Genomic DNA, 524,568 nt, shown 5'->3' on the forward strand with positions numbered 1-524,568 from the left:
CAGAACTGTGATGCATCGTACACACCATCAAAACAACAGCATTCAAAACAACACATAGGTCATTGCGAATTAAAGAGCAGCAGCGAGAATCATTAATAATATGAGAACCAGACAATAGGAACCAATGAAAGCAATAAATACATATTTGAAATGTGGTTCTTTCAGGTGGAAATACAAGAGGCAAGCAATCAAAAGAAAAAGAAAGCATTAAAAATAAACTAATGACATGACAGGAAAGAATAACGGGATAACCTAAAAAGAAAATACAGTATAATCATATTCCTTAATCTCTTTCATCTGTGCGAAACCTACATTCTTAATTCTTGCTAGACCCACATTCATTTTCTTTCCCCTCTTATAACTTTAAAAAAATAAAGAAACAAGAGAAACATGTGCTCTGAAATCTATACCCAGTTCTAATCAAGTTTATATCATGACTCCTATTTCTCTCCATGCTCTTCCTGCTCATACTGAGCCCTTTAAATAGATGCAGCTTACTTCTATTGTTCTAACTCAGCATGTCTCACTTAGCTATGCGAACTCTGATCTCCCAATACGCTGATCTCAGAGTACAAAAGCCCTTTTTAACTTATTCAAATACGAGATCTTTCTTTTGTTTTTTATGCCTCGCTAAACTACAAATTCTCAATGATCCTTTTAATATGCAAACAAACTTGCTCCAAGACTTCTCAAAAAAGAATCCTGTGTTCTAATATAGCATAGGTTCCCTCAGCCATGCAAACCAAAAACCTAACCAGAGAGGCTATATGAGCCCCTCTGGGTCCATATATTTTTACATTGCAAGCTATTACATTTTTAAAATTCTTCAACTCGCTAATATTTAAACATGAACTTTTTTCCCTTTTTCCCCCACTCTTTCTCGCATTCTCTAGTGTAAAGCGGGAAGCAAGATAAGACTCCTAAGGATTTATGACATAGGCAAATAGATTACACATACAAAAACAGTTAAGTCTGGTTGCTAATTTCGTTGAACCCTGTTTTACTCATTAAAGTATTGAATTACAAAGATCCCTACACCTTTAGTTCAAACGGGTCATTTCCACAGTAACACATCGGGAATTTGGCTCACACAAACTCTCAGAAATCTATTACTTACATCCCTTTAACAGGCAGCTTAATGAAAAATACACCGGAAATAGAACAATTTTCCCTGGCTCCTGTTGCTTTCCACATGCTTTTCAGTACAGGAAGCCTGTAATGATATGTAAATAAACTCCCTGTACTCCTCAGTATCTTAATTTAAAATTCCTCAACCAGCTAACGTAGTTGGGAAAAATCTCACAGCAACCCCTCCCTATTTATACAACTGGGAGTGAACCTCCGGTACTGTCTGTCCTTCTAAGCTCTATACCGAAAAGAAAGAGAGAGAAAAAAATATAATCCGTTCATTTGCCAAGATCTAATCTTTCTTTTTTATTAACATCCATAAACACAACGGCATGTTCCCTAATGCTGTAGATTCATAACTCTTGCTAAGCAGATATATATATATATACACACAGGCAGCATACAAAAACAGATTATACTTATCATGCGATAATATTATTCCTTAAAATAAAGCATGCATATGTAAAGAATTTACATTTACAGTCGGCTGGCCACACCTTCCATAAAATGTACCTAATCCCCTTTGTTTTTCAACAGGAAAACATTTCTAGCTTCCTATAATACTGGACACACTGTCATTATCACTGCAGGATCTTCTCTAAGGGGCTTTTACAGAGGATTGCTGTCTGGGGAGGTCTCTCACTTCTGCTGTACTCCCCATTCTGTCCCCTTGAGCCACCCGCATTCAACAGAAATATTTTGCTTTGTCCGTCTCTGGCCATGCCCTTCGCAGGATAATGGAAATGCAAATAAGGACTCCCTCTTGCTTCGTGCCCCTGGCACGTCTCATACACACATTTGCAGGGTGCTCACAGAAAAAACTCAATCCAGATCTTGACTCAACCCTATTCTTTCTCCTAATATATATATACAATATATATACAAATGTACAACAATATCTATTGTCTTTCCCTATTACTAACCTGATGTCTAATATATATAAAAATTAAAATAAAAGGATGTACTTACAATTTGTACAGTATTAATTCCGTACTGTCTCTGTGTGACTAGAAATATATTTTGTGTAGTTTTGGTGTCCAATTACAGCACAAAAAGTGGACCACGATGTGGCCCCCAGTCCATGCCAGAACAGGCCCCCCCAAAACCCCCCCTCACACAGGAGCACCATCCATCCAGCACCAAGGCGCTATACATACGCCCCCTGAACGTGTTTCTCTTTGGAGTTCACCAGAACACCTGAAAAAATAAAATCTGTTAATCACGCAAGCGCGTAAAACCCACGTGCACGATCATGTCGGGCAGTCACCACTGAAGTAAATGCTGCTTTGTTTACCTCATTGGAATGACTACGAGACGGCATTGTATTTTCCAAAAACATAATATTTTTTTATTGTTAGAATAAAGACTTACAAAATTACAGCAGCAAAGGCATAGCAGAAAGAAATATATTGTCAGTTCAGAATATGCAATGGAGAGTAGAACTTACACCCATATGCCGAGCAGGGGGCTATCATGTCTCTGCTGGCATACCCAAGTGAATTTCTCTCTGGTTTTACCTGTGATGCATGGATTGTTATATAGAATTCTTCGTGAACTTTATTCCTCCAGCTCTGAGATCCTTATCACCTTGCAGATGCTAATTTGTGGTTTTACAATTCTGTGCATCTTCAGGATGGAGTCCTTGTAGATAGTCTTATGCAGAAAGTTGGCAAGGGTGACCTCCAGCACCCCAGTTGTGCTTGGTTCCCATAACTTGCTTCAGAGACAGGCCAGCCTGGGTAAGAGTTCTGTCTTGGTATCAGGCTCCTACGTCTCTTAGTCCTCTTTCGTCCTGCAGGGAATGTTGCTTGTTATAAATGTTTTATGGCTTTCCAGGGTGCCTGGCATATGTGAAGTCATACAGCACTGATAACAGCTCAGCAGAACCTTGGAGAAGTATTTTCCCAGCAGGGAATGGCAGCTGGGTTAGCATTTCAAAGGATACATGTGTTCACAGAGAGCAAGGTACAGGCTGGGCCAGGCTATGGGAAAATATAGGTTAAAAATGTCTGTAGTGTCTAGCATACACAAGTGAGGCCAGTATGTCCAGTTTATCCATCTGTATGGCCAGGTTATCCATCTCAAGGGGAATGGAGTCTTGAAACAGCACTGGTTGAAACATGATCATGTTGTCGGTAGTCACCCCTTTTGAGATATAATCCAAAGATAAGTACTTTGTTACTTTTAAAAAGCATAAAATTATTGCAACATTAGAAAATATGGACTAAATTAAGAAACAACGGTGAAAAATGTTCTTGAGTATTTGAAATATCCTTCTAAAAATCCGATTGAGTAAGTGTGCATGTAATTATTCATGCTCTAATGTTGTCAGTAGCATGTGGCCATGAGCGCATGGGCCCTTAGTGCCACCTATTTTGTAGGTGGTAAGGGCTCGTGCTAATCACTTAGCATCTAGAATGCGGAAATGACGACATGCTAACTGATTAGCATAGATGTACTCACTCTTTGCCCCCCCAGCCACACTCCCTCAGTGAAAAAATGTAAAATATTATTTTTAAGCACGTGGGTAATACATGCACATTTGAATCTTACCACAGGATGCCTCTCTTAATGTGTGGTAATCATACAGTGATCACTGCAGCTTAGTAAAAGGACCCTTTAACTTTGATACTGTTGGAGCGCAGTAACACTTTGGAGGGGACTCTATGATTATTTCTAGTGCAATGTGTCTAGTACTAAATGCTAGGGTTATCCATCTGATCCCGCAAGTTTGCAGAAGGATGTCGCACATCTTTCAACTTCGCCTCCTTCCCAGTGGGCTACCTCCTGCAAGCAAGTTGAGAAGGTGTCTTTCTGTTCTACTCTGTGGTTTCTTATTATTTTAGGGTTTTTATGCATATCCAAATTTTGAGATTTGGTGCTCAGAGTTCCGTCTAGTTTGGGACCTCCATCTGGGAGAAGATGCAGCTTGCAGGGTGGAAGTCTGCTACTAGCAGGATCAACTTTCGCAGATACCTGTCTAATCAGCTTGCTGTAATATTTTTTGGAACTCAGGGTCCGTTCCCTTAGCTGGCTTACATCCCTGATTTATCAGGAGCTTGAGCGCAGGCTGTGTGGTCCTCCCCCCTCCCTCCGCATCACAGCGTGGGAAGTTGTGGTTGAGGCTCAATCCAACAGTGGTCCAACTGGCAGCCCGAAGCCCACTTTTTGTGGAGAAAATTTCTGGCCTTCTCCAATTTTCCAGCTGAAGTAGGCAAGCACCACATGGCGCAGTAAGGCTATTGCAACCTATGGGAAAAATTGGGGAGGTATGAATTCTGGGGTTTTGCAGGCTCCTGGGGCCAGGGATAGGGTCCCCCCACCTCTAGAAGCCCCTTTATGAGGTTTTTTGTCTTTTAATATTTCTTCCCGGCCCGATTTTGGTGCCAAAATTGCTGTCACGGTAGCTATCTTGGATTTCCCAATTTTTTTCTAAAGTCTCTATCTGCCTCAAAACTCCTCAATTTTGCTTGAAACTGACAGGGATGGACCCCTCAAGCCTTTCTCCCCCTATATCATGCCAGGTTTGTGCTTGATGGTCGGTCGAGGAACATCCATGTTCATGTGCCATGGTGAACACTGGGGGGAGTCGAGAGCCATGAGCTCAGCCTCTGCTGAGTCCTATTGGACTGGGCTCGTTTTAAGGGGAAGAGGTCTTTCCTAGAGTCCTCCAAAGGTGAATTGGTGAAGTGCAGGTATGTCAGCACCATGGAGCCCAAGAGAACACACACGGAGCCTCTTTAGAGGTCTTTTGGGCTGCCAGTGCAGGGCTTTACCCTGGATTTCGTGAGCCTGATGTGGAATGCCTATTTAAATTATTGGGTCCTTTAGCATCTGCTACAGGTAAGTCTGTGGTTGCACCTAAGGGAATGTTCCCCTAAGTCACTCCCTGATCAAAAACAGACTCAGCACAGGATCAGGATATCCAGTCGGAGATCGACTGGGATAATTGGAGGTCTAATTTTATGCCAGTATTGTCCCAGAGAGCTGCATCCTCCTTGGCAGAGTCTGGTTCTCAGCATGAGTCCAGCAGTCAAGAAGCAGTGGTTGTCCTTGACCAGGGGGAGGACCCTACTATGAGGCACCTATTTACTGTAAGGCTGCCTCATTCCTGGGTATTATTGCAAATTCATTTCAGGAATTAAAATTGGAATCCCTGCAAGCCTCCACCTCACAGTGCTCAGTTATGAGCAGCTCCATTACTCTGACCACATACTTCCTTTCACATCCTGACATCACTAAACTGATTATGGAATACTGGGAGTCCCTGACATGCTTGCTGCAGGTAGCTAAGACTATGGTTTTGCTCTACCCTGTGGCTCCTGAATTTCAACAGATCTTTGTGCAGCCTAAAGTGGATTCACTGGTGGCCCAAGTCACTAAGTGGATTTCTTTACCCAGCGAAGGAGGTATGATGTTAAAAGATGCTCAGGATTGCAAGGTGGATGTAATTCTCAAGAGACAATTTGAGGCCTTGGCTTTGGGCATTAAAGCTGCGGCTTCCTTTGTGGCACACACGTGCCATATGCAATTTAGTTGGATTCTGACTTCAGAGGGTGACAACAACCCCCCAGATGGTTCTATCAGGGGTAAATTATCTGGCAGACACACTATGTGACATGATCAGAGTCATGAGCAAGGTTTCTGCCTTTTCAGTCCCCGACCGCAGAATGTTCTGGATCAGAGAGTGGGCACGAGATTTGACTTCTAAGGCCACACTGAGTAGGCTTCCCTTTCAAGATTAGATGCTGTTTGGAAAGGGTTTGAATGATGGCTAGTGTGACAGACTATCGCCCTAAAGCCTTACCGGACAGCAGACCCTGAGCTGCAAGAAGTTTGAGGCACGGAAATTTTCGAGGCTCTTAAGATTCTGTCCATATTTTATTTATTTATTTATTTCAATTTGTATCCCATTTCCCCAGAAGCTCAGAACTGATTACAATTTAACATTCACAACCAATTTAAGAACAGAATAGTCATGACAACAATTAGGTTACATTTAGACAATTACAGAATTATTTGAGGGTCCAGCCTAGTCTTAGCAAAGAGTAGTTGGAGAGTAAATTGAGGAAGCTGTTCAGTTGAGGTCTATTGTTGTAAGAAGGTCTTTATTGCTCTACGGAAGGACATTAGTGAATCTAGTGACTTTATCTGTATGGGTAGCTGGTTCCATAGTTGAGGGAGGAAATGGCTGTAGGAGCGTTTACATGCCATGCTCATCCGGAGGGATCTCCCTGCAGGAATGTTGAGTCTGTTCTGCAGCTCCTGGCACACGGAACAGAAAGAGAGCACAGCAATAGAGAGCAAGGTGAGTGAGTGAGTAGGTGGAAATGGAAGGATAGTAAGACAGGTATCAAGTAGGATGGCAGGGGTCTGCGAGGTATGGGTGTGCGGTGAGAAATTGGTCAGTCAGAAAAGCAGTGCATGTTAGGTTAAGGTAGAGACAGGGACACAAACACAGCCAATCTAACACTCAGAAACTCTGCAGTTATTCAAACGTTCCGCTCTAGCTCTCCAACACAACCAGATCACTAGTGGGTCAAATGACAGTCTGAGACTCACCTTATGCACTTTTAAAACAGGTCTTACTGTATGTGTCTTTGGGCGGCTCAAACAAATTGTCTTTGTTTCTGTTATTGCTCCTGGAAGTCTAGTATGTAAGCATGTCCACGGACTGGTCATATCTTGGATTTCTTTTGCTCGATGTCCAGTGCTCCTGGATGTTTTTTAAAACCCCTTTTGATTATATGACTTAAGACGTTTTTGGTTTTCCTGGACATCCAGATTGCTTTTGTGGCGGTTTTTAGACGTCTTTATTTTTTTAATTATGAGCCTACAATGTCTGGAAAACTTTGTTTATAAAGGCAACATAGAAAAGTGTTTGGTTTAAAAATTAGGTTTGACTTTTTTTTTTTTTTATAAAGGCCAGATCTAAAAATCTAGCTAAATAAGGCCCTCTTTACTATGCCGTGGTAGAGGTTTTCTACCGTGGCCTGGATTGCTGAATGCTCCCATGCTCTTAATAATTCTGTGAGCATCAGAGCTTAATAAAAGGGGGAGGGGATAAGTATGAAAACTACAAAATTTACTATATCTGGTTATTTTTTGTGTACCTTTGAAACAGAACATTTTTTTGTCTGAGTTTAACATTTTCTGTAAATAGACACACAAATTCCATATGAAAATTTGTGCAAGCAAAATTTTGGTGAAAAGCACTGTAAAGCTTTGTAAGACCTTACATTTTAGGCCTTTGTTTGTTATGTTTATTTTGCAACATATCAATGCAGTTTACAATATAATTTTAATTGAACACCACCACACCACCATGGAATAAAAGTTAAAAATGTTGAAGTGCTAACAAGTGGAAATAGAAGAGCAAACCAAACATGTTTTTACAAAAATGTCCCTAGCAGTTTTGGGATTGAGAAAATGTATAAAGGTATACAAGCAGGTTGTCTTCTGTGCTTTACTTTCCCAGTTTCCCCTCCCCTCCTTTCAATTTGTGCCTGAAATAAGCCCTTAGAGGGGGTGCAATTAAACTGTGGCCATTTGGCCTTTATCTGCCATCATGTTTCTATGTTTATCATTTGTTGCTGGAGAATGTGAAATCAGTTTAGTAGGGTTTTAAAAAGATTTGATAATTTCCTAAAAGAGAAGTCCATGGGCCATTATTGAGCTGACTTGGGAAAATCCACTTATTATTCCTAAAATAAGCAGCATAAATTCTATTTTACTGCTTGGGATCTAGCTAGGTACTTGGGACCTGGGTTGGCCACTGTTGGAAACAGGATGCTGGGCTTGATGGACCTTCGGTCTGTCCCAGTATGACAATTCTTATGCTCTTCTTAAGAGACCCTCTTAGCCTCTGGAAGACTTCACTTTAGAGTAGCAGGTAAATGACAAATTTCTCAGCTGTATAGAAAATGTTACTTTTGCTGTAATTTCAATGAAGTGACCCAAAACAGAAAGCTCTGTGTATTGAGAGAAACTCCCAATATGTAGAAGTAATTTTATAATCTTTTTTTCACATATAAAATTTCAAGTTTATTTATGACTTGATATACCGACCATCACATGTATCTGGACAATTTACAATATAAAAAATTGGAAAAATCAAATATAAAATTTGGTTAAAATAAAATAAAGAGGGGGTAAAAATTGGACTTATTAGAAATGAAAGCTTGTTTGAAGGGGGGTTTATATGAGGGCTATTCAAAAAGTATAAGACCTTAATTTTTCTTGTGTAAACAAATAAAGATAGGGAGGCATGGTTTGGTGCACTTATGTAAGCGACCCTAATGCGCATGCTTGAATTTTTTCCCGCCTACAGAAGCTGTCAGTTTACGGCAGACCGCCGATGAGTGAGGAAGTGTAAGTGACCGCCGTCCGATTTTCATTTTTGACAAAATGACAGAAAAAGTTGAAGGCTGCTGCATTAAATTTTGGTAAAGCTTGGTGATTCCCAAATGGAAACGATCCGCAAGATTCAACAGGCCTTCGGGGATGAAGCAATGTGCACTACACAGATAAAGGAGTGGTACAACCGTTTCAGAAATGGTCGCACATCATTGGAGAGTGAAGCATGTTCTGGAAGGCCTTCAACATCCAGAAATAAGATCGTCATTGACCAAGTGAGGACCCTGCTGATGCAGGATGGTCAAATCACCAAGGGGTACTACCAAGAGGTTCTGCGTCACCTTCGTAACGCTGTGAGATGCAAATGGCCGGACCTGTGAGCAGCAGGCAATTGGCAGTTCCATCACGATAACGCACCCACCCATTCTTCACATTTGATACGGAGTTTCCTGGCCAAACACAACACACCTGTGATTCCTCAGGCTCCCTACTCTCCCGACATGGCTCCGTGTGACTTCTGGCTTTTCCCCAAGCTGAAAATGCCCCTGAAAGGGACCAGATTTCAGTCAAGAGAAGACATCATGCAGAATGCAACGGACCAGTTGTGAGCAATCTCAAAAGAGGCGTTCTAGCATTGCTTCCAACATTGGCAAAACCGTTGGAAGAAGTATGTGGCAGCCCAAGGGGACTACTTTGAAGGAGATTAGTATAAGATTGTTGTATCTGAATACGAGTATTTTTTTATGAATAAAGGTCTGATACTTTTTGAACAGTCCTCATACAATACAGAAAACAGCTCTTTCACACACATGCATAGTAACATAGTAAATGACAGCAGATAAAGACCTGAACAGTCCATCCAGTCTGCCCATTAGTTGTATCCATTAAAAATACATGATTAAATTAACTTGTCTCTTCTTTGATATTTCTGGGTCATAGACTGTAAAGTCCACCTGCTATTGTCCTAGGTTCCAAATGCTGAAGTTGCCATCCAAGCTCACTCCAGTCTATCCAACCATCCTGTTTGCAGGATATTTACCATAAAGTCTGTCCAGTAGCATCCTCATGCTACTCAAGTTAGTGGAGTTCCCATTGATGCCCTCTCCAGCCCATCCTACACCAAATCATCACATATGGGACACAGACCTTGCAAGTATGTCCAGCAACGGTCTTAGTTCTTTAATTTACTTCCTTCATTTTCTAATTAGAGATCCTCTTATGTTTATCCCACACTTTTTTTAATTCCATCACCGTTTTCCTCCCCTCAGGAGGGCATTCCAGGCATCTACCACCCTCTCTGTGAAAAAGAATTTCCTACCATTGCTCCTGAGTCTGTCTTCCTGCAACCTCAAATTATGCCCTCTAGTTTTACCATTTTCTCTTCTCTGAAAAAGATTTGTGTGTGTATAATACTTCTGGTGGAATTCTGTGCAAATAATTCTGTGCACACAAAATTTCAAATTCTGCAGGTTTATTTGACAACATTTAAACAATATTTTTGCTAATTATTATCCAGAATTTCTGTACAATTCAGTATTTTCATTAACTTATACTAGAGAAAACTTTGATATGCTTTGATATGCAGCTCCTGATTGGTGAAGCCCAACTTTAGCACAGGAAGTCCCGGTCAGAGACTACTGCAAATGACCGGGGGAACACTGTACAGTACTTCACTTTGCCTTTATGTTGCTGAAAAATATTTCTGAAAGCTGACATATTTCAATAATTTCAGAATTTTAAAAAAAATTCTATCTTTTGTTGTTTGAGCAGTCTATTTTTCCATTCACTTAGGTCCGAGTCCCTTTTCTGCTTTTCTTTTTTTGTAACTGTCTTCCCAGGATCACCTGCCTATTGTACATTTTGTCCCCTATCTGTCCAAAATCTGTCTCCCTTGTGCTTATCCCCTCTATGTCCTTCTCCATTTCCTTGCATTCGTTATCCCTCTGTCAGAATCACCCCTTTTCAAGCAATGTCCCTGTGTCTAACAGTCCTTCTATGCCCCTGTCTCAATACTCTTTCATCAAATATACTTCTCTCTGTCTTTCCCTCTCCATGACGTGTTACTTCAGTGCCCCTGTCTCTATGCTTAGTCCTCATCTAAGATCTGTTCTTTATGTTTCTGTGTCTCTCAGTGTGCAGGATCTTCCACCTCCCCAAGCCAGCCTCTCTCCCTAATCCAAGTCTGCATCTCTCACTCTCCTCTATCCTTCCAAGCCTGAATCTCTCTCTCCCTGCCCCTGAGCCAACATTTCCCTATTCATCCCTAGCCAGCATTTTGTCTTCTCCCTGTCCCCCTCAGCCAGCATCGCTTACCTGTCCCCCTCCAGCCAGCATCTCTCTCTCACCCCTGTCCCCCAGCTAGCATCCCTTACCCTCTCCACTATGACCAGTGACAATGATTCCACTGGCAATGTTTTCCCTGTCCCCCTTCAGCCAGCATCTCGCTCTCACCCCTGTCCCCCAGCTAGAATCCTTTACCCTCTCTCCACCATGACCAGTGACACTGATTCCACTGGCAATGTGCCGCTGGCTCTGCAGGCTTCCTTCTAAGCAGTCCTGCCTGAAGAAAAAGGAAATGACATCATTAAATGGGAACACAGTAGTGGAAAGCCTGCACAGGCTCCTTGATGTTTCCGGAAGCAATTTGAGATGCAGAGTCTGAGGGAGTGCCAATTCTGTGCAGAAATTCTTCATGCCAGGGGAATTCTGTGTAAATTTTGCATTGGGCAGAATTTAACTTACTTTTGCACACTGTGCACATAGGCATCCCTGAGTGTAGTTGCAATGTACATACACATACACACACACACACTTACACCTTGAAGCAAGTGTAAATACATGTCAGAAAATTTGTGTATTATTTTGATATCATTGTAGGAGCCTGTTTTATAAAGGCAGATTGATGCCCATATTGCCTTCATACAAAATATGCTGTTTTGGACATTTTCTTTGGTGTCCTGTTATGAAATTGCCTTGTTAAGAAGCTGCTTTCTTAAGAGGATGCCTAGGTTAATGGCATAAAGATCCATGGGCACCTGTGCATCTTCATAAAATTTAGCTCAAATTCTAAAGAAATTGCAACTAGATTGAAGGCCTAGACAATTATGCCTGCTGAAGGGCAGGTGTACAGTGGTGTGCAAAAGTCCTGCATCACTTGACTTGGTTGATGTGTTTTAAACTATGTAACCATTTATGTATTATCTTATTTAATTCTCCATTCTACTATCATGTGTTCAGTTATTGTAATGTAATGTAATGTAATTTATTTCTTATATACCGCTACATCCGTGTACATTTATATTTGATTAAGGTGTGTCTTTAAATAAATTATTTTAAGTTCATGAAAATTTTTATTAAATTTCAGTAACAGAACATAAAAATACATAGGCATCAAATTTAAATACATTTTCAATCCAGAGAAATTTTGTTGAATGTTGGCAATGATAATCTATTGTGATCGTATGGCTGTATATTAAATTGTAGTAACAGATTCTGTTATATTACTATTCGTTTTACTTTTATTTCTATAGTTAGCCCTGAAGAGGGCTGATTTGTCCTGTCTACTGCTTTTAATATTTGATTGGCCAGCCGTTGCTCTTGCGGACAATACCTTTTGGGCATAGAATGAACCAGCTTCACCAGATGCTTGTGGGTGATAATCCTATTCTAAGCTTCAATAATACAATCAGCTCTTGTTTTGTTGTTGGCTGGTTTATTTTTTATATATATATCCTGTGACAACTTGTGCCATAAGTTCTCAATTGGATTGAGATCTGGTAACTGAGTACAGTTTTTGCTCAATGATATAGTGTATTATCATCTTGAAAGAAGTAATCACCAGGAAACAAGTTCGCTGCTGAAGGCAACATGCGTTTCTGTAGGATTTCAATGTACTTCACCATGCCCTCTACAATATGAAGCTAACACTACTTACTCCAAAACATCCCCATACCATGACCTTTGTAGGATGCTAAACCTATAGGTTACGGTATTCAGGCTTCTCCTGGATATTTGCATACATATGTTCTGCACTGATCACACAAGATGCAGAAAGGGCCCTCATCACTAAATAACATCTTCTCCCACATTGCTTTATTGCCCAGCCCATGTCATTCTTTGCTGCAGTCAGTAGTGGTTTTTTCCTAGCTTTACATCCTCTCAAACCAAATTCCAGGCACCTACGCCTCTTTGTGCTTGTACTAACCATGGCTGAGCACTTGTCCTGCCACACTCTCAGCAACTGAGGTGATGTCAGCTTCCTATTGCCAAGAGATGTGCATTGCAAGACTCAATCTTGTCTGTAACTTGTCTTTCTTAGTTAACCTGAACACTCTCTATCCTGTGTGCCTCCTGTCTCCTTCTTCTGAATTCCCTGTGCTCCGACCTGCGACAAGAACTTTACATGCCTCAGATAAGTTTTTGATTCATATTACTTGGGATACTTGTTTCTGTCTACACTATTTGATCAATTCTTCTTCTTGTGGATATTGATATATGTATTTTTTTACATATTTGATATACAGTAAAACCTTAGTTTGTGAGGATAATTCATTACAGAAGCATGCTTGTAATCCAAAGCACTTGTATATCAAAGCAAATTTTCCCATAGGAAATAATGGAAACTCAGACAATTCATTCCACAACCCAAAAACTTTAATACAAAATATTATATGTACTTGTATTGCAAGACCTCGCTCGTTTAGAAGTCACACTCCAACAGTGTCAGAGAACCATTGGCTCAGTTGTGATGATATGGCGTGTGTATACTGTATGTACTTGTACATTACTTGTATATCAAGTTAAAATTTAATAAAATGTTTTGCTTGTCTTGCAAAACACTTGCAAACCAAGTTACTTGCAATCCAAGATTTTACTGTATATATTTTTGTGATTTTTTTTTCACTTGCCCCCTTCAATATTGATCTGTTTCACTGGCTGCTATTATGCATTTTGTACAGGACTAGACGATGTATGGGGCAGGACTCATTTAGGTTATTAACCGGGTGCTGGTTACCTATGAGCTTCCTGCCTGGGGCTAAAAAAAAGTTTTATATATTTATTATTCAACTTTTTTGGCTTGTACTGATTTGTCCTTTCATTAAATATTTAATCAAGATTTTTTGATTCAGTGCTTGGTCGGTTTTGAAAGGGGACTTTGAGTTGTTTCTGCCAAATTTTTGTTTTGTAATATTTATTTATAGCCATCCAAATAAAACTCTTAGGTTTTTCAAGCATCTAATATAATAAAACGCTAGCCGTGCATGCGCACTCCCTCTTGCGTGTTCTGTTTTCCATGCGCTATAGGGCCCCGCAAGTAGGCGTGCGCATGCACGGCAACCGTTTTATTATATTACATATTGGCTGCTGGTAGGGGCTATGGTAATGCTGAATCTCAAGGTATTGCATGGAATGGGTTCTGTTTAGGGTTGTTTTTCATCCTGTTGTTCGGTCTGGCCTGCTCCCTGCTCGCCGTGCCGTATTATATTTTTAAGTTGAAAGACGCGGCGGTGGCTCCTGTCACGAGCCGCAACTGCTTCAGAGAAGACTTCCGCTGCAGGCAGGGATCATTAGAGGAGCCACGGCGGCACCTTTAAACTGAAAAATAACTCCGGCAAGGGAGTCAGCCAGACCACGGGAAGATTAGGGGGATGGAGAAATCCTGCTGCTGCACAGGGAAATGGAGGGGGAGGGAATGCTGTGGCTGCTGCACAGGGAAGTGGGGGGAGGGGAAAAATGCTGCTGAACAGGGAAATGGAGGGGGAGGGAATGCTGTGGCTGCTGCACAGGGAAGTGGGGGGAGGGGAAAAATGCTGCTGCACAGGGAAATGGAGGGGGAGGGAAAAATGCTGCTACAAATGGGAAATGCTGCTGCACAGGGAAGTTGGGAAGGGGAAGGGAAAAAATGCTATTGCACAGAGAAGTAGGGAGAGAGACAGAAAAAGAAGACAGGGATAGGGAGAGAGACAGAAAGATAGATACATATTCTAGCACCCGTTAATGTAACGGGCTTAAAGACTAGTTGTACTATAAGTATATTTGAACTTACTGCCCCCTGAGCTCTGGCAGTCTGCATTAACATCAATTAAGAGGGGGGGGGGGAAGAGACCTGGCTTTGACATCATTGGATGGCTCTCCTTTTGTGTATGGGATTTTAAAGCTTGGGTCTGCTCTGGAATGTGTTGTAGAGACTACTGTATTAACAGCCTACTTTAGGACTATTACATCTATGTCTGCTTGTTCTAGCTGGTGAAAGATTTGAATATCCATTGTCAAGTCATATTATTATGACCATCTAGTTCTGACAGCGCAGACCCATAGCCAATGAACAAATGCATGTGTTATGTGCAGACTTCATGGCTCTATAAGGTGGTATGTCAGCAAGTTGCCAATATAGCAACCATGATTGTCATGGGGAAAAAAATCATGATTCATCAGACATTGATCATGCCTTTTTCATTGGCTACTAGGCCAGAGGTGGTAGCATTTTGGAAATGGCAAGTTTGTGAACTGTTCATGAGCTGCTGTAGTTAAAGTGTACCATGCGTAGATGAATGGAACCCTTTCGACAACCCAACTATATAGGCAAATTGGAATATAAAAGGTAAGCTTCCATAAGATCCAAGGATGCCAGAAACTGGCCCTTCCCTTCTCTCCGATGTCAGGGAAAGGCTTGTGGGCTGGTGCCATGCAATCGTTGCACCCTGGCCCTTCCCTTCCCGGAGTTGCGGTACTGTGGCAAGCAGGGAGCAGCGAGGGGTGGGCAACAGTCAGCCCGCATACCCCCCAACGGGACATTTAAAAAGGTACAATAGCGTGGGTGGGGGGTATTTAAAATATTTATCGTTGCTGCATAAGACAAACAGACATTTCCACCCACTTTTGGGTAGAAAAAAAGTGTGTCTTATGGAACGAAAAGTACGGTAAATACCAGGCTTATCCACTGACAAAATTAAAAGCATTGGCTTTAAATGAAATCAGATCAACTTTTAAAGTGCACATAAAATACCCATGCCCAAAACTGTACAGTATGTGCATCACTTAAGTCTTTTCTTTCCCCAACAGCTTATAGAAGATGTTTGAATATTCAAAAAACACAGGTTCCAACAGCTAAACATTGCTTATTGGAAACTCACATTTTCTACAACCTAAGGTAGATTATCATATAAAGGATTCCACCATTAAATAAGGCTGGCAATTGGGAATCACTAACAGAAGACAACAGTTTTGGATCTTTTACTTTCATACTCAACTGCTGTTTGGTCTGTAAACAATGGGTTGATACAGATTTAATAGTACAATTGATATGCATGCTGCTATTTAATCAGTATTGTACATCCTATTCTTATTAGCAAGATGGAAGAGTCATTTGCTTTTGTATAATTCTTAGATATTGTATTTTATTTACATAATTTGCACTGTAAACTTTGAATAGCAGGTTATTAAAAATAGGCAGTAAGTACTAATTGCTTTGTTTGCAAGTAAAGGTGCTAGAAAAAAAGTGAAAATAGAGCATATCACCTGAAGCAGCATCAATGAAACAGGCTATGTTGGAATAAATACTTTTTTTCTATGCTGTTACTTGAATGGATGATCAAAAATAAGGTTTAAGCTGAATGGCCTGTGTTTGGTCTGGTTAATGAAATTGTATGAGTGCATGTTGGTTTCAACCTTCACTGTTTTTATCTGTCTTAAGCTAAATCAACCATAATTATTCCTGGTTATGAAGATCCTACTTTATTACTATGGCAAAGAATAATTAGTGCATAAATTATTTTTAATGACATTCAGTAGTGTAAAGCAGGAGGAAGTGTCAGAAACAGAAGATCTTGCTTTGAGAAATGGTTAGAACTGCTGTCTGGCTAGATCTTCAGGCTTCGGGTTTGGTAATCACAGTAAACTGAATGCCATGCTGGTTGAGTCGTTCAATCAGTTTAGTTTTAGAAAACGCAGCTCCAGCTGTATATACGCCACCTCTGTTAACCATAAGTCACATAAAAAAATATTAGGAATATGCAATGGGACATTCAGCTTAATACTTTGATACAACTTTTAATTAAGCTAAAACATGTCTTACTGTATAACAAAGCAGACAGTAATTCTTGGAGAGGACACAGAAGAGGGAGGGGTACAAGGACTCTCCCCAAGAAACATGTCTGTTCTGCTCATATTAGTAAATATTACAACAATCAAATATTTAGAACACAGAATAAACAAACTGAAAACGATAACTCAGCCTGCACACAGTATGATGGCATGTTGTATATAGACCCCCAGATTGTGTTCTTGCGAAGTCTGTTTGAAGTCCAACTTACTGGTACTTATTGTAGCAGACAGCAGGTGAATCAGCATCTCCCAGGACGGGCTTCAAGAAAAGAGTGGGTTTGCAAGAAAAATTAGCCAGGTACATACCTAACCTTTTATTTTTGTACAACCCCACTTTATTTCTGAACCAATGGGACGTAACAGCAGTCCCTCAAACTTAAGGTGGGACTGATGAGCCTGCTACCAGAATCAAAGATCCAAATGCAGAATCCTATTCTGTAAAACTTTGTGAATATATTCAGAGAAGACCAAATAGTAGCAGTATAAAACTCTTCTGGGGAAAATTGCCAAAGATTCTGCCCAAGAGGAAGAAAAGCCTCACAGGGAGAGAGTGCCTTCACTGAGATAGGCGGCCATTTCCCAGCTCCGATATAGGCAGAAGAAATGGTCATACAAAATTCACCTGTAAATAGATACCGGCCAACCCTTTCAGGCTGCTTTAATTTGGACATACATATGATCTGTCAAACGAACTTGTTCGCGACTTCTAAATACCTCTGCAAAAGCCTATGCACATCCGGAGATTTTAACCCTTGTCATGTTCTCTCAAACCCAAGGGTACATAGGCTGGCAAATGAACCTGTTGATTGAGGTGGAAGCTAGAAATCATTTTCAGCAAGAAAGAGGTACTCATGCACAAAGCCATGCTTGAATCCAAAATTCTAAGAAAAAAATCTCTACAGGACAAAGCCTGAAGTTTGGACACTCTCCAGCTGGAGGTAATGGCCACCAAAAGCAATTTCCTGATGGTGAGATCTATCAAAGAAGCTTGGTACAGTGGCTCATAGGGCAGACCAGCAAGAGCCCCGATAACCAGGTTAAGATTCCAAATCTGAAACAGCTGTCGCCACATCCGAATGAGTCGCAAGGGAGCTCCCATGAGACTTGGAACTGAAGCACGAAAGCCTGGCTTTCTGAACTCTGAGAGCCAGCTGCTAGGCCCTTTTATAGGCTGTCTGGGAGAAAAGAGCACCAGCAGGATCAATGCACAGCCCGGGTTTTCGCCCCTAAGCACTACTACTGTATAGTCAAGAGCTATGCCTTAAGCATTCCAGATCCTACAGGGGTCATCTTTGACCATAAATTAACTTATCATGAACACATTTGTAGTATTGTTAAACCAACCTTTTTCAGACTTTGTCAAATCCATTCAGTTTTGAAATTTTTATGCCCAAAATCACTTAACATTTTAATTCATTCCTTGGTCATTTCTAAAATTGATTATTGCAATGCTCTATCAAGGCAATAGCCCAAAATGAAATCAAATGTTTAAAGAATATTCAAAATGCTTCTATTAAACTTATAACGAAAGCTAAGAAATTTGATCACGTGACACCTCTCCTTAAGAAAGCGCATTGGCTTCCAGTAGCTCACCGTATAATGTATAAACTAAATCTGCTTACTTTCAAATCTTTGCTATATAAAACTCCTGCTTTTATTTATAAATTACTGATTCCCTACACCTCAAATAGATTATTGAAATCAAACAACCAACATTTATTAATAATGCCCTCACTTAAAATTATTAATACACGGCGGCAATTCATTTTCTCTGTCACAGCCCCCCAAACATGGAACTCACTCCCTATCTATTTAAGGGAAGAACGCAACTTGGACAGATTTAAGAGCAAATTAAAAAGCTTTTTTTTAAGGATGCATTCGATAATTAGAAAGCCTGACTAGTAGCCTTATTTCAATTGCATTTCATTACTTCTCTGAAGTACAGTGGTGCCTCGCATAACGGACGCCTCGCACAGCGAACGCTGCGCACAACGAACTTCTTGTCTTGATTCGTACAACGGACTTCGTTTCACACAACGAAGTCGCCCGAGCTGCATCGTTCAGTGGCGCTACATATTTTAAACCTCCCCCCGCCGCCACCGCATATTTTTAAACCTCCCCCCGCCGCCACCGCATATTTTTAAACCTCCCCCCCGCCGCCTGGGCCTGCGCTGATCTCTGAATGGCTGCAGTCAGCTCTCGCGGGACTCACAAGAACTAACTGCAGCCAGCTCTCGCGGGACTCACAAGAACTAACTGCAGCCATTCGGAGATCGGCATGGGCCCACACAGGCGTGCAGAGGAATTGCTCCTGATCTCTGCGCTTCTGGCCTGTACGCCACTGGCTGGGAAAGATGGGAGGAATTAAAAAAGGTACTGGGGAGTATGTGGGGGGTGATTATAATACACAGCAAGGATCAACAAAACCCCTGTCTCCCCTCCCCTTCACATATATCCCCTCTATATCATGCTAACAGCTCTAACAAGATAAATTTATCTTTTTTTATGTCATCTTAGCATATTTTATGCTACAGAACGAATTATTTTTTTTTACATGTATTGTTATGGGAAAACGCGTTTCACATAACGAACTTTTCGCATAACAAACTTGCTCCTGGAACGAATTAAGTTCGTTGTGTGAGGCACCACTGTATATGATCTCTCCCTTGCCAGTGTTTTTTCCCTATAAATGTCTTATTTATTATCAAACAACTTGTATTTCTCTTCCCTTTCTTTCCTTTTGTTTTAATATGTTTGTAATATTAGTTTTTAATATGTTTTACAAGATTTAATTTGTCGTCTGTTTTGTTGTCCCCTAAATTTTGTAATTTTACTGATTTGTACATCGCTTAGAATTTTGAATAAGCGATCAAACAAATTTATATTAAACTTGAAATTTGATATTAAACTTTAAGGAATGAAAAAGATCGAACACAGACAAAAACTAGAAAAAGCACAAACATCATCAAAGCAGGTGCCATAAGGTGGTAAGAGGGGCCAAAAGAGACTACAAGAAAAAAATAGCCAAGGAGGCAAAAAACTTTTAAGTCGTTCTTTCGATATATTAAAGGGAAACGACCCGCGAAGGAAGCGGTGGGGCCATTGGATGACCATGGAATAAAGGGAGTGCTAAAGGAGGACAAAGCCATCACCAACAAACTGAACACAATTTTTATGTCTGTGTATACCGAAGAGGATATTCACAACATACCAGAAGCTGACAGGCTATACACGGGAAACGAAGACGGGAAACTGACAGGGTTGACAAGTCAGTCTAGAAGAGGTATTCAGGCAGATTGATAGGCTTAAAAATGATAAATCCCCAGGACCAGATGGCATCCATCCGAGGGTAATCAAGGAACTGAAAGGGGCTATAGCTGAACTGTTTCAACTAATAGTCAATCTGTCGATCAATAAGGAAGGATTCCTGAAGACTGGCGAATGTTACGCCGATCTTCAAGAAAGGTTCGAGGGGTGATCCGGGAAACTACAGACCGGTAAGTCCGGGAAAGATGGCAGAGGCGCTGATAAAGGACTGCATCATTGAGTACCTTGACGGACACAATCTAATGAGGACCAGCCAGCACGGCTTCAAAGGAAGATCTTGCTTGACGAACTTGCTGCACTTCTTCGAGGGAGTAAACAGGCAGATAGACAAAGGCGACCTGATCAACATTGTATATCTGGATTTTCAGAAGGCGTTTGACAAGATTCCGCATGAACGACTACTTCAAAAAATTGCGAGCCATGGAATCGAGGGTGAAATACTCACGTGGATTAAAAACTGGCCGGTGGATAGGAAACAGAGAGTGGGAGTAAATGGACAATACTCGGACTGGAAAAGTATCACCAGTTGAGTGCCGCAGGGTTCGGTGCTTGGGCCCGTGCTCTTCAACATATTTATAAATGATCTGGAAATTGGCACGATGAGCGAGGTGAATAAATTTGCTGACAATATGAAGTTATTCAGAGTAGTAAAGACCCAGGAGGATTGCTAAGATCTGCAATGTGACAAACACACATGAGAAATGGGCCGCAACATGACAAATGAGGTTCAACATGGATAAGTATAAGGTGATGCATGTCAGTAACAAAAATCTTCTACATGAATACAGGATATCTGAGGTGCAGGTGATCAAGGCCACCAGCGTGCTCGACTTCAAGAATAAATGGGATATCCACGTGGGATCCCTACGAGGGTCGAGTAAAGGAACTAGGTCATTAGCATTCAGACTTAATGGGGTGGGTCAATAGAGTGGGCAGACTTGATGGGCTGTGGCCCTTTTCTGCCGTCATCTTTCTATGTTTCTATGTTTCTACTTGGAGAGACCCCCCAGGAAAGAGACTTGGGAGTACTGGTCAACAAGTCGATGAAGCCATCCGCGCAATGCGCAGCTTCAGCGAAAATGGCAAACATAAGGCTAGGAATGATTAAAAAGGGGATCACAAACAGATCATCATGCCACTGTACCGGGCCATGGTACGCCTTCACGTGGAATACTGCGTCCAACATTGGTCGCCGTGCATGAAGGACACGGTACTACTCGAAAGGGTCCAGAAAAGAGTGACTAAAATGGTTAAGGGGCTGGAGTAGTTGCCGTACAGCGAGAGATTAGAGAAACTGGGCCTCTTCTCCCTTGAAAAGAGGAGACAGAGGGGACATGATCGAAACATTCAAGATACTAAAGGGAATACACTTAGTAGATAAAGACAGGTTGTTCACTCTCTCCAAGGTAGAGAGAACGAGAGGGCACTCTCTAAAGTTAAAAGGGGATAGATTCCATACAAACCTAAGGAAGTTCTTCTTCACCCAGAGAGTGGTGGAAAACTGGAATGCTCTTCCGGAGGCTGTTATAGAAGAAAACACCCTCCAGGGATTAAAGACAAAGTTAGACAAGTTCCTGCTGAACCGGAACATACGCAGGTAGGACTGGTCTCAGTTAGGGCACTGGTCTTTGACCTAGGGGCCGCCGCAGGAGCATACTGCTGGGCACGATGGACCACAGGTCTGACCCAGCAGCAGCAATTCTTATGTTCAATCTTGCACTACTAGAAACACCCTACCCTGGTGAGCCATGATTCTGCACAGCAGACAGTCTATCATGAGCCATGGAGGAGACCTGCCTTTGGCCACGGCTGGACCATGATGTCCAGACCGTCACTGTAGACCCACACTGCTTTCTTGCTGGAAGCTGATGCCATCAGGTTGAACATTGGACTTCACCATCTCTTCACTATACAAGTGAAGACTTTCTGAAATAGCAACCATTCTTTGGAATCCAGGGTTTGGCAGTGGAGAAAATCCACTTGTACAACATTCACTCCTGCCATGTGCACTGTCAGAAGTGCTAGAAGATGGGCTCCCAAGCATAGAAGTACACCCTTTGTCCCCCCTGGCGACTGACAGACTACTGCTATGGCAATGTCAAAGAAGACTAAATTGCCTTGTCCTGCAGTGCACTAACAAATTGCAGGAGAGCCAGACGAATCACCTGAAGTTCCAATTGATTGATCAACCACTTCTTCTAGGAAGGGGATCAGCGTCCCGACAAATCCCCTGCAATGCGTTCCCCAGCTGTAAAGGATGGAACAGTGGTTAGAGCTAAAGCCTTAGTACCCTGAGGTTGTGGGTTCAAATCCCTTCCTGCTCCTTGTGACCCTGGGCAAGTCACTTAATCTCCTCATTGCCCCAGGTACACTAGATAGAGTTTGAGCCCACTGGGACAGATAGGGAAATATGATAAAGTACCTGAATGTAAACCATTTAGAATATAAGTGGTATAAAAATAAATAGAGATACAGAGGGGAACTCATTTGGAAACAGAGGGAAGATTCAACCTCCAGACTAGACCGTGACGAGCCTACGCTGTCCAAAGGAGCCACTGACATAGCAGATCCCTCTCAGAATACAAATGTGAAAGGAGCACCTCTTGGAGCAGGTGTGTGGGCTCTTGCCCAGGGTACAATGTTTAAGGTCGCAACCATCGACCCCCAGCACCTGCAAGTATTGCTAGGCTGTCGGAACGGGCATGCTCTGAAAGGCTTGGATCCGTTAGAGAAGCTTTGCCTTGTGTGTCTCCGGAATACTTTGTTTACTCATGTGGCAAAACTGACACCCAAATATTTCAATTCTAGCTGTGGACCAAGGCTACTCTTCCAAGAGTTGACCACCTAGTTGAGCCTCTGTAACAGAGTAACTTATCAATCACCTGGAGTCCCTCAGACTGGGCTCTGATAAGCCAATCATCCAGATATGAATGGACTTGAAAGCTGATTCTGCGCCTCACCGTGGTGAAGGTCTGAGGTGCTGTAGCTTGCCCAAAGGGCAGCTGCAAACTGGAAGGGCTGTTCAAATACATAGAACCTGAAATATCTCCTGTACTCCGGAAATATGGGAATGTGCAGAGAGACCTTCATCAAATGCAAATCCAGGGAAGTTAGAAATTCCCCTGGTATGACTATTGTGATCACTGACCGCACTATTTCTATTCAGAACTGCAATATTTTAAGGGCCACATTGACTGCTTTGAGATCCAGGATCGATATTCAGTTCTCAGCTCTTTTTGACATGATAAAGTATATGCAGTATCTTCTGGAATCCAAATCAGACTCCGGAACGGGCTCTATGGCTACCATATCAAGCAATCTCTGGATTGTTGCTCTGACCTTTGCTCTAAACCTTTGCCACCTTTTCTGGTGTTCCTGCTGGGGAATCCAGAAAGAGATCTGGAAGGGGATACTAGGACTCAAGTTTGTACCCCTCCCACAATGTATTCGGCACCCAGCGATCTATGGTGATCTCTGACCATTCCATTAAAAATGCTGAAAGCCTCCCTCCAATGCATGGAGGCTCAGTTTCCGGCCTGGCATCATAATTGCTTCTTTGCAGTGGAGATAGAGCGGACTCCCAATGATTCTGGGCGTCTAACCCCTCCAAATCTTTGTCTGGTGTTCTGAAATAGTCTTTGGCCTGAGGAGCCTCCAGAATATTAGCAATGGCGCACGGAGGCATGAAAAGTACTAATCTTTTAGAGGACAGAGGCCTGTTGTCCGGTAAGAATTTTGGTTTACGGACTTGTACACTGGCCATAAGGTCATCTAGACCTTTAGCAAAAAGCAGCTTAAATGGCAGCTTACTTAGGGTCGCATTTGAAGAATCACCTGACCACTGTCTAATCTACAGCATTCTGTGTGCAGATATAGAGTAAGCAGGCAGCTTGTTCACAACCCTGAAAAGGTCATATAGGGGCATCAGCCATGTAATCCACTCCAGTAATTAAAAATGGAAGATCATTATCCATACTAGTGTCTGGATCTTGACGCAACTGAGAATGACAGATTCATGACAAAAAATGCTGCCACAGTCACTTTCAAACTCTCCAGGTAGCCCAAAATTCAGTGATCAGAACTTTGTTTAGCCTGGAGAGATGTGAGCACGTGACAGAATGCTATGCGAGCTTGTATTGGTTGAGGCTGATAGATAGGATTCGCTTTAAGCTAATGCTAATCGTCTATATGCGCTTGCACAATCTGGCTCCTAAACATATCATTGAGAACATTCTGTCATGTGATCCGCCACATCCCCTTCAATCTGCAGAACAATTGGAGCTACAAATTCCATCTGTGAGGCAGCTGAAACCAACAGTGTCTGGGGACAGTATATTCCATTGCATAGGACCTAGGGAATGGAATAACCTTCCTGAGTATATTCAATGGCAGCAGAATATACAGAACTTTTTTTAAAAAACTGTTGAAGCGGCATCTTTTCTGCCAGACAAAATAAGGTTTGAGACTAAGTTATTAATGAAAAGGAGAAGATAAGGTGCTGGTTGCCTATGTATTTTATGATTTGCATTTCTTGTTTTGTATTGTGGGAGTATTTATTGTTGATGGTGTATGTATTTTTGATCAAAGAGCAACAAAAAAGGAAGGAGAGGTCCAACCTTATCTGCAGAAAAAACCAACCAGGAACAAACAAAAACCAACTGCAGATGAGACGCTTTACAGGAGTTGGCGATTCTTGGCACATTGAACCTTTTGGTTTATGATTTTTTATTCCATATTTTTTGTGGCATATTTTTCAAACCTTTTTGCATATTGGACCCCTGACGAAGGTTTGTCCGAAACACGGACCGTGTCGGGTCCCTTGTTTGGGAAAAAGGTTTTTATAAATTTATATTTGTCACAATAAATTCTGCCTGCATCTTGTACACATCTGCAGTTGGTTTTTGTTTGTTCCTGTATGTATTTTTGATGTAATGTTATCAGGGCAGGATTAATTCTTCAAGGGCCCCTAGGCACACAAGTACACTGGGCCCCCTGGCCCTGCCCCACCCCATCCCGCCCCACCCCTATTTATTTACCTGTTTAATTTATTTTTATGCTTTTTATTAAATTATTATTATATGTACTCTTTTTATTTTACATCACCTAGAAATCACGATAGGCAATCAAAATTTTAATAAACTTGAAACTTTACTTCTTTATTTCCATTTGTATTTCTTTTTTTCTTTTATTTTAAAATTCAAAAACAAACAAAGATTACCATACCAGTGTACAGTTTTTCTTCTATGCAACCCCCAAACATCTCTGAACAAATCCCCTCTTCCTTCTCTTCCCAACTACTTGCCCAGGACTTTAACTCTGAACCCTTTCCATATGTATATAAAAGTGTACTACAATCTTGATTCATCATCAGGTAGGATTTCCACTTGATTTCACACGTCCCACTAAACAGAGGAAATTTAAATATACAATATCATACAATGATAAACCAATTCAATAACATTTTAAACTCCCACACCCATTTGCATACCGGTATGTTAATTAGTTCACTTTAGTAAACTCTGGGATTTGTAAGATCTTGCTAACTGTGCTTTTTGGGACTTGTATTTGCTATCATCTTATTTATAAACATGTTTTGATTTTGTAACTATTTAAAATTAAGGAGTGTTTTTGTGGGCATCCTGTAGTTTCCAGGAGTTTCTAGGGATGGACTGTTAACAAAAGTAATGATGTGTGGAGTTTTTTTCTAACCTAGGATTACTTTACAGTAACTTTCTTCTTTCTTTTCTCCTGGCAAACTCAATGATGTCGTCAAAATCCAAGGAGACTGTAAATTTGTTCTCAATTGCTAATAAAGCAAATGCATTTAGTTTTTCGTCCTTCACTGTTGAGCAAAGATAATTCTTCACACGTTTCAACAAAGAAAATTACCTCTCTCCTGAACAGTTAGAGAGTGGTATAGCTAGGTACATTCGAAGGCATGTATCTACATTAGGAAATGTGGTCCTTAGGCCTAGCTCTCTAAGCTTCTTGTACATGGTCACTGCTGATGTATCTTCATTTTGAAACATTGAGCTGAACTGGCAAAACTCATCTGTAAAGTCTTCCTCCAAGTCCTGTATGTAGTGTAACTTTAAATTATCTGCAGCTGCATGAACTTCACAAATATTCAAAGACTTAAACTGTGTCAGAAATCCAAATTTCTTCTCTAGTTCTTTGTAAGCTTTGTTTCATTGTACGAGTTCCTGCACTAGACAGTCACAGATGATATAATGTGTTTCAATAATGAATGCTTCTCGTCCTGAGAGCTTCACTTCTGGATTTGCAGACTCAAACATCCTTTTCCTGATTCTACTCCTTTGGCTCTCCGCCCTGTAACTTTCAGTTGTTTTGCCTCTATTTCATAGGTTTCAAAGTTATTTCTCACCTGTTCAACAAAGTTAATTAGTGAGTCATACAAAACAGAAATTGTACACAGATCCAATTCTACCTGTTGCAAAGCTTTGCTTGTAGAGTTAATTCTTTTCAAGACAGCATCCATATGACAGTCATAATTGCAGTTTCCAGTCTGTCCATTATGGCTCCTAACTGATGTGCCTCATACTCAGCTACTTTGGGATGCTCATCAATAATTATTTTGGCCACTGCATCCCGAATGGCTTTGTTGCCATATCTTAAAGCCCTTGACGCATCAGCTCTAGCTGACCATCTAGTTGAAGACAGGCTTTTAACCGTCAGACTTTGGTTGCTGTTTTGGAGATGGGATGTGAGAATCTCCCAGGGCTGAGTTGAAGCAGAGAAGAAATTGTAGAGATTCTGCATAAAGCTGAAGAATGAAACAGCTTCCAGACAACATTCTGCAGCACATGAGCCAACCAAATTTAGAGAATGTGCAGAGCATGGAACAAAGTCAGCCAGAGGATTTGCATCTTTAATCCGTGCCTGAAGACCAGAATATTTACCAGCCATGTTGCTGACATTATCATAGCTCTGGCCTCGACAGTCTCCCAAATCAATGTCAAGTTCTTTCAGCACTTACATGACAGTTTTTGCTAAATGTTGAGAAGAATGACTATGAATGGATATGAATTTTAGAAATCGCTCAACAGGCTTACCACTCTCATGTTGGACATAGCGAATTATCAAAGTGAGCTGATCAGTATGAGCAATATCAGGGGTGGAATCCACTATTATAGAAAAGTACTTGCTACTTTTTATTTCACTTATTATGGCATTCAGAACTTTTTCAGACATTAAGTGTATGAACTCATCACAAATGGTTGAGGACAAATAATTAGTGCTTCCTCTGCCAACATTTCCATATTTTGCTAAATGCTTTGACAAAAGCGACTAATTAATTCTAAGCACCCCAAAAAATTACCATTATGCGGTGATGAGAGCAGTTCATTATCACCACAGAAAGGCAACTCCCTTGCAGCTAGAAACTGAACAGTAGCAACTACACGTTTCAAGACATTTCACCAATATCTTCTCTCTCTTTCTAGTTGATTAACTAAATTAGAATCTATTCTTGCATTGACATTCTAAGCACAGCATTTCGATGATCAGCTGATTTCTCAAGATCACATAAACGAGTAGAGCTATTTTTCCAGTCATTGAATCCAGAACTTAAGGCAGTTTCTTAGAGAAGAATTTGCAGCAATAGCAATAAAGGGACCCTCTAGAAGGAGAATATACTAGCCATTCCCTTAACAATACTTCTCCATTTCTTTTTTTTTTATATAGAAATGCTCCTTTGTTAAGCTCCTGCTTTTGTTTCCATATTTTCTCAAAGAAGCAGTAAAATCACCAATGTTTTGACTAGGTTGGCTTAATGAAAACTAGTTTTGCAGGTTTTCATCAACAAACCATTTGGCTGGATCACTAGAATAGCTAGCAATGGCTTTGTCTGAACAGGGTTGCTGTATATCAATAATTTCCCATGTACTTCCTGAAGTTGTAGCTTACTCTTGAGCCATGGAGACCTGCTCCTCTACCATGGAGACCTGCTCCTCTGCCACCTCTACCATGGAGACCTGCTCCTCTGCTGTTGTATGTTGCTCACTTGTAGCTGATTCATTTACCAGGAAATCAACCAGTGATTCAGTCTTTTCTGTTAAACATGGCGACTGACAGAAATCACACAAATGCTCCCCGCTGTCGTTTATTCTTCTCTTCTTGCCTTTTTCTTTTGCGCTTTGCTGCTCCCAAGAGAGACATAGTGTGCTCTATCCTTGTTAGAGTGTAACTTTTGCGCTTTGCTGCTCCCAAGAGAGACATAGTGTGCTCTATCCTTGTTAGAGTGTAACTTTTGCAAGGTGTATCCTGCTGCTCTTATATGTCTCCTGTGAACAAAAAAATACATCTGTATCCAGTAAGTCATTCCAATGTATATAGCACTCATTCAGTCTTATTTCTGTTATTGGAACTGTCCCAGGATGTAGAAAACTACCAGAATAGGCAAAACAAAGCTAGAAGGGAGAAGAAGACCAATTGTTTAAAGAGATGGAGCACCATACAAGTGACAGCAAGTTGAAGGTGGGTTGAAAGGTAGGAAGTTCAAAAGCAGCCTATTTATAAATAGAAGCTTTACTTTATTACAGCAGTCAAAACATGTCCAGTAATATTTTAGGTTTCTTTTGAACCTTCTTGTTTTGACACACACTTTCAAAATTCAACTTATAGGAAGTAAAATCATCATGGTAAACCAATTCTACACAGTCCTTGCAAACCAAGGATATTAGGAACAATAAACCCAGTTCTCAGAGCTATATTCCGATCATTGGAAGGTTTAATGAACTTCTGGAAAGCAGTGAAACCTAACTCTTCCGTTGATCCAACCACAGTCTTTGAACTCATTTACATAGACTAAGCAATGTTCATATAAACATATAACCATATAACAATGAATCTACTATCTATAAACTAAAGTCAATAGTCATACTCTACAAACCGAGCTAACTTGTTATGCTAGACTGCTTACATGTCAAACTCATTCTGGACATCAATCAGGTCTACAACCAGAATTTTTCACATTGTTCAAATGCATTGTAAAGCAGTAATACTATCCGAAACATAAGTCTGTATTAATAACCAAGTTTGCAATTCCTCTCAACTATCTCTGTCACCCAACTGTAACCCATATGTATATATAAACAACCAAATATGTAACTCCTCTAGTACATCCCACTCTATGTATATTAACTTGTAACAATAAGGCAAGCAGTCCACCAAAGAATCCAACATGGAACAAAAGAAGATCAGCAGACAATAAGGAGATTCAAATCAGGTTTATTCAAGGTGCTCCCAAGAACCATACCTGATGCATTTTGCCAAATAAAGCTGTTTGTGAGTCATTACAGCTTTTATGGGAACACATAATTTTTCATCTGACAAAGCCCCGACACGGGAGAAAATTTACTCCATTTTTTAATTTTTTCCGATTCTTTATGATGCTTTGGTTTAGGTCCTACTTTGATAATCGAACCTCTATAGTCTCTTTTAATGATTCTATTTCTTCGAGTTTCTCTAGCTCCTATGGCATTCCTCAAGGTTCTATTCTATCTCCTCTTCTGTTCAATATTTTCCTTTCTCCCCTTATGACTCTTTGTCAATCTATTGGTTTTTCAGTATTCGCTTATGCTGATGATGTACAACTCTTACATCCCCTAGACCCTAACAATCCGTCAGAAATTGTCACCATTAATGAAAAACTTAAAAAGATTCATCTATGGTTGGACCAAAACAGATTATCTTTAAACATTAATAAAACTAACACTTTACTCTTTCCTTGGAAAGAAAATCACAAAATAGCGGTTTCTATTAATATACAAGGAGTTACGCTCAAACAGGTAAATAAAATCCGGATACTAGGTATCATTTTAGATGAGAATCTTACTTATCACGACCACGTTAGCTATGTGGTCAAGAATACTTTCTATAGGTTACGTCAAATCTGCTCTATTTCAAAATTCCTTTGTCCCAAATCTTTAAATACATTAATTCATTCATTGATCATTTCAAAAATTGACTACTGTAATGCTTTATTTAAAGGAATGGCCCAAAAAGAAATTAGAAGATTACAAATTATCCAAAACACTTCCATCAAATTAATTATGGGGGCAAAAAAGTTTGATCACGTCACCCCGTTACTTCAAAAGGCACATTGGCTCCCTGTGGCACACCGCATTCTTTATAAATTATCTTTACTCACCTTTAAATCATTGCTATACAAAACCCCATCATTTATTTACAAAGTTTTAATTCCATATTCCTCTCGAAAAACTTTAAGATCGAATGAACAACTTTTATTGGTTATTCCCACCCTTAAAATGATTAATACACAAAGGCAATACATTTTTACTGTTACAGCACCACAAACTTGGAACTCTCTCCCACTTTACTTAAGACAGGAGAAAAATTTTGATAAATTTAAAAGCCAACTCAAGAGCTTTCTTTTTAAAGACGCTTTCAATATTTAATTGAAATGCCAATTGCTCTTTATAGTGGTTGTCCATTTTGTTCAACTGTGTATTATACTCCCAATAAACTATTTTGTTTTCCCTTTCCCTTTGTATATTACCCTTAATTGTTCTTCCTTTCCTATCACAAAATGTATTTCATTCCCTTCTATCCTAGTGTTTCCTGTTGTAATTTGTCTATTTTTATAAGATTTTATATTTTTTATATATCTTTGTTATCGTTTGCCTTATATTTATATTTTATGTACATCGCTTAGTAACTGTGATAGGCGATTAATCAAATAACAAATAAACTTGAAACTTGATGCTGGGCATCATAAAGAGGGGCATAACAACCAGGACGCGGGAAGTCATCATGCCATTGTATCGAGCGATGGTGTGTACACATCTGGAATACTGCGTTCAATATTGGTCGCCATACCTCAAGAAGGACATGGCGGTACTTGAGAGAGTCCAAAGGAGAGCAATGAAACTGGTAAGAGGGCTGGAACACTGCCCATACGCCGAGAGGTTGGATAGGCTGGGGCTCTTCTCTCTGGAAAAAAGGAGGCTCAGGGGTGATATGATAGAGACCATCAAGATCATGAGGGGCATAGAGAGGGTGGATAGGGACAGATTCTTCAGGCTGAAGGGGACAACAAGTACGAGGGGGCATTCGGAGAAACTGAAGGGAGATAGGTTCAAATCAAATGCAAGGAAGTTTTTTTTCACTCAAAGGGTCGTGGACACTTGGAATGCGCTACCGGAGGAAGTGATCAGGCAGAGTACGGTACAAGGATTCAAACAGGGACTGGACGGATTCCTGAGGGATAAAGGGATCGTGGGATACTGAGAAAGCTAACCAGAAAATAAGTATAGAAACCCAACCAGGTCGTGCATGTGCATGTGCAAGACCGGAGGGTTAGGACTTCGATGGGAAGATAGGACTCAATAGGAAACCAAGGTGGCAAGGGGGCCCCTTCTGGTGATTTAGACAGGTCGTGACCTGTTTGGGCCGCCGCGGGAGTGGACTGCTGGGCAGGATGGACCTATGGTCTGACCCGGCGGAGGCACTGCTTATGTTCTTATGTTATTTCAATGTTTGTGAGTCTTTACAGCTTTTATGGCAACACGTAATCTCTCCCGATTTAGGGCTTCTAAATTGGAGACAGCGTCTTGTAACCTAATAAGACTGAGTTATACACAAAGTTGTAGTTGCCAGTGAACTACGTCATTACGCTTCAACGTGCCAATTAAGATCTTTCTCCCTCCCCCCTTTTTAGCTCTTAAAACAGTAGCCAGCCGGCAGCGTCTTGCTGGCAGTTGGAAAGTTTGTCAGACGTCGGTCTTTAGAATAATACTTTAGACACCACAGTGGTATGTATGGTTTAAGAGCTTCTCTTCCCTTCCTTTTGCCTATGATTAGTATAACTTTGTAGTTACTATGTGAATAAGAAGCACCATTCACACTGAACTTTTAAAACACTAATTTTGTTATTTCTAGATGCAACTGAACATCACGACACAGGAAAATATTTAACCAATGAAGAATTGCAAATTAATACCTAAGGTTACATCTGTTACCATTTGAAAACCATTAACATCAGGTCTCGTGAAGCAGAGTTCGAAACGAGGCCGTGTTGGGACCCCCAAAGCAGGACACAGAGCTAAATGACTATAGTGGTGGCAGTTCTTATGCTAACTAAATGAAGACATTTACCTTGTAACGTGGAAAGACTAAGAATTTTGATTTTTTAAATATACTTTTTGAGTCTTTAAGTGTTCCCTATGGACCTGTTAAGTTGCTATGACTGGAAGGTGAACTCTTTTCTCAGGGAGGTTTAATAGCCTTCCCTTCAAAGTTTCATATCTCTGAGCTTTTTTACAGGTCACATCGGGTTACACTTCATAGACTTGTTTTCATTGAAACCAGTTATTTTATTATATTCAACACTTTTTCTGGTTCATTTTGTTTGATACTTAACCCTGAATCATTTACCAGGAAATACTTTAGAGGAAAGGCAAGAGAGGGGAGCTATGATAGATGTTTAAATGCCTTTGTGGCGTAAATGTGCATGAGTCGAATCTCTTTCATTTGAAAGGAAGCTCTGTAATAAGAGGGCATAGGATGAAGTTAAGAGGTGATAGGCTTAGGAGTAATCTAAGGAAATACCATTTTATAGAAAGGGTGGTAGATGCTTGGAACAGTCTCCAGGAAGAAGTGGTTGAGACAGAGACTGTGTCTGAATTCAAGAAAAGTGTGGGATAGGCATATGGGATCTCTTAGAGAGTGGAAGAGATAACAGTTACTGCAGAAGGCCAGACTAGATAGGCCATTTGGCCTTTATCTGCCTGCCATCATGTTTCTATGTTTCTAAGCTCCCTGCAAAGAGTTCTCTTGAGAAGAGGTTGACTACCCATAGGTTCAGGAATAGAGTGTGTGTTGTACTAGAAACTGCAGTTAGGTTGCAGGGAGAACTTCTGCCTCAACTGCTTCTCAGCCCCCACGACTGGTCTGAGACCTCAACCCCCACTGGACCTTGCGTGCAGAGCTGGGGCGAGGAAATGCAGTCAGTCCCGATCCTGTATAAAACTGCCACGGAGCCACTCAGCCTGCGCTCAAGCCACTGCAGACAGAACCTGGGGCAAGCCTTGCTCCCAAAGTAACAGTCCCTGAGCTCCCAAACAGTTAATGCAAGTCAGCCAAGTAGGTGCACTGCCGAGCAGTCTGCCCCTTGGCTACAGACTTCTGACCTCAGAATCTGAGCTCTCGCACAGCCAGAGATGTCCCATAACTGGGAGCCTCTCCAGCACTGAAAGCCTCAAACAAGATTAAAAAAAACAAACACCCAAAAAGGAAGCTTGGTGAGGGCGTGAAACCTTTTGTAAAGACTTTAGCTTTTTCTGAAATACTGCCTGCATATGGAAAGGGAGAGCAAAGAGTGAAAAACACAGAGGACTTTAATAGATGGTTCAGAGTCATCAAGAAGGCTTCAGGTACATAGGAGGATGGAGAAATACATGTAAGGACAAGAAGCTATATTGCACTGATGGGCTACATATTACTACAGCAGGAAAAAGAAACCTTGCAGAGAAATTTAGACAATATTTTTCTAGGCATTTAAACTAGAAGGTGGGGGTGGTGTATGTACGAAGGACAATTATAGAGACCACCCCCGGCAAAAGAAAAGATGTGATAGTAGTAAAGGCTGCAACATAAGCAATATCAGCAACTCATTTCTTAGTATTGCAACGAAAAGTGAAAAGACACAAAAATCCATACGAAAAAGGAGATTATCGCTGAAAAATAGCTGGAAAGCGATGACCACAAATGCTCGCAGTCTAAGCAACAAAGTTCATGATCTGCAAGCCCTGATATTAGAGGCAGATCTAGATATTGTTGCTATCACAGAGACATGGTTCAGTGAATCACATGGATGGGATGCAAACATACCGGGATATAATCTTTTTAGGAAGGACAGAGATGGTCATAAAGGTGGAGGAGTAGCTCTCTATGTAAAGATCAATATCCAAGCGACCGAAATGCAGGGGACCTGGGGAGAGGAAGAAGCGAAGATGCTCTGAAAAGAGAAAATGGAACTTCTATCTAAGTGGGTGTAGTCTACAGACCTCCGACTCAATCGCAGCAAATTGATAAGGATCTATTGTGGATATCCAAAAGTTTGGAAGGAAAGAGGAGGTTCTGCTGTTGGGAGATTTCAACCTGCCGGATGCGGACTGGAATGTTCCGTCTGCGGAATCGGAAAGAAGTAGGGAGATTGTGGATGCCTTTCAAGAGGCTCTGCTCAGACAAATGGCGACGGAACCCACAAGGGAAAAAGCGATATTGGATCTGGTCCTCACAAATGGAGAAAGTATCTCTAATGTTCGAGTGGGTGCTCACCTGGGTAGTAGCGATCATCAAACGGTTTGGTTTGATATAACAGCTAAAGTGGAGAGCAGCCGCATGATACTTAAAGTCCTAGATTTCAAACGTACAGACTTTAATGCAATGGGAAAGTACCTGAAGAAAGAGCTATTAGGATGGGAGGACATAAGAGAAGTGGAAAGACAGTGGTCTAAACTGAAAGGAGCGATAAAAATGGCTACGGACCTTTATGTGAAGAAAATCAATAAAAACAAGAGAAAAAGGAAGCCGATATGGTTCTCCAACCTAGTGGCTGAGAAAATAAAGGCGAAAGAGTTGGCGTTCATGAAATATAAAAAAACCCAAGAAGAGGAGAGCAGAAAGGACTACAGGGTGAAACTGAAAGAAGCCAAGAGAGATACGTTTGGCGAAGGCACAGGCGGAAGAACATATGGCTAAAAATGTAAAAAAGGGAGATAAAAATTTTTTCAGATATATTAGTGAAAGGAGGAAGATAAAAAATGGAATTGCTAGGCTAAAAGATGCTGGGAACAAATATGTGGAGAGTGATGAGGAGAAAGCAAATGTGCTAAACAAATACTTCTGTTCTGTGTTCACAGAAGAAAATCCTGGAGAAGGACCGAAATTGTCTAGCAAAGTTACACGAGAAAATGAAGTAGATTCTGCGCCGTTCACGGAGGAGGGTGTTTATGAGCAACTTGAAAAACTGAAGGTGGACAAAGCGATGGGACCAGACGGGATCCATCCCAGGATACTAAGGGAGCTCAGAGAGGTTCTGGCGAGTCCTATTAAAGATTTGTTCAACAAATCTCTGGAGACGGGAGTGATACCTGGGGATTGGAGGAGAGCGGATGTGGTCCCTATTCATAAAAGTGGTCACAGGGATGAAGCAGGAAACTACAGGCTGGTGAGCCTCACTTCAGTTGTTGGAAAAATAATGGAAGTGTTGCTGAAATAAAAGGATAGTGTACTTCCTTGAATCTAATGGGTTACAGGATCCGAGGCAACATGGCTTTACAAAAGGTAAATCGTGCCAAACGAACCTGATTGAATTTTTTGATTGGGTGACCAGAGAGCTGGATCGAGGACATATGCTAGATGTAATTTACTTGGATTTCAGCAAAGCCTTGATACAGTTCCTCATAGGAGGCTGTTGAACAAACTTGAAGGGCTGAAGTTAGGACCCAAAGTGGTGAACTGGGTCAGAAACTGGCTGTCGGACAGACGCCAGAGGGTGGTGGTTAATGGAAGTCGCTCGAAGGAAGGAAAGGTGACTAGTGGAGTCCCTCAGGGTTCGGTGCTGGGGCCAATCCTGTTCAATATGTATGTGAGTGACATTGCTGAAGGGTTAGAAGGAAAAGTGTGCCTTTTTGCAGATGATACCAAGATTTGTAACAGACACCGAAGAGGGAGTGGAAAATATGAAAAAGGATCTGCAAAAGTTAGAGGAATGGTCTAATGCCTGGCAACTAAAATTCAATGCAGAGTAATGCATTTGGGGATTAATAATAGGAAGGAACCGTATATGCTGGGAGGAGAGAAGCTGATATGCACGGACGGGGAGAGGGACCTTGGGGTGATAGTGTCCGAAGATCTAAAGGCGAAAAAACAGTGTGACAAGGCAGTGGCTGCTGCCAGAAGGATGCTGGGCTGTATAAAGAGAGGCGTAGTCAGTAGAAGGAAGAAGGTGTTGATGCCCCTGTACAGGTCATTGGTGAGGCCCCACTTGGAGTATTGTGTTCAGTTTTGGAGACCGTATCTGGCGAAAGACGTAAGAAGACTTGAGGCGGTCCAGAGGAGGGCGACGAAAATGATAGGAGGCTTGCACCAGAAGATGTATGAGGAGAGACTGGAAGCCCTGAATATGTATACCCTAGAAGAAAGGAGAGACAGGGGAGATATGATTCAGACGTTCAAATACTTGAAGGGTATTAACGTAGAACAAAATCTTTTCCAGAGAAAGGAAAATGGTAAAACCCAGAGGACATAATTTGAGGTTGAGGGGTGGTAGATTCAGGGGCAATGTTGGGAAATTCTACTTTACGGAGAGGGTAGTGGATGCCTGGAATGCGCTCCCGAGAGAGGTGGTGGAGAGTAAAACTATAACTGAGTTCAAAGAAGTGTGGGATGAACACAGAAGATTTAGAATCAGAAAATAATATTAAATATTGAACTAGGCCAGTAACTGAGCAGACTTGCACGGTCTGTGTCGGTGTATGGCCGTTTGGTGAAGGATGGGCAGGGGAGGGCTTCAATGGATGGGAGGGTGTAGATGGGCTGGAGTAAGTCTTAACAGAGATTTTGGCAGTTGGAACCCAAGCACAGTACCGGGTAAAGCTTTGGATTCTTGCCCAGAAATAGCTAAGAAGAAAAATTTAAAAAAAATAAAATAAAAAAATAAAAAATTTTTTTTTAATTGAATCAGGTTGGGCAGACTGGATGGACCATTCGGGTCTTTATCTGCTGTCATCTACTATGTTACTATGAAAAATAAACATGAGCTGAAGAGACTGGCTCCTACCATCTTGCATGTAGAGAGAGAACTAGGGAGTTGGAGGACAGCCCAGAGAGATGGGAGGTGGAGCAAAAAATTATGAGACTGTTTACATGAATTCTCATGGGAATAGATTGGCTACCCAAAGGTTCATGAATGATGTACCTGTTGCCCTAGAACTTGTCTTCAAGTACAAGTGCATTTCTTGATTTTTATAAATGATGTAGTCTACTTTCAAACTGTTCTCATGTATTTTATACATCAAATGTTTTGGCCATATAATTAAACATTTATCATTCTTGCAGAGGATTAAAAATTATAAGATAACAGAGCATAAATGGGAACATTATGTCCACAAGTCAAACTAGATCTGGGTTACTTAAGCAGATCTACCTCTATGCATCACAAACCTGGAAGAATTTAATTAACAAAACAAATGGGAAGGCAATAAAGGGGGAAAAAAAAAAAAAAAAAAGACAAAAAAACCCTTACTTTAAAGGTAGAGAACTTCTTTCCTTTAAAAGCGTAACTGCTGCCTGTACCATAGCTATTGGAGTAGCAACATAGCCAGCCTCTGTAAAGAAAGATATGTAGAAGAGTTAGATACAGTAGTCCAGTGTCTCGCAAACTTTCTAGAGCCGTGGCACAAACAGGATTGGAGGGCACCTGGAAGTGTGCAGACAGACTCCAAATTGATGTCTGCACATGCGGGAAGGCCCTAAGCCATCAGTGGGGGAGAGGGGGGTGCTCAACAGGAGTGACACGGAGAGGCGTCGGCTGACTGTCTACAGGACGTGTCTCTCTCCATGAGAGGCATGTTCTTTAGGCAGTCAGCTGGCGCCGGTGCCTTGCAGCACACCTGCAATCTCACTGCAGCACACACAGTTTGCAATTCACTGCTGTAGTCCTACTACTTAACACTATAGAAATACTGCCATGTACATATACAGTAATACATACACTAAATTTCAAGGTAGAAATACATTGATAATGTTTTTTGAAGCGCTCATATTGAATGTGCCTAAACTCATGCACAACGCTGTACAAATAGCAGCCTCAGGGCCACTTTATGCTCCTTTTATTTCTTGTGGGGGTTTTTTGTTTTGTTTTTTTACTTCTCACAGCTCACCAGCTGTATCAAGAGAGCAGACCCCACAGGCACTCTAAACTATAGTCTGTGCCGAACAGGTGGCCAGGAGTACAGCTGAAGAAGGCTTGTTTGATGAAACATGGCCTGTGTCAGGTCCATCAAATCTCAATGTGATCAATGTGGACCAGTTTAACACTGCTTGAAGATTTTTGAAAGAAATAAAAAGAAAGTCAAGAACACTGTAGTTTCCAATGTTTGTCGAGAAACAGAAATCTTAGAGATTTCCAGTGGGAAGGATGAATAGGGATGCACGTGTAGGCATCTTTGAGATCCAAGACAGCTAACCAATCATTCTGTCTGAGAAGTGGCAGTATTGCTGGAAGTGAATCATGCAAAACTTTTCTGGTAATTGTTTAAGAGACGCAGATTGAGAATAGGTCAAAGACCTTGCCTAGTTTTGGGGGATGAAAAAAATCTAAAGTAGAGTCCCTGGTAATGTTGTTTGGGAACCTCTTTGATCGCATTGTTCTGAAGCAACAGGGAGATTTCTTCTGCCAGCTGAGGGATGTGATAATGTGGAATGTTGGATGGTGGGGGGAAAATGAGAGGGGATATTGTGAAGGAAGTTGAGAGAGTATCCTTGCAAAATTATTGTTAGAGCTCAATTGTCTGTGGTGATTTCTTGCCATGCAGTTAAAAAAAGGATTAGCTTCTCCCCTCCCCACCCCACCGGGTAGCAGGTCAAAAACTAGGAGTAGGTTTAAGCGAAGGGAGTTGGGTAGCTAGTGTTGCTTGTGGTCCCATGAATGTTGTTTCTGTGGAAATTAAGATTGAGATATCAAAGGAGCAGTTTTGTTATAAGGAGTTGATGGTATGACCTTCTGTATGACAACACAGAAGCAGATCTGCAGAAAGGCTGAGACTGATCCTGAGGATGTGCTGAGAGTTCTCGCATGGCTGTGGAATCCTCTGTGATTTGAGTAACAGTAGCCTTCACTTTTTCCACCAAAGAGGTCATCTCCCAGACATGACGCATCTGCCACTCTTTCATGAAGGTCTTCCCTGAGGTCAGAGGCTTTTGAGCCAAGCTGTGCGACGAGCTGCAATGGCAACTGCAGCTGTTCTAGAGCTCATATCAGAGGCATCATAGTTGGTCTTTATCAAATGGAAAGTCAATTCTTGTAATGCCATATGGAGATTAGGAATGTCTTCCGGAGAGGCTGTGTCCAATGTTTTAATATGGAGTGTTGAAAATGTAGAATTTTTTTTGTTTCAATAAATTTTTATTAAGGTTTCAAGAAAAGAGCATATATGCATACGTTGGGATGAACGGCAACAAAATAGCACCAAAACACACCAACTAGCAGATTGTTCAATGAACATATACAAAAGAAAAAGAAAAATGGTTGCATACACTACAGTAAGCAAAATATATCGTTCATAGATGCATCATCATACAACAATAGAAACTGTGCACCCCATATATTCCTTAATTATTTATTTCCCTAGCCTCCCTCCCTCCCCCAGCTCTTCTCTCCATTAAAAGACATCTTGACAGGCTAATATATACCAACTTATCTAAACTACTATCTAATAAGAGCAACTCCCCCTCCCCATTTTACAACATCAATTAGTTACTAATTTTCTGTAGAATCAATAACCAGTCCTTACATTGGGTTTCAAAGTCCTATGTTTAGATGTTATACATGCCAAATGAATTATATATTATTGACGGGCCCTCCATTCAACTATGAAGGGTGCCTCCTGGTCCTTCCAATGCAGTGCAATTAGGCATTTAGCCACCGCCAACCCTTGGCGAAGCAACCGGCTGTGCCACTCCAAACATCTCTCATTAGTGAGCCCCAACAAACAACACTGTGGCGTGAGAAGTACCAGACCACCAATCCATCTCACCAATTGTCGTCAATTGAGTCCAGAAAGTTTAAATACATGCACATGTCCACCAAATGTATAAAAATGTTCCCCCCTGTGTACCACACCTCCAGCATTTATCTACCACCAAAGGATACATAGTGTGTAAACGTGCTGGGGTAAGATACCATCTCTAGGCAGTACCTTGTATGCATTTTCCTGTACCAATACACAAGTTGAGGCCAAACAAATGATACGCCATTGGATTTCTGTAAAGGATTGATTCAAGTCTGTCTCCCATTTTGCTTTATAAAGGACAACTAAAGTTCTCCCCACCCTGAAAGTAAGCATAAATCACTGAAATCAGCCATGACACTCTACCCAATAAGACCCATAAATTTTATAAATACTCTGAGGGTACTGGAGAAGAATCCAACAAGCCCTGCCTCTGCATGAAATGACGAAGTTGAATATACACTTCTCCCTCTGTATTCGCAGTTTCAGCACTCACGGTTTTGCTTATTCGTGATTTTTCGCATGCTGACTCCTCCCCCAAAAATTACATCATGATTAAAGTACCTGTACTGTACCGATAAAAAACAAGTTTAGCGCTTACCAGCATTCACCCTCAAAATTGCTGCTTCCCAGTGTGCATTGATAAAAACCACCGCTTTAAATCTTTCATCTTCAAAAATCGCTGCTTCACAGCTTCCACATAGAAAAATTCTACTTCCCAGCGTAAACAGAGGAAAAAAGCTGCTTCCCAGCATGCATGGAGAAAATTGCTGCTTGCATGCTATCAGCCTGAAAATCTCTGCTTGCCTAGTGCTCACTTATCCTCTTCATCTCCTCCTCCTGCAGTATTTGTACAGGACGATGAGGATGAAGACACTGCCTGAGTATTTTTTAAGTACAGGTATTCCAGTATCTAACTTTTTTTACCTTCTTGAGATTATTACTGTACACTACTGTACTGTATTGTTATGCAATAAATATTGTTATTACCCAAAATTGCAAGTTTCAAGATTAATAATGGTGGCTGTTACAAAAAACCACAAACAAAAAAAGTTATTCATGGTTTTTTCCTATTCGCAGCTATGTTCCGCCCCTAACCACCGCAAATACAGAGGGAGGAGTGTATTGTAAAAAAATCCCCAGAAAGGATCTGATAACGATCCTGTAGGACAGGGAAGGCTATCATCCGGTTTCCAGATAGGAAATCCCTAAACATCCGGAGATCTAATTCCTCCCATCTAGCATAGACCCCACTGTCCCTCCCCACAGTAAAGGTTGGTTCTTCCCTAAGAGCAGCTAGAGTGGATATCCTACCCCTTCCTCCCCACTTCATTCTCAATTTTCCTCAAAGCTCTAGCAAATGCCACACATAAGGGTTGGTCACTTGGCGTAATCTCTCCCGAGTAGGATATGAAGCCCACATCCATCGTTTTAAGGACTGGGGGCCCATAAAGGATTGTTCAAGCTGAACCCAGGGCTGGTATCTGAAATTGACCAATCTAAAATAAACCTTAATTGTGCAGCTAGATAGTACCACTGCAAATGAGGAACAGCTCTACCCCCTTGTTCTCTTGTAGCCCAAAGAGTTTTCCTCCTCAATCTAGGAGATTTGCCCCCCAAATAAATGTAGAAAATTCTCCCTGTAACTTGTGCAAGAGCCCTTTTGGCATCTGTTTAGGTAGAGATTGGAACAAAAACAAGAGCCCTGGCAAAACATTCATCTTCAATACGGTTATTCTACCCCAACAAGAAAGCCATAATCCCTTCCAACTTTGGAGATCAGACTATACCTGCTGCATTATCCACTCATAATTACACTGATACAACTGGTTCAATTGATGTGGTAGGTAAATCCCCAAATATCTAATTTGAAGCCCAGCTATTTTAAAAGGAAATACTGGCCCTATCCTTTGTTCATCCTCAGCGCTCAGATGTACTCCCATAAACTCAGACTTGTCCATGTTGACCTGTGCAGAACCAGGTTAAATAAAAACTGAATTCCAGGGGTGGAGCTCGAGAGACAAGATGTCTCCACATGCTCAGTAGTATATAAAAAAAAAAAAAATGCCAAAAATCCCAAACACCCTACTGAATACAGGAGAGAGCACCGGCACACCGGCTCAGTCGAAGGACTTCACCAGCAAGTGTGCCTGCATTTCCCCTGCTCATCTCCGGAAAAATATATTTACAACTGCTACTCCTACGTTTACTTCTATGGGGCTTCATATGACTTATTTTTCAAGAGGAAAGGAATTCCTTGAATCTGAAGTTTTCATCTTCTGCATTACATATACTTTTGAGGTATTTGAATATTAAGGTAGTTCCCAGGTTAAGAATGAGATACGTTTTTAACGATATTCTTAAATCGGATTTGTATGTAACTCCGAACTTGTAGATTAAGATTCTTTCTGCTTACCTCTGCTCCCAGCTGACAAAAGGGCCAACTGTCCTACAGTGTTCCCTCTAAGGTACAGCATGCACAATCACACACTGTTCTTAATGTGGCCATGCATCATTCCTGAATCTGCAACAGAAGTGTAGGAGTCTATGCCACTGGAAATACTGCTCAGTGAAATCAAATGAAACCGCAACTGTGTTCTTAAGTATGAGTCTGTACCATTTTGGTAGCCTGCCACCAGTGTCTATATCCTTTCTTGACTCAGGGGATGCCTTTTCTATTATGTCTCTTCCTATGTACTTTAGCATTCCTGCAAGACTGACCATTGCTTTCTTGCACTGTTCTGCTAGCTGGAATTCCAATACGATTCTTAGAACACCTCCCAACTTCTTTTTCTTCTAGCATGACTGTATAATAGAAAATAACCTGTATATCAATGTATACAGATAGGCATACAAGATACAGACTGCTTAAAGCACGTGTGTCAAACACAAGGCCAGGTGGGCCAAATCCAGACCGCCTGGTCTTTTTATGTGGCTCGCAGCAATGCTCCTGAACTGCCCCTTTTCACAGCCCAGCATGTCCTCCCTCCCGCCCGCCATCACGCCAGAAAGTCTGCTGGCTTCGGCAGCGTTGTCTGTGGCTCTCCCTCCTGTCTTCCTCCCGGAAACAGGAAGTTGTGTGTCATTGGAGACAGACCCGGCAGGTGAAAAGCAGGAAGGGGAGCAAAATACACCATTGCCGAATTGCCGAGGCCAGCAGACTCCTCAGCTTGGCGGCGACATTGGACCGGTGCTGGAGGGAAAGACATTGGGATGTGAGGAGAGAGGGACTGGTGCTGGAGGGAAAGACACTGTGCTGTGAGGAGAGAGGGATTGGCGCTGGAGGGAAAGGCATGCTGGGCTGTGAAGAGAGTAAGATGAAGGGAGAGAGGTTGGACCTGAGGTAGTGTGGAGAAAGAGAGAAAAGAATACTTGAAGGGAGAACCGTTGGGAAGAGAAAGGGAGAAATGGTGGACATGGGGGGAGGGAGGCAGGCAGGCAGGCAGACAGGGGGAGAGATGGGATGGGGGCAGTTGGGAAGAGAAAGGGAGAGAAGTTGGATCTGGAGATGAAAAATTGATAGGTAGTTGAAAAATTAAAAAGGAGAAGGATGAGAAAGAGGGTGAGATTTGAGTGGACAGAGGCAGGAAAGAAAATAAGAGAAAAGTTGAAAGGGAAAAATCAATATGTTGGAGACAGGGACTGGAGCAAGAGAGAAGAGGAGAAAAAAAAATGAACAGCAGACACTGGAAAGAGAATTAGAAGATAGACAAAATCAGAAAGAGAAAATGGGACTAAAAGCAAAATGACCAGAAAACAAAAAGGTAGAAAAAATAATTTTATTTTCTATTTTGTGATTACAATATGTCAGATTTGAAATGTATATCCTGCCAGAGCTAGTGTTAAAGAGCAAGCGTGAACTAGGACCTAAAAGAGAGGAAAAGTCTTTTTTATTTATTTTGTAGCCAGCGTGGTGTTGGAGAGGTTGAATCCCTATACTTCTACTAAGACTAACCCCCTCCTTTGCTGGCGCCCAGTGTGGGTTTTGGCAGCGGCGGCGATTGGTCCAATGCTCACAGAAGTCTTGTGAGTGTCAGAGCAGCCGCTGGCGCCCACGCTGTGTGTCAGCAAAGGGGGTATCTTAATAAAAAATCCGGCCCATGACTTAGCCTGTGTTTTAGATTTTGGCCCCTTTTGTGATTTGAGTTTGACACCCCTGGCTTAAAGGATACTTGAGTAGCAAAATGGTTTTACCTGGTCCTTTCACCTGGGTACAGATTTTTACATTAGGTTTCCTTTGCTGTGGATCTTGGCCTTCACTGTATCCCTCACCAAAGATCATCATTGTAAAAGATGAGTCATTTATCTTTAAAAGAGAAAACAAATTAAAATGTTTACCACATGTTTACACATGGAATACTAATTAGCAAACATTTAAAAAAAAATGTCAGATGCAAGGCAAATCCTAAAAGGTAATACGAATATTGAACATTATAGGCTCAGAAGATCACTCTCCTCTTAACACCATCCTGGTAACCTATCCCACTGATATGCCTCACTCTATTTGCCCTCATCCAAAATGATAGTTTGTCATCTGTCCCCCTATCCTAAAAACAGCAGTATTTGTCTACAAATTAAATTTGTTCGTGACCTCCAAATGTTGCAACAAAAGCTTGCTTACAGGATTGTGAAAGATTAGTTTCCTATATAGGAAGATCGAACAATTAGAAAACCACAATAGGAGGCTTAATTTATGCCTATTAAATTTTCCAAAATCTCAGTGACACCTTTCAAAATGTACAAAAAATACCTGGTTGGAGTTTTGAATTTCTCTATTGAAGTCAAGTCATTCACCCCTTAAATCGTATATATTATTTGCCAACCAAGAAGCAACCAGGTGCTAGTCCAGAAGATCTAAATCTGGTCGAAACCCTAAATGTTACTGAATTGTTGGAATCTACGTTATCTTCAGATACAGAAAGAGCCACGTTATTAATTTGAACAAGATCTTAATGCTATTTTGAGATTATATTTTTGCAAATCTCAAACTTTGTTTTATGGGAAATTTCGATTTTACCTGATGTCAGGGAAACCTGAGGCCCTGATCCAACTGTAGATGCACCAGGTTCATCTGGGCCAATCTGGCACTACTAGAATGACTCTTTCCAGGTGCACTTTGATCCTGCACAACAGCCGGCCTATCATGGGCTGTGGAGGAAAAGCAGAGGCAGCTTGTCTCTAGCCATGGTTGAACAAAGACATCTAGACCTTCGCTTTCTGGTTACACCTTTGGCTGAAGAACTAAATCACCTTCTTGTTGAAATCAGATGCCATCAGGTTGAAACTATGACATCCCACTTCTTTATATACAACTAAAGGCTTTCTGGAGACAAGGACCATTCCCCGGGATCCAGGGTCTGATGACTGAGGAAAGTCTGCTTGCACGTTATACACTAAGAACATAAGAATTGCCGCTGCTGGGTCAGACGAGTGGTCCATCGTACCCAGCAGTCCACTCCAATGGCAGCCCTTAGGTCAAGGACCAGAGCCCTAACTGAGTCTAGCCTTACCTGCATACGTTCTGGTCTAGCAGGAACTTGTCTAACTTTATCTTGAATCCCTGGAGGGTGTTTTCCCCTATGACAGCCTCCGGAAGAGCATTCCAGTTTTCTACCACTCTCTGGGTGAAAAAGAACTTCCTTATGTTTATACGGAATCTATACCCTTTTAACTTTAGAGAGTGCCCGCTCGTTCTCCCTACCTTGGAGAGGGTGAAAAACCTGTCTTTATCTACTAAGCCTATTACCTTCATTATCTTGAAAAAAAGGGAATTATGATGCCATGAGGAAAATGGTAGGAAAGAAACTCAACAACGCAAGGAAGATGGAGTCCGTAGAAAAAGCCTGGACCCTACTCAAGGGCGTGGTACACGAAGCACAGAACCTGTGCGTCCCCAAGTTCAGGAAAGGGTGCAAAAAAACAAGAACGAAAAACCCAGTGTGGATAACAAATGCAGTGAGGAAGGCGATAAGTGACAAGAAAGCATCGTTCAACAAATGGAAAAAGGATCAATCAAAGGACAACCTAAAGGAGCATAAAAAACACCAGAAAGAGTGCCACTGAGTGATTAAAAAAAAAAAAAAAAAAAGAGGGGCGTGGCTTAGCGTGCACACAAAATGGTCGTGTGATCGCAGCGCTCCTCTTACCTGGGCAACCGTTGAATAAATAAAGATTTCCTTTTAAACTGTTTTCGGCTGAAAACATCGGAGAGGACAGCGGGAGCATGGCGAGCACCCGACAGAGTAAGAGTGAAACCGGAGGGGCTGTGAAAAGGCAGAAGCAGGATCAAATTACCCCGAATAAGGTTCCGCTTCCTGCTGATGTATCAGAGGAGTTAAGCAAAGCTGAAGTTATGGGGGAACTGAGGCAAATCAAACAAATGCTGACAGAGACTGTGAGTAATATGGCAGAACTGAAGGAAGAAATCCTGAATATACACAGACAAATGGAAGTAGCTAATAAAAGAACAACAGAGTTAGAAGTTAAAATGGAGAGCTTAGAATGTGAAGGAAAAAGATGCAAAAATGACAGTTTGGAAATAATTCAATTGAAAAGTCAGCTGGAAGATTACGAAAACCGTGGAAGAAGAAAGAATATAAAACTTTTTGGAATACAGGAAAATTTGGAAGGGAAAAATGCAATACAGTTTTTAGAAAATTTAATTCCTAGATTGCAGTTGGATTTCAAACAGCCTTTGGAAATAGAACGGGCACACAGGATTCCAATAAAGAGTCTGGAAAATCAAGACCATTAATATTCAAGATGTTAAGATACCAGCAAGCAATAGAAATTTTAAATGCTGCCAAAAAAGATAAAAACTTAAACTATAAAGGATCCAAAATATGGTTTTTACCAGACTTTGCTAAAAATACAGCAAATATTAGGAAGAAATTCCTTGATCTGAGATCTCAATTAAAGGAAAAAGGATATAAGTATGGGTTATATTACCCAGCAAAAATGAGGGTATCTTGTGGGGATAAATCTTTGTATTTTGTTGATCCGGAAAAACTAAAGACCTTTCTTTCAAAATCAGAACCTATGTCATTTTAGCACAATGGGTGTTGAAATGAAGGGATAAATACTAAGACTGGATTGGTGGATATTGAACAAAAAATTAAATATAAAGAACTATGGGACTTTAGTTTGTTGGAAAAAGAAGAATATGCAACAAAGAACAGGAAATAAAAATGGACAAGTGAAAAAGAAAATAAAAGAATGTAAAGAAGAAAGAAGGATAGACTGGAAAGACATTAAAGTGAAGTTATTAGACTGAACTTTTAGGAGACTGAAAGATGGATGGTTGGAGTAAAGAATGAACAAGAAGGATTAAAGGACTGGACAAATTAACACAAAAGGAAAAGTGAAGACTGAATAGGAAAATAAATAGATGTGAAGAAGAAGAAAGCAGGACTGAGACTAAAAGGATATTATTAAAAAAAAAAAATGAATGACAATTGGCAGTCAAAAGTCTTTAAGAGTGGATGGATGGAGATAAGAAATAAATATGAAAGTTCAGTTTATTTATTTAATAAGTCAGAAAAGGAGAAAGTAAAGAATGAAAGGACAATAAGGAAAAGATTGCAGAATGGACTAATGATAGAAAGGAAAGTTATATGATATTTAAATGCAAGTAAGGGAAAGGAAAATGAATAATATAAAAGAAAGATACATAAGAATTTATTGGTAGCTGAAGGAATGTAAAGATTGATGTTGTGATAATATAGTTTTAAAAAGATTGGATTTAATTTGGAGAAGAGGAAATATAAAAAGGGGGGAAAAAAATTATTTTGAAAATGAAATACAAATGTTTAAATACAAATAGAGGATAAAAACTTATAAAATTGAAGTTTGTTTTTTTTAACAGAAATATATGAAGAGATGGATATTTGTTGTTGGATATTTAAAGGAGGATTAGATAATATAAGATATAGGAAAATGATACTTTTTATTAAATATATGACTGATAGAATTTTCTTGAATGAAATAAAATGTTGGGGGAATGAATTAGAGATTGGTGAAATGATAAAAATGCATTAATGGAATGTTAGGAAATAAATATTTAATTACTTACTATAATTAATTAATTACTTACTTTAATTAATTACTTTAAAAAAAAAGAAAAAAGGTTTTATGATTAGAAGAGAGATATAATTAGATATATTGTGGAGAGGTAGTGAGTTTGTCTCAATAAAGGATAAAGGGGTTATTAATAAATATTGGTTGCCTTGGGGGAGGGGGGAAGTTGGGATTACTGTCCAATGTGTGTCCTTAAGCAGTCATTATATTGGGGAGGGAGGGGTGGGAAGAAGGTGGATATTAAAGATATTACTAGGATGATTAAGGAAAAGATTAATAAGGGATTGGGTAATTTGGAGGTAAGAATGTGTGCCATGGGGAGAAGTTTTTTAGATCTTAGTTATGGAAGAAGGGAAGAGGAAGATTATGATAAGGAGTATAAAATATATTATGTCTTTTAAGATATTTTCTATTAATGTCAATGGCCTGAATCATGTAATCAAAAGGAAAAAGGTATTATCATTTTTAAAGAAGCAAAACGCGGATGTTTATTGTCTGCAGGAGACCCATCTTAATATAAAGGAATCAGAGAAACTAACGGGTGGGTGGGTGAAAGAATGTTTTTTTGCTCCAGCAGAGGGTAAAAAAGCAGGAGTAGCAGTTCTTATAAATAAAAAGTGTATGGCCAATTTTAAGATAGTAAATTCGGACCCACATGGAAGATGGCTACATGTTGATATAAGTATGGGAAATAATGCCCTGACATTGTTCAATATATATGCCCCTAATTCGAATCAATCAGAATTCTTTAAAAAATTGCAGAGTATGTTGTTACCACTGGCTGCTTCTAATTTAGTGGTGGCTGGAGATTTTAATGCTGTAATGGATCCATTAATGGATAAAAAACCAGGTAAAAGTATAAAATCTTTAGGTTTAGATAATTTGGTTCAATCATGTGATTTGAAGGATATATGGCGTATTCTTCATTTTAATGATCAGGAATTTTCATTTTGTTCACAGGTTCATAAATCATTTTCAAGAATAGATTAGATTTTTATTTCATCACATAAGGTGCAGCAAGTGATTAAGGCTTCCATTGATCCCATTATCATTTCGGATCATGCGGGAGTATGGATAGATTTACAATTAGATCAATTAGAAAATAGAAGACCTCTTTGGAGATTTGATAATGCATTGCTTGTGGATGAAAAATTTTTGGAAAATTTTAAAACACAAATTAGTGATTTCTTTCAAATTAATTTAATGGAAGATACAGCTATTGAAAATGTATGGGACGCTTTTAAAGCGACTATGAGAGGTCATATTATATCATATTCGGCTTTTGTTAGGAAACAGATTAAAAAACAGTATATAGAGTTAGAAAAAGAAATTAAAATACTAGAAACTAAATTGGTAAGCAAATGGGAACATGATGTATTACAAGCTCTTTTGAAAGCAAAAGGTAAATATAACGAATTAGTTTCAAAAATGATAAGAAGAGACTTGTTTTCCAAACAGACAATGTATTATGGAAATTCTAATAAGGCGGGAAGATTATTGGCAAATTATCTTAAAGCAAAAAAAAGAAGAACATTAATCGGATAAAAGATGATAATGGTATAATAACCAATCAAACGGATATAATTTTAAAGCAATTTCTAAAATTTTATAAGGACCTGTATTCTTCCGAGCCATATTTGGAGAGGCAAAAAGATGGTAAAAATTTTTTAGATTTAATTATTGGACCTAAGGTTCCTGATCATATAAAACGGAGTTTAGATGAACTATATCATTAAAAGAATTAGAAACAGCGTTGAGATCTCTTAGAGTTGGATCTGCTCCAGGTGGTGATGGTTATACAGTAGAATTTTATAAAACATTTCAAAATGTCCTTTCCCCATATTTACTAAATTTATATCAGACACAACTTATAAAAGGTGATATTAAAGGTACTATGGCTGAATCAATAGTAATTGTTTTGCCTAAGCCAAATAAAGATCCTACTTTGGTTTCAGACTACAGGCCTATATCTTTAATAAATGTGGATAATAAACTTTTGGCGAAAATTTTGGCTTTGAGATTAGCCAAAGCTCTCCCACATATTATAGACACGCATCAGATGGGTTTCGTTGCTAAAAGACATTCCTCTAATAACTCTAGATTATTGTTTCATATGTTAAATTTATAAAAAAAAATGGATGAACCGGCTTTTACAGTTTCCTTGGATGCAGAAAAAGCGTTTGATAGGGTAGAATGGAATTTTATGTATCAGGCTTTAGAATGGTTTGGTATAGGTTCTGGATTTATACAAATAGTAAAAACATTGTATAGCTTCCCGATTGCAAGATTAAATATTAATAATATGATATCTGATGGTTTTCAATTGCAGAGGGGAGTTAGACAAGGTTGTCCTTTATCTCCTTTGTTATTTGATGTTGTATTAGAACCCTTATTGTTAGCAATACAGCAAGCAAGGGGGATACAGGGTATTCCATATTCTGATATGGAATATAAAATTTCGGCTTATGCGGATGATATTTTACTTTATTTGAGGAATCCAGAGTCTACCTTATCTTGTCTATTGGAATTAATTGATATGTTTGGCAAATTTTCAGGTTATAAAATTAATTGGAGTAAGTCTGAACTTATACCTTTAAATGTTCATTGTGTAAAAGGATTATTTGACACTTTTCCGTTCTTTCTTGGTGGGGGAGAGTTCAAACTATTAAAATGATGATCTTGCCTGTAGTTTGCTACCAAATGAGTATGATACCTATTTATTTTCAGGGGTCCTTTTATAAAAAGCTTAATAGCATTTTAACGAAATTTCTTTGGCTTGGTAAAACGCATAGAATAGCTTTGGTATCTTTGCAAAAATCAATTAAGGAGGGAGGGGCAAATTTTCCAAATTTTTATAGGTACCATCAAGCCTATATTTTACGTCAGGGTATGTATTGGATCCTCCCAGAACTGATAGATAATGCACCGGATTGGTTATATTTGGAATGGCGCCTTATGTTTCCCCTAAATTTAGTTCTTCTTCCAAGTATCAACATGCCTAGAAGATACAGAGAAAATAAGATATTAATGGATACTTGGAAAACGTTGAGGTTTATTAGTAAATTAACACCTGTCCCAATAAACAAGTCAACTAATCAGTCTTTATGGATAAACTCCAAGATTAAAATTGGCGGAGCTCAAATCCTTTGGAAGGAATGGATTATTGCAGGCATTAGATCTCTGAATGATGTTATTTCGGAAGGTAAACTGCTGGAATTTTCACAATTGCAACATAGATTTGGTCTTAGTAAAAAACAAAGTTTTAAATGGTTGCAATTGAAGCAGGCCATTCAGGTTGGGTTCCCTGAATGGAAAACATTGAATAATCAATATAGTTTAGAGTTCTTATGTTTCCAAGCAGACTTCCTAGGGCATCAAGCCGCATTGTGGTATAAATTAATATCTGGATATTTGAATAAAAAACCAAAAAATGGTCTAAGAGACATTTGGAGCATTGAGATTAAGCATCAAATTATTGCATCTCAATGGCCACTAATTTGGTCTTGGAGAATGAGATGTACAGTGTCAGCATCTATGAGACAAACTTGGTTCTTTTTATTACATAGAGCTTTTTGGACCCCTACATGTTTGCAAAAATTAGATAGTTCTAAGTCCAATAAATGCTGGCACTGTAATCTGGAACCTGGGACGTTGGATCATTTACTATATCATTGTCCCTACATTAAAAGTTTTTGGAATGCAATTTGGCCACAAATTAATAAATTGATGGAAAATCATGTAGCAATATCATATGATACAGTGTTATTTGGAATGATGATGAGAAAAAAAAGTCAAATTTCACCAGAAAATAACAAGCTTTTACTAGTCATGACAGGGGTTGCCATTCAGCATATAACCAATAACTGGAAGAATCATAGTAACCTTAATTATACATTTTGGTGGAATACAATTTGTCATATATTCAAAATGGAAAGAGTAATAGCAATACAAAGAGGGACATATCCTAAATTTATAAAAATATGGGGGCCATTGACAAAGTAATGTAATGTAATGTAATGTAATTTATTTCTTATATACCGCTACATCCGTTAGGTTCTAAGCGGTTTACAGAAAATATACATTAAGATTAGAAATAAGAAAGGTACTTGAAAAATTCCCTTACTGTCCCGAAGGCTCACAATCTAACTAAAGTACCTGGAGGGTAATAGAGAAGTGAAAAGTAGAGTTAGAGGAAAAATAAAAATAAAATAAACATTTTAACAAGACAGCATTGATCTAAATACTTTGGAAGGTAGAAGAGAGGAGAGAAAGGAATAGAAGCAGAAGGGGGAGCCGTTGAACAGTAGAATTCTGGAGAAATTTAAATGATAGAAATAGAACAAAACAAAAACAAAAGGCAAAACAATAGATAAGATTAAAGATAAATCATAAGCTGGAAAGAAAAATAAAATAAAACTTTGTCTTCAATCCACGGTTTCAGCGTCAGTAATGAAGTGGAGCAAGTAAGTTTAGGAGGAGCGATTGACGTTTCCAGAAAGGGCTTCTTCAGGGAAGAGACTTGGCAGACAGTCCCAGGATGCCTATGTCTCCTCCCCTGCGATGTTCTCCCATCCATGCATTCCCTCCCAGACACACTGCCCGTGCCCCAGCCGCTCCAAGGAGGCTGCCCCAGATGAGGCCCACGGTGAATGCAGGATTCTCTCCTCTGCGGGAAAGCCGCCCGGAGCCGACAGTCGATCTTCTTAGCGGATTGCATGGGGGGAAGAGTTCACACTCTTGGTAGGATCGGGTCTGTGTGCTCTCGGTGGTTGTGGCTGGTCTCGTTGCTGCTTAGGTGTAAAAGCAGTTGATCTCCACTGCTGCTGATATTTAAAAGCAGGCAGATTGATCTCTCCAATGGACTGCAGGGGGAGGAGTTCACACAAGTATTGTACTGAATGAATAATAGGATTTATCTTCTTCTTTTTCTTGTCTTCTTTATGGCACACATGGAGGGGGGGTAGTGAAAATAATTTTACATAACATGTTATAATATGGTATACAATATGTATAAGGTGATTGGAAAGTACTTGAAGGGTGGGGGGTGGGAGAGGGGATAAAAAAAATTTGTTCAGAATATTATGTAATAGATATAAAAGTGATATTGTGTATTCATTAGTTGTAACTCAATATTTTGTACACTTCATGTAAAATATGAAAATGAATAAAGAATTATAAAAAAAAAAAAAGGAAAGCAAAAAGAGAATATGAAGAGAAATTAGCGGGGGCAACAAACTTCAAATCGTTCTTCAGATACGTTAAGGGGAAGCAACCAGCAAGGGAGGAAGTGGGACCCTTGGACGATGGAGACAGAAAGGGGGTGGTAAAAGAGGAAAAAGAGATGGCTGACAAGTTAAATGAGTTCTTCACGTCAGTCTTCACGAGGGAGGGCACAACCAACATTCCGGAGCCAGAAGAGATCGTAAATGGTGATCAGGAAGATAAGCTGGCCCAACTAGAGGTAATATCAACTGCAACAAATGAGGACTCAAGTAGAAATCGATCCTTGCTAATTATAATACCGCTCTCAGAACCCTGTGATGTCCTAACACAATGGTGGTTAGAACCATATTACCAGGTAAATGCTGTCTTTCATTGAGTCGGTAAGTTATGTGCAAAAACTACGAACATACAGCAAGCTCGTATTTCGTATACAGCTCGTAGTTCGTATACAGCAAGCCAACTAGAGGTAAGCCAAGAGGATGTCCTCAGGCAGATAGACAGGCTAAAGAGCGACAAATCACCAGGTCCAGACGGCTTTCTCCCAAGGGTACTCAAGGAACTGAGGAATGAAATAGCAGAGCCACTTCGACAAATATGCAACCTATCCTTAAAAACTGGAGAGATCCCAGAGGACTGGAAAATAGCAAATGTCACGCCAATCTTCAAGAAGGGTTCGAGGGGCGACCCGGGAAACTACAGGCCGGTGAGCTTGACCTTGGTCCCGGGAATGATGATGGAAGCGCTGATCAAGGACAGCATTTGTGAACACATCGAAACCAATGGACAGCTTAAATCAAGTCAGCATGGCTTCTGCAAGGGTAGGTCATGCCTCACTAACTTATTACACTTCTTTGAAGGGGTGACCAGACAGGTGGATAAAGGGGAATCCATAGACATCATTTACCTTGACTTCCAAAAGGCCTTCGACAAGGTACCACACGAAAGACTGCTTAAGAAACTATGGAACCACGGGGTACAAGGGGAGGTCCACAGATGGATCAAAAACTGGCTGGCAGGCAGAAAACAGAGGGTTGGAGTGAAGGGTCACTATTCAGATTGGAAATGGGTCACAAGCGGGGTGCCGCAGGTGTCGGTGTTGGGACCGCTCCTTTTCAATATATTTATAAATGACCTGGAGGCGGGAACAAAATGCGAGGTCATTAAATTTGCAGACGACACCAAACTATACAGCAGGGTTGAAACAACGGAAGACTGAGAAAATCTCCAAAAGGATCTGACAACACTGGAAGAGTGGGCCAAAAAGTGGCAAATGAGCTTTAACATAGGGAAGTGTAAGGTCATGCATGTAGGAAAAAAGAACCCGATGTTCAGCTACAAAATGGGGGGATCACTGCTGGGGGTAAGTAACCTTGAAAGAGACCTGGGAGTAATGGTGGACACAACATTGAAGGCATCGGCACAATGCGCCACAGCCTCAAGGAAAGCAAACAAAATGCTTGGAATCATTAAGAAGGGCATCACGGCCAGGACGAAGGAAGTCATCCTGCCACTTTATCGCGTAATGGTGCGCCCACATCTGGAGTACTGTGTCCAGTATTGGTCACCGCACCTCTAGAAAGACATGGCAGTACTCGAGGGAGTCCAGAGAAGAGCAATTAAACTGATAAAGGGTATGGAAAACCTCTCATATACTGACAGGCTAAAAAACTGGGGCTATTCTCCCTTGAGAAGCGGAGACTTAGAGGAGACATGATAGAAACCTTCAAGATCCTGAAGGGCATAGAAAAAGTGGATAGGGACAGATTTTTCAGATTATGGGGAAGCACAAGTACAAGGGGGCACTCAGAGAAATTGAAAGGGGACAGGTTTAGAACAAACGCTAGGAAGTACTTTTTCACCCAGAGGGTGGTGGATATGTGGAATGCACTTCCAGAAGCTGTGATAGGCCAGAACAAGTTACATGGCTTCAAAGAAGGTTTGGATAGGTTCCTAGAGAACAAAGGAATTGAGGGGTATAGATAAGGATTAAGGATAGGGATAGGAGTAGAGATAGGTTATAAAAAATAGTCAAGGACCACTGCTCAGGCAATGGGCCTGATGGGCCGCCGCGGGAGCGGACCGCTGGGCGCGATGGACCTCTGGTCTGACTCAGCGGAGGCAACTTCTTATGTTCAATCATGTCACCTCTCAGTCTCCTCTTTTCAAGGGAGAAGAGGCCCAGTTTCTTTAATCTCTTGCTTTACGACAACTCCTCCAGCCCCTTAGCCATTTTAGTAGCTCTTCTCTGGACCCTTTCGAGTAGTACCATGTCCTTCTTCAAGTATGGTGACCAGTGCTGGTTGCAGAATTCCAGGTGGGAGTCGCATGATAACCTGTTTGTGATCTTAATCATTCCAAGCATTCTGTTTGCCCTTTTTGCCGCCTCCACACATTGCGGGGACAGCTTCATCGATTTGTCGACCAGTACCCCCAAGTCTCTTTCATGGGGGGGGGGGGTTTCAGAGTACTGCACCAGACATCCTGTATTCATGTACAATATTTCTGTTACATGCATCACCTTACACTTATCCACGTTAAACTTCATTTGCTATGTCGCAGCCCATTTCTCGAGCGTGTTTATGTCATATTGCAGGTCATTGCAATCCTCCTGCATCTTCACTACTCTGAATAACTTTGTATTATCAGCAAATTTAATCACCTCACTCATCATTCCAATTTCCAGGATGTTTATAAATATGTTGAAGAGCATGGGCCCAAGCACCAAACCCTATGGCACTCCACTGGTGACGCTTTTTCAGTCCAAGTATTGTCCATTTACCCCTACTCTCTGTTTTCTATCCGCCAACCAGTTTTTGATCCACGTGATTATTTCACCTTCAATCTCATGGCTCACAATTTTTCCAAAATAGTCGTTCATACAGGACCTTGTCAAACGCCTTCTGAAAATCCAGATATACAATGTCGACCAGGTCATCCTTGTCTATTTGCCTGTTAACTCCCTCGAAGAGGTGCAGCAAGTTCGTCAAGCAAGATCTTCTTTTGCTGAAACCGTGCTGGTTAGTCCTCATCAGATTGTGTCTGTCAAGGTGGTCAACGATGCGGTCCTTTATCAGCACCTCTACCATCTTTCCCGGTACCTAGGTCAGATTCACCGGCCTGTAATTTCCCGGAACCTCCCCTCAAACCTTTCTTGAAGATCGGCATAACATTCTCCACTTTCCAGTCTTCCGGAATCCTTCCTGATTTGATCGATAGATTGGTTATCATTTGAAGCAGTTCAGCTATAACCCCTTTCAGTTCCTTGATTACCCTTGGATGGATGCCATCCGGTCCCAGGGATTTATCGTTTTTAAGCCTGTCAATCTGCCTGCATACCTCTTCTAGACTGATTGTTAACCCAGTCAGTTTCCCATCTTCGTTTCCTAGGTTAGTCTGTCATAAGAACACAAGAAGTTGCCTCCACTGGGTCAGACCAGAGGTCCATCGCGCCCAGCGGTCCGCTCCCGCGGCGGCCCATCAGGTCGATGACCTGTGAAGTGGTTTCTGAGCATTTCTATAACCTACCTTTACTTCTATCTGTACCCCTCAATCCCCTTATCCTTTAGGAACCTATCTAAACCTTCCTTGAACTCCTGTAATGTGCTCTGGCCTATCACAGCCTCCGGAAGCGCGTTCCATACGTCCACCACCCTCTGGGTAAAAAAGAACTTCCTAGCATTTGTTCTAAACCTGTCCCCTTTCAACTTCTCCGAGTGACCCCTTGTACTTGTGGTTCCCCACAGCCTGAAGAATCTGTCCCTGTCTACTTCTCTATGCCCTTCAGGATTTTGAAGGTTTCTATCATGTCTCCTCTAAGTCTCCTCTTTTCCAGGGAGAACAGCCCCAGCATTTTCAACCTGACAGCATATGAAAAGTTTTCCATACCTTTTATCAGTTTAGTCGCTCTTCTCTGGACCCCCTCAAGTACTGCCATGTCCTTCTTGAGGTACGGCGACCAGTACTGGACACAGTATTCCAGATGTGGGCGCACCATTGCACGATACAACGGCAAGATGACTTCCTTCGTCCTGGTTGCGATATCCTTTTTAATGATACCCAACATTCTGTTTGCTTTCTTTGAGGCTGTTGCACACTGTGCCGATGCTTTCAATGTGGTGTCCACCATCACCCCCAGGTCTCTTTCAAGGTTGCTCACCCCTAGCAATGATCCCCCCATTTTGTAGCTGAACATCGGGTTCTTTTTCTCTACATGCATGACCTTGCATTTCTCTATGTTGAAACTCATTTGCCACTTTTTTGCCCACTCTTCCAGTCTCTTTAGGTCCCTTTGCAGGTCTTCACAGTCTTCCGTGGTTCTAACCCTGCTGCAGAGTTTGGTGTCATCAGCAAATTTAATAACCTCACATTTCGTCCCCGTCTCCAGGTCGTTAATAAATATATTGAACAGGAGTGGTCGCAGTACCGACCCCTGTGGAACTCCGCTTGTGACCCATTGCCAGTCTGAGTAATGGCCCTTTACTCCAACCCTCTGTTTCCTGCCTGCCAGCCAGTGTTTGATCCATCTATGGACATCCCCTTGCACCCCGTGGCTCCACAGCTTCTTAAGGAGTCGTTCGTGAGGTACCTTGTCAGCTTCTGGTATGTTGCGTATATCCTCTTCTGTAAACACAGATGCAAAAAATGTGTTTGTCGGCGATGGCTTTGTCCTCTTTCAGCACTTCCTTTATTCCATGGTCGTCCAAATGCCCCACTGCTTCCTTCATGGGTCGTTTCCCCTTAATATATCGAAAGAACGGCTTGAAGTTTTTCGCCTCCTTGGCTATTTTTCCTCGTAGTCCCTTTTGGCCCCTCTTACCGCCTTATGGCACCTGCTTTGATGTTGCTTGTGCTTTTTCCAGTTTTCGTCCGTTTATTACCTTTTCCATTCTTCAAACTAAGCTTTCTTGTTTCTGATCGCTTCTTTCACCGCTACAATGAGACACTCCAGTTCCTTGTTCTTTTTCCTCTTGGATCCTTTGTTGATAAACGGTATATATAGATTTTGTGCCTCGATGACTGTGTCCTTAAAAAGGGACCACGCTTGCTCTATCGTTTTTACAACACTTATCCTCCTCTTAATCTTTTTCCCTTCGTAATTTCCTTTTTGGAAGTTCAGCGCCATGTCCGGAGTTCTGGATCGTTGTTTCGCCCCCGTGACCAGGTTGAAGCAGATCATATTGTGATCACTGCTTCCCAGCATCCCTTCTACTTCTTGTGCCGGTCCGCGTAGTCCATTTAGAATTAAGCCCAGAATTGCATTTCCTCTCATGTTTTCCTTGAAAAGTTGTTCCAGGAAGCAATTGCCCACTGCATCCAGGAACTTGGTTTCCCTACTGCAGCCGGAGGTGCCTAGGTTCCAGTCTATCCCTAGGCAACTGAGGTCACCCATGATAACTGCATTGGCTCCCTTGCTGTTGTGTTTAATCTCAGCAGTCATTTCTTCATCAATTTCTTCAGATTGCCCTGGGGGACGGTAGTAGATGCCGATCTTCATTTCTATTCAATTTGTTCCTGAAATTTTCATCCACAGAGATTCTAACTTATTCTTAGTTTCCAGCGTGTTCTCTCTGGCGGACTCTATTCCCTCTTTGACGTATAGGGCAATACCCCCAACTTTTTGACCCATTCTGTCTCTACGGTATAGCTTGTATCCCGGTAGCACAGTGTCCCAGACATTTTCCTCATTCCATCATGTATCCGTGATGCCGATAACCAAGGTTATCTTTTTGTGTCATAGCTTCCAATTCCCCCCATCTTATTCTTTAGGCTCCTTGCGTTTGTGTACATACACTTAAGTTTGCAGCCTGTTCCTTTCTTGCATTTCCTTCCCTCTTGTGCCCCTTTCGCTCTGTCAGGATTTCTGCCTTGCCTATGATCTGGTGAGTCTTCCCCGCAATCTTCCTGCACAGTATCCTCTGGGTAGACCTTTTCCCAAACCATCGACTCTTGGGCTGGAGGAATTGGGGGAAGGAAGAAGTGTTGAATCCATGGGGGGGGGGGAGCTGGGGCCGACACTGGAGGGAAGGGGGGGAAGAGGAACTGGACCTATGTGGAGTGGGGACTGGAGTTGAATGGATGAGAGAGGTGCCAGACCTGGAGCTAGCAGCTGGAGGGAAGTGAGAGATATGTTGGACCCATGGGAGGAAGGCTAAAGGGAAGAGAGAGAAGTGCTGGATCCTTGGGGAGTATTGAAGGAAAGGAGAGAGGTACTGGACTGTATGGCAGAGCTGAAGGGAAGGGTAAGCTAGATATTCAAGCCATGGGATAAGTGCTGAGGGAAGGGAGAGAGATGCTGGACCTGCAAGGAGGAGAAAGAAGGGAAGACAATGAGATGCTGAACCAAGGGGATGAAAGGAGTGAAATATTTAAACAGTGGAGGGGTAGAGGGAGGGAGGAAAGAGGGCAAGAAAAACATTAATGTAAGGGGATAAGAGGGGATAAACTGGTCACAGGGAGATATATGAAAAGAAGAGAGATGTTGGGCATGGATGGGAGCAAAGGGACAGGGACACAAAGGGGAACACTGCATGGGGTGGTATATTGACACAGTCAGTGGGGCAATTCCAGACATAGGGTATATGAACATAGGGAAAATGGCTAGACATGATTAAGAAGAGGATTGCAGAAGAGAGATGCTGGACTTGGGGGGGGGGCTAACACACAATAGTGTTGATGATGAAGATAGGGGAAACGACCCACAAACGGTGGGGCCGTTGAATGACCATGGAATAAAGGGAGTGCTAAAGGAGGACAAAGCCATCACCGACAAACTGAACACATTTTTTGCATCTGTATTTACCGAAGAGGATATACATAACATACCGGAAGCCGACAGGCTATACGCAGGAAATGAAGACGGGAAGCTGACAGGCAGATTGATAGGCTTAAAAACTATAAATCCCTGGGACCGGATGGCATCCATCCAAGGGTAATCAAGGAACTGAAAGGGGTTATAGCTGAACTGCTTCAAATGATAACCAATCTGTCGATCAAATCAGGAAGGATTCTGGAAGACTGGAAAGTGGAGAATGTTATGCCGATCTTCAAGAAAGGTTCGAGGGGAGATCCGGGAAACTACAGACCGGTGAGTCTAAACTTGGTACCGGGAAAGATGGTATAGGCGCTGATAAAGGACCGCTTCATTGATCACCTTGACAGACATAATCTGATGAAGATCAGCCAGCACAGATTCAGCAAACGAAGGTCTTGCTTGACGAACTTGCTGCACTTCTTTGAGGGAGTTAACAAGCAGATAGACAAGGGTGACCCAGTCGACATTGTATATCTGGATTTTCAGAAGGCATTAGACAAGGTTCCGGATGAACAACTACTTCGAAAAATTGCGAGCCATGGAATCGAGGGTGAAATACTCACATGCATTAAAAACTGGTTGGCGGATAGGAAACAGAGAGTGGGGGTAAATGGGACAATACTCGGACTGGAAAAGAGTCACGAGTGGAGTGCGGCAGGGTGCTTGGACCCGTGCTCTTCAACATATTTATAAACGACTTGGAAATTGGTACGAGTGAGATGATTAAATTTGCAGATGATACGAAGTTATTCAGAGTAGTGAAGACACAGAAGGATTGCGAAGATCTGCAATGTGACAAACACACTCGAGAAATGGGCTGCGACATGGCAAATTAGGTTTAACTTGGATAAGTGTAAGTTCATGCATGTTGGTAACAAAAATCTTATATCTGAATACAGGATATCTGGAGCAGTACTCGGAGACACCCCCCAGGAAAGAGACTTGGGAGTACTGGTCGATGAAGCCGTCCGCGCAATGTACGGCAGTGGCGAAAGAGCAAAAAGAATGCTAGGAATGATTAAGAAGAGAATCATGAACAGATCGGACATGCTGCTGTACTGGGCCATGGAAATATCTAAGGCTTCATGTTCTTCAGCAACATTTCCAATTTGCAGCCCTTCCCTTTGGGTTGGTGACGGCCTCCCACACTTTCACCAAAATTATAGCAGTGGTTGTGGCTGTTAACCTCCACAGAACGGAGGCCCAAGTATACCTCTATCTGGACAATTGGCTGATCAGGGCTCCATCCAAATCAAAGTGTGAGCAGCAGTGGGTACTGTGATCTCTCTGTTGTAGTGCCTGGGCTGGATTGTAAATTTCAAGAAGAGTCAGCTGATGCCCTTTCAGATAGAAAATGCGGGGATTGGACGGGGACAAATTTTTTCCCCACTTCAAACTGTCTGATCCCATCCGCCTCAAATAGTTATGATTTTATACTGAATTTTATTAAAGTATAAAAAGAAAAATATTCTGTACACTTGTCATTTTATAAATCACAAATACAGAGCAAGGATCAACAAAACCCTTCTCCCCTCCCCACCCAAATATCCCCTCCACTATCAAAACTGAAAAAGCCAAATTACTACAGAATGCTACATTGAAGTATTCTGTTATCTTGATTTTTCTGTTTCTATGGTAGGAATAGTGTTAAGGGAGTGCAACTACACCTGAAATACTGTGTCCAGCACTGTTCGCCGTACATGAAGGAGGACATGGTACTACTCGAAAGGGTCCAGAGAAGAGCGACTAAAATAGTTAAGGGGCTGGAGGAGTGATAGATTAGAGAAACCGGGCCTCTTCTCCCTTGAAAAGAGGAGACAGAAGGGACATGATCGAAACATTAAAGATAATGAAGGGAATAAACTTAGTAGATAAAGGCAGGTTGTTCACCCTCTCCAAGGTAGAGAGAACGAGAGGACACTCTCTAAAGTTAAAAGGGGATAGATTCCGTATGAACGTAAAGAAGTTCTTCACCCAGAGGGTGGTAAAAATCTGGAACGCTCTTCCGGAGGCTGTTTAGGGGAAAACACCCTCCAGACAAAGTTAGACAAGTCCTGCTGAACCAGAACGTACACAGGTAAGGCTAGACTCAGGGCACTGGTCTTTGACCTAAGGGCCGCCGCATGAGCGGACTGCTGGGCATGATGGACCACTGGTCTGACACAGCAGCGACAATTCTTATGCGAGCATGGGGAAATAACACACACGGAGATGGAAGATGAATGGTGAGTATACTTGGGCCTCCGTTCTGTGGAGGTTAACAGCCACAACCACTGCTATAATTTTGGTGAAAGTGTGGGAGGCCGTCACCAACCCAAAGGGAAGGGCTGCAAATTGGAAATGTTGCTGAAGAACATGAAACCTTAGATATTTCCTGTGTCCTGGAAAGATGGAAATATGAAGTAAGCTTCTGTCAAATCCAGAGATGCTAGTAATTCCCTTAGAGCCATCACAACAATGACCGATTGCATTGTTTCCATTTGAAATTGCAGAATTTTCAGAAATGCACTGACCACCTTTGAGATCCAGAAAGGCTCAAGAGAACTGGAGACCCATTCTTTGGCATAAGTATAAGGAGTATCTCCCAGACACCAATTCGCTTTTCAGAACCAGCTCTACAGTTTGAATGTCCATTACTCATTGTTCTGGAGATATAGTGAAGGAACCAAAGCCAGTATTGGGCAGACTTGCACAGTCTGTGTCCCAAATATGGACATTCAGTTGAGGACAGGCTGGTGAGGTCTTTGATGGCTGGGATGGTTTAGATGGGCTGAAGTGAGCTTTCACGGAGACTCCAGTAGATAAAACTTAAGCACACTAGAGGGCACCAATCCTCTGGTAACAAGTTCCAAAGTTTAACTATTTGTTGATTGAATATATTTCCTCCATTACCATATAGTGTTGCCAACCTAGATTTCAGGTACCTAATTTACCTATTTTATTGTTTAGAACTAGGTACTTTACCTAGTTCTGCTAAAGCTTAGAAAGCTTTTCTTTTACTTACTTTTTACTATATAAAACTTAGTTAAAGTAGGCTTGATGGACTTTTGATGTGTCCCAGTATGGCGATTCTTATATACTTATGTACTCTTGTCTGCTGCTATAACCACTAAAGACCAGAATACTGAGATGACAAAATTAAAGAGAAGTCAATTACCTGCTTTTGCGTAGGTCCTTCCTTTGAAAAATATCCAAAAGAGAAGAACTTTGGGTACTACAGGACAAAAAACAAACAAACCATTATATTTCAGAGTGACAACTGCCACAAGTTGATATAAAGTGTACATAATAGCACTTACTTTTATCAAGAGGTTTCTTCCAAAGCTGAACTTTGTAAAAAATAAGAATAGAAAGCCAGCAAACATCAGTTTAATAACAGAAGCAATACCACCCACGGTAACGTAAGCACAGTACTGCACCTGAAACACAAAAGAGAAGTATTATCCAAGTATGGCTCTGAAATTAAATTTCAAATTCATTTACCACCCCCCCCCAAAAAAAAATAGAGATAAATAGACCTGTGATCCAAACTTCAGTCATTACCTACTATAGCTGATTCCTCAAAGCAAGTAACATTCAGGTACAGAAGGTATCCCTGACCTGGAGGGCTTATTATTCAAATTTGTATCTGAGGCAATGGAGGCATTAAGTAACTTCAGCTTAAGCATTATTGGGCAACTTTAGATCAGGGGCATTTGGGAGCAAATGTTGGCTCCCAATGCAAGCCTTTTTTGGTGTGGATACAGAAGAGGAGCTGTCAGTTTCCCTGTTATAAGAGTTTGGGGAAGGTGGAAGCATGTAAAGATGTGGGATGCTATAGGGCAGGGGGTCTAGCCTGCGGCCCAAGGGCCGCATGCGGCCCCATGAAGTATTTTGTGCGGCCCCGGTTGAGGGCGATGCAGTGTTTTCCTCTGCTGTCCCCGGGTGTTTACCATCTTGCTGCAGTGTTTGCGAGTTTGTGCAGCCCCAGAAAATTTTTTTTCAGCCAATGCGGCCCAGGGAAGCCAAAAGGTTGGACACCCCTGCTATAGGGGCTGGAGAAAGATTTACAGGTCCCTTTACAGGATTGGGATATCATAGCGCAGATACAGGGAGTTCCAGCTGTGACCCGAAGTGCAACTCTCCAGGAATGCTACTATAGGGTGACGTATCAGGTGTACCTTATGCCCAAACAGTATTTTTTTTTTTTGTGGGAGTACACATCATAGACTTTATACCAAGTGCAGGTTAAGGGAAGGGACTTTTGGACATATGTTCTGGGGGTGTACTCTTATCCAAAGATATTGGCAGGATATTTTACAATTTATGCATACCAGGCTTTGCCTGGCTCTGGTTGGTACCCCAGAACAACTGGTGTTGGACTTGCCAGAGGCTAATGGGACTATGGGCGGGGTTCGCAGACTGTTGTGTAGTAAACTTATCTTGGTGGCTTGGAAAGGTATTCTGAAATTTTGGACATCTAGTAAGCCACCTGAGTATTGGCTCTGGAGAGCTGATGTGCATCAGTTGGCTTGTTGGGAAGCCAGAGATGCGAAAGATCCAAGGAAAAGGGGTCAGCGCTTTTTGCAGCTTTGGGACCCGTACATCCAGATTTTACCAAAAGCCGTAGTCTGCTTCTGAATGAGTTGCGAGTACGGAGGTCCGAGTATGGGTGTGAATTTTAGTGTTGTTGGTGGAAGTTGGGTATGGTGGGGATAAAGCAGGGGAGGGTTTGTGGGGTTTATTCTTGAGCTATTCTTGTTGGTTTGACTGGGTCTGGTTCCAGAGGCAGGATGGAATAATTTTTCTTTTTGTATTGAAAGTTGGCATGCAGGGGATTTGGGAGATGCTTTTTATGTGTTGTGTGATCACTCTAGCTTATGTATAAGGGGGGGGGGGGGTGTTTCCAGATAGGGTTTTGGCCTTGTGTTGGTTGTGGGGGCACTGGGAATTATAATAATCCAGATTCCCGGGATACTCTTTTGCTGCTGTTATGGTTTGCCTTGCGGTCCATGGCTCTCTTCTGGGGCACTGTAGAGGGGGGTGGGCTGGGGAATTGGTGTGGTATTCTAGTTGAATGTACTTTCTATATTTTGTATGGGTATTTCTTTTCAATAAAATGTTTAACACTAAATAAAACTTGGTACTGGGACAGCTTTCCTTGCATATGCAGAAAATTATTTAAAAAATGTTAAATTATATAAGCTTACAGGAGATTCATCCATATTTTCATACAGGTAACGCTGAGTTCTTTTTACCACAGAAACATCTGATCCGGGGAATGGAACTGCATACTGCTTTAATTCATTACTATAGAACACTGCACCCCTGCAAACAGAAGAAAATACATAAAGGCATGACACCAACACCCATCAGACATCAATCCTTAAGACAACCGAGAATCCTGATAAGCACTGCATAGGCCTTGCCTATGCTTTTTCATATGCGACTATTATGGTTATCTAATATCTGGAACAAAATCAGAAGAAATACAAAACCACACTGAAAAAACCACCAAGAAAACAGATTAATTGAAGACCTGACATGGATCATGTTTCAACAAACTGCCTGCATCAGGTGTCTGCATAGAAGTACATACATATTCATAATCAAACATAAAAAAAACAACACACTACATAAATGTAGATGTGTCAAAAAGCTACATCTGCATTAGTGTTTGTTTATGAATATGTTTGTACTTCTATGGAGACGCCTGATGTAGACAGTTTGGCAAAACATGGACTCGGAGCACTCAATCTTTGGCAACCCTAATTCCGTTGCCAACCAAGGTCAAGGCCTCTCTTGCTTGGTAGATCCACTCTCCATGTCTCAGGCAAGGCTGTCCATTTCAGTTTCAGCCACCACTACTCACCATAACAACAGATGCCTCAAACACAGGTTGGGGAGCACATCTCAACTCCCTCCTGACTCGGGGTCTATGGTCAGACAAAGAAACCCAATTTCATATCAATCTTCTAGAACTTCAAGCAATTTATTATGCACTTCGAGCGTTCACTCTTTGGATTCGCAATACACGACTTTGATTCAGACCGAAAACCAAGTGGCCATGTTCTGCCTCAACAAACAAGGAGGCTCGGGTCTCTCCCTCTTTGCAGAAAAGCTTACTGCTTATGGAACCTTGCTCTTTCTCTTTCCACAGACATACAAGTGGTATACATTCCAGGGAAATTGAACACTATTGCGGATTTTCTCAGCTGCAAGCTAGATCCTCACGAGTGGATTCTGAATCCAGAGGTGGTATGCAACATTTTTCACCAATGGGGTAACCCCCACAATAGATCTCTTTGCTTTGGCAACCAATACTCAAGTATTCTCCAATCTCTCACTGTACGGCAACTCCTCCAGCCCCTTAACCATTTTAGTCGCTCTTCTCTGGACCTTTTCGAGTAGTACTGTGTCCTTCATAAATGGCGACCAGTGCTGGATGCAGTACTTCAGGTGAGGGCGCACCATGGCCTGGTACAGTGGCATGATAACCTTCTCCAATCTGTTCATGATTCCCTTCTTTATCATTCCTAGCATTCTGTTCGCCCTTTTCGCCGCTGCCACACCTTGCGCAGACGGCTTCATAGGGTTACCGATCAGAACTCCGAAGTCTCTTTCCTGGGATGATTCTTATGAATTCCTGGGATGATTCTTTCACACAAAACGAACTCTGCCCCCCTGGCTACAATGGCCTCTTCTCGCCCAGAATCAACCGGAAAGGAGGAGGCCTAGCTCTGCTTTACAAATCATTCTTCAATGTTCAGCTCCTTGAAAAGGGCAGCCATACCTCATTAGAATTCATATTAGCTTGTTAACGACGAACTCCACCCCTACCCACTAGGCATCCTGCTACTTTACCGCCCTCCTATCCCCTGGAATAAATGCTCAGAACTTGTTCTAGAGACTATAACAAGAGCCTTCCTAAAATTCCAGAGACTACTGATCATTGGAGATATTAACCTCCACCTAGACGATAACACCAGCAAGGACACAACTGAATTCAAAGACTTCCTCACCTCCCTAGGCTTCACCACTCCTTCGCCCACACCTATCCATGATAAAGGACATACACTAGACATCATCAGCTTCATCGATCTGACTGAGCACAAAACTTCTGCCGAAGAGGCCCGCTGGGACCATGTCCCATGGTCTGACCACCTTCTAGGCTCTTTCTGCCTTCCCATCTTCATGTCTCATCTAGGTATTCCACCCCAGCCCACAAAATCTATCACCTACCGCAAAAAAATCACGAGTGAACTGTTCTGGACCCAATGTCTTAATCAACTTCCCACTTTTCCTAAACATGCTGACCCAGAGTCCAACTGGCATAATTGGGTTACCCTTTCCGGGACTACCTACCTCGCTCTTGCCCCTTTATCTACAAAACCTATCTCCCACTCCCACAAAGCTCCCTGGTACCTTCCATACCACAGGGAATTAAAACAGAAATGTTGAGCCCTAGAACAGAAATGGAAAAAAATCGAAATCCCCCTCAGACAGACAATCCTGGCGAGACATCAAGTTCTATAACACAGTACTAAAAAAAGCAAGGAAGAATTTCTATGGAGATAAAATCACCAGATCAAAAAATCAAAATAGTACTCTGTTCTGCATCTGGCGAAACCTAACCTCAAAAACTGACTCCACCTCTCCCCTATCCCCCCATCCGCAAACGACTTAGCCAAATTCTTCAATGAAAAGATTTCCACCATAAGGAGTTCTTTCCCCCCAGTAGTCTCGTACAACTCTCTACCTCCCAATGAAGGAAAAATATACACTTAAAATCCAAGATAGCTTTCACCAGAAAAATCGTGCCAAAAATGGGCCATGGGGGCTTCCCTGAAAGTAACTCACCCCCCCCAAAAAAAAAAAAAACCCTTCTGGGAAAGTGGTTGTGGAGGTGGAGGGCTTTATCTTTGGCCTCAGAAATCCTTAAATTCAACTTTTTAAAATATGGGTTCCTCTGGCACAAAGCCTCCTGAAAAAGAAGTAAAAAGACCCGAAAATAAAAACCTAAGAGAGCAGATCAGAACACCACCTCTTTGCTTGCAAAAGGAAAATCTGGAGAAGGAGCTATACTCCACTGGTGAAGGAGAAGCTGAAATATGTGATTGACACCCTTCTGCAAGTGGTTCGTGAGCATGGATTGGTCACCTAATATATGGACTCCTGTGTATATGTAACATAATTTTTGTATTGTTCTTGGTCAGTATACAGAGCTGATGCCTCAGCTTTTACCTAAGGCCTTGTAGAGAGCATCCCTCCACTTTCTACTTTGCCAGGCAGTAGTTTACAGAGGATCAGAAGAGATTGAAGTTAGGCTGGTACAGATAAAATATAGTGGAGAACTGCTCTACTTTTAATTCATGCCCTCCTTTTCTTTTTTTTTTTTTTCCCCATTATTTTTTATTTTCAAATTTTACATAAAGTGTACAATATATTAAAATACAATTGATAAATACACAATATCACTTTTATATCTAATACATCATGTTCTAAATATATTTTCTCCCTCTCCCTCCCCCCACCCTTCTATTACTTTTCAATTATACATTGCATATTATATATCATATTATATCATATTATGTAAAAATTATTTTCATTACCTCCCCTCTATGTGTGTCACTCAAAAATTATTAAAAAGAAGAAAAGAAGAAGAAAAATTCTATTGTTTATTCATTGCAATATTTTGTCAATGGCCCCCATATTTTTATAAATTTAGTATATGTCCCTCTTTGTATTGCTATTACTCTTTCCATTTTGTATATATGACAAATTGTATTCCACCAAAATGTATAATTTAGGTTTTTATAATTCTTCCAGTTGTTAGTTATATGTTGAATGGCAACTCCTGTCATAATTAATAAAAGCTTGTTATTTTCTGGTGTAGTAATTTGACTTTTTTTCCTCATCATCATTCCAAATAATAATGAAATTGATATATGATTTTCCATCAATTTATTAATTTGTGGCCAAATTGAATTCCAAAACGTTTTAATGTAGGGACAATGATACAATAAGTGATCTAATGTCCCTGGTTCTAGATTACAGTGCCAGCATTTATTAGACTTAGAACTGTCTAATTTTTGTAAACGTGTAGGGGTCCAAAAAGCTCTATGTAATAAAAAGAACCAAGTTTGTCTCATAGATGCTGACACTGTACATCTCATTCTCCAAGACCAAATTAGTGGCCATTGAGATGCATTAATTTGATGCTTAATCTCAATGCTCCAAATATCTCTTAGACCATTTTCTCCTTTTCTCATTTCCCAAGGGCTGGTCCAATATTGAAAAATGCCAGTACTCTCAAATTTTGGAAGAAAAAAATGCCCTGGTGTTGGAATATGCCTTATGCTGTTTGTTTAGTGTAGCAGAGGAAATGGCATGCACAGAGTTGACATGTCAAAATAGGGAGTTACTTTGTACATATTAAAACTGAGCCTGAACAAGGAATATTTCATTCTGTGAAAACACTTCTCTTAATGATTTAAACTAACTAGCACAGCATAACAGTGCAGCATTCTAGTCTTTAGATGACTGAACTGGGGCTTAATTTCCTGTAAATCTGAGCCAGTAAAATCACACTAATGTAGAAAGTATGTACAGTAAAACCTTGGATTGCAAGTAACTTTGTTTGCAAGTGTTTTGTAAGACGAGCAAAGCATTTTATTAAATTTTAACTTGATATACAAGCAATGTCTTGCAATACAAGTACATACAGTATACACCAGTGGTGTTCAACCTTTTTACACCTATGGACCGTCGGAAATAATTATTTTGTGGACCGGCACTGGTCCACGGACTGGTAGTTGAAGAACACTGGGTAAGTTGTGGGCCAGACCCCGCCCATCTCCACCCAATCACCCCCATAATAGTACTAATTGTAACACCATTTTTTCCATTCATTTTTCATATATACACACAATATAATCGTATTAACAACACATAATGGTTAACCACAAAATTAAACTACACAAAGCACACTGTATGCTTCTCAATATTCATTCCTACCAAAACACAGATAACCCCTATGCAAATACGGGACCAAAAACTAAAAGTACTAATACAGTCAAACCTCAGTTTGCTAGTGTTTTGCAAGACGAGCAAAACATTCGCAAAATCGGCGCCTCGGAAACAGAGATTGACTTGATTTACGAGTGTCCCCCGCGATCCGGCATCCCCACACACATCCACTCACCCACCCAAACACATTGGCTTACATCTGGCACCAGCGCACAGGACATGCCAGTGCCCGAAGATTTGCTTTCCTCCTTTTGCTGGGCCTTGAGCATCTGCGCATGCTCATGGCCTTCTAGTCTCACTCTCTCAGAGTGAGTAGATTCTGCGCCGTTCACGGAGGAGGGTGTTTATGAGCAACTTGAAAAACTGAAGGTGGACAAAGCGATGGGACCAGACGGGATCCATCCCAGGACACTAAGGGAGCTCAGAGAGGTTCTGGCGAGTCCTATTAAAGACTTGTTCAACAAATCTCTGGAGACGGGAGTGATTCCTGGGGATTGGAAGAGAGCGGGTGTAGTCCCTATTCATAAAAGTGGTCACAGGGATGAAGCAGGAAACTACAGGCAGGTGAGCCTCACTTCAGTTGTTGGAAAAAATAATGGAAGTGCTGCTGAAAGAAAGGATAGTGTACTTCCTTGAATCTAATGGGTTACAGGATCCGAGGCAACATGGCTTTACAAAAGGTAAATCGTGCCAAACGAACCTGATTGAATTTTTTGATTGGGTGACCAGAGAGCTGGATCGAGGACATATGCTAGATGTAATTTACTTGGATTTCAACAAAGCCTTTGATACAGTTCCTCATAGGAGGCTGTTGAACAAACTTGAAGGGCTGAAGTTAGGACCCAAAGTGGTGAACTGGGTCAGAAACTGGCTGTCGGACAGACGCCAGAGGGTGGTGGTTAATGGAAGTCGCTCGAAGGAAGGAAAGGTGAGTAGTGGAGTCCCTCAGGGTTCGGTGCTGGTGCAATCCTGTTCAATATGTTTGTGAGTGACATTGCTGAAGGGTTAGAAGGAAAAGTGTGCCTCTTTGCAGATGATACCAAGATTTGTAACAGAGTAGACACCGAAGAGGGAGTGGAAAATATGAAAAAGGATCTGCAAAAGTTAGAGGAATGGTCTAATGCCTGGCAACTAAAATTCAATGCAAAGAAATGCAGAGTAATGCATTTGGGGATTAATAATAGGAAGGAACCGTATATGCTGGGAGGAGAGAAGCTGATATGCACGGAGAGGGAGAGGGACCTTGGGATGATAGTATCCGGAGATCTAAAGGCGAAAAAACAGTGTGACAAGGCAGTGGCTGCTGCCAGAAGGATGCTGGGCTGTATAAAGAGAGGCGTAGTCAGTAGAAGGAAGAAGGTGTTGATGCCCCTGTACAGGTCATTGGTGAGGCCCCACTTGGAGTATTGTGTTCAGTTTTGGACACCGTATCTGGCGAAAGACGTAAGAAAACTTGAGGCGGTCCAGAGGAGGGTGACGAAAATGATAGGAGGCTTGCGCCAGAAGACGTACGAGGAGAGACTGGAAGCCCTGAATATGTATACCCTAGAGGAAAGGAGAGACAGGGGAGATATGATTCAGACGTTCAAATACTTGAAGGGTATTAACGTAGAACGAAATCTTTTCCAGAGAAAGGAAAATGGTAAAACCAGAGGACATCATTTGAGGTTGAGGGGTGGTAGATTCAGGGGCAATGTTAGGAAATTCTACTTTACGGAGAGGGTAGTGGATGCCTGGAATGCGCTCCCAAGAGAGGTGGTGGAGAGTAAAACTGTGACTGAGTTCAAAGAAGCGTGGGATGAACACAGAAGATTTAGAATCAGAAAATAATATTAAATATTGAACTAGGCCAGTTACTGGGCAGACTTGCACGGTCTGTGTCAGTGTATGGCCGTTTGGTGGAGGATGGGCAGGGGAGGGCTTCAATGGCTGGGAGGGTGTAGATGGGCTGGAGTAAGTCTTAACAGAGATTTCGGCAGTTGGAACCCAAGCACAGTACCAGGTAAAGCTTTGGATTCTTGCCCAGAAATAGCTAAGAAGAAAAAATAAAAAAAAAAATTTAAATTGAATCAGGTTGGGCAGACTGGATGGACCATTCGGGTCTTTATCTGCCGTCATCTACTATGTTACTATGTTACTATGTTGGGCATGCGCAGATGCTCAAGGCCAAGCAAAAGGAAGACAGCAGATCTTCGGGCACCGGCATGTCCTGTGCGTTGATGCCGGCACCAGATGGGGGTAAGCCAATGTGTTTGGGTGGATGGGTGAGTGTGGATGCCAGATCGCGGGGGAAGGGATGTGGAGCAGCGCCAGTGGCCTCGGGGGTGGGAATGGGTGGGAACATATCAAGCGAGTTTCCCTTAGTTCCTATGGGGAAACTCGCTTTGATATACGAGTACTTTGGCTTACGAGCATGCTTCTGGAACAAATTAATATCGTAAACCAAGGTTCCACTGTATATACAAACAAACCCTAAGATGAAAGACTCTGCATGCAGTACAACCCCAGAAGAAAAGAAACCAATGCAGTTCTTCCTGGACAGAGAGCAGTGCACAAAGCCCCAGACAGTGCACAAAGCTGTGAGCAGCGGCTCCTTGCGCATCCCATGCCTCATCTGGAAGCCTTCCTTCTGAAGTTGCTAAGTCAGAGAGAAGGCTTCTGGTTCAGGCGCAGGATGCACGTAGGAGCCTCTGAGGAAGAGGGAGCTGGCCCGAAGACGACGCTTCGATCGCACCGTGGACCGGCTGCTGAAAAATGCAGTCTGGGGCCCGATGCATGGGCTGGCCCTGTGGACCGGCAGGAAACTTCTGGAGACCGGCACCAGTCCATGGACCAGCGGTTGAAGAACACTGGTATACATACATCGCAACTGAGCCGATGGTTCTTCTCTCTCTGACACTGCAGGAGTGTAGTGACTGTTCTAAATGAGCGAGGTCTTGCAATATGAGTACGTATTTTGTATTAAAGTTTTTGGGTTGTGGAATGAATCGTCTGAGTTTTCCATTATTTCTTATGGGGAAATTTGCTTTGATATACGAGTGTTTTGGATTATAAGCATGCTTCTGGAACGAATTATGCTCACAAACCAAGGTTTTACTGTACTTGATGTTCAGCATGTGGCTTGTGCCACAGAATATGAAGCTGGGGTGTAGAATTAACTACAAAATATAGGGCATCTATGCAGTGATCAATGAACTTGCAAACAGCTACCATGTTAATGCAGCAGTAATCCGCAGCTTATTAAAAATGGGCCCCCATTTCTGTCGGTGCTTGAGAAGCGATTGGCTCATAAAGTGACAGGAAGGGTAACATATTTAAAAAAAACTGCCATTTGCATCTCCCCAAGCAAATTCCTGGTAGTCCAGCAGCTGCCTGCCCTATGAGGTTAAAACAAAAATTTGTCTGGCAGCACCTTCTCCCAACCCCTCCTGCCTAATCAAACCTTTGAGGCAAGTGTGATGCCCTTTGCACCACAGTCTTAGAACATGACAGCGCCTGACCCCATGCAGTGCATCCTGGAATACATTGTGTGGGGTCAAACCTTTTCCTCATTTGGTAGTCTCAACCCACACTACTAAATAAAGGAAAATCCCCTAACTGGCCGACTGACGGCATTTGCTGTATTCCAGGATGCATTGCATGAGGCCGGCACTGTCATTTTCCAAGAAGGATGTGTGGAGGCAGGAGCAATTGGGCATCACTATTGCCTTTTGAAGGTATGGCCTGGATGGAGGATCAGGTTGAGAGATCATCCAAGGGGGTGCTTCTGGACACGAGGGATGTTGGGGCCAGTAATGAATGAAAGATATTGATGGCAGGGGTTTTGGATCAGGGGCTTTCCTTGGCTGCCTACACTGCCTCGGAGCTTGTGAAAAATTCCAGGCAGTGTGTTTGCATGGTAGATAAAAGCTCAGCTAAAAATCTCTGGCTGCAGTAGAGAGACCAAGTTCCTGGATGCTGTAGGCGATTGCTTCCTGGAACAACTTGTTGAGGAAAATACGAGAGGAAATGCAATTCTGGACTTAATTCTAAATGGACTGCAAGGACCGACACAAGATGTAGAAGGGATGCTGGGAAACAGTGATCACAACATGATCCGCTTCAACATGGATGCAGGGGCGAAACATCGGTCCAGAACGACGACCACAGCACTGAACTTCCAAAAAGGGAATTACGAAGGGATGAGACTCATGGTGGGGAAGAAGATTAAGAAGAGGATAAACACTAAAAATGCTAGAGCAAGCTTGGTCCCTTTTTAAGGACACAGTCACCGAGGCGCAAAATCTCTATATACCGCATATCAACAAGGAATCCAAGAGGAAAAAGAACAAGGAACTGGCATGGCTCACTGTAGAGGTGAAGGAAGCGATCAGAGACAAGAAAATTTTGTTTAAGGAATGGAAAAGGTCAAGAACAGACGAAAACTGGAATAAGCACAAACATCAACGCAAGTGCCATAAGGCGATAAAAGAGGCCAAAAGAGACTGCGAGGTAAAAATAGCCAAGAAGGCGAAAAACTTCAAGGCTCAGAATGGTTTACATGAATTTATTCAGATACTCAAGCATTTAGACATCATTAGAATCATGAGCAAGGTGTCAGTGTATGCTGTTGCTGCCTGCCGCATGCTCCAGATCAGACAATGGGTGTGTAATTCAGCTTCCAAAGCCACCTTAAAGCAGACTGCCCTTCAAAGGGCAGAAGCTATTTGGCAAGGGTCTTGACCTTATGGCCAATGTAGCAGATTGCCATTCCAAATCTCTGCCTGACAGCAAACCTTGCCAACCCACTGAGGCAATTTTCATCCCCTGCAACATTCTTGCCAATTTTACACAGGCTCCTCTGCTCAGAGATCTTATCATAGGTCCAGACAGTGGTTTGGCAATTCTAGATGCCGGCAACCCTCAAGGTCTCGTGTTAGTGCAACAGCCAAGAAATCACAATTACACCAGGTCAGCTCCTGCACATAGACAGGAAACTGTCAGCATTCTAGAGAAAGTAAGAGTGAATTTCTTTGGACTGCTGGGTTCTAGTTCTTATTCGAGAGGGTCACAAGATAAGAGATCTACTTATCGACTCTCAAGCAAAGGCTATTGTATATTCAAAGCATAGAACCAGTTCCCAAAGAAGAAATCGGGCTCTGGAAGATACTCCATATACTTCATTGTGTCCAAGAATGGCACCACAGATTGGAGATCAATTGCGGCAGTGGCTCCAAGGGAATTCTTAGCCTCTCTAGATCTGATGGAGGCATACCTTCATATTTTCTTGGACCACAGGAAATACTTGAGATTTCATGTCCTTCAATGGTGTTTTCAGTTTGCAGTCCTACCTTTTGGTCTGGCAACGGCCCTATGCACATTTACTAAGATGATGTTGGTGGTCTCAGCTCACCTCCACAGGATGGAAATACCCATACCTAGACGACTGGCTGATCAGAGCGCCATCAATGCTGGAGGGCAAGCAGGCAGTGCGACTAGTTGTGCATTTCCTACAGGATCTGAGCTGGATTGTCAACTTCAATAAGAGTCATCTAGAGTCAACCCAATGCTAGGAGAATTTGGGAGTATCCTTCGACAAGGCAAAAGATATATGCATCAACATGGCAAAAGGCCATATCTTTCTTCCCAAGCCACACAAACAGCTCATGAAGCAGATTTCAGATCTCTTAGTGAAGTTGAATCCCACAGCCTGGCATTACCTTCAGGTGCTGGGTTCGATAGCAGCCACCCTGTAAGGTAATTCCTTAGGCAAGAGTGCATATGTGCCCTCTCCAGGCTGCTCTGCTCTTTAGGGTGGTCCTCAGAGCCATTTGCCTAGTGCCAAGGGCATTGAAATAGTACCTGGAAGGAAAGGCAGTCAGTGTTCTCTGACAATGCCACTGCAGTAGCTTACGTACATAAACAGACAGGGGGATATTAGTAGTGCTCCATTACATCTGGAGGCTTAGATGTTCCAATGGGCTGAAGCCCATCTTCAGGCACTCAGCAGCCCATTTAGCAGGAGTGGACAACGGGCAGGCCAACTTTTTCAGTCAGCAGTATTTAGACCCAGATTGGGGTCCCTCTGCCAAAGAGCATTCAGTCTCATTGTGCAACACTGGGGAAGGCCAGAGATGGGACCTGATGGCATCAGCTGAGAATGCAAAGGAAAACATTTTTATAGCCAAAGAGGTGAACCGGGAAGCACTGGATTGGATGCATTTGTTCAACCTTGACCAGAAGAGACACTTCTATTTGTGTTTCCCCGGGTGGTCCATGGTGGGCTGGGTCATCTGCAGAATCTTTACTAACACATGACTTGTGATCTTGGTAGCCCCAGACTGGCGAATCTGGTGCATCTCCAATGAGACAGATACCTCAAGCTTTTGGTTCATGCGGGGCTTCTCAGTCAGGGGCCAGTTCCCATGGAGAACCCAGATCGCTTTGGTCTTATGGCATGGCTACTGAATGAACGACCTTGACCCGCAAGAATTTGGAATTAGTCATTGCTATTCTTTGAACTAAAAAGCCATCAATGTTTTTGGCCTAGACTAAAGCTTGAAAGGCTTTCCAGTCCTGGTGACCAAAGATCAGGTTGAGCCTCTCTTGGCACAAATTCCTGCAATCCTTGCATTCCTTCAAGTTGGATTAGAAAAGGGCCTAGTGGTGGTATCTCTCAAGGTCCAGGTAGCAGGCCTCATACTTCTGAGCTCAAGGGGGAAAAACAATCCTTGGCATCTCATCCTGAAGCGACCCAGTTCTTGAAGAGAGTACTCATGTTGAGGCCTTCATATGCCATCCTTTTCTGTCCTGAAATCTTAATATAATTCTGAAGGGCCTGTCCAAGCTTCTGTATGAGCCTCTCCAAGAGGTATCTCTTCTGGACCTCACGGTGAAGACTGTATTCCTAGTAGCAATAGTCTCCTTGAGAAAGATCTCAGATAACTCTATGAGCCGGAATTGGATTTCTTCTCCTGTCAGTTGGATGAACATGTATGATTAACTTACTAATAAAGCACTAAGTTATTGAGATTTGAAGTTCCTTGTGTGTTACTGCTAGTTGTACATAGCAGGTTGGTTCACTGATAACACTTATCTTGCAAGTTCATACTAATAATTGTTCTTTTTCATTAGTTAAAAAGCAGAACAGAAATGTGTTATTTCTGAGGAAGTGCCCCATGCCTCTCCTTCTCTTTTCTCCTGTTACAATGGCGCTCAATTGCTTTGGTACTAACTGAAGAGGGAGCTATACTCCACTAGTGAAAGAGTTGTAGCTGAAAGGTGTGATCCGACACCCTTCTGCAAGATGTTCAAGAGAATGGATTGATTAACTAATGTATAGATTCCTGTGTATATTAAAAGAAACAAGATTATATGGAAAGAACCTAATCTTTCATTATTCTGTACCCTGTACCTTGAACCCCAACAATGTGTCTATGTGGTACCTACTTTTCCTTATTATGTAGAATACTAGCTTAACAAATGAAATACATTCCTATAATTTACACACAATACACATTGAACATAAAGCTGATTAAGTGCTCATGCCTAAATGCTGGAAATGTGTGTAACTTAGGTGCATAACAAAGTACAAGTGTGAGTCCTTCCCATGCTCCATCAATGTATTTATAGAATAGTACTTGGGCAAAATTCTGCCCTTTATATACATTTATGCCATTATTCTTAATTTACATGTGCAATCAGACACAAATTGCAGTGCCCGTTTGATATAATTATCCCCATATGGACATTCTACAATGTATCCTAAAATGGCTTCTTAACCTTTACCTACTTGTTCTTACCAAGCAAGCAACATATGAACTTCAGGCCAATATGGAGTTATTTTGGTCTTGATAAGCGAGTGCTTAGTGTGAAAGAATTAAGAACCCTGCATGATGAGAAAATGTATTCCTAGTTTCCTCTAATAAAAACAAAGAAGCTATTATTTACATGCTTTCAAACAGATTAATAGGTTCCACCTATATCGAAGGTTTGCGGGATATGCAAGTATTATGAAATAAACATTTCATGTTGCAGACATGAACACAAAAGATGCTATAACATCTTCTATACCTTCTTTTCTGTTTTGCACCAACAACTGGCAATGGTTTGTAACCAATTTGTTTTCTCAGTTTCCTCAAATTGTCTTGATCAGAGATGCCATGAATTGCTGACTGCCAGGTCCCATCATGGATGCAGGAACCCTAGGTCAGAAAACACATTTTTCTGCCAAAATGTAACAAAAGTTATGAACTTTTTACAATTTCATTTGAAATGTTCAATAATGATTAAAATGTATCCTGGCTGAAAAAGTTTAAAAAATATCAGCAAATACTAGCTTTTAATCCAATGTAAAATACCAGCTAAAGATAACACTTAGCCTGTACCTACCTTAATGCTACATAAAAAACTGCAAGTTTAGACCAATGGCCTACCAGTCATTTATGTTCAGCAATAAAATATGGAACCAGTTTCCAGGATCTTGCTCTTGCATCTCATTCTAGAGCTACAGCAGCACACAAGTAATTTTTAAGAGGGATATGCTTTTGTTTTGAAACATTTACCTAGAACAGGAACTTCCCCCTTCTCCCCATGAAATTAAATTTTGTGTCATTAATAGGGTGCACCCTTTGCAAACTACTACACCTACTACTTATAGTACTACAGTATTAATCATTTCTATAAGACACACATATCACTGTTTACAAACATGGAAGATAAGGAGAAATTAGGTTCCTACCTGATAATTTACTTTCTTTTAGCCTCTCCAGACCGACATAGGAATCTTACAAGTGGGTATATCTCTCATCATGACCAGCAGGTGGAGACAAACAAAACTGTGGAATAGTACATAATAGAGCTGCCCAATTCAGGAAAAAAAATTTTGATTCAATTCGATTCAGCCTATTGAATCGATTATTCGATTCGATTTTCCTGCCCAATTGGGTGTTTTTTAAAAACATCCTGGTGGGTTTATTTTATAGTCTCTTCACCCCTTTTATAGCCTCTTCACCCCCTTTGCCCTCTCCTAACCACACTGGCGCCGTGATGTAAACAAAAGAAAGAAACAAAAAAGACTTTTCTTCTCTGTTAAATCCTAGCTCACGTTTGCGGTCTAACACCAGCTCTGGCAGGATACACGTTTCAAATCTGACATATTGTAATCACAAAACAGAAAATACAATTAGTTTTACTACCTTTTGTTGTCTGGTCATTATTCAAATCTTGTTGATCCCAGGCTCTGGTTGTCTTCTGATAACTTGCTTGCCAGGGTCTCCTTCTTTCTCCATGCTAACCATCCATCTGCCATCTCTGTCCTCCCCTTCCGTTTCCCTTCTCTCCCCCGGAGGTCTGGCCTCTTTCCTTTTTTTCATCTCCCTCCACAGAGCCACCTTTTCTTAACTACCCTTTTATCCAGCATCTCTCCCTCCTTCCCCACCACCCCAGGCTTGTTTCTTCCTTTCTGCCAAAGGTAGTTTCTCCTTTTCATGTCAATCAGGCAGTGGTCCTCCCAGTGTTGGGTAGTTGGGAGGGGTCTTCTGAGCAGAAGCAGTTGCGCAAGCTAGATGTCTGTCGGGTTCTTTGCTCTTATGTGCAGTGCAGGAGTTCAGGCAATCAGATCGCTTTGTCCTTCTTGCGGGCCCTCGTAAGGGGGATGGCGCTTCCAAGGCTACCTTTGCATGGTGGATCAAAGAGACTATTGTGTCCGCATATCTTCTTCAGAAAAAGCCTGTTCCAGAATTTCTCAAGGCTCATTCCACACGGGGTCAGGCAGTGTCTAGGGCTGAATCTTCGCTAGTGCCTCCAGTGGACATTTGTAAGGCAGCTGTTTGGTCTTTTTTGCATTCCTTTGTCAGACACTACCGTGTGGACGTTCTGGTGTGTCGGGACGCGGTGTTCGGTCAGCATGTTCTGGTGTTGGCCCTTCAGGGGTCCCACCCATGAAGGGGGCACTGCTTTAGTACGTCCCACTTGTAAGATTCCTATGCCGGTCTGGAGAATTGCTATAGAAGGAGAAATTAGGTTCTTGCCTGCTAATTTACTTTCTTTTAGCCTCTCCAGATCGGCATAGGACCCCACCCTGTCTATTGTCGTGTTGTTTGTGTGCCTGTTGCGTGCAGGTTTTGATTTTTCTGCGGGTTCTAGTATTTTTCTAGGGCTGGGGAGAATTGAAGAACAGGCTTATGTGGCTCAACTGGCGAGCTGTGGGGATATTCTCTTGCTGGGATCTCTTCTTTGCATTTTCCAACAGTATTTGGGTATATTAGTTATTATTCCTGTTCAGAGTATTGTTTATTTTGTTTCAAGTTCTTAGTTCTGCTTGGCTATTCGGAAGACTTGATAGGAATAGGGAAAGGCACGTACAGTTGTACCTTGGTTTACGAGCATAATTCGTTCCAGAAGCATGCTCGTAAACCAAAATACTCGTATATCAAAGCGAGTTTCCCCATAGGAAAAGAGAAGGCTGAGGGGAGATATGATTGAAGTCTACAAAATCCTAAGTGGAGTAGAATGGGTACAAATAGCCGAGGGAGATCTTGCCTCACAAATTTGCTTGACTTCTTTGAAGGTGTGAATATATATGTGGATAAAGGTGAGCCGGTTGATATAGTGTATCTAGATTTTCAGAAAGCTTTTGATAAAGTTCTTCACGAGAGGCTCCTGAGAAAATTAAAGTTATGGGATAGGTGGCAAAGTTCAGTTGTGGATAAGGAATTGGTTATCGGATAGAAAACAGAGGGTAGGGTTAAATGGTAGTTTTTCTCAATGGAGGAAAGTAAACAGTGGAGTGCCACATTGGTCTGTACTGGGACCAGTGCTATTTAACTTATTTATAAATGATCTGGAAAATGGGACGACGAGGTGATTAAATTTGCAGATGACACTAAACTGTTCAAAGTTATTTAAACGCATGCGGATTGTGAAAAATTGCAGGCGGACTTTAGGAAATTGGAAGATTGGGCGTCCAAGTGGCAGATGAAATTTAATGTGGACAAATGCAAAGTGATGCACTTTGGGAAGAATAACCTGACTCAGTTATCGGATACTAGGGTCCACCTTGGGGGTTAGCGCCCAAGGAAAGGATCTGGGTGTCATTGTAGACAATATGATGAAACCTTCTGCCGCGGCCAAAACAGCAAACAGGATGCTGGGAATTATTAAAAAAGGGATGGTTAACAAGACTAAGAATGTCATAATGTTCCTGTATCACTCCATGGTACGACTCATTTGAATTATTGCATTCAATTCTGGTCTACTTATCTCAAGAAAGATATAGTGGCGCTAGAAAAGGTTCACAGAAGAGCGACCAAGACGGTAAAGGGGATGAACTCCTCTCGTATGAGATATTTCTGTTGAAACATGACTCTGTATTTCTAAAGCAAGTAGTTTTTACTTGTAAAGTATATTAAAATCGAATAAAAATTAAATTTAAAAAAAAAAATCTTGAGAGGAATAGAACGGGTACAAGTGGATCGATTTTTCGCTCTGTCAAAAATTACAAAGACTAGGGGACACTCAAAGTTACATGGAAATACTTTTAAAACCAATAGGAGGAAAATTTTTTCCAGAGAATAGTTAAGCTCTGGAACGCGTTGCCAGAGGATGTGGTAAGAGCGGATAACGTAGCTGTTTTAAGAAAGGTTTGGATAAGTTCTTAGAGGAAAAGTCCATAGTCTGTTATTGAGAAAGACATGGGGGAAGCCAGTGCTTGCCCTGTATTGTTAGCATGGAATATTGCTACAACCTTGGGTTTTGGCCAGGTACTAGTGACCTGCATAGGCCACCATGAGAACCGGCTTCTGGGCTTGATGGACCATTGGTCTGACCCAGTAAGGGTATTCTTATGTTCTTATGATTTTTCACTCCGTCAAAAATTACAACGACTAGGGGGACACGCAATGAAGTTACAGGGAAATACTTTTAAAACCAATAGGAGAAAATGTTTTTTCACTCAGAGAATGGTTAAGCTCTGGAACGCATTGCCAGAGGTTGTGGTAAAAGCGTATAGTGCAGCTGATTTTTAAAAGATTTGGATAAATTCCTAAAGGAAGAGTCCATAGTCTGTTATTATGACACAGGGGAAGCCTCTCTGCTTGTCCTGGATCGGAAGCATGAAATGTTGCTACTCTTTGGGTTTTGGCCAGGTACTAGTGACCTGGATTGGCTACCGTGAGAACGGGCTACTGGGCTTGATGAACCATTGGTCTGACCCAGTAAGGCTATTCTTATGTTCTGGTAAAGATAAGTCCTTCTGGAGAAGATCTTCTAGGAGGCTTTTTCTGTGGTGACAATTCTGAAGGTATGCCGGAACACTCAGAGCCAGATAAAGCTAGTGCTTCAGATTCTTTGGAAAAGTTTACAACGTCTTCAATACCGATCCAATGAAGCTTATGAAGAAGATCGATGTGTATCCCTTTTTTATGTTTAAATCTATTTTATTGTGGATTCCTTTTATGCTTGGAAGCATGAGACCGACACGATGAGGACCATCGTGGCAAAAGAAAACGTTGATGCTTTGAGGTAGTGGATCGATGACTTGATGGAAGACTTCAATGCGCTAAAACTTCTATGTGAAGAGCAATGCCTGAAGGTAGACTGACGTCTAGATAGGGATGACAAAGCCTGTCAGAAGATCCATGAGAAGTAGCCCTATATCAGTACCTGGAGGTCTCATACTGCTATACTCAGGCTGGGCCGGTACCAAGGAAGTCAATGTGAGCACCTGTATGCAGTGTAATTTAAAGATTGTACAAAGATACTGTGAGCCTACATCGGGCAGGAAGGCATTCTCAAAGTTTCTTAAAACTTAGTGACAGTACACTTTTAATACTTTCCATACTGGGGCTCCGTGGATGATATAACTCACATGTGAGAATATGCTGCCTACTTGTCCTGGGATAACGAGATTAGTACCCATATTTTATCCATTTTTACCTTTGTACACTGCTTAGAAGTTTGGTGGAATTCGGTATGCCATATATATATATATATATATATATATATATATATATATATATATATATATATATATATATATATATATATATATATATATATATATATATATATATATATATATATATACATATATATATATATATACACAGTGGTACCTCGGTTTACGAGTGCACCGGTTTGCGATTGTTTTGCAAGACGAGCAAAACATTCGCAAAATCGGCACCTCGGAAACCGAGCGCGCTTCGATTTGCGAGCGCCCCCCTGCGAACCGGCACCCTCCACCCCGCGATCCGGCCCCCCCCCCCCCCCCCGCCGCAACCTGAGGTCCCCCCAACCCACCAGAACCCTCTTCTTACTTTTCTGTAGCCTCCGCAGCGGCATCGGCACCAGCATGTCCTGTGCGTGGTACCGGTGCCTGAAGATCTGCTTCCTGTGCAAGGCCTGAGAGTTCACGTCGAAAGTGAACTCTCATGTCGAACGTGAACTCTCAAGGCCCAGCACAGGAAGCAGATCGTCAGGCAGCGGCACCACGCACAGGACATGCTGGTGCTGGTGCCGCTGCGGAGGCTACAGCAAAGTATGAAGAGGGTTCGGGTGGGTTGGGGAGACCTCAGGTCGCGGCGGGGGGGTGCCCGATGGCGGCGGCGGGGGATGCCGGTGCCCGATGGCGGGGGGGAGGGTGCCGGTTCGCAGGGGGGGGGCCTTCGGGGGGAGCAATGCCGGTTCTCATGGGGGGGGGAGCAGCGCTGCTGGCCTCGGGGGGGGGGAAGGTGGGGGGTGGAAACATATCAAAGCAAGTTTCCCTTACTTCCTATGGGGAAACTTGCTTTGATATACGAGCATTTTGGATTACGAGCATGCTCCTGGAACGGATTATGCTCGTAATCCAAGGTACCACTGTATATATAATGGAGCGCACAATAGCAACACAGAAAGGTTACTTTGGTAAATTTCAGAAGATTTGGAGACCATTACAGATTTTTGTAATGATTAATAACATTTTCCCATAATAAGATATTTGTTAAGTGGGGATGGGGGTGGGTATTATTTTATTTATCTCATAATATGAATGAATTAATTAATACATTTTGATGTATTAGGTTAGATTTTCTGAAATAGGTAGGGAGGGATTGGGGGTTTTTCTATTGTATTTACATTTGTCATATTTATTAAATGTATTACATAATATTTAAATCATTATAAAATATGAATATAAGTATTGATATATTAAAGTGTTCATGAAGAAAATCAAGTGTGTATTTATAAGATTATATGAATTTTTCTGATACACTTGTAATATGCAAAACTGAATAAAGAAATAAAAAAAAAAAAAAAGAAGTTTGATAAGCGAGATAACAAATTTTAAATAAATTGGATTATACAAACCTCAGGTCCAGAATGAAATGACACGATACTCTCAACAGCTGTTAGGGTACCTTTGGGGGTGTGGGGGAAAGAAAGTAAAACAAATAAATTTCCTGCATTTAAAGCTGGAAACAAATTTTCAATTTGAGTATAAAATGCACAGAAAGATTAGGTTCTTACCTCAGTAATCTTTCCAGGAAGCAGACACATTATTTCCATAACCTGTGGGTAGTCATCTATTCCTGTGAGAATTCTTGTAGAGCGCCTTATTAGCATTCTTTTACACTGTCTCCCATCTCTCTGTGCTGTCCTCCAATTCCTCAGTTCGTACCAAAGCAGACTGTCAGCCCTAGAGAGGAAACAAAATAGGGAGGGGTATAGGGACACTCCCTGAGAAAACATGCCTATTCTGCTCATATCATTAACATAACAGATATACACAAAATTCAACCATTTGCAGCTATAACAAGGTGAAAACAAAGTCACCAACCGGAGTGCAGCCTGCACTAAGTGTGGGAGTTTCATCAGGTACCCCCTAGATTCTTCAAAGAAGCAGTAGTGTCCTCCATTCTTATTAATGCTGGATAAAGAAAGAAACAAGTCGTCCAGATTCCCCAGCACATTCAAAGCAGTAAGTAGGCAAATGAACATCTATCAAGGCGAGCTTCAGGAATAATGCGTCTTATCTACTAGAAAGAAGATTACCAAGGTAAGAACCTAATCTTTCCTTCTAATATAACAGATACATTCCTGAACCTTTAGAACCTATCAAAGCAGTCCTCCAAGTTCAGGGCAGGACAGATGAGCCTGCTGACAGAATAGATGATCCGAATGGAGAGAGAACCATGTGGCCACTCTACAGATTTCTTCCAAAGACACTGTTGAAGATTCCGCCTGTGAGGAACCCACACTTCTAGCGGAATGCAAATTTACGGACATATGTGGTCATTTTCTCCTTCAGATATAGACTGAAGAAATGGCCATACAGATCCATCTTGAAATGGCTGGATTTGAGGCTGGGTGGCCTTTCCGGACAGCATCCACCAGTACAAAGTGATGATCTGGCAGCTGAAATTTGTTCATAACCTCCAGATACTGCAAATTAACACTCTGCACACATCCAATAATTTCAGTACTTTATCACTCTTCCTCATGAAGGCAGTTAATTGCATTTCCTGATATGAAAACTAGAGGCTACTTTAGAAAAATGGTACTGCATGCAATACTATGCCTGAATTTGAAATTGAGGAAAGGATCTCATGACAATGCCTGCAATTGTGACACCTGTCGAGCTGAAGCAACTGCCACCAAAATAGAGATTAGGTTCTTACCTTGATAATCTTTTTCAATTTATAGAGATGGTATGCTGAACCAAGGGTCTTGCATCCATTCCCGCGAGTCTGTTGCAAGATATACTGAACATCATTTTCAGTATCTCCTTCTCCCTACTCTGCTGTCCCGTCAGTTAAAACCCAGCAGCAGCCCTATAGGAGACAAAAGGAGAAAGAACAAGGAGCCCCCCAACAAGACTTTGACCTCCCATAGCCAGAGATGTCCCAAGAATGGGATCTTCTGCAGCACTGAAAACTCTTGCAAATGGTAAGCAAAAAGTGAATTTAATGGAAAAATAAACATGGGTAGAAAAAAAGACAGGTTCCAACCATCTCCCTTGTAGAGAAACAACTGAGAAATTTGGAGGACAGCCCAGAGATAGGAGGCAGAGCAAAAGAATGCCAATGAGGCTCTCTACAAGAATTCTCATAGGAATAGATTCACTACCCACAGGTTCAGGAATGTGGGTCACACAAGAACTTTATTTTTTATTTGAATCAAAGCCCAAAAAACAAATTTTATACACAGGCGTTAGCACCACTGTAGCAAAAGTTCAAACCACACTGGCTGCTATTTTACAGTTACTTACTTCCTTTGTTGGAATTTTTTTTATTTTTATTTTTTTAGCTACATAAGACCATAAGAAAAGTCCAGCATCTTGGTCTCTCCTACCATTAGAACTTACAACAGGAAGCATCTTACAAAATTTTAAGACTGGGGTTAACCCAACCTGAGCGAGGGTTTCTTGAGATTTAATACCATTACTCTTAGCATATTTAGACAGTTTGATCCCTTGTGTACAATGGCATGCAATGTCTACTGGTTGCCAGTAAATTTATTATTGTGTAATTAGCATCCCCGTTTATGACAAAAAATTAAATGCATCTAATGTTTGTAGGGGGTTGGGGGGAGTATTGTCTCAGTTTAAATACCGTTTCTGTAAAACTCTGATATTGTTATTGGAAAGTAGTATACCACCAAACATAAAAAAATAAATAGGTTTCTTTGAAAAGGAAAGAAATCAAGAATGAAGTGTTTTATTGCAGCTGTTAGGAGGAACAAGGCTCCCAAATATAAAAGCCTATAACAGCCTGTATTATGTGACAAGTGAGGGATTGGATGGAAGGAATGAGTGGATGAAATGAGTGGATATCGTAGTCTTTACTTGGAGAAGCAGAAGGCTTAGCCTTATGACAGACAAATCATATATAATTTTTATTGCATTCCAAAAAAGGACTATTATCATCAATAAAAAAGGAGAAAATTAGATCTTACCTGCTAATATTCTTTCTAGCATGCATGGACGGATGGGTTTACACTCCTCTACCAGCAGGTGGAGACTGAGAACAAACTGAACTGTTGCAGTAGTACAAGTAGGCTATGCAGTCTAGTACTGCTTTATTCAGGAAAAAAAAATTTAGATTCGATTCAGCCTCTTGAATCGATTTTTTGATTTAATTTTCCTGCTCAAGTGGGTGTTTTTTCCAAACATCCTGGTGGGTTTATTTTATAGCTTCTTCACTGCCTTTGCCTTCTCCCAACCACACTGGTGCTATGGTGTAAACAAAATAAACAAACAAAAAGGACTTTTCCTCTCTCTGTTAAATCCTAACTCATATTTGCAGTCTAACACCAGCTCTGGCAGGATACATGTTTCAGACATATTGTAATCACAAAACAGAAAATAAAATTATTTTTTCTATGTTTTGTTGTCTGGTCATTATTCAAATCTTGTTGGTCCCAGGCTCTGGTTGTCTTCTGATAACTTGCTTGCCAGGGTCTTTTCCTTTCTTCTTTCTCCGTGCTAACCATCCATCTTCTGTCTCTGTCCTCCCCTTCCATTTCCCTTCCCCTCCCCCAGAGTCTGGCATCTTTCCTTGTCTTAGTCTCCATCCACAGATTCACCTTTTCATACAGCATCTCTCCCTCCTTCCCCACCACCCCAGGGTCCACCATCTCTCTCTTTCTTTTCCCAATTACCCTACTATCCAATATTTCTTCCCCCCCCTCCACCCCATCCCTTGTGTTCAACTTCTCTCTCTTTCTGTTCCTTCCCTCCCTAAATCCACCATCTCTCTCCCTATCCTTTGTTTTTAGACCCATTATTTCTTCCTCCCAAAGTCCGGCATAAGAACATAAGAAATACCTACATCGGATCAGACCGGGGTCCATCTAGTCCGGTGATCCGCACACGTGGAGGCTCAGCCAGGTGCACCCTGGCGAATACCTTAGTCACTCATATCCCTCAATGTGTCCTGCAAAAAGATGTGCGTCCAATTTTCCCTTAAATCCTAGAATGGTAGTTTCCTCCACCATCTCTTCCGGGAGAGAGTTCCAGGCGTTCACCACTCGCTGTGTGAAGCAGAACTTTCTGACATTTGTCCTGGCCGTGTCCCCTCTCAGCTTCAGCCCATGACCTCTAGTCCGAGTCTGAGTCACATTTGCCAATGTGAATAACGCTGTTTCTTGCTCACCATCCTTTCCCCCAGCTGATGAGTGAGCTTGCTCCATTTTGTCGGCCAACTGGCAGTTGAAGTCGGAGTTTCGGTCTGGCCTGCTCCCCTTGCTGTATTGTATTTTTTAGTTGAAAGATGCGGTGGCGGCTCCTCTCATGATCCCCACCTGTGTCGGAAGTCCGACGCAGGCGGGGATCGTGAGAGGAGCCGCCGCCACGTCTTTCAACTAAAAAATACAATACGGCAAAGCGAGCAGGGAGCAGGCCAGACCGAAAAACAGAACCCTAAGCTGCGCATGCGCACTCCTACCTGCGGATCCCTACAGCTCACGGAAAACCGGCGCACGCAGTGGGAGTGCGCATGTGCAGCTTAGAGTTTTATTATATTAGATGCTTATTTTCACATGCATCCATCTACCCAAGAGATCAGAATCAATCAATTGAAAAATTAGCTGAACATTTTTTATTTATTAGTATGGCAACCCCAGCTTTCTTCCCAATTGCAGGAGCAAAAAGGCTCTTTTTCATCCAATTTCCTTCCAGCTTTTGTGACTCTATCGCTGATAGGCGAGTCTCCTGTATATAGTATATGTCAGCGTTTTGTTGTTTCAAAAAGGCTAGCATTTTTTTCCTTTTATTTGATGATTGAGGCCATTAACATTTAATGAGAAAATTTTACACTCCATTATCAATTCAAATTATTAAATATCCATACTATTAAATAATCAAATTTAAATAATTTAAAATGAACAGACACCATTTCCAATACTTTAAAATTTTGCAAATATATTTTTCCCCTCCCACCCCACCCTTTACCCCCCTTCCCTCCCTATTTTCTTATTAACAGTGAAAACTTGGTAACACATATTAGACCAGTCAACAAAAAACTCCCGACAAGACTATTTTAAATCTTATCTTGAAAATAAGTTACATGAAATACACTTATGATAATTTATGCTAATTCCTCCCTTAATTTGAAACTAGTTCATAAATTATACAAAACTGTATGAATCTGTATAAAATATTAGACTAATGTCATATCAATATATATAAGAAAACATTTAATATTTTAATATTATGTTTGCTTTATCTTAGTATCATTCCAAACTATTCCTATGAAATATTCTGTAACCCCTTACTAAACATAGTAATCTTATTTCCAATACTCTCATAATTTCATCTATCTATTAATTTTCCCCCTCTTATTTTTGTATCATATTAATTAGCTCATATTGTTATCTTTCTACATATTAATTTATTAAAATTTTTATGAGATTTCTTACCTCTATATTATCTCATCCAAAATCCTCAAAACTCTAATTAATCAATGAATCAGTCTAAAACCTGCTTAAACACTTAAAATAAGTCCTTCTTATTCCATATTATGATATTTAAATCGATATATTACTAAAACCAGCCAATTAACAACTTTTTGAAATTATATATTCAATCTTATTTTAAATTAACAGAAATCTCGGTGAACCAAAATCACAATATTCATCTCTTAATTAATGCATTATAATTTAATTCTTCTAAGGAATATTTCATTAATCTTTATTATAAGAATCTAATGAGGAGCACCATAAGAAAACATAAGCACATTTAAAAATCATATGTTTCCTCTAAGACATAAATAAACAATATTCAAAGAGCAATCCATTCTTATAATAATTTTCATAAGATATCATTCAAATATATATAAATAAATTATAAAACACCTATATGCAAAGGATCTTCGATTTCCAAACAATCTCTTTTATCACAGGAATATCTAATATAATAAAAGGCTAAGACGCGCATGCGCACTCCCATCGCATGTTCCGTTTTCCGTGCGCTGTAGGGCACCGCAGATAGGAGTGCGCATGCACGTGGTGCCGCAGCGGCATGTCTTGCCGCCTGAAGGATAAAGCCAAGAAGCAGAAAATGCTTCCTGTAAGTTTGCCGCACCACTGCTCCCTTAATGTCTTTGCTTCCCGGATTCTATTTCCCTCCCTCCCTTCCTGTAAGTTTGCTGCTGCCTCTGCCGCCATTCCTTCATGTTTTCACACTCTGGCACCACTGCTCCCTTAATGTCTTTGCTTCCCGATTCTATTGTCTCTCCTCCCCCGAGGCGGATGTCGGACACGGCGGCTGTCGGCCTTGCTGTTCTTTGGTCTGCCCTGCTCCTTGCCTTACTATATTTTTAAGTTGAAAGAAGAGGCAGCGGCTCCTCTCAGGATCCCCACCTGCATCGGAAGTCCGATGCAGTCGGGGATCTTGAGAGGAGCTGCTGTAGCCACGTCTTTCAACTTAAAAATATAGTAAGGCAAGGAGCAGGGCAGACCGATCTTCAAAATGCCCTCAACTCCTGCACAGAACGCCGATGTAGCCATCTCCATTGACTGCACAGCCTCACATCTGGCATCCCCTCTCTCGCTTGCCTGATAGCCTCACCTGCCCCGCCTTCTTCTTCCTGCCAGTTTCAGCCGGGCTCACTCCTCACCTCTTCCCTCCCCCCTGGCAGCCCTGAACCTAATAAGATGGCGGGATCGCTGGTGGAGAGCGACAATGTAGGCTGCTGCGGCCGTCAGCGGCTGCTGAACGCGGCAGCTGTAGGCCGCTGGGGTTGATCTGGTATGGGCTGTAGGGAACGTGCGTGAGGAGCGTTTGGGGGGAAGGAGGGGAGAAAGTTTCTGCTCCTCCGGTCTGGCTCCGCGTTATAGTGGGTGTGGCAAATTTTCTGTGGAGGACTTTGTAAAGGGGAAAAAAGTCCCCCTTCTTACAGTGATGCGCCCGTGGCCTGTGGAGTAAACATGGAAAATGAGGCAAAGAAAGGTAAAAAGGTAAGACTGAGGGAGTGCGGGATGGGATTCTACCCAGGCTGTCTGTGCTTGGAAATTGAGAGTTGAAGGGGGAAAGTGATTTCACCCACCCCTTCCCACACCTGTCCATATGGAATCTAATCCATATCATAGCCAAATCTCCTCTATCCCCACCCCTACCTGCAAGAGTCAATGCTGTTACTTACTTGCTGGCAGCCCTCCTTATACTCCTGACCCCAACTGGGTTTTCCTTTGTACAGCTTCACTCAGTTTTCAGTATGAAGCGGGTTCATGTCATGTCATGGTGCTACAGAGAATGGTCTGAGGCTACCTTTGGGGGGTGGGGTTTCAATGGTGCAGGCTCTGGTGTTGGGGTGCGGTTAGGTGAAGAGGGTTAAAGTGGCACATGTTGGAATGGGGAGGGGGACAGTTGCATTACCGTGGGAAGGGGAAGGGGCAGGGGAGAGACGACAGAGAAATTGGTAAAAAAAGGAAGAGAAGCTGCGTGGGGGTGGAATATAGGGACAGGAAAAATGCCCTTGGAGACAATGGAAGGAAGGATAGATAGGACTGGAGCTGGGACTGAAAGGGTGATAAATGCAGTACAGGATCGATGAGGGCCAAAAGGGTACAGAGGACTAAGGAAATGGTGAAAGGTGAGACTGGGATCAGTGGGAGGCAGGGTCTAGGCATTGTAGAGGCGGGGCACAGGTGGGGTCAGGGTATAGGTGGGGCTATTCTAGCACCCATTACTGTAATGAATGTAATGGGCTTAAACACTAGCCTCTAATAATAAAATGGTAAGCGCGCATGCGCACTCTAAAGCCGTGTTCCCTGATCCGTCGCGATGTGGCCACAAGAGTGCGCATGCACGCTTACAACGTCACCAGCCGCCGATCTCCGTTCCTCCAGTGGGGGGGGATCTCGGAGGAGAGGGATCGCGGCCGCTCAGCGCCCCCAACGAGGAGCCCAGCAACTTTCCACCCCGGCTCTAAACTGACCCCGCCGCCCTGGACCCGAGTCCCTTGCTGCCCCCCTTCCCTTCCCGCAGGCCAGACTACAAACCTGGTGATTCCAGCAGCGTGTGCAGCAGTCTTCACACGCTGCTTCGGGCCCTTCTACTGCCCTGATTTGCTCTGCCGCATCTCTGATGATGTCATCAGGGATGTGCCAGAGTAAATCAGGACAGTAGAAGGACCCGAAGCAGCGTATGGAGACTGCTGCACACGCTGCTGGAATCACCAGGTTTGTAGTCGGGACCGTGGGAAGGGAAAGGGGGGGTAGAAGAAACGCTAATGCTGCTGCATAGGGAACTGGTGTGGGGGGAGTGAAATGGAGGGGGAGGGAATGCTGCTTTGGACAGACAAACAGAGGGAGGAAGGGAGACAGAGAGAAAAGAAGAAAGACACAGGGGCAGGGAGATACACAGAAAGACAGACAAAAGAGGCCAGGGACAGAGACAGACAGAAAGAAAGACAGCGGGAGTCGCGTCAGGAGGGGTGCGGGATGCGGCAGAGGGAACTTTTCCAATGGGTGCAACTGGGCGGCTGTCGGGAACCTCTGATCAGGGGCAGAACAAGATAAGTGTATCATAGGGATAAGAAGGAGGGGGGTGATAAAAAGGAAGATACGTCTACTGCTGGACAGGGGGAGAAGGAAAGAGGTGCTGATGGATAGGGGGGTTAAGAAAAAGGAACGTAGCCTAATGTTGGACAGGGGGAGAAGGAAAGAGGTGCTGCTGGACAGGGGGGAGGTAAAACAAAGGGAGAAGGGCTGCTGCTGCATAAGGAGAGCAGTGAAGGGGTGGTGGTGGACACAGGGGAGGTAAAAGGAAGGGAGAATGGACAGGGGGAGCAGGCAAGGGGTGGTGATGGACAGCCAAGGAAAAAGAAAGAAAGAAAGCGGCTAAGGAGAGAGAGAGAAAGAAATAGAGACACACACACATATATTCTAGCACCTGTTAATATAACGGGCTATAAGACTAGTACCACTATAATAATACTTAGCTATTATGTACTCTCTATCCAACTATCAAGCTTCATAACGTTTCACTACATCCATATCTCCGTTATCCAGCATCTAACATTTAGAATAAATCCACCTTCTCTCGAATCGCATGTCATTCAATGTGTCATCCATGATATTGTAAAAAGAATCCAAATTGATATCCATTCTGTATTTGCATAGTTCCAAAACACAGCGATCGAAATTCAAGTTCCAGAAATCCAACATCCTTGGTTATTTTCTCCATCTGCCTTCCTTCATGTACACATCGCCATCCATATTAATTAAAATCTTAAAACAATACATGTTTCAAATTGCTTTGTCACTGTAATAATTAATAGTTCTATGCTTTCTTCAAATCCATCTGTAATAGTTCTCGTAAGCCATTTTTGAGTTCTGACGGTTCATCTGTTGTAACAAACAGGACATCAGAAATCCTCCATTACCACGTCAAAGCCTTATTAAACTTACTCTTGCAAGGGGACAGGCCAAGGTAATTCAGTGTTCCTTTCCGGATGAAGTATTCAGGCATGAGAACTTCTTATCTCCAGATATGACAGGAAGGCAAATTCATTCAGCTATCCTTGCTAACATGTCGAAGAAGTGATAACAGAGAAAATTTCATATCTCAAAATCGGAACTGTAGAGCAAATGGGTAATTGTTAAACAGAGGAACATTATCAATATAATTCCTGTTTCAAATCATGCACAAAAAGCTGTAACCGCAGTACTAGAACTGCATTGACTCAGTTTAGAATGCCTATACTTAATCTGATGAATTCCTTGCAGGGACTGTTGACTCATTCAAGTCAATTTGAATCTGTAGACATTCTTTTCTGTTTTCCTTTAGGTACTTACTATTACAGTACTTTATTTATAATTAGTATATTCAAACTTTTGTAAAGAGATTCCAAGCATAAATTTTCAACAGAAGAACAGACGCCATTTTTTCCCCCTCCTCCTTTCTCCATATCAATGACAGGAATTATGTAGACATTGGCTGTTCCTGTTACTGTATAAATCTTTGTAGTTCCATGGATCATCAAATGTGATTGTTTTATTTTCAAATGTCATCTTCATAAGAGCCGGGTATAGTAACTCATATTTAGCCCCCATCACTCTCAACTGGGATCTAAGATTCAAAAAACTTTTTCTTTTGCTAGCCGTGTTTTTGGCAAAGTCTAGAACTAGATGAATAAGTGCATCTTGATATTTCAAATTTTTATTTTGCTTAGCTAACTGAAAGATCTCCATGACCTGCTGATGTCTCAGTACTTTAAAAATTAATGGCCGAGGACCCATTTTCTTATCAGATCTCCTTACAGGAATTCTGTGCGCCCTCTCGATTTCAAGAGGGAACTTTGACTTTATAGGTAGTATTTTGGGTAACATATTCTCCAAGAAGGAGATCGCAATTCCTTTCTCCACCCTTCCGGTAATCCTAATAGTCTTAAATTGCTCCTCCTCTCTCTGTTTAAAAAATCCTCCAAATCACGGGTAAGTATCTCAATTTTCTTATGGTCAGTTTTATTATGAAGTAATTCTGTTTCCACTATATCCATTCTTTTTTCCATATTATTTGAATTGATTTCTAAGATCCATTCTCTTGTTCAGAGTGGAAAATTCATCTGTCAAATTGTTAACTTTCTTGGCCGTGCCCGATACAATCTCTTTAATTTCTCTCAGTTCTTTCATGACTTCGTTATCGCCATTTTTTGAAGACTCCGGTTCAGGTTTTGCTCTCTTCACACTTCTGGAAGTAGCAAATGATGATTCATTCTTGTTTTGCTTCCCCGAAGCCATTACACAACTTTATCTTCAGAACACAAAGTTAATAAATTTTCATCCAACTTGTTTTACTTTCAAAAACTGTCAATACGGAGCTCACTCGTTAACCGACCTTCTTCATGCGCGACCAAGCCAAGCCCCTGTATATAGGATTTCAAAGATGTATTTTCCTGCATAACATGTTGCACTTCAGATTCCAATGTGTAATAGTTTGCCACCTTGTGAATATCTTGGCCCATACGTTCCATATACAATCTTCTAGATAATAAGTTTGTCCAAGATTTGCTGGAGTTGACCTCCTAGAGATGTTTCCACAGCAGCTGAGACATCTGAAACTATATCTGCAGTCCAAGCTGCTCCCACCGTAGAGGAAGCAGAGGTTGCCAACTCCACCATCTTGGCTTCTGCAAACATGCAATCTTTCTTTTCACAACACTTTCAAAGATATCCTACCACAAATGTGGAGAGATATACCAAAATCAGGTCAGTACCTTCATGAACCAATAATTCAGGAGAGTCTCCATAGAAGGTGAGTTTAGAGAGAGAAAGGATGGGAGCTAAGAGTCTGTCTGGCTACTTAGCCCCTCATCATCATGTGACCCCTTTTTTGAAAACCTTTAATAAAAGATCTTTTACATAAAATATTGCAGAGAATCTAGGTTAATAGGGTGTGTCAAGCTAGTGTCCCACTGAGTCAATATGGAAATAAAGTATGTGCACTGCTTTTGAACATGTGACAAGATACAGGTATCTGGACAGACTTGTGTGAACATTTACAAAATCCGTTAAATTAACACTTTCCAAAGACTCAAACTTTGCCTTTTATCAGAGCAGATCTTGTTCATTTAAGACATACTTGATGGCAAAAGACATTCTGCTTCAGTGATGGACCTAGAATTTTCCACTTTAGCATTATGGAGAACATAAACACATGGCTTGCTTAGAATGGAACCTTTATCAGTGTTCGGGGGGTGGGGGGGAGAAGAGAAGATTTTTAGAAATATTAATCTGGGACCCCTTTTTGAATTCCCTCAGTGTGCAATGTGCTTTTGAATGCTCTTGAGGGATGGGGTAAAATGAGAGGGGAAAATACAGCTGCTAAGAGAAATTTTGCTCAAGATAACTTGAATGATGAGCGTAAAAAGTCTATTTCCTTTTTGTTCAGGACAATATAAAACAGGGAGCACGAAGGGGGGGAGGATGATGGAAAAGGAACATAAAAATATAAAAATTATATGCAAATCAAATTTGATTGTTTTAAGTTAAAAAGATTATATTATTACTAGGGCATGGTTTAGTCGCGCATGAAAACGGTCGGGTAGCGGGTGAGCTCTGTGCTGACAGACTGTTTAAAGATCAATAAGTCGCTTGAAAGATTTTTCTTTTTGTTTGGAAGAAGGGTAAAGGCAAAAATGGCTTTGGGAAAACAAGCAAAGAATGATTCAACGTTTGGAACTACCGGGAGCGTAAAAAGAACGAAGCCAGAGCCTGAAACCCCTCTGAAGACGCCATTACCAAAGGGAGCTGACAGTGAAGTGATGAAAGAATTGAAAGAAATAAGAGATGTGTTGATGGTAGTCAGAGGGTTCCTGTATAAGAACCTGTCGTTTCTCTCTCCTCTCTGAAAAGCTAAAAGTGCATAGTCACTACTTACGTCTGGGAGAAGTTTGCCTCCTCTAGTCCTGTTGAATCTATCAAGGACCTCCAGAAGCTACTTTAGTTGAGGCTTCATAAGGCTACATTTCATTGACTCATTTATTATTGAAACCAGTTGCTTTACTATATCTAATTTAGTAGTGGCTGGAGATTTTAATGTTGTCATGGATCTTTTAATGGATAAAAAACCAAGTAAAATTATGAAGTCATTAGGATTAGAAAATTTGGTACAATCTTGTGATTTAAAAGATATGGCGGATACTTCATTTTGATGATCGGGAATTTTCTTTTCGCTCACAAATTCACAAATCCTTTTCAAGAATAGATTATATTTTTGTTTCAAATCAAATAGTACAACAAGTGACAAAAGCCTCTATAGATCCTATCATTTTGTCTGATCATGGAGGTGTATGGATTGAATTTAAGTTTGATGAGCAAGATTATAGCAGGTCTGTATGGTGATTCGATAATACATTGATTGTGGATTCAAATTTCCTTGAAGAATTTAAAATAAAAATGATTGAATTTTTTCAAATTAACACTTCAGAAAAAATTACCATAGAAACATTATGGGATGCATTTAAGGCCACCATGAGAGGTAATATTTCATATTCAGCATATATTAGAAAATTTCATAATCAGCATATATTAGAAAACAACTTAATCAATTTTTCAATTTGGAAAAAGAAATTAAATAGTTGGAAGCTAAATTAGTTGAAAAGTGGGAGCAAAGTACCCTACAGGTTATATTAAAAGCAAAGGGTAAATGGTAAGGAAAGATTTGTTTTCCCAACAAACTCTATTATGGAAGCTCAAATAAGGCAGGAAGATTATTGGCAAATTATCTTAAAGCAAAGAAAAGAAGAACAAAAATTATTGCAATAAAGGATGAGAAAGGAGAGACACATACTCAAATTGGTAGTATTTTAAGTCAATTTTCAAATTTTTATAAAGACCTATACTCTTGAGCCTTATGTAGATAGGGAAAAAGATGGTTTAGAATTTTTGAAGTTAATAGAAGGGCCGAAAATTCTTGAGCATATAAAAAAAAGTTTAGAAGAGCCTATATCATTAAAAGAAGTGGAAACAGCATTAAAATGTCTTAGAGTTGGATCCGCTCCAGGTGGTGATGGTTTCACGGTAGAATTTTATAAATCATTTCAAGTTACCCTATTACCTCATTTATTAAATTTATATCAGACTCAACTAACTAAGGGTTGCAATACAGGTACTATGGCAGAATCATTGACCATAGTTTTGCCAAAGCCAAATAAAGATCCCACATTGGTTTCAAATTACAGGCCTATCTCGCTAATCAATGTAGATGGAAAACTTTTGGCTAAGACATTGGCTTTACGCTTAGCTAAGGCTCTCCCTTTTATTATTGATATGCACCAAACTGGGTTTGTTGCTAAGAGACACTCATCTAATAACACAAGATTGGCTTTTCATATGTTGAATTTAACAAAAGCCATAAATGATCCGGCTTTTTCTGTGCCCTTGGATGCAGAAAAAGCCTTTGATCTGGTGGAATGGACCTTCATGTATCAAGCTATGGAATGGTTTGGAATAGGTTCAAGATTTATACAAATGATTCAAACATTGTATAGCTCCCCTGTTGCAAAATTGTATATTAATAACAATTTTTCAGAACACTTTAATTTGTGGAGGGGGGTTAGACAAGTTTGTCCCCCATCTCCTTTGCTTTTTGATATTGTTTTGGAACCCTTGTTATTAGCTATTCAGCAAGTAAAGGAGATACAGGGTATTCCTTATTCAGATCGGGAATACAAAGTCTCTGCATATGCAGATGATATATTGCTTCATTTGAGAAATCCAGAAACAACCATTCCATGCTTATTTGAATTAATTGAGAAATTTGGAAAAATTTCTGGGTATAAGATAAATTGGAGTAAATCTGAAGTTCTTCCACTAAACGTTTATTGTACAAAAGGCTTGTTTGATTCATTTTCGTTTATATGGAAGAAAGGTGGATTAAAATACTTTGGAATTTGGATAAAAAATACTCTGGAAGACACAATGAAAGAGAATGAAAAATCTTTATTGCAGAAGGTAACAGAAATGTGCGAGCAATGGAATCCACTATATCTGTGGAAGAAGTGGAAGAAGACATCTTCTTTCTCAGGGGACCCTCGGTCACAAGGGGACATCCATTCAAACTCAGAGGAGGGAAATTCGATAGTGACATAAGGAAGTATTTCTTCACAGAAAGGGTTGTAGATCACTGGAACAAGCTTCCAGAGCAGGTGATCAAGGCCACCAGCGTTATTGACTTTAAGAATAAATGGGATGCCCTAGTAGGATCCTTACGAGGGTCGAGTTAAGGAACTAGGTCATTAGTACTCAGACTTAATGGGGTGGGTCAGTAGAGTGGGCAGACTTGATGGGCTATGGCCCTTTTCTGCCATCATCTTTCTATGTTTCTATGTTTCTATGTCTTGGTGGGGGAGAGTTCAAACTATTAAAATGATGATATTGCCTGTGGTTTGTTATCAGATGGGAACGTTACCAGTTTTTTAAGGGGTCCTTTTATAAAAAGTTAAACAGTATTCTTACAAAATTTATTTGGCTGGGCAAAACTCCTAGAATTGCTTTAGTATCTTTACAAAAACCAATTGCGGAGGGTGGGATAAATTTTCCCAATTTCTATAGGTATCAAGCAGCCTATATTTTGCACCAGGGTATGTATTGGGTTCTCCCAGAGCTCATTGATAATACCCCAGACTGGTTGCATTTGGAATGGCAACTCACGTTCCTTCTACGTTTGTCATGTTCTTAGCATTAAAATGCCTAGATTGTATAAAGAAAACAGAATATTTATGGATACATGGAAAACTCTGTGATGTCAGTAATTTAACATCTATTCCAATCTATAAATCGACAAATCAAACTCCAGGATTCAAATTGGCGGATTTAAGGTCATCTCTCGTCATCTCTCTCTCTCTCTCACCTCAGTAGCGGATTCAAATTGGCGGATTTAAGGTCATCTCTCATCATCTCTCTCTCTCTCTCTCTCACCTCAGTAGCATGTTCCCCCTGACGTGAACGTGCTACTATGTGGAGAGCGGCCTGCGAGGTTCGCTACAGCCGGCCGCGAACCTCAGCAGGCCGTTTTAAATAGGAATGGCAGCAGTGACTGGAGGGAGGGGAAGAACAGGAGCAGTTGTTGCGGGAGGGGGGGGAGTCGGCGACGTGCAGGCCGCTGTGAACAGGAGCGGCAGCGGCGGCAGGACCATGAGTCCTCCTCCAGGCATCCGCTGCCAGAGCCGCTCCTGTCGCCCGATGCAGCTAACTGGCGCATACGGGGACTCGTACATGCGCACTCCTTCGGCCACAGACCTACAGCGCACGGAACACGCAAATAGAAGTGCGCATGCGCGGCTAGCTCTTTATTATATTAGATTGTTAGATGACAGAAATTCAAGTGATGTATTTAATTTCAATTGTCAATTTATTGATACACTTGTTGTAAGATGTAAAAATGAATAAAGATATTAAAAAAAAAATATTATATCAAAGATTTGCAATGAAAACATTAATAAAGATGACAGAGAGGCTGTAAAATTTAAAGACATGGAATGAAGTTGCAAGAAAGGAAACTTAAAAGCATCAGAAAATACTTTTTCCACACAAGGGGAGATGGATGTTTGACTTGTTCTTCCACAGAAGTAATCATGGTGTTGAAATAGTGGCAGAATTCAAAAAGGCATGGGATAAACAGAGGTTCTCTATATGTCAAGAAGATGGCAGGTTAAATGGACTATACTGTTATTCCATCATTTTCTCTGTTAGTATGTACATTAGTATCTGAACACAATGTCCCATCTCTTTTCAAAACCAAAATGGACTACTGCCTTATATTTAAGAGAAGAAAATTTTCAAATACCTTTTAAGTTATTCCTTGTAAATAGCACTCCTAAGTCTGCAGGAATGGAGTCGAAACCACAGCTACCAATGATATATGCTCCTTTATCTGCAGCTTGGCTGCTGTACTTGAAATACATTTCTTCAAGATACTAACGGGAAAATATTTTGGAAAATTATACAGTTAATTGCAATATGCCATTAACTTAAGCAAACACATGCAACAAATCCTGACCAGAAACAGTATGCAGTGATGTGTCAACAACAGAGTTGAGAGCTGGAGACGCCTTATTCTAATTAGAGCCCACATTGACTTTAGAGATGGAAGAGAAAGGAGAGAACAGAGAAAAGAAAAGTGTGTGCGTCTCCCCATTGTTTTCCTCATTTCTTGAATATTTAACGCATCCCCAAGACAAACTGGAAATTAAGAGCTAGATTTGCTAACATGGTAACGTGCTAATATATGAGGCATGTTCAATAAATTTATCAGAGTATGAAAGAAAGTAACAAGCGCGTTGAAACAAGTCTGTGCATGTTGTGACAATTCATGAAAAGTTAGACATGTCCAAGGTTAGTATAATAGGGTTTCCAAGAATGCTGACGCCATGTCAGAAGGCCACAAGGCTCCAGTCCTGTCAGGAGAACTTGGAGATACTTTGTAAAGACCAGATTAATTTTTTTCATCATTTGGCAACAAGAAATGAAACTTGGATCTATCACAGAGATCCCAAGTGGAAAATGGAATCAATGCAGTGAAAGCACAAGTCATCCCCCACCCCAAAAAAGTTTGACAGAAAAATCTGCATGCAAAGTCATGGCAACTGTCTTCTGGGATGATAAAAAACTAAGCTTGTTTATGTTAAAAAAATATTAGCCAGTGTTCTAACTAACATGGCTTTTCATTATGAACCTTATGATGGTGATAATTGTATTATGTAGGACATGAACCTTATGATGGTGATAATTGTATTATGTAGGACATAAGGGGGACCCATAATCCCATATGTATGAGACATATGGGGACATGAAAGATACTAATATGTATATATAAAAAGATGAAGCCGAATGATAGAAATGCTTCAGAGACTTGGTCAGCACGCAAAGTACATACTTTTCTGTTACCAGTGAAGCAGAGAGAAAATATTTTATTTTAGTTTAATGTCAGGAAAAGTGTGTGTGATAGTCATAACATAAGTTGAATTTTAGCTAAGTCATAAAAACAACTTGTAAATAACAAAAAGCATAGGCTAGGGATCACACTGACCTAAGAACTAAATTTTGTACTATTCCCTTGGCAAATGCTTGGGAAGCAAAACTTAGCTGTTTACCTTGAGATCCCCAGTATTGCTGGGATGTCATTATTGTTGCTAGGGAAATTACTGGTGAGGTATGATTGACCAGAAACCATGCGACTTGAATAGAACCAATAGAGCATTGCTGAAGTATGCAATTTGTAATTGGATCCTAGTGAAACAATTGTAATTTAATAAGATGTACCAACTATGTATGTTTAATAATGAATTGATTGATGTCATAATCCAAATAAAATGGCCAATCACTTGTATTTGGGTGAGACTTTAGGTGTTGTCCTACCAGTTAGTAGGATGCCAAACACACTCCCAAGGCCTTGAATGTTTAAACTACACTTTTGTGTCTGGTAGTTTTTTTCCCTTGGCCTCCTCTGGAGATAAGAAATAAGATAAGAACTGAAGGGGTATGTAGCCCGTTTATGTAGTTATTTAAACTAGACTAGAAAATGACATGGGGACAAATCTGTCCCCATCCCCGCAGGAATTCGATTTCCCAATTCTGATCCCATTCCTGTAAGCTTTGCCTTAACTGAACAACCCTTGAACACTTATGATTTTAAAGTGTTTGAGGCTTGTGCAGATGAGGACAGAGCTTGCAGGAATGGGACAGGGACAAGAAAAGAACTCATGGGGACGGGACAGGAAAATGAGTTTCTGCGGAGACAGGCAAAAAATTTGTCTCCATGTCATTTTCTAACTTAGACCAAACAGTTGTTCCCCAGAAGCAGGAGAAAGTCAAGAAGAGTTGCAGAGAATACTTTTCAAAAGGCTAACAACATGCTTAAAGCATATAGCCATTAAGGGGAATAATGGAATATGGAGTCATTTTACTACCAAGCTAGAAGTAGCCTTAGTACAGTAGTCTCAAACTCGTGACCTGGGGGCCACATGCAGCCCACCAGGTACTATTTTGAGGGCCTAAGTATGTTTATCATAATCACAAAAGTAAAACAGTTTCTTGATTAGTCTCTTTAGCTATAAATTACAATATTATTATTAAGACTTAGCCAAAAGGAAAGATTTATAAACTATAAAGAGTTTTACCTCATGCAAAATTGTAATTTCTTTAATAAGACCAGTATTCTCCCTAGCGTGTTTTAGCCGGGCGCTCCACCTGGCTAATTTAGGTGAGCGCCTGGCTGCCTTCCTCCAATGACACGCTTCCCCTCAGGAGTAAGTAACTTTTTTCCCACAATGCAGACTTTCGGGATGAGGAAACCGCATGTGTTTTTGTTTGTTTTTAACCCCTCTCTGTAGCCCAGCTAAGGATGGGATGCCGCAGGGATGGGTAATTTACTTAACAGAGTTTGCGTTGCTTTCCCTATAACCAACCCTCGTTGCTGTGCGCGCCTCGCCAGCCGATTTCTGACTAGACCAGATATGTCAAACTCTGGCTTGCAGTGCACCAAAACCTGGCCCAGACAACCACAAAACCCCACCAAGCTGACCCCCTGGCAGATAGGCACAAGCGCCTAGCGGCCTAAATACAGTCTACTGTCCTGACGTTGCCAGTGGCAACAGGGTGAGCAACAGACCGTGCCCTCCGCCTCCCAATGCAGAGAGGTGCCGGTGTGCTAGGCTGGAACCGCCACCCTCCAAAGCTTTGGCCGCTTCAGAAGATGAGCCAAGAAGCATGGGAAAAGCACGAGCGCTTCACAATGGTAGGCTGAGAAGTGATCCACAAAAGCAGAGTGACCAGGCACATGATCTGCTAGGAAGGATGACCAGGGCCATGCTGCCGGACCTCTGCAAGGCCGAAGGCCACACAAAAGATCAGAGTGCTCCCCCATCCCCAAAAGTAGGGCCCTACTGTTTCTTCCGAACAAAAGATCAGCTCCACAGGTAGTTCTCCCTTTCCTTTGTTCAAAAGATGTCCAGATACAAACTTCTCAAACTGTGTCAGTCATGCACGTTGGCTCATCCCAGCATAGATACATCTCTTCCATCCATTTTGTCTATATCACAGAGCCAGCGCAGGGCTGGAGAGGCTGCAACCCGACACTTCTACCAAGATTAAGGGGTCCTTTTATTAAGGTGTACATTTAGTGTGCGCTAAATCAGTTAGCATACCTCAATAAAAGGACCCCTAAGTATCTCATTAAAACATTTGACCTGTGACCCAGCCCATACCCCAGATTTCAGCCCCCTATGTGATTGAGTTTGACACCCCTGGACTAGACGGACTAAGCAGAAAGGAATCCCCAACATGCTCAAACCCGCGGTTATTCCATCACCAACCGTCCGCCTTTTCCCCTACCTCATCAGCCATGCAAAGACAAAAGGAAAGCTCCATTCCCCCCCCCCAACAAAAAAAAAAAAACCCAAGCAATCTGCTCTCTCAGCTTGCTGCTACTGCTTCCTTGCTTGCCCAAACCTCCAGGGACCTAACAAAGCCTCTGAGAGAAGGGTGTGCCATTGTCAGTGCACGAATGTTTGACACAGTTTTGACGTGCCACCCCGAGAGAAACAGTAAGGAAACTTAAAAGCCACGCTCTTTTAAGATAGATGTACAAACCGTATGGCCTGAAGAATGTCTACATATACCTGTAAATAAAAAGGTTGAAAAGTGTGGTTTTGTAGCAATTTCTTCAAAACAAAAATGGAAATTCTAAGAAACAGTTCCCTTTGGCACTGCAGATGCTATTCTAAACTAGTAAAATTGTTTGGAACCCGGCAACTGCCTCTCCCTTCTTCGCCGCAGCACCAGCAGCTGCTGCAGGCACTTTTCAATGCTGATGGAGGGTGAGGGTTCTCTCCAGGAGTAAAACATTTTGAAAAAAAAGTTCCATGCCGGCATTTTCTCTTATGTTACATCCCCTTCCCTCAGGGCGTTTCTCCCACACTCCCTTTGCAACACAACCAAGGACCCTGCTTTGGGGTCTGTACGGCTGACTTGCCTATATGGTACAGCACCAGCGCTGCCCGATTCACCGAAGGCCTGCATGTTTCCCCCTGGTCTCACTTTTAAAAGGTAATTACGGCAGCCTGCAGAGGATCGCCGGTGCTGTAGCGAACCTGGCAGGCTGCCGGTGGCCTCCGCAGCACGTTACCTCTGCCGCAAACCTTCCCCCTTATGTCAGAGGAGGGGCAGGACCGTGGCAGAGGGAACGTGCTGCGGAGGCTGCCGGCAGCCCGCTAGGATCGCTACAGCACCAGTGATCCTCTGCAGGTTGCCATAATTACTTTTAAAGGTTGGTCCTCGACAAGCGGCTGTCACAATGCAGGAGATGACCTCTCTCGCTGGGTGCAGGAAGCAGCGGAGGTAAGGCCCCACCCATTGCAAGGGCCCCGGCGGGATCTGGATACTGTGGGGGGGGAAGGGGGGACACAGAAAAGGACCTTGAGGCAAGGCAGGAAAGCAGACTTGAACCAAAAGACAAGGCAGATGCTGGAATAGAGGGGGTAGAGAGAGGAAACACCCTGAGCTAAGGAGGAAAATTATGTCTTACCTGTTAATTTTCTTTCCTTTAGACGCAGCAGATGAATCCAGAGACTACTGGGATAGCACACATCAACCAGCAGGTGGAGATAGAGACCTGATTAACAGGTCTTGGATGGAACCTCTCCTTCAACTCCAGTATTGCCTCTGCCCAAGCATCTGGAACCATAAAATGTCTCAGAATGTAAAAAAAAAAAAAAAAAAACTTCTCATAACAAATGTCCGAGATATTAATGCAGAACACAACTACCAACCACAACAAAACCTCCGAAACATGCGAAAAAAAAACCCAACAGACAATATGCAGAAAGGGCGGGGCTCTGGATTCATCTGCTGCGTCTAAAGGAAAGAAAATTAACAGGCAAGACATAATTTTTCCTTCCTTATCAACGGCAGCAGATGAATCCAGAGACTAGTGGGATGAGGCAAAGAAATCCTCAAACCGGGTGGGAAGCAAAAGCCGCCTCCGCGAGGACTGAAGCACCGAAAGCAGACTCTGCAAGCGCTGCCACATCCAACCTTGAATGTTCAGAAAAGGTATTCTTAGAAGACCAAGTAGCTGCACGACAAATCTCCTCCAAAAGAAAACCCTCGAGACTCAGCCCATGAAGTAGCCATCGCTCTAGTGGAATGAGCACGAAGGCCCTCCGGCAACCGCTTCCCCGCTACCAAATAAGTGGAAGCAAAGTCTCCCTGATCCATCTAGCAATCGAAGCTTTAGACGCCGCCATACCCTTGCTGCGTCCTGCAAACAGCACAAAGATGATCTGAACGACAAAAGTCGTTAGTAACCTGCAAATAGTGGAGAAGAACCCTACGCACATCAAAGAAACAGGTGAAGAGAAGCGCGCTCCCCAATCCTGCTTCCGAAAAGCAGGAAGGAAGAGAGACTGGTTGACATGGAAGGAAGAGACAACCTTCAGAAGAAACGAAGGAACAGTCCGAATCGAGACCCCTGAATCCGAAATGCGTAAAAAAGAGTCTCTGCATGACAAAGCCTGTAACTTAGAAACCCGTCGGGCTGAAGCCATAGCTACAAGAAACACTGCTTTCAACGTGACATCCTTCAGAGTCGCAGTGGACAGAGGCTCAAACGGAGCCTTCTGCAAGCCTCCGAGGACTACCCTAAGGCTCCAGTCCGGCAGAGCTTCTGAACAGGTGGACGAATATATTGCACTCCTTTCAAAAAATGAACGACATCAGGCTGAGCCGCAAGGGAAGAACCAGACACGCGGCCTCTATAACAAGCAATCGCCGCCACTTGAACTTTAAGAGAATTATAAGCCAAGCTCTTGGCAACTCCATCTTGCAGAAAAGATAGAATGGTAGCTAAAGAAGCACTGAAAGGAGAAATACCCTGAGCATCGCACCAAGACTCAAACACTCTCCAGACTCTAGCATAAGACGCAGAAGTAGATCTCTATTTTGCTTGGAGTGGAAATAACATGTTCAGAATATCCTTTAAGTCTCAGGCGTGACCTTTCAATAGCCAGGCCATAAGACCAAAGCGGGACGGATTTTCCATGTTGATCGGACCCTGATGAAGTAAATCTGGAGTCAACGGAAACCGTACCTGGTCGCCTGTCGAGAGGCTCATCAGATCCGCATACCACGGTCGGTGTGGCCAGTCCGGAGCTACCAATATCACCGAGCCCTGAAAGCAAGCCACTCGATGGAGCACATGACTTATCATGGGCCAAGGAGGAAACACATAAAGAAGATGACCACGAGGCCAAGACAGATCCAATGCGCCACCTCCTCCCTGTGTCTGCTGAAGAACCAAGGAAACTTTGCATTTCGAGACGATGCCATGAGGTCTATTTCCTGAACGCCCCATCGCTGCACCAGCAGCTGGAATGCTTGAGTGGAGAGTTCCCATTCTCCTGGATCTAGAAGATTTCTGCTGAGAAAGTCCACCTGAACATTCGCCTGTCCTGCAATGTGAGCTGCCGAGAGAAGAGGAAGATGAGCTTCCGCCCATTGAAGCAGAACTATCGCCTCGCTTGCCAATTGAGGACTGCGGGTACCCCCCTGTCTGTTTATATATGCCACTGCCGTGACACTGTCTGAAAAGACCCTGGTCGGCCGATCCTGAATCAAGGCCTGAAACGCCAGCAGCACCAGCCGGATCACCTGCAACTCCAGAAGGTTGATGGAGCACTAAGCTTCGTCCGGAGACCAGACCCCCTGTGCCGAGGACTGAAGGCACTGAGCCCCCCAACCCCACAGACTGGCATCTGTCGAAATTATGACCCAGTCTGGCGACTCCTGCGGCATACCTTTGAACAGATTAGAAACACAGAAGATGATGGCAGATAAGGGCCATAGCCCATCAGGTGTGCCCACTCTACTGACCCACCCCCAGGTCTACTATCCTAGACTGGTCCCACAGATCCACCAATGCATGCTGAGAGACGCTTGAGGAGTCCAGCGAAGACGACGATTGTAATCCTGAGACACAGGGGACCACCTGGAGAGAAGCGATTGTTGTAGCGGTCTCATGTGAAAGCGAGCCCAAGGCACTACCTCCAGAGTTGCCACCATCGAGCCAAGAACCTGCACATAATCCCATACTCTCAGAGCGGGTGACTGCAGAAGGAGATGCACCTGAGACCGCAACTTCTCTCCCCGAGCTCTGGGTAGAAAGAATTTCCCCACTTTCGTATCGAACAAGACCCCCAGATGTTCCAATTAGAGAATGACACGGTGAAAAAATTGGTCCCCGTCACCGCCCCGTCTCACCATCCTCTGCACCGCCCCGTCACCGCCATTCCCTTCACCGCCCCGTCACCGCCACTGCCATCCCATTCACCGCCCCGTCACCACCACTGCAACCCCATTCACCGCCCCGTCACCGTCACCGCTGCATACATAAAAGCCTCAAACGGGTACGATTTTATATACTTTTCTTTATTTACGTATAAAGGAAACATTCTGTAAAACTTTAAAACTTAGTTAAATATTAGTTAATAACTATACAAAAACAAAACACGACATGTACTTTTAATTGTCCTTATTTTTTAACCCGTGGATGAACAACAAATCATCCACAATCTCTGGATTCAGTCTAGTTCTCCTTTCTTCCTAGCACCGACATGAAAAAAGGAAGTATGGTTATGAGACAGTGTAACACACTGAAAGATTTAAAATAAACATAAAGCGCACTGTATGCAGAGAACAAATTAATTAATATTTGTTTCATTTTTCGAAGAGGTCTAGACAGATGAAAAAAATATGCAATGTCACCTCTGAAACAACTATAGAAAAATAGACTGATATAAATTCTCAAAACTGACACATTTTTATCACTAAATTTAAAATAGTTATTTTTCATACAATTTTTCAATCACTAATCTTCCACCACCCCTGGGGCTAGCAATGCACAGACATAAAACTACACAGTCTTACATGAAAAGGGGTTGGAAATAAAATAATCTTATTGGCTTTGCACTCTGATTAAAAAAAAAAAAAAAGAACCAGCTCAGTGCTGCAAGAGTAGCCCAGCCAGACTTCAGCACGGAGCTGGTTTTTTTTTTCACACAAACAGTCCTACTAGAAACCTCTAATGTGGCTTAGTAAAAGAGACTGGCTGAGCTACTCTTTCCAATAGCATACACATTCTCATGCTGAAATAGAAGGAACAAAATGCATAGGGAGGCAAAAGAAATCATAACAACCTAGCAGACAAATTGAAATTCAGAAAGAAAGGTGTAGAGCAGTAGATATATAGAGGATATGCAAATGAATCTGATTAATATATATTTTAAAAACTATTAGATAACAATCATGAAATCACAGGAAACAGTACATATGGAGAAACACACATTATTGAACATTGAAATAGCATTGAACGTGAATATAGGTGAAGCAAAATTCATCGTGCCAATTTCTCCACTTCCACGATTCTTTCCCTACACTCACCCCCAAGCCAGCAGCCGATTTCACTGCTCCTTCCTCGATGTCCTGAACTTCATCGGGCAGCAGCAGCATTCACAATTCACTTCTGTTGCCCGCTTCAGGCCTTCCTCTCTGTCGGGTCCTGTCTTCATGAAAACAGGAAGTAGGCAGGACCCGGCAGAGAACAAGGCAGTAGCGATTGGTCCTCTTCTTAGGGGGCGGAGTCAATGCGGCAACGTGCAAGTCGGGTTGAGGAGACAGACCACGCGAAGACAAACATGGCCGCCGGGAAAAAAATGACACCCGGTCACGACCAAAGACTCACGGTGAAGACACGGTAAATAGCGGTTCTTTGAAGGGGGTACATTGGCCTGCGGGGACAAATCTTTTCACCTGCGCCTGCAGGCGGTGAAAACTTTTTTCCCCGTGTCTGCGGCGATTTGAGTATAGAGTCTCTGAAGCCCGCAGCCAAACCGCAGGCTCCCCGCGGCTCACTGCGGGGATCTCTCCCCGTGTCATTCTCTAGTTCCAATGACTGGGAGGGAACAAGTGAGCTCTTCGGAAAGTAGGATGGGTAGTCAAAAGACTGAAGAAGTGAAATCACTCTTTGGGTCACTGTCAGACTCTCCTGATGCGAAGAAGCCCGAATTAACCAGTCATCCAGGTAAGGATGAACACGAATGCCCTCCTTGTGAAGAAACGCCACCACCACTACCATCACCTTCGAAAATGTCCTGGGTGCTGTGGCAAGGCCAAATGGCATTGCCCGAAACTGGAAATGCTGGCCGAGAACGGCAAAGCGAAGAAACCGCTGATGCGGGGGCCAAATGGGAATGTGCAAGTAAGCCTCCTTGAGATCTAGCGCTGTAAGGAATTCTCCAGGCTGAACTGCTGCAATAACCGATCTTATGGTTTCCATGCGGACATGTCTGACGCTGAGAAACTGATTGACCCGCTTGAGATCGAGCACCGGTCTGACCGACCCTCCCTTTTTGTGCACTACAAAGTAAATGGAATATCTGCCCTGGCCCCTTTGCTCCGGAGGGACTGGAATTACCACCCCTAGGTCCAGAAGAACCTGAAGGGTGACTCGCACCGTCTCTCTTGGCCGCCCCCGAACACAGGGATATCAAGAAAGAATCTGCGACGGGAGAAGAAACTTCTAATTTGTAACCGTCTCGAATAATGTCCAATACCCATTGATCGGACGTGACCCTCGTCCACTCCACCAAAAAGGACAGCCGACCACCTATGGGAATAGCGGAGAGGGCCGATACCCCATCATTGAGAATTACGCAAGGCTGGGGTAAGGGCTGGTTGAGCGGTTGGAGGTTTCGCAGGACGAAAGGAATTCTTCTGTGGAAACCTCGGCTTGGAATTAAAAGAGGGCCCGTAAGATGCCGGAAAGAACGGTTTCCCAGGTCTGTATCTTCTAACATCCCTGAAGCGTGGCTTGGGATTCATAGGCTTCAAAAGCCCCTCAGGCCTATCTTCTGGCATTCTCTGCGTCTTGGAATCACCGAAATCTTTGACCAACTTGTCTAAATCCTCACCGAACAAAAAGGCGACCCTTAAAGGGAAGCCTCACGAGCCTAAGTTTAGAGGCCGCATCTGCAGCCCAATGACGTAACCACAAGGATCGGCGAGAAACAACCGAAAGACATTTGTTTCGCATAAGCACGAATAATATCATACAACGCATCCGCTAAATAAGCTAAACCGGATTCCATATCCGGAAAGTCAGAGTGAACAGGCAGCCCGGACTCCAACATGGCATCCGCCATTTGCTGCGCCCATTGCAAACAAGCTCTTGCTGCATAGGAACTACACACAGCAGTCTGCAAGGTAAAGTCCGCTACATCAAAGGAAAGTTTCAGCGTAGACTCCAGTTTCCTATCCTGGGATTCCTTGAGCGTCACACCTCCCTCAACCGGCAAAGTAGTCTCCTTGGTAACCGCGGCCACCCAATGCGTCTACCTTTGGGAGCTTAAATTTCTCCAGCTCCTCCTGAGCGACCGGATATAACTACCGCATAGCCTTCGCTACACGAAGACTTGTCTCAGGCGAGTCCCATTGGGCAGAAATAAGTTCAGTCATAGCTTTGTGGATCAGAAACGCCTTAGGCGGTTTCTTCGTGCCCGCTATAAGAGGGTTAGCCGAACCAGAGGCCTGTGGATCCGCTGGAGATATATTCAAACCCTGCAATGTCTTAGAAATACAGTGAGACAATTCCTCCTTATGGAAAAGATGGAGCACCGTGGAATCATCCATCTCCCTACCTAGTGCCTCCTCAAACTCAAAATCTGCGGTATCCCTATCAGCCAGAGATTCAGGAGGAGGCAGTGATAAAGTGGAATTCAAAGAATCGTCCCCTCCATCCACAGGGGCCACTCTGCGACCCTTTACAGCTAGCAAACCCTGCTGCGATGGAGCAACAGGGAGTTGAGGCAAAGCTGATAAATTACCTGCCCCCTGAAGTGCAGGTTGGGCGCTCTGCAACAGGAAGGCTTGATGCAAAAGCATCACAAATTCGGGGAAAAACGGCAAATGCTGAGTCGGAGCAGTCACATCAGAAAAAGCCCTTGCCGCATCAGCTGGCTGGAGCCCCGCTGCGAGAGCCTGATTCCGACCAACAGAAGTGTCTGACCGCTGCCCATCCGTCACAGCAGTCTCCTGCTCCGCCATTAAAACCGACCCCCCTCTGATGCACGAAACCGCCGACGGAAGAGAAAGTTCCCCCTTCTGCAACTGCCCCCTTAGAACCGCCGAGGAGGCCGCATCCGCCAACAGCGCCGGGGAAAACAAACTCGCATCTTTCTGGCGGGAAAGTGCCGACTGAACTGGCGCCATATTGATCTCCTCCCCCGCTGCGTCCGCGCACCCTCTAGTGCACAAACCCGACAGCGTTCTCCGCTTCTCACAGCGGGAACACCGTTTAACAGTTTCAGCTGCCATAATGCACCACCAAAAAGAAAAATAAAACCAGAACCGCCAGTCCAACGATCACCAAAAATCAAAGAACAGCACCAAGGAACAAGAGGCTTACCCTGACAAAACTGCTGCACACAGGAAGTTTTGCAGAGAGGAGTAGTTGTAGCCTGAATACAAAGTAAAACACAGCCACAATAAATTGAAAGCTCCCTTTTTTTTTTTTTGTAGGGGAAAGAAGAAATCAGGGAGCAAATCCCCCTCACTGGCTCTGAGGGGAAGGTGAGGCAGGGAACTGGGGGGGGCCCAGATGTAACCTCCAAAGACAGCACCGTTCAGCCGAACACCCCTTTCTCACTGAAGAGGATTCTCAACAGGAGATCAGATGACCATCAACAGCCAGAATTCAGGAGCTATTAGGATAGCAACCATTATCTGCTGGGAGATAGAGCATACTGGAGTTGAAGGAGAGGTTCCATCCAAAACGACCACCTGTTAATCAGGTCTCTATCTCCACCTGCTGGTCGATGTGTGCTATCCCACTAGTCTCTGGATTCATCTGCTGCTGTAGATAAGGAAGAGAGAGATGCCAGGCCCTGGGGAGGAGGAAGACAAAGAGTGAGAGAGACAGAAAGACGTGGAACAAAGGTGGGAGGACTCAAAATGTTAGCAGAAGGGATAGAGAAATCTGAAACAAAGGGGAGGCGGCAGAAATGTGAAAGATTCTGGACCAGTGAGGCAGGGAGGAAGGAGAGGGAGAGAGGCAGAGAAAGACCTGGAAGGAAGGAGAACAAATGCTGGACATGGGGAGGGGGGTTGTAAGCAGAAGACAGAGAGAGAGAGAGAGAGAGAGAGAGCCTGGACCAAAGGGGAAAGACAGGAGGCAGATGCTGGACTATGGGAGGTGCAGACAGAAGAGACAGAGGAAGAACAGAGAGATGCAAGATCATAAACAGAGGAGGGAGAGAGAGGGATACATATTGCCAATAGGGGTGGAGGAGAGAAGAAAAGTTGGACTCATGGAGGGACAGAGAGAGATGTTGGTTGGGGAAGGGAATGCAGTCCAGATGAGAAGCATGCAGGAGGCAGAAAGAAAAAAAAAAAAAAAAAAAGTGTTGGATGTACATTCAGAAGGAAGTCCAAACAGAAACTAATTAAATCACCAGATAACAAAGGTAGGAAAAATGATTTTATTTTCAATTTAGTGATCAAAATGTCAGTTTTGAGAATTTATAATCTGCTGTCTATATTTTCCATTATATTTGTCTATTTTTCTTTAGTTGTTACTGAGGTGACATTGCATATTTTAAAGTCATCTGCCTTGATCTCTTTGAAAAATAAAATAAACAGTATAAATGATAAGGAAAAATTATGTTCTTACCTGTTAATTTTCTTTCCTTTAGACGCAGCAGATGAATCCAGAGACCAATGGATAGCACACATCTACCAGCAGGCAGAAATAGAGAAACTGATTAACAGGTAGTCCTATTGGCTGGCACTCCTCCTGAATCTCCAGTATAGCTCCTTGCCCAAGTATCCGTAACCATCAATAGGCATAGCATGTAAAAAACTTCTTTCCCATAACAAATCTCAAAACCATCAATAATAACAAACTTCAAAAGTTGGAAAAGAAAAAACCGACAGACAATATCCAGAAAGGGTGGGGCTCTGGATTCATCTGCTGCTCTAAAGGAAAGAAAATTAACAGGTAAGAACATAATTTTTCTTTCCTTAGCAACAGCAGCAGATGAATCCAGAGACCAATGGGATGTAGCAAAGCAATCCTCAATCTGGGTGGGAAGCAAACGCCACCTCCGCAACAACTGAAGCACTAAATGCATCCACCGCATGCGCCCCCCCACATCCAACCGGTAATGTTGAGATAAAGCACTCTCAGAAGACCAAGTAGCCACGAGACAAACTCCTCCAAGGAAAAAACCTCTGGACAGTCCAAGAAGCAGCAGCCATCGCTCCGGCGGAATAGTCATGAAGTTCTTTCGCAAACCGCTTCCCTGCCATCAAGCAAGCGTAAATAATCTCCTCTTGGACCCATCGAGCGATGGAGGCTTTGGACACCGCCATACGTTTGAGGCGTCCCATGAAGAATACAAAAAGGTGATCTAAATAACTAAAAGTAGTTAGAAACCTAGCTCGCGGAGAACGCTACACAGCTTCAAAAAAATGCAGTGAATAAAAGCACGTCTCCCCATTTCTCCTCAAAGGAAGAAGGAAGGAAAAGTGAGTGTCATAAAAGAAAGGATGACACTGAAAGAAATTGTGGTACTGTCCGAACTGACACCCCAGATTTTGTAAATCAGAAATAGGAATCCCCACCAAACAAGGCCTGCAACTCAGAAAACCGCCGAGCTGAAGCTATGGCCACAAGAAACCCCTTGTTCAACGGCACAGCCCTTTAGAGTCTCAAAAGACAAGGATGAAATGAAGCCTTCGGTAAACTGCGAAGAAGTACCTTAAGACTGTACTCCGGACAGGGCTTTCTAAGAGATGTACGAATATACCGTACTCTGTTTAGGAACTGAACTACATGAAGCTGAGAAGTAAGCGAAGAGCATTATACCTAGCCCTTGTAACAAGCTAAGAATGGCACTTGAAGTTGAAGGGAATTGAACGCTCAGCCCTTGGCAATACACTTGTGCCAAAAAAGAACTCTGGAAGGGTGCAAATATTGAGAAGTACCCAAGAAAGGAAAAACCTCCAAAAGGAAGCAGAAGCCACAGGTGAAGACGTCTATCGCCTGGATAAGAGAAGAAACAACCTGCTTCGCAGAACCCTTACACGTCAGCCATGACTTTTCAAAAGCTAGGTCGCAATACCAAAGTAGTACGAATATCCATGTTGATCGAACCCTAGGTGAGCAAATCCGGAGATATCAGGAAACTCAACAGTCCGGCTGTCGAAAGACTCAACAGATCCTCATAGGAAGGATGGCGTAGCCAATCCAGAGATTCTACAAATACTGTGCCCTGAAAGCGAGCTTGAGATGGCAAATCCAAGCCATCATCAGCCAGGGGAAAACACTGAAAAAAGAGAAACCAGAGGCGAGAAAGAAGCCACGCTGCTACCCTCTTTGACTCCTACTCCCTGTGCCCGCCGAAGAAGCTATGAAGCTTAGAATTTTGAGACGAGGCCATGAGGTCAAGTTCCAGGAGATCTCACTTCCATAAAAAGAGCTGGAACGCCCGAGCCAAAATTCTCAATATCCAGGATGTAGAAAATTTCACTATTACTAACATTTACACTTTCTAGAGCGTACACAGCGCTGTACACTGTAACATACAATAAATGGGCCATGCTCAGATTTTGCGGAAAGTCTATCCAAACTCTTTTCCTGACCCATAAAATGATCTGCCAACAGAAGAGGAAGATGAGGGTTCACCCATTGAAGTAGAACCACAACTTTACCTGCCAACTGAGTATATCACCTACTGCCCAGGCTGTAGAGAAATACCCCCATCATAATACTGACTGAAAAGACCTTCAGCATCATACCGAAAGAATAATAATAATAATAATAACAGCTTATATACCGCAATACCGTGAAGCTCTATGCGGTTTACAAAAGATTAAGCAAAGGTACAAATTGACTGACTTCAAGAGGGGAAGAAGAAAGAGAAGTAATTAGACAGGAAATTCATTGTTGAGGAGAAAAGTAATCAAAAGGACAGAAGGTCGCTATTGAGAGGAAAGAGATAAGTGGATCAGTGGTCTGAAGCTCCAGAAACGGTAACCTGACCACGCTCCAGAGTAGAAGAATAAACAAGTACTGAGTCGCCTCTTAAGACCAGACTCCTGGAGCTGAGGATGGAAGGCACCGAATAACCCAACCCGACAGCCTGGGATGTTTGGTGGCCATGAGCTAGTCCAGCAAAGACCGAGGCATGCCTTTGAAAAGAGAAATCTTGCCGAGCCTCCAAATCATACAGAGCGATGCTTGAGGAGCCTACCAAATAATTGGAGCCCTGAGACACCGGGAACCACCGGAACAAAAGCGACTGCTGTAGCATTATAATGGGAAAGCAAGCCGAAGTTCCCAGCGGAGTCAGCAACATGGATCCTAGAACCTGTACAGAATCCCATTACTCTTGGTCAAGGTGACTGAAGAAGAATGCAAACCTGAGACTGTGACCCATCGCCCTAGTCTCTGGGAAGAAACACAGTTCTCTCCTATATGAATAAAAACATCTCCCTGATATACCTATAAATAGTACAGGAGAAAAGATCGCTGTGCCAATTCGAAGATTTACGTCCAAAGAACGTGTCGGTCAAATGGCCCAATTGGAAGACGTCCGAATCAAGCAGTCAGTCAAGGAGAAATTAGGTGAATCGCCTGGTAGCGCCAAAACGCTACCACTGCCCACATTTTCTAAAATGTTCATGAAGCCTTGGGTAGGCGAAATGGCATGTGCGAAAACCGAAAGCGCTGCTCCAAGAGAGGCAAGCAAACCTAGTGCTGATTCGGAGTCCATAGTGAAAATGTAAATATTCTCCCAGTCTTTCTGCAGAAATGTTTAACCCTGAGAAACTAATTCAGCAGAATGCGATCCAGCCTGCCCAATGCCCCCGTCTTAGGCACCATGCAGTAAGTGGAACAACGTCCCTTAGTTCCCGAAGAACTACAAGAAGTGCTCTGAGGACCAGTAACATGTAAAAGGGAAACACAAAACATAGAGACTCCAAGAACGAACTGGAAACCTGAGGAGGATGCAAAGTTGCAAGCATCCTGAAAAAAGTGCACAGCCCCTTGACCTGACATTATAGCGTCTTCTCCCTCATGAGAAAGCCTGAAGAGTCATTCGAAGAAGTCAAGATCCCCTCAGAATGAAGTGCAGAAGGTCAGGGAATGGCAGGATGAGAACTGTAGGATCTGTAAGAAGAAAGAAATTCTCCTAGGAAAAAATCAAGTTTTGCAATGTAAAGAGGAGTTCGAACTGGAACCATGAAAACAGTACTAACTCCATGCAACATGAGCGAAATACGTATGTCCTTTAAAGTGAATATATACTAGACGCAATCAAGATGCTGCATCTACCGCCCCGTGGAAAACAACAGCATCCTAACAGGTAGCAGACAAAGCTCACATCGCTAAGGAGAGCTTCAGGGATGAGGCTAACAGCCACATAGCGTGCGTTCCTTCGTGGGTTTGACAGAATAGGTAACTGGCTCCTGGTTAGAAGGAGCTGTACAGCCCTTCCTGTCTGGTCGGGGGGTCCGTCTAGCATGTGCCATGAGAAGATGGCGACAGGAGAAACCAGCGTGATAAGCATGGAAATCTGAAGTCCAGGCCCTATAAGAAATATAGAAAGAGAGTCCTGGCCGCAGGAAGATGAGAAAGCACAGTTACTTACCGTAACAGGTGTTATCCAGGGACAGCAGGCAGATATTCTTGACTGATGGGTGACGGCACCGACGGAGCCCTGGTACGGACAATTTTAGAGTGATTGCACTCTAAGAACTTGGAAAGTTCTAGCAGGCCGCGCCGCGCACGCGCGAGTGCCTTCCCGCCCGACGGAGGCGCGCGGTCCCCAGTTAGGATAAGCCAGCTAAGAAGCCAACCCGGGGAGGTGGGTGGGACGCAAGAATATCTGCCTGCTGTCCCTGGATAACACCTGTTACGGTAAGTAACTGTGCTTTATCCCAGGACAAGCAGGCAGCATATTCTTGACTGATGGGTGACCTCCAAGCTAACAAAAAGAGGGATGGTAGGAAGGTTGGCCATTAGGAAAACAAATTTTGCAAAACAGATTGGCCGAAGTGACCATCCTGTCTGGAGAATGCGTCCAGACAATAGTGAGATGTAAAAGTATGAACTGAGGACCAAGTAGCAACCTTGCAGATTTCCTCAATAGGTGTGGAACGGAGGAAAGCTACAGATGCTGCCATGGCTCGAACTCTATGGGCTGTGACAGAACCTTCCAGTGTCAGTCCGGTCTGAGCATAACAGAAAGAAATGCACGCTGCAAGCCAATTGGACAGCGTACGTTTAGAAACAGGATGTCCCAATTTATTCAGATCAAAGGACAGAAAGAGTTGAGAGAATGATCTGTGGGGCTTAGTACGGTCTAAATAGTAAGCTAAAGCCCGCTTACAGTCCAAAGTATGCAGAGCCTGTTCTCCAGAGTGAGAGTGAGGTTTCAGAAAGAAGACAGGCAGAACAATGGATTGGTTGAGATGGAATTCAGAGACAACCTTAGGGAGAAACTTTGGATGTGTATGCAGAACCACCTTGTCATGATGAAAGACGGTAAAAGGTGGGTCTGCTACTAGTGCATGGAGCTCACTGACCCTCCTGGCAGAGGTGAGAGCAATCAAGAAGAGAACCTTCCAAGTGAGAAATTTGAAAGAAGCCGTGGCCAAAGGTTCAAATGGAGGCTTCATTAAGGCTGAAAGAACCACGTTAAGATCCCAGATCACAGGAGGTGGTTTAAGAGGTGGTTTCACATTGAAAAGTCCTCGCATGAATCTGGAGACCAAGGGATGAGCTGAAAGGAGTTTCCCATGGACTGGCTCATGAAAAGCAGCAATAGCACTGAGGTGGACTCTGATGGAAGTAGACTTGAGACCAGAGTCAGACAAAGAAAGAAGGTAATCCAACACGGTCTCCACAGCAAGGGACGTAGGATTATGATGATGAAGAAGACACCAGGAAGAAAACCGTGTCCACTTCTGATGGTAACATTGCAGAGTGGCAGGTTTCCTGGAGGCATCCAGAACAGAACGAACGGGTTGAGACAAAAGAGTATCATTCGAAGTCAGCCCGAGAGATACCAGGCTGTCAGGTGCAGAGACTGGAGGTTGGGATGCAGAAGGTTCTCCTGACGTTGTGTAAGCAGAGAAGGAAATTGTGGAAGTAGAATAGGTTCCCTGGAGCTGAGTTGAAGTAGAAGGGAGAACCAATGTTGCCTGGGCCACTGTGGCACAATCAGAATCATGGTGGCCTGTTCCCTCTTGAGCTTGAACAAGGTCCGGAGCATGAGAGGCAGAGGAGGGAAAGCATACAGGAAGAGATTGGACCAATCCAGGAGAAATGCATCCGCTGCCAGACGGTGAGGAGAGTAGAGTCTGGAGCAGAAGTGGGGCAGCTGATGATTGTGAGGAGCTGCAAAGAGGTCTATCTGAGGAGTGCCCCACTGAGCGAAGATGGACTGTAGAGTGAAAGGATCGAGTGTCCACTCGTGAGGCTGGAGAATTCTGCTGAGCTTGTCCGCTAAGGAATTCTGTTCTCCCTGAATGTAGATAGCTTTCAGGAATAGATGGTGATCTATGGCCCAAGCCCAAATCTTCTGGGCTTCCTGGCACAAGAGGCGAGAGCCCGTCCCACCCTGCTTGTTGATGTAGTACATCGCAACTTGATTGTCTGTGCACAGTAGAAGGACCTGAGGAAAGAGAAGATGTTGGAAGGCCTTGAGGGCATAAAACATCGCTCTGAGTTCCAGGAAGTTGATGTGATGTTTCATTTCCTGGGCTGTCCAAAGTCCTTGAGTTTGGAATTCGTTCAAATGAGCTCCCCAGGCATAAGGGGAAGCGTCGGTGGTGATAACAAGTTGATGAGGAGGTAGATGGAACAAAAGACCTCTGGAGAGATTTGAGGATATCAACCACCATTGTAGAGACTGACGAAGAGAGGATGTCACAGATATGTGTCATGAGCAAGGATCCGTCGCTTGGGACCACTGGGTCGCTAGGGTCCATTGAGGAGTGCGCAGGTGGAGACGTGCGAAGGGTGTGACATGAACTGTGGAGGCCATGTGACCCAGAAGTATCATCATTTGCTTGGCAGAGATGGAGCGTTGATGAAGCACCTGCTGACACAGAGATAGGAGAGTGTGAAGACGGTTGGACGGCAGAAATGCTCTCATGAGGACTGTGTCCAGCACCGCTCCAATGAATTGAAGTCTCTGAGTGGGGATAATATGAGATTTGGATAGATTGATCTCGAACCCCAGAAGTTGTAGAAACAGGATGGTCTGGTTGGTGGCCTGGAGTACTATCTGAGAAGAATTGGCCTTTATCAACCAATCGTCCAGGTAAGGAAACACCTGAAGGTGGTGGGAATGTAATGTAATGTAATTTATTTCTTATATACCGCTACATCCGTTAGGTTCTAAGCGGTTTACAGAAAATATACATTAAGATTAGAAATAAGAAAGGTACTTGAAAAATTCCCTTACTGTCCCGAAGGCTCACAATCTAACTAAAGTACCTGGAGGGTAATAGAGAAGTGAAAAGTAGAGTTAGAGGAAAAATAAAAATAAAATAAACATTTTAATAAGACAGCATTGATCTAAATACTTTGGAAGGTAGAAGAGAGGAGAGAAAGGAATAGAAGCAGAAGGGGGAGCCGTTAAATAGTAGAATTCTGGAGAAATTTAAATGATAGAAATAGAACAAAACAAAGACAAAAGGCAAAACAATAGATAAGATTAAAGATAAATCATAAGCTGGAAAGAAAAATAAAATAAAACTTTGTCTTCAATCCACGGTTTCAGCGTCAGTGATGAAGTGGAGCAAGTAAGTTTAGGAGGAGCGATTGACGTTTCCAGAAAGGGCTTCTTCAGGGAAGAGACTTGGCCGACAGTCCCAGGATGCCTATGTCTCCTCCCCTGCGATGTTCTCCCATCCATGCATTCCCTCCCAGACACACTGCCCGTGCCCCAGCCGCTCCAAGGAGGCTGCCCCAGATGAGGCCCACGGTGAATGCAGGATTCTCTTCTCTGCGGGAAAGCCGCCCGGAGCTGACAGTCGATCTTCTTAGCGGATTGCATGGGGGGAAGAGTTCACACTCTTGGTAGGATCGGGTCTGTGTGCTCTCGGTGGTTGTGGCTGGTCTCGTTGCTGCTTAAGTGTAAAAGCAGTTGATCTCCACTGCTGCTGATATTTAAAAGCAGGCAGATTGATCTCTCCAATGGACTGCAGGGGGAGGAGTTCACATTCCTGGCAGGATCGGGTCTGTGGGCTCTTGGTGGTTGCGGTAGGTCTCGCTGCTGCTTGTATGTAAAAGCAGTTGTTTTTCTACTGCTGCTGATATTTAAAGCAGGTAGATTGATCTCTTAAATGGGATATAGGGGGAGGAGCTCACATGCCTGGCTGGATCGGGGTAAGGGCTCCTATTATAGGATATTTAAAAGCAGGTAGATTGCTCTATCCAATGGAATGCTGGGGGAAGATCTTATATGTCTGGCTGGATCATGGCAAAGGGTTCCCGGTAGTGGCGGCTGGTCCTATTGCTGCTTAGGTGTAAAAACAGTTGATGATCTTATCGGATTGTAGGGTGGGCGGATCTCACATTCCTGGCAGGTTCGGGTCTGTGGGTTCTTGGTGGTTGCGGATGGACCCGCTGCTGCTTAGGTGTAAAAGCAGTTGTTTTCCCAATGCTGCTGATATTTAAAAGCAGGCAGATTGATCTCTCCAACAAATTGTATGGTGAAGAGCATACATGTCTGGCTGGATTGGGACAAAAGCTCTCGATAGTGGTGGCTGGTCTTGGTGCTGCTTAGGTGTAAAAGCAGTTGATCTCCTACTTCTGATGATATTTAAAAGCAAGCATATTGATTTTTCCAATGGAATGCTGGGGGAAGAGCTTACTTATCTGGCTGGATCAGGGCAAAGGGCTCTCGGTAGTGGTGGCTGGTCCTGTTGCTGCTTAGGTGTAAAAAACAGTAGATCTTCCTAGTGGACTGCAGGGGGAGGTAGAGCTCACACTCTTGGCTGGATCGAGTCTGTGGGCTCTTGGTAGTTGCGGATAGTTCCGCTGCTGCTGAGGTATAAAAGAACATAGAAAGGCGGCCACCACAATCAGACATTTGGTGAACACTCTTGGAGAGGAGGCAAGACCGAAGGGTAGCACCTTGTATTGGTAATGACAATGGTTGATCATGAAGCGGAGGTACTGTCTGGAGGCCAGATTGACCGGTATGTGAGTGTATGCTTCTTTGAGATCTAGGGAACATAGCCAGTCGCCTTGATTGAGAAGAGGATAGAGTAGCCAGAGAAAGCATCTTGAATTTCTCTTTTACCAAGCATTTGTTGAGATCGCGAAGATCTAAAATGGGTCTGAGATCTCCTGTTTTTTTGGGAACTAGAAAGTAACGGGAGTAAAATCCCTGCCCCTTTTGATCTAGAGGAACTTCCTCTATGGCGTTCAGAAGAAGGAGGGATTGAACCTCTTGAAGAAGGAGGGAAGACTGAGGAGTGTTCAAAGCAGACTCTCTTGGCAGACTTTGGGCAGGAAGGGTCTGGAAATTGAGAGAGTAGCCGTGGCGGATGATGTTGAGGACCAACTGATCCGAGGTGATGATTTCCCAACGGCTTATGAAATGAGTAAGGCGGCCTCCTATGGGCTGCGGAAGATGGACAGAAGGAGGGAGACTGGCTATGTCCTGGAGAACCAAGTCAAAAGGGTTGAGTTGATTTCTGTGAAGGGAGGTTTCACCTGCTGTTGTTGCTGTGCTGGTCTAGCAGCTTGCCTCTGTTGTTGCCTCTGACGCCTGGGTTGTTGCTGGGCCTGAGGTAAAGGACGAGCCACAAATCTACGTTGATAGGCCGATTGTTGGCGAAAAGGCCTAGTAGGTGGGGTCTTCTTCTTTGTCTTAAGGAGAGTGTCCCATCGAGTCTCATGAGCTGAGAGTTTCTGAGTAGTGGAGTCCATGGATTCTCCAAACAGCTCATCCCCCAAACAAGGTGCATTGGCCAGTCGATCTTGATGATTAACATCGAGTTCTGACACTCTGAGCCAGGCCAGTCGCCGCATAGCCACCGACATAGCCGTGGCCCTAGAGGTCAGCTCAAAGGTGTCATAGATTGATCTGACCATGAACTTGCGCAGTTGTAAGAGCGATGAAGAAGTTTGGCGAAAGGCGGATCTTTTACGGTCAGGGAGATATTTCTCAAAAGATGACAAGGACTGAATGAGATGCTTAAGGTAAAAAGAAAAATGGAAAGCATAGTTCCCTGATCTATTTGCTAGCATCGCATTTTGATACAACCTCTTGCCAAACTTATCCATGGCCTTACCTTCTCTGCCAGGAGGGACAGAAGCGTATACACTAGCCCCCGTGGATTTCTTTAAAGTAGATTCCACCAGTAAAGACTCATGGGGGAGTTGCGGCTTGTCAAAGCCTGGAATAGGTATGACCTTATATAAGGAGTCCAGTTTGCGGGGAGCTCCTGAGATGGTCAAGGGTGTCTCTAGATTTTTGTAAAATGTCTCTCTTAATATGTCATGGAGAGATAGTTTGAGAAATTCCCTTGGAGGCTGGTCAAAATCCAGAGCATCGAGAAATGCCTTGGATTTTTTGGATTCAGCCTCCAAGGGAATAGAGAGAGATTCACACATATCTTTGAGAAAAGAGGTAAAAGAAGTTGCATCAGGTTTAGAGGACGGATCTAAAACAGAAGGATCCTCTTCCCCTGATGAACACTCTCCCTCTGAGAGAAGAGGGTCCTCCGAATCGCCCCACAGATCAGGGTCCCTTACTTGAAAACTGCGGTCCCGGGATTCCGGTGTGGAGGGTTCTAGGTGTCGAGTTTTATGCATCGACTTCCCAGACCTCTGTGAAATGGTACCGGGAGATGTTATAGGCTGTGTCGGCGCCGAGGTTTGAACAGCTTGGTGTAAGGATCTCGGTTCCGGCGCTAAGACCGGCATAGATACCGAGGAAGTAGTATGCATCGGTACCGACAAGGTGGATGCCGACAAAGGAGGCTGCTCCACTGTCGGTACCGGAGGCTCAGACCGGACCGGGACTGGAAGGCTCGATGTCAGAAGAGCAGGTAACAGCTACTGTAGTTGTTCTTTAAGCTGTACTTGCAGGACGGCGGCAATGCGCTCGTCCAGTGAAGGCACCGGTACCGCTTTTTTCTTCTGCGGTACCTTGGGTGCCGCTCTACACTCCGAAGAGGAACCCGATGTCGAGGGGCTTACCTCAATCGGAGCGGAGCGCTTCCGCGGGCGCCTCGAGATCGGCAGGATTGGGCTCGCTGCCACTGAGACTGGAGGGCGCTCCAGCGGGGAAGGCTTCTTAGCCGGCTTACCTGATAGGTGCGACGCCGGCGCGGTGTCGACGAGGCAGGTGCTGACTGAGTCGGGGTCGAAGTGGGGACCGGTGCCGCCGAATCAGACATCTCGGTACCAAACAATAATCGCTGTTGGATTTGGCGATTTTTTAAAGTTCTCTTTTTAAGAGTGGCACAGCGGGTGCAGGTGGACGCTCGATGGTCAGGACCAAGACACTGTAGACACCAATTGTGCGGGTCTGTGAGTGAAATTGGTCGAGCGCACCGCTGGCACTTCTTAAACCCGGGTTGAGGGGGCATGAAGGTAAAAACGGCTTCAGCCAAATCGAAGGCCGAGGCCTCGATGGTGGCAACAGGCCCCGCTGGGGCGAAACCGAAAAAATGAAAGAAAAATGTTTTGTTTTGTTTTTTTTTTTAGAAAGAAAAGAAAATAAAATGAGGGAAACAAAATCTCCCAACGAGTTTACGCGAGCGGGAAGGCGAAAGAGAAAAAAGTTTTCAACAGCCGTTGAAAAGTGCGTCTTCTTAGCTCCGCGGAAACTAAGAAACTGGGGACCGCGCGCCTCCGTCGGGCGGGAAGGCGTGCGCGGTGCGGCCTGCTAGAACTTTCCAAGTTCTTAGAGTGCAATCACTCTAAAATTGTCCGTACCGGGGCTCCGTCGGTGCCGTCACCCATCAGTCAAGAATATGCTGCCTGCTTGTCCTGGGATAAGTGTCATTATGCCCATAGAAACAGACCGAACTTGGAAACTGTTAGTACTACCTTTAGGCATATATCCTATGCCACTACCAGACACATGCAGCACAGCACAGAGGCTCAAATAAGGACAGTTACCAACAGACAAAGGCTCAATCTGCAGGGACACCAAGAGAGACAATGAGATACCCGTGTGAAATACAGGGCACTATCTTACTGCAGATCTCTCTGTGCCGCGAGTTGACGTATGTCGACCCAGTATGGAGACAAACCATGACTGGGTGACCTAGCACAGGTCAGTCCCTCTGGTAATCTCCTTGAGTGCTAACCCCAGAATCCGATTAAACTAGCAGCTTCCTTCAAGTGAATACAGCAGGAACACAGACATAGACATATAAATCTGCCCAAGCTTGTCCCAAAGCTGGTGAAACACATACAACTTGTCTGAACCAGAAAGGAGAGAAGTCGTGGCATACCCTGACCAAAGTCAGCTGTAAATAAACTACCGGAATGCTGCAGCTCTCCCACCATCGCCGGAGACCCAAGCGCACGCCTGATTCTCGCTGACACGTGGCCGCTGCATCAACGCTCCTAAAAACATAGTCGGATTCAAGCCCCGCAAAATGTACCCTGCTGCGGCCTGCATAGAAAGAAAATCAGACTCGGGGAATAACCAGAAGAACGGTGCGGTGCTTCCCACAGTGCCGGAAAAAACATGTCCCATCTCATGCGCGCTACTATAAACTGGCACCTGCACAATCAGCTGCATATGGCCTTGACAAACACCTACGAAAGAGCCTCAGAATAAATAGGACCACTATTGCTGCACTGAAACCCAATGAGGAGAACAAGTGCGAGCATGAAATTGCACCGCTACTGCCACGCTGTAACCAACAAGGAAACCAAGCGCGTGTATGCAAAGGGTGGGAAAGTCCTGGCTCCCTCAACGGATTTCTAGTCATAAAACTTAGCCTCAATAAAATATCCATTCCTTAAACGTATGTTAACCGAATCAACAGGACTAAGACTCCCAAACAGAACCTGAAGTTCAAACAACAGTAAACACACATATATACTCACAAGCTTGTTGTTAGGGTCAGTTGAAGCCAGTTAGAGCTGGATGTGCAGCACTAACAGAGCAGAATGTAGCAACTGTGGTCTCCCCTTTTTTTTATAAACAGAGAAGGGAACGAAGAAAAAAATCAAGACCCAGTCAGACCCTCTAGCAAAGGAGGGAGGGTGAGGCAGGGACCTGGGGGGGGGGGCCCAGGTGTAACCCCTAAAGCCGGCACCGTTCAGCCAGACATCCCTGTCTCACTGAAGAGAAAATCTCAACAGGAGAAACAGAATGGCAGTCTCACTAAAGAGAAACCTCAACAGGAGAAAATAAAGTTCTAGTCACAGCCAGAATCCAGGAGCTATTCGAATAGCGACCATCACCTGCTGGGAGATAGAGCATACTGGAGATACAGGAGGAGTGCCAGCCAATATGACCACCTGTTAATCAGTTTCTTTATCTCCGCCTGCTGGTAGATGTGTGCTATCCCATTGGTCTCTGGATTCATCTGCTGCTGTTGCTAAGGAATTAACATTTTCTCTGCATACAGTGTGTTTTGTGCTTTCTTTTTTAAATTTTGTGGTTACCATTGTGAATAACATATGTGTACTTGAAAAATGAATGGAAGAAATTGCATTACAATTAGTACTATTATATTTAGGGTAGGGTCAGGGGCGGAGCTTGGGCTGGGGTACTTGGTTGGTATTTGTTAGACTTAGGGGGTACTTGGCTTGAAAAAGTTGAGAAACACTGGTCTAGGTGACTATGGAGTTCACTCAGTAAGGGCCCCTTTTACAAAGCTACAATAGCGATTCTCCCATGGCAAATGCACCAAAGACCATCCAATTCCTATGGGCTTCAGTGCACTTGCTGTGGCAGAATTGCTATCACAGCTTTGTATAAGGAGCCCTAAGGCAGAACTACAGTCTCTGGGGATGTAAGGCATTAACTGATTCAACATGAGTTTGAAGTTGGTTGAATACCACTCTCTCAAGTACAGTAGTTTTGAAAGAAATGGAAGTTTGATTCTGGTCAGTAGTTATTTGGAATAAGAGGATCTGCATTACTTTTTTTTCAAGGGTGGCTTAAATGCTACTGGAACACTGCCTAAGTGTCAAACCTTAAAAAAGGAAGTCATACAGCCTGTTTTACAAAGCTGTGCGGCAACAGCCCCAAAGCCCTTTAAATCTCTATGGGCTTCGAGGCCGTTACCGTGGCTTTGTAAAACAGGCCGATACTGAGCATTGGAAAATAATTAATAATTAACTAATAAAAGTAATGCACATTTAAATTTTCCCCACCACCAAATTTCCCCATCCCGCCCGGCTACTTTTTCATGCTACACGACTGGAAAAAATTTCTGGGGAGAACACTGAAGACATTAGCTATTTTTTTCTGAGGCCCTCCAATTACCTACAAATCCAAAATGTGGCCCTGTAAAGGGTTTGAATTTGAGATCACTGCCTTAGTACATGGGGAAAGACCCATGCTGGGTATAGTGCTGGCCACTTTGTAAAAGGGTCCCCAAGACATGGAAAACAATTTTTTCAGCTTCACATACCTGAGGTTCTCCACTGATGTCTATATAGTGTGTTCCATTATCAACACAGGCTTTCACCACAGGCTCACCGTGAAACCTGAACTATAAAACATTTAAATAAAATATTTGAAGAAAGTTAATTTTAAGTATGCTTAAAAATTAAAGAGGCAATTATAGAAGATTTCTACTATTTGCATATGTAATAAGCATATTTATAAAAATAAACTAGCATATGTATAATTTGCTGGTTTAGAACAAGCACTTCTGGTACATATATGCAGTGGCACAGAGACATTTAAAGGACACATATTCTAGGCAATCAAATGTTATATTGTTGTAATAAAATAGAGTAAATACATATCTTGAAAAATTCCTCCTTGGCATTTACATCTACTTGAGTCATGCATAACTTTGGCCCTCTTTTACTAAGCTACATAACTTTCTATCGCAGCCTGGAGCACTAAATTCTCCAATGCTGCTCTAACGCTCATAGGAAAGGGGGTGGGGTTTTTTCATCTGGAGTCTTAAGACAGCTTGGGGGGGGAGAGAGAGAGAGATTGTGTTTTTCTCTGCCATTCAAAACTATACAAAACTACAAAAATGTTTGCATTTGAGAACAATTCCTTAATTAGTTCCTCATACATGTAAGTGATGTTTAGAAATCCATATATGTAAAGAGGTTAATAAAAAAGGCACTTGTACACATACTCAATACTACTTACACGTGCAATCCCCAAAGTGATCCTGCTCTTTTTTTTCTTTTCAGTTTTATAACAGTTGCTCCTGCTATGCCTAGTGCCCATATAGCACAGTTACGGATGCGGACGCCTCACAAGCAGACTTGCTTGAAGAAACTCGAAGTTTCGAGTCGCCTGCACCGCACATGCGCGAGTGCCTTCCCGACCAGCACAGGGCGTGTCTCCTCAGTTCAGATAGCTAACAGAGAAGCCAACCAGGGGAGGTGGGTGGGTTGGTGAGAATAGCTGTCTGCTGTCCCTGGATAACACCTTTTACTGTAAGTAACTGTGCTTTATCCCAGGACAAGAAGGCAGATATTCTCACATATGGGTGACCTCCAAACTAACCAGAATGGGATGGTGGGAGTGTTGGCAATTTAGGAAATAAATTTTCTAATACTGTTTGGCCAAACTGTCTATCCTGTCTGGAGAAAGTATCCAGAAAATAGTGAGAAGTGAAGGTATGAACCGAGGACCAAGTAGCAGCTCTACAAATTTCCTCAATAGGTGTAGATCTGAGGAAAGCTACTGAAGCTGCCATTGCTCTGACTTTATGGGCTGTGACTTTACTGTGAAGGGGTAATCCAGCCTGGGCATAGCAGAAAGAGATACAAGCCACCATCCAGTTGGAGATGGTACACTTAGAAATAGGATGGCCCAACTTATTTAGATCGAAGGAAAAAAAAGCTGCTCTGAGGAGCAGTTCTGTGTGATTTGGAGCGTTCCAAGTAGAAGGCCAAAGCATGTTTACAGTCCAGAGTATGAAGAGCTGATTCTCCAGGGTGAGAATGAGGCTTTGGAAAAAACACTGGAAGTACGATGGATTGGTTGAGATGAAATTCTGAGACCACTTTAGGTAGGAATTTCGGATGAGTACGAAGAACAACTTTGTCATGATGGAACACCGTGAATGGTGGGTCAGTAACTAAAGCTTGCAGCTCACTAACTCGTCGAGCAGAAGTGAGGGCAATGAGAAACACCACTTTCCAAGTGAGATACTTCAGATGAGCCTTATCAATTGGTTCAAATGGAGGCTTCATGAGATGAGTAAGGACAATATTGAGGTCCAAAACCACAGGAGGTGGTTTGAGAGGAGGTTTGACATTGAAAAGTCCTTTTATGAATCTGGAAACCACCAGATGAGCAGAGGGGTTTCCCTTCAATAGGCTGATGGAAAGCCGCAATTGCACTGAGATGTACTCGTATAGATGTAGACTTGAGGCCAGAATTGGATAAGTGCAAAAGATAGTCCAAACAAAAGATAAGGAGGAATGCTGAGGCTCCTTATGATGAGAAACACACCATGTAGAAAATATAGTCCATTTTTGGTGATAGGATTGTCTAGTTGTAAGCTTTCTAGAAGCTTCTAAAACGTCTTACAGATTGAGAAAACTGAAAAGGGGTTATGTTGAGAGGTACCAGGCTGTCAGGTGTAGAGACTGCAGGTTGGGATGAAGCAGAGAAGGAAAAACTGGTAGAAGGTATGGTTCCCTGCTGCTGAGTTGAAGTAGAAGGGAGTACCAGGGTTGTCTTGGTCACTGAGGAGCGATTAGAATCATGGTGGCATGATCGTTCTTCAATTTGACCAGAGACTTGAGAATGAGAGGGAATGGAGGAAATGCGTAGAGGAATAGATTCGTCCATTCCAGAAGAAAAGCATCTGCCTCGAGGCGGTGAGGAGAGTATATCCTGGAGCAGAACTGAGGCAGTTTGTAGTTGTGGGGAGCTGCAAAGAGGTCTATCTGTGGCGTTCCCCACTGTGAAAAAATGTGGCGAAGAGGCGAGGAATGGAGAGTCCATTCGTGAGGTTGCAGTAGACGACTCAATTTGTCCACCCCTTGAATTTAGACAGCTTTGAGGAAGGTGTTGTGGCGGATTGCCCAGTCCCAAAACCTCCAGAGCTTCTTGACAAAGGGAGGCAGACCCTGTCCCTCCTTGTTTGTTGACATAATACATGGCGACTTGGTTGTACTTCCGAACGAGGACTACTGTGTAGTGAAGCAGATGTTGAAAAGCATGGAGAGCTTTGAGGATTGCTCCGAGTTCCAACTGATTGATATGACACTGACGATCCGTACTGGTCCAGAGGCCTTGAGTACGGAGACCATCGAGATGAGCGCCCCATGCATAGGTCGAAGAGTCTGTCGTGAGGACCTTCTGATGAGGGGACGTTTGAAAAAGCAAGCCTCTGGAAAGATTGGAAGAGAGCATCCACCAACGGAGAGACTTCTTCTAGGAAGGAGTGACTGAAATGTGTCGAGAAGGAGAGTCGCAAACTTGCATCCATTGAGATGCCAGGGTCCATTGAGGTATTCTAAGGTGAAGTCTGGCAAAAGGAGTCATGTGTACTGTGGAGGCCATGTGACCCAGAAGTACCATCATGTGTCTCGCTGAGATGGAAGAGCGGGAAGACACTGTGTGACAGAGTTGAAGAAGAGTTTCCAGATGTTGTTGTGGAAGGAATGCTCCGAGTTGGACAGTGTCCAGAACAGCTCCAATGAATTGTAGATTCTGAGAAGGCTGAAGTTGAGATTTGGGAAAGTTGATTTCGAATCCCAAACTTTGTAGGAACCAGGTATGCCATTGGGTCGCTACAATAACCCCTTGAGATGTGGAATCTTTGATGAGCCAGTCGTCGAGGTAGGGAAATACCTGAAGACCACAATTCCTTAGAGCTGCTGCCACCACTACCAGGCACTTGGTGAACACTCTCTGAGAGGAGGCCAGGCCGAAGGGTAGTACTCTGTATTGATAGTGCAGATTCCCCACCCGAAATCTGAGGTATTGACAGGAGGCTGGATGAATGGGGATGTGAGTGTAGGCCTCCTTGAGATCCAGAGAGCATAACCAGTCGTTCTGCTCGAGAAGGGGATAAAGGGATGTCAAGGGACAACATTCAAAACTTTTCTTTGACTAGGAATTTGTTGAGAGCCCTGAGATCCAGAATGGGTCGCAGATTGCCCGTCTTCCTTGGAACAAGAAAGTAACGGGAGTAAAACCCCCTGATCTGCTGTTACAAGGGAACTGGTTCGATGGCATGAAGAAGAAGCAGAGCTTGAGCTTCCTGAAGAAGGGCGGTCTGGGATGGATTGGAAGGATACTCTCTTGGAGGAAGCTCTGGTGGAACCTGAGTGAAATGAAGAGAGTATCCTTCCCTGATGATGGTAAGCACCCAGAGGCCAGATGTAATTATTGTCCATCGGTTGTAAAAATGATGGAGATGACCTCCTATAGGGGGAAAAGGAGACAGAGACAGAACGGTGGAGGTTATGCTCTGTCGTAAACAGTCAAAAAGGCTGAGAAGCTTTAGGTGCAACAGAAGGTTGGGGTTTCTGTTGCTTCTGAGGTCGTTGTTTTTTCAGAGGAGGGCGAGTATAAGGAGCCGGCTTTGGAGCAAAACACCTTTGATAGATAACAGCAGGGCATGCAGGCTTGGCAGGAGCTGGCTTTGGTTTAGGTCCGACTATAGAAGCAAATGATTTTTCATAGTCAGATAATTTCTTGGTGGCTGCCTCAATGGATTCATCAAAGAGGTCGTTGCCCTCACAAGGAATGTTAGCTAAGCGGTCTTGAAGATTAGAGTCCATGTCAATGGTACGAAGCCAGGCAAGACAACGCATAGCTACAGAGCAAGCAGCTGCTCGGACAGACAACTCGAAGGCATCATAAGATGAATGGAGGAGATGCAGACGTAATTGAGAAAAAGAAGCAATGATTTCTTGAAACTCAAAATGCATTTGGTTATCCACATAAGCCAAAAACTTTGGTAGAAGAGAAAGAAGAAATTCAAAGTAAGTGATGAAATAAAAATTATAATTGAGGACTTTAGAGGACATCATAGCATTCTGGTAGATGCGATGTCAAAATTTGTCCATAGTTTTCCCTTCCCTTCCAAGAGGAACTGTAGCATAGACCTTGGAAGGATGGGATCTCTTCAAGGAGGATTCAACCATCAGGGATTGAAGAGATAACTGAGTTGTCAAACCCTTTGCGATGCACAGTTTTATACCTAGAGTCCAATTTTCCTGGAACAGCTGGTACGGAAAAAGGTGTTTCCATGCATCGAGCAAAAGTCTGATTTAAAAGCTTATGAAGTGGATGCTTAAGACACTGCCGGAGGTTGAGGATGGTGCATGACTTCTAGATACTCCTTAGAATACTTGGAGCCAGTATCCAATTGAACATCCAAGTCTACAGCCATCTGTCGCAGGAAAGACGAGAAAGATAGCTGATCTGCCAATGCTTTGCCTCGAGAAGGACTCGAGAACGTCGAGGCAGCCTGTGTCGAAGAAGCGTCGGCATGGAAAAAGGCATCAAAGGAACCTGGTGACTTGGATGAGGCAATCGAGACCAGAACATCCTCGAGGACCGGCATCGGAGACCTCGAATGAGGAGTCGGTGGTCTGGTCGAGGTTGGAGTAGATCGAGGCTTCGAGGAAGATGGTCTGTCCTGAGAAGAAGAATGATGCCTCGATGAAGGCCTCGAATGTCTGTGAGAACTGTGTCTGGAACCAGATCTTGAAGATCGAGGAGATTTTGCCTTGGAGATGAAGGCAGCCGATGCCGATGTATGACTAGGGCTACAGGCTGTAGATCGAAGCTGCAGAGGCTTGGTGGAGGAACCTTGATGCACTAAGACTCTGTTCCTTGTTTAGAGTGTGAGGATTCTTGTCGAGGCACTCGCAAAAAATCTGCTCCTTGCTTTTCATGCTTGGATGGCAGAGACTCTGCTCCCTGCAAAGAGTGTGGAAGTTCAGACTGGGACAAAGGAAGCAGCTCGACCTCGCGGGAGTCTGCTGAATGCCCAGGCTGGATAAGAGAAAGCAGTTTAGGTCCCATGTTAGTAAAGAACTGAATAAACTGCTTCTCTAACATGGTCTGGAAAGAAGCTGGCAAGGATGGATCTGTGTGAAATCGGACCACCTGCTTTGGCTGGAGGTTCCTTCGAGGTAGTGTGAGTGTGTTTCGACTTAGGAGTCTTGGACACTTTAATCATCACCGGTGGAACCGACTGCTGAGCTATCTGACCTGTGGAAACAGGGGAAGATACAGCAGATGATGTCGAAGCAAGAGCCGCTGCAAACGAGGAAGGTCCGATAAGGCTCGAGGTGGAACCAGTAAGCGCAGAAAGAGCCTCGATGGAAGACGCTTTCGAAGTCGAGGGATCAGTAGGAGACTCCATCTTGAAAAGCTTGTCCACCAGAATGCAACGACGCTTGAAAGTACGAGGCTGAAGTGTTTGGCAAGGCAGGCACGACCTAGGATGATGTTTCGGCCCAAGGCACTTGAGGCAGCATCCATGAGGGTCCATAAGAGAGATAGCGCGCTGACACTTGCTACACCTCTTAAAGCCTGTAGCAGGCCGGGACATAGACGGAAAAATAGCCGCCGCAAAGTCGAAGCCCTCGGGCTGCGGCTGAGCGGCCTGTCCCGGAAAACAAACGGAAGAAGAAAAATTTTTTTTTTAAAAACTAAAATAAAAGAAATAAAATGAAACAGCGATTCATGAAGAAAAAACACACAAACCGCGGTTGAGAGAAGTTAAACGCAGAGTCAAAGACAGACTTCTCAGCTCCACGGAAAACTGAGAACACACGCCCTGTGCTGGGCGGGAAGGCGCTCGCGCATGCGCGGTGCGGGCAACTCGAAACTTCGAGTTTCTTCAAGCAAGTCTGCTTGTGAGGCATCCGCATCCGAGCTCCGTCGATGATATCACCCATATGTGAGAATACCTGCCTGCTTGTCCTGGGATAAAAAGAGATTACCTCGATATCTTTTCCAGTAGATTGTTGTATCATTCTAGACAAGCGGGTTATCTCCTCATGGCCACGAGCCATCTGCAGAAAGAATCTACTCCAGATTTTTTTCTGTATCCCTCCTACTACACTATGAGCTCTACTGCCACCTGCAGTTAGTATCCAAGAACACTAAAGCTCAAACTAATTATGTGAAGGATACAGATGGGACACTCCTTAACAGAACTGTTCTGCATTAACATAAAACACTAAAAGGTAAAGAACTAGCATTAGCTAACAGAAGCCTATTATACAGTATTCCTCAAGGCCAAAAGTGCTGACTGGCATCCAAGACCAACGTGGAGAAGCATTAACAGAATGACAGTAGGCAGGCGCAGGAAGGATAAGGCAGGAGTCTAGAACACCTGTCTACTGAAAAAAAAGATAATTATCAAGGTAATGACAAATCTTTTTCCAGTGAAATAGGTATCATTTTAGACAAGCAAGATATACAAAAGCAGTCCCGGGAATCTAGGGCGGGCTAACTGCACTGGCCTGTAACAAAGGACCCAAAGGTAGAATCCTCTCTTATCCAAAAAAAAGTAGTCTGGTAAGCCATAATTCTACTGAAAAATCTCTTGTCCCGACAACCCTTTACAGAGGGAAAAGCAAAAAATCTAATTTCTCGAACAAGGTGTCTTCTCTTTGCAAAGAGGAAATGCTCAGAGATGCAAGTTTGAACTAAACCATATAGTGTTTTATAACAGAAACACCTAAGCTTGAACAATATCCTTGATTCAATTTGCAACCCCGGGGTACGAGGCACTGACCCCCTACGATGGATCGGGGACCGGTCCCCCGACTCTCTCGGAGAAAGCCGCGAACCCCGGCCCAGAGCCCGAGGAGGAGTCCGCAACAACTGCAGATTGGTGAGAGACAACTCCGACACCCGCAGAGGTCCCGCGGTGCGAGCCATCGGGGAACGGCCCCGTCTCGGAGGAGAATCACGGGCACGCTTAGCCAGCCGCCGGAATGAGGTCGAATCGGGCTTCGAACGATGCTTCAGCTCCCGACGCCCCGAGGGCGAAGAACGCCTCAAGGCCCGGGGCGAAGACTCCAATGAGGAAGAGAGACGCCGGGACCGGCGCACCTTGCCCCAAGACGCCTCAACGCGAGGCTCAGGCTGGTCCGGCACACGCGAGGTCGAGGCCGGGTGCAGATTGGCCAACGCAGAGGAAAGCTCCGAGGAGATCATCGCCCGGAGCATGTCCTGAAAAACGGGCACCGACAGCATTGAGGGCATGTCGGACACCGCTGTGCACTCCACCGAGGGCGACCTCGACACGGAGTATTCCCGCGTGGTGGAGGCACGCCCCGAAGACTTAGAGGGCTTAGCCGGGGCCATAGGCAAGGAACTCCCACCATGCCCAGCCGGAGTCCCCGAGGATGGCTTCTCCGCCAGTGTAGAACCTGAGGGAGGAAGAGGGGACTTACCCAGAGCCGAGGGCTTCATCGTCATGGTCGAGGTCTTCGGGCCGAAAATAGTCGAGGCAGGGCCGAGGTCGTCAAAGCCGGGGCCGAAGCCGAGGGCTGCTCTACTGCAAAGAGGTCCGCCATATGGGCCCGACGGCGGCGTACAGCACGATGTTGAAAAGATGTTGATCAGCCCCCAGGCACAAGATGCACCACTGATGGGTATCGGTGATCGACAGCAGCCAATCACACCGGGTGCATTTTTTAAAACCGGACAAGGGCCGGGACATAAAGAGAAAAAGAGACCGCGGCCAACGAGGCCACGACAACCCGGGAGCCCCCGGCTGCCAAAAACACGCGAACTGCATATAGGAACAAAACAATAAATGATCGATAACGTGCACAGCGACTCACTATTTAAAACAATAAAGCCGTGGTGCTAGAAGGCAATTTCGGGCGGAGAGACCAAAAACAGGACTTTCTGGCTCCGCGGAAACGAAAGAACTGGAGACCACGAGGAGGGGATGCGCCCTCTAGTGGAGCAGGAAGACACACATGCGTGGTGCAGCACAGCAAACTTGAATCTTCAATCAAGTTTGCTTGAAAAGCTGTCCGCGTCGGGGCTCCGTAGATGACGTCACCCACATGTGACGTCACCCACATGTGACCCATATGCTGCCTGCTTGTCCTGGGATAATTCAAGGTACTCAGAATCAAAGATTGCACCAATAGCCTAAATGCATTAAAGGTAAAGTAGGACCTAATAGTGCCAAGTTTCCAAAGCAGAAAATAACACTAACTACAGTGTTTATTTGTGTTAGCAAACAGCATGGACGACCGCTGCCGGAGGTGAATCAGCTAGCTGCCTGCCTCGCATTTCAGGCCTGTCCTGGACTCACGACTCCATTCCCCAAAGCCAGAGCCCCAGGTAGGTTTAAATTTTGATTTTTCTTTTTAAGAGAAGTAGTCAAGTGTAGACTAATATAAACAAACAGAGATCCCTATTTTTTGGGCCATTTTTTGGCCCCAAAATCTTTGGTTTATATTTGAGTATATATATGGTAAAAATTCTGCCTATACCGCTATTGCTGAGAAAAGAGAGCAAAAAGTGGTTATGAAATATGAATTGTATGTAGTTGTGTAGAATTATTACTGGTCTATAAGGCAACCACCCAATTTTTTCATAAATACCACTTTCTGATGGGAACTAAATCAATATAGCACAAAAAATATTTCATACTAAAAGCTTAAGCAGTGTGCCAATTTTCTCCAGTTCTGCATTTAGTAGAAAAATCAGCACAAAAAAACACACACCCCCCCAAACAACTGGCTGTTTGTTCACTCTAAAAATTGTACAGTACTTACGGGGCCCACACAATTCAGAACAGCAGATGTCTGTTTGCACATAGCTTCAAGGGAGGAAGGATCACCAACATCACAAAGAATAATGCCAATGTCTGACTTCAGCTGTGGCATTTCTAAAAATTAAACAAAAATATTACAAAGAGCCTGGTATTTATTTTTTATTTATTCAGTTTCTATACCATTTTCTAGGGAAGCTCAGAACGGTTTACATGAATTCAGATACTCAAGCATTTTTCCCCGTCTGTCCTGGTGGGCTCACAATCTCTCTAATGTACCTGGGGCAATGGGGGGGATTAAGTGGCTTGCCCAGGCTCACAAGGAGCAGCTTGGGTTTGAACACACAACCTTAGGGTGCTGAGGTTGTAGCTGCGTCACACTCTCCCCTCCAAGTCAAGTCAGAACTCTTTTGCAAATTATGCATAAAATTAGTTAAACAAACAGAACTATCACAATTAACTCAGCACTGATGGCAATTAAAATTAACAAAAGATTAGGTTCTTACCTGGATAATCTTTTTTTCTATTAATCTACTACGGATACATATGGTGTTCAATTAAAACCCACGAACCAAGTCTTGCAGAAGTGACACACACAGCTTTCAGAACCTCCCACATTGCCAGTGGAGTATAGTTCACCTTCAGTTTTGTCCCAAAGCAATTGATCACCACTGGAATAAAACACAAAAAAGAAGGGGTACAGGGAACTTCCCTGCCAGCATCGTACAATTCTGTTCTGCAACTTATAAAAAGAAAAACAATAACATGAAAAAACATTCAAGAAACATAGCAGCAAAAAAGTGACCAACCTGCTGTGTGCAACAAGCACAAACATTAAAAGGAGCCAGATGCTAAATAATGCACTTGCATATACAGAACAATCTCAGACAGAGCCATCTGGTTGGCAGAAGAATCTGAGTCCTGGAAATGAGAAATATCCAAAGGCAGAAAAGCAGGCGATACAGAATAGACAGAGGGCGGGCTATATAGAATCCACAGTAGATTAACAGAAAGATTATATCCAGTAAGAACCTAATCTTTCATTCTGTTACATCTACTGTGGATTCCATACCTATGGTAACATACCAGAGCAATGGCAATGTCTAGACTGGTACAGTATAGAAGAGCCTGCCTACAAAACTAAGGCCCCAAAGATGGTGGCCTTTTGAGCCACCATATCCACTCTGAAAAACCTTGCAAAAAAGTATGAAGGAAAGACCAAGTAGCCGCTCTACAAATTTCAGCTGGAGGGACTGCCCAAGACTTGGCACATGAAGCTGCGACACTCCTGGTTGAGTGTGCCTTGAGAGAAAAAACGGCAGCTACTTTCCAAAGGTGATGTATGTTGACAAAATGGGCACGCAAATCCATCTGGCAATAGAGGCCTTGGATGCTGGCTTACCATGCTTGGACTAGTTAGCAAAAAACATAGTCAGAAAGACAAAAATCATTGGCTCTGTCTAAATAGTGAAGTAAGACTCTTCACACATCCAGTTTCTATAATATCTTATCCGACCCTGTTGGTTGAAAAGCAGGCAGACAAACCTAGTTGATATGGAAATTGGAGAAAACTTTCAGAAGGAAAGAAGGAACAGCATGGAGGGTTAACTCCTGCCTCTAAGGAATTGTTCATTATGAATTTGTACCAACTGGTCAAACAGTTAACCAAGTTTATTATTTGGAAGTGCTGAAAAGGCTGCTTGAAAAAGTTAGACGAAAATGACCTGAACTTTTTGCCAACTCATAGCTCTTGCATCATGACAATGCACCAGCTCACATGGCACTGTCTGCTAAAGACTTTTCAGCCAGAGAACAAACAACTGTTCTGGAACACCTGATTTGGCTCCCAATTACTTTTTTTCTTTACCCAAAGATAAAGGAAATATTGAAAGGAAAACTTTTTTCTTACTCTTTGTGACTCTATGCAGCGCTGCGTGCGTCTGGTAGCGCTATAGAAATAATAGTAGTAGAAATATGACAACAGCTCTGATGGGCATCCCAGAAAAAGGAGTTCCAAAATTCCTTTGAAGGCTGGACTAAGCGCTGACATCAGTGTATAGAAGGGGAGTACCGTATACCCCCCGCAAAGTCACGGTTCAGAGTTTACAACCTGTCGTTTGCAGATTTTTCCTTAGAACCTTATCTAATAATTTTTCATGGAAATTTAAATAATTTTTCTTGGCAATATACAATTTTAATGCTTAATTTGTAAAAAATATTAACATAAATTCAGCTAAATTTCCATATAAAGGTTTGGAAGTAGCCAATCGGGAGGTTTGGAAGTAGCCAATCCAAGATGTATTCCACCACCATAACAGTTTACCACGTGTAGCTTTCTCAAGTGTTTCAGAGTTGTGTTTTTTGTTTTCTTCTTCTTAACGCCTTAAGATGCCATTTGCTATGCAATCATTATCTTCATTACATACCTTCATCGTACTTCAAAGCTAATTCATCATCATCTTCAATCAATATCATTCATTATTGGTGAGTACCCATACATTTTACTGTATTTTACACTATACAAATAGGCATTTAAAGACTTTTTTTTTACCACATGCAATATTTGCGGTTTTTCACAATTCGCGGGTGCTCTAGGAACATAACCCCTGCGAATTTCGGGAGTCGACTATTTCGAAGGCAACTGTGATATTCATCAATGAGGTATGTAGCACTTTTTTTAGTATAGAAACATAGAATATGATGGCAGAAGAGGGCTGGCGGCCCAACAAATCTGCCCACTCAAGAACCCTCCCTCCCTGGTGTACCAATCTTTTATGCATAACTCTATAGCACCCCCACCTGTTTGTCCCATCGACTTTTGAAGTCGAGTACGCTACTAGCCTCGACCACCTGGCGTGGAAGTTTATTCCATCGATCAATCACACGTTCGGTGAAGTATTTCCTGGTGTCACCATGAAATCTTCCCCCCTTAAGTTTTAGCGGATGCCCTCTTGTTGCCTTGGGATCCATAAGAAAAAATAATTCTTCCTCCACTTCAATGCGACCCGTGATGTATTTGAATGTTTCTATCATGTCCCCTCTTTCTCTGCACTCCTCGAGAGAATATAGGCGCAGTCTGGTCAGACATTCTTCATATGTGATATCTTTAAGTCCTGAGATCATCCTAGTGGCCATTCTCTTGATCGACTCCATTCTCTTCACATTTTTTTGATAATGTGGCCTCCAAAACTGGACACAGTACTCCAAGTGAGATCTCACCATGGATCTGTATAACAGTAGTATGACTTCAGGCTTTCGGCTGATAAAGCTCCTTCTGATGCAACCCAGCATTTGTCTAGCTTTTGCTGAAGCTTTCTCCACCTGATTGGCAAACTTGTCAGACCTCGTATTGCCCTGCTAAAGGTCTACAACTAGAATTCCTTTTTCATCATTGTCACTAATCTTGGCTAAAAATTATGCTGCATGATTTAAAACCCAACCTGAACTGTCATTTCACTGATTGGCAAAAAAATGATGATTTTCTCTTGTTCCTGCTAGAGTATGGCCATGCTGGAATCTTTCCTCTTGCAATGTTTTCTTGTTTTATTCACTCTTTGCTGATGAAAGCAAATTTAACTCCATTAATATTTTTATTGCAAAAGTCAAAAAGATCTTTAGGCGCAAGACTCTGGCATTCAAGTAGACGTTGCAAGGTTGCTCTAGCTGCTAAGCACTTTGTTGTATCTCCAATGTTAATCGCATGGTGATTTACCATGACTTGTAGCAAAAATATTATATTTAGCAGTCATCCCAAAATCTTATGATGGCACAAATTACCCCCTTTTGCAAAGCCGAAACACAGTTATTAGTGCCAGCCGCTGTGGTATTAGCTTGGGCTATGTTACTCGAAGCCCAAATGATGAAGTTATGACCTTCTTATTTTGGTCACACCGTCAGAAGAGAAAGATCATTGGAGGAGGACATTATGTTTGGGAAGATCAAAGGAACCTGGTTGTTTTGCCTAGCTGTAACTATCACAAGAAGCCAGGATAAACCAGTTTTTACCTACTGTCTCTATTGTAGAATAGAAATCACACACTAGTTTCTTTTAAAAAACCAGCTATGGCCTTTATTAGTAAAAGCATCCTTCGCCTCTCAGACCAGGTAGCCCCTTATGGCCAGACGAGGCGCTCTCTCCCACAGGAGGGTCTTCTAGGCAGGGAACATGTTCCCTCCATAGATGAATTACCAAGAGCCTCATTAAGTAAGTGGGTCTCCCTTTATAAACACATAGTATGGCCACAAGATGGTACATGTTCCCAGAATGTAAGGATGTTGCATATTTCAAAATATATGATTACAGAATGAACAAACAACAGATATTATAAAAACAAGTCATCTACTTGCTGTTATCAGTATGCAAAAGTTGTGTTGCTGGACAAGGGATTTGTCTAGCAACTGAACTTTTGTATACCGATAACAGCAATCAGAGCAGATGTTCTTTCTGAACAAAGGGCTAGATTCACTAACCTGTTTTTCCTGGGCAATCTGTGGTCGATCTTCTCAGTCCTGATAAATTCACAGCATGAAAACATTTGAATGAGGGCACTCGGAGGAACACCCTCATCTGGCTTACACAGATCGCTACTGTGCGATCCTGCGCATGCGCAATTTGTAGATGGTCTGTGCATGTGTCAAGACCCCTGTGAGCCACAAGTTTGTGTGTTTTTTTTGCTTTAACTTTTTTTTTTTTTTTTTACTTTCGTAGATCAGCGAACCCATGGTTTTAACCTGCTTTAAATCTGTGGGTTAAAACCACGGGCTTGCAGTGCGGGAAAGGAGAGAGACAGAAGAGCAGGCAGGAGATATCAGGGCAGAGCAGGGCAACATTCGAGGAGAGCAGGAAAGAGACAGATCAGGGCAGAACAGGACTTCTATGAAGCTGGAGAGTCGGAAAGATGTTTTCAACTGGTCCCCAGCAATCGCTTCTTGTGTTGATCAGCCAGCACAAAATTTATTTGGTGAATCGCGTTCCTGTCTCCTTTGTATGCATTTCCCCTCATTTGCATGAACAGATTGGAAGCAGATCATAGGAGAGGTAAGTGAATCAGGCCGTAGGGAAATTTGGTTGAATTAGGCCGGAGGGAAATTTGGTCATAAAGGGGTCGCAAACCAATCGGTACACAATCAGTTTGCTTTGTGAATCTAGCCCAAATGCCTTAATCACTGATAAGGATTCAGTTTCCAGCCAACAACTCAAGAATGCAATTCTCAGCTATCATTACCAAACCTCAGAAGATTCTGCTGATAACACGGGTCAGACACACATATCAGGGTGCCAGGGGAAGGTAGCAGACTGCAAGCACACACCACAAAGCCAGGAAGAAGTGGAGCCGGCCGAGTGACCAAAATTAACTCCTGCAAAGATTCAGAAATAAGGCCCAGCAAAGCTGCAGACTCAAATACATGTCAATGCAGGATCATGAGAGCATTTTCAGGCTCCAAAAACCCCCAGAGGGATCCACAGATCCAGCACACAGTCCCTGATCTCCAGCCCCAGGAGCACTGCACCTGCAAATAAAGGGTCAGCAAGCAAGTCATCCACATAATTATCCCCCAGATCAGGGTCAGGCAATGTAAGCATAGAGGCAGGGTGAATTGAAGACATGTGGAGGTGGATAGGGACTGCACAGGGGGAGAACACTGGTTCTGAGCTTCAGAACACCAAAAATTTCAAAAATTCAGAAAAGGTGTCAAGCTCCTGGGGCAGTCACCCTAAGGTGACTAAAATTTGCGTTTCTTAGGCTGCGAAGGATCTGCAGCTTGGTGGATGGAGTTACCACCCATGCCAAGTCCCGAAAGTCATGAAGGCTGCCCACCAGGCTAGCTGAGCATTTGGTTATCTGTTTCAGCAAGGAAGAGGCTAAGCTGTGCCCCCTCCCCATGCCACATGGGGCAAAAACGCTCTAAAAATGCTAATATGTGCAATCCTGGCAAGAATTCACTTGAGGAGAGCCCAAGGATTTCATCCCAGCAGGTTTCTAGGCAACATTTGTAGTTTTGAAGCAGGATGCTTTTGAAAAAGATTGCTAAAAATCCAAGATGGCTGCCATCAAAGAATTTGTGCCAAAATTGCAACGTTTTCACACTTTCCACACTCTAAAAATTGCTATTTTAGTTTTTTCAGGAGGGGGAACCTAGAGGAACATTCAGAAACACTCAAAACCCCCCTTTTTAAACCTTCCCCGATTCCTCTCACAGGCTGTCAGCCTATGTACTTACTCACTGTGGCCTGACAGGATCTGTGCTGTACCCTGATTTCAGCTCTCTCTCACAGTAGCTGGATGAGAAAATTCACAGCCACAATGTTGGAAAAGGCTCTGTAAAGCTGATCTTCAGGCTGACAGACTCCTATGTCTGACTACACCTCCACTCTGCAGACCAATGAATGCATACTGGAGCCGGTAGAAGCACAACGACACAGCCAGCACCCTGTGAGACACCACCAAGCCTCCTAAGGATGCCTAAAAGCCTGCACTCGACCCCTGATTAACAGTAGGTGATACCACCTCAGGGACGGCCCTGAGCTCTAGAGAAAACTATGCAGACTGGCAAACAGGTACCCAGTGGGATCAGCCTGTCAGCTACAGACTAAAGTCTGTAAATTCTCAAACAGGCAGAGCTTCAAATTCTCTCCAAGCACTAAATTACCCGAAAAAGAGGACAAAATTACACTGAATTAAAAATAATAAGATGGGGAGAGCAGAACACACACTTCTACAGGCACACATGCATAAGGAAAAACTGAAAGTGAAGCTAGAGAGCCCAGTGAATAACAGAGGCAGAGTGAAAAATCTGGAGTCGATTCCTTCTGCAGCAGGACGCCGCTATATGGAAATAACCCTACTGTCTAGATTAGAATGTCTCACCTATTGCACTAGAAATACAGTTAAAAACATAGTAACATAGTAGATGACAGCAGATAACGCAACTGGTCCATCCAGTCTGCCCAATCTGATTCAATTTAAATTTTTTTTTTTCTTCTTCTTCTTCTTAGCTATTTCTGGGCAAGAATCCAAAGCTCTACCTAGTACTGTGCTTGGGCTCCAACTGCTGAAGTCTCCGTCAAAGCTCACTCCAGCCCATCCACACTCTCCCAGCCATTGAAGCCCTCCCCAGCCCATCCTCAACCCAAAAGGCCACTTACAGACACGTACCGTGCAAGTTAGGGGGAATAGGTAATCTGCTGGCTAGGGCAGTGGGGAGCACGGTTATGGATCGAAGGCTATATCAAAAAAGTGGGTTTTCAGTTTGCTTTTAAACAAAGGAAGGGAAGAGGTGTGGTGGACAAACTCAGGTAATTTTTTTCCAAGCATAGGGGCAGCCAGATAAAATGAACAACGTCTGGAATTGACAGTGGAGAAGGGTACAGCTAAGAGCAGCTGATCTGAGAAACGGAGTTCTCTAAAAGGTGTGCAAGTTCATTACTTCTTCCTTTAAACGCCTGAGAGAAGAGCTGAACTTTGAACTTTCACCTGCTTCCTAAAGTATGACACTGTGACTAGAGAGTTGTGTGGACTAGCAGACAAAAGTCACAGAGAGAAAAAAATAAATGATAAATATTGTACATATGCCTAGACCTATTGCGTAAGGAAGGGGCATTATCACACCTAGGTGCCTCAGGTAAATACACTCAAACTGAGGAACACTGAAACATTCACAGTCTTGATCTTTTTTTAAACAAAAAGAACACCCCCCCTCCCCCCCCATAATTAAAGTAGCCTTTCAAACACTGTTGTTCGGCCCTTTCAGTGGCGAGGCGTCCCACTCACCCAGCGCCTCGGCGGCCTTCCGCAGCACTTCTTCCAGCTTCGACCGGTTTCTACCCGCCACGGCCCAGCGAAGGCCCGAGGTACGAAAATCATCGCCAGCTGCCACCCGTGCCAGCTCCTGCACCACGAACTGTCCTGTGAAGCCCGAGGCGCCCAGCACCAACAACTCGTAAGCTCTCCCTCCTCCTGCTGCTGCTGCTGCTGCCGCCGCTCCACCGCCGCCGTGCGTCGCCATGGTGATCTGAGAACAAGCCAACCGAGCGGGAGGTCCCTGAAACACAAGCGCCGCTACCGCCTCTGCTACCCCCCAAGACGAACACCTCTAAGAAATATCTGCCCCGCCTACCCCCAGCCCAACCTCCCAGCGCCTTAATCATGTGATCAGTAACGCTTCAGCCCCTCCCATTATGAATCACGTGACTACTGCTATGTCTGTCTGTCTTAGCTCTGTCACGGGAAAGTTTGTCTCTCGTCTTACACTTGAGCTGGAGCGGGTGCTATTCTTAAACAGTGGTGTAGCAAGGGCGGGACGAACCGCCCCGGGTGCACGCCCTGGGGGGGGTGCACAGCCGGCCGGGTCCGGAACCTCCTGGGACCTGCACTTCAGGTCCACTCCCGCGGCCTTAGTTTAAGGAACACCCTCCCGATCTGGCTCTATCCCGCCCCCTTCGTGACGCCACCGGACAGCGTTCTCAGCCGTTGGTCGACTTTGCCTGGATCGACCAATGGTTGAGAACGCTGTCTGGTGGCGTTACGAAGGGGGCGGGATAGAGGCAGATCGGGAGGGTGTTCTTTAAAGGACGCTTTCGCTCGCTGCTGTTCTTAAATCTTCCTTTTTTTTAGGTTGTATAATATTGTTTTATAAAAAATGTTTTATGATATTAAGTGTCTGTTGAATTATTTGACCTTTTTTTAATGGGGAAAAGATTAGAGTTAACCATATTTATGAAGGCAAAAAAAAGAGGATTAGACCCCTCCCACATCACCCGTTTCCTAGGTCCCCCTTCCCATCCTCTGTACCCTTTTAGTGCTTCTCTCCCTTCCTCCAACCCTCCTCCCCTATGGGTGCTTCTCTCTCTCCTTACAACCTAAAGTTACCAGACGTCTGGATTTACCCAGAAATGTCCTCTTTTTAGAGGACTGTCCAGGAATCTGGATGGCTTTTCAAAACCCCTCACTTTGTCTGGATTTTGAAAAGCATTAAGATCAGGGCCCTGTCTAGAGTAAGGTTACCAGATGTCCGGATTCCCCCGGACAGTTTTTCAAAAGCTGGCACTTTGTCCGGGTTTTGAAAAGCTGTGTCAGACAGGGAGGAAGTCCGTGCATGCACAGCCATCACGGATGACATCATACAGCATCTTCGCATGTGCGAACTTCCTTCCTGCCCGACAAGAGCAGGCAGTGGGGGGCAGGATTAGGACGGGGATGGGTGGAACTAGGCAGGCCTGGAGGTGGGGCTAGGGGTCCAAATTTTCCCAAAGGAAAATATGGCAACTCTAGTCTGAAGGGCATCTGCATGCGTGGATGTGATGCAGTGACGTTACACACATGCGTGCTTACATGAGATAGTCATCGTATCACATGTGCATATGTCCTCCAGGTGCGGCCCCAAAGAGACAAGGTTCGGCTGGGGAGCAGAACCAGGCAGGGCTTTGGGTAGAACAGGGCGGGAACACGCATCCTTTTTTTTCCCAGCAAAAATCTGGTATCCCTATTCCAACCTCCTCTCCTGCTGTTTCTGTCTCTCCCATCCAACACTATCCTAACTCCATGCTCTTTTCTCCAGCCATCTCTCCTTTCCATAATGCTTCTCCAGCCCTCAACCCCTCCATGCTTTTTCTCCATCCCTCACTCCCTCTATCTATATTTTTTTCCTCCATGCTGTTTCTCCCTCCCTCTCTCCTTTCATCCATGTTGTTTCTCCAGTTCCCCTCTCTTCATGCTGTTTCTCCAGCCCCTTCCTTCCCTTCATATTATTTATTAAGCCTGCCCTCCCCTTCCTTCATGTTGTTTTTCCAGAAATTATTAACTTATCTAGATTATACATATTTATCAAACAGATAAGTTTTTAACAATCTTCTAAAGGCCTGATAAGAAGAAGAATTTTAAAAATCAAACCACTAAAACTTTTGTTCCAAAGTCCTGCCTAAAAGGATAGGGTTCTATTAAGAAAATTTTGTATACACAACCTTTTATTGAGGGGAAAAAAATAAGGTTATGTTTCATGAAGAACATCTATTTTCTACTAGTTCAAAATGATCTAAAAGGTAACTTGGTATAAGACCAACCTAGATTTTAATAACTGGATTGATAGGATAATTAATTCCAATAGAAAATGGCCTTAGCATGCCCTTACACAAGGTTTCCCCATGTGCTAAAAGTTATAGGCCCTCTTTTGCTAAGCCACCATAGACGTTTCTATTGTGGCCTTGGGTGCTATATGCTCCAACACTCATAGGAATTCTAAGAGCATTGGAGCAGCGTCAGTGCATTTAGCGCTCTGCGCCACAGTAGACACTTCTACTGTGGCTTAATAAAAGGTTGGGACAGAAAAATCAAAGAGTTCAAAATCATTTTTATTATTCCTTCATTAAAGAGAAAAGAAGACTGAAGATGCTAGAAGGCTTATTGACATTTCAGGCAGCAACATTGGAGGAATCTGTTATTAGAATTTTACCACACCAGATTATAAAGGTTTTTTTTTAAAGAAATTAAAACCATTGTTATTTAGGAAAAATGTTAAGTTTTGATTGTTTCTATTATATTCTTTTATTTTAACTTGTAATTCTATTATGTTTTTAATTTTATTTAACTTGTAATTCCATAGAAATTACCATTTGATTTTCTTATTGTTATCCGCATAGAACTGCAAGGTTAAGGCCGAATGGAAGTTAATGTAATGTAACTACAGCCAGAAAATTACTCATTTTCCAGTTTCCCTATTAATGGCATTAATGGGCAACTACTAACAGCATTAAAAAGGGCAGTGGTACATCTTTTGCTAAAGAAGAACAACCTTGAACACGACAAACTCGAAAGTTACAGGCCTGAGTAGTCAAAGGCATGGTCACATCATCAGGATCATCTGAATAGTCTGTCAGCAGATCATCACTCAGCTGCGCATGGCCCCTCAGCTAGAAACCCATGTCTTGGGAAGGAGGATTCCCCAATGTCAACAGAGACACCATTTGTAGGCAGATTTGGCAAATTTTTATTGGCTAGATAAACCTAAAGGAGAACGTTAATAAACTCGGAGGGGTGGAACCCTGATCCTGAGGGACAGCCACCTCCTGTGAGTCCTTGGAGCTCTTGGAGGATTTGCGGGCTTTAGATGCAGAATTGAGGCTGCGATGACCCTGGGCCCATTTTCATCTTCTTGGACTGGCCTCAGATGGACTGAGCAGCAGCGGGGGATAAAGATTACGCCACTTCACCACCATCACGCAACGCGCAGCACTTGTAACATTGATGCTCATCTGGCAGCTATCTGCTATAAATGGGACATGAATCCAAAGTATCTTGCCCTGAAGAGTCCATCTGATATGTTTTCTTTAAATAACAAAGCTTGTAGAGGCAGAAAGAAACTTTAAATTCAGATCTGGAAAATCTAAGATGGCCGCTGTGTAAGCAATTTTACTAATAAAACTGCCCAAGGAAACTGCAACAACCTCTAAAACATGGTGATTTTAATTTTGGTTTTTTTTGGGGGGGGAAACCTAGGGCTAACTCACAAACTACTTAAAATCCCAATTTGGAGATTCCCCCAATCAATCTCACAGGTTGTTAGCCTGTTACTCATAGTGCCATGCTGTGTGCAGGGAGCTGCAAGATAGAAGCTGAAACAGCTTACAAGATCCTCTGCCTCAACAAGCCTTGGAACTTGGACTGACGGTCTTCTGACTGCCTCTCGGGCCTCATGCTCCAGCTGGAGACCTTCACCTCACCCGGCAATGCCGCACATGCGAACAGGTGGAAAAACACAGTTGGCCCCAATCCTGGATACATCACCATGGAGCCATACAGCTTGCACTCAAACCTACGGGGATCCCTACCTGCCTGCCCCCTACTGCTGAAGCCACTGCTGAGGTTCCCTGGCAGTCTGCCCACCCACCACACTACCCCCCACCCCCAAAGCCGACCCTATTAGTTGGTGCCAAGCAGACTGGATGGACCATTCGGGTCTTTATCTGCTGTCATCTACTATGTTACTTCTCCCTAAGCAGCACTCCGCTGCGTAGCTGACCCGAAACCTTCTCTCCAAAGTCAGAATTTACTTCAGAGGGAAGACTTGTGGGCCAGACACGTGCAGCGTGTGAATCACTACACGAGCTGTCCCTGGGGGAGAATGGAGTGACTCTGGCTCCAACAAAGTAACAGGGTCAGGGGAGATGGGTGCAGGTGGGCAGGCAGGCAGGGATCGGCTTCTGTGGATGGGTTGGCTTCAGGAGAGGGGGGGATGTGGGCAGGTGAAGCAGGTAGAGATCAACTTCTGTGGACAGGTTTGCTTTGGGAGGGGGGGGGCAGGCAGGGATCGGCTTCTGTGGATGGGTCAGGTCAGCTTCAAGTGGGGGGTGCGGGCGGAGCAGGCAGGGATTTGCTTCTGTGGATGAGTCAGGTTGGTTTTGGGAGAGGGGGGTGCGGGTGGGGTAGGCAGGGATTCCTGACATGCAACTTAATGTTGGAAGGCAGGGAGAAGGAGGGGGCACAAACTCAACACAGAAGGGAAGGAGGAAGGGGACACTAAGTTGGAACAGGAGAAAGGGAATAGAAAGGGAGAATTGTTGGACTTCAGTGTATGAGTGAGAGGGAAAGGAAGAAAGAGGTAAAGTGGGCATAGAGAGAAGGATGAGAGGAGAAATGTTGGATATGGTGGTGGAGAAGGAACAGAGGGACAGATTGAAGGGGATGCAAGGAGGAGGAATGTTGAACATTGTGATGGAGGGATAAATGTGGCATTGTACTGGAGAGGGATGATAGAAGGAGAAATAGGCATGGGGCTGATAGGCAGTGGTGAAAAATGCTGCATATGATCCGATGAGAGAGGGAGAAATATTGGATGTGGCAGTAGTGGGGGGGGGGGGGGGAGAGATACCGGATCTCTCAAGACAGATGGACAGTGAGAGAGGGGGAGACATATTGCCAATAGGGGTGGAAGAGAGTGGAAGAAAAGTTGGCTCATGGAGAGAGAGAGATGTTGGTTGGGGAAGAGAATGGTGTCTGTCCAGAGGAGAGGAAACATGCAGGAGGCAGAAAGAAAGAAATAATGGATGCAGTCAGAAGGAAATGCAACCAGAGACTCATGAAATCACCAGACAACAAAGGTAGGAAAAATAATTTTATTTTCAATTTAGTGATCAAAATGTGTAATTTTTGTGAATTTATATCTGCTGTCTATATTTTGCTTTATATTTGTCTATTTTTCTATAGTTGTTACTGATTGCATATTTTGAAGTCATCTGCCTTGACCTCTTTAAAAAATCCCGAATATAAATGATAATTAACATTTTCTCTCAGTACAGTGTGCTTTGTGGTTTGTTTGTTTTTTTAAATTTTGTGGTTACCATTATATATTAACTAGTTTTTTAGCCCGTTACATTAATGGTTGCTAGAGTAGATGTGTAGACTTAGGCATTTCTTTCTTTCTCCCTGCCCCCTTTCTGTATTTCTTTTTCTCTCCCTGCCCCCTTTCTTTCTTTCTTTCTGTCTCTCCCTGGCCCCCTGTCTGTATGTCTTTTTGTCTCTCTCCCTCCCTGCTGTCTGCCTTTCTTTCTTTCTGTCTCTCCCCCCTGTCCAGCAGCACCCCTTCCTTGCTCTCCCTGTCCAGCAGTAGCCCTTCTCCCTTCCTTTTACCTCCCCCTGTCCAGCAGCACCCCTTCCCTGCTCCTCCTGTCCAGCAGTAGTCCTTCTCCCTTCCTTTTACCTCCCCCGTGTCCAGCAGCACCCCTTCCCTGCTCCCCTTGCCCAGCAGTAGTCCTTCTCCCTTACTTTTACCTCCCCCCTGTCCAGTAGTACCCCCTTTCCCTTCCCTGCTCTCCCTGTCCAGCATCTGCTAGCCCAGGCAGCCTCGGGGCTTTTGCTAGGCTGGCCCGCCTTGCATTATCGAAGTGGGCCAGCCTAGCAAATGCCCCGTGGCTGCTTGATGAAACCATGGCCGCTGCTGGTCTGGGAGTGAGAAGAAGAGGCATCCTGGCAGCGGCAGCATAGTCAGAAGGCAGAAAGTCAGCCAGCGTCAGAGATTGGGGCAGGAAATTAGCTGAGGAAGGCACTGCGCATGTGCGGCACAGACGCACTGATCACAAAGCACGGACGCACAGAGATTGAAGTGCGCATACGTGCTATGGGTTTTATTATAGTGGATAAGATTATATTGTGTATATGAAAAATGGATGGAAGAAATTGCGTTACAATTAGTACTATTATTATGGGGTGGGGTGGGGGGGGTCAGGGGCAGATTTGGGGTGGAGCTTGGGCAGAGGTTCTCAGTTGGTATTGGTTAGGCTTAGGGGGTACTTGGGTTGAAGTTAAGAAACACTGTAGTAGTAGTAGACAAACCTGGGGTGAGCAATGCTTGCAAGGGAACAGTCCCTGAGCCCCAATCTGTGAATGCAGGCTGTCAAGGTGGGAGCACTGAAAAGTAGCCAACCTCCTAGAAGCAGACTTAGCCAGTAAAGTTTTTGATCTCCGCAGCTGTCCCCATGGGGAACCTCTGCAGCACAAACATGTGAAACCATGAAAATACTGTATTTGACTGACCATCTTATCCTACTTTCATATGGATATTCTGTGAGGTAATAGAATATAATTCACTGTTTTATCTTCCCCTTTACAGACAAATCTGAAATTGATGGCTTTCTTTTTCATAAGAACATAAGAATAGCCTTACTGGGTCAGACCAATGGTCCATCAAGCCCAGTAGCCTGTTCTCACGGTGGCCAATCCAGGTCACTAGTACCTGGCCAAAAAACAAGGAATAGCAAGCAGTGGCTTCCCCCATGTCTTTCTCAAAAACAATGGACTTTTCCTCCAGGAACTTGTCCAAACCTTTCTTAAAACCACAAACTCTGGCAATGCGTTCCAGAGCTTAACTATTCTCTGAGTGAAAACAAATTTCCTCCTATTGGTTTTAAAAGTATTTCCCTGTAACTTCATTGAGTGTTCCCTAGCCTTTGTAATTTGTGATGAAGTGAAAAATTGATTGACTTGTACCTTTTCTACTGCACTCAGGATTATGTAGACTTCAATCATATCTCCCCTCAGCCATCTCTTTTCCAAGCTGAAGAGCCCTAACCATTTTAGTCTTCCCACATGTGTGTCTCAACAATGCTTTGGAATTCTCTCCTGGCCTTTTTATGTACTGAGGGTTCATATAATAAATTGAAGAAAGGACTTAAAATGAGTATGTGTGTGTTGTTTGTTTTTTTTTAAGCTTATGGAGTTGTTTTGTCCCTAAACTCTTTTATATTGTGTGATGTTGTCCTTGTTTGTTGTTTCATGTGGTAAGGTATTTTACCCTGATTTATTTTATATATTGTTATTGGTTTGTCATATATTATCCATCACATATTACTGTTATGCTATTTGAGGGGGTTATCCATAATATATCCGGTCTATCACAGACTTTATTTCAGTCTACTGTGCTGGCTTTTATGATGTCATCTGAACTGCATCATACTCTATGACTGAAAGTCTTGAAAGACTCTTGGCCAGGAGCTTTGCACTGTTATTGTACATTTGATATACTGCCTAACCTGGCAAACAGCTCTAAGCTCAATCCATTAATACATCTGGCTAAATCCAGAGGCATGCAGTAACCTTGGTCAAGGATAATTGCTTATTAAGAACATAGTAGCCATCCTGTTTTCAACAGTGGCCAATCATGGACACAAGTACTTGATAGAAACCCAAATAGTAGCAACATTATAAGCTATTAATTCCAGGGCAAGGAGTGGCTTCCCCCATGTGTGTCTCAACAGCAGACTATGAACTTTTCCTCTGGAACTTCTAAACCCAGCTAAGCTAACCGCTGTTACAACATACTTTTACAACGAATTCCAAAGATTGTTCAGCGGAAAAATATTTTCTATTTGTTTTAAAAGTATTTCCATGTAACTTGAGTGTACCCTAGTCTTTGTAATGTTTGAAAGTAAAATCAATTCACTTTTGCCTGTTCTACATCACTCAGGATTTTGTAAACATCAAAATCATATCCCTACTCAGCTGTCTCTTTTCTAAGCTAAAGAGCCCTAATCTCTTTAGCCTTTCCTCATACGAGGGGGAATTTTATCCCCTTTATCATTTTGGTTGCTTTTCTCTGAATCTTTTCTAATTCTACAATATCTTTTGTGAGATATGGCAACCAGAATTGAAAATAAATCAATTAAGGCTGTTATGTGGTCACTGATAGGAGTCTGAATCTAAACCACAAAACGAGGGGAGAAAAAAAAGCCTGCGTCATGTAGCAGCACAGTTCAATCAATAAACAAGCTGCCATACAATATAATTGGCATAAAAATACTCCCACTTGGTAACAGCAAAATTCAGCAATAAGAAACTGCCAACAACCATGAAGGCTCGAAATCTCATTGTTCTCGATTGCCATAATAAGTGGACTTGTGCATGAAAGTGTAGTATTTTCTGGATTTTTTTTTCTCCCTGCTGCAGCCATTGAATGTGGCAAAATAAGGAATCTCTTGTTGGGAGCTGAGGTAGCGTGTGGAGAGAAGTCTCCCGTATCTGGAACTATGCTAGAGGATTAAAAGTTAAGTGTTTTTTTTTCCTTTTGTGTGCACCTGATTGGTTTCTCATTGCTGAACTTTGCTGTTACATATATAAAGACTCACTGCAGACCTCACAGCATATCCTGAAGAAAGTCACAGCATGATGGCTGAAACATTGGTTCTTTCTACAAAGATGCGGCAAGACACGGAAACCTGCAACAATCGAGATCAATTTTACTCAGCCGCCGCTGGAAGGCCACATGTTCTTCAAACAGCTCAACTCGTGCATTCAATTGTGTGAGTTGAATGGTTATGTTTGAAATATCCCGTTTTATCTCAGATATTGTTTTAAAGTTTTGTTGCATGAGTTTTTTGAGAGACTTTATATTTTCAGCAATGGAATCTTCCGTACATTTAAGTTGCACGGGAGACAAAGGTGTGTGCAGGGCCTATGTGTAAACACTATGTATAGTATGAACCCATCCTGCTTGGGTTCCATTACCAACTGCTGGAACAGTTCTCTTTGTAGAGAATCCATGATCTCCTTACTTCTAGAAGACCCTGCAATAGGGATACCCTAATAAACATCCGGCATGTTTTTTTTAGATATATTCTGATTGTCTACTATTAAATCTCTATCCACTTCTACTTGTGAAGGAGGCCTGTATATCACACCAATGTAAATATATTCACCATTCCCTCTTTCCAAATTGATCCACAGTGCCTCTTCCTTGTCCTGCAGATCCTGCAATTGTGTGGTTTTAATACGATCTTTAACATATAATGCTACTCCCCCCTCCTTTTCTTCCTACCCTGTCTTTCCTGAACAGATTATAGCCCGGTATAACTTCATCCCTATCATGGTTCTTTGTGAACCATGTCTCTGTGATTGTCACTATATCCAACTCATCTTCTTCCATCACAGCTTCTAGATCCAGAATCATTTCCCATACTTTGAACATTAGTATATACTGCTTTCCAGACATTGCCCCCTTTTCCTATCCGTGAGGGCTTATACTCACCTGGTGGCTTTGATCACTCTTCCCCATCACTTCTAGTTTAAAGCCCTCTTCAGTAGATTAGCCAGCCTACCACCAAAGACACTTCTTCGATAGATGTATACTATCCCTTCCCAGCATCCCTTGGAAAATCATCCCACGGTCCAGGAAGCCAAAATGCTCTCAAAACCATTCACGTAGCCACGCATTCAACTCCAGGATGCGTGCTTCTCTGACCTGGCCCTTACCCTCGACAGGAAGGATGGACGAAAATACCACCTACACACCTGACTGCTTCACCTTCTCTCCCAGAGCCACAAAGCTACTTTTGATATGTTTGCAGGGGTATCTGGCAGTATCATTAGCGCCAATGTGGATGAGCAGAATCAGATAATCATCATCAGGCTTGATGAGTCTTGAAAATCTCTAATCTAGTCTTCAATTTATATACAGGGTCATCGCTCGTCGGAGCTTGACTCAGTTTACAAATAGTTTACAAATAGTCAGGAGACTAGAGTGTACATAAACGATGTAGAATAGAGTGTTTAAAATTAGAAGCTATCATAAAATCGAACTTGCATTGTTATCGGTTAGTGGATTCTGCAGGTAAACTTTTCAAATATTGTGAAAAAAGCAGAGTTTTTAAGGTTTTCCGAAATACTTGTAGTTGTAACATCTTGGATTTTAGCACCAGGTAGGCAGCATACCTCCCAGGACATCATGTCTGATCTGCATATGGATGCTTCTGTACCCCTCAGAAGGGAATCGCCAACCACCACTAGGTTATACTTCCTAGTGGTTATGGATCTAGCAATTTTAGGGATTTCAAGCTTTGGTCCTTCCTCTTTCTGGGATGCTCTCATCTCCTCCACTTCCAGGGCAGCATACCGGTTCTTCAGTTCAAGGGAGGTGGAGTCGCAGTATCAGTCTTCAAGGGTTCCATAATCTGAGTCCAGTTGTCTTCCCTCTACACCAGGGGTGTCAATGTCCCTCCTCGAGGGCTGCAATCCAGTTGGGTTTCAGGATTTCCCCAATGAATATTCATGAGATCTATTTGCATGCACTGCTTTCAAAGTATGCTAATAGATCTCATTTCAAGCAATGTACCTCTCATTCTCATGGATACGTCTCAATTTTGCCACCTCCTCTCTCAGTTCCTTTACTTCCTTAATGAGGGTTTCAAGCTGAAGATAGCTTACACATGGAACCACTCCCTCTTCCTTGATAACATTTTCTGTCTGCAGAGAGACAAGCTATAACCTGAGCATCAGCAGCTTTGGTTACATGATGCTTCCCAGCCATACTGTGGTTGCAGAAGTACTTACACCTGGAAGAAAAAAGAAATAAAAATCCTTTCAAAGCAATGCCCTGTACCTGGTTGGCTGAAGAGCCAAAAAGCTCCACCTTGGGTTGGGCAGGTCGGAATTAACCTCAAGGGTCACCTATGGAGTCTAAGAAAGTCCTCAGAGTTCAGTCTCTTGTGTCCTTGGCTTAGTATAATATATGAAGGAAGGTGTGGCTCACTTGTAGAGCTGCTGCCTCTGTACCCAGCAGTTGTCAGATCAAACACCAGTGCTGCTCCTTGTGATCCTGGACAAGTCACTTCCTCCTGTGCCCACCACTTTGAATGTCAGCTTTGAAATGCCAAAGCCACAAAAAAGGCAATATACAAGTTTCCATTCTCTTAATATAAACCAAAATACATTTCAATTTCTATTTGGCCAGTGTTGCTGCTGTACATGCAGGGTCTTGAGGTTTTCAGTGGGGGTTGTTTTTTGTGTTTTTTTTTCTTTTCTATTACTGATTTGTGGTCTCATTTCAAATATTTGCACAAGTTATCAAGGCACGATATTCTGCTAGCATATAGTTTGGGTCAAGATATGGAACATTCCTGTTTATTCTGTTTTCTCAGTTCTGCCTTTTCAGAGCTAATCTTTGAGTCCTAAAGTTAGTGCTGTTATGATACAGTAAGGTTATACATGTCTTTCTGCACAAGTTTGTGCATAAAATGTTAATATATTTTTAGTCATAACATCAGACAGGGTTTGAGATCATTTTATAGGATATATAACATATTGTGGTAGTTATCTTTATAGAAGACTTGTGTCTGATCAGGTTTAAACTATTATATGGGACACTGCCTCTTAAGGGATTCTATAAATGTGTCTCCATAAATGTGTATGTGGTTTGGCATTGGCAAGAGCTTGAAATAACTGAATTTAAAACATAGCCACCAGAGGGAATACTAAAAAGCCACTTCACCAAAAACAAAAAGAGATTTTAATGAATTTTATTAGAGAAAACAATTTGTAATATACAATAGTCCAAACTGCATCCTTTTATGTGAAAAAAAAGTTACAGAAGTGCAAACATGTGACTAATTTTGAACCCATGTTGTTTAAATCAGGCACTCTCAACATTTTGCATTCACGACTTGTCATCAGGGCCGGATTTAGATGAAAAGAGGCCCTAGGCTATTCCACTTATGAGGCCCTTTCACCTCCCATTTTTAAATTTGTAAATTACATGAGAGATAATAAAATACATCATTACTGTAATATATATCAATATGTTAAATGAAACATGTTGTTATTGGTACTAACCTTTATAAAAAATGTGACACGGATAATAAATAAAAAAAAGTCGAGAACACTTATTTGGACATTTATTCTCAGCACCATATATAGTACTTAAGAACATAAGAACATAAGCATTGCCTCTGCTGGGTCAGACCAGGGGTCCATCGTGCCCGGCAGTCCGCTCCCGCGGCGGCCCCCCAGGTCCATGACCTGGAAGTGTTCCCTACCTAACCTAAAATATCCATACCCCATTCGCTCAATGTCCTGTAAGGTAACTCTATCTGTACCCTGTAATCCCCTTCGCTTCCAGGAAGTCATCCAGTCCCTTTTTGAACCCCAGAATTGTACTCTGTCTTATCACCTCTCCGGGAAGCGCGTTCCAGGTGTCCACCACCCTCTGAGTGAAGAAGAACCTCCTTGCATTCGTTATGAATCTGTCTCCTCTCAGTTTTTCTGAATGACCTCTTGTTTTAGTTGCCCCTGCTAGTCTAAAGAATCTGTCCCTCTCCACCTTCTCTATGCCTTTCATGATTTTATAAGTTTCTATCATGTCCCCTCTCAGTCTCCGCTTCTCCAGGGTAAAGAGCCCCAGCCTGTCCAACCGTTCGGCATATGAAAGGTTCTCCATACCCTTTATCATCCTCGTTGCCCTCCTCTGGACCCTCTCGAGTATTGCCATGTCCTTCTTGAGGTATGGCGACCAGTATTGGACGCAGTATTCCAGATGTGGGCGCACCATTGCTCGATACCTGGAATACTGCGTCCAATACTGGTCGCCATACCTCAAGAAGGACATGGCAATACTCGAGAGGGTCCAGAGGAGGGCAACGAGGATGATAAAGGGTATGGAGAACCTTTCATATGCCGAACGGTTGGACAGGCTGGGGCTCTTTACCCTGGAGAAGCGGAGACTGAGAGGGGACATGATAGAAACTTATAAAATCATGAAAGGCATAGAGAAGGTGGAGAGGGACAGATTCTTTAGACTAGCAGGGGCAACTAAAACTTGTAACAATAACTAATCAAACATAACACACAACATTGCCCCTTCCTATGTCCATAGTGTCCCCAGTGCGTCCTTCCTCACCTCACCCCCCCTCCGATGCCCGCCTGCCTCCCATCCCCCTTCCACTGAAACCCCCCGATGCCAGTCTGAGCCGCCCTGTCCTGACGGATCCACGTTTTGCCTCTCTCCCCGTGGGGCTGGGCTTTGCCCAGCTGTTTCCGGACTGACGTCTTTCCCTCCTCGATCCTCCTCCCAGGGCGAGAAAAAGAAAGGGAGAAGCCGAGTCGGCGCCCTGTTGCGGCCGGAACTGGTTCCGATCCCGAAGCGTAGAATTTCTCCTTATTTTCAGTTCAGTGTTTTAGTGTTCACTGTTTTAAGAATAGTGTAATTTTAATTTTGCTAACAATTTGAATGTAGGCCCCTCTTGATCTTGAGACCCTAGGCTGAAGCCTAGTTAGCCTATAGGAAAATCCGGCCCTGCTTGTCATGTTTTCCCAAAGATGGTTACAAATATTTAAAGAAGACCTGTAGATTATGCAGAAATCCCACTTTTAGAAATCCCAGCAGTCCTTCCTTAGGCCTCGCCCCTCCACCACCATGCCAAATTTATATCATGACGAGGAAAATCTCTCTTTGGGAAGGACCACCCTTGGGGGGGGGGTAGTAGCAGGGATCAGTAGCGGGGTCTTTCTCATTATAATTTATTTAATTTTCTATACTGTTCTCCCAAGGGAGGCCAAAACGGTTTACATGAATGCATTCAAGAAGTACTTAAGCATTTTTCCCTGTTTGTCCCGGTGGGCTCACAATCTATCTAATGTAAAAAGCTGCTCGCATAGAAAATATGTAAAAAGCCAACAAATTTCTTATTAGGCATTTGGCAAATACCAAACATGCGGTCTAAGACATGAACTGGGCCCCACTGGACCTTTTATTCAGAACTTGTAAAATACAGAGGTTAGCACTCTTCTACCGATACAAAAGCATTTGGACCCTAGTTAAACCGTGAAAAGTGAACCTCATCTCTCAAGAAATAACACACACTACTGTTAAAGCTGCATTAATCCTATTTCTGTGTCTTGGCCTTCTTTGTAGTAAGTAATATTTTTCGTTACGAAATGCGCGCTCTGCCATCTACAAAATCATTTCCTAATACTGACGACTTCAAACAGGGGAGTTACCTTTAGAGCCCTATCTTATTCCTTATTGTTTCTGTGCTCGAGCTTTCCGAGTCTGCGCATTAAGCCTTCCGGTCCCCGTAACCTCACTGCTTCCGGTTGCGTCGCAGCTTAAGAATCCGCGCGGCAAACCGTTCTGCTACTGTCAGCTTTTCGCAGTCTCCGGGTCTTTGTTAGAGGCTCCCTGTCCCTGATAGTAGCGATCTGAAGGAAGCAGAAAAACCGTTCCCATCTCGAACTCAGGCTGCGCCAGCTACATTCACTCGCCCTTCCCCACCACTCTCTCCATCACTTTGGTGCAACGGACCCTGTAACACATGGAAGTACATCAGCGTTTCAATCCGCAGCACCTTCTCCAAGCCTGACCGTGACGTAAGACGGTTCCTTTCTGCAACCCGCGGAAAGATCCAGTATTTTTACGGTCGAAGAGAAAAGAGTGCGGACCATAATGTGAGCCGCCATAGTCTAGAGCTGTGGCGCCTAAAAAAAAAAAAAAAAAAAAAAGAGAAGACAGGTTTTATTTATTTTCCCCGCCCCCCCCTCCAACAAAGAGCGTGAATCTCTGCTACATATCAGTTGACATGGCTTTTGAAAGCCTTTTCTCCAACCCCCCCAACCTAGTTCTTGACAAAAACATGACAGAATCAGAGCATGCAGGGGACGAAAGGTCGAGTAACATTCTTCTATCTCAGTTCTTATGTGTGTTAATGTTAGAGTGGAAATGCATTGTACATTTTTTTAACAAAAAGATATACTGTTGTTATGGTAAAGATCACGTTCATAACCGCTAATGGCTAGTATTTTTTTTAAATCATATATTCTCCATGAGATATAGCATCTTATTATACAGTAGTCACATTCTGCATGCCTTAAGAAAACGTTAATAATGAAGGCATCAGTATCATAAATATGACATCGTATTCAGTATAAATTTTATTATAATTTTAAGATTGATAATTGAAGGAGACTAGCAGCGCTGGAGCTGATTTTCTACCTTTCTATCTCTTTGAATTGTTTCCTGTTACATTATGTTTCTGTGGCTAGCTTAGTATGCAGATTTAAGTACCGTCCTCTCCCATACACTAGAGGCAGTTTTCTAGCTCTGTGACAAACCCTAGGTTGTAAGTGCTTTGTAACTGCCTTTTGCTAAGTCTTTTTCTTAATCAGCCCTGATTCCCATTTTCACTATATCTATTCCAGATGTACACATTTTAGATTCAGATGTCCATTTAATTTTGTTGCGGTTGTAGTAACTAATAGTCCTGTGGGAAATTAAATTCTTGTGAAGGAGGCAATGTTTTTATCGGGTTAACATGGCAGTTCTGCAGAGATGTTGTATGTGTTTGAATTCACATATGCTCCTTCATAACTAAAGGTGGTACTAACATGATCTGGAAGTCTGTCTTCAGTGTTTAGGTTCTAGTAGAAAGGTTTTAGCATCTGCAAAGAAACGTTATAGCTATTCTGTACATTTAGTGTTTGTACATCGTAAACCTATTTGTTTTTTTCCCAATATTATGAAATTGAACAACCTCAAATGAGCAAAAGTACCATTCCAGTTTGCTTGACACAGAATCTAACACCCCCCCCCCCAAACAAAACAATATGTCCAACATATATTAAAAGGAAATGTAGGAAAATAAAGCAGATCTGGTCTAAATAAGAACCCAAAATCTGAGTGTGTAATTGTTCTCATTAATACATAAGATATAAATGTAATGCTGTGTGCAAAACATTTTTCATGACATAAAAGAAAGGGGATCAGATTTAAAATATAGCCTTTCCTTGTCATCAGCAGCAGGTAAATCCAGACGAATGAATTGTGTCCATCTACCAGCAGACGGAGATAGAGAGCACAAGAGCTCTTGCCATATATACGATAGTGTGCTCACTGGTACTTCAGTATTCTCTATCTCTGCAAGCAGAGGGATTGTCTTTCCTGCTCCTGGTATGGACTGGAAGCGGTTGCTCTGTCCAGCCTCGCTTGGCTCCTGTTGCGGCTTTGCTGTCTTGGTTGAGCATGGGGATCAGGCTGCTTGGGTGCCTGTTCAGGGGCATAGCTGGTGATGCTAGTTCCCTGCCCATCCCTTGGAACCCTATATATGTTAGTCCTGCACTCCTGTCTCCCTCCTCACATTATAAAAATTAAAAAAGTTAAGGATGTTGTGGTAAAGCCAGAGGAAGTGCTGGGATGGGGGCAGTTGGAGAGTAAACAGTGGCTGTTGTACGTTCATCACAGTGTGTACGTTCGTTACAGTAAATATATTGAGGGGTTTCAGGACTTCTTTATTTTATTTTACTTAATTTAGAGTTGACACTGGGGCGGGCTCAGTATGGTGGACTCGGATGCCTCCTCCTACCCGTCGGCTGCTGGTGTTCATGCGGTTGCGTGGGTTTTGGGGTAGAAAACCTTCTGTGCCTTGCCCATTGCTGGGCTTTCCTTGACAGTGTTGCAGAGTTGGTGGAGACATTTTCTGTGCCTGTCCTTGGGGAGGGGGTGCTTCTGCTTGAGTCTCAGGGCAGCTGCTGGATTTAATGGTCACGCGAGTTTTTGGTGGGAGGGATCTTGTTATTATTGACGGAGCCCGTCCTTGGAGGGAAAGGCCTCTGTTTCTTGGGGGTTTGCCGGTTGGATCTGGGAGGTGGTCTTATTGGGGTCAATGTCAGTGCCGCCTCCTCAGGGGTGTCAGACCGGAGAGGGTTGGGACCCCACCATTTCACTCCATCCTTCTTCCCACCATCAGTGATTTTCTGCACACTCTTGTGTCCTGCATTTCATGGGATCGGCTTGCAGTAAAAAACCCCCACCCAGCTGGTACACTGCTGTGCGGGGATGTGACACTAGGCTTGAGGATATTCAGCTGGTAGCCACGTCAGGGGTTTTCCCCAAGTGTGAGATTTTTCAGTTGGTGGGACACCACAATCGGGTTCTCCCGCTTCTGTTAGTGGCTTCCCGGGGGTGGGGGCTGCATTTGTTGTTGGGTTTTTTTTGGCCCTTTCGCATTTGGCTGTGCTCCATGTATTGAGAGCTCCTGGTGGCTCTTGGCTTGGAATGGGACCGTGCGTGATGTGCACATTGTCCTGCACTGCCATGGAACACCAGGTAGAGAGGGGATTACTCTATGCACCCTGCTTAGTTGGAGTGCCAATGGGGAAAACAGTCCTTCATTCTCTGTCGCGGTATGGTAGGCCAGTTCAATGCTTGCTTATCTGGCTCCTTCTTTCATGTGGTGTGCTTGTGGACCAGTTTGGTGGGATATCTATTTACTACGTCTCTCTGGTTCTCAGTAGTGCTACCCGATTCAGGGAAACATTTTTTGATTTGATTTGGCCTATTGAATCAAATTTTTTTTTTTTTAATTCAATTTGCTTTTCTTGCCCAATCTGATTTTTTTTTCAAATGTCCTGCCAGATTTATTGTTTTCTGGTTTTACAATATATTTTTAGGCTTTTTCCTTTTTGGCATTGCAGTCAAGAGTTGGATAAGAAGTTTATAACTACAGTTTTTATATACAGTACAGTCATTTCTAATTAAAACATTTTTTAAAATTGTGTCTCAATTTACATATCACATTTTTTTGGTTATTCTTATCTTTATCATGCAGTAATCACTGACAGTACATGACTGCCATCTACTGGGTAGGTCTACTTTAAACATAATTTCATCTTGTTCTATCACTATTTCATCACTCTTATCTCATTCACTGTTCCACACTGTGGTGTAAACAAAATAAACAAAGAAGATTTTTACTCTTTCTTTTAGTTCCTAACTCACGCTTGCTGTCTTAATATCGGCTCTGGCAGGATACACATTTCAAATCTGACTTATTTATTTATTTAAAAAGGGTTCTATACCATCTAATTCCTAGGTGGTTTATAAATAGCACATACATAATAGCTAAAACAGCACAAGAAAGGAACAAATCATCTAAAATTGAAATGCACAGTAATTCCTTAAACAGAAAATGAAATTATTTTTCTACCTTTTGTTGGAAATTTTCAAATTACCATATGTTGGTCCTAGGCTCTGGTTTCTGTTTGTCTTCTGTTAACTTGCTTTCCGGGGTCTCCTGCCCATTTGACTTTGTCTTCTTTCTTCATGCTAAACATCTATCTTCCATCTTTGTACCTTCCCATCCATTGGCATATACAAACATTTCTGTTTCTTTCCAACTGTCTTATCATCTCTCTCTCTCTTGTGCCCTAGGTCAAACCTCTCTATTCCTTTCCATGCAGTGCATCTCCCTTCCTTCCATTATCATGTGCAACATTTCTTTCTCTCTTCCCATGCATCAACTCTCCCTGTCGTTCACCCTATGCCCATTGTTTCTCCCTCTTCTCCATGCATGTCTCCCTCCCCTCCACCATAGGAAGGATTTCTCCCTCGCACCCCTTCCTGTCCTCCACCCTATATCCAACAATTCTTCCTCTCCCCCCCTGTGTGCTGCAACTTTCAAACCCTCCTAACCCTCCCATGCAGCACTTCCTGACCAACCTCCCCTCACCCCAATGTTATCTGATATAGCTCAGGTCCTCCTAAAGCAGCAGCAGTGCTGTGAACAGATTGTTTGTGGCCTGCCCCACCAGGGCTTCCCTCTGTCTTGTCATCAGTGACGTGGCAGAGGGAAGGCCCCGGCAGGACAGGTTGCGTGCAGCCTGCTCACAGTGCTGCTGCTGCTGCTGCTACTTTAGAAGGCCCGGAGGTATGTCAGGTCTCACCGGGGAAGAGTGGGGAGTTTGGTCACTGAATCTGTGAGTCTGATTTTTTTGGGGGAAAACGAATCACTTCAAATTGATTCACTGGTCGTGGTGCCCTTCTTGGGCTTCCTCCATCTCTGCAGCACCATTTGTGAATGCGGTCTGAGACACTTATTTAATTTGATTTATATCCCATCCTCCCTAGAGAGCTCAGAATGAGTTACAAGGTCTTTGGTTGTTGAGCTTAGCTCCACTTGCCTGCTGGGGCAGCTTCATCTTGGATGGAAGGTGCTTACTTGCCCAGCTTCATCTATGGATGTTGAGTACTACTCTCTTTGACTTTTTGCCACTTCTCCGTCGTTGATGGTTAAGCGTGGCTCCATTTGACTGTCTGGCATAGCTCCTTTGTTGGATGTAGAGCATGGATCCACTTTCCTGTTTGGGCACGATTCCATCCTTGACTGTAGAGTGCAGTTACTGGCCTTTTTGGCTCAGTTCGTTCTTTGAAGATGGAGCATGGCTCCATCTTTGAATGTGGAACGCAGCTCCACTTGTCTGCTTGGTGTGGGTCCATCTTTGGTATCCTGGGTGGCTCCACTTACCTGTTTGCCATGGCCCCATCTTCATATGTAGAGCTTGACTCAGTTTGCATGTTGTGTAAGACGGCTCCCCTTTACTGTTTGCCACAGCTCCATCTTTGGCAGAGCATGGCTTTTCTTTCCTGTTGGTACAATTTTACCTTTCGATGTACTTTTCGACTCTTCTTGCCTCCTTGGCACAGGTCCCTCTTCGGATGGTGTATGCTGCTTTGGATGCCTGCCTAGTGTATGTCCATCTTCAGATGTGACACGTCACTTTGGATACCTGCCTAGCGTGTCTCCATCTTTGGATGTATAACTCCATTATCCCAGGACAAGCAGGCATGATATTCTCACATGTGGGTGACGTCATCTATGGAGCCCCATCGCGGACAGCTTTTCAAGCAAACTTGATTGAAGTTTCAAGTTTGCTACACTGCACCACGCATGTGCATGCCTTCTTGCCCACTAGAGGGCGCATCCCCACCTTGTGGTCCTCAGTTCATTCTCTTCCGCGGAGCCAGAAGCCCTGTGGAAATTGTGCTCTTAGTTTTTGCCTTCTGTCACCGCGGCTGTGTCTCTTTTTTGACTCGGTCGCTGTGTTTCTCTTTTTTGTTCTTTTTATTTCTTTCAGTTTTTGTCAAAAAACAATCTTTTTCGTTCGGCTCCGGGGGCTCCCGGTAGCCGCGGCCGCGGGACCTCACTTGTTCCCGGCCGGTTTTTGGGCCCATGTCCCGTCCTGTGACGGGCTTCAAAAAGTGCACCCGGTGCGATCGGCTTCTTTCTATTACCGATTCTCACCGGTGGTGCTTGCGTTGTCTGGGCCCTGAGCACCCCACCGACACTTGTTCCCGGTGCTCCACTTTTCAGAGGAGAGCTCTCCGCCGCCGTCAGGCTCGCATGGCGGAGCTCTTTGCAGTGGACCCCGTGGCGGGGAAGGCGTCGGCCTCGGCTTCGGCCCCGGCCTTGACCTCGGCCTCGACTCCTTCGTCCTCGCCCCGGGAGCCCTCGACGTTGAAGCCGGTGTCTTCGACTCTGAAGTCGGCGAAGGGTAAGTCCTCACTTCCTTCTTCACTTTCAGCCTTGAAGAAGCCATCCTCGAGTTCCTCGGCGGGGGCGGGTGGGTCGTCCTCGGCCCCGCCCTGAGAGCCAAAGTCGGGTGCCCCGCGGGAATACTCGTTACCGAGGTCGCCCTTGAGGGAGCACCCGACGGCCCCGGATCTGCCCACTATGATGGGGGTTCCCGTCTTCCAGGACTTGCTCCGGGCTCTTATCGCCTCGGAGCTGTCCGGGGCCATCACGCACCTTCAGCAGGCTTCGGCCTCGGCTGCCCCGGCGTCGGTGACCTCGGTCTCGGTGCCTTCGACTTCGGGCCCGGGGGGGGGGGGGTTTCGGCCTCGGCCCCGACCTTGCCCTCGGCCTCGGTTGACCAGCCTGAGCGGAGTGTGCGGCCTCGGGACAAGGTGCGGCGAGTTCGGAGGATCTCTTCCTCGTCGAGGTCCTCCCGGGGTTCCTCGCCCTCGGGTCGGCCTCGGGTGAAGCGTCGATCGAGGAAGCCCAAACGCCAACGGGCTTCTCCTCGGCGCCGCGGTCGCTACTCGCCGACCGGGGCGAGACCCTGCGGGTCTCCGAACTACGCCTTGATAATCCGAGGCTGTTCCGTTCGTCTGAGGTTGAGTGCTCGAGGGACTCTTCGCCAAGACGAAAGGGGCGTGCCTCGGTGCCCCATACCCCGGGGACTTCCCGAAGGGGTTCCTCAGGGCATGGGCGGTCCCCGACCCCGCCTCGATCGCTCGGGGCGGCTTCTTGGGGTTCGGGGTCTGGCACGGGAAGGGAACCTCGTTACTCACGCGAGGCTTCTCCTTCCTTCTTGGCGAGGCGCTCGTCTCGATCTCCCTCTCCACCTTCAAAGCCCTCCTCTTTCTCTAGATTCGTTCTGGATATGGGAAGGGCTTTGGACCTTGATCTGGGAGCAGGATCACAGTACACCAAGGAGTTTTTGGAGGAGCAGGATTTACCCTCTCCCCCCAGAGAGACGCCTCGGCTCCCTCTTAATAAGGTTCTTAGCCAGACCTTCTTGAGGAACCTTGACTCCCCTCTTACAGTCACAGCGGTGCCTTCTAAGATGGAGTCCAAATATCGCACTGTTCCGTGCAAGGGCTTTGATAAGGCACAGCTGTCCCACCAGTCCCTACTGGTGGAGTCAGCTTTGAAGAAGTCGCAGCCTTCCAGGGTCTCTGCGGCAGTTCCCCCCGGACGGGAGGGACGGACCTTGGACAAGTTTGGTCGTCGCCTCTATTCCAACTCTTTGATGGCGACCAGGGTCCTAAATTACGCATTCACCTTCTCGTCTTATTTGAGACAGATGGTGAAGTCGTTGCCGAGGTTTTATGGAGTCATGCCGGATTCCCATAAAGAGGATTTTGGGGCTTTTATGTCCAATTTGTCCCAACTGCGTCTCTACCTCTTCCATGCTGTATATGACGCATTTGAGCTTGCCTCTCGAGTGTCCGCCTTCTCGGTGGCCATGCACCGCCTGGCATGGCTCCGTACCCTGGATATGGACCCAAATTTGCAAGAACGTCTGGCCAATCTTCCATGCGTTGGCTCAGAGTTGTTTGATGAATCCTTGGAGGCGGCGACCAAGCGTTTGTCTGAACACGAGCGCTCTATTGCCTCGTTGGTCCGTCCCAAACCCCGGGCTCCGCCACAGAAGCCGTTTAGACCCCTTCCGTGGCGGTACCCGCAGAAGTCGATGCCGGCCTTCTCCAGGCCACCGCCCCGACGCCCCCAGCAGCAGGGCAGGGCGTCCCAACCAAAGCCTCAGGCGCAAGGAGCGTCTAAACCCGCTCCGTCTTTTTGACGTGATGCGCAGTTGGGGGCGGGCCCCCTCCGCACTGTCGAAGGACCCCCTTCCTATCGGGGGCCGATTGCAGGCCTTTCTTCCAGCCTGGGCCGAGATCACGTCGGACGCTTGGGTGCTCCGGATCATCTCCGAAGGTTACTCGCTAAACTTCTTAGCCAGTCCGCCGGAACATCCGCCGGGGGCTTCTCTTGGCTGTCGAGACCAGCTTCCTCTTCTCTTGTCGGAAGCCAAGTCCTTGTTGAGCCTTCGGGCGGTGGAGCCTGTTCCCCCGAACCAAAGGGGACGGGGGTTTTACTCCCGGTACTTTTTGGTCCCGAAGAAGACAGGGGACTTACGCCCAATTCTGGACCTCCGAGGGCTCAACAAGTTTCTTGTCCGGGAGAAGTTCCGTATGTTGTCCCTCCCAGTCCTGTACCCTCTGTTAGACTCGGGGGACTGGATGTGCTCCCTGGACCTAAAGGAAGCATATACTCATGTTCCGGTGCATCCCGCCTTCCGCAAGTTCTTACGGTTCCAGGTGGGGGAGTTGCACCTTCAGTATCGCGTCCTTCCCTTCGGGCTGGCCTCGTCTCCTCGGGTCTTCACAAAGTGTATGGTGGTGGTCGCGGCTGCCCTGAGATCTCAGGGGCTGCAGGTCTTCCCCTACCTGGACGATTGGCTGATCAAGGCTTCATCCCGGGAGGGGGTTATCTCAGCGACCCGACAGACTATCATTTTTCTTCAACGTCTGGGGTTCGAGGTAAATTTTCCCAAATCGCAGCTGTGCCCGGTTCAATCCCTTCAGTTTATCGGGGCCGTGCTGGACATGGTTCGCCTTCGGGCGTTCCTTCCCTCGTCGAGACTGGAGGCTCTGCTTCGCCTGGCCCATCAGATTTTGCTGCAGCGCTCCGTATCTGCATACAGGCTGATGATTCTACTCGGCCACATGGCTTCGACAGTTCATGTCACGCCGTTTGCCCGATTGCATCTGAGACTCCCTCAGTGGACCTTGGCCTCCCAGTGGCGTCAGGATCGAGACCCGCTCTCCCTTCCTGTAATGGTCACTCCTTCCTTGAGACGATCGCTCCGTTGGTGGACCAACTCTTCCAATCTTTCCGGAGGTTTGCTCTTTCTCGTACCTCCACATCGCAAGGTCCTGACCACGGACTCTTCGGAGTACGCGTGGGGGGCTCACCTCGACGGTCTGCGGACTCAAGCGCTATGGTCGGCGGAGGACCGTCTTTGTCACATCAATGTGTTGGAGCTTCGTGCCATTTTTCTGGCAGCTTGAGCGTTCGGTCATCTGCTGCGCAATCAGGTGGTCCTGGTACAGACGGACAACCAAGTGGCAATGTATTATGTAAACAAGCAAGGGGGGAACGGGCTCTTGGTCCCTGTGCCGGGAAGCTTTGCGCCTTTGGGAATGGGCGACCTCCCAGAACATCTTCCTGCGGGCGGTTTACATTCAGGGAGAGAAGAATTGTCTGGCCGACAAACTCAGTCGTCTTCTCCAGCCGCACGAGTGGTCGCTAAACTCCCGAGTTCTGCGCGAGGTCTTCGACCGCTGAGGAACGCCTCAGGTGGATCTGTTTGCCTCCCCGGAGACTCGCAAACTGCCCCTCTACTGTTCACGGATTTACTCTCGGGACCGTCTCGAGGCAGACGCCTTCCTTCTCGACTGGGAAGGGAGATTCCTTTATGCGTTTCCTCCTTTTCCTCTGATCTTGAGGACGTTGGTTCACCTCAAGTCATCTGGCGCCACTATGATTCTCATTGCGCCTCGGTGGCCTCGTCAGCACTGGTACTCCCTGCTTCTTCAACTCAGTACCAGGGAGCCTCTACTTCTGCCGGTGTTTCCCTCTCTGCTGTCTCAGAGTCGGGGTTCGCTGTTGCATCCCAATCTTCAGTCATTACATCTGACGGCTTGGTTCCTTTCCCCCTGACTTCGGCGGTCAGGGAGGTGTTGGAAGCTTCGCGCAAGGCCTCGACTCGGCTTTGTTATTCTCAAAAGTGGACCAGATTTTCATCCTGGTGTACCTCGCACCATCTGGATCCAAGTTTGGTTCCGGTGTCCTCGGTTCTGGAATATTTGTTGCATTTGTCCGAATCTGGGCTGAAGACAACTTCCATCCGGGTACATCTTAGTGCTGTTGCTGCTTTCCATCGGCATCTAGAGGGACGTTCTTTCTCTCTACATCCTCTAGTGGTTCGTTTCATGAGGGGTTTAGTTAATATTAATCCTCCTATGAAACCTCCTCCTGTAGTTTGGGATCTTAATGTGGTCTTGGCTCAACTGATGAAACCTCCTTTTGAGCCTATTGACAAGTCTCTTCTTAAGTTTCTCACTTGGAAGGTGGTCTTTTTACTTGCGCTCACGTCTGCTCGTCGGATTAGTGAGCTACAGGCTTTGGTTGCGGACCCGCCCTTTACTGTATTCCATCATGACAAGGTGGTTCTTCGCACCCATCCTAAATTCCTACCTAAGGTTGTGTCTGATTTCCACCTCAATCAGTCTATTGTTCTTCCGGTGTTCTTCCCGAAGCCCCACTCTCATCCTGGTGAGGCGGCGCTTCACACGTTGGACTGTAAGAGGGCGTTGGCTTTTTATCTCCAACGTACCAAGTCTCATCGGAAAGTTCCTCAATTATTTTTGTCCTTTGATCCTAATCGGCTGGGACATCCTATTTCCAAGCGCACCTTGTCCAACTGGCTAGCTGCTTGTATTTATTTTTGCTACGCTCAGGCTGGTCTCACGCTCCATGGTAGAGTCACGGGGCATAAGGTCAGGGCGATGGCAGCTTCTGTTGCTTTCCTCCGATCTACTCCTGTGGAGGACATATGTAAAGCTGCCACTTGGTCTTCGGTTCATACGTTCACCTCCCACTGCTGTCTGGATACTTTGTCCAGAAGCGACGGCCGGTTTGGCCAGTCGGTGTTACGTAATCTGTTTTTCTAAATTGCCATCCTCCCACTAGCCCTTTTTTGGTTGGCTTGGAGGTCACCCACATGTGAGAATATCATGCCTGCTTGTCCTGGGATAAAGCACAGTTACTTACCGTAACAGGTGTTATCCAGGGACAGCAGGCATATATTCTCACAACCCGCCCTCCTCCCCGGGGATGGCTTCTTTGCTGGTTATGGAACTGAGGACCACGAGGTGGGGATGCGCCCTCTAGTGGGCAAGAAGGTATGCACATGCGTGGTGCAGTGTAGCAAACTTGAAACTTCAATCAAGTTTGCTTGAAAAGCTGTCCGCGCTGGGGCTCCGTAGATGACGTCACCCACATGTGAGAATATATGCCTGCTGTCCCTGGATAACACCTGTTACGGTAAGTAACTGTGCTCTCTGGCTACCTGCTTAGCATGCCTCCATCTTCAGTTTAACCCACCATGTTGAAAGTTGAATGTTCACTTCTCATGTCTTCTTGAGATGTAGAGATGCATTGGCTGCCAAAGGAAGCCCAGGTGTTGTTCAAATTAGGCTGTTGCTGTTATAAGGTTGTTTATGGTGCAGCCCCTTCTTATTTAGTCAATAGATTTACTTTCGCATCATACAGACATAGTAGAAGAACTCATCCTTTGTTTAATTTTCCATCTATCCAGGCTAGTAGGAGTAAGAAATTTTTCAATCAGGCAGCTCTTCATGACAACAAATTCCGAATATTGTTGCTTACTACCCATTCTTATGGACACTTCAGAAAACAATTGAAGACCTACCTTTTTTCTAAATATTTGACTGTTTAATGAATCATCTTATTCTATGTAACATGTTTATTTTTATAACTTTTTGTAAACCGTGTTGAACTACTGGTTACGTGGTCAATAAGCACTATGTTATGTTATATCTGCCAGGTGTTTCTCCGGGTGCTTTTCCTTCTTTCTATGTGGGCTGCAGTTATGGATGCTGCCTGGCTGCAACTCCATCTCTGGAGGGGAGTTCCTTTGTCATGCACTCATCACTCCGTAGTTTCAGGTTGCTACTCTAACATGGGGCACAGCTCCATTTGGGTGATCCACTGTGGCACGGGGTCACAAGAATGTACACAGCACTTCCTCCAGTGTAGAGCGTTCTTCCTGGTATCTGTGTTCGGGTGAGTCTCTATAACACTCCTCTTGGGGGTGCATGCATTTGCCAACCTGGCTTCTCCAGCAAGGTCCCATTGGCTGCGGCACCCCTTCCCTTTTTGACTCTAGGCGTTTGCGCCTTTTGTTTGTTGGGGCCACATTAGCCTCAAGTTGGCACATTCTCTTATATAGGTTTCTGCTTTAGTTTGTTCGCTGGGTCTGGAAAACGGCTACATTCTGTTGTGTGGGCCACTGTTCATGGTATCTCTTTTTTTTCTGTGTGCTACTTTACATCCCACCCTAATATGGATTGATTTGCTACATCCCATTCATCTGGATTCATCTGCTAATGACAAGGAAACAAACGTTATGTATCATACCTGATAATGTTCATTCCTTTAGTCACAGCAGATGAATCCAGAGCCCTGCCCTTTCTGTTTATTTAGGTTTCGTTCTGTTTTTCCTTTGCTCCACAGGAATTGGGCCTGGGGAAGTTCTCAAAGTGCACATCACAATTGTGAGGAGGGAGTTCTGGGCTTTTGACCTGTTTGGTTAATCCTGCTGCTTTGTCACAAGGAATACTGAAGTACCAGTGAGCAGACCATTGAATGTATGGCAGAGTTCAACTTTGTGCTCTCTATCACCGCCTGCTGGCAGGTGGACACAACCCATCTGGATTCATCTGCTGTGACTAAAGGAATGAACATTATCGGGTATGATACATAATGTTTTTTCTGTGATTACACTTCTCCCTCCGTATTCGCTGTGATAGGGGATTAACAGAACCACAAATACAGAAAAACCGTGAATAACTTTTCCATATGTTATTTGCTGTTTTCTATTAAAAACCATCATGAATATGGTGAAACCGCGAATAACATGATGGGAAACCTGGCCTGTTCCTGAAGGAGATGCAAAACACAGTGAAGAAAGTGCTGGGAATCAGCAATTTTCTCTGTAAACACTTGGAATCAAAGATTTCTCTATGCAAGCTGATGTAATTTGGGGGGAGGAGCCAGCAAGCTAAAAACCGTGAATAATCAAAACCGCGGGTCCCTTTGTGTCATAGAGGTTAAGGGGCATGAATGTAGCCAGGATCTGAGCCAGAGGGCTGCAAACGATCTTAGACTGAGAGAACTACACTGGGATTGGACTCAAGCTTGAATGTATGGGTGTAAGCTAAGTAAGCAGACTTTTGTTCAAGGTTGGAGGACATTATAAAATAGGCTATTGAAAAAAATGTTTTTATTTTAAACTTACCCCCTCTTTTACGATAGCAGTTTATAGTTCGGGGAGCTGCACTGAATTGCCCGCGCTGCTCCCGACACTCCTAGGAACTCGATGAGCATCGGGAGCAGCGCGGGCCATTCAGCGTGGCTCCCCGTGCTAGAAACTGCTATTGCAGTTTCATAAATGGAGGCCTTAGTCTTCAATTTACACAAAACAATTTTTTTCTTTTATCTGTGCTAAACCTTTCCAAAACTTCCTTTTCTATTTCTATCCTTCTTTCCTTATCCAGCTTTTGATGCATACTCAAAGTATATATAGCCCATTCAAGTGATCTTCTGTCATTGTTGAGTGCAACAAAGTTTCCAGAGTGTAGAAGCATTCATGTACCCTCACCCACCCCATCATCTCTCACTTGCATCTTTTCCCACCTTCCTTTCTGGTCTGTGTCATTTTCTTCCTCCCCCACTTATGGGTCCAAGATCCATCCCTGTCCCCTACCCTTCCTTTCACCCCATGTCACCTCCGCTTTTCCCCATTGTGGCTCCATCTGGCCCCTTCTCTTCCTCCTTTTGTGGGTCTGCTCTCTCTCACTTTCTGACCCCTATCCCCGTGGCATCTTCCTGCTGTCTTGCTCCTGGCCCGACAACCTCCTCCCTCCCCTTGTGGGTCTGGCCTCCAATCGACCCCCCTTCCCCTTGTGGAACTGGTATTTCTTACCCGCGAGCCCTCCCAAAGCAGCAGCGGCAGTCAGCCAACAGAGGAAATACTGTAAACAGGCAGCTTGTGGTCAACCCCGCGAGGGCCTTTTCTCTGCTGCTTTGGTGGGGTTGGCACAGGCTTTTAGTACTGCATTTATTTTTGGTCAGTTAAGGGGGGGTGTGCAACTGCATCCTGCTAGCTACTCCCATGTTAAGGGGTGCAATGAGTCACAACCTGTAAAAGAGAGGCATTTCACACTTGAAAAGACAGATGTAGTTGGTACTCTTTGCACCAGCCATAAGACACTTCGGGCCCTATTTACTTAGCAATTTTCCCATAGATACAGAATGGGAGAAACACTTTAGTAAATAGCCCCCTTTGTATGTTGCTATAAAATTTGATCTCTTATGACACACATTTAACTTTTCAGTAATTTAACATACGTGTTAATCACATGTGCTAAGCAGATAATCACATGTGTTAAGCAGATAATAGGTATGACAATGTTATGAGTCAGGAACTGAGCAGGCATGAGCAGAGAATGAGTATGGACGTCATATTAAGTTACTGTATGTAGCTACTTTAGCGTTTATTGTCATGGTTACCAATTGTTCAGGGGCCTTAATGTCTCCTCAAGAGTGCTACCAGCAGACAGCTACTGAAGCCCCTCATCATCCCCTTCTGATCAGATCATCCTCCCTTCCCCATGAAGAGGCCCCATCCATCCAGTCTTTCAGGTGCTTACCAGGATTTTCCCTGATGAGTAAGTGGCAGGACTGGAGCAATCCCCAAACACTCCTGGGTTCAAAATCATGGTTCTGAGTCCTTGCAGCAGTCTTGCGAGGGCTTATTAGGTGGTGATTATGATTGAGGAGGTAATGCTCTTCAAGAGGATGGGAGGGGGATAGGAATATCAGGATGTGCTGATGCTGATTGGAGTTGGGCAATGGGGGGATACTTGGGGATGGGGTTATATTACATAGGGGCTGCAGTAACTGCATCCACACTATCTGCTAGTGCATTTACCGTGTGGTAATAGTAGGGCAGGTGCTGTCTATTTCCCAGATAGTTAAGGGCAAATTCTATAAACGGCGTCTTGATAGTAGGCGGTGGTAGGGAATCTCCTTGCCGCGATCAGTTTAGCGGCTGCGTCAGTGAACCCTTCCCCCTCTTCCTCGTGAAGACTACCGGCAGGAGGGATGCCCAGTCCCTCCTGCTAGAACCCCCAAATCCCCCCTGAATTTCCACAGCAGGAGGAATGCCCAATTCCTCCTGCCACCACCCCGCCAACACATCCACCGGCAGGAGGGATGCCCAGTCCCTCCTGCCGGAAACCCCCTCCCTTTCCAAGCCCACCTGGACCCCACCAGTACCTTTTTTAACTGGCTGGCAGAAAAAATGCTTACTCTCTCCACTGAATGATGGGCCTTCCCCTTCCCGGTGCATCGTGGGATGCACCAGGGAGGGGCTTAAGGCTCCTCCCATAGGAGAACTCTTTGGCACCTGGGCCAACCAGAATCTTAGGCCTCTCTCCCAGTACATTCTGGGATGCACTGGGAGTGGCCTAGGACTCCGATTGGCTAGGTCCCTTAGGCCACTCCCCATGTAGTCCTTTCCACAAAAGTGGAAGTAAGGAAGAAGTAGGGAATTCCAGCCAGTAAGTCTGACTTCTGTGGTACGCAAATTAATGTAAACGCTTTTTAAACAGAGAATGGTGAAGTTTCTGGAATCTGGTGGATTACAGGATCAGAGGCAACATGGATTCACTAGAGATAGGGCTTGTCAAGCAAATCTTATCAATTGGGTGACCAGAAAATTGGATAGAGGGAGTACGCTAAATTTGGTGTATTTAGATTTTAGCAAAGCATTTGACAGTGTTTCACATAAACGTCTAATAAATAAAAACTGAGTGGTTTTGGGATGGGTCCCAAAATGATGGGCTGGGTCAGGAGCTAATTAAGTGGAAGACGACAGAGGGTAGTGGTCAATGGCGATACTAACTAAACTAAACCTTAGGTTTGTATACCGCGCCATCTCCGCAAGCGTAGAGCTTGGCACGGTTTACAGAATTAGGATAGAAAGGAACTCCAGAAGAAGAAGGGTTATAGGAAAGGAACTAAGAGGGTAGAGAGGGGTCAAGGTACCAGAGAGCGGGAGGTGTTAGATTTTTGAAAAGAGTCAAGTTTTCAGGTGTTTGCGGAAGAGTTGGAGGGAGTTTGAATTTCTGAGCGGGGATGTGAGGTTGTTCCAGAGTTCTGTGATTCTAAAGGGGAGAGATGTTCCTAGTTTTCCTGCGCGGGATATACCTTTTGTAGAAGGGAATGATAGTTTCAGTTTTTAGGAGGATCTGGAGGAGTTAGGGTTTGATGAGTTCCAAAGGAGTGGAATAACGGGAGGAAAGAGATGTTACCTCACTTTGAGGAAAGAGATGTTACCAGTGGTGTGCCTCAAGGTTCTGTTCTTGGGCCTGTTCTTTTTAACATTTTTATAAGCAATATTGCTGAAGGGCTGCCAGGTAAGATTTGCCTCTTTGTGGATGATACCAAAATCTGCAATAGAGCAGACACCCCGTATATTGTGAATAACATGAAGAAAGACCTAGCGAAGCTTGAAGAATTGTCTGAAATTTGACAGCTATAATTTAATGCTAAGAAATGCAAGGTCATGCATTTGTGCTACAAAAACCCGAAGGAACAGTATAGTTTAGGGGATGAAGAACTTATGTGCACGACAGAAGAGAGGGACTTGGGTGTGATTGTATGAGATGATCTGAAGGTGGCTAAACAGGTTGAAAAGGTGATGGCAAAAGCTAGTAGGATTCTAGGGTGCATAGGAAGGTATGACTAGTAGGAAAAAGGTGATATTGATGCCCCTGTATAAGATTCTGGTCAGACCACTGGAATGGGAAGGAGAGAAAGAGAGATACCAGACCACAGAATGGAAGGGAAGGAGGTGGGGAGAGAGATGCCAGACTACAGGGAGGAGAAATGCCAGACCACAGAGAGGAGAGAAGGAGAAAGATGTTAGACCTCAGGAAGAGGGAGGGAAGGAGAGACAGATGCCAGAACATGGGAGAGGAGAAAGATTCCAGACTATGGGAAGGAGAGGAGAAAGATGCCAGACCATATGAGGGGGGAATGGGGAAGACAAAGTTGTCTGACCATGAGATAGGGATGAGGTGGTGCACAGGGATGGAGGGGAAGGGGAAACAGAGGGAGGAGATGGGGAACAGCAATGGGTGCAAGAGGGAAGAGATAAGAAGAAATGCTTCTTATGGATAGATGGGAATAGGGGAGAAAAAAGAGGGAGGAGATGGTACACATGGATATGGGAAGGGAAGACATGGAAAAGTAGATAGATTTTGAGAAGAAAGCAGATAAGTGGAAGAAAGTTGAATGTTAAAAGTTAATGTTAAAAATGGATGTATGGCAGAAAGTGAAAGAGAGAAAAACAGCAAATGGATAAGGTGGCCCTGGATACACAGTTAAGAGCGCAGACAGAAGGAAGTGCAGCCAGAGCCTGGGAAAAGATGGTTTGAAAATCAAAATCACCAGACAACAAAAGTAGGGGAAATTATTTTATTTTCAATTTAGTGATTGAATTGTGTCAATTTTGAGAATTTACATGTGCTGTCTATATTTTGCACTGTTCAGGAAGAAATGCATTTGTTTCTATTTCTATGGGGTTTTACTGCATGCAGAGTTTTGAATCTTAAGGTTTCGTTTGTGTATATTAGTACTTTTAGTTTGTGGTCCCGTATTTGTTCTGGTAGGAATGAATGTTGAGAAGCATACAATGTGCTTTGTGTAGTTTAATTATGTGTTGTTAATAAGATTATATTTTGTGTGTGTATATATGAAAAATGAATGAAAAAAATGCTATTACAATATGTACTATTATGGGGGTGGGGCTTTGGGCCCCCCCCCAAACAAAAAAGCATTCTGATGCCTATGCCTAGAATAACTATTTGAATAAAGTTGGGATTAAGGATGGTAACATCTATGAGGTGAAAATAACCAGGTGAATCACTGGAATGGTGTCTCGGGGTCAGGTAGGATCTATACTACTTCTAAGACTAAGACCCTGTTTTACAAAGGCGCATTAGCTGTTTTAGTCTATAGACTAACATGCACATGTTAGCGTTTAACGTGCACATAGATTTAATGTGCACTAAAACGCTTAGCGCACCTTTGTAAAAGGAGCCCTAAATATCTTAATAAAAAATTCAGCCCGTGACTTAGTCTGTGTTTTAGATTTGTGAACTCTTGAAATGCTCTAACCTTTGTACTCTGTTGAGAGAGAAATTAAAATGTTGTATTTTATTGATGCCAACAAATGATATACAAGATTGTATATCTAAAATATGCTCTCCTGTTTGCAGAGAGGATGGTGAGCTGGAGGATGGTGAAATAGATGATGCAGGATTTGAAGATGTTCAGAAAGAAAAAGAAGATGTAAAAGAAACTGATAAACAAAAAAATGAAAAAGGGCACAGAAAATTCAGAAAGAAACATAAAAAAGAAAAAGAAAAGAAGAAAGCAAAGAGAAGACGACGAGAAAAACACAAGGTTAACAATTCTCAGAAAAATACATGATTTAAAGCTGCAATATAAGAAAATGTTTGTAGGTATTTACTATATGCAGGATTATGAGAATAGCAAGTGGATTTTCTTCTTTGGCAAAATTACCTGAGAGCAGATGTTTACATATTTTGGGCCCAGGGGAAGGATTAAGAAGCACCTTCAGCCCCAGTCAGGATCTAAGAATTCAAGGTAGGACTCTGGGTAGGAGAAAGAGTGCTACAACTAAAGTAGAGGTGTAACGAGAGAGAGAGCCAACATAGGGATGGGAGACATGACATGCTGGGTCAGACCACTGGTGTGGTTTGTCCACCAGCCTCTGGGAGATTCTGTTTCTAAAAATTCTTTGTAATGCACTGAACTTCATCCTCACACAAAACAGTGGATGAGACAGAAAAAGTATATGCTCAGCAAGTTAGTATGTTTCTTCTGGTTGATTTGATCACTTCCACATGTTCTGTGATTCCCAAGGCTTTTCAGGGCTAATTTGTTTGAGATTATTTCCTATATGTATATATAGATATAGATTATACAAATACTTAGACCTCACTTGCCTCCATCACTCCAGCAGATTCCTCCTGGAGCCGCCAAGTTTGTGCTACTAGTCTGACTCCAATTTTGTGCAGTCTTCCTGTTTATTTTTAAGACTCAAAAACTTCCTACCCGTTACTACTACTATTAATTATTTCTATAGTGCTACCAGACACACGCAGCGCTGCACAGAGTCATGAAGAAGAAAACAGTCCCTGCTTGAAAGAGCTTACAATCTAAACAGCCAAGACAGACATTAAACTAAACAAAACTAAACCTTAAGTTTGTATACCGCATCATCTCCATAAAGATAGAGCTCGACACGGTTTACAGGTAAATTCAATAAATGAGGGAAGGACATAATAAGAAATTAGAGGTTATGAAGAGGATAGCTAGCTTTACATTTTAAATAGATAGCTTTACATTTTAGAGAAAAGCCAGGTTTTCAGATGCTTTCGGAATAGTTGGAATGAGCCTAGGTTCAGCAGTGGGGCAGAGAAGTTATCCCAAATCTCAGTGAATTTGAAGAAAAGGGATTGCCCTAATTTACCTGTATATATGACGCCTTTTAACGAGGGGAAAGATAATTTGAGTTTTTGGGCAGATCTGGTAGTGTCAGGTCTCGAAGAATTCCAGGATAGTGGAATTAGGGGAGGAAGAATGCCATATAGGATCTTGAATATTAGGCAGGTACATTTAAAGTGAATCCTAGAAATCACTGGAAGCCAGTGAAGTTTTGACAGAAACGGAGAAACATGGTCAAATTTGCTTTTTGCGAAGATCAACCTAGCTGCAGTGTTCTGGATCCGCTGAAGTCTTTGAAGATTTTTATTGGTTAGACTTAGATAGATGGAATTACAATAGTCCAGTCTGGAAAGAATGATTGATTGTACAAGGACAGCAAAATGTTGTTGGCGGAAGCAGGATCTCACTTTCTAATATTATTCTGTAGTCTATTGCTGTGGTGTGTTCCAGCCTCTGCACTTGTCTTAGCTCCATTGTTTCTGCTATGTCCAGTATTGTACCTTATCACAGGACAAGCAGGCAGTATATTTTCACAGATAGGTGATGTCATCCATGGAGCCCTGGTATGGACAGTGGTGATGTCATCCATGGAGCCCTGGTATTGACTGCCCATTTCACACACATGCCAGTGCCTTCCTGCCCAACTTCAGCTCACAGGCAACGGAAAGCGAAACGAAGCAAAAATCTATACGAAAAAGGAGATTACCGCTGAAAAATAGCTGGAAAGTGATGACCACAAATGATCGCAGTCTAAGCAACAAAGTTCATGATCTGCAAGCCCTGATGTTAGAGGCAGATCTAGATATTATCGCTATCACATAGACATGGTTCAGTGAATCACATGGATGGGATGCAAACATACCGGGATATAATCTTTTTTAGGAAGGACAGAGATGGTCAAAAAGGTGGAGGAGTAGCTCTCTATGTAAAGATCAATATCCAAGCGACCGAAATGCAAGGGACCTGGGGAGAGGAATAAGTGAAAGAAGTGATATGGATCGCTCTGAAAAGAGAAGATGGAACTTCTATCTACGTGGGTGTAGTCTACAGACCTCAGACTCAATCGCAGCAAATTGATAAGGATCTGATTGTGGATATCCAAAAGTTTGGAAGGAAAGAGGAGGTGCTACTATTGGGAGATTTCAACCTGCCGGATGCGCACTGGAATGTTCCGTCTGCGGAATCAGAAAGAAGTAGGGAGATTGTGGATGCCTTTCAAGAGGCCCTGCTCAGACAAATGGTGACGGAACCCACGAGGGAAAAAGCGATATTGGATCTGGTCCTCACAAATGTAGAGAGTAACTAAGTGGGTGCTCACCTGGGAAGTAGCGATCATCAAACGGTTTGGTTTGATATAACAGCTATAGTGGCTGCACGATACTTAAAGTCCTAAATTTCAAACGTATGGATTTTAATGCAACGGGAGAGTAACTGAAGAAAGAGCTGTTAGGATGGGAGGACATAAGAGAAGTGGAAAGACAGTGGTCTAAGCTGAAAGGAGCGATCCTCCGTCTGGCAGCAGATGCCTTTCTCCTGGATTGGATGGGCCTGTTTCTATATGCATTCCCTCCACTTCCTCTCATGTTGCAAACTCTTTTCAAGCTCAAGAGAGAAGCAGCCACCATGATTCTCATTGCTCCACGGTGGCCCAGGCAACATTGGTTCTCCTTTCTACTTCAACTCAGCTCCAGGAAGCCCATACCTCTTCCAGTATTTCCTACTCTGCTCACTCAGAATCAGGATTCACTGCTTCATCCCAACCTGCAATCACTACACCTAACAGCTTGGTTTCTCTCGGGATGAATTCATCTCTATTACATCTTTCTCAGCCTGTTCGTCAAATTCTTGATGCATCCAGGAAATCTGCCACTCAGCAATGTTATTAACAAAAGTGGACTCGTTTTTCTTCCTGGTGTCTTCTTTATCATCAAGACCCAACTTCCTTGGCAGTGGAGTTGGTGTTGGATTATCTTCTTCATCTCTCTGACTCTGGTCTAAAATGTATATCTATCAGGAGTCCATCTCAGTGCTATTACTGCTTTTCATATACCAGTTGAGAGAAGCCCTCTGACTGTTCATCCTTTGGTCTCCAGATTCATGAAGGGGCTTTTCAATGTGAAACCACCTCTCAAGCCTCCACCTGTCATCTGGGACCTTAATGTAGTTCTTTCCAGTTTGATGAAGCCTCCATTTGAACCAATGGCCACAGTTCATCTCAAGTTTCTTACCTGGAAAGTGGTCTTCCTTATTGCTCTCACCTCTGCCAGGAGGGTCAGTGAGTTACAAGCATCATCATGACATGGTGGTTCTTCATACACATCCAAAGTTTCTTCCAAAAGTAGTCACTGAATTTCATCTCAATCGATTATTTTACCAGTGTTTTTCCCTAAGCTTCATTCTCATCCTGGAGAAACTGCTTTACATACTTTGGACTGTAAACGAGCTTTGGCCTATTACATTGACCGAACAAAGCCACATCGCAAATCGCAAGCCAAATCGCATCTCTTTTCATCCAAACAAGTTGGGGCATCCTGTTTCTAAGAGAACAATTTCCAATTGGATGGCTGCCTGCATCTCGTTCTGCTATGCTCAGACTGGACAGGCATTGGAGAGTCGTGTCACAGCCCATAAAATTAGAGCTATGGAACCTTCTGTGTTTCCTCAGATCTACACCCATTGAGGAAATCTGTAAAGCTGCCACCTGGTCCTCAGTTCATACCTTCACTTCACACTACTGTCTGGAGTCATTCTCCAGACGAGATGGGCACTTTGGCCAATCTGTATTACAAAATTTATTTTCTTAAAGGTCAAATCTCTCACCATCCCATTTCTATTAGCTTGGAGGTCATCCATACGTGAGAATATGCTACCTGCTTGTCCTGGGATAAAGCAGTTACTTACCGTAATAGGTGTTATCCAGGGACAGGAGGCAGATATTTTCACAACCCACCCACCTCCCTGGGTTGGCTTCTTAGCTGGCTTAACTTAACTGAGAGACCGCGTGCCCTACATCGAGCGGGAAGACACTCGCGCATGCGCGGTTCAGGCTATCGCAAACTTTTTAGAGTCTTAAAGTGGCGATGCACTTTTAAAGTGGTCCATACTGGGGCTCTGTCGTTTACATCAGCCATATGTGAGAATATCTGCCTGCTGTCCCTGGATAACACCTGTTATGGTAAGTAACTGTGCTTTACCGACGGGTCTGCCGGTTTTTTCATTTTTTTTTCCATGGCACAGATATTTTGCGTGTATTACACATGCAAAATATATTTTTCATAAAAACTATAGAAACAGGCAGACCTGTCAAAAAACCACCCCCGCTCCCCTCAAATGGCAGGAGGGATGCCCACTCCCTCCTGCCACCCAATGCTCCTCCCACGGTGCTGAAAAATATGGCAGGAGGGGGCCGATGGCAGGAGAGACCGGGCATCCCTCTTGCCATATGTTCGGTGGGTGGGCGGGTGACAGAAACCCTGACAGCAGTGACAGGAGGCTGCTTCTCCTGTCACTACTGTCAGGGCTCTGCACCGACTCAATTGCTCACTGAGCGATTGAGTTGGAGAGTTTGCATGCAAATGATTTGCACCTCCATGGAAATCATTTGCATACAAACAATATAGTGAATCAATCGCTGTTTTAAAATCAACCAAAGAATCGGCCAACAGGGATTGAATCACTATCTTTAGTGAATGTGGGCCTAACTGTAGATGGCAGTAGAGCCCCCAGTGAAGTAGGAGGATTACAGAAAAATTCCAGAGTGGATTCCTTCTGCACAAACTTGCGGCCTTGGGGAGATAACACGCTTGTCCATAATAACACACCTATCTACTGGAAAGATATTAGCAAGGTAAGAACCTAATATCTTTATTCAGATACTTAATGTGTTTTTCAATCATTTTGCACCATAATTCCAGATAACAAACTTATATTTTAATCTGATGAGTCCTGCCATTTTATTTTAGCTTTTTGAGAGGTGAAATATATCCATGTTTTCTATTTCAGTTCCGTGAAACAAAAAGAATTATCAGCATGCTAAAAATAATTTTAATTTTTCCATGGAGATGAAGATGAAGAGTGAACATTTTTTTGCACTAATCAGCACAACTAAATTACCACACGCTGATTAGCGCAGGATTAGCATGTGAGCCCTTACTGCCTGTAAACTAGGTGTCTGTAAATGCTCACACATTAATTTTTGTAATGGCAATGTTAGAGCACTTGGGTTGATGGGCTGAGCACTTCACATTACATTATTTAATTTTGGTGTTAAAATTTGATTATAATAAGCTGCTTCCTATGAATATTACAATTGAAATGTTAGAGCATGGCCATTTTTTGGCTGTGGTATAAATGGCCTTAGCGTACAGGAAAAACCTGCATAAGGTATACTAAGGTCACTGTCTACTGTAGCTTAGTAAAAAAAACCTTTTCTAATTACACAAACACATTCCATTCTATGTAGTTATTTAATTGGAAGCTGTTACTGAAAGAGTTGGATCAAGTAGTCAAGTGATAAAAACATCCAGACGTGTCATGCAATTCTTTGCCCAGAGTAGAGAGATCACATGAATTAAAAGAAAACATTGAATGATCGTAACAGTACATCTATTTTAAAGAAACTCAGTAGAAGATAGCTTATTCCATGAATTTCAGTCTCAAGCATGTTGATAATTATTTTTGTTTTACAGAATTGAATTGGAAAGTTAATGAGTTTTTACCTCTGAAGAAGCTGGAGAGTGAAATGACAGGCCTCCATTGGGTTAAAAGATAAGTTTTGTTATCTAGAATTACGTTGTAAAATAATTTAAAAGCACATTAAGTATTAGAAAAATATACGAGTATATTTCAGAAGAAAAATCACAAAGAATATTAATATGAAAAGGTAAAAAAATATATGAAAAAATAATCTTAAGTATGTATTGTATGGAGGTTTTTTTATCTAATGAAGACAATCAAGTGTTTTTATAGACAAGTTGCTGAGATGTTTTGCTTGACACCTTGGATGTTTTCCTCCACTTTTAAATGTGAAATGCCTGTCTTGTTAAAGCTTACCATATAACCCCCCTTTTTACAAAACCGTAGCAAAAAACGTAGCATGGCTTTTAGCGCTGGCTATGGCATTAACAACCCCGATGCTCATAGTGTCATAGTGTCGGAGTTGTTACCACTGCGGCCAGTGCTAAAAATACTAACATGGTTTTGTTAAAAGCGAGGAAAATTTGGTAAATTTTACCTCTGGACATCAACATATCAAATTAACTAGCCATATTATAATGCTTCTTTTGGAAAGGAACTCTTAAATAGTCTCTAAATTCTTTAAAGACTTGCCTATTTGTGAGAGTGTTCATTACCTGATTGTTTTAAATAAGTAGATGACAGTTTCCAATGTGAATTGAATATCAGATGATAATTTTTTATTTTTGATGTTCTGATGAATTTATAAATTTGGATTATCTTTTTATGTATGTTTAATTTGTTACACGCTTGGGATATAAGAGGGATAGAAAATTTTAAAATAAATAATATTCAGAATTTAAATTACTTGTATGTGGGAAAATAAAAATTGGATAAGTAAAATCGTTTGAGGATATACTTATTTTCATATAGCAACTGGAACAGTTTGCTGAGCTGCATCTTCTACTGGGTGTTAGTTGCATTTTTCAAGCTTTTAGTGCAAACTGCGAAAGAGGATTCAGCTTAATGAGTACTATTAAAACTGAGATAAGGTGTTCAACTACAAGATGCAATATTTGAAGGTTGTTGAATTGCATGTTGAATTTAAATCAAGGACTGATCATGCTTTAGTGATGGTGAAAGTGAATATGAAAAAAAAAATAGAATGTAATAAGAAGAGGAAAGAGGTGAGGAAGTGAAGATCGAAAGTTGATGTGGACTGCTTATGACAAGAGTGGGAACAACTGTTTGAGAAGATAGAACTTATATTCCCCGATAAGGCAGTTGTAGGATGGCAATCTCATTAAAATCAGTATTTGACATAGTTGCCCCGTATCAGGAGAAGGTGATACTGCAAGGGAATGAAATACAAAAATTGATTTAATTGGTATACTGTATATACAATTGGATAAATATCTGTAAGAGAATGATATCTTAGATTCCCATCAATATGCATTTTGAAAGCATCACAACACTGAGACTTTATTGGTATTAATATTAGATGAATTGCAATGTGGATTTGATTGTGGGAAGAAATTATTTGATTGTGTTTCTTGATATCTCTGCCACCTTTGATACACTGGATCATGATATCCTGTTAGACAGGCTTGGTGAGTGTGTGAGATTGTCTTAAATGGTTTCAATCATTTTTATGTAATCGGAAATAGGAAGTAAATATTGAGGGACAACTGTCAGCTCAAAGGATTGTAAAAACTGGTGTCCCACAAGGGTCGGCTCTTTCAGTTGTGTTTAATTTGTATTTTCTTCCTTTATGTAAATTACTGCAGGGACTTGAGGTATCATATAGAATAAGATTATATGTGGATGACATACAATAAGAAAGGTTTATTTTAAGCTGCGGCTATTGAATAATCTTCGATCGTATCTCTCTAGTAGCGACTTTAAGCATTCTCTTCAGGTGATTGTCCTGTCCAGCCTTGATTATTGTAACTTGGGATTTTTTTAGGAGTTTCTGCGACCAAATGCATGCCTTACAGGTTACTCAAAATTCTATTATTTGAAACCTCTTTGGAGTAGGGAAATATGATCGTGTGTCAGATTATTATGTAAAACTTTATTTGTCATAAAATGGAATTCAGGGTGCAGTATAAACTATTGCTACTAATTTATTTGAGTATTCATCAGCAAGTGACAAAATACTTGATTGATAGTATTTTACATTATGCTCCCCTCCAAAAACTACTCTCTGCAGGCCATTGTGATTTACCGTATTTTTTGATCCATAAGATGCACCTGACCATAAGACGCACCCTAGATTTAGAGGAGGAAAACAAGAAAAAAACCATTCTGAACCAAATTCTCCCTGCCAGACTCTGCACCCAACCCCACCTCTTTGCCAGGCTCTGCCCCCCTGTCCCCCCTCTGGTCTAGGTGTAGGTTGGGACAGGGTGGGCAGGGACAGGACACGGGGCAGGCAGAAACAGGGCACAGATGTCAAGGCAGATGACTTTTTAAAATATGTAATGTCACCTCAGTAACAACTGTAGAAAAATAGCAATGTCACCTCAGTAACAACTATAGAAAAATAGACAAATATAGTGCAAAATATAGACAGCAGATATAAATTCTCAAAACTGACACATTTAGATCACTAAATTGAAAATAAAATCATTTTTCCTACCTTTGTTGTCTGGTGATTTCTTTCTTTCCTTCCTCAGGCCTAACAATTGTCCCTTCTCCTTCCTATGTCCCCCTCAATGCCTTCCAGCCTTTGTTCTCTTCCCCCCTCCCTCGGTTGTCTGCTGATTTCTTTCTTTCTTTCTTTCTCTCTTTCTTTCCTTATCTCAGGCCCAACAATTGTCCCTTCCTCCCTCCTATGTTCTCCTCACTGCCTTCCAGCCTCTGTCCTCTTCTGTCCCCCCCAAGCTTGCCCATCCGCTGGATTTAATTACCTCCCACTGCTGCTGCTGTGAGGACACATCGACAAAACAGCAGTTGCGGGGGGGGGGTGTCTTCTGGCTGAGCAGCAGGTCGAATTCGACAGTGCGGCACCGCAAGCCAAGGCCTCACTGCGGCCTGAGAGCAAGGGACGAACGGAACAAATTGCTGGGAAGGGCCAGGCGGGTGCAACAATTGCACACCGTCGGCCCAGAAGCCTTACCCCTGACATAAATTCTGATGTCGGAGAGAAGGTCCGGGGATTGGCTGGCCTGGACCTCTCCGACGTCAGAATTGACATTGGGGGTAAGGCTTCTGGGTCAGCAGCGTGCAATTGCTACACCTGCCTGGCCTTTCCCTTCCTCTATTTGCGATGGCAGCGAGCAACCAGTAGCAGCGGCGGCGGGTGACAGTCTAAATAAGGTAACAGGGGGGAAGGTGTTTGGATATTTGCTCCATAGGACGCACCCTTTTTATCACCCACTTTTTTGGGAGAAAAATGCATTTTATGGAGCAAAAAATACAGTATATATATACCAACAAGGAAGGAAATAAGATTACAAGCAACTAGAGCAAATGTTTTTTCATGTGTAGGCTCCGTAGAGTGGAATAAGCTTCTGAGTCATATAAGGCAGCAAGGAGGTGTTGAAGATGTTTTAAAAATTGATAAAAAGGTATTTATTTTGTAAAATGAAGTACGGGTGTTAAAAAATTATTTTTATGCTATGGTGGTCTGTTTTTGTATGGATGTTTGTTATGTATATTATATATGCGATTTTGTGATCTGCTTTGTAAAAAAGCAGACAAAAAATAAATAAACTATAATGAGAATTAAAATATATATACTGTGTGGAAACAATGTTTAATCTGGAAAGTGATTATAATTAATGTAAATCAGAGAGAGGAAGAAGGGATACACTATTGATATGTCTTATAGGTTTTTTTTGCACCTGACAGTCTCAGTCTCACTCTTACTCTCTACAATAATCTAGTTTGTTATTGCACTGGTAAATTACCCCCATGCCTGAATATTAGATACAGTATAGCAATGAATATGATCTGAATCTCTGCACTGCATGTTTATTGAACTGGTACTGACTTCTGAAAATGAAAATATTTGTGATGGGTCTACACTTTTTTTACAATGAGAAAATGATTCGAGTACCATCCTAATAGAGTGGATTGGATGCAATTATTTGAGGACTTTTCAAGGGGACGGATAGCAAGTTGAAAACAATTATAAAATACTTAATACATGGTACCATACTCCTGGGAAATTTTTGTCACACTATAAGCTAGGGACAGAGTGATGTTGGCATTACTGTGGGGGGTGCAGGGCACCTTCCTATACATGTGGTCTTGTCCAAAGATTGTGGCATATTGGGATCAGATGGGGGTTAGAGTCACTTCACGGTTGGACCTTCTTTTTATTAAAGAGGTTGAGGTATGTTTATTATGTTGAGTGTTTCAGGGATGGAGGACTTGTTGTTATGTTAGCAACTTGAATGGCAGGACTCTGGAAGGTGAGAGTAATGTTTGGATTGACTTAAATGGAAGTAAGACTGGCAAAATGGAGAGACTTACTGCCATTTGGCATGAACCTTTATGTGTCTTTGAAGGTGATCTGGAAGTCTTATATTATGTAGTGGGACTAGCTTACTTCAGTCATAGTGACTTGTGATATGTAGTATGCCTCCTGGAGTGCAAGGAAAACGTTATTATGAAAGTATGATTTCTCTTTATTTATTTATTTTTTAACTTCACTAGGACTGTGATGTTGCTTGGACATTGGGGTGGAGGAAGGGGAGGATCTATATATAATAAGCAATATGTGCTGTACAGTATAGTTTTACAATGTGGTTGTATTAAGAGGTGTTTGTCAGTTTCACTCATGTTGTTGTTGGTTTTTAGGGGGGGGGGGGGTTATACCTTATAAAAGTTACCGGTAATTTTTTATTTTCACTAAACCCCTAAATTTAGGAGCATAAAAGTGGGTGACAACAGAGGTGAATTTAGAATAGGGAAACTTAAGGAATTTAGCACAGATTTTCAGCACTAGGCTCATAAGTTTAGGCTAGTGAATGGCAAATGCAAATTTATAAGTGTAACTTCTAAGGTCCTAAATTAAGGTGAATTTTCAATTGAAAACTTAGGCCTTGTTTTACTAAGGTACGCTAACCGATTAGTGTGCGTTAAACGCTAACGCTTGCATGTTAGTCTATGGATACGCTAGCGTTTAGCGTGCGCTAATCGGTTAGCGCACCTTAGTAAAACAGAGGGTTAGGCTTTTAAGTTTGGCTGAAAGTAGATCACCAAATGTAGGAACCTAACTTAAAAGCTCAGCCTTTTTTGAATATCGAGTCCTCTGTTTTAACGTACTGTATCAAAGACATACAACCTTAGATAGAATTAGTATTTATCCCGTTTAGGACCTCAGCAGTGCAGACTGTGAGAAGGTTTCATTCACAGGATTAATTTGCACTAAAGTCTTCATCGGTCTTGTTTTTTATAAATAGTTTTTCTATTTTCTATAAATATTTTACTCCTCAAATAATTTAAGATAAATCAAATACTCATCTCTTTAATAAAGCATAGCAGGGGTTTCTTCACCAACATAGGCTGTTTGGCCCAGGGGGCTTTATCAAGGTATTTCCCCTGACAAAAGAAAAAAGAGATATCGCAATATGTATTTGATTTATCTTAAATTATTTGAGGAGTAAAATATTTATAGAAAATAGAAAAACTATTTATAAAAAACAAGACCGATGAAGACTAGTGCAAATTAATTCTGTGAATGAAACCTTCTCACAGTCTGCACTGCTGAGGTTCTAAACGGGATAAATACTAATTCTATCTAAGGTTGTATGTCTTTGATATCTGAAATCTAACCTTAGAAAAGTACCTACTATTGCCTTATATATTTGTATATTTAAAGTACTGTAAACATAAGAATATTTCACACATGCATTAACATGGAAAATATCTCTGTATCTGAAATGAAATAGACATTCATGACTAATAACGATAAAATAAACAACCTGAGCAGTTTAAGGTTGGGCTATGTATGAATTGCAATCTGAATGGGAAATTTTGGCATGCTGGAGAAAATTATATAAACACATAAAAGACCTCTTATAATAATAGGTCACAGCTCTGTTCTGGAGTAATCATCTCTTGCAGTTAACACCACATTTTTAATAACCAAAGTAAATCTTATATATTTCTGCTGTCTTTGATATGAGCCACATTTGGCATTAATTCCTTTTTTAAGCACTGAGAGCTTTTTTTATGTAAGCAAAATTAAGCTTTATATGAAAGCAATTTATATGTTTGTTTTTCAGCATAATTCCCCTTCAAGTGACAACAGTTCTGACTACAGTTTTGGTTCAGATATTGAACACAACGAAAGATCACACAACAAAGGATCGTCATCATACAGAGATTATGACATGCCATTCTCTCCGGTATGATTTTTTTTTAAATGTTTTTTTTCAGTTAACAAGCACTCTAAAATTATGAGTTATATTGCCTGACAGCACCGACACAAATGACTCTTGGGGTCCTTTTACTAAGCTGCAGTAAAATAATAATAATAATAATAACAGTTTATATTCCGCAGGACCGTGAAGTTCTATGCGGTTTACAATGATTAAAAGGTATTACAGATGAGTGGAATAAACAAAGTTCAGAGTTAGTGAATAACAGTTCTAAAGATCATTTGTTGAGGACTAAGATTGTATAGGTCAGTTACCTAAGTACTTCAGGAATAGATGTGTTTTTAGGCGCCCTTATCACACCCTTTTACAAGTATTTCTAATACTTTAAGGTCAATTTTACTGCGGTCATAAAGTGGCTTGTTTTCTATTTTTTTTATTTTTATTTTTTTTAATTTTAATGTCCATGTGCTAATGTTACCATTAACATGTGACCAGTTTTTAAAGTTACCGCTTGAGCACTTGCCACCAACCATTTTGTAGGTAGTAATGGCTTATGCAGTATTCATGCACTAACCAGTTAGCATGCAACTTTGTAAATGTGCTAACTGGTTAGCGCAGGAATGCCCATTCTCTGCCCATTCTCTCAAATTTATATACATTCCAAGTGTAACCCACTTTGTATCAGCTTATAACGATATACCTTGGGGCACAGGTATCAAACTCAAGGCCCATGCGCCAAATCCGGCCTTCCTGGTCATTTTATGCGGCCTGTAGTTCGATGCCCCCAGTGTTACCTTGTGGCCGACTCCCTCATCCTCACAGCTGTAGTGTGCATAGAGCCGTGTGTGTTCCTCGCATGTAGCACCTCATCCAGAAGCATTCCCTCTGACATTGCAACATCAGAGAGAAAACTTCTGGTTCAGGTGCAGGACGCACAAGGAGCCGCTGCACATGGCTCCGTGAACACTGCGGCTGTGAGGAGGAGGGAGCCGGCCACAAGATGACACCGGGGGGCATTGGACCATGGGCTTGGAGCCGGCCAGAAGGTTAGACACCTGCCAGAGAGAGGCACAGCATGGAGGGAGGGAGACAACAAAGGTAGAGGGAATGATTTTATTTTCAAGTTAGTGTTTAAATTGTGTCAGTTTTGAGCATTTTAATCTGCTGTCTATCTTTTGCACTGCTCAGGAAAAAATACATTTGTTTCCTTTTCTCTGGGGGTTGTACTGAATGCAGAATCTTGAATCCTAGGGTGTTTTTAAAAATATGTTAGTACTTTTAGTTTTTGGTCCCGTATTTGCATAGGGTTATCTGTGTTCTGGTAGGTGGTTAACCATTACCATTATGTGTTAATAAGATTATATTGTGTATGTATATATGAAAAATGAATGGAAAAAATGATGTTATAATTAGTATTATTATGGGGGCGGGGTCTGGGGCGGAGATTGGGCGGGGTCTGGCCTGTGACCAATGTTCCCTCTAAGTTGAGCGCATGAGCGATCGCTCACTATTTTCATTGGCATCGCTCATAATTTTTCTTGTGTCGCTCACTAAAATACGCAGTGGGAAACTGAGGACTGCATAGTAAGATCCCCGATGCACTTGGGGATCATGAGAAGAGCCGCTGCCACGTCTTCAGTGGCGTACCAAGGGGGGGGGGCGGTTCGCCCTGGGTGCAACCTTAGGGGGGGTGCACAGTCGGCCAGGTCCGGATCTGGCCGGCTGTGCACCCCCCTAAGGCTGCCGTCGGAGAGGAAGTTCGGGCCAGCCAATTGCTGCCTGGCTGGGCGGAACTTCCTCTCCAACGGCAGAATTGATGTGGGGGGAATGCTGGTCGGCCTGACGGTGGGAAGCAGAGAGAGCTTGGGGCAGCCGCGGCGGTGGCTTTGGGGCCTGTTTCCCCTGATGGTGGCAGCAGTGGCTTTGTGGAGGGTAGGGAGAAAAAGAAAGAAAGGGGGAGGCAGGGAGACAGAAGGGAAACAGAAAAAAAGAAAGGGGGCATCAAGAGAGAAAAAAGAAAGAAAGGGCAGGGAAAGAGGAAGAAAAAGTTAGGGGAGGGAATGAGGTCTGGAGGAGAGGAAGCAAGAGGAAGAAAAAGTTAGGGGAGGGAATGAGGTCTGGAGGAGAGGAAGCATACAGGCTGAAAGAAGGGAAGAAAGATTGGATGCACAGTCAGAAGATGAAAGTGCAACCAGAGACTCATGAAATCACCAGACAAGGTAGGAAAAATTATTTTATTTAAAATTTAGTGATCAAAATGTGTCTGAATTTATATATGCTGTCTATATTTTGAACTATGGCCCCCTTTTACTAAACCGCAATGGTGTTTTTTAGCGCAGGGAGTCTATGAGCGTCGAGAGCAGCGCTGGGCATTTAGCACAGTTCCCTGCGCTAAAAACTGCTATTGTGGTTTAATAAAAAGGAAGGGGGGTATATTTGTCTATTTTTGTATGGTTGTTACTGAGGTGACAATGCATAGAGTCATCTGCCTTGACCTCTTTCAAAAAACCCCAGAATAGGAATGATAATTAACATTTTCTCAGCGTATAGTGTGCTTTGTGTTTTTTAATTTTATTGTTGGTAGATCATTTTGACTTGGTCATTTTAAAGTAGCTCGCAAGCCCTAAAAGTTTGGGCACCCCTGAGCTAGAACGTTGAAGCTGTGTATTTCTATTTTATCCCCCCTTTTACAAAACTGTGGAGCGTTTTTTAGCACCAGCCGTGGTGGTAGCAGCTCTGATGCTCAGAATTCTATGAGCGTCGGAGCTGTTACCACGGTGGCTAAAATCCACACTACAGTTTTGTAAAAGGGGGAGGGGTTAGTTTGTGATGACATATTCCATACTAGGCGAATCTGTGTTCTGTGTGTTCGAAAGACATGGTTTTCTGTTAGGACTGAGGTGTAGGATTGATCTGTGCTGGTCTGGCTTGTTTAGTTTTACAATGGGTGTATTGATGTACTGCTTACTGCAATATATAAGATGCTGCCTTTTCCTAGGTACTCATGTGTGACGTGTGGTTTGTTACTAAAAATCATGTTTTTCATACAGATGGGGGGGGTGTGCCAAAAAATGATGGGCCCCGGATGTTGCATATGCTAGGTACGCCACTGTATGTAAAGATACCAGAAAGCTGGCGAAGCAAAAACTTTAAGTAAATTGTTATTCTTCTAAGTTTTGAGTATTTAACCCTCCCACAATCTCACGGGCACTCGTCCTCCGCGCCTGCTCATAAATTTGTGGAGTATGTAACTTGTCGCTCGTGCATATTTTTTTTTTTTCACACACCTCATCAATCCTTAGAGGGAACATTGCCTGTGACTTAGCCTGTGTTTTGGATTTCGGCCCCTTAATGCGAGTTTGACACCCCTGCCTTAGGGCCTCAGTACCACCACTCTACCATTCTAACAATTTTGCATAGCGGGAAGAATTAAGTGTAGCATCGTCTCTGCCCATGACGCCTCGAACTACTACGGCTTTGGTGGTATATAAGAAATAAAATAATAATAATGCTTCCTCAAACTAAAAATTATAAAAATTATTTAGTGCATGGTTAGCATGTGCAGATTTCAGAGTTATTGCAGAATGCCTGAGCATGTCTCATGTTATACTTTGGTGTGTGTGGGGTTTTTTTTTTTTGCTATTTTGAGTGTGTTAGCACCTAATTCAGCTTAATAAATATAAGAATTCCTTAGAGCTCAAGCAGCCTTAAGGCCTCAGTATTTCCTGTCTGAGTTGCTGCATGGATGTAGATCAGGCTTTCTCCCAATTATTTTCTCCTTTGCCTTTGTTTTTCTCTTTATCCCTACTCCCATTTACTAAAATAAAAAAATCAAATAATATTTCAGTCAATATTGAGTTTGATTTTGCCACCTCACTGTTTGACGTAAAAGTTGTGGGCATGAAGTATGTTAAAAATACATAGCCTCTTAGTACAGTACCGGAAACTGTCAGGGCTGTGCTTGGATGTTCTTGTGGTCTTAATATTTTCAGGCCTCTGGATCTCAAAAATGTCAGTGAGGCCCACAGGATTCTGTATTTCTGGATGGAGATGGTGAGATCTGTCATTGCAGTGGTCCAGCCAGGAGAGTTTCTGGCCACCCTGGAATTGATGGAGGCGTACCGTATATGCTTGAATATAAACCGAGATTTTTGGACCAAAACAATGGCCCAAAAATGGGGGTCTTGGTTTATATTCAAGCCACCACCCGACCATCGGTGCGACTGTCTTCCTCCGCTCAATCCCTGACAGGCTACTACTTCCTGCCACCAGAGCAGCCAGCCGCCAGAGCAGCTGTCCACCATACGCGTCCCCTCAAATTAATACAGGCACCACCATCCTTCATGGACATCCTCCCTTAGCTGACATTATGATTGAAGAAAGCTGCTGCTGCCCCTGATCAGGACTGTGGAGTCGGAGTCGAGATGTCGGAGATAATTTTGGGTACCTGGAGTCGGAGCTGATAAAAATATGCCGACTCCAACTCCTGATAAATTTAAATTATAATAAAAAAATATAGCAAGTTCAAATGTCCCATTTCATAAACAATAATCATAATTAACACGTTGTTTGCAGGCATTTTTCGCCGATCTATGTCAAAAGCGGGCTCATTTTTAAAATGTTGCACGGGAAATTACGTTTCGTGTAAAATAGCTGTAACTTCTGAACCATTTGAATAAAACTTTCAGTTTCTTTTCTTATATTGAATTCAGTAAAGCGACGTTGCATATGCGTGAAAGATAAACAACCAGAAAATGTCCAAATAAAGAGATTCCAGCAGGAATTTTTTTTAAGAATTAAAAGAAGTGGAAAAGTATGATCGCTCATCGAAACTGATTGTAGAAGAAGTCCTCCTTGTTTATCCCGAGATTATTAGTGATGTGGCTAGAACCGTAACAGCAATGCCACCCACCCAAGTCAGTGTTGAAATACTATTTTCAGCTCTAAAAATAATCAAGTCAGATTTAAGAGATTCTATGAAAGAGGATCTGGCAGAAGCAATTCTGTTCCTTAGAACAACACTACATTGAGTTAGTTTTGGATTGCATTTAACAGCTATTCTACTCTACAACTATAATCCAAGTTTAATATATAAACTGTTTTAGGTTTTCCAGCTTTTGTTTTTGTTCATATAGTTAAGCTTTGTTTTTGTTTTAAAACTATCAAAGAATGTGGTTCAGATTTTTAAACTGGTAAAGTTCCTATTCCTGATTTTTATGCATGCTATACTACTACTTTATAGTCACTTGATAAAAACAATAAATAAAACCTTATTGTTTTCATTTTTTGTCTTTTGTTTAAACTGGCCAATACAGTAGAGCGTCAGCTTCCTAGCCAGAAGTTCTGTGGTTAAATGGCATGTATGTTGCTTTCCTTCAATCAACATGGAAAATACATTAGCATATTAAATACAAAGGAGTCGAAGGATTTATCTACCGACTCCACAGCCCTGCTACTGATGCCAAGAAAGCTGTTGCTGCAACCACCGAACCTGAAATAGGCAGCTGCCGCCTACGCTATATGGTGATCCAGTGCGGGAGCTGGGAGGCCTTGAGCGTGTGCAGATGCTCAAGGCCCCGAACTGGATCACAATACAGCTTTGGCGTCAGATGCTTATTTTAGGTTTGGTGGCTGCAGTAACAACTTTCTTATAGTTGGAAGCAGCAGCAGCAGCTTTCTTCAATCATAAGCATAATGCTGGCCTAGGGGGGATGTTCATGACGGATGGTGGTGGTCGCAGCTAAAACTTTCTTTGGCATCAGGGTTGGCGGAAGCAGTAGTAGCAGCTTTCTTCAATGGTAAGCATGATGCCGGGTGAGGAGGGCCTTTTTCTTAGGACAAGGGAGCCATTAGTTCTCTCAGTTCACTCCTGCTTAGAAGGACAAGGAGGCTACTAGTTTCTCAGTTCACTCCTCTCATCCTTTCTACTGTACCCTCTATGACAGATCAGAGCCTTAGGCTCCTCCCCGGTACATAGGAGAGGCCTTAAGCAACCTGGACCAATCAGAGCCTTAAGCCCCTCCCTGACATATCCCAGGATGCACCAGGGAGGGGAAGCCATTTTGAAGAGGTGGGCCTACTGGCTGCAGGGAGTAGGCATCTCTCTATCCAGCCTTTGTAAACAAGGTAAAAGGTGTGTGTGGGGGGATCAGGGTATTGTCGGAGGCACAGTGGCAGCAGGAGGGAATGGGCATCGGGGCGGTATTGTCAGTGATGTTGCTTGGCAGCGAGAATGAGTGAGCATCTCTCCCACTGCCTGGGGAGGGAGGGTATTGTCGGGATGTTGTTTGGCGGCGGGAGGGAGTGGGCATCTCTTCATTTGCTGGGGGGGGGGCTGTTGGGGGAGTTGCTTGGCGGCAGGTGGAAGTGGACATCTCTCCCGCTTCCGGGAGGGTGGGGGGGGGTTGCTTGACTTTGGCGGCGAGAGGATGTGGGCATCCCTCTTGCTGAACTTCAATTGGGGGGGAGTGTTTTTTAAAAAAAATTGTGCGTTTATTCTATGCATGTGCCGATTGCTATCACCAGCGATGGGCACATGCAAATTTAGTGACCCTCCGTGAACCTCATTTACATGCGTGGTTTTTTTTTAAGACTGACTCGTGTATTTGAAATCATTACAGTAGTAAACGTGACAGCGGCATGTCGGATTTTACAGCGAACATTTGAGAATCTTCCCCATAAAAACCTCTTTACTTCTTCCCACAATCACAAGCTGCCACTCTCTGTTCCAGGCTGGGTGCCCCCAATTACCTGGAGTCTGATGCCTTCCTTATCCATTGGAGGAGCAGATTCTAGTATGCATTCTTTCCAAGACCTTACTCAAACTTTGCCAGCAGCAGGGCAGCATTAGCCTCATAGCACCATGTTGCCAGTGTCAACCTTGGTTCCCTCTCCTCCTATAGCTCTCGACTCAAGACCCATTCCACCTGCAGCCAATCCCAATGCTACTGACACAGAACAAAAGATCTCTTCTCCATCCAAACTCTTACTTGTTAGCACTAACATCATGGTTTCTTTCACAGAACAAGTAAATGCCTTCACCCTTTCTGAGGCAGTTTCTAAGGTCTTTCAAGCATCCAGGAAGCCTTCTACTATTGCTTCAAATAGACTAGATTCTTTGCTTAGTGTGCGCTTCATTCTCTTGAACCTGTCTCATATCTACTTCCATCCATTCTGGACTACTTTCTTCATCTCTCTAATTCAGGCTTCAAAACCAAATCAATTCAAGTACATCTCAGTGCCACACTCCCTTTGACAAGAAACCTCTATCTTTTCAATCTTTGGTAGCTCATTTCACGAAGGGACTATTTTACATGAAACTAACTATCAAGCCTTCACCTGTGACCTGCTCTAATGAAGAAGTCTCACTTTTGAGCCACTCTCTCAAATTTTTCACTTGGAAGGTTGTGTTCCTCATAACCCTCATGGCTGCCCGCTGAGTGAGTGAGCTTCAAGCACTAATATCGGATCCTCCCTATACAAGATTCTATCATGACAGAGTAGACCTTCAGACTCATCCAAAATTTCCCCCTAAGGTGTTCTCAGAATTCTATCTTAACCAGTCCATTGTTCTATCTATGTTCTTTTCAAAATCACATTCCTATTCAGGTGAGGCAGCTCTGGTATACTACCTAGACTGGATTAAACCTCATAAGAGGATCTCCTAACTTATTCTAGCTTTTGATCCTAACAGACTTTGAGTTCCAGTAACCAAAAGAACCATCTCAACTTGGCTAGCAGACTGTATCTCCTTCGCGTATACTCAGGTTGGGCTGACACTAAAGGACTGTGTAATAGCCCACAATGTCCAATCTATGGCTTCCTCAGTAGCTCATTTCTGCTATACAGTTATTGAAGATCTCTGCAAGGCAGCCACTTGGTTTAGACCAAGACTCCAGAAGAGATAATCGGTTTGGGCAAGCAGTTACTTCCTAGACGCCAACTTTTCCTCCAACCGTTTATGGGTTTTTTGTCAGGCTCGTGTTTATATATAAATTATTATTCTCCACACTCATGATCCTGGCAGCTTGTGAGTCCCACATGTGAGAACATAATACCTGCTTGTCTTCAGAGAAAGCAAAGTTACTTACCGGTAGCAGGTGTTCTCCAAGGAAAGTGGGCATATATTCTCACAATCTGCCAACCTCCCCTAGTTAGCTTCTTAGCTTTTTTGCTGAACTGATGTTCCCGCGAGCCATTGGGCAGCACGCACCCAGTATGGGCACTGCCTAAATATTTAAAGTGACAGTACACTTGGTAGTGTCTGTACTGGATTCTGTCAATGTATTCCTGCTGTCCTTGGAGAACACTTCAGGTAAATAATTTTGCTGTCTCCCTAAGAGAAATTCTCCTTTGTCTCTTGTATGAGAGATGGTCAAGTTGGAAGTCCAGAACAAGTCCATGACCAAGATGTTGGATGTCCTTGGCTATGAATCCTCTTCTAAGGAGGCTGTGACAGTGCCTGTGCACAACATCCTCAAAGTAGCACAAATGAAGAACTGGGAGACACCTCTCTCTGTGCAAGCTGTGCCTAAAAAGGTGGATTCTTTAAGTATAGAGTTCAGAAGGCTCCTGGATTCTAGAGACAGCAACAACTTCCTCACCATTCTATGATGGTTAAATCTGCTCTCAAAAAGAGCAAGGGCTCTAGAACCCAATGCCTCAGCACTCCCAGGGAAGGATTCTCAAACTATGAACTTTTTGGGAGGAAGGTTTATCAGGACTCTATTCTTATTTCCTGCATGCAGACCTACCAGCTTTATATGAACCCATGTGAATCACTTGCTTACTCTTTCCCGAAACACTAGGACTAGGTGACATGTGATGAAACTACTAAGTAGTAAATTTAAAACACACAGGAGAAAATATTTCTTCACTCAATGGGTAATTAAACTCTGGAATTCTTTGCCAGAGAATGTAGTGAAAGTGGTTAGCTTAGCAGGGTTTAAAAATTTTTTAAGATAATTTCCTAAAAGAGAAGTCCATAAACCATTATTAAGATGGCTTGAAGAAATCCACTCCTTATTCCTAGGATAAGCAGCATAAAATCTGTTATCCTTAGACAAGCAGGCAGCATATTTTCACATGTGGGTGATTTCATCCATGGAGCCCCGGTACAGATAGTGACATCTGTAGTATCACTTTAAGCTTTAGCAAGCTTTTAGACTGCCCACTCTGCACATGTGCGAGTGCCTTCCCACCCGATGCCAGCTCATGAGGTCGTCAGTTTTTCGTTTCTCCGTCGAGTTGCTTTCCTGTTTACATTTTTAACAAACTTTTCAACTATTTCAAGTTTCTTCTTCTGTTTTTTACTTTTCTTTTGTAAAACAACCAAAGAAGAAAAGTAGAAAGGAAAATAAATTTTGGATTTTCTTCAAACTTCTTTTGATGTTCAGCGGCCTTCATGCAAATTTCCTTCCTTACTTCCTACCATGATCATCAATGGATTTTCGGCCTTGTTTCTACTCTACCTCGGCTCGCCCTCCCCAACTGTATCTGACTCTGGGGCTATAGATTAGAAGAAGAAAAACACTATTGATTAATGTCAAAAGTTTTTCTTCTTTTTCACATATAGGTCTGGAGTTGGACTTCCAGCGATTGGGACTTGCCAGTACCGGTGGACATTGATATCTCCATCTATTTGCATTGGTGGAATATTTACATCAAGTCTATTTGATGTGTGCCTATCTGTAACTGATGTTTCAACTACGTTGATACAGATGCATTGCAGTGGACAATGCCCTGCCAATTAAGCATCGAGTCTATTTGATGCATGGCTTTCTGGGCGATACAGGCTGTCTTTTCTGAAGTGCATCGCCTTTTCAGACACTCACACTTCAGCGCCTGTGGCACCTTCGATACCACTTGATGTTACATGGTCATGGTGCTTCCTCTTCATCGATGATCATCGATACAGATTGTTGTTTTGCAGTGCATCGCCTTCTCAGGCTTCCAAGCTCAATGCCTGTGCTATTGGTGCCTCTTCTTCATGCATAGATCTGAATTGGTACTGATTCATGCTAAGTGTAGCATATCCAACAACGGTACCTTCTGCAGGTGGTTTTTGCATCGTAGCATCGCTGATCATAGAGCCTTAATGCAGTATTTTCTTACAGTAGCAGTTTTTTTTCTTCAGTACTGCGGTGTTTACACCGATGATACCTGTCCTAGATCCAAGGATATGGGTGTACATCGTCGAGGAATAACTCCACATCAACACCTGTGTCCTCCTTCTGTGCAGGTTGTGTCTTCTACTGGGCGTGCATCCTCTGAGGTTTCCCATCCCTCGACACCCTGCGGCACTATTGATACCTGCTCAGTCTCAGGTATCGGTGCAGGATATTTGTTCCAGGGTTGAAACTTATGCACAGTGCTTTGCATCATTTATATCCACTATGACCTACTTACTCTTGACAGAGCATCACATCAGTTCAGTTGTAGTTTAAGGGAATGTTCCTTTTCATCGGAGCGGTCTGAAGTTGGGGAGTTTCATTGTTTTCCCCTTTACATTCATCGGTTCCACTGCAGCCTCTGTTCATACACGTTGCTCTGCTTTGCATCGACGTTCCTCAAGTTGACGACGATGATGCTCGTCCTTGGAGCATCCTTCAGCTTTCATAAGGTATTGACGCCATCGACGATACTCTTCATTGGAGCATCGATAACCAGCAAAACACCAATGTTCTTCACATCGAGGCTCTGCATCAAGCTATTAAAGATCTTCATCGGGGCACCAAAAGCTTTTCATCAAAAATACAGCTTAAATTTGAACTTGCCCTTAGCTATGGCACAGCATTCCAACTCTAGTTTCTTAATTTCCAATAGTCTTTGAACTTTATTTTTCTATGGACTCCATTGTGCAGACTCACATAAAAAGGGAATTTGATGTTTTTTCACAGATGGCGTCATTGCTTATGTTGGAATGTCAGTCTGGGTTCAAAAAACATCAACTTCTTGTTCCGTTGACAGTAATCTTCCTTCTAGGACTTCGATCATCTTCGAAGCATTGACGCCCTTCTTCACATTGAGATTCTGCACAAGACCTTATTTTGAGTCTATGTTTTTTTTCTTGCTGGACTTTTGGTATTTCATTTCTGATCCAGTAATTCTATTTTTCCTCTTGTGTTTCTCCATTGTGTACTTCTCTGTGCAACACTGAGGTTTTCTCCTTCTGGTTGCCTATTTCCTCTCATGTTTGTGCTGCTGGTGACCACTTTCTTGAAATATCTCTATTGCTTCCCAAGAAGATTCTATTCAGCACCTTAACATTACAGGCATATTGCCTCTTTTTGTTTAGTTAGGTTACTCTCAACTCTAGGGTATCTCCTTACCTTCAGTTGATGTCACTGGCACAGGAGTAATTTCTTTGTTTTTTTGGGGATACCACATGGCTGAGCTTTATCCATGATACCTCTTCTATCGTAATGTAAGAGGGTACAGGAAGTTCAATGACGTGGTTTGTTACTTTGGTTTTCCTGTTCATTTTCTTAGGTACACATGTTTCATGTGGCACTTACCTACTACTAGGGGCCACATCTATCATGGCTCATTTCTCCGTTCCTTATTTTACTTGGGTAAAATTTTATATATTTTGATTCTCAAGTTTCTAACGACCATTACTAGGGAACAGTAGTTTTAAAAGTTCAACCACTTCCTTCTAGACATATACTTTCATGTGCTCAGATCCAAATTTTAGTAGCGCTCTAATCTTTCTAAGCTCCTCTATTTTCAGAACATGAGGAGCCTTTTTAAAAAACAAAACAAAAACACTTAACCAACTTTTTGTTTTTACAAAGATATTAAAAAAATCCATTTGCACTTTCCTTGTAAATCTCTTAGAGGATTTCATGCTTACTGGCATGTTATTTAGGTAATATGCTTTCCCTTCCTGTTTTCTACTGACTTTCTCGTTTTAAGGCTTATTACATTCCTTTCTCAGTCTTCATGAGATATTAAAGAAATAATAATAAAAATACAGATATTTTTATCAGGAGGTTGCTTTGCTATGCAGTAAGCCATTATGTCGTTCTGATTTTATACTTAACATCGGCTTTTCTTTCCTTCTAGGATAGTTCTTCTTTTTTATCCTCTAAAGCTATTCTTTTCTAGAAAATCATGCTTTCATTTGATTATGAAATTCTTTTCCCTTTTTCATTCGTATCTACTCTGGGACATGACTGGTTTCAACTGCTCATTTGGTCTGCTGCTCCATTTGGGTGCATTAGCCAGTAGTTCTTTCTTATTTGGTTCTTGAATCTTTTTGGCATCTCCATCGCTTATATTTAGATTCACCTCTAGGAGGTCATTGTTTATTTTTTTCAACCTCCATGCATAAAGGTTTTCTTGGAATCCTCCTTTTACCTCTAGTAGGAGCATGGAGCTCTTATATTCATTTTTTCCATTATATTATTTATCCCAGGACAAGCAGGCAGGTATTCTCACTAATGGGTGACGTGATCCAACGGAGCCCCGATGCGGACGCCTCACAAGCAGTCTTGCTTGAAGAAACTCGAAGTTTTGAGTGCCTTCCCGCCCAGTGCAGGGCGCGTCTCCTCAGTTCTTACTTTTCCGCAGAGCCGAGAAGTCCGTCTTCGACTCTCTGCGTGAAGTTTTTTCACTTGTACCTTCTAAAGTCCGCGGTTTTGGGTTATTTTTCTCTTAATCGCTGATTTTCGTTGTTCGTTCTTGTTTTACAAAAAAAAAAAAAAATTCTTCCATCTGTTCGACCGGGCAGGCCACGTGGCCGCAGCCCCACGGTTTCGATCTTGCGGCGGAGCTTTTCCGGCCTATGTCCCAGCCTATCGCCGGTTTTAAAAAGTGTGTCAAGTACCAGCGTGCGATTTCGCTGACGGACCCTCATTGACGCTGTCTTCGGTGTCTCGGGCCTCAACACCTTCCGAAATCGTGCCAGCCTTGTTCAACACTTACAGCCCGTGCTTTCAAGCTTCGTTACTTCTTGTGGGAGCAGTTGTTCACTGTGGAGTCTTCAATGGAGCTTTCGTCATCGAAGGGTGCTTCATCATCTGCCTCACCTGAGGCTCCTCAGGCTTCCACATCTTCTGCTCCGAGCCTCATCAAACCTGCCTCATTTGTACAGACTTTGACGCAGGCTGCGGTGCCTTCCTCTGTCTCCTCAGGTCAGGTAGTGCAGCAGCCCATTCCCCCGGTGGTGCTTAAGGTGCCCAAGGCGTCTAAGCCCAAGCACTCTCACACTGCCTTGAGGGAGCGCGAAGCTCATGCAGGTGGTCCCATTGCTGATGCGGATCCATCCTTGCCGGCTTCGTTCCAGACCTTACTTGAGAAGCAATTCATTGAGCTCTTTACCACCATGGGGCCGAAGCTTTTCTCTCAAATCCAGTCTGTGCACGCGGAGGCCTCCCGCGAGGTCGAGCCGCCTCCAGTGCCTCAGCGGTACATACATTATCTACAGGAGCAGAGTCTCTGCGAGTGTCTGATCTGGCTTCGATGCATCCATCGCAAGGAGCAGAGTCTTTGCCCATGCCTCCACTGGAACCGATTCACTCGATGCAAGGAGCAGAGTCTTTGCGAGTGCCTCCTTTGGAACCAATCCATTCGATGCAAGGACTCGAGTCTTTGCGAGTGCCTTGAGGTGATTCCAGCCACCCACCTCTGCTTTGTTCAACCGCTTCCAGCCCCATCCATTCGCTGGGGGCCTCAGCGAAGACTCACTCGCCTCGTTTGTCGAGGCCAGCTTCCAGACACAGCTCGCATCATCGATCGAGACATTCTTCGAGGCACTCGTCCAGACATGCCTCGCCTCATCGGAAGTAGCCTTTTCTTCAGTATTTGCCACCAGCTACTTCACCTCCTCCTCTGCCGGAGCTCGAGGATACGATGGGATCTTTTCCCCTATCGAGATCCCGTCCTCATTGGATCAAGAGGCCTCAACGTCCTCGAGTCCGTCTCGAGGCCCTGCTTTGGCTGACCAGCTGTCTTTCTCCTCTTTTCTTCGGCAGATGGCAGCTGATTTGGACATTCAACTGGACACTGGGTCCAAATTTTCGAAGGAGTGTCTGGAGACAATGCATCTCCCTCAACCACCTGCTGAATCCCTCAAGCTTCCTCTTCATAAGCTGCTGGATCAGACCTTTGTTCGCTGTCTTGAGACACCCTATTCCATTCCCGCTGTGCTGGGTAAATTGGATGCAAGATAACGCACGGTTCACCATAAGGGGTTTGATGGTGCCCAACTCTCCCATCAGTCCCTCTTGGTGGAGTCCTCATTGAAGCGGTCTCACCCCTCCCAGGTTTATGCCACCATTCCACCTGGCAGGGAGGGCAAGACGATGGACAGGTTTGGCAGGCGCATTTACCAGAACTCAATGATGACATCCAGAGTTCTTAATTACAACTTTCATTTCATTACCTATTTTGAATTTTTCCTGTCTGTCCTTCACAAGTTCATGCCATACTTGGACTCTCGAGCACAGTTTGGACTCTCGAGCACAGTTTGGACTCTCGAGCACAGTTTGGACTCTCGAGCACAGGGACTTCGTTGTCCCAACTTCAGTTACAGATGATGCAGTCCTCATACGATGCCTTTGAGTTGTCTGCTCGGGCTACTGCGTGCTCGGTGGCCATGCGACGCCTGGCATGGCTCAGGACCATAGACATGGACCCCAATCTGCAGGACAGACTGGCCAATGTCCCATGTGCTGGTACCGACCTCTTCGAAGAATCCATTGAGGCGGCAATGAAGAAACTCTCGGACCACGAGAAGTCTTTTCAATCTATCCTTCGTCCGAAGCCCAAGCCTGCTCCTCCTCGTCCATCACACCCGCCTTTGATATATCTTCGACGTTTCCCACCCAAACAGGCTCCTGCCATCCGTCAGCCTGTTAAGAGGCAGCATCCACAAAAGCAGCAACAGAAGCCTCAGCTGTCTGCTGTCCCCAAGGCTCCTCAGCCTTTTTGACTGTCTCATGGAGAGCATAACGTCCGTCGTTCTGCCCTTCCCAGTTTTTCCCCCCATAGGAGGTCGTCTCCATCATTTCTACCATCGATGGACGACTATTACCACCGACCTCTGGGTCCTTTCCATCGTAAGGGAGGGATACTCTTCAGTTCCATCAAGTTCCTCCGGAGCATGCTCCAAGAGAGTATCCTTCCAACTTGACTCAGACCACCCTTCTTCTTCAGGAAGCTCAGGCTTTGTTGCAGCTCCGGGCTGTCGAGCCGGTTCCTTTGGCTCAATAGAACAAGGGTTTTTACTCCCGGTACTTCCTTGTTCCGAAGAAGACAGGCGATCTGGTCAAAGAAAAATTTCGCATGTTAACTCTGGCATCTCTCTATCCCCTCCTCGAGCAGAACGACTGGTTATGCTCTCTGGATCTCAAGGAGGCCTACACTCACATTCCCATTCATCCGGCCTCCTGTCAATACTTCAGATTTCGGGTGGGACATCTTCATCTTCAATACCGAGTGCTCCCTTTCGGCCTGGCGTCGTCACCCAGAGTATTCACCAAGTGTCTGGTTGTGGTGGCCACGGCGCTCAGGAACCATGGTCTTCAGGTGTTTCCCTACCTGGACGACAGGCTCATAAAGGATTCCACATCTCAGGGAGTCGTCCTGGCGACTCAGCGCACTATCTGGTTCCTACAGAGTTTGGGGTTCGAGATCAGCTTTCCAAAATCACATCTGCAACCTTCCCAGACTCTCCCCTTCATCAGAGCTGTTCTGGATACCATCCAACTCAGAGCGTTCCTCCCTCCACAACATCTGGAAGCTCTTCTCCATCTTTGTCATTCGGTGTCCGCTCGCCCGTCCATCTCGGCGAGACACATGATGGTTCTTCTGGGCCACATGGACTCTACAGTACACATGACTCCTTTTGCCAGACTTCACCTCAGAATACCTTAGTGGACCCTGGCATCTCAATGGACGCAGGTTTCCGACCCTCTGACTCGCCACATCCAGGTCACTCCTGCTCTGACACAGTTTCTTCGCTGGTGGATGCTCTCTTCCAATCTATCCAGAGGCTTGCTGTTCTGCACGCCCCCCCATCAGAAGGTTCTCATGACCGACTCTTCGACTTACGCTTGGGGGGCCCATCTGGATGGTCTTCGCACTCAGGGCTATTGGACCAGTAAACACTGCCAGTGCCACATCAATCTCCTGGAACTCAGGGCGATTTTCAATGCTCTCAATGCTTTTCAACATCTGCTTCACGACCGTGTGGTCCTCATTTGCACGGACAACCAAGTCGCCATGTATTATGTCAACAAGCAGGGAGGCACGGGATAGGTCTCCCTCTGTCAGGAAGCTCTGAAAGTTTGGGATTGGGCAATTCGCCACAACAACTTCCTCAAAGCTGTCTACATTCAGGGGGCGGACAATGCCTTAGCGGACAACTTGAGTCGTCTTCTACAGCCTTACGAGTGGACTCTCCAATCCACGCCCCTTCATCACATTTTCTCTCTATGGGGAACGCCTCAGATAGACCTCTTTGCAGCCCCCCCCCCCAACTTCAAACTGCTTCAGTTCTGCTCCAGGATCTACACTCCTCATCGCCTCGAAGCAGATGCTTTTCTTCTGGACTGGACGAATCTCTTTCTATATGCGTTTCCTCCATTTCCTCTCATTCAAAAGACTCTAGTCAAGCTGAGGTCTGACCAAGCCACCATGATTCTGATTGCTCCTCGGTTGCCCAGGCAACCTTGGTACCCCCTTCTATTTCAACTTAGCAGCAAGGAGCCCTTCCTTCTACCAGTGTTTCCCTCGCTGCTTACACAGCATCAGGGATCTCTGCTTCATCCCAACCTGCAGTCTCTCCACCCGACAGCTTGGTTCCTCTCAACGTAACTCCTCTCCAGTTTTCACAACCTGTGAGGGATGTTTTGGAAGCTACACGAAAGCCTGCTACTAGACAATGCTATCATCAAAAATGGACTAGATTTTCTACTTGGTGTTTTTCTCATCATCAGGAGCCTCAACATTCCTCCTTATCTTCTGTTTTAGACTATCTTTTGCACCTTTCTCATTCTGGCCTCAAGTCTACATCAGTACGAGTCCATCTTAGTGCAATTGCTGCTTTCCATCAGCTGCTTCAAGGGAAACCTCTCTCTGCTCATCCTGTGGTTTCCAGATTCATGAAAGGACTTTTCCATGTCAATCCTCCTCTCAAACTGCCTCCAGTGGTTTGGAACCTCAATATTGTTCTTTCTCAGCTTATGAAACCTCCATTTGAATCTATTGACAAGGCTCATCTGAAGAATCTCACTTGGAAAGTTGTGTTTCTCATTGGCCTCACTTCTGCTCGTCGAGTTAGTGAGCTTCAAGCATTGGTTGCAGATCCACCTTTTACAGGGTTCCATCATGACAAGGTGGTTCTTCCCACTCATCCAAAATTCCTTCCTAAAGTTGTCTCGGAATTTCATCTCAATCAGTCCTTGTTCTTCCAGTGTTTTTTCCAAAGCATCAATTTCATCCTGGAGAATCAGCTCTTCATACTCTGGACTGTAAGCGTGCTTTGGCTTTCTACTTGGAACGCACAGAACTGCTCCTTAACTTTTCATCTCCTTTGATCCGAACAAGTTGGGATGTCCCATCTCTAAGCGTACCATCTCTAACTGGATGGCGGCTTGTATCTCTTTCTGGATTGCCCCTTCACAGTAAAGTTGCAGCCCATAAGGTCAGAGCAATGGCAGCTTCTGTAGCCTTCCTCAGATCTACCCCTATTGAGGAAATTTGTAGAGCTGCTACATGGTCCTCGGTTCATATCTTCACTTCTCATTATTGTCTGGATGCTTTCTCCAGACGGGATGGACAGTTTGGCCAAACGGTATTACAGAATTTATTCTCCTAAGTTGCCAACTCTCCCACCATCCCATTGTGGTTAGCTTGGAGGTCACCCATTAGTGAGAATACCTGCCTGCTTGTCCTGGGATAAAGCAATGTTACTTACCGTAACAGTTGTTATCCAGGGACAGCAGGCAGCTATTCTCACGTCCCACCCACCTCCCCTGGGTTGGCTTCTCTGTTAGCTACAGGCCGGTGAGCTTGACCTCGGTCCCAGGAAAGATGATGGAAGCACTGGTCAAGGACACAATCTGCAAGCACATAGAAAAAAATGGACAACTGAAGGCGAGCCAGCACGGCTTCTACAAGGGTAGGTCGTGCCTCACGAACTTACTGTACTTCTTTGAGGGAATAAACAGCCAGATGGACAAGGGGGAAGCCATAGACATCATCTACCTCGACTTCCAAAAAGCCTTCGACAAGGTACCTCACGAAAGGCTGCTTAAGAAGCTGTGGAATCACGGGGTGCAAGGGGATGTACACCGATGGATCAGACACTGGCTGGCGGGCAGAAAACAGAGGGTTGGAGTAAAAGGGCATTACTCAGACTGGCAATGGGTCACGAGCGGAGTCCCTCAGGGATCGGTGTTGGGACCACTCCTGTTCAATATATTTATCAACGACCTGGAGACGGGGACGAAATGTGAGGTCATTAAATTTGCTGATGACACCAAACTCTGTAGCAGAGTCAAAACCAAGGAGGATTGTGAAGACCTGCAGAGGGACCTGACGAGACTAGAGGAGTGGGCAAAAAAATGGCAAATGAGTTTCAATGTGGATAAATGCAAGGTCATTCATGTAGGGAAAAAGAACCCGATGTTCAGCTATAAAATGGGGGGAATATTGCTAGGGGTGAGCGACCTTGAAAAAGACCTGGGGGTGATGGTGGACGCAACATTGAAGCCATCGGCGCAGTGTGCGACAGCCTCAAAGAAAGCAAACAGAATGCTGGGCATCATCAAAAAGGGTATCACAACCAGGACGAAAGAAGTCATCATGCCACTGTATCGTGCAATGGTGCGCCCGCACCTGGAATACTGTGTCCAGTACTGGTCGCCGTACCTCAAGAAAGACATGGCAGTACTCGAGGGAGTCCAGAGAAGAGCGACAAAACTGATAAGAGGTATGGAAAATTTTTCATACGCTGACAGGTTAAAAATGCTGGGGCTGTTCTCCCTGGAGAAGAGGAGACTTAGAGGGGACATGATAGAAACCTTCAAAATCCTGAAGGGCATAGAGAAAGTGGACAAGGACAGATTCTTCAAACTGTGGGGAACCACAAGCACTAGGGGTCACTCGGAGAAATTGAAAGGGGATAGGTTCAGAACAAATGCTAGGAAGTTCTTTTTTACCCAGAGGGTGGTAGATGCATGGAACGCTCTTCCAGAGGTTGTGATAGGCCAGACCACAGTACAGGGGTTCAAGGAAGGTTTGGATAGGTTCCTAAAGGATAAAGGGATTGAGGGGTACAGATAGAAGCAGAGGTAGGATATAAAAATGGTCAAATCACTTCACAGGTCAAAGGACCTGGTGAGCCACCGCGGGAGCGGACCACTGGGCAGGATGGACCTCTGGTCTGACCCAGTGGAGGCAACTTCTTATGTTCTTATGTAACTGAGGAGATGCGCCCTGCGCTGGGCGGGAAGGCACTCACGCATGCGCGTTGCGGGCGACTTGAATCTTCGAGTTTCTTCAAGCAAGACTGCTTGTGAGGTGTCCGCATCCGGGCTCAATTGGATCACGTCACCCATTAGTGAGAATAGCTGCCTGCTGTCCCTGGATAACAACTGTTACGGTAAGTAACATTGCTTTCCCTTGCCTCCGCACTCTCATATCAGACATTAGGTCTAGGTTTTTGTGAGACAACTCAAATTTTTCCGAGTTCTTGGACCCCAACTCTCCCTCCATCTCTTTACTAAAGCTAGGGAATCCCACTTGTGAGAATATGCTGCCTGCTTGTTTAAGGATAAGGAACAGTTACTTGTCGTAACAGGTGTTATCATGGGTCAGCAGGCAGATAGTCTCACAACCTGCCCACCTCCTCTGGTTGGCTTCTTCGCTTGGGCATATAACTGACGACCTCACGAGCTGATGTCGGATGGGAAGGCACTCGTGCATGTGTAGTGTGGGTAGTCTAAAAGCTTGCTAAAGCTTAAAGTGAAATTACACTTTTCACATTCTGTATCGGGGCTCTGTGGATGACATCACCTACATGTGAGAATATCTGCCTGCGGTCCCTGGATAACACCTGTTATGAAAAGTAACTGTGCTTTTTTCTCCATGAGATCTTGCCAGGTACTTGTGACCTGAGTTGGCTACTGTTGGAAACAAGATACTGGACTTGATGGACCTTTGGTCTGTCCCAGTATGGCAACTCTTATGTTCTTATGTATTCTAAACATAGTACTTAAATTAACATTGTCCTATGAATGCATATTATTCATACTGTAGTCTTTGAATGCATGGTCAACATATCACAAATTTGTCCTTCCCCAATGTCACTTCCCTGGGTACTACATCCAACAAGGAAGAATGTTAAACTTGGAGTAATCAAAATAACACATGTTTTAATACATAGATGGCATTGGTGGAGGGGGGTAATTTCATAACAGGCATGTAAATATGTTTACTAAAAGCACTTATTTTATACAGGCAATTCAAAGCAGATGTAATTTTGTGCATGTTCTCTACTTAATAAAATACAGAAGTATATTACAACTCTGCCCCAGTTTTACCCAAACTGCTTCTCTCCCCCCAAACATCTAAATGCAATTGTATGGTATGTCTATTTCTAATATGTACATACTGCATGTAATTTTATAACAGCCATTTACTGCATGTAATGCTTGCCCATGGATATATGCTTTATAAAATTATCCCTGTAGTGGGGTTGCAAAGTTTCCAAGTTTTATTTTTGTTTGATATTTAACATTTCAAGGGGGTTGCAAAGCTCATAGCTATGAATATAACTTGGGACATTTTATAAAGTCATTCTCACACATATGTGGCCTAGAAATATCAAAGAAGAGACAAGTTAATCTAATCATCTACTCATGTATTTTTTCATGGATATAACTAATGGGCGGACTGGATGGACCGTTCAGGTCTTTATCTGCCGTCATTTACTATGTTACTATAAATGACCTGTTATAAAATATTGATTAGTGTTAAAGTACATGCCACATATGATAATATTTTATAAAAGCAAATAGTCATGTATATAAAATGATACCTACATAGATGCCTAGTCATAAAATTACTCTTATTATTTTTTAGTTTAACATTATAATTTTTCAGCTACAAGTTCCTAGTTATAAAAGTCCCAAGTTAATTTTGTTGAAGAATTGTTGCATCAAATTTATACCGTAGTTGATTTAGTTGTGAATTTTAAGAATATGCAGTGAGTTAAGCTGGTAGCACAGACTAAATGTTTAATAATGACTCTCTCCACTGCCTTCCAGCATGGGCACTCATCGGGAAACTATGGGACTCCTCAGAAAGGCCAGCATACCAAACCAATGAAAAATAAGGATTACGAGGATTACAGTAAATACAGCGATGACAATTTTGTTAATTATAATGCGGAAGAAGAAGAGGAAGATTTTGCTGATCAGCTAAAGCAATATAGACAAGCTAAAGAAACCTCAACTGCTGTTTCAGTAAATTCATTTAGTAAACAACCGGTACACAAGGGAATCCCACAAGGTACATCTGTTTGATTTACAAATCATTAGAATAGAAGGTACACATGTATTGGTTTTCAAATGCTATTCGAGTGGAAATATATTATAATTAATAAATAAATATTAATTTCCCTTCATCACTATCCTCTTCCTCTTTGTTTGTATAGTTTTAATGCTTAAGCTGTGATACTTTTATGAAAAAAGAAATGCACCAACCTAAGTCTAAATAAATATTATGTATGGGTTATGTAACTGACAGAGCCTGACACAGAGAGGCTCCTCAGGATTCTTTTCTAGAAGTGTTTGAAAGTGCTTCACCATGCATGCCTGTGTCTTCTTGTATAGCACCAAATCACTCTTCATTTTCAACAGAGCAGTGTGGATGTGGTTTGTCTCCCCTTAGCTTACATCTGTTTTTCTCTTCCATCTGCCCTTTGTTTATTTTTCAATGTCTCCTGTTGTGTAAATATTACATGGGGCCAAAACCCTCTCCCTTATTTCTTTTAGGAGAGTGTGGCGTAGTGTTTAGAGCACAGCTTCAGCACCTGCAATGCTCCCTGTGACCCTGGGCAAATCACTTAATCCTCTGCTGCCCCAGGTACATGGGATAGATTGTGAGCCCACCAGAGCAGATAGAAAAAATGCTTGAAGTACCTGTATATAAACCGCTTTGAGTGTGGTTGTATAACTACAAAAAAAAAAGGCAGTATAGAAGTCCCAATCCCTTTTCCCTTATGGCATTTTTACAGTTTTCTTTGTTTTCAGTAGGTCACCAGGCCCTCTTAGACCTAGAGATTCCCAGTCAAGGGTCTTTTTTTTTCAATATTGAGTTGTTTAATTTCAGCTTGGCTATTTTTCCAAACTAGTCAACGCTGGTGAACATTTCAGCCTTTCATTCTATTCTGAACACCTCATCCCTGCCATTTTGTTTGACCCATCCCTTTCCAGGATGGTAAAAAAAAGTTGTGGATCCTGTATGTTCATAGTAAAGAGCTTAAACAGGCATGAAATACTCATTAATGCAGACTGCAGTAAAACAAGCTAACCTTTTACTCTTCCTTAGGCCTTAACAAAGCCCTTGTGATAGAAAGCCTTGTGCTTAGCCTTTGGGTCTTCTGTACATTCTGCATCTGCATTCATTAGCTAATGTCTTCATTACTATGAGATATAAATGATCTGTGTGCTGATGTCAGTGTGAATCTTTGCACAATTTGCCTTAACATAGGACATTCACAGAATTGTGTGTAAAACCTAGTATACCTTTATTACATCTTCCCCAGAGTGGCTAAAAAGTATGCATGCTTCCACTGTCTTATCAAGCTTGGTTATATACATTTTCCTCTGATTTTAATTTTTTCAGGCCTAGAACAGAAAGGTAAAAGCTATGGCATTGGCCGTGGACGTGGTATACAAAAAAAGTTGAAACGCAAAGACCGTGGTCGAGGAAGAGGACTATGTAAGGGACCTAATACTTTTCTAGGAGCTGATGGTTTTCAAGAGGTATGGGTTGGAAGTGAAATATTTCCCAAATTTGTTTTAATTGAAGATGAATTTTGATTTCAGATTGTAAGTAAGATATTGTTATATGCAGTTATTACTTTTCTGTTTCAGTAGGGCAATAACTATGTTGATCCTAAAGAAGAATGAATTCTCTGCAAGTCTGTACTACTTTTTAATCTACTTTCTAGTGCAAAGGGTACAGTAGTCTTGACAAGTGAATTTCTTCCCTTCACCTGCAAGGACTGCAGATGGCATCATCTACATTTTTCATCTCTGCCTCCTTGTGTCACTGGGCAGTACCTCAGCTCCTCAGTTATTCTTTCTGCAAGTGAGTTGAAAAGGTGTCTTTTTTTTTTTTTTTTTTGCTCTGCATCTGTTTTATTATTTTTGGGGTTTTTTATTCAACTTTTGAGACTTCCTTGTGCCACAGAGGTTCACAGAAATCTTGGGACAGCTCTGCCTGGGAGAATATGCAGCCTCTGGGTTCAGGGGGAGGGGGCAACTCTTTTACAGGGAACCTACCCAGCCTTCCTGCACTAACATTTAAGGCAGCTCCGGGAAAGTTCCCTTAGGAACACAGCTTGTCCTGATTTTTCAGGTACTGGAATGCAGGCTGAGTGGCCTGGTGTTGGTCCAGAGGACTGTAGTGGGTGCCAGCTGCTCTCTTCTCCCCCACACCCAGAAGACACATTGTCATGGTTTTCAGATACTTGGGATCTGACTAAAAGGCAGCTTGTTTGAAGCAGAAATCTTTTCCATAATCCAGCTGCAGTGATAGCTGAGACAGGTATTGGGAGACATTGGGGGATCCTGAAAGTCAAACTTTTGAGGGTCTCTGGGGCTTCCTATAGGATCCCCCTCCTCCAAAACCTTTCCTAGTATTTTTGAAACTTCAACTCTCCTAGGCTTTTTCTTGGTGCCAAAATGCTGCCGCAGTGGCCATTTTGGATTTCCCAGTTTTATTTCAAAAGCTTCTCTGTCTCAAAACACCTCGATTTGGCTAATAATTGATTTCTATGGACTCCCCATTCCTTTCTACTCCTGTATCTTGCCATCTTTGTACTGGATGGCCGGCTGAGGAACGTCCATGCTCCATGTGCTGTGGGAGTGCTGGACTTAGGCCCCCTATGGTTCCTCCAGGTTTTTAAGAGTTGCAGGAAGCTCATTTGTTGGGACATAAATCCCCCTAGAGCCTTCAAATGGTGACTTATCAATGGTAGTGAAATGCAAGTGCAGAGATGCCTCTGAACCTATGAGTAACTAATACTATAAACTCCTCAATGTTTGCCAAAAGGTGCTTAAAAAGATACAAAAAGAGAGGCAAAAATGTCAATAAGGACTCTATGAGTGGGTCTATCAGCCAATCACTTCTAGCAAACCAAACCACACTAATAATAAATGTCAATTTAGAGATAGGGACGCTCTCAGTGTGAGGTTATTAGCGACGGGAGAACAAACTCCAGCGCTTTCACTTACAAAGGCGAAGGTGAATCACCCCGCCTGCACACCATCATCGGGCGTCCCTAGTGTGAAAAATCAATAGTGCAGAATTACCGTATTTGCCGGCGTATAAGACGACTTTTTAGTATCTTAAAATCCTCCCCAAAGTCGGGGGTCGTCTTATACGCCGGGTACAGTTTACATGCCCTTACTTGCGGGGCTGGATGTACTCAGTCGCGCGGCTCTTCTTCTCCCTACCTTCTCTGCTTGCAGCACAGAGCCGAACGGAAGTCTTCCCGACGTCAGCGCTGACGTCGGAGGGGAGGGAGGGCTTAAACAAAGCTTAAACAAAGCCCTCTCTCCCTCCGACGTCAGCGCTGACGTCGGGAAGACTTCCGTTTGGCTCTGTGCTGCAGGCATGGCAGGTAAGGAGGAGAGTAGCCTCGCGGTACCAAGAGAGAGGGGCGGCCGCCCCGCCCCGGTTGCAGCACAGCCGGCCAGGTCCCCTTACTTTTGTGGCACTTCCCCGACCGACCGATAACAGCCCGGGTCCGACAATCCTCCCTGCCCTGTAGCCGCGAATCTAAATTACCTTCTTACAGCAGCTGTAAGAAGGTAATTTAGATTCGCGGTTAAGGGCAGGGAAGTTTGTCGGACCCGGGCTGTTGTCGGTCGGTCGGGGAAGTGCCACAAAAGTAAGGGGACCTGGCTGGCTGTGCTGCACCCGGGGCGGTAGAGAAGGAGGGGGGGAGAAGGACGCTGAAATACCATGGTGAAGACAGGAGGGGGGGGGAAGGACTCTGAAAGCACTTGAAGACAGAGGAGGGAGAAGAACGCTGAAAGCACATGGGGGAATACAAAGGGGTGGAGAAGGAAGAAGGGGTCGTCTTATACGGCGAGTATAACACAAAACTCTATTTTTTAACTAAAAGTTGGGGGGTCGTCTTATACGCCCAGTCGTCCTATACGCCGGCAAATACGGTAATATAATAAATAAGTCACAAACTGTGAACAAGTGAGAGAGTGAACAAACTGAAAACCCACTCATAGAGTCCTCCCCAGCCTGATCCCCAAGATGTAAAATGAAACCACAGCCAACTTAGCTTTTAAAACGAGCCAAATGAAGTCAATGAAAATTACAGGAGACCAGAATACCGTATTTTCACGCAAATAACGCGCACCCGTATAAAACGCGCACACGGGTATAGCGCGCAGAAATCACGATGATATGTACAAAAACTTTGGTATACCGCGCATGCTGCCCGACGCTCCTTTCGCCCGCCCTGACTTTCCGACTCTCCGTTCACCCCCCCTGACTTCCGTGCACTGTCCCCCCTTGAAGGTCTGTCCCCATCCTGAAAGCCTGATGCCCCCCCCCCCGACGTCCGATACATCCCTCCCCCCGAAGGACCGCCGACTCCCCAACAATATCGGGCCAGGAGGGAGCCCAAATCCTCCTGGCCACGGCGACCCCCTAACCCCACCCCGCACTACATTACGGGCAGGAGGGATCCCAGGCCCTCCTGCCCCCGACGCAACCCCCCCTCCCCCCAACGACCGCCCCCCCCAAGAACCTCCGACCGCCCCCCCAGCCGACCCGCGACCCCCCCTGGCGACCCCCACGACCCCCCCACCCCCCTTCCCCGTACCTTTGGTAGTTGGGCCAGAAGGGAGCCCAAACCCTCCTGGCCACGGCGACCCCCTAACCCCACCCCGCACTACATTACGGGCAGGAGGGATCCCAGGCCCTCCTGCCCTCGACGCAAACCCCCCCCCCCCCCAACGACCGCCCCCCCCAAGAACCTCCGACCGCTCCCCCAGCCGACCCGCGACCCCCCTGGCGACCCCCACGACCCCCCACTCCCCTTCCCCGTACCTTTGGAAGTTGGCCGGACAGACGGGAGCCAAACCCGCCTGTCCGGCAGGCAGCCAACGAAGGAATGAGGCCGGATTGGCCCATCCATCCTAAAGCTCCGCCTACTGGTGGGGCCTAAGGCGCGTGGGCCAATCAGAATAGGCCCTGGAGCCTTAGGTCCCACCTGGGGGCGCGGCCTGAGGCACATGGTCGGGTTGGGCCCATGTGCCTCAGGCCGCGCCCCCAGGTGGGACCTAAGGCTCCAGGGCCTATTCTGATTGGCCCACGCGCCTTAGGCCCCACCAGTAGGCGGAGCTTTAGGGTGGATGGGCCAATCCGGCCTCATTCCTTCGTTGGCTGCCTGCCGGACAGGCGGGTTTGGCTCCCGTCTGTCCGGCCAACTACCAAAGGTACGGGGAAGGGGGGTGGGGGGGTCGTGGGGGTCGCCAGGGGGACCGCGGGTCGGCTGGGGGGCGGTCGGAGGTTCTTGGGGGGGGCGGTCGTTGGGGGGGGGGGGGGTTTGCGTCGAGGGCAGGAGGGCCTGGGATCCCTCCTGCCCGTAATGTAGTGCGGGGTGGGGTTAGGGGGTCGCCGTGGCCAGGAGGGTTTGGGCTCCCTTCTGGCCCGATATTGTCGGGAAGTCGGCGGTCCTTCGGGGTGGGGGTGCGAGTGGTCCTGCCGGGGGGGGGGATGTATCGGACGTCGGGGAGTCGGCCGGGCAAGAGGGCTTGGGCTCCCTCTTGCTCCGATCGTGGATGCGGGTGCGGGTGGGAGCGCGTGCGAGCGGTCGTTCGGGGTGGGGGTGCGAGCGGTCCTGCTGGGGGGGGTGAATTGGGCGTCGGGCGGGGTAGGAACTATGTTTTAAAACTTTTGTATACCGCGCTCACGCATATAACGCGCGAGGGGTATGCGCGGTAGGTAAAAACGCGTATAACGCGCGTGTTATATGCGTGAAAATACGGTAGTCATTGGATCCACCGGTTTCGGGTGGAACCCTTCATCAGGATCATATGGCTGGAGCAGAACAGGCTGGGAGGGAAGCAGGCGCCTGCTTTAGATGTGTCATCAGCATTTGATACAGTTGATATTGAAACCTTGTTGCGAATGCTGAGGGAGGTGGGGATAGGGAGTGGGGTCCATAGCTGATTTGTTTCATATTTTCATGACCGTTCGATTGCAGTAAAGAGTAATGAAAATATATCACAGACTATGCCCATTTCTAAAGGGGTACTCTAGGGATCAGCTCTCAGCTCTGCTTTTTAATTTGTATCTTTCCACGTTTCTCTCTGTATTTAAAAAACTGAATGTCAGCTATCATCTATGCTGACAATAAACAAGTTTTTCCCCCTATTGTCTGACTGGAAAATAGAACTACAGTACATGCGAAGTTGTTGAGGTGCTTGGAAGCCATGCATGATTGGATGATGGCACACAAGTTTGCTTTAAATTTGGCCAAAACAGATGTAATGTTGATTGGAAGAAATCAGGATCCAATGTGACCCCAATGTATAGAGGTAGACAATATGCATCTTGGGATACATAAACAACTGAAAATCTTGGGAGTATGGCTAGATGCAATATTAAGCATGAAAAAACAAATATTGGCTGTGATTAAATCTACATTCTACCAAATGCGTCTGCTTAGTAGATCAAAGCCGATGTTATCTGGATATGACTTTCGGATAGTGGTACAGACCTCAATTATCTTGAGGTTAGACTATTGTAATGCACTTTACTTGGGTTTAACATCTTCACAATATAAAGCATTGCAAACAATTCAAAATGCAGTAGTACGCCTGATATGTGGTGGAAACAAATGCGATTGTTTCACCACTATTGAAAAAACTTCATTGGCTGCCTGGTACATTCTCGCATTGTTTTCAAAGCCTTGTACTAGTTTTCGGAGTAATCAATCAAAAAATCTCCTGGTATTTGGCACAGGCAATGAAATTATATCAGCTGTCCAGGTCTCTGAGATCTGAGGGAATGATTCGACTATATACAAATGAATTCCTTCGTATTCATTATGAAAGCACAAGAACATCAGTAATCTCGATAGCAGGGGTATCTATATGGAATAATCTGAAGGGATCCTTGAGATTACTTATGGATAGTTCCCTCTTCTCCTATAACTCAACATAGAGCAGCGGTCTCAAACATGGGGCCTGCGGACCGCATGCGGTCCCCCAGGAACTATTTTGCGGCCCGCGGTCTGTCCTCTCCACTTCACAAGTTTTCCGATTGTGGAGAGGACAATCGTGTACAGACTACGACTGCTGTAATTGACTTGCGTTGGAGGGAATGTTGGCAAATGGCCTCCTGGTGGTGCTGTGCTTCTCCCAGTCTCAGCCTCCCTCCGCTCGCTTTGGCTTTCGTCTCTAGGCGGCATTAATGTCAGTGAGCGGCTGCCGGGTTGCGCTGTGCATCTCGTGATCTCAGCCTCCCTCCGCCCCCCTCTCAGCCCGGATTCGGAGCGCATGGCTCACTGTGCCCTACAGCTCACCCACAAGCACCGGAACCAAGCAATGAGGCATCCCAGGCTGTGGTGGCGGTTGCAGTGCAGGGCTGTAGGCCTTTGGCAAGTATGTGAAAAATGCGTTTCTTTGGAAATTGCAATTATCTGTCCCACAGAAATTTTTTTTTTTTTTTTAACCCCCTATGATTTCTCCGTGGTGGTGCTTTTTCACATAGGCTTTGATTTATTACAATTGTCTGTCACACAGAAATTTTTTTTGATCCCCACCCTATGATTTCTCCTGTGGTGGTGTTTCTTTACATTGGCCTATGTCAGTGGTCAGCAAACTGCTGCTCTTTAGCCACTTGAGTGTGGCTCACCTAAAGCAGGGGTCCCCAACATGCTTCCCTTCTCACTGCCCTCCCCCAAGTCACCGCCATTGGGAAACAGGCCGCCACCACAGCCGGTGAATAGGCTACCACCGCTACCATCGGGGAATAGGCTAACACCGCCGCAGTCAGGGAACAGGCTGGCCCCGAGTTCTTAGCTCTCCCTGCTTATCTTCCCCAGCGCAGAGCCGACCAATTCTCACCACCCAATGTCAATTCTAACGTCGGAGAGGAAGTTCTGGGCCTGCCAATCGCTGCCTGGCTGGCCCGGAACTTCCTCTCCGACATTAGAATTGACGTCGGGTGGCGATAATTGCTCAGCCCCGTGCTGGGGAAGATAAGTTTTACCTCATGCAAAGTTGTCATTTCTTTAATAAGACATTAACTATTTTTTCTGCGGCCCTCCAAGTACCTACAAATCCAAAATGTGGCCCCACTAAGGGTTTGAGTTTGAGACCACTGGCATAGAGGAACCCATCAAACTTCAAATCTTTCCACTCTTTCTGACCCAGAACGAGGGTTCCTTCTTCTGTTCCAATCCCATTGGGCAAAACTGAAAGGAGTAATTGTAAGGGCGACAAACCTTTTTATGAGGCAAGTAAGTAAAAATAAGAGGAAAAGAAGGCCGCTTTGGTTCTCAAAAGTAGTAGCTGAGAAGGTAAGGAATAAGAGGTTAGCTTTCATAAACTACAAAAGATCACAGAAAGAGAAAGACAGACAAAAATATCAAAAAGAGTTGAGAGACTAGTAGTCAAGAAAGCAAAGAAGCAAATGGAAGAAAAAATAGCTCACACAGTAAAATGGGGAGCCAAGACTTTTTTTAGATATATTAGTGATAGGAAGAAGTGAAAAATGGCATTGTGAGATTCAAAGGTAAAGGGGAGAAATATGTAGAAGCTGATAAAGAAAAGGCTGAATTGCTTAACAAATATTTCTGCTCTGTGTTTATGGCTGATACGCCTGGAGCAGTACTGCAGAAGACAAATGTGAATAGGGATGGAGGAGTGGTAGACCCTGATCAATTTTCAGTGGGTTGTGTTCGTGAATAGCTAGCTAAAATAAAGGTAGACAAAGCGATGGGGCTGGATGGTGTACATCCAAGGGTGCTGAAGGAACTTAGGAAAGTTCTGGTGGCTCTGTTGACTGACCTTTTTAATGAGTCCCTAGAGTTGTTAGTGGTACTGGAGGACTGGAGAAGGGTGGATGTGGTCCCTCTCCACAAAAGTGGAAGTAAGGAAGAAGTAGGAAATTACAGGCCAGTAAGTCATTTCTGTGGTAATCAAATTGATGGAAACGCTTTTAAAACAGGGAATGGTGAAGTTTCTGGAATCCTATGGATTACAGGACCAGAGGCAACTTAGATTCATTAGAGGTAGTTCTTGTCAGACAAATCTGATCAATTTCTTTGACAGGGTGACCAGAGAATTGGATAGAGGAAATACACTAGATGTAGTATATTTAGATTTTAGCAAAGCCTTTGAAAGTGTTCCACACAGATGTCTAATAAATAAAATTATTGCCCTCGGGATGGGCTGAAAATGATAGGCTCGGTCAAGAACTGGTTGAGTGGCAGGTAACACAGGGTAGTGATCAATGGCGCTCACTCTGAGGAAAGGGATGTTACCAGTGGTGTGCCTTAATAGCCTATAAAAAAGGTACTGGTTGAGGATAAGATATATCCTTTCTTTCTAACAAGTTTTGTATTCCTTTGGTAAACTGGTATTTTATTACACTAAGATAGTGGTGCTAAGGAGTTTTCCTTTTAAGAGTACATCATGCAATTTTGTATAATTCTAAATATATATGTAGAATATCTTAGAAATTGTTGTAACAGAAATATATTTAACTTCCATACTTTGTAAACTTTTCTTTAAGCCTGTTATCTTTCAAAGCCTAAGGAATTTTCTTTGAAATAATCCCACCTTTTAAGGGGATGAGTTGATTAAGGGTTGGAGCTAGGAGTGATGACGTATTATCCCAGGACAAGCAGGCAGCATATTCTTAACGTAAGGGTGACGTCACCGACGGAGCCCCGGTACGGACACTTTTAACTAGAAAGTTCTAGTTGACCGCACCGCGCATGCGCGGGTGCCTTCCTGCTCGACGGAGGAGAGCGTGGTCCCCAGTTTCTTTGTTTCCGCGGAACGAAGAAGACGCATGTGCTTTCAACGGCTGTTGAAATTTTCTACTTTGCCTTCCCGCTCGCGTAATTTTCTTCCTTTTTTGCTTTTTTCCCTTCGGGTTTCTTTTTCGTCAAAAAAAAAAAATTCTTTAATTTGTCTTTTCCTTTATTTTTCTGGCCGGCCCCGGCAGGGCCTGTTGCCAACATACAGGCCTCCGGGTTTGATTTTGCGGAGGCCGTGTTTCCATTCATGCCCCCTCAGCCGGGTTTTAAGAAGTGCCAGCGGTGTGCACGCCCAATCTCTCTCACTGACCCGCACAATTGGTGCTTACAGTGCCTGGGTCCAGAGCATCGGGCTGACACCTGCACCCGCTGTGCTACTCTTAAAAAACATACGTTAAAGAATAGGCAGATCCAGCAGAACATCCTTTTTGGCACCGGATCTGCCATGGAGTCTGCCACACCATCGACGGCGCCGTTAAAGTCGGCACCGACTACCTCCACACCGCCTGATCCTTCCTCGGGGTCAATGGCGTCAGGTAAGCCGGCTAAGAAGCCTTCCACTTCCCTTGAGCGCCCTCCTGCCACGGCGGCGACACCGGTCCTCCCGGCATCCAGCCGACCCCATAAACGCTCCGCCCCGATTTCGGTGAGTGCCTCGTCATCGGCCTCGTCATCGCCGGGGCGTAGAGCAGCACCTATGGTACCGAAAAAGAAAAAAGCGGTATCGGTGCCTCCTCTGGACGACCGCATTGCGGCCATACTCCAAACTCAATTACAGGAGCAGCTACAGCAACAACTACAGCACCTGTTGCCAACAATATTGGCCCCGCTCCTTCCGGTACCGGACTGGCCCGAGCCTCGCACCATACCACCGGAGTCGACTCCATCGGTACCATTAAACACGTCCATGCCGGTGCTCGCGGCGGAACCCATCAACCCTCTCGTGCAACTACACTCTGATGCCGATCCTCTCCGACATCGGGACCGTCGCCAAGCCGACCGAGACCGGCACCGCTCCTCTTCCCCCGGTACCGTCTCCATGCGTTCTGGCAAATCTCTCTCTAAGACTCGCCACGCAGAACCATCCACACCACCGTCCCGTCCTATACACACCGACGTCAGGGACCCGGACCTCTGGGAAGAATCCCAACCCGGTACCGACGATGAGGCTTCTTCAACCGACGAGGAGCCCTCCACAATCGATACCGGTTCCAAGCCTGAACAATCCTCGTTCACCAAATTTCTTCGGGAAATGTCAGCGGCTCTCTCTATCCCATTAGAATCTGACTCTAAGAAGTCACAGGCTTTCTTTGATGCCCTAGACTTCGAGCAACCCCCCAAAGAATTCCTAAAGTTACCCGTCCACGACATCTTACGGGAAACTTTCTACAAGAATTGGGAGAACCCTCTCTCGGTACCGGGGGCCCCTAGAAAACTGGATAGTCTCTACAGGGTCATCCCTATCCCGGGGTTTGACAAACCCCAACTACCCCATGAATCTCTTCTTGTCGAATCCACCTTGAAGAAAACCCAGGGATCCAGTATTTATGCTTCTACCCCTCCTGGCAGAGAGGGCAAAACGATGGATAAATTTGGCAAGCGCCTTTATCAAAATTCAATGCTTGCAAACAGAGCCAATAATTACACCTTTCACTTCTCCTTCTACATGAAGCATCTGGTTCAACAACTCTCTTCATTACAAAAGTATCTTCCTGAACGTAAGGTCCCTCTTTTCCAACAACACATTTCCAGTCTGCTCCAACTCCGCAAATTCATGGTGCGCTCTATTTATGATTCTTTCGAGCTCACCTCTCGAGCTTCGGCCATGGCGGTTGCCATGAGACGTCTGGCCTGGCTGAGAGTTTCCAACCTCGACGTTAACCACCAAGACCGCCTGGCTAACGCACCTTGTCTTGGTGATGAACTTTTCGGAGAGTCCCTAGACTCCACCACCCAGAAACTCTCTGCTCACGAGACCAGGTGGGATACTCTCATCAAACCGAAGAAGAAGACTCCGCCTGCTCGCCCCTATAGACAGCAGTCTTCATACCAACGCAGATTCTCAGCCAGACCTCTTCATCCACCTCCGCAACAACCTCGCCGACCTCGTCAGCAACAGCAAACTCAGGCTCGCTCCCAATCTCATCAACCTGCCAAGCCTCTCCCTCAGTCAAAACCTTCTCAGCCCTTTTGACTCCTTTCTCCAGGGCATAGCCAGTCTCTCACCAGCGTTACCTCTTCCTCAACCTATCGGAGGACGCCTGCAACTTTTTCTCAGCCGTTGGGAGGTCATCACGTCAGACCAGTGGGTCCTTACCATCATTCGCCATGGCTACTCTCTCAACTTCCAGACTCTTCCACCAGACAATCCTCCCGTAGAGTCTGCTTCTCACTCCTCTCAAACCCTCTTCCTTCTCAAGGAGGTTCAATCCCTCCTTCTTCTCAATGCCATCGAAGAAGTCCCCCAAGACCAAAGGGGTCAGGGATTCTACTCCCGCTACTTCCTGGTACCCAAGAAGACAGGAGACCTACGTCCCATCCTCGATCTCAGGGACTTCAACAAGTGTCTGGTCAAGGAAAAGTTCAGAATGCTCTCCCTTGCCACGCTTTACCCTCTTCTCTCTCAACACGACTGGCTATGTTCCCTAGACCTCAAGGAGGCCTACACTCACATTCCAATCAATCAGACTTCACGTCGCTACCTCCGGTTTCAGAAACAGCACCATCACTACCAGTACAAAGTGCTACCCTTTGGCCTTGCATCATCGCCCAGGGTGTTCACCAAGTGCCTTATTGTGGTGGCGGCCTTCCTCAGGTCTCACAACCTCCAGGTGTTCCCCTACTTGGACGATTGGTTGGTGAAAGCACCTACGTCTCCGCTTGTGCTACAAGCCACTCAACACACCATCTCTTTCCTCCATCTTCTGGGGTTCGAGATCAACTACCCCAAGTCGCATCTGCTTCCCACACAGCGACTTCAGTTCATTGGAGCAGTTCTCGACACCACTCTGATGAGGGCGTTTCTCCCCTCCGACCGTCAACAGACCCTGCTCCATCTTTGCCGCCAGGTGCTCCTTCATCACTCCATCCCTGCTCGGCAGATGATGGTCCTCCTGGGCCACATGGCTTCCACGGTCCATGTGCTCCCTCTGGCACAACTCCACCTCAGAACACCTCAGTGGGCTCTAGCCAACCAATGGTCTCAGACCACGGACCTTCTTTCTCATCCCATCTGTGTGACATCGTCTCTTCAGCGATCTCTTCAATGGTGGTTGAACTCCTCCAATCTTTCCAGGGGTCTGCTTTTTCATCTACCCCCTCACTCCATGGTCATCACCACGGATGCCTCCCCCTACGCATGGGGAGCCCACCTGGGAGAACTTCGCACACAGGGTCTCTGGACCCCTCAGGAACGTCAACATCATATCAACTTCCTGGAACTCAGGGCCATGTTCTATGCACTCAAAGCTTTCCAACACCTTCTCTACCCTCAGGTTCTTCTCCTGTGCACAGACAACCAAGTCGCCATGTATTACATAAACAAGCAAGGCGGCACCGGTTCTCCCCTCCTCTGTCAGGAGGCCATCCGCATCTGGACCTGGGCCACGGCCCGCAATCTCTTCCTCAAGGCTGTCTACATCCAGGGCGAACAGAACTCCCTGGCCGACAATCTCAGCCGCATCCTTCAACCTCACGAGTGGACTCTGGATCCGACCACACTCCACTCCATCTTCGATCGGTGGGGCACTCCTCAGGTGGACCTCTTTGCAGCTCCTCACAACCATCAACTGCCCCTTTTCTGTTCCAGACTCTACTCTCCTCATCGTCTGGCCCCGGATGCGTTCCTGCTCAACTGGACGGGTCGGTTTCTCTATGCCTTCCCTCCACTTCCTCTGATGTTGCGGACATTGTTCAAACTCCGCAGAGACAATGCCATCATGATTCTCATCGCTCCTCGGTGGCCTCGCCAACACTGGTTCTCTCTCCTGCTCCAGCTCAGCTCCAGGGAGCCCATTCCTCTTCCTGTGTTTCCTACTCTACTTACGCAGCAGCATCAGTCTCTACTACATCCCAATCTGTCCTCGCTCCACCTGACAGCTTGGTTTCTCTCGGGCTGACCTCTCCACAGAATCTGTCTCAGCCTGTCCGTTGCATTTTGGATGCCTCCAGGAAACCGGCCACCCTCCAATGTTACCATCAGAAGTGGACCAGGTTCTCCTCTTGGTGTCTACTGCATCACCACGATCCCACCTCATTGGCGGTGGAAACTGTACTGGACTATTTGCTCTCTCTGTCCGACGCTGGCCTCAAGTCTACCTCCATCAGAGTCCACCTCAGTGCCATCACTGCGTTCCATGAGCCTATCCTCGGAAAACCTCTTACGGCTCATCCCCTGGTTTCCCGGTTCATGAGAGGCCTCTTCAATGTCAAACCACCTCTGAAGCCTCCTCCAGTCGTTTGGGACCTGAATGTGGTTTTGTCAGCCCTCATGAAACCTCCGTTTGAGCCTCTTGCCACTACTTCACTCAAATTTCTGACATGGAAGGTGCTTTTCCTCATTGCCATCACCTCTGCCAGGAGGGTTAGTGAGCTGCATGCACTGGTTGCCGACCCACCTTTCACTGTTTTTCACCATGACAAGGTGGTTCTGCGCACCCATCCTAAGTTCCTTCCCAAGGTGGTCTCGGACTTTCACCTCAACCAGTCCATTGTTTTGCCTGTCTTTTTTCCCAAACCCCACTCTCATCCTGGGGAACAGGCGCTGCATACGCTGGACTGTAAGCGTGCCCTTGCTTACTATCTTGATCGCACCAGGGCTCACCGCTCATCCCCTCAGCTCTTTCTATCTTTCAACCCTAACCGTCTAGGTCGCCCTGTCTCTAAACGGATGCTTTCTAACTGGCTTGCTGCCTGCATTGCCTTCTGTTATGCTCGGGCCGGTCTCTCACTGGAAGGTGCTGTCATGGCCCACAGAGTCAGAGCTATGGCTGCTTCCGTGGCTTTCCTCCGTTCCACGCCCATTGAGGAAATCTGCAAGGCTGCCACTTGGTCCTCAGTTCACACGTTCACTACTCACTACTGTCTGGATGCCTTCTCCAGACGGGATGGACTCTTCGGCCAATCTGTGTTACAAAATTTATTTTCCTAATGGCCAACCATCCCTCCTCCCCCTCTGTTAGCTTGGAGGTCACCCATACGTTAAGAATATGCTGCCTGCTTGTCCTGGGATAAAGCACAGTTACTTACCGTAACAGGTGTTATCCAGGGACAGCAGGCAGATATTCTTAGGACCCGCCCTCCTCCCCGGGTTGGCTTCTTAGCTGGCTTATCTTAACTGGGGACCACGCTCTCCTCCGTCGAGCGGGAAGGCACCCGTGCATGCGCGGTCAACTAGAACTTTCTAGTTAAAAGTGTCCGTACCGGGGCTCCGTCGGTGACGTCACCCATACGTTAAGAATATCTGCCTGCTGTCCCTGGATAACACCTGTTACGGTAAGTAACTGTGCTTTACAATTATATAAGCTACTACACAGCCCTGATTCTGTGGAGATCTTTCTCCACATGCTTAGACAATTTTGTCTGATGTGTAAAAGGTCTCCCTCACACAAAGAATAATTATGGGGTTATGTTTTATGGAAATGCATATAATGCATATAATTAATTGGTATTTTAATTCTAATTTTAACCTCAGGTTTAATTTTGATATAAATTGAATAAATCTTATTTTTATGAAAATGCATAACTTTGTGTGAGTTATTGGCATCAAAAGGTACCCTATGTTGAGCCGAGATACAGTAATCGTGCTCACTACAAAATATATTCTACATTTACATACTAACTTCCCTCCAACCCTTTTGGTTTTGCCAAACTCATGATAGTTGTCCATAATCCTCTTCTCAGAGGCATGATCTTGGCAGCTTGGGAGTCCCACATGTGGGAATATAATGCTTGCTTGTCCTTGGATAAAGCATAGTTACTCAGCTGTAGATGTTATCTGCATATATTCTCATACCTCTCCCACCTCCCCTAATTGGCTTCTTAGCTAACTTTGTTACTGAACTGATGGTCCCCCGAGCTAATGTCAGGCAGGAAGACACCAGCATGATATGGGCGGTCTTAAAGTTTTAAAGTGACAGTGCACTTTTTGACTGTCCATACTGGGTTCCGTGGATGATGTCACCCACATGTGGAAATATATGCCCACTGTCGTCGGATAACACCTGCTACAGACGAATAGCTATGCTTTATAAGAGGAGCACATGTTTAGATATATAAAATATCTAATAGTCAAGACATATAAAACCAAATAAAACAATACAATCGTAACGTAAGTAAACAAACTTCTTTCTCATCTTTAATAAAGCTCTCCCAGTTCTTCCTTTCATTTCAAAGGTTCTGATAGGATCCAACCAATGACTGCTCTAGTTCCAGCAAGTAGTGGTTGGCTGCAAGTGATAAAGGGAAGGCTGAGCTCTGCATTGAGCCTTAGAGACAGTCAGTAGAATTAACTAGTGTCCTGGAGAGAGGTGGATTATTAAAAGGAGTAAAGATTTAAGAGAAATGCTGCTGAAGAGAGGGATTCTTAATTCAATAGTAGGTTTGGTCTGTCAATTTTGAGGAATATCTTTGAGATTTTATATCCAACTCCATTTTCACTTGGGCTCCTTTTTCTTTTTTCATCATTAAATGTTTATTGAAAATTTTGAAATATAAAATAGAAATGTGGATATCGGTGACATCGTAAATACAAAACAGCAATAAAATCAAGGAACAATCAACAGAGCAAGAAAGCACAAGAAGCAAAACTACCACTGCAACAATAATCCTGATACCCACCCTCATACAAAACCCTACATCCCCTCCCCAAACCCCAGAAACCTGAGCACTCCAATGGGGGACCTCCTGTTGTTTCTTCAGGAGTGCACCCCAACCAACAGCACTCCACCCCCCCACCCACACAGGTAAGATCAAAGCAATGAGTCTACTTTATCCATAATCAGAGACCAAGTCCGGGTATATGTATAGTAGTATCCATGTCTTTTTGCAATGGAAAGTTCCATGTTGCTAATAGTCTGAAGTTTCAAGATCCACTCCAACTTGGTAGGCGCAGCCAGCTGTTTCCAATGGTTGGCAATCAAACATTTAGCTGCAGCCAAACCCTATCGTCTAAGTTTAGTTTGCCAGGTATGTAAGCACACATTATAAAGGCCTAACAAACAGCCCTTTGGAGTAAAAGGTAAAAGCATTTTCCTGAATAAGAACACAGGAGGAGGCCTTACCCACTTCAGTACAAATTGTAGCCCACTCCTGTTTGGAAAAATTATCTTTATCTTTATTTAAAATATTTGATTAAACGCTTATCCAGCAGTACAAAGTGTTGAACAAAATTTAAAAATTACAGAAAGACAGACGTATCTGCAATATAAAACATATATGTATTAAATTATTAGACAAACCAGGACTAAACAGACAAACACTAATCTTTGAAACAATAGGAAAAGGGGCGGAAATACAATTTTATGAAAAGAATATATAAAAGGAAAATGCAATAGGAGAAGGGAATTAAAATCATGAAAATGATTAGAAAATTAGTGGCCTGAAAATAAGAAACATTTGGATTTATTAAGGTAGGTAGCTAACTCATTAGCAATTATATGCATCCTTAAAGAGAAAACACTTTAAACCACTCTTAAATTTCTGCAAATTACTTTCTGCTCTTAGATATAAAGGAAGAGAGTTCCAGGTCAAAGGAGCAGTTACTGAAAAAATAAGGGAGTGACGAGTGCCAATTATCTTCAGAGATGGGACATTGAGGGTATGCTGGGATGCTGATCTTAAGGCTCTAGGAGGATCATAAGGGATCAAGAGTCTGTCCATAAATGCCGGGGAGTTAGTTTGTAGAGTTTTAAAAGTCAAGAGGGCGATTTTGTATGTTATTCTGTGTAAAATGGGCAACCAATGTGCTTTTTGTAATAGCGGAGTGACATGATCAAATTTGTTTGAACCTGTTATAATTTTTATGGCCATATTTTGAATGAGTTGGAGACGTTTTATATCTTTTAGACATATACCTTTTAATAGTGAATTACAATAATCTATTTTAAATATTATGAGCGAGTGAATTAACACATTAAGAGATTTAGCGTCAAGAAGAGGAGGTAAAGATCTAATCATTCTTAGTTTATAAAAACAATTTTTAACCAGTGCACTAATTTGGGGATGGAATAAAAGTTTATTATCAATTAAAATACCTAGTATTTTTATTGTAGTGGTTTGTTTAAGAGGAACAGTATTGATGGAAATTGGGGCTATTAACTGTAACCCATCTTTCCATGGAAAGAGCACTGTGCTAGTTTTGGTGATGCTTAAAGAAAGCATGTTGTCATTTAGCCAATCATGGATTTTGGCTAATTTGAGATTAATGATTGAAATATCATTTTGGCAGGTGGGGTCGAGAGTATGCAGAAGTTGTAGATCATCTGCGTAAGCGTATACTGTAAATCCTGTCGATTGAGAGAGGGTTAAGAGAGGGGCTAAATAGACATTAAAAAGTAAGGGGGATAATATAGAACCTTGTGGAATTCCAAAATTCGAATTAAAAGACTTGGAGATTGAGTTGTTAAAATGTATGGAGGAACATCGGTCAGAAAATTATGATTTGAACCATTGAAGGACTTGATCTGATATACCAATGGATGCAAGTCGTTGAAGAAGGCAATGATTATCTATTGTGTTAAAAGCAGCAGCACGATCTAATGAGATAAGTAGGACAGTCTTGTGTTGATCAAGATAGTAATGTATCGTTGTGGTTAATTCTAGAAGAGAGTGTTCTGTGGAATGGTTTTTGCGAAAACCAGCTTGAATAGGATGCAAAACCTGTGTTTTGTCTATGAAGTCTGAAATCTGTTGATAAACGATTTTTTCTGTTAAATTGGCTAAAAAATGGTAGATTAGCAATTGGGCGGTAGTTAGAACTGTCTTTTGAGGTATTTTTTGGATCTTTAATAATAGGGAGGAGGATTGAGTGTTTCCAGCCAGCTGGAAAAGTTGCAGTAGAAAGACTTTGGTGAATCATTTGAAGAATATAGGACCCGAATACAGAGAAATCGTTTTAAAAGAAAAGGTGGAAGAGGCTCGGCTTTAGAAGCCTTTATATTAATAGAGTGAAGCGTATTTTCGATTTCCTTTAATGAGGGTAACAAGAAATTGGAACATTTGGCAGTTAGGGAGTTATTCATAATTTCTTCCTTATTGTTGTTGTTGGAGCACTTATCGCCAAGGGAGTTAGTAACTTTACTGACCATGTTTGATCTTATTAGTGTAATTTTTGTCTGAAAAAAATCAGCTAGACTTTGAGCTGAAAGGGCTTCTTCCGTAGAGGTGACTGGTTTATGTTTAAAGTAAGTTAGTTTAAGAATTGTGAAAAGAGCTGATGAATTCCTTACTTTTGAAAATTTTTTGATATAAAATTGTTTCTTTACTGCATTAGTCACTTGACGTTAAAATTGGGATTGTTTTTTGTAATATTCTAAATTATTTTGCGTTGGTTTGGAACGCCATTTGCGTTCAGCGGAACGCAATTGTCGTTTTAATAGTAGGAGAGAGGAATTAAACCAAGGGCTGCGTTGTTTTTTAGAGGAAATTGTTTGAGTAGTTATTGGTGCTATTTTATTCAAAAGGCATTGTTCCAGATAATTATTTGTTCATTTAGACCAGCTTCGTTAAATTATTTGGAATCGATTGAAAACGTGGCAGAGATAAGAGAGTCATTGATATTTTGGAAGTCTCTTGTGGAGATAGTTTTAGATAATTGTGAAGGGACTGGTGGAGACTGCAATGTATAACCAGTTTGAATAAAACTATGATCAGACCAGGGAACTTTCTGTATAATAGGTTGTGTAAAATATTGAAGCGATTCACTGGGCACAAAAATTGTGTTTAGGGTGTGACCCTTTATGTGAGTAGGGCCAGAATTTAATGCTACAAAATTGAGATCATTAACATGGGTTATAAATTTGGATGTGACTGGATTAAGAACCTCATCAAAATGAAGATTGAAATCCTCAAGGAAAAGAGGGAATTGTGAAGTAATAGAGAAGTCGGAGATAATAGATAATAGCTGGGTAACTATGGACTGATTGATAGGTGAAGGGATATATAATAACAATAGGTCGATGATTGGGTTCGTTTTAATTTTAAGTTGATTATGTTCAATGAAACTTTTAGTTTGATTGATTTCTACGACTACAGATAAGGAAGATTTGTAAATTATGGCAAGACCGCCTCCCTTCTTAACAGTGCGATGGTTAAAACAAAAGTTAAAGCCTGGAGGGATAGCGTAAGTAAGGTAAGCCTCGTCTCCCTCAGAAAGCCAGGTTTCTATGATACAAAGAAGGTCCAATGAATGGGTGGTTATGAGGTCTTTAATGATATGATGTTTACTACGAAGAGATCTAGCATTGATGAGACCTAAGTTAAGTGTGTTTGGTGAGAGGGGAATTGAAGAATTATGGACTACTCCAGAAGTATTAGGAAATAACTTGATTAAATTGGAAGGATTAGGGACAACTGAAATAGGTTTGTGGGCATGTCTATGGCCCCATAAAACTGGGATATAAGGTGGAACAGATACCATTAAGAATTGATTATGATCAAGTAAGAGAAGGTGGAGTATTAAACAGGTAAAAGTTTTGGTATAAGTTTTACAGAAAGACAGCTGAAAAGTAGTTTTAGGAGAAATTAATAGTGAAGAGGAAAGAAAGAAAACCCAAAGGAGAGTACAAAGTTGCACATTAAGGAGCAGAACCCGCTCCTTAATCGCGCTCCTTTGGTGCACACCGCAAGTGGGAGAGTATTTATCGGCATATACCAGCTGATAGGTAGGTGTGTCCAATGAGCACATCCCAAATCCAATTCCCAGGCCCTTTGGTAGGTAGATGGAAAAGGGAAGGAGCCCCGAAAATATTGTTAAAGAACTGAGATTGGTTTAGGAAGACCCCGAAGAGTAAACCACAGTTGTGCAAAAGGGTCAGAAGAGCGAGGGGACCCCCTATCCCAACCCCTGGAGCTAATAAAATGGCAAATTTGGGAGTAAGCCTGAAAGTCCCCCTTAGGCAATGCACAACTAAGCTGGAAGGTTTCAAAAGACACCAGGAGCCCACTATGAAGAACATCTCGAAATGTAATCAAATTAGAATGTGCCCACCACTCAAAAGTCCGACTCTCCTGACCAACAGGGAATAGAGGTTCATCACTTATAGCACCAAAAATCGATGGGACTACCCCTTCTCCCCAACGCCGATGCGTGTCACACCACAACTTCAAAAAGGTGATCCAAGAAAGGATTCCCCCTATCCTCCAGATATACGCCACCAGGGGAAGATGACCAAAGCCAATACTTCAAGTGGTTGTCCATGGGGACGGGAACGGTGGTGAATTTTGTTACCATGTCATTCTCTACTTACAGCCAAATATAGACCTTTCAGCCTATTGAATGCTTTGACTTTATGCAGTTTCCATCAAGAGACAAATGTAATGGAAGCCACTGTTGTCACAAAAGTCACCCATCCAGGGACACAGGAAGGCTTCTGAAAAATCTAGATGAAACCTTGCATATTTATTTTTACAGTTAGCCTTCTCATGTGTCCCAAGGTTGAGAAAGAGGCAAGCAGAGACAGCGATTCTCAGGCCCTGTCACACATATAGGGCCTCACACAAAATAGGATGTGGTCAATTCGTACAGGGTGCAAAATATCTTCAATGATACCATATCCAACCCGGGCCCAATGCGAGTCAATTTGTGTGACTTTCTTGAGGAGTTAGTATATCCCTAGATCTCAGGGGAATTACAGCAGGGAACAGCTTAACGAATATAAAATAGGTCTACCAATAATGTTTTTAAAAATATGTGCCTGGCTATCTTTAACTGAACTTCTGTACAATTTATTCAAAAAGGATTTGGTATATTACCGTAATCATATTGAACAGCAGACCTATATTGTCTGTAAACAGCAATGTTAACTGACCTCTTTGGAGAATCCCTGTTTTGTAAAGTTCTCTTCAGTTTACTGGGGACCAGGCTGGGATCAATTGCTATAAACCTCGTTTCTGCACATTGATAATTTGATCACCAATTTTACATTTCTTTTCTTCTCTCTTTGGTTATCCTGCCACTGTATCGTGCAATGGTGCGCCCGCACCTGGAGTACTGTGTCCAGTACTGGTCGCCGTACCTCAAGAAGGATATGGCGGTACTTGAGAGAGTCCAGAGAAGAGCAACTAAGCTAATAAAGGGTATGGGGGACCTCTCATATACTGACAGACTGAAAAAGCTGGGGCTTTTCTCACTGGAAAAGCGACGACTTAGAGGAGACATGATAGAAACCTTCAAGATCATGAAGGCATAGAAAAAGTGGACAGGTACAGATTTTTCAAACTATGGGGAACCACAAGTACAAGGGGGCACTTGGAGAAATTGAGAGGGGAAAAGTTTAGAACAAATGCCAGGAAGTTCTTTTTCACCCAGAGGGTGGTGGATACATGGAACGCGCTACCGGAGGATGTGATAAGCAGAAGCACGCTACAGGGCTTCAAAGAAGGTCTGGACAGGTACCTGGAGGACAAAGGGATTGAGGGGTACAGATAAGAGTAGAGGTAAGGTTATAGGGATAGGATTAGAGGTAATTTGTAAAATTGGTCAGAGACCACTGTTCAGGCAGTGGGCCTGATGGGCCGCCGCGGGAGCGGACCGCTGGGCGAGATGGACCTCTGGTCTGACTCAGCGGAGGCAACTTCTTATGTTCTTATGAGGACCCACAAAATGTTGCTCCATATGTACCATAATTTTAGAGTTTGCTATCTCCCAATCCAACAGAAGCCTTAGTTGAGCGGCCCGGAAATACCAAAACAAATTAGGCACAGCACGCCCCCTACACGACCGGGCGGCCCATAATGCTTGCCTAGAAAGATGAGGGGGTCTCCCCTGCCAAATAAACCTAAAAAACAGGGCGTGTAATTGTTTCAAAGCCAAAGATGGGACTGAAATTGGTAAAGTTTGGAACAGAAAAAGTAAGTGGGGTAAAACATTCATTTTTATAACTGCAATTCTACCCCACCAAGACAACCATAAACCATTCCATCTTTGAATGTCATTCTGAATCTGTTGAACAGTCTTATTATAGTTCGCAGCATACAGTTGGGTTAAATCTGTGGTCAAGCGGATCCCCAAATATCTAATCACCTCCGGAGCCCACCAGAAGGGGAACCAAGCAGACAACCGTTGTATATGCACCTCGTCCAAAATAACACCTAGTATCTCAGATTTATCCATGTTAATCGTGAACCCTGATTCCCTCCCATACTCCGAGAAAAGGTCAACAAGAATCGGCAGGGAGACCTCCGGGTCACGTACATACAACAAAACATCATCGGCAAACAAGGCTATACGATGTTCCAGATCACCAACCCTCACCCCCCACAGATGGAGAAAAAAATCTGTATAACCCCCATTAATCTTAATATTTGCCTTTGGGGCCCTATAAAACGCTTGCACCCAAGCTAAGAAGAAAGAGCCGAACCCCATCCTGTGCATCACCTGCCATAAAAACTCCCAATCTACTTGATCGAAAGCCTTCTCAGCATCAATCGCCAAAAAGGCGATTTTATCAGATGTTCGCTGGACTGCCCACAATAAATGTAACGTTCTCCTAATATTATCACTAACCTGACGACGTTGAATAAATCTAGATTGATCCATATGGACCAACTTTGGCAGGAGCATACCTAAGCGAAGAGCTAAGACCTTCGCTAGAATTTTTGCATCAGTATTCAACAATGATATTGGATGGTACGCTCCACACCCTAATGGGTCTCTACCCAGCTTGAGCAGGACCGATATCCCCTCCTTACCCATGGAGGAAGGCAAGGGAGAACCGCCCCTCACACCATTTGCAACCCGGACCAACAATGGGGCCAAAACATCACGAAACTGTTTGTAGAATTGATTATAATACCCATTGAGCCCCGGTGATTTCCCCAATTTCAAGCTGGCAATAACATCCAGTACCTCCCCTAACGTGATAGGTTCATTAAGGAGCTTGCAGTCAGACATCGACAGCTGACGAAGCGGTAACACAGACAAATAGCCCGTTATAGCATCGACATCCCGCCCGGCCGATGCACTGTAAAGGGCAGTATAGTAAGAAAGAAAAACTTTCCGAATGGCCTGATCAGTGCAGTGTGTTTTACCCGCGGAATCCCGTATACAGGTAATGGCCGCCCTTGCTTGCTTTAGCTTAATAAATTGGGCTAACGCGAACTGGATTTGTTATTATACTCATAAATCGTTTGTCGCAATCACAACCGCAAAAACTTAGTCATGCACCAAAGGGTCCTGGTGTCTCTGATGTAAACTCCCCAAGCACACCAATTGCTCGTGAAGAGACGAAGATAGTTGAGCTCGCAATCGTTTACGGCGAGCCCCACATTTTATAAAGACTCCTCGGACCACCACCTTCAGCGCATCCCACAAAATAGCATCGCTGACCGTATCATTATGCTGAAGATAATGGTCCACGGCAATACCCACCTCCCAATTTACTTCAGGATCTTTCAACAAAGACTCATTGAGCTGCCAAAAATGATGTCCCCCTGCCTCCCAAAATCCAGTACAAGCTATCTAGACTGGAGCATGATCAGAAATCTGGATTTGACCAGTCTCTGCTTGCTCTATTCCACCCCACATATTACGATGAGCCCAAATCCCATCTATACATGTGTATGATTGGTGTGCATGGGAATACTGAGTGTAAGAGCTTTGCGTGGGGTGTGAAAGCCTCCAACAGTCTACCAAGCCCAACGAGGAGAACAGAGACAGTAAAGCTCTACGAGGAGCCCTAGAAAGTGGACGCGACCCTCCAGAGGAGTGGTCCAGATGCACATCAGGAGTAACATTAAAATCCCCACCAAGATAAATAGAACCCACCGCAAAACTCAGCAACTCCTCCCAAATAGCCTCATAGAACCCAGCTTGACCCATATTAGGACCATAAAGGTTAATAATAGTAATGGGATGCCCTTGTAAGGAAGTGAAAAGGGCCAAGCAATGACCAACAGCATCCCGATAGATTTGGTTCACAACTAGTCCCAGCCCCTTTCGTATAAGTATAGCAAGCCCACCCACTTTTTTGCCAGGATGCTGCCTCTGGTGAGTCCATACCTGCTCAAAATAGGGTGAACATAAAACACCCACATTGCGAGGTCTCAAGTGTGCTTCCTGAAGTAAACAGACGTCCCATTTCATGTTCATCAATTCACGATACACAATACTTCTCTTACCCGGACTGTTAAGCCCATTAACATTCCAAGAGCCCATAGTAAAAAACTTACCAAGTTTACCCCCCGACCCGCCCCATCCTCCCACCCCCCCCTGCACTGCACCAAACCCTGGTTGCCAGGGTCCGCCAGCGTATAGAAAGTGCAATCCTCCCCAAAAGGCAATCAGCACACAATAATGAAAACTATGAAACTTCCAGACAAACTCCATTCACATTCACACAAAATGTCTCCCCTCAGGCATCCCTCCCTTACCCCAGCTCCAGGCATCCCCACACAGATCCAAACTACAAACACACCACCAAAACCACCCCTGAATGAGCCCAAGCCCGAGCAACTCCATAATAGGATGAGCACAAAAATCCCAGCGCGCCTACAATGCTACACGTGCTCCATGAGGTTACTCAGACGTCCACCAAGCACACCTACATAACCTGCAAGTATAAAGGCAAATAAAAAACAGATAAATAACTGCAACTCTCACTCCAGTAAAAACACTAAAACCATCCAATTAGCAAAGATAAACTTCAAAGCACAGGCTTGGCAGTTTTTTTGCTGGACGCAAGGCAGTATGCCAAGTCCCACTCTGTTTAGACGTGGATGCCACCACTGGAGCCTGAGATCCTTCCAGCGCACTCACACATCCCAGGTCTCTCATCACCGCCCAGGCCTCCGCAGCTGTGCTCACACATTTAGAGGTACCATTGACTGTCAGCCACATTCCAAAAGGAAAGAGCCAGCGATATTTATGGCCCCCTGCTTGAGTAACATCCTTAAACGCTCTGCGCTTCTGTAGTGTAGACCAAGCAAGATCCTGGAACACTCCCACAGTGAGATCTTTCCACCGTAAAGTCGCCTGTTGGTGTCTCGCCAACAAAATGCATTCCTTCAGGGAAAACTCTCCGAAGCAGGCAATTATATCTCGGGTGCCTTGTTCACGCGCCGGCCCCAAACTTTGATGGGCCTGCACTAAAACAATAGACCAGCGGTTCCCAAACCTGTCCTGGAAAACCCCCAGGCCAGTCGGATTTTCAAAATAGCCCTAATGAATATGCATGGAGCAGATCTGCATTCCTGGCATCTCCATTATATGCAAATCTCTGTCATGCATATTCATTAGGGCTATCTTGAAAACCCGACTGGCCTGGGGGTCCTCCAGGACAGATTTGGGAACCACTGCAATAGACTCAGGCACTTCAGCACCATCAGCCTGCAACAAATGTTCACAAAAATCACACACCACCACCTTGCAATCCTGATAAGCCTCTATTTCAGGGATTCCCTTGAAGCGCAAGTTGCAGTGCCTAGGTTGTTTTTTCAAATCCTCGACTTGGTTCTGAAGATCTTGCAACTCGGTGGAAAGGCGATCCGTGATATCTTTGTTAGCGGACACCGAGGTGGAATGTGTTGCCATGTGGTCCTCCGAGGCCGACACTTGTGCTCCCAGCTCACTGACCTCTGATCGGAGCTCTGCCAACGCCGCCTTGACATTGACCCGAACCCCAATCATCTCCGCTTTCAGTTCCTGAAACCAGGTGGTCATGGATTTTTTGGGCACCTCGCTCTCATCCCTCGTCTGGTTGGTAATGCCTTCATCCTCGGACTCCGAGTGGGCCAACTGCCCCACCGCCATATTTTTTTTCTCCACCATCCCTCCAGACCCCTCGGAGCTCGATTATTCACAGGCTCGCCAAAATATTTATATTTTTCCAGTCTTTTTCGGGTCGCCATGGTATCAGGAGCACAACTCACTCGAAGTACCGGCAGAAAACGCGCTCTGGAAGCTCGCTGCACACTTTTTCACAAAAGCCCCGACGGAACTCTTGCTCTAAGCAGCCATTCAACAGGATGACGTCACTTCCTCTCGGCTCCTTTTTCTGTTATTTTCCTGTTGTCCCCACTGGAAAAGTAGTTTTTTGCCAATAAAAACACAATTCATTTTGTCTATTTACATTGTATTTTTTTTCTTCATTTCCATTAAAAGAACTTCCCTTAGATGAGAAATTTCTAACTTGTGAGCTCTAGAAGTATTCACGATACCTCTACAATAAATTGGCATCTACCAAGTTTTTTTGCTATATACAAAACTGAGATGACTTTGTATCTTGGCAGCAGCGCAGGAACCCATGTATGTTCACAGTACACCAGAAAGCTCTTGTTGTCACCCATATGTGGAGATTTCTATTATGCTGTCTGCAAACAACACCTGCTGACAGATAGGTAACTCTGGATTCATTGTAATAATCTACAGCTTTTCTCTTTCTAGGATGGTAAACCAGTAAAGAAATGGGTGAACATGAGTCAGGAATTCATAAACCAACATACAGTAGAACACAAAGGAAAACAGATTTGTAAATATTTCCTTGAAGGGCGTTGTATTAAGGTAAACAATTTCATTTTCACATATGATTTATAGAGAATACCTTAGAAATATCAATGTCAGTTTTAAGGGCTTCTTTTTCCTCCTTTTTTGCACATAGGGAGACCAATGTAAATTTGATCATGATGCAGAACTGGAGAAGAAAAAAGAGATTTGCAAGTTTTATATACAAGGATATTGCACCAAAGGTGAAAACTGCATCTATATGCATAATATCCTTTGTTGGTCTTATGTTTGCTTATTAATTTAAATTTAACTTATAGGTTAACCAGCCACAGTTCCAGGCAGGTAATATAGGCCACAATTCCCTGTTTCTTTGTCTTGATATCTTATTAAATATTGTTGTCATTCTGATTGGTGAAATATCTAAATGAATGGATTGTAAAATGTCCCAAACTGAGTGGACACATAAGAGTTTGCTGGCACATAATAAGAAATCTGAAGTCGTCCTTTTGGTAACTGGTTATATATAGGGCAGAAACAACAGATGAGAGACAGACAAGAGTTACATCCAGCCAGACTTGACCTCTCTCACTTGGGACTCCTTTTACAAAGGTGCGCTAGCGTTTTTAGCATATGCACCAGATTAGCGCGCGCTATATCATGCGCTAGCTGAAAAACTACCACCTGCTCAAGAGGAGGCGGTAGCGGCTAGCACGTGCAGCATTTTAGCGCACACTATTCTGCGCGTTAAGGCCCTAACGCACCTTTGTAAAAGGAGCCCCTAGTATGAGGTGTCTCAAGGTCAGTGAACTAATTCATGAAGAAGTCTGCATTCTTTCACTGTCCAAACTGAAACAAAGTGCCACTCATCTCAACAACACGGTACCCCAGTTCTGTTCCAGGCTGATATCACACAGTTAGTTAGCATCAGATGTATTTTTCTTCAGTTGGGAGAAGGGCCTTTGTATGCATTTCCTCCAGTACCTCTCATAGTGAAGACTTCCTGAAACTCAAGCAAAATTGTGGAACCATGATCCTAATTGCTCTTATTCGTCGAGGCAGATGTGGTTCCCCTTTCCTTTGAATTTGTCCTTTAAGAACCATAGAAGTTGAAGTGTTTTCTGACCTTCATTTTCAGATTAATTGCTTTACAGGCCTGATGTTTCGTCCCCCTAATGTCCTAGCCTTGTTGTTTTCGGTGAGCCTGGTAACTAGGGATTCCTAGCTGTGATCATATGAAGGCCTGTTTGTTCTCAGAGAAAGTGAAGTTACTTTCCTGTAGCAGGACAGCAGGCCAAATATTCTTACATACCCTCCCACCTCCCTTTGGAGTTGTATTCTTGAAGCTTTTATACGAGACTGATCACCCTAAACTTGGCATTATGTGGGAATGCGCACAAGCTTTTGAAGTGCAGTGTTGCTAGAAACTTCTATCTGTAACTTGCTTGCAAGGGTCTGCATCGGGCTTCATCAGATGATGTCATCCAGCTGTGAGAATATTTGGCCTGCTGTCTTTAGAGAATACCTGCTATAAGTAACTTCGCTATACCTTTAGAACAGGTCAGCAGAAGTAGTGTTTTGATGTCTGATATTGGTAGTTTTTTTTATTTATAGTTTTTACCTAGTGGCAATGCTGCTTTGTCCTTAACGTTTAGTATTAACATGAATTTCCTTGCAAGTTCTATCATACAGGAGCAATATGCTACCAGGGAAATAACTGCAAGTTTTCTCATGCTCCTTTAACTGATGAAACAAAAGAATTACTGGAGAAGGTAAGAATACCCTATTGTAGGAAAAAAACAACAACTTTGCATCTAAAGGGTAGGTGTATTAAAGAACTTCACCCATTGTGTTTTTTGTGGGAAAATATATTACCACTTTTGACCCTAAAAGCTGGTTTGTGCACAGAATTGAACTTTTAAAAAATTGTTTACCCAATATGCAGGTATATGTGTAATTCCATTTTGTGCATACAGTACTTTTACTCTTAGTACAGGGATTCTTAACTGCCCTTTGAGAGTCTGGTGAAACCTGTGGACCTCTTCTCAGAAAAACGTAGGTAAATGCAAAAATAGAATATAAAGATAAAAGATTGTAATTCAGTATGATTGGTAATACAGATATCAAAGTAAGAAAAAATGACAAATACTTGTTGATCATTATCAAATACATACTTTTGGAGAAAAAAAGTGCTTCACAGAACCACATCTATTTTCTAGTGCAATGTGTTTAGTAGTCCTGAAAGGATAGGGTTCTGTATCTCAACTTGCAAGTTGCTTGTAGAAAACTATCAATCATGTTTTCAATTCAAGTTCAAGTTTTATTAAAATTTGATTTGATCGCTTATCTTGATTTACCTTCTTCCCAAGGAGCTGCTTCTGCCCCTCAGTTTTTCTGTAAGCAAATTGATCAGAAGTGGTTTTATTACTTTCGGGTATTTTTCTCATTGTTTGTACCAGGGGTTCAAGGACGATAGCCTTTCTTATCGTTGGGAAAATTTTTGTGGGGTTCCGCAAGGTTCGCCTTTGTCCCCCACTTTGTTTAATATTTATCTTTTATCTCTGGGAAACCTCTTGCAAAGTTTAAATCTTAGGTTTTATATTTATACGGATGACATTACTATAGTCATCCCGTTGACTTGCTTGTCGAGCTTAAAAAAAATTTTTTTTGCGACCATTCTGAGCCAGGTGATTGCCTTTAAATTGAAATTAAATTCAGAAAAAAATACATTTTTTTCTTGCACCTCCTAACGATAAGATCAAAGAAACAATGATACATTTAAATGGAAATGGACTTGACTATACTATAGAACAGTCTATAAAAATATTGGGAGTGACTATAGATAGATATCTTACTTTGGAACAGCATACTGATTTATTACTTAAGAAATGTTTCTCGGTGCACCATTAAGAAATATTTCGATCAAGCTTCATTTCGCTTGTTAGTATAGTCTTTTGTTTTAAGTATCCTTGACTATTGCAATATCATCTATCTGGGCACCTACAAGAAAATCCTTAAAAACTTGAAAGGGGTTCAAAACACTGCAGTCCGATTGATTTTTGGCCTAAAAAAATGGGAGCATATTACTCCCTATTATCAGAAACTTCACTGGTTGCCGATTGAGGCCAGAGTCTTCTTTAAATTTACATACATTTGTTATAATAATAATAAACTAATATCCTCCCTTTATGCACAAGCTCTCCCTCGATAGAATAACACATTAATTCAATACTTAGAACCTTTCCTATCATACATACTCTGATTCCTATATAAACATTTTCCACACTATCCAATAAATTTTTTACTTCATTATTAGGTAACTTCCAATCTGTAAACCGTATATACTGATAATCTCCACTATATTCTGTTATCACTTGATTCCCTTGATATGTAATTCTCAAAATTGAATCCTCTACCACACCATGTAATGTACACGAATCACTGTTATGTAATTTATCTAGATAATCTATATTACGCAATTCTTTTGGTAATTCCTATAATTTGTATTCCGCCTTGAACAATGTATAATGTATTCGAAATTAATTTTCCTATGAACTGTTTTCCTACCTTCTTCTACTCTATGTTTATAACCTAACTAATTTATTTTTCTCAAGTACTTTAGCAAGAATGTGAGCCTTTGGGACAGTCAGGGAACTCTAAGTACTTTCTCTTCATCTTAATTAATCTTACTTATTGCATTTCTTCTGTTTATACTGTAAACCGCTTAGAACCTCACGGTACAGTGGTATATAAGAAATAAAATTATTATTATTATTATTATTATTATAAATCAATCTTCGGCATGTCACCAGGCTACCTTGTTCCTCACTTTTCTTTGAACCATTCTAATAAGCCTACACGTAGAGTTCATTTGTTTACATACCCTCCTATTAAATTATGTCGTTATAAGAGGTTTCTTGAGAGAACCCTCTCTTTTCAGGCTGCTGAATTAAATGTTTGGTTTGGAAAAATCATGCTAGGAGCTGCTTCTTATTTCTGTTTTAGAAAATTATTAAAGACACAACTATTTGATAAGTTTGTATCCTAATGCACTCTTTGCTTTTAAAATAATTATGTATTTCTTATATTTTACAATTTGATGTATTTCTATTATGAATTGTATTTTTCGCTGCATGTTCAGCTCTATTTGTTGTGAACCGCCTAGAACCATTTCTGGTCTGGCGGTATATAAGAATAAATTATTATTATTATTATTTGGAGGCTCGTTGCCCGGATGTCCAACTTGTTGGGACCTCTGCCTGGGAGAAGATGCAGACCTGCATGGTGGAGGTCTGCTGCTAGCAGGATCATCCCTTGGGAACACCTAGCTAGCCAGCCTGCTTTTATATTTTTTGAGCTCAGGAGTCTTCCCTGATTTACTTAGGAGCTTGACCACAGGCTGTTTGGCTCTTTCCTGGCTTGCTCGGGACTAACAGTAGGCTGGCTGCATGGTCCTCCTCCGTTTGCAAAGAGGTTTTCCTGGGGTTGAGACTATGACTGATCTTGGTCCGACTGGCAGCCAGAAGACCAGGTTCGTCCAGCGAATCTGTGAGGCAGAGTTCTTATACATTTGTTCCAGCTGAAATCCTGTACTTAGGCAGACAAACTCTGCATGGCACAGTGAGTAAGACTGTTATAGCCTAAGAGAAAAGTGTGTGTGTGGGGGGGGGGGGGGGGGGGAGTCTCCAAAATTAATTTTTCAAAGGTTTCTGCAGCCAGAGCCTAGGTCTCTGACCTCTAAAATCCTCTTTCCTGCATTTTTTAACTTTCAGGAAAGTCCCCATGGACCGTTTTTGGTGTGATTTTACTGGTGGTGGCCATCTTAGATGTTAAAGTCTTTTTATCTGAACAGATAAATCCCTAGATTTTGCTTAAAATCGACAGGGATGGACTCAGGCCTTCTAACCTCTATATCATGTCAAGTTTGCACTGGATAGCTGACCAGGGAGCATCCATGTCCTGCGTGTGACGGAGCGCACAGGGGATGGGCGGGAGCCTTGGGCATAGCCTCCTCTGAGTCCTTAAGGGCAGGGCATCCGCAGGAGATGTTTCCATGGTAAGAGTCTAGGTCTAGCCCTCTCCAAATGAAGTTTGGCCGAGCGCAGTCATGTGGGTGCTTTCAGAGCCCAGAAGAATTGGCAAGGAGCCCTGCTGGGGTCTTTGAGACTCCCCAGTACAAGGCTTCACATATTTTATGAGCCTAATGTGGAATGCATATTTCTTGTACAATCCCACTCTATTCTTGGACTAGTGTGTTATTTTCCCATACTCGCCAGAGCTTGTAAGAAGCCTCTTTACACAGAGTCTTGAGCCCCTCTCCTCTTGCCTCAGGACTTCCCCCCAGGAATCCAGTTTCTTTCCTTCAAGCCAGACTGTAGGTGCTTGACTTCTCTGCCCATGTTTATTTTCTTTAAATTCAGTCTTTTTGTTTGCAAATTCCGCCCTTTTTCTTCAGAGGTTGCCTGTGGGGATAGCTCTGGCTGCAGGAGATCAGACTATGGGGAAAGTCTGTTTCCAGGGGGTTGGCTGCCTGGCAGTGCACCCTCTGCATAGCCTGCTCTTTTGGATTGGGGCTCAGAGACCGTTTCCTTGAGAGCTGGTTCACCCCAGGTTCAACCGCTAGTGGGTTTGAGTGCAGGCTGTGTGGCTCCATGGAGATGTGTCCAAGATCGGGGCTGACTACGCCCCTCCGCCAGGTTGTGTTCATAATGTATTCTGGTGGCGGAGGTCCCTAGCCAGAGGACTCAGGTCAGTGGGGCAGTCAGAAGACCAGCAGTCCAGTTTGCAAGGCTTGTTAGGCAGAGGATCTCCCTGTAAGCCGATTCAACTTCTTTCTGCATCCTTCCAGCACATAGTATAGCACAGTGAGTACAGAGCTGATACGTCTGTCACAAAGATTTTGGGGGGTCCTTAAAAGTGTTTTCTGGGCAGTTTGGGAGTTACCCTAGTCCCCCACCCCTAAAATCGTTGATTTTTTGTGGGTTCCTATACTTTTCCTGAACTGTTTTCTTTTGAAAATTGTACAGTGGCCATCTTGGATTTTTCTTAATTGGACTTTAAAGTTATTTTTTCCGTTAGAAATTCCATTTTTGCAAGAAAACTACTCAGATGGAGTTCCCAAGGCAGGATATTTTGGATTCAAGTGGCTGTGTTCTGTGTGCTCTAAGGTGCGGGAAGGGGCGGATTGTCATCGACTCAAGTATCCTCAATTTCTGAAGGGGGTCATGCTACTGTTCTTGCCAAAAGCGGGCCCCCAAGTAGTGCGTAATTGCCACCCAGTGAAACGCAAAAAATATTCAGTGGCCAAATATCCTCCGGGAGTTCCAAGAAAGGTCCGCAGGAGGTGACTTCTGCCCTGGATGATGGGTTTCTTATTTGGCTAAGAAATTGATTCCAGCTGCCTCACCAGCTGTGGGAACCTCTTCTTCCCAGGGCATGGGAATTCTTCCTTGCTCTCCCACTGTCCCAGATGCCCTAACCATGCCTTTAATTACACAGGCGGGCACCACTACAATGGGGGATGTCGCGGCCTTTGCAGATCTTCAGGACCAAGATATGGGTGGGACCCCCAAATCTGGAGGAGGATTCTACGATGTGGAGATTTTTTAAGCCCGTGCACTTGGTGGATTTGATCTCTGAGTCCCTACAGGATTGAAGCTGAAGACTAGGAAGCCTGTCGCTGCAGAATCTTCCCTCATGAGTGATCAGAGTCCACAGTACGCTACCTTTCCTGATCATCCTGACATAGTTAAGATGTGGACATTTGGGAGGCGCTTGAGGACCCCTTGGAATGCATTAGGGCTATATCTCGGCTCTATCTGATGTTGGACTCTTTTAACCAGCGCTTTGCATTCCCGAAGGTTAGTAAATGCTCTTCTCTCCCCAGTGATGGAGGAGGGGGCGGTGCTGAAGGATGTGCAGGACCATAGAGTGAATTTTATCCTCAAGTGCCTTTTTGACTTGGCAGCCTCCGTAATTAAGGCAGCAACAGCCTCCTTTGTGGTCAGGGCTTGCCATTCTAAGCTAAGCCATGATCCTAACACTATCATGATCCAGGATCTTGACTTCCTGGTCTCGGGGATGGACTACACAGCGGATGCCCTGTATAACATGCTGAATTTCTTCTGCAAGCTTTCAGCCTATTAACATTTTAGCGCATAGGATGCTGTGGATTTGGCAGTGGTCTGGCAACTCATCCTCGAAGGCAACATTGAGCAGGTTGCCTTTCCAAGGGCAACTCCTATTTGGCAAAGGTCTGGATGACTTCATGGCTAGTGTGCAGGACTGCAGGGCCAAGGTTTTGCCTGTGAACAGATCCTGACCCTCCAGGGCTTCAGGGCACCCTACTTTTTATCCCTTCAGGTGTTCCCATGCCAGGCCAAAGTTGGGAGGCTCCCAACGCCAGCTGTTCACGTGGAACCATTTGGCAGTGCCTGCTAAGCGGCAATTCTGATGCCAGGCCTGTGCCCCGCCCCCCCCCCCCCTCCAATTGATTGGGTTGTGGCCCTCTGTGTTCCTAGCAGAATGGCAGATCATCACCTCAGACCGTTGGGTCCTAGAGGTCCTCCGGGATGGCTACAAGCTGGAATTCCTAGTGGATTATTTTCTGGATTCCTCTGCAGGAAGGCCAGAAAAGGCGACTCGGGTGGAGGCCATAGTCCGCAGGTTGTTGGACATTGTGTCCATAGAGCCCGTTCTGAAGCAAGATTTGGGTTCTGGGAGATATTCAATATACTTCATTGTTTCAAAGAGAGGCTCCGAAGATTGGAGGCCAATCCTGGACTTCAAGACAGTCAATGTGGCGCTAAGAGTGCCTCTCTTCCAAATGGAGACAGTACATTTGGTGATCGTCTTGGTGGTTCCGGAGAGAGTTTCTGGTCTGTAGGAATACCCAACAGGAAACACACACACACAGTTTTAGAGTCGAGAAGGAGGCGCTCCAAATGTCTCGCTGGATCTGATGGAGGCATATCTTCACATTCCCATCTTTCTAGATCACAGGAAGAACCTGAGGTTCCAAGTTCTGCAGCAATGTTATCAGTTTGCGGCCCTGTCCTTTGGGTTGGCGATGGTGCCCAGGACCTTCACCAAGGTGTTGGTGGCAGCCCTTCTGCGTACTCTGGGAGCTCTGGTTCACCCATATCTGGACTACTGGCTGATCATGGTCCTGTCTGAGTCCGAGGGGTGTCAGGTGGTTTCATCAAGTCGTTCAGTTGCTTCAGTGCCTGGGCTGGGTGATCAACTTCAGGAAAAGTCACCTCGAGATGAAGCAGGACTTGGAATACCCTGGGGGTTCACTTTCACATGGGTTAGAACAAGGTGTTCCTTCCTGTGTTGTGTCAGGGGAAGTTGCGCCAGGTGGTCAGGGATTCCCTGGCCACTCTGGTTCTGACGGCCTGGCAGCATCTCCAGGTTATGGGGACTAAGATGGTGGTGATCGGTGTGGTTCCTTGGGTGAGGGCCCATTTGAGCCCACTGCAGGATGCCCTGATTTCACACTGGAGTACACAAAAATGCTCTGCATGCCCTGCTATTATGGACGATGATGATTCAAAGCAGTTTAGCCTGGTGGCTACACCGTCTCTCTCTGTTCATGGGTCTTCCCCTATGGATTTCCGAGTGGATTATCCTGATGATGGATACCAGTCTCAGAGGCTGTAGTGCTATCTGCATGGGCTTTCCTGTTCAGGGCCAGTACTGCCCTTAGTTCTTCAATATTTACTATTATTTTCTGATTCTAGATCCTCTGTGTTCATCCCATGCTTCGTTGATCGTAAGGAATGTAAACAGGTCAAATTTCATCTTCTGAAACCTCAAATTCACATCATTCCCCAGACATTACCTGAATGTCATGCCCCTCCATGTTTTCCATGTTTAAAGCAACTTCTTTTATAAATTCTTACATAGTAAATGACAGCAGATAAAAACCTGGTACATCCAGTCTGCCCATTAGTTACAAGTATTGTAAATTTAGAGCATTAACTTTCTGTAATATAAAACACGCAAATTCCTCTGCATTTGGACCCACATTTTCGGACTTAACAACTGGACCTTCAGTTAAATAACTTACTGTTCCAAATAAATCTTTAAATAGATGTTCTGTCTTTGCCTGGTTAGGTTTTCAGGTACAGTACAGCACTATCAGCTGTACCAGTACACCCCTTCATTCTATAACAGGTTGCCTAAAGTTAGATACTAATATAATCACTTAAGATACAGAATTCTAGCACTCACATGTATAACTGTTAAAGTTACATGCATAAGTGCTAGTGAGGTGCTAACCAGTATTTTATGTAGTGTGCAACTCACTTAGCTTCGAAATGCAAGGAGGCATTCACATGGGTGGGGCCTGGGTATGTTCCAACATTTACTCATGTGATTTATAGCATACTGTTGGTCAAATGCTAAACTGCTACATCTAGGGGAGCACATTATAGAAGGAAGAGGCATTTTTCCCCTTTTTAGGGAAAAAGGTCAATTTCCTCTAATGTGCCACCCCCCTCCCAAATGGCAGCGGCAATAGTATTAACTTAAGTGGAGGGTTCCCCCCCCATGCCCCCTCCCTCGGAACACTTTTAAATTAAGTTTAAGTCCGGCACGCTGATGTCCTGAATTGTCTCGCGCGCTTTTGTCCCATCACCATACAATGTCGGCCAGCAAAATGCTGGCCTACATTGTAAGCAGATGCGGCTGCTGAGCTTATCGTGGCAAGGGATTTCCCTGCCACAGTGTTTAGCGGCCGCCCGTCCCCCCTAGTACATCGCTGGCAGGAGGGATGCCCAATCTCCCCTGTCGGAACCCCACCACCACCAGAACCCCCCCCCCCCCGAACGATTGTGGCAGGAGGGATGCCCAGTCCCTCCTGGCGACACTTGTCACAACCCCACCAACAATCACGGCAGGAGAGATGCCCAAACTCACTGCCAACACCCACTGTGACCCCCACCCTGAATGATCACAGCAGGAGAGATGCCCAATCTCCCTTGCCGGAAACCCCCCGAATGAGTGTTGCAGGAGGGTGCACTGGGAGTGGCCTAAGATTCTGATTGGCCAGATCCCCTAGGCCCCTCCTATGGGGTGTGGCCTAAGGAATCTGGGCAATTGGAATCTTAGGCCACTCCCAGTGCATCCCAGAATGCAAAAGCTCCTGGGCCAATCAGGTCTTAGGTCCCTCCCTGATGTATCCCAAGATGCATCAGAAAGGGGTAGGCCTGCCATTCCAGCCAGCTGGTTGCAGGCAGGAGCTGGCTGGCCAACTAAACCAGGTTAGGGGGGCCCGGGTGGGGGTTCCTGGTGGGGGTGAGGTGGGGTTAGGGGGGTTTGGGGGAGCGAACATTCAGGGGAGTGGGGGCATCCCTCCTGCCACAATCCTTGGGGGAGGGTTGCGGATGTCAGCAGGAGAGATTGGGCATCTCTCCTGTAGATGGGCAGACTAGATGGGCCATTTGGCCTTTATCTGTCGTCATGTTTCTATGTTTCTCCTGCTGAGATCATTCAGGGGTGGGGGTTCCGGCAGGAGAGATTTCGCATACCTCCTGCCAGCAATGTATGAGGGGGTGGTAGTCTTCGCGGGGGGTGGGGTCAGGTTGCCTGTAAACTTATCAGTAGGGAGATCCCTTGCCACGCTAAGCTCAGCGGCAACCGATTCTCTAACCGGCGCCTGTAACATGAACATCTGTTAGAGAAGGGTTATTAGGCAGGCTTAGGCGCGATTCTCTATAGGACTTCCGTATGCGATTCTCTAAAGACGCTTAGGCGGCTTCTGAGACTGGGCGTCTTATACAGAATCCAGGCCTAAATATCTGGGTGTAAATTAGCTGGTAGCAATAGGCATTTAAATAAAATGTCACTGCCACTAGCTGTAATATTGACCCATTAATGTTAAGTGAATTTTTGTAAATATTCTACAAATTGTGAATGTTGGACATTCCTTTTTCTATCTAGATGATTTAATGTATTTATGTGTTAAAATGTCGCACATGCTACAAATTTTTAATTTTAGGTTCTGAATACTGAAGAAGAACCACAAAATGAAGATGAAAAAGAATTAGAAGAACTGAGAAAATGTGGCATAGCTCCTCTTCCTAAACCACCTCCTGGAGTTGGACTTTTGCCCACCCCACCAGAACAAATGTCATTCTCTGAGGCTGATGAAGATGATCCACTGGATCCAAATGGCCTGCAAAAGAAAATTCCATCACTTTTTGAAATTGTTGTAAAGCCTACTGTGAATTTACCACAAAAGACTGTTCGGAAGTAAGTTTTTTCAATGCTCTAAAAACGTTCTTAAAACAAAATTAATGTAATTTGTTTCATACGTTGTTGTGGTTTGGTAATACAATTCAAAACTAATTATATCAAAGGCAGCTAATAGCTTTATTGAACACAAGTTTTATCATAAAGACACAGACATAACTGGGTAAATGTTGAAATCCCTCAGCCAATACGTGTTAAAGGCTTGCTTTTTATATATTTTTTTATTTATCAATTTTACATAATTTTATAAGATCGGCTCTTATTACAGCAACATAGTAGGTATATTACTTTCAAAACAAATAAATTTTTTTTATAATAAGAAAACGTATATTCTTCCTTAGACCACTAATACTGCGGAGGGAAAAAAAATTAAAAACAGCAAAATAATAAACAATTAAGCAATAGCACTGTTATTCCCCACCCTTATATATCATGAGTCAGATAATCACTCAAGCAATTTTTTTTTTTTAATCTAAAAAGGCTCTTAATTGCTCTGGGGCAAAGAAAACATATTCAGTCCAGCATATTTAACCAAACATTTACAGGGATATGCTAATTACTAGCAAAAATGTTGCATCCATTGATCTCGTTTCTTGACGCATAGTGTGAAATAATCTCCTGCTTTCCTGGACATTTTTAGTTACATCAGGATAGATCCAAATTCTTTTGCCATAAAATAATTCTGTAGTGAGAAAAATATAAGCCTCCTTTTACGAAACTGCGATAGTAGTTTCTAGTGTGGGGAGCCGCACTGAATGGCCCACGCTGCTCCCGATGCTCATTGAGTTCCATTCAGTGTAGCTCCCCGCACTAGAAACTGCTATTCTAGTTTCATAAAAGAGGGGGGATAGTCTATTAAGAGCATTTAAATCCTGCTCAAAGACAAAAGAGACCAGTAAGGTAGTTCTAATAGGAGAGTCAGCTATAGATTCTTCCAGGATAACTGATATATTGTCCAGATCTAATTGAGTTTCTGTATCTCCCTGTGTTTCTCTTTTCAAAAGAGGCAAATAGTCTACTCAATCAATGACGTCTTCACCATCAAAGTCTAAGGATAACTCTTTGGAGGCATCGACATTGAAGTCTGCACCAGCATCCCGCTCAATGTCAGCTCCATCAGTACCTTTGACTTCTCCTAAAAATGCTAAGAAGCAAGTACATGCTTCTCCATTGGCTCATACATTGGCTTCCTCTCAATTGAGTACATCGATGCACACCAAAAGCTGACACAAGAAGTCGAGGTCTCCTTCACTGCAAGTGTCTCCTCAGAAGCGTGCCTCCTCATCGAGGTCACTAGTGCCTCGACACACTGCAGCACTGATGGCACCATTTGTTTCAACAATGGTACCAGTGCAGTCTTTACAGAAGCAACTTCGAGAGTTCCTTAAAAGGGAGTTTGCATTTTTGTTGCAGTCGCAACCATCCCCTGTATCTCCCTTAGCTCCATCGTTACAGTCCCAACCCAAGCATTGCTCCACCAAGGACTCCGGTACCGAGCCTATTATCCATCATAGCCATCACAGTTTTTTCTCACACTCCATGTCGGTTCAGTACTGAGACACCAATCAGAGCTCTTCCAGGCACTGCAATCTTAGGTGTTCATATTGGTTCTAATCCAAATCAAAAGACCACTGCTCTAAATGTGCCTTATCTCGTAAAAGAATCAACTATGATTCAGATATCTCGGATCCTACATACTCGGATCCAGAACTCTCTGCACCAGAATCTTATAGTATTACCCCTGATTCTTCTCTACCACCTCCTAGATGGAAGTCTCCAGTGAAGAGTCTTGTCATTCACCAGATGCATATGCCAAATGGGACATGCCCTACCAGTGAAAATGGAATCTGAATCTTAACCAAAAGCAGAATTGTATGATTATTTGAATTTTGAGCAAATTCCTAAGGATTGCTTAAAGTTTCCTTTTCATCTTCTAATGAAGGTTCCATTATTTAAAAATTGGGAAACACCTCTACTTATATCTGTGGCTCCTAGAAAACTTGACTATCTTTATAGAGTCCAAGCATGTTCAGGGTTTGATAAACCTCAAATACATCAATCCTTCTTAGTTGAATCTGCCCTAAAAGGATCATCCAGCACTAGAATATATGCTAGTACTCCTCCTGGAAGAGAGGTCTGGACAAATTTGATAGATGGCTCTATCAAAACACTATGCTTACTATCCAAATTCTCAGTTATAACTTTTATATGACTTATCTTAAACAGTTCAGCAATTAGCTTCCTTTGAACAACATATTCCTGCTGAAAGTTCTTGACTAATATCAAGAAGTCACTCATAATCCGCTAGAAACCAAAAAGTTTGTGGCCAGTTCGGTATTTGATTCATTTGATTCACTTCCAGAGCTTCAGCTCTGTCTGTTGCCATGTGTTGACAAGCTTGGTTATGGGTCTCAGACTTAGATCCTAATGTACAAGATTGCATCACCAATATTCCTTGTCTGTTTCTTGGTGACAAGCTTGAACTAGCCACTGAGAAAATGACTAGGCATGAGCAAAGTATGACAACTTTGTCTATTTCAAAGTCCACAACTTTTAAAGATGCTATTCTCAGTCCATATCTTCTTCTAAGCCCCCGATTCAGAAGATCTTAACGATACATGCATCCATGCTTGGATGGGGAGCTCACCTAGACAGCCTTTGAATTCAAGGGATTTGGACTTTTCAAGAACAATCACTTAATATCAATCTATTGGAACTGTAGGCGATCTGCAGAACGCTGATTACATTTCAGGATCGTTTTCTCAATCAAGTAGTTCTAATATGCACAGTCAAGTTGCTATTTATATATATATATATATATATATATATATATATACTGTATCAACAAGCAAGGGGACATGGGTTCTCTCACCTCCTTTGCCTAGAAGCAACTCAAATCTGGAATTGGACCATTTCGCGAAACATCTTTCTCAAAGCATTAAATCTGGCAGGCAAACAAAATGTACATGATGTGTTGCTGTCTAACTTCTACTATACAGATTCAGCTCTCTGCATAGTCCTCAGGTTTTTGTACTGAAGCAAGGACTTCTCTAAGTTAAGAGTTTCCTGTTCAGCCAACCCCTAATTCTTTAATCTTTGTCACCAGTCAGACTCTGAATCAATTGAACAGTTCTTTAATAATGAAGCAAACAACTTACAGTCAGATGATAGCTCAATGTAGTTCAAGCCTGAACATTCCTTCTCACTCCACTAATATATCGTGTCTTTGCTTTTATTTATTTTATTCATTTATTTATTTAGCCCGTCCTCCCAAAGGAGCCCTGAACGGGTTATAGGAGTATGTTCATAGTATGGGTAGGACAAACTTTTGTGAGAAATACAGACTTTACAGCATTTACAGTATAGACAAGGAGGTTTAGGTTACAGCATTTACAGTAAAGATATAACATACAGACTTAAAATACATACTTAGTAGGCATAGGATGGATTTTAGTATAAATAATTTGTATTGTGCATATTTTACTTTGAGTAAGTTAGGGTCGCATTTTGTTAGTCAGTATCTTTTATTGAATTGTGTTACTTTCTTTTATCAGACATTATTTAGATCTGTATTTTAATTACTTGTTGTAATTACTATTGTGTAAACCGCCAAGAACTAATGGTTTGGCGGTATATAAAAATAAACTATTATTATAAAATTGCAGCGTTTACAGTGTAAGTATAACATGGAGGTAACATAGCTTTCCTAGCGATGGGTGTATCTTTTTTGTCAGAGAATGTGGTAGTAATTCAGGTTAAGTTTGTGGTGGCCTGCGAGTTGTTACGGAGCTGGATTTGTAAAGAGAAAGGTTTTCACGGCTTTCCTGAAGTTCCAAAGACTGTCTAGTGATCTAATGGATGGGGGGATGATGTGCCATAATCTGGGTATGTAATGAGAATAAGAGCGTCTTCGGGCTGTCTCATACATGAGCGAACGGCCAGGTGGCAGGATCAGCCATTTTTCTGTTTGAGATCTCAGTGATCGGTTGGGGACATAAGTTTGTAGTTTTGATGTTGTTGTTTGGTGTCATCTTGTGGAAAGTCTTGAAGGCTAACACCAAGGCTTTCATTGTTTTTGGATAGGGAGCCAGTGCATAGAAGTTAGTGCAGGGGTGACGTGGTCGTGGAGGCCCAGGTTTTTTAGGAGTCGGATTGAGGCGTTTTGCAAACTGTGGAGATGACACTGTTCTCCAGACTTAGAAGTAATCTAAGCTGTATTTGATTGTCAGAATTAAAGGGGTGAAAAACCTGGTGGGAGAACACCACTCTCAGGCTCTCACTCTAGCATGTGCTTAGCAAATGTGGTCACTGCTCTCCTCAAACTGAAGAAGGAGGCGGGACCATGCTCTGTGGAAGCAGCCCAGACTACTGGAAGCAAAGCTCTCTGGATAGTTGAGTCCACAGAGCACCCATAACTACTACACATTTAAACAAACATTAACTGAGCAAATGCTCACATAACATAGGGGCATAACATGCAGACAAACTAAGCAGATACCGTCAACCTCATGAGTAGTCCTTGAACATGAACACAGTTCAATGAATCTTCTCAACATGGGGAACCCCTCAGATAGATAGATCTATTTGCGTCTCTCAAGAATTATAAACTTCCACATATATGTTCCAGACTACATTCACCGCATCTAGAATCCGATGCCTTCCTGATAATAGATTGATTTCTCTATGCCTTTCTTCCAATACCCTTAAAAGGGAAACTTTTACTGAAACGGGAGCCAGCTACAATAATTCTCATCACTTCAAGATGACCAAGACAGCCCTTGTTTCCTCTTCTACTTCAACTCAGTGCCAGGGAGTCCCTCCTTCTACAGATTTACCCCTCTCTTCACTCAGGATGAGGGGTCCCTACTTCACTCCATTCTATATTCATTAGCTCTAACAGCTTAGTACCTCTCTCCCAAAGACTGAATGATATTCATCTCTCCACTCCAGTTTCAGCTATCATTGATGCTGCCAGGAAGCCTTCCACTTAATGCTACTATCCTGTTAAGTGGACTCGCTTTTCCTCATGGTGTTCTCAGCAAGCTCTACTTCCAGATACATGTCACCTGACTTCAATTTTGGATTACCTTTTACAGCTCTCAGACTCAGGTCTAAAGACTACTTCAGTCAGAGTGCACCTTAGTGCCATCAGTGCCTTTCACATTCTTCTTCACGATAAACCTCTGCCTACACCCATTAATTTCTGAATTTATGAAGGGACTGATGCACTTGAAAACCCCAATCAAAGCTCCTCCGGTTTCTTGGGACCTCAGTGTTGCACTTTCCACTCTCCTTAAGCCACCATTTGAGCCATTGGCTTTTTCATTGCTCAGATATCTCACCTGGAAAGTAGTCTTCTTGATTTGCATTAGTTCAGCTTGACGCATCAGTGAACTTCAGGTACTGGTTTCAGATTCACCATTTACAACCTTCTACCATGACAGACTGGTCCTACATACTCATCCCAAATTCCTACCAAAAGTTATCTTTGAATTTCATCTCAACCAGTCTATAGTTCTGCTTGTTTTCTTTCCAAGACCACATTCCCATCTGGGTGAAGCTGCACTGTAAGTATGCTTTAGCTCAGTGTTTTTCAACCTTTTTACACCTGTGGACCGGCAGAAATAAAATAATTATTTTGTGGACTGGCAAACTACTAGGACTAAAATTTAAAAACCCCGTTTCCGCCCCACCTCAGTAACTATAGAAAACTAGATAAATATAGTGCAAAATATAGACAGGAGATATAAATTCTCAAAACTGACATGTTTTGGTCACTAAATTGAAAATAAAATCATTTTTCCTACCTTTGCTGTCTGATGATTTCATGAGTCTCTGGTTGCGTTTCCTTCTGTGTATCCTTTCTTTCATTTCTTTATTTCTGCACTCAGGCCTAATAATTGTCCTTTTCTTTTCCCTCCCCCTTTCCTTCCTATGACCTTAGTGCCCCCGGTGCCTCCTTCCCATGTCCCTTTCAATGCCTTCCACACTTTGTCCCACCCCCAAAGCCAGCCTGCCTGCCTGTCTACCTCTCTCCCTCCCTCCCTGGCCAAAGCTAGCCTGCTTGCCTGCCTAACTCCTTCCCTCCCTGCCCTGCAAAAAAAAAAAAAAAGCCTCCCTCCTTCCTTTCCCCTGCTCTTACCGCCCTGTCACTGCTGCTAAAGCCCACAGGAAGTCTTCTTTCCGACATCAATTCTGACGTCGGAGAGGACGTTCTGGGCCAGCCAGGCAGCGATTGGCTTGCCCAGAACATTCTCTCTGAAGTCAGAATTGATGTTGGAAAGAAGACTTCCTGAAGGCTTTAGCAGCAGCGGCAGGGCGGTAAGAGAAGGGGACCCGGGGAAAGGAAGGACGGAGGGACAGGAAATGATCGCCTGTCCCGTTGTCCCTGAGCACAGCTTCGGGATGCTGTCCCGAAGCTGTGTGTGGGGACAACGGGACAGGAGGTCTGAAAACGGACCTATGGTCACTTTAATCTTACCGACCCTGCGCAGACTGGCAGAAATTTCCTGCGGACCGTCACCGGTCCATGGACCTGCAGTTGAAGAACAGTGCTTTAGCTTACTGCCTGGATCACAGAAAGCCCCATAGAACCTCTACTCAGCTATTCCTCTCATTTGATCCCATTACTGTCTGGAGACTCATTCCAGATGGTACAGTCAGTTCAGCCAAGCAATTCTACAAAATTTATTTTCTACATAAGTGCCAACTTCCCTCCATCCCTTTTGTAATAGCTAGGGAGTCCCATCTGCGAGAATATGCTGCTTGCTTGCCATGGGATAAATAAAGCACAGTTACTTAACTATAACAGGTGTTATTTAGGGACAGCAGGAAGATATTCTTACAACCCTCCCTCCTCGCCTAGTTGGCTTCTTAGCTTTTTTACTGAGCTGATGGTCCCGCGAGCTGATGGGTGGGAGGGCACTTGTGCATGCACGGTATGGGTGATCGCAAGACTTCTAAAGAAGTTAAAGTGACGGTACACTTTTGCATTGTCCGTACCGGGCTCTGTGGATAATATCACCCATGAGAATATCTGCCTGCTGTCCCTGAATAACACCTGTTACAGGTAAATGTGCTTTATTTCTGGTTATGGAATTGTTTGGAACAAACATTCCTCAAAAAGTTTCCTTGAATTTTGCTGTTGCTTGCTTCTTTTTGACATCATGCAAATGAGACTATGGAAAAAAAAATTTTCTATGTATTATCTTGAATTAGTAATAAATCTCTTGAAATACCATTAACTTTTAACTAATGTCCAGTTTTCTCTAAAGATCCCTGGTTTCACATGTGTTGTTTAATTTACTTAGCAAGAGAACACAACAAAGGTGACCAATTGGTGCTCAGTTTTTTTTTTTTTTAATTGTAATTGACTCGACACGACTGTGTTTTAGCCCAAAAGGGTGTGCCTCAGGATTCTTGTGGTTCAATTATGATAGATAAGATGTACAATATCTCATATTCTTTCACTTTTTCATGAAAAATATTTGTCTAAAGCCAGCATGGACTGTTGACTACAGATAAAATAATCGGCATGTGCTGCTGTCCATACCAAACTTTGTTGTGTTTTCTTGCTGTTCTCTTGTGTGAAAGCATATTCTGTTGTTTTCCAAATATTCCATTTAATTTACTTAACCATCCAATCAATGACCTTTCATGCTCAAGTAGAGATGATTCCTCAAACATTTTATAAATACATTTAGATTTGAACTATTCTGTTACACAAAAAAATGTATTTAAACAATATACAGATGTTATGCTGCTGTTTTTTTGTTTAACAGGCCAACCTTTTATAATAGCACATCACCACCAAGACCATCAAATCAAGCAAACCAGACAAATTCTCAGCATGTGTGTAGTTCTGAGGCAAATACGGGATCTGAATCTGGACCTATACCTAACACATCACAAGGAGATAATGGACAAGCAATGCACCCAAGTTCTCCAGGTTCTCTTGGGAATCAGCCTCATACAGGACCCCAAGGTCTAACAGTGCCTCAAAATTCACCATTGCAACCTGTCCCATCTGGGTTCTTAGGTACACCTCATCAGCCGCACCAAGCTGGCTCTCCATTAGCAACACTTGGCGTTGGCGGATCTTTCAACACGCCTGGACCACAAAGTCACATGATGAACATCCCCAGAGAAAATCAGTTTTCACCAGGTGCAAAGTATAAACACATTCCTGTTGAACAGCAGCAAGCTATGCAGAATAAAAATGGCTTTGAGGCTCTACAAAAGTCAGTGGATTTCTATGATAATTATTATTCCCATCAAGCTGTGCATAATTTCCAGCCAACAAATAATTGTGGGGGTAAGTTTTTTCAAAACATGTTCAAGAAAGCATCTTGATAAATGTTTCATTTTAGTAATGAGTGTTTCTAGTTGAAAAAGTAATATTCAGTACCATTTATCCGAGTATTGAGTGTTTCTACTTGGGTAAGTGCCATTGACCAGGGCCATACACAGATTTCATCAGCATTATCTGGATAATGCCACAGTAATATCTGAAGATTGGAGTAGTTTGAGGGCAGAGCCAGGAGTTACCTGGAGACCAGCAATATTCAGCACCAGTATCTGGATAACTAGGAGCAGAAAAAAAAACCCCAAAACAGCACAACAAACTGTCCCACGTTATCTCTAGGTTACTCAGGTAATAGTGATGAATATCACCATTATCTGGATATTCACAACATTGTCCATTATTTTGTACTTGCTGCCACACTCAGACACTAATAACCAGATGTTTGCAAGCACTAAATTTTGGGTATAACTTCAGATGCAGCAAACTGACTGCAAAGTTTGAATATTGTCCCAATAATTTTTAACTACTAGTATAACCACTGAAGGAGAAAATGTAGAATTTCTTTTCATATTTTTAAATTGTAAATGATAAACTATTATTGTTTTCTGAATAAGCTTGCTAGATCATTTTATTAAATAGCTTGCCTCTTTTTAACAGAGAATCACATCTACTAGCAGTGTAATATAAACTTACCCCCTCTTCTATGAAACCACGCTAGCGGTTTTTAGCGCAGAGAGAGCACAGAGAGCCACGCTGAATGGCCTGCACTGCTCCTGACGCTCACTGAGTTCCTATGAGCGTCGGGAGCAGTGTGGACCATTCAGCGTGGCTCCCCGTGCTAGAAACTGCTAACACAGTTTCGTAGAAGAGAGGGATAATGAAATGTGACCATATCTGGAAACAGGGACTACTCTACAGAATTCATTATGTTCAAATATGTTTTATTAAATTTTCAACTACAATACTAGTAAACATTCAAAAACAGTCAGCAGAGTCATCCACTAGAACAGAAATCCCAACCCCCCCCCCCCTTTCCCACCCCAGGAGTCCAGTGCCGTGTTGAGACTACAGAATTCATTAAAACCTCACTTTTTGTTTCTGGTAACTTTAATTTGAATACAACACTCTAAATCCTAGCCTTTTATGTGAAAAACAAAAAGGTTACAGACATTCAAACATAACTTTTACAGACTACTTATGGACCCATAATATGAAATATTGGCCATTCTCAACATTTTGTATCTGCTACTTTAGTCACCTTTTTCCAGAGATGATCACAAATAATGAATGTTTCCTTAGCGCCAGCAGCAGATGAATCCAGAGGCTAGTGAGTTCTGTCCATCTACCAGCAGATAGAAATAAAATTACTGAATTGAATTGTCTTATTGGATAGAAAGCCTCCTGGTCAATCAGTATTGCTCATCACAAAACAGTAGTAAAAAAATGTAGGCTGAAAAAACTCATTTCCCAAATTCCATAACATTCCAAATGTATAAAACTTTTGAAGGAAGAAACATGAGATCATATAGAATACTGACAGTAAAGAGAAAGGTGTAAAATCTCAGACAAGCTCAGAACTAAAACAAACAGGGTGGGACCCTGCATTCATCTGCTACGTCTAAAGGAAAAAATATGATCAGGTAAGCTATAATTTTTCCTTCCTTAGTGCCAGCAGCAGATGAGTCCAGCAACTAGTGGAATGTACAAAGCAGTCCTCAGATAGGGAGGGAAGCGGACACTGCCCCCAAGAGAACTGAAGCCCCAATGTCTGCATCCGAATGAGCGGCCACATCTAGCCTATAATGCTTAGAAAACCTATGTACTGAAAACCAAGTCACTGCTTTATAAATTTCCTTCAAGAAGCAATGCAACTCAGCCCAAGATGTCACCACCGCTCTACTGGAGTGAGTGTTACACTCTCCTGGTATTGGTTTGCCAGAAAGAAGATTATCAGAGACCAGTGTTCTCCCTAGGGCCTTTTAGCCAGTACTCTGCCCGGCTAATTTAGATGACCGCCCTGCTGTCATCTCGATCACGAATCCTGCTGCTGCCCTGGCTACTCAACATTTTTTTTTTTTTTTAAATCCTCTCACTGGCTTGGAGATTTCCCGGGCTGACTAGGCACAGCCTGAATCGCTGCCGAAAGTGTTTGACTCCTTTCTGACTTTTTTTTTTAATGCCAGCAAGTGACTTGAACCCATGCTCTGGGGCTCTTAACATGTGCATGCCGTATTCCCATTCTCTTCTCTCCGAAACCAGAAGTTACATCCTGGGGGGTGGGGGAGAGAGAAAGGAAGGGAAGCCGGCAAGCACACGTTAGAGCCCCGGAGCATGAGTTTGCTACAAGCTAAGGCGAGAGACAGGTCAGCGATGGAGGGAAGCTAACAACTTGTTGCTCTTGCTTGTTTCAGACCTTCCTCGCTGCTGGGTCCTGCCTACTTTCTGTTTCCATGAAGGCAGGACCTGGCAACAAGGAAGGCCTGAAGCAAGCACGAGCAGCAAATTGTAAGCTTCCCTACATCAGCGATGGAGGAAAGCTTACAACTTGCCTTAGTCTGTAGTGACTCTGCCGATGGGTGTATGAGACGGGAGGGATGGGAAGAGAAATGCAAAGAATAAGTTAGAGTCTCTATGGGTCAAAATTCTAGGAACAAGTGGAACGGAATTGAAGATCGGCATCTACTACCGACCCCCAGGGCAGTCCAAAGAAATTGATGGAGAAATGAAGGACAAGATTAAATGCAACTGCAAGGGAGGCAACTCAGTTATCATGGGTGACTTCAATTATCTGGGGATAGACTGGAACCTAGGCACCTCCGGCTGCGGTAGGGAGACCAAGTTCCTGGATGCTGTGGGCGATTGCTTCCTGGAACAACTTGTCAAAGAAAATAAGAGAGGAAATGCAATTCTGGACTTAATTCTAAATGGACTACGAGGACCGGCGCAAGGTGTAGAAGTATAGGGGACGCTGGGAACCAGTGATCACAATATGATCCGCTTTGACCTGGACACAGAATGATGGCCAAGGCGCTGAACTTCTGAAAAGGGAATTACGAAGTGATGAGACTCATGGTGGGGAAGAAGATTAAGAAGAGGATAAGCAATGTAAAGATGCTAGAGCAAGCATAGTCCCTTTTTAAGGACACAGTCACCGAGGCGCAAAATCTATATATACCGCGTAACAACAAGGGATCCAAGAGGAAAAAGAACAAGGAACTGGCGTGGCTCACTGTAGCGGTGAAAGAAGCGATCAGAGACAAGAAGACTTCATTTAAGGAATGGAAAAGGTCCAAAATGGACAAAAACTGGAAAAAGCACAAACAGCATCAAAGCAGGTGTCATAAGGTGATAAGAGGGGCCAAAAGAGACAACGAAGAAAAAATAGCCATGGAGGCAAAAAAACTTCAAGCCATTCTTTCGATATATTAAAGGGAAACGACCCATGAAGGAAGCAGTGGGGCTGTTGGATGATCATGGAATAAAGGGAGTGCTAAAGGAGGGCAAAGCCATCGCCGTCAAACTGAACACATTTTTTTGCATCTGTATTTACCGAAGAGGATATACACAACATACCAGAAGCCGACAGGCTATATGCGGGAAACGAAGACGGAAAACTGACAGGGTTGACGGTCAGTCTACAAGAGGTATGCAAACAGATTGATAGGCTTAAAAATGATAAATACCCGGGATCGGATGGCATCCATCCGAGGGTAATCAAGGAACTGAAAGGGACTATAGCTGAACTGCTTCAACTGATAGCCAATCTGTCGATCAAATCGGGAAGGATTCCGGAAGACTGGAAGGTGGTGAATGTTACGCCGATCTTCAAGAAAGGTTCAAGGGAAGATCCGGGAAACTACAGACCGGTGAGTCTCACCTCAGTACCAGGAAAGATGGTAGAGGCGCTGATAAAGGACCGCATTATTGAGCACCATGACGGACACGATCTGCTGAGGACCAGCCAGCATGGCTTAAGCAAAGAAAGATCTTGCTTGACGAACTTGCTGCACTTCTTTGAGGGAGTAAACAGGTGACTAGACAAGGGTGACCCGGTCAACATTATATATCTGGATTTTCAGAAGGTGGTCAAGGTTTCGCATGAATGACTGCTTTGAAAAATTGTGAGCCATGGAATCGAGGGTGAAATACTCACATGGATTAAAAACTGGCTGGCGGATAGGAAACAGAGAGTGGGGGTAAATGGACAATACTCGGACTGGAAAAGCGTCACCAGTGGAGTGCCGCAGGGTTCGGTGCTTGGACCCGTGCTCTTCAACATATCTATAAACAATCTGGAAATTGGTACAACGAATGAGGTGATTAAATTTGCTGAAGATACAAAGTTATTCAAAGTAGTGAAGACGCAGGAGGATTGCGAAGACCTGCAACGTGACATAAACACTCTTGAGAAATGAGCCGCGACATGGCAAATGAGGTTCAATGTGGATAAGTGTAAGGTGATGCATGTCGGTAATAAAAATCTTATACACAAATACAGGATGTCCAGAGTAGTACTTGGAGAGACCCCCCAGGAAAGAGACTTGGGAGTACTGGATGACAATTTTATGAAGCTGTCCGCCCGCCCACCTAAACAACCGTCTAAACAGGAACCTCGCAACCAGACAGAGGAGAACCCAATCCCCTTTCTCCTACCCCCCTTTTAAAGGAACTAAACGCAAAAAGATGTATGACAACTTACTAGCAACACATGCAGCTAAATTGGATCCCACCATCACCAACCTACTGACAGCTTCAACTGACCTCAAGGCTTTCCGCAAAGAAATCAAGACCCTACTATTCAAGAAAATCACCCAAACGTCCTAATCCCTCCCTTTTCCCCTCTTACCCCCTCTTAGAATCATCTCATCAAAATTGCTTTAGACCTTACGCCTTCAATTGTATTCCTTTTACTGGAAAAGTCCAGCTATCTTCTTTGTTGTACTAGGTCCAACTTATTTAATTGTATTTCTCTTCCTGGAAATGTCCAGCTATCTTTCTGAAGTAATCCGCTTAGAACTGCAAGGTACAGGCGGAATATAAGCCAGTAATGTAATTAAGAAGCGGATCACAAACAGATTGGAGAAGGTTATCATGCCACTGTACCGGGCCATGGTACGCCCTCACCTGGAATACTGCATCCAGCACTAGTCACTGTACATGAAGAAGGACACGGTACTACTCGAAAGGGTCCAGAGAAGAGCGACTAAAATGGTTAAGGGGCTGGAGGAGTTGCTGTACAGTGAGAGATTAGAGAAACTGGGTCTCTTCTCCCTTGAAAAGAGGAGACTGAGAGGGGACATGATCGAAACATTCAAGAAACTGAAGGGAATAGACTTAGTAGATAAAGACATGTTGTTCACCCTCTCCAAGGTAGGGAGAACGAGAGGGCACTCTCTAAAGTTAAAAGGAGTTAGACAATCAAAGGCATAGAAAGCAAAAAAATATATGACGGTCTACTAGCCACCAGAGCAGCAAAAATAGACCACCAGTTCTCAAATCTGCTGACTATGACGCCCAACTACAAAACATTCAAGCTTCGAGTGCCCCCTTGCTTATTGATATGCGCCATTGCTGTGAAGGATAATACCCGAATCGCCTTGCCCTTCATCAGCAGTTGGAAGACAAGCAGAGCCCCGTGGACTGCTTTCAGTTCGAAGGGATGGCATCTGTGCTTCTCCATTTAAAAGAAGTCAAATTTACTAATATCCAAGGCTCTCGGCCTCACTACAGCAAAGAACCAGGAATATGGGCTAAAAGTACCATGTAACCCTTTCTGGGCTCCTTGGGGAGGACGGGATATAATTCGAATAAAATAAATAAATACTAGCCCTGTCCTAGAGAGGGACCAGAATAAATATAGTCAGAGAAGAACAAGCAGAATTTTTTATTTTGCTTCAGTTACAATGTGCACTTGTGGAGAAGTGTTGTAGACTAGAATGGAGTGTCTGAACCAATGAGCCAGATGTTCAGGATCAAAATTTAATTACAAGTCTAATTCAAACGCAGTAACATTGAATTCCAAAAAAGAACCCAGCATGGTCTGCGTTTTGGCTAGTGAGCCTTCCTCAGGTGTCCAATTCATTCATTTGATAAAATTGCATTTTGAGTCATGGCTAGCATGTTAATAAGCCACTAATCAATTTATTTAACTAATTGAATTGAATAAATCGATTAGCTATTCATTTATAGCAGTGCCGCTTTATTACTGAGCAGTATTCATTGCTTTAGTGGCTTAGTAAACTTCTAAACTGGGCTTAGATAAGGCAAATAGTCTGTGATACCCAAGTTAGAATACATACAAAAAGCAAGTCTTTGTTAACAACTTTAAAAGCTCCCAGGTTTAAAACATGGTTGCCCAGTACAAAAATACTGTAATGTACCTTTTCTGGAGCAATTGATTATTTTATTTTTCCCTGCATTGCTTAACCACATAATGCATGCAAATCTGTAAATCTCACATTCTGCATTCCATACGCTAGGGTGGTCAATCTCAACCCGCAGTCCAGGTGTTGCAGAATTCACATCTTTTCAGAACATATGCTGCACTTCCCCTAATGGTATTGCAATACTTCTGTTTCTTATTTTTTCACTTAAAGTTTGCTTAAACTTCATTTCTCAATGGCTTTAGTGCCTTGAGAACACTCCCTGGTAGTCTGCTCTTGGAAAAAAAAGACATAGTCCTGCAGAGCAGGACTGCAGCTTCACAGAAAAACTTTGGTGGTTCTATGAAGCCAGCCTGCTGGGTGCCACCTTCTGGAAGTCCCCGGGATTCCTCCCGTGGAGTTTGCTGGCCAGTGACTCCACAGTCACAGGTTTCTAGTGCAGGCTGTGTGTGTCTGGACAGAAAACCACCCAGGTTTCAGGTGCAGGCTGCCTTTTCTGCTCCCAACCGCATGTCAGAGGATCCGTGGGGGCGGAGGTTGAGGTCAGTCTCTGACCGGCTGGCAGTCCAAAGGTCTTCATTCCTGGCCATTTGGAGCTTTTCTGAGGTAGAAAAGTCCTTTTTTCTTCACTCAGCTGCTGTAAACACTGACAGACAAAAGGCACTGCAGGAGCTGTGAATAACTGCATTTTTCCTATGGGAACTTAGGGGGTGGCTTTGAAAATATTTTAAAACCCATTTTTCACAGTTTCTGTGGGTAGGGTTCAGGTCTTCTACTACCCCAACCCCAAATAACTATTTTTTATTTTTGGATTTTGTTTATTTTTGCTGTTTTTGGTATGAATTTGTGATGGCGGCCATTTGGGATTTTAAAATCAATTATTTTTTTCCTAACTGAATTTTGCTCAAAAACCCCTCGATTTGAGTCAAAATCGATTGGGATAGACCACCTAGCCCCGAATCTATTGGATTTGGACATTGATTTCACTGGATGGGCGCCAGATCAGTGATTTTGAAACGCGTGCTGGGAGCTTCTGTCTTTGCCTGGGCCTTCCAAAGAAAATCTCACCCAGGTGCTGTTCTGGATTCTAGTGCAGTTCACCTGTGTTCCGAGTCTGGGGACTCTTTTGACATACTGCATGTACTTCAATAGTGCTCTGCCATGGTTGCGGAGTGGGCCTTATCACCGGATTTTATTTGGCTCCTCTGAACGGCGTTTCCTCAGACCCTGCTCATTTGAAACAGCCAGCGGGCGCATTGGGACTTTTTTGGTCTGTGGCTGAGCTTCCTTTTGGGAGCTATCTTGTCTGGCTGTGCCAGATTTCGATTGCAGTAATTGCCATGCAGATTTTCTATTTCTTCTGTCTCTTGCCACTGTATTTAATTTGGATATGGCTGATGCCTTTGCTGAGTCTGGTCTCCTCAGCCTCCCTGAGCATCCGGATTTGGAGGTTCGGCTCCTTCGCATTTTCAGTGGGCTTCTGTTTGCCTTTTTACAGCTGATGTTTTGATAGAGCTCCATTTGGATTTTTCACTTTCCAGGCTTCGATCCTGGTCTGTTCTCCTGTGCCTTTTCCATTCCACCAACAGATCCTGGGACAGGTTTCAGAACCCCAGACAGGGTTTTCCGATCTGCTATCAACTGAATCCTGCTCTTTGGTAGGTCTGAGCAGCAGGTTTTCAGAGTGCAGCCCTCCCTAGTGCTGGGGAGTTTCAGAGGTCTCAGGATCACAGGAGGATGTTATGATAAAAAATATTCTTTTCTAGCATCCTCAGGTGGCCAAGTGGCAGTGGTCACTTCTTTTCTGGCGTTCCAGCCTGCGCAATGTGTCCTCTAGTGGTGCATGCCTGTTCTTCGCTGGTGCAGGTTGGTGTGGCTGTGGTGCCGGGCATCCTTTATGATTTCATTCAAGTCTTAGTACATGTTCTACTGGTGCAGAGTCTGAGTGCCAGTCTCTTTGGACATGTCTTTGAATGCGGACGCTGCCTCGAGGTTCTCCTTCAGTGGCCGTCCTTTCAAGGGACAGATTCTTGTTGGAATAGGTTGGGATGACCTCCATCCTTTTGATATAGCTTTCAATCCTTAACCCTACTCCTCTGCCCTCCAACTCAGCCTGCTGATTGACCGTTCCCCTTGGCAGTATCCATGACATCCTGGTTGTCTGTCTCGCCTGTTTAGATTGTAAACTCTTTCGAGCAGGGACTGTCTTCTTATTATTTGTGACTCTTTGCAGTGCTGCATGTGTCTGGAAGTGCTATAGCAGTGTATCTCAAACTGTGCGCCTCCTGAGATTTCAGGTGTGCTGCAGTACACTGGGGAGGAGGAGAGGCACCAGCTGACTGCCTAAAGGACGTTCCTCTCGTGGCGAGAGGTACGTTCTGTAGGCAATCAGTGGGCGCCGGCACCTATCCTTCTCTCTGGCCCTCTTCCCTTCTGGCACCCCCACTGGAGTTTCAGAGCCCGCCTGGAGGGCCTTCACACACATGCGGACATAGACATGATGACATCGTGCATGCACGTGACGTCATCACGGCGATATCCATGCACTTCCAGGTGCCTCGAGCCACAGCTACTACTTTTAGTGTGCTGCGGCTTAAGAAAGTTTGAGGGACACTGCGCTATAGAAATAATAGTAGTAGTAGGTGTGGTGTGTGCCGCCCTATGTTGCTCCCTGTAATCCAGTTTCACTGACCATCGGGAGGGGATCGTAGTTCTTTTTGTTCCTCCCACAAGTGTCGACAGGGATATTCAGATATTTCCTCCTAGAGACAATCACAGAGCTACGCCTCCATTATCACAGCTCCGATTCCAGGCATCCTCAGGTTCCTGTGCTGTGGCTAAGCCACACGCACACACACAAAAAAAGCACCAATGTCGCCAGGGGCGGGTGTGATTTCCTCACTCACAGCCTGTCTTCTACTGTTTTGTCAGAGTGGATTTGACTTTCATCAGACACTAGTTAATCCTATATTGCCTGCCTCCGACTTGGTTTCTGGACTCCAGCAAGTCGCCGGTAACAGAGTTTAGGATCTGCAATATTCTGCAGACCCGGGGCTCTTAGTCTTTGGGTTGCTTGAACTTTTTCCAGTACCATGAATGAGGGCTTAGGTGGATGCTCCTTATACTTCCTCATGCCAGAAAAGCTTGGTGATTTGGAAATGTATTCTGGTTCTATGGCCGGTCACCCACTTCTTGGAAATCCCCCTTTTCCGAGTGGTCTACAGAATACATTGTTGCTGCAAGCTGCTGTCTACAGGAGAGTTTCTAGTGTTCTTGGATCTCCTAGAGGTTTACCTCCATATTTCAATCTCCCCAGAACATTGCAGGTTTCTGCATTTCCATGTACTGCAGCAGCATTTAAAGAGAAACATGATGGCAGATAAAGGCCAAATGGCCCATTCAGTCTCCCCTTCCACAGCAATCACTATCTCTTCTCTCTCCAAGAGATCTCTTGTGCCTATCCCAGGCTTTCTTGAGATCAGACACAGTCTCTGTCTCCACCACCTCTACCAGGAGACTGTACCACACATCTACCACCCTTTCTGTAAAAACGTATTTCCTTAGATTACTCCTGAGCCTATCACCTCTTAACTTCATCCAATGCCCTCTCATTCCAGAGCTTCATTTCAAATGAAAGAGACTTGACTCATGCGTATTTACATCATGTAGGTATTTAAACGTCTCTTATCTTATCTCCCCTCTCCCGCCTTTCCTCCAAAGTATACAGATTGAGATCTTTAAGTCTGTCCCCATATGCCTTATGACAAAGACCACACACCATTTTAGTAGCCTTCATCTGGACTGACTCCATCTTTTTTATTATGGAGTGAAGAGCTTATGTGTACAACAGAAGAGTGGGACTTGGGTGTGATTATAAGTGATGATCTTAAGGTGGCCAAACAGGTTGAAAAGGTGACGGTGAAAGCTAGAAGGATGATAGGTTGCATAGGGAGAGGTATGGCTAGTAGGAAAAAGGAGGTATTGATGCACTTGTATAAGACTTTGGTGAGACCTCATTTAGAATATTGTGTACAATTCTGGAGGGCGCACCTTCAAAAGATGTAAAAAGGATGGAGTCAGTTCAGAGGAAGGCTACTAAAATGGTATGTGGTCTTCATCATAAGGCGGATGGGGACAGACTTAAAGATATCAATCTGTATACTTTGGAGGAAAGGCGGGAGAGGGGAGATATGATAGAGATGTTTAAATACCTACGTAATGTAAATGTGCATGAGTTGAGTCTCTTTAATTTGAAAGGAAACTCTGTAAAGAGAGGGCATAGGATGAAGTTAAGAGGTGATAGGCTCCGGAGTAATCTAAGGAAATACTTTTTTACATAAAGAATGGTAGATGCATGGAACAGTCTCCCAGAAAGTGGTGGAGACAGAGTCTGTGTTTGAATTCAAAAGGGCCTGGGATAGGCACGGTGGGATCTCTTGGAAAGAGAAAGAGATGATGGTTACTGCAGATGGGCAGACTAGATGGGCCATTTGACCTTTATCTGCCATCATGTTTCTGTATTCTGATTATTCCCTCTCTCCTTAAAGAATGACATGGGAATGGTTTCCTGCTGTTATCTGCGGGGATGGTGACAAATTCTGTCACTGTGTCATTCTGTAGACTTCTGGTACTGTGGCTTTCTCATGTGCTCCTTTGGGAGGAATACAGCACTTTACTTGGTTTTGAAGTGCACCACCCCAAGATATTCTTTAGAGCACACATGTCAAACACAAGGCCCAGAGGCCAAATCCGGCCCTCCTGGCCATTTTATATGGCTCGCAGTGACTGTACAGCCCCAATCCCATTGGCACTCCAAGCTCCTGAACGCACTGCCCCACTCCCAGCAGTGCTTGAAGCTCCTCACAACGCTGCCTCAGTACCCATTTGCAGGCAGAAGGACCCAGTCTCAGTGTAAAAGCTAGGTTGGAGCAGGGTGCTCCACACAAGTGCCTGACCGTGCCACAGGTGTATAAGGGTAAGGAAGGGATCTATACTTCTACTAAGACTAAGTATATTAATAAAAAATTTGACCCTCGACTTAGCCTGTGTTTTAGATTTCCACCCCTTATGTGATTGAGTTTGACACCCCTGCTTTAGAGGGAGATAGCTGATGTGGCTGCCTTCACATGGACTTCTGATTTGGCTTGGACCAACCAATCATCCAATTAAGGAGACACTTGTATCTCTTGTGCAAGTGGACCATGACCACTACCATCACTTTGGAGAAAGTCCACGAGACCATCATCAAACCAAAAAGGACCTTGAACTTGAAAGTGTTTGCCCAAAATGCAGAATTGTAGAAAGCATTTATAAAAATCCTGGATGGAAGCAGTGGCGTACCAAGGAGGGGGGGGGAGGCGGTCCGCCCCGGGTGCACGCTCCAAGGGGGTGCAGAGCCGGCCGGATCCGGAACCTCCCGCGCTGCTTCAAACCGTACTTCAACGCGGCTGCCCTACTTAGAGCAGAGTCGGCAGCCGCGCTGAAGTGAAGAAGGTCCCGCAATGACTGGGAAGAGGTAAGTGACGTCGGGGGGGAGGGGACCTGCAGCTGCAATCATCGCAGGATCTTGCCGCAACTAACTGTGTCTGCCGGTCTAGCCCACTCCGACGTCACTTACCTCTTCCATCGGAGCAGAAGCAGTCATCGCGGGATCTTTGGGACGGAGAAAGAAAGGAGGTCAGGGTGGTATGGAAACATGGTGAAGGGTGACAAAGGGTGGTCAGGGTGCTATGGAAACATGGTAAAGAGTGACAAAGGGGGGGTCAAGGTGATATGGAATCATGCTGAAGGGTGACAAAGGGGGTCAGGGTGGCATGGATGCGTGGTGGAGGGAGAGAAAGGGGCAGATGCTGAAGGAATTGCAGGGAAAGAGACATAAGGGGGAACGATACTGCATGGAATTGGGTTGTAGGGAGTGAAAGGGGGCAGATGCTGATGGAAGTGGGGGGAAAGAGAGAAGGGGCAGATGATGGAACTGGGGAGAGAGAAGAGGGCAGATGATGGAAGGAGGGGGAAAGAGAGAGAAGGGGCAGATGATGGAAGTGGAGAGAAGGAGAGAGAAGGGGCAGATGATGGAAGTGGGTGTAAAGAGAGAGAAGGGGCAGATGGAAGGAGGGGATAAATAAAAGGAGGGCACATGATGGGGGAAAAGGATTGAGTTAGGGAAATACTGGAGGGGGTGAGGGAAAGAGGTGGTGAGCTGTAGGTAGACAGTAAAAAAGGAAATTGATGAGAGGGTAGTAAGAACGTAATCTAGATGGATGCAGAAAATAAATTGAAAAGGAAAATGAGGGAAGAAAGGGATTGCAGAAGAGAGGTGTGGGAGAGGGAAGGAGAGGAGAGAGATGCCAGACCAATGGGGGTGAAAGGAGAGATGGAAGGGGGAGGCATACAGTTTCTGGAAGGGACATAGAAGGAGAGAAGATGCCATATAGGGGCAGAGAGATGGCAGACAGTGGATGGAAGGAAGAGAGTAACAAGAAGATGAGGAAAGCAGAAACCAGAGAAGACAAAGGTAGAAAAAAAATTTCTATTTATTTATTGCTTTAGGAGATATGTGTCACTGTTTCTGTGGTGTTGCATTGTATGCAGAGTCCAGCTTCTTGCTGGTTCAATTTAACCTTTGTCTATGTATTTCTATTTTATCCCCCCTTTTACAAAACTGTGGAGCGTTTTTTAGCACCAGCCGTGGTGGTAGCAGCTCTGATGCCCAGAATTCTATGAGCGTCAGAGCTGTTACCACTGTGGCTAAAATCCACACTACAGTTTTGTAAAAGGGGGAGGGGTTAGTTTGTGATTACATATTCCATACTAGGCAAAGGTGTTTTCTGTGTTCTGTGTGTTCGAAAGACATGGTTTTCTGTTAGGATTGACGGTGTAGGATTGATCTGTACTAGTCTGGCTTGTTTAGTTTTACAATGGGTGTATTGATGTTGTACTGCTCACTGTATATGTAAGATGCTGCCTTTTCCTAGGTACTCATGTGTGACGTGTGGCTTATTACTAAAAATCATGTTTTTCGTACAGATGGGGAGGGGTGGGGTGCCAAAAAATGATGGGCCCCGGATGTCACATTTGCTAGGTACGCCACTGGATGGAAGTATGTAATTAGGTCTTCACCGGGTCCAGGCCAGTTGCATTATTTACAAATGGAAATACAGGACTCGAAGGAGGCGTTGAACCTCCCACCCCCTCCTTGAGAACCAGGATGGGCCTAAAGGATCCTCCTTTCTTAGGGACCATAAAATAGATTTGAGTGTCATCCCAGACCTCCTCAAGCTGAGGGACTAGCATGCTGAAGATTGAGTTCAACTGCTTTTATTTTTTATTTTTATTTTTTTAAGTTGAAATGATTTTTTATTATGAAATAATTCAAACAGGAGAAAAACAGCATACAATCCTCCTAATACAACAACCAAAGCCTAGAAGAACAATACAATCAAAAATACCATCCCCCTCAAACACTCCCCCCCACCTCCTCACACACACACACACTTTATTCCCGCAATATCAAGAGCAACATATCCAATATAATATGACAGAGCCTCAGGACAATGCCAAAAAGGCATCAGAAAACTTTGAATTCCAGTGCATACCTCTGGCTCACTATTTCCAGAACTCACTAGTTTGAGGTGATGTGGGCCCACTCATGGTGAAACATGGAGAGTCTGTCCCCTACATGCATCACTGAGGGACCTCACTGAATCACATTGGGGTCCCTTAATGGGTGTGTAGGTTGCTGAAGGACCTGAGTCCTTTAACTTCCACACATTCCAAAAAGGCCTCAGCTTATGAGCCCTAGCCCCTCCCCCCCTTAGGGATCCTCCAGAACACCTGCTTGAGTGGAAGTGACCTCATTTTTAATCCTAGACCTGCCCATGGAGGGGCACAACACAAGATGATGATGGTCCTCTGGGAACTGCTGAGGTCTGATCTCTACTACTATCTATCACTTATATAGCACTGAAAGGCGTACGCGGTACTGTACATTTTGACATTTAATAGATGGTCCCTGCTTAGAAGGATTTATAATCTAATGTGAGCAGACATACATGACATATAGGGTGGGGATGCAGAACCCAAAATGAGAGGAGTTAGGAGTTGAAAGCACTCTTGAACAGGTGGGCTTTGAACTCTGCCTCTAAATCCTTTACTAATTTCTTGAGGTCCTCAAAGAACTTTCATAAGGAAGGCTGGTCCAAACTCCAGACAAACTGATTTGGTAGATTCCAGGAGCTGCTGCACTCAGCATAGCAGGGCTCATACCACATAAGTAGCTCCCTCACACCACTGCTTCAACCCCATGCACTGAAGAGGTAAAAGCCTACTTTAGCAGCTTCTATTGTGGACATTCTTTAAGGCAGAAACCCCTTCTACTGGAATCATTGTTGTGTTGGTCACTGTTAGGACCAAGATATCCACTGTCAGCTGATGAAGCAACCTTACTTGGGAATGGATAGAGTTTGCCCAAAAGACTGGTCTCTTGGAAGGAACCCTCTGGGACCTGCCACCCAGCCAGCACCATCTGAGAAAGGAGCTTATTTAAAAGAAATGGCCCCAGGAGCTACCAGCCCAAGAACTCAACTTCAAGTACTTGGACTATGTCCTGGAGTGTCAGACCTAGGAAAGGAACAGTTTGCACTAGATCAAACTTAACACCATCTGCTGGAGGTAGGGAAATACTGAAGAATTTCAGACTGCATCAGCCCTTATACCAGTAATATCACTGGAATAGTTCAGTATCTTTATTTCCATCTGCTGGAAGGGAAATCCACCCCCTTGTCTGGTCTGGTTTTGCAAAGATGGAAAGGAAAGACCTTTTTATGTCGTACATCTTATGGAAAAGTATTTTAGTTGTTCTTTGAATTTTCTAAATATCTGTTGTTCAGCTTTACTCGAGAAGTTATGTTACATTTATACGCTACTTTTTTAAAACAGAAATCGACTCAAAGTAGCTTTACTAAAATAACTACTAGTGTCATATGTTTAATATTTTTTAAAATTTTGGCTTTACAGATGGATCATGGCGTGGAGAATTTGTAGACCATCAACTTCAAAATATTACTTCTGATTCACATACTAGTGGAAGTGAGTCAGACTGCATCAATGCATCAAATCAGAATCATGCTTCTGGTGTGCCAGATATCTTACCTGCTATGCAGAAAGCTCTTTTTGTAAGACTGAATCAAAAACAGCAAGAATTGGGGAATTCTAACAAAAATTCAATTCAGAAAACAATTAGCAAAGAAGGTGGTAAGTCTCACTTGCACATTTTAAAAAGAGAAATGTGAAAGCTACATAAAATTTAGTCTCTCTTCCTATCTTTTAGCAGCCAGTTTGCACTTCTGCATGGACTTTCGCTTTGTTCCTGAGAGCATGTCAAAATAGTTGACTATGGTTCCTCATGGGACGTTATTAGAAATTGAATATAATTTTTTTTCTTTTTTTCTTCTGTTTTGTTTCTATCCCATGATTCTTTCAATTCCTAAGAAGTCTCTCATGAGTAACTTTGTCAAATATTTTTTGAAAATCTAAGTACACTATGGGGCTTATTTTCAAAACAGAAAAAACAGCCAAAATGTGGCACAAAGCAACAGGTGAATGTTTGGTTTTTTTCCTGCCAAAATGTTCAAATGGCTATTTTCAAAACCCATTTTAACAAGGTTTTCTATGCAGTTTGTCTAAATTTCAAGGGGACATGCTGGAGGTGTGTTTTGGGCAGGACTATAGCGGACTTAAAATTTAGATGTTTTTCTGCAATAGTGAAACATTGTAAATATATCCAGGGCAAAACATAGAATGTTTTAGGCTGGACCTGCTTCAGTAATGGCTTAGTACCTAAAGGATGCCCAAACTGACCAAATGACCATTATAGAAACAAAGGCATGACCCTCCTCCTTAATCCTTCAGTGGTCACTGACCCCTCTCCTAAGAGGTGAAAGTGACAGTACATACCAGGCTATATGACAGCTTAGATATAATAGGCACTCCTGTTAGAGCAGCTAGTAGATCCTTGGAGTAGCCTATTTGTCAGTGCAGTGGAGAAGAGAGCCAAGCCTATATCCCGTTCTAATTGGTACACTTGTGGTAGAAAATTTTAGCCCTTCCAAGAACCACAGAATACCTACTATACCTACATATAGGTGACACTGCATACTTAAGGGCTATTTTAATAGTGTACAGTTGGGAGCAGTTTTTACTATTCCTGGATGACCCACTATACAGTGTAAGAGTTATGGTGAGATGTGTTCTTGGGATCTTGTATATGAAGCCACTGCAGTGCCCCACTGCGCTGCTAAGATGTCTTTGTGGCCAGTAAGACTGTTGGTCTCCAGACATCCCAGTGGCCTATTTTTTGACATTTTTCACTAGGACTACTTTGTATCAAAAATAGTACCAAAAGATAGACACACCGACCATAAAAATGTATTGAAAACTGTGATTTTTGAAACAAAAAGATAGGCATTTTCCGTGTTCAAAGATTGCTATATTCTCTACTTGATTTTTGGACATTTTCAGCAAAACATCCTAAATCAGACTTAGACGTCATATCAAATGTACGTCTCTATATCAACTGGCTCTCCATTACCCACTTATTTCTTTATAACTTAAAAAACTCTTAATACAGCTTCAACTATTTTGCCTAACACCAAAGTCAGATTCCCCAGAATATGGGTTCCTGGTTTGTCACTGGAGCCTATTTTTAAAAAGTGGTATTACATTAGATTTTGTTATTTTTGCTGGACTATTTTAAAATATTTTTTATTAATGTTTTATTACAGTGTTTCTCAACTTCTTCAAGCCAAGTACCCCCTAAGTCTAATAAATATCAAACGATTACCCCCACCCAGGCTCCACCCCTGACACCACCCCATAATAATAGTATTAATTGTAATGCAATTTCTTCCATCCATTTTTTATATACACACAATATAATCTTACTAGTGTTTTAGCCCGTTACATTAACGGGTGCTAGAGTAGATGTCTGTCTGTCTGTCTTTTTTTTTTTTTTTTTGTCTCTCTCTCTCTCCTTGGACGCTGTCTGTCTGTCATTCTTTCTGTCTGTGTCTCTCCCTGGCCCCCTGTCTGTCTATCATTATTTCTAACTCTATCCTCTTCCCTCAATCCTGCATGTGCCCTTTTTTCTTTCTCCTCCCCACTTCCTTCCAACGTCTGCTCCCCCTGTCCCTCAGACTTCCATTCAGCAGCTGTCCCTCCTCTCTCCCACACTTCCATTCAGTGTCTTTCTCCCTCTCTCTACCCCTTTCATCTACTGTTCACCCTCTGTCTTGCCACTTCCATTCACTGCCCTCTCTTCCCTGTTCCATATGGCATATCCTCCTTCCTTTCCCCCTGGTCTGGCATACCTTCCTCCTTCCCTCCATTCTCTGCCATCTCTTCTTCCCTCCAAGCCATTCCCTCCCCCTCTTCTCCCTTTCCTCCTTGAACTTCATTGGGCAGCAGCAGCAGCATTCACAATTCATTGCTGTTGCCGGCTTCTCTGGCGGGTCCTGTCTTCATGAAAACAGGAAGTAGGCAGGACCCGCCAGAGAGGAAGGCCTGAAGCCGGCAACAGCAGCGAATTGTAAATGTTGCTGCTGCCCGAAGAAGCCAGGCCTTGAAGCACCTGAGACAGACCGCTTCTCTCCCCTCCCAGCCCAACCCCCGCTGACTCTCCTATCTCTCCCTCCCATGTGACCCTCCCTGCGAGTGACCTTAACAACAAACCTCCCTCCAGCGTTGGCAGCCGCAGCACGCTAAACAGGCTGCTTCGCAGCTTTCTCCTGCAGGTGAGTCCCTCTGCCGCATCACTGATGATGTCATTAGTGACGCGGCAGAGGGATTCACCTGCAGGAGAAAGCCGCGAAGCAGCCTGTTTAACATGCTGCGGCAGCCAACGCTGGAGGGAAGTTTGTTGTTAAGGTCATCTCGCTGGGAGGGTCGCATGGGAGGGAGAGATAGGAGGGTCATCGGGTCCCAGAGCGAGGATGCTGCCGCTTAGTGAGTGAGTGGAGGAGTCAAAGCACGCATGCGCACTCTTGCCAGCCACAGACCGACGGAACATGCCGGTAAGAGTGCGCATGTGTGCTTAGGGTTTTATTATAAGAGATTAATACATAATGGTAACCACAAAATTAAAAACAAAAAAAAATTGTACTGTATGCAGAGAAAATGTTAATTATCATTTATATTAGGTTGCTTTTTTTTCAAAGAGGTCAAAGCATATAAGTTAACTTTACAATGTCACCTCAGGAACAACTATAGAAAAATATAGTGCAAAATATAAGCAGCAGATATAAATTCTAAAAACTGATACATTTCAATCACTAAATTGAAAATAAAATCATTTTTTCTAACTTTTTTGTCTGGTGATTTCATGATTCTCTGGTTGCACTTCCTTCTGAATGTACATCCAGTATTTATTTATTTCTGCCTCCTGCATGCTTCCTCTCCTCTGGACCTCATTCCCGTCATCCAACCAGCATCTCTCTCTGTCCCGCCATGAGTCCAACTTTTTCTTCCTATCTCCTCCATTCCCATTGGCAACATGTCTCCCTCTCTCTCTCACTGTCCTTCTCTCATTCCTTCCCATGCTGCAAACAGAGTGGGGAAAGAGAGAGAGATATCTAGGATGCATCTCTCCCACTCCCTCTACTGCCACATCTGACATTTCTTCCCCTCTCATTCCCTGGATCACGTGCAGCATTTTTCACCACTGCTCACCGGCCCCATGCCCATTTCTCCTCCTATCACCCCTCTCCAGCACAATGCCAGGGAGAGTCTCTTCCTGAGCTCAGTGATCCGGTTCCCAGTGCCAATGACCACTCAGAACCAAATTGGCCGAGTTGGAGGTCAGATTCCATGCCTCTTAAATCAAGACACTGGCTCCATCCTGGATGACTCTTATTCCATTTTTGGTTCTATCAAGTAGGATGCCTCTGTGGCCCCTGATCAGGGTGAGGACCCCTTTATATGCCAACTATTCAAGTTGGTCTTGGTCCACCAGGAATTAAAACTTGAAGTACATCCTTCCACTTCTCAGTGTACAGTCATGAGCGGCTCCAAATCTCAGACCTCCTTTTTTCCAGTGCACCCTGACATCACTGCTCTGGTCACAGAGCAGTGAGAGATCCTTGAATGCTCTTTAAAGGTGGCAAAAGCTATGTCTAGGCTTTATTGCATGGCCCTAGAGTTTCAGCAACTGTTTGATCAGTGAAAGTGGCTCAAATCACCAAGCACACAGCCTTCCCTAGTGAAGGAGGAGTGTTACTGAAGAATTCTTGGGATCGCAGGGTGAATATGGTATTAAAGAAGCAGTTTGAAGTACTAACTTTGGGCATCAATGCATCAGGGGCTACATGGGCCTGTTACACGAGACTATGCCTGTACCTCAGCAAAGGAGGACATCTTCCCCAGCTGGTGTTGGAAGGGGTGGATTATGTGGCAGATACCTTGTATTACCTCGGGGTCCTGGGCAATGTCTCTGCACATGTGGACTCTGGTTGCAGGATGCTCTGAATTAATGTGCTGGTGACTGCTTCTAAAGTGACCCTATACAGATTGCCTTTTAAAAGGCAGATGCTTTTTGGCAAGGGTCTTGATGAACTCATTGCCAGTATAGCAGACCGCTGCCCCAAGTCACTGCCAGACAGCAGACCTTGCCACCCCCTGGGGGAAGTCGGAGTAATTTTCATCCCTCCTGCTAGTCCCGCCAAAATAACTAGAGCTTCTCCACCCAGAGATCTTTCCAAGCTTACAGACAGTGCTATAGCAATCCCAGATGCCAGCAGATCTCTCTCGTGTCAACCCTTCCTCCAAAAGTCCCAATGATGCCAAGCTTGGAACCACACCTCTACATATTGGGGGGGGCAGTTGTCAGCATTTTGGAAGGAATGGGAACTGATTGATCTCCTTGGACAAATGGGTGCTGACAATCATACCAGAAGGGCATAAGGTAGAATTATTTCGTCCCCCTCCAGATCCCCCCTCTAGGTTCTCCAGCCGGGAGGCTGGAAAAAGAGGCTAGGGTCTGAGCCATGCATCATTGGTTCTTAAACATTCATGCCATAGAACCGGTCCCCAATGACGAATCAGGCTCAGGCAGATACTGCTTCATAAGAACATAAGAAATGCCGTTCACCGGATCTGACCCTAGGTCCATCCTGTCCTTGCGCTATCTTTTCCTCATAGGCCTTTTTGGCGTCTCTTACTGCCTTGTGACACTTCTTTTGGTCAACCTTGTGACTGTTCCAGGCCTCCGTTGTGTGTTCACAGAGGACTGGAGGCCCATCCTGGATCTCAAGGCATTCAGTGCTTTTCAGAAGATTCCACGTTTCCACATGGAAACAGCCTGATTGGTTATTGCGGCAGTGGCTCACGGAGAATTCTTGGCGTCTCTGGATTTAACAAAGGCCTATCTTCATATTTCCATCTTCCCGGGACACAGGGAGTATCTGAGATTTCATGTTCTCCAGCAGCATTTCCAATTTGTATCTCTTCCCTTGAGATTGGCTATGGCTCCCCACACTTGCTCCTAGTAATGGTAGTAAAGGCTGCACATCTTCGCAAAATGGGGGTTCAAGTACATCCCTATCGGGATGATTGGCTCATCTGAGATCTGTCCCAGCCAGATTGCAAGTGGGCAGTGCAGCAGGTTGTGGCTCTCCTGCAAAGGCTAGGCTGGATTGTTAACTTCAAGAAGAGCCAGCTGGAACTGACTCAGAGCTTGGAATATCTGGGCATTCGATTCGATGTGGCACAAGGCTGCGTTTTTCTTCCTGAGCTACGCAAACGGAAGCTGTGGAAACAAATCTTGGACCTATTAGCACTTCTGCCCCCCACAGCCTGGCATTACCTTCAGGTGTTAGCAGACCCTATATCTCAGGCTCACTGGATGTTGTTACCTGAGCCAGGGAGCACATGCGGCCCCTACAGGAGTCTTTCCTGTCTCGGTGGTCACTTCAGCATCATTCTCTTCAGATGTGGCTCCCATGCACAGAGACAGTGAGGTCAGAGACACAGAGCTTATGCTGGTGGTTTCAAGGCACTTCCTTGCCGATGGGCATGCCTCTCTTTATCACGGCGTGGGTGACTCTCACAGCCGATACCAGCTTTTTCGATTGGGGATCCTATTGTGGAGACCATTCCATTCAGGGCTTGGGGACTCACCTTCAAAAAAGGTGGTCCATAAACCATCTAGAGCTTCAAGCCATCAGGCTAGTTTTACGAAATCTGAAAGGACCCCGGAGGGAAAAGCGGTATGAGTGTTTTCTGACAAAAAAGGGGAGAGTGTGGTGCAGTAGTTAAAGCTACAGCCTCGGCACCCTGGGGTTGTGGGTTCAAACCCACGCTGCTCCTTGAGACCTTGTGCAAGTCACTTAATCCACCCATTGCCCCAGGTACATTAGATAGATTGTGAGCCCACTGGGACAGACAGGGAAAAATGCTTATAAATAAATTCATGTAAACCGTTCTGAGCTCTCCTGGAAGAACGGTATAGAAAATTGAATGAATGAATAGATAAATAAAATGCAACAGAAGTAATATATATGAACCAGCAGGGGGGGTACCATAAGTGCTCCATTGCATCTGGAAGCACAGATGCTCTTCTGGTGGGCAGAGGTGCACCTTCAGGCTGTCTCTACTGCATACGTGGCCGGAGTAGAAAATGTTCAAGCAGACTTTTTCAGTTGACAAGTCCTAGACCCAGGGGAATGGTCCCTCTCTCAAAAGATGTTCTAGTTCATCGTGAGTTGTTGGGGCAAACCAGCAATGGACTTCATGGCTTCTGCCAAGAACTCAAAAGTCATGCGTTTCTTCAGTCGAAGAGCCAAGCCAGAAAGCTTAGGGCTGGATGCATTACTTCAGTGCTGGCCAAGCCAGGATCTCCTTTAGGTTTTCCCGCCTTGGCCCATAGTCTTCCCTTTTTACTCATAATATTTTGTAAATCTTGTCATATGTCTCTTGTTTTTAGAAATGATCCCCCCTCTTGCTTTTATACTGCAAGCGCTTAGATTTAACTTTTTTTGTTAATATTTTCGACATATCAAACAAACTGAATTGATTTATCCAGGTCTTATGATTTTAGTGATCCTGGACTGGTTTTGCCATCTGTGGTATGTGAATTTCATCTGTTTTCAGCAGGACAGTGGCTTCAGGTTTCCTCTTGATCACGGTCTTCTTAGTCAGGGACCAGTTCCCATGGAGAATTCCCAGCACTTTGGTCTTACAGCAATGGCTCTTGAGCGCAAGGCCCTAATTCAAAGAGACTACACAGACTTAGTCATTGCCATTCTCTTGCGGGCAAAAAAAGCCCTCTACTATGGTGACCTATGCCAAGTCTTGGAAGAGTTTTCAGCTGTGGTGTGAAAGAGACCAGGTGGAGCCATTATGGGCTCCCATTTCGGTGATCCTAGCTTTTCTGCAAGAAGCTCTGGAGAAAGGCCTGGCAGTGGTTTCCTTTAAGGTACAAGTGGCAGATCTCTCGTGTTTCAGAGCACAAAATGGTTCAGTTTTGTTTGTAGCTCATCCGTATGTGCCTAGATTTCTCAGAAGTGCACTCCGTTTGCGATTACCATTGCATCATCCTTTTCACTTGTGGAACCTTAACATTGTTTTGAAGGACCTTACTAAAACCCCTTTTGAGCCATCCAAAGACGCATCCCTTTTGGACCTTACGGTCAAGGCAGTGTTTTTAGTGGCAGTCATCTTGGCAAGACATATTTCAGAGCTGTAAGCTCTCTCTTGTAAAGAGCCCTTTCTCAGGATCATGGAGGCGGGTTTAACCCTCGTGCTGTTCCTTCTTTCCTTCCGAAAGTTGTTTTCGATTTCCACATCAACCAGGAAATTCTTCTGCCTGCTTTTCAACCCATGGGGTCGAATAAACAGCATAAGATATTACAGAAACAGGATGTACGAAGGGTCTTCCTTCACTATTTAGAAATAATCAATGATTTTCGTCTTTCTTGACCATGTGTGTACTAATCAGTCCAGGTGGTAAGCCAGCGCCCAAGGCCTCTATTGCCAGATGGATTCACATGGCCATTTCATCAAACATCATCTGTGGAAAGCAGCCGCTGGTTTCTCTCAAAGCACACTCAACTAGAAGTGTCGCATCTTTGTGGGCTGAGTCTCGGGCTGTCCCTCCAGCTGAAATTTGTGGAGTGGTTACTTGGTCTTCTCGTCATAACTTTACAAGGTTTTACAGAGTGGATGTGGCGGCTCGAGTGGATGCTACCTTTGGGGCCTTGGTTTTGCGGGTAGGCTCTTCTTTCCCACCCTAGACATGGCCATTGCTCTGGTTCATCACCATACGTATGGAATCCGGAGTAGATGTAACAGAATGAAAGATTAGGTTCTTACCTGGATAATCTTCTTTCTGTTAATCTACTATGGATTCCGTAAGGCCTGCCCTCTGTCTATTCTGTATCGCCTGCCTTTTTGTCACAGATATTTCTCATTTTCAGGCTTGAAATTCTTCTTCTGCCTGCCAGATGACAAATAATGCAATAAGTGCATTTATTCAGCCTCTGGCTCCTTTGATGTTGGTGCTTGTTGCACATAGCAGGTCGGTGCTTATTGCTGCTATGTTTCTTGAATGTTTTCATGTTTATTACTAATTCTTTGTTCTCTTTGAGTTACAGAACAAAACTGTATGATGTTGGCAGGAAAGTTTTCCTGTACTTCTTCTTCTTTGTGTTTTTTCCCAGTGATGACTTTTTTTTTTTAATTCTTTAATCATTTTAAAAATCTTTCATCAAGTGTACAATAATCATAATAAACACAATGAATCAATGCACTTGTATATCTTATCATTATAATCTAAACATATAGATGTAACCCTCTCCCCACCCTCCCTCAAAACCCTTCATTCATGTAAAGAAACCTATATTTGTATCCCTCCCCCCTCCTATTATTATATGATGTCTGACTAATAGGAAAATGGCTTTTAATCATGACAAAAAGACGCAAATGGCTCCCATATTTTAATAAAATGATTATAATTTCCATTTTGTGTCGCTATTGATCTTTCCATTCTATATATGTGGCATAATGAATTCCACCAAAAATTAAAGTTTAACCTAGTATGATTTTTCCAGTTATTAGTAATATGTTGGATGGCAACTCCAGTCATGATCATTAAAAGTTTATTATTACTCAATGATATCTGACTCTTTTTTCTCATACACATTCCAAATATCACAGTATCATAAGATAACACTACATGGTTTTCCAATAAACAATTTATTTGATCCCAGATTGAGTTCCAAAAGGCTAAAATATGGGGACAGTAGAATAAAAGATGATCCAAAGTCCCTACCTCCGACTTACAATGCCAGCATCTATTGGACAAGGTATTATTTCCCAGTGATGACTGATTGCTTTGGGACACAACTGAAGGGGTCACTATACTTCACTGCATGTGGGAGGTGCTGAAAGCTGCAAAATCTGGTTCGCGGGTTGGGATTGAACACCATATGTATGGAATCCGTAGTAGATTAACAGAAAGAAGACTAGCCAGGTAAGAACCTAATCTTTCATAATTAATCATCAAAACCAGCATTCTATTTCCACCCAAAAGCTAATCCACATTGTGATCGTATAGGCAGAATATAAGTCAAACTAAACTAAATTACTCAGTCTTGACAGAGTGCTGCTGCTGAGACCAGTAGTAGCAGTCTAGGTAGTTACCTAGTTCTTGACCTCATACACCTCTGCTAGGGTGCTGTTTAGCTGGAACCCATACCAAGGATATTTGGGGATTCATTTTCAAAGTACTTAGACACAGAAAGTACCATAGGTTTCTGTGTTACTTTGTGTGTCTAAGTGCTTTGAAAATGAGCCGCTTAGTATTATAAAGAGAATATTGATCCAAAGTATCGCCATCAAAATCATCTACGAGAAGAAAAAAGTTTGATCATGTCACATCTCTATTTCAAACTGCCCATTGGCTTCCTGTCACCCATCGAATAACATACAAAATCCTCCTACTTACATTTAAAGCAAGATCAGAACGTACACTGGCATTCATTGATCGACTTCTCATACCTTTGTCCCCTTCAAGATCACTTCGTTCGGCCAAACAAAATCTTCTTTCAGTCCCCTTGATTCGTCAAATATTATATGATACAACACAGAAAACAATCTTCTCAGTTATAGTTTTCACCCTTTGGAACGCCCTCCCCCACTACCTTAGAAAAGGAGACAACTTTTTAAACTTTAAATCCAATCTTAAGACATTTTTGTATAAAGTTGCTTTCGTCACGTGATTCCATCAATCAAACCTTATGCCTAGACACATTCCCCCCTCTCACTGTGTCTCACCCTTTGTTTTTGATAGGAAACTATTGTAACCAGTTTCTCTTCCCCACCTCTTGTAACACATTTATGTACAATGTCGGTATCTTTTTTGGCTGTTTATTTAATTTGTTTTTATCCTTTTTGACTTGCTTTTGAATTTATATGTGTTTACACTGCCTAGACTACTAGATAGGCAGTATACCAAAATAAAAATAAACTTGAAACTTGAATATAACATTTGAATAAAATTTCTCAGTAATTCTGAACTTTGGTACATGCTAGAAATTGCAATTCTCTCTGCTGTAGGCACTCAAACCTCCTCTTGAAGCTGTTGAGTAACCTAGCACTTTTACAGAAGCTCTATTATAGATTAACTAGGACCCTGAAGGGTATAAAGTGGCTTCATATGTACAGAAAAATAAAAAATGTATTCCTTTATGTTTAACACGTATTTATTGCTATAGACTTGTGGGGAACGTCACTTTTGAATCAATAAGCTCTAAATGCCACTTTAAAGAAAAAAAGAATTAAAACTGTGCCACTTACTGACATACTAGGAAAGTTTGATATTTATAAGAAAAAAGTAATTGGTTATTATTAGTGACCTGGTTCCATTGCAGTCTGGTGTATTTGTTTTCGTGTGGTTTGTTGCCTGTGTCTGCTAAACTGTTGATTTGTTTCAGTTTTATTATATGTGATTTAATACATTTATTTTCTGTATTTCACTAGTTTGAAGAAGCAAATACATATACATAAATATTTGAATTGCCACTTATTAAAATGTATTTATCTTTCTGTTTAGATAACACTATGAAGTGGTACTCTAGTAGTGAAGAGGAGGAGGGAAACAGTGTCAACTCAATTTTTAAAACGCTGAGGAAACAAACTGAAACACTAAGGAATCAACAACAAGAATCTGTGGAACAGTGCATACTCCTTTCTTCTAATGATCCAAGACTAGTAAAAGAAAAGTGTGCAGAAATTCAAGTTGCAGATCCCCGTTTGAGATCGGTTGCAAGAGCTACTGTTAGAAAACATTTAGATTCTGTCTGTTCTGATCCAAGGCTTGCACGAAATTCTAGGAAACTAAATTCTGATGAAAGAGATCATGCAGATTCATCCATCAGTGGAGTTAAGTTGAATGTGCATAATACCCACATTGATAAAGGTAAACAAAAGGGAATTGATGATGATGAAGAAGATACAGAACGGGAATTAAGGGAGAAAGCTGTCTTAATCCCTTTAGAATCTTTACCTGGTGTAACATTAAGAGATCCAAGATCACAGCTGAGGCAGTTTAGTCACATTAAAATGGACATTGTCATAACCAAACCACCCTTTGCTAAACTTATTGTGTGGGCTCCTGAAGACCTCCTTCCTGTACCTTTACCCAAACCTGATCCAGTTTCTTCAATTAATTTACCTCTACCTCCACTTATAGCTGATCAAAGGCTAAATAAATCAAGAAGCTTAAGTGGAGAGTTTCATCAACATATGCCAGCTGATCCACGCTTAGCAGCTAAAGCGAAAGGTATTGGTATAATAGGCAGAAGTGGCCAAAAAGATCAATCTACAGACTCTCATAATACAGGTAAATTGGGAGTTCCCCGGTTACAAAGGAATGTTGATCCCAGACTGCACAGACTGTCCAGCACTGAAAGTCACCCCGGGATAACAAAGGATTCTCAACCTGCTAAATTGTATCCTAGTTTAGTCAGATCAGTATCTGGTGCGTTACAAGCCTCGGGAGCCATGATTTCTAAATCGAACCAAGATATTTTGCCTCCTTATGCACCCAAGCTATCTTCAGCTAATGTAAGATTAGGAAGCCCAACTTCTGTACTAAAAGGCATCAGTCTCTATGATCCAAGAGACCACAGTTCCTTCTCTTCAGTAGATCAGGGTCACATCAATTCTAGGGAGAATGGAGAACAGAAAAGAATAGGTATCCTGAAAAATCCCAGGAAAAGTGAGCCTGATCAACAAGAAACCTCATTGCAGCCAATGTGCATCCCAAATCAGGATAAAAATGAAGAAGAATCTATAGATTCTCATGTAGATGAGACAAGAAGTTCTAACAAATCTCACCCTAAACATGGACTGCCCCACTCTAGCGCTGCCCCAGCAGTACATAACCTTCCCATTCAAGCTTTAACAGGTCTCATACGACCACAGTACAGTGACTCAAGGCAGGCAAGACAATCTGGACAAATAAATCAGATGCAAGACATTGATTCAAATGAAGAATCTGATAGTAAACAACTAAAAGATGTTTTCAAGACTTTTGATCCCACAGCCTCTCCATTTTATTAGCACTTGCTTTAAAGAAAGAAATTACTTATTGCTGTGAATATTGCAGATTTCTGCTGTTTTGTATCTGGTTCATTTCTTTGTTTTATTTATTTTAAAATTGTGATTATTAACACTTTGCAGCTGCTAATAATTTAAGAACCACATGCACTGGTGTTTAAAAAATGTGGTATTTTCTAGATATTTCTTCAGTGTCAGATTATAATCATTGACATATAGTAACATAATCACTTTAGATCCAAATGAGGCACTTTCAATGTAAATAAACATCATGAAGAAAACAAAAATGAAAATCTGTAACATAGTGTGTGAATGCTGTCTTTTTTCACAATTACTGTTTAAAAATTGCCGCTTTTGTATGATTGTATATAGTACCAAGCAATACTGTGTAAAAGACATTTCTGACAAAACCTTTGAGACTTGAATTAGTCAACAAACAAGCCAAACACTCAAATGGAAATATTGGTTAAGTACAAATAAGATTTTGTCTTCAAGTCATGCTCAGTGCCAGTTGATGTAAAATACAAGTTTTATTCATATCAATATACTTAGTGAAAAAGTAGGTATGCCACATGATATTGAATTATTGATACTCTTGAAATTCTTTTAAAGGTATTTTATTCTTTACTGTACATAGAATAAAAGTGAAGTACATTAATTAGGACACTACTATTAATTGTTACATGAGTTGTCTAATGTTTTATTTAATTTTTTCACATGCCCACAGTTCTAAATTCTTGCTGTAGGTTACATTGTATTGGTCATATTGAGGTATACTTTTATATTCAGCCATTTAATTTGTATTTGCTTTTTTTGTATTTATGTAACTGCAGTACTTGTATTCACTGTGTCATTTAACTTTTTTTTAAGAAAACATTAAAAAAGAGAGTGGATGAGTGTACATTATTAAGCTTAAAATTTATAAATCTTGGCAAATCTAAAAATACATGAGTTTGATCAAAGTGGTGATATGTAAAATATTAAAAAATAAAGATGCAGAACAGTAAAACTATAGATAGAGAACAGAATGTGATTATATAGTAGAACTAACATTCATGTGGACAGCCAATCCCCCCACATACAATTTGTTTATTTTATTTAAATTTTATTTGGATTTACTATACTGCCTTTAACTATTATAGCAGAGCAAGGCGGTATACAATCTAATTACACAAATAGGAAAGGAACTCTAATTTCCTGATAGGATAGTGTTGATCATACAAAAATCAACACACAAATGAAATGGATATCAGGGCAAGGGGAGAAAGGGGAACCAAGTGTTCAGGACCTGATGCCAGACAGTCCAATGGACAACTGATAAATAAGAAACCGCCTCTTTGAATAATCATGTTTTAACTCCTATCTTAAACCTTTTTAAAGAAGCCTCCCCACAAATAAGTGAGGGCATTAAGTTCTACAGAGCTGGACTGGTGAAAAAAGAGTATCAGATGTACGCCAAATACACATACTGAGAAGCAGGGTGCTGAGGCAGCTTCTTTAACCACGAGGCACGAGAAACATTGGCTAGTATAATACTGAGACTTCCATGCTTTGCTGGATATTAATCCCTCTCTAGGGATCCTGATTCCATACTTTGTATGTGCACCACAAAGACACTGGCTCCAGAAGTGTGTCGTGCTTCTCTGGAAAGTCTGCCCATGTTATCTAACTTTTGAAAACATGAGCAGACAAGCCTGTTTAAAATACAGGCTTCAGCACTAAATTGTTTCTGAATATTAATTAGGAAAATATTTTTTGTACAGGTTTTCTGTTCTGCCCTTGGCAGCCTTGCACTAGTTTAAAATGTGTTTAATGTATTCTCTCTCTCCATGGGACTTTATCCTGCAGTTTGTAAGCGAGCAAGGCATTGTGTGTAATTTAGTTTCTTACATACTGCAGCCACCCTGGCTTACTGTACAAGCTGTATTTCTACTGGTCACTTTTACAACTTTAGCTCTGATGTGTCTGCAAAGGTATGACTTTTCTCTGTTATCAAGCTCTGTCCATATTGCTCTTCTCTTCCCTCCCCTGCTTTCTGGGTACTCCTCAACCCTAGTCTCACTGATCTTCCATCCTGAGCACGTGGCTGTATCCCCAGCAAAGTACTAGTATATCTCCTTAAGCTACCCAACCTCATGCATAAATAACTCAGCATTTCAAATTCTGAAACTTGGAGCACCTTTCTGCCTAACTTTTCCTTCATCTCTGCCCTTCCTCCATTCTTCAAAGTGACATCTTCTCTAGCTGTAACATCTAGGAGAGAAACCAATTGTGAATAAATTTACTTTATCTATTCAATAAATATATTTCCAGTGCAATAGGGATGGTATGCTGAACCATGGGTCTTGCATCTGCTCCCGTGAGTCCATTGTAGGTTATACTGATCACTGTTTTCAGTACCTCCCCTGCTCTCTGCTGTCACCAGTCAGTTAAGTCTGCTGCAAGCGAATGTGCAGGATGAAGTTTGATCTGCTTGATCTTCTTTTGTGTTTTTGAGAACCCAGAGGATCCCTTAAAGTGAATCACAGCAGCTCACATTCCTGGAGTGCAAAACATGCGGGCAGACTTCCTCAGCAGACAGAGTCTGGACCTGAGAGAGTGGTCCTTCTTGCCTCAGGTGTTTCAGAGCATAGTCAACTGTTGGGGCTTCCCTATGTTCAATCTCATGGTGACAGCAAGCAACAAGAAAGCAGTGCAATTTTTCAGCCACAGATTCAAACATGGCAGCACTGGGATCGATGCGCTGATTCAGCCTTGGCCAATGGCCGAACTCCTATATGTGTTCCCTCCCTGACCCTGGAACTTGTTGCTGGCCTTGGTAAGGGAAGAAAAAATCCTTGAAAAGTTCAAATCAAAGTTAAAAAGCTACCTATTCAGGGATGCTTCTAATTAATCTGATTTTGGAGTCCATTCAACACTGCCACTCGAAGCAGGCAAGCATTGATCAATCAAATACCTTTCTGTTTGCTCCCTTTTTTGTTCTCTTTCCTATAACAAGTTGTAGTTCTTCCCTCCATCTCCCTCTCGTCGAATGTACATCTGTGATCCCCCTAAAAAATGTTAGTCTCCCCTACTTTTTATTGTTCATCGCTTTGTAATCTGTGAATAAAATTATTTTATCAAATCTCAAATAAACTTGAAACTTGTAGGGAGAGTCCTGATGGCCAGGCAATAGGGACAGGTTATCCTAGTGGCCACGGACTGGCCCTGACGCCCCTAGTATGCAGACCTGGTGCGTCTTCAGATTGGCTGACCACTGAGACCGGCCATTCCAGGGACTCCTCTCTCAAGGTCCAATTGTCCTGCAAGATCCAGAGTGCTTTAGCGCAAGATCTAGAGCAGGGGTAGGAAACTCCTGTCCTTGAGAGCCGTATTCCAGTCGGGTTTTCAGGATTTCCCCAATGAATATGCATGAGATCTATTTGCATGCACTGCTTTCAATGCATATTCATTGGGGAAATCTTGAAAACCTGACTGGAATACGGCTCTCGAGGACCGGAGTTCCCTACCCCTGATCTAGAGCAACTGATCTTCCAAAACAAAGATGTATTTTCCATGAAGCTAGGCACTCACAAGATCATCACGGAGCCTGGAATAGTTGTACCCCAACAACCCTACTGGAACCCTGAGTCTCAACAGCATGATAAGGGAGGACGAAGACATGTTACAGATGGGAGTCATAGAGGAATCCTTCAGTAACTGGTCCTTGCTGATAGTACTGGTGCCGAAGTCCAATGGAAGTATAAGATTCGGTATTGATTTTCAGAGAGTAAAAGCGGTGTCCAAATTTGATACCTACCCCATGCTTAGGATGACTGAGTTAATTGACCAACTAGGGAACGCTCAATTCATCTCCACTTTGGATCTGACTAAGGGGTACTGGCAGGCACCCCTTGACCCCAAAGCCAAAGAAAAGGCAGCCTCCTCCACCCACCAAGGATTATTCTAATTTACAGTCCTCCCATTTGGATTACATGGTGCCCCAAGTACATTCCAGCATATGGTAAACTGCCTCGAGACCCCATCAGTGATACGCAGCAGCCTATCTAGACGACATCATGTTGTATAGTCCTAGCTGGAGATCCCATCTGATCCAACTTGAAGCTGGCCTAACCGCCAATCCAATCGACTGGCTCTCTCCTGTTCCCCACCTACCTCTGCTGAAATTAAATCTTCAGGTCAACCAGCAATGTCAATGAGGTGAGCCTGCTGCTATCGGCTTGCCTATAAGCCTTTATTCTGCAGTGACTTCTTGTTCCTGCATAGGCGGGACAGCTGCAGAATGAAGGCTTCCAAGGCAGGCTGACAGTAGCAGGCTCATCTTGTTGACACTGCCAACTGGTATCATCAGTGATGTTATTAATGATGTGGCAGAGGGAAGGCCCCAGCAGGGCAGGCCATGAGCAGCCTGTTCAGAGCACTGCCTCTGCTTACTGGCCACCACTGTTGCTGCTTTAGGAGGCCTGAAGGTGTTGGTCTCACCGGGGGGAGGGCGGTTGGTCACTGAAGCGGTGCAGAATCATAAATTCCAACTTTCATTACTTTAAACTTTATTACTGCTACCTCACGTAAAAAGAACCAACATGAACAAGTATTGACAATAGGGAGAAACAAGAGGTTACAGGGTTTGATTTGAGAGGAACTAAAGGAGGAAATAGCGGAACTACTACAGCAAATTTGCAACCTATCTCTGAAAACAGGTGTGATCCCGGAGGATTGGAAGATAGCCAACGTTACGCCCATCTTTAAAAAGGGATCAAGAGGTGACCCGGGAAACTACAGACCGGTGAGTCTGACCTCTGTTCCGGGGAAAATGGTGGAAGCACTGATAAAAGAAAAAATCGATGAACATTTTGAAAAACACGAACTTCTGATAACCAGCCAACATGGTTTCTGCAGGGGGAGATTGTGCCTGACCATCTTATTGCACTTCTTTGAGGGAATTAACAAACAGATGGACAGAGGAGACCCCATAGACATCATATACCTAGATTTCCAGAAAGCCTTTGACAAGGTGCCTCATGAACGTCTACTCTGGAAACTGAAGAACCATGGGGTGGATGAAGACGTGCATAGATGGATCAGAAACTGGTTAGCGGGTAGGAAACAGAGGGTAGGGGTGAAGGGCCACTACTCAGACTGGAGGAAGGTCACGAGTGGTGTTCTGCAGGGTTCGGTGCTCGGGACGCTGCTATTTAATATATTCATAAATGATCTAGAAACAGGAACGAAGAGTGAGATAATAAAATTTGCGGATGACACCAAACTATTTAGTGGAGCTCGGACAAAGGAGGACTGCGAAAAATTGCAAAGGGACTTGGACAAATTAGCGGAATGGGCAGAGAGATGGCAGATGAAGTTCAATGTTGAGAAGTGTAAAGTATTAAATGTGGGAATCAGAAACCCGAGGTACAGCTATACGATGGGAGGGATGTTATTGAATGAGAGTACCCAAGAAAGGGACTTGGGGGTAATGGTGGACATGATAATGAAGCCGACGGCACAGTGCGCAGCGGCCGCTAAGAGAGCGAATAGAATGCTAGGTATAATCAAGAAGGGTATTACAACAAGAACGAAAGAAGTTATCCTGCCGCTGTACTGGGCAATGGTGCGTCCGCATCTTGAGTACTGCGTCCAGTATTGGTCACCATACCTTAAGAAGGATATGGCGTTACTTGAGAGAGTTCAGAGGAGAGCGACAAGACTGATTAAGGGGATGGAAAGCCTTTCATACGCTGAGAGATTGGAGAAACTGGGTCTCTTTTCCCTGGAAAAGAGAAGACTTAGAGGGGATATGATAGAGACTTACAAGATCATGAAGGGCATAGAGAGAGTAGAGAAGGACAGATTCTTCAAACTTTCAGAAAATAAAAAAACAAGAGGGCATTCGGAAAAGTTGAAAGGGGACAGATTCAAAACAAATGCTAGGAAGTTCTTCTTTACCCAACGTGTGGTGGACACCTGGAATGCGCTTCCAGAGGACGTTATAGGGCAGCGTACGGTACTGGGGGTTAAGAAAGGATTGGACAATTTCCTGCTGGAAAAGGGGATAGAGGGGTATAGATAGAGAATTACTGCACAGGTCCTGGACCTGGTGGGCCGCCGCGTGAGCGGACTGCTGGGCACGATGGACCTCAGGTCTGACCCAGCGGAGGCATTTCTTATGTTCTTATGAGATAGGGGACTGAACAGCATTTTTTTTTTTTTTGCAGAAAAAAAGCAATTGTTCAGATATCCCCGATAAAGCAGCAGGATGTCTGACAAGAATTAATATTTCAGAGACATCCTCCCAGGTAGTTGTCAGCAAATTTGAGCTATATCTTTTTCCACAGCCTTGGCCTGCAAACTAGCGTTACCGGATGTCCGGATATACCCTGGCATGTCCTCTTTTTAGAGGACTGTCCAGGTGTCCGGACGGCTTTCCAAAATCCAGCACTCTGTCCAGGTTTTGAAAAGCTTTGAGCTGAGGGCTGCATCAGGAGGGCATCTGCGCATGCACGTTTGTGATGCAGTGACAACACACGCATGCACATGATGTCACCACTTCGCATGCACAGATGCCCTCCAGACGTGGCCCAAAGAGATGAGGTTTATGTGAGGCCAAGGAATGGAATGAGGCAGGGCTATGGGTGAGACAGTGGGGGTGGAATGGGGAAGGGTAGCGTATCCTTTTTTTGCCCAGCAAAAATCTGGTAATCCTACAAAAACACAAGGGGCAGGAAACTGCTGAGAACAAGGGGGAATCAAAACCAAAGCTACTGGTACTGTACTGGTTTGATCTAGCTTGCAATAAGGCTACACAGTCTTGTGAATACACATGACTTCTAACAGGGGTGTTGGGCAACAGATAAAAGGGATAAAAACTAATGCTTGGCAAAGCAGGGGAGAGTTATAGTTCCCAGGGCAGAGATGTATGTCATGGGATAAACTTCTCCTGTCTTTGTACCTCATACCTGAATACTAAAGTTTTTGTTTCTTCTTATTTTTAAATAACTTTACTTAATTTTATATTAAAGTGTGCTAACTGAATAAAGTGGAATATTAGCTATAATATCATGGGTGGTGTGAGTGCTTTCCTTGGTATTGCTGGTCAGACGTGTAGGGTGGGTGGCCCCTAGGACTATGAATCCTCTGTCACCTGCCTAGGTCCCTTACACTGGTCTTATAGACTCGGGAATCTGATGTTCCCACATACTTTATCCCCACCATTTGCTTCTCCACCCTGACGGAGGCACATCAGGATGGATGGAGGCGAGAAGATGCAGCCAGCATGCTGTAAGACACTGCTGAGTCTCCTAAGGGTGCCCAATAGCCTGTGCTCAATCCCTGTAAAGGAAAATCCAGACCCAAGGCCACGCCCCCATACCCCCCCCCCCTTAACCTGTTCATGCGTCGAGACACATGCGCAGATGCCGTCCCAATGTTGGAAGCTTTTCAAAACCCAAAGTGCCGGGTTTTGAAAAGCTGTCCGGGGAAATCCAGATATTTGGTAACCCTAGTCATATAGATTAATTCACATATGGAATGTAAGACCAGCACCCAGTTGTAATGGTCCTTATTGGTCTACGTTTTTGTCTTTACTCACTTTTCTTGCAGTGGGCTGTGCTGGAGGAGCATCTTATAAACATGATGGCAGATAAAGGCCAAATGTCCCATCCAATTTGCCCATCCGCAGTAACCATTATCTCTCTCTCTCTCCGAGAGATCCCACATGCCTAACCCAGGCCCTTTTGAATTCACACAGTCTGTCTCCACCACCTCTTCTGGGAGACTTCCACGCATCTACCACCATTTCTGTAAAGTATTTCCATAGATTTCTCTGGAGCCTATCACCTCTTTCCTATGCCCTCTCATTGCAGAGTTTCCTTTCAAATTAAAGAGATTCAATTCATGTGCCTTTACATTACGTAGGTATTTAAACATCTCTACCTTATCTCCCCTCTCCTGCCTTTCCTCCAAAGTATACAGATTGAGATCTTTAAATCTGTCTTCATACGCCTTATGATGAAGACCACACACCATTTTAGTAGCCTTCCTCTGGACTGATTCCATCCTTTTTATATCTTTTTGAAGGTGCAGTCTCCAGAATTGTACACAATATTCTAAATGGGGTCTCACCAAAGTCTTATACATAGGCATCAATACCTTCTCCAAGATTCATCCTCAGTACATTACATTACATTACATTACGGATTTCTATTCCGCCTATACCTTGCAGTTCAAGGCGGATTACAAAAGAATTGACTGGACATTTCCAGAGATGTAAACATTTCAGAGGAGATTACTGGACATTTTCCAGTGAGGATGCAAAATTTTTTTTTTTTTTTTTGGGTAACTGGAATTTTCTGGATGAAGGTGAGAGGTTGGTGAAGTGAGTTGGTGGTAGGTAAGGGGGTTAGGGTTTTTGGATGAATTTTTTGAAGAGCAGGGTTTTGATTTCTTTGCGGAACGTTTTGAAGTCGTCCGATGTTGTCAGCAGGTTGGTGACAGATTGGTTGAGTTTTGCTGCTTGAGTTGCCAGAAGGTTATCGAACATTTTCTTGCGATGTGTGCCCTTGAAAGGGGGGAAGGTGAAAGGGTTAGGGGTTCTTCTGTGTCTTTTTGAGGAGATCTGGTTTAAGCGGTTGGTTAGATAGGATGGGGAAGAGCCGTGTAAAGCTTTGAATAATAGGCAGTAGAATTTGAATTGAATTCGTGCTTGTAAGGGTAGCCAGTGGGAGTCTAAGAAGGCAGCTGTTATGTGATCATATTTTCTAAGTGAGTAGATTAGTCTGAGGGCGGTGTTTTGTATGGTCTGGAGTTGCTTTATCATAAAGGCTGGACAAGGGAGATATAGGGAGTTGCAATAGTCCAGTAGACCTAGTACTAAGGATTGTACTATTAGTCTGAATTGTGTTTGGTTGAAGAATTTTCTGATTTTGCGTAGGTTTCTCATAGTTAGGAAGGCTTTCTGTGTCGTCTTGTTGATTTGGGAGTGCATTGTGCAACATCTGTCTATGGTAACTCCTAGTAGTTTTAGTTCGAGTTGTATTGGGTATTTGGTGTTTTTGATTATCAGTTCTGTGATGGTAGGGGTTTTGGCCTTTTCAAGCAGGAGGAATTTTGTTTTTTCTGGGTTTAGTTTTAGTTTGTGATCCATCATCCATTTTTCTACTGTATCTAAGGTTGTTTCCAGCTTTTCTGTGGTGGTGGGCTCTGACGGGTCGAAGGGGAGGAGTATGGTGATGTCGTCTGCGTAGCTGAAGGATGTGACGTTTAGTTTATCTAAGGTGGCTCCTAAGGAGGAGATAAAGAGGTTGAAGAGTGTAGGTGAGAAAGGTGATCCTTGTGGTACTCCGCAGGGATTTGCCCATGGCTCTGATTTGGTATCATTGTATTTTACCCTATAGGTTCTTGATTTGAGGAACCCTTGTAACCAATTGTAGACCTTGCCTGAGATCCCTATGGCGTCGAGTATCTGTAGTAATAAGGTGTGGTCAACTAGGTCAAATGCTGCAGAGAGGTCAAGTTGTATTAGTATCATCTTTTTTCCTTTACTGATGTGTTGCCGGGCTATATCTAGGAGTGAGATTAGAAGTGTTTCTGTGCTATGGTTGGTTCGAAAACCTGATTGTGTGTGGTGAAGTAGGTTATGTTTTTCCAGGTAGTTTGTGAGGTGTTGTGTAACAAGGCCTTCTATTATTTTGACATACATTGGAATTGAGGCGATAGGTCTGTAGTTGGAGGGGCTATCTATTGGGCCCTTGTGATCTTTTATGATAGGGGTGATTATAATCTCTCCTAATTCCTGTGGGAATTGGCCTTCTGTTAGTGTGGTTTGAATCCATAGCATCAAGTTGGTTTTGAATGTGGTGGAGGCGTTTGATAACAGGTAGGTGGGGCAGTTATTGAGTTCGCTAGATGCATGGCTGTATTTATTGTAGAGTCGGTTCATATCCGACCAAAGTAGGATTGGGAAGTTGGACCAGCATCTGTCTGCTACGATGGCTTCATCAGTTGTTGGGTTTGTTATTATTTTTTCGAGATGGGTGGGTGTGTTTATGAATGCAGCTCTGATATTTGTGATCTTATTTTTGAAGTGATCTGCTAGGTGGATGGCTGTCGGTGGGTGGGTACCTTGAGTGGCCAGGTATGGTTTGGTGTCAGTGAGGTTCTTTACTAGGTTGAATAGTTTTTTTGTGTCTGGGATTTTTGTGCCTATCATTTTGGAGTAGTAGGCTTTCCGTTTTTCCTTGAGTTTGATTTTGTATTGGTTAATTTGATTTCTCCATGCTGTTTTAGTGTGTTCTGAGCTCTTATTTTTTTTCCAGTCTCTCTCTAGTTGTCTGCAGAGCTTTTTTGCTTGGTGGAGTTCGGAATCGAACCATTTATCAGAAGGTCTACTTATTTTAAATTTTAGTTTTTCTGGGGCTAGTTCATTCAGGATGGTTTCGCTTATGGTTCGCCAATGGGATATGAATTCGTTGGGGGTTGTGTTGGTGATGGCTTGGTCTGCTTTATCCCAAAATGTGAGGGGTTCGATTTTTTGGCGTATTTTGAAGGAGGTTTTTTTTGGAGATTGTTTGCTAATGTTTTGAGGCCAGTTGATGTTAAAGGTGTATTTGTAGTGGTCTGACCAGAGTGAGGGGTACCAGGCCCCATTTGAGATTAGGATTTCGGGTTTGTGAGGGTGTTGGGTCATGTAAGCAGCGACATCTAGTTGGTGGCCTTTTTCATGAGTGGGTTGGGGGTTAAGGATCTGGTAGTTCAGTGCTTTGAGGTATGAGAGAAGATTTATTACTTGTTTAGAGGTGTGATCTTTCATTGGTCTTCCATCTCTTCATGGGCCTGAGCAGACTGCTCCTCTTGAACACTCAGATTCAAATGGTTGTGGTGGACAAAGGTTCCAAATACAGATTACTATGCCAAAGCCCACAAATGTCTAGCCTATGAGTGGGCAACCTTGGTCCTCAAGGAGCACAACCCAGTCAGGTTGTTAGGTTTTCCCCAATGAATATACATGAACTCTATTTGTATATAATGAAGGCAGCACATGCAAGTGATCTCATGCATATTCATTGGGGAAATCCTGACAACTTGACTGCAGCACTTGAGGTTGTCTACTCTTGGTCTAACCATAGCCAGGGCTGCAGTTTACATAAATAGTCATGTCTTAGCTGGCAGAGGAGAAGGAAGTGATTTGTGCATCGGTTCACTTTCTCCCCTCTTGCCCATGATCTCTGGGGGAACAAGGGAGAATTGTCACCATCTACTCCAAGTGTACAATAGGGAAGGGGATAGACAAGAGTGAGTGTGCCATTATGGGGGCGTGGAGCACTGTAAGTGTGCATGGGGGGGGAGCAGCAAAAGCTGAGAATGTACAATTTTTGGGATTTTTTGGAGAGGTGGCAGAGAAAGCTGAGATGTGCTACTAGTGTGGGAAGTAATATGATAGCTGGAGAAAGAATGAGAGATGGGGAGGGGGATGTATTCCTGGTGGGAGGATGTATAAGAGGTAGTGATATTTACTTAGAAGATTTTGAAAGCATAATTAGGGGTCTTATTGAGATGGAACTGCAGTTAGAGTGAAAGATGGTACTAGGGAGGCTGGAGCTTGAGGTAGGAATTTCAGGCCTTAGGATAGGAAAATTCTGTGCAAAATCACTACAAATAACAGTGCAAACTTTTTCTTCATTTTCAAATATTGTGTACAGAATTCCCTATGGTCTTGTTGTGCCACTGGGGGCTTGTGTGCATCTGAGAAGCTGAAAGCTATGCCATCCATAGTTTCCCTACCAGCAGGGCCTCCCAAGGTGGACAGGTTTTAGTGGAGAATGGAGATGTCAGACTAATGATGTACCACCCATCTGGTCAGCAGCAGATGGGGAGTGTTGGAAGCAGAGGATCGTGTTTGAAGAGACAGGCTACCACATTGAATTTATACTGCATAGAAGAAAGGCACAGCAATCTACTTCTATATTCTGCCACAAAATCTTGATGTTCATCAAGTCGCTGGATCTCGAACATGAATATATGGCACCTAACAGAGGCTCCTACAATAATCCCCAGCAGTGCACACTCTCCCACAAAGCTATACCTGATTAAATGAAAGTACAACTATGTGCATGAACTCTAATGCGCCAGATATCAATCAGTCAATGTGTTCTATATCAAAAGAATTTTCTCTCTCTATTGATTCTCTCTATTCTTTGGGGCATCAGACATGCCAGTTGTTCGCCTCAATTTTTGGCGATACAACAATCTTAATGGCTATGGCTGTGGCTTCTTCATTCGCCCACTTGCTGAAAATTTTTTTAGCGTTTTATGTTTTTTAGATTTTTTAAATGTTTTTATATAAAGTGCTTTATGCTTTCACAAATAATTAATGAAATAACTTATCTTAAAAGCGTTGTTTCCTTGGTAAGATCGGGTCAGGGACCTGTCGTATCAAAAGTTGAGCATCGGGATGGTCAGTTAAAATTGAAAAAAAGGGGGACTTAATCTTGAAAAAGCCTCACGGCGAAACATGTCGATACGACAGGTCCCTGACCCGATCTTACCAAGGAAACAACGCTTTTAAGATAAGTTATTTCATTAATTATTTGTGAAAGCATAAAGCACTTTATATAAAAACATTTAAAAAATCTAAAAAACATAAAACGTTAAAAAAATTTTCAGCAAGTGGGCGAATGAAGAAGCCACAGCCATTAAGATTGTTGTATCGCCAAAAATTGAGGCGAACAACTGGCATGTCTGATGCCCCAAAGAATAGAGAAAATCAATAGAGAGAGAAAATTCTTTTGATATAGAAGAACACATTGACTGATTGATATCTGGTATACTACACTGGTCAATGTAGAAGTTATAGACTGAACTCTAATGAGGGCACATACTCTAATGCGGGCACATACCTAGTTTAAAAAGTAATATACAGGTATACAACAGCTCCACTCAAATGTAGAGATCAGGAACATGTACAGGCAAGCCCCTTAAATGTATACATGTTTCCATTGGCATGTGTACTTATGCATGCACATACAGTCTCAATTTTATTTAAGAAAAAAATCATTTCCATATGTAGAACAGACAGAAAATGCTTTAGGAAATTATATTCAAAGTGGTTAAAATGGGAAATCTTATTTTCAAAATTGCAACAATAAAATACAAGTCTTGCATTTATATAGTCCACAGCAGTAAGTGTAGGGAACATAAGTTAATGGTAAGCATGAGTGCCGTGCAGAAATCTAAGACACGCCCCTTACTGGGGACCGCAAGGAATGGCAAACTACGGCGCCCTCTCAAGTCTGCGTTCCGCCCTGCCGGAAACAGGAAGTAGCGTCAGAGGAGGTAGGACGCTGGAGAAGGGAAGAAGTTGTTGTTTTGGAAAAGGAAATCGGCGGGGCCGGTGGCGGGTGTCTTCAGGCAGGCATGAGTTTGAAGGTAGGCTGGGAGGGAGAGAGGTGTTGGGTCTCGAGAGGGAGAAGGGACGCCGGACTGAGGAGAGCTGGCAGAGATCATTGTAGAGGAGACGGGACAGTCCTTGAATGTGCGTGTGAGGGCGGGCGATGTTGGTATCTGCTTTCTTATGCTTGAAGTGCATGCCTTCAGTGCTAAAGCTGTTTTTGAAAGTGATAGGTTATGTTTTAGTTGCTTTGTCTTTTTAAAAGTATAATTATAGTTCCATTGTCTCTGCTAGACCAGTCCAGATGGAAATAGAGATCAGGGTTACAAGATGACGAAAATTTCCTTAGCCCAGTTTATACCAAAAAGTAGCCCAACAATTTTGACATTAGAAAACCAATATTGTAAATAACTTATCATAATACTGATAAATAAATTTATTTATTTTGATGTATTCTGGTTAGATATTATTGCCCAAGTTTTGGCAGGTTGTAGGCCTGTGTGCTCCAGGAGCTGTAGAAGGTTTCTACTAAATATTTTCTGTGGCGCTGCTAAACTTATGCAGTGCTGCATATAAATATGTGAGAGTCGAACCCTGCTCAATAGAGTTTTACAAACTAATTAAAACTGACAAACAGGGAATTTCTTACTGGGGGAATGATAACACCGATGTGAATTCTTTATAAATGAGTGGGAGCTGGGAGTTAAACGCAGCCTAGAAAAAAGTGGGCTTTTAGTTTAGATTTGAATACTGCCAGCTTCTCAAAACCCGATGGAAATTAGGTTTTCCTGGACACACTCGAGCAGTTTGTTCTGTGTTTGGGAGTGCTCAAGTATCCATAGAGCTGGCACGAAAGCTGGTGGTCGAAAGCTGCTCAGGAACAGTCTGCTGATGGTGTTAGTTTTTCTAATTCTTTATTTTTGCAAGGTTCCACTAGAACAGTGTTTTTCAACCTTTTTACACCCGTGGACCGGCAGAAATAAAAGAATTATTTTGTGGACTGGCAAACTGCTAAGACCGAAATAAAAAAACACATTTCTGCCCCGTCTCTGAAAGCTCGGTCCCCACAAACCATCTGATCCCATCTGCACAAGCCTCAGTTATGATTTTATATTGAACGTATTTTATTAAAGTATAAAAAGAAACAATATTCTGTACAATTGTCATTTGATAAATATAAATATTCAGAGCAAGGACCAACAAAACCCCTGTCTCCCCTCCCCTTCACATATATCCCCTCTACTATCAAGAAAACTGAACAAGCCAAATTATTACAGAATGCTACACAGAAATATCATGCTAACAGAATACTGCAGTCACACATGACAGGAATAGTGTTAGGCTTTGCAGTCCCCAGTTATGTCTCTAGCAGGATATATATTTCAAATCTGATATATTGTAATGACAAAATAGAAATAAAATGATTTTTTTCTACCTTTTGTGGTTTCTGCTTTCATCTTCTTTTCACTCTTTTCCTTCCAGCGTCTGCCCGTTCATCCACTGTCTGCCCTCTCCCCTTTCCATATGTATCTGACTTCTTTCTATGCCCCTCTCCCCTTTCCATCCAGCCTGTGCCTCCTCTCTCCTTTTTACATCATTCATTCCAGCTTCACTGCTTTCTTAATTTTTATCTCTCCTACACCAGATCTAGCATCTTTATCTCTCTCATTTCTCTGCTGACCCACTTTCCAGCATCAATCTCTCTCTACTTTCTCATTCCTGTCTCTCCCCTTTCCCTCATCTGATCTCTCCATTCCACCCTGATCCCTTTCCCTCCTCTAATCTCCCTGCCGGCTGTTTCCTTCCTTTTTTCCTTCTCCCTTTCCTCTTCCCCTCCCAGCAGCATCTCTCTTTCTACCTCCCTCCAGGTGCAGTAGCAGCTTCCCAGCCTCCAACAGTGGCTTCCTCTCCTTCCAGCAGCTCTCAGTACTTGCCTGGAGCAGTGATTTCCTTAGGCAGCCTTGGGTCCGTTGCCGCCTCTGAGGAAAGGGGAAGTTGCCAAAGTGAATCACTGCCCTGGTAAGTACAGAGCTGCTAGGAGAGGAGACAGCCACTGTTGAAGGCTCCCCATGATCTTACTCCTGCTGTGCCCTGCACATTCGCAACTCCCCCCAAGCCGGCAAAAACAGCTTTGCACTGCAGGCCCTGCCACCCAAGACGAGCCAGAGGCCCCTACCTGCCGCATCCTGCATGTGGGCAGATTCTCAGCACAGACGCTGCTGATGACCCCAATCCACACGCTGACCCCCTCTGGGCACGCTGACCATCTCCCTTCTACTTGTAGCTTCCCCGATGCCCTCTTCGGCGACTCGACAGGGGCAGCGATCAAGACAGGCTGCCGACGTCGGGACCTTCCCTCTCTGAGTCCCACCTATTTTGTTCCAACTTCCTGTTTCCGCATAGGTGAGACTCAGAGGGAATGCCAGACGTCGGCAGCCTGTCTTGATCGCCCGAGGCTTGGAAGAACACAAGATTTCCGGGGCAGGAAATTTAACGGCGTTGATCTCGCCGGCCCTGCGCAGACCGGCAGGAATTTTCTGCTGACCGGCACCGGTCTGCAGACCGGCGGTTGAAGAACTGTGCACTAGAATATAAGAATTGCCTTGTCCCACAACCCAACTGGAAACTTTCCAAGTAGGAGTCATTCGCCTTCAAATAGGCCAAAGGAGCTCTATAAAGAGGACAGAGCCACATCAAAAAAGTATTAGGAAGACCCAATTTTTCCAACACTTGGAATAGATAAGGCCAATAGATTCTATCAAAAGCCTTTTCAGCATCTATACCTAAAATTAGAGCAGTGGCGGTTTGTCTCAGCATAAACTTTTGGGAATGAGCAATACTGCCTTTGAATTCAATGCATTCGTGACAAGTACCAATTCAATTTTTGCATTTCAGGATAACTATTTGTATTTTAACATGTTAATACACTAAATAGACTTGGTATCTAACAAACACTTGAGACTATTAGACTCGTGCTAGTTCACTGTGTTTGTTTTACTTTGTAGTTTCACGATTTTGAAAGTTCAAATTGGGTCTCTTTTTTGTTTTTGTTTCCATTTCTTTATTCATTTTTTTCATCTTACATCAAGTGTACAATATTACATCAATTAAATCACATACATTACTTGAAATTCTTTCCTATTATTATTTCAATACATATTTTAAACCCCTCCCGCAATCTCCCTTTCCACAATTATTGTTACATTACATTACATTACATTACGGATTTCTATTCCGCCTATACCTTGCAGTTCAAGGCGGATTACAAAAGATTTGACTGGACATTTTCCAGTGAAGATACAATTTTTTTTTTTTTTTTTTTGACAGAAGAGAGATAGCTGGATACATTCCTAAGGGGAATTAGGGGTTGGATAGTAAAATGACAGTGCCGAACTGTGTGATATGGACAAAGAGAATATAGTTAGAGTAGGTAAGATTACCATCTAATTTTTGGGGTCTGTTTGCTTGGAAGGTGTTTAGGTGGGTTATTTGGGGAAGTAATATCTTGAGGTAGGTGAAGAATGGTTAAGATATTTGGATGAATTTTTTGAAAAGCTGGGTTTTGATTTCTTTTCGGAATGTTTTGAAGTCGTCCGATGTTATCAGCAGATTGGAGATGGTATGGTTGAGTTTTGCTGCTTGTGTTGCCAGAAGGTTGTCAAACAATTTCTTGCGTAGTGTGCCTTTGAGTGGGGGAAAAGTAAAAGGGTTTGGGGTTCTTCTGTGTCTTGAGGTGGAGATCTGGTTTAAGCGGTTGTTTAGGTAGGAAGGGGAAGAGCCATGTAACGCTTTGAATAATAGGCAGTGGAATTTGAATTGAATTCGTGCTTGTATGGGTAACCAGTGGGAGTCTAAGAAGGCAGTAGTTATGTGATCATATTTTCTGAGTGAGTAGATCAGTCTGAGGGCGGTGTTTTGTATGGTCTGGAGTCTTTTTATCATAGTGGCTGGACAAGGAAGATAGAGGGAGTTACAGTAGTCCAGCAGACCTAAGACTAGGGATTGGACAATTAGTCTGAATTGTGCTGGGTTGAAGAATTTTCTGATTTTACGTAGATTTCTCATGGTTAGAAAAGCTTTCTGGGTCGTCTTGTTGATTTGGGACTGCATTGTGCAGCATCTGTCTATTATAACTCCTAGGAGTTTTAGTTCGGGTTGTATTGGGTATTTGGTGTTTTTGATTTTCAGTTCTGTGATGGTAGGCGTTTTGGCCTGTTCGAGCAAGAGGAATTTTGTTTTTTCTGAGTTTAGTTTTAGTTTGTGATCCATCATCCATTTTTCTACTGTATCTAAGGTTGTTTCCAGCTTTGTTGTGGTGGTGGTATCTGATGGGTCGAAGGGGAGGAGTATGGTGATGTCGTCTGCGTAGCTGAAGGATGTGACATTTAGGTTATCTAGAGTGGCTCCTAGGGAGGAGAGAAAGAGGTTGAAGAGCATAGGTGAGAGTGGTGATCCTTGTGGAACTCCGCAGGGGTTTGCCCATGGCTCTGATTTTATATCATTGTACTTTACCCTGTAGGTTCTTGATTTGAGGAACCCTTGAAACCAATTGTAGACCTTGCCTGAGATCCCTATGGTGTCGAGTATTTGTAGTAATATGGTGTGGTCAACTAGGTCAAATGCTGCGGAGAGGTCTAGTTGTATTAACACCATCTTTTTTCCCTTACTGATGTGTTGCCGGGCTGTATCTAGAAGTGAGACAAGTAGTGTTTCTGTACTATAGTTAGTTCGAAATCCTGATTGTGAGGGGTGGAGTAAGTTATGTTTTTCCAGGTAGTTAGTGAGGTATTGAGCTACTAGACCTTCTATTATTTTAACGTATATTGGTATTGAAGCGATAGGTCTGTAGTTGGCGGGGCTATCTATTGGGCCTTTGTGATCTTTCATGATTGGGGTGATTAAAATCTCTCCTAGGTCCTGTGGGAATTGGCCTTCTGTCAATGTGGTTTGAATCCATAGCATGAAGTTAGTTTTGAATGTGATGGAGGCGTTTGATAACAGGTAGGTGGGGCAATTATTTAGGTCGCTGGAGGCATGGCTGTATTTATTGTATAGTCGGTTCATATCCGACCAAAGTAGGATTGGGAAGTTAGACCAGCTTCTGTCTGCAACAATGGCTTCCCCTGTTGATGGGTTTGTTGTTATCTTTTCGAGATGGGTGTGTGTGTTGATGAATGCGGTTCTGATGTTGGTGATCTTGTTTTTGAAATGGTCTGCTAGGTGGATTGCTGTCGGTGGGTGGATTCCTTGTGTGGCAAGGTAAGGTTTGGTATCAGTGAGGTTCTTTACTAGGTTGAATAGCTTTTTTGTGTCTGGGGTTTTTGTGCCTATCATTTTGGAGTAGTAGGTTTTCCGTTTTTCCTTGAGTTTGGTTTTGTATTGGTTAATTTGATTTCTCCATGCTGTTTTAGAGTGTTCAGAGCTCTTATTTTTTTTTTTTCCAGTCTCTTTCAAGTTGTCTGCATAGCTTTTTTTCTTGGAGAAGTTCGGAGTCGAACCATTTATCAGAAGGTCTGCATATTTTAAATTTTTGTTTTTCTGGGGCTAGCTCATTCAGGATGGTTTCGCTTATGGTTCGCCATTGGGATGTAAATTCGTTGGGGGCTATGTTGTTGATGGCGTGGTCTGCTTTATCCCAGAATGTGGAGGGTTCGATTTTTTGGCGTGCTTTGAAGGAGGTTTTTTTTGGAGGTTGCTTGTTGATGCTTTGAGGCCAGTTGATGTTAAAGGTGTATTTATAGTGATCTGACCAGAGGGAGGGGTGCCAGGTCCCATTTGAGATATGGATTTCGGGTTTGTGAGGGTGTTGGGTCATGTAAGCAGCGACATCTAGTTGGTGGCCTTTTTCGTGTGTGGGTTGGGGGTTGAGGATCTGGTAGTTCAGTGCTTTGAGGTATGAGAGAAAATTTAGTACTTGATTAGAGGTGTGATCTTCTAGATGGAGGTTTATGTCTCCTAGGAGTAGGTTATGAGGTGATGTTATGGAATTCTGGTAAATGAATTCTTCGAGAGCTTGTTTATTTTCGTTCCATTTTCCTGGTGTTGAGTAACAGAGGATGCATGTTAATGTTCCTATGAGAGAATCATCGGATAGTTGACAGGCTAGGAGATCTAGGTGGGGGGTGGTGTGTTTGTCTAGGGTCTTTATATTAATGTTGTTTTTGAGTATGATGGCTAGACCTCCACCACGTTTTTTTTTTCTGCAGATCAGTTCTATTTTGTAACCTGTTGGGCAGAGTTCTGTGATGGTGGGATCGGATTCCGAGGTTAGCCAGGTTTCGGATAGGAATAGGCAGCTTAGTTGTTTTTTAATTATCCAGTCCTTAATAAGGTCTGCTTTTGTGCTTATTGATCTGATGTTCATATATGCACAGGATAGTGAGGTGTTGTGTGTTTGGGGAGTGGGTGAGAGGTTTGGGTGGAGGAGATTTTCTTTGGTTTGTGGATGATAGTTGTGGTGTGCTGATTTTGGTTTTGGGGGTGGTCTTTTTCCCCAGCTGGTTGGTATGCTGATATGGTTGAGTGAGGAGCAGTCTATCAAGTTTCTGGGCGAGTATAGTTTTCTGGTAGGTAGAGGGAACCTAAGGGATTCTGTTAAGGTTGGGATAGAGGATGTATGATATCCTTCTGTTATTCTGTTGGTTAGGAGTAGGAAGAGTAGTAGATGTAGGAGTACGCTTGTAGAAAAAATGGGGGGCATAGTGAATTTTTTGTAGGGTGCGGGAGAGTCTGCAGATTGGTGTTTGGTGTGAGGAGTGAGATTCTGAGAGGTGAAGGGAGGTTGGGGAGGAGGGGGCATTTTTTTCTTCCCCTCTGTTCTGTTGCGTCTATAGCCCTCAGTAGTGAGTTCAGAGCTGGGTAGGTGCTATCAATGTTGTGTAGGGATAAGGAGAACTAACAATGGGATATAAGAGTATCAGCTATAGCAGTTTGTCTATGCTTATCTGGTTATTTTGGAGATAGACAGTACTATCAACTTATCAGGTTATATGGAAGACATACAGGTTAATATGGGGATAAACAGTATTATCAACTTATCAGGCTATATGAAGACATACAGGTTATTATGGAGTTAGACAGTACTTTCAACTTATCAGGTTGTATGGAAGACATACAGGTTATTATGGAGATAAACAGTATTATCAACTCATCAGGCTATATGAAGATAAACAGAACTATCAACTTATCAGGCAATTTGGAAGGAATATAGAATTTGCAGATACTGTCAAAAATCTATTGATAGGTGCAGTATATAGAGGTCGATTTTAGTGGATTGAAGTACTTATCATAACGTTTTGTCGCTTCAAAAAGTGACGCTTCACAAAGGCGCGCAAGGAGAGGCCCCCGCTGGTCTCGGGGGGGGGGGGGGGGCGGACACGGCTCAACACCCCTGCAGGATCGGCCTCCTGCCTCGTTTCCTGCCTGACCGCTGGATCGGTGCTGAGAGCAAGTGAAGATACAAGCAGCTTCCGTGCTGCTCTCTTTTAAGGAGAGGCCCCCGCTGGTCTCGGTGGGGGGGGCGGACACGGCTCAACGCCCCTGCAGGATCGGCCTCCTGCCTCGTTTCCTGCCTGCCCGCTGGATCGGTGCTGAGAGCAAGTGAAGATACAAGCAGCTTCCGTGCTGCTCTCTTTTAAGGAGAGGCCCCCGCTGGTCTCGGGGGGGGGGGGGGGGGCGGACACGGCTCAACGCCCCTGCAGGATCGGCCTCCTGCCTCGTTTCCTGCCTGCCCGCTGGATCGGTGCTGAGAGCAAGTGAAGATACAAGCAGCTTCCGTGCTGCTCTCTTTTAAGGAGAGGCCCCCGCTGGTCTCGGGGGGGGGGGGGGGGGGGCGGACACGGCTCAACGCCCCTGCAGGATCGGCCTCCTGCCTTGTTTCCTGCCTGCCCGCTGGATCGGTGCTGAGAGCAAGTGAAACAAATCAAACATATCATACGTGTAAATCTCCTAATGAAGATTATCGAAACGTGGTCTGCATAGGGACCCAGGACCCCCATTACACTTTTTGGAGATAAGTTTATGAATATATTGCAACTTTAAAGAAATAAACTTAACTATCAGTTAATACCTTCAAATTTTCAGTTAACTATACACAGTGATTGGGTTCTCTTGTAGAGTATTTTACTGGGAGGGCTACATACTTCTGAGCATATGTAAAGATTGAAATTGGTTTAAGCATCAGCTCTAATTACATAAGAATATTTGAGTGCACTTATTCATTACTACTGTGTTTTGGTAACATATATAAATGCAGAGGGTTTTGGAAATTTATTTTATGAGACATGAATCTACATGCTTCCCTCCTTTCTTCTCTTAGCTGTCATACCCCTGTCCTTGCTGGGTTGGCTGTGTAGTGATTCAGGTGTGTGTTTCATTTTCTTGGTTGTAAATGCTACCATGAAACTATTGACTGATTTGTGTAGTTTGCTGCTAGCTGCAGTGTTTATGGCTACCTAGGAATTAAGTATGGCAATATCCATTCCCTTAGAAGAGTTGACACTGTGGTTTAAGAAGGCAGTTTTATGATAGGTCAGCTAGATTGGGAGGCTATTTAGGCATATACTGTATTCATCTTTATCAGTGCTGAAACTGTCCAGACTAGAGGAGGTATACCCTCTTCCCTAGAAAAGGGAAAGGGAGTAAACTTCTGCTCCGTTTACTGTTTATGCTGGTGTATAGCCTGTATTTGCTCTGTCTTCAGCAGGAAGAAGGTGGTTGGCACAGCAGGTAGAATTCTAAAAGTTGTGTTAGCGTTGGGCTTGGGGGCTTTCGGGGTTGGCTATTTGTGTTGCAGGAGGAGCATAGAGCTTCTTTCCTCTGGGTTCTATGGAGGATGCCCTTGAAGCGGGTAAGGAACTTCCTTTTTGAGGACTTCTTGGCTAGAGCTGTTTTTGTCTTCTTTTTAATTAACTAAGCAAACAGAAGGAAAGCAAGGAAAAAAGGCAGCACGCAGATGTATTTACTTCTTTCCTGCAACTGCATCATCACCTTTTTTTTAAAGCTAGGTTCCTATAGTTTTTCCATAATCCATGTTTTGTGCTTTTGGTGAATATGTGCTGCACAATACTGTTGATATGCATATTATGAGGGGGCTATGAGAGGCCACCAGGTAATCCCTGTCTCCCGCTGCAGGCGCTGGATCCTGGATTTCCCTGCAGTGCCAATGGTGCTTGAATTTTCAGTTAAATTCTGCAACGCTCTCAACGCCATAAGTTGCAAAAGGAAAAAATTGCTTTTATTTCAGCCACTAGTCTTCTCACAGGTTCTCGTTCAAGGCAATATTGCCCAAACAGTTCTCACACTGTCTCTACTCGGGCCATGTACCCTAAGGAAATAACACTCTTTTAGCACAGTAATTCTCCAGTCCTCATCCGAATGAGGCATCTGCTTATAGTGGAGCTGCTCCAATTATCTCACTCCTAGCAGCACCTCTGCTCTGGGCTGGCCGCAGGGCCACCCAGCACTTCAGCCGCTTCCAACAGTCTTTTAAAAGTGGTCACTGCTCAGTCCAATACATCACTGTAATTCTTAGTAGCACTTGTGCTCTTCTAGGCTATATCACCCCTAACCTGCTTTAGTACCCGGTCAGGGTGCAGGGGATATTCCTCCCAATTGATTAGTTGGTTCTTAATCTACTACATTTATCATTTCTATAGCGCTGAAAGGTGTATGCAGCACTGTACATTTAGCATACAATAGACAGTCCCTTCTCAGAAGAGCTAACAATCTAATTTGACAGACAGGACATCCCAGGATTGGGCAGATTATGGTAGAGGAAATGATGCTGTGGGTATAGGTGTCCAACAGCAGTGAGTGGGAGTTATGAATTGAAAGCAATCTCAAAAAAGTGGGCGTTTAGCTTGGATTTGAATACTGCTAGGAATGAAGCATGACATATTGATTCAGGTAGCCTGTTCCAGGCAAATGGTGCAGCAAGAAAAAAAGGGACAGAGTCTGGAGTTGCCAGTGGAGGAGAAGGGTACAGATAAGAGGGTCTTGCCTGATGAAAGGAGTTCATGGGGAGGAGCATGGGGGAGATAAGTGAAGAGAGATATTGGGGAGGGGCTTCAGAGTGAATGCACTTGTAAGTCAGTAAGAGGAGTTTAAACTGTATTCAGAAATAGATGGGGACCTGGGGAGCCAATGAATTGACTTGAGGAGAGGGGTAATTTGAGAATAATGGCTCTCACAGAATATGAGTTATGCAGCAGTATTTTGAACAGATTGAAGAGGTGAAAGATGGATGTGCGGGAGGCCTGAGAGAAGTATGTTGCAGTAGTCTAAGCGTTAGGTGATGAGAACTTGGATAAAGGTTTTGGTAGTGTGTTCAGAGAGGAGAGGACGGATTTTGGTAATATTATAGAGGAGGAAGCGACAGGTTTTAGCGGTTTGTTGGACCTGAGCAGAGAACGAGAGAGAGAAGACAAAGATCACCCCAAGGTTGTGAGCTGACGACACAGGGAGGAGGATAATGTTATCCACAGAAATAGAAATAGAGAATGGTGAGGGGGAGGGAGGTGAGTTTAGGTGGAAAGATAAGGAACTAAATTTTAGCCATATTTAGTTTGAGATGGAAGTGAGACATCCAAGCCGCAATGTCAGACAGGCAGGCTGAGATTTGGGCCTGAATTCCTGTAGATATATCTGGTGTGGAGAGGTAGATCTGGGAGTCATCAGCATAGAGGTGATATTGAAAACCATGAGAGGAGATCAGTGTACCAAGAGAGCAGGTATATATGGAAAAGAGGAGAGGACCCAGGACAGAGCCTTGGGGTACGCCAATAGATAGTGGGATGGCAGTGGAGGAGGATCCACCGTGACATACACTAAAAGTACGATGAGAGAGATAGGAAGAAAACTAGGAGAGAACAGAACCCTGGAATCCCAGTGAGGACAGCATGTTGAGAAGGAGATGGTGATCAACTGTATTGAAGGCAGCAGACAGATCATGAAGAATGAGGTTAGAGTAGAGTCCTTTGGATTTGGCCAGGAACAGGTTGTTAGAGACTTTAGCAAGGGCAGTTTCTTTAGAACGGAAAGGGCGAAAGCCTGATTGAAGTGGATCAAGAATATTATGAGAAAAAAGGAAGTCAAGTCAACAGCGATGAACAACACGTTTGAGTAGTTTGGATAGGAAGGGGAGGAGGGAACTAGGGCGGTAGTTAGAGGGGGAGGTGGGGTCTAGGGAGGGCTTTTTGAGGAGGAGTGTAACTACGGCATGTTTAAAGACATCAGGAACTGAAGCAGTGGAGAGTGAAAGTTTGCGAATGTGACAGATGGGAGGGATTACAGTGGGAGTGATGTATCTGAGGAGGTGGGTAGGCATCGGATCAGAGGAAGAGGTGGTGGGTTTGGATTGGAGGAGGTTAGAAGGTGAGCAGTTTCCTCTTCTATGACTTCAGAAAAAGGAAGAAAGGGTTGTAGGGGTTGTTGAAAGGAGGTTGACAGAGTGGACAGTTGGAATGGGTGGTGGGAGAGGTGACATGGTTGAGAATTCAAGGTGGATCTTGTGAATTTTGTCATGGAAGAACTCTGCCATCGACTGGGGGGGAAAGTGAAGGGGGTGATAGCAGGTGGGGGCACTTTGAGTAGAGAGTTGAGTGTGGCAAAGAGACGGCGAGGGTTGGCACTAAGAGAGTTAGTTAAATGGTGGTAGTAGTCTTGTTTGGCAAGCAGGAGGGTAGATTGGAAGGACGTCAGCATGAATTTGAAATTAATGAAGTCGGCATGTGTACAGGATTTATGCCAAAGATGTTCAGCAACTCGGGCACAGGAGCGCAGGTAATGGATTTGGGGAGGTCAACCAGGGCTGGGGTTTGGCACGTCTTACAGGATGTGAAATGGGAGGAGCAAGGGTATTGATAGAAGATGAGAAAATGGAGTTATGGGAGAGGACAGCTTCATTGCTAGACTTATTTGACATAGTAGTAGAAAGGAGGGATGAGACGGTGGTAGAGAGCGTGTCAGTCAATAGTCTGAAGGTTCCTAAATGTATGGATGGTGATTGGTCGGGTTTGGGGGGGGAGAGGGTGATGAGTTGTAAAGGTTAATAGCTGATGGTCAGAGAGGGTAAGATTTGAGGTGCAGAATTATTTAAAGGTACAGCACTTTTACAGGTTATTACAGGTTTTTAGGTTATTACTACTACTACTGTTTATCATTTCTATAGTGCTGAAAGGTATATGCAGCAGCGCTGTACATTTAACATACAATAGACAGTCCCTGCTCAGAAGAGCTAACAATCTAATTTGACAGACAGGACAGGGTGGGGAGATTATGGTAGAGGAAATGATACAGTGGGTATAGTGAACTAAAATGTAAATACTTTTTATGCCCCCTCCTCTATTCATCATTGCTTTGTCTTTGCTCATTTAGCAGATTTACAAGCTTCATCTTGCATATAAACTATCACTTTTTCTCTCCTATTCAGGAAGACAATTCTAATGATGGCAGAGAAACAGAAGAAAATTCTAATGATGGAAGTCAACCATCGAAAAGGAAGAGGATGGGCTCTGGTGACAGTTCTAGAAGTTGTGAAACTTCAAGTCAAGACTTTGGGTAATGTATTTCATGTTTTTAAAATGTGACAAGGTAAGAAATGCAACAGTTTGTTTTCCTGTTAGTCTTCCTATGTAGCATATGGTAAAAAAAAAAAAAAAAAGATTTTCATTCAATAGTATCCTCCTTATTTTATCAGTTTTTAAAATTTATTTGAGAAGTAGGCATTCCTGATATTGTGTTCCAGTTCAGAGAGAGTAAGCAGGTTGCAGTCCAAATAAAATTGATACTATTGCAGTTCTGTAATTTTTTTTTAATTATTATTATTTATTTATTGAAATTTTACATAATTCACAAGAATATTCCTCTTGTACAAGTAAAACAGAAAAGAAACAAATTAAATAAACTGACATTTACTGCTATCAGGAAAATTTCATTCTTTCTTAGACCACTAACTGGAGAGAGAGGAGATGTGCAGTTCTGTAATTGCTAGTTGGTCTACAGAGATTTCACTGGTTTTAATTTGCTTATATTTTGATAAGAACAATAACTGCAAGTTAAACAATGAAGCTTTTATTAGGAGCAAAAATACTTGACTGGGTCACTATTTTACTCTTCTCTGAGTACTGGCTCTCATTCTCTTATAGATTGCCCTTTAAGACCCTAGTGGCAGCTCATCAAGTTTTTTATAATGGCATACTTCAAAATTTCACCATAGATCACTGATCCCCCCTATCCCTTCTTATTTATTGTGTCCCTCTTAGCAGAGCCTTCTGGTTGTATCTGCCTACCTGTGGATCTAACTGCATTGCATGTGTAATTTTTACTTCAGTGTGGTTGCACCAACATTGTAGAAGAACTTATCCATGGATATACAAACTAAGACGTTCACAAAGGCACCTATTTTTGAATTAGCATTTCTACCAGATTCTGTTGCACTTGCCTTCTTTATGTCTACTGTGTCACTGACAAACCCTGCTATGATCCTGTCTTGTTGCTTTGTTTAGTCTTATTTGTTATCCTTTCTCACCAGCTTTCTGGTTTAACTAGGTAAATATTTCCTCCTATGCTGCTAGTCTCTTCCCTGCTTTATGTATTTTTAATTTTGCAATTCAGCTTCTATTAATAGGCTCTATATTAAATAGAGTATGAGGTATGAACTATGAGAATAGATGGCCGCATGCTATGATGTCTGAGCTACACTCTCTCCGAAGCACCTTTTGAATTTTTCTGGTTTTGGTTTACCTGCTTAAAGTTATGCCGAAGAGGAGAGGACGCAGCGCTGTTGGAGCCTCGCAGTGTGAGAGGACGACCGTCTTCAGCAATATTGAGGAGCTGGTGAGGAGAATGCAGGATACGCCGAGATTGTCGGGGAGTCCCCTGCATGAGACGCACAGTGGAGGCGAATCTGTGCCGTTCTCTATAGGGTTGGAGACATCGTTGAGCCCCGATGTGAGAGCACCTCCCCCACGCCCTCAGTCCACCAGTTCCCCGTGAGCGGAGGCACTTCCTGAAGTCGGAGCTTGCCTCCTCCCAGAAGCTAGAGAGAACGAAAGGGGGACTGTACTACCGATTCCCTTGCCGGTGCAGAGGAATTTGGGAGCAGAGACTGAGGAGGAAGCGGTGGGGGATGAAGGAACCCAACATGTCGTTAGAAGAGATATCTTGCCAGTGGGTGAGCTAAGTACACTTAATTTACACTCATTTCAAATTGAGAAACCCTGGGAGGTAACATTGGACTCTCTGTGGGATCTTGTGGCCAATTTGGCAAGGTCTGTAAATCCGCAATTACAACAAATGGAAAAGAAATTGAATGATCATAATACTGAGATTAAAAATTTGAAGATTGGAATTGAGGATTCTAAGACTTCAGTACAGAATGTCTATCAAGAATTAAAAGTTTCAAAGCAAATTACTGAGACTTTAATTAAAGACAATACTAACTTAAGAAGGAAGATGGAGGCAATGGAAAACTTTTCACACAATAACAATCTTAGATTGATCAACTTTCCTAGGGCTTCTATGGTAGCTCCTACAGAAATGTTGAAACGTTATATGACGGAAATTTTGGAGCTCTCAGAAGAGACACTGCCTCCATTTACACAGGTTTATTATCTACCAAGTAAAACACAAGACCAGCAACAACAGGAATTAGGACAAGAACAAATGAATATATCTGATATTTTGGAAAGATCTGATAAAGAAATAGTGACCCCAGCAACTTTACTTCTGACAGTAGCTGTCACACTAGATAAAAACTGGTTGCTGAGACTCTTCTTTAAAAAGAAGCAAAAATAATTTTTAGGCTGTAAAATACAGATGTTTCCAGATTTGGCTAAGGAAACCCAGAGAAGGAGACGTGAATTTTTGTTAAGGAAACTTGGTGTTATAGCTCTAGGGGCGACATTTTACTTGCGACATCCTTGTAAATGTGTAATTATTTTTCCATAGCAAAGCAGCAGATGAATCCAGACTAGTGGGTATAGCTCACATCGACCAGCAGGTGGAGATAGAGAACTGATTAACAGTTGGCCTTAAAGCCTGGTGTTCCTCTTGTTACTTCAGTTTTGCTCTATCTCCCAGCAGGAATGGAGCTTACTCTACTAGCTCCTGGATTCTGGCTGGGGCCGGTTTGGTGGTGTTCCTGTGGCTTCCTCTGTTGAGACTCGGTCTCTTCAGTAGGACAGGGGTGCCTGGCTGAGCGGTGCCGGCTTTGGGAGCTACACCTGGGCCCTCCCAGGTCCCTTCTCCACCCTCCCCTCCGTTGGTTTGAGTGGGTTCTTGGGCCACTGCAGGAATGTGTGCTTAGGTTTCTTCATTCCAGTAAAAAAAAAAAAAAAAAAAAACCAACGACTTCCTGCTTGTGCTGAGCCATGCTGTGTTCGTGTGGCTTTCAGTACATTTACCAGCTGTAACCTGGCTGCAGTTAGAGCGGGGGACCGGTTGGTGAGTAAATTGTTTACTGGCTGCCTCCTCATTCGTTAGTCGGTCGTTCGTTTCGTACCGGCGGTAGCGGGGGGGGGGGGCGGAGTCGGCGGCGTGTCGCCGCGTTTGTGAAAAAAAAAAAAAAAAAGTTTTTTGGAATTCGCTGTTACAGCGATGGCAGCAGAGGCTACTCAGCGGTGCTCGCGCTGTGGGAAGCGCAGAGCACTGTCGGGCGTCTGTTCGGCCGGGTGTGTGGAGACACCGGCAGAAGACGCTTTCCTGCTAGCTTGTGAGTTAGCCATCTCCCGTGTCAGCGAGGCACGGTCTGCGTCCCCGGGCCTCGGGGGCGACTCAGGGGGACTGCAAGGCTCTTACGCTGCTGAGGGGAAGTCAGCGGCGGTCATGGAGCCGGGGTCGCTAGGGGACGGCGCGGCTGCGCGCCCCAGCGTTGATCATGGAGGTTCACCTTTATTGGGGGTGAGCTCCTTCTCTCCGGAGTTTATTATGTTGTTGCACCGAGCATTTCTGCTACAGGGCTCGCAGTCGGCCCAGTCGGTGCCGGTGTCTGGTCCGTCCCTACCTGGGCCTTCTACCTCTGCGGGTTTGGCCGGTGCTAATGCCGGACCGTCTACGGGTCCTGGGTTGTCGCCGGGGCGGTCGCAGGGGGCGAAGAAACGCAGACTCGCAACCGTGGACGCAGAGGGTACTCTTCCCTTATCCCCTTTCTCTCTTCCTGAATCTTTAGAGGAAGGTGAGGTCTTGGATTGGGAGGCAGAGGATCCCCCGGGCAGGGAGGTTGATGATCCTTCCGCGCTCCGGCTGTTTCATAGAGAGGAGCTGGCGTCCTTGATTTCCAAGGCTTTGCAGGGTTTAAATATCTCTCAGGAGGATGCTAAGGTGTCGGGTAACCCCCTGATGGCAGGTACGCGTAAGCCACCTAGGTCCTTTCCGGTGCATGAAGCCATGCAGGAGCTGATCTCGGCGCAATGGGATACGCCGGAGGCCAGTTTACGAGTGGCAAAGGCCATGCGGCTCCTGTATCCGGTTGACCCGAACGAACTTGAAAAGTTTAGGTTACCTAGGGTGGACGCTTTGGTGGCAGCGGTAACGAAAAAGACTACCTTGCCGGTGGAAGGGGGGGTGACACTAAAGGATGCGCAGGATAGGAAGATTGAATCTTCACTAAAAATGTCCTTTGAAGTAGCTGCGGTTACCTTACAGGCCGCTATTTGCAGCTCGTATGCGGCGAGGGCATGTTTGCAGTGGTCACAAGGGATGACCGATAATTTAATGGAGTCCGGGGGTTCTGTCCCTTCGGAACTGGCTGATTTGGAGTCAGGCTTGGCCTATTTGGCAGACTCCTTATATGACATTATTCGAGCATCTGCGAAACAGATGTCTCTGTCAGTGGTATCGCGCAGATCCTTATGGCTCCGACATTGGGCAGCAGATGCTGCATCCAAGCTTAGGCTGGTGAGACTCCCTTTTAAAGGAGGTTTATTATTTGGAGAGGACTTAGAGAAATTGGTGAAAGATTTTGGGGATACCAAAACACAGCGTCTACCGGAGGATAGGGCTAGGCCCCCGGTGAGGTCCTCCTCGTCTAGACCGCGCTTCAGAGATGTGAGGCGGTCCAGGCCTGGTAAACCATTCTTCAGATCAGTATATGGTTCTTTCTCTGCGTCGAGGCCTAGGTTTCAGCAGAGGGGTTCCTTTCGTACGACGAAACCCTCTTCAGGTCAGCCAACACGTACCCCACCAAGTCGCACTCCGCAATGACGGTGGCTTGGCTCCCTCCGCCCTTCCCTTAGGGGGCCGGCTTTCGGCGTTCCGGGCGGAGTGGGCCACAATCACGTCAGATCAGTGGGTGTTGGACATTGTTCGAGAAGGGTACAAGTTGGAGTTCGCCTCTCCCGTCGAAGATTCTTTCTTGGTGTCCCCGTGCCATGGGGCGGCCAAGGGAGAGGCGGTCCGCATGACTCTTCAGGGGCTGCTCGATCGGGGGGCGGTGGTACCGGTACCCCCGGAAGAGGTAGGCCGCGGGATATATTCCCTTTACTTCATTGTTCCAAAGAAGGGGGGGTCGTTCAGACCGGTGCTGGACCTCAAAGTGGTCAACAGATTTCTCAGTGTTCGCCATTTCCGGATGGAGACGGTACGCTCGGTCATTGCGGCAGTTCGACCGGGAGAGTTCCTCACATCCCTAGATCTCAAGGAGGCGTACCTACATATCCCGATTATGGCCTCCGCATCAGCGGTATCTAAGGTTTGCGATTCTTGGCCAGCACTATCAGTTTCGGGCAATGCCCTTTGGCCTGGCGACGGCTCCCCGCACCTTTTCCAAAGTCATGGTCGTGGTAGCAGCCTCTCTTCGCAAGGAAGGGATTCGGGTACACCCTTACTTAGACGACTGGCTGATCCGCGCCTCGTCCAGACAGGAGAGTTTGTCGGTTACTCAGAGGGTAATATCTCTCCTTCAGTCGTTAGGGTGGATCGTCAATTTCCCCAAGAGTTTTCTGTCCCCGTCGCAGTCTTTGGTACATCTGGGGGTCAGATTCGACACTGCTCTGGGGAGAGTATTTCTACCCCGAGACCGGGGAGAGAAATTGCAGGCTCAGATTCGCCTACTTCTCGGTCGCCCAGACCTCGGGTTTGGGATTATGTGCAGGTTTTGGGCTCCATGGTAGCGACTCTGGAGGTGGTCCCCTGGGCTCGGGGCCACATGAGACCCTTACAACAGTCGCTTCTCTCTCGCTGGTCCCCAGCTTCTCTGGACTACAATGTGCGTCTCCGATGGAGTCCTCGGGCGGCTCGCAGCATGCAATGGTGGCTACACGAGTTGCACCTGTGGCGGGGCATGCCGTTAGCCACACCGGAGTAGGTGGTGGTGACGACGGATGCCAGTCTGAGGGGCTGGGGGGCCCAGTGCCTGCAAGCATCGGTGCAGGGAGTGTGGTCCTTAGAGGAAGCACAGTGGCCCATCAATTTGTTGGAGTTAAAAGCGATCAGATTGGCGCTGAGGGCTTTTCAGTCCCTGATTCAGGACAGACCGACCAGAATCTTTTCGGACAGTGTCACGGCGGTCGCATATGTCAATCGTCAGGGGGGCACTCGGAGTCCGCAGTTGGCCGAAGAGGCAAGGATATTGTTTCAGTGGGCAGAAGGGCATGTTCCGCTTCTGTCGGCGGCATACATTGCAGGTCACGAAAACGTGCAAGCGGACTTCCTCAGCAGGAATCTTCTAGATCCGGGCGAGTGGGAATTGTCGGCTCGAGCGTTCGACCTGCTAGTCCGTCGGTGGGGGTTGCCAGAGTTGGATCTCATGGCTTCGTCCCACAATGCGAAGTTGCCTCGCTTCTTCAGCAGGCGCACGGAGAAGGGCTCGGAGGGGGTGGACGCGTTGGCCCTCCCGTGGCCTCCAAATTCCCTTCTGTATGTGTTCCCGCCTTGGCCCATGATAGGGCGGGTGTTACAACGCATCGCTCTCTTTCACGGCAGGGTGATCCTGGTGGCTCCGGATTGGCCGCGTCGACCGTGGTACGCAGATCTCGTTCAGCTTTCAGTAGACGATCGGGTGACGTTCCAGGTAACTCCGGACTTACTAACCCAGGGCCCAATCTGGATGGAAGATCCGGCCCGCTTTGGTCTTACGGCCTGGCTCTTGAGCGGTCAAGGCTAAAGAAGAAGGGCTATTCGGAGCAGGTGATTGCCATGCTTCTTAAAGCTAAGAAGATTTCGACTTCGACCTCCTATGCGAGAGTCTGGAAGATTTTTGATGCTTGGTGCGGTCGACAGGGAATCGTGCCCTTCCATGCATCTCTGGCGGCTATTCTTGCCTTTCTGCAGGAAGGCGTAGAGAAAGGATTAGCCTATAACTCTTTAAGGGTTCAGGTGGCGGCCCTTGCCTGTTACAGGGGCCGGGTGGCTGGCGCGTCGCTGGCGTCACAGCCGGACGTGGTCCGTTTCCTCAAAGGGGTTCACCATATCCGCCCGCCGGTTAGGCGAATTTGTCCTTCCTGGAATCTTAAACTCGTACTGGGGAGATTGCAGGGAGCACCTTTTGAACCCCTGTCAGCGGCCACTTTGAAGGATGTCACGCTGAAAACAGTGTTCTTGGTGGCAATGGCTTCGGCGAGGCGAGTATCGGAGCTTCAGGCGCTTTCTTGCAGAGAACCCTTTTTACGTTTTTCTGAGACGGGGGTGTCAGTGCGGCCGGTGCCGTCCTTCCTGCCTAAGGTGATTTCTTCATTTCATGTGAACCAGAGTGTATTCCTCCCGTCCTTCCGGAAGGAGGATTGGGGTAAACGATTTTTGTCTTTGCGTCGACTGGATGTGCGGCGTATGCTTCTCCATTATTTGGGGGTGACGAATGATTTTCGTAGGTCGGACCATCTCTTTGTATTGTTCGCGGGTAAGAACAAGGGGATGGCGGCGTCTAAAGCGTCCATTGCGCGTTGGGTCAAGGAGACGATTGCTTCGGCTTATGTGTTGACAGGTAAGAAAGTACCGGAGCACCTTCATGCTCATTCCACTCGGGCGTTGGCTACGTCTTGGGCGGAGTCTGGGGGGATGTCTTTGGAGGAAATTTGCCGAGCGGCCACTTGGTCGTCGGGTAATACCTTTTCGAAGCATTATCGCTTAGACGTAGCAGCCAGTGCGGAGGCAAGTTTTGGAACTGCGGTACTGGCGGAGGCGGCATTGGCGTCCCACCCGGTTTGAGTTTGCTTTGCTACATCCCACTAGTCTGGATTCATCTGCTGCTTTGCTATGGAAGGTAAAATTATGGTCTTACCTGTTAATTTTCTTTCCTTTAGAAGCAGCAGATGAATCCAGAGCCCCTCCCCAAGTGCACTGTATGTGTGTAGGGTGTTTGTTTATGGTTTCAGTTGGGATATGGTTGGTAATTGTATTATTTAGGGGCACATTTTCTACTGGAATGAAGTTTTGTGGATGCTCATGCTCCTTTCGGGCTGCTTGGGCAAAATGCATAAACTGAAGTAACAAGAGGAACACCAGGCTTTAAGGCCAACTGTTAATCAGTTCTCTATCTCCACCTGCTGGTCGATGTGAGCTATACCCACTAGTCTGGATTCATCTGCTGCTTCTAAAGGAAAGAAAATTAACAGGTAAGACCTTAATTTTACCATCGTTCACATAAATTTGTTTTCATTGAGCCATCGCAACTGACAACTTTTCTCTCAACTTCATGTTTGGAGAAAGAGGGAACATGAGTCCTCAATTTAAGTAAGAAAGGTGTATTATTCTCAGTTAACTAGCTATTATTGCAATAATTTTACTTTGTTTGTTATTATTCGCCTCTTATCCATCTTGGATCTATTAGAGGACTTGAGCTGGAATTCAAGCTTATTATTGTTACCTTATATAATGTTTATCCTTTATTTTGTTTTTCTTGCTGAATTTCCTTTCTGTACAAGTTATGCTTGATTATATTGAAAATTCAATAAATATATATACAGAGAATAAAGTGGGGGAAAGAGAGATGGAAGTGACCTGGAGGAGAACTCAAATTAACCTTGTGAACCTTGTGGAATTACTCTACGTCTACCCCACTTTACCTTTTGCCCAGACTACAGCAGAAACAGTTCAGTGTGGCAAAAGAGGTGATAAGGGTTAAAGGCAATTTGATTTTGTCAAACAGACTCAGAACTCTTGTTTGGTGAGTTGTGTTAACACGTTAATTGTTTAGCCCTAGTTAAAATATTTAGGGAAACATTTTTTATAAGGTTTCCCTTCTGTATTCTAATATGGGAAAACTCATACAAGGTGGCATCTAGGTGATTTAACATCTATGTGACTTAACATTGGAACAAAAAAGGGTACGCAATATATGCAGGTACTTTCTTTGTCCCTAATGGGCTCACAATCTAAGATGTTTTTGGCCTGTGGCAGTGGAAGGATAAGTGACTTGCCCAGGGTCACAAGGAGCTACAATGGGTCTCAAACCCCGTTCCCCCGGGATCACAACTCAAAGAAACATGACGGCAGATATAGACCAAATGGCCCATTCAGTCTGCCCATCTGCAGTATACACTATCCCCTCCCCTCCCTACTCTTTCACTCTAGGACTTTTGGATGCAGGTGGTTAGAGTTTTAAAAATAAACAAATAAAAATAAATATCTCAAGACTTGCTGCTTAGGGTGGATATTGGGGTATTGACAAAATGCTGGGGCTTATAGCTGCTAGATGTGAGATTGTAGACCATAGGAAAGCAAGAGATTGGGGTTAATGAGGGTAGTGAAGATGTGGACATATAAACAGAAAGGCAATTTGATGAAGATGGGGAAGTGTAGAGAGATCTTCAGAAATGATAGATTAGATCAAAATGTAGAAGGGAATTACATCTCGCGTTGTTATAAGAAGGAGTTGGAGGCAGGAGACTGGGGTGAATTGAGATGATAGAGAAAAAAGGGGGTTGGGTGGTTTTACCCTATTTTTCTTTTATTATTACTTTTGTAAACAATTTAGCTAATACTTAATAGACAGTATATCAAATGATAAATAAACTTGGAAGCTATACTACAATGTAGAAGCCAGCTGCTGAAAGGAACAATATCCACCAAAGAGGGCCTTTGAGTCAGACCAGGGACTCCTTTTACTAAACCGTGGGCCGGCGAGGTAAATGCTCCGAAGTTCATAGGAATTCTGTGAGCACCGGAGCATTTATCTCACCTGCCCATGGTAGAAACTTATACCGCAGCTTTGTAAAAGCCAGTGCAAGAGATTTTAAAAAAAGTTAAGGAGTTTTGCTTTTTTTGGAGGGGGTTCTAAATGGAGGATGCTTTTGACATGCCAAGTTCTTTTGTTTTGTGTTTCTGGATTTATAGTGCCCCTCATTTGATTATGGCTTACATTTGTTTGTTCGTTCACATTGGGTGGAAAAACTTGTGTATCAGCCAAATGTTTAGGAGCCGATGGAAATTAGTTCTTTGCATCATTTAATCTCTTCTGTGTGCTTATTTTGTCACTTATTAATTTATTTGCACTGCTTTTTATCTTTTTGCTTGCTTGCTCATACCTGTTTAGGTTCTTTCTAAGTTTCCAAGTTTTCCAAGTTTTATTAGTGCTTGATAAATCGCTTATTAAATATCTAAGCGATGTACAATTCAAGTAAAATAGAAATACAAATATACTGACCTTTAAATTAAAAACAAAAACATACTGGGTTAACACACATGAAACAAGAGGGTAGAGGGGGAAAGTTACAATATATTTGTAGAGGAAAATATACATTTAAGGGAAAAATAACTCAGGGAAGGGAAAAAAGCAAAATTATGGGATACTAAACCTGACGTTAAAAAATAAACATTTGTAAATCTAAGATTTATATGTTAAAAGCTTCCTTGAAAAAATATGTTTTTAAAGCTCTTTTAAAAGAAATGAGGTCCTTTATGTCTCTAATGTACTGAGGTATAGAGTTCCATAAGGTAGGGGCGATAATTGAAAACATGTCTTGTCTTCTAGTACCAATAATTTTTAAAGATTCTCTCTCTTTCCCTGCGGGTTTTCTTCTTTTGTGTGGCTTGGTGCCAGGTGCCAAATTCTAAGTGCTTTTCACAGCCAGGTTTTTTTGTTTTTTTTAATCATCACTCCTTGAATATTGGTGAATGCAGAAACTTTCAGCATTATGTTTTGTTTGTTTGTTTATTTACTCACTCAAAGCGGTTTACAATACGCTGAATAGTAATCAGATACTCTTAAATATTTTCCCTATCTGTCCCGGCAGGCTCACAATCTAACTGTGTTACTAGAGGCAATGGAGGGATTAAGTGACTTGCCTAGAGTCACAAGGAATAGGCTGGGATCAAACTAACAACCTCAGGGTGCTGAGGCAGCCATTCTAACTACTAGGCCACACCTTGTGGCACAAGTCCTTCATGTGTACTCGTAAAGAATTCAGTGCTAGTTAGATTTTGTGCAAATGTGAAATACCATTTCCAGCAATTTTTAGTGAAATGCTTTTTAACATGAACACAAGACATGTGAAATTATCCTGGCATACTTTAATATACTGTATAGACCCTATGACACAAAAAGATAAAGTTAATAGTATAAAGATTGGTGAACCTTGATGATGAGACATGAGATATAGCATGACCTGTAAATATATGTTGTTGTTTTTTTAAGTTCTAGTTACTTTCCAGCAGAAAATTTGATAGAATACAAGTGGCCTCCTGATGAAATGGGAGAATACTACATGCTTCAGGAACAAGTCAGTGAATATTTGGCTGTGACCTCCTTTAAACGAAAATATCCAGGTACAAACATTCAAGCTAGATTTAATTTATCCCCCTCCAGGGGAGGTGGAAGGACAGAGGATGCTGTTAGTCTGTAATATGAAAAGGATTATATGACTATTCAGTTTATTACACTGAGGGCTTAATTTATTAAAAGGTGCTATTGCTATACATTACTGTGCACTAAAATTCATTAATATTTTATTATACTTCATATTTCATGTAATGGGACCTATTTAATATGTGTTAATAGCATTAGTGCACTTCAATAGATCTAGCCTGGAGTATTTTGCTTTCCAGTAACGTTTTAGAAGAGTGTGGCATGAAAGTGTGATTTAAACTTTTTTTTTTTTTTGGGGGGGGGGCTGTTCCATTGGCATTTTATCTTAATCATAGTGAACTTATATCAAGATCACTAAACTTTACTTTGGCTTTAAGAAATAAAGATAGCCGGTAAGGCTTTCATATTTTAAACAGTATGTAGTTCTTTGAATGGATAAGCATATATTGTTTCAATAAACAATATATGATGATAATGGGACTGAACATTTTTTTTATTAAAAAAAAATGTTGATATAGGATAGTTTTTAAGAGCTAGATATTTGGACTAGCAGACATGGACTTAGGGAGAGGAGCGGTGGCCGTGGTATCAGTATCAACCTTTGAAAACAAAAACTGTGGATACAGATGTTCTGGAGATAATTTATTAAACACTGGAATATAAAACCATGAAAATTCGATTTAAAAAGTACAATGATAAAAAAATACTGTGATAAAAATTCAACCGGACCCTGCACGGTCCATGTTTCAGCGAACATGCCTTCCTCAGGGGTCCAATAGTTTGTAAACTCACATATAAAGAATTGGACTGAAAACAGTTTATTGTCTTTAAACATGTGAGCAAAGAACACCGCAGACAAGCTGAAGTAGTAAAAAAATGCTTTTCTCCCTTCTGTCTACAGTCCTTTCTTCTTCCCTCCTCAGCTCTTTGCTGTCTCCTCTTTCCTCCATCCCCCACCCCACTTGTTCCTTTCACTCCAACTTTTCATTCTAAGCCCCACAATCATCTTTCTTGGCAACATTTTGGTGGGAAGTAAGAAGCCATGCTGTTGCATCCTGTCTGGGCCACTAGAAAATGATTCCCTGAGCTCCATTCTGATTCTTTTGTGGGTGCCATTTGAAAGTAACCAGGGCAAATATGTTTTCCTGCATAGGCCCTCTTTTAAGTGGAATGAGATCCCGTTGTACATACGCCAGCAGGAAAGTTAGAGTAATTTAAAAAGATTATTTAAAAAGGCATTTATTCTGCAAGATGAAGTATGGGAACTGAGTGTCTCATTGTTTATTTGAGCGCTGGTCGCTATCATGTTCTGTAATTGTTGTCATTTTATATGTAGTGTTGTTTTATTATGAATGTATTTGTTGTGACCCACTTTGTATAAAGCGGGATACAAATAAATAAACTATTGACAAAATGGCATTGTTCTCAAGCAGATGGTACTGGAATGGGGGAGGAAAATCTCTTCCTCTTTGTAACTTGTGGAAAATGTTAAGGTGCCAGCTTCAGATTCTTGAATATCATAGGCATCTGGTTTTCTATGAGGCACTGTCTCCAAATGGTTTAGTTTTGCACATATTATGACAGTAATGAACCTTTAATCCTAAGCCAGGACATGTGGAGTATGATCTTAGTCTCTCAAATTTACTGCTGTTGCTCATCATAATATTTACATTGTGCCAGTGAGCTTCCTTCTGAAGATTATAAGATGTAGCATGTTTTGGCCACCTATGTTAAGTCCCTTCTGGATTCCATAAGCTAGGGGGCTCATAATTGAAACTGAAATACATCTAAAAACCTGCCCAAATCAGCACTTGGATGACCTAAAAGACAGATCGTCCAAGTACCGATAATCAAAAAGGCTTTTTAGACGTATCCAGGGACTTTTTAGGCCTCTGAATCTTGCTGTGTGCTCAGAGAACATAAGAAGTTGCCTCCACTGGGTCAGACCGAGGTCCATCTCGCCCAGCGGTCCGCTCCCGCAGCGGCCCATCAGGTCTGCGACCTGTGAAGTGGTTTCTGACCACTTTTATAACCTACCTCAAGTTCTATCTGTACCCCTCTATCCCTTTATCCTCCAGGAACCTATCCAAACCCTTCTTGAACCCCTGTACAGAGTTCTGGCCTATCACTTCCTCCGGAAGCGCGTTCCATGTGTCCACCACCCTCTGCGTAAAAAAGAATTTTCTAGCATTTGTTCTAAACCTGTCCCCTTTCAATTTCTCCGAGTGACCCCTAGTGCTTGTGGCTCCCCTCAGTTTGAAGAATCTGTCCTTATTTACTCTCTCTATGCCCTTAAGGATTTTGAAGGTTTCTATCATGTCCCCTCTAAGTCTCCTCTTCTCCAGGGAGAACAGCCCCAGCATTTTTAACCTGTCAGCGTATGGAAAATTTTCCATACCTTTTATCAGCTTAGTCGCCCTCCTCTGCACTCCCTCGAGTACCGCCATGTCCTTCTTGAGGTACGGCGACCAGTATTGAACACAGTACTCCAGGTGCGGGCGCACCATTGCGCAATACAGCGGCATGATGACTTCCTTCGTCCGGGTTGTGATACCCTTTTTGATGATGCCCAGCATTCTGTTTGCTTTCTTTGAGGCTGTCGCACATTGCGCCGATGGTTTCAGTGATGAGTCGACCATCACCCCCAAGTCCCTTTCCAGGTTACTCACCCCTAGCAGTGTTCCCCCCATTTTGTAGTTGAACATCGGGTTCTTTTTCCTTACATGCATGACCTTGCATTTCTCCACGTTAAAACTCATTTGCCACTTTTTTGCCCAGTCTTCCAGTCTCGTTAGGTCCTTTTGTAGGTCTTCACAGTCTTCCGTGTTTCTAACCCTGCTGCAGAGTTTGGTGTCATCAGAGCTGAAAGGTTTTTTTGGGTTTTTTTGAGGAATAGTTAGGGCGGGATGTGAGCCGACCTAGACTTAGTCGTCCTGCAGGGATAATTGAAGGTTTGACAAGACTGCCTAGATGGAACTTATACATTGTGATTTAGATGATATAAAGATACGTATGAGTGCCCAAAAGGTATCCAAAGTAACCAGATAACCACTGGAAGGACAAAGTAAAGGCTCCCCCACACCCTGTGTTCACTGACCTGTCACACCTCCACAAAGTTCAGAATAAAAACATACATACCTGCTTCCGGAACATCAGCACCTGGCATAGGAAAGGCTAGTAGAACTGCACTGAGTAGTTTTAAGTAGTCTGGGGGTGGGCTAGTGAACCATAGAAAGGAGGACCCAGGCCCATAAGCCACTCTAACCACTACATCAATAGTGGAAAATGTGTGCCCAACAAACCCTACTCTATTGCCATATAGGTGCCATCTTCAGCCATAAGGGCTATTGGGCTTGTAGACAGGTAGGTATAGTGGGTGTTTTGGGGGGCTCACCATGACCTATAAGGGAGTGGTGGTGAGATATCTATGTGGCACCCTTTTTGTGAAATCCATAGCAGTTCCCTGTAAGGTGCCCCACTGCTCTGTTGCCATGTCTGGGTGGCCAGTCAGTCACAATGCTGGCCCCTCCCACGTTCAAAAGGACTTCTGGACATTTCACACTTGGATGAATTTTTGGTCGAGAATATAGTATAAAGATAGACGTAGTGGCAGTCTGGACAATCAAACGCCTGGACGTATAGATGATTTTTGAAAAAAATTATTTTGGACGTACTTTTCGAGAATGGACATTTTGCCACTGCCGACTTTGGGCAACTAGTGCTCTATGTCCAAATCAGACTTAGATGTTTCTTTTGATTATGCCCCTCTAGGTGTTCAGTCCTATCTTGCAGTCTAGGTCTTGCTCCTTTATTTGGAAAGGACTATTGAGTTCATGCTGTCTGACTTTTTATTCTCACTGCTGCACCTCACCGTGGTAGGCCGGTGTCCAAGTCCTCGACGCTTGACGGATTAGAATGACCATTTCCATGACTTCTGTTGCTTGTAGCAAGCAGCTGCCAATCTCGCTTAAAGTACATTCAACGAGAAGTGTAGCTGCATTGTGAGGGAATTCTCGTGCGATTCATCCTGATGAATTTTGCAGGGCGGCTTCTTGGTCCTCTCTTCCTACTTTCTGCCCAGTTTTACTGAGTTGTTGTGGCAGCGCGTTCTGATGCCATTTATGGGACCTCGGGTTTGAGGGCAGGCTCTTCTGTCCCTCCCTAGTTCTGTGGCTTTGGAATGTCACATAGCGTATGGAATCTGGAAGGGACCTAACAGAATGAATGATTAGGTTTATACCTTCGATAATCTTTCTGTTAGTCCCTGGAGGATTACATATGAACCACCCTCTCTGTCTTTACTCAGTTGTTTGGAGTAGCCTGCTCCTTTCTGCTTTGGTCACTCTCGTTACAGGTTTGAAGTTTTTTCAGCCAGTTGGCAGATCCTGTGGGGAGTTTCTGTGAGTATACACATTATTGAAGGCCTTTCTTGGGGTGCTCGCTGCACACTGCAGGTTAGTGCTACATTGTTCCTCAATGTTTTTCTGCTTTGTGCCAGTTTATCACTTCTAAATATTTTGCAGAGCAAACCAGTGCATGAATTACTTCTGTTGTTGAGGATTCTCCCCTGTACCCCCTTTGTCATGGATTTGTTCATGTATGTTGCTTGGATTTGGGACTTAACTGGATTTGTTTCCTAGCTCTCAGGCTAAGGGGGTGGAGCATGTGTTCATAAAAGTTGTGGATTTCTGCAATACCCGAACAGCGGGTTGGGATTGAATAACTAGTGTATGGAATTATCCATGGATTAACAGAAGTTTATCGAAGGTATAAACCTAATCTTCCAAAATGTGCTTGAAAGTTTTTTGTATTATATAGTCTGGCACCAAAAAGGATGGGAAATATTTCTGTCTCTCTGTCACATTTTCTTGGTCTTGGATTGCATTTCTTGGTGCTTGAAGATCTTTTCTCTGTGTATGAATCACAGAGTAACTGCTTGGGCCTGACATTGCTATGATAAATGCCATTCCAGTGCAATAGGTATGTCATTCTGGACAAGTGGGTTATCTCCCCATGGCTGCGAGCCATATGCAGAAGGCATTCACTCCAGATTTTTTTCTGTGATCCTCCTACTTTACGGGGAACTCTACTACCACCTGCAGTTTTTCCCTTTTGAATGTGAACCTGAAGGAGTGTTTCTGTTCTGCTCTTTCCTTTTATTTATTTTATTCGGTACTTCTTCAAGAATTTTCGGTGTTAGAGTGCTCGGAGCTTTCCAGTTTCAGTACTAGCTCTACCTGCATAGAGAAGAAACAGACTGCGGTCTTTCAGTTGACAGTCTGATCCCTGTTAATCAACTTGCACATGTATTTTGGAGCTCGTGGTCGACTCGTCCTCACTTTCCCCCTCGCCTACTGCTTAGAAGGGGTTTGAGCGCAGACTGTAAGGCGCCCATAGGAGGCTCAGTGGTGTCTCACAAGGTGCCAGCTACATTTGTACGCCTTCCCCCTTTCTGTAGTGCATCTGTTGGTCCGCAGGGGTGAAGGTATGGTCAGACGCCTTGTCTGGCTGGCAGTCCAAAGATAAGAGTTGAAGAAGTGGACACAGCATGAGGCAGTGATTTCTTCTCATTCCAGCTACCTTACAGAGCTAAGGCAGGCTATAGCACATTGCCAGCACAGGTCACAGTAAGAAGCCTGTGAGGTGAAAATTGGGGTAGGTCTGAAAATAAGATTTTTAAGGGTTTCTACATGTTCCCCTGTGTTCTCCCTCCTGAAAAATCCTAAAATTGCTGGTTTTCAACTTTGGGAAGATATTTATTTTAGCATTTTGGGGCGCAAAAATCTTGCCAGCAGCCATCCTGGATTTTAAGTGATTATTTTATTTCAAAAATGACTTTTGACTCTGTGCTGACTCATTCGACTAAGCGAGGCACGATCATTTCCAAGGCAATGATTTTCAGATGGATCCATAAGGACATTCGTCAGCCTACATTATCTGTGGGGAAACAGTCCCCCGTTTTTGTCAAGGTGCATTTGACCAGAAGTGTAGCCTCGTCATGGACAGAGGCCAGGGCAGTCTCTCCAGCAAAGATTTCTAGAGCTGCAACTCTACACAGGTTTGTAAAGTTTTACAGGGTGGACATTGTGACAAGAGAGGATTCTGCTTTTGGGTCCTCAGTATTAAGGGCTGGCGTAGTCAGCCCGCCCTAAATTTCTCAGACTGCTTTTGTACGTCGCTCTTGTCTAGAATGATGCTTCTATTGCACTGGAAAAAAGAGATTGTTCTTACCTTGATAATATATTTTCCAGTAGAGATGTGTGTCATTATGGACCACTGCTCTGTCCTTCCTGCACCTGCCTTCTGTCTCATGTTTATTCTTCTCCAGCTTGATATCCTGAATACCAGTCAGCCCTTTGGGTCCTGAAGAATTCTGTATAATGTATTTATAGTCTGTACATGGGTACTGCTTTGTGATTCTGTTGGCTGTTCCTTGTTCATTGAGTGCAAGTGTTTTTATGTTTGAGCAGAACAGTTGATCTGTTTGGGAAATTTCCTGTTGTCCTTACTTCACATGATTTCGATGGAACTCTTACATTCTTGGGTAATAACTGCAGGTGGCAGTAGAGATACTGGTGAAGTAGGAGGATCACAGAAAAAATCCAGAGTGAATTCCTTCTACATATTGCTCGTGGCCATGGGGAGAAAACCCGCTTGTCCAGAATGGCACACTTACCTACTGGAAAAGATATTATCAAGGTAAGGACAATCTTTTTCTTTTTACCACTATGGCCAGTTTCCTCACATCTAGCTTTTTATCTGTCTGAATGGGAGTGTCCCATGTGATCATAAGCTCTTCATTTTCCGTAATTCTCTTAGCATTCATGATACCAGTTATTTTCCAGTACAGCGCTGTTGTAATGTTACAAAGTTTTTTCATTTGATATGACCATCTTATTGTGCCTTTCAGTGTTGGAATGTTCTGCCATCAGAACTTTGCAGCCAGCTATGAGTGACCGTTTCCAATTCTTTCTTGCTGAATCTACAGATGTCTGTTGTACCAGTTGGTTTACTGCAAGCAAAGAACAATCGCATCCACAATCTGCTGTTCTGGGCTGTAATTATCAGTCGCTCTTCCTTAGGTTTCAGTTCTCCTTCTGTAACCATTCGTGGGTCTTGTTTTGATCAACAGATGGTTTCTGGAGTGGCATCTTGCATTTCCTAATTTACTTACACATTTGCCACTTGTTTGTTATTTGCTGATCTAGTTCCAGATACAACTTTGGCCACCTTGTTAGGCAGATTGAATAGGCCATACAGATCTCTTTATCTGTCAACATTTATTGTCAATTTCTTGAAGAGATTTTTTTCTCTTTAACAAATTCTGGTGGATTCTCACTTATTCATTATACTAGCTGGAAACTTTGTCCAAATTTAATGATGGAAATGGATTCTGGCCATTTTGTTCTCATCTGGATTTTGTCCATTTGGATCTGATGATGTCATTAAGTAAGTCTTGGAGGCCTGTGATAGTAGCTCAGAAGGTATAATGAGACCCATTTCTTCTTGGCTTGGGGAGTGTATTTTAACTTGGTGGATCAATCCAGAACCTGTCAGACTCTTTATGTGAAATCTCATGCATGAGCTGATGAGAATGGAAAAACTTTTGGCGTCATATGCTTGGGGGAAAGCAATTGCTATATTTCTTCATACTTGTAATCCTTTTCTAAACTCGCTGCACAGCATTCTTTTTTTTTTCCAATTATTTTGACTATCTAAATTTTGTTATAAATAGGTAGGTGAGCCGGAAGCCTGAAGTCATAATGCCATTATACAGAACCATGGTGAGACCTCATTTGGAATATTGTGTGCAATTCTGGAGGCCACACTACCGAAAAGATGTGCTGAGAGTAGAGTCGGTGCAACGGATGGCCACCAGGATGGTCTCGGGGCTCAAGGATCTATCGTACGAGGAAAGGCTGAAAAATTTGCGGCTGTACTCACTCGAGGAACGTAGGGAGAGAGGAGACATGATCGAGACGTTTAAGTATATTACCGGCCGTATCGAGATGGAAGAAGAGATTCTCTTTCTCAAAGGACCCTCAGCCACAAGAGGGCATCCGCTCAAACTCAGGGGCGGGAAATTTCATGGCGACACCAGGAAATATTTCTTCACTGAGAGAGTGGTTGATCCTTGGAGCGAGCTCCCGGTGCAGGTGATCGAGGCAAACAGCGTGCAAGAATTTAAGAGCAAATGGGATGCCCATGTGGGATCCCTTAGAGGGTTAAGCCAAGGGAACCTGTCACCAGGAGTGGGATCCCTAGGATAGTAGACTTGGGGGTGGGTCAATAGAGTGGGCAGACCTGATGGGCTTTGGCCCTTATCTGCCGTCATCTTCTATGTTTCTATGTGAGAGTGGGAAGAGAGGGGAATAGTGGTTTTTGAGAGGGGAAGGGGATGATGATTCTTTTCAGCTTGATGCGGAACTCTTGTTTTCTGTAGTCATGTTTATTATGATGCTATGCCTGTAATGGTTTTATCATTCTTGGTTTAATAAAGATGATTTTTCATTTAAAAGATATGGAATAAAATAGCCAACAGTTCCCTTTTGATGAAACGCAACTTAAAGAGAGGTGACTGTCTTGAGAATATCAGATGGTTAAATTGAGTCTGTATATTTTTCCTTTTTTGTATGTAAACTTGTATGCCAAAGACGGGTCACTATAAAAAATAAATAAACAGTTTGATCTGTCTTGTGTGAGGTATAACAAAATTGATTCTTTTTAGAATATTACAAGTTATAAATTGTCCAGTAGATATTCAGCCAGTGGTGATCAGAATTAACTCTGAATATTCAATGCCAGGGCATGTCTGTGCAATGGCACTGAATATCTGGAGCTGATGTTTTGTATGCTGAGCTTATGTGGGTCCTGGCCAATATTCAGCCAGGACCTGCATAATACTTTTTTATGTAAGCCCTGGTTGAATATCATCTGGGACCTGCATAAAAGATGCAGTGTCCTGTATTTCTCTGATTCTGATCCGCCCGCTCCCCTCTTGACAAGATCCATGTCTCCCCCTGCCCCCCCTGAAACTAACCCTATTTGCTTCTGCCCCCTAGCAGCTGCCTCATGAAAATGACTGCCAGTGGTAGCCATTTTGATGAGGTAGCCACCAGGAGTGAGCGAGATTTGCTGCTGCTCAGTGGACCACCAGGGTCTTTAGGTAGGCCCCAGTGGGGGAGTATATATGGACCTAGGGGGAGGGATCTTATCTTGTTGGGGGTTGAAGGAGGTGAGATTGGCAGGGGGGTCATATTCTGAGGAGAGGGGGGACTGGAGGGTGGGGAATTGGTATATTCTGAGGGGTGGGAGGGAGAGAAGGGTTTGGCACCACTTCAGATTGGGCACTGGCTGATATTCAGCTAACTGGCTAAGCTGCTGCTCTGCCCTAACTCTGTCTTTATATTGCCCACAAACTAGTCAGTTTTGACATGGGTTGTTAGAGGGGATATTCAGTGGCACTGTTTGGTTAAGTGCAGCTGAATATCCCTGGATGGTCCCTCACAGGCAATTTTAATTGGCCATGAGCCTCTCCTGGCCATGTAAATTGAATATCGACCCCTATAAGTAAAATGAATCAAAAACATAAGGAAGACCCTGAACATGTTGCTATTCAATTAGGTTTCTGTGAAAACTGTTACTGAATCTAATTGTGAAAAGGCAGGTTTTTTTATGTGGCAACAACTTTGGGTCTTGCATAAATTTGTTAGAGTTTAAGGGAAAGGGAATTGGATTTGATATATCACCTTTCTGTGGTTACAATCAAAGCAGTTTACATATAATATACAGATATTTATTTTGTACTTGGGGCAATGGAGGGTCAAGTGACTTATGCAGAATCACAAGGAGCTGTAGTGGGACTCAAACCCAGTTCCCAAGGTTCTCAAGCTGCTGTACTATTTGGCTGCTTCTCTATTGTAGGCTGTAGGTTGAGAACCAAGGAAATTTAAAGTCCCACTACAGCTCCTAGTGATCCTGATCAAGGCTCCATTGATCCAAGTACGAGGGAGTGTTGAAAAGTTCTCAGCCCAACCAAGAAGACAATGACGTGGATATGGTTCAATCAATGATCTGGAATAATGTCAAAACAGAGAATTTTGTTTCTGCAAATTGGCATGTAATGAAATAAGATAACACTCTTTTCAGCTACAGTGGCAAAATAACACTCAGAATTTAGGAAGTTGGTTGGGCTAAGAACTTTTCTGCACCACTTGTAAGCCTCCGAAAGAATAGGAAAATATCTACTGTACCTCAGTATAACTCGCCTTGAACTATAATTTAAAACATGAGCTAAATCCAGAATCCCCCTCCTCATTTTCCCCCTACAATGAAGTAGGAAACACAGTTAAATACTGCTTCTAACTACAGATCCAAGCAAATAAGACCTGGTGTCGGGGCAGGCCCAAGATATTTGATACCCTAGCCAAATCTTCAGCCATACCCCTTCTACTCATTTGGGTGCCTGAAGACCCCCCTTCTACACCCTTTCTTAAGCAGGTGTTCTATTGATAGTATTGATCTGTTGTCTTCTTTTGTACATTGATCATTTATGCAAATGAAAAAGACTTCAGCTCTGGTCTAGATCATTTTCTCCATCCATTTCCTCTGTTGCTTCCAGAACAACTTCACTCTTTTGTACAGAAGATACTCAGTGGGCAGGCTGGATGTGGATGGGTCTTTTTCTGCCATCGTTTACTGTATTACTGTGTATAAGTCAAAAGTTACTACAGGGACTTACCCAATATTCAGTATGAGCAATCATCTGTAATGCTTTCATAATCCACCTGCATTACTTATGTGCAGACACACACTCCCCCGCCCCCACCCCTTCCCAATGATCTGATGAGTCTCTCTCTTTCTGCCTACCTCTGACTGAATCTTAGGTGTACTCTCTCTCTTCTTCATGCTCAGATATTTTTGAAAATGCTCTAAGCAATCTCCCAGAAAATATTTCTTTCCTCCATGGTCATCCTTAGCGTACTCTTCTGTTTCTGTGGGGATTCTTGCTGATCCCCTTTTTTTTCTCCTGCTTGAATTGCCATATGAAGATATTCTACCCAAGATTATACAGCTTATGGTAAAGGACATCGCCTGTCCCCTTCAGCAGGAAGCGGAACCAGGTAGAGATTCTTTGGCCTCTTGAAATTTCTAGAAGTGCTGAAAATATCCATGATTATACCAGTACATGATTAACAATCAGGGAATAAAGTCTTCCTTCTGTGATCCCAATGCTTAAATATGCTCAATATATCACAGATCAATTTAAATAAATAAATAATATTATATTATATGTAAGTTCTCAGACCTAACAACCCAACCTTTCACCATATTTGGCACTGAAGACCACGGCATTGGATCGCAATCCTGGTTCTGATAACAGCTGTGAAAGATAAGTGTATTTTTTTCTTAGGTTCTTTTATCTGTTCCCTGTGCACAGTGGTGGGATATGTTCCCGTTTTGAAAGATTATATTTTTGAGTATTAGTGGAGTTGTTTTGCCCATGATACAGAATAAGAACAGCTAAAAAACTCATTGGGTTGCCGTCTGCATATGAAATAAAGTTGAGGCTTTTTTCTCTACTTTAATGAAATGGTTTTTCAGTGGGCATTTCCATCACTTGGCTAATAACATTTTTTGGATTTAGTTGATTTATATATATATTGTTATTATCATCATTCTTCTAGAGAGATGTTTAAATACCTACATGGTGTACATTTGTTCAAAGGGAGGCTTCATCAGATCTGATAGTATAATAAGATTCCAAGCAACTGGAGAAGGTTTGATTGGTGGCTTGGTATGAAAAAATGCCCTTTTGTGAATCTGGAGATCAAAGGATGGACAGATAGCAGCTTTTTATCCAGAGATGTATGAAAAGTGCTATTAACACTAAGATGAACTCTGACTTGAAGTGGTATTAAGACCAGAATTGGAGAATTATAGAAGTTCAGGACTGATGGGAGAGGATGTAACTAGTGTTGGTTACACCAGAGTATGAATCTAGTCTACTGGTCGCCGTACCTAAAGAAAGACATGGCGATACTCGAGAGGGTCCAGAGAAGAGCAACAAAAATAATAAAGGGCATGGAAAACCTCTCATATGCTGAGAGGCTGGAGAGGCTGGGGCTCTTTTCCCTGGAAAAGCGGAGACTTAGAGGGGATATGATAGAAACTTATAAGATCATGAAGGGTATGGTGAAGGTAGAGAGAGACAGATTCTTCAGACTGGCGGGGGCAACAAAAACTAGAGGGCACTCAAAAAAATTGAGGGGAGATAGATTTAGAACAAATGCTAGGAAGTTCTTCTTCACCCAGAGGGTGGTGGACACTTGGAATGCGCTTCCAGAGGAGGTGGTTGAGCAGAGTACGATTTTGGGTTTCAAAAAGGGATTGGACGAGTTCTTGAAGGGAAAGGGGATCCAGGGGTATAATGAGTAATAGATCACTACAGGTCATTGACCTGGAGGGCCGCCGCGGGAGCGGACTGCTGGGCGTGATGGACCTATGGTCTGACTCGGCAGAGGCAATGCTTATGTTCTTATTTGAAGTGGTAACAACATTGTATGGAAGGTTTCCTGGAAACCTCAATAATGGCTGATATTGATGCAAACAGTGTAAATGAATCTACTCATGGGGGGAGAGAGAAACCATGCTGTGAGAGTAAAGTGAATGAAGATTGGGAAGGATAAAGGAGCCGTTGTTCTGTGTTAAGTTTGGAGAGATTTGAAGTGGGATGGGTTCCCAGACACTGAGTTGAAGAAGAAAAGGAAACCATAGTTGTCACGGCCATTGAGGTGCTATGAGGATCATGGTACATTATTCTTGGCAAAGTTTGAACAAAGTTTTTCCTATTAAGGGAACTGGAGGAAAAGCATATAGAAACTTGTTGGTCCAGAAGGAAAGCATCTGACTCTAAGCGATTGGGAGAGTATATTCTGGAATACAAAAGAAGTTTGTGAATGTAGAGAGAAGTAAAGAGATCTAGCTCCATAATCCCCCAGTTTTAAAACATCTGATATTATACATTTTACTTGAGTGACCATTCGTGAGGTTGTAGAAATGTGCTAGCTTGTCTGCTAGAATGTTTTTGTTTTTCCACTAGGTAAACAGCTTTGAGGACTATGTTGCGAGGTATCACCCAGGACTAGACCTGTGTATCTTCTTGACAAAGGAGATGAGATCCTGTCTCTCCCTGTTTATTCATGTAATATATGGCTACTTGGTTGTCTGTTTAGTTAAGTACTTCCTGACTGAGGAAACAATCTCCAAAGCTATGAAGAGCATTATGGATTGCTTGGAGATTGGTGTGGAGAAATTTTTCTTGAGAATTCTAGCTGCCTTGAATATTGTTGCTATCAAGGTGGGCTCCCCACCCGAACATGGAACCATCCATTGTCAATATTTTCTGATGAGATGGGGTGTGGAAGAGTAGGCCTCGGGATACATTGGTTGGTGTTAACCACAACTGAAGGGATTGATGAAATGATGAGGTTACCTGCAGTCTCTGGGAGAGTGGGTGTAAGGCTTGAGACCATTGGATTGAGAATTCTCATTGAGGTTGTCTGAGATGTAGATGGGCAAATGGTGTAACATGAACTGTTGATGCTATGTGACTTAGAATAAGCATCATTTGGCGTGCGGTGATGGAGTAGACACTATGGCAAATTTGAATCAGAGTATTGAGTCTCTGTTGTGGTAAAAATGACCGAGCTTGAGTTGTGTCTAGAAGGATTCAAATAAACTCCAGTGTTTGAATTGGTTGGAGATGAGTGTAACAGGAGAGAACAAATGCTGTAGGAGAGAGTCCTACCAAATAACTCTGGATATGCTTTACGAGTGAACAGAAAGTGTTTATTGTCACACTGGCCCTTCCTGTTTCCCGTACAGGTTATACTTATAACAAACAGAAAATAAGGTTCTGAGTTACAGGAACAAAATCAAGGGTATTTTTGACTAGCAGCTGCCACACCCCAAATACACGGTTAACAGCCTTTGTCTCTTTTAGTCAGACCCTGGAAATAAGTTCATGATTCAAAACCATATATCCCCCTCCCCCCATCTTGGATGTGCATTTTTAAGGGGAAATATAATATTCAATCATTACAATATTTTGTTAATGGCTCCCAAATTTCCTGAAATTTTTTAAAATTCCCCTGCTGTGTGGCTATTATCCTTTCCATTTAATAAATGTGACATAAAGAGTTCCACCAGAAACTGTAATTCAGTCTTTCCCAATTTTTCCAGTTACTCGTAATCTGTTGTATGGCCTACCCTTTGTTTTCTATCTGATAATTCCTAATCCACAACTGAACATTGCCTTCTATCCCAAGACTCTGTAATTTTCTCAGGAGCCTCTCATGAGGAACTTTGTTTAAAAATCTAGATGCACATCAACTGGCTCATTTTTATTCACATGTTTATTCACACCTTCAATGAAGTCAAGCAAATTGGTGAGGCAAGATCTTCCTTGGCTGAACCTATGCTGACTTTGACCCATTAAATCATTTTTGTCTACATGTTCCACAATTTTTATTTTTATAATTGTTTCCACTATTTTGCCCGGCACTGAAGTCAGGCTTGCCAGTGTGTAATTTCCCAGATCTCCCCTGGAACCATTTTAAAAATTGGCAAAATATTGGCACTCTCCAGTTTTCAGGTACTACAGATGATTTTAGCAGATCAGCAGTTTCTATCTTGTTTAGGTGATTTATAACTTTTTAACTTGTCAATTTGGCTTAGTATATGTTCCAGATTCACTGAGATTTTGTAGTTCCTCGGCATCTTCACTCTTGAAAACTATCAGTGGTGCAGGTAGATCTTATTACATCATCTTCCGTTAAGACCGAAGCAAAGAATTCAGTCAGTTTGTCCACTATGGCCTTATGCTCCCTGAGTGTCCCTTTTGCTCCTTGATCATCCAACGGTTCCATAGATTCCCTCACAGATTTTCTGCTTCTGATGTACCTAAAAAAAATATTACTATGAGTTTTTGTGTCTTTGGCGAGGTTCTCTTCATATTCTTTCTTAGCTAGTGCTTATGTCTCTTCTTATTTTCTTTATTTTGATCCTTTTTTAAAGGATATTTTTTGGCTCTAATAGCCTCTTTCCCTTCACCTTTTAACCATGCTGGCTCTCATTTTCTCTTCTTGCCACCTTTGTTAATATGTGGAATACATCTGGTCTGGGCTTCTACAATGGTATTTTAAAATAACATCTATGCCTGGTTTACACTTCTGACCGTTGCCACTGATCCTTTTAGCTTATTTTAAGCCATTATCCTTATTTTATCATAGTCAATCTTTTGAAAATTAAATGCCATTACAGTAGATTTCTTTAACGATGTCACTCCAGGTATCAGCTCAAATTTGATCACGTTACGATCAGTTTTCTAGCAAACCCAACACAGTTACCTCCTGTACTATGCCTTGTACATATCTAAACCCCCCCCCCCTTGTCAGTTCCTGGAACAGTTGCTTCAAGAAGCAATCATTTATGATGTCTTGGAATTTTGCCTCCCTAGTACTCCCTGATATACCGTTTATCCAGTCAATGTTGGGGTAATTGAAATCGAGGTTCTTTTATGGTAACTACTTGTATATCAAATTTGAACAACACCTCCTGTACTATAAAGTATTCACTATGGTTCCTCTGTAATCATATATAGAGTACACCACCATCAAAAAGACCAGAAGAAGCCAAAAGAATGGAAGAAAAAGACCTCAGATGAGCTTCATGGTGCTAAAAATACTCCCATTATCTTCTCAATATATTTAATTTCAATCAATATTGTAGTGAGTTAAGGATTTATGTCCAAAAATCATTACTCCAACTTACAAATTCCAGGTAGTTGTCAGTTATTAAACACATTGCATTGCACAGTTCTTAAATAGCAAATTACTTAGCTTGTAATCCAGTCATCTGCTGTGATCCACAGTTCACTGGTTGATTTTTACCCTCAGCGTGATCCACACTCACCATGGTTCACCCTTCAACTTTCACTCCCAACAGTGAAAATATCCAATAGGGATTCACCGTTTCACCATCCAGCTGCTTCATGAATCTTCCACTTAAAAGATTAGAAGGATGACTGGTTTACAAGCCAAGTAATTTGCTATTTAAGAACTGCAATATCCTCTCCAGGATGTGCTCTTTTCCCACTGGTACCCACAGAGGGATGCACTCAAGCAGCAACTGCCTTGGACAGTGGAAGCATGTCACAGTCTAGATTGGTGATTGGAGCCTCAGCCTCTATCCAGAGGAGTTCCCTTCACAATCTGTTCATGGGTGATCCCACCAATGGATACCAGCTGGTGTGCACACTGTGAAGAGTGACTGATACAGGGTCACTGGTCCACTTCTCAGAGGATGTGGTCAATCAACTGCTTGGAACTTCAAGCTATCTACCTGGCGCTACAGAGCAAAGTGCTAGAAGTTTTCTCGGACAATGCAATGGTGGTAGCCTATGTTAGTTGCCTGGAGGGGCACCAAAAATGCTTCTCTACACTTGGAAGCTCAGATGATGATTCAATGGATTAAGGCCCATCTATTGGCACACTCAGCGGCCCATGTGGCAGGAGTGGACAATATGCAAGCAGATTTTCTCAGCCAAAATACCCTAGATCCCAGTGAGTGGTCACTGTCTCAGGAAGCCTTCACTTGCATTATGAGTCTGTGAGGGTTTCTGACATTCAATCTGATGGCATCGGCAGCCAACAAGAAGGTGACTCGGTTCTTCAGTAATAGATATGAACCAGGAAGCGAAAGCTTGGACTTCCTGGTACAACCTTGACCAAAGCAGGACTTCTTTCGGTAAGAAAGATGGGACTATGCATAAGACCAAGTCTTGATATGAAATTCTGCGGCAAAAAAAAAAAGCCTAACGCAGAATGTGCTAATTAATGTGTTCTGTAGTAATTTTGGGATGTATGTGTGCTGTCCATGCACTAACAAGTTTTATGAGGGGGCATGTTAGGGGCAGAGAGTGGCATAGCTACATTATTACATGCTAATTGGTTAGCACACAGGTAATGCAGGAGTTCTTGTCATTTACAAAATAGCTGTCAGTAAGTGCTTACTTAAAAAGTGGCTATACACTTTTAATGACAACATTAGCGCATGGCCAGAAATAAAAATAAAGAAAAAAGGCAGTGTTATGGCTGTGGTAAAAATGGCTTTAGTGCGTGAGAAAGACCCGCATAAGAGCATGCTAAGGCCATTTCTTATAGCAGCTTATTAAGAGGACTCCTTTTTTGTTAATAAAAATATATAAGTAGTTTATTGAATCTTAACCAAATTTTATTTAAGATGTTAACCAAATCCTTCTGTTTTCAGCTTTTGGCTCCATCTACTGGATGGGAGCTATGTCTCATGGCTATAACAGGATTGTGAGCAAGCCATTTAATTATTAGAAATTGTCCATTATTGCAGACTAGATGCTTTAGATCTTATATTTTATTTCCATTTCTTTCACTACAGTTTTCTCCTTAATTTGAAAAACATACTAAGAAGTGATAACTTAGGCCCTCTTCTATCAAACTGTAATAGCAGTTTTTAGCTTGGGGAGCCGCGCTGAATGGCCCACGCTGCTCCCGACGCTCATTGAGTTCCTTTGAGTATTGGGAGCAGCGCAGGCCATTCATCAGAACTCCCCACGCTAAAAACTGCTATCCCAGTTTAATAGAAGAGGGCCTAAGTGTTTAATTTTGAGTTTATAGCTAATGTTAAAGATTAATGAAATATGGAAGTGTACCTAAATCTTAATAGCTTTGATGAATACAGATTTCATGGAGTGCATTAAAACAAAATATTAATTGGAATACTCCTCTTTATTAAGGGTGAGGTATAAGTAGAGAAGTATCTTTTGGAGAACCAGTGTTAGGAAGTATCAGGAAGAGTGGAACATTTGTGTGCTGTTGAAAAGAATATTCTTTTTTTGCATGTGTGTATCTTTTAATTGAAAGAAAAATGGTACATTCTTGTGGCAATTCATACCAAAATTGGGAAACATTCCTCAAATCAACTCAAATTATTTTCCAAAAATTATATTGAAAACCTCTAATATTTCTTAAGATAATATTTTAACCTCTAAATCAGGGGTAGGGAACTTCAGTCCTCGAGAGCCGTATTCCAGTAGGGTTTTCGGGATTTCCCCAATGAATATGCATTGAAAGCAGTGCATGCAAATAGATCTCATGCACATTCATTGGGGAAATCCTGAAAACCTGACTGGAATACGGCTCTCGAGGATCGGAGTTCCCTACCCCTGCTCTAAATCAAAAATATTTCTGCATGGAAGATTAAGCCTAGCAGTCAACTAAAGTACCTGATTTTTTTTTTTTTTTAATTTTAATTTTTCAATAATATAAATGTATGAATACGTTAAACATTCTTTCAAAGAATGTGTGTCAAGTTTTTTAGGGTTTTGTAATAATTTATCGAAGGACTTTTTGACAGAGCCCAAAGGATTACAAATTGTAAGCACACGATTTTTCTTTGAAGATTTTGATTTAGATGCTCAGTCATTTTTTGAGCTGATTAGGGGTATTGTTTCACATTTTTGTTCCCATTGCAAATAATTTACTCTTAGCCCCTCTTTTACTAAGGTGCGCTAACCGATTAGCGCACGCTAATTGAATTAGCACGTTCTAAATACTAATGCGTCCATAGACTAACATGCATGTGTTAGTGTTTAGCGCACTAATCGGTTAGCACACCTTAGTAAAAGAGGGCCTTAATTTTTTTTATTACTAGGCTCCTTATCTTGGCTATTAATATTTTTAATATAAATCATGTGTTGAAGAATGTGACTTAGCAGCTTTTACAGTGCCCTTTTTATGGGATTTCAACAATGATCTTTCTTTTGTCTAATTTTGGTGGGGGGGAGGGGTGAGACTTAATTTAACTGAAAAGCAGTAATGGGAATGGAAGTGGGATAAATATGCTTATTGGATTAAATAAATTCCTTGTAAAATATATGTTTAATTTGCATTCTTATTGCTCCATTTTTGAAGTAGCATTTTTTTTTTTTTGTTCCTATGAAGATTTAGAACGGCGGGATCTGTCTCACAAGGAGAAACTTTACCTAAGAGAGCTAAATGTCATCACAGAGACTCAGTGTACTTTAGGTAAAAAAAAATAATTGCTTACATTTTTTCTACAATCCCTAGAAGTTGCTGTACTTCTGGCAAAATTATTTTCTTGTGCAGAGTTCTAACAAATAACTGTGTGAACATATATATTGTATGTAATTTTGTATACATGTATTTTTATCAGAGTATGATTATAACTATAACCCATAAAATGGTTATCTGAATAGTAAAATTTCAGAAATTATTGGTCACTAGTTCTTTTTCACTTGATCTTAGAAATTAGTTTTATTTACTTGATTTTGATGCCTATCTACGGCAGTTACTCTATACTTGAAGCAATGTTGCTGCTATTGATTTTGTATTGTCAATACAAAAGCCAAAGTGCAGACTGATCAGTTATCTGCAACATTTGTGCCATGACAATAGACCCTGGGGGGATAAATGGCTTTTTCTGAAGAAGCTTTATATAAGGAAATATATGATGCATGAAAAGGTGTAAAAGAAAAACAGATTTTAAGTGTTGGTTTTGCATTAGAAATAAAAATATATGCTTGATGTTTGAATGGTGGTACCACTACATGCAGTCTGGCAGAGGGCCTTGGGTTTGATAACTGAGTCAAACCACCTTCTCTACTTCCAGTTTGCTGGCACTGTGGATGCTGAGGAGGCAGCTATCAAAGTACCTGATGTGAAGGGAGCCCCTGTCACTGTCCATAATTAGTTGCTTAATTTGGGTTTCATTTCCCCCAATCCAATTTGCCATATATGTAACTCCTGCGTATCATAAATGAAGTTATAGTTTTTGATCTGTTGAGTTTTGTGTCAAAAGAGGATAGTATCAACACAAAACTTGACAGATTAAAAACTGTAACTTCATTTAAGATGCACAGGAGTAGTGCTTAAATGGAAGCCCAGCAGTGGGAGAGTGAAGACAATGCAGGACAGACTTCTTTGGGCTGTGTCCTGTATATGGTAAGATGGATCAGGAAGGGAGCCTGGAGTTTGCTATGATGGCAATTCCAGTAGTGGGGCCAATGCTGGACAGACTTCTAAGGTCTCCGTGCCATATGTGGCAAGAAGGATCAAGAGCAATTAAATGTATTTTAGACCAAATTCAAATCTTCTAATCTTAAAAACATAAGAATTGCTATACTGGGACAGACCGAAGGTCCATCAAGGCCAGTATCCTGTTTCCAACAGTGGCCAACCCAGCTCTCAAGTACTTAACTAGATCCCAAGTAGTAAACTGATTTTATGCTGCTTATCCTAAGAATAAGCAGTGAATTTCCCCAAGGCATCTCAATAAAGGCCTATGGACTTTTCTTTTAGGAAATTATCCAAGCCTTTTTAAAACCCCACTAAGTTAACTGATTTTACCACATTCTCCAACAATGAATTCCAGAGTTTAATTACACGTGTGAAGAAATATTTTCTTTGGTTTGTTTTAAATCTACTTCTTAGTAGCTTCATCGCATGCCCCCTAGTCCTAGTATTTTTGTAAAGGGGGGGGAAGAAGACGTCTTATATTGAAATTTAGCAAGTAAATTGAATAATTACTGGTTTGTTGCCTTGAGAATGAATGTGACTGTTGGGCAGACTGAATGGACCACATAAGTCTTTACCTGCCGTCATTTACTATGTTACTATGGATCTTGGTTCTTGGTCATGGTGAAAAGGAAGCACACATGTTCCTATGAATGATGTGTGAGAGACCATGTGAACACTCATGGAGGGCTTGGCATCCAATCCTAAGCCCTCACTGCCACATTCTGTGCTCCATCTCTATGTATGAGCTGTTCCCAGGGCCCAAATTAGATAGCATGACACACAGGAATAGGAAGTGAAGTGGTAGCATGTTGTCGAGCATGTTGCTACTATGAAAAGAAGGTGCCTCCTTTTGTTTACCAGAGTCGATGGTCCAAGCAAGGTGGCAGAAGAAGCCTTTTTGAATGATGTGACACAACCTTTCTCTATGCAAAATTGAGGACATGAAGAAGAGGACTAGGTTCCTGCATCTGCATCAAAGGGACTGGCTTGAGAAGATGGTCCTCATTCAAAGGTGAATGCTTGAGACCCTGGTGTTCATGATATACGTATAAGGTTTATAAGCTTTGTAAATTAACAAATTTTATAGTCATACTGAAGGATCTTGTTAACAAGGAGAGTATAACAAAACACCACTTCTTTAGCACTCTCCAGACCAGTAGAGGTTAACTTTACGAATGGGTATATATCTAATCATGACCAGCAGGTGGAGACTGAAAACAAAACTTTGGGACAGTATATACTATCCTCCCTTCTCTATTTCCCTCAGTCTTCTTTCAGTCTCCAGCAGGTGTTGAGTGATCTGTACCCATCTCTCTTGGTAGGGCTGTTGGAATTTGTTTAGGGGTTTATTGTCCCTGTTTTTGGCCGGACGGAGCTTGGTCGGGCCCTGTTTGGGGGTCCGTCCGACCTCGGGGGTGTCAAACCCGGCGGGTCTCGAGCGGGGTCCCTCCCCCCACTTCCTCCACCTCCCCACATTTTTTTAGAGGAGCCTCAGCAGTAAGCCTTGCCCCTTAAGTCAAGCAAGGCATATTGCTTCGAGAGCCTGTGGAGTCTGTTCTGTAAAAAAAAAAAAATAAAAAAAAAAATCCTGAGGTAGTGCTGGTCTGAAGGGTTGTTTCCCTTTAAGAAAACTGTATTTTACTGTATTTTTTCATGTAACCGGCACTTTTTTATAGCTAGGTCGCGTATGGAGCAATTGTGCCCTTCTCCGGGGGAGTAGGACACAATTGAGTCCAGCCGCGAGGCACTCGCGGCCGGCCTGAACTCGGCGGTTTGGGTCGGTGAGGTGGTGGAGCTCCGTCGGCAGCGGCTGCAGGCGCCCAGAGCTCCCCGCCGATGGTGCCTCGCGAGTCGGCTTGGAGCAGTGGGGAAGCCCGGTCTTCCACAACCGCCCACGGAGGGATTCCCCGAAGGATTCCCTCTCAGCTGATTTTTTGACAGCTGATGCCGACTTGCCTGTCTTAGCGGCTGAGACTGTTCAGTCTTCTCAGCCGCTACAGGCCATGGAGGGAGCATTTTTGGCGGGAACTTCGCCATTTTCTTTGTCTGGCCCCTCCATTTTGTCTGCAACCTCAGGTGACCTTCCCCCTGTATGGCGAACACAGGGGCAGGTTTCAGCTTGGACCCCTGCTGGGGCAGGGAGTCCCTGGGGACCCCCAGGGGTTTTTTGCCCCCAATTTATTTTCTTTCTTTGTGCGGACTTTTGGGGGTCCCACGTGCGCGTGGGGGGGTTTCCCCTCCGCGCCCCCTATGGCTTTGCCTCCCTCTTTTCGTTTGGCGTCCTCTCTTCCTCCTCCCTCATCCAAGCGCCCGCAGGGGGGCTTGGATTGCGAATTGGTGGGCGGAGGAGCGTGTTGGCCTGGTTGAGGACCTGGCTGCTTTGGCGGGCTTCCAGGATCCTCTAGGGGGGACGCCTGTTGGCAGCGGGGCGGCGGGTTTCCCGTCTTCCAGAGCAGATGCGTCCGGGGTGCGCTTTTTATTCAGAGGGATGAGCTTTTAGACCTGTGTAGCAGGTCTCCTTGGTGCTGCATTTTTGCAGTGGCGCCGCCGGAGACCCCGCGTATGGGGGCCCCTCTGCTTCAGGGGGTCTGTCCTGTTTCCCGCTCTTTTCCTGTGCGTCAGGATTTGCGGGATTTTGTGTTGGCGCTGTGGCCTATGGGCGCAGTTTCGTTTGGTGTGCGCCTTGGCTCTTGGGTATCCCGTCCCGGAGGGAGGTAGGGCTACCTTAATTTCGCCAATGGGGAACGCGGTGGTCTCGGCACTTCCTAAGCGGCATACCGTGCCTGTTATGGACGGTTCTGCTCTTAGGGTCTCGGAGGCGCGTGCGTTAGAGACACTTCTTAAGTATGATTTTGATGTCTCTGCCTTTGGGGTCCAGGCGGCTGTTTGTGGGGAGCTAGTCGCTCGCGCCGTGTTTCGGTGGGCTGAGCGTGTCCTGGATCGGGAGTCTGATGACTGGTCTCTAGTGGATCAGGAGGTAGCGAAGATTGCGATGGCTGCCTCGTTCCTCTCAGATGCTCTTTATGACTTGGTGCGGATTTCGGCTAAGTCTATGGCGTGGCCGCGCGGCGTATTTTGTGGCTGCGCGCTTGGGCGGCGGATTCTGCGTCCAAAGCTAAGTTTACTAAAGTTCCCTTTAGGGGGTCTTTTTGTTTGGAGAGGAATTAGATGAGTTGATTCAGACTCTGACGGACTCGAAGGTGCCCCGTCTGCCTGAGGACCGTGCCCGCCCTGCGTCTAGGTGTGGGGCTGCCCGGGGGCGTTTGCGGGAATTTCGCAAGTATCGCCCGGGGCGTGGGGCTGCTTCTTTCCCGGCTCAGGGTTTTTCCCGGGGTCGGTTCTTCCAGCGCATGCAGCCCTTTCGGGGGGCCCGTCGGGGGGCAGGGAATCCCTCCGCCGGTTCCCCCGCTTCCCGTCCTGCGCAATGACTCCTTGCTGGCGCCCCCTTTGGTTCCGGTGGGGGCCCGGCTGCGCAAATTTTTCCCCAAATGGGCCGAGATCGCGTCCGATCAGTGGGTTCTTGAGGTGGTGCGGGACGGTTACGCTCTGGAGTTTACCCGCTCTCTGCCGGACCTTTTCCTCGCTTCTCCATGTCAGACTCCATGGAAGACGCAGGCTTTTCGTCAGACCCTTCAGCGTTTGCTAGATCTCGAGGCAGTGGTGCCGGTGTCCCCTACGGAGTGGGGCACCGGCAGGTACTCCATTTACTTTGTGGTGGCCATAAAGGAGGGGACCTTTCGGCCCATCCTGGATTTGAAAGGGGTCAACAGAGCTCTCAAGATTCCGTCTTTCCGCATGGAAACGCTGCGGTCGGTCATTCTGGCGGTTCAGCCGGGGGAGTTTCTTACGTCTCTCGATCTGACGGAGGCCTACTTGCAGGTTCCAATTCGGGCCTCTCATCAGCGCTTCCTTCGCTTTGCGATCTTGGGGCGGCACTTTCAGTTCTGTGCGCTTCCCTTTGGTCTGGCCACGGCTCCTCGGACGTTCACCACGGTAATGGTGGTCGTCGCGGCAGCCTTGCGGTCGGTGGGCATCCTGGTTCACCCCTACCTGGACGACTGGTTGATTCGGGCAAAGTCGTTGCAGGAGAGCTCCCGGGTTACGGCTCGGGTGGTGGAGTTTCTCCGGTCGCTGGGCTGGGTGGTCAACCTTTCCAAGAGTCGGTTGGTCCCGGCTCAGCGTCTGGAGTGCCTTGGGGTTATGTTCGACACCTCCTTGGGGAAGTTCTTCCTTCCAGAGGCCCGGGTGAGCAAATTGCAATCTCAGATTCGCCTGCTTTTGGCGTCCCGGGGTCCTCGGGCGCGAGATTTCCTCCAAGTCCTGGGGTCAATGGCGGCGTTCCTGGACGTGGTGAGGTGGGCGCGGGCCCACATGCGTCCTCTTCAGTATGCTCTGCTCCGGAGGTGGTCTCCCCGGAGGCAAGATTTGGATGTTCCGGTTCCCCTGTGAGGCTTGGCGCGCTGCAGTCTGCGCTGGTGGCTCCGGACCCCTCACCTGGTTCAGGGGGTGGGTCTGGATCTCCCGCAGTGGACGGTGCTCCTTACGGATGCGAGTCTCTTCGGTTGGGGGGCTCAGTTTATGGGCCACTCAGCTCGGGGCACCTGGTCCGCGGAGGAGGCCTCCTGGTCGATCAACGTGTTGGAGACCAGAGCGGTCCGGCTGGCGCTGTTAGCTTTCCACTCCCTTTTGCTGGGCAAGTCGGTCAGAGTCCTGTCGGACAATGCCACGGCGGTGGCTTATGTCAATCGTCAGGGGGGCACCAAGAGCACTCCTGTGGCGCAGGAGGCGGCTCGGCTCTTGGTTTGGGCGGAGTCCCATCTTCTGGACCTCTCGGCTTCTCATATAGCCGGGGTAGAAAATGTTCAGGCAGACTTCCTCAGTCGTCACTTCCTGGATCCAGGAGAGTGGTTTCTCGGCGCCGGAGCGTTTCGGTTGATAGTGCAAGATTGGGGGCAGCCCCTGATGGACCTGATGGCCACGAGTGGCAACGCCAAAGTGCCCCGCTTCTTCAGTCGTCGCAGGGACGGGCTGGCCGAGGGTCTGGATGCTCTGGTCCAGCCGTGGCCAACGGAGGGGCTGTTGTATGTGTTCCCTCCTTGGCCGCTGGTGGGCAGAGTGCTTCTTCGCATTGTTCACCATCTGGGTTTGGTGGTGCTGGTGGCTCCAGATTGGCCTCGACGTCCGTGGTATGCGGATCTGGTGAGGCACCTGGTGGCGGTTCCTCTTCCTCTGCCTCTCTCGGACGACCTTCTGATGCAGGGTCCCATTCCCATGTTCGACCCGTCTCCCTTCTGTCTTACGGCGTGGCTCTTGAAAGGGGTCGCCTTAGCAAGAAGGGATATTCAGACAAGGTGATCTCTACACTGTTGGGGTCCCGGAGGCTTTCTACCTCTCGGGCTTATGTGCGGGTTTGGCGTCTCTTTGAGGAATGGTGTCGGGCGCGGGGAGTGACCTCTTTTCGCGCTTCTCTGCCTAACATTCTAGAGTTCTTGCATGATGGCCTGGATAGAGGCCTGGCTTGGTCTTCTCTCCGGGTTCATCTTGCGGCCCTGTCGGCCTTTCGAGGGTTGGTGTCAGGTCAGCGTTTATCGGCTCTTCCTGATGTGATTCGGTTTCTGCGGGCGGCCAAGTTGCTTAGGCCTCCCCTACGGCCCTCGGTTCCCTCTTGGGATCTTAATCTGGTTCTCTCTGTTTTGGTGCGCCCGCCTTTCGAGCCCTTGGACGACTGTTCTTTGAAGGACCTTACTTTGAAGGCGGTCTTTTTGGTGGCCATTACTTCTGCTAGACGTGTTTCTGAGCTGCAGGCTTTCTCTTGTAGGGCTCCCTTCTTGGAGTTTTCTAGGGAGCGGGTCGTCTTGCGGCCTGTTCCTTCCTTTCTGCCGAAGGTTGTTTCTCCTTTTCATGTCAATCAATCGGTGGTTCTCCCGGTCTTGGGTGGTCGGGAGGGCTCTTCTGAGCAACGGCAGCTGCGCAAGTTGGATGTCGGTCGGGTCCTTCGCTCTTATGTGCAGCGGACCCAGGAATTCCGGAAGTCCGATCATCTCTTTGTCCTCCTGGCTGGTCCTCGTCGGGGAGCTGGCGCTTCTAAGGCTACTATTGCGCGCTGGATCAAGGAGACGATTGCTTCCGCTTATCTTCTGAAACAGCAGCCTGTTCCGGAGTTTCTCAAGGCCCATTCCACTCGGGGTCAGGCGGCTTCTTGGGCTGAGTCGTCGCTCGTGCCTCCGGTGGATATTTGTAAGGCTGCGATTTGGTCCTCCTTGCATTCATTTGTTAGACTTTATCGGGTAGATGTTCAGGCGCGTCGGGACGCGGTGTTCGGTGAGCGTGTTCTGGTATCGGCCCTTCGGGGGTCCCGCCCGTGAGAGGGACTGCTTTGGTACGTCCCATTCATAAAGTTAACCTCTACTGGTCTGGAGAGTGCTAAAGAAGGAGAAATTAGGTTCTTACCTGCTAATTTACTTTCTTTTAGCTTCTCCAGACCAGTAGAGGTCCCCACCCTGTCTGTTGTTGTTGTTGTTGGGGCTGTTTTCGCGGGCAGTTTTTGTTTTTTGCTGCGGGTTCTAGTATTTTTCTAGGTCCGGGGAGAATTAAAGAACAGCGGCTGTGGCTCGGCTGGCTTAGCTGGTGAGCTGTGGGGACATTTTCCTTCGGGTATTTCTCCTCTGCATTTTCCAACAGCATTTGGGTATGTTATTTGTTACTCCTGTTCGGAGTATTGTTTTCTTCCTGTTTTCCAGTTCTTGGTTCTGCTTGGCTATTCGGCAGACTGAAGGAAATAGAGAAGGGAGGATAGTATATACTGTCCCAAAGTTTTGTTTTCAGTCTCCACCTGCTGGTCATGATTAGATATATACCCATTCGTAAAGTTAACCTCTACTGGTCTGGAGAAGCTAAAAGAAAGTAAATTAGCAGGTAAGAACCTAATTTCTCCTTATTCAACTGATAGTTCCAGCAAACATGAAAGGAGTCAGTTAAGAGACTCCATTTTAGGCCTAAACCATAGAGAAACTTGAATAATCAAAGCTTGAAGCTTTGAAGGTTTCTTATTGTTCATTCACACTCAAGGTAAGAAAGGTTTTTGTTAATCTATATGAATACGAGTACAACTTTCTGTACCGTGCTCCCTTAACCCAGCCTTAAAGGACACACACACATCCTTTTATTCATTCTTAAGAGTTGATATCTCCCCTTTCACTTTGCCCTGCACTGCCCTCTTTATCTTAGGCTTTAAGGAGCCACAAAACCTTTTTTCCACTAAAGGAGTGTTTCCCCCCCCCCCAAGTTTTCTTCCTCTCCTGAACTCTAGCCCCACTTCTAAAACTTCCTTATATTAATCAAATGGATAGAGGACAATAGAGGGCAATGGGAATCAGGGCAGCATCTGAAACATGTATATTTACAAAATTTATAATCTGCCAAATCTCAGTAGGACAAGGCAGAGTGCAAGCAAATATTTATAGTAAATTTTGGAATACACGAACTCAGAAGAAATAGATGGAACATAACAAAAGGATAAGTCTAAATAGGATTTTTAAAACTTATGAAGATCACTTTCATCATTATGTAATGCAACTGGTTGCATGTTCCACAGGGGAGGCCCATAACAAGAAAAGGCTCATGCGTGCACAGGCTAAAGCGGTGTTCTTCATTGCAAGGCCTGCAGGACAGTGGCAGTCTGTGAGCACTGTTGGGGTGGCTTGTGCAGTTGATGGGCTTTTTCTTCATTCTCCCCACTAACTGCCCCTCTTTTCTGTTGGATTGGGTTGGCTTCGGTCCTCTTTCTCTCTTCCTGCGTTCAACAGGTCTATGTTTAGTTCTGTCCCGGCCAGCTGGCCTGCTTGCTTGCCTCCCTCCCATCCACACACCCAATGGTCTCACAAAGCTGGGATTTCTCAGTAGGCTTCTTTCAGCCACCCTGGGGGGCCTTCCCTCTGCTGCAGCTTCCTGTTGCCTTGTGGAAGGGATGCATGGAGGGAAGGCCCCCGGGGTATTCGGAAGATGCCTAGCTGAATCGCTGCCAGGAAAACCCAGCTTTGTGAAACTGTCAGATGCATGGATAGGAGGGAGACTGATTGGTTGGCAAGGAGAAAGCCAGACCCAGACCCACTGAAGAGTAGAGGGAGAGGAGGGCGGGAAAGACTACACTGAACTGCGCAGAAGAGGGGCAGAGTGAGTGATGTGACATCATGGTTGGGGGAAGGGGGAAGTAGAGAGAAATACCAGAGTTGTGAAGGGGGCAGGAAAGGAGGGTCAGGGAGGAGAAAGACTAGATTGAACTGGGCAGAAGAGAAGAGTATGAGTTACAGACTCAGGGAGGGAGTGCTATAGTGATAGATACTGGCCTGCAGAAGATAGGGAATGAAGAGTGCAAGAGGAAGGAAATAGAGAAGGGAGAAGCTGAACATGGGGAAAGAGAGAGACAAAGAAATGCTGAAGGAAGAGGAAGCATAGGGACTTTGGTTAATGCTTGAAAGGGGAATTAATATAAATACAGAGGTGTGATGGACAAAAGGGAAGCAAGAGGGAGGCGATATACACATGGCTCGGTGGAGGGGAAGAGATTTTTCACATAGAATGAATAAAGAGCTGGAGGAAATGGTGCATGTGGATGGAGGGTAGGGAAAGAGAAGAGAGCAGGAAGTAATGGTGCACATGTATGGAGGGGAAGGGACAAGAGCTGGAGAAGATGTGCACGTGGTAGGGAAGGGAGGATATTAGGAGGAGATGGTGCACATGGAGGACAGGAAAGGAAGAGTGTGGGAAGAGATGGTGCACATGGATGGAGGACAGGGGAAGGGAAGAGAGTGGGAGGAGATGGTGCACATGGATGAGAACAGGGGAAGGGAAGAGAGTGGGAGGAGATGGTGCACATGGATGGAGGACGGGAAGGGAAGAGAGTGGGAGGAGATGGTGCACATGGATGAGAACAGGGGAAGGGAAGAGAGTGGGAGGAGATGGTGCACATGGATGGAGGACAGGGGAAGGGAAGAGAATGGGAGGAGATGGAAAAGTAGATTTGAGGAGACAGAAAAATCGAAGAAAGCAGTATGTGAAAAACCAGTGCCAAAGATCGACGTAAGGCAGAAAAGTTAAGAAAGGAAAGAAAAGCATGGACAAGAGGTTCTGGAAACAGAATTAAGAGCCAAGACAGAGGGAAGCACAAGCAGAGACTGAGAAAAATATGATTAGAAAAATAAAATCACCAGACAAAAAAGGTAGGAAAAATCATTTTATTTTCAGTCTAGTCTGGTAAATGAAAAATATGTGAGTTTTGAGTATTTACAAAATCTGTCTTTGCATTTTGAACTATACACAAAGAAAATCATATTTTCTGTTTCTCTGGTGGTGCAGTGCATTCGGAGTCTGGCATCTTAGGACAGAGCCTTTGCTAGCCAGTTAGGACAGAGCCTTTTCAAGCTATGTGCAGCCCAGCTTAGCCAGCCACCTAATGTGGGTGAGCACGAGAATCCTATCCTTCTCTGCTCAACATCTTTCCTTGTACCCCCCCCCCCCAAACCCAAGGTGACTGATCATCTCTGAATTCTCTTTCCACACCTCCATACCTTTTCAGCTCTTCAGTGCTTTGTCAGCATCAACTCATGCCCACTGCTCACAAGGGCCCAGAGCCTTCTGTCTGATCTTCTACTAATCATGAGGAAACAGGCAGTTATGTCAGAGGGAAGGCTGTGAGCCCTTGTGAGCAGAGGGTATGAGTTGCTGCTGACAAATCACTACAGAGTTGAAAATATATGAAGGGGGGTAGGGGAAGTGAGGAAGAGATTTCAAGTTTTCAGGTGGCCCTGCCAGCCACATCAGAGATGTGCCACATGGGCAGGCCTGTGTCTACCTGTGGCTACACCACTGATGCAGCCAGACAAGGCACAAGGGTAGCAAATTATTCCCCAGCTATTGGCCTCTCTTGTTTGGCTGTAACCCAGTGGGCAGGTGGGAGCGTATACAGGGGTATGCTTCTGGGTCACTATGCTCCTGTCTTAGGGTTTTGTTTGTCTGCATTAGTACTTCTAGTCTGTGGTCACTTACTCTATATTTGAAGAGTAGCTAGCTGTGTGCTGCATGGAGGAACTGGATGTCTACATGCATTGGTTGATGTCATGGTCCCATCTAGGAAGATATATGGTAGCTCTCTTCCAGCCCTTGTGGACCTAAAACGGACCCCGCTTAAAAATTAGCGAAGACCACTGGGCTAGAGTAAGCCTACCATCGACCAAAGAAACCAAAGATGAAGAGTGGGAACACATACCTCACAATCAACCTGTTTATGTGTGCTGAAGAATGAAAGGCTGGCTGCTGTTTCATATAATTATTTAAGTTTAATGAATAATAAAGCAAAGGCAGCTTACATGAAATGCATCACAAGAATATACAGCAATTGTGGGAGTGAAGACAATACCCTCAGATGCATGCTTGTCTTAGAGCTCTGAGTCTGCTCCAACTTCCCTATGTCACAGCTACTATTATACTGTTACAGTCCAACAATCTCATCCTATATTCGAGTATATACGGTAATTCCATCTACCAATCCTATAAGTGTCATACCTTCCTTATCAATTATGCGTACCATTGTTTCAAACAGTTTCCAAATTATGAACAGAAAGATACTGGTAAATACAACAATAGATTCTATTTTTATAATAATATTCAAACCTATAAAAGCCTCCTCTCTTGACCACTCCACCCCCCCTTCGGACCCTTGTTTACTCCCTCTCTCTGGACTCTGGCTTATCTCCCTCTCTGTCTCCTCACATCGCACTTACAGCACCTATTCAGGAACCTGTCTTTTCTCTCACAGGAGCACAGAAGCATCTACATAATAGAAAATATATGATATATCCTTCCTCTAAGCCAGTGTCTCGCAAACTTTGCCAAGCCGTGGCACATTAAATGAGGTGACATCCCGCACATGTGTAATGTCATCACATCGACATCCGCATATGCGCGAAGGCCCTACAGATGGGCCCTGAGCTGCCAGCGGGGGGGGTGCTTGAAGGGAAGACGCGCAGAGAGAAGGAGAGGCGCTGATGCCGGCTGACTTCCTGCAAGATTTGTCTCTAGCCATGAGAGCTACATCCTGCAGGCAGCCAGTGCTGGTGGCACACCTGGAATCAACAGGTCTAGCTCGGAACATCTAAGTTCTGTCTAGGATGTCCTGTAAAAGGTTCGGTTATTGCCACAAAACATCCAAGTCTGATCCGGCCCATAGCCTGTCCAAAACATGCCTCTAACATGCCCCTTTCTGGGGTTGATATTTTGAAGGGTGAACATCTCGCAAACCGTCTTTGTTTTGATTATTAGCACTTGGACATTTTGCAGAGAAAAATGTCCAAGTGCTGATATTTAGATGTTTTTGTGTTTTGAAAATGCCCCCAATTCTGGCTTGCTTTCTTTGGTTTTAGGAGAAGGCTGTTTTGAAGGCTGCCAGATGAAAGGAGGCAATCATGTGGAAGGGGTTGGGATTTTGATATACCAGTTTTCTGTGGTTCCAATCAAAGTGGTTTACATATTATATGCAAGTACTTATTTTATATTTGGGGCAATGGAGGCTTAAGTGACTAGAACAGAGTCACAAGGAACTGCAGTGAAAATTGAGCCTGGTTCTCAGGTTGTTTCACTAACCACTAGGTAGCTTCTCCAATATGCAGATTAAAATTTTGGTGTACCTTGCCCTAGAAATCCTTTGCATAAGGAGGGAATTTCGCCAATTGACTAAAACTTCAGGAGAATATACATTACTAGTAGCAATATGCAGCTAAAGTAAATATTCAAGTGAAAGACTATTGGAAACTTGCTGCTTCTGTGGAGGCAGCGTTAGGTTTTCTCTGGTCAGCGGGAGTGTCTGTTGGTATGGAAGTAGTTAATGCTACCACTGGCCCTTTTCCCAAATACACAGGAGCAGAAATTGTCATCTCTAACAAGCAATAAGTGAAGAAGGGAGTAAGAGGCCTAAGTGCCAAACAGATATTTTAACCAGTGGTTAGAGCAACAGCCACAGCACTCTGAGGTTGTAGATTCAAATCCCATGCTGCTCCTTGTGACCCTGGGCAAGTCGCTTAATCCCCCATTGCCCCAGGTACATTAGATAGACTGTGAGCCCTCTGGGACAGATAGGGAAAATGCTTGAGTACCTGATTTGTAACCCGTTCTGAGCTCCTTTGGGTAGATGGGCTAAAACATTGAATAAATAAACTACTCCGTTGATCTTGCTGGTGACTAGTTTATTTGACCTTCCATGGTTTTCTTAATTGCTGCTAAGAGGGCACCAAGGTTTGGACAACTACTGTGTGCTATATTCTATTTTTTGCTATTTCTTAGTAAAATTTTATGTTAATGTGACTGTTTGGTTTTTAGGATGTGGGGTAGCGTGCATTTTTCATTATTCCAACGGGGAAGACATTGGCTGTTTGGATTGGGAGTTGGGGAAAAAAGGTAGCAGGGATGTGGACGGGGAATTGAGTAAGGCTGAAGGAGTTATAAAGTGGATAAATATAGGCATATGACTCTGAGAAAAGCTTATGTTCCTGAACCTTAATATAACACCTTGGGGAATATTAAGCTGCTTACCTTTTAAATGTGAGGGGCTTAAATATCCAAATGAAGAGATAAAAATTGGTTTCTGGAGCTGGTTTGAACCAAAGCATAAATCTGTTTTATGCAAGAAACCCCACCTAATTCCCTTGCATTAAAAGTTGGTCTGACATCCTAAATACCAACAAATCTACCATGTCTAACAAATAAGGGATAAAACCAAATGCAATGTCTAATCCAACAAGTTATTTAAGAAAATGGGGAGTGTTATATTAACTTAATCTCGGTCTTTAGCTTACAGTATATTGTATTGAATATTTATGCTCCCAATAAGGGATAGGGAGCATTTATGCAAAATTTGGCTCAAATGCTACAAGAGTGTGTGGAAGATTCATCTGATAATAGGGGAAGATTTTAATATCATCCTTAACCCCTTGTTAGACAGTACTTCTGATAGGAGGAAATACAGGAGAGAGGGAAGGAGACCATTTAAGAATTTACTGGCCCAGTTCTCCTTTGTAGATCTGTGGAGGACACCAAGGACAACACTAATTTATCCCAGGACAAGCAGGCAGCATATTCTCACAGATGGGTGACGTCGATCACTGAGCCCGGTACGTACAGTGCTAAAGTGTACTGTCACTTTAACTTCTTTAGAAGTCTTGAGACTGCCCATACCACACATGCGCGAGTACCTTCCTGCCCGGCATTAGCTCGTGGGACCATCAGTTCTTAGTTTTCCACAGAGCTAAGAAGTTGTGTTTTGCATTTCTCCAATTGCATGGTTTTTCTTACCTTTTTTACCTGCCTTCCTGTCATATTGTTTGTTTTCTTCATTATTTTATTCCCTAAGGTTTTTTTTCCTTTGAATTTAATTCTTCTTCTTTGGCAATTTCATTTTTTAGTTCTGTCAGTGTTCAGAGGTAAATATAATCTTGTCCAGGTGATTTACTGCTTTTAAATTGTCTGTTTGGCTTATTGCATCTTTCAGGTTCATCAAGATTTTCCTTTTTCTCTGAATCATCACTATTAAATAGGTTTTTTGGCACAGGGAGCTCCCTTACATCCTCCTCAGTGAAGCAAAGAATTAATTTACTCTTTTCCACTAAGGTCGTGCTTCTTTTAACATTGAATATTGCCAAGAAAATGAGGGCCTAATGGCATCTCTTAGCAATAGCATCCTTGCACTGGAATTTCTGTAGTTCATCTTCCAGTTTTGCAGTACCTGCATCCTATAATGTTCCTGAACCCTAATTACATAATGTTTCTTGGCTAAACTTGTTGAAAAGGTGGTTGAGCGCCAATATTTTGAGTTTGATAGCTTTAAAAGGGATATTGCATTGTAGGTAAGCAGTATTTGGGTCTGGATATAGTATTGGAATCACCCTCGTAGAATTTATTAGGTCAGGGGAATTCTTGATGGAGGTAGTTATGCCTTGGTGATTTCCCTTTATTTTGCTTTGGCATTTGATCTTGTGGATCATGAGCTTTTGCTGGGTTGACTGTGTTGTGTTAAAGTGGTTTACCAATTTTTTTTTTTTTTTTTTAAATCAGGTTGTATATTCTTGGTGGCTAATAGCCAACAATTTTCTGATCCCAGATCTTTAATGAGGTGTTCCAAGGATCTGTTCTATCCACTATGATCAACCTGTTTTTGAGTTTCTTATTGGGATTAGCCCTTTTGTTTATGCTGATGGCTTTATTTTAGTCACTAAAGTCTGTAAAGGTTCTTTGAAGTTGGATGCATTCCAACTGGTATGAGGGATCACTAATTAATCTTGAATATGAGGAAGGCCAAAGCATGTTGGCTGATGGGAAGAGACAGTTGCCCTTCTAATTCAGCGGCACTTTTGAATGAAGCTATTGCTATGGTTGAGACCTTTAGATTCTTAGGTGTATTGATAGATTTGTCAACTGACTTTTGATATTAATGTAAATATTTTACTTTCTAATTAATATGTGACAATTCTATAAGATATGTACACTTTGGGGTTGTTTTGAGGAAACTTCATTCCGTACTTTGGTATGCGTGTTTTTTTATGTTTCAGCTGGGCAATGCTAATTCAGTGTTGACTGGTTAGTCTAATGCAACTCTTAACTGTATTCTGCTTTTTGCAGATTTTTATCTGTGTTCTTGGAAAGATCGATAAATATGACTCACACCTCTGTCATTGGTTGAATGTGAAATATAGGATTCTTTTTAAGTTGCTGATTTTAATGCCTTAGGTTTTACATAGAAAAAGTTTCTGCTTCTTTGGCAGAATTAGTTGTACCTTACATTCCTGTGTATTCTTTGTGTTCACAGGCTTTATTTCAGTTGACTATCCCTCCTTTGGACAAGGCTCGCCTAGTGTCTTTTTTTAAAATTTAAATCCCTCCCTGTTATTGAGAAAGACATGGGGGAAAGCCACTGCTTGGCCTGGATTGGTAGCATGGAATATTGCTACTCCTTGAGTTTTGACCAGGTACTAGTGATCTGGATTTGTCCACCATGAGAACGGGCTACTGGGCTTGATGGACCATTGGTCTGACCCAGTAATAATTAATAATAATAATAATTTTATTTCTTATATACCGCCAAAGCCATGGTAGTTCGAGGCGGTTTACAATAAGAGGAGCTGGACAGTCAGCGATATAGTTGCAATATAGAATCAATGAATACAATGAATGCAAGTACAAATAAGAAGAGCTGGACAGTGAGCGACATAGTTACAAAGTAGAAGCAATGAATTCAATATACAGAATATGAGAGATAATGAACAACAAATTCTTAGGTGACAAATCGGTTGAACAGTTTCGTTTTTACTATTTTTCTAAAACTAAGATAGGATGAGGAGAGCATGATAATGTTACCCAGCCAGTCGTTCAGTTTACCTGCCTGGAAGTCTAGAGTTCTGTCCAGGAATCTTTTGTAATGGCAGGCCTTTATTGTTGGGTGTGTAAATATGTGGATTTTACGTGTGGGCCTAATAGTGCAACCCAAATTGAAGTGGGAGACCAGGTATATAGGGGCCAAACCAAAGATTGATTTGAAACAGAGACAAGAAAATTTAAATAAAACTCTAGCCTCGAGGGGCAGCCAGTGAAGTTTTTGATAATAGGGACTTATGTGTTCCCATTTTTTTTAAACCGAAAATCAGACGTATTGCAGAATTTTGAATAATTCAGAGTTTTTGAAGGGTTTTCTTGAAAGATCCCAAGTAAATAATGTTGCAATAGTCCAGCATGTTTAGAATTGAAGATTGTACCAGTAGACAGAATAATGCTGCATCAAAGTATTTTTTGATGGTTCTTAACTTCCATAATATTGAGAAGCATTTTCTGGTCAGTAGATCCGTGTGAGCGTCTAAAGTAATAATAATAATAATAATAATAAACAACAGTTTATATATCGCAGTACCGTGAAGTTCTATGCGGTTTACAAAAGATTAAACAAGGTACAAATTGATTGAACTTAAGAGAGGTAGAAGAAAGTGATTAATAGATCAAGAAAACCATTATTGAGGAGAAAGAGATGTACGGGTCAGTTGTCTAGATCAGTGTTTTTCAACCGCTGTTCCGCGGCACACTAGTGTGCCGCGAGATGTTGCCTGGTGTGCCGTATGGTCAGGGCCGCCATCAGGGCAGTACCACAAGTCTAGGGAGAGGGGCGGTCCGCCCCACATGGACAGGAGAGAGCTGGATGGGGGACCCGCGGAGTTCAATACATCTCGAGCCGCGAGGCTCGTCTTCTGTTCCTGCCTGCCCTGCAGCTAACATATAGCCGATCGCAAGCGTTCCCCGATGTCAGCGCTGACGTCGGAGGGAGGGCTTAAGCAAAGCCTGCCCTCCGACGTCAGCGCTGACGTCGGAGAATACTTCCGTTCGGCTATTTGTGCGCGGCAGGGCGGGCAGGAAGCAGAAGACGAGCCTCGCGGCTTGAGCTTCGTTTTGCTGAGAAAGTTGTAAAGATGGGCTGGGAGGCAAACACGGAACACAAAAGGGGGGAGGGAGTGCGTTTTGGACACAAGGCATGAACTTGGGAGAGAGGAAGGGAGGGAAAGAGATGCTGAGGTGGGGGAGGGAATGCGTTTTTGGACACAGAAGAAATGGACTTGGGAGAGAGGAAGGGAGGGAAAGAGATGCTGAGGTGGGGGAGGGAATGAGTGTTTGGACACAGAAGAAATGGACTTGGGAGAGAGGAAGGGAGGGAAAGAGATGCTGAGGTGGGGGAGGGAATGAGTGTTTGGACACAGAAGAAATGGACTTGGGAGAGAGGAAGGGAGGGAAAGAGATGCTGAGGTGGGGGAGGGAATGAGTGTTTGGACACAGAAGGCATGGACTTTGGAGAGAGGAAGGGAGGGAAAGAGATGGTTGTGTACACAGGGAATAGAAGAAAGGAGAATTTTTGGTCATAGGGAGGGAGTGAGGTACAGATAGTGGCATACCAGGGGGGGGGGCGGTCTGCCCCACCCCGGGTTTACATCCCAAGGGGGTGCACAGCTGGCCACCCTCCAGTGTTGTCTCTAGGCCGGCAAACTGCGGCTCTTTAGCCACTTGAGTGCCACCGCCGCCAACGGTGTTGTTGGCGGTGGCAGCATTATAAAATACTTTCTTTGTGTTTATTTGATTCCTATTCAAGAGAATTACTTTATATATAGTCAATATAGGCACAGAGTTAAATTTTTTAACATTTTCTAATGGTGGTGTGCCTCGTGATTTTTTTCATGAAACAAGTGTGCCTTTGCCTAAAAAAGGTTGAAAAACACTGGTCTAGATACTTCAGGAACAGGTATGTTTTTAGATGCTTCCTGAATTCCTCATAAGTAGTGGACGAACGCAATTGTTCTAGATCTTTACCCCATGATGCTGCTTGATGTGAAAGAAGGTGTTCATGGTGTTTTTTCAGTTTACAGCCTAATTGGGGGGAAACGAAGTTCAAGTGTGAGCTTCTCTTGTGTCTGTTGGCTGAGAAGGAGAAAAGATCAGTTATCCCAGGACAAGCAGGCAGGTATTCTCACTAGTGGGTGATGTCATCAGACAGAGCCCCGGTACGGACGTCTCACAAGCACGTGTTGCTTGTAGAAACTTAAAGTTTCTAGATGCCCGCACCGCGCATGCGCCGGTGCCTTCCTACCCGGAGATCCGGGCGTGTCTCCTCAGTTCTTTCTTTTCCGCGGAGCTGAGAAGTTCAACTTCATCATGCGCTAACTGAATTCAGTTAAATTTGCCTTCCTTGTCCGCGTTTTCGCTTTCTTTTAATTACAGTTAACAGTTCTTTTCTTTTTCAGTAAAAAAAAAAATAAAAAAAAAAAGAAGATTATTTCCTCCGGCGGGTCGAACGGGCCGGCCACGTGGCTCAGGCCCACTGGCTTCGACCTCGCGGCGGAGATTTTCCGGCCTATGTCCCGGCCAATCACCGGGTTTAAAAAGTGCAGCAAGTGCCAACGCGCGATTTCACTCACGGACCCTCACTGGCGCTGTTTGCAGTGTTTGGGCCCTGACCACATCCCGAAATCGTGCAGGCCTTGCTCTACCCTTACGGCACGCTCATTCAAGCGGCGTTGCCTATTGTGGGAATCGATGTTCAAGATGGACGCAGCTAAGGATCCCTCAGCCTCCACTTCATCTGATACCTCCCCGGTTCGGGCGAAACCGGCATCGACCCCTCCTGCATCGAGTGTGGTGAAACCGGCATCGCTCACCCCGACACCATCCACGAGCTCGACGTCGGTGCCTGCCCCGGTCTCCTCGGTTCAGGTACCTCTTCCTTCCACAGTGCCACCAATGGTCATCAAAGTGCCGAAAGCTACTAAGCAGAAGCACTCGGCCTCGAAGGAGCGCGATGTCCGTGCAGGAGGACCCCCTTTCGGTGCGGATCCCTCCTTATCGGCTTCGCTACGGTCCGTGCTGGAAGCTCAATTCGTTGAGCTCATGCAGACCATCGGACCCGGGCTCATCGCTGCCATACAGGGTGACCTCCCGGTACCGGTCCAAAGGGGCGGTCCGCCCCCTCCCCCTCCCCCACGCCGTTCGACCTCGACAACCGACGAGGACGAACGGGGGAGGGCGGCGATGCCCACGCGGCAAGCCTCGCTTACCGATATGCCGCCATTAGAACCCATTACGCCTCCGCGCCAACATGGGACCAGACCTCCGATCGATACTCGAAGCCCTGGGCATAGTCAGGAAGAGTTCTTCCGCACTCCTTACCAGACTTGGGTAGCATCGCAAGAACCCGCATCGCAAACCCAGTTGCGATCCACCGCTTCCAGCCCTATCCACTTGGGGGCCTCGGGAGACCATGCGATGCACAGACGATCCCGATCCCCGTCCCGCCACCGAGACGGGCACCGATCGAGACACTCATCCTGGCACTCCTCACGCCATTCGGAGGTGTCACCGCAGAAAAAACTGCAACGTAGGGGATACTCCTCATCAGAGGTGTCCCCTCCGGGGGGCCCGGAGTACGAGGAGACACCGGTGCCCGATTCTCCTTGTCACTCCCCGATGTCCACGGACCTGGAGGCCTCCTCCTCCTCCAGCCCGTCCCACAGACCGACGCTGGCGGAACAATTGTCCTTCTCATCATTCCTCCGACAAATGGCGGATGATCTGGATGTGACCCTTGACACGGGCTCCCGATACTCCAAAGAGTATCTGGACACCATGCATTTACCTAACCCTCCAACGGAGTCGCTTCGGCTCCCCTTGCATAAATTACTGGACCAGACCTTCATGCAGTGCTTCGAAACACCGTATTCCATACCGGCGATCCCCAGCAAACTCGATGCTCGATACCGCATCGTGCACCATAAAGGGTTCGAGGGCCCTCAACTCTCCCACCAATCCCTACTGGTCGAGTCCTCCCTTAAACGCTCTCATCCCTCCCAGGTCTACGCCTCTGTACCGCCGGGCCGAGAGGGGAGAACGATGGACAAATTTGGTAGAAAATTCTACCAAAACTCCATGATGGCGTCACGGGTGCTAAACTACAATTTCTTTTTCTCTTCCTATCTGGAGTTCTTCTTGCCGGTGCTCCGCAAGTTCACTCCGTTCATAGACAACCAAGCTCGATTCGAGTTCGAGGAAGTGGTAGCCTCCCTCTCCCAATTACGCCTCCAGCTGATGCAATCCTCCTTCGATGCATTCGAACTCTCGGCACGCGCCGCCGCAAGCGCGGTAGCTATGCGTCGCCTGGCATGGCTCCGTACAATCGATATGGATCCCAACCTACAGGACAGACTCGCCAACGTACCATGTGCTGGAGCTGACCTGTTCGATGAGTCTATCGAAACTGTTACCAAGAAGCTGTCGGATCATGAAAAATCCTTTCAATCCATCCTGCGGCCCAAACCCAAACCTCAACAGTCTCGACCTTCCAGGCCACCCCTGATTTACCAGCGGCGTTACATGCCCAGACAAACGCCTGCTGCGAGACAGCCTGCGAAGAGACAACCTCCCCAGAAGTCTCAGCAAAAACCTCAGCCACCGGCTGTACCTAAGGCTCCCCAGCCCTTTTGACGCCCCTCCCGGGAGCATAACCTCGGCCTCTCCCATAGGGGGCCGCCTCCATCTTTTTTACCATCGATGGGAGGCCATAACCACGGACCTATGGGTCCTCACCATCATAAGAGAAGGATACTCTCTTCAATTCCACCGGGTCCCCCCGGACCATCCTCCAAGAGAGTATCCTTCAAGCTCGACGCAGACCGCCCTTCTTCTTCAGGAAGTCCAAACCTTACTTCAGCTTCGGGCTGTCGAGCCGGTCCCGTCAGACCAATTGAACCGAGGGTTTTACTCCCGGTACTTCCTCGTCCCGAAGAAAACGGGCGACCTGCGACCCATTTTAGACCTTCGGGCCCTCAACAAGTTCCTGGTCAAAGAGAAGTTTCGCATGTTGACTTTGGCTTCTCTATACCCCCTCCTCGAGCAGAACGACTGGTTATGCTCCCTGGATCTCAAGGAGGCCTACACTCACATCCCCATTCACCCGGCCTCCCGAAAGTTCCTCAGATTTCGGGTGGGAAATCTGCACCTACAGTATCGAGTGCTACCATTCGGCCTATCTTCGTCCCCCAGAGTCTTCACAAAGTGCCTGGTGGTAGTGGCCGCAGCACTCCGGGACAGGGGTCTACAGGTGTTCCCATACCTCGACGACTGGCTCATCAAGGCCCCGTCAGCCCCAGAGGTCACTTCGGCGGCCTTGGCTACAACCTACTTCCTCCAGAATTTGGGCTTCGAGATCAACTTCTCCAAGTCTCATCTACAACCCACCCAGTCCCTCCCCTTCATCGGAGCGGTCCTGGACACCACCCGACTCCGAGCATTCCTGCCTCTGCAACGCATGGAGTCTCTTCTTCATCTCTGCCAGTCGGTGTCTACTCGCCAAACCCTACCGGCGAGACAACTGATGGTGCTCCTGGGCCATATGGCCTCCACAGTACATGTGACACCCTTTGCCAGACTCCACCTCAGGATCCCCCAGTGGACCCTGGCATCACAGTGGAATCAGACGTCCGATCCACTATCCAAACGCATCTTAGTCACTCCTGCTCTTCGGCAGTCTCTACTTTGGTGGATGACCTCTTCGAATCTATCCAGAGGTTTGCTGATGCACTCTCCCCCCCATCAGAAAGTTCTCACAACCGATTCGTCGAATTATGCATGGGGGGCCCACCTGGAGGGTCTCCGCACCCAAGGATTCTGGACCAGTGCGGAAAGACTACACCAAATCAATCTACTGGAACTCAGAGCCATCTTCAATGCGCTCCAAGCTTTCCAACACCTACTCCACGACATGGTAATCCTCATTCGCACAGACAATCAGGCCGCCATGTATTATATCAACAAGCAAGGAGGCACGGGCTCGGCCCTCCTTTGCCAGGAAGCTCTACGAGTCTGGGACTGGGCGGTGCGCCACAACGCCCTACTCAGAGCAGTATACATCCAAGGGGAGAACAACGTCTTAGCAGACAAACTAAGCCGTCTGCTACAACCGCACGAATGGACTCTCCATTCCAGACCCCTTCACCAAATCTTCACGCAATGGGGGACGCCTCAGATAGACCTCTTTGCGGCTCCCCACAACTCCAAACTGCCTCAGTTTTGCTCCAGGATCTACACTCCTCATCGCCTCGAGGCAGATGCTTTTCTACTGAATTGGGGGAAACGATTTCTATATGCGTTCCCACCATTCCCGCTGATCCAGAAGACCCTGGTCAAGCTGAAACTCGAACGGGCCACCATGATTCTAATAGCTCCTCGGTGGCCCAGACAACCTTGGTTCTCCCTCCTACTTCAACTCAGCAGCAGGGAACCAGTACCACTTCCAGTGTTTCCTTCACTACTTACTCAACATCAAGGATCACTACTTCATCCCAACCTGCAGTCTCTCCACCTGACAGCTTGGTTCCTCTCAACGTAACCCCTCACCAATTCTCACAAGAAGTGAGGGAGGTCTTGGAAGCTTCCAGGAAGCCCGCCACTCGACAATGCTACTCCCAGAAATGGACCAGATTCCCCTCATGGTGTGTTTCTAAGTCAAAGGAACCTCAGCGAGCTTCCTTATCCTCCGTGCTGGACTATTATTATTATTATTATTATTATTAGGATTTTATATACCGCCTATCAAGGTTATCTAAGCGGTTTTTACAATCAGGTACTCAAGCATTTTTCCCTCTCTGTCCCGGTGGGCTCACAATCTATCTAACGTACCTGGGGCTATGGAGGATTAAGTGACTATCTCCTACACCTATCTCAATCTGGGCTCAAGTTCACATCCATACGAGTCCACCTGAGCGCTATTGCGGCGTTCCACCAGCCCCTACAAGGGAAACCCCTCTCGGCCCATCCGGTGGTCGCCAGATTTATGAAAGGACTCTTCCATGTTAACCCTCCTCTCAAACCACCCCCAGTAGTTTGGGACCTCAATGTAGTCCTTTCCCGTCTCATGAAGCCCCCGTTTGAACCACTCAACAGGGCCCCTCTTAAGTATCTCACCTGGAAAGTGCTTTTCCTTGTAGCCCTTACGTCCGCTCGCAGAGTCAGCGAACTCCAGGCATTGATGGCGGATCCACCATTCACAGTATTCCATCATGACAAGGTGGTCCTCCGCACTCACCCGAAATTCCTGCCTAAGGTGGTCTCCGAATTTCATCTCAACCAATCCATTGTACTTCCAGTATTCTTCCCTAAGCCTCATTCTCACCACGGAGAATCGGCCCTTCACACTCTAGACTGTAAACGTGCCTTGGCTTTCTACCTGGATCGCACCAAGCCACACAGAACCACTCCTCAACTTTTTGTCTCCTTCGATCCTAACAAGTTGGGAAGACCCGTATCAAAGCGCACCATCTCTAATTGGATGGCGGCTTGTATCTCTTTCTGCTATGCCCAGGCTGGATTATCACTTCCTTGTAAGGTCACAGCCCATAAGGTCAGAGCAATGGCAGCCTCAGTAGCATTCCTCAGATCAACACCAATCGAGGAAATTTGCAAGGCTGCCACCTGGTCCTCGGTTCACACATTCACCTCACATTATTGTCTGGATACCCTCTCCAGACGGGATGGACAGTTTGGCCAAACAGTATTGAAAAATTTATTCTCTTAAGTCGCCAACTCCCCCTCCATCCCACTGAGGTTAGCTTGGAGGTCACCCACTAGTGAGAATACCTGCCTGCTTGTCCTGGGATAAAGCAATGTTACTTACCGTAACAGTTGTTATCCAGGGACAGCAGGCAGCTATTCTCACGTCCCACCCACCTCCCCTGGGTTGGCTTCTCAGGCTAGCTACCTGAACTGAGGAGACACGCCCGGATCTCCGGGTAGGAAGGCACCGGCGCATGCGCGGTGCGGGCATCTAGAAACTTTAAGTTTCTACAAGCAACACGTGCTTGTGAGACATCCGTACCGGGGCTCTGTCTGATGACATCACCCACTAGTGAGAATAGCTGCCTGCTGTCCCTGGATAACAACTGTTACGGTAAGTAACATTGCTTTATGTATTTAAGAGCTAGTCCATATAGTACTTTAAAGCAGAGGCAGGCGAACTTAAACTTTACACGTGCTTCCATCGGTAGCCAATGCAACTGCCGGTAGTAGGGTGTCACGTGATCAAATTTCTTTAGCCCGAAGATTAGCTGCATTTTGCATTAATTGTAAACGTCACATATTCTTTTGGGAAATTGCTAAATAGGCAATGTTACAGTAGTAAAGTTGACTTAGTACAAGGGATTGAACCAGGGTTCTGAATGCTGACGTTATCGAAATATGATTTAATGGATCTAAGAGAGTGAAGAAACCTTTTCTGATTAAGGAGTCCTCCTGGTCTTTCATGATTAGGCATTGATCCAGAGTTACACCTAGTATCTTCATGGTGGACTGAATAGGGTAACTAAGTTAATTGATGCATAGTGGTGTTTTGGTGTCAAGCGGATATGGAGAAGCAACGAAGAACTTTGTTTTTTCCGAATTAAGTTTGAGCTTGAAATCTGTCATCCATTGCTCCATTACGTGTATAGCTTCTGAAGCTTTGGGAATAGTTTCTGAGATAGAGTCAGCAAATGGGATGATAATCGTAAAGTCACCTGCGTAACTGAATAATTTTATCCCCAGCTGGGTTAATTGCACGCCCAGTGAGGACATGTAGACATTGAAAAGCAATGGGGATAGCGGTGACCCTTGCGGCACACCGGATGGATTGCTCCAGGTATCGGAGAGATCATAATTGAAACGTACCTGATAGGTACGGGATATAAGGAAGCCACGAAACCAGTTCAACACCTCATCCCTGATACCAATAGCATCTAGACATTGTAGCATTTTCCCATGGTCTACCAGATCAAAGGCGGAGCTCATATCGAATTGCATGACCAGGGCATTGAGGCCCTTGCTAAACAGTAGGCGCAGATTGTCTAAAATAGCCGCAATTACTGTCTCCGTACTGAATAAAGGTCTAAAACCGGATTGAGTTTCATGTAGGAGAGAGAACTGATTAAGATATTCCATCAATTGGGTGTGTACCATTCCCTCCATGATTTTTACAATAAATGGAATGGATGCTACTGGTCTGTAGTTGGTTACTAGGGCTGAAGATTCTTTATTATTTTTTAGGATTGGGGTTATTATTATGTGACCGTTATTAGTGAGGAACTTCCCATTTTTTTAGGTTATGGGTTAAGTATTGCAGCAACGATAGTTTAAATTCTAAAGGCGCCGCTCTCATAATTTCTGGGGGGCATGAGTCCAGAACGCAATAAGATTTAGAGTATTTGTTATATAGTTTGGTATAATTATTCCATTCTAAGTCTTGAAAGGAACTCCAGATCATGTCTGCTGGTATTTCATTTCCTTGTATGTTAGCTATTTGATGATCACTAGGGTCGTTTGTTGAACAGTCATTTCTTAGGTTTTTAATTTTTGAATCGAAATGCAGTGCTAAGTCATTCGCAGAGGGTAACTTAGTGTTGTGTACGGGTATGGTGTAACGAGTGGTGTCAAATAAATTTGTGATCAGGTTGAACAGCTCTTTTGTATTGATTCCTTGTGAACCATTGCAAGATAAGTTGATTTTAGTAGAGTAGAATGCTTTACGTTTGTCTTTTATCAGTTGTTTGTAGATTTTTATGTTAGCTCTCCATTTGTTAACGGTCTGCCAATTCTCCTGTTTTTTTCTAAATTCTTTCCAGTCATCTAGCTAGTTGTTTCGTTTTTAGAAGTTTGGCGTTAAACCATTTGTTATATTTATTTGCACTGCTTTTGCTATTATGTTTAGGGGCAATTTTATCTAAAATGGATGTGCTTGCTGGTTGTTGTCCAGTGATCCCAGAAATCGATTCCTTCTTCTATCTCCGTTTGCAGTTCATATTGTGACCAGTATTCTTCTGGATTAATATAACCTTGTGTGATGTTCTCTTTTTATCATCGGACGTGTTTTAGATTTTTGATGAGACCAGATTAACTTGAAATAATAAGTAAAATGGTCAGACCAGATATCGTGACACCAGGTGCCTTTAGGTAAAGAGATGACAGGGTCTAGGATTTCCTTTGTGGACATGGCTACCACATCTAAATTATGGCCTTGTGTGGGTAAAGGGAGGTTGTAGTTAAGTAGGGATAGAAAGTTTTTAAACTCTTTCGTGTCTATGTTGTCCTCTTCATCTAGGTGTATGTTTATGTCTCCTGCGATGATATTGTAGGAAGGACCAATTGAATTATGTAGGACAAATTCTCAGAAGTCCTCTTTGGCTTTTGGCCAGCTTTTTGGTGGGACATAGAATACTATACAGGATAGGGATTCTTCCAGTTGACTGTTACTAATTTTACAGGCTAAAATTTCTAGTTGGTTGGTCACTTTAGAATCCAGTAGTTCGAACTCAAATCCTTCTTTAAGAATAATTGCTAATCCTCCTCCTTTTTTTCCTGTGCGGTTTAGCATAAAGATTTTGAAATTGTCTTGTAGGAGATCAATTATTATTGGATCATCTTCAGACAATAGCCATGTTTTGGTTAGAAAAAGGCAGGCTATTTACTTACTGATGATCCAATCATTAATTAGGAAAGCCTTATTCCTGACAGATCTAGTATTAAGATATGCACAGGGAATAGATGTGGATTAGAGAATGACACGGTGGCGGTTTACCCGCGGCCACCGCATTTTAGCCGCGGGTCACCCGCCGAAAACGGGGAAGAAAACTAGCAGTCGCTGCGGCGACGGGGACAAGGCCATTCACCGCCCGCGGGGCGGTGAATGGTCTTGTCTCCGCAGTGAGGTATCAAGGATCGCGCGGTCCCCGCAGCCACCGCCCGTCCGCCCGTAGCATTTAGCCAGCTCCCTCTCTCCACCTCACCTTAAATTTCGAGTTTTCCGGCTTCCTTTTTTCCGAGCCGCACGTGTTCAAAAATCCGTGCACGCGCGGCTGCGCGAGTCAATCAATCTTCTCCTCTGACGCAACCGGAAACAGGAAGTTGCAGGAGAGGAGAAGTTTGATTGACTCGCGCAACCGCGCGTGCACGGATTTTTGAACACGTGCGGCTCGGAAAAAAGGAAGCCGGAAAACTCGAAATTTAAGGTGAGGTGGAGGGAGGGAGCTGGCTAAATGCACGGCTTTTTGAACGCGTGCGGCTAGGGAAAAAGGAAGCCGGCAAACTCGGAACGAATATAAGGTGAGGTGGAGGGAGGGTGGGGGCTGCTGGACCATTCTTCATTACTTTGCCATACTAATTCCATTCTATGTTAGGTACCACGGACTCAGATTCGAGTCCTAGCGATGATGAGTTAAAGATCCCAAAAGAAGCCAACTTCTAAATCCAGTGGTTAGAGCTACACTACACTCCTTGTGACCCTGGGCAAGTCACTTAATCCCTATTGCTTCTGACACAATGGGCAGTTCCAAAGACCAAGACTGGCCAGTGTCAAAGACAGGATGCTGAGCTTGATAGACCCTTAGTCTCCACTGTTTTTAGTGATCAACAAAGTTCTATGTTTCTATAATCACCCTAATTCTGTTATCATTGGACTAGATATTCAAAATGATTTAAATGGCCAGGACAGGCTCCTGGCTGTTCAAATCATCTGTCCAGGGCTAACCAGGCATTTTCAATCTTCATGTTCAGCCCAAATGGTGTCACACAATTCAGCAAAAATACCCAATGTTGTTCCTCATAATTTAAATATTGCTCATAGAAGGAACAACATTGGGTATTTTTGCAAATGGAAGTTGGAGGGTTAATTCCCTTGAAACAGCCAATTGAGTGAAACATGAATTCATGCTGGGACACAAGATAGGTTGAATTTGTTTTGAATTTAAAAAGAAAAATGATCAATGAAGAATACTATAATGGCAAGAAAATATAATGATAAAACAGCAACTAATTTTGCCTATTTTTATATATTAAAAAAGTACTACATAAGGTGAATGTCCATATTGCTGTCTGTTGTTCTGCTGAGCACTGGCATTGAAACAGCAAAATGCATTTATTGCATACTTGTCCTCTGTCGGAAACATTATGGTGGTATATTAGTTGTGTTAATAAAAATTTATAAACAAAGCCCTGCCAGCTGAACATCTCTTTCTCTAGTTCAGCAGCGGGAACTTTGATTTATAAGAATGGAATACGCTAAATATTAGAGTACTAAGGCTTATATGGATGCTGCGGGGACGGTGACGGGGCGGTGAATGGGATGGCAGTGGCGGTGACGGGGCGGTGAAAGGGATGGCAGTGACGGTGACGGGGCGGTGAATGGAATGGCGGTGACGGGGCGGTGCAGAGGATGGTGGGCCGGGGACGGGGCGGTGACGGGGACAGATTTTTTTCCCCGTGTCATTCTCTAATGTGGATGTGATAGGTTTGGTAGAGGTAGTGGTTTTGATGGGTTTTACTTGCCTTATTCTTTTTTTAAGGGTTCGTTGATGTCTTCTTTTATTTGAGATAACATTAATGTGATTTATTATGTCTTCTTGGTGGTTAATGATGTGCATGATTGATAGATCAGGGTAGTGGATTGATTGTAATTGTGGGTAGAGTGAGTTAATGTCTTTGATGCTACCACTTATCAGATAGATCAGTAAGATCAGTAGGAGATTCATGTTTGCAGGGTAGTGTGTTTCTTCCTAACACAGAAACTGTATTAGTTTCCCTAAAATTCTCGATTTATAGTTTGTATGGTTGTTAGGCGGATTGATGTAATTCTTAAGGTGATCCAAGTGGATATAGTTCTTAAGCAGTCCTAATACAAGTCTCTAATAATTATACATGCCTCTAACAATTACACATGCCTCTAACAATTGCACATGCCTCTAGTAGTTGCACGTGCTTCTGAACAGTTACACGTGCCTCTGAATAGTTACACGTGCCTCTTAGCAGTTATACGTGCCTCTGAACAGTTACACGTGCCTCTTAGCAGTTATACGTGCCTCTGAACAGTTAGACGTGCCTCTAGCAATTGCACGTGCCTCTAATAGTTACACATGCCTCTGAACAGTTACACGTGCTTCTGAACAGTTACACGTGCCTCTAGCAGTTACACGTGCCTCTGAACAGTTACACGTGCTTCTGAACAGTTACACGTGCCTCTAGCAGTTACACGTGCCTCTGAACAGTTACACGTGCTTCTGAACAGTTATACATGCCTCTAGCAATTACACATGCATCTCAAGATCTGGCAGATATAGCGTGGACAACCGAGTTAGGCAGAGATCTTGTTGGATAAACTTTAGTAAAAAACTTAGCTGGCTGTTGGTATTGGTGTTGGTAGGCAGGAGGGCTTTAGAAAGTGCACAGCTCTAACTGCTGCGGGGTTAGGGTTCCCAGGTCGCTTCTGGGGGGTGAAGCGTGATCACACGCCTGGCCTAGTAAGGAGGGAGGTGGCTTGGGAGCTCTGAAGTTGTTGGACTCGACGTGGGACACTGGAAATGGTGGGGCAGGTGGGAGGGTTGACTACCCTGTAGAGGAACTGGGGAGAAAGTGAAATCCGTAAGGCTCTTCGTCCGCTTCGTCTTGTGCGCTGGGTCCAGTCTGTGAGGTTGCTTCACAGAGGACGCTTCACAAAGGCACACACTAAGGCTCGGAGAAGGGGCGGAGCGGTGCTCGCACGCCTTCCCGGAACGGGCTCCCGATCAAGGTGTTGGCCCGCTGCTGCAAAACCTTTCTTTCTCCCCACTGGCTCAGGGGAGGGGCGGAGCGGTGCTCACACGCCTTTCCGGAGCGGGCTCCCAATCAAGATGTTGGCCCGCTGCTGCAAAAGCTTTCTTTCTCCCCGCTGGCTCGGGGAAGGGGCGGAGCGGTGCTCGGTATCGGTCAAGAGTCACTCCCAGAATTTTTATGGAATCGACAATAGGGAAGTCCTGACTGTTTAAGGAAATTTTTGAATCTTTGATTTTATCGTTTGGGCTCGCCAGAAAAAATTTGGTTTTATCTGAGTTAAGTTTCAGTTTGAATTCTGTCGTCTATAATTCAGTTTGTTTTAGGATGAATGCCAGGTAATTCTTTGTCTCGGAAGTTAGGTTTGTGAGGGGAAGAACTATGGTGATGTCATCTGCGTAGATATAGAATTTGACTTTTATGCTTTGCAGTAGATTCCCCAATGGGGCAAGGTAGATGTTAAACAGGGTAGGGGATAAAGGGGAGCCCTGCGGAACTCCGCAAGTGTTTGTCCATCTGCAGGATTGTTTGTTATCACTGTGGACTTGGTAAGATCGTTTGCTCAAGAAACCTTGGAACCAATTTAACACTTTGCCAGAAAGACCGATTGACTCCAAACAGTCAATTAGAATGTTGTGATCGACTAAGTCAAAGATACTACTTAGATCTAGTTGTAGGACTAGTAAGGCTATTCTTATGTTCTTAATGGAATGAGTTACCTTTCTCTTTGTAAGCCAAGAGATCATAGAATCTTTTTAGTTAAAGGCTTATTATAAGTTGGCTTTCAGCTCTTCTCTTCCTGATGATGATTAATGGGATGTTTGAGAGAGATTATCTGTTTTGTTTTAGGTTATTTACTTTGTTTCCTATTTTACAATGTTGTAAAGATTTTATAATTGTTTTATTTGGATGGATGTCTGTGTGGTCTTGGGTGAGTGGGCTTTCCTACTTATTTTGTAGTTCTTTTCCATATATGGATTTGTTTATAATTATTGTAAACTGCTGCATTCTAGGATATTCTATGTGATCTAACATATTTAGGGCTCCTTTTACAAAGACACATTAGGCTTTTTTATCGTCTGCCGCTGCAGTATTAGCTCCGATGCTCATAGAATTCCTATGAGTGTCGGAGCTAATACCACCGCAACCGGCAATAAAAAAGACTAACGTGGCTTTGTAAAAGGGGAGGGGGGAGGGTTAATAAATAATAATTGTTGAATGTCTCCATAATTTTGGTACAGTAATTTATTTGTGCAATCTTGCACAGGTATGTCAAGGTAGTTTTCAAAAAAAATTAAACCAAAAGGAAGGGTGGGGAAAGCAGAGTTCAGGATGGGAAGGGCATGGGGGGCATTAGGTGAAAAGTTTAGGGGGAAGGACTCACAAGTGGAGTTCTGAGTAAAAAAGAACCAGAAAAGGAGAATTAGGTAAAAGTCGGATGAAAGAGCTAAGTTCTATTAGGCTTTTTATGTATTTAAAGGCTCAAATAGCTAAAGGCTGAAATGCTGGTATCATCCAAATGAGTTTGAGAAAGGGTGGAGGAGTAAGTGAAGCTGCCTGGGAGGATCAGAGTGGAAAATTGGGAAGGTAGGGAGAGCCAGATGATCAACAAGCTAGCACAAAATATGTGTATATGCACCCTTATGAGCTAACAAAATAATTTTATATTTGTTATGGGCAGAGGATAGGAGCCAGTGTAGTCTTCAATGAAGGAGAGATGCAAACATAACGTTCATGTAGCAATTGAACTGCAGCTGACTGAACTAACTGAAGACGTTAGAAAGAGTTTGACAGAGATCATTACATAGTGCATGACCATAGTCTAAAAATCACCATGGCTAACAGGAGGGTTCTAATAAGAGAAGGAAGAAAAGACTTGACTATATGAACCCAGACCATTGTCAACCTGAACCCAAGGGTTGTACAGAGTCCTGAAAAAAGTAGCTCCTGGTCTTTAATAATTGTGTGAGATGGCATGGCACCAGGGCATGGAAAGTATATGGATTGATTGTCATGTAGCCAGCTAGAGACTGCTTGAAGAAAGGTATTCAGTAGCTTGATGTCAGAAGATGAATTTGGTAAAGCAGACTTTTCTAACCTTTTTGTATCAAGGGCAACATATTTTTATAACATTTGGAGAGCCAAAAACATGCAAGCGCATACTCATGCACTCTCTGAGAATCACATACTTTTCTTTATTTAAGAAGTAACATTCTCTTTCTCCCTTTCTCATATGAACTCCTTGCCTTCACCTTTCCTCATATAACTCCCCCTGCTTTTATCATTTCTCTCTCTTATAGGTAATCTCTTTCACCCCCGCCAGATTAGCACAACTGGTTCATTTTGGTTGACCATAAAGTTGAAGAGGAGAAAAAAAAAAGCTGATAAGAAATGAACAGTTCTTGTTGGTTCCAACTCAACAAAACCTGTTCCAGCAGCTGAGCTTGAATGTGGAGTAAGCTGCAGCCCTTGAAGTGTGTGCCCCGATCTCTCTTCAAAGTATGAGCCTTGATTGGAGTACCAGATCATAAGGATGACACTTGCATGCAGTCAATCCTCTGTATAGCCAGAATCGCCTTATAGATCTTACCCAATAGTAGCAGAAACACTTTTAGTCCCTTCTTTAAAATATAGGGGTTAATTTTACAAGAGTTTTTCTGCATGTCAAACTTTGGGCTCCTTTTATTAAAGTGCGCTAGCATTTTTAGCACACGCTAACCATGTGCTAAATGAAAAATACTAACGCAAGCTCTATGGAGGTGTTAGCGTTTAGCGCGTGTGGTATTGTAGCATGCACTAAAACTGGTAGCACGCCTTAGTAAAAGGAGCCCTTTATGTACAAAAAAGATCTTTTTTTAATTTCACTTCTCCATGCACATTTAAAAAGTAGATGCATGAGAAGGATATGTCTACTTTTATGTGAATGTGTAAGTAGCAGCTTTCAGATGTAAAAAGCTGATTCTATATGTAAATGCCAGATTTCAACAAACTAGACATGAAAGGTCTAATGATTGACACCAATGAAGGTGTCAATCTCAAAGGAAGAGATTCCTCTTGTGAGATCCTAGTGCCTCACCTGGCTTCAGCGGCAAATTCCTCTAGTGGGATATCTGCTTCCCTGCCATGTCTTGTCTAACCAGGAGCTTGAACTGCATGGCGCTGGAAGTAGAGAATGACACGGGGAAAAATTTGTCCCCGTCCCCGCAAGCTTAGTCAACCGTCTCCGCCCCATCCCCACGAGCTTGGTCCCTGCCTTGTCCCTGCAAACCGTCTGATCCCATCCACACAAGCCTCGAATAGTTATGATTTTATATTGAACTTATTTTATTAAAGTTTAAATAGAAATAATATTCTGTACAATTATCATTTTATAAACACAAATAATACAGAGCAAGGATCCACAAAACCACTGTCTCCTCTCCCCTTCACAAATATCTCCTCCACTATCGAGAAAACTGAATAAGCCAAATTATTACAGACTGCTACACAGAAAAATCATGCTAACAGAAATACCGCAGTCACACATGACAGGAATAGTGTTAGGGGAGTGCAACTAGGGCAACTGCCCCCTGGTCGGAGAGAGCCCTAAGCCAGCTGGAAGCTAAAGAAGCACAGCCTAGGCTTTGTGGTCCCCAGTTATGTCTAACACCTGCTCTTGCAGGATACATATTTCAAATCTGATATATTCTAATCACAAAATTAAAAATAATTTTTTTTCCCCTACCTTTTCAGGCACTAGTCTGTTTTCTTTTGTCTTCTTTTAGCTCACTTGCCAGGGTCTCCTGACCATTTGACATTTTTTCTTTCTCCATGCTCACCATTCATCTTCTATCTCTGTGTATGGTTCCCAATGATCAGCATCTCCCCTTTCTATATCTCCTATATGTCCCTTTTTAATATTTCCTCTGTGTCCATCTCCCTGCCTTCATCATCTCACCATTCTATGATTCCCATCCCCTGTGTACAGTATCACTCCTCTATATCCCTAAGTCCCCCCATCCAGCATCTTCCTTTTGCGTTCTTATTCTTCCCCCCCAAGTCTACCCATCTCTCTGTGACCATATACACTCCCATGTTTAGCATTACTCCTCTGTCCATATACCACTCCCATTCAGCATTCCCTTTTTTGTCCCTGTTCCTTTGCTCCCATCCATGCCCACCATCTCCCCTCTTTTTGTATATCTCCCTGTGTCCCTCTTCTTCCCTCTTACTCCCTTACACCAATGTGTGTCTCACACTCTCTCTTTCTGCCCTTCCTCCACTATGTTCAATATTTCACTCACTTTTCCTTCATCCCCTTGGTTCAGCTTTTCTCTTTCCCTTTCCTTCTCCCTCTTCCTCCCTACAGGTCCTTCACCTCTCTCTCTTCCATCTAGCTCCTTTCCCATGGGTCCAACACTTCTATTGTCTCCCTTCAGCGGGGTGTGGGTCTTTTACCTCTCACTTCCCTCCAGCTCTACTCCACACACCACATAGCCCAGCACCTGTTTCTCTTCTCCCACCAATCCCCTAACCAGTTCCATCAACTGTCTCCCTTCTCTTCAGCTCCAGCCGGTCTAACAATCTAAGCAAACCCCCTCCCCACTTTGCAGGTGCAACAGCAGCCACCCCTTGCAAGTCCAGCAGCCTCCCTACCTCCTTCCCTATCATGGGTCCAATAGCCCCCCCTTCGCTTACTCTCAATTGGCTACCAGAACCCCCCCCCCCAACAAACCTGTGACTTTCCCGGGGAAGCCAGAAGTTACATTAGAAGGAGGGACTCGGCGGGAAGGAGGTTCCGAAGTAGCCCTGCGTGCAGGAAGCTTGTAAGCAGCTGGTTGTTGGACCCACAATAGAGAGGGAGGGAGGGGTGATGAATAGCTTTGTCCCCGTACCCGCGGCAACCAGTCAATTTTTTCCCCCCTTTGTTGCAGGTTACCTGCAGCTAGCCATGGATAACGGTCACCGTGTCGTTCTCTAGCTGGAAGTTCAGTTTGGCCTAGTGGTATTGAGTCTCACAAGACTTGAAACCACAGGACCACCTTGAACTTAGGAACCATGCAGCTCAAGCTCCCAGTTAGACAAGTCATAGGAAGGAACCCACTAGAGGAATTTGCAGCTGAAGCTAATGAGACGCTAGGATCCCACTGGAGGATTCTTTATCCATTGAGTCTCTGCAAGCAGAAGAATGAAGTTGGTGGGCTGGGTTTTGGCCAAGCCTGTGGTAAAGGAAATAAGATTTGGATATTTTCAGCATAAAAGTAAGAGCTGCAGCCCGACGACTAAATAAGAAAAAGGAGTGGCATGAAGAAGATATTGAACATTGTGACTCTCGATGTGATCACTGCAGACCAAGGAAAATGCTATGAATAAAAAGTTGGTTGGTAAGGTAGGAAGTGAACTAAGCATTCACTATATTGACAGTTCCTAGGGCACTTGGCCGATGAAGCAGAACATGATCTGCAAGATCAAATGCAGAAGAAAGTTTGTGTGAAACAAGAATCTGTGCAATTTTCTTTCTGCATGGTGGTTAGTAGAATTTCTGTGCTGTACCCCTGATGAAACTCCTGGGGTGAGAATTTCCTCCCCCCCCCCACCATATTTCCTGAACAATTTTCTCTAGGATCTTCCTGAATAAAGGAAGACTAGAGATGTAGTTGCTTGAATTAGTGTAGTAACCGCTTGTTTTCAGGAGACTTCGAGCTATAGCACAGGCTGCAATGCAATAAAGGGAGAACTATTGGGAAAAGTGATAACATTTTCTGGCATGGGGAGGAAATGAGATCAAGGTAGGAAGCACATTTATTTACCGCAAAGTGGGTAAGAGAGCCAAAAGATTACCATACGATGTACCCCTTTCTACTGGATGAAGTGGAAGCTAAGGCAGCAAACTCACCTTGAACTACTATTAAAAGGTGTGAGCTAAATTAAAATAAAGGAAAAAATAAAAGTTAAGTTCTAAATCAATGAATAAAATACCAACACAGTAAAACCATCCAAAACAGAATAATGAAAAGGCAAATCAGAACAAGAAAATATAGTATGAACACACACACAATGAGTTCCAGCAACTCAAATCAACCAAATACCAGATTTAAGTGTGACAGGTACTCCATTTCTGAATGGTTGGTACTCATCCTCTTCTTGCAAGACCTCTTGTAGGGAGCTTCATTTGCATTCTTTTGCTCTGCCTCTCCATCCCCCTGGGCTATCCTTCAGTTCCTCAGTTATTTTCCTACAAGTGAGACAGTAGGGGTTTGTCTTTTCTGCTTGTGTTTTTTTCATTTTAAATTCAGTCTTTTTTTTGCTAACTTGAGGCTTTTCGTGCTACAGAGGATCCCCATTGTGGGACAGCTCTGGCTGTGGGAGAGCGCAGACTGAGATCAAGCGTTTGCTTCCAAGGGGCAGACTGCTTGGCAGTGCACCCACTTGGACAGCCTGCACTAACAGTTTGAGGGCTCAGGGACCGTTCCCTTGGGAGCACAGCTTGATCTGCAGTGGGTGGGTTCCAGTGGGGCCTGAGAGCCCTGTTTTCCCTCTCTTCAAGACATTACTAAAATGCTTATGGATCATTGGTAGGTACCAGAGGGGCCTCTTCAGGTGGCCAAAACTAAATCAAAGTTCTATCCAATGGTTGCTGAATTTAACTAGCTTTTTGTTCCTCTAAAGGTGGATTCACTGGTGGTGCAGGTTACAAAATGTACCTCCCTTCCCAGTGAAGGTGGCTTGATATTGAAGGATACCCAGGACCGCAGATTGTATTTTGTGCACAAAAGGCTCTTTGAGGCCATGGCCTCAGGGTTGAATCAGCTGTGGTGGTGTCTTTTGTTACCCGAGCTTGCCACTCCAAATTGCACCACAATCCAGAGATTATTGTTGACAAAGATCTCTAATTTTTAATGTCTGGAGTGAATTATGTGGCTGGTGCTCTGTATGAACTTTTCAGAGTTATGAGCAAAATGTCAGCCTACTCTTATTTCTGCCTGCAGGATGCTATGGATCAGGCAGTGGGCAGGGAATTCCTTCTCCAAGGCGACCTTGAGTAAACTCTCATTTAAGGGACATTTACTCTTTGGGAAAGGCTTGGATGATCTTACAGCCAGCGTGCAGGATCATAAACCAAAATCCTTACCAGACAGCAGACCTCGAGACCCTAGGGACACCAGGTTGTGGTAATATTCGGGCCTTCAGGTAGTACTGCCAGTTCTTGGGAGGGTCTTTGGGCCAGAGATCATTGCAAAACTCCAAAGATTTGGAAGTGCCAGGCGCCCCAAATCTTCAGGATCCCACTCTGCCACAGTTCCAAAAACCAGTTATGATGCCAAGCCACCAGTTGAACCTTCACGCATCAGGGGAAGTTATTGACCTATTAGGAGGCATGGGTGGAGATTACCACAGATCACTGAGTGGTGGACATTATGCTTGCCCTGGATCGATAGCTTGGAATGTTTCTACTCTGGGTTTTAGTCAGGTACTAGTGACCTGAATTGGCTACCATGATAACAGGCTACTGGGCTTGATGACCATTAGTTTGACCCAGTAAGGCTATTCTTATGTTCTTATACAGGAGGGGTACAATCTTGAATTCTTTTGTCCCCTCCCTGACTTTTTTCTAGATTTCCCACCAGGGAAGCCGGAATAGTGGCCAGATTCAGAGCAACAATTGCTAAATCTGGAAGCCATAGAGCTCGTACCAGAGAAAAACTTGATACTTAATTGTGCCCAAGAGAGGCTCAGAAGCCTGGAAGCCTATTCTAGACCTCAAAGCAGTAAATGCAACCCTTAATATACCACGCTTCCAAATGGAGACAGTGAGGTCGATCATTGCATTGGTGGTGCCAGGGGAATTTCTCACCTCCATGGATTTGATGATGGCCTATCTGTACATTCCCATTTTTCCAGAGCACCAGAAGTATTTGCAGTTCCATGTGTTGGGAGCAACACTTCCAGTTTGCAGCCCTGCCCTTCGAGCTGACCATGGGACCAAAAACCTTCACCAAGGTAATGGTGGTGGTTGCAGTTCACTACACAGGATGGGCATACAAGTCCATCTGTACCTGTGTGATTGGCTAATCAGAGCCCAGTCTGAATCTCAGGGCAGACTAGCGGTTCACCGAGTAATTCATCTGATGTAGAAGCTGAGCTGGGTGATCAGTTTTTCAGAAGAGCCACCTGGAACCGGTGCAGAGTTTGGAATACCTGGGAGTCTGATTCAACATAAAGCCTGAAGAGAGAAGCCTGAAAAGAGAAGCTTCTACATTAGATACAGGAGTTTCGGAGTACGCCCATTCTGACAGCCTGGCAGTACTTGCAGGTTCTGGGATCAGTGTGGTAGCGACAGTGGATGTAGTTCCCTGGGCAAAGGCAAACTTGGCATCTGTTCCATGAGGTGCTCCTTTCCCAATGGTGGCTGGAGAGGTATGCAGTTCATCAGCAGCTTCCATGGCCAGTGGAAGTCCATTGCAGTCTAGTCTGGTGGTTGAAACCACAATCTCTCACTACAAGGATTCCCCTCCACATCTTTTCATGGATGACTCTGACAACAGATGCCAGCCTTTTTGGCTGGAGGCACAATGTGAGGGTCGTCAAATTCAGGGACGCTGGTTCCCTTCCCAGAGGAAGTGGTTGATCAACTGTTTGGAATGTTGAGCCATCTGCCTGGTGCTCCAGGAATTTGGGAATACATTACACAACAAAGCGGTTATTGGAAGTTTTCTTGGACAATGCAACGGTGGTAGCCTATGCCAGTCACCAAAGGGGCACAAAGGGCTCTGCCCTTGGAAGCCTAAATGCTGTTTTTCGATTGGCATAGGCCCATCTACTGGCACTTCAGTGGCACATGTAGCAGGAGTAGACTTTGTACTAGTGGATTTCCTCAGCCAGAAGACTCTGGATTCTGGGGAGTGGTTCTTGTCTCAGGAACCCTTAACCTGCATAGTGAATCAGTGAGGGCACCCGACATTCAATCTGATGGCATCGCCTACCAACAAGAAGGCGATTCAATTCTTCAGCTGAAGACACGAACCAGGAAGTGAAGGCCTGGATACTCTGGTCCAACCCTGGCCAAGGCAGGTAGCATAGTAACATAGTAGATGACGGCAGATAAAGACCCGAATGGTCCATCCAGTCTGCCCAACCTGATTCAATTTAAATTTTTTTAATTTTTTCTTCTTAGCTATTTCTGAGCAAGAATCTAAAGCTCTACCCGGTACTGTGCTTGGTTTCCAACTACTGAAATCTCCGTCAAAACCTACTCCAGCCTATCTACATCCTCCCAGCTATTGAAGCCCTCCCCAGCCCATCCTCCACCAAATGGCCATATACAGACACAGACCGTGCAAGTCTGCCCAGTACTGGCCTTAGTTCAATTTTTAATATTATTTTCTGATTCTAGATCCTTTGTGTTCATCCCACGCTTCTTTGAACTCAGTCACAGTTTTATTCTTCACAACCTCTCTTGGGAGCGCGTTCCAGGCATCCACCACCCTCTCCGTAAAGTAGAATTTTCTAACACTGCCTTTGAATCTACCACCCCTCAACCTCAAATTATGTCCTCTGGTTTTACCATTTTCCTTTCTCTGGAAAAGATTATGTTCTACGATAATACCCTTCAAGTATTTGAACGTCTGAATCTTATCTCCCCTGTCTCTCCTTTCTTCTAGGGTATACATATTCAGGGCTTCCAGCCTTTCCTCATACGTCTTCTGGCGCAAGCCTGCTATCATTTTCGTCGCCCTCCTCTGGACCGCCTCAAGTCTTCTTACGTCCTTTGCCAGATATGGTCTCCAAAACTGAACACAGTACTCCAAGAGGGGCCATACCAATGACCTGTACAGGGGCATCAACACCTTCCTTCTACTGGCTACGCCTCTCTTTATACAACACAGCATCCTTCTGGCAGCAGCCACTGCCTTGTCACACTGTTTTTTCACCTTTAGATCTTCGGACACTATCACCCCAAGGTGTTCTATATGCCTTCCCTCCATTGCCCATGATAGGCCAACTTCTACTCAGGATCATGAAGCACCAGTGGACGGTGATTTTAATAGCACTAGACTGGCCGAAATGACTGTGGTATGCTGACTTGGTCCATCTGCAAAGGGATCAGTCTTAAACTTCCCCATCATCCCTAGCTACTACTGGGGAGGGGGGTTTGTGTTCGCGGCGGGAGAGAGTGGGCATCTCTCCCGCTGCTGGGGGTGGGTGTTCATAGCAGGAGAGAGTGGGCATCTCTCCCATAGCCAGGGGGGGGGGGGGGGGTGTTGCTTGGCGGCGGAAGAAAATAGGTATCTCCCACTGCTGGAGGAAGGTTTGCAGCGGGAGAGAGTGGGCATCTCGGGAGAATTCCTCACCTGCGCAGAGTTAAAGACTCAGTTTGTTCTTAGTTATTAATCCACGAGCTTTTATATCTGGATCTTTAGGGACCCCTGAGGAAGACAGCATTGTCAAAACACAGACCGTGTTGGGTCCATAGTCCCCAACGCTTTGGGTCCTAGATATATATTTTATGTAAATTATTAATTTGTACTTTTAATAAAGCCTGCATCTTGAACTTCACCATCTCCACAGAGTTTTTTGTTTTTGCTGCACATACAAATTTAGCAAATCTTTGTTACTCTCTGCCAACCTCATTTGCATGAGCATTTTTTGGAGAATGACACTCTTTTTAAAAAAAAATTGCTTCTATAACAGCTGCAACAGTGGCCTATCAGTTTTTAACGGAAATTTTTGAGAATCTAGACCTGAGAGTGTAGAGAACAGAGGAGAAGCAGTTCAAAAAGAATAGTTCTTAACTGCACGGTTAATGCTGCAGAAGGTTGAACTGTTTCTTCCACAGCAATTCATTGGCGCCCCTTTTTTGGGGGGGAGAAGGATAAGAATCTTCTGTCTTATCTGGCCCGTTTTCAAACTTGTCCCTTGTGCCTGGGTTTTCTTCCATACCAAATTTGTTCCTGTTCCATTACATTTTCAGAGTTATTTTTGAGACAAACCTTCACAATATCTCGTATATCATTGTTTCCAATACATTTGTTTGGAAAGGATAAAAAGGGTTAGCTTAGCTAATCTTTATTGCTTGTTAGTGCTATCCAGAGGAAGGAAAAGGCAGAAGAGAATTTCAGGTCTTCTGATTGTGGGTGTGTGGGGAGGGGGGGGGGAATTCTTGCACATAAATATTGTGTGCAGAACTTTCAAAAATTGTTTGTACAGAATTCCCACCGGAAGAAAATTAACATGTTCTACATAGGATTTTCACCAGATTTTAAGAAATCCTGTGGAAAGCTGGGCTTTAAATTGATGAATCCTGGTATCTGTTGATTTTAAGTAATGATTTTAATTATTTACCCCTGCCAAAATGCTATGAATTTTGTAGAAAACTGAAGATGTTTTATATTGTAACCATCTAGGTCTAACAGCTCTGCGAAGTGATGAAGTAATTGATCTAATGATTAAAGAGTATCCAAACAAACATGCAGAGTATTCAGTTATACTTCAAGAAAAAGAGCGTCAGCGACTAGCAGATCATTACAAAGAGTACTCAGTAAGTAATTATTATGGCTTTATTAATGTATGTATCAAAATAAGAAAATATGAACATTTTGTGGGCAAGTTTTTATAAATACAGAGGGCCTGTTTTACAAAGCCATGCTACCGGCTGCTGCATGGTAATGGCCCCGAAACTCATAGAGATTTAAAGGGCTTTGGGGCTGTTGTCGCACGGCAGCCGCTAGTGCGGCTTTGTAAAACGGCTGAGAGTGCATTATTTCAGTATGGCTTTTGTTCCTCAAGGGCCCTTTTACTAAGCTGTGATAGTAAACAGACTTGGTGCATCTTTATGTGGAACTTTCCATGCACACTAGCCCATTCAGAGGGGTTATGCATAATTGCATATTCTGTACAGGCTGAAACAATTATTGACATCATATGACTTCAGAACAGTAGTTCATTGTCAGATCTTATCTAGGTTGGATTATTGTAACACTCTTTATTAGGGGCTTCTTAAAACAAAGCTGAAAGCTCTTCAGTTATTAATGAATTCGGCAGCTAGATTGATTAGTGGCATTACAAGGACTGAAATCAAAAAGAAAAATCAGGAAAATTCAATGTAAATTACTCTAGATCCATAAGGACTGCACATATTACTCTTATCCTTAAACATTTTCCCATGCAACAACAGGTCCACTACAAGGTGTTATCTTTGGTATACTAGATTTTGTTTCAATCAGCCCCCTACTGGTTTCAATTACTCTGGGAAGTCTATAGACGCAGGACCTACTCTTACTGGAACAATGGTCCGCAACTTGGCAACTGAGTTTTAATGCCAAAAAATGTAAAGTTATGCACCTTGGCAGCAGAAATCCATGCAGTACTTACACTCTGAATGGTGAGACCTTAACAAGAACTGCTGCAGAACGCAACCTAGAAGTAATCATTAGTGAAGATATGAAGACTATCAGTCAAGTAGAGAAAGCTTCATCCAAGGCTAGGCAAATGCTGGGATGCATCCGAAGAAGTTTTGTCAGCCAGAAGCCTGAAGTTGAATTGCCGTTGTACAATGGTCCATGGTGAGACCTCATCTGGAATATTATGTTCAATTTTGGAGGCCACATTATCAAAAGATGTGTTGAGAGTGGAGTCGGTTCAGCGAATGGCCACCAGGATGGTCTCAGGACTCAAGGATCTCCCATATGAGGAACGTCTAGGTAAGTTGCAGCTATACTCTCTCGAGGAACGCAGAGAGAGGGGAAATATGATAGAGATGTTCAAATATGTATCTGGCCGTATTGAGGTAGAAGAAGATATCTTTTTCCTTACAGGACCTACGGCAACAAGAGGGCATCCGTTGAAACTCAGGGGTGGGAGATTTCTAGCAACACTAGGAAGTATTTCTTCACTGAAAGGATGGTTGATCGTTGGAATGATCTTCCACTTCAGGTAATTAAGGCAAGCAACGTGCTAGATTTTAAGAAAAAATGGGATAAGCATGTGGGTTCACTTTGTAGAAGTGCTTAAGGGGGAGGGTCCTTAGAGTGGGCAGACTTGTTGGGCCAGTGGCCCTTTTCTGCTGTCATATTCTGTGTTTCTATGTTATGTTTCTATACCTGTAGATCACAGAGGGGTCAGAGGTAGATCGCCAGCCCCACTTGGCTCCATCTCTCCAGCAGCTCGCCCCGTCACTAGAAGAGAGCTCTTGCCGGCAGATCATCTACCAAGGGCTTGCCGCAGCTGCCGATCCTTTGCCTGTCTTTTTTTCCCTGCCTGCAGGAGTATTGGGGGTGTTTGTTGTTTTCGTGCCAATAGTTTGTGGGTACCCCAGGGGGCTGATGCCCATGCTGATACGCCACAGGCCTGGTGTCATAACTGGTCTCCTGCCTGTCAGAATCACCCATTCTTGCCCCCGCCCCAACACTCCTTAGAAGTGTGTTATATACTGGGCCATATCCATTTGCCTGGGCTTTACCTGAATACACTTAACGTATTAGTTGTGTCATGTGCTGATCGTTGGTCGCTTTATAGTTCACTTTCATTAAATGTTTTCGGGCAGACACAACAAAGTGTCAAGAATTTGGTGATTTTTGCGGGCTTTTCCAATTTTGTTCTAACTTTCCTATGCTTTGCCTTCAAATTGGTTCAAACCACTGTGACTTTTGCTTGCCTCTGTAATTTTATTTTGCCTTGCCTTTATGTTGATTCTACACTGTGTGCAGAATTTATTAAATTGTGTGTGGTTTTATTTGAACTTGTTTAGCGGTATTGGATTTTATCTGGTTTGCTGGACAAGTGTTTGAGTTTTTTTGATGATTGGTGGTATTTGATTATTGGTGCCAGTATGATAAATTCTTATTTTTGAACTGCATGTATTATTATTGTTTATTTCCATACATATCCAGGGAAGGGTGAGAGGGTGGGGGGGATATTTCTATCTTAATTTTAGCCCTTGAGTATTTACATCCAGGGTTGGTGGGAGGAGAGTGAGATTACTTTACTACTTTAAATAGGGTAAGGTTATTGAAAGAATCTATGTATTTGTGTTTTTATTGATTAGTTATTGGGTGGGTGGGTTAAAATGATTGCTCATGTATGTCTGTAAGATGAATGTGCTTTTCTTGATTTATTATATGTTTATATACTTGTGTATTGCAATGTTGATATGTGGAAAATCAATAAAAGATTTAAAAAAAAAAAACTGCATGTTTGGTTTTGTCATCTCCAGTCCTTGTATTGCACATCATCCAGAAGTCTTCAGTTCCTGTTGATCTTTAATACTTTGGGCTAGTGACAGTTTTGGACCCAGATTCAGCCAGTGTTTATACTAACTTAGCAGATTTGGCCTTACATCCCAGCCACCCCAGTATAATGAAGATGAGTGTTCCAAAGAAAAGCAAAACCTACCACTTTCATGATGAATGGGAAATGAACTACTTCATCATAGTGAAAGACAAGTATTGTTGTCTTATTTGTAACGCCCCCAGTATTCTTGCCCCAAAAGGATAATCTGGGACATCATTATAAGGCTCTGCATAGCAATAAATTTGTTGCTGATTTTCCACCCAAAAGTGAAATTCATAAACTGAAGCTCAAAGAACTTAAATCGAAATTGGCTACTCAGCAACAGTTGATGGCGAAGCCAAAGTCACATTTGGTCAATGCAACCATAGCATCCTTCAAGGTCAGTAACCTGATCGCAAAGAAATGCAAACCTTTCACTGAAGGGGAATTTGTAAAAGATTGTTTTCTTGAAGCAGCTGACAATCTTTTTGAAGGATTTAAAAATAAGAAAGAGATCATAGCTGCTATTCAAGATGTACAGTTGTCAAGAAACACCATCATGCGATGAATAGAAAAGATGTGTGGAGACACAACTGAACAATTGTTGGAGGATGTTTCAAATTGTGTTGCTTTCTCACTCCAACTAGTTGAATCTACAGACATTAAAGACATAGCCCAGTTACTAGTCTTTATCCGGATGGTTTTTTAAGTCTTCAGTGTTAAAGAAGAACTACTTGGAATGATTTCTTTAAAAGGAAAACTACCGGTCAGGAAATATTCAGTTCCTTCCATTCTTTTGTGACAAAGTGTAATCTTCCATTGCATAGACTTGTTTCCATCACTATTGATGGAGCAAGAACAATGACAGGTGAGGTTAAGGGTTTCATAGCCCTCTGTAGACAGCATGACAACTTCCCAGATTTCCTTTTCTTACCTGAGGTTCTGGCGAGTCCTATTAAAGACTTGTTCAACAAATCTCTGGAGACAGGAGAGATTCCTGGGGATTGGAGGAGAGCGGATGTGGTCCCTATTCATAAAAGTGGTCACACGGATGAAGCAGGAAACTACAGGCCGGTGAGCCTCACTTCGGTTGTTGGAAAAATAATGGAAGTGTTGCTGAAAGAAAGGATAGTGTACTTCCTTGAATCTAATGGGTTACAGGATCCGAGACAACATGGCTTTACAAAAGGTAAATCGTGCCAAACGAATCTGATTGAATTTTTTGATTGGGTGACCAGAGAGCTGGATCGAGGACATATGCTAGATGTAATTTACTTGGATTTCAGCAAAGCCTTTGATACAGTTCCTCATAGGAGGCTTTTGAACAAACTTGAAGGGCTGAAGTTAGGACCCAAAGTGGTGAACTGAGTCAGAAACTGGCTTTCGGACAGACGCCAGAGGGTGGTAGTTAATGGAAGTCGCTCGAAGGAAGGAAAGGTAAGTAGTGGAGTCCCTCAGGGTTTGGTGCTGGGGCCAATCCTGTTCAATATGTTTGTGAGTGACATTGCTGAAGGGTTAGAAGGAAAAGTGTGCCTCTTTGCAGATGATACCAAGATTTGTAACAGAGTAGACACCGAAGAGGGAGAGGAAAATATGAGAAAGGATCTGCAAAAGTTAGAGGAATGGTCTAATGCCTGGCAACTAAAATTCAATGCAAAGAAATGCAGAGTAATGCATTTGGGGATTAATAATAGGAAGGAATCGTATATGCTGTGAGGAGAGAAGCTGATATGCACGGACAGGAAGAGGGACCTTGGGGTGATAGTGTCCGAAGATCTAAAGGCGAAAAAACAGTGTGACAAGGCAGTGGCTGTTGCCAGAAGGATGCTGGGCTGTATAAAGAGAGGCATAGTCAGTAGAAGGAAGAAGGTGTACAGGGGTACAGGTCATTGGTAAGGCCCCACTTGGAGTATTGTGTTCAGTTTTGGAGACCGTATCTGGCGAAGGACGTAAGAAGACTTGAGGCGGTCCAGAGGAGGGTGACGAAAATGATAGGAGGCTTGCGCCAGAAGACGTATGAGGAGAGACTGGAAGCCCTGAATATGTATACCCTAGAGGAAAGGAGAGACAGGGGAGATATGATTCAGATGTTCAAATACTTGAAGGGTATTAATGTAGAACAAAATATTTTCCAGAGAAAGGAAAATGGTAAAACCAGAGGACATAATTTGAGGTTGAGGGGTGGTAGATTCAGTGGCAATGTTAGGAAATTCTACTTTACGGAGAGGGTAGTGGATGCCTGGAATTCGCTCCCGAGAGAGGTGGTGGAGAGTAAAACTGTGACTGAGTTCAAAGTAGTGTGGGATGAACACAGAGGATTTAGAATCAGAAAATAATATTAAATATTGAACTAAGGCCAATACTGGGCAGACTTGCACGGTCTGTGTCTGTATATGGCCGTTTGGTGGAGGATGGGCTGGGGAGGGCTTCAATGGCTGGGAGGGTGTAGATGGGCTGGAGTAAGTCTTAACAGAGATTTCAGCAGTTGGAACCCAAGCACAGTACCGGGTAAAGAAAGAGCTAAGAAGAAAAAATTAAAAAATTTTAATTGAATCAGGTTGGGCAGACTGGATGGACCATTCGGTTCTTTATCTGCCGTCATCTACTATGTTCCTATGTATGTTACTATGTTACCACTGCATCATTCACCAGCAAGTTTTGTCAAGCAAGAGACTCAATACAAAGACTTTCAAAATTGTAAATTCAGTTCATGGAAGATCACTTCAAAGACGTGTTTCAATCTTACTCTTGATGAAGGGGCAGCGGAAATCATTTTGCACACAGAGGTAAGGTGGCTAAGTAGGCACAAATTTCTGCAAAAATTTCGTGATTTGCTGAATGAAATAAGAAGTTTTTTGAAGGAGAGGGGAGATGACCAAGCAGAGTTAGAAGATGAGGAGTGGTTATGTGATCTAGCACAGTGTTTTTCAACCTTTTTACACCTATGGACCGGTAGAAATAAAATAATTATTCTGTGGACCGGCATCGGTCCGTGGACCAGCAGTTGAAGAACACTGGGCTACGTTGTGGGCCAGACCCCGCCCATCTCTACCCAATCTCCACCCCAGACACCGCCCCCATAATAGTACTAATTGCACCTTGCACGTCCCGTGCCTCATCTGGAAGCCTTCCCTCTGACGTTGCAATGTCAGAGAGAAGGCTTCCGGTTCAGGCGCATGATGCCAGTAGGAGCCACTGCCCGTGGCTTTGTGCACTGAATCAGTTAGGATGAGGGAGCTGGCTCGAAGATAACACTGCATCGATCGCACCGTGGACCGGCGGTTGAAGAACACTGTTTTGGGCCTGATGCACGTGCTGGACCTGTGGACCGGCAGGAAATTTCTGTGGACCTGCACTGGTCCATGGACCGGTGTTTGAAGAACACTGATCTAGCATTTCTCGCTGACTTTACAGGCGAACTAAGTGATATGAACCTTGAACTACAAGGTAAAAACAAATGCATTGGCAAGATGAGTACAGTTTTATCCTACAGTAGCAAATTTGAGCTAATGATGATTGCAACTACACTTGCAAACAACACTTTTGATAGTTTTCCTAATACGCAGGACCATCTGGGACAATATCCAAATTTTGTTTTTCAGAATGAGAAGTATATGACAGAAATCTGTTCTGTTATCCAGGAATTCGAAAATAGATTCTGTGACTTCTCAAAAAATTGGAACAGTTGTGGAGTACTTGTCATACCCATTCAAGTAGATATGGACATTAAAGAAACTGTAGCTGCTATCAGTATAAAATTACTCATTGAACAAGCCATCTCTTGAAAACAAAATATTAACCCTTAAAAATGACAATTTTCTCAAGACCCTTGCTGAGCAAGAATTGTTTTGGAAGCTAGTGCCTAGAAACAAATTTCCCAGCTTGAGAAGATACAGTGAAGCTATACACTCCTGTTTCGGTTCAACTTATTTGTGTGAATCTGTGTTTTCCCATCTGAAAATGACAAAGAGTACACAACGTTCCAACATGACAGATGAACATCTCCGGGATTCCCTGAGACTGGCCCTCATGCAATATTCACCCAACTTTAAAAAGCTGGTGGATGAAATGCAGGCTCAGAGTCTCACTAATGAACAAGAGTGAAATATTAAAGTTTCCTAAATTTAGCACAAATTACTCAGTAAAAGTTAAAGAAAGTTATTAAGACAGTTAAAGTTATTACTTAATAAAACTTTAAGAAAAAATGTACTTTCCATTCCCCCTCGCAGTTCTTACTGGATCTTCGTCTCTCTGTTTTGTTTTTGCTTAACAGCTGATCACATCCAAGTAAATGATAGAAGGTTCATTAAAAATGGGGGGGGGGGGAATCCTTCAACTTTATTGGGTTAAAATTTAATTTGAAACTAATTTGAAACTTAATTTTCATGGTGGTAGATCACCAGCACTTTTGGTTGGAAAAAGTAGATCATGAGCTGTTTGAAGTTGGACATGCCTATAGACCAAACAGAGCTTTGTGGTCAGAAGGTGGAATGAGACTATTAACAAAAACCAAAAACAGTATAAGATATGTGGCCTTGAAATCGAAAATGTTTTCAATTGCTGGAATGTCTCTCTGGAATAAGTTGTCGTTATAAGTAGTTTCTGCACTGGTTTTGAAGTCTGCAAGAATATAAGTAGTTTTGATCATCTATGGCATGCCAGAGCTAATTTTATGGAAACCGCTTAAAATATAGACTAACCGCTTAAAATATAGACACTTTTTAAATAAATTTCTAGTGCATCCATCTAAAAGGGTTGGGTTGTTTTTTTTGTTTTTTTTAAATTGTTGCATTTATGTTAGCATTAACATGCAGCCATTTACAAAAATTAATGGAGAACACTTACCACCTATTTAGGAGGCACTAAGGCAGGGGTGTCAAAGTCCCTCCTCGAGGGCCGTAATCCAGTCGGGTTTTCAGGATTTCCCCAATGAATATGCATTGAAAGCAGTGCATGCACATAGATCTCATGCATATTCATTGGGGAAATCCTGAAAACCCGACTGGATTACGGCCCTCGAAGACCGACTTTGACACCTGTGCACTAAGGGCTTTCACTTTATGGATGCACTGACTTGTTAATGTGGTTTTAATGTCAAACCTCTGTCAGTTCTCTGTCCATGATGTCCCCTCCCATAAAATAAAATATTGCATGTACAGGTGGCAAAACTAATGCAGAGCACTTTAGTATGTTCTGTGTTAGGCCATTTTGCAACTTAGTAAAATGGCACCTCAGGTTCTTAAGATGTTTTTAAGAGTTATAAATTTAAAACTGTTCTGCTAAGCTATATGTTCAGTACTCTGTGACCACTTATACAAACAATTTGTACTCCAAGCAAGATTGGATCTTAATCTGAACCAAAATAAAGTGAAAGTTAACCTTAGTGACTAAGGGCCAGATGCACAAAACTCTCCAGTCGTGCACCAACAGAATTTGCTGACCTGATGCTGAAAACGGCTCACCGTGTGGCTTTCTGTGCAGTTGTACATTCTCCGATTCTGGCATGCAAATGACCTCATTACTATTAAAATGAGATCATTAATATTAAAACCAGCCATGTGATCAATGGCCCAGCATTGTATGCCATAATCGGATCAGTAATACCAATCCAAAAAAACCCGACAGGGATGAACCTATTGGAACAAAAGTAGAGGCAGGAGGGATGCCTGCAAAACTACCCCCAAACTGAACTGCACCCCTGCATGTCTCCCCCACCAACCCGCACTTCAATAAAAATCAGCAGGAGGAATGCCAAATTGACCCCCCCCTGATATGACCCCTTCCTTCCTCTCCCCCACTTTATAAAAAATCAGTAGGAGAGATGCCCACTCCCTCTTGCCACCAGATGCCCCCAGAATCTCCACCATATCTCTAAATTACAATGTCAAGTGAAGGGATGCCAAATCCCACCTGCTCATGAGCCTGCCACTCCAAAATAGCGGGCCTTCCCTTTCCTGGTACATCCTGGGATGCAAGGGGAGGGTCTTAAGGCCCTGATTTACTCAGACACACCGGGAAGGGGAAGCCTGCCATTTTGGAGTGGTGGGCCTGCGAGCAGGAGGGACTGGGCATCTCTCCTGCTGTCATTGTAATTTAGAGGTATGGGGGAGGTTCTTGAGGTGGGGCAGCCCGTGGCAGGATTGAGTGGGCATCCTTAATGCCGATTTTTGGTAAAGTAGGGGAGGGGTTGGTTCTTGGGGGTCCTGGATGGGGGGTTAGTTTGGTGGGGGGTTCCCGGCAGCAGGAGTGCATGGGCATCCCTCCTGCTGATTTTTATTGAATATCTGGGAGGGAGGATCCTGCAAAGGGTGCAGTTCGGTTCAGCGCAGGGTGGGGGCTGTGGTGGCAGGAGGGAGTGGGACATCCCTCCTGCCTCTATTTTGGTTCCAGGATTCATGGAGGGGGTGGCTCCATCATTGGGGGGGGGGGCCCTCACATTTTTTTAAGGGATAGATTTTGTGCTTATGTAATACATGCACAACATCTATACCATTAAAAAAGAAAAGAAGGACCCATCTTTTCCACTCTAGACTTTATTTTCGTAGTACCCCGTTGTGGGTGGCAGCGGGTTTTGAACCTGGAAAGGTAGATCCTCGCTTTCGTTTTTGGTCTCAACAGGATCTTATGGACTTGGGGGATTTTGTGGAAGATGGCAAATTAGTATCGTTTTCTGATTTGAGGGAGGCTTATGATTTGACAGAGATTGATCACTTTAGCTATCATCAGGTGGCGGACTTTATTGGTTGTAAGGCTCTCAGTGATCTTCGCTTAGAGAAGACTCCCCCCTGGAGTGGGCACTTATGGGGAATAGAGGTTATACAGCTCTTATTTAACAACAGGCCTCCCCTATTAAATTTATCTCTGTCTGGGAGGGACTCTTGCGACCGGTTCAGCCAGCTATTAACTGGGAGCGGGTGTTTCGCCACTTGCTCCATTTCTCTATAGCTAGCTCTTTGGTAGAAAATGTATACAAGATGCTGTATCAGTGGTACCTTACGCCCATGCGTCTCCATAAAATGTACCCCCAGGTGTCAAATTTATGCTGGATAAATTGTGGTCAGCTAGGTACCTTTCTTCATATTTGGTGAGACTGCCCACGGGTTATTCCCTATTGGGCTATGGTTTTTGAATTATTGTCTGACATCTTACATACCACTATTCCTCGAACTATGGGTAGTGCTCTTTTACATCTTCCATTAGCTACGTTAACTGCTAAAGCACATAAACTTGCTTGTTTTGTCTTTACTACTACTAGACTTTTATTGGCAGCCCATTGGAAACAATCTTTTTCCCCAGGTCGGACTCACCATCATACCTCATACATGTTTCAAAACTTATGTTATCTAAAATAGTTTGGCATGCTTTATAGTAGGAATTTTTCAGTGATCTAAACATAACACGTTCAGTCTGTCCCACTATCTATCATCCAACATGGCCTTTCTATCATTCTCCAGTATTGTTCTCTTTCTCCATCCCTCAATCCAGCATCACTTATTCCCCCCTCTCTTTTTCCCCACCGTTCTGAATTATCTTTTTTCCCCTCACTCCACCATCACCTCACCTCCCCCTCCCCGTCACTGATTCCTCTTGCTCAGGCCATGGCCTTCTGACATCCCTGAGCTTTCCTTCTCTTCACTCTGACATCCCCGAGCTTTCCTTCTCTTCACTAACTAATTCACAGCTGCTGCCTCCCTTTCTCTTCCCTTTAATCTCTTTGTACACTGAGTCACAGCTGTTGTCTCCCTGATTCTGGTGGAAATAATGAAACCACCATGGGGCCATAGTCATGCTGCTGGTGATGGCAATCTCTCTCCTCCTCCAACTGTATGATGTAACTTCCTGTATCAGAGAGGAAAAGGAGGGAGACTTCCAGCATGACTCTGGCCCTGCAGTGGTTTCATTATTTCCAGTGCTCAGAAAGATAAAGGCACTGGCTGCGAATCAATAAGTGAAGGGTGTAAGGATTGATAGTTGCCCCCACAATGTTAGGTTGTAGGGGTTACGAGAGAGGCGCCCTTACAAACGCCAGGTCCCAGGTTCAATTCCCTCACCGAAGATTCACCAGGAATAGAATCAAATGAGAAGCACAGCCAGAGGTGATTGCATAAAGATATATTATAGAAATAGGCATACATAAAAGCAGGATTCATAAAAGTTACAATTACATTCATAAAAGTTACAATTACAGAGACTGCTTCTGTGTTCTTGTGAATGAGAGAGAACACACAAAGAAAGAGAGAGAAAGAGGGATGGGGAGGGTGATGCCCCAAGCTAGCAAGAGAGACAAGAGAGACCAGAGCCAAGAGAGGGGGGTGATGTTGCGAGGGGGCTTTTATAGTTTGGAAACTTATTCTAAATACAGAATCTATTGAGCTTCAATAGAACTTAAACATAGTAAACTTGTGCTAGACAGAAGAAGAATAGGCTGAAGTCAAATGTAATTTCCAGTATGCCTCTGACAATAGTTTCTGATTAATCTTAGTTATCTGTGCACCTGGACCCATTGTATATCCTAAGCTGTCCATCCTAAGCATCAGACATTAACACATCTTCTTAGCACCTCTTCGCCCCTCTTAGCTGCAAGTTGGTTTGTAATCATGATTTAATCAGGGCTATTTGAAACCGTCTTTAGGGCTATATGAAACCGTCTGCCTGGATGCTTTCTGTGAATAAGCACTCAGGGTCTATCTGCATCTACATTCCAGAGTCAGATTGATATATTTCCCATAGGTGTTTGCTGAACTTAGTTATGCCAACTGAAAATCCTGATTGCTAGCAATAGCTATGCTGACAAAGGGATTAAAGGAAAGGGAAGCTCGGGGAGGCCGTGACTGTGAATCAGTGAGTGAAGAGAAGGAAAGCTTGGGGATGTCTGAAGGCAGGGAGTGGTTGGGGCTGAGGAGGTTTTAGCAATGGCGCCTATGGCTTAACCTATAGAGCTGGTGAGGTTACTGGCCCGGGTGTTTGGCACCCTTTATCGCCAGCACCCAGGACCAGAGGCTCACCTGGTCCATAGATTAAGCCAATCCTGTTGCAGAATTGCCACCAACTGACATTCCCTTGATTCTTTCTTCCCTGATGGCTTGCTGAGAGCCAAGACGAAACTTGAAACATACAACACTTCTCCCTCTGTATTCGCTGTGATAGGGGATTAACAGAACCGCAAATACAGAAAATCCACAAATAACTTTTTCATATGTTATTCGTGTTTTCTATTAAAAACCACTGTGAATATGGTGAAACCTCGAATAACATGGTGGGAGACCTGGCCTGTTCCTGAAGGAGAGGCAAAATACGGTGATGAATGTGCTGGGAATCAGCGATTTTCTTTGGAAATGCTTGGAATCGGTGATTTCTCTATGTAAGCTGATGTAATTTGGGGGGAGGAGCCAGCAAGCTAAAAACCATGAATAGTCGAAACCGCGATTGCTGAAACCGCGAATACGGAGGGAGAATTGTATTATGTGTTTCAAGCCTCATTTTGGAAAGTCACTATATAAAAAAGGCTTAAAATGTACCATTGTGATATGGGCCAATAGAAGAAGAACTAGAGAAGATATCAAAAGTGTGAGCACCATACAAGCCAGTACTGGAGAGAAGGAGGCAGTGTGAGTCCCCATGTTGTGAAATTAAAAAAAATAAAAACATCAGGGAACTGTAGCAATACTGTGGGCCAAAGGACAGAAGCAGAAGATTAGTGAACTGTCAGTTTGTCAGAGACTAAAAGAATATAAGAACATAAGCAATGCCTTTGCTGGGTCAGTCCTGAGGTCCATCGTGCCCAGCAGTCCGCTCATGCGGCGGCCCAACAGGTCCAGGACCTGTGCAGTAATCCTCTATCTATACCCCTCTATCCCCTTTTCCACCAGGAAATTGTCCAATCCTTTCTTGAACCTCAGTAATGTACTCTGCCCTATTACACCCTCTGGAAGCGCATTCCAGGTGTCCACCACACATTGGGTAAAGAAGAACTTCCTAACATTCGTTTTGAATCTGTCCCCTTTCAACTTTTCTGAATGCCCTCTTGTTCTTTTATTTTTCGAAAGTTTGAAGAATCTGTCCTTCTCTACTCTCTATGCCCTTCATGATCTTATAAGTCTCTATCATATCCCCTCTAAGTCTCCTCTTCTCCAGGGAAAAGAGTCCCAATTTTCCCAATCTCTCAGCGTATGAAAGGTTTTCCAAACCTTTTATCAGACGTGCACTCTCCTATGAACCCTCTCGAGTATTACCATATCTTTCTTAAGGTACGGCGACCAATATTGGACGCAGTACTCCAGATGCGGACGCACCATCGCCCGATACAACGGCAGGATAACTTCTTTCATTCTGGTTGTAATACCCTTCTTGATTATGCCTAGCATTCTGTTTGCCTTCTTAGTAGCCGCTGCGCACTGTGCCTTCGGCTTCATTGTCATGTCCACCATTATCCCCAAGTCCCTTTCTTGGGTACTCTCATTCAATAACATCCCTCCCATCGTATAGTTGTACCTCGGGTTTCTGTTTCCCACATGTAATACTTTACATTTCTCAACATTGAACTTCATCTGCCATCTCGTCGCCCATTCCCCTAGTTTGTTCAAGTCCCTTTGCAATTCTTCGCAGTCCTCTTTAGTCCGAGCTCCACTAAATAGTTTGGTGTTGTCCACAAATTTTATTATCTCACACTTCGTCCCTTTTTCTAGATCATTTATGAATATATTAAATAGCAGCGGCCCAATTGAAAGAGCCCAATTGATGCGAAAAGAGGGTGATTTCAGAGACTGAAAGAGCCTAATTGAAAGGGTAGGGATTTATTGGTGACACCACAAGCTTGCGAAATTTACTGGTGACAGAGTGTTAGAACACAGAAATTGTTGCTCAGGACAGGGCAGAGAGAGGGCTCTGGTTTCATGGTGGAGAAGTGGAGGGAGAGAGACTTTCCTCATTCTTTTACAAGCACATGCTCTCAACCTCCGCCTTATCCTTTTCTTTCTAATGTCTCAGCTCACATTCCCAACCTGGTTTTCAACTTGGCAAACTCTCTTTCAATCACTACATTGTGCTGAGCAGCTCACACTTAATGCCTCTCTTCCCAGCAGTCTCTTGTCTATCACTACAATAGTTCCATTTCAACTATTCACCTTGTCAAATAGATGCTGGCACTGTCATCTCGATATAGGGACACTAGATCATTTATTATTCTATTGTCCTTTGATACTCAGTTTTTGGAGATCTATATGGGGACATATTACTCTGATTCTGGAGACTGGTTCAGCTGACATATGAAGCGGTAATATATGGGACATTGTTATCTCCTACATCTCCAGTAGACAGACATAAAAACAGGTTATTGGGTGTAATGACTGGGGTAGCCATCCAAATGAGTTCGAAAAATTGGAAGAATTGTGACCGATTAAATTTCACTTTTTGGTGGAATTCGTTATGCCTGTGTTATAGATATGAGAAAATGGTTTATGAGCAAGGGGGTAACAAATGGTTTAAACTGACAAGGGGTCCATTGACTAATTTTATTGATTCTAATTGAATGGTTTATCCCTTTACTTCTGGTTATAATTTGCACATCTAGGGGAGGGGGTGGGTGGGAGGGAGAAGGATAGTGTACAGCAGGGGTGTCCAATGTCGGTCCTCGAGGGCCGCAATCCAGTCGGGTTTTCAGGATTTCCCCAATGAATATGCATGAGATCTATTAGCATACAATGAAAGCAGTGCATGCAAATAGACCTCATGTATATTCATTGGGGAAATCCTGAAAATCCGACTGGACTGCGGCCCTCGAGGACCGACATTGGACACCCCTGGTGTACAGGGACTGGTTTATTAATGATTTGTAAATACTATTGTATGGTTATCTTGAATATATTGAAATCGGGGGGGGGTGTGAAAATTATTCTGATGTATTTTATTGGTGGATGTAAGTGCTGTTTTTTCAAATAACTTGTGTGAATTCTTGAATGCACTGTTTTTAGATTGAAAATGAATAAAGATATATATTTTAAAAAATCAACTATTCACCCTGTCATATGTGCCATATAACTGCATAAAAATTGAAGGAAGTATGTGGGGGTCTGTGAAATTTCTGAAGGCTGGTAAGGGATCCTCACTCTGAAGCTAGTTGGAAATCTTGGAATGAAATCATTATTATTTTAACAGTACCGCTCTTTTTTGTTTCAGCAATTGCAGCAACAAAACACTCAGAAAGTAGAACCTAGCAAAGTTCCAGAATACATTAAAAAAGCTGCCAAGAAAGCTGCAGAGTTTAATAGCAATTTGAATCGGGAGCGAATGGAAGAAAGACGAGCCTACTTTGACTTACAAACACATGTAAGATTTCTTAAATGTGTTAATTTAGATGTATGTTATCTGTAATAATACAAGGTTAATGAGAATAAAAGAACAAACCAGATAAGTTTTCAGTAATGTGTGGTTTAACATGTGGAAACAGGCCAACTATCACAAAACCCATTAATGCAGTCACAGATATCCCATTTCAGTTTGTTAACTGTGCATTATGGGCTTAACACTCTTTAATAAAAGGGCCCCTTAGCGAGGCTATAGTTACTCACAAGTACATAGCATGATTTTGTATTTAGAATAAATTGTAATTATAAATTTTTAATTTTTGTATAATATAGGTTATCCAGGTGCCTCAAGGAAACTACAAAGTTTTGCCTTCAGAAAGAACAAAAGTTGGTCCTTATCCTGTCTCTCTCATACCAGGGCAGTTCCAAGAGTACTACAAAAGGTACTTTTAATTTGTATGAAATTGTTTACAAAATTGATTTTTCGCCTTGAAACATGTTTTTGAATTCTTTATTCATTTTTGCATATTACAACAAGTGTAATAGATAAAATCATATGAACTTATAAATACACACTTGATTAACTCTTATATAACACTTTAAGTACAGCATTTCATTACAAATTCATATTCTATAATATTTTGAATATTATGTAATACACCTAATATTTAAACTATTCTCATTAAATAGAAAATCCTCCCCTCCCATCTCAGTATTACATACAAGTACCTTGAAACATGGTAAATAAGATAAAGTGACTATTAAGATATTAATGCTTTGAAATAATTCTACTGGGTAGTAATGAACAAAACCACTGAAGCCTAATGTTTTCATGAGTAGTCATGACACCAGTAGGTGTCATTTGAGTACCAAAGTCTATTATCTATACCATTTCTTTCAGCATAGATTGTAGATAGTCTCCATTGGAGTACATCTCTGTGTAGTCTCAGCCTATCATGTCCCCAGTGGCAGACTTAAATAGAAACATGATGGCAGATAAAGGTCAAATGGCCCATCTAGTCTGACTTCCAGACTTCTAGTCGTTTCTCAATTCATGAAGAGACTGCTTCAGTACAAGCCAACAGCTGAAAAACCTTTATCATGGAACCTCCTTACTTATGAAGCTAGCCTTTGAGCTATTGATATCTGTTTCTCTTAAGCATATTACCGTAAATACTCTATGAATTTTGGGCCCAAAAATGAAGGTCTCGGTTTATACTCCAGTACCATCTAGCCACCCCCTCTCAGACCCACCTTGGACTCCAGTACTTCCCTGGAGGTCCAGTGGTGCGGGAAGTTGGAACTACCAATCGATCCCTCTCTCCCTCCCTGCAACTAACTATTGCATTGCCCTGTATCTTGGGGTTACAAAGGCAAGGTACACGGCATTGCAAATGGTGCAAAATGCTACAGCCAGATTGATCACAGGAACATCAAAATATGCCCATATTACACCTCGTCTTTGGCAATTGCACTGGCTACCAGTGGCTTTTAGAGTACAATATAAGATTGTGATGATTTGTCATCAATTTTTGTATGGTACAATTGCAGAAAATTTCAAGAGTAGGATGACCATTTACCAGCCCAAAAGATTGTTGCGCTCTGAAAATTCTGCACTGCTAAAGGCTAATGTTAATATGAAATATGTAGAGACTAGTACAATGACCTTTTGTTGTGCTGGAGTGAAATTATGGAATTTGATGGTAGGGCAGTTAAGAAAATGCGCCAATAGAGTAACTTTCAGAAAACTCATCAAAACACAATTGTTTGTTAATGCTTTCTTATAGGGTCTGATTTGTTCTGATTGAGGATTAACTTTGTAATGTAGGTTTTGATGATTTTTTTCCTCTTCTGTGCTGTTTTAAAGTATGTATGTGGATATATTGTAAACCACCCAAGAATTAGACGGTATAGAAATTTTTAAAATAAATAAATAAATAACCAGCCCAACCCCTCCCCTCTTGGTCTTCATGCAGCCCTAACTTATGTCCTTGATGGTCCAGCGATGAGATAGGGTAGGAGCGATCCCTCTAGGCTCCTGCTCGGCATTTTGTGTCATAAAAAAATGGCTGCAATGAGTTCCCATGGTAACCTTGTGAAACTCTACAGTGAGGAAATAGTATTTCATTTTATTCTAAAGCTCATTAAATCTATGCAATAAATCCCTTTTACTCTGGACTGCAAAAGGGATATCATTTATTACCTTATGAGAACCTAAACAGAAAACCTAACAGTGTTTGTTCCCTCTTTAACCCTAAAAAGAATTAAATTCCTGTAATGGAATTAACTTAAACTAATTGGGCCATGTGTGGGCATCAGTCAGACTGATCAATGGCTCCAAAACATTATGCAGATATGGCCTACATAGCTAACCAGGAAAATTTAGGACTAACTTATTTTCATTTGTACATGCCTTAGTTAGCTGTATAGGCACCAGTACTGAATATTAACAGTGCCCCCCAAATTTCAGCTCCTCCCCAATTCCAATCCTACAATGTCCTGCACTAACTAGCAAATGCCATAGTGGTTGCACCAGATTTTCAGCGGTACTGGATGGTTAAGTACTGCTGAAAATTTGGGGATGGCCTACTTGCCATGATTTAACCAAACTCTATCTCCTGCCTGGGTAAATCATTCTGAATATCCATTCTTAAGAGTTTTATTATAATACATGTCAGTCTCCCTAATTCCTTCTTCCAATTTTATAGCCAGTCATCAGGGATCTTTACATTAATCTGTGCTTGGGAAGGATTTTGAGTATATTGAGCAGGTTTTGCCACACATACAGCTGAATTGTGTATTAGAGAATGACCCGGGGAAAATATCTGTCCCCGTCACCGCCCCGTCTCCAGCCCACCATCCTCTGCACCGCCCCGTCACCGCCGTTCCCTTCACCGCCCCGTCACCGTCACCGCCATCCCTTTCACCGCCCGGTCACCGCCACTGCCATCCCATTCACCGCCCCGTCACCGTCCCCCTGCATCCATATAAGCCTTAGTACTGTAATATTTAGCTTATTCCTTTCTTATAAATCAAAGTTCCTGCTGCTGAACTAGAGAAAGAGATGTTCAGCTGGCAGGGCTTTGTTTATAAATTTTTATCAACACAACTAGTATACTACTTTATCCTAAAGCAAAAAATAAATAAATAAATATAATTTTTTTTTTCTACCTTTGTTGTCTGGTTTCTGCTTTCCACATCTTCTCATTCAATTCCTTCCATCCACTGTGTGTCTTCTCTCTGCGTCTTCCATTTGCTGTTACTGTGCCTCTCCCTTCACCCCCTCCCCCCAATTGGTCTAGCACCCATCTTCTTCCCTCCGCTCCCCCATAGTCTGGCAACTGTCTTCTTCCCACTCTGTCTTCCACATTTCCCTTCAGGGTCTGTTCCTCTCCACCCTCCTTCAATGTCTGTTCTATTCCTTTCCACCACCACCCTTCCCTCCCTCCTTTACCATCTGTTCCTTTCTACCACCCTTCAGCTCCTCTCATGTGGCCTTTCTATCTACCTTCCTCCCTCTTATTTTCATGGCACGTTACAATGTAATTTGTGCAAGCCACTGGAGCCTGCGAGCTTGGTCCCTGTCCCATCCCCACAAACCATCTCGCTTCTGTGCTCCTATTTTCCCCATTTCTAATATCTCCCCAATGTATCTGCCATTGCCCCCCCCCCCTGTGTCCATATACCATCCCCATGGCATGTCCCCTTTATGTCTCTGTCCCTATGCCCCATGCACATAATTTCCCCTCTTTCTGTTACCTTCCTGTGTCCAGATTTCCCCTATCTTCCTCTTCCATACCAGTGTGTCTCTTCTTTTCAACCCCATCTATCTTTTTTCCCTCTTTCTTCCCCCCCCCCTGCTTCTAGCATCTGGCTCATCTGCCTGTCCTTCCCTTTCTTTCCTTCTGTGGGTTTTTCTTTCCGTTTTCATCTCCTTGGCCCAGAATCCTTTTCCCTTTCACTCCCTCCTTCCAGTTTGAGCCGGGAACACGAGCTATCGCACGGTCCCCGCAGCCCCCACACGCCTGCCCAATCGATCTAGTGTTTAGCCAGCTCTCTCCCTTCTCCTCACCTTAGTTTGCAGGCTTTCTTTTTCGGCGACCTGCACGCTTTCCCAAAGAGCCGCGCATGCGCGGCTGCTCAGTGTTCAATCTTCTGCTCTGCTGCAACTTCCTGTTTCCGGTTGCGTCAGAGCAGAAGATCGAAACTGAACAGCAGCGTGTGCGCGGCTCTTGGATAGCGTGCGGGTTGCCGAAAAAGAAAGCCTACACACTAAGGTGAGGAGAAGGGAGAGAGCTGGCTAATCACTAGGATCGATTGGGCAGGCGGGTGTGGGCTGCGGGGACCGCGCGATCCTTCATGCCTCACTGCGGGGACAAGACCATTCACCGCTCCACGGGGCGGTGAATGGCCTCGTCCCCGTCCCCGCAGTGACTGCTAGTTTTCGTTCCCCGTTTCGGCAGGTTACCCGCGGCTAAATGCGGTGGCCGCGGGTAAACCGCCACCGTGTCATTCTCTATTGTGTATCCAACTTCAGTGTTACCCTCAAGTCCTAGACCTTTCAGAGAACTGCTACACTAGAAAATGTTTAAAGCATCCAAAACATTTTAATATGTGATTTTGCTCACTTACAGTAAAATTATGCTTGTTAATTCCTTGATCTGTATTTAAAGCTGTGGCTTGCAACTAATTTTATTTTTTTAGGTATTCCCCAGATGAACTTCGTTATTTGCCATTAAACACAGCACTCTATGAGCCACCACTAGACCCAGAATTACTTGCAATAGACAGTGATGGAGATTCAGAAGATGCAGAGGATGAGCGATGTGATGAAAAAAAGAAAACCAAAGGATCCTCGGTAAGATTTAATTAGTTATAATTAATAAAATTTTCTTAGTGTGATCTTAAAGCATACTCTTCTAACTTACAAAGATGCTTAATACAATGTTCTAGTGCGACACTCTGTTCCTGAAGCTGTAGGTAGTCAACCTCTTCTTACGAGAACTCTTGTAGGGAGCTTCATTTGCATACATTTTTACTCCCCTTCCCTTATCTCTGAGCTGTCTTTCAACTCCTCAGTTGTCTTCCTACAAGTGAGACAGTAGGAGCTTGTCTTTTCTGCTCCTGTTTATTTTCATCTAAATTTTTTTTGTGGAGGGGGTGAGCACTAAGTTTGCGAGGCTTTCAGTGCTGCAGAGGATCCCCTTTGTAGAACAGCTCTCACTGCGGGAGAGTTCAGACTCTAAGGTTGGCGGTCTGCTTCCAAGGGGCAGACTGCTTTGCAATGCACCCACTTGGATTGCCTGCACTAACAGTTTGAGAGTTCAGGGACTGTTTCCATGGGAGCAAGGCTCATCCCAGGTTCATGCACAGTGGGCTTGAGTGCAGGCTGCGTGGCTCCGTGGTGGCTTTTTCCAGGATCAGGGCCAACTATATTCCTCCCCTCAATACGTTTGATCTGTTGGGGGTTGAGGTCTCTGGCCGGTGCCTTGAACTCGAGAGACAGTCAGAACACACAAGCAGTCCGGATTCCAAGCTTATTGAGGCAGAGATTCTCCCTGTAAGCTGTTTGCAGCTTCCATTCTTGCAGCTTCCAGCAAACAGCATTGCACAGTGAGTAACAGGCTGACAGCCTGACAAACCAAATTGGGGGGAGTAGGAGGTCCATAAAATTGATTTTTTGGGGGGTTCTGGGGTTAGAGATAGGTTCCCCTACCTCTAAAACTCCAAAATCACTAATTTTTTTTTATTTTTCAGTGTAGCTCCCCAAGACACTTTTGGCATTAAAATTGCTGCAGCAGTGGCCATCTTGTATTTCCCAATTGAATTTTAAAGCTTTTATCTGACTCAAAACAGGTGGGATAGACACCTCAGGCTAGGATACTTCAAATTCATGCCCCATTTGTGGTGAACGGCAGTTTGAGGAGCATCTGTGTTCCACATGCCGTGTTGCATGTGAGGGGGAACGAGATCCTTTGGCTTAGCTCCCTCTGGTCCCTCAGGGGGGTGTTAGTGCCCAGTCAGTCTGACGACAAGGGGAAAAAAGTCCAAATTGATCTGGGGAGCAGCTCAAGTGTGTCCTTGGTGAAATGCAGCCGCAAAACGGTGGGAAAACCCCAAAAAAGGAGCCAAGTAGCATCCACAGGGGCCATCTAGATGTCAGGGGCAGGGATTTCCCCTTGAATTTATTAATATGATGTTTGAGGCTTTTACGATTAACAAGGGTTGCATGGAACCATCTGGAATCACATCCCTGCTCGCACGAGGGCCCAAGAGTGCAGTTCCCCAGCAATGGTGTCATGCGCAGGTTTGGGATACTCAGTCAGATGACACTGATTCTACTTTAATGCCTTTGCTCTACATCCCTGGGAAGACAGGATCCAGATTTGGGGGAGGCTCTGGACCTTGGTGAGGACCCAACTGTGTGCAGGCTGTTTAAGCTTTCAGTGCTTATGGGGATAATCACAGAATCCCTTCAAGAATTGAAGCTAGAGGTTTCTCAGTCCTCTGCCATGCATTGCTCACTTATGAGCAGCGCCAAAGTGCATCGCTTGCTTTCCCTCACATCAAGACATTACAAAAATGCTTATGGATCATTGGGAGGTTCTGGAGGGGCCCTTTTGAGTGGCCAAAGCCATATCAATGCTGTATCCTATGGATACTGCATTAAACCAGTTTTTTGTTCCCCCAAAGGTATATTCCCTGGAAGAGCAAGTTACAAAGCGTATCGCCTTTCCCTTTGAAGGATTCCCAGGACCGCAGATTAGATTTTGTGTACAAAAGGCTCTATGAGGCTCCAGCCTTAGGGTTGAAAGTAGCTGCGTGGTGTCTTTTGTTGCCCTAGCTTGCCACTCTTAAGTTGCGCCATGATCCGGACACTATTGTAGATAAAAATCTCCAGTTTTTAACGTCTGGTGTGGATTTCGTGTCTGATAATTTATTGTTAAATATATTTTTATTGAGCATAACAATCAAAATCAAAACAGAAAACAAGAAGATAGCTCAAGTTTATATACTAAAACCATCAAACCTACCCTACCAACCCAACCCATCCCCCCACCCTCCCCCTCTCACTGATGCCAAACAAAGGTAAATAAAAGGACCCTAGCAGTTCAGAATGCGGCTACGAGCCACCGGAGATAATGTAGACCAAAAAGGTTCCCAAATTCGTTGAAAGGCCCGTCCAGGCAAGGAAGAAATGTCTTGAACACCTCTCCGTTCCCAAGAAAGCAACGTAATCATATGACTACGCCAAAGGGAATAGTCAGGAGCCACCGCCTCCATCCATTTAAGCAAGATACACTTGATAGCAATCACAGCCATCCAACGAAGGAATGCAGAGGCTCCAGGCTGACGAGGATGAAAATGCAAAGAGGCTCCAAATAACACCAGGGCTGATCTCCGAACTTTAATGTTCCAGATATCATCCACAAAAAGAAAGATAGCGTCCCAAAAGGTCTGTATGGATGAACAAGACCAAAACATGTGACCAAGACCAGCATCTGGAGCACCACAGCGCCGGCAGTCCACAGTCGGGCAGAGCCCCGCCAAAAAAGCTCTCCGAGGAAAAATATATAGGCGGAGAGTCAATTTGAAGTGTTGTTCCCAAAAGATAACATATTTACTATACAAAGGCAGCTTTTTAATTGCATTCAAAATTACTTCCTCAGAAAATTCCACATTCAAATCTCCAACCCATGCATCCCGCAATTTTAAACAATCAAGCATAGGGGATTCGTCTTTCAGATGTCTATGGTAAAATTTCAGTGGGACAGGCTGTTGAGAACCAAATGTAAAGGCCGCCATCAACAATTCTCTACAAGAAGCCGAAAGATGAATATTCGACAAAGAGGAAATATAATGACGAATCTGAAGGTAGGCAAAGACATCTGTACGAGGTAAAGAAAATTCCTCACAAAGTAGGTCAAAAGGTTTAATCGGACCATCGTCATCAACCAAATGAAACAAAAAACAAATCCCCTTTGCTTCCTAACGCACAAAGCTAGCATTGTCCACCCCAGGAGAAAAAGAGGCATTATAGCGTAATGGTAAAAAGGGAGAAACAGTAGGACTGAGAGAATGAAACCTACAAACCCAGTGCCAAGCCCGACGAAGAGGGCAATGCAACAACGTACTGGGTGTAGATTTCCATTTAGAAAGCAAAGAAGAGTGAAGAAACGCACTAAAGTGAGTAGAAGAGTCATGAGCATGATGCCAGATTACTCTATTTCTGCTCGCAGGATACTATGGATCAGGCAGTGGGCGGGGGAATCCTGCTCTAAGGCGACCCTAAGTAAACTGCTATTCCAGGGACAGCTACTTTTTGGGAAAGGCCTGGATGATTTTATGGCCAGTGTGCAGGACCATAAGCTAAAATCCTTGCTAGACAGCAGACCTCAAGCCCCTAGGTGGTCTGGTCGGGTTAATTTTTGAACCTCCAGGTACTACCACAAGTTCTCAGGAGAGCCTTCGGGTCAGAGATTGTTTCAAGGCCAATGATATGAAGAGTTCTCCAAAGGATAAGGACTCACAAGGGATGATTAATTCTGGTTGCTCTGGACTGGCTGAGGCAGCCATTGTATGCAGACCTGGTGTGTCTACAGAGGGGCAATGGGCTCAGCCTTCCCTGTTATCCGGGACTCCTTTCACAAGTTCCAATTGCCCTGGATGATCCAGACCACTTTGATCTTATGGCTTGGCTCTTGAACGTGAAGTCTTAGTGCCCAAAGGCTTTTCGGTGATAGCTAAGATCTAAGAAGCAGTCCACTTTGGCAGCCTATATAAAGACTTGGAAGTGCTTCCAGAGCTGGTACAGTCAGAATCACACAGATCCAACTAAGGCTCCAATTTCCATTGTCTTAGCCTTTCTTCAGGAAGGACTCAATGTACAGAGTTTTAATGGGAGCATTGCATTTTTGCCCCCCTCCGTGTGCCAGCCTTTTCCATCCTGGAATCTTAATCTTATCTTGCAGGCACTAGCTCGGGCTCTGTATGAGCCCTTGAAGGAGGCCTCGCTCATTGACTTAAGTCAAAACTGTATTTTTGATGACTTTAACTTCCCACTCTTCAATATCTGGGTGGTTTGTTGCTGGTCCTCCTCATCCTTCCACATCTGGACCGCTGCGCCTCTTGCAGTATCGATAACTTGTGAGTCTGATTTTGTAACACGAAAGAGAGTCGGAAAGGATAGTGCCATTTATATCAGATGTCATTAGCCACCAAGCATTTGGTAACCTCACGAAACTCTCGCCGTTTGCAGGGAGTTATTGCAGACATGTCAGCAATACAATTCAATCTTCGCGCCTTCCCAGACAATAGTTCCCAACTTTCTCGCAGCTGCTAACACCTTTTCTTTCATTGGAAAACAATGAAGACATGTTATCAGGTCCCGCGGGCGGTTCACTATTGATGTACCTGCTCAAACTAGAGAGTTGCGCGGGGACAGAAATCCCACCCGTCCCCACCCGTCCCCGCCAAAGTCCCACCCGTCCCCACCCGTCCCCGTGAGGATCCCACCCGTCCCCACCCGTCCCCGTGAGGAATCCCTCCGTCCCCACCCGTCCCCGCGAGGAATCCCCTCCGTCCCCACCCGTCCCCGCGAGGAATCCCCTCCGTCCCCACCCGTCCATATAAACTTCAGAAATTGTTATTTCATTTAATTATGCTACTGAATTAAAGGCTCTGGTAGAAACCCATTTACAAATAAGCAAAAAGACTTTATTAATTTGAAAATATTAATTGGGAAGAATACATACTTTGCAAATGGGTTTCTACCAGAGCCTCTAATGTTTATAAATTTTTATCAACACAACTAATATACTACTTTATCCTGAAGCAAAATAAAAAAATAAAATATAATTCTTTTCCTACCTTTGTTGCCTAGTTTCTGCTTTCCTCATGTTCTCATTCAATTCCTTCCATCCACTGTCTCTCTTCCTTCTGCATCTTCCATTTGCTCTGTTACTGTGCCTCTCCCTTTCTTCCCCCTTCCAAATTGGTCTGGCACCCATCTTCTTCTCTCCGCTCCCCCATAGTCTGGCATCTGTCTTCTTCCCTGCCAGTGTCTTCTCCCTACTCTCTCTTCCCCATTTCCTTTCAGCGTCCTTCTCCCCGCCATCTTCCCCATGTCCTGTCAGCGTCCTTCTCCCCCCTCTGTCTTCCACATGTGCTTTCAGTGTCCTTCTCCCCCCTCTGCTTCCCCATGTCCTTTCAGCGTCCTTCTCCCTCTCTGTCTTCCCCATGGCCTTTCAGCATCCTTCTCCACCCCACCCCCCCCCGTCTTCCCCATGTCCTTTCAGCGTCCTTCTCCACCCCTTTGTCTTCCCCATGTGCTTTCAGCATCCTTCTCCACCCCTTTGTCTTCCCCATGTGCTTTCAGCATCCTTCTCCCCCCTCTGTCTTCCACAAGTGCTTTCAGAGTCCTTCCCCCCCCCCGCCCTTCCCATGGCCTTTCAGCGTCCTTCTCCACCCCTTTGTCTTCCCCATGTCCTTTCAGCGTCCTTCTCCACCCCTTTGTCTTCCCCATGTGCTTTCAGCATCCTTCTCCCCCCTCTGTCTTCCACAAGTGCTTTCAGAGTCCTTCCCCCCCCCCCCGTCCTTCCCATGGCCTTTCAGCGTCCTTCTCCACCCCTTTGTATTCCCCATGTGCTTTCAGCGTCCTTCTCCCTCCTCTGTCTTCAAGTGCTTTCAGAGTCCTTCCCCCCCTCCTCCCGTCTTCCCCATGGCCTTTCAGCGTCCTTCTCCCCACTCCTTCTCTACCGTCCCGGTTGCAGCACAGCCGGCCAGGTCCCCTTACTTTTGTGGCACTTCCCCGACCGACCGACAACAGCCCCGGTCCGACAAACCTCCCTGCCCTTAACTGCGAATCTAAATTACCTTATTACAGCTGCTGTAAGAAGATAATTTAGATTCGCGGCTACAGGGCAGGGAGGATTGTCGGACCGGGGCTGTTGTCGGTCGGTCGGGGAAGTGCCACAAAAGTAAGGGGACCTGGCCGGCTGTGCTGCAACCGGGGCGGGGTGTGGCGGGGTGGACCGCCCCCTCCCTTGGTAGCCACTCGAACCGCGAGGCTACTTTCCTCCTTACCTGCACTGCCTGCAGCACAGAGCCAAACGGAAGTCTTCCCGACGTCAGCGCTGACGTCGGAGGGAGGGAGGGCTTTGTTTAAGCCCTCCCTCCCCTCCGACGTCAGCGCTGACGTCGGGAAGACTTCCGTTCGGCTCTGTGCTGCAAGCAGAGAAGGTAGGGAGAAGAGCCGCGCGACTGAGTACATCCAGCTTTGTTTAAGCCCTCCCTCCCCTCCGACGTCAGCGCTGACGTCGTGAAGACTTCCGTTCGGCTCTGTGCTGCAAGCAGAGAAGGTAGGGAGAAGAGCCGCGCGACTGAGTACATCCAGCCCCGCAGGAACCCCGCGACCCTCGGAGGCGTCCCCACGGGATCCCCGCGACCCTAGGGGGCGTCCCCACGGGATCCCCGTGACCCAAAGGGGGAACCCGCGGGATGCCCGCGGGTCCCGCGGGATTCCCGTCGTTCCCGTGCAGCTCTCTAGCTCAAACTCAATGTTAATTTCCTTTTGAAATCGCTGGGGTAATACTAGTTGGAAACTAGTGGAAGTCAGAAAATACTAAATCCAGAAAAGTGAACTGACCACACATTAAAAATTTTGAATGTGAGGTCAGTTCACTTTTCTGGATCAAACTCAATATTAGGCACGTCTGTATCGGGCTCCATTGCTTGCAGGAACTTTTTGCAAATAGTACACATTAACTCCTCCATAGGCATAGACTGCTGTGTTTTGGGGACGCCTCAGGCCCGTAAGTTATTTTGACATACCCGATTCTCACCATCTTCCATTTTCAGAAGGAGGTCATCATACTTCTCCTCCAAATTTTTACAGCGCTGTTGCAATTAAGAATCTCCCTGTTGTGGTCTATGACCCGTTCTTCAAATTCTCCCAGGCGTGATCCCATATCTTTCACCGTTTTGCAGAGCGCATCCACATCTTTGTGCAACTCCTGCAAATGTGGCCTTAAAGTCAGAGAACCAGTCCTGCAATTCCGTTCACGATGCTGGCCTCTCAGCCAAAACATCACCAGCAGCCATAAGCGGCAACTCCGAGGCCTGCTCCAACACTCTCTCACTGTTGTTTTGCGGTGAGGAAACCGCATCCATGTGGACTGTCCCTTGATAAGCAAAGGTGTGCAGATCCAGTGTTAGTTTTTTGCTAGTGGAAGTCATACAGTGGTTATATAGCTATTTAACCTTCGGGAAGGTAGAGTAAAGTCCTCCAAATAGCTAATTTTATACCAATATTCACCTGGAGAAGAGGAGCTTGCAAATCACCCTGCCATCGTAGCGATGACATCACTGGAAGTCAACCCAACATACCCTCTTTTTCAGTCGGCAGTCTCTCAAGCTGGGTCGGATTAAAATAAAATACTGTAAATTATACAGTAGAATTCAATATTACCACACATCTATCTTTCAATTTCTGAAATTCTCTATGATTCATCTGTGTGGTCCTAGATACATCCAGAAAAATCCAGACTGAATGACCACAAAACAGATCATCTTATTTTCAGAAATATACTTTCAACAAATTAAGGTTTTCCATTTCAGTTGCCACAGCAAACTGAAGGGTAGCCCTTGAGACAATTTCTTCTTAAAGAGGATTCCATGACATTAGCCAAATTTAGGGAATCTAAATTGGGTTCCTTTGTTAAAACATCAGCAACTGACCCAGATTGAGGCACAAAAACATATCAGCATTCAGAAATTTGCATGCTTTCCACATTATCAAATAGCAATATCTACAAGAATCTATGTAATATCATTTCTGAACACAGAAGGCGACAAATTGGAAAATTCAAAATATGTAATGTCCTAGACCGGATACAGTTTTCCAGCACCTCTAATTGTCTGTGGATTACCAAACTGTCTGTAATAAAAACTGAAGACTTTGATTGAACAGTAGAGATAGATGTAGATATTTGTGTTGGTTTCGTATCCACTTTCTTTTAAATCCATCTCATGAAATTTGTCAACAGTCTGCTGAGAAAAATTGCATAATTGTGGCATGGTTAACTTTATACACTCTTCAGTCCATAACAACAACTTGCCAAATATATTGAGAGTGATCCACTGCTATGGCTAAGTTGGGACAAACTACCGCTGTTAAGATACAGATGGTATGTGATTCCATTAAAAAAGTGTTTCTGTATCAGTAGATACTTTTCCCCACTGGAGCTACACCAATTTGGGAAGAAGCCCCAATAGGATGTGAAGGAATAAAAGAAGGAGACGGAGTGGAATGTCCTCCTTCACTTAATGAAGCACCAGAGGCAGGCAGCTCATCTGAAACAGGAGATGGTAATTTCAATTGTATGTGTCTATCCATAGGGCCTATCGGCTTGGGAGTGCTAGTGCCCTTTACCTTGCCTTTATGTTTTACCATTGTTTATTCAAGAAGAAAAGTACTTTCAAATAAGAACTACAAGATAGATTTTTACTCTCTTAAATCCTTCCAGGCTCCTGGGCTCCAAGGGACTCCCAAGAGGCCTAATGTGCCCCTTGTATCACACCCGTTAGGGCACACCCTGTGCCATCGACACAGCTTGCTTTTAAAAATGTTCCGGCAGTGGCGGGTGATGTCAGATGCTGCCACCCTGATTTCTGTTCTTTCTCTTGGGGGGGAGCAGGCCCAAAACAACAGATCAAACATCACTGCCCCAATGTCTCAGCTCTCTCCCCCAGGGGGGTCCATCAAGCAGCAGCCATGGGCGCAGCTTGCATTTAAAGATGTTCTGGTGGTGGCAGATGACATCAGACACTGTCTCCTCCCTCCCCCACCCCGCCAACGATATCTCAGTTCTCTCTCCTGGGGGGGACTCGACATACATAGTAGACCAAACGCCACTGCCCCAATGTCTCGGCTCTCTCTCCCAGGGGATCCATCAAGGAGCAGCCATCTCTCATTCTCATCCTCATCCTACACTGTTGTGGGATAGTTCTATAGTAGAAAAAGATCATGTACATAGTTTGGGAGATGTATTGAACGCAGGGTTAACTTATTTGAAAGCCATATTTCTCATATAGTTCTTTTTATTATTTATGTCAACTTTGTAGAACCCACCCCTATTTTACTTTATTTTGTTCAACTACTTTATGTCTATGTGGTTTTGTATATAGATTATTGTAATGTGTTGTTTGTAGGATTGCAAAGCCATATCACACTTATTCTTTTTTCTTTGCATTGGCTTCCACTTGAGAGACGTTGTTCTTTTAAAATGTTAGTTTTAACATTTAAGAATTTTCACAGTATGATGCCTAAATATTTTTTTGAAAAAGATGCTAATTTATGTCTCTAGTCGTTTTCTATCCTCTGAATGAGAGATGTTTCCTCCTTCCTTCTGCTAAGATTTTTTTCAAGTTGAATGTACCTGTGCTCATACCTGTTCTTATTCCATTATGTTTTTTGTGGAATAAAATTCCTTCTTCTTGCAGATTGACATTATGATTTCAAAGAGTTATTAAAACATTTTTGTTTCACTGAGCCCTATTTTATGGAAGAATCTGTAGGATTTGCTGGTATATTTTTTGGGTATTCACTGTATTTTATTTATCTAATATAATAAAACGTAGGCCGCGCATGCGCAGTTCCATCGCGTGGGTCCATTTTCCATGAGATGTACAGCATCTCAGATAGGAGTGGCATGCGCCCGAAACACTCTCTCTCCTCCCCCGAGACAGATGTCGGACACGGCGGCTGTCGGCCCGTGCTGTTTTTTTGATCTGCCCTGCTCCTTGCCTGAAGTCCTCTCTCCTCCCCCGAAGCTGATGTCGGACGCGACGTTTGTCTCCCCCGAGGCGGATGATCTTATGGGAATCAATGTTCTTCGCTCTGCCCTGCTCCTTGCCTTACTATATTTTTAAGTTGAAAGACCAGGCAGCGGCTCCTCTCAGGATCCCCACCTGCGTCGGAAGTCCAATGCAGTCGGGGATCTTGAGAGGAGCCGCCGCCGCCGTGTCTTTCAACTTAAAAATATACTAAGGCAAGGAGCAGGGCAGAACGATCTTCAAAATGGCAGCAAATCGATCTCCGTTCCTCCGGGGGGGGGGGGGTGTTCTGGGAGGAGAGGGATCGCGGCCACACCGAGGAGCCCAGCAACTTTCCGCTGTCCGGGACCCGACTCATTTGCCGCCCTCCCCCTCTTCCCTTACCGCGGACCCGACTGGCGATTCAAGCAGCGTGTCAGCACTCTTCACACGCTGCTTCGGGCCCTTCTACTGCCCTGATTTACTCTGGCACGTCTGGAGCAAATCAGGGCAGTAGAAGGGCCCGAAGCAGCGTGTGAAGAGTGCTGACACGCTGCTTGAATCGCCATGTGTAGTCGGGCCCACGGGAAGGGACGCAGGCGGGGATCATGAGAGGAGCCACCGCCGCGTCTTTCAACTAAAAAAAAACAAAAAACAAGGCGGATGTCGGCCCGATGGCTGGAGTTCACTGCTGAGTCCGGTGAAAAGTGCTTCCCTCAAAAGGAACCGTCGGGTCTAATTCAAATACTCCCGGCAGGTTGGGAGGGGGTGGAGCAGGCTCGCACGCCTGGCGGGGACCGGACAGGAACTAGACTCCCTGCAGGAGCCATCACCGGACTGGACAGGGGGAGCAGGTAAGGGGGTGCTGCAGTACAGGAGGAGCAGGGAAGAGGTGATTCTGGACAGGGGGGAGGTAACAGGAAGGGAGGCCTACTGCTGGATAGGGGGAGCAGGGAAGAGGTGCTGCTAGATGGGGGGGGGGGAGGTAAAAGGAAGGGAGAAGGGCTCCTGCAAAGGAGAAGAGCTACTGCTGGATATGGGGAGCTGGAAATGGGGTGATGCTGAACAGGGGGAGATAAAAGGAGAAGGGCTACTGCTATATAGGGGGAGCAGGGAATGGGTGGGGGTGCTGCTGGACAGGGAGGAGGTAAAAGTAAGGAAGAAGGGCTGCTAGCACCCGTTAATGTAATGGGCTAAACAGCTAGTTTGTTTATAAAGATGTGTTTTAAGTGTTCTTTGACCATGTTTATAATTTTTGATTTGTTTGTAACAATATCTATTTGTTCTTATTATCTTTGTACTTTTAGAATCTGTTCTGCTCATTATCAGGAGGACAGGCCAAATATTAAATTAAATTAAATAATAAATAATCATACGTAGTTTCTTTTCTGAAGTCAGAATAAAAAATTAAGATAAAAGTAAATGTGATATGTGTTCTACTGTATGTTTGAATTAGGAGATGCTATTTTTGTACTGGTTGGTATATAATATGATCTTCAACGAATAATATTTTGTATTATAGGACAGTTCCTCTGGCAATGTATCTGAAGGTGAAAATCCTGTTGAAATCCAGGAGGATTCTTTTCAAGGAAGACTAAAAGGAAAAGACAAGCCTGCTACTCCAAAAAAAGAGGGTTCCAAACTATCTGCACTGTCCAAATCAGTTCCAGGGTACAAGGTAGAAGAAAAAAGCCCCTGACTCATCTTCCTTAATAAACAACCTTTCTCCTTGAAAAGTTTACTTTTTATTTAATACAGATATTGAATTTTGTTATTTCACTAGCCTTTCTTGTGTTTCTCATCTGTTTCCTTTCCTTTTATGTTATTTTGCTTGGACTTTGTTACTCTCTTCATGCAGTAGCATGTATTTCTTATTCTGTATGGGATTTACTCAAAACAAAATGTAAATGTTACTAACCTACAGCATTTTAGGTAGAACTGCTTCAAATGACAGTTAAGTTTTCTGTAACTGTAAAACACTGGCACTTGAGATTGTTAACAAGAAAGCAACCTGTACAGTTCAATGTGGGGGTTTTGTTGCTACAAAGAATATCTGAGTATAGTAGAATGCCTGTCATTCCTTTTAGACTACTTCAGTCTTCCCATAAAATGTTAGCTGTACCACAGCTAATCCCTGATGTCTTGGGAGCTGTCTAACAGATTTTTCTTTATGGTCTTCATTTGCTTCACATCATTAGCTGACCCCAGTTTAGACCACTGTTGAAGTATTTCTCTGATGTACCATTCTCTGTCCCCTCTTGAATAGCAGCTACTGGGGCCTGTATTATGGGGTAATTTTGATGGAACACATACAATTTTATTTGGAACATTGTTGTTTGTTGTCAGTTTCCAAGAATGTTCATTTGATGCATTAACCTTCCCAATCTGTTAGACACACCAGCATATTTCAAGTTCTTTAGGGAATCTAAAATAGCTTTCACTACATATTCCTTGTGCCTGTAGACCTAGACTGAGGGCAGGGACATCTGAATAACTTCAGCAGAGTTACATGAAACACCATGTATATCTGGAGGAGAAACCAAAGAAGCTCTCATTCACAAAGGTGTCTGAAAATCTCATGTGATATAATATCAAACCATATACTGGTGGCCTAGTTTTCAAGTTGGGAGCATGGATTTCGCTTGTTGTTGGCCCAGGGTGTATGGAAAACCCTTCAGCCATATCGGATTAGCTTGAGCTTAAACTGTGTTAGTTTCCAGCTGCTTTTATGGCTTGTCCTGCATCTGCTGTAACATCTGAACAAGAGGTAACCATGGGTGTTCATGGAGTGTTTTGGGGGGGGGGGGAGACAGGAGACGGAGCTCAGGCCTCCTCCAAAAATTAGGTAGTTTTGTGCAGTTGATAATAACATAGCAAATGCCAGCAGATAAAGACTTAACAGTCCATCCAGTCTGCCCTGAAATAATTACAGTACATGCATTACAATTTCATGATTAAATTAAAATGTCTTTTTTTTCTTTATTTCTTGGCCATAGACTTTAGTAAGTCCACCCGGTACTGTCCTTAGGTTCCAACTACTGGAGTTGCTGTTGAAGCTCACTCCAGTCTATTCAACCATCTCTTTTGTGGGATTCAGACCGTGAAAGTTTGCCCTTTCATATTCTAATTAATGATCCTCTGTGTTCATCCTATGTTTTGGGTTTTTTAATTTTGTCACCATGTCACTTCCATCACCCTCGGGAGGGCATTCACCATCCTCTCCATGAAAAAGAATTTCCTAACATTACTCTCAAGTCTACCACCCTTCAACCTCAGTTTATGTCCTCTAGTTTTACCAATCTCCCTTCTCTGGAAAAGATTTGGAAGGAAATCACTCGCTGTATGCTCTGACCGCCTCTTCCTGTACTAAAGTCGGGCCTTACCAATCAGGAGCTGCGTGTCACTCTTCTGGACCGCTTCGTCTTTTTATATCCTTCACCAGATATAGCCTCATCAACACCTCCCTTCTTCTGCTGGTTATTCCTCTTTCTATACAGCCTAGCATCCTTCTGGCTACAGCTACCGCTTTATCACACTGTTTAGATGCCCTTAGATCCTCAGACACAGTCACCCCAAGGTCCCTCTCTCTGCTGGTGCTTATCAGCCTCTCACCTCCCAGCATATACAGTTCTGTCGAATTTATTCCCCCAACTGCATCACTCTGCACTTCAAATTGAATTTTAGTTGCCAGACGTTAAACCATTCTTCTAACTTTTACAGATCCTTTTTCATATTTTCCACTCCCTCCGGGGTGTCCACTTTTACAAATCTTGGTGGTATCCGCAAAAAAAGCTAACCTTACCTTCTAACCCTTCTGCAATGTCGCTCACAAACATATTGAACAGAATCGGTCCCAGCATCAATCCCTGAGGCACTTCTCTACTCACTTTTCCTTGCTCCGAGCAAATTCCATAAATCACTACTCTCTGGCGTCTCTCTATTAGCCAGCCTCTAATCTAGTTCACTACTTTGGGCCCTAACTTTAGCCCATGGGGTTTAAGAGCCTCCTATGAGGAACTGTGTCAAAGGCTTTGCTGAAATCTAGCGCACGTCCTTAATCAAATTTTCTGGTCACCCAGTCAAAGAATTCAATCAGATTTGTTTGGCACAATTTACCTTTAGTAAAGCCATGTTGTCTCTGATCTTGTAATCCATTAGAAATCTAGGAATTTCACTATCCTCACCTTCAGCAACACTTCCATTATTTTTCCATTAACCGAAGTGAGGCTTACTGGCCTGTAGTTTCTCACTTCATCTCTGTGACCACTTTTGTGAAGAGCAACCACATCTGTTCTTCTCTAGTCCCATGGAACCACTCCTGTCTCTGGGGATTTATTGAACAAATCTTTAAGTGGAGCTGCCAGATGCTCTCTGAGCTCACTCAATATCCTGGGATGGATCCCGTCTGTTCCCATGGCTTTGTCCACTATCAATTTTTCAAGTTGTTCATAAACACTTTCTTCCATGAACAGCACGGCATCCACTCCATTCTCACATAATTTTGCCTGCCAATCATAGTCCTTCTCCAGGATTTTCAGGATGCAGTAAAAACATGGTGCCCATATTTCTATATCAGTCCCTACTCAAGTCACCCATGAGAAAGAGACAACTGATTTTTCTTTTATGTGGTTAGATGAGCCATGTGCAGCTTAGGAGGTGTTACAGCACAGAGATGTGCTATGAAATGCTGCTTATAAGCCTGTCTCTAACTTTTCCAGAGACTATGGTGACTGAAATGCTCTCTTTACCTCAAACTGCTATGGTTGTTTATTATACTGTAGTGTAGGCTTACTAAGCAGAGATCTCACTGGTGGACCTCCACCACTTCTGCTGTAGGCATGTAAAGATCTGTAGAGAGCCCTACCCCATTCTAATCTAAATTTTAGATTTATATACCTAAAGATATAGGGCTCGACTCAGTTTATAATAAAAAAAATATATTTACAAAGGTGTGTTGATTTTAAGATAGATCATTAGGAATTACATTCTAACAAACATTGAAACATCGTAGTTTTTAAAATTTTACAGAAAACCTGAAAAGAAATACATGATCGTATCTGAATGGAAAGGTCATTCCCTAGTGCAGTCAATAGGAAGGGAAAAAAATCAAGCAATTTTGCCAGTTGATCAAGAACCTTTGACCGAAGGAAAAGATAACCTATGTATATGAATAGTTCTACAACCCAAAATGTTTGAAGAGTTTAAGGTTAAGAGTATCACAGAGTCAAACAATCAATGAATAATTTTATAAACAATACAAGCACATTTAAACTGAACTCTGTTACAAAACGGGAGCCATTGTAAGTTCTTAAACAATGGAGTAACATGCTTGAATTTTGACTTTCCAAAAATTAGTTGTGCTGCAGTGTTCTGCATTAATTGTAACCTTTTCTGATTCCCTTTACTTAAACCAACATAGATAGAATTGCTGTCGTCCAGCTGAGCTAAAATAACTGACTAGACCAATACTGCAAAATGATGTTGGTAAAATAAAGGGCGGACACTTTTTATTGTGCGTAAACTAAAAAATAATTTCTTAATTAGATGGATGATTAACCTGATGTGGAAAGAAAGAGAAGAATCTAAAATGATTCCCAATACTCTAAAAGAGAACTCTGTTGATAGAACTTCACCAGTATTAAGTGTAACAGTGCTTAGAATATTTGCAAATTCGGGACCAAACCAAAGCAATTTTGATTTTGCTGTATTTAATTTAATATTATTCTCCACCTCGATCTGGGTTGCTGCTGCTGTGCTTCTGAAAGACACATACTCTGCTGCTGTAGCTGGATAAGGAATCAGAAGCTCATTAATACCAGCCACCAGTCCCCAGACACTGAAAGTGCTATGAGTATTTTCTACCATGTTCCTTCTGCAGCTGTCTGGCATCTCCAGGCCCCTTCCTATTCACACAAGTGATTTCATCTGTGGGAGTGATCTGCACCAGTTTCATCTTTTACTGCTAGTCTCCTCCTGTGCCCATAGATTCATTCAGCAATAATCATCTCTGTCTCCTGTGATATTATAGAGCTGAGTGGCTTCCTAACCTTGTCTCTCATCACTGACTATTTTGGTCTCCAAATGTGGTCTGACTAGACATTTATATAGCACTTATACTGTCTCCATTTTGTTCTGCTAGTCATGCACTTGTACACCTTAGTATTCGTCTGACTTTTGTGATTAACTTTTCTACCTGTTTGGCTACTTTTAAGATCATTGGATATGATCACCCCCCTAAGTCCCACTCTTCTTGTGTGCATATAAGAGATTCCTGCCAATATTTGTTCTGCCTGAGTAGCACTGGATAATAGACTTGATGAGACTTGGCAGACTCTCTGTAGCATCTTGGATTTTGGCACTAGGCAGGCAGGCCACCTCCTAGGATATTATAACAGATTGGCAGAAGGATGTGTCTGAAATTCTCAGGAGGGCATCGCCAATCATTTAGTTGTCTTAATTCCTAGTGGTCAATAAACTGGCAGCTTTGGGGCTTTTTGAGCTCTGATTTCCTCATGTTTTTAGGGTCTGCATATGAGCTCTTCGGTTTAAGGGAAAGTGGGTTTGAGGTATTGATTTTGCAGGCTTTGGTGATATGAGTTTAAGTGCCTTCTTTACTCCTCAAGAAACATCTCATCTATGTATTTCTCATTGCCAGGGATGTTTTCAGCCTTGCCACTTACTCCCTCATTTCCTCTATTTCTTTTGTGAAAAATTCAATCTGCAAGCATCTTGCACGTGGAACGAATCCCTAGGGCCAGCCCAAGGATATTTGATGTCCTAAATGAACCTTCAGCTGTACCCCCTTCCCCCTGCTTCAAAGGCATCTGCCATCAACCCTTCCCTAACCCTCCCACTTCCTTTCCTTGTCTTCTTCCTGCTAGGCCTACCTCACCCTGCTTTGCACTCATAGTTAATTCTTTTGTACTGTCGCTACCAATTCTGACTGGACCTGTGGTTGTAAAGAAGAATCTGATTGGAGACCCAAGCTGTAATGGAGCAAAAGCATTGGCAACATAGTGTTTCCCAATCATAATTTAGTTGTAGGAGCTGTGATACCTGTTGAAAGAAAAGAGAAAAAGACCTGCCAAAGTTCCTACCTTTTCCTCAGCTGTCTGGTAAGTCAAAAGAAACATCTAGCTTGTTTCATGTTAGATGTAACAGCTCTATTCTGATTTCTTAAGTGTGTTTTTTCTTGTTTGTTTGCAGCATACTCCAATAATAGTTACTTATCCCATAAAACTTCAATAATATGTTTCATTTATCCGAGAGTGAAATCTGAGTGGTTCTTTTTGTAGACTTATCTCAAAGATTTAATAAGATATTACTAATCAAAGCCCACTGAAATATAATTGTTCTTTTTTAACAGTTAACCAGAATTTGACCTTTCCTTTTCATCCTGCTAGACCAATCCAGATCTATGAGTTATGTCCCCTTATGAGCAGATGGTGGTAGAGCCTTGAAGATTCCAATGACATAATGAATATAAAGAGTGATATAATCAAGAGCATTCCAGAATTTCTCTGCCCTCAGCAGATATGTGAAGGTGAACTGATGTGGCAAAATTATTTTTGTTGGTTTTTGACTGTGTTTCGGTCAGACTCGGTCAGGGAGATACAGCAGTAGCCCTCACAGCAGAAAATCATTTTCTTTTTTCAGTTATAGGAAAAGGAGGGGGGTCTTCCCCTGCTGCTTGGTTCCAAAGGCCCTGACATAGCTCGGCTTCTGGGTCCAATGAGGAGGAACTAGAAATCCTCCTTTACTTAACTAGTTATTTATCCTTGGCTCCGATACTGGGAAGGAGTCCCTGGATGAGACTACAGCTAGAGTAGAGAATGACATGGTGACAGAATTCATCACCGTTCCTATCCCTGAGGATAACTGCAGGAAACCATCCTGTGTCATTCTTTAGTGTCTATCTCAATCTCAGTCCTTCTACACCAGAATTCTTTAATGCAAGGCTTGAGGGTCAGTGGTTGTGCCCATTCATACTCTGATTCTTCCCTCTCTTCTTAAAGAATTGCATGGGGATGGTTGTCCAAGGGGACAGGAACGGTGATGAATTCTGTCACCGTTTCATTCTCTACTACAGAGCCAATGGCTATAGCCTGATATATGGGGAGTCTGCCAGAAACAGGTGCCTTGTGATCCTATGAAAAGCCTCTGGTAGGTTGAGTGATTCACAGGATCACAAAGCACCCATTTATGGTCATTCTGATTGCACCAGATTGGCTTCGCTGCTCCTGGTAAGCGGATATGATTCAGCTCCTAGTGTGTCCTCCACCATTCTTGCAGAGAGGACCAGGGTTTTTCTTCCAAGCTCAAGTTCTAATGAAAGATCTGGATCCCTTCTGGGTTAATAGCCTGGCCCTGGAAAGGTAATACCTGTGAGGCAAGGGGCTTTCTACTTCAGTCATTACCATGCTGCTGAAGTTGCAGAAACCATTTATATAACTGGCCTACGTCAAGGTTTGGACCAATGCTATATCAGGTCTTTGATTTGTAGTGTTCTGGACAGGCAGTGTCCCCTTGGTGAGCAGACATTCCAGTTATCTTGTCATTTTTACAAGGTGGTCTGGATCAAGGATTGGAATTCTTTCAAAATCCAGAGGCTTCATAGGCAAAGTTGATGGGGCCATTGTTGTAGCCCAACCCCGCTTCAGGAGGTGGTTCCTCAGTGGGATCTCTAGTGTAGTCATCAATTCCAAGGACTCTCTTTGAAGTCGTTCTGTAGACCTCTGTGAAGAATCTCTTAAAGCAGTTTTCCTTATGGTTGTCTGTTCAGCTAGAACAGGATGGGCAACAACAGTCCTCGATGGCCACAACCCAGTCAGATTTTCAAGATTTCCACAATGTGTACACATTAGATTGATTTACATATACTGCTTCCATTGTACACAAATAGATCTAAAGCGTATTCATTGTGGAAATCTTGACACTTCAACCAGGCTGTGACCCTCGAGGACCATGGTTACCCACCCTGGGCCAGAAAGATCGTGAAGCTCCAAATATTTTTTTGTAGGTTCCCTTATTTGTCCTTTTCTTCACTGCATTCTGTTACATCCTTTCTGCCAAAGATGGCTTTTCATTTGAACCAGACAGTTTCTCTCCCTGCTTTTCAGAGATCCTTGGGTCAAGACTGCTACAGATGCTTAATACGTTGGATGTCTACAGAGAACTTATCCTCTACTTCAAGATTATTAATCTTTTACAGATGTTGGATTATCTTTTTCTGTTTTATGGTCCTTGCAAAGATCATATGGTATTGAAGTCTTCAGCTGTATGTTGGATTAAGTTGGCTATTGAGACGGCATATATTCTTCAGAGACAAAGAAAACAGTTCACATGTCATCGAGCATTCTACTTTACAGGGCCATCTGCATGGAATACTCTTCCCCTCTCTATTTGCAATATTTCCTCCAATAAGGAATTTAAAGTTGCCCTTAAGTCAAGGCTATTCACGCAAGCCTTTTCCCCTACATAGCATAGTGATATGGATTTCCACTGCAGCCAGGCCACTCATGCAGAGTCGTCATCCCCCAGATTCTTGTCTTTTACCCCACTTTGTTCACCGAAAGATATTTTGCTTTCCTATCTACATATTGCCATTCCTTTTCTCACTTTGTTGAACCTTTTTTTAGACTGTAAACTACTTAGTAGATATGTCTGGTACAATAATTGCAGTATAGCAAATGGGAAATAAATATAAATAAAAACAAGCATCACCAGCCAGGTTGCAACATTATAGTCCTAAGGATGGCAGTGTACTACAACTAGAGTCAGCAGCAACGTTGCATGGGCGAAACATAGCCTGTGTCTGTCCTTTTTATGTGTTGTGTGTCTCTTCAACAATAAAGATATTTGGACTTTGCTCTGGCTAATCTGATGTTTTAATCTCTACATTATTCAGAGGAAAGAGATTACTCGGGGCATTAGGGTTCACTCCACCAGGTCAGAGGCTTTGTCCTGGTGAGGTTTTCTTGTGAGGTGTCTTTTTCCCACTCTGTAGGATAGAAGCTTTGGTACATCCCATTAGTGTTGACTGGACTAGTAGGATGATGAGGAAGGTAAAGTTTAACAGGTATACCTGTTAATTTCCTTTCCTGAGTCCTCTTAGACCAGTCCAGGATTTATCCCAGAGGAATGGAAATTCAGTAGGTTCTTGGTTCCTAGGTATGCCACCTGTCTGTATATGGTCAGTCCTGTAGAAGTAGCCTTAAGGCGCTTCCATTATAGGTCTGGTTTGGTTTATCTGGTTCTCTTGCTTTTTACTGAGTAGCATATTGGAATGTTTTGGCTATATCACACCATTGGTGATGTTATTGGAATCTCCATCTGCTAGAAAGGGGACATGACTATAAGGCTGGACTGGTCTAGCAAGATTCAAAGAAAGAAGATTAAGAATAAATTTCACCATTTACATCCTTGATTTTCCCTTCCACTAAATATGAAACACTTCCAACCAATTCAGCTAATTGGTGAATGTGTATGGCAAAATTTAGAAAAGAAAGTGGAGAGGGAAGGAACTAGCACTTTACTACTAATTATAGCACTACTAGACATATCCAGGGCTGTACACAAAACATGCAAGAGATGATCCTTATTTAACAGAGCTTACAATCTATTCAAGACAGCCAAACAGGACATATAAAGGATAAGGGAGAATGTTTAAAACAAACATGGATACTGAACAGTGGAATAATGGGTTAAAAGTTTAGAGCAGTCTCAAAAAGTGGTTTTTTAGCCTAGATTTGAATAGGGCAACCCATGGACCTGATGTATCCACCCAGAAAGTCTAATCCAGGTATACAGCACAGAAGGATAAAAGGAACCAAGTCTGGAGCTGGCAGTGGAGGAGAAGGGTATAGATAGATATTTATTTATGTATGTATTAGGATTTACTTAACTACATTTTTGAAGGCATTCACTCAAGGTGGTGAATAGCAAGCTTAAATCGAATGTACGCTATAGACTATTACAGCAGTAAAAATATTCAAATAATATAAAGTATGACATAATATGTTACATTACAATATCAACACAATATACAATAATAGCATAGGGTGTAAGTAAAATTGGAATATATAGATAGGATAACGTAGCAGGAGTAAGAAAATAAGGGGACTTAATTAAAGAAAGTTGCACATAACATCAGAAAGATGCTTTAATATCATCTTGGCTAGGATAGGAATGGATAAACAAGTCCTGCTATAGTATGTGCAGCCAGTATCATTCCTTGCATGTGTGTATGTGACTAGCAAGTTATTATTACTTCCATTAAAGACCTGCGTGAAGAGCCAAGCTTTCACCTGCTTCCTGAAATAGAGATGATCTTGTGTTAAACGCATGCCTTGCAGGGAGTTCATTCCAGAGAGTGGGGGCAACTCTGGAGAAGACTCACTGGTGGGTATCATATCTTGACTTAACAAATGAGCAGAGTTCTCAGGGAGGGGATTTAGAGAGAGATAAGAGAAGAGATAATTGAGGACCTGCAGAATGAATGCACATGTAAGTCAAAGTTTGAACAGTATACAGAAACAAATAGGGAGCCAATTAACTTGCAGAGGGGATACATGAGGGTACTATTACTGGTGAAATGTAAGTCATGCAGCCTAATTTTGAAGGGAAGAGAGATTGTGTAGTGCAGGATCTTTGGACCACAACCCAGTTGTTTTTTCAAGGTTTCTACAATGAATATGCATGAGATTGATTTGCATGTACTGCTTACATTGTTTCTAAATGGATCTCATGCATGTTCTTTGTAGAAATCTTGAAAACCCAACTGGGGACCATGGCTTCCTACACCAGTTTAGTGAGAGACCTGTAAGAAGCAAGTTGCAGTAATCTAAGTGTAAAGTGATGAGAGTGTGGACAAGGGATTTGGTAGTGTGCTCAGAAAAGAAGGTGCAAATTTTGGAGCTGTATAGAGAAAGAAACGACTGATTTACTAGACTTGTATATGTGTGGAGAAAGTGAATGGGGGAAGAGGAATAGTGGATTTAGTGGGAAAGATAAAAAGTTCAGTCCTGGCCATGTTCCGACAATACTGAATTTCCATGTCAGATGGCAAGGAGACATCAAGGCAACTGGATTATTGGCAAAATTTCTGTTGTGGAGAAGTTTAAAGATGATACTGGAAACCATGAGAGGAGATCAGGGCACTAAGGGAATAAATATAGAAAAAGAGAGGAGAAGCATTTCCAAGACAGAGCCCTGAGGTACACTGACTCATAGTGGGATAGCAGTGGAAGAGGGTTTACCAAAGCATACACTAACCCCCTCATTTATTAAGGCACGCTGGCCGATTTAGCACACTAGCTAAATTTTATCGCTAGCATTTAGCATGCACTAAATCGGCTAGTGCGTCTTAGTAAAAGGACCCCTAAGTGTGATGGAAGAATAAGAAGAAACCCAAAGTAAAACAGATCCCCAAAATCCCCCACAAATTAAACAGGCTTGAGGTTCATCCCTCTCCTAGATTCATTTGTTCTTAACAAGAATGACAGTATTGTTAACTGGTGTTATTTGACAGATAGTCACAAAACATTTGCTAGGGCCACAATATACTCTACTCTCCCCCACCCTCCATAACCAAGACATGCTTTCCCTCCTTCAGTCCTAGGTGCTTTTTCCCTTACTTCCCGCATCAACCCCAAAGACACTCTCTCTTACACTCGCATACACACACTCACTCACATACCTTTCCTATCCTCCATTGCCACTGTCATATTATCTTTCTTCCCCTCCTTCTGCAGTCACATGCTTCCACATGCCATAGCACACACCACCCATTCCTGACAAACATTGCAGCCCAAATATTCTCCAGCTTGGAATCCCCAAAGCGACGTGCACATCAGGCAAACGCCACACCTCCAATAGTGACATCATAGTCTTCAGTTCCCCCACAGGCATTATCTCAAAGCCCAGCAAAAATATAAAAATTTGCTATGAATCACAGATGCAAAAGTGGAAGAGATGGGAAAAAAAAGTACACCCTATGGTATTCCAACACATAAATTTATTGAATCAAAGGATTGACTCAACACAAATTGTGTTTTGGCCACAAAGGCCTGCCTCAGGAGCCTAAATACCTAAAAACAAATATATGAATAAATAAAAAATATTAATATTAAAACATCCAATAAATTTGTAATAATCCATATAAATACTAAATACCTAATCAAATATCTCTTTATATAAACTTCATAAAACAGCAAAATAAGTAAAAATATGCAGAATGTAAGTAAAACTATCATAAAGAAATGGTAAACGGTAATATGATCAAATAAAAATCTATCTGTCTATACACACACACAGAAGCGGTAAATATGAATTATTTATTTTTTAAAAACTTATATTTTGCTTATACCTAAGCAGGTTAGGGGAAAAAACCCCAAACATAATCACAAAAAACAGTATAAAACACTATACAGATATTTCCATTACTCACTTCATTCCATCAGTCATTGCTTCTTAACCACTTAAAGGAGATGTTTTTAATAAATTTTTAAAACTTTGAAAGGTATTATTCATTGTCAGTTGTCCAGCCAGATTAGGCCAAAGCTTCATCCCTGCCACCAAATAGCCATAGCTTTGGTACTAGCATACCTCACATGCTGTAACTCATCAACAGATAAATACATATGTTCTCCGATCTTAAGACTTGATGGGGCTGATGTAATGTCACAGCATGTGAAAGATACCACGGTATCCCTCGGTGAAATGCTTGAAAATCAATGCCAACACCTTAAACACTACTCGAGATTTAAAAAGGTAGCCAATGCAATCTTCGTAATAGAGGCTAAAATTTACTACCACCAAAGACTAAGCATGCTGCATCGTTCTGAACCTCTTGTAAAGATCTACATTTGGATGATGACATACCCAAATTCAGTGCATTACAATAATCCAACCTTTGCAATACAACACTCTGAACTATAAGATGAAAATCATATAGGGACAACATTGTTTTTAATCTACTCAAAAGCTGCATCTGATAGAAAACAGATTTAGAAACATGACAGCAGATAAAGGCCAAATGGCCCATCTAGTCTGCCCATCCACAGTAACCATTATCTCTTTTTCTCTCTGAGAGATCCCATGTGCCTATCCCAGGTCCTTTTGAATTCAGACACAGACTCTGTCTCCACCTCTCACCTCTTCTGGGAGACTGTTCATGCATCTACCACCCTTAACCTTCATAGATAAAAGAGAATCTATCCAAATGCTTAAAACTTTCATTTTCTTTCGCACTGTAAGCAACATGCTATCTATCTCCACTTCTGGTCATAATGGATCTTCAACCCTTTCTACCATCATCTGCCCCATTTTTGCAAGATTTAGAACTAGCCCATGACACATCATCCAATTATTAATTGCATGCAGATATAATGTCAATTTGCCAATCTGACCGAGGAAAGATATATTGTACATCGTCTTCATAAAGATGATAACTATTACCTAGCTTATGAAATACATTACCCACGATGCCAGATAAAGAATGAACAAAAATGCAGAGAGCACAGAACCTTGCAGTACCCCCATATCTTTAGTCAGCTTTGTAAAAATAAATCCATTGCTTTTCACTTGCATAGATCTGTTTTGAAAGTAGGAAACAAACCAATCAATCGCAGAACCTCCTATCCCCATATTAGACAAAGTACTTAATAAAACCTTAGTATCAATAATATCTAAAGCAAATGACAAATTCAATTACACCATGCTGCAAAAGGTTTTATTTTTATAAATTCCTCTATTTAGCTCATCCATCATGGAAATCATCAGAGATTCAATATTATGTTCGGTTCTAAAACCATATTGATGACAATCTAGTAGGTTCTCTTGCTCCACAAAGTCCTATAATTGTTTCTGAACCATCTTCTCAATGATTTTCTCTACAAAAGGCAGCACAACAATTGGTCTGGATGGAATTCCCCCAAAATAGACACATCTAAATTATTCTTCAATAATGCTGCTGTAGCTGTTTTTAATACATCAGGATTATTACTGGTCTCCAAAGATCAATTAATTTCAATGAAGGCACAACTCACTCACCTAACTGTTTTATTATAGATGAAAAACACAGATCAACTATTGATTTTGTAGGACATAGAGAGTGTAAACATGTCTGTGTAATTCAGCCTCCGAAACCTTTGCAAACTCACTCAATTTCACATATTTTACCTGGATCTTATCCATTTCTAAATTTTCAATTTTTAACTGTAACCCAGTAATTTTTTGAGCCATAAACTGGGCAAACTATTTTGCATCTGGTCCAACATTCTCATTGTTAATAATTCCCCTTCAATCAAATATTTCACTGTTGCAAAACAATTTTTTTGGTCTATTTACTGTCTGGCTCACGTTCTCACTATAAAATCGATCTCTTTCTGTTTAACAGAACTCTTGATATTCATGTAATCGGAAACTAAAATTATCATAATCATCCACATCTAATGTTTTCCTCCAAATATGTTCATACTTTCTCAAGTCACTCCTTAATTCTTGTATGCATTCTGTCATCCAAGGACGATGATTCGTGTTCTTACAAGATTTAACTTTCTTCAAAGGAGCAATATCATCCATACTTCTTTCCAAAGTATTATATTTCTCACTCATGCTACACTATCATCCTCGTTCAACTTCTGCAACAGAGGTAACCATTTATCTCCCAAGGCTTGTATCTCAAACCTTGGACAAATCTCTGCAAAAGCTGTATCAATAACAGTGCAAATCTCAGCAAACAGTTATCCGACCAAACCATAGGTTATACTACAGGTAATTGATGCATTTTATCTTTCATTTCTAGAGGTTAAAAAAAAACCTAAATCTAACATATGCCCTGTACAATGTGTATTTTTTCTTTTACTCTCTGAAATAACGACAATGCTTCTAGCATTTGAAACAGTTCATAATCTCATTTCCCCAAATTGTCTTCTCCTAATCCCAGTGGAATATTAAAATTTCCCAAAACACATAAAGTTCTTATATCTACCTAATGAGACAAGCAATAAATAAAAATAGCAGATTGATAAAACCATCAAAACTATCAAATTAAGATAAAATTTACATTAAAAAGAGTAAGAAGAAGAAGGTTAGCAACTAAAAACAAATAAAGGAGCTGAGATGTGCTTCTAAATTGTTTCTTTGCACATTCATTCATAGTTCTTTCTCATATTTAGATAATTGTTTGTTTTAAATCACACCCTGAAGTGGTTTACATCAACTCATTAACTTATATGATGCCTTCAATCAACATCAGCATTCACACACTCACTCATTGTCGATGTCTTTAAGATGACAGGTGCACATCTCAGCTCTTTACTCATTTTAACTTGTGTTTATACAGTTCACTCTGTATGACTAGCATTTAAGCTATTAATAATTTTCATCAGTGTCATATTATTCATACATTTATTGTAACTTTTTTGTTAAGCAATATTCGGGTTGTTTGTGTGTGATACACAAGGACAATGTTTTAGAGTGTGTTTTTCAACAATGACACACTTCATTCAATTAAGCTTTATATTCTGCTCCTACCCCAAAGAGTTACATAGAAACATAGAAACATAAAAATAGACGGCAGATAAGGGCCACGGCCCATCTAGTCTGCCCACCCCAATGACCCTCCCCTACCTTTCTCTGTGAATAGATCCCACGTGTCTATCCCATTTGGCTTTAAAATCAGGCACGCTGCTGGCCTCAATAACCTGAAGTGGAAGACTATTCCAGTGATCAACCACCCTTTCAGTGAAAAAGAATTTCCTGGTGTCCCCGTGCAGTTTCCCACCCCTGATTTTCCACGGATGCCCCCTTGTTGCTGCGGGACCCTTGAAAAAGAAGATATCTTCTTCCACCTTGATGCGGCCCGTGAGATACTTGAATGTCTCGATCATGTCACCCCTCTCTCTGCGTTCCTCGAGTGAGTACAGCTGCAACTTATCCAGCCGTTCCTCATACGGGAGATCCTTGAGTCCCGAGACCATCCGGGTGGCCATTCTCTGGACCGACTCCAGTCTCATCACATCCTTACGGTAATGCGGCCTCCAGAATTGAACACAGTATTCCAGGTGGGGCCTCACCATGGATCTATACAATGGCATAATGACTTCAGGCTTACGGCTGACGAAACTCCTGCGTATGCAACCTATGATTTGCCTTGTCTTGGATGAAGCTTGCTCCACTTGATTGGCAGTCTTCATGTTCTCACTGACGATCACCCCTAAGTCTCGTTCTGCTTTAGTTCTTGTTAGGATCTCGCTATTAAGGGTGTAAGTCTTGCATGGATTATGGCTGCCCAGGTGCATGACTTTGCATTTTTTGGCATTGAAGCTGAGTTGCCAGGACCTAGACTAGCGCTCCAGTAGGAGTAGGTCGTGCATCATGTTGTCTGACATTGAATTTATGTCTGTTGTGCTTTTGCCCACTACATTGCTTAGTTTGGCGTCATCGGCGAATAATGTTATTTTACCTCGCAGCCCTTCTGCCAAGTCTCTTATAAAGACGTTGAATAGGATCGGGCCCAGGATCCAAGCCCTGCGGAACTCCACTGATTACCTCCGTCATTTCGGAGGGGGTGCCGTTCACCACTACCCTCTGAAGCCTATCTCCAAGCCAGTTCCCAACCCATTTCGTCAATGTGTCGCCCAATCCTATAGAACTCATCTTGCTCAGCAACCTGCGGTGTGGTACGCTATCGAATGCTTTACTGAAGTCCAGGTATACGATGCCCAGGGACTCCCCAATATCCAGCTTCCTCGTCACCCAGTCAAAGAAGCTGATCAGGTTGGATTGGCAGGATCTCCCCTTAGTAAATCCATGTTGACGGGGATCCCGTAGATTCTCCTCGTTCAGGATCGTATCCAATTGGCGTTTGATTAGAGTTTCCATTAGTTTGCACACTATTGATGTGAAACTCACCGGTCTGTAGTTTGCTGTCTCCATCTTGGAGCCTTTCTTGTGGAGTGCAATGACATTAGCTGTCTTCCAGTCCAACGGGATGTTAATCCGTACTAAGGGAGAGATTGAAGAGCGTGGATAGCAGTTCCGCCAAGACATCACACAACTCCCTGAGCACCCTGGGGTGTAGGTTGTCAGGCCCCATTGCCTTGTTAACCTTAAGCTTTGACAGCTCGCAGTAGACACCGCTGGGTGTAAACTCAAAATTACTAAATGGGTCATTTGCGTCAACCCTTGTCTGTAGCTGAGGGCCGAGTCCTGGCGCCTCGCGGGTGAAGACTGAGCAGAAGTATTCATTTAACAGTTGGGCTTTTTCCGAGTCTGCTTCTACATAGTCTCCGTCTGGTTTCCTAAGACGTAATATCCCGCCTGAGTTCTTATTTCTGTCACTGATATACCTGAAGAAGGATTTATCTCCTTTCTAGATGTTCTTCGCTAGAGACTCCTCCATGCGGAATTTGGCCTCCCTAACTGCTGTTTTGATGGCTTTTGACTTGGCCAGATAGACTTCCCTAGAGTCCTGTTTCCCTGATTGTTTGTAAGAGATGAATGCTTTTTTCTTCTCCTTGATGAGGGCCGAAATCTCCGCAGAGAACCACTGTGGCTTATTGTTCCTTTGCCGTTTACTTACTGATTTAACATAGCGGTTTGTTGCTTCTTGTATGATGGCTTTCAAAGTCGACCACATTTCTTCCACGTTATCGGTTTCTGCTTGGCTTTGTAGCGCCTGGTGAACGAAGTCTCCCATTTCTTTGAAGTTTGTGTCCTTGAATTTGAGGACCTTGGTCAGTGTGGTAGATTTAGTGAAACCTTTCCTGAGATTGAACCATACCATGTTGTGGTCACTGGAGGCCAATGTGTCGCCTACCGAGACCTCTGTGACACTTTCTCCATTGGTAAGTATCAGGTCCAATATTGCCTGATCCCTTGTTGGTTCCAACACCAGTTAATGGTGAATTACATTTAAAAAATACTCTACTGGGAACATACCCAGGTAATCCATCATAATAAGAGAACTCTTCATAAGTTCAATAAGTGCAATCAAAAAGAAGAACCATATTAAGTACTCAGAGTAAATTTCTTAAAAGATGTGTTTTGAGAAATCTCCTAAATGTCATGTAATTGCCTTCTGCTCTTATCAAACAAAGAATACTGTAAAACAGACGTTGATGTTATTTAAAAACACCATCATGGAAGCCCAGACCAGATGTATTCCACGTAGCAGCAAAGGTAGAAAGAAGAAGAAACTAGAGCAGCATGGTTAAAAGCTGAAGTGAAAGAGGCTATTAGAGCCAAAAAAAATCCTTTAAAGAATGGAAAAAGAATCTGAATGAAGAAATAAGAAGAGACACAAACACTGGCAAGTTAGATGCAAAGCATTGATAAAGAAAGCTAAGAAAGAATATGAAGTGAAATTTGCAAAACAGGCAAAAACTCATAACAATTTTTTTAGGTACATCAGAAGCAGAAAACCTGTGAGATAATCCATGGGACTGTTGCATGATCAAGGAGCAAAAGGGGCGCTCAGGGATGATAAGACCATAGTGGAGAGACTGAATGAATTATTTGCTTCAGTCTTTCCAGAAGAATATGTATGAGATCTGCCTGAACCAGAAATGGTTTTCAAGAGTGATGATGCGGAGGAACTGAAATCACCTGGACTGGATGGTATACATCCCAGGATACTAAAAGAACACAAACATGAAATTGCTGACCTGCTGTTAGTGATCTGTAACCTGTCACTAAAATCATCTGTAGAACCTGAAGATTGGAGGGTAGCCAGTGTTACGCTGATTTTTAAAAAGGGTTCCAGGAAATTACCAGTGCCAGGCAAAATGGTAGAAACAATTATAAAAAATAAAATTGTGGAACACGTAGACAAACATGATTTAATGAGACAGAGTTAGCATGGGTTCAGTCAAGAAAGATATTGTCTCACCAATTTGCTTGACTTCTTTGAAGGTGTGAATAAACATGAATAAAGGTGAGCCAGTTGATGTAGTTTATCTATTTTTTCAGAAAGCTTTTGACAAAGTTCCTCATGAGAGGCTTCTAAGAAAAATTAAAATCATGGGATAGGTGGCAAAGTTCAGTTGTAGATTAGAAATTAACAGATATAAAACAGAGGGTAGGGTTAAATGGTCATTTTTCTCAATGGAAGATAGTAAATAGTGGAGTGCTGCAGGGACCTGTACTGGGATCGGTGCTATTTAACTTACTTATAAATGATCTGGAAATTGGAATAAGTGAGGTGATTAAATTTACAGATGACACTAAACTGTTCAAATTGTTTAAAACGCATGCAGATTGTGAAAAATTGCAGGCAGACCTTAAGAAATTGGAAGACTGGGCGTCCAAGTGGCAGATGAAATTTAATGTGGACAAATGCAAAGTGATGCACATTGGGAAGAATAACCCAAATCACCGTATGCTAGGGTCCACCTTGGGGGTTAGCGCACAAGAAAAGGATCAGGGTGTCTTTGTAGACAATACAATGAAACCTTCCACCCAATTTGTGGTGGTAGTCAAAAGAGCAAACGATGTTAGGAATTATTAAACAAGGGATGGTTAACAAGACTAAGAATGTTATAATGCCCCTGTATCGCTCTATGGTGCAACCTCAGCTGGAGTATTGCATTGAATTCTGGTCTCCTTATCTCAGGAAAGATATAGTGGCGCTAGAAAAGGTTCAAATAAGAGCGACCAAGATAATAAAGGTAATGGATAATAAAGGTAATGGATAATAAAGGTTAGGGCTCTGCAGCTTGGAAAAGAGACGGCTGAGGGGAGATATGATTGAAGTCTACAAAATCCTGAGTGGAATAGAACAGGTACAAGTGGGTCAATTTTTACTTTGTCAAAAATTACAAAGACTAGGGGACACTCGATGAAGTTACAGGGAAATATTCAGAGAATAGTTAAGCTCTGGAAGGTATTGCCGGAGGCTGTAGTAAGAGTAGATATCATAGCTGGTTTTAAGAAGGGTTTGGACAGTTTCCTGGAGGAAACGTCCATAATCTGTTATTGAGAAAGATGTGGCAAGCCACTGCTTGCGCTAGATCGGTAACATGGAATGTTGCTACTCTTTGGGTTTTGGCTACTCTTTGGGTAGTGACCTGGATTGGCCACCATGAGAACGGGCTACTGGGCTTCAGGGACCTTTGGTCTGACCCAGTAAGGCTATTCTTTTGTTCTTATCATTCCAGACAGAAAGGGGTCTGGTAAAAAAAAAAAAGTTGACCATTGCCTAAACTGTTTTATTAACTTTGGACAAGGGAACTGGATATGGAATGAATTATGAGAAGAATATTCTGTCCTTCCTACCAATAATGTGATTAGATCCACTAGGTACCATGAGGCCAGACCTTACAAAAATTTAAAAACCATTATACAGAGGATATAATGAGTTCTGTTGACTGGAAATCAATTTATTTTATAATTTAAGGTGTAATCCTGTTACTCTTAGAGAGGAAAATGTCAGTCTTATTGCAACATTCTGTGTTGTCTGCAACTTTTTCAAGAGGTTCTTGGAACATTCTAAATAAACAATGTTGCATGAATCTGGGACAATATAATAGACTGCATCACAAGAATGAAAGCTGACTTTATTGTATTCCTATTCCTGGAAATGTCCAGTTATCTTTTTGTTGTAATCCGCTTAGAACTGCAAGGTACAGGCGGAATAGAAGTCATTAATGTAATGTAATGTAACTTTACAAAATATTTATTAACAACCATCAGTTTCCTCAACATACAAAAAAAGTTTAGTTACTAATTTAAGTTGATATTCCATGGAAATTAGATGATCCAATTGGACCCCTAAGACTCTGGCCTGCGTGTCATAAACACAATTGCTATTACCCAAAGCTGGTAACAGATCCTGGCTAACCTTATTCTATGGGCCTTACCAGAAGAATTTAATTTTATCTTTATTAATATTTAATTTATGTGCAGTCACCCAACCCTTTACTGTATCAAGGACTGACTAAGATATTCAGATCTTTTGTATTATCATTGTAAAGAGGAACAAGAATACTAATATCATTTAAAATATTGTTTACAATTATGGAGACCATGCCTTCAAAAAGATATTGGTCTAGACTAGAGGAAGGCTGCTAAAATGGTCAGTGGTCTTCATCATATATCGTATGGGGACAGACTTAAAGATCGCAATATGTGTACTTTGGAGGAAAGGCAGGAGAGGGGAGATATGATAGAGATGTTTAAACACCTATGTGGCATAAATACGCATGAGGGCATGTCTTTAATTTGAAAGAAGGCTCCAGAATGAGAGGGCATAGAATGAAGTTGAGGTGATATGCTCAGGAGTAATCTAAGGAAATACTTTTTTACAGAAAGGGTGGTAGATGTGTTTAATAGTTTCCCGATAGAGATGGAGCCAAAGACTGTGTCTGAATTCATGACAGTGTGGGATAGGCACGTGGGATCGCTTAGGGAGAGGAGGAGATAATGGATGCTGCAGATGGGCAGACTGGATGGGCCATTTGGCCTTTATCTGCCATCGTGTTTCTATATTGGTTCCCTTGTATAAGATATAACTATATATATATTATAGGGGTTCATTTTCAAAGCACTTAGACTTATAACGTTCCATAGGTTACTATGGAACTTTATAAATTTAAATGCTTTGAACATATGGATCGTGTGTTGCCAAGATTCTTCCCAAAGATTGCATCAAAACATTGAATAATAAAGGAAATAAGTGCTAGCCCTGAGGAACACCACAATTGATTCTCCAGCTAGCAGAAAATAAACCATTTTATCTCGATATGAACACTGTGATAGAAAGCCATCCATCCAGTTTAAACCCTGACCTAAAATACTCCACTCCTGTAAGATTTGTTTAAGCAAAACATAATCAATGAAATTGAATGCACTTGACAGATAGAACTGGACCAAGATAGGATTTTGTCTATGACTAAGTAATGACTTCCCTCTAGCAAAAAGTGAACACATCAAGGTCTCATTACTAAATCCTTACCTGAGACCCGACTGAATTGGGCGCAACAAATCAAACTAATCCCAAAATTCTGTCAATTTAATAGTGACCCACTGAACGGGCTGAGTGGTCACCTCCCATCACTTCACCACCAGCAGGTACTTCTGATCTTTTTCTTTGTCTGCCAGGTTCTTATATACTCTTCAGTACTCTACGCTCTTCAAAACACAACCAGGCTTCTCCAAGCTTACTTCCCTGGTCACTCTGGCCACCAAAGTTTGCTCCAGTCTCTACCAATTCCTCTCCACTCCTGATTGGACTTTTGAATCTTTTGGCTGCTTCTTGTATCATTACCGTATCTTCTGGTTGCCACCAGTCCCTCTGCCAGTCACCATTGGACAATGATCTCTGGTTTTTTAGGCTGCTTTCTTCTGGGTCTTCAGGCTGCTTCCGATACCATTACCAGTCTCTCCACTGGTTGCCACCAGTCCCGCCAGTCACTCACCAATCACTGCTAGCCTCAAACTCTTCTAGCTGCTTCCTCCTGGGTGTTTGCACCACCTCTACCAGTCACTAGACAGTCACCATCAGCCAGGTTACCACGAGTACACTGGTCCCCCACGGACCTTCCTGTCACTGGTCACTCCCGGAGGACTCTCCCATCCTCTCAGACACTCTCTCTGAGGACTCTTCTGGACACTCGGGCATTCTCCACTGGTCCTTCTGCTGGTTGTCAAGCTTGAGCATTCTACGGTTACTCTAAGCTCTACCAGACAGGCTGGTTAAGATTAGGCTTGCCGAAGGTTAGGCTTTCGCCAGCATTCCTCCCCTCAAGGATCACCTGAACTCCAGAAGGACCTCTTGCTTTTTCCAGCTCTTTGTTCTGGAACTCTTGTTTTCAGCTCTCTTTGCCATTTCTGGGTGACTAGAGAGCTCCCAGATAATCTTTGCAGCATCTATATACAAATGAGCTCACTCTTCTGCTGCTGAGATTCCCTCTGCTAGCCAGTGATGGGATATACACCCCGTCACACCCACCCTTCCATTATTTTAGTTAGCAGTGGGATAGAGGCCACTGGTCTATAATTCATGACATCATGAACTTCCATTTTATGATTTTTCTGCTTGTACAAGATTTTAGCTCTTGGGCTCATTATATACTTTATTATGCTCTACTGTTTTTTAGTTCGGGATTCCAAAAACCACACACTGCGGTGTGACAATCTTCAGTGTAGCCTTCTTGTTTCCTGTTTTACTCATAGTCGCACAGTTTTCCCGTATGATTTTTCTACACAGCACTTCTTGTCATGCACATATTTTCCCTATATTGAGCACATTATTTTCATTGTATGAGGTAAGAGCACTACATGAGTAAGGCACATTGTTTATGATTATATAATTCATATTCCTCCTCCTCCCTCTTTTATAGCATTTTTATACTGTATGATAAGACGCTTAGTAATATTCATATGATAGAAATTCCAATTTGTACGTTAGCTAATATAGTATTGCCACTTTCATTTGGGGTTCCTTTTACTAAGCCGCGTTAGGGCATTAACGCGCAGAATAGCGTGCACTAAATTGCCACGCACGCTAGACCTTAACGCCAGCATGGAGCTAGCGTTAGTTTTTCCATGTAGCGCGCGGTAATTTCCTCCGTGCGCTAAAAACGCTAGCGCACCTTAGTAAAAGGAGCCCCTAGTATACTTAGTTGCTAACGTTGTTCCTCTTACTCTTTTTAACTTAACTTTTATTTTTATTGGTTAATTTTTGATGGTTTATCAATTGATTTTTATTTATTGCTTATCTCATTAGGTGATTATCTATTACTTATTATTTATTTTCTGTCAATGACTTAATTAATTTAGGGTCCCTTTTACAAAACCACAGTAGCAATTTCCATGCGGCAAATATGATGCAGCCCATTCAATTCCTATGGGATTTGTCAAATTTCATGTACCTGGACTCATTACTATGGCTTTGTAAAACAGATCCTTAATATTTACCTGTGATCTTACCACCTCTCTATATATGTGTGTATGTGTATATATGTACATATAGATATACCTTTTACATACAATTTCTATTTGATCATATTACCATTTCTTTATGATAGTTTTACTTACATTCTACATATTTTTTTACTTCTTTGCTATTTTATGACCTTTATATACTGAGATATTTGATTTTGTATTTACTGTTGCATTTATATGGATTTTTATCTGTTATTACTAATCTTTTTAGTTTGCCATTTTTTATTTATTCATATATTTATATATTTGGTTATATGCATTTAGACTCTTGAGACAGGCCATTATAGAAACATAGAAACATGACGGCAGATAAAAGCCAAATAGTCTATCTAGTCTGCCTATCCACAGTAACCATTATTTCTCTTTCTCTCTCCGAGAGATCCCATATGCCTATCCAAGGCCCTCTTGTGTTGAGTCAATCCTTTGATTCAATAAATTTATCTGTTGGCATACCATAGGATATACTTGTTTCTGTCTCCTCCACTATTATTTTGGAGCTCCGCACAGACTTACACTCCTATAGCTATTATATTGTATTTACAGATAGATTAAGCTTGGTTTTTTAGATGAGCTATCCTACAATGTGGGGGGTGGTGGGGGAGTTTAACCATCTTTTAGAGACAAGTAAACAGTTCAACTATTCACTGAGGCTGTTCTTGGATGAAAGAGGAAAGCATCTGATGGAATATGTGACTCAGCTGATATTTTAAGCTTTAATGTTTATCTTGTTGGTATTGTGTTAGAAGTTTTTAAGTTAATTATGTTAAAATCTATTTTATGCAGGAAACCTTTTGTGCTTTACTTTGATGTTCCATGGCTCTTATGTAGATAAACAAGAATAAAGCTAACATGTCATTTTAATAGTGTAAAAATCCTTGATATGCTAAGAATATGTTTGTAAATAGGACACAGTGGTCAATAGACTGTACAGTTGTACAGTAATTGTTGCATCAGTATTCTAGAATGTTTCTGATGTTTTGTTTTTCATGAGTGTTGTAGTTTTTAAGATAAACAGGCTTGGGTTATATTAACCTAAAATTTAGATCAAAAATTTGCTTAATTGAATATGAGCTAGCTTTATAATATGTGTTTCATACCAGCCCTCATGCTTTCTAATAAACAGATTGTTGCATAGCTGATTTCATTGTTTTCCAATTTTTTTTGTTGTATAATTCAAGAAATATTTTTTGCTGAGCTAGGATTTGGTAGTACAGATCAATTATTTTCCATGTTAATATAGGTTATAAGAGGTTAATAGAAGTATGGTATGAAAAACAATTTTCAAATTTTCCTTTAACCCAAGCAGGAAATTTTTGGGAGGTACAAAATGAATTGCATTAGTGTTATCAGTTTTTCTGCCATTTACATGACATTTTAACATTTAGATTTACCCCTGAATATATTTATGTTTTTCATTTTTGCTTCCTTAATGAAAATTAGATAAGTATTTTGTATTACTGTTCTAAAAGGTTAGAATTCAAAAACAAACGATAAAATACAGCTTTCTATACAGTGTTTGCTGGAAAGAGAGGCATATATTTTTACTTGTGTTAAAATGGTCATGATTTGGTGGAGGCTATTGTACTCTTCTATAATTTGAGTTAGGACACAATTACGAAGCCTGTTCAAAATGTTCCAGGACTGATTTTATAAAAAAATTTATTAAACAATCTTACAACTTATTCCATTGGGTCCCCTTCAAAGTACTCCCTTTCCCTACGTATATACTTTTCGCAGTGTTGTTTCCACTTCTGGCAACAGTCCTGAAACGCATCTTCAGGAATCGCCAAACATTGCTGCGTTGAATTATACTTTACGTCTTCAGTGGTGTTGAATCACTTTCCTTTCAGCGTGGATTTAAGTTTAGGAAATGAAGAAGTCAGCAGGGGCTAAGTCAGGAGAGTAAGATGGCTGGAGAAGAACTGTCATCACGTTTTTTTGTGCAAAATTCACTTCTGGTCATCGGTCATCAACCGTGGAACAAACTTTGCCGCAGTGTGAGACATCCCCAACTTCTCTGTTAGAATGTTGTGGCATGAACCAATGGAGATGTTGCATTCCTCTGCCAATTCTCTTAACAGTTAATCGCCAATTAGCACGCACAAGAACCTTCATCAGTTGATGTTGATGGTCTTCTAGTTTGCAAATCGTCTTCCACTGATTCATGACCACTTTTGAAGTATTCCACCTTTCACAATTCATGACAAGTTCCCCATAAGCCACTTTCAACATTTCATAAGTTTCTGTAGCAGTCTTACCTAGTTTAAAACAGGATTTCACACTAGCACTGCTCGTTGAGGTTGCACATGATGAAAATTAGCCGATCACGAAATCACACTTTCACAAAAACTGCTATAGCTCGGAGACAAAAACATATATCAACAAACGAAAAAAAGGAGATTACTCGTGAGGTTTCAATCTACTCAACTCTGCCTAGCGCATCTCAAAAGAACTTCTCATTGACACGCAATCAAACTGTCCTGGAACTTTTTGAACAGATCTCGTAGATTTCAGTAACTGCATGATTTTTTATTTGACATTAACCATGATAAAATCATATTTAAATGTAGCAGTTTGTATAGAATTAAGTTACTATAAACAATACAGAAAGCAACTGTATATAAGGAATGGGTAGTGTAGGCATGTACAAACAGGGGTTGCAAAATAGTTTAAATTCAAATGGTTATATATATATATGTATATATAATATATATATATATAATTTACATATATGATCTATTTAATTTGTAGTGATTTTTGTAATTTAGATTTTATTTATTTTCACCATATTTATGTATTACTACAGGTTGGCAGTACATTTTAATAAACTAGCAAAATAACCAACAACATACAAATGCCTCTGTCATCTTTTAAGGGAGGGTATGTGAAAAACTAAAATTCTTAGATTGAGAGTCATATAAGTAATGGCATTCAATGGTATGCTTGCTAAATGATACTTAGGGATCCTATGAGGCACAGGTTTAAATATTAGCATAACTTTCTGAATGATGTAGAATGTTTTCAAACTGATCAGTATTGTGATCAAAAAGTAAATTGTAAACAGGTTCAAAGCAAAAATAAAAAAGAGTAATGAAATATTCCCCTTAAAATCCAACTGGATTGTAACGAGAGTATTTATGCAAATGTTCTTATGTGGAGTGGCGTTTTGGAAAGGACATACAAATAGGATCTAAGACATCCACACTGAATCATATTCTGCTGGTATTTTAGAACAGGATCTGCCAAAGTAGAGTCTTTTGTAAAATATAAGGTAGAATGGATATATATGTGCCAGCTACAGACAGCAGAAAGGTTCATTTTAAGAAACAGTTATCCAGGACCTAAATGTCTATGTTGTGAAATTGCAACATAGGCGTTCATGTGCTTGGCCCAAGCTGTCACTGAATTAGGTATGACATTGTTCAGGTCATTATCATGGGCTAGCTTTCACACTGCTGATCTTATTTCTGCACATTCACCACTTCAAAGAGGGGGGTAGTAAGTGCAACAACATTATCATCAGCTTCACAAGGATGCTCCTTCACTTGACACCCCTACCTCCATGTCAAAACCTTTACTTGATACCCCCAATATCAGAACTTTCACCCAACACCCTCTCAATGTTAGGACTTTCACCTGACATATTCCTACCCCTTCCCAAATGTCAGAGCCTTCACCTGGCTCTAGCCCCCCACTCTGGATACATATGTCATGGCCCCTCAGAGCCCTACCCACTCGTCCCGGAGCCTACCTGAGATCTTCATTGGTCATTCAGTAGTCCTGAGTGGCAGCTATTCTCTTCTGCTTTTGACCTAGGATGGTACCAGGATCCAATATGATGCTGGGGGGAGAGGCATGATATTGGATTATGGCACCACTATCACTCGAGACCACTAAATGACCAATGAAATCCCTGGGAAGGGATGGGGATGAGGGTGTGGATAAAGGGCTCTGGTGGGGGGGGGGGTGTCGCATCATGTAAACTGGAGTAGGTTTGGAGCTGGGTAAGAGATCTGACATTTGGGGGTGGAAATTGTGGAAGGGGGTGAACATTTGTTTGGGAGGGGGGTCCACCATAGCTTATTTCCAGATTTATTTTGTACATGGAGTGGGTGCAGTAAGTGCTCTGTGAAATACATGCAGGGCAGATCTTAGGCACACTTCCTACATAAGTACTGGAAAGACTTTACACTTACCCTGTGTTATGTTTTGCTGTTAACACAAGAGTAAATGCTGTTCTCCGAGGACAAGCAGACATAATAATATCACATGTGGGTGATATCATCCACGAAACCTGGTAAGAACACTATCAAGTGCATTGTCACTTTAAATCTTTAGGCAGTACCAAAATAGAGCTAAGATGGCATCGGAGTAAGACTCCCAGATTGCTATAAGAAATTTAAATTGTCTTTTATATATATATTTAAATTTCTTTATTAGATTTTCAATTAACCAACAAAATAATACAAAGTAAAGTGGTCCACCCATGTTTGTCCTTCACGGTGTCCCCACAAAGTAGAAACACATATTCCTGTTATGTTAGGCAGAGGAAGATGCCTGATCGGACAACAAAGTTTCATTAAGCCCAGTGGGATTAATTCTTTCTCTACCTCCCAGAAAGATGCAGAAATTATCAGTACAGCAGCAAGAGACGTTGAGTGTTGACTCATTGATGGCTCTACTAGCATTACCTTTGACCCTGAAAGAGGTTTAAAGACCAATAGAAACGTCAAGTGAAATCTCTCTTTTCTAGAGAAATGGCACACCTGACAGTATGCGGCAGTGTTGGTGAGACAGAGGAACTTATAGAAGATCAAGCTGATTTGTTGGAGCAATTTTGGCTAGTTTAGCTGATACAGTTCCCCTTAAACTGTTAGTGAAGCCAGCAATTATAAATATGGAGACACTATGGGGTAATGCTGCCTGATTCAGGGAAAAACTTTTCAATTCGATTCAGCCTATTGAATAAATTTCTTGATTCGATTTGCTTTTCCTACTCAATTGAGCATTTTTTTCAAATATCCTTTTGGGTTTTATTTTGTAACTTCTTCACTCACCCTGGTGCTGTGGTGTAAACAAAAGATTTTTTCCTCTCTCTCTCTCTGTTAGGTCCTAGCTCACACTCGCTCTGGCAGGATACACATTTCAAATCTGACATATGGTAATCACAAAATAGAAAATAAAATTATTTTTTCTACCTTTTGTTGTCATTTATTATTCAAATCATGTTGGTCCCAGGCTCTGGTTTCTGTTTGTCTTTTGTTAATTTGCTCACCAGGGTCTCCTGCCCATTTGACGTTTTCTTCTTTCTCCGTGCTCACCAACATTCTTCCATCTCTGTACCTTCCCTTCCACTGCCATATCCAACATTTCTTTCCCACTGTCTACCATCTCTCTTCTCTCTCTCTCTTTCTCCCTGCCTTATGCCCTGGGTTAAACCTCTCTGTTCCCCTCCATGCAGCATCTCTCCCTTCCTCCCCTCCATTATAATGTGAAATATTTCTTTTTCTGTCCCCATATACCATCTCTCCATTCCCTCCACCCTATGTCCAACATTTCTCCCTCTGTCTTCTCCATGCATGTCTTCATCCCCTCCACCATATGCAGGATTTCTCACTCTCATCCCTTTGTTGCATCTCCCTTCCTGTTCTCCACCCCATTTCCAATTCTTCCTCTTCCCCTCCACATGTGCAGTAGCTTTTCATTTCTCCCTCCTATCCCCCTGTGTAGCAGCTTTCTGTCCCTCCTTCCCATTTCCCTGTGCAGCAACTTTTCATCCCTCCCATCCTCCTGTGCAGCACTTCCTGATCGACCCACCACCACCACTGTGAGATCTGACATATCTTTGGGTCTCCTAAACCAGTAGCAGCAGTGGCACTAGAAGGCCAGCAGAGGCAGGCTCTGAACAGGCTGTATGTGGCCTGCCTGCTAGGGCTTTCCTCTGCCACATCATCAGTGATGTCATTAGTGAAATGGCAGAGGGATGGACCCAGCAGGGCAGGCCATGAGCAGCCTGTCCAGAGCTTGCCTCTGCTGGTCATCCACCGCTGCTGCTGCTTTAGGAGGTTCTGGAGGTATGTCAGGCCTCACTGGAGAGTTGTTCACTGAATCGGTGTGTCTGATTTTGGGGAAAACGAATTGATTCAAATTGATTCACTGAAGTGAATCAGGGAATCTGGCACATTACTATGGGGAGCCATTGAGAGCTTACACCGGGTATGCTTCTTGTTAATTTCTTCTGTTAATAATTCTTCAACCCAGATGAAAGCTATTGAGGAAAGAGCTCAACACTCTGCTAGAATGGACTCTATAGAAAAGTCGATCTCTGATGTGAAAGTTTCATTGAATCAACAGACTAGAGATAAAAGTTTACTAATAAGGAAGATAGGAAATCTGGAAAATGTAAATAGAAACTTTAATTTGGAAATTTCTTAAATTTCCCTGTTTCCAGACTATAATCTCCTAAGGAGTTATTTGATATTTTTTTTTCTTCAGTTTTGAAATATTCAGAGACTAATATGTCACCAGTACAGAAATTGTATTATATTAATCCACCTAAGAGTGAAGAAGTTGTGGGAGAAGAGCCTGGTGAATTGGATATCTTAGAGATCTTAGAATCATTTCAAGTGGAGGCTACCGGTAGAGCTACTTTATACTTGACCTTCATGTTTACAGCTTTTTTTTAGGTGTTAGAGTTGCAGTGTTTCCTGATATTTCTAAATGGATGATGGAAGCGCTGATTAAAGACTGCATTGAAAACACTGGGCAGCTAAAGCCGAGCCAGCATGGCTTCTGCAAGGGCAGGTCATGCCTCACTAACTTATTATACTTCTTTGAGGGGGTAAACAGCCAGGTAGATAAAGGGGAATCTATAGACATCATTTACCTTGACTTCCAAAAAGCCTTCAACAAGGTACCACATGAAAGACTGCTAAGGAAGCTATGGAACCACGGGGTGCAAGGGGAGGTCCACCGATGGATCAAAAACTGGCTGGCGGACAGGAAACAGAGGGTTGGAATAAAGGGCCATTACTCAGACTGGCAATGGGTCACGAGCGGAGTTCCGCAGGGGTCGGTGCTGGGATCGCTCCTGTTCAATATATTTATTAACGACCTGGAAGCAGGAACAAAATGTGAGGTTATTAAATTTGCGGATGACACCAAATTATACAGCAGGGTTGAAAGCAAGGAGGACTGCAAAAATCTCCAAAAAGATCTGACAGCGCTGGAAGAGTGGGCCAAAAAGTGGCAAATGAGCTTCACCATAGGGAAATGCAAGGTCATGCATGTAGGGAAAAAGAACCCGATGTTCACTTACAAAATGGGGGGATCACCGCTAGAGGTGAGTAACCTTGAAAGAGACCTGGGTGTGATGGTAGACACATCATTGAAGGCGTCGGCGCAGTGCACCACAGCCTCAAGGAAGGCAAACAGAATGTTGGGCATCATTAAGAAGGGTATCACAACCAGGACGAAGGAAGTCATCCTGCCACTGTATCGTGCAATGGTGTGCCCGCACCTGGAGTACTGTGTCCAGTACTGGTCGCCGTACCTCAAGAAGGACATGGCGGTACTTGAGAGAGTCCAGAGAAGAGCAACTAAGCTAATAAAGGGTATGGAAAACCTCTCATATGCTGACAGACTGAAGAAGCTGGGGCTTTTCTCCCTGGAAAAGCGGAGACTTAGAGGAGACATGATAGAAACCTTCAAGATCATGAAGGGCATAGAAAGAGTAGACAGGGACAGATTTTTCAAATTACGGGGAAACACAAGTACAAGGGGGCACTCAGAGAAATTGAAAGGGGAAAGGTTTAGAACAAACGCCAGGAAGTTCTTTTTCACTCAGAGGGTGGTGGATACATGGAACGCGCTACCGGAGGATGTGATAAGCAGGAGCACGCTACAGGGCTTCAAAGAGGGTCTGGACAGGTACCTGGAGGACAAAGGGATTGAAGGGTACAGATAGGAGTAGAGGTAGGTAATAGGGATAGGATTAGAGGCAAATACAAAATTAGTCAGGGACACTGTTCAGGCAATTAGGCCTGATGGGCCGTCGCAGGAGTGGACCGCTGGGCAGGATGGACTTCTGGTCTGACTCAGCGGAGGCAACTTCTTATGTTCTTAACTTAGAAGAAATTTCTAGCCTTACTTCAGTCAGTTTTGAATTTGGGAGATACCTTCCAACTGTGCTTTCAAATGTTGTATTTCTTATCAAAATAATACAACAGATATATGTTCTATGAACCAGGACAATTACAATATTTTCTGGAAGGCAAAGCTTTCTCTTGGACCCCCAATAATGCCACCCAGACCTTTGGTCCTTTAAATATAGAATACGGTATACTTCAGTATTTCTTTTTTCACGTTTACTTAGATTTATTTCCATTTTTTAAAAGTCTAGAACCTTTACTTTTGAATGGGTCCTCTCTATACTTGTTTTAATATTAAACTGTACCATGCAGTGATCACTGGAAGCCAGATGATCACCCACTGTAATATCAGAAACACGTTCCCCGTTTGTAAACACTAAGGCTCCTTTTACGAAGGCGCGGTAGCGGTTTAACATGTGTAATACTGCGCGCTAAACTGCTGGCCGCGCTAGCCACTACCGCCTCCTCTTGAGCAGGCGGTAGTTTTTCGGCCAACGCAGGGGTTAGCACGTGATGAAAAGTTGTGTGCGTTAAACCCGCTAGCGCGGCTTCGTAAAAGGAGCCCCAAGTCCAATATGACCCCATCCTGCGTGGGTTCCATTACCAACTGCTGGAACAGTTCTCCTTGTAGAGAATCCATGATCTCCCTACTTCTAGAAGCCCCTTCAATAGGGATTCCCCAATCAATATCCAGCATGTTAAAATCACCTATTAGTAAAACTTCCCATTTTTAGATATATTCTGAATGTCTACTATTAAATCTCTGTCCACTTCTGGCTGTGAAGGAGGCCGCTTACATTTTGCTCTCACCAACTTCTCACTTAGAAAGTTGGTTTTCTCATTGCCCTTACTCTGCACACTGCGAGTGAATTTCAGGCTCTTGCATCGGATTCAAGTTTAATCAGCATTTGATATACCACATTGGAAAAACATCTATGTGTTTTACATATAATTTTAATAAAAACTGAAAATTAAAATGAGGTAAAAGGATAGAATTACAATATTAATTGTAAAGAGAATGAAATCAAAGATTAAAAGATTCTACCACGACTGTAGTGCTTTGAACTCATCAAAATTCCCACCTAAAGTTGTTTCAGAATTCCACCTCAGCCAATCCCATAGTTCTCCCTGTTTTCTTTCCAAAGCTGCATACACTTCCTGGAGAGGCAGACTGCAAACATGCTCTGGCATACTACATGGACTGAACCAAACCTCATAGAGGATCCTCCCAGCTTTTGTGGCTTTTGACCTTTACATACTCAGAGTTCCTGTTACCAAGAGAACCATTTCCACGTGGGTAGTGGACTGTATCTCCTTCGTGTGTACTCGGGCTGGGTTGATACTCCAGGTCCATGTAACCACCCATAGTTTCCAAGCTATGGCTGCTTTGGTGGCTCATTTCTGCTCTGCATCTATTGAGGACATCTGCAAAGAGGCTACTTGGTCCTCAGTCCATACCTTCACTTCTTATTACTGTTTGTAACAAGACTCCAGAAGAGGTTGTCAGTTTGGACAAGCAATTCAGCAAAATCTCTTTACTTCCTGAGTTTTAACTTTCCCTCAAATCCTTTTAGATTTCAACAGGATCATGTTTATTTATCCATTATTTTTGTCCAGAATCTTGATCCTGAAGTTTGGGAATCCCCCATGTGAGATTATTCTGCCTACTTGTTCTCAGAGAAAGCAAAGACTGTAGTAGGTGTTCTCTGAGGACAGCAAGCATATATTCTTGCAACCCACCCATCTCGTCTAGTTGGCTTTTTAGTTTTGTTATTGAACAGATGGTCCTGTGAATTGAGGTCAGGCGGGAAGGTGCTGGCACATACGCAGTATGGGTCCTGCCTAAAGAATATAAAGTGACAGTGCACTTGATAGTGTCCATGCCGGGTTCCGTGGATGATATCGCCCACATGTGAGAATATATGCCTTCTGTCCTCTGAGAATACCTACTAGAGGCAACTATCTTTGTTATACTTACAGCTATCTCCTGAAAGGGGACCTCTCTTGCATGTCCTGGGTAGCAGTTTTAGCTCCCTATGGTTATCATGAGGAAATGGTGTTTATATTTTATTCAGAAAAATATAAAGAAGGAAAGAGTAGAACTCTGTACTATAGCACACCAAAAATCTACTCTCTTCTGATATTCAGGAGGGTAATTCAGGATCAATAGCCAACTCAAATCAGTGGAGAAAAGAACCTCATTAAAGCCAATATCGGCTAAGACTTTACTGCTAAAGCAGGTGTACAAGCAACACAGTGGAACTATAACAGTCATAGGTCTGAAAAAACTCCACTAAATAACTATATCAAGCAAATGATCCAATCCTCCCCAAGTAGCAGGAAATGCAGAGAAATAAGTTCAATTCATTTTCAAAGGGATAAGCCAAACACAGTCACAATAACCACAGCAGCATCAAGGAAATTAGAAGGCCACTTATCTTGCCCTGGTAAATCCAAAACTGTGTCCAGTTAATTTATTGATTGGAGTTTTTTCAGGCCTATGACTGTGTTGCTTGTACGTATGATAGTACTTGTTTAGCAGTAAGGTCTTAGCCGATATTGGCCTTAAATGAGGTCTTTTTCTCCACTGATTTGCTTTGGCTATTGACCCTGAATTACCCCCTGAATATCAGAAGAGAGTAGATTTTTGGCGTGCTATAGTTTATATTTTATTCCCACTCAAAAGACCCCCAGACCATACATCCTTGCCATATGCACATATTTGTTTTAGATGTCCATATCCTGGCTTTATAAAATTAGACTTTAGATGTTCATGCTGTATGAATGTCTAAATTCCAGTTTATGGATGTCCAAATGCAATCAGCACTTCTAAAATAAGCTCCTCAGTATACTAAAGACTGAAGGTCTCGTCGGCCAAGCTCAGTGCTTACATTGCATGAGATTTGGTGACCTCTAAAATTTGTATTAAACATTTTCTTAAGAAGATATGAGGCGCCATGCAGGGTCAGACTGATGAATTAATTGACCTCGACATCCTTTCTTTGTCAGTACTTAATCCAGATCACTAGGAAGAATAATTAAATCCCAATGTAGGGATTACTTGTTGCTCACTCCAAGAAGTACACGATGATAAACTCTTAAGGGCTCATGCCAAATAGTTATTAGACCTGTCTTCCAGAAGCTTGTCTAGACATTTTTTAAAACCTAGCTATTCCTCCTTTATCTAGCTGCACTAGAAGTTTTTAGCATGGTCCAGCGAAGTAAGTGCCCCAGTGCTCATAGGAATTCTGTGAGTGTTGGAGCATTTACCATGCTGGCTCGTGCTAAAAACCTCTAGCTCAGCTTGATAAAAAGGGCCCTATATGTTTTGCCTTAATCACCTCCTTTGAAAACAAATATCACAGTGTAATTGTATACAGACTAAATATTAGTTAAATTTGTTTTGTATTTTCTACCAGTTAGTTTCATGGAGTATTCCCAGTCCTGGTACTGTTTGAAAAGGTAAATAATTTTCCTGTAGACTTGTTCCACAATATTTATGATTTCATAAATCCATGGAAGAGCACATCCTCTTCATCATTTTCATTGCCCTGCAGACTTTTCTAGTTGTTCTGTACCTTTTACAAGATAAGGTAACTAGCTTTAGACAGTAATCAAGGTGTCATATCAAAGGTAGATGCTCAGGCAAGGCATTATTTTCAGTTCCCATCCAAATAATTTGTAGAATTCTATTTTCATTTTTTTCTGCTGCTGCAAATTGGGGTCTTTTTACTAAAACCACAGCAAAAGTGGTCTTAGTGTGCCTCTCCTGTGTGCTAAGGTCATTTATGCCATGGCTGGAAAATGGCTGACTTTTTCCATTTTTTATAATAATGACCATGCACTAATTTTGTCATTGGCACACAGCCATTAAAAAAAAAAAGTTACCACCTGGCCCCTAAGACACCTATTTTATAGGTGGTAAAGTCCCATGTGCTAACCTCTTACTAAGCAATTAGCATACAACAATGCCTCATGTGCTAACTGATAAGAGCTGTCATGCCTGATTTCCACCTCCAAACATGCCCCCTCATGCAAACAGGCAAATTCTTTATAATGTGCTGCTGACCTCCCACTGCAGAGCTGCTGGTGCCGCTGACCTCCACCTCTCCTGAGCTACTGCTGATGCCGCTGAACCAGTTGCTGGCTCCTAAGTTTTAAGACTCGCTTCTTGATTCAGTGAGAATCTGTTGCAATTTGACTTAGGCACTGCTTTATAGAATAGCACTTACAGTAATATACTTGTGCAAGTAACTGCAGCTTTGTGGAAGAGTAACCTAGTAGTTAGAATACCAAGCTGAGAACCAGCAAAGCAAGGTTCAAATCTTCCTGCTGGTTCCTGTGATCTTGAGCAAGTCACTTAACCTTCAATTGCCTCAAGTACAAAATTAGATTCTAGCTCCACTGAGGACAGGGAAATACCTAGTATACCTGAATGTAGCTCACCTTCAGCTATTACTGAAAAGACGCTAGCTAAATAAAAAAAAAAAAAAATTAATAAAGCTTGTGGAATTGCCTTTCATCTATCTGAAGGAATTCTGTTTTAAGGAAATTGAAATCAAAGTTGTTGATTAAATGTTTAAGGTCAATTAAAAAATGTAAACTATGAGGTACAAAATTGAAACAAAAATATGTCTAAAAACCCGCCTAAAATGGCACTGGGATGATCTAAAAAACCAAGTGCCAATAATCAAAACGGGTTTTAGACGTATCTAGAGGCATCTTAGGCCACATGACTTCCACAGTGCGTCCAGAGCAAAAAGGAACATTTTTCGAGGAGTGGTTAGGGTGGGATGTGGGCCGACCAAACTTAGTCGTCCTGCAGCGATAATCAAAAGTTTGACGAGACTGCTTAGACGGAACTTATACGTTGTGACTTAGATGATCTAAAACCAGGTATAAGTGCCCAGAAAGTATCCAAAATGACCAGATAACCACTGCAGGGACAAAGTACAGACCCCCACACACTCACCCAATGATCACTGTCCCCGACCCTGCCACTGACCCCAATGATCACTGACCCCACCATAAAATTTGGAATAAAAATGTACATACCTGCCTCCAGAACATCAGCACCTGGCAAAGGAAAGCCTAGCAGAGCTGCATAAAGGTAGCTTAAGTAGTCTGGGGAGTGGGCTAGTGAACCATAGAGAGGAGGACCCAGGTCCATAAGGCACTCTAACCAACCCTACTGTACTGCCATATAGGTGGCACTTCAGCATAAGGGCTATTGGGGTTGTAGACAGGTGGGTATAGTAAATTTTGGGGGGCTTACCATGACTTGCAAGGAAGTTGTGGTGAGATGTTTATGTGGCACCTTTTTTGTGAAGTTCACAACAATGCCCTGTAAGGTGCCCCACTACTCTGTTACCATGTCTGGGTGGCCAGTCCATCATGTTGCTGACCCCTCCCACATCCAAAAGGTCTTTTTCTAGGCGTTTTGGACTTGGATGATTTTTTTGATGAGAATGCGGTATAAAGATAGACGACTTGGCAGTCTAAATCAAACGGCTGGACGTATAATTAGACAATTCTCGCAACAAAAAAAATTTTGGACATATTTTTCAAGAATGAACTTTAGACACTGCCGACAAATAGACTTAGATGGTTTTTTTTTATTATGCCACTCTATGTATACATTTTAAATTTATGTAAATGCTTACATTTGGATCATGCTATTGCATGATTAAAATTTGTAATTGATGTACAGCCCTAATAACAACCTTCCTTCTAAAAAGCATATGAACAGACATATGAGTAGAATCATAAACGAAGATCATTGCACAGGTATTGGCATTTATTAAAAAAACAAGTGGAGGAAAAAGCCTCAGAACCAGTTTCCTTCCTTATGTATACCATTGGATTTTCACTCAATCTTTCTACTCCTTGAATTGCCTAAGTTTATAATGATGGAGACCAATTCTAGACATTTATTTGCATATTTCAACACTTTTTGCATATTTGGATATGATGACACTTAAATAAGCCTGGAGACCTATGATAACTCTGTAGATTTAAATTGTGAGGCTCATACCTCCTTCAGCTCAGAGAATTTACAGACTTGGCATAAATTTTTTTTATAAATGACCTCATGGGCCTGGAGAAGTTTTCTTCTTCTTGTATCCAGATTTTCAAGATCTTAACAGGCCAGTCTACAGTTCCAAAGATTTTAAGAGTGCAGGCATTGCTAACTTATTCTTGTATCTTATTCTGTGATGTTAATGCATTCTTCTATTACATATATACAGGAGTCTATACATTAGGTGATCAATCCATGCTCGTAAACCACTTGCAGAAGAGTGTCATTTGCATCTTTCAGCTCCTCTTTCACCAGTGGAATATAGCTCCCTCTCCAATTTTTCCTTCTGCAAGCAAGCCAAGAAGAGGTGTTCTGATCTGCTCTGTTCGGTTTTTATTATTTTGGGGTCTTTTTACTCCATTTTTGAGAAGCTTTGGTGCCTGAGGATTCCATATTTGGGGCTACTCTGCCTGGGAGAGAACGCAGACTTTGTGAGGGCGGACTGTAGCTCGCAGGACAACCCCCAGGTGTACCTGATTAGCCAACCTGCTTTGTGTTACTTTAAGGCTCACGGTTCCTTCCCCTGGGAACCCTCTCACCTTCTGATTTATTAGAGCAGTGTCTCTCAAACTTTTTTAGCTCCGGCACATTAAATGGAGCAAATGTTTTTCATGGCACATTATAATTGAAATTATAAAATTGCAAAACCAACAAAAAAGTTTGAGAGTTATTTATTTAAAGTTTTTAAGCTATGTATGAGTAATTGTAACAATGGTCAAACTAAAGTAGATAGAACAGAATTATTAATCAGTGCGATGATGTACTTGTTTTTGAGTGAAAATTAACTCAAAACATGGCTCAATAGTCGACAAGTAAACCACATTTCATCATCCACCATCTGCAGTCAGTCTCTTTTTTTCAATTTAATTTGTCAGAGCTGAAAATCCAAGTTTGCAAAGATAAGATCCAAACGGTAACAAACCCTTGATTGCTTTGTTACTCAAGTTAGGATAACTACTGTATAAAAAATAAAACTCCATTGCTCAAAGAATTACATTGGCTTCCAGTGCATCTTAGAATTCACTTTAAACGCATCTGTATTGCATTTAAGATCATATTTGGCATTTTCACTACTCTGGTTCCTTTAGACTGGAATGTGCATAAATCTCATCTTGCCAGAAGTTCTCAAAAATTAAACTTTTATTTCTCTCCCTTAGGGGTAAAAATAGATCTATCAGGAGACTCCGTTAGTATTCTTTCGCTTTCAAAATGGCAGAGCTTTGGAATAATTTACCACTTGCATTAAGAAGTTTAGGACCCTTCTTCCTATTCCGGAAAGTCTGAAGACTTTCTTGTTTGCTAAACATTTTGAAAATTAACCATTTCTTTTCATTTAGATTTCCTGTTTTCTGTTCTTTTGTATTATGTTTCCATTTACTGTTAACCGAGTCGAGCTCCATTTGGTTGATGACCCGGTTTATAAAACTAAGTTTTAGTTTAGTTTAAAACTAAAATTACTTGCCGTTAGTGTTCAAGGACCAATCACGTCAACAAAAGATGGTTGTATCCTTATACACTCAGATACTCATAACATTGACAGACTCTTGTATACTTGACATACAAGTCATCTATTCTAGTGTATACTTATGAAGAGAATTTTTAAAAATAAAAGTTCTAGAATCTCTAATGGCACACCCGAAATGTCTTCCACTGTGCTGTGTTTGAGAGACACTGTATTAGAGGCTTGAGCGTATGCTATGGGGCCCCTGTGTGAATCCCTTTGGGTTTGAGGGAGCCAGCTGCATTTTATTCCCCCCCCCCATCACGCCTTATAGATTTGTGGGGGTTGAGCCTTCAGTCGATTTGGTCCGATTGGCAGATCAAAGATTTCGAGGTCTGGATTTTTCCACAAGGATTCAAGGCAGAAAGTTTTTTCCACTTCAGTCAGGCTGAAGCAAAGCAGACACAGGCAGGCAGCTGTTGCAGCAGTACAACCCATTATTCCTTATGGGGAAAATCGGGGGGAGGGGGGTCTGAAAAAGTTGAATGTAAGGATTTCTGAGGCCAGAGATAGGGTTTTCCACTCTCCAAAACCCCTTTCTTTGAAGTTGGTTTTTTTTTTTAAACTTTCACATTTTGGCACGATTTTTCTTGTGGTGACCATCCTGGATTTTCAACAATCTTTTTTTCTAAAGCCTCCATCTGCCTCAAACCCCCTTGATTTGGCTCAAAATCAACTAGGATGAACTCCTCAGACTGATCTGCCCCTATATCTTGCCAGTTTTGTACTGGATGGTCAGCCAAGGAGTATCTGTATACCGTTTCCACGGCACGAGGGAGGAGTTGGGAGCCTTGAGCTTAGCCTCCTCTGTCTTCTAGGGCTGGGGAACTGCAGGGGGGCCTTGTAGTAGGGAGAAAATCCCTTCCAGAGTCCTCAAATAATGAAGGTGTGAAATGTAAGTGCACGGACACTGCAGAGCACAAGAGAAGCAAGCCTGAGGTCCTGCAAGGGTCCTTCGGGCCTCATGTTCAAGGATTTACTCTAGAATTTGTGAATATTCTGTGGAAAGCTTATTTGACAGGCCCAGAATGCAAAGGGGGCATCCCGGTATCTGACTAGGGAAAGATGCCTCCTCAGGAGGTCTCTCCACCATGGAGGAAGCCAACTTCCAGCCTGTGTGATCAAGTGGAGCAGGACTAGGAGGATTGGAGATCAGTCTCCAGGATTGGAGATCAGTCTCCATGCTTTTGTCCCAGTGCTCAGCTTCCTTCTTGTAGGATTCCGCTTCCTTGTCAGGGACAGGTAGTCAAAGGTGATAGCTGCTCTTGATCAAGAAGATGATCTGTCAAGTCAGCTACCATCCTACATGTCATTACGGATGTGCTCAGAGAATTAAAGTTGGAGCCTCAGCAGACTTCCACCTCACAGTGCATGGTCATGAGCGTTACAAATGCTCAGACCACCTTTTTACCCCTGCATCCAGAAATCACCTTGCTGATTACGGAACAATGGGAGACTCCAGAAGGCTTCCTGAAGGTGACAAAAACTATGTCCAAACTTTACCTTATGGCTTCAGAATTTCAGCAACTGTTTATTCAGCCAAAGGTGGGTTCCACTGTGGCTCAGGTAACTAAGCATACTTCCCTCCCTAGTGATGGAGGAGTGATGTTGAAGGATGTACAAGATCACAAGGTGCATGTGGTTCTTAAGCATTAGCTTTGGGGATCAGAGCTGCAGTGGCAGTGGCAGCCACATTCATAGCTCTTGCTTGTCACACCAGGCTATGACAAAATCTGGACGAGGAGGAGGACGTCTGCTCCCAGCTGGTACTGGAGGTGGTTGATTATGTGGCAGATTCTCTATATGACATCATTAGAGTCATAAAAAAGGTGTCGACATATGCTGTTGCTGCCCGCTGCATGCTCTGGATCAGACAATGGGCGGGCAATTCATCTTCCAAAGCCACCTTAAGAAGACTGCCCTTCAAAGAGCAGATGGTATTTGGTAAGGGCCTCCACGGCCTTATGACCAGTGTAGTAGATCACCATCCGAAATCTCTGCTTGACAGCAAACCTCACCGATCCACTGGAGGAGATAGAAGCAATTTTCATCCCCTGTGACATTCCCGCCAATTTTATGCAGGTTCCTCCACTCAAAGATCTTACCAGGTGTTCAGACAGCGGTTTGGCAAGTCTAGATGACAACCCTTAGGATCTCATGTTAGCACAACCTCCAAGAAATCACAGTGACTCTAGGTCAGCTGCTGCGCTCCCAAACATAGACGAGAGATTGTCAGAATTCTGAAGGGAGTGGGAGCAAATTTCCTCAAACCGCTGGGTTCTAGATCTTATTCAAGAGAGTCACAAGAAAGAGTTTTGTCGCCTCCTTCAGATCTATTTATCAACTCCCCAGCCATACAGCTGGGAAAAGAGGTCAGGGTGCAAGCGATGGTACAAAGTCTTTTAGACATTCAAGCCATAGAACCAGTTCCTGAAGAAGAATTAGGCTCTGGCAGATATTCCATATACTTCATAGTGCCCAAGAAAAGCATTGAAGACTGGAGACCGATCCTGGACCTAAAGTCCATAAATGCAGCACTGAGAGTACCATGATTCCACATAGAGATGGTTCGGTCTGTCATTGTGGCGGTGGCTCTGGGGGAATTCCTAGCCTCCCTAGATCTGATGAAGGCGTTCCTTCATATTCTCATTTTCCCGGACCACATGAAATGCTTAAGATTTCTTGTCCTTCAACAGTATTTTCTGTTTGCAGCCATATATTTCTTCCCAAGCCATGCAAACAAGCTTAAAAAACAAATTTCGGATCTCTTAGTAATGCCGAATCCCACAACCTGGCATTACCTTCAGGTACTGGGTTCGATGGCAGCAACCCTGGAGGTAGTTCCCTGGGTGAGAATGTATATGTGCCTCTCCAAGATACTCTTCTCTCCAGTTGGTCCCCGCAGAGACATTCCCTACAGCCCCAGCTTCTCTGAATAGGGAAGGTGAGGAACTGCTTGCATTAGTGGCTCTAACTGGACGCCTTATCAAAAGGCATACCCCTACAAATCTCCTCATGGATGACCCTAACGACTGACGCCATGAGCATGGATTGATCACCTAATGTATGGATTCCTGTGTATATTAACAGAAACAAGATTATCTAGGTAAGAATCTAATCTTTCATTCCATATCACTTTAAGTCTTCTACAGATTTCTTTACTGATCTTTTCTCTCAGTGATTTATGCATGATTTTCACTCCGTCCTCCACGCCTAGATATTATGCACAGTTTCCTGTTCAAGTTCCTTTATCTCAGGCATTAGTTAGAGGGATGTATTCAGTTTTCACACAATTTTTCCTCTCAGGAAAGTTATCTAGGCTAAAAGTCATTGTGATGTCATCTAAGAAGCTTTTCACTATATGGAGTTTTTGGTCACTGGAATGTTAGAGCTATAAATTTCCCCAAAACCATGGGTTCTCCATTTCCTGCTCTCCTTAGGCCCCTCTCTTCCTGTCATCCTTTTCTCTGCTTTCTCCCCATAACATAACAACGTACTTATAAACCGCGTAACCGTAAGTTCAACGCGGTTAACAAAATATTAATAATAAAATAACATAAGAATCATATAAATTATTTTGCCAAGTACTTTGAGAAAAGATAAGTTTTCAATTGAGTTCTAAAATGTTTGTAAGAACAAGCACTATGCAACAAAGGTCGAAATTCCCTATCATAGAAATTAGCCTGAAATGCTAATGTATGATCCAAAGACTTCTTACTTTTACAACCCTGAACAGATGGAAAAATAAACAAAGCATGTGATCCCGTCCCCCACCTTTGCTTTTTCTCTTCTCCTCACTTCTGCTCCATTCTCTTGTTTGCCCCTCTGTTTCCAACATTACTTTTCCTTCGTTCATCCTTATATTCTTGATATCTCCCTTCTGTCACATATATACACACACACACACACACTCTGGTTGTCTCTTTTCCTTCCCAGCCCTTGATCTCCTTTCTCACATACACACAATCTCTTGCTTTTTATTTTTTCTACCCAACAGGAGTTGGAACGAATTACACATGCAGTTGAGAATGTCCATCCATCTGGAAGCAAAGTAGCTCTCTAAAAATGTAAAAGAATAGTTTCAAATTTGGCATATGGAAAAAAACTGGTGAAGAGACATATCCAGTTTGAGAATTGAATTTGGGAGTTCCAGAAAAATAAGCTCCTCTTTAAAAATGGCTCCATGTATTTCTGTGAGAGAGTGGTTCCGGCTTCTGCAGCATAGTTGCTTAGATACAGTGAAACCTAGCAGTTATAGAACTGCTGCTTTTAAACTGCCTACAAACTCCTCCTCCAAAACGACCTCATTACCACTCAACTACCCTCACCTACCAAAACTACCTGATCACATTTCATACCTCCCCCACAACTACTACCTCATTACCACCCAATCATCCTCACCCACCAAAACTACCCGATAATATTTTGTTTGCTACCACCACAATTACTTTACCACCTAAAACTACTCATCACCTTTCATACCTCCCTCACTATCCAAGACTACCAAGACCCACAAAACTGCACCCCCATAGCTAACTCTATGACAACTACTGCAATTAATATCCTCACAACTACCACTGACTTCCCAAAACTACCCTCTACAACTATTCTATCACCTTAAGCCTTCACCTCTCAGCCACCCCATGAACCAAAACTATACATTCACATATATTTTCTAGTGCTGGATAATTCTTTCTTCAGTTTTCTATACCATTCTCCCAGGGGAGCTCAGAATGGTTCACATGAATTTATTTAGGTACTCAAGCATTTTTTTCACTTTCTCGTAAAAGATAAGCTTTGTAGTTTTCAGAGTGGACTTGATGAAATGTCCATATACCCAGATGAACTGGTCTTCTAAATTCAAATCTCAGTCTTCTAAAACAAGGTCAGATGATCTATCCAAATGTAAGGCTTTTTCACTCATAGCTTGTATGTTGAAAGGGAAATAATTTATTTATCTGTCTCCCAAGATGTGCAATTAGTACTTTTAGCCTCAAGGAAGCTGCCTTATAAAAGTTCTTCTTGTACCAATTGGAATGGATATAGTTCAAACATCAGTGCATTAAGTTCAAACATCAGTGCATTGAGATCCTAATCATGTCCTATTCCATTACTAACACACAGATTTGAAAACAAACTCAATACACATTCATTTATCTGCTATCTCTGTTTACCACATACCACTAGGGGTAAACCCAGATTCATATGATGATTGCCTGAGACCTTATATTAATTAATCTGTCCCTTGTGATTTTGAATTTCATTCTCACTCAACTTCTAAACCCTCCATTTGAGCTATATCTATCTTAGTTTTGATTATGATTACTTCAGCTCGGAGAGGTAATGAAATTCATAGAGTTAATGAAATTCAAGTCCTTGTACATTATCCTTCATATACCCAATTTTTCCAAATTAACAGTATCTCAGTCTTTTTACCTATTTGGATTTTCGTATTCATTAACCGTTTTACCAATTATGTATGGTCTTTAGATAATTTTTGTTAACCACATCGACCTCCATGGTGTATTGTGGTATATAAATACAATTTATTTTTAATTTTATGTTATGGTGCTCACATGAAATTACTTCTACTGCTACCCCATTAGTTACCCCAACTGTCTGTACCCCAAAACTCCCACCACAACTACCTCACGCCACAATCCTACCATCACTATAACTATTTTGTTGCCCCCAAAACTCCCCCATCATACCCTCTACTGCCTCAAACTTCCAAATCTACCCCCGCAACTACCTTATCCCCGGCTACCCTTACTTTGTAGAACTACCATGTCGTATCTAACCCATCGCCTCTAAGTACTCCAACTCCTCAAATCTACTCCTACAACTTCTGCATCACCTCCAGTTGTTTTCAGACCAAAAACTACCACTCCCCACAAATTATCTCCAAAACTGCACTATCACCACCACATCACAACAACCCACATCTTTTCCCAACATCCCTTCACCCCAATTATCTCTGACTAACCTTAATTTACCCATCATCCCCATAACTCCCCCCAATATACAATCATACCCTCAACTATTGCCACCCCCATATCCACAATCCGCAAATACTCCTGCTATACTCACTGCCCAATACTACTTCCCAAAATTACTCCTAAACTATTTCATACCCCAGTCCACCCTCACTCCCAGAACTATACAACAGCCCCCAAACTACCTGCCGCATTATGCCATTACCTCTTAACTACTCTCCCCTGCCAAATAAAAATAAACCCTACCCTCAATAGTAGCCCATCATAGCAGTGAGAAATTTTGATGATAAAATGAAATGATAATTGGGAGCTAGAAACTCAGTTTATTTAGGTGATATGATCCAAATTTTATTAGTTAAGGTTGGTTAAAGAGTTTCATGGCCTTTTTTAATACAAAGTGGGTATGCCTCAAGGATTCATCCCCATGCTATTCTCTATTTTTAGTTCTTTTTTGGTATATTAATGTATGTTGAACAACAAACTTTTTCCACCCATCTCAATCGACCATAATGGCTTCTATTTTCTCCCAGGTAGTGCCTCCATTGTATAAATCTAACTCAAGTATGCTACTTTTGGTCTTCATATTCTTGATCTGCTGGCTGATCTCCATGTTAGTGTCGCTTTGGGATGACAGTGATCTTTCATGCATAAAATGTGTCCTGTCAACCCAGTCGTGCATGAATAGATTTCACTGAGATCTTGTGAGAAAAGGCCATCAGTGAGCATAGACTGTATCCCTTTCGTGAGGTGAGTGCGGAATTTCAGGCTTGAGGTTCTTAACAGGTATGGGAGGCAGTGGTTGAGGTCATATCTTGCATGGCTGTATTTATTGTATAGTTTGTTTATGTTGGACCATTGATGTTTTGAGAAGTCAGACCAGGTTCTGTTCGCTGCACATGACTCTTTCTCGGGGGGGGTGGGGGTGGGGGGGAGAGTGATCTCATCCAGTTGGGTTGGGGTTCCAGTGAAGGTATCCCTAGCTATTGTGATTTTGTTTCTAAAGAATTCTGCTAGTTGGGAGGCAGAATGGAGGGGGGGGCATTGTTAGTGGCCAGATAGGGTTTGGTGTCTGTGAGTTCTTTTAGTAATAATTTTTTGGTGTTTTGGATTTCTAAACCTATTTGATTTGTGTAGAACGTTTTTCTTTTAGTTTATCTATGTGTTCAGTAATGTATACTGTAAATGAGTTCTGCTTCTGAGCAAGTGTACTTTGTGCTGACGCTTTCCAATAGGCTATTTTTTAAAGGAATATAAGGGTGTGCTATTTTGTGTGAGGTGTGGGAGTGAGGCCTTTTTTAAAAAAACACAGACAAGGATAAAAAGTGAAACAAAAGCCCCTTTATTAAACAAATGCTGAACTCTGTTACCTCACAGACATAGTAAATAAAGAATAATGTATCTAACTTGAGATGCAAACTTTGCACAGCCCTGAAACCCACAGTATATACAGATACTTGCATGGTTGCCCAAACACAGGCCTGGCTCTAGCCAGACCTCCAAAATAGGATTCTTGTATAGCCAAAGCATGGTTTACTTTAGCTATCTTCTAGTGACTTACACAAAAGCAGGGGAGACCTACATAAGTAACAAGACCTCACTGGCTTTATCCTGACTAGCTCAAGAAGACATTGAAGGCTTAAGTGTTTGGAACGCCATTGATAGATGACTACACCAAAGTGTACATGTTTAGCTATTAGCAAAATATGTTAAGTTTCTGCTATTTTCCACAATAAAGTGCAAATATTGAAGTTTCATTTAATAAACTACTGCTAGATTTTATGCATAAAATGTCTTCTTATCAATGTATCATTGCTGTGTATAAAAACATAAAAGTTGTTATACCAAGAAATTTGCTCCATTAAGCAAAAGTAATAGCAAATTTTAAGAAAAACAGTTGTATATTATCAGTGGCTTTGAGTGACCCCAGGATGGGCTTCAAAATAAAAAAAAAAAAAATTATTTTCTGATCAAGCACAATCAGATTCATGGGAAAGACTTAAATTCACACAGTTTTTCTAACTTTAGGTTTTTCTGGACAACCCTAGTATGTTTTCATTTTCCAAAATTGCACTAAAGGCTCCTTTTACTAAGCTGTGCTAGTGGTTTTAGCGTGTGCTTAGCACACGCTAAATTGCTGTTTGCGCTAGACGCTAATGCCTCCATTGAGCTGACGTTAGTTTTTGGCGCGTAGCACGAGGTTAGCGTGCGTAGCAATGGAGCGCGCGCTAAAAACGCTAGCGCACCTTAGTAAAAGGAGCCCTAAGTGCTATTTTTTGGGCTATTTTTTGGGGTACAGACAGTTGGGGTAACTAATGGGGTAGCGGTAGAAGTAATTCCATGTGAGCACCATAACATAAAATTAAAAATATACAACATGGCCCTTGGTGCTTAAATTTAGGCACTCTATATTGAATGGTCCTTATTGCCCCTAAAAGGGAAGGAAAATGATTTAGCTGATAACTTTTCAGTATAGTTCAAGGTGAGTTACATTCAGGTACATTAAATATTTTCCTGTCCACAAAAGGTTTACAAGGCTTACAATCTTAGTTTTGTACCGAAGGCAATAGAGGCTTAAAGTGTCCTTTTACTAATGATTGGTGCATGCTAATGGACATTATTAACATGTACTAAATGCCACATGGCTCATAGATATAAAATAGGATGTGTAGCATTTAGTGTGCACTAATGTCTATTAGCACACGCTAAGTTTTAATAAAAGGGCCCCTAAGTGACTTACCCAAGATCATGAGAATCCTCAGTGGGATTTGAATCAAGCTTCCCCAGATCTCGGGCAACTGCTTCAACCATTAGGCTACACCTCTAGTCTTCCAAATCATCTTTTGAATTGGATAGAAGGTGATCCAGAGGTATTCGGAACAACATTTAATTTGTGTAGAACAGCATAGATTGGAGGAAATGGTGAGAGAAATGTTTGGATCACTGGCTCAAACAGAGAAGCCAAATACTAATCCTAAGAACATAAGAAGAGCCTTACTGGGTCAGACCAAAGGTCCATCAAGCCCAGTAGCCTGTTCTTACAGTGGCCAATCCAGGTCACTAGTACTTGGCCAAAACCCAAAGAGTATCAACATTCCATGCTACCGATCCAGGGCAAGCAGTAGTTTTTAATTGAATTTTAATGTGCTCCTTTAAGCTAGGGTTGAGAAATAATTGTTTTTAATCAGTTTATATTATCCAAAGCGTGAAATGGATGCATAGATAATTAATTACTCTGATCCTATTGAGCCCATACCAAGTTCTTCATATATGATTTTATAGCCCTTTTCTACCCTTCCAGCCAAAGGTCAGTCCAAATGCTGTTTGTCGAATTTGTCTGAAGGGTAAAGATTCCAGCAAGAAAGGAAGGCCTGAAACGATTATACACTGCTCTCAATGTGACAATGGTGGTAAGTAAATACATGATGTTAAATAGTGTTTGTCTTTATAAGATTTATTTTTTTAATTTTGTAGACTAGTCATTCTGTAACAGAGCCTTTAAAGGGAGCATTATTTTTTTCAGGTTTCAGGTTAACTAACATTTGATATACCACTAATGGGAATACCATCTCAGTGGTTTACAATAACACATTTCTAAAATAGCCTAGTACAGGGTCGCCCAAGTCCAGTCCTCGAGATTACTGGCAGGCCAGGTTTTCAGGATATCCACAATGAATATGCATGAGAGAGATTTGCCTGCACTGCCTTCTTGGTATGCAAATCTCTCTCTCATGCATATTCATTGTGGATATCCTGAAAACCTGGCTTGCCAGTAGATCTCGAGGACTGGACTTGGGCAGCCCTGGCCTAGTTAATGTAGAAAAGTAGAAGAAGATATAGTGTAAAGATCAAAGTTACATAATAAAACATAAATTGAGGGGAGAACAGGGGGAAGGGTCCAAATCCTGAGGTAACCCCCGGTATCCCAGATTTTAGTTGCTGTAGTAAGTTATTCTCCAAAAATATTCTGAAATTTTGAGGCCACTTTTAAAGCAATGGATACAGTAGAAGATTACGCCAAAGAGAGGGTTTTATTACTGTAAATATAGTTTCTAGTACAATAGGTGTGTCATTCTGGACAGCAGGGTATTCCCCCTAAACTTCTCCTCCTTCTCAAGTGGGCTCTTCTGCCCCCTTCAGTTTTTCCTTTTGCACGTGAGCCAGAAGGTGTCTTTCTGATCTGCTCTGTATATTTCTTTATGTATTATTTTTGATATTTTTCATGAGGTTTGCAGCTATTGGTGCATTAAAGCTCCCCAGTGTATTCTCTCCCGCTCTCACCTCTTGTATTCACATTTGCTCATCTTAGTAATTGAGCCCCTTGTATATTTTAATAGAACTTTTTGATTATGTTTTTATCTTTGATTGCATTGTAAATTGTTTAAATAACCCTGATAGACGGTGTATCAGGTGCTCAATAAACTTGAACTTGAAACTGCATGGAGAAGAATCAGACTTGGATCTGCAACCCGCAGGTTAATCCCTTGGGGACGTGTTTGGCCAGCCTACAAGAAAACTTTGTGGAACTCGGGGTCTGTTTCCTTAGTAGCTTACCTTGCCTACTGATTTGCAGGGGCTTGAGGCCTAGCAGTGTTAGGCATCCACAGGGGGCTCAGTGGGGTTCTTCAGGTTGCCAGCTGCAATTTAGCCTCCCCCCTTTTTGTGTGCAGTTCCGCAGGGGTTGAGGATCAGTCCGACTTGCAGCCTGAAGATCTCAGCATTTGGAGGACTGGTTGATTGAGGCAGGGATTCTTCTCCCAGATCAGCTACTTCTTAGAGCTGAGGCAGGCTGTAGCACCTTCAAAGCACATGTCACATGAATAAGGCTATTACAGCCTATGGGCAAAATCGGGGGAATCTGAAAAAACTATTTTTGAAGGTTTCTGCCACATCCTCTAGGGCACTGGTGTCAAAGTCGGTCCTCGAGGGCCAGAATCCAGTCGGATTTTCAGGATTTCCCCAATGAATCTGCATGAGATCTATTTGCATGCACTGCTTTCAATGCATATTCATTGGGGAAATCCAGAAAACCCGACTGGATTCCGGCCCTCGAGGAGGGACTTTGACACCCCTGCTCTAGGGCATCCTCATGCTCCACCTCTAAAATCCTGTTTTCTGTGTTTACTTTTAATTAAGGTGTTTTTGAGCTGGATTTTTGTACCAAAATGCTGCCATGACAGCCATCTTGGATTTCCCAATTTTTTTCAAAGTTCTCCAGATCCTTCAAATCACCTCATTTTACCTCAAGGCTGACAGGGATGGAGTCTTCATGCTCTTTAATTCATGCCAGTTTTGCACTGGATGGATCCTGGAAGAGCGCCCTTGAACCATGTGTCATGCAGAACGTGAAGGGGAGGCGGGAGCATCAGGCTTAGCCTTCCCTTTGGTTTCTAGGGCTGAGGAACCTCTGGAAGGCCTGTCTACCAAGAGAAAATCCCTCCCGGAGCCCTGGAACAGCGGCATACCTAAACATAAGAGCTGTGGAGCCCAAGAGACATAAGGTGGAGTTATCTAAAAGGACTCAGTGATGCCTAGTGAAGCCTTTTCTCTTGAATTTGTTAATTTGATATGGAGAACTTATTTGGATAGCCAGGATCATCATATGAGGTCTAGCAGTGAGCCAGGGCTTATGGAAAGGGGTTTGGGCTCCCATGGCAAATAAGGGCGAATAAGGGTCATTAGCAGCAGCTGACCAGGATACTGTGGACCTTTCTGACAGGGACTTGGAGGGCGAGGGATCAGTCTGTATGCACTTGCTGTCACAGAACGAGTCTTCCTTGCTGGGAGATATAGGTTGCAAACAGGAACAATTACATAGGAAGCAGTGGTGTCCCTTGACCAAGTATGCCAGCTGCTCAAGCCTACAATGCTATTAGAGCTCATTACTGACTCCCTACAGAAGTTACAGTTAAGACTCCCAGCAGGCCCCTTCGTGTTCTATCCTGAGCGGAGTGAGAGCTCAGCCAACGTCTTTTCCTTGGCATCCTGATATAAGTGTTTTAGTCATAGAACACTGGGTTGCTCCTGAGGGCTCTTTAAAGGTAGCCAAGACAATGTCTAGGCTGCATCCTATGGCACAGGAGTGTCAACAGATGTTCAGACAGCCTAAGGTGGATTCCTTGGTTACTCAGGTAACCAAACGTACATCCCTGCCAAGTTAGGGAGACGTAGTATTAAAGGATATCCAGGACCATAGAGTGGATGTTGTACTGAAAAGGCAGTTTGAAGCTTTGGCCTTACATATCAAAGCAGCTGCAGCAGCCTCTTTTGTGGCACACACTTGTCATACCAAGATGCATGGGCTCATCCTGGCAGAGGACAAGCCTTTGCCCCAGCTTATGCTAGCAGGGATGGATTATGTAGCCGATGCTTTCTACGACATCATCAGAGTCATGAGCATAGTCTCGGCTTATTCTATTTCAGCCCTCAGAATGCTCTGGATCAGGCAATATGCGGAAGATTTCACCTCCAAGACAACAATCAGCAGGCTCCTTTTCAAAGAACAGATGTTGTTCGGAAAGGGTCTGGATGATCTGATGGCCAGCATTTCAGAAGTCCTTGAGCATGTGCAGATACATGCTCAAGGCAGGCAGAAGCCGGAAGATCTTCTAGGCACCGGCACGATCTGTGCCTGCATGTCGGTGCCAGACAGGGGGGGGGGGTAAGTTTAAGTTGCGCGGGGGGAGGGGGTGCCGGTTGGAGCGAGGGGGCCTTTGCGAGCGGGGGGGAGCGATGCTGGTTATCGGGGGGGAGGGGAGTGCTCACAAATTGAGTCAACACTCAGTTTGCGAGTCAAAAGTTTGCTGAGTGTTTTGCTCGTCTTGCAAAACACTCGCAAACCGAGATTTGACTGTGTATCAAATTCATGTCCCTTTATCTAAATTCTCTTGAGCCATCCAGTCCCCCCATAATATATTGGTTTGATTCAACTTTAGTACATCAAAAGTGAATCGATTTCTTTAAAGCAGTGTCTCGCAAACTTTACAAGCCGCAGCACACTGAACTGGCAGCTGCGGCTCGAGGGCACCCAGAAGTGCAAGGGCGTCGCTGTGATGACATCATACATATGCGTGATGTCATCACATCGACTTCCACGCATGCACTGAGGCCCTCCAGACGGGGCCCTGAGCTGCCAGTGGGAGGTGCTGAAAAAGAAGAGGTGCGGAGAGTAGGAGAAACGCCAGGGAGGAGGAGAGGCACGTCCTGTAGGCAGTCAGCCGGCGCTGGCGCTTCTCCTCCCCGGTATCTCGTGACACACCTGAAATCTCATGCGGCACAGTTTGCGATACACTGCTTTAAAGGAGCATGTGTGATTTCAGCATTCAGCAAAACTTACCAATTATTAAACCTTTAGACCTTTATCAATCTTACGAGTAGGTCGTCAAATTATCCTTTATTTTTTTTATGTGTTCCCACCATATGTGTTCTTCCCTAAATGTTTCTTTTCTTTCTTTAAAGATTGTAGCTCATCCCCCTTGCCTTTTGTACCAGTTTGTATTAGAACGTATATAATTTGAATACATGTCTTGTTTTGTCTTCCCCTTTTTTAAGAAATTGTTATACGCATTGAAATATATGATATTGCGTAGATAACAAATCTTAATAAACTTGAAACTTGTCAGCAGCCCCCTAAAATGACCAGTCCTATTGTCTAGCCAGGGGAGACTGGTTAATTAAAATAAACGCATTTCAAAGATGTTTGCTGGTGAACTGACTACAAATTCTACTTTTAGCAATACTAGTGCAGCAGTTTTGTACCACTGCTGGAGTGTGTGCAACACCAACTTGGTCTGTATCCTCCAGATGTACTGAATGAAAAAAATAGCAAACTGCTCTAGATGTGATATCTCAAAATAAATTAAGCAAGTAACTTCACCATCAAACATTACTACTTTAAGTTAACTGAGATTAACTTCCTACCTGTATAGTTATTTATCTCACCTGGCTTAAATGTTAGAATTTGAAATTTCTAGAACAGGTTTTCCTTGTAAGAACATTAACATGGTGGTGAGTTTGCTTATTTGTTTTTGTTAATTTAGTCCATCCTTCTTGCTTGAACATGTCTACGGAACTCATTAATGTGATCAAGAAATACCCATGGCAATGTATGGAGTGTAAAACATGCATCATATGTGGCCAGCCTCACCATGAAGAAGAAATGATGTTCTGTGACCAGTGTGATCGTGGTTATCACACTTTTTGTGTTGGCTTGGGCTCTATTCCTTCAGGTAATGTGACTTGTTAGATTCCATTGTGTAATATCTCCATTTTTTGCCAAGCAGTTATCATTTTTATTTTTCAGCCTAATGAGAAAGAGTAGCTATCTATTTGCAGCAAATAACCCCTTCTCTCTTTTGCCCTCCCTGTTGTGTAATCCATCCAGCACCAGTTCATCTAAGAATATATTGAAGTCATTCAAAAAATGAGTTACTAAGGAGGTGGATTCTTGGATATAAAACAGAAGGGGGGGGGTTCTGTTAGTGGTCTATAAGGGTACTTGACAATTTTGCTTTTCATTAACTGGCTGAGCACAGTGTATAGAGTAGAATTCAAGTTGGCAGCTAAGTTATAAGTTGATATACAATGCACCAGCCTAGTTGATACCGTGGCAGTGCTGCCATGCAGAGGGTCCATAATTTAGTTTCTGGATCAGGTCAGCTGGGGATCAGAGGCAAGATTCACAGCCGTTGGGAGACAGGAATTGTCATAAGGATGACACTTGAAAATCTGAGTTAGAGGCTATCGTAGCTCCAGGTTTCAGGGAACAATAGGATAACAGGGATCTGTTAACGAAGAAGAAACAAACCTGCTGCAAATGAAGGCTTATGGAACCGAGATCCCAGTGGTGGTTTCAACTGAACAGAAACAAAAAGGAGGAACTATCATATAATAAAGTGCAATAGCTTCTCATTTTTTCACCTCAAGTAAAATAAAGAAAACAAAACAAACATAACTTTATACAAAGAGGGAGAAAATTAATGAACAAGAGGGTATCTTTTCCATCACAAATTCTGATCATTACTTTTTTGGTATCTTTGTAATTTCACAATTCCATGTACCGTGTGGTGTTCTGTAATGTCTACATCTCATCACTCGCATTCTAGCTCATTCTTTCATACACACGGTAAAGGCATTATATGCCTGCTTTTGAAATGTCATATTGCATGTGCAGTTAAGTAATCAAAATGCAGAATATATAGTTAAAAAAAGCACTATCTTCAAATATATGTGAGAAACTTGGGCTGTACATATTTTTTTCTGCAAAATTAGTGAGGTTTTAAAATTGCTTAATTTTCTTTGATTTACCCCCAGATTCTGTATAAAAATGTAAGAACATGTAAGACTAGCCTTACTGGGTCAGACCAATGGTCTTTCTAGCCCAGTATCCTGTATTTGTGGAGGCCAATCCAAGTCACAAGTAGCTGGCAAAAACCCAAATAGTAGCAGCATTCCATATTACTGTCCCATGTCTGTCTCCACAGCAAACTATGGGCTTTTCCTCCAGGAACTTGTCCAAACCTTTTTTTAAACCAGCTACATTAACTGCTCTTACCACATCCTCTGGCAACGCATTCCAGAGTTTAACTAGTCTCTGAATGAAAAAATATTTTCTCCTGTAACTTCATTGAGTGTCCGCTAGTGTCTGTAAATCTTAATGCAGTAAAAATTTGATCCACTTGTATCTGTTCTACACCACTCTGGATTTTGTAGACTTCAATCATATCTCCCCTTAGCCATCTCTTTTCCAAGCTGAAGAGCCCTAACCTTTTTAATCAGTCCTCATACGAGAGGAGTTCCATCCCCTTTATCATCTTGGTCGCTCTTCTTTGAACATGTTCTAGTGCCGCTATATCTTTTTTTAGATAAGGAGATCAGAACTGAATGCAATATTCAAGGTGAGGTCGCACCATTGAGTGATACAGAGGCATTATAACATTCTTAGTCTTGCTTGTTGCAGGTTTCCAGGTCTCGCTGCGTCTTTGTCAGGTAGAAACCAACGTTTCAGCCACCATGCTGTGGCTTTCTTCAGGGTATGCTCTGAAGTCTGCAGTGTGACTTTGTAAATAGTGGGTTCACTGACCTGATTGGGAACAGGGCAGTCCACCAATTTGAATTTTGGTGGGAATGTCAGTCAGAAATTTGAGTTTGGGTGGAAAAGTCCATAGAATAGAAGAAGTTTCTGGTGGGTTTAAAGATGTTCTCCCCGTGGAGCTGGGTTAGATGTTCTCTCAGGGTTTCCGCAGCTGGCATTATGTTTGTTGCAGGTTTGTGTTTAATTTGCTCTATGTCTAAGTTCCTAGAACTGAAATCCTTAAACATTTTAATACATTCCCTTGTCATATCTAAATTAGATTACTGTAATTCACTTCTGTTAAATATCACTCAAAAGGAAAAAAAACGTTTACAAATAATCCAAAATACTGCAATTAAAATTATTCACAATGGTAAAAAATACGATCACGTAACACCTTTTTTAATAGACTCACATTGGCTTCCCATTAATCAACGAATAACATACAAAATATTACTCTTAGCATTTAAAACATTATCCACTAATGAACCACAATTCATAGACCGGTTACTAGTTCCATATAACTCGACTCGTTCCCTGCGGTCTATAACACAAGGGCTGCTTATGGTTCCTTCCTTGAAAATTATTGGAACCAGACGTCATGACATATTTTCAGTTATGGCTCCTCTTACCTGGAATACTCTCCCCTTATACATAAGAGAAGTTAAAGATCTTAACTTATTTAAAACCAACTTAAAAACTTTTCTTTTCAAAGTTTCTTTTAATCTTTAAAATAACTCTTTTTATCCATTTTATCCCAATCCTAATGTTTTTTCCTTTACTCGGCTTTTGCTCTCTTTTCTCTAGAAAAACAGCAATTTTGTAACTTTTTGCCCTCCTTGGCCCTTTCCTTATGTATCCAAGTTCGTCTGTATTGTCAGTTTGTTTTTTTACCCCCCCTCTTAATGTTATACACCATATATTTTTAAATGTTACTCGCTTAGTATGTAATAAGCGATTTATCAAATTTAATAAAACTTGAAAACTTGAAAAAAAACAACTTTCTAGGTCTTGCTGCAACAAGCACAATTCTGGAAATCTGAAGTGTTCCATATCTTTCTCTCACCAAGCCTATCCATTCTTCTTCCTTTTATTCCTCAGTCTTTCATTTACTCTTCCATCACTCCCTTTGCCATCTGTGTCTCTCTGTCTCCTCCTGCCAATCAGCTTTGCCCCATCTCTTTGCCTTCCCCCCTATAGCATTACCCCTTCTCTTTCTGTTTCTTCCTATCCAGCATTACCCCATGTCTCTCTCGCGTCTCCCTGTCTAGTATTAACCTGTCTCTCTTCTTCCTCATCCAACATTGCTCCATTCTCTGTGTCTCTTCTCTTCCATCCATCATTATCTTGTTCTCCCGTTTTTCATAAAAAGTGGTATAGAAAGTTTTGTAATAACATAAACATATAATTTAGAGCTGTACCAAATAGCATATATTCCTATTATTATTCATCCAAATACAAATACTGAATATGAGCTTTAACATAACTAATAATAAACATAGCAATGTGAAATCGGAGATCAAATGTTTATTTCAGTAGGATTTAGCACAGTAGAGCCTCGGATTATTTGTATTTGAATTTAAATCGCTATTTGGAGCACTATTCAGTTTTTACTATTATGATTGTACCTCACCTTGACAACATTGGATCTTTGCAAGGCAGGTTATAAATTGTTTGAGTAAAGTAATGGTAGCATCTCACTTCTTTTACCCCCCCCCCCCCCGCCTTTTTTTACAGATGTGTAGCACATTTTGTTTGCACCAGCTACGGCGGTAACAGCTCCGATGCTCATTGAATTCTTATGAGCGTCAGAGCTGTTACCGCTGCAGCCGGTACTAAAAACCGTGCTACACTTTTATTAAAAAAGGGGGGGGGTGTTAAACAGTTGCTACAGGCAACACTCAATTATCTTGAACTAATTGCAAATAAATTGACCCCTGTGTGAACTTTCTAAATATTTTACAGAGCATGGTAGATATATATTTTAGCATTGTTAGAAAATGTATTCTATTTAAATAAATTAATGAATTTCTCTCTCTCCTCTAGGACACTGGATATGTGATTGTTGTCAAAACATTCCATCTAAGCCACGAAAAAGAGTCAAAAGGAGTAAAAACAAGAAAGAAGTATAAAATGATGATACACTAAAATTGCACATGCCAGAATGTTAATGGTGCTAAATGACTTTGTATAGAATGAACAAAATATTATTCTACTATTTTCAACTTTCTACAGTAAATAAAAATATTGAATTCAATTAAATATTGACTGCAGACTGACTCTTAAAATTAGGCAGGAGAACTCAGTTTGTAGTGTCTTCTGCAGTTTTATATATTTTGACCATGTTGATCTGATCTTATATTGTATATTCACCCTTGAATAATTTTGCAATATCAAGATGGTATCGATGGCAGCTGCTGCAAGAAAACAAACATAATTTAACCTGGAAAAAAAGCTAGAGCAATAATTTTGTTTATGTGTAGATTTCTGGGCACAAGGCACCCAATATTCAGCTGGCCAAAAAAGGCTCCTAGCCAGTTAAATAGCACTTAGCCACCTAAGCGCTAATATTCAGCGTGAGATGTTCGCTGATTTACAGGATAGAGAGAGTGGCCAAATCAGGCTGTTTAAATAGCTGGTCTATCTTTGGCTGCTATAGATTTAGCCAACCAGTGCAGAATATTGGCTTGGGCGAATAAGGGCCCCTTTTACAAAGCTGTGGTAGCAATTCCCAGTGCAGAAAATGCGATGAAGCCCATAGAAACTGAATGGACTGTATTGCATTTTCCATGCTGGAATTGCTACTGCGGCTTTGTATATCGGCATCAAAAAGCCCATACATGAATACAAGATGCCTGGGGCGGTACTTGGAGAGACCCCCCAGGAAAGAGACTTGGGAGTACTGGTCGACAAGTCGATGAAGCTGTCCGCGCAATGCATGGCGGTGGCAAAAAGGGTGAACAGAATGCTAGGAATGATTAAGAAGGGGATCACAAACAGATCGGAGAAGGTTATCATGCTGCTGTACCGGGCCATGGTACGCCCTCACCTGGAATACTGTGTCCAGCACTGGTTGCTGTACATGAAGAAGGACACGGTACTATTCAAAAGGGTCCAGAGAAGAGCAACTAAAATGGTTAAGGGGTTGGAGGATTTGCCGTACTTACAGTGAGAGATTAGAAAAGCTGGGTCTATTCTCCCTTGAAAAGAGGAGACTGAGAGAGGACATGATTGAAACATTCAAGGTAATGAAGGGAATAGACTTAGTAGATAAAGACAGGTTGTTCACCCTCTCCAAGGTAGAGAGAACGAGAGGGCACTCTCTAAAATTAAAAGGGGATAGATTCCGTACAAACATAAGGAAGTTCTTCTTCACCCAGAGAGTGGTAGAGAACTAGAATGCTCTTCCGGAATCTGTTATAGTGGAAAACACCCTCCAGGGATTCAAAACAGGGTTGGACATGTTCCTGCTGAACCAGAACGAATGCAAGTAGGGCTGGTCTCGGTTAGGACACTGGTCTTTGATCTGGGGGCCGCCACGTGAGCGGACTGCTGGGCATGATGGACCACTGGTCTGACCCAGCAGCGGCAAATTCTTATGTTCTTAAGCTTTTGGAGACCAAAAATAGACTGGATATTCAATGCAGATTGCCAGAAATGGCTTGGTATTGAATATCCAGGTTGAACACTGACCACAAGAGTCAGCCCAGCTAACTCCCATGGTCTGAATATCGGGTCCAAGGAGGGTTTTTTTCTACAACCTCCCATCACACATAATCATTCATTAAAAAAATGAAATATGTATGGCCAAAGCATTCTTCAGTTAAATAACAAAATCATCATACATTGAAAAAGTTTGGAGTTATAAAGAAACAAAGAAGCAGTATATTTATAATTATCCTAGGACAAGTAGGCAGCATATTCTCACATGTGGGTGATGTCATCCACAGAGCCCGGTATGGACAGAAATGTACTGTCGCTTTAAAAGACTGGAAAGTCTTAAGTTTTATTTATAATTTGATAAATCGCTTAATCGTACTTCTAAGTGATGAACATTGTTAAAAAAAATTTACAGCATATCAAGAGGTATAGCAGACATACATACATACAGGGCTTACTGTTCCAAAGGGAGAGGAGGGGAAGAAATACAGTATTAGATAGGAAAGAAGACAAGGGAAGAACAACAGGATGTGTAGGAAGAAATCAAAGAAAACAGAGGAATAAAAAGCCGCTAGAAATGAAGTAAGGAGATTAGAATAAAGAAAAGGAAGGAGAGCAAAATAATTGAAAGAAGAATAACTGCAGGAAAAAGAAACATTGAATGTAATGAAGAGGTTCTGACTTAAAAAGCTAAAGATCAAAGGCATCTTTGAAAAGAAAGCATACTATGCATGTGCTTGTGCCTTCCCACATGATGTCAGCTCACTGGACAATCAGTTCTCAGTTTTCTGTGGAGCAGGAAAGCTGTGTTTAGGGAGTTTCTTCAAGCTTGTAAAACTTTTATATTTTTCAGTGCCTTCCTTCCCATTTGTTTTTCACTTGTTTTCTTCATAGTTTTTCATTTTATCATTAATGCGGTTCAGAGTTTCTGAGTTTTGACTGATTTTTTTTTGTTTGGGCCTTTGGGCTCATCTCAGCCTGTTTTCAAGCATAGAGTGCAAAGTCTTTTTTGGCTTACAATTTACTTGACCACCCTGGACCATTGAGTCTTTTGACCTTGCGTCGGTGGTGTTCCCCTCGATGTCCAAGGCTTCAGGCGGCTTCAAGCAGTGCACCCATTGTAACCGGACGATTTCAGTGACTGAGTGCCTAGGGTCTTGAATACCATCCTGACTTTTGCCCTCATTGTTTTAAACTGCAGAAGAGGTCACTTAAGGCTAGACAACTACAATTTGAAAGGCTTTTCAGATCAACCTTGGGAACATTGAAGATGTCTGCACACTCTAATGCCGATGCCCAGAGATCATCTTCAACATCGATATCGACACCGACAATATCAACACCTCGCTCACCCTCTTTATCATTGGTGCAGCCTCCATCTGGGGATTCACATAAAAATGCTAAGAAGCACAAACACTCTTCTCCCTCCAGGAATGCATTGTCATCATCTCAAGTGTTCACTCCATCAATGCATTCAAAGCATCAGTGCACTGAGACAAGATTGCCATTGCTGCAGTTGGTGTCTCTTCTAAGGCATGCCTTGGCATCAAGGTTACCAGTGTCATGACACCAGACTCAGCCCGCACCTTGTGTACCACATGCAACATCACTACCAATACCTTTTTTACAAGACCAGATCAGAGAACTGGTACAGAGGGAGTTGGCTGGGATGCTGCAGATGCACATGGTGCAAGTACCTGCCCCAAAGCATCTACCCTTTGTCCAGTCCAAGCAACACTCAAAGGTAACATCCAGAGATTGATCTCGGACTCCACACCATCAATGCTCAATGTCAAAAAGACCCACATCTTCGAGGGAACATAGTACTTTGTCCCATTCAAGACATTCATTGGATTGACACCGACATTCCTCTCAATGACAATCCTGAAGTACTTATCAACGTGCTCCTCAATATCATCAACGTTCACCTCAACACTGTCCTCATATTTCACCTTGACATCTGACTTGTTTACCAGCTCTGAGGCATGACATAGAGGAATATGATTCTTACCTTACTCAGTGTTCCTCCTCTGACTACCAAGAGCTCTTTGCAGAAGAATCTTATGGGATATCATCAGACCTGTCTCCTTCATGTCACCACCTGAAAGTCTGTTTTTCACAAAATTTGTTAAAACAGATGGGACAAGCTCTGCCTATTAAGATGGAGTTAGAGACAGAACCAAGAGCAGAATTAATGGATGCTCTAGACTACAAGGAGTGGCCAAAGGATGCAGTGTTTAAGAACTGGGAATCATCATTACTAGTCCCAGACCAGTTGCTCTATGCAAACCAGACACTTTATATAGATTTCAGTCTTGTCTGGGTTCCAATAGACCTCCACTCCAATATCAAGGTTTTTTTAAATTAAAAATTTGATTAATTGCCTAAACAAAGTTTCGAGGCAATGAACAATAAAATACAACCAATAGGTTTAATTTTTGCATTTTTGCAAAGACCAACATTTAGGGACTTACTAAAACAATGACTAGAGACTTTCTGGTACAATGGGGTAATAAAGGGAAGAACTACAATATAATAATAGGAAATAACATAAAAGGGAAAGAAACAAAAGGAAAGGGAGCAAATAACATCTAAAATTCTGCTAAAGAAGGAGTTAAAAGTTGACAGTCATAAGTCGTCCTGAAAAGAATATTCAAGTATTAAAAGCGTCTCTGAATAAAAAAGTTTTTAATTTAGATTTGAACCAATCCAATGATGGTTCTTCCCTTAGATCCTGTGGAGTGGCATTCCAAATTTGGCACACCATATTTTTTGTCTCTACTACCTCTCTGGTGGCATCATTTTTTTGTTGAGGCTTTTTGATATCCTAAGACATCCAGTCCCCTTTTTCCAGTGCAGTAGGGATGGTATGCAGTAGGGTTGAACCAAGGGTCTTGTATCTGTTCCAGCGAGTCCATTGTAGGAGATAACCATGTAATCTCCCTGGGAATGCCCAGGCCAACTCTTGTTGTAAACCGCCTAGAACTGAAAGGTATTGGCGGGATAGAAGACACTAATGTAATGTAAATAGAAGGAGCAGTTACTGAGAAAATAGATGTACGTAATATATAAATATGATTAAGTGAGGGAACGGATAGAAGGTGAGTTGAAGAAGAACGTAGGGCTATTGAGGGATTATAGGGGATCAAAAGTCTGTTTATGAATTCAGGACAATTAGTAGTACAAGTTTTAAACGTCAAAATAATAATTTTATAAGTTATTCTGTGTCCTATTGGTAACCAATGTGCCCTTTTCAATAGTGGAGTAACGTGGTCAAATTTTTTAGAGTTGGTAATAATTTTTATTGGTGTATTTTGAATAATTTGGAGGCTACGGAGCTCTTTCTGTGTAATGCCCTTGTAAAGAGCATTACAGTAATCGAGACTGGAGATTACAAGTGAGTGTATTAGTATATTGATAGCTGTTGAGTCTAAGATTTTTGATAAGGAACGGATCATTCTCATTCTATAAAAACATTTCCTAACAATTGCACTAATTTGTTCATGATATGTAAAATTTGCATAAAAAATCACACCCAATAATTTTATTGTTGTGACAATCTGTAATGGTATGGATAGGGCTGGAAAGCTGAAGTCCCTTTTTACTTGTAAAAAGCATAGCTTTGGATTTCTCAACATTCAGAGATAACATATTCCTCACTCAACCAATTACTTATTAGTTCCATCTTTGAATTAATCTCCTGTATCTCCGATAGCAATCCCTCCTTGTAAAGTCTACACTAAAAAAAAAGTAAACAGCCCAAGTAAACAGTACTCCACCTGGCAGAGAGAGCAGAACTAGACAAATTTGGTTGCAGAGTTTTTCAGAGTTCCATGTTAATCAGTAAGATATTACATGACATTTTACATGAAATTTCTGATTCAAAAAATGTCTTTCTACAAACAATATCTTCTTGAAGAACATCTAGATTCCTTTCAACATCTTTCCAATAATCTTCTTGAAACCAGGAAGTACATGCAATGCTCAATTTTTTATGCTTTTGATTTTACCTCAAGGATATCAATAGTATCTATAGCCATGCGTAGACAAACATAGCTAAGAATATCTGACCTCAAAGCCAATATTCAGGAGCACTTGCAGTGAGTTCCTGCTGTAGTCTCATGAGACCATGGGAACTCAAGCAGCCATTTTTGTTTGCAGCTTTGCACGGGGCAGGAGTGTAGGAAGATCACTCCTGCCCCGCTATACCACCAGGCTTTAATAGTAAGTTTTGGAGAGGTCCGGGAGGTGGGGGTGGGTTAGGGTTTAGAAACTCATGAATAACCAAACTCATAAGTCCAAAACCCATGAATATGGAGGGAGGCCTGTATTTTATAAAGGAAACTAGGCACATTGTTATAGAATTACCTGCCCCCCCATGGGGGTAATTTTATAAAGCTTTTGCTGCATGTGAAGCTTCTTTTACACACAAAAAAGTGATTTTATGACCAAATAAGCACACAAAAAGTAGGTGCACAGAAAGAACATGTCTACTTTTTAAAATTGAATTTGTATTGCATTTACATATATTCTACACACCCATCTCTCTGCATCATTACTTACCATAGTCATAGTCCAGTAAAAATTAACCACCCTAGTCCACCTTCCTCCTATATACAGTTTTGCATTTTTTGTAAGTCATGTATGGGAGAAGGCTATCAACGGCCAAAACTTCCAAGCCCCCTCAAAATAATAATAAACTGTTGCTCTGCATCCAGTGTATTAACTGCAAATCCTCGATTTGTTATCTTCTCTCTCTCCAAGGTTCGCCCAGCTGCTCCACTCATTCCCCCTACTCACATCTCCACCAACCTGTGTTCCCAAGGTCTTCAGACTTACTATTCTCCCCCTTTCCCTCCTACTGATATCTTTTCACCATTAAATGGCCTTATTATTACCATACTGTTTCAAAAGTATTCCACTAGCCATCCATCTCTCTATCCATCAGTATAATATAAATCTTTTCCATAACCCATATCTCCCTAACTTTTAACCACTCACTAGGTAACCATGAAGATGCACGTTACCATCTTACTACTACACAATGCTTAGCCACAACCAGGGAGGTGTCCTTCCCATTTTGCACACCAGGATTCCAGGCTCCCAAAATGAAGATCACCAGGACCAGCATAATTATGTGTAACACTTGATCAATCCTTTTCTTAATCCATCTCCAAAATCCATACATCACCATATGGACCCACAAAATGAGTTCCATCATTTCTTTATCCCCACAAGCCCTCCAATTGTTTTCTTATCATCCTTCTAGACAAGTCCAGATGAACGGGTTGAGTCAGAGGTGAGGAGTGGCCTAGTGGTAGAGCTACTGGCTCAGCACCCTGAGGTTGTGGGATTGAACCTAGCGCTGCTCCTTATGACTCTGGGCAAGTCACTTAGGGCTCCTTTTACGAAGGTGCACTAAGCGTTTTAGCGCACACACTGGATTAGCGTGCGCAAGCCAAAAATCTACCGCCTGCTCAAAAGGAGGCGGTAGCGGCTAGCACGCGTGGCAATTTAGCGCATGCTATTCTGCACGTTAAGGCCCTAGCGCGGCTTTGTAAAAGGAGCCCTTATTCCTCCATTGCCCCAGGTACAAAATAAGAACCTGTATATATGTAAACTGCTTTGAATGTGTAACCACAAAAAAAGTATACAAGTCCCATCCCCTTTCCTTCTATACCAGAAAATGATGACAGAGAAAATGAGGATCTAGTTATGTCATCGCCAGCTCTAAAAGTAGCAAGTATTTTTTTGACTCGAGAAGATGGTGTTGATGGACTGGTGCAGTAGAATGACTTAAGAAAGCCTGATTCCCTGGGACACAGCTTATAGTTTGCACCCTCTTGGGAAAAATCAGTGACTGGGTGCACTTGCAGGGATAAGTCCACAGAGCTCTTTCCTTGTTGGAACTAGCATGTTGGTTCGCTTCATCAGACCCAAGCCTTGACCCACAGGTGTGTGGCTAGGCTACCAAGAGGTCCTTGTAGGCTTTTCTGGAATTGATAGGTGTTCTTTCCCTTCCTGTCCCTGGTTTTTGGGGTTGTAGGGACAGAGTTTTGATTTGAGGCTCTTAGTTTCTGTGCTGAAGATGACTGGAAAGCTGGAGGTGAGTAGGTGTCCCATGGGGCCTCGGTCTCCTACTTCTGATCTCTTTCTCTCTTCCCTTCTGCAGTTCCTTCCCTCTCCATTTGGAAGGAAGGCTGGGCCTGTTTTCATAAAAGAAAAAACAAAGACCAGTTGCCTTCCAACACAAGGATTGGAAAAGAACTGAACAAACTCACAGGCATAGGTTTGCAGAGACAGATGGAAGGTCTTGGTAGAGGGATCTTCTCTCAGAGGGTTTTTTCCACTCATGTTGTGTGGAAGCTTTTTGTTTTGACCTGAAGAGAGCTGGAGGACTCACTTCATCAGAAGCAGGACATTGTGTGCACTGCAGGAGCATACAGCCTGGGGCCTTAAAGATCTTAGCAGGAGACATTGTTCTTGCTGCAGGGGGAATGTGAGGCCAGCTGTGGTCCTGGAGTGGAATCTGCTGAAGTCAGATGCTGTGCAACAAAAAACTGACTTCAATAGAAAACAGTCTATAGAGTGTGATCAATTAAATATATAAAATGCTCAGAGACATGAAACTCTGAAGGGAAGGCTGCTAAATCTCCCTAGAGAAAGAGTTCATCTTCCAGTCATTGCAACTTCATAAATCCATGATCACACTCTAAGACGCTAAGAACAGTTGTATGAGTTTCAAAATTCTTATAGTTCTTCAAATGTATTGAGAGTGATATCTTCTCTTCTTTTAACAAAAAACAGCCATCACTGCGTTCATTAGATGTATAAATATTCACTTAGCTTTTGAGTTTAATTTGAGGGAGAAAAGCAGATGAAAAATTGTCATTGCATAGTAGAACTGCTTAAGGAGAACACATTTGTACCAGAATGAACTGCCAGAAAACTAATCCTTAATCCTACAGAAGGAACATTAGCCATGGCAATAAAATATGTTGGATCCTGCCACCAGACCAGAAGTATAATGTTATGTTAATCAGGTTTTCTATTCCGCCTTTACCTATTGAGTTCAAGGTTGGATTAAATTACAACAGGTTGGGTCAATTACCCAGGAAGTTATAATGGACAGTTTGACATGGACATTCATTAGGGTTGCTAATACAGGCAGATCAATAAAACTATTAATACAGTTAGGTCATAGTTACAAGTACAATTAAGTCATCATTGGCTCATCGTTATATTTCAGGGGTTGCATTAGGCCAGTGTTTCGCAAACTTTTTTTTAGCTCTGGCACACTAACAGAGCGAATGTTTTTCGTGGCACACAAAAAAGAGGACACATGGTCCCACCTCGTTCCATCCCAGCCTTGTCCAACTCTACCCCCAGCCCCGCCCCCACATGAACATCGTCTCTTCTTCCATGAGCTTGGGGATGTGTCTAGAGGGCCTCCGAGCATGCATGGATGTTGACGTGATGATGCGCATGCATGAGCATGATATCATGTCAACATTCGCGCATGCTTGAAGGCCCTCCAGACATGGCCCTGAGCTCTCGTACTGGCAAACATTTACAGAGATACTTAGGGGAGCAGAAAGGAGAGGTGCCGGTATCGACAGTGACAGACTCACGTACACATCATCTATTTTTGAATCCCTGGCGGTACACCCGGAATCTCTTCATGGCACTCTACTGTGCCGTGGCACACTGTTTGTGATATACTTCATTCAGCGGTTTAGAAATGGGCATTTACAATTACTATTTCAGTTACTTCGGGATTGGCTCCCTGCCTTGGTACAGAAATGCTTTTAAAATCTGAGCAGGAGCAGTAACTACCACCAACAGAACCTGCCACTGTCTTTGCCTTTATAAATTAATGTTACTATTATTTTATAAATAATTTCTTTCTGTACCACCAACTCTTATCTTTATGCTCATATTGAGAGGTTCCATTCATTTAAATTACTACACTCAGTATAAATAGATAAAGTGATGTGACTGTTTATTAGTCTATTTTAAAGCATGGGAACAAGTTAATAAATAAAAACCAAACCAAAAGAATAAAATTATACTTTATTTTTATTGGACCTAATTCATATAAGCAATACAAGACTTCACCACTCATGCATATAAGGTAGACCTTTTATTTAGTTGGCCTAAATTATATTCAGAACAGCCTAATTTCACTCATTCTTGCCTCAGGCCCCAAAACACTTCAGTAACGATGCCTCACTCCTCTTTCCCCCTCTTCTCCATCCATGGCCTGGCATCCATCTGAGCCCTACCCTTGGTGCACCTCTCCTACTGTCAACCCTTCCATCTGTCACATCCTCAACCTATCACTTTCCACTGAACTGTCCCTGTCTTCAAACCTGCAGTAAATTACACCACTCCTCAAAAAAACTTCACTGGACCCTACCTGCCCTTCCAACTATCACCCTATCTCCCTCCTCCCCTTCTTAGCCAAGCTGCTTGAACATGCTGTACACAACCATTACCTTGACTTTCTGTCATCCCTAGCTATTCCTGACCCACTCCAATCAGGCTTTCGCCCCTTGCTCTCTACAGAAACTGCCCTTGCTAAAGTCTCCAATCACCTGTTCCTGGCCAGATCCAAAGGCCTCTTATATTCTATCATCTTTCTTCTTGATCTATCTGCTGCTTTTGACACTGTAGAATACCATCTTCTCCTTGACACCCTGTTCTCACTTGAATTTCAGGGCTTTTTTTTTGGTTCTATTATCTTTCACATCGCACCTTTAGTGTATGCAGTGGTGGATCCTCCTCCACTGCTATTCCACTCTCAGTTGGGGTATTCCAGGGCTCTGTCCTGGAACCTCTTCCATTGGTGCTCTGACCTCCTCCTATGGTTTTCAATATCACCTCTATGCTGACGACTCTTAGATCTACCTCTCTACACCAGAAATCTCTATAGGAATCCAGGCCTTAGTCTCAGCCTAACTGTCCAACATTGCTGCTTGGATGTCCCAACACTTATTAAAACTGAACATGATCAAGACTGAGCTATTTATCCTTCCACCTAAACCTCCTATTCTCTCCCCCTCTCTCTCTATCTCAATGGATAACACCAAATTATGCAATACCACCCATCACCAAATTCTGCAATATCACCTCTCTCACCTGTTAACATTCACTGTTCATCACCCTACCCCCCAGACCGGCCAATTGCCACCAACACATTCAGGAATTTTCAGGCTATTGACCCCAAGCCCTCTCCACTGCTGTCTCATCCCTCTCCTTAACTACTATATCACATAAGACTGTTAACAAAGCCGTCCTCTCATACCATTCTCTCCTCTGCTCTAGACACCCTTGCTCCTCCAATCTCACATCTCCAATCTCACCCTAACCTTGGCTCATTCCCCGCCTCCGCTACCTGCGCTCATGTGCCCATTATGCTGAATGTCTCTAGCTTAAATCCCATGCATACACCGACTTCATACACTTCAAATTCATTCTGACATCATTCCAGTCTGCCCTCTTGCTGGCCAAACAAGAATATTATATCCACTTAACCACTTCTCTTAGCTCCAGTCCTTGCCATCTCTTTACCACACTAAACTCCTTACTCAAAGTACCCTCGTTGCCTATCCCCCCCTTCAATTTCTCCCCAGACAATGGCAGAGTTGTACAATAAGATTCAGAAAATTCACTTTGAGCTCTAAACCAGGCTACTTCCCCCTCCTCTTCCCTCCCTCCATTTGTCCCTTCTACTAACACCTGCCACCCTCTTCTCTCATCTTCCAAACCTACTATCTGCTTCTCTGATCCGATTCCCATTCACCTACTCGGTGTTATCTCATCCTCTGTTATCCCTCCTACCTGTCCCATCCTCAACCGATTGCTCTCCACTTCAACTGCCCTGATGCCTTCAAACATACCGTTGTCACACCCCTCCTCAAGAAACCCTTACTAGACCCCCAAGAGTCCCTCCAACTATTGCCCCATCTCTTCCCCTTCTTATCCAAGATACTTGAACATGCTGTTTACCATCGTTGCCTGGACTTCCTCTCATCCCATTCTATTCTGGATCCACATCAGTTAGGCTTTTGCCCACTGCATTTCAGGGAAACTGCCCTTACTAAAGTTTTCCAATGACCTATTCTTGGCCAGATCCAAAGGCCTCTACTCTATCCTCATCCTTCTCAATCTGTCTGCCATCTTTGATACTGTTGATTTGCAGACGACACAAAGCTATGCCAGGCAATCAGATCGCAGGATAGCGAGGAACTCCAGAGTGACTTGTGTCAGTTAGAGAAATGGGCGAAGAAATGGCAGATGAAGTTTAATGTGGAAAAGTCCAAAGTAATGCATTTAGGCAGAAAGAACAAGGAACACGAGTATAGAATGTCAGGTGCAACTCTGGGTAACAGTGAACAAGAAAAGGACCTAGGTGTACTGATAGATAGGACTCTGAAACCATCGGCACAATGAGCGGCAGCGGCAAAGAAAGCAAATAGAATGTTAGGCATTATAAAGAAAGGAATCACGAGTAGATCGGAGAAAGTTATAATGCTGCTTTATAGGGCAATGGTCAGACCACACTTGGAATACTGTGTCCAACATTGGTCTCCCAACCTAAAGAAGGATATTAAACTGCTGGAGAGGGCGCAGAGACAAGCAACGAAGCTAATAAAAGGTATGGAGAACTTGGAATACGAGGAACGACTTAAGAGATTGGGATTGTTCTCCCTTGAGAAAAGGAGACTGCGAGGGGATATGATCGAGACTTTCAAAATACTGAAAGGAATCGACAAAATAGAGCAGGAAAAAAAATTATTTACAATGTCCAATGTGACACAGACAAGAGGACATGGACTGAAGCTAAGGGGGGGGGGGGGGGGGGGGGACAAGTCCAGGACAAATATCAGGAAGTTCTGCTTCACGCAACGAGTGGTGGACACCTGGAATGCTCTCCCAGAGGTTATTGTGGAATCCACCATTCTAGGATTTTAAAGCAAACTAGAGGCACATCTCCTTACGAGAGGCATAGAGGGATATGGGTGACTAAAATTACGCCAGGTGTACACCTGGCTGGGCCTCCACGTGTGCGGATCGCCGGACTTGATGGACTGAAGGTCTGATCCGGAGATGGCAGTTCTTATGATTACTGCCTACTCCTTGATACACTGTCCTTGTTGGAATTCCAGGTTGGGGTTGGGATTCCATGTGTAGGGTAGGGTTACCAGATCTTCCATTTGGAAAATCCAGACCCCTAGACCAGGCCACCCCCCAGGCCTGCCAAGTTCCACCCACAATTGTTGGGCCTGAGTACAGAAAGAAATGAAAAAAAGGATGCACGGTCAGAAGAAAGTGCAACCAGAGACTCATGAAATCACCAGACAGCAAAGGTAGGAAAAATTATTTTATTTTAATTTTAGTGATCAAAATGTGTCCGTTTTGAGAATTTATATCTGTTGTCTATATTTTGCACTATGGCCCCCTTTTACTAAACCGTGATAGCGTTTTATAACGCAGGGAGCTGCGCTGAATACCCTGTGCAGCTCCTGATGCTCATAGAGTTCCTATGAGCATTGGAAGCAGCCTGAGGCATTTAGTGTAGCTCCCTGTGCTAAAAACCAAAACAGGAAGTAGATGTCCCGTTTTGAGGAAAAAAAATAAATGGTCACGTTATATATAGGATAGGAAGTGGGTCCAAGGAAATGGGGCTGTGGGTGGAGTATGAGCGAGGTCATGTGTCCAATTTTTTTATCTTCACAAATATGGTAACCCTAGCCGGGGAAGATTAAAAAAAAAAAAAAAAAAGGCTGCATGTATGTAAAGGAGTGGGGGCGAGAAGGGCCATAACCAGCCTGCCCTTAACTCCAACTGTATGCATAAAATAATTTGTAGAACTGGTTTGAATTATAAAGAAGAAAAAAAAAATTGAATACAAGACGCGATCTGACTGCAACCGTTCTTTCCTATATACCCATTGTATTTTTTCCCTTCTTCATTTCATGTATGTAATTATGTGTGTTGATATTATATGTTTTTCCTAAATATTTTATTGTACACCGCTTAGATTTTCATTGCTTAAGCGGTTTATCAAAACCTTTAATAAACTTGAAACACGCATGCGCCGACATGTCAGGCGACCTCGATGAGGCCGGTCTGTCTTCCCGGATCAGCCAAGGCAAAGAGGGCGGGAGGACCACGGTAGACAGTTGGCCACTTCTATCTCGTTCCCCTGCACTTGTCTACTTTCCCAACGTATCTTTGTGATCGTCCGCGATCAGTTCCGTAGCTTTCGTTTCGGGGTTTTCCCCCTCTGGCGTGCCGTCCTCCTCTGACCTCACTTCCTGTTTCCGGCAAAGAGGGCGGGAGCAGCCGGGGGAGAGAAGTTGTGTTGGAGGGGTCGGGGCTGTGGAGAAGGAGAGCTGTGAGACAGGTGTTGGGTGATTTCAGGTATGCGTTAGACGGCAGGATGGGGGGTGAGGGGGAGATGGCGAGACCACAGGAAGGGAAGACCAGTTCCCGGTGGCGTATGAAGAAGGGAACTCTGCGTGTGAGGGGAGCTGAATGCCTGTTACTTGGGATCTTTGCCACGGGGAATACTGGATAAGACCGAGGAGGAGAGAAAAGATGCTGGAGTAAGAGGTTGGGGAGCTCTGGACCTGGGCTGAAAATTCACTTTAGGGGGGTTAGACAATAGTGAGAGATCTGGGAAAATAGTACACCTAAATTGTATTGTCAAATCCTACAAAAAATATTTCCTATGGAAATAGTCACTCCCAGATGCAAACAGGTTTGAGATATTACAGACTTTGGATTAAACTCAGGAGCAAATTTATAGGAAAATAGCCTGCGAACAATTTTACCTATTGGCACCATGAGATACCAAAAATCCTAGTCAAAGTACAACTATTTAACAAATTTCAGCCTTGTATAATAATAATAATAACAACTTTATTTTTGTATACCACAATACCACAAGCAGTTCAGAGCGGTTTACAGAGGAAGAGACTGTACACAGACAGCGATGTTACAGAAAATATTTTCAATTACATTAGTAAGCCGAGAGAGGTTAGGTATATCCAAAAGAATATCAGAGATACAATAAGTATTTCAGAGATACAACAAGGCAGGAAGGAGTCGGAGAAATTTATGAAAGAGATAGGTTTTAATTGATTTCCTGAAGGATTGGTAGGAGGGTGTATTTGAGATGAGGGTGGTTAGGCATTTATTCCATTTGCCTGCTTGGAATGACAGTGTTCTATCTAGATGCTAAATTTGTTGAAGACCCACAAGTAGTTTTCAACTTAACTGAAACAAAAGTAATATTCTAGCAGGAACATTTCTAGTGCAATAGGTGCATTATTCTGGATGGACAGGTAATATCTCCATGTTTGAGAGTCGTACAGAAGAAATCCACTCCAGCTCTTGAATCCGTCTTCCTTCACTAGAGGGCTCTGCTGTCCCCTTCAGTTTTTCCTTGTGCACGCAAGCCGGAAGGAGTCTTTCTGATCTGATCTGTATATTTCTTTTTTCTTTTTTTTTTTTTGTTGGGGGGGGTCTTTTTCTATTCTTTTTCACAAATTTTCAACCGCTTTCAGTACTCAACAGCTCTACTTGTATGGAGGAGAAGAAGACTGAGGTCTGCAGCTGACAGGCCAATCCCTTTGTAGTACCTGTTGGCCAGCCTGCAGAAACATTTTTGCAGCTTGGGGGCTGTAATCGTAGCATTGCTTGCCTACTGCATCACAGGAGCTTGAGTGCAGGCTGTCAAGCTTCTGTAGGAGGCTTAGCGAGGTCCTGCAGGGTGCCGGCTGCAGTTCATCTTCCCCCTTTCAGGTCTGCGACTGGCAGCCTGAAGATTCAGCATTCGGAGTCAGTTTGAGGCAGTGATTTCTTCTCCAAGATCCAGCTATCTTAGGAGTTGAGGTAGGTTGCAGCACATTTCCAGTGCAGTTCACAGTGAGTAAGGCCTATGAGGAAAAATTATTATTTTTTTTTTTTTTAGGGGGGGTATTTAAAACCTTTTTTTAAAAGTTTCTGCCCCCTTCCTTTAGGTTTACCCACCTCCAAAATCCTAAAATCGCTGTTTTATTTAGTTAAAAAGTTTTGGAACCGTGTTTTGACACCAAAACACTGCTGCCGGGACCCAACTTAGATTTCCTGTTTTTTTTCTTTTCCAAGGTTCTCCACAAGTTTCAAATCACCTCATTTTGCCTCAAAACTGGCTCGGATGGAGTCTTCTGGCTCCTTTAACCTCAATTCATGCCAAGTTTGCACTGGATGGGTGTCTGAAGAATGCCCTTGCATCATGTACCATGCAGCATGTAAAGGGGGGTGGGAATGGCCAACTTAGCTTCCTCTTTACTCTCTAGGGCTGAAGAATGGCCGGGGCCGTATTGATTGAGAGTAAATCCCTTTCAGAGCTCCAGAATAGTGGTCATTCTAAGCACAGAAGCATGAAGGTTCCACACGGCTTAATACGGCATTTTCTCTAGTATTTGTCAATCTGATGTGGAGAGCTTATCTGGATGGACAAGACTCTAGGGGGAAGTCTATCAGTGCACCAAGAGGCACCTGAGGGGACTTGGACTCTCAGGACGCATCTGCCTCAGTGTTAGAGCCAGCCCCTAATCGACTGTTTTGTGGATTCCTCGGTTGTGTGATCAGAGAAAGAAAGGTCGCAGCTACAGTTCAAAGGCTGTTAGATTCAAGCCATAGAATCTTTGGGGCATGGTCCTTCACATGACTCTGTCTCTATTGGATTGTTTTTGTGCTAGTGCTTGAAGGGGAGTCGCTTCTGCATGCCTTGAGCTGCTGTGAGTAAATATTAAATCTAATACTTCTACTGCTCACTTGTTGCCGTTACAGCGGTGATTATTGCTGGTGTTCAGTTTACAGCCATTCATTCACAATTTCACAGCATTAAAAAAAAAACACAACCCCCCCAAAGCATATTGCATAAGTTGTAATTTAATTCCCTGTTTCCCTTCCTTGGGGGTGAGTAATCTGTTTTGGTACTTGCAAACATGAGTAGCTTGGTTTATTTACTTTTTTTTTCCCCATTGTGAGTTTTGTAAACAGACAAAATTGGCAAATGAATAAGGCACAAGGTAGAGGTAGAAAGTGACCCAGAAGCACAGTTCTGTTGCTGGTCCTTTTTCCCTACACTGTGACTGTCTGCAGGAGCCTTCAGGTGTTAATGAGATTCCTTTTTTCCAACTGCAGAGGGAGGACTTGGGTACTCATTCACAACCCAAGAATCCTCTTGGAGTCAGGTTACTATTAATGCACCTCCAGTAAGGGCAGGGCAATTGTCTAAAAGACATAAGAGTAGCCATATTAGGTCAGACCAATGGTCTATCTAGCCATGTATCCTGCTTCCAACAGTGGCCAATCTAGGTCACAAGTACCTGGCAGAAACCCAAATAAAAGCAGCATTCTATGTCATAGATCCCAGGGCAAGCAGTGACTTCCCCCCACTTCTATCTCAATACCAGACTATGGATTTTTTTCTCTAGAAACTTGCCAAACCTTTTATAAACCCAGTTACGCTAACTGCTGTTCCCACAACCTCCAGCAGTGAGTTCCAGAGCTTCAAAGAGTAAAAAAAAAAATTGATACACTTAACCTGTTCTACACCACTCAGGATTTTGTAGACCTCGATTATATCCCCTCTTAGCCATCTTTTCCAAACTGAAGAATCCTAATATCTTCATATGAGAAGATTTCTATCCCTGTATCATTTTGGTTGCTCTTTGAATCTTTTCTAATTCTGCTATATCTTTTTTTGAGGTAACAGCAACCAAAACTGTATGCAATACTCAAAATGAGCTTGCACCATAGAGCAATTCAAAGGCATAATATTCTTAGTCTTATTTACCATCTCTTTACTAATAATTCTTAGTTTCCTGTTTGCTTTTTTGGCTGCCACTGCATACCAAGTAGAACATTTCAGTATATTGTTACAATGATAGTAACAGATGGACCGGGTTTGGAACTGGTTGAGTGGAAGGTGACAGAGGGTGATGGTAAATGGAGCTCACTCAAAGGAAAGGGAAGTTGCCAATGGTGTGCTTCAAGGTTCAGTTCTTGGACTTCTTCTTTTTAAAATTTTTGTAAGCGATATTGCTGAAGGGTTGTCTGATAATGTTTACCTCTTTGCAGATGATACCAAAAGCTGCAATGGGGTAGATAACATGAGAAAGGACCAGTAATAATGGACAACCCTGATTCCTTCTGTCTTTCAGTCTGGCTATTGAGAGGAGGCATTTAGAGAAGCGTGTTTTCTCCCCTGTGGTGGACCTTAGGAAATTGGAAGACTGGGCGTCCAAATGGCAGATGAAATTCAATGTGGACAAATGCAAAGTGATGCATATTGGGAAGAATAACCTAAATCACAGTTACTGGATGCTAGAGTCCACCTTGGAGGTTAGCATCCAAGAAAAAGATCTGGGTGTCATTGTAGACAATACGATGAAATCTTCCACCCAATGTGCGGCGGTGGCTAAAAAAGCAAACAGGATGCTAGGAATGATTAAAAAAGGGATGGTTAACAAGACTAAGAATGTTATAATGCCCCTGTATCGCTCCTTGGTGCGACCTCAGCTGGAGCATTGCATTCAATTCTGTTCTCCTTATCTCAGGAAAGATATAGTGGTGCTAGAAATGGTTCAAAGAAAAATGACCAAGATGATAAAGGGGATGGAACTCTTCTCGTATGATGAAAGACTAAAACAGTTAGGGCTCTTCAGCTTGGAAAAGAGACGGCTGAGGGAAGATATGATTTGAAGTCTACAAAATCCTAGTGGAGTAGAACGGGTACAAGTGGATCGAATTTTCACTCCGTCAAAAATTACAAAGACTAAGGGACACTCAATGAAGTTACAGGAAAATACTTTTAAAACCAATAGGAGGAATTTTTTTTTCCACTTAGACAATAGTTAAGCTCTGGAACGCTTTGCCAGAGCTTGTGGTAAGAGTGGATAACATAGCTGGTTTTAAGAAAGGTTTGGACAAGTTCCTGGAGGAAAAGTCCATAGTCTGTTATTGAGAAAGACAAGGGGGAAGCCACTGCTTGCCCTGGATCGGTAGCATGGAATATTGCTACTCCTTGGGTTTTGGGCAGGTACTGGTGACCTGGATTAGCCACCGTGAGAATGGGCTACTGGGCTTGATGGACCATTGGTCTGACCCAGTAAGGCTATTCTTATGTTCTATGCAGCTGCGCTCCAAGAAGTCCTCTACATCTCTGGTTTATATCATGGTTTGATGTGTATTTGAAAATATATTTTGGGATTTCTACAGCAAGGCCTGGACCAGGGGCTGGCTTTGAGCTCTCTGAGGGTTCTGGTTTCTACTCTGTCCAGTTTCAAGGGAACATGAAAGGCAAATTTCTCTGGCATTGTGTAGAGAGGTGGCCAGATTGTTGAAGGGAGTGGCACATCTGTGTCCTCTGCTTCATTCATCCTTTTATTTATGGAACTGAAGTCTGGTCGTTTGGGCCTGGTTGAAGACTCCCTTTTGAGCCTCGGAGCTTGGCCTTTATCAAGGCCCTTCCTCTCAAAACACTGTTCCTGGTGCCTATCACTTCTGTTCATAGAGTCTCTGAAATGCAGGCTTTGTCCTGTTGATACACATCTTTCCTTCACATAGAACTTTCTGCCTTCTTTCTGCCTTCTTTCTGCCCAAAGTGGGGTCTTCATTCCATGTGAATCAGGAGGTCTGCTTGTCTTCCTTTGTGGTAGAAGGTTTTCACTCTTTCAGACCAGAGGCTTCACAAGTTAGATGTCCAGAGGATGCTTCTCCAGTACCTGAAAGAAATGAATGTTTCATCTCTTTAACCACATCTTTGTGCTTTTCCATGACCCTAAGGCCTCCATTATGAGGTGGTTATTGTATCTACCTACATCTGCAAGAACCAGCAGGGGCTGAAGGCTAGGGCTCAGGCTGCTTTCTAGACAGTGACCCCTGAGGAGATTTTTTTATTTATTTAAATCTTTATTGATTTTCAAACTTTGATAGTGCAATACAATTGGTAAATCATAAATACTGCATAAAACGCACTAATAACTATACAATTATTACATTAAACATTCATTTACTCCCATCCTCATCTTAATTATTAATACAATAATACATATGATGTGATTTCAATATTATAATTAAATAATTTAACTCCTCAACGTATATTTCCCTTCCCCCACCCACCCACCTTCCCTGGTTGTGTAAAGAAATCTAATGAAAAGGGAAGAAACATGACCCTTACTGTAATGCAACAAAAGTAGTCAATGGACTCCATACATCATTAAAGGATTTACTAGTCCCCAAACGTTCTGCCATCATTCTTTCATACTTATATATGGTACACACATTTACCCACCAAAAAGTATAATTAATCCTGTCATGGTTCTTCCAATTATGTGTGATCAGGAAAAGGCAACTTTTATACTTGTCTAATGTAGGCTTAACATGAAGTAATGTATCGCAAATTACAGCCTCATAGGATAAGGGGGATAGATGACCCAAGAATGAGATTTATTTGTCCCCAAATTGACTTCCAGAAACTAAATATCAGTGGACAAAAATATAACAGATGATCCAAAGTCCCTATATTAATATGACAGTGCCAGCATCTGTTAGATTTAGATTTATCTATTTTTTGTAATCGAACTGGGGTCCAAAAAATCCTATGTAATAAAAAAAAACATGTTTGTCTCATAGATGCTGACCCCCTGAGGAGATTTGCAGGACAGTGACTTGGGTTGTCACTCCATTCCTTTATTAAGCACTATGGGCAGGATGTTTTGGCTAGAGTCTGATTGGACTTTGATAAAAACATCATCCGGGTATGCCTTGTCTTCCGATAGACCTGCTTCAGTATATCCCGATTATGCAGAACAGTGGAGCTGATGTAAATGGAGAAGTTATCTTTTTAATTATCTTTTCTTTAGTTGGTGATACTGTTCTGCAATTCCCATCTTTGGAAGATCTTGGTCCAGGGTTGTGGGTGTGCACTTATATTCCCTTTTTTAACTGAAAAGACTAATTGTTTTTCTGATTGTCAGAAATGCGGGGTTCCTGTAATATTGCTTTATCCTGGTATATGCAAGGGTAGCGCGTGGCACTCTGGCATTTTGCATGCTTGATTTATCATTGCAGCTGCAGTGGTTGATGGGGCATAGATGCATTACATTGGGACCTTCTGCAGTTTGGGCAGACTCGTACTGTATTTTCCAAGGAGCACCCCAACTTATACCTGGTAGCATTCAGTTTTCTTTACCTACTGCTGACAGGAAGGGATAACAACCCAATTGTGCAGAACAGTGTCACTGGCTATAGAACAGACATTTTATCATGTAATATATTCCTCTTTTTTTACCCTTTATAATTTTTTTTCTAATATCCATATCCCTACCTCACAGTAATACACATTTTCACATTTAAAACACTGTTTTATAAATATGAAAGGGCTTTTATAAAATTACCTGAGGCTTAAAAGCATGTGTGGTGTAATTACAGTCATGTGCCTTATAACGTCATTCCAGACAACGCCCATTTGCGTTAACGTCCATGGCCCATAAAAATCCACTCTCCCCACTTCCCATTGTTCTCTCCTCACCTCAAGTAAGTCCATCTGGCAGCCACTCTCAGCCCTGCAGCAACAGCTCACCTCCCTCTTTCTCGAAGAACCAGTGTAGCCCTTCCTCTGGGCCTACCTTAGACTCTGGCAGCGGGGTGGGTCGGGGCAAGAGCAATCCTTTTATGCTCCTGCCCATGCAGTCTTGCTAAAAAACTGACTGCCGTTAGTTCCTGTTAACACTTGTGGGGTTGCTACGAGAACTCATGGCAGCCATATTTTCAGCGAGACAGGGGCGTAAGAAGATTGCTCCTGCCCTGACCCACCTCACTGGTTTTCCAGAGTCTAAGGTAGGCCCTGGGGGAGGCCTACACTGGTTCTCTGAGAGAGAGGGGGGTGGGGGTGGTGATTGTACAGATGACTGGGACAGGACTATACTAAAGTAGTCATTAGGCCTAGCTGTGCTAAATACGTGTTCACACGACATCCAAATCACATATCATCCACTTTCACAGGACGTTATGTGGCGCTTACCGGTAGATGTCGACTTATGCTTAAAGTCACTTATGTTTAGGGGAGGAGTTTTAGGTGGTGCATGAGTGCAGTTGTGATTTAAATATTTAGACCTGCTCCTCAGCAGGTGTCATTTCTGGAGCTTCATTTTGGGTGCTACATGTGCAGGGTTTGTGCTAGTGTGTTTTTTTTTTTTTTAATTCTTTATTCATTTTTAAACGTGCAATAAGTGCATCAATATAATATAACAAATAGATCATAAATATATAGTGTTTATAAAGAGACAGGAGTGTATAGGTATGTTTAGTAAAGTATGGTGAGGTTTTGCACTTACTGCACCGTAATTGCAAAAGTTAAGTGCAAAGTCTGTGCAGCAAATGCAGGGGATGTGCACAGTATCTGGCCCGCATTTATTGCATGGCACTGTTACATCCTGGGGGAGGAAGGGAGGAGCGGCCCAAGCCAGCTGCACTGTCGGACTGATCTCTGCCCATTCAGATGTTAAGCAGCTAGCATAAAATGTATACTGCTCTTAATGCATGTTAAGCATTACTGCAGATCCCTAGTGTTTGATGGCGGTAACACACGCACCAGCTGCTTAGTCTTCACACATAGGTGACCACATGTATTCACGTTATAGTGTGCAAATGGTATTGTAAATTTTTGTTTTAATTTACCGACTTTTCAGATCATGAGGATGCACTACAGTACAATCTGCTTTTAGTCTGAGTTAACATTTTTGGTCTTTGACCATTTTTCTTTTGTTTAACGAGCAGGATGGTTACAAATGCCATAGGAAAAGGAACCTCATCCATTTAAGGAGAAGCTTGTAGAACTATGAGAACACACTGGAGAGGAATCCTATGCGTACTGCCAGCCTTGTTGTTAGTACATGGCTTTGAGGAAGAGCGAGCTCCAGCTCAGTGGATGCTGCTTCATGTCGTCCAAGGTCAGATTGGAGCGGGGAACTACAGCTATTTAAGGCTAAATCATGAAGGGAAAATAATACTCAAAATGCAGAGTTTAAGAGGCGATGCAGATTTGTATGTGTCTGATACAACCCTTCATCCCAGTTTTGATGAGTATGAATTACAATCAGCAACCTGTGGCCAGGATGTTATTGTTGTGCCGGCTCATTTCCAGCGTCCAGTAGGAATAGGAGTCTATGGTCATCCCTCGCACCTGGAGAGCGAGTATGAAATGAAAGTATATTATGACAGAACGATTGTATTGGATCCATTTCTTGAATCATCATATGACCCAGAGAAGATGGAGACAAGTCAAAAGAAGCAGCATTTACCACAAGATACAACTCAGGAAGAAGAATCCATCTTTTGGACTATTCTAGTAGGAATTTTGAAACTAGTCCTTGAGATTCTGTTTTAATTGCAATGTAGTACCAAATGGATATGCACTGGAATCTGATTTACTGACATTCTATGAAATGGGGAATATTGTTTGTAGTGAGAACTGGGATTATAAAATTCCTTAAGCAGATCCCAGCATATAGAAGTTTTTCTAATATTTTTTTGGGATAGGGTGGTACATAAAGATAAAAAAGAAAAAGGTTTGGTGTTTAGTTAAACAAAAAAGTCTTACAAGGTACAATTTGGCCTTGGTATTTCTATTTTTGATTTTTAATTAGGGAGGTATAATATATATTCTTTGCTAATCAAATTGAGTAAGGTGAGAATTCCATTTTGGCTTTAGTATTTCTAAATATATTTTATGTAAGCAAAACTATATATATATATATCTCAAATTTAGAATCTGGAATCTGTAGAAGGATGCAAATTTATATTTTATATGAAGACAATAAAATTTAAATATGTTTTTCTAACAGAAATACTAGTTTTCTACCTTTTTTTGCACATGAACTACCCATAAGAATGGTGATTTAAGTAATAGTTCAGTTAAGAATAGCTTACTTTATCCCAGGACAAGCAGGTAGCATATTCTCTACATGTGGGTGATGTCATCCACGGAGCCTGTCGCGGACAGCTTTTCAAGCAAACTTGACTGAAGATCTTGAAGTTTGCTAGTGCTGCACCGCGCATGTGTGTACCTTCCCGCCCCACTAGAGGGCGCGTCTCCTCAACGTGGTCCTCAGTTCTTAGTTTCCGTGGAGCCAGAAAGCCCTGTCTCTCTTCTCTGTGAATCTAAGTGCCTTTCTTGCACTGCGACTTCTTTTATTATTTTCTCGGAAGTCGCTGTGCCGTGTCTTTTCTTCTTTTTACAAACAAACAAAAATAAATAAATAAAATAGAATAATTTTTTTGTTTTCCGCGACCGGCGGTCCCCGGTTTTACCTTGGCCGCCCAGCCTCGCAGTGGCTGCGGCATTCCTTCCTGCCTTATGTCTCGGCCTCTTACCAGGTTCAAGAAGTGCACACAGTGCAGTCGGGTGATCTCCATCACAGACCTGCACCATTGGTGTATCCTTTGCCTGGGTGTTGACCACCCTACGGACTCTTGCCCTCATTGTGCCACCCTTCAGCCTTGGGCTCTTCATCACAGGCGGGCCAAGATTGTGGAACTCTTCAACATGGACCCGTCGTCGGATAAGACTTCGATCCCGGTCTCGGCTTCAACCTCAGCCTCGGTCTCGACGTTGGCCTCAAAGACCTCGGTCCTCGACCTCAAAGGCCTTGGTAGCTCCGGCTTCGAAGACCTCGGCCTCGAGTAAGTCTCCTCTTCCTCCTTCAGGTTCAGCTCATCTACCAAAGAAGCCATCCTCAGAGTCTCTGGCCAACTAGGCAGTGAGTGTAGTCCTGCAGGCCTCGACGAGACCTCCTCCTAAGTGTGCCTCTACATTATGGGAATACTCTACATCGAGGTCGCCCTCGGAGTGCACTGCTGCACCAGTTCATCCAAACCCTTTGGTCTCGGTGCCCATGTTTGAGGATATGTGCATTGGTCTTGATGCTCGTCCTCAAGTGCCTCCTCACCTGCTCCCTCGAGGCGGACTTCTCCTGCCGCCCGACCTCGGTCGAAGCGCCGGCCTAAACATACTTCTTCCTCGAGACAGCGGTCCACCAAACGGCCCAGGGATTCTCCCCTGAGGTGGGGTAGGTTGCCAGGCCCTCGCACTATGGGGTCCATCAAGCCCTCCGACCTCGTATTGTCTGACCCTCGTCTCCGCACCGAGGAGCTTCGAGGTTGAAGACGCCAGCCCCTCTGCCGAGTCGGAAGGAATCTTCCTCCCGAGGCTCGCCGAGGCAGGCTTCCTGGACCTCCGTTCCTCGGACCCCTGGGTCCTTGCCTTCCAGGCTCTATAAGCGCAGGCTGTCGTCAACTCCCCACTCGTTCTCTCAGCAGGGCCTCCTCGACGTCCATGCTTATGAACACTGACCTGCCGGCACAGTATTCGAGGAAGGCTTCCCCCTCGTTCTCTGCTGCCCCTAAGTCCTGCTCGGCTTCCCCCCTTGAGGGGCATTCTATGGGCAAGCCGTCCTCCTTCACCAGGTTTGTGATGGACATGGGCAAGGCGCTGCAACTGGACCTTCAGTCCGGATCCAGGTATACTTGGGAATATTTGGAGGAGATGGAGCTTCCTTACCCACCGAAGGAATCCCTTCGCCTCCCCTTGAACCCAGTTTTGCAGCAGACTTTCTTCCGGAATTTAGAGACACCTTACTCTATTCCGGCCATTCTGTCCAAGATGGAGTCCAGGTCACCTGTAAGGGGTTTGAGAAGGCTCAGCTCTCCCACCAATCCTTGGTGATGGAGTCTTCCTTGAAGAAGTCTAATCCTTCCAAGGTCTACGCGGCTGTCCTGCTGGGCCGGGAGGGCCGGACTATGGACAAGTTAGGCAGACGCCTGTACCAAAATTTGATGATGGCGAACAGGGTTCTTAATCACAGTTTTACTTTTACGTCATATCTGAAACAGTGCATCAAATCCATGCCCTCGTTTCAGGAGGATTTGCCTGTTCATCGCCGGATGGAATTTCGCAGCTCCTGGATACGTTGTCACAGATTCGACTTTATATGTTTCAGGCGACCTATGATGCCTTTGAACTCTCCTCGAAGGTCACCGCCTTTGCGGTAGCCATGCGCCACCTAGCCTGGCTCCGCATAGTTGACATGGACCCGAATCTGCAGGACCGGCTGGTGAATCTACCGTGTTTGGGCAATGAACTCTTTGACGACTCCATCAAGGCAGCCACCAAACGCCACTCCGAGCATGAGCGCTCCTTTGCCTCCTTGGTTAGGCCCAAGGTGAAGCCTGCTCCTCCTAAGTCATACAAGTTGCCTCCCCGGCGTTATCCTCAAAAGTCCACACTGGCTTTTTCCCGGTCGCCTCCTCGGCGTCCGCAGCAGCAAAGGGCCCCTCAGAAGCCTCAGATGCCTGCGGCGGCCAAGCCTGCTCCGTCTTTTTGACTGGCCCGGTTGGAGCGGGCCGGCCCCCTCCGTCCTTGAGTCTTCTCCTCTGCCTATAGGGGGCCGCCTCCATGGGAACTGATAACTTTGGACAACTGGGTCCTCTCTGTCATCAGAGAGGGGTATTCCCTACACTTCCGGACGCCTCCTCCGGACCTGCCTCCAAGAGAGTGTCCTTCCAACAGAGCGCTACTCCCCCTTCTCCAGGAGGCTCATGCCCTTCTTTGCCTCCGGGCGGTGGAGGTGGTCCTTTTGTGTCAGCAGGGCACCGGGTTCTACTCCCAGTACTTTCTACTCTCCAAAAAGACCGGGGATCTGCACCCTACCTGGACCTCCATGTGCTGAACAAGTTCCTGGTCAAGGAGAAGTTCCGTATGCTCTCTCTTCCCACACTGTATCCCCTGATGGACGAGGGAGACTGGCTATGTTCCCTGGACCTGAAGGAGGCCTATACTCACATCCCAATTCACCCGGCCTCTCACAGATTCCTTCGCTTTCAAATGGGAGACCTTCACCTGCAGGATTGAGTCCTTCCGTTCGGGCTCGTTTCGTCCCCACGAGTCTTCACGAAGTGCCTTGTGGTGGTGGCGGCGGCCCTGCGGTCGCAATGTCTTCAAGTGTTCCCGTACCTTGACGACTGGCTTATCAAAGCACCATCATGGCGGGAGGTTATTTCAGTGACCCAACGGACTATTACGTTCCTTCAGTGTCTGGACTTCGAGGTCAACTTCCCCTAGCCCCAGTTGTGCCTCTCTCAGTCTCTGCAGTTCATTGGGGCGATTTTGGACATGGTTCGCCTCCACTCGTTTCTGCCTCAACCTCGGCAGGCCACCCTCATTCACATGTGCCGGCAGGTCTCCCTTCAGTCTACGGCCTCGGCCAAGCAGATGATGATCATGTTGGGACACATGGCCTCCACCGTTCATGTGACTCCTTTTGCCAGACTTCACCTCTGGGTACCCCAGTGGACTCTGGCGTCCCAGTGGAGACAGGACCGGGATTCCACCTCTCAGCACATTGCGGTGACTCCTTCCTTGAGGCGTTTGCTCCGCTGGTGGACGCTCTCTTCCAATCTTTCCAAAGGTTTTCTCTTTCTCACGCCCCCGCCGCAGAAGGTCCTTACAAAGGACTCCTCTGCGTATGCCTGGGGGGCTCACCTCGATGGCCTCCGGACTCGGGGCCTTTGGTCGAGTGCTGATCGTCGCTGTCGCATCAACCTGCTGGAGCTTCGGGCCATTTTAAATGCGCTGGTCGCCTTTCGGCATTTGCTTCAGGATTGCGTGGTCCTGGTGCGCACGGACAACCAGGTGGCGCTGTATTATGTGAACAAGCAGGGGGGTACGGGTTCCCTGTCTCTCTGCCGGGAGGCTCTTCGGCTCTGGGAGTGGGCGATACGCCACAACATCTTCCTTCGAGCAGTCTACATCCAGGGTGCACAAAACTGCCTGGCGGACGGATTGAGTCGCTTTCTCCAGCCTCACGAATGGTCACTCCATTCCTCGACTCTGCATCAGGTGTTTGCTCAATGGGGGACACCATAGATAGATCTGTTCGCCTCACCCTTCAACCACAAGTTGCCTCGCTTCTGCTCCAGGATTTACTCCCCAGATCATCTCGAGGTAGATGCCTTCTTTCTGGATTGGTTGTGCGGGTTCCTCTATGCATTCCCTCCTTTTCTGCTGATTCTGTGGACGCTAGAACATCAAGTCAGCTCATGCCGCCATGATTTTGATAGCAGCCGTAGGTTTCCCTTCTCCTCCAACTCAGTGTCAGGGAGCCTCTACTTCTGCCTGTGTTTCCTTCTCTGCTGTCTCAGAGTCAGGGTTCGCTGCTGTATCCCAATCTGCAGTCTCTACACTTAACAGCTTGATTCCTCTCCACGTGACTCCCTCCTTCGATTTCTCTATGTCGGTGAGGGATGTTCTCGAGGCGCCTCGGAAGAGTTCCACTCGACAGTGCTACTCCCAGAAATGGACTAGATTTGCTGCATGGTGTACTGGGCATCGCCTGGAGCCACTTTCTACTTCCTTGTCTTCAGTGCTGAATTATCTGTTGCACTTGTCTCTGTCTGGTCTCAAATCGACACCCATTCGAGTCCACCTCAGTGCGATTGCTACTTTTCATCAGCTGCTTGATGGGAAACCGCTCTCTGTCCATCCGGTGGTTTCCCGGTTTATGAAGGGCCTTTTCAATATTCATCCTCCACTCAAGCCTCCCCTGGTGGTTTGGGATCTTAAGGTGGTTCTGACTCAATTGATGAAACCTCCATTTGAACCCATTGATAAGGCTCATTTGAAGTTTCTCACTTGGAAGGTCTTGTTCCTGATTGCCCTCACGTCTGCTCGCAGAGTCAGTGAGCTGCAAGCTCTTGTTGCGGACCCGCCTTTTACTGTTTTTCATCATGACAAGGTGGTCCTTTGTACTCATCCTAAGTTCTTTCCTAAGGTGGTTTCGGATTTCCACCTCAACCAGACCATTGTTTTTCCGGTGTTTTTTCCTAAGCCCCACTCTCATCCTGGAGAGGTGGCGCTTCACATTCTTGACTGTAAGAGGGCGTTGGCTTTTTACCTCCAACGCACCCAATCTCGTCAGATGGCTCCTCTTCATATCCTTCAATCCAAATCGGTTGGGGCATCCTGTTTCCAAGCGCACCTTGTCCAACTGGTTGGCTGCTTGTATTTCCTTCTGCTACACTCAGGCTGGTCTCCCGCTGCAGGGTCGGGTCACAGGGCATAAAGTCAGAGCGATGGCGGCATATGTTGCTTTCCTCAGGTCCATGCCTATTGAGGAATCTGCAAGGCCGCTACTTGGTCATTGGTTCATACTTTCACCTCTCACTATTGTCTGGATACTTTTTCCAGACACGATGGCTGGTTTTGCGTAATTGTTCTCTTAAATTGCCAACTCTCCCCCTGTCCCATCCTGGTTGGCTTGGAAGTCACCCACATATAGAGAATATGCTGCCTGCTTGTCCTGGGATAAAGCACAGTTACTTACCGTAATAGGTGTTATCCAGGGATAGCAGGCAGATATTCTCGCAATCCACCCGCCTCCCCGGTTTGGCTTCTTTGCTAGCTATCTGAACTGAGGACCACGTTGAGACGCGCTCTCTAGAAGGCACATGCATGCGCGGTGCAGCACTAGCAAACTTCAAGATCTTCAATCAAGTTTGCTTGAAAAGCTGTCCGCGACGGGGCTCCTTGGATGACGTCATCCACATGTAGAGAATATCTGCCTGCTGTCCCTGGATAATGCCTGTTACGGTAAGTAACTGTGCTTTTCCCTCTGTGTGCATCATACAATATCTATGCCATTCTCTTAATCTCTGTAGATTGGTTAATCCCAGTTTAATTTTTTCCCATTGATCTCAAAACGTATACATAAAGTTGTGTAGTTTTGTGTGTATAATCACTGAAATTAATTTATTCCTACAGCACCCCCTCCCCTTTTTACAAAACCATAGTGTGGTTTTTAGTGCGAGCCTCTGTGGTAACAGCTCCAATGCTCATAGGCATTCCTGTGAGCATCAGAGCTGTTACTGCTACGGCTGGTGCTAAAAACTGCGCTATGGTTTTGTAAAAGAAACTTAGGTATAGCTAACAGATTTTAAAACACGCATGTCTAAATATCAAACTACTGTGAACATGTATGCTTATAGTGCAAAACTGAATTATGTGAGCTTCATTCATTAGATTCAAAATGGAAGTAATTTTCATACTATCCACATCATTTCAGCAGTGATAAAAAGACAAAAATAAATAGCCAGTGGCAGTGTACTATGTCTGATTTTTTTGGCTGATGGTATAGAAACAGCATCCTCAGATCCTAGGGGCAGAAACTCATCATCACTGGTGACACCTAGTGATTAGACTTTGGAACCAGGATTCTAAGGTTTCAATGAACGTCCTGGTGCATTTCTCCTGGCCAAGTATTGCTGCTGCAATTAAGGGGTCTTTTACTAAGGCGCGCTAACCAATTTAGCGCACTCTAAATGCTAACGTGTCCATAGAATATAATGGGCGCGTTAGCGATTAGTGTGCTCAAAATACACCGGAGGTTTGAAGAGAGGCAGGATTTAAGGTTTTTTTCAGTTTTTTAAATTTTATTTTCTTATGAACCTAAGATAAGAATAACTGTAGACATGATTCAGTGATTCCCATGGATAGGACGCAAACCTACTGGGTTATAATCTTTTTAGGAAGGTAAAGTAGCTCTCTATGTAAAGACCAAGCTCCAGGTGACTGAAATGCAGGGGGCCTGGGGAAAGAAGTGACATGGATTGCTTTGAAAAGAGAAGATGGAACCATCTATGGGGTTGGTGGATCCAGATAATTATAGTTTCTGGTTGCTTGATAGTTACTGTAAAATAGTTTTGTCTCCATTCCCATCTCACTCTTATCATTCCTCCACCCCCACTTGTAGAGACAGCATCTACCCTTCTTTCTGAGTCACTTTCTCTCCCCCCACTTATGGGTCCAGCATCCATCCATCCATTGCCCCTCCCCCCACAGGCCTACACACACTTCTTGGTCTGTTGACCTGGACCCCCATCACTTACTGAAATAGCAACAGCTGAGGCAGTGCTGAAAACAGACTGCTTCTGGTCAAGCCCTCAGTAGGCCTTTCCTCTGCCACATCAGAAGTGATACATCAGAGAAAAGGCCCTGCTGGGGCTGGCCGTGAGTAGCTTGTTTTCAGTACTGCCGCCTGGGAGAGATGGAAGTGGGGATGGCTTACAGCTCAGGACTGCTCTTGCTACTTTGGGGCTGGAGGGAGGGAGGGAGTTTCACGGCTCAGGATTGCTCCCACTGCTTTGGGGCTGGAGGGAGGGGGGGTTCACGGCTCTGGAATACTGCTACTGCTTTGGGTCTGTAGGGAGGAGGTTTGCAGCTCGGGACCTTTGCCACTGCTGCTCCAGGGCCAATTTTTTTTTTTTCTGGTTCATCAGGATTCTACTGTATCTACATGGATGTTGTCTACAGCCCTATGACTCAATTGCAGCAAATTAATAAATATCTTGTTACAAAGTTCCATCTGTAGAATCGAACAGAAGTAGATGCCCTACAACAGTGTTTCTCAACCTGGGTTGCTGCGGGTTTGGGGACAAGGCTTTTCACATGGAATGGTGAATGGCCTTGTCCCCGCAGTAAAGGATCTGCACAGGTCACCTCCCTTCCCACTCCTCCCAGTCAGCAGCCCCCGTCCCTCCCTATTGTGGATTCAACAACCTCCTCCCTCTTGATTGCAGCTATTGGCAACCCCCCAAAAAATAAACCTGCGACTCTTATTAGCCCCTTTGTGCCTCCTGAAGTGGACCTACCAGTTTCTTAGAAGTGTTTAGAGGAAGAGGTAACATCATCACATGCAGCACTGAAGTTCACTGAGCCTTCTTCCCACCAAGTCCCCTTTAGATGTAACTTCTGGGGAAATTGGAAGTTACATTGAAAGGAAGGACTCTACTCCCACCACTGAACTATGGCATCAAATGTCTGTGGAGAAGGAGACCATTTCCCTGGGTTGAGACAGCCTGCAAGTGAGCTTCTTCCTACTGGAAGAGAAGTTGGGCTTCTGGGCGCAATGGGGCCACTTCTGGTGCCTCCTTGCCTATTGACATATGCAACCACTGTTGCATTGTCCAAGAAGATTCTGACTGCCTTGACTTCCAGAGACGTCTCTAGTGCCTGAAGCACTAGATGAATGGCTCTGAGTTTCAGGTGCTTTATGGACCACTTCTACTGAGCAGGAGGCCAATGCTCCTGTACTGGCTGTCTGTTGCAATGACCTCCCAACTGTAAAGGCTGGCATCAGTCATTAGTATCTTTCTGGATGAACCTAGTCTTCTGGCTGCCATTCAGTCTGAACCTCAAGCCCTGGAAAACCTCACTATGAAAGGGGGGTGTGTGTGGATTGAACATGCAGCTGGGCCACTGCTTATATCGGGGATGATAAGTAAGGGATAGCCCCTGAGCGCAAAAAATATAAAAGCAGGCTGGCTAGCTAGGTATTCCCAAGGGCTGATCCTTGCGAGTCTGCATCTTCTCCCAGGCAGAGATCCAATGAAGTGGGAACCTCTGGGCACCGAGCCTCCAAAGAACACAGAAAAAAAAAATCTCAGAGCAGATCAAGCACACTTCTAAGGTCTAATGGATAGACATATGATGTCAATTGATAACACCCCAGGAGTATAGCACAATTACTTACCGTAACAGGTGTTATCCAGGGACAGCAGGCAGATATTCTTAACGCATGGGTGACGTCACCAACGGAGCCCCGGTACGGACACTTTTAACTAGAAAGTTCTAGTTGGCCGCACCGCGCATGCGCGAGTGCCTTCCCGCCCGACAGAGGAGAGCGTGGTCCCCAGTTAAGATAAGCCAGCTAAGAAGCCAACCAGGGGAGGTGGGTGGGACGTAAGAATATCTGCCTGCTGTCCCTGGATAACACCTGTTACGGTAAGTAACTGTGCTTTATCCCAGGACAAGCAGGCCGCATATTCTTAACGCATGGGTGACCTCTAAGCTAACAGAGAGGGAGGAGGGATGGTTGGCCATTAGGAAAATAAATTATGTAACACAGATTGGCCGAAGTGTCCATCCCGTCTGGAGAAGGTATCCAGACAGTAGTGAGTAGTGAACGTGTGAACTGAGGACCAAGTGGCAGCCTTGCAGATTTCCTCTATGGGCGTGGAACGGAGGAAAGCCACAGAAGCAGCCATAGCTCTGACCCTGTGGGCCGTGACAGCACCTTCCAGTGAGAGACCGGCCCGAGCATAACAGAACGCAATGCAGGCAGCAAGACAGTTGGAAAGCGTCCGTTTAGAGACAGGACGACCTAGACGGTTAGGGTCGAAGGACAAAAAGAGCTGAGGGGACGAGCGGTGAGCCCTGGTACGGTCAAGGTAGTATGCAAGGGCACGCTTACAATCCAGCGTGTGCAACGCCTGTTCCCCAGGATGAGAATGGGGCTTAGGGAAAAAGACAGGCAACACAATGGATTGGTTTAGGTGGAAGTCCGAGACCACCTTGGGAAGGAATTTAGGATGGGTACGCAGAACCACCTTGTCATGGTAAAAAACAGTGAAAGGTGGGTCGGCAACCAGTGCATGTAGCTCACTAACCCTCCTGGCAGAGGTGATGGCAATGAGGAAAAGCACCTTCCATGTCAGAAATTTGAGTGAAGTAGTGGCAAGAGGCTCAAACGGAGGGCTGATAAAACCAGACGACTGGAGGAGGCTTCAGAGGTGGTTTGACATTGAAGAGGCCTCTCATGAACCGGGAAACCAGTGGATGAGCCGTGAGAGGTTTTCCAAGGATAGGCTCATGAAACGCAGTGATGGCACTGAGGTGGACTCTGATCGAGGTGGACTTGAGGCCAGCATCGGATAGAGAGAGCAAATAGTCCAGAACAGTTTCCACCGCCAATGAGGTGGGATCATGGTGATGTAGTAGACACCAAGAGGAGAACCGGGTCCACTTCTGATGGTAACACTGGAGGGTGGCCGGTTTCCTAGAGGCATCCAAAATACGACGGACAGGCTGAGACAGATTTTCTGGAGAGGTCAGCCCGAGATAAACCAAGCTGTCAGGTGGAGCGAAGACAGATTGGGATGCAGTAGAGACTGATGCTGTTGTGTAAGTAGAGTAGGAAACACAGGAAGAGGAATGGGTTCCCTGGCGCTGAGCTGGAGCAGGAGGGAGAACCAGTGTTGACGAGGCCACCGAGGGGCGATGAGAATCATGGTGGCTCTGTCCCTGTGGAGTTTGAATAATATCCGCAACATCAGAGGCAGTGGAGGAAAGGCATAGAGGAACCGATCCGTCCAGTTGAGCAGGAATGCATCCGGGGCCAGGCGGTAAGGCGAGAAGAGTCTGGAACAGAACTGGGGCAGCTGATGGTTGTGAGGAGCTGCAAAGAGGTCCACCTGAGGAGAGCCCCACTGAGCAAAGATGGAGCGGAGTGTGGGAGGATCCAGGGTCCACTCGTGAGGTTGAAGGATGCGGCTGAGATTGCCAGGGAGTTCTGTTCGCCCTGGATATAGACAGCCTTGAGGAAGAGACTGCGGGCCGTGGCCCAGGTCCAGATGCGGATGGCCTCCTGACAGAGGAGGGGAGATCCGGTGCCGCCTTGCTTGTTTATGTAGTACATGGCGACTTGGTTGTCTGTGCACAGGAGAAGAACCTGAGGATAGAGTAGGTGCTGGAAGGCCTTGAGAGCATAGAACATGGCCCTGAGTTCCAGGAAATTGATGTGATGTTGATGCTCCTGAGGGGTCCAGAGTCCCTGGGTGCGAAGATCTCCCATGTGAGCTCCCCATGCATAGGGGGAGGCATCTGTGGTTATGATCATGGAGTGAGGGGGTAGATGAAAGAGTAGACCCCTGGAAAGATTGGAGGAGTTCAACCACCATTGAAGAGATTGCTGAAGAGACGATGTCACAGAGATGGGATGAGAAAGAGGATCTGTGGTCTGTGTCCATTGGTTGGCTAGAGTCCACTGAGGTGTCCTGAGGTGGAGACGTGCCAGAGGAAGCACATGGACCGTCGAGGCCATGTGGCCCAGGAGGACCATCATCTGCCTTAGCTGGAATGGAGTGATGAAGGAGCACCTGACGGCAGAGGTGGAGCAGGGTCCGTTGTCGGTCGGAGGGGAGAAACGCCCTCATCAGGGTGGTGTCAAGAACAGCGCCAATGAACTGAAGTCGCTGTGTGGGAAGCAGATGCAACTTGGGGTAGTTGATCTCGAACCCCAGGAGATGGAGGAACGAGATGGTGTGTTGAGTGGCTTGTAGCACAAGCGGAGACGTAGGTGCTTTCACCAACCAATCGTCCAAGTAGGGGAACACCTGGAGGTCGTGAGACCTAAGGAAGGCCGCCACCACAATAAGGCACTTGGTGAACACCCTGGGTGATGATGCGAGGCCAAAGGGTAGCACTTTGTACTGATAGTGACGGTGCTGTATCTGAAACCGTAGGTAGCGACGTGAAGTCGGATTGATTGGGATGTGAGTGTAGGCCTCTTTGAGGTCCAGGGAACATAGCCAGTCGTGTTGAGAGAGAAGAGGGTAAAGCGTGGCAAGGGAGAGCATTCTGAACCTTTCCTTGACCAGACACTTGTTGAGGTTCCGGAGATCGAGGATGGGACGGAGGTCTCCTGTCTTCTTGGGAACCAGGAAGTAGCGGGAGTAGAATCCCTGACCCCTTTGGTCTGAGGGCACCTCTTCGATGGCATTGAGAAGAAGGAGGGATTGTACCTCCCTCAGGAGGAGGAGGGATTGGGAGGAGTGAGAAGCAGACTCTATGGGAGGATTGTCTGGTGGAAGAGCCTGGAAGTTGAGAGAGTAGCCGTGGCGAATGATGTTGAGGTCCCACTGGTCTGATGTGATGACCTCCCAACGGCTGAGGAAGAGGTGGAGGCGTCCTCCGATAGGCTGAGGAAGAGGCAATGATGGTGGGAGACTGGCTATGCTCTGGAGAAAAGAGTCAAAAGGGCTGAGATGATTTTCACGGAGGGAGAGGCTTGGCAGGTTGGTGAGACTGTGAGCGAGCCTGAGTTTGATGCTGCTGACGAGGTCGGCGAGGCTGCTGTTGAGGCGGGTTGAGAGGTCTGGCCGAGAAACTGCATTGGTAGGAAGACTGCTGTCTGTAGGGGCGAGCAGGCGGATTCTTCTTTTTAGGCTTCACCAGGGTGTCCCACCTGGTCTCGTGAGCCGAGAATTTCTGGGTGGTTGAGTCCAGGGACTCCCCGAAGAGTTCGTCACCAAGACAAGGTGCGTTAGTCAGGCGGTCTTGGTGGTTAATGTCGAGGTCAGAAACTCTCAGCCAGGCCAGACGCCGCATGGCAACAGCCATGGCAGACGCTCGAGAGGTCAGCTCAAATGAGTCATAAATGGAGCACACCATGAATTTCCGGAGTTGGAGCAGACTGGAAATTTGTTGTTGAAAAAGAGGTACCTTACGTTCAGGGATGTATTTTTGTAAGGAGGAGAGTTGTTGCACCAGATGCTTCATGTAGAAGGAGAAGTGAAAGGTGTAATTATTTGCCCTGTTGGCCAGCATTGCATTTTGGAAAAGGCGCTTGCCAAACTTATCCATGGTTTTTCCCTCTCTGCCAGGAGGGGTGGAAGCATAGACACTGGAGCCCTGAGTTTTCTTTAAGGTGGACTCCACCAGGAGAGATTCATGGGGCAATTGAGGCTTGTCAAACCCTGGGATGGGGATCACCCGATACAAGCTATCCAATTTGCGAGGGGCCCCAGGGACAGTGAGGGGGCTCTCCCAGTTCTTATAAAAAGTTTCCCGTAGGATGTCATGTACGGGTAACTTAAGGAATTCTTTGGGAGGTTGCTCAAAGTCTAGGGCATCGAGAATGGCCTGTGACTTTTTAGAGTCGGACTCTAATGGAATGGAAAGAGCAGCTGACATCTCTCTGAGAAATTTGGTGAATGAGGACTGTTCAGGTTTTGAGACGGTATCAGTCACTGAAGGTTCCTCGTCCGTCGAGGAAGCGTCTTCCTCGGTACCGTGTGGGGATTCTTCCCATAAGTCTGGGTCCCTGATGTCGGGGTGCGCACGGTGGGACATCGGTGTGGAGGGCTTGGCATGGCAGGTTTTGGAGAGAGACTTGCCAGAGCGGACCGAGGCGGTACCGGGAGAGGAAGACTGGTGCCGTTCCTGGTACCGAGAAGGATCGGCATCAGAGCGGGTCTGTACCGCAGGTTGGGAAAGATGTGGCTCAGCCGAGGACCGGCATGGAAGTGTTGAACGGTACCGAGGGGGTCGACACCGATGGGACGGTGCGAGGCTCGGACCGGTCCTGTACCGGAAGGTGCGGTGCCAGCAACGCCGGCAACAGTTGTTGGAGTTGTTGCTGCAGCTGCTCCTGTAACTGGGTTTGGAGTATGGCCGCAATGCGGTCGTCCAGGGGGGGCACCGGTACCGTTTTTTTCTTTTTCGGTACCATAGGTGCTGCTCTACGCTCCGGCGATGAGGAGGCCGATGACGAGGCACTCACTGATATCGGAGCGGAGCGTTTACGGGGTCGGTGCAGTGCCGGGGTTGCCGGTGTCGCAACCGTGGCAGGAGGGCGCTCAAGGGAAGTGGAAGGCTTCTTAGCCGGCTTACCTGGGGCCATCGACCCCGAAGAAGGATCCGGTGGAGTCGAAGTAGTCGGTGTCGACTTTTGCGGTGCCGTCGACGTCGCAGCAGATTCCATGGCAGATCCGGTACCGAACAGAATATTTTGCTGGATCTGCCTATTTTTTAATGTGCGCTTTTTAAGCGTAGCACAGCGGGTGCAGGTGTCAGCCCGATGCTCTGGACCCAAGCACTGCAGGCACCAATTGTGCGGGTCGGTGAGAGAGATCGGGCGTGCACACCGCTGGCACTTCTTAAAGCCCGGTTGAGGGGGCATGAAGGGAAACACGGCCTCCGCAAAATCAAAGCCGGAGGCCTGTATGGTGGCAACAGGCCCCACCGGGGCCGGCCCGAAAAAATAAAGAAAACTCGACGAGTTTTTTTTTTTAAAGGAAAATTAACGGGATCCGAAAGGAAAAAAAAATGAAAAAAGTACACGAGCGGGAAGGCAGAAATAAGTTTTCAACAGCCGTTGAACACGTGCGACTTCTTCGCTCCGCGGAAACGAAGAAACTGGGGACCACGCTCTCCGTCGGGCGGGAAGGCACCCACGCATGCGCGGTGCGGCCAACTAGAACTTTCTACTTAAAAGTGTCCGTACCGGGGCTCCGTCGGTGACGTCACCCATGCGTTAAGAATATGCTGCCTGCTTGTCCTGGGATAACTCTTAATATGGGTTCCTCTATCTCTGGTGCCTCGTTAAGTCCCCTCGATCGAACTTCTCCCTCTTCACCGGTATCTAGTGCTAGTGAGACTACAGTATGTCTCATTAGTTCCTCTGAACAGTAGGTTACCTCTGCAGCATCAAATAAATTAATATCTAATCTAATCCTTAGGTTCGTAGAGCTCGACGCGGTTTACAGTAGGAGAAATAGGAAGGAACTACAACAGAGGGTTAGAGGTAGAAGTGTGAAGAAAATTTACAGGACTTGGGATGCCAAGATATAAGAGTTTCCTTGATTCCTATGTTGGAGGGAGACTTACATTTTTTGAGAAAAACCAGGTTTTCAGATGTTTGCAGAAAACTTGGAGAGAGCTCAAGTTCCGAAGAGGGGAGGTAAGATTGTTCCAGAGCGCAGTGATTTTGAAGTGGAGGGAGGTCCCTAGCTTTCCTGTGTGGGAAATGCCTTTTAGCGAGGGGAAGGATAGTTTTAATTTGTGGGAGGATCTGGTGGTATTAGGGTTTGAGGAATTCTAAGAAAGAGGGATAAAGGGAGGGAGGATACCATATAGGATTTTGAAAGTTAAACAGGCGCATTTATAGTGGATCCTGGCGATTATCGGAAGCCAGTGGAGCTTGGCCAGGAGCGGGGAGACATGGTCAAATTTACTTTTAGTGAAGATGAGCTTGGCTGCGGCATTCTGAATCCGTTGGAGTCTTAATTCCTAAACCACCTGAATTGTCAAATGATACAGAGGTACAATCCTTATCAGAGGTAACACAAGATTTTACACTTAAAGATTTGTGGTTAGTAATATCTAGAGTAGAGGAGCTGTTAAGGTCAACAGTAAAACAAACAGTAGACCTTTTGCAAGCAGTTGTTCAAAAGTTAGAAAATGTGGATCCTAATTTGGGTTCCTTAGATAAGAGGTTAAATATGATGGAATCTCAAGTCACTATTTTGCAGTGTTTCTACTTCTGTGGTTAAAGATTCTTGTGTAATGCACTCAATGGAAAACTTATATAGATCTAGAAATCTCCGCTTGGTCAATTTCCCAGAGTCACTGTTGAAATGGCCTGTGACTACTGCAGGATTGGCTTGGGTAGCTTACCTGATGGAGACACTGAGGATAACGGCCCCTCCGGAGATGATTTAGCTGACTTCCCCATCGAGGAAGGCTTGAGCGAGGTCAAAGTTGAAGCTTTAGGTCGCAATTGGGTTGAGGCTTTAGTTGAAGAAAGATCCATTCTCCTGAAGATTTTCTCAATCTGAATTCGACAACGTTTAAGGGCTTGATTTTGAAGTGTAGCATGGCGGGTGCACAACTCAGGACGATGATCAGGTCCTAAACACTGCACACACCACTTATATAGGTCAGAAATAGAGATCGCACGTTGGCACCAGCTACACTTCTTAAACCCTGTGACCAGCCAGGACATGGAATGAAAGAAGGTCGCGGCTAAATCAAAGCCAGTAGGCTGAGGCTGCAGAATAGGCCCTCCTGTGACACGACCGAAAAAATTAGACAAAGACTTTTTTTTTAACATGCAAAACACAGCGACCTTGTAAATAAGAAAATACACGAGCTGCGGTGAGAGAAGGCACGAGTAGAACTAACTCTCGTGCAGAGCCTTCAAACGAGGGCTTCTCAGCTCCACAGAAAACTTAGAGCTGAGGAGACGCGCGCCCTACGTCGGGTGGGAAGGCACTCGTGTATATGCAGTGCGGCAGTCACGAACTTTCTAAAACTTCAAGCAAGTCTGCTTGTGAAGCTGTCCGCATCGGGGCTCTGTGGATGATGTCACCCATATGTTGAGAATATGCTGCCTGCTTGTCCTGGGATAACTGGTGTTACACTTTAATCTGTCTTCAGCCAATGAAAAATACCATTAATGTCTATGAACACAAATCCTATGAGATGGAGTTTCCTGGACACTAACCAATGGAAAAAGGAGATCTCCAACCTAGCAGAGGGACCAGAGACATGTGCCATGGAGAGACAGATGCCATCCAAGAGGGGAGCAATAGGGAATTTTGCTGGGCCATAGTAAGAAACTTCCAGAGATAGGGCTAGGGTCTGAAATACTTTAACAACTTTTATTAAACTGTCAGTTTGAACAGAATCAAGCCTGGCTGCTAAGATAGCAAAGTCCAAATCAAAGATAAAAAATAAACTTTAAAGTAAACAGTGGGTTAGACAAGTAAATAGCATGTTTCTACACTGGATCAATACAATTTAAGATAAAATCTTACTGAGATCTAGAAATTGTAACCTTCTATACAGTATTTCTTTAATCAGAACACAATTAAAATTGCTACTTACTTTGGACAATTTTAATTTGTGTGAAATTAAAAATACCCACCAACGTAAGTTTGAGGCATAGCATTTGTGGACCTCATATTTACTCAATCCTACCCCCAGGGGAATCACATAATTTGCTCAACAGTTCTTAGTCCATGTAGATATGTCAGGCTGTGCAGACTAGTGCTGCCCGATTCAGGGAAAAAAAATTTGATTTGATTCAGCCTATTGAATCGATTTTTCAATTTGATTTTCCTTCCCCAATTGGGTGTTTTGTTTTGGTTTTTTTCAAACATTCTAGTGGGTTTATTTTATAGCCTCTTCACATCATTTGCCCTCTCCTACCCACACAGGCGCTGTGGTGTAAACAAAAAAGTTTGTTCTTTTTGCTAATTTTTTAAAGCTGAAGTAGGGAAACAATCAATCCATATAAGAAGTGTGGGCAAGAATAACTTAAGTACAGAGCCAATAATGATTTTTCCACAGACATTTATGGTATTAGCAATACTGTTAGAATTAACAGAAAGGGCATAGAACAGACAGTTGCATTACTATGATAGGGAAAGAGGGAATACATATAGGAACAGCATAAGCCCTATTACCAGCCGAGATGATTAATACCCAGGGACTCCTATTAGATGATACTCACAAGGCTGGAGCAGGAGGTGCACATGAAGCAGTGGCGGTTGAGCAGGCTGGAGCCCAGCATCTGTACTCGCCGACCCCAGACGTCATCCAGCTCTTTCGCAGGCTTCTTCATCATAATGGCAGACAACGAGGGGGGATGCGGAACCATTTCGAGACTAGGCCCCCTTCTACTAAACCTCGCTAGTGGTTTTTATTGCCGGGAGCCGCACTGAATGCAGCGTGCAGCTCCCGGTGATACATACCGCTAGTGCGGTTTAGTAGAAGGGGGGCCTAATCTTCACTCGCCCACCATTTCCCTCACCAGCCGCGAGCCACCATAGGAAGTGGGGGAACAAACCCGCTCGCATGACCACCCACCAATCACCTACCAGCTCTCTCCCCGAATGGGAAGGGAGAAGGCAAGAGCAACACTCACTCACACTTCAGATACAATCCATGCCACGCGTAACCCCACCCCGAAGCAACAGCAGCCAATCCGTGGGCACTGAATCGGGGAGGCCGATTTTTTTAAAAAGGGAATCGATTCGAATTGGAAATCGGGCAGCACTAGTGCAGACGCTTCCCTACAGTGAAACTATATATTGTATCAGTGACAAACTTTGCATGGAAGTGTGCTTTGTGTTTTTTTAAAATTTTGTTGTTGGTAGATCATTTTGACTTGATAATTTTAAAAGTAACTCAAGCTATAAACAGTACTCTCCTGAAATTTGCAGGGGTTCCATTCCAGGAGCACCCGCAAATTGTGAAAAACTGCAAATATCAGATTCGGTACAAAATGGAGTGGAAGAAGCTTTTGGAGCTGGGAGACCGGTGCGCCTGAGAGTTTCCATATAGAAATGAAAGAGAAAAAAAGCAAACATACCCAGCACTGCCCAGAAGTACTGGAGCCATGGAGAAAAAAGCAAAACAGAATAGAAGCAGGTCAAGTTTTACTTTTTGCTCACTCCAGAGGAGACTCAGGACGCACTGTCATTGGCTGTCACTCCCCGGCCGAATTCCATTGCGGGCCCAACCTATTTCTGCATACTCCGGTTTGCTCCAAACATACCCAGCACTGCCCAGAAGCACTGGAGCCATGGAGAAGTTGCAGCCATCCGTTCCCATTTTCAAAAAGCAGAACATGACATGGAGGGAAAACCCGTGCATAACCAGGACTGCAAATGCTGAACCGCGAGTTCGCGGGAGTATACTGTACTTTCATCTGCACTATCCACTTGGAGATGGGGTTCCAGACATCATCACTTCTCAGTAAAGATTTCTTCATAATTGGCTATCCGGAACAACCCTCAGTTTCCAACTGGCATATTTTCAGCATTTCTTCATTGGGAACAGAAAGATTTACAATACTTGACCGATGATGGTAATGTGAAGCCCTTCATGGAGTTGTAATGTGGACACCTTCTCATACTTACAAATCAAACATTATGTTGCTAGTCTACTTTGGAAAGTTTGACAGAAGATGTTCAGAAAGAATTGGCTGCACTTTATACTTTAGGTGCGCAAAACAAAGTACCTCTCTTTTACCACCCTGCAAGGTACCTCTCTTTTAGAGCCCTGCAAGATACATCTCCTGAGCATACCTATCACAGGTACGTGAGTGCTTGGCAGGTAGATCTAAACATGCCACTTCCTGAATCTACATTCAAGGCCTTTGTCCCTGCTATTTGAAAGGCGACTGATAAGATTGCTTGTTGGCAGTTACAATATTACACTTCACTTGCATATTTTGCCCCAGAGGGTGCACCTATCAGGCATTGCATCCACTGCCTGCTATCCTAAGTTATGGTTTTGCACCTCTGTTCAACATTTCTGGTACTTGTTGCTTCATGCTATCTCATCTCTTTGGCAGTGGCGTACCTAGGGTATGTGGCACCCGGGGTATGTGGCATACCTAGGGTATGTGGCACATTTTTTTGACACCCTGTTATGCCAGTTATGCCCCAGCATATTACTTATAATTTTGTTTATGTATTCTCAAGTCTGCTGACCCAGCATATTACTGATAATTTTGTTTACTAATATGTATTCTCAAATCTGCTGACCTGAACTCCTGACCCCCAAGACCAGATGGTCTCTACAATAACATTGCTTATTGTAGATCCTGACCTCTTTGATCTGACTTCCTTGATCACACCAAAAGGACAGATGGCCTCTGTAACACCTTCTTGATAGCATCAAAGAGACAGTGTAACACCTATCCTGACTTCCTTTATTTGAATGACAACTGGATAGCATCAAAGAGACAATAAACTACAACACCTCCTTGCCGCTCAAATAACCTCAGTAAAGACAGATGGGAAACAGTAACGCCAAATGGGACCTGAATGTTATCCAAACAAAGGAACTGGCCAGGGGGGTAACTGACCTGAATGTTGCCCAAACAACTTCAAAGGGACCGACCTGGGGTATGCCTGAATCAAAGGACGCTGTTACTGCAGGACCAGCTGTTTAACTCAGCAGCTTATAAGGACGGAATTCTGCTCCTAGAATCTAGAATCCTAGCCGGCTACAGGAACAGAAGCCACGAGGCTAAAGGGTCAGTCTCCCGTGTCCACTCACCTATCAATTGTTTGGATTCTCCAATTGGGAAGGGAGTTTTTGCTTGGGATACGGTGAAGGTATTTAATTCTTATCATATATATATATGTATAATAAAGTGTTATTGTTTATGCTTTATATTGTCTGGGTGCTTTCCTGAGTGTTACTGATCATTCCACCTGTCAGAAATTAGTGGCAGAACAAATTGGTACCAGGAAGTGGGGTAATCATGTGGTCAGGAAAGTTAACTAGAAAACAAGGGGTGGAGGAGCAGGCTCCCAATCCCTCCATTCCAAATGGGAATGAAATTATGGGAAAATTAATGGCCACTGAGTGGTCTGTAGAAGCAGGATTGTGTGAATCCTGTACTTTTGGAAGTGGGGATCCACATGAATTATGTGCCTCCTTACAAAAGGTGAAAATCTCAAAAGGAGAAGAGCAAGAAGTAATTTCTAGACAAGGAAGGATGATTTTGTCAGACTGGAGGAATTTGCATGAAGCTAAACAGGAATTACAATTGAAATCAGGAGAGCTGGAAAAGAATAGGTGTAATCAACTGCATGCCTTTGGAATGCTGCAATGTCAGAATAAGTTGTTAATGGATAAGGCCGTGCGATATGCACAATATAAATACAAAAAACGGAGGCGGAAAGTGAGTTACAGAAAAGTTAAAATCTTAAATTATCATCTGCCGGATAATTGGAATCCAAACAAACGGGATGGGGAAATTTGTGATTCAAATTTTAATAACAGTAAGGAGGATATATGTATTGAAGGAACGCAGGCAGATAGTTCAGAAGCAAAGCCAGTGAGGAGAAATGATGTTGTGGAAGACTTTACTCAGCACGAAGTCATGGATACGATGGCACGCTTTACACAGCAGCCTGGGGAACCACTAATGCCATGGGTAATTCGGGTACAGGAGATGGGCGCAGCAGGGATTATGTGGGATGCCACAGATGCCCCTAAATTTGTTCAAATTAGTCAAGAAATAGCAGTACAAAATGCGTTACGGGAGGATCCTTATCCTGCAAAAAATGCCCAATGGTCTTTATTAGAGATAATTAGTAGGGGTGACACGAGGCGATATCCACTTGAATCTGATTGGCCCTCAAATGATAAGATTTGGTATACATTAAAAGATGCTCAAATGAGAATTAAGGAGGAGTCTATGAAGGCAGCCTTAGTAATAGGTCACGCTGACACATATATGTCATTACCTTTTACTGAGTCCATGAGAAATAAAATGATTAAGTATGCTGCACCAGCATACAAACAGGTAAAGATAACTTTGTTGATCAATCAAATAGACAGGACTATTTTGGAAGCCTTAGAAGCGATCCGACAGTTAGGAGATCGGGGGGACTGGGGACCTCAAAATACTTTTGATAAAAAGAGAACAGGACAATCCAATTCAAACAGGGCTAAGCGGGTGTCTCGGAGGAATATGTTTTTGGCATTAATAAAAGATGGTGTAAAGAGGGAAGAAATAGATGGAAAAAATACAAGGACATTATGGGGAATGTATAAAAGTAGAGGACTGGGAAAGAAATCTATGCCTCAAGCACACGTAAACAAAGGAGAGAGGGTGCCAACGGCTCCCCCTGAGGAAACTGCTTCCATTCTTTATCCTGATTTAAAAGGGTGGAAGTGTTGGGAGAATCAATAATGTGAATGCCGAGCCTCAGTGTGTGCCTGGACCAAATTAGAACAGTGTCCGCAGGTAGAGATAAATATTTAGTAGTAACCTGGGGAGCAACAGGTACAAGCTGTAGCGAGCCTCAGTGTGTGCCTGGACCAAATTAGAACAGTGTCCGCAGGTAGAGATAAATATTTAGTAGTAACCTGGGGAGCAACAGGTACAAGCTGTAGTGGACGCTGGGGTGTAGGAATATAAATATCAAGATTGGGAGGAAAATTATACAAGCAGGAAGAAAAAATTTTACAAATTTTAAAATTGGACAATTACCAATATGGGATTAATCTATGGGATTCCTTGCCAGATATCCAAAAAAGGGTTAACATGACAGCTTGCATTTTTACTATCCCTATAGTGGAGCAATGTCCAGAACAATTTGCATTCACTTGGCAAGGGAGGCAATATACATATACCAGACTACCACAAAAAATACTTACAGATGCCTAGAGGTGATAGAGAAAGCTAAACTGTAGAAATATTGCTAAGTGACCTTTATAATGTATAAAGTTTTGTTAGATAGTATAAGGAAGTTGCACTCCAAGTAATTTTGCAAATGTGTCTTTTACCTAAAACACTAATATTGTGAACCACTGTAACTGCACGTAAACCTCTCTTGTATATTTTATAGATTAAAAATTCCCTGCATGCATTCTCTTACGATTGAGTGACAGAGCTTTGAAATGGAAGAAAATAGAAAAGAAGACCAGTAAAACTATATAGAGCAATTAACTTAAGTTTCTATCTCTCTCTTTCTTTTAGAAGCTTATTATCTAAGACATGGTCCGGAGAACCAATTTCACTGTGCCACATTTAAAATACTTCCAGCAATGTGATCTGATAGTGGGAATCCAATGGATACCACATTTGTTTGTGACTCTTTTGATTAATAGTGTGCTTATTTACAGATTAAATTCAACCCTGAATCATTACTGATGGAAGAAAGCATGCCGGAGCTCTGTGTTTGTCTGTTTCTGTTATGTGTTGTCTGTTCTAGCTTATTGCACATTGGCCATTTCCAGAGTTTATTCCACCCCTTCTATTAGTCCAAATGGTACCATATCCCTTTCCAAAAAAGATTCCCCCACATACCAGAAAGTATCTTATGAAGACCATGCTCACAATGATTTTATGCTATGGCTCACAGGTAATAGAGGCCATCAGCGTGCCAGATTTTGGGAATAAAGGGGACGCCCATGTGGAATCCCTACGTGGGTCAGGGCAAAGGGTCTATAGAGTGGGCAGACTTGATGGGCCTTGGCCCTTTTCTGCCGTCATCTTACTATGTTTCTATACAGCCCAATGATAATTTAGTTAGGGGTTATATTATAAAAGGATATCTGAAGAGAAATAATTAGAAAGCTTTATACCTGGTAAAATGGTGTTCATTGGTATTTAATATTTGCTAAATAAAAAAAAAAAAAAAATGGTCTCTCTTTATTTAACTTACCAGGTATAAACAGTGCAGTGCACATCTCTTGACATAAGTTATTTTGTTATCACATTCTGTACGTGTGTATGGTCTCTCTTAAATGACATAATAATTATGTCCAGAATATAAAAAGGTATATTTTCTGAATGTCCTACAGAATACCTTTAAGTACATTAGTGTTGTTTCTCTTATCTCACACAAAGACTACCTTACACACAAGTATTGTGTTAAATGTTATCACATTCTGTACGTGTGTATGGTCTCTCTTAAATGACATAATAATTATGTCCAGAACATAAAAAGGTGTATTTTCTGAATGTCCTACAGAATACCTTTAAGTGCATTAGTGTTGTTTCTCTTATCTCACACAAATATTACCTTACACACAAGTATTGTGTCACATGTTATCACCTTCTGTACATAAAGTGGTTTTTCTCCTTTTTCTCTTATACTCTCTTTTACCACTAGGGGGGTTTAATGTAATTAAAGCATTGAAGATAAACAATCATGAGGAAATACTTTCCTTGAAAAATCACGTACTGGGAAATGTTATTCCATATAGACTTTCATCCTTTTGTGATAAAATTGGTCAGCTCTGCTCTCTCATTCTGATGATTTGGCTAACATGCTGGGTTAAGAGAAAATTTCACCAGACCGAGAAGATGAAGACGCAACCAGACATACAGTGCCGTGCCATGAGGCTGTTATGTGGCACCAACTGGGGAATAGAAGTGAGCCTATATCCTGCCACTTCACATTAGGGCTGGTCTCTGGAGGTGGGGCCTGAAACTTACATGAGTGAAGGCATGTGAGTGGCATAGCAAGCCTATTGAAACCGGAGCATAGCCAGACCCTAACCAAAGATGCTAAGAAAAACGGGATACCAGATAACTGCGGTGATCGATGGTGAATATGAAGCTACCCTAAATGTATGCCATGAGTAAGAGCACAAATATAATATTAATAAGATTATTAATTTTCATGAGTCCCAATACGTGATACTTTCAAGTGAAAGGCCTAATTAGCAAGAAATATTAGGGAATGCAAGAACACCAGGTTTAGCACATAAGGAAATAAATTATGAAGGGAAAATTAATTTTCCCATTTTACCTTTGCTTAAAAGTAGAATAGATACTATTGTTTCTGAAATACTAGCTGGCAAAGAAGCATATTTTGACTCCAGAGTAGCAGATGTATTTAGAAGGGAAGGTGAATGGGTGACAAATACTGTACATAATTATGAACTAACGCTACGATATGATCAGTTAATGTTACATGTCATTAATGATATCACAAAGAATTAACTTTATCGCATTGATTTAAAAACCACATCACATTCTGTACCCTTAGATAGAAAATGGTGTAAATTTTGAAATGAAACAATGTGTCTTTAGTACTGTTGAACTTGTGATTCCTGCTAGTCAAGCTCCCTTTTCAGTATGTTTACAGAATGTTAGTATGTTGCAGTGGGCAAATAATGCAACTTATGAAATACTAACTTGCATTCTGTGGCAGATCATATTGAAGCTACCACTGCACTCCATGGGTGGGATGCTATTACTAGAGGCTGTGATATGGCACAAAAGGTGTTTAGCTATTAGGAGGACTTTTTATGGGAACAGACTTAAGAATCCAAGGGTGGAATGTTATGCCAGTTATGCCCCAGCATATTACTTATAATTTTGTTTATGTATTCTCAAGTCTGCTGACCCAGCATATTACTGATAATTTTGTTTACTAATATGTATTCTCAAATCTGCTGACCTGAACTCCTGACCCCCAAGACCAGATGGTCTCTACAATAACATTGCTTATTGTAGATCCTGACCTCTTTGATCTGACTTCCTTGATCACACCAAAAGGACAGATGGCCTCTGTAACACCTTCTTGATAGCATCAAAGACAGTGTAACACCTATCCTGACTTCCTTTATTTGAATGACAACTGGATAGCATCAAAGAGACAATAAACTACAACACCTCCTTGCCGCTCAAATAACCTCAGTAAAGACAGATGGGAAACAGTAACGCCAAATGGGACCTGAATGTTATCCAAACAAAGGAACTGGCCAGGGGGGTAACTGACCTGAATGTTGCCCAAACAACTTCAAAGGGACCGACCTGGGGTATGCCTGAATCAAAGGACGCTGTTACTGCAGGACCAGCTGTTTAACTCAGCAGCTTATAAGGACGGAATTCTGCTCCTAGAATCTAGAATCCTAGCCGGCTACAGGAACAGAAGCCACGAGGCTAAAGGGTCAGTCTCCCGTGTCCACTCACCTATCAATTGTTTGGATTCTCCAATTGGGAAGGGAGTTTTTGCTTGGGATACGGTGAAGGTATTTAATTCTTATCATATATATATATGTATAATAAAGTGTTATTGTTTATGCTTTATATTGTCTGGGTGCTTTCCTGAGTGTTACTGATCATTCCACCTGTCAGAAATTAGTGGCAGAACACCCCCCCCCCCCATCTATATGAAAAATATGATTTTTAGTAACAACAAGAGTGTACCTAGGAAAAGGCAGCATCTTAAACACTGCAATGAGCATTAGAACACCAACACATACATTGTAAAACTAAACAAGCCAGATTCCTCACAGTCAATTGATCCTGTAGTCAATGCCAACTGAAAACTATGTTCTTTTCATACACACAGAACAGAGATACACCCTCGCCCAATATGGAATAATCACAAACTAAAAATAGAAATATGTAGACAAAAGTTAAACTGAACCGCCAAGAAACCAGACCCTGGATACAATGCAACACCACAAAAACAGTAACACATGTCCTCTAATACAGTGCAAAATATAAAGACAGTAGATGTAAATTTGAAAAAACTGATTCATAACAATCACCACTTTACAAACAAATAAAAATAAAACAAATAATGAGAAATAAAAAAAATACCATTTTATTGGACTAATCCCCGTAAGCTTGGTCCCCATCCCCTCAAACCACCTGATTCCATCCACACAAGCCTTGAATTGTTTATATTAAAGTATAAAAAGAAACAATATTCTGTACAATTGTCAATTTATAAATCAGCGTCTTCTCCCCACTCTCTCTTCCCCATTTCCCTTTAGCGTCCTCAGCCCACTCTCTCTCCACTTTCCTTCAGCGCACGCACATAAAAACAAGCAAGTAATTTTATATCATTTTCATTCATAGAAATTAAAGTCTAAATAATGCCAGTCACATAACAAAACATGATTTTACAAAAATAATTCCCTGCACAGTCAAGCCTGCAAGGATTACTAGATATCTTTCAGCAGCTACCCTCCCTCCCACCCACTTACCTTTGTGGCCAAGTCAAAATGATCTACCAACAATAAAATTTTAAAAACACAAAGCATGCTGTATGCAGAGAAAATGTTAATTATCATTTATATTCTGCGGGTTTTCAAAGAGGTCAAGGCAGATGACTTTATGCAATGTCACCTCAGTAACAACTATACAAAAATAGACAAATATTTCACCTCCCTTTTTACTAAACCGCAATATCGGTTTTTAGCGCAGGGAGCTGCGCTGAAAGCCCCACGCTGCTCTTGACGCTCATAGGCTCCCTGCGCTAAAAAACGCTATTGCGGTTTAGTAAAAGGGGGCCATAGTGCAAAATATAGACAGCATATATAAATTCTCAAAGCAGACACATTTTGATCACTAAATTGAAAATAAAACCATTTTTCCTACCTTTGGTAATTTCATCAGTTGCACTTTATTCTTCTGACTGTGCATCCAATATTTCTTCCCTTCTTTCAGCCTCCTGTATGCTTCCTCTCCTCCAGACCTCATTCCCTCCCCAAACTTTTTCTTTGTTTCAATCTGCCCCCTTCTTTCTTTTTCTCTCTCTCCATACCCCCTTTCTTTCTGTATGTCTGTTTTTCTCTCTCTCTCCGTGCCCCATTTCTTTCTTTGTTTCACCGTCCCCCCTTTCTTTCTTTCTCCCTGCCCTCCCCTATGCCACCACCATTGAGAAAATGCTGCCACCGCCACTGGGGAATAGGCTGCCACTGGCGCCATCGGGAACATCGCCCTGCTTCTCTTCCCCGCGGGGCCGACCAACTCTCGCCACCCGACTTCAATTCTAACATTGGAGAGGACGTTCTGGGCCAGCCAGGCAGCGATTGGCTGGCCCAGAACGTCCTCTCCGATGTCAAAATTGACGCGGGTGGCGAGAGTTGGTCGGCCCCTCAGGGAAAAGCAGGGAGAACTCGGCACTGGCCTGTTTCCAATGGCGGCAGTGGCACTCAAGTGGCTAAAGAGACACAGTTTGACGGCCTAGGGAGAACACTGGAGGGTGACCAGCTGTGCACCCCCTTGGGGCGTTAACCCGGGGGTGGACCGCCCCCACCTTGGTATGCCACTGTACTCACTCCCTCCCTATGACCAAAAATTCTCCTTTCTTCTATTCCCCGTGTACACAACCACCTCTTTCCCTCCCTTCCTCTCTCCCAAGTCCATGCCTTCTGTGTCCAAAAATGCATTCCCTCCACCTCAGCATCTCTTTCCCTTCCTTCCTCTCTCCCAAGTCCATGCCTTCTGTGTTCAAAAATGCATTCCCTCCCCCACCTCAGCATCTCTTTCCCTCCCTTCCTCTCTCCCAAGTCCATGCCTTTTGTGTCCAAAAACGCATTCCCTCCCCCACCTCAGCATCTCTTTCCCTCCCTTCCTCTCTCCCAAGTCCATGCCTTCTGTGTCCAAAAATGCATTCCCTCCCCCACCTCAGCATCTCTTTCCCTCCTTCCTCTCTCCCAAGTCCATGCCTTCTGTGTCCAAAAACGCATTCCCTCCACCTCAGCATCTCTTTCCCTCCCTTCCTTCCTCTCTCCCAAGTCCATGCCTTCTGTGTCCAAAAACACATTCTCTCCCCCACCTCAGCATCTCTTTCCCTCCCTTCCTCTCTCCCAAGTCCATGCCTTCTGTGTCCAAAAACCCATTCCATCCCCCACCTCAGCATCTCTTTCCCTCCCTTCCTCTCTCCCAAGTTCATGCCTTGTGTCCAAAATGCACTCCCTCCTCAACTTTTGTGTTCCGCGTTTGTCTCCCAGCCCATCTTAGCAACTTTCTCAGCAAAATGTAGCTCGAGCCACGAGGCTTGTCTTTTTTTTTTTTAAATTTCATAAACACAATTTACTTAACCATACAGTCCCAAGATAGCTGCTAAAATAATCAGCTGATGCATTATTGCTTCACTGTCATACATCATTACTCAAACTTGTCTATTCCCATAACAGCAGCAAGAGGAGTTTAAATGTACAAAAACAAGCAGGAAAAAGAAAAACACTTTTCCACAACACAGAAGTCTGTAGTTTATAGTTTCTGCTTGTTGGGGAAATAATTCACAGGAAAAGAAGGGTTATGTGCCTACAGATGGAGAGGAGTGAGGACCACAGCCATTTCCTGGCCAGGTCTGGATCTAACTTGCTGCCATAATACTGTGTTATCTCTGTATCTTTGTGAAGTAAGGTACCCAGCTGCTTCATGTTCTTGCAAGTTCAACAATAGCCAAAGTTAAAAGGACACATTTTGCTCGGTGCCTATTCCTAGATTTGGGTAGCTGCTGGTTTTATAGTATAATTCTCACTTACTTCTGGCCTGCAGCAGCGTTTGATTCCCATTTTTCTTAAGGCTTGTCTTCTATTCCTGCCTGTCTTGCCGCGCATACATAGCCGACCGGAAGTCTTCCCCGACATCAGCCCTGACATCGGAGGGCAGGCTTTGCTTAAGCCCTCCCTCCGACGTCAGCGCTGACATCGGGGAAAACTTCCGATCGGCTATATGTGAG

General features: G+C 43.5%; 4 protein-coding genes across 11 annotated transcripts; 3 read left to right on the top strand and 1 right to left on the bottom strand.

Moving 5' to 3' along the window:
- Positions 1 to 14,565: 14,565 nt before the first annotated feature.
- On the bottom strand, positions 14,566 to 144,625 carry SCCPDH (saccharopine dehydrogenase (putative)). Of its 2 annotated transcripts, none has more exons than XM_033939548.1 (12): positions 144,015 to 144,618; positions 136,247 to 136,359; positions 126,958 to 127,038; positions 100,058 to 100,187; positions 84,136 to 84,185; positions 77,863 to 77,993; positions 64,992 to 65,109; positions 63,102 to 63,221; positions 62,960 to 63,016; positions 43,887 to 43,998; positions 37,208 to 37,289; positions 14,566 to 16,457 (listed from the first exon to the last, which is right to left on the bottom strand). In XM_033939548.1, the coding sequence occupies exons 1-12, from the start codon at positions 144,247 to 144,249 to the stop codon at positions 16,352 to 16,354; spliced, it is 1,335 nt and encodes a 444-aa protein (XP_033795439.1). In that variant the 5' UTR covers positions 144,250 to 144,618; the 3' UTR covers positions 14,566 to 16,351. The 2 variants fall into 2 exon arrangements, with proteins under 2 accessions (XP_033795439.1, XP_033795438.1); XM_033939547.1 differs by lacking the exon at positions 14,566 to 16,457 and adding an exon at positions 25,170 to 28,217 and having other exon boundaries at positions 144,015 to 144,625.
- A 13,940-nt stretch (positions 144,626 to 158,565) lies between these two features.
- On the top strand, positions 158,566 to 286,626 carry ZC3H6 (zinc finger CCCH-type containing 6). Its single transcript, XM_033936837.1, has 12 exons — positions 158,566 to 159,159; positions 176,989 to 177,175; positions 189,157 to 189,279; positions 210,531 to 210,774; positions 212,113 to 212,252; positions 238,116 to 238,232; positions 238,330 to 238,441; positions 239,835 to 239,944; positions 249,175 to 249,428; positions 257,210 to 257,742; positions 273,132 to 273,368; positions 284,218 to 286,626. Exons 1-12 carry the CDS (start codon positions 159,074 to 159,076, stop codon positions 285,726 to 285,728), a joined length of 3,654 nt encoding a protein of 1,217 aa, XP_033792728.1. The 5' UTR covers positions 158,566 to 159,073; the 3' UTR covers positions 285,729 to 286,626.
- Positions 286,627 to 298,950: 12,324 nt separating this feature from the next.
- PHF10 (PHD finger protein 10) lies at positions 298,951 to 472,510 on the top strand. 4 transcript variants are annotated; one of them, XM_033937288.1, is made up of 12 exons: positions 298,951 to 299,051; positions 311,537 to 311,664; positions 322,676 to 322,806; positions 341,887 to 341,970; positions 383,535 to 383,668; positions 398,572 to 398,721; positions 399,033 to 399,142; positions 403,404 to 403,557; positions 415,036 to 415,191; positions 463,486 to 463,594; positions 468,224 to 468,412; positions 472,303 to 472,509. In XM_033937288.1, exons 2-12 carry the CDS (start codon positions 311,612 to 311,614, stop codon positions 472,386 to 472,388), a joined length of 1,356 nt encoding a protein of 451 aa, XP_033793179.1. In that variant the 5' UTR covers positions 298,951 to 299,051; positions 311,537 to 311,611; the 3' UTR covers positions 472,389 to 472,509. The 4 variants fall into 4 exon arrangements, with proteins under 4 accessions (XP_033793179.1, XP_033793178.1, XP_033793176.1 ...); XM_033937287.1 differs by having other exon boundaries at positions 299,019 to 299,144; XM_033937284.1 differs by lacking the exon at positions 298,951 to 299,051 and adding an exon at positions 310,760 to 310,887 and having other exon boundaries at positions 472,303 to 472,510.
- A 13,671-nt stretch (positions 472,511 to 486,181) lies between these two features.
- On the top strand, positions 486,182 to 495,935 carry C3H6orf120 (chromosome 3 C6orf120 homolog). Of its 4 annotated transcripts, none has more exons than XM_033939703.1 (2): positions 486,182 to 486,345; positions 494,761 to 495,929. In XM_033939703.1, the coding sequence occupies exon 2, from the start codon at positions 494,822 to 494,824 to the stop codon at positions 495,368 to 495,370; it is 549 nt and encodes a 182-aa protein (XP_033795594.1). In that variant the 5' UTR covers positions 486,182 to 486,345; positions 494,761 to 494,821; the 3' UTR covers positions 495,371 to 495,929. The 4 variants fall into 4 exon arrangements, with proteins under 4 accessions (XP_033795594.1, XP_033795595.1, XP_033795596.1 ...); XM_033939704.1 differs by lacking the exon at positions 486,182 to 486,345 and adding an exon at positions 486,393 to 486,530 and having other exon boundaries at positions 494,761 to 495,935; XM_033939705.1 differs by lacking the exon at positions 486,182 to 486,345 and adding an exon at positions 486,516 to 486,537 and having other exon boundaries at positions 494,761 to 495,935.
- Positions 495,936 to 524,568: the final 28,633 nt, after the last annotated feature.

This window comes from Geotrypetes seraphini, chromosome 3 (assembly GCF_902459505.1).
Source record: "Geotrypetes seraphini chromosome 3, aGeoSer1.1, whole genome shotgun sequence".
NCBI lineage: Eukaryota > Metazoa > Chordata > Amphibia > Gymnophiona > Dermophiidae > Geotrypetes > Geotrypetes seraphini.

Coding starts and splice junctions, on each gene's coding strand:
- ZC3H6 (XM_033936837.1), top strand. CDS start 159,074: ATGGCTTTTGAAAGCCTTTTCTCCAACCCCCCCAACCTAGTTCTTGAC. Junction 159,160..176,988: donor GAGCATGCAGGGGACGAAAG/GTCGAGTAACAT, acceptor TCCTGTTTGCAG/AGAGGATGGTGAGCTGGAGG. Junction 239,945..249,174: donor CAAAAGAATTACTGGAGAAG/GTAAGAATACCC, acceptor TTTTAATTTTAG/GTTCTGAATACTGAAGAAGA.
- SCCPDH (XM_033939547.1), bottom strand. CDS start 144,249: ATGGCGACGCACGGCGGCGGTGGAGCGGCGGCAGCAGCAGCAGCAGCA. Junction 65,110..77,862: donor GGTGCAAAACAGAAAAGAAG/GTATAGAAGATG, acceptor TTCTGTTTGCAG/GGGTGCAGTGTTCTATAGTA. Junction 63,222..64,991: donor AAAATATGGATGAATCTCCT/GTAAGCTTATAT, acceptor TTTGTGTTTCAG/GTGCAGTACTGTGCTTACGT.
- PHF10 (XM_033937284.1), top strand. CDS start 310,834: ATGTGTACAGGATTTATGCCAAAGATGTTCAGCAACTCGGGCACAGGA. Junction 310,888..311,536: donor ACTCGGGCACAGGAGCGCAG/GTAATGGATTTG, acceptor TCTCCTATTCAG/GAAGACAATTCTAATGATGG. Junction 311,665..322,675: donor ACTTCAAGTCAAGACTTTGG/GTAATGTATTTC, acceptor TGTTTTTTTAAG/TTCTAGTTACTTTCCAGCAG.
- C3H6orf120 (XM_033939703.1), top strand. CDS start 494,822: ATGAGAACACACTGGAGAGGAATCCTATGCGTACTGCCAGCCTTGTTG.